The 576,716-nt window shown below is 40.9% G+C and overlaps 1 protein-coding gene, 1 long non-coding RNA gene and 1 other non-coding gene across 5 annotated transcripts; 2 read left to right on the top strand and 1 right to left on the bottom strand.

The window, feature by feature from the left end:
- Nucleotides 1-1,489: 1,489 nt before the first annotated feature.
- On the bottom strand, nt 1,490-302,037 carry NR3C2 (nuclear receptor subfamily 3 group C member 2). Of its 3 annotated transcripts, none has more exons than XM_037162360.2 (9): nt 301,582-302,037; nt 291,828-293,580; nt 151,938-152,089; nt 89,114-89,230; nt 58,268-58,609; nt 56,844-56,988; nt 32,136-32,266; nt 27,794-27,951; nt 1,490-4,161 (listed from the first exon to the last, which is right to left on the bottom strand). In XM_037162360.2, the coding sequence occupies exons 2-9, from the start codon at nt 293,576-293,578 to the stop codon at nt 4,006-4,008; spliced, it is 2,952 nt and encodes a 983-aa protein (XP_037018255.2). In that variant the 5' UTR covers nt 293,579-293,580; nt 301,582-302,037; the 3' UTR covers nt 1,490-4,005. The 3 variants fall into 3 exon arrangements, with proteins under 3 accessions (XP_037018255.2, XP_053514625.1, XP_053514626.1); XM_053658650.1 differs by lacking the exon at nt 301,582-302,037 and adding an exon at nt 299,280-299,569; XM_053658651.1 differs by lacking the exon at nt 301,582-302,037 and adding an exon at nt 299,280-299,568 and having other exon boundaries at nt 151,950-152,089.
- On the top strand, nt 4,155-9,583 carry LOC128626388 (uncharacterized). The gene is made up of 3 exons (XR_008390321.1): nt 4,155-4,297; nt 5,253-7,060; nt 9,060-9,583. It is a non-coding gene; the product is annotated as an uncharacterized LOC128626388 (long non-coding RNA).
- Nucleotides 302,038-317,953: 15,916 nt separating the features above from the next.
- Nucleotides 317,954-318,056, top strand: LOC119061749 (U6 spliceosomal RNA). Its single transcript, XR_005084849.2, has one exon. It is a non-coding gene; the product is annotated as a U6 spliceosomal RNA (small nuclear RNA).
- Nucleotides 318,057-576,716: the final 258,660 nt, after the last annotated feature.

A 576,716-nucleotide genomic window follows, 5' to 3' on the forward strand; every position in this document is an offset into this window, starting at 1 on the left:
CCTCTCGCTAGCTTATGGCAGGCCCATGACCTAAGATGGCTTTTGTTTAAAGTTGGGGGCTCTGTTCCCTAACAGGTCAAATTCCATAAGTTTTAAGATACAAAATTACCTTCATTTATAGATGTTTTATAAACAACTGTTCTACTTACAGAAGTCTAGCCTTTCCAATACATTTTTGTCCTGTGCTGTTTTAATGGCTTCAGAGGTGTTCCAGAAACACAACTATCATGTGTACGCAAAGGCGAATTTGTTGTACTCTCAAGTAGTCCTCTCCTTCTGGAAGCCAATGGTTTGAGTCATCACCAGTTGAATGACAGATTCAAAAAGCACAGCCATGCACTATGTAATGCCCTTTAGGCCAATGACGGACCCTGTCAATGGCGGTGGGCCACAGTGTTGTAAAGGAGCTGAAAAATACCTACTACCCAGTGACGTCGTAGCCATGGCAACGTCATGTCACGGATTAGTCACTTGGCTGTGGTGATGCTGGTGTTTTTACACAAACCTGTCAGCAGTGTGAGAGCACAGCACTTCCAGTCTGTACAGTGCGTAGTACGTGAGAATAAATGTGTATATTGTGGGTTTGTGTATTTATGGTACTGCACCTTCATTGTTAATTTACAGTGTGCTCTTTCTACTTCTTCCAGCCCTGCAAGCTCCACTCATGGTAAGTGGCCCAAATGGTGTATTGTGTTTTTCAACTTGTACACTGTGTTTTTACCGCACCTTTCCTATGTGTGGATGCGCAGAACTTAGCACTGCGTTGCAGGTGTCTAGTATTCGGTGTTGTGACAAGCAGCTCAGGTTGGCAGCCTTGGAGTGACAGGTGTGGGTGTGTGCTGGGCCACAGCATTGAGGTCTGTGGAAGTGGACTCAGTGACGGTCCCATCACCGTGAAATTGCCACATGATGCATCTCTCCGATGTGCGTGAATTGTATCTTGTGGGAAAACCTGTTTTCTAATTTTAAAGTGAGATGATAATTGCTTACTGCTCTTTTGTGGTTCATATCCATGAGCGGAATCGAAAGGAGTGGTCTGTAAGGAGGGCAAGGAACAGGACTCCAGGGGAGAGAACTAGACAAGCGGCATTGGAGGGAGTTGGACGGGGTCGTCTGGTCTACTCACGTGAGTCCTTAAGTCTGTAAAATGAACAAACTTCCATGTAGTTGTGCAAATAAAGGAGGCAGTTACATAGATACAGTGTTTAGCACCTATGGGGTAACAGTTACTGTTATTAAATGTTTACAGGATATTTTCATGGACCAAATATTAATAACAAGAAATGCATCTCATTTGTCCCCAGAGTGTAATTGACATGTGGCTAGCACAGGTTTCTTTCTAGTGTGGTGAGAAAAAAAAATGCAAAAAACTGTGTTTCAGAGGTAGGCAGAAGCACACATGACGAAGATTGGAAGGGCACGAAATCCAGGTGTTCCTATAGATGTTCAAATGAACTGTTTCCAAAACAACAGGTGATTAAAGTAAAGGATTTATTGTAATCTGCTTACAGTCCTTTGCAAAGACAGACATATGTTTTTGCATAAAGATATAAATTGCTTCATTTTAAACTAATTTAGTGTGTTTTTTAATTATATGAAGTTCTGGTGAATTATGAATTGTACCAAACCAAGATTTTTGAGAGAAATATGGTACAAAAAAATAAGAGCAGACAGACAATTTGGACTGGGACAGGCATTCAACAGCGAGTTTAGAATATGGCTTTGCTGTTTAATCAAGCAAAGTTTCCTGGAGAGACACACAGAGCCAGTAACTTTGTTAATAGAAAAAGCTGATGCAGACCGTCTCCGCCCCAAACCCGGTTACGTCGACATTCTGATTTCGTAAAACGCACGTCTGAGCGAGAAGCTGATCACATACGCCTTTTTCTCCTCTAGAAACTCCCAGTCTGCGTGCTGTGTATTTATAGCCTTCCGAGTCCGGCGTTCCTAGTGCTGTGCATGTAAGTAAGTTAGCTGTATTTAAAGACCTGCCTATAAATTAAATTCCTGAAATTGCAAATTAGGTAAGAAAGACTCCCTCTGAGTGCACCTTTGACAGGTTTCCCCGGGCACAGGGCTGGTGCCTTTGGAAAGACAAGGTCACGGTGCCTGCGTGGGGAGCCCTGCAGGAAAGCGGTGCTGCCTTCTCCTGGCCGTGGGTTTCCCCAGCTCTAGCTTTTAGGTTTTGGGAATTAATGCAGTTTCACTGAGTATGTGATGAGGATCATCACTTTTGAAAGGTTAATTTGGCCTCTCTTCAAAGTAGTTGATTTAGTGCGATCCTATTGTTACACTCCCACAAAGAGAAGTGTTGCGATTTGGGGCAGAGAAAAGCCATAAACTGCCTCAGTGCCAAACAGATTAAGGAATTACAAATTTTAGTGCCACTGTCTTGCTTATTATATCATCTGTAGTTCTTCCCCTCCCCCCACAAAACTGTTCCTGTATAAAATTTATTGTTAAAACCTACCTTTTAAAAATGTAAAAACCCTCTAACGATTGTGCGGTCTCCACGCCGCCCTTCTGCCTGCGCCGATGCGCCTCGTCCCAGAGTGTCCTGCAAAAGCCCGTGTGTTCCCGAGGCCGGGTCTGGGAGCAGCCAGCCCCTCCCCTGAGACCAGCTGGGAGCATGTCACCTTTCACAGACATAGGGAGTGCCTGGAATTTTTTCCCCCAAAGGAGGAAATTCCATTTTTCTGAAATGGGATGGGACTGTCTATGCTCGCCGAGCCCCTGTGTTTCCAGTCTCCACTTGCCTACAGCTGATGCTGCTTCTGGAGGAAGAGGCAGCTGTCCGAGAGCTGCGCGCTCCTGGGGCCTCCTCCCAAGCGTGTGTCGTGGGGGCGCCCAGACACCGCAGTGAGCGGTTCCCCGACAGCAGCAGGGCCAAGCGGGAGCTGGAACCCACGCTCAAGTCCCTCGAACACCCCGCGCGGGAGACCGAGGACAAAACAAATGTACAGGAAAAGTAGAAAGGCTTGAAGACAACCCAGGAGGTTCCCATGTGGTTATTTACAACGGGGACTGTAAAATGATAAATCAGATATGAAGCTAAAAAAGGCACAGCTTTCCCTTTCTTAAATACACTGTAAACGGTTCATTAGGCATGCAGAACGTTTCACTTTACAAAAAGAATTTTTTTACCTTGTTTAGACAAAGATAGTACTTAAATAGTCTCCAGCAAAATAGAATTCTTTCAAAAATACTTCCCATTCTTCCTATTAACCACTGTTTTTTTTTCTCATTTACAAAAGTTCCTTATACCTTATATAACTCAGGTCCTTCACAATTTATACATACAGTAATGTACAGCACAGCAAAAAGACTGCAAAAAAATTATTTGTAAAGCCAACACAATAGATACTAGAAATTGAAACCAAGGCATTTAACATCTTATCCATCCTAATTAACAAACAGATCTAAAGGTGCGGATGCCCGTGATGCAGAGGAACGTGGGCGAATGCCAGCCAGAGGGGGCGCTGTTCCACACCTCGTGCTCTGTTATTACACAGCAAAAATCTGTATAGATTTTTTTCTTTTTTGTGTTTTTTAAATAACAAAAGAATATTAATGCCCCATATAGACTATACGTTTTATGTGCAAACCAAGGGTAAGCTTTAAAAAGTTCGTTAGTCCTTGAACCCTTTTAAAACAAGCAAACGATACCAGAAACTACATGGCATAGTTAAAACTTCCGTCTGTTAAAATATCAAAATCAGAGAGTTATTGACTAGATATGGCTTTTCATCCAGAGGATCGGGAACGTGTTTCTAAGCGCGGGGGACCGGAGAGGGAAGAGTCCTGTCCTTTCGGCCGTCTGGGTCTCGCCAAATCCACATCAAAGTGCTTTCCCAGCTCCAAACCCCTGACATGACTTTACCGTGAGAAACTGCTGAGTGAGTGAATCAACCATCCCATGTTAAAAACATGATTTCTTGGGTCCTTCGCGGGTGTCGACTAACACAGGGAAACTTAAGGCAAAGTTCTTCTGCTGGGTCGGGCCCGTCACTTCCTGTGGAAGTAGAGGGTCTTGGCGTTCCCGGATTCCACCTTTGGCAGCTGGTCGCTGATGATCTCCACGAGCATCGCGGGGAACTCCACTTTCAGGGCCTGGGACTCTCGGAAGGTGTAGAAGCAAAACTCCAGCAAGTCGCTCCCCAGCTGCAACACAGACAGAGAGGGGGCGTGACACGGAGGCCTGTCCCGGGAGCGCTTGGCCTCACAGCTCTCGTCTCGGTTCAGAGAGCAGCGTTCAGAAACCTGGCCAGGAAGTCACGTCTGGGACACCATCTGATGAGTGAGTAATCTGTCCTGGGGGAGGGAGAAGGGTGCTCACCCTTCATGCGATAAGCCTTTCACGCAAAACAGACCCAGCCAAGGGCTGTGTCACTGCTGAGGGTGAAACCACAGTGACAATGGGGCCAGTGACCGGGTCCCTGGATTGCTCTGTCAGATTCTTCCACACGCGTCAACTGGGTGCAGTGAGCGTGTGCACACACCTTTGGGTATTGGGGATGGGCCTTCCGAGGGTATAGAGTGAGCTGGGGTTGGAGGGGCTGGGGCCAGCCCAGAGCCCGCCCAGAAGATGCCCCGGACAGTGAGGGGCGAGACAGAGCTCCTCTGCTGGCGGGGCCGTGCCTCCTGTGGGCCTCGCCCCGCCAGCACGTCCGCCGCCAGCCCTCCCGCCCCGTCCCGGTGGCTCATCAGACTCCTCATTGATTTTTCCCTGGCTTCATTGAGACAGTCGGGTTTAATCAGCATATAGCATTATATAATCGGCACCTAAGTTTTAAGTTGTACAGCGGTTGATTAGATATACTCACATACTGCGAAACGATTAGCTAGCTAACACCTGCGTCACCTCACATAATTACCGTTTCTTTTTTTGTGGCGAAAAGAGTACTTCAGATGTGCTCAGGAACTTTCACATCAGTGCAGCAGTACTAGCTATGACCACCGTGTTGTGCCTTAGGCCCCGGGATTTACTCTTACTAGAAACCTCTGTGCTTTGCCTGGCCTGTCCCCAGTCTGCCCTGTTGCTGCGAATGTGGGTTTTCAGGTGTCACACGTGAGGTCATCCGTGCTTGCCTTTCTCCCTCTGACTCCGCTCACTCAGCAAGCCTGTCCCCAGGGCCCGTCCACGTTGTCGCGGTGGTGGGACTCCTCCCCGCCACGGGGGGGGGACGACCCTCCATGGTGTGGGTGGCTACGTCCTGATGTGCCCACCCGCTCCCCTCCCCTCTCCACTGCAGGCTGACTGTGAGAGAACGAGGGGGGTGCCAAGGACGACTCTGCCGTCTCCTCGCCTGTCCATCCATCCTCCCTGCTGACCCCCTCGCCTGTCCATCCATCCTCCCTGCTGACCCCCTGGGCCCCGGGCCACCTCCAGTTTCATCAGGTAAAAGGACAGTAACCCACAAATGCAGAATGGCCTTACCGGTCTCTAGGAATATAATTTCAAATCACCAAATACACATTCTGAATTTTCTTTAGTTGACTACACTTTTGGTCATTTTCCACTGTAGTACAACTGGCAGGATTAATAGTTTGTGTTGGAAGAGTGATTCTTGTGAAGACACGTCCGTCACTATCCCTCTTAAAAACTCAGCTCTAATCGAGCAGGATCGTGAGTAACCTCATGGTGAAGGCCTTCGTTACAAAGCAGGAATGGAGACGTCGGTGGAAAGAGCTGCTTCTGCTGGTGGCTGCAGTGAGGTACCTCCCCCGGGGGGGGATCCAGGGACTGGGACGGGGCCTCTGAGAGTGTCTGCTCCCCAGGGGTGCAGACTGAGCGCACTGGCGAGGCGGGCGTGCATGCATCAGGCCCAGGAGCGCTGCGAGGGTGGGGCCCTGGGGTGCTCTCCTCCCTGTGGCCCCGGGATCCTTCCGTGAGGTTTCTCAGAGGGACCGAGCCTGCCGAGTCATCTTCCTGGAACTCGGCCCTCAGGCCCCCCTTCTATCAAGTGAGGGATGGCAGAATTTGTTTTCTGCGCTCCCCAGATAAAGGATTCTTAAAATAGAATTGCGGATGGTAGGCTTTTTTTTTTAAGGTGCTGGGCCAGTGGCTGTGAAGCTAAAAGCCCCACTGGGCCCTACTCTTCTGGCGTGTGCCGCGCCCTTTGGTGCAGAGCCGTGCGGCCGGGGGTGGGTGAGTGTGGGGTCGTTGGGCGGGCCCCTGTGTGAGCAGACCTGCTGATGTCTAACCCAGGTCACCTGGCAGGGCCGGGGCCACTTAAGGGACTGTGTTCATAAACAGGAGGCAGCAGCGGTGATGCATGTGTGGTAGCAGACGCAGAGCGAATCCGTTCGTGACCATGAGGCCACCTCTGTGAACCTGCTTTTGGGGACAGGGCCCAGGCCTTCCCAGTGCCTCTGTCCCTGTAACTCCCTCATGCATGTGTTCTGGGCACTGAGCATCACCTAGGAGACAATCGGGGGCTCAGCTGTTTTTCCTCACAGGTTGGATGGGGACAAGTGTCCTGGACACCACTCATGCATGTCAGCCCAGGACTGGCATTTCCGCCCACCTGTGTCCTGTCTTCCGCAGGCCGAGAAAGCAGCTCGTTTCCAGCCATAAGCTGATACCCAGAGCTTCTGTTTACGTAAGCGCCTTGGCCAGAGGGATGGGCGCCTTGGCCAGGCTACGTCTCTGACCCTGGGAACACCTGTGGCTAGGACGGAGATGGTGCTGGCTGCTTCAGAAGCCTGCTGGGCCCACTGGCCCCTGGGACAAGGCTGAAAATCTTTTCAGAACTCCACCAGCAGGTTCTGAGCCAGTGACTGCAGTTGCCAAGGCCAGGGATCACCTGTGACAAGCAAGGCCAGGTGTCCCAGGTGTTTGAGGGCGGAGTCTACAGGACGAGGAAGGACCCCGGCCCCACAGGAAAGCACAGGCCAGGAAGGAGAAGCTGCAGGTGGGCGCCGGCCTGTGAGTCCGACAGCTGTGTCACGGCCAAGTGTCTGACCCCCATGCTGCACACGGGCACGGCTGCCTCCGAGGTGTCAGCCTGGTGCGAAGCTGCGGTACACACGGCGGGACTGGAAACCAGGGCACAAACAGGTGCAGTGCACATGTCCTGACCGACACCATCCCCAACCCCTCAGGCAGCATGGCCACTGGGGTGGGCAGCATAAGGCCAGGCTGTGCCTCACTGAATGACCACGGAGGGTTTCTACCTGCCCCCCCAAACCGCTATTCTGCCCCCAGCAAAGTCAGAGGCCACCTTTGAAAGGAAATCACCTCAGGTCAACTCTGCATGGGCAGCCCTCCAGGGAGAGTCAGTGAGTTTTCCTGGACACTCACTGGGCATGAAGTGGTTTTCAAAATTGTCCTTCAAAGGGTGTGAGTATTGGCTCATTCTGCATGTTCCCCTGGTTCTTTCATGACCCGCCCCCCCCCCCAAGTTACCCTGCTCGCAGGAGCACCAGCCTGAGGACCCCTGTTCCCCCCCTGAAGTCATAGATGCTGTATTTTGTCTTTCTGATTTAATTGTCAGCCAAACAGCCAGGGGACACTGCTCCTCTTTCTTTCTGACATTCCCATCTCTGATCCGTGTAACTCTCCCCTTTGCAGCTGCTCAGGTGGCCTGCAGGCCCCCTGAGGACAGGAAGCGCCATGCGTCCCCTTCTCTCTCAGCTGCCCCAGTAAGACGATAAGACGATCAGCCCATGCTCCTGCCTTTCTCTTGAACTCTTAGGTGGCCAGGAAGAGCTTCCTCCAACAGCATTTTTTCAGGGCAGTGTGTTCCTCATCTTAATCAAGGGAGCAAAACAAAACCTGGTTAGTGTTAACTCAAGTGATTGTGTGGATGACAATATCATCCATGCAAAGTAATGGTCGATTTTAGTCCGGAAGCACTGCCACTGTTGGGTGACGTGGGCATCTTCATTTTAGTGATGCTGAGTAAGTAATTCAGAGCTCAGTGTGGGGAAGCTAGCCCTTTCTCCCATCTTTCCCTTCAACTTGTTTACATTGGGTTTTAACCGGACTTCGTACGCACGCCCTGTGGTGGGCGCCCTGAGCCCCACCCCTGCTGTCTGTGGTCAGAGGCACGGGGTGGGGAGGAGGTCGCGGCTCCAAAGATAGAGCCCTGTCCTGCTGGCCTGTCCCACAGATGCCTTACTTTTAAGCAACGAGACAGAGCCAGGCCTGCCTTCTCCATGTTGATTCCTGCTGGCCTTTCCTGGTAGTAGCACCAGGCTCAAAGGAGAGGCAAGAACCCGAATTATAATCAGTGGTGAGAGTCCTACTCTGTTAGGAATCAGAAAAAGTCACGTGTAGTGACTTTGTTCTGCACGCAGAAGCTCTGCTGGAGGCTCAGCCGCACCGAAGGCACCTAGTGGGCTCTGCCAGTGCCTTTCTCCCGTTCTCTGTACGAGTCACCACGGCCTGCACGTGGCTGCTCCCCCGGCCCCACTCTGCCCCGGTGCTGCTGTTCCAAGGCTACAGGACCACCCCGCATGGCTCCCTGATGCAGGGTTCCACCCGTCTCCAACAGTGTGCTCATTCCCCCTCAGTTATCTGCTGGCTCCAGAGCTCTTACCTAATTAGGACCAAGCTTTTTGCTGGAAAAAAACCTTGCGTGGAGGTTGGAAGCTTAATTTCCAAAGATGAGAATTTTAGCCAGCTGAGGAGATGGGGCTAGGGGGAGAGAGGCAGCCCTTCATCCTGTGACACGTTCTGGGGGCTCTCGGACACTGGAAAGTGGGGTGCATTGACTTCATGGGGGTCAGTACTTCCTCCAGAACCTCCACCAGTGCAGGCCAGCGTGCAAGACGCCTGTATCGGTGAGGTGGGACATGACAGTAGCAGGGTGCAAAAGCCCCCCAATTTACTTGTAGCATTTGTTTCTACACCCAGAAGTAAATGTAACCTTTAACAACAGGGTGATGCCACCTTTCCCTGTGGATGCCCTTTGAAAACCCAGCTCACACTCTCTGCCCGGCACTCCGGAAGAGCTCTGCTTCAGAGCTGAAGGCCTCAGAGAAAGGGGCTGAAAGATACCATCAGCAGTGACGTTGGCAGAACATGGTTCATGCTTTTGTCCTCCCCCATCCAGGAATGAAACCTCCTCTGTGGGGTCCAGCACAATACTGAGGAGCTGCAAGAGGCCTGCTACTCGTGTGCCAGGAACAAGCAAACAGACCTCGGTATGAGCAGAGGGACCAGCAGAGTGCTGGCCCGGGCAGGCACCCACAGACGAGAGAGAAACTGCAGGAGTCTAGCCTTCCCAAGGGGAGAATGCCACCATGCTGTCGGAACAAAGGAGAGTCCCTCAGAATGAGATTGGATGCAGCAGAGAGGGTGAGAACTTCACCAGCACCACACTGCCCCCCCCCCCCCCCCCCCACTCCAGCAACAGTGTGGTGGTGGAACCATACCTTCCCCGGCTACGAGTGTGGGGCTGGAGAAGTCCCTCTCTCTCCAGTGCACCCAGAGTACTGAGGCAGGACCTCGATGACTGGGAGGAGGAAGAAGACTGGGAAAGAGCAGGTAAGCCTCGTGCTGACCTTGCTGAGCAGCAAGTGTACCCAGGACTGTCTGGAAGTACCACAGCTGGGGATCCCGCACTCACCTGCAGGCACACCCACCCCCACTCCATGGCTGGCTCTTTCTTGCACTTCCAAGTGTGGAGGCAAAACCAACAGCCAGTAAACTGGCCAAGGTCAATGGGCCAAGGAGAAACCACAAACTTGAGCTATAGCGCCACCTTCTGGGAAACGAGGTTTCTTTCCAGTCAGTCTGGTAAGAACCAGAAGACGTAAAAGCTTAAGAATTCTGCCACAAGAGGGAGCAACACGAGAGTAACAGGAGCACCCATACAAAGGCAGAAAAACCCCAGAAGGTCAGCACCAGTGAAGAGGATACTCAAGGAGGCGCCTGCTACTCCCGACGGGAAAGCAGCAATGCTCAACCACACAGAATGTTCAACATCAAGGAAGCATCACCATCAAAAGAGCAATTCTCTGGTATTTTGAGTTCAAAGGCACAGAACTTTGTGATCTTGCTGAGAAAGAATTTAAAATCCCTGTTTTGAAGAAACTCAATGAGCTACAAGAAGAACTAAAATACAAGTCAATGAAATCATGAAAAAGAGCCAAGCGGCGGTCAGGGGGCTGAAGAACTCAGTGAATGCAATGGTGAGCGCTACCAAAGAGTAGAGCCAGCCAGTGACACACAACCAGTGAGGACGGGACCTCATCCAAAGAACAAGTATCAGAATAATCGGGATTCCAGAAGAAGAGAAGAGGGTGTGAAGTTACAGAACTTCCCAACTTGGGAAGTGAAGTGAGCACCCAGCTCACAAAGACCTTGTCCAAAAACACATTGTAATAAAACCGTCAAACACACTACAGATGAGAGAGTCAATCCTAAAGGGAGCCTGGGGAAAAAAAGATGGCAAAGGAATCCCCATCAAGCTATCAGTGGATTTCTCAGCAGAAACCCTGTAGGCCAGGAAAGAGGGGAATCAGATACTCTAACCATTGAAAGAAAAGAAAAAAGCCAGCTAAGAATACTCTATCTAGCAAAGTTACTCTTCAGCTACAAAAGACAAATACTTTCCTAGACAAACAAAAGCTGAGACAGTTCATCACCACTAGACCTGTCTTTCAAGAAGTTCGAGCATTCTTCAAGCTGAAATGAACAGATGCTAATCATTGACATGAAAACATATAACATATTAAACAAATAGTTAGGAAACTCAAATTCTGTAATAGGATGTGTTAACCACTTAACTACAGTACAAAATTCAATGGAAAAAAGACTATTAAAAATAGCCAGAGCTACTCTAACTTCTTAAATGTACAATATAAAGAGGCAAATAATAACATCAAAGATATAAAAGGACTGTAAAGGTAGAGCTTTTATAGGTCATTGATAGAAGTTAAGTTGCTACCAGGGTAAAATGGGCTGTTTGCTGTCTTGTGTCAGCTCACGGTGATCACAAAGACAGAAGCAAAAACTGCACGTTGCCTACAAGAGACTCACTGTGGATCTGAGAATATACATAAGCAGGCCATGAAAAGTGGAGGTAAATATACTCACAAAAAAATCTACTTTAGCCCCAAAATAGTAACAATAGACAAAGAAGGTCCATATATAATGATCAAGGGGTTGATTCATCCAGAAGATGAATTCGACATAGTTAATAGAGCTGGGTGAGACAGGCAGTACAGGAGTAGGCGTGAACTGTAATACCCACCTTCCTCCAGACAGAGAACCGGCGAGGAAACACTGGACTTGTACCAGGCGTCAGTCCAAATGCCCTGCATATATAGAACAGTTCTTCCAGCAGAAGCAGAACACGCATTCTTTGCAAAACATTCTCCATGATACAAAAAACAGGACACAAAACAGTCTCAGTACATTTAAAAAAGCTATAAACCACAATGGTACGAAACTACAACGCAACAAGAGGAAAGCTGGAAAATCTATAAACACATAGAAACTAAATACACTTCTGAACAAGCAATTGGTCAAGAAGAAATCAAAAGAAAATGTCTCAAAACAACATACCAAAACCTATGGGATGCTGCAGAAGCACCTCTGAGAAGGAAGTTTATAGCAATAAATAACCTTGACTTGTCACCTCAAGGAACTAGGAAAAAAAACAAATTAAGTCCAAAGTTAGCAGAAGGAAGGAAATAAAAATCAGAGTGGGAACAAAACAAACAGATACTAGAAAAATAGAAAAAAATAAACTAAGCTGTTTTTTTCAAGAAGATAGAAAAAAAAAGAAAATCAGAAGTGAAAGAGGAGATGTTAGAACTGACACTATAGAAGTACTATGGACAGTGAGAAGCTAACAAATTGGATAACCTATAAGAAATTGATAAATTCCTAAAAATATGCCAAGACCAAATCAGGAAGAAACAGAAAATCTGAACAGAGCAATAATGAGTAAGAAGATTCCATCAGTATTCAAAAACTTACCAACACAGAAAAAACAAACCCACCCGAGGACCAGATGGCTTCACTGGTGAAATCTACCAAACATTTGAAGAAATATAACATCAGTCCTTCTCCAACTCTTCCAAACAACTGGAATAGAGGGAACATGTCCAAACTCATTCTACGAGGCCAGTATTACCCTGATACCAAAGCCAAAGAGAGCAAATTCAACTAGTGGGGATACATTAAAATGAACGTAGTACATGCAACAAAAAACAAAAGCAATGGGAGGAAATATTTGCAAACTATGTATTGCAGAAGGGGTTAATATTAGACATATACTAATAACTCACATTTCTAACATAATCCAATTAGAAATAGGCAGAAGAATGGCCCATTATTTCTATATAAGGCATACAGTGAGCCAAAAGGCACACGAAGAGATGCTCAATGCCCTTGATCGTCAGGGAAATGCAAATCAAAACCACGAAGAGAGACCACCTCATACCTGTTAGCATGGCTGCCGTCAAGATGAGAAGTAAGTGTTGGCAAGGCTATGGAGGAAAATGGAACCTTGTGCAGGGATGGTGGGCACGTAAAGTGGTTCAGCCACCATGGAAAATGACAGAGGTTCCTTAAAAAGGTAAAAATGGAAGCACCATATGATCCAGCAACTCCACTCCTAGGTTGTAGCCAAAGGAGAGGAAAATGGGACCTGGAAGGAATGCGTACACTCCGTGGTCAGTGCTCACGGTGGCCACGGTGTGGAAATGGTGACAACTGGGCAAGGAAGAGTGATGCACGCACAGTGGGGTGTTGCTCATCCAGGAGAAAGAGGGGACCCCTGCCCTTCGCAGTAACATGGACAGACTGTGAGGGCGTTATGCTGAGATAAGTCAGACAAAAAAAAAAAAAAGGACAAATACATGATATCGCTTACAGGTGGAATCTCAAAAGGACAAATGCAGAGCAGAATAGTGGCTCCCAGGGGGTGAGTCCTTGAAATCTGATGGACACCACAGTGACTACAGACAGTAACACTGTATCATAGACTTTAAAGTTGCAAAGAGACTAGATCTTAGTTCTTCCCACTACCAAAAAATGGTAATTATGTTATGTGATACAAATGTTAGCTAAATGCTACCGTGGTGATCATATTGCTAGATACTGTATAACTTAAATTTACATGCTTTTTCTGTCAATTATATCTTAATAAAAGAAAATATCTAAGAAGACTAGTTTGTAAACACTCTCCAGAAGGCATTTTACAGCCCAAAACCTAACAGGCCAGCATGCTAGTGGATCAGTAAGTTCTAGGCCTATACAAACATTTGGGGAACTCAGTGGGGTGTTCCCCACTGGGATCCCCTTTAAGAGGCTGCCCTCTTCTGCCAGGGACTGGTCTGAATGCACAGGGGGCGTCTGGATTCAAGTGTGTCCCCGAAGAAGGAGATGAGCCTCAACAGGGCTGGGTTCGCTGTGGTGTGAGCTCTGCTGCAAATTCCAGGTATGGGGAACCCTGGCGAGTGTGTGGCCAAAGCCAGGGCTCTGGGTCGGAATCGGTGCCTCTGGCTCTGTTTCCAGAAAGGCCCAGTGGCCTGAGGAGACGTGGTGCTCAGCATCTCATGAAAAACCGTGGGCCTTTCTAAAAACACTCCTGCTCTCCATCCCTTAGCATCTGATTGTTATGTGAGATGCAGTGTTTTGACTTGTTCTTCGTCACCATTTTCATAACACGTTCAAAACCAATTACTGGTCTCTAGTCAGTGACAGACGCTTCATCTTCAAAATACACTGTGGATGCTGTGCTAAGAAGCAAGATGCATTCAAGTCCCTTCTCTCTTTTTTCTGTACTTAAATGCATTTAATTTCCACACTGTTTAAGTTTCCTTGCATTAAAAGCCTCGCTCTAGAACGCAGCTCTGCCTTCTTGTGAATAAGGTCTATTGTATGTGTGAAGAACACAAAGAAAAATGACACAAAGGGCTAATGAGAACACTGCTGAACAAAGGAATTCTAATGAAAGGGTTGTGTCTGAAAGCCATTGGCATGTTACTGTATATAGAAGCATGAACTTTTCCTAATTTTGCTTTCAGTGTTTCCTAGTTCCTCCTTGCAAATGTACACTATACTGAGCAATGTAAAAATCTAAACCCTTTAAGTTACCAACTTTAATATCAAGTTTAAACAAGATGAAGCAGTTAAATCCTTATTTCAGTCTTACGGCAGCCTCTTCTGATGTAAGTACCTGAGACCTGAGGCCAGGGTGACCTAATTTAATCCCTTGATTCCATGATGGTCTGCAGGCCAAACCTGGCCTGATACCTGTTTTGGTGTTTTCATTTTTGTTTGATTTTTACACTAAGCGGCTGAAAAAAATGAAAAGGATAGTATTTCGTGACATGGAAATTACATGAGCTAGTTTTCCTGGGACTCAGCCACGCCCCTCACTTGGGTATCACCTCCGGCCGATTTCGTGCTGTAGCAGCGGGGCTGAGTCCACTGTCCTTTCAGGGGGAAAATCTGCTGGGCTCTGGATTGGAAGCTGTACCAGGGATTTAGTAACAATTTAAGGGAGAACAGGTTATGGTTGTTTATTAAAATATATAAATCAATTATAAGATGTCTCTTGATTTCAGAAATAGTAAATGTGAGAAGAAAAAAGTCTGTGAATCAAGAGAGATGGTGGTAGCCAGATTTCCAAATACTATGCAGCGTCCTTGAGGTTTCAGGAAATGCTTTAGAAAGAATCCTCATACATAGGGGGCTGAACTAGATAAGGGGATTGTCTAGCTTAAAGGCTCTGGCATCTGTCATTCAAGTGGGGTGGGGCTGTCACTTACGCCTTCCACTTTTGGCTGTTCCCTCAGGGGCCATTTCTCTTTGATGCCATCGTCCCTGTGGGCTGTCCCCATTTGCAGTTGATTCTCATTATTCATGGTAGTTGTGTTCTATAAAGTCCTCAGAAACAGTGACTTCACCAGCCTGAACGCTTACCCTTAGGGAAAATAGGGTTAGGTGCCCAAGTGCTACTGATGAGAACATTTTCATTAACGATCAATACTTCACCTAGTTTTCTGTGTGTTTCTGGTTAACGACCTTATTTTGTACACTGCTGATTCCCTAATGTTGCACTCCCATCCAACAGCTCGATAACTGAGGCCCGAAGGAAGCTTACAGAACACACCACAGCCTCCTTGCTCTTAGGAACACAAGCACGTGAGCGTTACGTTTGGGGGCAATTTAAAACAGGAGAAACACAAGAAAGGCGGCACTGAATAGACTGTGAGGCGCACACTTACGTACAGGAACAGGAAGGGGGATTATCACCTGGCTGGGCCTTAGCTGGGAACCTGCACTTCGGGCGGCTCAAATAATTCTCTGCACCAGCCCGCGAACACCTGTCAAAGTGCTATGAGTATTAATTTGGGGGTTTCAACTAAAATTTAACTAGTAGGCAAATTTGTAAATACAGAATCTGCAAATAATGACTGAGTGTGTGTGAAGCCATATACACTTCCTAGTCCCTTGAACCATGACCTTGATCAACAAAACTAATCAATGGGCACCTTCCGAGCCTTTGCGATGTCAGTCATTTAAAATGATCCATCCAAGTCCAAAATGGTGCTTAAGATAACGTTCCTCTGACTTCCGGCCAAGATGTAGGCATAGGTGGAAATACTGTGTCTCCTTTAACAACAAAGTTTTAGTAACAAAAATGCAACCAAAACACAGAAAATTGAACTGTACAGAAGTCTGACAACAACGAATCATTCAGCTTAACTGGTAAGGGGCAGAGTCAGCAGTGGAGCGGGGTCGGGCAGGAAAAGATGGCCAGACCGACCTAGGCGCACAGGCGGCGGCTGACGGATCCCTGGTGCGGGGTGGCAACAGGTGGACCCAGAGGGGCGCAAGGCAGCTGGCTAACTGCGGTCACACATTCACACTCAGATAAACCAGGCAAAGGAGCGAGCAGTGAGACAGACCACACAAGCTAGGGCCCCAGCCACGGGAATTACAGCCTAAAAGCACCAACTGGAAAAACTTTCTGGGTCGAGGTGCCCAGAGAGGCTCACAGAGAGTTTGCTGGAGAGACTCATGGGGTCCTGGAGGGTGCACAGGCCCACACACCTGGGAGTTGGCACCAGGGGGGCCCGATTTGCTTATAGGAAGCAGCAGAGGGGACCGAAATCCTAAAGGGAGCAGAACAAACGCCATTGCCCCTTTCTGACTCCGCCCTCATACAGCATCGCAACCTAGCCACTGGGTCACCCCACCCAGTGAACACCTAAGGCTCCGCCCCTCATATGGAACAGACCAAAACATGGCTCAAGAACAGCTCAAAGCCCCGGAACCAATACTTATAGTGACCAAGAGAGAGCCAACCTATCAGATGCACAATTCAAAACACTGGCAATCAGGATGCTCACAGAACTGGTTGACTTTGGTCACAAATTAGAGGAACAAATGAAGGGAAATGCACAGGGGACCAATAGTGATGTAAAGAAAACTGGGACTCAAATCAAGGGAGTGGACCAGAAGGAAGAAAAAATGACCAAACAGAAAAATAAGAAGAAACAAGAATTTTAAAAAATGAGGAGAGGCTTAGGAACCTCCAGGACATCTTTAAACGTTCCAACATCCGAATTATAAGGGTATCAGAAGGGGAAGAGGAACAGCCACGAGTGAAAAACTTATTTGAACAAATAACAAAGGAGAACTTCTCCAATCTGGCGAAGGCAATAGACATCCAGGAAGCTCAGAGAGTCCCAAAGAAGTTGGACCCAAGGAGGAACACACCAAGGCACATCATCATTACATTAGACAAGATTAAAATGAAGGAGAGAATCCTAGAAGCAGCAAGAGATAAGGGGACAGTCACCTACAAAGGAGTTCCCATTAGACTGTTAGCTGATTTCTCAAAAGAGACCTTACAGGCAAGCAAGGGCTGGAAAGAAGTATTCCAAGTCATGAAATCCAAAGACCTACTACCATGATTGCTCTATCCAGCAAAACTTTCATTTAGAATGGAAGGACAGATAAAGTACTTCTCAGATAAGGTCAAATTCAAGGAGTTCATCATCACCAAGCCATTATTATATGAAATGTTAAAGGGACTTATCTAAGAAAAAGAAGATAAGAAAGATGAACAGTGAAAGGACAGCAAACTCACAGTTATTAAGAACCACATCTAAAACAAAAGCAAACTAAGAGGACAGCTAGATAAGGAGAGGAACCATAGAAATGAAGATCACAAGGAGGGTTAGCAACAGGGGAGTGGGAGGAGGAGAAGGGGGGAGAAGGTACAGAGAATAACTAGCATAGACGGTAGGTAGAAAATAGATAGGGGGAGGGCAAGAATAGTAGGGGAAATATAGAATCTAAAGAACTTGAGACACGTGGTCATAAACTAAAGGGGGGGATGGTGGGAGAGGGGAATGGGACAACTGTAATGGCATAATTAAAATAGATTTTTAAAAAAGATAACATTCCTCTTTGCTCTGGCTTAATAGTGTCTTGTCCCTGAGGAAATTTCTTCACTGTTTCTTTTTGTGTCGAATAAGGCCTTAGGGGAAGGGCCTTTCCGGGGTGTGGAGGAGTCTCAGGTTTCCCACGGTCTGGGTGCCTGGCCCCACTCAGGGTTTCTGCCTTCCCTACCCCGGGGGCGGCAGCCCACGCACTTATCGCTTGGCGCGCCACCAGGCCTGCTCTTCACGCCCATTGTCTCCTCTGAGCAGCGCCGTTTTCAGAAGGTTCCGTTTTGCCCAGGACTGGCTGGATCGTTTGTGGGGCCCTTTGTTTAAAGTGTACTAAGGGTTTCAAGATGGCGACAGCAGGACGTGAAGCCAGGAGGGAGACCCTTCTACAGGCAGGGCCCCAGTGTGACTGACGCCTACCCTACTGGGTCCCGGAGCTCCCTCTGCAGGGCCCGCTCCCACGGGTGCTGCCTTCCCTGCACCCAGACCCTGGCACATGTCTGAACCCGGGAAAAGGCACCTGATCACTCCCTCTTGTAATCCTTTTCTCTACAAAGCGGTAAAAAAGTGAGTAAATATTACTATTCCCCTTTGTAGAGAAAAGATGAGGTGATTAAGTGTAAATAGTAATATTTACTCCTCCTCGCCTCATGGAGATAAGAGAAGGACTTAATGACTGGACTTAGGAAGAAAGGCACTGGGTAAATCCCAGGTATTATATGGTTATTTTATGTTGTAAGAAGGGGGATTCAGGCGGCGTAAGAAGGGATTTGTTGACACAGGTGTTAGACAATGAGGCAGTTTTCCAAAACCCCCCTTAGATGCCATCCAGACAAGGGGGAGAGATTCCTGTGTCAGGTGAGAGTTAGATGTGATTCTCTCTGAGTGAGGCTTCTGGGACCCTAGTGCCGCTTTCTGTATGACACTGCTCTTCCTGAAGGCTCACCCCCCGGCGTCACAAATCCCAAAGGTTCAGGTGGGAATGGCACGCACAATTTCTTTACACCTCCCCTGTGAAGTCCTCGTCCCGTCCCCCCAGCCCCTAGCGCTCTCACAGAAAGTTATTCTCTTACAGATTTGCAAAACCAGCTCCAAACAGCAACCGGCTCTGCTCTGTAAGTACGCAGCTTACAAAACAGTCATTCATAACGAAGCCCAAGAAGTAGTTATCATGAGAAAAGTGCTTTTTTATGCTCTCTGTAAATAAATTGGGATCAGAGACAACTTTAGCCCTTAACTGGCAAAATTAAGAAAAACTACTGACTTATTGTAAGTTTCTGAGAGAGAGATTTTAACACCAAAACAAAACTCACGAAATGGGAGAAAATACTAGCAAATCACAGATTAGTGGTCAATATCCATTATATATCTATATCTAGATATAGATATATATGTACATCTGTATATATATACATATATATGTACATATATATCTATATATATCTATATATCCTACAACTCAACAACAAAAAACCAAAGAAAAAAATAGACAAAGAACTTAAACAGACATTTCTCCAAAGAAGACATACAGATGGCCAATAAACACATGAAAACATGCTCAGCAGCATGCATCATTAGGAAAATGCACACCAAACCATGAGACACCACCTCCCACCCACCAGGACAGCCGCTATCAAACAGCAATTAACAAGTGTTGATGAGGACGCAAAGAAACAATCCCTGTGTCTTGTTGGTGGGAATGTGGAAAACTACGGGGACAAAGTTGGGCAGTTCCTCAAAAATCCTAAACGCAGAATTATTGCATGACCCAGCAATTCCACTTCTAAGGATACACACGAGGACTTGAAAGTGGGATCTGGGAGAGAGTATGCATACCCATGTTCACTGCAGCATGATTCACAACAGGGATACCATTCGCCTTAAAATGGAGGGAAACCAGGTACGTGCTACAACACGGGTGAACCTGAGGATAACACGCTGAGTGAAGTAAGCTTTTTCTAACAGACAGATCCTGTGTAAGCTCCCGTACAAGAGGAGCCTAGAGTAGTCGGATTCACAGAGACAGGACAGAGGCTGCTGCAGCTGGGGCGGGGTGGGGGGAGCGAGGAGTAGTTCAACAGGCAGAGAGAGTAGGTTTTGCAAATGAAGAGTTCTGGAGATGTTTTGCATAACAGTGTGAATTCACATAGCATGAATTACACAGGTCAAAACAGCCAGTGGTACATGCATGTTTGTGTATTTTACCACAATTTAAAAAAACAATAAATTTTTATTGAAGGTTATTTTCCTTTCATTTCTCTCAAATATAATACAATTCCATCCTAGAATACTGCCTGGCTATCGACCAGTTGGTAAGCACTGTCTTAAATAGTTTACATATTAGCCACTGAAAATTATGTTTTAAATCAACTTTTTCCAAAGACATAGGAAACAACCAAGATTATTTAAGACAGCCATAGAAAACCACGACCAACTGAAGAACCCAAAGCCCTGGGGCCACATGTGAAAATTAACTGTCATCACAGTTCAGGTGTAACATGGAAGTGATGGCCAGGAAGGACTCAGGATGCACGACACTGATAAAATCGTGACGTGAACGGCTCCTTAATGTCGTGGTGCCTTCAATGCTGAACTCTCATCTGTTCCTCTGTCTCTTCAGTGCAACTGACAGTCATCTATACCCACAGGTATTACATTCATACGTTTAGTATAAAGTATGCACGTATATGTACACAGTACTTAACAAAGCTTTCACTAATTCCAAGTTATGCCGGCACGGGTCAACATCTGTTGCAGAGCTTGTTTTGGGTTGTTTGCAAAGGCAGAGTTTGTTAAGCTACTTTGATTTCTCAGCTCCATTTAAAACACACAAACTGCACACTTCTTCAACTACGTTCAAAGTGCTCATTTACCTACATGTTCTCACCTAACAGAAAGACTCATACTTTTCTGTTTATTAAAACAGTTTTGGCTAAGGAGCTTTATGCACAACACATTGATTTTTTGTTGTTAACTTTTGGCCTGTTTGCTTTGTGGCCGCTGATGCAGTTACTGGAAACCTAGTGAGCATTAACACAAGTTAAATCAATCAGCTACTCTTCACAATAACCACCGCGTTGCTATGACTACTGGAAGTTTCTGGACTGTTTGCTACCTGACCTTTTGCAGCTTCTGCCCCTCTGACCCCTCATTTGCACCATGGGGGACATGTTCTTTTCTGGCTTGCCCCCTGGGTGGCTCTTTCTGCCCACTTACCCAGCAGCAGCTCCTTGCAGGCCCTGCAGGCAGCTGTGCCTCGTTGGAGCCTGGGCTGGTTTTTCCTCTGGGCTGTTCTAGGCCTTTTCTCGCCACAGAGATGCCTGGGCCATCTACCCTAAGCCTTCAGCAGCCGCCTCTGTGCGCTGCCCCCCTCCTTGTCTGCATCAGCATCCGCCTTCCTCCGCATGCAGCCCGGCACTCACCTGATGTTTCCCTGGGTCCGGTGCACCCACACACACTCGGCATCGGTGCTCACCAATCTCTCAGCCCCTCCTCAGTGCTGGGCCTGCCCGCCCAACTCTCTACCTCCAAATGCTGGGGGTCACCTTAGACCTTCCGCATCCTAGCATATGACATCTAGAGCCGCCCATTCCACTACTTCAGTATCTCCTTGGTCAGCCCCTGCCCCCCATCTCATCCAACCTGGGCCACTGCACCAGCATCCTCCCGGCCCTTTGTTCCTCCTGCCCCTGCTCCGGTGGGTTAACTAGGTCAACACTGTCTAATAGGACTTTCTGCATGTTTCCCCACCTCCCCCCCAAGTGGTGGCTACTGAGCGCTTGAAATGTGGACAGAGGGAACTCAATTTAAAATTTTGCTTAATTTTAATTAATTTGCATGAAAATAGCCACTAGTGGTTTCTGCATTGGACAGGGTAGCTCTAGATTCTCTGTAGATGGACGGAGGATCTTTCAATAGCTTCCTGAACTCACGTGGTTCATAGATCCCTTCACTGTCTGCATCCTCATTTCTCACTGTTCCTCCCTGAGGTTCTTGGAGACAATGAAACTCTCTTCTCAGTATCACCATGATCTCTGGCCCTTGGAATACAAAACTCCTTTGACAGAGAGTAGCCTCTCCTTGTCTGGCAAACTCCAGCTCTGGGGCTCAGCTTAGCAGCTGTTTCCCTGCCCTCATGCTGTGGCCCATCTGCACCCGCCACTTCCCCTTCCAGACACTTCGCCCAGGCTCCTGCCACTCGGCATGTTAGCTCCTGGTTGACGTCTGCATTCCCCAGGGGACTGGACACTGTGCCGCAGTGCACCCTCAGCGCCAGCTGCGTGTCTGGCCAGGTGGAGGGGGGGCAGTAATTCACTCTCACCATACGACCTGACTGCAAAATAGGGGGCCTCGGAGACACGGTCATGGCCTCTGGCTGACCCCGCCCTTAAGCCACTGACGTGTGAACAAAGAAGGGGCACCTCCGTGTCTGTGAGGAGTCATCTTCCCGGTGGCTCTGTGGCTCCACCTACCGGCACCTAAAACACACGGGCCCTCGAGCTGCCCAGACCTCTCTGAACCCCCACGGAGTCTTACCATCCCCTATTTATCCACACATTGAAATAGCAACGTTCTGACCTATTTTTTCCATTTTCCCCACATTTAGTTTTACGTATATGTGATGCTTTCCCCCCAATCATACAAACATAAGAACGTTCTGAATGAGAATAAGTCGTCGGCGCTGTGGGAGCACGGAAGAGACACTGAAAACCACGAACGACTCTTCCACGGTTTTCACCAACCAGACAGAGTATGATCTGACATCGCCATTACCTAACTGGGAATATTCGCCAAAGCAGATTTCCTCCCGTAATTTGTGTCTTCCCATCCCCCGATGCTCTGGGAAATCAGGCCGTGCTCACTTAGCTGACTTTGGAATAAACAACTTTTCCTTTTTTTAGAATCTTCCTTAGTCACGGTCTTGTCAAAGAAGGCAGTAACACCACTAACAATTACATTAAATAGTTGTTCCACTCAGATACAATGTGGCCTTGAATCTTAATCTCTCTTACACACACACCTGTGGAACTGCCAGGCACCTCATTACATATACGGAATCAATCTCATTTCATTGTCACCTGAGCAACGAGAAGACAGGGACGTGGCCCTCACACACTAAAGCAGTACGACCAGCCTCCACATACCCTAGGTGCATTCTGACAATACCCAGTTCACCCACCATTGATGAGGTGACCATCACAGATCCTTCCTGACGGTCCCCTCATTGCAACCTGCCATCGTGCCATCACCCAACACCTTTCACCCTTTCAGCGAATTAGAAAGTGACTCAAGCACCACCCCCAGGCATGTTTTTAACAACAACTCTGGCCCCCCGCTGGTAAATCCCGGCAGGAAGCACAGACGCTGGCATGGGCGAGCGCCTGGACTGAAGTGGAAACCCTGGCGCTGACTGAGGTCCGAGTGGCGCCCCGCCAGGAACGGATCTGCCTCGGGCCCTGCGCGGCGGACTGGGCTGCACTCGAAGTCCCCACTCCATCCCGCCAACACTGGACTGTCCTCTCCTGTTTGGGTGTCTGCGCTTGAAGGACACCCCGCGGTGGTGGAGGGATGTGGCCTGGGACAGACCCAGACACAGGCTGGGCAGAGGTTCTCCACCCTGTTGTGTGGGTGCCTCGTTCCTGTGTCATTTCGTTCACTTCTAGAAATTCCCTACAAGGTGGGCATTAGTCTCGTTTTGCAGCTGACGAATTTAAGTAAAGTGCCCATGTTGACTGAGACAAATGGTCTTGGTGCACCAATTAGAAAGACATAAAACAATCAAATATGGAAATGGCAGGCTGTCCAAACAGTGGAGCAAACCAGGCCTGGGGCTCACGTTCTTCCGTGAGTGGGAAGAGAGGCTGACAACGGGTTTGCGACAGCCTTGCGTGCAGTCAAGATAAAATGGACATGACCATGACCACAACCTGATGCCAAAGCACCTGCCAACAGATGAGCACGAGCATCTCACAATTTAACTGTCTCGACTTCTTGCATCAGTATCTCTTTTGTCAGTGACTGTGTCACTGAAATGTCACACCCTCCTCACATGAAGGGCGAAGCCCCCCAGTGTGTGGGTGTGGCAGGCACGGTATGACCAGAGGGTCCCTCCTCACCTGCCTGCCTCTCCCGGCCCCAGGAGAGGGAAACTGTGGCTCCGGGAGCCTGGGAAGATCCATTAGGCTGTGGGGCCATCCCTCCAGAACCAGATGCAGACGCTCAGCAAGACAGCCTCACGTTTCCTGTGGTCCTGCTGAGGACAGCGTCTACAGTGTCCGAGTGACACACCACGGTGTCTGTTCCAGCCACAGGTGGCTCCTACCTGGGCTCACGGTCGCCGGCAGAGACGCAGTTCTCCACCCTGGAGCCTGCTCGGCGCAGGTGGAGGCAGACCTGCCATTTTGTCGTGGCAGCTGCTCAGCGTGCTTGCCATTTCAGCAAAACCCCAGGCCCACTGCCCCCAGGATGTAGCAGGTGCCCTGCAGAAACAACGCACTCCAGACAGTGCCCAGAAGAGCCGATGCACCTGGAGAGCCAAGTCCCACAAGGCTTTTTCTGATGCCCCTCACTGCTGGTTTTCTGGTCTCCAAGGCACCCTGGCCTGGAACCTGGCACTGCCATCAGCCCAAAGCTCCCTCCATCATAACGGGGAGTCAGGAGCACCCGGCAGAGAGTCAAGTGGGTTCCAGTTGCCACTGGCTTCCCTGGACCTTGAGAAATCCCTCTTGGTGCCCCTGTCTCTTCTTCCTCTGACCCCCTCACCCCTCTTGGGAGCCTTCCATGATCCCTGCCTGGCACAGCTGGCTCCTATACCTCTCGACAAGGCTTCCTATCAACTCAGAATTCCCATCGGTGGGCTGCGGTGCATGCTGCGCTCGCCTCTTCAGAGCTCTCGGCACCCTGCCCTGTCCAGTGCTGTCTGCTTGCCCCCAGCAGGCTGAAGGCTTCTGGAAGCCAGGCTTTGGTCTCTTCCCCTAGAACAATGCCTGACACTTTTAGACACTAAAGATTTTGCTCAATGAGATGGACACCTTCCTCTACCAGAAACGTGTGCGATTCCTAAGAACGAGCATTCTGTTCACATAGCGTTCTTATGTGTGGGACTCTTAGGAACAAACCCTCTCTTTCCACGAGGTGACCAGAGCTCGGCTCTGAGTGCAGAGCTGGTCCTTGTGTAGCTCTTTGTTCCCTGGAAGACAATTCTACAGATGCTGATTCACTAATTTACTCTAATGAACAAGCTGCGGGCAGTCTCAAGTCTGCGCAGGCACACATGTGGGAAAGGTCCCTCTAGACACAGGATGCATTTTTCCATGTTCTGTCTGGAACAGGAATATAGATAGGACTTTCAAGACGCTTCTGTTAGGTTCATTCTGAGAGCAAACTTTTTTTATCATTTAAAATAAAGGCTTTAGAATTAAAATGGATAAAAAGTGATTCCCAAAAGAATATTCTCCTTCCAGCCAAAATGAAGGAGGAGAGACTGGATGTTTACCCTGCCACCAGAAACAACCCAAAGTGCTCAGAAAAGAAAACATGAAAAATGGTTTTCAAGGCTACATTTGAGTCAACGAAGGACAGTAACATCTAGGAGGAAGTCTGGGAGAAAAGCCCTGACGCCTCGGCTCAGACACCAGGAACAAGACTCACGAAAGGAAAGAATCAGCCGGGCTTTGCTGAGACGGGAAACTGCTCTCAGAAGATACTGCTGAGAGAATGAGCTGATAAGCCACAGACTGGGAGACAATGCTCGCAAATCATTTATCTTATAAAGGAATTGCATCTAGAATCTACAAAGAACTCTCAAAACTCAACACTCCAATTAAAAACAAGCAATTCAGTTTTTTTTAAAAAATGAGCCAAAGAGCTGAACAGACACTATACCAAAGACATAACGATGGGTAAATAAGCACAAGATCAGATCATTAATCATCAGGGAAATGCAAATCGAACCACCGTGAGACGCCACCACGCAGCTATTTCAGTACTATGACTAGGCGGACTAATCATTCTGAGCGTCAGCAAGGGTGAGGAGCGATGTGGCCGGACTGTGAGGGGAAGTGGCCAGTGTACAGCCACTCTGGCGGGGGGTGGGGGAAGCTGGAGGTCTCATGAAAAACGAAAACACCTTGGCGGGACGACCCAGACATTCCACAACCAGCTGCTCACCCAGAAAAAAAGAGCAATGCCGGCTCCAGGACCGCACACAGACGTCCAGTTCGGCTTTGCCTGTGAATGCTGCCAGTCGGAAACAGCCCACGTGCCCATTCACGTGTGACTGACTTCCCACACATGGGAAAGCGGCACCATGAGTGCTGCTCAGCGGGGAGAAGAACCACGTACTGAAGGACGCAGCGGCACACAGGAGTCTCAAAAGAATCAGGCGAAGTGAAGGAAGCCAGACAGCAAGGACCACACACTGCCTGATTCCATGTATATCGAAGTTCAGAATGCATGCATTAACAGATGACCTAAAGTCTAGAATATATACAACTCTAGAATGTGCAATCTGAGCTGTGCAGCCAGAGAACAATACAGAAAGCAGCTAGGGAGGTGTAGGTAGGAAGAAAAGTTAAAACTGGGCACCAGGGAAGGTTTGGGTGGCAGATGTGTCATGCGTTTTGTGATGACAGCTTCGTGGGTGTACATGTGTCAAGCCTCTCGGATGGACACTTGGAATATGTTCAGCTTACTGTGTTCCATCAGACCTTGATTTAAAAACACTGGAAGGACAATGGTTTGCCCTGGGAGGTGCTGCAGGGTCACCCCCAGGATGCAGCCACCTGGCAGTTGCCCGCTGGGCTCCTGCCTGGCGCCCAGCACCGTGGGGCTCACAGAAGCAGCTGCGGAGGGTGGGTGGGCATGTGGACCACTGTGGCCCCTGCGTGTTTCCTCTGTGCCGCTCTGCTGAAGGCACGGAGATTCTGGAAGGCTGTCGAAAAGGCAGTTTTAACAGTTTTTTCCTGTTGTCTTGTTCCATGCCAATTGCCTCAAAAGGCACGATCTGTTAACACGTGCTGTGATAACTGCACCCTCACTTAGCTACTGTGCTTGTGTCCACCTATCCACTGGAACAAACGAGAGAACTCGGCGAGAGAGTCACAAAGCCCCGTTCTGAGCTCCACTCAGAGGGACTTTTGGCACAGCCAGCAGAAGGGAGTGACAAGACCCTGTTCTCATGCAGATGATCGACACTCTGGGCTCCAGTTTCCTTTCAGTTCCTCTCGTGTGAGTTGCGGACACCCTCCTTTGCCGAGTTCCCCAAAGCCTTGTCTGCCATCAGCTCTGACTCCTAACACTGGCCTTTGAACCACACTCTTTAGGCCGCTGGTAATGAACAGGATTATCCATCACTGAATTTACCTTCTGGGAGTTTGACTCACACCATACGACAAGTTCAGAGAAAGCAAACGTCAACCCAACATGCAAGGGGTCGTCAGTGTTGATGACTGGAACTCGACCCTCTTATCAAAGGTCCCACAGAGAGGCAGCACGGCACTGCATAACCCGCTCTCTAAGGGACAGACCATTAGTTCAACAGGATTAATTACCATTACAGTATTGGGCATCGGGCCTGCACCATTTTCCTTATCAATAAATATTGGGAGATGAATTTCTTATGCAAATCTATGGGTTGAGATTGGATGGTGAATTTTTCAAAGAAAAGGATGAAAACCTCAAAAACACTAAACTAAAAACAAAAAACCAAATTAGTATGACTACATATAACTTTTTTTCTTGAGCCACACTGGAGAAAACACAAAGTGAAATGAGAAGCGTACTTTCAATGACATGCAGCAAGGGGTCGATACCAGTATTTTGTAGAGGCCTTTAGCCAACACCTCAGCCACATCTATAATTGGTTACGTGAGAAGAAACCAGCTCCGAATTTGCTTGCTGTATTTACACTGACACAAGAAAGGGGACTCCCATGAAGATTACTGAGTGTAGGGTTCAACATTTGGCAGAGGCTGAGATGGTCCAAGCTGGCTCTGGCCCACAAATAATGTTTTCGGAAGATTGGGTTATTACATTAACAGCTGTAGAAGATGGTCACTGTTTATGCAACGTGAAAGCAAACATTTTCACTAACCAAACATTTCCTAAACTGCAAGCAGAAATGTGAAACCTGATCTGACCCTGGGCCAGGACTCGGGTTCTGCCGTCGTGGTGCGCGTTGCTCGGGTCCTGCTCCGAAGGGGAAAACAGGACACCCTCGTCTGGAAGTGCAGTTTGTTAGGATCGTCATCTGAAGAAAAACTTCCTCCCTGACCAGTTCTCCCCTCTTGTTGTCTCCCACTGGACAACTTACCTCTACTCTTCCCAAAGGCTCGGGAAAGGTCTCAACTCTCCAATTGCACTTGGAGAGAACAGTGTGTGTTTTCTGGTCCTTCGTGTGAAAGCATCAGGGGGCAGTACTTACATCATGCATGGAGTCCAGCAGCTTGGTCAGTTGATAGAACCTCTGCCAACTCTGCCCAGAATTGTTGGGACACTTAGTTACCATCTTCCTCAGCTCTTTGATGTAATTTGTCCTCATTTCTTCAAATGCAGCTTGGCCTTTGAGGCCGTCCTTCGGAACTGTGTTTTAAGGATAACACACATGTAAATGCCCAGGATGGAAATCAGCTTTTGCATCTTAACAGCTAAATGGCTTTTTCCCACTTTTAGGTTGATAAGGAATCTCAATTAATTACATTGATCAGTAAATATGGCAGTTATCTATTGGTAAATTCTTGTACGCATACATATACAAAAGAACAATAACAATTGCTCTTTATCAGGTGTGTGTTAGATATTTTGAATATATTGGCTCACTTCATTTTGACATCAGTCGTATGACATAACCATTATATTATGCTTGTTTTGCAGATGAGGAAACTGAGGACTGGAGCTTTAAACACCTGTCCAAGGGCCCAGTAAATGGCAGAGAAGGGACACAAGGCGAGGCTGTTCTGTGTCCAAAGCCTGCCTCTTGACCACAATGCCTCATGGCCTCGTGGCCTGTCATCAAAGTGTTTTATGAATCCTGACTTGCCAACACCTCAGAGGCAGGAAAATAGACTTTGATTTTCCAGGACAACTGCAAGAGCCACAGACAATCCAAGCTGGAGCTAGAATTAGAAAGCAATGTCTTCATATTCAAGTTCAAATATCAAAGACACTTGGGGAGACTGGCCCTCTACCAAGGGGAGAATATGCAGGCAAACAACCACTTTCCATTCTCTTTGCCCCAGATCACATGACAATTGAGGCGCTGTCATGTGACTCCACAGACAGTCCAGGCAGTGGGGGTGTGGTGTTGTGGCTCTGCAGGCGAGGGAGAGTCTCAAACTTCCAAAGAGAAAATAACCCGTGTTCACCTTTATCTTTGATAAGGTAGAAAATGAAGGATTATATTTTCTTTCCTTTTATGTAGTGGCTAGCTTTTGTATTTATACACGCACCCAAAAAATCTCACTTGGAAAGAGTCTTAAAATGCTTTGGGATTCAGGGCTCGGCAGCACATGACGTGCTTCTGGGACCTGCTGAGACCCCTGTCCCAGGGTGCGCGGGCAGCGCCGCGCAAAGAAAGGCTGCACCTGGGTCCTGGAAGGAGGTGCAGGGCCCGGTGCCGGCTAAAGATGTTTCCTCTGAAAATCTACTTACATGTCTGGTTTTTCCCCCACTACTGCCAATAAATTGTTATGCTTAGGCTTTAACTTGCAAAAATAAAACCCCTACGAACTTTAGTTTTGGAAGAAGCCCTGCCATAACTCCACTCTGTGACATTACCATTCTGAGTTGGGACCTGCATGTGCCGTCACTGGGTTACTCGGCCTGTCAATTCATCATAACTGGTGCAGAGAATAGTGGCTGGGCTGCCTGCACTTTCGAATGGCTAAGTGTGTTTCTGAACATTACGTGCAACACTGGAAGCCAGAAATACCACGTCTGCAAATAAACCCCGAGGCCCTGGATAAAGGTATGGATTATCTTGCAAAGTTAACCTCACATATTATGTTAATAACACTTTCTTTTAGTTTAATTGTTGAGGCTTTTGATTTGTGGTTTGTCTAAGTCTCCTTTTGTGGGGCAAAGAAACCCCCAACAGCAACTGCACAAATTCCTGAGGCTTTCATAATATTAGTTGTGGTTTCAAATAAATAACATTCACATTGAGAGTTAAATACCATCCATTATATAACTGATACATTTCTCTTTCTTTAAAATTAAAACCTTGTTTTAAAGGTATAAAATAAATTAAAGAAAGATGGTAATAATCAGGATGCTCATATTAAAGCTATGGATCTGTTTTCTACCCAAATTTTAGTGTTAACCTAAAACTTTCTACAAGAAACTGAAAGTTTGCAAGTAACAGCCCACACTTCCCACCTACACGTTAACTTTTTTTGAAGTTACATTTGATGGAGTAAACCATCAAATGTTGACACCCATCTATTTACAATCTAGATGTTTATGGGTGTCAACCTATATCTTAAACACTTTACCTAAATTTGGAATAAGTGAATGCATCTCATGACTATTTCAATGGTACTTGGCAATAAACTAAGATTAACTAAAGACTTTCCTGTTTCTGATAGCTGTGTTCTCAGAAGTTCTCAGTTTGAACAACCTGTGTCAAATATTACTTATGTATCACTGCTGTGACTGAAATATACTGTACTCGTTTCCCAGATACCTATTTTAGAAGCTAAAACCAACCACAGGTAAAGAGAACTTGAGCAAACCCTCACGTTTGGGAGGTCTGCCCAGGTGTTCTGAGTCTCCTGATGAGGAGGTGCAGCGGGGCTGGTGGAAATGACCCCAAATCTATGGGCTGGAGGAGCGAAGAGACAAGGGGCAGAAGCTCCTCTGCCTTCCCCAGTGAGCGGAAGGACACAGAACTCTGACGTCACTGCTAAAAACCGGGCAGCACATGGGCCACGTCACATCCTAAGAGGAAGAACGTTCAGGCATTCTCCCGGCAAAATCAGCGTACTAAAGCCTGCAGTTCCTACGACTCTACAGTTCTTATGTTTTCCTACCTTCTCATTTTGCTTTCCTTGAATCTATAAAAGTCTAATTGGAAGTGCTGAGCTCCTTGGAAGCTCATACATTACCCAGACAGCTTCAAAATTGTATCAGACTTTGTTACAGGCTGGTGGATTCAACGTACAGGGGCGGGCAAAAGTAGGTTTACGGTGGTATGTATGGAAAAATACCAATGAATACAGAACAACACAAGAATAAATTGTTTTGTGTATTCACAACTGTAAGCCAGCATTTGTCCACACCCATATGTAAAATAGGAAGATAGCAATTAAGATTGAGCAGTCAAAATTAATACAGAATTCATACCACATACATTTTCAGAAAAAAATACTCCACTTAAATTTTCTACCATTTGTGTGTGTGTGGCTTCCACACCGTCCACCCTCCCCCTCTGACATCTGTGTCTCTGTCTCTGCAGCCCCTGCCACCCCCTTTCCTGTCGTTGGCGGGACCTGGTCTCGTCTTTCTGTGGCACAGCGACCCCCTCACCAGCTGAGTCTGGACTACAGTTTTCTACAAGGATCCTTTCAAGTTGACATCTCAACACCCAAACCCGGCTTCTGAATTCCAGTCCCAGACCATCTTGGTCTTTTGCCCTCTCTACTACGATAGATCTAAAAATCAACCTATGCAAAGTAAAACTCATTTTTTCACTCCATAAAGTCTGCTCCATGGCTTGACATCCACACGTTCCCCTCAACGGCATCACTACCATCCAAATCTCTTCTCTGTGCTCAAAACCTGCGTCACTTCTGACCCGGGCTGTTCTCGTCGCCTCTTCTGATCAGCTGCCCAGGCTGCCTCTGCAGACTTTCCTGAGTGTGTCTGCTCCTGTGTGTCCCACAGCCAACCACCAGCATCCAGGCCCTGATGCCGTCAGCCCCACAGGTCTCTCTGCTTCCGGTCAGGACACACACTGCCTTTGCCATTGCCCCGCCACCTTGCTTCCTCTTTAACCCGGCTGAATGCCAGACACACCTCCCTAAAGCCACAAAACACAGCTTTGGTCCCACTGTCCCACTGCTCACAGCCTCCAGTGCTGTACCCCACTGCCCACCTGGCAAAGGTGTTGCTGAATATCCCACCCTTATTGCCCATGCCTCCCCGACCCTGTACAGCTGGATGCACCCTAAAAAACTAAATACTTAAACACAATAAAAATGTAAAAATTAACAGGCAAAACAACTCCCCAGAATGGAGTGTGGGGGCCTGGCTCCGCTCCCCCACGTGCCCACACTCCCTCACGTGGTTCCAATGAGAATGTGTCTCATGCCTCGTACCCATTCTGCAACCTGTCCAAGGTCACCCCCCCATTCCTGAGTCCCTCTCTAAGCCCCAGAGCTGACCAGCTCTTCCCTTTTTTGGGCTGCATGGTACTCTTTATCATAGAAAACCCCTTTCCCCAATGTGTTCAAGTTACCTCTCCACTGAATACCTCGTGCCTCATTTTCCCTGCAGCTCCTGAACTGCCCGACCCTACCACACACACAAGAGACACCTAATGAATGTTTAGTGGTCGGACACATGGAGGAACGAGGGATGTGCTTTTCCATGGACCCCCAGCTTCATCCTCTGCAAGCAACCGAGCTCATCAAAGACCAGGGCCCTCCTCCCACCTCCTCCAATTTTTCCTTTTTTACACCAAATACCTGATACCCTAAAGAGGCTACTCTCAGAAGCGGGGGGACCCAACAATGTAGCAGACAAGGTGCCAAGGGGCATCGGCTTACTCGTGCTCAGCAGCAGCAGGACCTTCATGACGGAGTACTCTTCGAAGGTGAGCTGCAGTCGGACGAACTGGAGGCTGATCTGGTGCATGGCCTGGCAGAGCTCGTACATGGCGGACTGGTGCATCCTCTCTCTGTGGAGGCAAAGGGAAAAACCGTCTGAGAAAGCATGGTTCGTCGTCAGACCCAGACTGGCGGGCCACGGCGCCCCAAACGAGATTTGAGTCCAAGTGCTCTTTCGGCGTCAACGTGGAGCAGGTGAGTAATTTAAAGACAAAGCGGATGCCTCTCCCAGTGACCGGTGAGCTTCTGGGGACCGACCCTGCGGTGCCATTTGCTGCACCCTGTAAGACCGCGTCAGGGCCATGAGATCACCCCGAGGGCAGAGAAGCCTCTGGGATGTGGGGGGTGGCAGGAGGTGCCCACAGGCTCCCATTCCTTGTCAGCCAGACCCCCTGTGCTCACTGTCTGGAGGGGCTGTGCTGGGCACCATGAACACAGGCTAGTGACCCAGTCTTGTTTCCACAGGGACCCCCGGACAGAGGCCTTGAAATATATCTGTTCACCCCATTTGCAAAGCACATTTAAAAGGGGAAATGAGACAACATTTGGGAAGGTGAGAACCTCAGAGGGAATCTCTGGTAAAGGGAGAAAACAAATGGGCGCGGGCCACACGTTTCCGCTCCTTCAACCAACCAACTAACCAACCAACCCTCTTTCTCCACTAAATCCAAACGTTTCCATAAAAACCCACGTTAGATTAAGATGGAAGTCATTACTGCCTCTTTCCATCAGAAGTAAGGCATCACGAAGGCTTTTCAGATGTATTTCCTCAAAGTAATAAATCTCTGGGGAGGCCTTGGGTAACTACTGCTTCCCACTGACCAGAATGTGATTAGTGAAAAAGAAATATGCTGGTGGAAAACGGGAGAGGACTTGTCAAAGGCCAGAGAAATGGAACGAAAGGTCAACGTGGCTGGCAGACGTCCGAGGACTGAAAGCAGGCGAGCATCTGCAGGGAAGCAACCCCGCGACGCCTCTTCCAGGGGGCACTCCTGGGTTCGACAGGCAGAAATGGCTCTCATCTCAATTCTGAAAGCCTTTGTAAAGAACCCACACAGAACATTTTACTCTGCATTATTATTGTTATGTCTTTCCTCTCCCTTCATAAGCTAGAAGCGATTTTCAATTAAGGGAGTATTTTAAACACATACACAAACACACAGAGAAGCATAACAGCAGGAGCCTCTGCATCTACAATCCAGAATCCACAATGTAAACAAGTGCTAATATGTTTGCTATATTCGCTTCAGATCATTACTAAGTAAACACGACAGAGTTCAGGTCTGCGGTGCCCTTCTCCCTGATCCCATTCATTGTCCGCACTCAAGCGTCTGACAGGCCTGCTCTTCCCCGACCCTCGGCTTCACCCTCTGCAAGCAATCGAGCTCCTCAAACACCAAGGCCCTCCTCCCACCTCCTCCAATTTTTCCTTTTCACACCAACTACCTGATACTCTAAACAGGCTGCTCTCAGAAGGGGGAACCTGACAATGCAGAAAAGGCACCAGATGAGCGGAGGCAGGCTCCTCACTCTGGGTGACCGTCATGTCCCTCCGACGTGTGTATTTTACTGCACTCGTGTGTATCTATAAACACAGCACACAGTACTGCTGTTTTATGTGAAGCTGAACTTACATACATATGCACATCCGCCTGCAACTTACTGTTATTCAATGCTGTCATTTGGAGATGTATCCATTTTAACAATGTATCCATGATAACTGAGTTAGTTCACTTTCACTGCTACCAGTTGCACTTGTAACCAATCTCATCGCAATTCACTCATCTGCTCCACTACCCACGGGCACTTGGGTTGCCTCGTCCTTACTGATACTACCAGTGGTGCTCACGGGGCATCCCTGAGCACTTCTCTGGGATGCAGAGTGGGAGGAATCGCTGCGCCCACCTGCAGCTTTCCTTCCAACCGGCAGGAGACGAGAACATCCTTTCATCCCACGCCCCCACCGATTATTTGTCATTATTTGATGTAAATTTTTGGCCATCTATGAGGGTGAAAGGATAATCCCACTGTTGATTCTACTTGCATTTCCATGATCACCAGTGGCCTGAGCATTTTTTTCAAATATTTTCTGAACATTTGGGGTTTTTTTCTTTGGTGACTTGTCTCTATTTTTACCCTTTTTATTGCAAGCTTTTTTCCTTCCAGCACTATTATCATCTTTATTGTTAATACTTTCACCTTAAAGTTTTCAATAATATGACTGATATTCATATCATTCCTTCAGTATTTCCTCCCTTTCTTCCTTCCTGTCTTTTGACCTCTTTTTAGAATTTGCCCTCTCTTTAGAATTTAGAATTTCTTAAAGCCCCTTGTATTTAAATTTCCCACGTAATTATATTTCATGTGCCTCTTACAGACAGCAAAAAGCTACATTAAAAAAGTCTGAAGATATTTATATTTAACAGTTCAGTTGTACTGTTTTCCTTGATCATAACCGATATATTTGAAAATTTTTCCTGCCATTTTAACTTTCTCCTCCTCTTTCTACTTTCCTTCCTTCTTTATTAGATAGATGCAGTTTTTTTTTAAAATCCCCCTCTTTGTTCGTCAGCTGGGTTTGGAAGGCACAGATTCTATTTCTACTCTTTAAATAATTAATTTATGAACTTGCATATTTAAACATCTGAAGTTAATCAACAGCTTTTCCATGAGAAACAGAAAAATGTAGCATACATTTCTTTGGTCTACGGCTTTCCATCCTGCTTGCTATTGCTCTTTATTGAAATTCCAATTGTTTTCAGGTCACCCCTGGAATCTGTCTCTCTCACACCCACATCCACGTCTGGCTGGAGTTACCGGTGCTTCTCTGGCCATACTGCCTCCTGCATTTCCCTCCTCACTTCAGTAAGAAACCGAACCCTTCGTTCTTGAATAATAGTTTAAAAGCTGGAGATTTCTCACCTAGCAGGCAATTTCCTTCAGTATTTTGAAGATGGTATTCCACTATGCCTGGGCCTTTAATTGATTGCTGTTTTGGGGAACTACCTTCCTAATCTAATCATCATTCTTTTATAGGTAACCTGCATTTTCTCTTTGGGAGCTTAAACCAATTTTCTCCGTTAACGGGACATGCGCAGTGTCAGTGGGAAGTGCCTGGAGGAGACTGGTTCTTCCTGCTGCTCAGGACTCAGTGTCCTTAGCTGATTTGAGGATGTGGGTTTTTCTTCGTCCTGAGATGTTCTTAGCTGTTGTTTCTTTAACAATCTCCCGCCCGTTTGTGCTACTTTTCCTTGCTGAACTCCTGTTGGCAGAGTGTTGGACCTTCTCATTTTGTCTTCCACGTTAACCTCCCTTTCAGGTTATGGTTTTTTTAAACCACGTGGTACTGCATTCCAGGTGAGTTTCTTAGACCTATTTTCTAACTAATATTGTTTCTTTTCTCTGTACAATCTACTGTCTACAGTGTTTTAGTCATAATGGTAACATTTTTTTATATCTAGGTGCGTAGATAAGCTGTATTTAGTTCTTCCTCAAATGTTTGTTATTTTGCACAAGATACTCCTTACTTTATGGTTATTATATCTCCTTTCTCTAAATTATATCTTTATCTATTTTTTCTAAATACTTTTAATACATTTCTTTTACAGTTTCTCCCATCTTGTTTAATGCAGGTTTTTGAGATGCCGATATGCATGTCCAACACGCACTGTTTTGGCCTGAATTTGCCCTCTGGGGGACTCCCGGGGACAATGTCTGGGGGAAGGGGCTCTGGGGGAAGCCTTCACCCTTGTGACCGTCAGGGGGGCATGCATTTCACTTGCTGTGGACCAGCTTTTCTGCTAGTTTCTCAGCTTGGTGCTTTTTGCGAGACTCGTGGCGTTTAAATTTAGACTCCACAGTAGACGTGGTGCAGGCTTGTGCTGCTTCTTTCGTTCAGCTTCCTTGCCATGTCCCTGGGCTGGCGGGCCGGCTTGTTGAGTTTCACTTTCCCTGTTAGCAGACAGAGAAATCTTTCCAGAGCCCTGGCTCGAAGCAGGGGACTCTATTTCAGGCGCAGCCTCTCTGGAGCTTCAGTTCTTGTCTGCTGTTCCTGTCGGGGTTCTCATACCAGCCCAATGGCACTTACCACTGTCAACAGTTTGCGGGCCAACTGCAGCTTCAGCTCCAAGTGAAGCCACTCTGGCTGCGAATTCCCTGTTTTTGCACTGTGTTGCTTTTGAGTTTGGCTATATATGTACGGCCTTTTTTTAAATGCAGAATTTCTATGTGTTTAGAGGGGGGAAAAGGGCTCAGTTCAGTTCCAGCATCCTGATCTCGAACTACAAGCTTCTTAAAGGCAGGCTCCATGCCTGACTCATCTTTCTGAGTGTCCCATAGAACATGACAGACAAGTGCCATGTGCCAATCCTTGTTCGATGAGGACTGCATGAATGAGAGAGAAGAACAAAGGAGAGAGAACAGGTGACGACAGCTAAAGGAACTGAAGACACAGGTCTGCCTGTGCTGCTGACGATCAGAGAAAGATAATACTGAACATTTACACAGAGGTTAAGTAAATGGCTAATGAAACAGGGTGGCGTTTGTAAAGTTCTCAAAAAGTTCCTCCAGAAAGGAAGAGGTTCAGATCGTGTAAGACGGGGTGAAGCAGATGGGCCACCGGGATGCCCGTGGACGCAGCCAACAGGCATCGGGTGCTGTGAGGCGGGACAGGCGCCTGGCTCCACCACAGGAGACCCTCGAGGAGTGCGGTCCATCAGCCCTTCCACGTGCTGGCTGTGCGAGCCTGTGGCTGTGCTGCTCCGGAGACCCAGGCTTGTCATGTGTGAAACGGGGACATTAAGAATAATTCCAAACTTGCAGGGACATAGGACCCAACCATGGAGAAGTTCTTGAATTAGAAAGTCCTGTACGTGTGTTAGCTATTTTTTAAAATATAATGGGAAGAATAAAATGCTTCTTGGAAGACCAATGATCATTTTGGTTAAAACAAACTAAGAAATAATCAAAAATTTAAAGTGACTTTTCAAGAAAACACTACTGTGTTATTGCTATTATTATCGTTTGCATGTGTGGGATGGGAGAACAAGAGGACCACCAGAGAGCACACGGACGTTCAGGGGCAGGGACGGGACCTGCCTGGCGCAGGACACGAGCTAAGCACCTCTGTGTCCAAGTGTTCTCTTATCGGATGTGTGAGCGAAGTACCCTCGCAGACTGAGGCTCACTTAAAGACCTCAGACACCACCTGAGAGCAGGTGGGAGTGCTAATGTGTGGCAACACCCCCGGGGACAGCATGTCTAAGTCTTGAGGTGGCACCTGGGTGGCCTCCACGGTCTTCAGAGCTACGTGGCAGGGAGCTCAGGTCCTTCTTGCCAATGCTCACGATGCCTTGTGAAGAGTTACCCTCAGGTTCATGACCAGGAAAGCTAGGTCCAAGGTGCAGCCAGGACCCAAACCCAGGCTTATTTCCTTCAAAACTCATGCCTTGTATGTATCTGTGTGACTGTTTGTGTTTCATCGGGTTTGTTTTATTTGTTTACAGTGCACGTATAAGTGAGAACCAAGTAGGGGCTGCCGGGCAGAAGGGGGTGAGGAAACAGGAAGACGAGGGGAGGGGATTAGAAAGTACAAGCTTCCAGTTATAAAACTAGTCACCGGGACGTAAGGAAGAGCACAGGGAACACAGTCAGCGACGTCGTAATGACCACGCAGGGTGACAGGTGGGTGCCACACTTATTATGGTAACCACTTCACAAGGTACACAAATGCTGAGTCACTATGTCGTATACCTGAAACTAACATTCTATGCCAACAATAATTAAAGGATTTAAAAAGGTAAAATAAACAACTTATGCCTTTTCCTCTCTCCAAGCTACCAGCCAAACAACTTTTAGTTCTTTTCTCCACGGTATCTCTTCTCAACTATAAAGTGTATTTGGAACCTCAAATGTTTTGTTATTCTATTTACTCCATTGTTTATCCTTTGGTGACCATTACGTGGTAAGATTTTGTGCTTTCAAATTTCATTGCTGTTTGTACTGCATAAAATTGAGCTCTCTAAATGAAGAGTATTGTGTACTCAATATAGCCTGAAAATAGGCTGCCTTAAAATCACATTTTACATCACATCGTTTTTGCACAATTAGATTAAGTGCACAGAAATGCACATGCAGAGAGGCTGAGACGAGGGTGATCTTTTTTGGCAACGACACTGATACTAATTTCACAGCATTACTTCACAGGAATCTTTTTGCCGCATGCTTTTATTTGTTTAATAATCTTACTGCATTTGGAGTAGAATAGTAAAAACTATAGACAACTTTGGGAAGAGCTGAATGTTCTATAATGCTTCTAGAAGGCAAAGTAAATGCGAAAGCCACCCCCAAACAGTGGCCTAGCGGAAGGGCAGTCGGGGTCACTGAGTCAGGGAACTGCCCCGTGTGGAAGGGCACCGTGGTCCTGAGTCACTGGCTGCCGCTGGTCTCTCTGCGTGAGCTGCGGGCACACGTCCTTCGTTCCTAAACACCATCTTGTTCGCAGAACAGAGTCAAGTTTACTTTTGGGTGAGTAAATAGATCTAATAACCCAAATGGGCAGAGACGCCCAGTCCCATTCCAAAGACCTTGGTTAAAATCTATGAGAAAGTAGTTCAGAAACATTTTTAAAAGAAACCCTTCAGGAAAAAAATTTCAGTAGTTTTGTAAACCTGTCCTTCCCTCCAGCTAGGAAACCCGTTTTACTTATAGCTATAACTCCATCTGGTCCTCTCTTAGAACATCCATTACACCAAACTACAATCATATGGTCATTTGAAAATAGTTTTAAAATAATCAGTTAAAATAATCTAATGTATCCAAACCTCATTCACTTGGGACAAACGTAAATAATAGAAGGCTTAAAAAACTTTTTTCCCCTGGCTTTTGAGACAATATATGATTGGAAATGGAGTTTATTCACATGATAAAACAGGAAATTAGGAAAAAAGATCCAGTAAAATCAGAGTGGGAAGGACAGTCACATTTTAGATGACTGCTGGTTGTTCGTCTTTAGCTTAGTAGCTAAACAATCTGAACAACTTGTATGTCTGGGACCTGTGCCCTCCTGTTGTCATCTTGTGGGACCCGTGTCGGCCTGTTTCACTTCATGAGACTAGTCCACGGAACCTACTGGCCAGCAGCTGTCGGAAGGACACTCTTGTCTTCGTATAAACTTATTTAGCACCTGCTTGCTGAGACCGACCAGAAAGTACACTCGAAAAGCTTATTAGTCCTATAGTTATTTGAGGTCCATCCGGAAGCGGCTGATTTGGGAAATTATTGCCCAAACTACATGCAACCCTGGAATCATATTCACGTCCTACTCTGACCGAGTAGGAACTTGAGACGTAGACCCTGATAAACAGGTGTCTGATGAGCCCACTGCGGGCGAGCCCGACTGCCCGCAGGAAGCGCTCCTCCTCACGCCGTGGCCATGCACACAGAGAACGAGAGCGGCGTCTACTTCTAGAATCCCTGGGGGGACCGACACCACGGTCTCGCCGGCATCTGCACACTCGCGCTCACGGCAGCACTGCTCACGATGTCCAGAAGGGAGAAGCAACCCAAGTGTCCACCAGCAAACAAAAATGAGTACGAGCCTACAATGGGGTATTATTTAGCGGCTGTCCTGTCACGTTACAACATGAATACAGCTTAGTGACACTCTGCTCAGTAAATAAGACAGTTGCAAAAAGAACTACTGTGTCATATGAGGTGCCGAGAGCAGTCCCATTCATAGAAACAGAAAGTGGAATGGGGGTCGCTGGGGGCTGGGGGAGGGGTAGAGGGGACCAGTTTACAGAACAGTGTGAATGCCCTCACCATGATAGCGCTGTACAGTTAAGATGGTGAATTTCATGTTACTGGTATTTTATCACAACAAAAATGTTTTTAATTAAAAGAAGAATTTCTGCAACCCGTGATCCTACCTACCATACCTTGTTTAATAGAGGTTAAGAAACTGACGTTTGTGTTTAATTATGTAACTTCCCTTATGATTTAGGTTTTTCATTCATTTTTCTTTTTTGATAATGTATAAAAAAACCTCTTTTATCCTCTATTTTTACAACCCGCTGTATTTGCCTTTTTGTATCTTGATGGATATTTAGTTTTGCTGTATCAATGCTTTTATGGCAAGCTGTGCTAAATGCTTTTTGAAAGCAGGAAGAGTAAAAATCCTTTAATAAATCGTAATTTCAAACACTAGAAAACCATTCCCCAAAGGGCTGTCTGTTGTACTTTTGGTACCCTGAGAGGGACGGGAAAATAGAACTCCCTTTATCACTCTCTCTTTTAGAGAATTCGCATTTTGCAAACGTAATCCTTTCTCATTGGCTGATTTTATAAACGATGCAGAGCACAGAGGGTCCCGACTCTCCTACCTCCAGGAGCTCATGAAAGGTGCAATGACATTTTTTAACTGGAGACCCTTTAGCAGCAGTATTGTACTCAACTGCACTTTTTCACCTAAACACCTTTTATTTAAGTGTGTAAGACATCACTTATTTTAGCAAGGAACTAGAAAAATAACCCTTTGAAGGGTTTCACTCTAGCCCTTGCATCAAACGATAGGCAACTGTCATCCCTTTGAAGGGCCTGTGTCCTTCCAGATAACAGGGCGCACCTTTCTATGATGAATTTTTTTAGGGTGCACAGGTCCAAAGTGATGTGAGTGCTTTGTAAATACCTGGCAGCTACTGAGAGAAGGTGAGCCCAATGATTCCAGAGACTATGAATTGCTCTTTAAACATGGATACAAACAACACACAGCAATGCTCGCTGAGGGCTGAACTTTTGAAGTCTCTGGAATCCCAATAAGAGGCTTCTTAATAAGCATGTTTACTAATGTGCTATTACACCCATAAATTGTGTCCCTGTGTGTGTGTGTGTGTGTGTGTGTGTGTGTGTGTGTGACTGAGAGTTAAACAGCTTGCCCGGTGTGGCACTCACACATCCTCACAGCAGCTCGGAAAGACCAGACCTCACTATGCCCGACACTGCCAACCACGTCCTTACGTCAGAGTAAATCTAACATCTTGTCATGTGGTCAGTGTCACAGATGGGCCCTGTCTCGGGCTTGTTATTTTCCTAAAAAAAGAAACAGTCCTCCCCCAAACCTTAATTAGAATAAAAATGACCACAATTTGAGCCTTCAAATTATTCCAGTTTACTGTTTTTCATTATTTTTCATAGTCTTACTAGATCTTTCCTTAATGGACAAATAAGATAACTCTGTGGAAGGACCATTTTCCTAGCTGTGGCTTCGATGCCTGTTCATTTCTGTAGTATCATTTATGTACAGCCAGGACAGAACTCAGCCGCTCGGGTCCACGGGTCCCTGGAGAACATGCTGTGGCCACTGCTTCACTGGACTAGTGTGCCAGAGGGCGGTGTCCCAATGTCCCCATGAAGGTCATCCCTTCTCTGTTGGTTTTACATGGTCAAGCCCAGTAATAGTGAAAAGCCAATTCGAGGTTTTGTTTGTCACCTTAATCGATGTTCCAGAAGGGATACGTTTTCGCTGAACTGCCCTGAGACTGAGGCGTCACAGTTTCCACTGGCTTTAATGAATGCTTCCACAGAGCAAAGTAACACTTGACCATCTTAAAGTCCAGGGGGGCCCTGGCTACATGGCAACCACAATTCACCACAGACGGACCCAGAAATCAGGAAATAATTTTACCTTAAACTTTTCTATCGTTTTTGGTAGAATATTCCTTTGTAGCTTCAACTTTTAAATACTTACATAGTTGGCACAGTTTCTTTTGGGCACAAGGACACGTGAGTTTGGTGGAGGGAGGAACACAGGCAGCTGCAGGCCACAGTGACAGTTCGGACTTCACAGTAAGTTAAATGGGGGGGGGTATCTATGATAAACTGCGTTACAAAACTGTTCTGGCTTGATGAAAGGTTTAACCTTAGTCATCACTGAATTGTGGGTTTCTTGGGCTAGTTACAATTTATTTAAGAAAGCGGTGTCTGAGAAACTGCTTCATGGCGCTCCCTATCGGATTATGAGAGAGACATGTGACCAAATATCTCACTCTACGGTAGGGTAAGGGACAACAGCAAACAGCGGAGCTCAGAAACAGAGTGCTGCTCACCGCCCCGTCTGTGCCGGCAGTGTGGGGTCTTTGGCAAAGGCAAAGGCAAAGGCGTAAGTACCGCTGCGCTCCGTTCCTGCCAAAAAGGCCTTCCTCCAGCAGCCCCTGCCCTGGTGCAGAGGCTGCCGGGGGCTGTGCGCTGGACGTGTTAAGACTAGCGGGCCACATGTTTTGATTCTATGCTTTGGTTAGGAAGTTCACATAGAAGCTCCTCCCTGACAGAGAAGCAGGTGTAGGACTTGACTAGAGAAAGTGACTTACTCCAAGTGAGAAAAAAAGGAAGTCAAACCTCGCCAAGAACAGTATTCTAGATTTGAACGCAAGGGTCTGGCCTCAGAGCCCGCTGCACTCTTCACTGGGGAACTAAGGTTAAAATGCCCAGGCACCTGAGACTCGCTCGCCATGCTAAGTTTTATCTCCAGAACTGCTCTGCACACAGGAAGGACACAAAAGAACAATATTCTCAAGCGATGGAATTTTTAAAAATACTTTTAGGCCTTATTTTTGTAGGCTATCACTTTCGTATTAATTTCTGGAAATTTAATGATATGCATACCCCAGATAGTTCAGGAGAAGACAGAAAAGCTTTAGTGACTTAAAATAGGGACCTTTGGGATATATACTTAAAGACATTGCCTAATTTTAGTGAACAACCACAGTTTCCTCACTTGAAAAGAGAAGCCATAAAAAGGTAAGAGTCCGACCTGATAACCAGTGAGTTTCAAGAATACGCACGGCGTTAATTCCCGAGTTTGGGAGCGCTGCTGGACCGTGGTCTGGGCAAAGGGTGATAGCAAACCGCTTCTTTCCGGTGCACTGAAAGATCTGTGTTAACCTGCCGCGCATGGAGTCATGCGTACCCTTCCTGATGCAGAAGCAACACTGTTCTAGCAACCAGCACCTGGCACAGTGACAACGGAAGACGCTGACGCTGATGAAGGTGCCGCTGTACCTCCACAGTGACAGCAGAGTGGCTCAACCTCGTGGAGGTGCCTTCCACAGGGTGGGGAGGGTGCCCGGTGGGGGCGTGGGAGGGGCAAAGCACCTGCGCTCACTCTTCAAGATCACAGATTCCTTCTTCTACCTTGAAAGTCTTGCTTTGGAAGAAGTAGCTGAACCTCCAGGGACAGTTACCACAGACACCATCATTGATCAATGGGGCCCCAGAAAGCACTTTCCAGCACCGGAACTCTGGGTGAAAGGTTTGACTCATTCTGAAAGCTGATAAACCATCTGCCTTAAAAAGAAAACAAAACTAAACTATGATGTTCAACCCAATTAATTTATTAGGAATTGGCCCTGTGTCCTTTCTTATTACTGATTCCGAACATCTGTCACAGAGCAGATTTTGTTCAGGACATTCTGAACGGCTGCATCATTCATGACTGCGGGAAGTAAGCACACCGCCACCAGGCCACTGCACCAGCAGGGACACCTGTTCCCGTAAGGCACCAACACACAACCAGGCGCACACCACACGGACACCACGCTTACGCAGTGTGGTCTGGGCGCCGCTGCTCCTCCACACCCACTCGTACAAAAGTACCAACAAGAGAACGAGGAAGACGGCTGACACTACGTCAATTTCTACTTTGACATTCTGTGAACTTCTGAACTTCCTATGATCGGCAGGCAGTGGTCATGCAGAATCTCTTTAACAACAAACCAATGAGTCTTTGGGGTTTTGGCCCAGAAGCAATGGGTTAAGGCCAACAGTTCAAAAGTATTAGGTCCCTGAGATCTTTTGAGCCGACAGGACTCCTTCCTGGACCAGGCACTGGCTCTGGGTGAGAGAGAGAGAGAGAGAAAGAGGGGGAGATGGGGAGGGAGAAAGAGGGAGAAAACGAAAGATCACAGTGAAGGAGAAGAACGGCTTCGCACTGCCACCTTTGTTCTTCTGGAAAAGCGTATAAAAAGCCTTACACACCATTTCAATGTTATAACAATGGGACGTAAGCTTTTAAATCAATAAACACGACGTCTGGTGGTACCGCCTCACTCTACAGTGTTTGGAGAAGGGAGAAGTGCAAGGGAGGAAGAAAGGCCAGGCAGGAAGAGAAGATGATGGGGGGGGGGGGTAAGGCCGGTGTTGAGGGCAGGAGGGAGAAGAAGGCAGACACAGTGAGAAAAACCAGAGAGTGGGAGAGAAACAGCCCCTCTATTCTGGTAAGTGAGCCCGTCCTTCGTGCTACATGCTTCCAGAACTTCACCCCGAGTTTCAGAGGCCGCCCCTTCCTGGGTGGGACAGACTCTGGGCCGGATGGTACTGTACGTGCCACCTGTTCGCGCCCCCCAGGCTGTGAGCCTCCCGCAGGGGCCACGCCCGGCCTTCGAACAGAGGATCCCTCAGTGGCTTTCCTCACGCACATCAGCCCAGAGGTGCCACAATCTCTTTAAACTCCCGTGGCCGCATCTTACAGAGAACTCATCGGTCACTTGGCACGTGCATATTTTCATGCTCGGGCACCACTCACACATCCGTGTCTTCATCTAAGGGGACGACAGAATTCTGGAGGCTGGAAATTCGGTCTCTCACTTTGGATTCCTTCGAACAGCTGTCATGGTGCTTTGCACCCTATAGATAATCTCAACATTTACTATGGACTGGTGGAATGCTAGTCATTTTTTTTTAGCTGAACAATAAAGAGATACAAATTTAACTTTCGGGAAAGTGATTATATTCACTTATGATTCATTAATGTCGTTCTCCCTGTTAAGCGACCTCATTCCGACTACAAGATCTCACAGCTCTAAGTTAACTGACTGACAACTCGGAACTAGAGACTCATAAGCCACGGGCAGCTGGAAGGGACTCTGAGACCCTCCCGCCTCCACTACTCTGTAGATGGGGGGAGACAGGTGGTACTGTAGGGTCCCACTCAGGGTCATGGATAGGCTGTTTGACTTTGAAACAACACAAAAGGAAACCAATTATATCATAGGCTAATTCTTATAATCAAGAGTTAGGGCCCTAGGGCATCTCGTTAACCTCATAACTAGACAAAGTTGAACAAAACAAGGTTATTCTAGGCTGTGCTGTCTGATGAACACGGCCTGAGCTTTCACGGGAATCCGGGACTCAAGCCTGGGGTCCACCTCCCAATGCCTACGTGAGCTCGGATAACCTACCAAACCGCTCTCTGCAGGAGGCTGCTGCCTTCTTATGAAACGGTGATGATAACACCTGCCGTGAACCCTGAGTGCCTGTGACTGTGACGATTCACACCACAGCACCGAGGACCAGCGACGGACAGGGAGCCCGGCTGATCCTGGGGCTCTGTTCCAGTGCGCGTCCATTCTCTGGGGTCTGAAATGCGGATTACTGAGTCTTCCTTGAGTGAGGAAGCAGAGATGCGGACCCCCAGCGAGGCGCCCCGAAAGCCAAGCAGAGTGAGGGTCTGGTCTGGGTGTCAATGACCCCTCTTCCAGGAGCTCTCGGAACATGACCTGAGGACTCCTGGGCATCCCTAAGACCCTTTCCCGGAGTCTGTGAGGACCCCTTTTCCCAACTATGTATCTGGGTGAGACTGAATTTTCTTTTATATATTTCGACCAAAACCACCTATCACAACAGACTAGTGTGAGAAGTGGGTGAGAGATGTAACTGTCTTCATTTGGGCTGATAGGGTTTTTAGAAAGGCTAAACAATGCCACTCTTCTAACATTTTTTGTTCTGAGAAAAATAGTTATTTCTCATAAAAATGTGTATAGTTTTATTTTTATTTATTAATATATAATAGTTATTTTTATTTTAAAAGGAATCAGTAATTTAAAGATTTGTTTTACTTTCTGAGATGAGTAAATACCAATAGATACGACACAAACAAAAACTCTTCAGGGTCCTCAGTGATTTGAAGGGCATAAAGAGGGTCCTGGAAACAAAACGTGTGCGAACCGCTCATCTGGCCCAGGTTCCTCTTCCGAATGAGGGACAGGGACGTGGAGGCTTGGGGACGTGACCTCCCTCAGTGGACAACACCCGGCTCGTGAGCACCGACGTGAAAAAACAAGCCCCCGGTCTTCAACACCTGAGTCTCGCATATCATCGTGACACCAGAAAGGCAGGAAAACAAACTTAGACAAATAATTCAAACTTGGAACCAAAGTTTCCATTTTCCCAAGAACATTTCATTTCACATTCGGGTTCTTTGTACATTGACCATATTATCACCCATTTTAAAGAATAACTCCTTTGAAAGATGACATATGATCGGTCAGTGAAGGTTCCGACTACACTCCCTGAAAGCACCTAATGAAACCCAGAACCGGCCCCACAGGCCAACACCTGGTGCACCTGCCTGAACACCGCGTTCCCCAGCACATCGATGTACACACCTTGGTGTGGTTGGAAAATTCAGATTTTGGACTCAGACACCTGGATTCAAAACTGGGAGCCACTTCCTCCTCCTCCTTAGAAGGAGACTGGTAGGTGCCTGCCTCCCAGAGCTGTGAGGAGTAAATGGAATGACGTCCTGGAGTCAGCACGGAGCACGGGAACTTCCACACACCTGCAGCGTCAGCTGATGGCACACAAACCGTCCCACTAAACTACATGACTGTTAACCAGTTCTGAACTCTAGTGTCCACGCAAAGGGAGAATGTTATGAACTAAATGTGTGTCCCTCCAAAATTCATGTACTGAAACCCCAACCCTTAAGGTGACGGTATCAGGAGATGGGCCTTTGGGAGGTGATAAGGCCTGGGGGTGGAGACCTCACGATGGGATTAGTGTCTGTAGGGGATGGAGCAGAGATGCCCTAGTTTTTTCTTTCTGCCACCGAGGACGCGGTGAGAAGTCACTGTCCACAGCTAGGGAGTGGGCCAGCACCAGAGCCCAACAGTACCTGCACCCTGGCCTAACAGTTAAACATCTGCTGTGTCAGCCACCAAGTCTGTGGTATTCTGTTACACTGGCCTCAGCTGATTAAGACCGAGAGGGACAGCAGACCTGTAGGGAGAAGGAAAGTTGGAGTTTATAAATGACCAAGCCCACGGCCCTGCTGAGGTGCTGTCTGTGTGCAGGTGGAGGGGCAGAGAGGAGGTCCCACTAGACAAAGGCTGAGGCACACGTGAACCTGTGCACTCGCTGGGGCAGCCCTCCCACCGGGGCACGGAGGACGCAGGTACACAGAGCGCTTTCCAGCAAGGAGACCAGGGTCTCCAAACAGGACACTTTCTCGCCCTTCTCCACTGTTTCTTTCGGAAAAGTATCAACCCCAGAAACTCCCCCAAATGAAATGACCTCATCAGAGCTCTCCAAGTACACAGCCCTATTTTATTAGCTTTGGGTTTTTGGGTGGAAGTGAGGGGTACAAAACCCAAGTCGTCATTCTCATGTGACACGATAAAAGTGAACAACATGTGGCTCAGATCTGGTATGAGAAGTTTCTAAAGACACTGGTGCCGAACGCACTTATACATCAAGACCCAGACAGGAGTGTTCTCCTGCTTCAGCCCAGAGGGCATCGCCCAAGCCCCCGGCTTGGGGTCACGGGAGGAAGCCCGGGACCTTCCTCAGTTCTGTAATCAACCCATCCCTCACCTGCTCGGTGTTGCAATACAATCACTGCATCAACATTAATTCTCCTCCATCAGTTTTGCCATAAGAAATGCACTCTAGTGATTTTGTGTTTCACTGAAAGGGAGAATATTTTTAGCGGAAGAGACCACGGTCCCTGAGCCTGCTAAGTGGAATAAAAAAAAATCAAACAAACAAACCAACATGCTAATATGAACCACCTTAGGCCTTCTAAAGATAACGTATGATCTTAAAATGGTTTTGACTTTTATTCGAAATGAAAATGAGCTCCCTCTCCTTAGCCAGAGGAAAGCATGGACACATTTCTTGCATCATTTCTCATCCATGTGATTCCAATATAGTTACACGCAGTTTAAAGTGCTCCTTCTGTTGGCAACCTCCTATTTGTTTTGCTTTAATTTCATACTCTCCTGGCCATTACCCAGCTTTATTAACTACTTAGGAAATTTCTCAAGTTCACTACCATGCAAGCAATATTAACATACAACAGTGTTGTTGAAGTAAAACTTGAAAACAAAACTCCACAAAAAAACAAATCCTGTTCATTAAGTTCACACGCCGATCCCTGAAAACACCGCAGGCCCTGACCCACAGTGGGAACCCTGTTCTGGAGCCTCATGCTAGGAGAAGTGCTCGCCAGCAGTCAGTCCAAGGGTGGCCACCGAGTGCCCATGATGCAGAAAGCATTTTGCTAGATACTATGAAGAATTTTTCGAAGTACGCTCCCTGTGCTCTTGGAGCTTATAGTCTATGTGGAGTGAAATGTATGCAAAACACACAAAGCACCAAACAAGTGATATAAAAAGAGTTTTTGGGGGAAAGAACTCACTCTCGACTTGGAAAGGAAATGATGTTATCAGAGAAGCGGCACCCTCGGGTCGGGCGTGAGAGACAGAAAAGAAAATGTTAGGAGCAGAAACACCAAGCGGAGCAGGCAGGACTAAGGGAAGCGAAAGGTTCATTTGGCTCGCACCGAGTTCATGCAGAGCAGCAGCAGGAAAGAATGCTGAAAACGGCATTTTAAAATTAATTAGTTCGTCAAGCCCTTACTGCTGCCAGATAGCATTCGAGGTGTTGGCGATGCCGCAAAGGTGAGCCAGAAAGGCGGGCTCCCTGCCCCCTGTGCCAACGTGGCGGGGGCAGGAGACCTGCTACACAGAAAATACAGGCGATACCACAGGGAGGAAGTGGGTGGAGGGTCTAGAGTGGTCTAGGTCTGGTGGTCAAGCAAAAGCTGTGTGAATAAGGGATACTTTGACCCCAATGGGATGGTAAGAAAAAGCCACCATCCTGCACAGGGCAAGAAAGAGCTGAGTCCAGAATGAGCGCGGCTCCTTTAAAGCACCCACAGCAGGTCCCCTGTGTGGCTCCCCAGGGCACGAGCAGGTCCTCCGGGAGAACACCTTCAAACTCCACCGTACCATTTTAAAGACCACTTTCTTACAGTTATGTGCCACCATCACAGAGGGTGAAGCCATGCTCCTTGGGGACAGCGCGGGTGGCATTTCTTCACAAAGCCAGCTGCACTTTTTGGCACTGCCCCAGCCACCCACTCGCCACCAACCGGAGTGTGGGCTCCGCGGTGCATTCACTGCTGCATTCCCAGTGCCCGGGACGGTGTTGGGCACACGGAAGCCGCCCAAGAAACATGTGCAGAAGGACTGGGCCGAGTGGACGCCCGTGTGTGCTTCTCCCCGGAGTGGGCCAAAACAAGGGGGGGTAGGCAGCAAAGAAAACGGGTCCAGAAAGGAGCTAGAAAGTCCCCCTGTGGCTCTTGTTTAAATTAACACCACCCTCCCCAGGGTTCCTGACCCCGCCCCCCTCGCCGTCAGAGCTGGCCCTGGCCCCTGCGTGCTCATTTTGGGACTTTTCCATAATGGTGATAGGGACTCAGAAGCAGCACCCACAGCCGAGCTGCCCGTTGCATTAAGAAATTCCCTTCTCTCTGGAGGGAATTTCAGGGGAAAAGGGGAAGGGTTTGCAGGAACAAGTATAAAGGACACATGGACAAAAACTAGAGGGAGTGGAAATGGGAGGGAGGTGGGGAGGGCTGGGGGATGGGCTGGGATGGGTGTCAAAGAGAGAAAACTATACTTGAACAACAATTAAATTTTAAGAAATGGTTTAATAAAAAAAAAGAATTTCCCTCCTCTCAATTGCTCTGATGGAAATATCTGGAAGCATCCAATTCTACTTCTTACCATTATGTTAGATTCATTAAGGGAAAAAAATACTACTATTGGGAAAAAAGGGGATTACGAGTAGCCACAGGGATGTAGAGTGCAGTACAGGGAATAAAGACGGTGACACTGTAACAGCCACGTGTGTCGCCAGGTGGCTGCTGGACTTCTGGGGGGTCATTTCGTAAGTTACATAAATGTCTAACCACTATGCTGAGCACCCGAAACTATAATACTGCATGTCAACTGTAATTTCAAAAGTAAAAACATTTTTAAAAAAGGAAGAAAATGCCTCTTTCTGTGAGGGACTGTGCCCACCCTTCCTCCACCCTGACACACATGGACTGAATGGTTATTTCTAGTTTGTAGCTTATGAGTCCCCTCAGGCCTCACTGCACCCTTCCCGAGAGTCCCCTGTGTAGCTTCCTTTAGGTGACAAGATGTCCTGTGTACCCCACCTCTGTGTGAAAGAGAGAATTCCACTCTGCAATGCTTCCGCCCTCTGCAGACAAGAATGGACTCCTTTCTACTCATTTTCCTTTACTCAGGACTCGCAAACTCAGCCCCATGCAGGGGCTGGGCCTGGGCAAAGGGGGCCGAGTGCAGAGCGGGGGGCAGCAGTGGAAACCCAGGTTCTGCATCGGCACAGGGCCCTCTACAGGGAGCTGCTCCTCCAGTCCCACAAGGGAAACACTCAGACCCTTCTGCATGCTGCACACCTCGGCCCTCTGGCTGCTGGTACAGGGCCTGGGTTTTCACAGGGCTCCATGCAGAGCTGAGGTGCGGAGGAGGAGCTGCTTCCTTTTAAAGTTCATTCCCTCACCAGAAGTGAAAAACAAACAAACCAAAACAAGGGAAATCTCAGTGATGGGAGGGGAGAGAGGGTGTGAGTGTGTGAGTGTGTGTGTGTGTGCGCGCGCGTGTGCGCGTGTCAGGGAAAGGGAGTGGGTGAAAGCAAGGAGGGGGAAATAGGAAAGGGAGGGAGGGAGGGAGGGAGGGAGAGAGCGGGGATGGGAGGTCAGCAGAGACTAGAAACTACACGGAACAGGTCCTGGTGGGCAGGGGGAAGAAAGCAATCCTATTCGAAAGAAGCAGAAAGGGAACTGGGGAGGGAAAGAGGCTGGTAACAGAGGGAAGAAAACAAATGAAGCCAGTGAAGGAGAAGCTGACCCAGGCTCCATCCGATGTCCTGGGCCCTCTCATCAGAACTCTTGTCCCTCACCCATCACTGACCCTGACCCTGACCCCAGACCCTGCCCATGCCAGAGAAGGAGTCAGGCATGGAAGTCACCCTAGTGGTTCAGGAATATCAATTGCCCAACCTCTGGACAGGAGTGCGGAGCCTGCCAAATTCTAACTCCACCCACCCTCAGGCCCCAGGAGGATGCTCTGACCCCAGCCTGAGCAAGTGACCCAGCCTTGGGACATGCAGCCTGCATGAGGGCCAGGCCTATGGGCGCTGGAGGACCTTAGCTCCAGAGGGACCTTCAGGGCACTGTCCTGTTAGCGGAGTTGCTGGGGAGCCCTTACGAAGGACAGCTAGACTGGGATAGCGCAGGGAGCCCCTGTCTGCCATGACGGTCAGCATGCCATGACCATGACCTGAGGTGACTGCGTCTCACACTTTCTCCCGGTGCGGCTGCCATGCAGGCGGCACTTGATCTGAAGATGGCGACACAAGGAGGGGTCAGAAAGTGGCACCAAGACTTACCTTCTCTATTTTACCAACGATCGGCGAGCCCAAACAATAAAAGGTTCAGAACCACAAAGGCAGTGAAAGGTCACCCAACACACGCTTTTTCACTGCGCTACAACTCGAGACAATATCATCCTGCTTCTGAAGTGCTGGCTGTGTCTTCAAAGGGAGTGTAACACTGAACCTTCATCTCAGAAGTTAATGAAAAACATTTTGAAGAAATTTCATTACGGGCTCAAACAGGAGTTTTAATATGTGCATTGAATCGATAAGAGATGTGAATATCTGTAGCAGTGATCTGGTACAATATATGATAAGCTGTTTCAAGGTAAAAATGGAATAATTAATCATTTAATACATAGTCGAAAAGTTTTAAGTTTATGAGGAAAGTTTTGTGCCGATTTGAAGTATTGACTCACATCTTCACTCCAATGTTTAATAATAAATTGGAAAGAATGCAGGCCTGTCTCCTACCTCCAATACTGCTGGTGCACAGCAGAGGGGAAGGTCTCTGGGAACTTCCAGATGTGTTTCTGACCCGAATAAATGACTGCCTCTTTCACGATTCCTCTTGAATAATGTCTCAGAGCCAATTTGACCTTCGCATGTCCCAAACTGTCCTCCCTTGCTTGTCCCTTCCAAACCCCGGTCCTTCACCCCGTTCCCTATTCCAGGGAGTTTCCCCCACCAAATCCTACCTGACCCTTCAGGCACAGGCCTGGAAGGCTTCTCATCCTAGACTTCTTCCTCCCCTCCCATTTCCACCGGAATCCAGCCACCAGCAATTCCTGCTGATTTTGCCTTTCAACACCTTGGCATGCCTCTCCATGTCCATCATTACAACGTCTTGCATTCAGGCCCTTCCTGCCACTGGGCCTTTGCACATGCTGGCGCCTCAGCCTAAATCAACTCCCCTCCTCCTACACTTCACCTGGTGGACATGAGCTTCATCAGTCCAAGGAAGGCTTTGACTAGATCAGTCCTCTCAGGGACTGCCCGCACGCAAAGCAATTTTCCATTCAATACTCCCCGCAATAACAACTTTAGGATTCTTTGAATAATTTCTTTCTCCCCATTAGATGGTTATGTTCCATGAGATAGGGACTATGTGCATTTTTTCATCATTCTGAAACCACTGCTCCAAACGCTGGTGCCAGTTAGCTAGCACTCCTGGAGTGACGCATGCCTGTGCGTTCAGACATGAGCTGCAGGTCATCCCCTGTCACTGAGCAGCTTCCCGAAGCAATGCCAGGTCTGGGCCAGCGCCCTGTATCAGAGCTACCACACCGAGCTCGATTTGACCAGGAGGCTTTGTGTCATTTCCAAATGCTTCCTGGGGTAGCCTTCCCTCTCCCAGTCCTCGAAAAAGCTCCATGCTGCTCTGTCTAGTTGACAGAACACTTATAGACGTCTGGGTTTGGGTTGAGGTAAAAGATTTTAGGAATAAAAAACAACTTTTCATTCAAATATTATATGGTATCATAACATTTAAACTACTTACAACACTGGAAAGAGATTTTTGTTGTTTCCGCTTCTGTCAATATTTTCTAGAACACATATTCATATAAAAGCTTATATGACCTTTCTTTTTCTTTTTGGCTCATTATTTTTTATTTCCAAAACTCTCTAATGACATTAATGCAAATATAAGGTGCTCTCTCTTAGATTTCTTTTGTTAAAAAGGATTTTACAGTTTTGCCCTTGGTTTGGAACCTTGACACTTGGATATTTGCAGACAATTAAAAATTAATAGATAACACCAAAAAACATAGGCAACAAAATAAAAAATAGATAAAATAGGCTTCATTAAAATTAAAAACTTCAATGTTAAAACTGTATCGAAGGAAATTACCAAGAGCGGAGAGACAACCCGCAGAATGGGAGAAATATACAAATCATGTATCTGGTATGGGTTTAATATTCAGAATATATAAAGAACTCCTACAACTCGAGAATGAAAAAGACAAGCAACCCAATTAAAAGTGGGCAAAGGACTTCAACTGACATTTCTCCAAAGTCAAACAAATGGTCAACAAGCATGTGAAAGATTGCCAACATCAGAGAAACGCAACTCAAAACCACCACGAGACGCCCCTTTGTACCTACTAAGGGACACGTCAGACAGAGAACGCAAACACAGTGAGGTCTCCCTCATACGTGGACTCTACAAAAGCCCCAAACGCTGTGAAACAGTGACTGCCAGGGACCCAGGGTGGGGAAATAGGGAAGATGCCATTTAAAGGGATAAATCTGCACCTAACAGACGCACGAGGCCTGGAGAGCCAATGCACAGCACCGTGAACATAGTCGATACTGTATTAGAATCCTTCAACTTGCTAAGAGACTAAATTTTAATTGTTCTCACCACAAAAAAGCAATGACACCTACACAATGAGACAGGGGCTGTCGCCACAACAACAATCCTATTCCAAGATGCAAATGGATGAAGTCAACATGCCGTACACCTTAAATTCACATGGTGTTCGATATCAACACTTCTCACCTATTAGTTCAACTGTTAGGAACACAGAGAGAAGCATTAGCAGGGGTGTGGTCAACATGGACATCACTTGCCAGCGCGCTGGGGATGTGAAACTGCGCGGCTGCTGGGCACGGCCGTGCTGTGGCTCCCTGCCAGTCGGATGCAGAGTCTGCGCAGGGCCCAGCAGATCCGGCCCTGGCTGTATGTGAAGGAAATGAAGGCGGGGCTTCGAACGAACTCCCACGCCAGTGCCGAGAGCAACAGTCACACCGGAAACCACCCAAATGTCTATAAACATCTGAACGAATAAACAAAATGGGGCCGATTCTCTTCGGTAAAAATAGACAAGGTGGTTATGTTCTGGAGAGTTGCGGCAAAGCCTGAATTAGCAAATACTGAACTGGTCTTCCATGGGAATTACAGGACTAGGCCCCGAGAAAGCCACTGGTCGTAGCGTTTTCATCAACTGATCTATCTCTACGGAATCCTGTCTTGTGTGTATTTCTGCTCAAAGACACCTTATTCACATATACTGTTCATTCACACACACCGAACCCACTGCCAACGGCACTGTAACCCGTTCCTGAGAGCAGCTTTTCCGGCACCTGCATGTTCTCCCTAAGGCACGTCACAGCCTTCTGGCCCTTAGGAACGCCAGGCCTCAGCAATATGCTAGGGAGTCATTTTAAACAGTGAAATCACCAACAAAAAGGGCAACAATGCAAACCCGTGGCACTAAACAGACCATCAAGAGGACACTTGTTTGTTTACAGCCCGGGAGCTGACACAGGACGGCACTCTCAGTTGAAACGCGTGCGCTGGGCGACTCAGACTCACCGCCTCTCTGCACACACCTGCACTCAACCCCAGAAGGGCTACAAGGCTCGACTTGGGGGTTACACATAAGTGTGCGCAGAGGCGGATTCACAAACACAGAACCTGTAAACAATGAGGATCCACTGTACAGACAAACAGTGGAACAGTATGCAGCCACGAAAATGAAAGTCTGCTACTCGCTTCAGTAAGGGTGAACGTTGAGAATGTGCTAAGTGAAAGAAGCCAGACACAGAAAAGACACCTACTGTAGGATTCCACTGAGATCCAATGCCTGGAACAGGCAAATTCGCCCACCAGAGGTCTGCAGGGTTTGGGAGGAGGGGGGATGTGGAATCGTTGCTCACTGGGGGCACGGTTTCCGTTGGGGATGACGAACGAGGACTGGGGGTGGACAGAGGTGACGGCTGCAGAGCAAGGCGAGTGTGATTAGTGCCACTGCACCACGCATGTGGACTGATCACAGTGGGACATTTTGTTCTGTGTATTTTATGACAAAAATATATGTGCTAACTAGAATTAAGTCATTTTACTCTTCCGTAAAATAAAATGGAGATTCACAGGACAACCCTGCCAGAAATTCTTACCTACCCACATTTCCTTTTTAGGAAGAGGGTCTCCATCAAGGATACCCTCCTTAATATGTTTCTCTTTTGGTTTATAAACCATATTTTAAAACAGGCTTATTACTGAATGATATCAACAGATTATTAAGGAAGACAAGTACGTTACAATGTGCGTGTCAGTTCTTTGGCCTCACTTCATGCTGCTGGTGAACACTCACGCAGTAGGAGAACTATTTTTTGTAACTGCCAAAAGAAGGGCCAGCTTCAGAACCCAGAGCCGACGCTCCTGGTCCATCCTGAACAAAGCCGTCGGGGTACACACACCACGTCTGGGTGGGCTAGTCCTCCTAGGCAGGCGAGTGCTGGCACTGTTTCGGGACCTCGGTGTTCTGTGTTCACTTTTCCTCTTTCCCACGGCTTTTGTTTCTTTTACCATCAATCTACTCCTCATCAGCTTCCTTCCCTACTGAAAACCCCTATTTTCATATCTCGAGAGAGAGCCATCTGTTAGAATGTGGCTGGGGTTCACTTCATAATTCAAACATTCCTTTTCGTTTTCTGTGTTTCTTGACCCAACAATTACAAAGAAGCACCGCGGGATATAAACGGATGAAATGTGCTAATGTGGAATACAAACAGCATTCAAATGTAAACCTCGCATGGGAAGGAACTCGTGGCCAAAGAGAAACCTACTGCGATTCTTTCAATCTCGTAAGATGCACCGTGACACCAAGAAGGCCCCACCAGGGAATAACACGTGGCCTCTCTGGGGACTGCGGGGAAGAATGGCTGTGGCTGTCAGAGAGCACACGGAGCAGCTGTGCACTGTTCACAAAAGAACCATTACGTGAATGTGCGCGGGGCCTGGCACTTCGCATGTTCGCATTTCCTGGAAATTAGACGGTCTTCTCTACTGGAGTAGACACCAAAAGAGACTGTTTTCTATGAATCGTGGCTTTGTACCAGTCAAGTTTTGGGAGCCAACTGGATCATCTCTCTTTTGGGGCAATTCCCACATACTATTATGTGAGATTTACTATATATATGGATTTATATATACTCAGGCATGTGCATGACAATTTAGTAAAAGGTAATCTTTAAATTCTCAAATGACAGATTTTTTTTAACTCTTACAAATGCACGTAGGAGTGGATTCTTCCACAAACACACATCTGATTGGAAACCATAGGCAAGCATAACAAATAACTCTGCAGTCTACCTTATGAAGGCTAATTAACAGGTACTTACTCATTAAAGATGAGGTCTGGTGCGAAGTAGAGAAATTGGCTGTTCGTGTGTTTGTATGACCTCCAGCTCAAGGCAAACGATGAGAGACACATCCAAGAATACTGGATCAGGGTGATTTGGTCCTCAAGAGGCAAGGTTTTAAATCCTGAAGGGCAGATCAATTACACACAGACATGCACTTAGCCTTGAAGCCCACTCCGGGAACAGGCTTCCTGGGTCAACCCCAACCAACCACCTTTCTCTAACAGACTCAGATCAAACCCACAGTCATTTACAGAGCACCCACCATGGGCCTGGCTCTGCTGAATGCTTCGTTTAAATTCACCCTGAATTCTCATGAGGGTGAACTGCCTGGGAAAATAAAACTGGGGCGTTCAGGGCGTTTCATGGTAGATGATGATCTAAAACCTTTTGTTGGCATGGAAGAATTTGTCTTCACCTGTAAAACTTTTGATCCTACTCTCAGTGAATAACATTAGCATAAAGGATAATTTAACAGCCATGAACTACTGCGTATCAGTAAAAATGGAAGATTTTACTCTTCATGAACTTGAAGAAGTATTATTCTTTCCTTCCCACGGTCTGGGATGACACTGGACCTCAACGAGGTTCTGAAGTAGGATAGGTGCCCTCGGCACCTGCCCTCCCCTCTGCCCTGGCCTGCCTTTCTGGGCCTCAAGCCCTTCTTTTTCCCCCTTTCCAGGTTCTGTATTCCCAATGACATCATACTCTCCCTTCATTTGTATGGTGTCACCTGGGGAAGCTCATCTTCAAGGAATCAGTCACCTGAGCTTTCCCCAAACTTGTTCCTTATGGCTGCTGGTTGGTCATTTAAGAAACTGCTTTGAGTAAGTGAACTGGGCCAATGTGGCTGCAATTCTAAGTGATGTTTCTGTAGATGAATAGGGGCCTTATTAATAAAATTCTATGGCATAAAAATGACTAAAATGGGAATTTCAAAGACAATTTAAAGGGTGCTGGAGGTAAGATGATATTCTTAGAAAGAACAGACTTTCAGGAGCTCATACGACTTACTAGATAGGTCTTGGTTTATTCAGTATATGGTTAGGTTAGCCTTGGTTACAAGCTGTAAGCAACAGGCTCAGTCTGTGCTTTCATAATCAGAATGTTTTGTACCTTATTCATATTTCTGGGATGAAGTTTTGCCTTGCAATCACCAACACGAGAACTACATTAACAACAGACAGATTATCAACAGAACCCTTAACCCTAAGTGCTCAGGAGAAGTGAGCCTGCTACCCAGGTTTTTGCTACACATGTGATTAATTTGATAACAATTTAACAACTCGCTACTGGGATTGAAGGGAAAGCTAACTCCGATCCTGCTGATGGAGCCGGTAAAATGTGTTTGCCCGGATGTGTCTAGTTCAGGACGCAGACAGTGAAAGGAGAGGCAATCCTACCTGGAATTACCTTTGCCCACTTCACGACTTGGATCATCTGCTTGCCCGCCAGCCGGTTCAGAGTGGAGAGCAGGTTTTCGGCCGTGTCGGGTTTGGAGTTGTCGTAGCCGGCGTACACGACTTCGGGTTCGATGTTCCCGAGGATCGCGGCGGGGGAAGGCGTGAGTGCCCGGGAGATGGTGGACAGCTGGGGCACCAGCGCTGTGTTGACGGAGGGCTCTTTCGCGGGCGCGATGTATGTTGTGCCTTCCTCGGGGCTCTGGGGCGGTGGGGGCGGGGGCTGCTGCTGTGACTGCTCCTCGTGAATCCCTTTTAACTTCCCCAGCTTCTTTGACTTTCGGGCTGTAAAAAATTATAAGCCATATGGACAAATTAAAATAATAATAGGGATATGCTACATGAGGTAAATTACCATCAAACGTTGACTTATATAGGATGGGGCAAAAGTAGATTTACGGTTGTTCCCATGGAAAACAATATGATAAGTGATAAAAATCCAAGGCTATACTCTGCTTTGTGTACTCACAGCTGTAAACCTACTTTCGCCCCAGCCTGTATTGGTTAAAGCGTACCTGCCTGTCCTCTAAGAGAAATACTGCCTTGACTAAGATAGCAAGAGGAAAAGTGCCTTTTTAATATTTTTCTAAAACCAGGCACTGTCCCAATGCTTTACATAAATTAACCAATTTAACGATTTTAGAAGGGACTATTCTGATTCTCACTTTATAATGAACAGAAGGAGACCAGAAGGGTTAAGAAATCTGCCCAGGATCACACAGCAAGTATATGTAAAACAGAGATACACATCCAAGGGAAAGATATATCATTTCGTATGTTCAACCTCAACTGAATCTTACATCATTAATTCCCATTTTCCCACCAAAGAGGCGCCAGCAGTCGCTAGGATGGCCTGATTGAGCTCTCTACCTTGGGGCGGTCCCTGCCCCCTCTCATGAGCCGTCCCTGGCCCTCTGACCCGGTCTTCTTGGGTGCTTCTCCCTCTTCCTGTTGCGGCCCCTGCCCAATCCCCTGAGTCGACAGAGTAGTTATTTTGTGGAAACACTTCTAGCCCTCTGTCCCCAGTGTATTGTGAACTGCAGAAATTTGGGAGTTCCTCCTCTTTCTTAGCCCCTGGGACACCTTGGCAAACGCTACACCTGGTGAAAGCAATTTCCAGATTTCCTGTGTGAGTGGGAGGGCAGTGACCCCCCAGCAGCACAACCAATGGGAAGAAATTAGATATCTGGGTGACTCCAAACTGCACAGCTACCTAGTAAATGTACAGAAACTGATGCTTCCAAAAATTCAGGTGCAAGTTACACCGATACATACAAAATACAACCTCTCCAAATCTGTCCCATTCTATGTTTTCGATGTAAGTAAGCAATCACACACTACACAGCCTAGTACTTAACTGCACAGTATTACATAAGAATCCCACTTTAAAATTTTAGAACATAGTATGAACAAGTGGCCATACGTTCTGATGTACCCAGAACAACCCTGGTTTCTGCTTGTTTTCCCAGCCAGCCTGATTACCAAGAGGGCCCTGTTTACTCCTAAAAGTGCCAGATTTGGGTCCATAAAGAAATACTGTTTATCTTAGCTAACACCAAGGAAGCAGTACTAACTTCAATAACAAGTGACTTTCTTTCACAGTTCTTTCAAGGGCTATTAAACTAGATCATGGAAAATGAACAAATGAGGAGGAGGAAGGCGATACTGGCAGGTAGCTGGGTGGGGCTGGGGTGGAGGGCAGGTGGGTGGGGTGGAGGGACAGATGGATAGATAGGGAAGATTGATCAGGGTATAAAAAGAGGAGAAAGCCCAGAACTAAGGGCTATGGTAACAACTCACATTGTAATTGTCCTGTTTTCCATTTTTAATAGAATTTATTTAAACGTTCTGGAAGGACCCAGACAACTCCTACTTAGTTCTAACATATGTGAGGAATTTACAGGATACACATTTAACATAGTACTCGACTATGCCACACCAACTGACTTGATTTTAGAAGTGATCATTCATGTTCACAATACAGCCATTAATATTAACCACATTCCGCATGGAAACTATTAGCAGTTCGGATAAAAGACAAGCCACCGCCGACAGGTATATCTGCCACGCATTCATTAAATATTAGGATGGGCTTAAAAGATGGGCAAGATGTAATTCCTATTTGCATGGAGTTTAAAACCAGCAAAAGAACTTGAAAATTTCAATCACTTCATTTCTTACAGAACATCTCCTCTGACAAAAAACCAGTGGAAGCAGAACCATCTGACTTTTAGAACTGTCTGCATGAAAAGCAGGCGTATCCAACCACGCATACTAATGGAGCCTCAGACAAAGGACTGCCCGCGGCACTGAGCACACAGTAGGGCACACTGAGCACACTGAGCTTCTGATGAATGAATGAGTGAACAAACAAAAGAAAAAACAACCAGCCAAAGGCCTCACTTTGTCTGTTGCCTCACACACTGGGCCAAACAGAGAAGGAGAAGAAAAGAACCCAACGCCTAGATTATCCTGAATGCTGGTCACTGACTGTGTGAAAGGCTGGGAATCCCCTGCCCAGCACATGCTGGTCACTTGGGAATCCGGCACGTGGAATTGCCTCTGTGTTACATCAACTTTTCTCGAAGCTGCAACCCACTCTCCTGTGAAAAGAGGTCGGACGGCAGTGCATCCCTGTCCCCTAGTCACACAGGGCTAAATGGATGAGAAACAGAAAAACATGCTGATGATCATTAGTGACGTCTGAAATTCTGTTTCAATGTTACTTCCATCATTTCCCATAATTTTGCAGATATTAAAAATGTTCCAGTTCATTAAAACGCCCTTGTTCTTTGTTAGACTCAATCTGATGATAACCACCGTTTGATTGACTAGAAAGAGCCCAGGGTGATATTTTCAAATTTTATGAAGAGTGATATTTGCTTGCAAATTAATTACAAAATTCAATTCACATTTTTTAAGGCCTTAGATCCATAATGCTGTGTTTGTTCTCATGGTCGATTTAAGGTCAGTGCTATGAAATACAATGAAGAAGAATGCTTAATACTTCTTCTAATATTTACGCATAAAGCTTCGGCCCGGGGCATAACCTACCCAACAGACTTGCAACATAATATCAGCATCTCAGTTACACTTAACTTTATGCTGAGATGTTGTGAACATATGTGGGATACTTGCGATTGAACGATAATCTTTATGTACCCAAAATGGTTCAAGATAATAAACATTCTCATCGGGGGCCAGGGTCCTCAGCCAAGTGTGTTTATCCAGTACCTTTTCTAAAAGCACGGATGTAAGGTTACACACGAATTATATGGCTCAGCAGCCTTCCTGAGATGCCTGACAATTTCAGACTGCTCTTCTAACACTCGCTGTATTATAAAATTATAGTTCCTGAAAGTTGATCATGTCATATATATTTCTGTAACATCCTTCTCCTCAGTGCTTAGGGGTACTCCGGAAATGTTTGTGGGCTCAATTTGTTTCATTTTCAAACTTTAATAAATACTACATACATTAAGTATTAATTTACTTCCATGCAGGAAACATGTAAGTTTCTGACATTTTAAAATACAATGTCTGAGTTATTAATTAGCACTCCTTTTTAAAAATTTCTAACTGTATAACGATCCATTGTAGAGTTAGTGCTTTTAAAATGTCATCACTAAAATAAAAATGACCTAAATGTACTGGGCACTTATGTGCTAAGCACAGTTCAAAACTGTGACTAGTCACATGATTTCCATTTTACAGGGGAAGGAATGGAAGCATGAGGAGGTAAGTGCTTCAAGGTGGCAGCCAGGGCTGGGTTTTGATCCCAGCTATGGCTCGGAGCCCGCGCTCTTAACCTTAAATGCCCCCCACTCTCTCCTCTACTCCTTTTCTCTTAATATTTTTAAAAAGATTTTATTTATTTATTTTTAGAGAGGGGAAGGGAAGGAGAAAGAGGGAGAGAAACACCACTGTGTGGTTGCCTCTTGCGCGCCCCCTACTGGGGACCTGGCCTGCAATCCAGGCATGTGCCCTGACTGCAAATGGCACTCAATCCACTGAGCCACACCAGTCATGGCTCTCATTTGCATTTTTTAATACTTTGGGTTAGCATAGGCTTCAAATCCAAGTGTATAATTAAGTTTGCTAATTACAGAGGAAAACCTTTAGCCAAAGATATTTGATGAGCAGGTTTCCATGATGCAATGCAACAGAACATAAATGGGGGTTCTTATGACTACCCAGCACCTTACTTACCAGAACATGGAGCTAATGGTCACTGGGCTGGGCACTCATGCTCCCAGGTGGCCAGAGACACACTTTATTGCTCAATTGCCAGCACCAGTTGTGTGAGCGTACACGCATGTAGCGTGCATTAAGATGGCTATAAACATCTCCCAGTCCCACTTGCACCTACAGGGTCTCACCTGCCCTACCTGGATGTTACAGTCACTACTACATGGGTAGTGGCTACCCTCAGGTGCCAAGGCCTCAGTTGCCAGCAGCATCTTGACAGCCACTGTCTCCTGGCTTTGCTGGGAGACAGAACTCTAGTGATTCTCCACAAACTGTTCCCTGGCAGCTGTGCAACGGGCAGGCCCTCCTCCTCTCCTGGCCGATGTGCAAAACAGCCAACAGGGAGCATCCGCTGGGACCCTACCAACACTGTGGGAAACTCCCAGTGGGGACCTCGAGGTTCACGAAGGCTGTGACACGGGGCGTGAGCAGACTTCCTTTCTGCTCTGCTCTACCTCCTCGTCGGGCTGATGGGACCCGGTCCTGCTGCGGCAGAACCATCCTTCCTGCGTCCCCCAGTAACGCGGTGACAGGGATGGGTTCTCACGGTACCTGTGTCACTGTCTTTTTCAAGTGTGTTCCGTTAAAGATTCTTTAGACCCAGACTTAGGTAATCAGTACAGCTCCCTGACCCCTAAAGTAGAACAAAAGGCTGATATAGAATGTTTTCAATCACAACATTTCACTGGAAAAATTTAAAGTGAGAAGGAATTCTGTCATTTTGGAAATCCCTCATGCCGGGCAATTTCAGGTCTTGGCAGTAACTATTACAGAGAGGATGCATCGAAATTATAGGAAAACGTGTATTTTTCTGTTCACAGGCCAAATGTGATCACTGGCGTTAACCCTCAGGCCAAGAACAGCACCAGCCCCCAGTGCTTGCCTTTCACAGACCACTTCTCCGGCCACCTGCACCTAGGTGACGTGTCCCCACTTTCCAGACCCTCTTCATTTGCACGGCTTCTCTCTGCCTCTCTGGAGCCAGAGGAAAACCACCCTGAGAGTCAGGGACACGACCAAGTTCTTCTGTCATGAAACCAGAGGAAGCAGCGTTATCTTCCCACACACGTCACCGGGCAGCAAGACTTCTCGTGTGTGTGCTGATATCGGCACTAACACACACAACAGGACCAAGGCGCAGGTCCAGGCCCATGTGGTTTCAAGAATAAAGAATTAGCTTCTCAATCGGTGATAATGAAGATACACTGCCATTGTTAATAAACACTCCTCCAGAGGCTAAAAACTTGAGAAGAGCACGTTTTAAAAAAGTATCTCCAAATCATCTCACATTCACCTACATAATTTAACAAATTAAATCAATAATATCAAAGTACTGATCTTATTAGCAGAGAAAACATGCTAAGGCAACCTCAGACTCAACCTCTGACTACTTTAAAAGAGACTCCACACCCCCCCCACACACACAAGACGGTAAGACTGTGTGAGGTGATGGCTATGTTACATATGAGTTGATCGTGGTCATCACCACACGGGCATATTCATATAACATGTTGAACACCTTAAACATACCAGTTTTTATTGGCCAGTCATAACCTCAATAAACCTGGGGTAAAAGCCATTCCAAATGAATGGATCTCCACTTGTTAAGTTTTCATGTGTGTATAATCTTCATAGATATCTTTATGTCTTTAATAAAGATAACTTTGTTGCTACTTTTAAGGGTATGCTCACCCATCACTTGGCCTGTAACTACTACCCACCCATTGTGTAGATATGTGCTGGCCTCGTGAGCAGTGCAATGGTGGGTAACAAGACCTAGGCCCGGCCCAGAGAGACAGTCTCGGGAAAGCTACCACCATACCGAAGAAAGTGGTTTGGCTTGTGCAGCTACAGTATGTTGCGGGTCAGCTGCACTAACAATATATTCAGAGTCACACGATGGCAGGGGAAAGATTTTAGTTTTTCCATGGAGCTCACCCTTTCCTCTACTCTCGGCTTAATTTTCCCCATGCCCTGGTTTGCTTTTGTTGCCATTCAGATCACGGTGAGGGCCCACATGGACTAGGCCATCTCCAGTGTGGGAAGCCAACCGAAATGAAGGACACCCCTAAGAGGAGAGTCCCCGAGACTCCCCATCTGAGCAGGGAGACTGCAGGGAATCTGAGGGAGCTGCAGTAGGGGTTCGCTGATTTTGCAGAGACAAGAGCAAGGTTCTGAAAGACAACGCCCAGTGACACCTTCCCTGCTGAAGACAAGAAGTCAGAAGGGGCAGAGCCAACATCTACCTGCCAGGTTCTTCTGGGGCTAGCCAGATGAGTAATTAATTACTATGATTGCTTTTACGGCATTTATATTTTCGATAATGATATCTTTTTTCTCCTGTAATACTTAGCAACATTTTTCCCTCCTTTTTTCTGTTTAATGCCAGTCAGACCGGGGACGTGTGCTCACACAGGAGGACATGTGTGGGGGGGTCTCCATTTGGGCCAGAGTGTTTTTTTAAGAGCACGGTAGCCTGTCTCTGAGCTCTGGCCCAGCTGCGTGAGACCAAGAAGGACTCTCAGAGGAGGCGGAGATCGGATGTCAGAGAAATGGCCTCTTGGTGATGGAGAAACCTTCCAGAGGAGTCTTCCACTGGACCTCAGCTCGGTTTGTACTAATGGAGAGGCTGCCACCGGGCTGAGGAGCGGGGAGCTCAGCCCGCACGGGAGCTCCCAAGCTCCTGCTGGCACTGCTTCGAAGACCCGAATAATCCCAAGCACTGGCAAAGCAGGGAGGCCGCTGGGGCCTGGTGGCCGGGCTGTGGGCAGCAGGTTCCCGCGCTGCCCTCGCCACTGCTGTGCTGCCGCCTCCAGGAAGCCTCAGGAGGGGAGTGACAAATGACAAACCCTCCTCCACTCCTAAAGCCCTGGACAAAAAAATTGCTTATGAAAGAGAAAGGTGGAAAAAGACTGGGGCTGACTTATTCTAGGGTAGAAGGGGAGGGTACATGAGAAACCAAACTGCGACTTCAAAAACTTCAGGCACTTGCCAAATCATGGTGAGCGTTTCTTTTTTCTCTCCACAGAAGGCAGGATAAGATACAAAGTCTTTAAAGGGCAGAGGAAGGGACCTGGATCAGATGTTAGGATAATTTTGTCCAAGAGTTCTGGAAATGAGTTACAGAAAGAGCCTGCAATGCAATGCTGGCAAGAACACACGGACTCTCTTCTAAAAACTCTAAAGGAACAGAGGGACAGGTAAGCCGCACACCTGAGTGCGGTCCTGCCCCAGGGCAGATGGACGGGGCCGCGTGAGGCGGACCCTACAGTGGTAAGTAAGTAAGGCCTGCCTTTCATTTGCCTGGAAGGAACTACTCTGGTTCATGTTTGTCTGAAAGACAGGAACAAATCCCTTACACTTCTCAGTGTGGTCAGGCACCATTATGGAACTATTCTGCAGAACACTTTAAGGGCAAATACTGTGATCTCAGGCTGTGTGCCTGAGACCCAACACCACAGGAAAACAAAACAGCAACCCCCCCAAATCCCACCTCCACCACCTCCCCCAGCACTCACTCCATCCTTTTTAAATAAATAGTGTCACCACTATAAGTTTCAGTTTTGTATTTAAAGTGGGCTCTTTGGTTTCTCCTAATCCTGAGATTATATAATTTTATTAGTGGGAAACATAGCAATAGCAATGAGCTATTATTAATTGAGAATCTGTATGTCATGTGCCAGGACAGCATCTTTAAAAAATACCATCGCACTTCATGCTCGTAAATGCCCTATGAAGTAGGCACCGCTGCTGCAACCACCGCTGCACAGGGTCCCAGGGACGGCACTGAGTGGCACTGCGGTGGCTGGGAGCAGGTGGTTCACTGTAGTGATACGGACAAACAGCACAGAGAATCCCCACTGCATTTAAAGATGACACTCCACCAGGAGGTCCGAGGGGTGTGAAAAGGACCTAGAGCTCCAGTGATGTCTAAATGATCAGCAAGGGTGCCGCTGGATCAGCTGTACTGAAGAGACTAGCCTTTTTAATGGGGGCGTATAACACGAGGCGCTTTCTCTCTAATTCTCTGTGCCTTGGGGCTGGGGGTTGCTGTGTCGGGTACCTTACGCTTTCACTCCTTGTCAGGGCACCCTCATTCTGAAGGAAGGAGACATCAAATGAGGCAAAAATGAAACCAGTCGGTCTGTATAAATCATAGAATATACTGGGAGAGTGGGAAGAACTGGCTTCTTCTGATTAAAAATAAAGTTTGTAAGCTCCATTGCAAATAACAGTTGAGTTCTTCACACACAGGTATTTCTGAAACCAAACGAGCGTACTCTGGAAAATAGAGTTGACCCTTGAACAATGAGCTTGGTCTTTTGGGCCCACTTATGTGCAAATTTTTTTCAGGAAATACATACAATATTGTAAATGCAGTTTTCCTTAGGATTTTAATAGCACTTTCTTTTCTCTAGCTTACTTTATCCTAAGAATACAGTATATAATCTGTATAACCTACAAAATCTGTTAATTGGCTCTATATTGTAAGGCTTCCAGTCAGCATTAGGCCCTTGTTCCATTTTTGGAGAGTCAGAAGTTGTATGTGGATTTTCAGTGGTGCAGGGGTCAGCACCTCTAACCCCCACAGGGTTAGAGGGTCAACTGTGCAAATTACCTGCTTTGTAAATTCTGATTCTTTGGGAATAACTCGGCTATTGTGTATGCCAAACAAAACACAGATAAGTAAGTGAAAAAGAGAAAGAAAACCTTCATTTAGTTTATAAGATATTTAAAATAAGGGAAATAAGCACTATGAAACTAGTGTGACTGCCCAGCAAAAGGTCCCTCCCTCAGTTAAAAAGTTAATTCTTTAACAGCTGCGAGAGCTGCCTGCCTTCTTGGCTTGCGTTGAGCAGCGAATTTATTACGCCGAGCACGATCTTATTGGCTATGCAAGGTAAATAGTCTCATTAAGAATGTTTTATGAAGAAACACTGCTGTTCGAACAAGGTCAGGGGTGAACAGGCAGGAGAAAGAGGCAAAAGGCAGTGACCTGGAACTTGACCAAAGCACCCGGCTTAATTTATGGGGCCTTCCCAAGGACAAGTGCGGTCCTCAACAGGCTCAGGACGCAAAGAGGTTGTCAGGTGCTAGAACACGTGCTGAGCAGAGAACCCACGGGAAGGGCCCGGGCACACCTCCCCTCACTGGCAGGTCGGCCGAGCAGGACCCACCTTAAGCAACGTCATATATGTAATATAATATATTATATCATAAAGTTATCTCCAATGCCAATATATTATATTATGTACAAGAGTTGACCCAACAGATATAGTAGTAGGTTATTTACACTAGATAATGGTACTTTTATTTATAAATTTTTCAGAATATAAGCTCTTGAAGAACATTCAAAATAAAATGCCTGAACATCTCTTTGCGAATCATTTTTTAGGCACGTTTTCATTATTCTGTTTTCCCCTCATGGCATTTGCTGTTACTTTCCTGCCACGGCTTCCCTGTCTCGGTCCATTTCATTGTATCCAGTGACCTTAGAATGTGGACGGGTCCGAGAATTCTAAAGCAAGGAAGGAAGTTGCCTAATTTCAATTTCAGAATTGTTTTTTATGATTAGCATTTGTGTACAGAAGAAACAAAAACTATGGAATAGAATGGAAGACAATACAGGCTGGTTTTATCTTGAATACCATTTTTCTCCAAAATATTCAAACCTCTTAGCTTGATATTCTTTCTATAAAATAATTACTTAGCTATAGTTTTAATTAAAAAAAAAACTACTATTTAACATCGTATTTTATATATAAACGAATTACAAGTAATGATTGACATTATATGACAAGTCGATTCAGTTTTAGTTGAGACTACCAATGTTGAGATTGTAACTGAAAGTTAAAGATTATTAAAATGTTTGCTGAAGTAGGAAAAAGGATCAGTGAGCCGGATGACCACACACACAATATGGAGCCCATGAGCCGGTACAAAAGTACATTTCTCACAACTTGTAGGACACAGAAAATATTCTGTATTTCTGTGTATTATCACTGTAGTATTCAGAACATTTTCTAAATGCATGGCAAAGTAGACAAGCAGAATTTTTTAAAAATCTTCATGTTAGAGGCTAACGCCACCATCAGAAAGGATGAGTACAATAAGAACATGTCACTCAAGTTAGGGGCGATAATTAATTAGTCCTGAGGGTAGAAAAAACAAATGTCAACGTTTATAGCTTTTATGCATTTTAAATAAATATCACGCCTGTTTATTTTTATTTTACATTATTTAAAAAAATTTTATCCACATTTTCTTTTGCTGACATTATCAGAATGAGTCTAAATTAAGAATTAATAGTAGCCAATGATGCCTGTACTTGAAAAAAAGTTATTTTTGTAGGCTGGGATCTTTTAGGGATACAGGCTGCATTGGTTTGGAAACTCCCAGATAAAGCCGAGCCAAACCAAATGGTGTTTTTTGAATAAGTGATCCTCTTGCATTTGCTTCTCATGTTTCCATTCCAGCCTTTTTTTTTTTTTGTACACAGGGTTGGTACCGAGCTGTCTCGAGGCACCCTGGTGATGCCTGGTGTTGGCAGGTCCCAGTTGCTGCTGGGAGGAGCTGCCTGGGCTGCCCGGTGGGGAGCAGCACCAGGCAGGGAGCACACTGGCCTGACCTCTGGGCTCTGTTAGAAGGGGGAGCTGCTGCCTTCCGTTTGGTATTCGGCTGCAGAGTCAGCGCCAGCTCCGGTGACTCTCTCAAAGCCTAGCTCAGCACCGGGGCCTGAATACAATCTTTGGAAGAATATGCTTTCCACTGAAGTTTCAAAAGTACTCTTTAAATGTATGTTATTTTAGCTACATTTAAAAAACAAGGTCCAAGAGAGAAATTAAGGTATTAATAAATAGGATGCTCGCTCATTAAAAAGAAAATTTTAGGCTATGCAAACACGAAGTGCCTTTGTACTGTATTTTCAGTGATTCCCTAGAGTCTGCGTTTTCCTCTCCTGCATGGGATGGAATCAAACAATTGGATGAGAACAAGTCAGCCCTTCTCCTCAAAGGTAGGAGATGAGCAGCCCTGCAGAGGCCTCTGGGAGACCACTGCGGAGGTTCAGGAAAGATAACTGGGTCATTTCCGAAAGTTTTTCTTTGGGAAAAACTCCACAATTCACATTTAAGACACTGAGTCATTTTTAAAGTAACTTCCCATTTGCAATAAGGAGATGAAACAAAACCAGTTATTTGTTTCTTTTCACAAATTGCCATTAGCGTTCTGCTTATGCCCCGAAGATAGGCTTCCCGTCGTTGAAACAAAGCCTGGGAGCACACTGTCATTTTAGCGCCTGTGTGCGTGGCTCTGAACAATGCTCCCCTGCCGGTGGGTGTCACCCATGGCTTTGCTAGTGTGGCGGCGTGGCCCACGCTGTCACCCCAGAGCAGAGGCCCCGAGTAGGGTCAGTTCTTCTCTGCTGCTGTGGGTTAAGGCCAATTCCATGCTATGATTTTCAAATGGATGCTGTGCTTGTAAGTCGCACACCATGTGAAACATAATTTTTAACCCCCATAATCATCTTTAACCTCCAAAATTGAATGGGGATGATACAAGCCTATGACCTTCCCCACGGAGAATTCCTATCTTTTAATGGTATTTTCTTTGGGTCCACAGTTAGGGTCAGAAATTCTCTTTCAGAATCAAATAATCTCCCTTTACAGATAAGATCACAGGACCATGCAAAACACAATGGTACACTCTATGATTGTTTGGTTTCTGGATTATCATGCTTAGAACTGGTCTATACATTTTATTACATGGTACACAGTCAGTGTCAAGTGCTTACTGAATGAGGAGAAAGAGAAGTGCAAATAAACAAACAAGTGAGTGCTCTGTTGACCTTGCATAGGTTAGATTAATGTGATCACTGCAGCTGCCATTCTCTAAGGAAGCTTTATGGGAATCAGAGAGAGAGGGTGTTGGATTTCACTCTGAATGCCCGTGAGCCAGGCTGGTCTACCTGGAAAACAACTCCAGCACAGGCTCAGCCCAGGCCTTCTTTGATAGACATTGTCTGAGAAGCATCGGGCCAATTGTGGTCCCAGAGGGCAGGCAGCCCTATCACTTCCAACTTTGAAAAAGTCTAAGAAGAGATGAGAAAGAGAAGAACTAAAAACAAAGTAGCTTTTTACCTCTTTAACTTCATAGAAGAACCACACACTGCTAGAATTCAGAAAAGAGGCACTCTTATCTACATCCCTAATTTTGGGGCCCAATCAGTGTCACTGAATTAGACACAGCAGCATGGGATCCTTTCTGTGGGTGGACTGACAGGAAATATACTTGCCCTTGACCCTGGTCTGTCCTTGGGGAATGGGTGGAGATGCAGAGAAAAGCTGGGATCTGTCCCTAATAAGCATCAATTCAACATTTTGATTCTAAAATTGTGAGCAGCCTAACAGAATCAGCTTTCTAGAGCCAGAAGGAACAAAACACACACACACACACACACAACCAGCTTAATGTCCTCATTTTAAATCATAGGAAATAAAGTTCTGGAAAGATAAACTGCCTTGCCTAGGAGTCTCACTGGTAGACAAGGTAGATACACACAGCCTCCATGGCTTTCAGTTTAGTGGCCTATTAGTGGTGCCAGGATCAGAAACTGTACATAGGAGGGGCTTAGAGAAACCTGTGGAAAGACATTTGCTCAATGAGACATCTGTTTGTATTTATTTATAGCAGGCCAGAAGGCATGTGATGAAAATTATGAGGGAGAGGCTACAGACCTCTCCCTAGGTCACGTGACAATCACTAGAATATCTGCTTAATTCGGTGTGAACACAACACCACCCAAATGGAATCCCTGCTTTCTGAAGAACGGTTTCGTTAGGGTTACCGGAGGAAGGGATCGAAGGTGGAAGACAAAGTTACGCCTGGCTCTGGTAGCAAGCTGGTTAGCAGAAGGACAGGGTTTGCATGACTGTGAGTTGTTTCACCCACGCAGAAGGCCAGCTACAGTTTTGGAATGACATTAGAGAAGATATGCCTTAATAAATGACCCAATGTGGTAATGCATGACCCAACCACCATGTATGATTCTAACAGTAAATTGCCATGTATGATTCTAACAGTAAATTTCAAGAAGATGCTGAGTAACTGCCGTAGACTCGGCTATCAAAGCCCCGGGGTTCAGATCAGTGCATTAGGATGCACAGCGCGCCAAGTGGGAGCTGAAGCCCCTGCAGGCAGGGACTTGCATGAACATCCAGTTTCCCTAAGTGCCAAGCAGAACGTGGAGGAACAGCTCCCATGTGCCTCGAACTGCCCTCACCGCTCTGCCTTCGTGGCACAAGACAGAGCCCTGACTACTGTCTCCAGGGAGTTTTGTAACTTTTCGTGTGCAATAGTTTGGTTAGGAAATCACTTACATCAATTATTTTCAATATTTACAGCTGTTACAGTCCAGTGTTTTGGTACTTGGTTCACATGTTCAGAAAAAAACCATTTTTAATCTTGTATTTTCAGAAGCCCGCTATCAACTGGATTCTCATGAAAAAGACATATTGTACAAAAAGTGGGGGAAAAAGACTAGAAATCTGGGGGAGAAACGCGTATCGGATACGCTGTCTAGCTACTTGGACAGCTTCTAGGATCCAAATACGGTTATAAATAATTTCCACTTTTTGTCCCTAGATAAGTTTTAAGTTATTTCCAAAAGTACTGGGTTGCATTAGGAAATAAATTGTTATGAAAAAGCGTAAAGCCTATTATGTTTTTTCTCTGTACAGTAGCCCCAGTAGTGCTCAGCTGTCTTTAACTTCATTCGACACAGTTTTGTGAGACTGCACTGTGACAGCTGTTGTACTGGGTACTTTCTTAAAAAAACTTACCAAAATTGGTGAGTTTTCGTGCAGCCATTTTAATACTGAAGCTGTAAGAAGATACTCAACATTTTTGGTCTATTACGATGATTTCAAGAAAGGTAAAAATGCAACTGAAATGCAGAAAATGATTTGTGCAGTGTGAGGGGAAGGTGCTGTGACTGATTGAGCATGAGAAAATGGTTTACGGAGTTTCTTGGCACCACCGACACTTGGACTGAATACTTCATTGCTGTAGGGCTGTCTTATGCGTTGCAAGATGTTTAGCAGCACCCCCGGCCTCCACCCACTAGAAGCCAATAGCAAGAGATAGCCAACATGCCCAAAATAGCCAAACCAATAAAGTTATTGGTGAAAATGAAAAATGTGTCTTTTATTTTTATGGAAAAAAACCATAACAGACTTTTTGGCTAGGCCAATATAAATAATTATTGAAAGCTATTTATACTATAAAGGCTTCCTAAAAGTAATGATATAATAGATAATTTTAACTAATACAGGATCTGAAAAATGAAGAAAAGCATAGGGCCAGAGATGATGAAATGAAGACTGTCTTGGTAGTTCTCTCACTGTGGTCCCTGCATGGTCTTCCCTAGAATCATCTGGGGGCTTTTCAGGATGTACAACCTTTGGCCACCTCAAATCTGGAAGGCAGAATATCTACATGAGGGGGCTGGAAGTCACCTTATTTTTAACAAACTCCTTCGTGATTTTTTTCCTGCCTTTCGAAATTAAGAGCCAACCTAAAGATTCTGAATGGGATTACCATTAAGAGGGAGAAACAGAGAGAACCTGGAAGAAGATTCTTCAAAACAATTAAGAGAGGGAAGGGCAGGGAGGGGAAGGGGAGGAGGGAAGGAGTTACAGACAAGGACAAAAACATCTTCTACACCAGGGTTTCTCAGCCTCATCGCTATTGACATCTTGGGTCAGATTATTCTCTGTTGTCGGGTCCGTACTGGGCAATCTGGACTGCTGGCAGCATCCCTGGCTCTCTACTCCCTAAGTGCCAGTGGCATTTTCCACTACAAGTTGTGACAACCAAAAATGTCTCCAGACTTTGCCAAGTGTCCCCCTGGAGGTATAACTGCCCCTGACTGAGGACCACTGGTTTCCACCAAGGAAGCTGATTTAAAGAAGAACAGTAAGCTAGAAAGATAATTAAATCCCTAGACTTATATAAAAAAAAACAATAAAATGAGAACTGAAATAAGAAGCATGGTAATCCATTATGCTTCCTAAACTCAGTTTCCTTGATAGCAGAAGTCATAAACTAGAAAGTGAGTTAAGTATAATTTAAAAACTTCATTTTCGCTGTTCAGAATCTGGCATATTTCTCACACACACACACACACACACACACACACACACACACACACACACAAATTGTATCTCTGATACCCAAAAAGAAGTCTCCAAATCTGGTAATATTCGCTGGTTTCCCCGATGACAACAGACAGCTAGAGCTGGGAGGCGCCCCCCCCCCCGTGGAAGGAGGCCCCCACGCTTTATGGACGGGCGAATTCTGTATGACACTCCTTACATGCATCATTAGTGTTGTAAGGGTTAGAACCTACCTGCACATTCAAAATCTACCTTCAGCTTCCCAGACTGGTGCCAAGCTTTTTAACTCTTTAACTACAGATATAACTTACAGGCGCCACAGGTGCACACACACACACAGCACAGAAGAGAGGGTCCCGCAGTTTCGTGTACTCATAACATTAAGTTTATAATTCATAAGCCATGGCCAAGTGCCCTACCACGCCCAAAGGGTGTATGTACCCACTGACAAGGGCATATCCTGTATGTTATTACACTCATAAAAAATGAGTAATGACTGACTTGATTTCAACATTCTCATATTAAAATTCAAGCTGGGTTTCGTACAATGGGCTTCCGTACTAACCACCCATTAAAGACAGTATTTGTTCCTGTGATGAAGCCGGGCCTTCCCTAAACCTTGTCTTCCTTCAGCTGTGCTGCTGGCACCGTCCCGGGGGGGGGGGGTGACTTCCTGCTGATGCCACCTGGAGGCAAAGAGGTCCACACCCCGAGGCTTTTCCCTGTCCCGTGAATGGCGGCCCTGCGCCTGGCCAATTTCAGTGTATGATTAACCATGGTGACACTCAGGGAATTTCCAGGTAGGACCTGCACAAAGTCACTTCAATCACGAGCGGAGTTTCACACTGCTCAATTATGTAGAAGGCACACTTTTTCTCATGATGAAGGTCTTGTGGACCCTCCCAAATAACATTCTCTTCATGGCCTGAGCATTTCTGTCAATCTCGGTCAAGTTCTTGGAAAGACAGGTTCTTTTCCCACCTGATCAGCACATACCCTTTGCCTTTGAACTTGGGTTACAACTGTTCTGGAGACCATGGATTCCACTGATTTTCTTAACAATCCCTGGGATTTGTTCCACTAAGCTCTTCAACCAAATATTAATTTAATTATCACTTGTTTCTTTTCATTCCATGACTTCCTACTTACTTCAGAGACTCACTCCTCCAGCCATTTTATTCTAAGTCAACTCATCCTAAGTTCTCTTGATATTGAACTTAATGCTTCATTACAAACCATTCACCCTGGGCTAGTATTCCCACCTGAACAGCGGCAATGGCTAGCCCAAAATGCCACTATCCTACTCTGGGGACAAAAATGCAGTTAAGTAAGCATAATCAAGAAGTTCAAACATTGTATCACCCACCAAGGAATGAAGAGATATACAAAACCTGTTTGCAATGTATTATCATGTAAGAAGCTGCCAAATTACACCACATAAATCAACATGAAGATTGAAACTTATCGTATGTGGAAACTGCACCTTCATGGTGCAGAGATGGATAATAATATTTATACTAGAACTTGAAAAAATATCATTCTTGGACTCTGCTATAGAACTACTTTTGAAATGAACTCCGTTATGCCCTTAATAACTACATAACCAAACTTAATTTTTTCTTGCTAAATTCAGCTTAGTAATATATAAGCATGGTTTAACTGCATGTTTTTTCCATTCATTTATTCAATAAACATTTATCAAGCACCAATGCACTTTCTAAGTGTGCCGAATAGAAAGACAAAAGGACAACTCTGTTCCTGAGAAACTCAAAGACTACTTGGCAAGAGACAACCATAAACAAATAATTATTATAAAACTGGTGAGTGCTACAATAGAGGCTTTGGGAGCACAGAGAGGTACTAATTAACATCCTCTCAGGAAGTCCTAAAAAGCTTTACAGGAGAAGTCTTAATAAATTGCATACATGGGTAACATCTTATACTGCACGCTCGTCCCACTGGGGAAGTCCGATCTGCGGGGAGCGCACCTGGTGTGGAGGTGCTGGGGTGTGTGAGGTGTGTCTGGAGGAGCTAACGCAGACTTAGCCTAGGGGAAAAGTATGTAGGCCATTTAAGAACTGTATGGATGAAGGCACAGCTGGAAGGCTGCGAACAAGACACCCTAGTGGCTTTATGAAAAGGAGGGGTGGAGTCAGGGAGTCAGGAGAAAGGGGGATGAGGTGACTGAGTGTGTCGAGGACCCAAGTCAGGACAGCATCCCAAAATGCCAGTGTGGCGACATGTTTTGTTGAATGCAGGCCATATCAAAGTGGCCAAAATAATGGTCCCTTGAAGATGCTCTTCATGCCCAGAGCCTGTGAATGTGCACCTTACAGGGCAAAAAGGACTCTGCAGATTTAATTAAGGATGTTAAGATAAGGTAATGATTCTGAATTATTCAGGTGGGCCTAATATGATCACGAAGGTCCTTGTAGGTGAAGATGGAGGCAGGACAGGCAGAGAAGAGATGAGAAGCAGCAATAGGAGAGATGCATTTAATCTGGCGTTGAAGATGGAAGGGGAGGAGCCAAAGAACGTGGGCTGCCTCCAGAAGGTGGAAAGGCAAGGAAACGCATTCTCTCCTCGAGCCTACAAAAAAAGCAGCCTGCTCATACAGTGCACCAGGACCCACTTTGAACTTCTTTGACCAGGGGAGCTCTAAGATAACACATTTCTGGAGTTTTAAGCTTGTGGTACTTTGCTGAGCTGCTGAGCAGCAATAGGACGCTCCTACCCGCAGGAGTACCGTGACTCCCTCTCAGCTCTCTGACTCTGATGCAAATGCGAGGCCTTTGCGGCACCTGCCGAAGGGGCCGGCCACTCAACCTCCAAGGCTGACTTGATGGAACTGCCCACGTCACTGGAAGGGAGAAAGCTGAGGTCAGGAGAAACTGCTGACTGTGCACAAGGTGCAGCGGGCAGGCGGCCTGACCAGTCAAGAAGAATGAGGCCCGGAAGTGACTCAGAATCTTTCAAGGGGAGGGGACCAAGTAGGGGCAGAGAGGGGTGTGGGTGGGTGTTGAAAGCAAACTAGCATGTGCTCACTGCTTTATGGTCAGTCACAGGATCCCACTTATTCTCAAATAACCTAAGGGAGGCTTCCGATTTTGTTTATTAAGAAAGAAAAAGCAAGCTCTTTAAGTTTTATTTTGAATCTGTTTTCAACTCCAGAGTATTTTAATCAAATCTCTTACATAACATTTAAAGCCTGGTAAGGACTTTGCTTTAACCACAAAACAACTAGAAAGCCAACAACAGTGTCACCATTAACATTAACTGAAAAGGTGACCCAAGCCATCTCTGCTGAGCAAGGATGGAGAATTGGGTCAAGGGGTCATTTACTGTCAAGAACCAACAGCGTGGAGGACAGAGACACACCTGACGACTTGGGAGACACACAGACTTTTCCTTCTAACCCACTGATGTCCCGAGAGGACACCCAGGGCGGGGCCCTGGGAATGTGGGAATGGGGGCAAGATACGGGCTGGCCCCCTTCCCTCTGCCCTTGCCTGCCCCAGGGGACACAACTGTCTGCACATTTCCGGGGGATGAGGGGGGTAAGTGGGCAGAAGTGGGTGCACTTGAGGTGGCCTTTCTAACTTTGCTTCTTCTTTCATAGCAAATCACAAATCTCTTCAGGGCTTTTCTTCCCCTGCTGAGTTTTCTCCCTGAGACTGTTCCCCACTTTCTCATTCTTTCTCCACCCCTGGCTTCCACACAGAACTGGGGGGGTCACTGTCTCAGTGTGTGTCCTCTCTGAGGACAAGGGGCCCTCCTTCCCTGTTCAGCTCTGAATACTCTGCTCCGCATATTGGCAGAATTTGAATGTACAGCTTATCAAATCCACCTAAATTTATTGCTTTGTAACTAGTAATGTTAGTAGGCTAAAAGCTAACATAGCCCTCTGTAAGGTTATGCCAGACTTGGAAAAAACAATCAGATACGTTAACTTAAAATATCATTTCTAGGAGACTTATCTTAATGAAGAAATATTTACCAAATGCTGATTAGTGATCTTCTTGAGAGACATAAAAATAACATTAAACAGGAAAGAAATAAAAACTAAAGGGCTTTTAAAAATCAACGAAAATGTCTTGCTATCCTAAGAAAACTGTTGCCAGTGCTCTAGCAGCCCCCAGAACAGGGTTCTCAGCTCCAGCGAACGAAAGGCAACAGGCAGAACTGCTATGAAGTGAAGCTGCCCACGTCTCATTCAGATTTAGTGTGTGAGAGGCTCCGGGAGAGGGAGATGTGCGAGTGTGTTTAGAACAAGACTTGACAGATGAACAGACTATACACAGTGAGGACTGAGTGCGGTCCTACAAGGTCACTTAACGATACAGGCTCCCAGGCTTGCCATCCTTGTTAGGTGTGGTCTTTGGAATGTGGCTTAAAATTTCTAATCTGACTCAACTTTATCTAAAAATATGAGTATATGCACAATGGAAAAGTGTTTTTGCTCTATGGGATTTAAGTTTTTGCTTTAAAATAAAAAAAAAAAAGTGATCCAATTAACATATGCAAATGTTTCTAAGTAGTTAACATGAAATGCCTTTCATTTGTATAGCAAATAAAAATGAAACTGAATTTTCACTGGTGAAGTAGTCTAATTTTAGAATGAAGAATGGCTTGGTTTGCAGAGAGCTAGATTAAGAAAACTTGAAGCTGAAAGAAATCTTCAATTACTAAAATTTAAAAAATTGTGCACTGAAGTCTGTCTCCCAGCTTCCGTGTGGTTGCTGAAGACAGTTCTGCAGAGTTTCCAGGGGAGACAGGAGCGGGCCGGGTGTGCTAAGAACGGAGGGAAAGGCAGAAAGCCGGCTGCCAGGGAGTTGCCTCCTGTGTCCTGAGTCTTCGCAGCCATTTCCCAGTGTCTTTCACAAAGGTGACAAGAGAGATGGACAGGGTATGCGTTCCAGGGTGACCAACCAGAGCGGCCCCAGTCTTCCTCATACTAGAATAACTTCAAAAACTTCAAGGTGGCCAGACGTGTTCACAGTCAAGTTGGACTTGATATTTGGGTGAGAACATGAAGAAGGGTTGATTTTCAGAGTACAAGTCCAGGGAGGCCACTTCAAGTGAAGAACTCTGTCTGCTGACAGATGCTGAAGCTGGAGCTGGGGAGGCGTGCAGTCAGGAAGAAGCTGTGGCCTCTGTGGGACTTCGTGACGCTGAGCTGCGCCTTCCCAGACAATGTCCCACGCAAGTCCCAGTAGATGCCACGGGGCCATGTGATGGGGTCAACGCGCTAAGGAAGCAACCAGGACGAACCAACCAAGTAGCAGGGGACGGAGACACAGAAAGCCATCCTGACGGGCTATCTCCTTGTTTCAACAAATACGAGTTAAGAAGTTGCTGACACCATTGTAAAGCAATGACAAAGAACTCCAGGGATTTGGGCCATGGCCACACTCCGCATGATCTTCAGTACCTGTTGCTAAATTTCCAATGCCTACGTGGCTTTTAATTTCTTCATTCTTACAGATTAGCTCTTTGAAAACAAGGCCAATGCCTGCTTTTTCGTCACTACCCTGGCAATATTACGAGGGACATCTGGAATTTCAGATGCGATGATATGTGTTGAATTGGTGGATAGACCTTTTAAACACTATGAGATCCTCCTATACAAATCAGATTAGTCTTAGTATAAAACATTACATAGTGAAAGAACGACTGCTTACTTTCATCAATATTTAAAAACATTTTACATTATTATGCTTTAAAAACAAATATGGTACAAAACACTGAAGGAGGAATATAGAACAGTTACATCTTGAAGGTTCTTATTTTTATGGTGTAACTGAGCAACTGCCTTTATACTGTTGTTGACAAATCAAAATAATGAAGCAGCATCTTTTGAAGAAACTATTTTTATTATCCCTGCAGCTCAGCTTTGAAGAGCCGCGCTGTCAAACTGTGAATCATTCTTTGTGAATCTGTAATGAAGGGCTCAGCAAACATCTTGACTGGTCTTCCACCTTTACTTCCCCAATTTCTTACAGAGAACTTGTACATTCCTTTATAAATCACTATGATGACTATATAGTTTATATAGTTTACTTGGGTTTGATAAATCAACACAAGTATTTTTAAAATCTTTTAGAATTGGGTTAGCCTTTAAAAGGTGTGCTACCTGTCTCCCCCCAAATCATGTTAAAAGATCCTAATTGTGTTAAGTACCATACATATTCACTCCCAGAGGCTGAAGGGCTGCCAGAAAGTTAGCTCAATGGCTTTCTGTATATTCTGGAGGTGAGGACAGAGGAGTCATTGTAACATAAATGGCTTCCTCTCCTCGTCGTCACAATCACAGCATTTCACTGTGAAAATGGGGAGAAGAGGCTATTTATTCAGAAAGCCAAGGAGCAGCAGATCATTAGTCTCTAGATGTTCAAATGGAGAACGACTGAGTTATATGCCTTAGTGGACATGTCTGTTAACTCAAAGTAAATAAATTCAGTGACCATGCCTTTGGGAAAATCAGAGTCTGAGGCAGACGATACGACTGAATCCTAGCGAATAGGCAGGAAGACTCCACCCAGAATGACTGATGGTCTGTTTCTAAGATGACTGAGTGTGATAGACCGCGGACACTTGGGTACCAGTGGTTTCTTCTCCTTCCCCAATTTCTCCATATCGCTCATTCCACACGCTGGAGCTCATCCTCAATCTCAGAGCCTGGCATTTAGGGACAGAGGACAACCCAGGCATGGGAAGATGCTCTATAAGAGAATGTTCCTCTTACACATTAATTGGTGATTAAAAACAACAAGCTTAAGATTTGCTTTGCTTATGCTTTTTGTATTGGTTTGGTTTGTGTGTTTTCAAAGTCACCATATCAAAATAGCCTTGAACTAACTCTAAGGTAAAGCCTTAACAGTTCTGTTCTAAGAAGCATAAGAGCTATTATTTTGCTCTGCCAATCTGCTTACTAAAAATGATGCTTTTTTACTTTTAAGTATAAGGATAACTTATAATATGTGAAAAAAAATCAGGGTGTTGAAAAATTGCTATGATTTAAGGGATGCTCTATAATTAATACATGACTGTAATTGTCATCAGTTCCTACGGAAGGTGCACCTATTACCCTCTGATTGTTATCTATACTTAGAGCCCCTTTCTGAAAAATGGGGACAACATGTTTTTTGTCACAGGTCATACTTTGTATCACAGGGATTTAAAACCTGGCCACAGAAGGCTGGGGAGGGGAAGGGCAGCTGAGGCTAAGGCTGCTGTTTGTCTAGATCCTCTGGAGGACTCCATCCAATCAGAAGCTCTACTCCGGACAGTGACCAACCAATCAGCTGGACCCTCTCTCGGGAAGTCTGCACACAGCATACTCAGCCGACAATGGAGTGGAAAGATGGAGAGAAGATGATATGCAGAAACATCTGAAGTGGAAATCATGAGTAAGCCAATGCAACAAGGTAGGAATAGAGAGCTTGGTGGAAAGAAACAGGTAAAAAAGGGGGAGAAATCAAAGAGAAAAGTCCTAGAAATTAATACCTGTTGTGTTCTAAATGACACCTCAGTATTTTGCAAAGCCTGAGATATTATCCATATTCTTACCAAAACTGTAATCTGAGGTAATCTGAAAGAAGGTTAACAATATTAGAAGACAGTTGCACTACAGAAAGTACCAGAGATGGTGTAGAAGTGACAGGCTACTGAAGGACCAGCCATCAGAAAGCCCTGCATCTGTGAAAGTGCTCGGAAGAAACAAGGGCAGCTCTGACTCTAGGTCTCTTAGACCGCCAAGGCCAAGTGACAAGATATCCTGGACCCAAAAGGTTAGGGTGTAAGACTGGGATGACAGCCTATCAGGACGGATGACAAGTGAAAAGTCAAAAGAAAAATGGAAGCACCAAAGGACATCTGTATACCCGAGAAGAACGTTTCCAACGTCCCTGGGTTATATACTTGGAAAGATCCAAGAATAGCAGTCCGCCTGGGCAGGCTGATGAAGGAGTGGGAGGGTGAAGCCTTGGGAGGGCGAACCTTTGCACATAGGACACCAATTCAATTACAGTTTTAAAGAAAGCAAATAAAAACCAAATGTGCATGTTGATGACAAATTATAAACACAGCGGTATTTTAAAATTTAAAAGGAAAACATTCCTTGGAATTGAAGAAATACGGAACATCTTCGAATTCTATCTGCTTTGGCACCAATCCATCAAATTTGCAAGGTAAAAATACTAGTTGTTTAATTTTTTTAAAATATATTTTATTAATTATGCCATTACAGTTGTTCTATTTCCCCCCTTCATTCCCCTCCATCCTGCACACCCCTCCCCCACCATTCCCCCCTTTAGTTTATGACAATGTGTCTCAAATTCTTTAGATTCTATATTTCCCCTACTATTCTTGCCCTCCCCCTTATCTACTTTCTACCTACCGTCTATGCTACTTATTTTCTGTACCTGCTCCCCACTTCTCCTCCTCCCACTCCCCTGTTGCTAACCCCCCATGTGATCTTCATTTCTATGGTTCCTCTCCTTATCTAGCTGTCCTCTTAGTTTGCTTTTGTTTTAGGTGTGGTTCTTAATAACTGTGAGTTTGCTGTCCTTTCACTGTTCGTCTTTTTTATCTTCTTTTTCTTAGGTAAGTCCCTTTAACATTTCATATGATAAGGGCTTGGTGATGATGAACTCCTTGAATTTGATCTTATCTGAGAAGCACTTTATCTGCCCTTCCATTCTAAATGAAAGCTTTGCTGGATAGAGCAATCTTGGTTGTAGGTCTTTGGATTTCATGACTTGGAATACTTCTTTCCAGCCTCTTCTTGCCTGTAAGGTCTCTTTTGAGAAATCCGCTGACAGTCTGATGGGAACTCCTTTGTAGGTGACTGTTCCCATATCTCTTGCTGCTTCTAGGATTCTCACCTTCATTTTAATCTTGGCTAATGTAATGATGATGTGCCTTGGTGTGTTCCTTCTTGGGTCTGAGCTTCCTGGATTTCCTGAACTTTTTGGGGACTCTCTGAGCTTCCTGAATTTCCTGGAAGTCTATTTCCTTTGCCAGATTGGGGAAATTCTCCTTTATTATTTGTTCAAATAAGTTTTCCACTTGTGGCTGTTCCTCTCCCCCTTCTGGTACCCCTATAATTCGGATGTTGGAACGTTTAAAGATGTCCTGCAGGTTCCTAAGCCTCTCCTCATTTTTTTGAATTCTTGTTTCTTCATATTTTTCTGTTTGGTCATTTTTTTTTAGTTCTGGAGCACTCCTTTGATTTGAGTCCCAGTTTCCTTTCCATTACTATTGGTTTCCTGTGCATTTCCCTTCATTTCAATTAGTTTAGCCTTCATATGTTCCTCTAATTTGTGACTAAAATCAACCAGTTCTGTGAGCATCCTGATCACCAGTGTTTTGAACTGTGCATCTGAAAGTTTGGCTATTTCTTCATCACTTAGATTTATCGGCTCTGGGGCTCTGAGTTGTTCTTGAGCCATGTTTTGATCTGTTCGCACCTGTTATGTATGAGGAGCGGAGGCTTAGTTGTTCACCAGGGCGGGGCCACCCAGGTAGCTGGTTTGTGACGCTGTATGTACTTGTTTAATTTACGTCATTTCACTATGACAATTAATATCACTTGACTTTGATATGGAGAGCCGAAAACCACACTTTCACTGATTTGTACAAACATGCTACTTCTCCCGCCTTTTTACTGCTCAAAGGCCCCACTGAAATTCTTACTGCCTAGAAGAGGAATGAAAAGAAGAAAAAAAAAATCTGAGGAATGGTATTTCTTCATAAAAGTCGGTACACTTGGGCTTTTTAAACTTCTGCAGGCTGCTGTATATCCTGCCCCAGGAGACCCTTAGAGATACAAAAATTGTTTTTCTTATTGGGTTTCTGATATTAAAGCTGCGTTCTCACTGGCACTGATCCTGTAATGTCTGTCCCCAGGCCCGCACTGTGTGTGAATTCTGCAGGTGACCACGCCAGCCAGTTGCCGCAAGTTGCTGGCAGGTGAAGCCAATTTCCTCAAGTGAAAAGCTCTCTCTCCCCGGCTGGTGTGTCAGTCCTGATTCTGTCATTCTTTGGTCTCTGGGTCATTTGTTTTTCACTCCATTCCAGTTTTTAAAGGATTTCACAGCAGGGGACGTATTGATGTGTGCCTGCCTGTCCGTCTGTCTGTCTCTTTCTTTGCTTTCCTCCTTCCTGTGCAGAGAAAACTACTCTCTTTGGCTATCTAGATGTCTAATTCTTTTACTTTTTCTAATTCTTGTTATGTTTTCAGTAGCACGTTACCTTCTGCTTCCCTTCTCTTTTGTCCAAAATTACGACGTCTGTTTTCTTTAAATTTTATTATGTTCTTAAACATGTTCCTATTATTCACAAACTAGACAGGAGAGAAGAGGAGGCTTATCCATAGCCTTGCTCTAGTAACACATTTATTTTAGTATTCTAACATTTCTTCCCTGTGTTTGAGATTTATTTTATAAGATTTTTAAAATATATTTATCTTTAGAGGGGAAGGGAAGGAGAGAGGGAGAGAAAGATCAATGTATGGTTGCCTCTCGTGCATCCCCTGCTAGGAAGTGGCCTGCAACCCAGGCATGTGCCCTGATTGGGAATTGAACCGCAATCCTTTGGTTCGCAGGCCCATGCTCAATCCACTGAGCTACACCAGCCAGGGCTCTTCCCCGTCTTTGACTCGGGCAGATCTTTTCACATGTAGTTGTAATCACAGAGTAAGTAACCCCGATAATTTTGCCCTTGAATTTTTCATTATTAGTTTTTCAGAAAGAATTCTATGTTGTGATGAATTTTCATTACCATGACTTTATTGATGGATTAATATTGCATTATGTGGATGAGCTTTAATTTAAATACTTTCCTCTCTTTGGTTCTGTTCTCAGTGACGCACAAGAGTATCTGTTTCTTTGAACGACTCTCAGCACTTCCGCATTATGTGCCCTTCCAATTTTCTAACTCGGCCCCCTTCTCTTCGTCTCCCAAAATCAACTACAGTGTTTGCTGTTACTGCTGCTGCCCGCGTCTGAGACCCTTCTCTCTCTTCCCACGATCGGCGCTATTCCAGGAGGAAAGAGTGGACCCGACCTGGCCACGCTATAGAGGCTCCAGGTAAACTGAGTACAAGTGAGCACTGGGATCCAGGGGGGCCGCAGGTGGGTGATGGAAGGAAACGGAAAACGTGAAAAACCAGAATGAGGACTACCCTGTGGCTTGTGAAGTCTACATGTTTTAAAGCTTCGGGAAAGAAGACTTTAATGTTTCAGGGCCTTCAGCAAAGCAACATAAAAGTGGACTCAGCAGAGCTAATAAAAAATGAGACATGGAGGGGGTTAGTTTGGAAAAGAGTAAAGATGACTGCATTTGAATTCTTTATAAACATTTAAAAATATTAATTAGTAAATAGTAATATATTAGTTTTAGGGTGCTATATAGTGATTTGACATTTATATACCTTACAATGTAATGACCACACTAAGTCATACTACAATGCATTATTTAGGTTTCTAATGATATGACCTTGAATTCTAAGTTTCTTATCTATAAAACGGGAACCTTGGAATAGAAAGAAAACAAACAAACCCTGTAAGATCCCCTTCTGTATCCGATGGCCAAAGTGCAGACAAGCCAGAAACTCCCCAAGGAAGTCATTCTTGATCTGAGGGCCACTTAGCTTTCAGGCTATGCTTTATACATTTTAGGAGAATCTCTAGAAGACATGAATAGATCATCCTCTTCAGAACACTGGCATGTAAAGCTAAAGTGATTAATTCCTTTGGCGAAGGAGGTAAGTTCTCCTGTATATAGAAAGCAGAGTTTTTTTTTTTAGCTCTCCTAATAGGGGCTATAGTAAGAATGGCAGGCCCAGCTTGGGGCCAGAAAAGCTGTTATTTTCCTTTCCATTTCTCTGTTGACATTCTCACATCTCCTGCTATATTTTCCTTTGCATGCAGCCTAAAGCTCAGCAGGATTTTTAAAGAAAAGGAAGAGGCCTTGTGGTGGGAGGGAGGGACCGGATCCAGAGAAAGGGGAAGTGGCACATTTTATGGTTCCATTTTTCAGAGAAATACAAAGCTATTGCTCCTCTCTCTTCTGTCCACTTTCTAAGAGAGAGCCTGTTTTGGAAGCTTGGTTAGGTTTATATGCTAACCAGCTGATAGGATAGGGAAAAAATTATTCTAAAGTATTTTGGATCCCTGAAGACTTTGGAAACGGATGGCAGATTCCGGTCCTGAGTCAGGAAAAAGTCTTCCCGGTATCTCACCAAGAGGCTACCTGCCTTGTCCCCCAAGAGAGGCAGCAGGGACAATGCTGGATAAAGACAGACAGGACAGTCCTGCCTTCCTAGGAAAGCAGGGGTGATATTGGGACACATGTGGAAAAATTCTACTTTAACTCACATTTTAAATTTTAAAACACGGATTTGCATTACAAGGTGAAACTTTGCATTATTTTTTATTAATAGAACAAAATTGCTTGCATTCCATTTTGCCCAAATTTAGGTTAACATTGAGTCTTCAGAATAAGTGATAAAAGAAAAAGAAAATTAAAACATATGTTATTTCCACTGGATAATTAGTAAAAGTTAATTATTTAATCCATGAACCAGAAGTGGTTAAATTATAACTTGACCCTTAAAGAAAATATCGCTTTCATAAATATTAATTTCCACTCTGCCCGCTCTGACTCACTACTTTCAATGACCTCAAGATTCACAGCAAGCTTCTCTCTATTAAAATGCTCCAGCAGAGCCCGTTGAGTCTAGCCCACATACACAGAGCCTGCCAGCAAACGATGTGAGTTATGTATCTCATCCTGGGCTGGACCTTGCTGACCGATCAGTGCGGACACCAAGAACCTGGGTGCCGCCCGGACAGAGTGTGAGTTCTGGCCCTGCCAGGACCAGGTGTGTGGCCTTGGCCAGCTCCCGAACCTCTCAGTGCCCCCAGGAACTCAATCCCAACAAGGACAGATGAACAGTATGTGCAGCACCGCGCTGCCGTGAAGCGTAAAAGGAACGGCACACAGAGAGGGCGTAGCAGTGTGCTGGGGCCGTGGAAGCCCTCAGAAGTGCCAGTTCCTCCTTCGGTTATTCAACAAATAACCCACTGGACACCGCTTTGTGCCAGGCCCTCTCCCAGTCCATGGAGAAGAAACGATGAATAAAACAGACAAAAATTCCTCCCCTGTGGAATGTATATTGTAGCAGAAAATACAGGAAATAGTATGTAACAATAAAATGATGCTTACACTTACTTACAATTATGGCTAAACCAGTGAGCCTCATTGCCACCAAGGGGACGCTGAGCAAAGCCTGCAAACAGTTTTGGTTGTCATGACAGGCCTCTAGTAGGTAGAACCTGGGTGTTGACAAATGTCTTACAATGCACAGGACAGTTCTACACAACAAAAACCACCCGGACCCAAGTGCTGACAGTGCAGAAGGTGAGAAACCCTCTTCTCAAGGTCATGGGCTCACTTAGTTAACCCCTGAAATAAACCTATGAGGCAGGTACTACAAGTATGGCTATTCTGTTATTCTTATAGTAACCAATAATAACTACGTTTTATAGAATATAATTAATGGTGATATTTCTATTACATGACAATATATTATATAATACTTGTGAAGTTATATAAAATTATAAACACATGCTTTAAAAATACCTTCCTAGTGTATAAGTGTGTGTTTAAAGACAGATGATGGATTTAAAGCACTGATTTAGAGTTTTTCTTACAACCAAAGGCGGTACAGTTACGTCATCTCGATTTTCAATTATTAATCTCTCCTAATCCTCACTCCCATGCTACAGAAGGTGCCCCTCTGTGCCACAGCTGTGACGATGTGGACCTTAGAACGGGGGAGCAGCGTGGTGGCCTAAAAACACCAGACCAGGGCTCCGCAGATCCACGATCTTGCCTCATCAGCCCACTGGCTGTGGCATCTTTGGTCAAGAACTTAACTTCTCTAAGCATGTGAGGGTTACCATCACCAGCACTGGGTGCGATAATGCCTGTCCGATAATCTGTAAAAGTGCTACAGAAACTGCAGCGAGTGCAGCCACCTTCTATCCCACCACCGACATGGACTGAGCGACCGTGTTCTTTTCACCATGCACTCGCTCAGTTAATCCTCACCACTGCCTGGGAGGTAAGTGCACGTCAATGCAAATGGAACATCAGGAAATACAGAAACACGGTGACTTGCCTAAGGTTGCAGAGTCAGGAAGCAACAGAACAAGAGTCCCCACCAGGTTTTGGGCTCCAGAACCCTCCCCCTTAATCCCTGTTAACCAGCGTGGGCCCCCCTGGCCCAGCTACTGTGCATGGTAACATTTGATTTGTAAGTAGTGCTGGGTTGCTTCAATTCTTTTCTTTCATGGCTTCTGCATTTATTTCATACTTAGAAAGGTCTTCTCTACTTGGAGAGCAGTTTTTTTTTAACCCATGTTTTTCTTTAATACTTATGTAGTTACATTTTAAATTTTCAAATACCCAGAGTTAATTTTGGGGAATAGTAAGAGTTTGGATTCAACTTCCTCATTTTGCAGATGGCTTCTCAGTTGTCAGGATTTCTGTTGGAGAAATCCACCCTTTTCCCACTACCCTGGAATGCCAACTTTATTACATACCAAATTCTCTTATTATTCAGACCTGTTTCTTGACACTCTGTGGATCTGACCACCAGTATACAAATATACTGGCTATTTAGTTACTGTGGCTGTAGCTCATGTTTTACTATTTGGGAGAGCTGGTGGCCCTCATTATTTTTCTTTGCTGGAATTTTGCTGACTGTTCTTTAGGAACTGAGAATCATGAATTGGTATTTTTGTTAGAATTGTGTTATATTTATAAATTAATTCAGGAAAAACCGTTATCCTTAGGAGGTTGAATCTTTCCACCATGGGTGTTGTGCACTTTTGTGTTTGGTTCAAGTCTTTTACCTCCCCCTTCTTTTTTATGGTGAGCTCCTGTAACATCTCAAAGTTTTTCTCATGTAAGTCTTTCTTTATTATATTTACTTTTGGAGTTAGGAATGAGTTTCTGATTAATGTTACCACATGTGCATCTTATTTATAAACAGATGTGGTAATGAAAACTCTTAAGTACAATATTATATAAAAAGTAATTCATTTTTGTTTCGGTTTTGGTTATGTGCCCCGCCGTTCTGGAAACTTTTGCACATTCAGGGTTGAAAACTTCACTAGAATCACAGACATGTCAGACTTCTTTCAAGTTCCTATTAAGACACACTTGTCTCCAAAAACATTTTAGAGTTTAAAAAATCTTTCTCCGTGGTAGTTGATCTTAAATTTGGGGGTATAGAGCCCAGAGGTATTATATCACATATTAACAATTTTTATTGACCTAAAAGTACAAAACTTACCTCCTAAATTCATTCCAGCTTGAAGACATTTTTGAAGTCTGCAGGCAGGACAATTCTTCCGTCGAATCTTGTCAATGATGCAATCATTTCTTCCAGCACATAAATAGTTGTGTTGCCCTGAATAGAAAAAAAAAAAAGATTGTAGAAATAAAGCCTATTATACTAATATAAGTACTAACATGACTACTCAGAATATAAAATTTCCTCTTTCCTGCCTCAACATCTCTTTTCAAAGAAGTAGAAGGGAAACAAGCTTTACAGATAACACAGGCTCAGGCATGGTCAGCTTAACACAGCCGAGACTTCAGAGGACAGATGCAAAAGTTAACACGACATTTATTTTCATCTGGTCCACACATAAGGAGAACTGCACTCCCCCACTGGTTAAATACACTGGTTAAATAAAGTAGACAAGTGTCCGTGACCTCACTAATTTCCACTCAGCTGTGGGGAGGGAGACACAGGGGCGGTAATTAGGCGCAGTGTACGCGTGTCGCACAGTGGCGCAGTCCGGGGGAGAAAGCGCAGGGAGAGGAGTATAACCCGATGCGGGTGTGGGAGGACACGAGCAGATGCTGACGTTTGAGAAGCAGTGCATATAGGGGAGGCCTCACTAGAAAGGTGATGTTCAAGGAAAGATCTGAAGAAAATGAAGGTGCTAACTGTGGATGTCTTGGGAAAAACCAGGCCCGGCAGCCCGCTGGAAAGGCTGATGAGGTAGGTGCAGGGGCTGGGCGGCTACCTGGCATGGTCAGGAACAGCCGAGTGGGAAAGAGCAGAAAGAATGAGTGGAAGACAATGGGAGATGCGGAGAAAGAGCCAAGGTAATTCGGCTCATGTTAGGGCCTCACAGATCACATTCGACTCTGACTTTTGGCTTAGAGAGCTCTGGGCAGAGAAATGACTTGATGTGAGTTGCACTCAACAGGATTCCCCAGCTGCCGTGTTGACCATGGACTGAGTGGGCTAAGGAGTGGAGCAGGGCAAGCAGGGAGGAGGCATTCGCCGTGACCTAAGGGCTGGGCTCGTGTGGTGGCAGAGACAGCAGGGAGAAGTGGACGCATTGCAGGGCATTTGAAGCTGCAGCTACGAGGATTTGCTGATAGACCAGAGAAAAAGGGGCGTTACAGAGGCATTAAGATGCTTCAGCTGAAAAAACTTTAAAAAATGGAAACATCGTAAGTAAAAAAGGAGAAGACAGTGGGAACGTGTGTTTTGTGGGTAATGAGCGCAGCTGAGTCTCGGAGATGCCGAGTGGAAGAGGTCTGAGAGGCGTCTTGAGTGGAAGCATCAGACCGGCAGTTAGACAGGCAAGTCTGGGGTCAGGAGAGGTCTGCACTGGAGATGGAGTTGGCCCGTGGCCACTACCTTAAGCTATGAGATTGCATGAGAGCAGGCGGAGAGTGAGCACAGACTGGAAGGAGAAGGGTCTGAGGACTGAGTCCTGGGCTGGTACAAACACGTGGGCAGAGCAGAGAGGGAGTCTCGATGCAGAGCAGTGAACAGGCTCCAAGCCTCCCTTCAGCCTGGTGGCAGTGCACTCGCTTGGTGGAGAATTGCTAAGTACAGAATACTCAGTAAAAATAATGGGCATTGCTTAATGCAATTAAAATAACAATCTGGAGCACATGTTCAGTAACATTATGGCAAATCTTAGTAATACTAATAAAAAGCCAGTAATCGATTCAGGAAATCTATCACAGTGAAGAAACGAGACCCTACCATCACAGTAATCTAATGGCATTTTAAAATTGAAGGCACTTAGTGAAAACAGGTAGGTGCAGATAATTACACAAAAGTGACCAGTAAGTAAAGACTCAATAACTGAGGGACTGCGTTAAGTAATGTAACATGTGTGTGGTTGGAGTCCCAGAAGGAAAGAAGAGAATAGGCAAGAAACAATGTATGAAAACTTCCAAAAACTTGAATAAAACAACTTGCAAATTCAGAAAGCTTATTAGCAAAGGTCTCAACAGATAAATTTAAAAAAAACACAAAAAACTAAAAAAACACCAATTAGTTCAATTGATAAAAATAAATGTAAAAATATTTAAAAGCAGCCAGAGCAAAATAAAATACATTACATAAAAGGGAATAAGGATAAGGGTAGTAACTAATTTTTTAAATCAAAACATTTAAGGCCAGAAGACAACAGCTATCTTTAAAGACTGTCAACTCAGGATAACCAATGAAAACATTTCTCAAAATGACGGTGAAATGAAGACATTTTTGGGTAAACGAAAGATGAGAAAATTTGTTACAGTATAATTGCATTATAAGAAATGAAAAAAAGAAGTTCTTCACGCTGAAGGAAAATACCAGATAGAAATTTAAATGCACCAAAAAGAATGGAAATGATAATAGATGGTAAAAGTCAAAATAAGCTTTCTTTTCTTAAATTCTTTAAAAATCAAATGATTGCTTAAAACAGAAATAATAAAAATACATTACGAGATTTATAAAATATATAGAGAGTAAAATACCTGCAGAAAGAACAGGAAGGAATGCCAATGGAATTCTACTACTGAAAGTTTCTCACATTGTACTTGAAATGAGGCTTGAAATGCTACACCGGAAACTAATTCAGGGCGGACTGCAAATTAAGAATACATCCTGTCATCCCTGGAGTGATGCTCCTGAAAGGACAGTCCCTGGACAACAGGACCAGCATCACCTGAATGGCTTTCAAAAATGTAAATTCACAGGCCCCACTCTGGACCTCCTAACTCTGGGGTGGGACCTATAATCAATCATTCAGGGGATTCCAATGTACACTGATGTTTGAGAAATACTGCCAGTAGGCAACCACTAGAATAATAACTTTAAGACATGTAGCTGAAGAGACAATACAGAAATAAAATGGCATAGTCAGAAAAAAACCAAAACAACAAAGACAGAAAAGGAGAAAGAACAAGGGACCAAAGGCAAAGAAATAGCAAGATAGATATAAACCCAAGTATAGCAATAGTTACATTAAATGTAAATGGCCTAAACACGCTGATTAAAAGTCAAAGGTAGTACACTGGATCATAAAAAAGCAAGGTTCAAGTGTGTGTTCAGATATATTTTTAAATATAAAGGCAAAATTAAATAAAGTGCTTTGCGACCCCCAATAACTAAATAAATATAAAGGCACATGCCAGTTGAAGGTTAAAAGATAGACAACTATATATGATGTAGAATATAAGCATGAGAAAGCTGATGTGGCTGAATTAAAGTCAGACAAAGTAGACTTCAAGACAAAGAATATCACCAAATATAAAGTGTGTCATTTTGTAATGATTAAATTGATAACATGACGATCCTAAATATGAATGCATTTAATAGCAGAGCTTCAAAATACATCAACCAAAAACTGATAAAACTAAAGGTAAAAAGGTGAATTCCAAACCATGGCTCGACATTTGCAAACTCCCTTCTAACCAGGATACAGAAGATTTTCACAATATTATTCAAACACCTGGATCTAACGAATACTTAAATCACACGGTGGCACAACACACATGCTCTTTTCTGGGGTGACGAGAACACTCAGAGAGAGACCACACCCTACACGATAAAGTCGGTCTCAAATTATGAAAGGGTTGAAGTCACGCAAACCTGTTTTCTGACCACAAAAGAACAAAATTAGAAATCAGCAACAAAATGATACCTAGAAAAACAACGTATTGAAAATTAAGTGACACACTTCTAAATAATTTATGGGTTGGAGAAAAAGATCACAAGGGAAATGATGGAATATTTCAAACAGAATCATAATAAAAACTTAACATATCAAAAATTGTGGGGTAGAGCTAAATCATATTCACAAAAATAATCTTAGCTTTGTATACCTATATTAAAAAAGAAGAAAGGTTTAAAATGGAGGATCTAAGATTCTGTCTTAAGAAACTTGAAAAATAAGAAACTAAACCCAATGCAAACAGAAGGAATGAAATAAAAATATTTTTTAATTTTATAAATTAATGTATAAATCAATGACAAAATGAACAGCAGTAGAGAAAAACCAAAAGCCAGAAGTTGGTTCTTTGCAAAGATGAATTAATTGAGAAATAGCACATAGGCTGGGAATTCTGCTCCATGTCTCTCCCCCTGGTCCCCAGGCCGATGCAGCTGCCCCCCCCCCCAGGTGCTTCCTGAGTCTCGGGGCAGGGACTGTAGAACCCAACTGAGGGAACCCAAGGCTCCAGTGGAGAAAGCACTCAGACCTAGTCCAAGGATCCCCGCTCAGTCATGGGGGGTGGGGGGCAGGACTTAGACTTGTGCCCAGAAAGTAAAGAGCTGGACATGTGTGGGAAACCTCACTGGACACTGCTTCCGTGAAGGGGAAATGAGAACATAAAATTCACCTTCCGTATAAGCTCCTCTTTGAAGTATTAAACCATGTGCATTATTGATTTGGGGGATAAATTAATTTTAATAGATAAAGTTTACGGCTCTTCCCATAAACAGTTAAACTTTGCAAAATGTTAATGAGAAGCCACCAGCTTCTGATATATTTCCTTGCAGAAGAAAGTAAACATCTATAAGTGACTTCAATGAAAAGTGCAGTCCAGTGCCCGCCCGCCCCACCCCCAAGTCCAAAACCCACGACTTATTTTACCAATGTCAGTACACCAACAGGCATACATACTCATGAGCCTGCACAGAAAAATTGGAAACTAAATAAATTAAAAGCCTATAGGGGAAATGCAAATGTCCCACAATTTTCAAACAGATTATAATAATTTTTCCCTCGTAAAAATTGAGAGAAAGTTCTGTCTAGCTAGCTGGTCACAGGCACTGTAACAGAGATTGCAGATGAAAAAATATTGCACATCACCAAACAAGGAAACAAATCAAAGCCTCAAGAAAACAGGACAGGATTTGAAGATTCCAAAAATCCCTTCAAAGTGAAACGTTCATACGAAGGTGCTGAGCACCAATGACAGGCACTCTGACACTCTGCTAGTGCCTGAAGAATCCGTCTATAAGCTAGTGAACAATCCATTTACACGCTCATGCAGAATTCCTCCTAAGCTAAGGGAGATAGCAGAGATACAGCACAACAGCACAGTGCCCGGCAGACAGCTGTTTGTGAATACGTGCTGAAAGGAAGAATGAATGCGTGGGTACTGATGAGTTGAACACGTGTGTGACACAGAATTTGCATGTGCATGGAGTCTGTGTATACTTAAACACAAACACACACAAGGCCTCCGGCTCCTGAGCAACGGGCTCACAAAGGGCCCATGTGTACAAATCATTTGTGCCTCATCTCCAGCATTATTCCTTTCGGTCTCCCTCTAAACACGGTAGGAAAAAGAGCTCTGGGGATTTGCAGGGAAGCAGCAGAGGGTTCTGGGAAGGGCAGATACAGCTTAAACCAGCGCCCGAATCCCAAGCAGGAAGAGTGCACCTCCTTGGTGTGCCGGGCCCTAGATCTAAGGTCCTCCTCACTCTCCACTGAGGTTGGTTAGGATGCCTTGGACCAGAGCCACTACAGTCATCTGGATGCAGAAGGATCTCGTTTTCAGAACGAACATCTGTCCAGCAGGCCTCGGGGAGCCAGAGTCCCTCAGCCATCTGTGTGCCTCCTGAGGTAGTGGCAGCTTTTCGGAGAAGAGGCAGCCGGTTACTCTAGAAAACACAAGCTGCCAAGATGAGAGTCGGTCTGGATGGGGCACCAGGAAGCGTAGCTGGCACATGTGTAACATAGATTCACACACAGGGAGACCAGCAGTGCTCAAATCAAAGGGAAAATGCCTGTGGACTTAAAACAAAAAAGACGAATGTAAAAATAAAAAAAGAAACTGAAGTATCACTTTTTTCTACTGTTTCCCACCATGGTATTGATTTTAACTGTGGAATATACTAGTGAGTGCTTAAAAATTAATTTCGTTATTTTAAAAGTTACTGGACTGGTTAGAAGTTGTCTTTTAAAACATGTTCGGTTTGAAATAAAAAACCAACTTTTTGTTATACTTGGACTGATCTCAAATGAGAAATTGCAGATGGGGTGACATATGGGTCTTGCCTTAAAGCATCCACAGTATCAGGACGAAAAACGTGGCCACACAGAAGGCAGGAGGGGAAGGCACAGGGGAGAGGGCGTGGCTTTGGAACCAGACACCAGGTCCCAGGTCTGCCTCAGTCCAGAGGGAGCCGGGAGATTCTCGGACAAAGTGCCTAATGGTTCTGAGCCTCAGGTTCCTGATCTACAAAATGCACACAGCAATGCTGGCTCTGTATTCTGGTAGACGGATTCAAATTTATACATACAAAACGAGAAGCACAAAGCTTGGCCGGAGGTAAGGACTCAAAAAAATTGGTAATAAGTGATGTTATCATTCATCATTTATTTGGTTAGCGCAGTTGTAAAACTAAAAAAAAAAGTAGTATGAGAAAATCCAAAGAACAGACACACTGTAGTCACCTCTTAATTAAATGCAAGTAAAGACCATCCTGTGGGTGTGAATACCCCCACTGAGTCAGGAAGACCTTCACTGACAAGGGCCTGCTTGAGACAAGACAAATACTCGTAGGCTCTGATCCCATCTTGAAGCCCTAACTCCTTCTATGAGCCTGCAAGGGTGTGAGCATGGAGAACCGCATCCCTAAGGTAAACACAGAACAACAAGCTGGGGCTCTGGCCTGTTTGCAGCTCAGCTAAGCATCCTGGACTTGGGCCCAACACCTCATGGGACATGCGAGATTCTGGAAAGTTATAACTTCGTCGTATTGTTGTTCTTCATGTCCCATGTTCCAGTGTTGCTTACAATGAAAACTCTTACACGTAAGCAGGCACCTGTTCGGGGGCAGAAGGAACGGTGCACCCAGGAGACTGAGTTCCATTCTGTAGGGGCCGTCAGGGAAACTGCACCCCAGAGGGTGAGAGTAGGTGGGGGCAGCGGGTATTCAGAGGCAAGGAGGTTGAGGACTGAGGTCCTTAAAAATAAGAAAAAGAGGTTCTGAAATTTAAGATGGGTTACCAGATTAAATTAAGGATTTAATTCCATTCAGCAAAGATTTTTAAAGCAAAACAGAAAGGGGCAAAGTATCATCCATTCTTTCCAAGACCTCACGTTCCAGGGGGCAGGATGAGGCAGGCTGGGGATTGTAACTGACTACGGTAACTCTCCCGCGCAGCTGAGGTGGGGAGACTTTAAGGAAAGAGGTGGTTGTAGCTGAGTGAGGGGCTGAGCAAGACTTTCCAGAGAAAACAGCACCCGGGGGTAAGCCCTGAAGAGTGCTGTGGATGCGACTGTGGACAAGACAGACATACAGACGTACAGATGTGCCAGGCACACGACCAGCCCAGAGAGAGACACAGCTGATCGTGCAGTGAGCAGCTGTCCGTGAAGCCCGGAAGGCCCTGGGCTTCACAGAGAAGGGGTGAGCAGTGTCTGCACTGTGGTGGCCAGAGGACATCCAGGGGCTGCAGTGCCCCCGGGGCTCTGGGGCCCGCCCTTCTCTTTCCGGTTCTGTACCTACACGTGCACTTGTCCACTGGATGTCCCCACCTGAATGTGTGACACTTCAGATCCTCCGTGTTTACAAATCAGGCCCGAGGCCCCACCGACAGCCTCCTTCCAGCCTCTGCGCTCCCACCTAAAAGCTACAACCATCCTTGACCGACACCCCTTCCAGTGCCCCCCATACCTCACCTCAGCAAACCTCAATACTCAATGCGTCCCAGGGGCTGACGATTCTATCCTGAGCTTCTCTTGAATCCTATGCACACCCACCAGTACTGTCTCCCCTTGTTGTTGGCTGTCTTGGTTAAACTTCTGAATCACTGAGTTTGAATCCTTGTTTATTTACTACCTGTGGGACCGTAGACAAGTTACTTAACCCTTTTGTACATCGGTTTCCTCACCTGTCAGGTGGGCACTATCCAGTGCCCACCTCGTGAGTCATCCGAGGATGAACACACAGCACAGAAAGCCCTTAGTCTCTGGCACCCAGGAGAGTCCAACAAATCCTCGCGTCGCTATTACCACGACACTTGCCTCTTATTATTGTAACGCATGTGCAGCTACCTGCCTCTGTTTCCCCACTTCTAAATCAAGTGATCCTTACATTTTAATTTAAAAGCTTTCTAAAACAGTGAACTTTTACATGGACTTCAACATGTTAAAGCAGAAGAAGAAGAGCTACTCTGGTTGACATGAACTCTGCCCCCCCATTTTGGACGCGGCAGTGACATCTCCGCAGGCAACCTCAGCTCCGCTGAGCACGCACGTGTGGGGGCCAGGTGCCTCCCTCTTCCCTGGAGCTGTGTGGGGGTCCTTCGGAGCCACAGACCCGGTGACCTCATCTGCATCCCATAGCCCTGCTCTACTTAAACGTTCAAGTGCAAACTCAAAGGTACCTTCCTCAAAGTGAGGGTAGGTGAGCAGGTGTGCAGATCTCCAAGACGAATTTAGTGAAAGTTACTGGCACTGGAGCAAAAGTAAGCAAAGCTCGGGTCGGGGCCACATGACACAGTAACATTGAACTGCTACTTTTTTTGGTGTTTTCTCACCATTATTATTACTGGCGTGTAGCAGGGGTGTCCAACTCATTTTCACCGGGGGCCACAGCGGCCTTGCGGTTGCCTTCAAAGGGTCGAATGTAATTTTTGGGCTGTATACATGTAACTGCTCCTTAACTGGGGGCAAGGAGCTTGGCGCTGCTGCTGAGTAGAAACAAGGTGGAGGGCCCATGGGCCTTGTGTTTGCCACTTGTGGTGTGAAGGGTAAAGTATTTTGTGGCTTATTTCAACAAAATGGAAAGACTCTGAAGATTGGCCACTTTGCAGAGCTGAATCTCTACTCACAGGTACAGACATAGAGGCCGGTCCTGAACGGTATTGCGGTGTCACGGGCCGCCAGCTGTCCCTGCCTAGCTGGAGGCCAGCCCCAGGCTGAGGCCTCACTGAGACCATCTTTCCCCATCGCCTCTTTACGTCTGACCTCCGGAGGGAGTCCTGTCACTGCCTCCTCCATATTCAGTGACACACACACAGGCACCTGTGTCCTTCTATCCCACCGCAATGTTCTGCACCTCTGACAACATCTGGAAGAATCCACTATCCTTTCTTATCTCACGGGGGAGCTAAGTCAGAAGCATGGCTGGTAATCAGGGTAGCCTCTTTTCGTCAAGTAAAATACTTTTTCAGGCAAAACTATACATGGAAAGAAACAGGTTCTAGAAGCCCCCAAACTATGGTGAACACCGACAAACACCTTTTAGAATCTCGAAGGAAAGGAGCGGGCACTTAACCAGGCAGGAGACCGCAGCGACTCTGGACTGATCGGAACGCCCACAATTCCATGTTCTGAAAACCTGACTTGTCACAACACTCTGGGAGCACAGCCCTTTACAGATGGCAGTGGGCAGGAGGCTAACTGGCAAGAAGGATGAACATCCACATTCGTCCCTACCCAGCACCCCAGATCCTTTCCCATTCCCCCAGTAGCCCAGGGCCTCAGATTGGGCTTCCTAGAGGAGGGACCCCTTCAGCCCCCTACTCCCACTGACGTTCCCTGCCAGGTGGAGGCAACTCCGCGGATGGACACTGCACGTCAGGCCTCTCTCTTCTCCTTTCCTCACTCCACCCTCATTAAGTCAGTCTGGGAACAGATTCATCAAGTCTGAGCAGCTCGCCTCTTCTTCCTGCTGGAACAGCAGACGCAGCCTCCGGTCCTGGGGGAGCCTGTCCCTGTGTCCAGTTCTGGGTGGCAGCCCCCACTTTTTTGCTCTTCTCACTAAGCCATATCCTTCAACTTAGTTACTTACCCCCAAAGCTGGTATTTTATCTTCCACCAGGCGCTCCCTCACTTCTCAGTTTGTTCAGAGCCCACGTGGGGAGATGGCCGGTATTTCACAGGGGCCTTCGAGATGGAGAGAGAGCCCAACAGAACCAGAGTCCCTGCCACTCAGATCTCTGCAACAGGGATACTGAATTCCCCAGCCTGAGTCCTGCAACAAGGACCCCATGGTCCCCTCTGTCCTTCCCCAAATCTCACTCCCTGATTCCCAACCCCCAGATGAGCACCTTGTGAAAGGGCAGAGACCGCCAAGGGTGAGGTCGCTGTGGGAATACAACTCTACACCAGTCAAGATTTACTTTAAACTCTTGTTTTTCCCCCCTTTTAAAACTGTCAAGAAATTTCAGTATAGAATCCTGTTTTCCTTTCAAACCTTATTGTCATGCTTACCATGTTATGTGACATGTAATTTTCTTTCTCACACTTTTTTTTTCCAATTTAATCCAAAGTCTTTGTTTTACAAATAAGAAAACTGCCTTCTTTAGTCCACAAAAAATTATGAATACCCTTCTAGTACCTTTTGTCCGTATCTCGTATTTGAACTCTGATATTGCTTTCTAACTTTTCATGCTGAGGATCCTATTTCTCCTAGGATAAAGAGAGCTTTAGAATGCAGGGCCCGAATTTGTGCTCGATTCTTGATGAGTTAATGTGACCTGAACTTACTTGATTTAAGTTCACAGGAAGAAGTTTGGTGAGACTGAGAATTCTCCTGAATCAGATGTACCGTAGTGGCCTTTTTATTCCTTAATTACTCAGCCGGTACTGCTGCAAATTCCCCGAACACATGCAAAAACACTGGTGTCCAGGGACAAACAAAAAACAGCCTCTAGGGTGAAAACAGAAAACAAACTGCCAACTGTCTTCTCATTGTGGATTAATATTCCTTTCTGTGCTTCATCGTCAGCATGACGGAGAGTCCCGGATGCACAGTGAGCAGACGCACGGGGTGAGCTCGGAGACGCCTTCCAGTTGTGACGTAAATCGCGACCTCCTATTATTCCTGCCCTTACTTATCACGTCTACCCACCTTCACCGATTTCTGTAGGAGTTGAGCATGACCCTACAAGAGAATTTAACTAAAAGGGACCACAACTTATAAAAGAGTTTAATGTTTACCAGTACCTGGGTGATATATTGTTCAATATTTGTTACATGCCCAAAGCCATTAGCAAATCTGATGGCTTTGTTGCTACTTTTCATGACAACAGGGGAATTCTGCACTTTAGCAGGAAGCCGAACTTTTAAGAGACCTCTTTACTTCACTTGCCCTGACGGACCCTCAAGAATAATCAGATGGTATGTACAATGTAAGTTTCCCTTTCTCAACAAATGCATTTGTTTTTCAGAAAGGCAATTTCCCTGAATCGCCTTTTACACTAATTTGCTGTTTAAATCTCTCTTTCATTTTTAAAGGTCCATTTGTTGTCCTGCTGGAGAATTTTTTTTTAAAGCAGTTGACAACTGCCCAGCAACGGCAGCCTGTTTGCAGTCACTATTTTGGGCCACATCACATGTCACTTACATAACCTTGTTTAACTGCTCTTGAACCAGTTCGAACAACCTGGGAAACAGATTAGGGCAGTCCCAGCAAATTCCCGCAGCGGCACTGCAGATTCTGACGGGCGATTGCCCATCCCCCGCCCCACCCTACATCTTATAATGTTGCGCAGTGAGTAAGAGGGTGTCCAACAAGAACTGGTTATTCATTGTCAGAGCGAGCTACAACACTGGATAATTAACTTCCTCTGCTCGGTTTGAACCAGTCCGGTCTGCCCACAATAAACCAATGAACAATGCTCTCCCGCTGCTGGGGTTTATGAGTGAGCCTGGATTAACTTGCTTTAAAAATGCCAGGTGGGGGGGGGGGAGGACTCACTGGAGAAGTAAGCACTGGTTGCCTTTACCACCTCGAAACACAAATCTTTTGAAGTTATGTTTTCAGGATTCTAAGATTTTAATTTAGAAGTGAGATTGGACTTATTTCCCCCCCTGCAGTGTTTCAGTTCTTCCCATGTGGTAAACACACAATCCCAGCAACGTTCTTCTCAGTGGGAAAGGTGTTGGTTTTTTCATTAAAAAAAATATATATATATATATAAACTTCTAATTATCAGGACTTAAATTTTGGGTGTTCTGCATATTTTAGGGAAAGACAATAAAAATACTTTATGATAAAAGCCAACTGCTGTGAGCTTTTAACCTTGAGAAACATTTACTAGTTTGTGAGTAAGAAAAGACAAGTAACTTATCAGCAAGGAACAAGGAACATTTTTTTTCAGGAGGAGTGACTTACGTCCCACACACATTCATCAGTAGGAATGTAACATGGTTGTACTTCGCTATGCAAAAACATCTGTTATCTAGATAAACTAATAAGTTATTCAGGGTAGTGGGCGGGGAGATAACATTTGTTGAATTCCTGTTATGTGACAGGTGTTTTACCAATCATATAATTTAATCCTTAATTAAAAAATCCGATGGGGGTGGACCCTGTAGGATAGGTTGCACTTGCTCCCGTTTGGTCCACGAAGACGCGCACGGGCTAGGACATGGGGCCGGCCTAGCTGGCGCTCATACCGGGAGCGCCATCTGCAGAGCACCTGCTCTGTCTGTGTATGTACACCTTAAGCTACAAATACCTGGAGGGCAGAATGGAACAGAGCAGAACTTTGCAGTAAAATGTGTAGGCTGCCGATAAGGGACAGCTTGTACACTGAAATGCCACTAAACCACCGTTACACTGGGAAGAGTGACCCTATGAGTCTAGGCCTCAGCTGAAAGGTGCACAAGATGGCAAATGTACTTACCACTAATGCACCACTTTCTGCCTAATCCAGACGTCCTTTTAAACCCCAGACCTCAACGTGGGCATGTGCGCAGCCCTGAAGAACTGAAAATGTCTGTGGGTGGGGTCCTTAGAGATCATACTTCATTCATTTTTGCCCACCTGGCAAATCCACCAAGACCTCAGCAGTGGAAATGAGGCCTAGGCAGATGGAACGGACTCCTGTTCAGCCACTCGCCTCAAACTGTTTGTTGCCACTGGAAGGGCTCAGCACAGCTCACCGGGTCCTCACTGGCCATCTGAGACGTAGCCCAGTTTCTAAGCAGCCTTATAGCTCCAAACCCAGAGAAGGGCTGTGTTGGTACCAGAGGACAGCCGGATCATAAACGTCTATGGGCAATCTACATTTTTCCTAGAAAAGAAGTGACGACACCATTCGACATGAGGTTTCTGCTCACACACGCACTGTGTTAGTTGGGGTGCAATGGGGTGTATGCTGCAGAGTGTCTCTCCCGGATCTTCCAGCTGCCCAGTGCCTTCCCCAGCAACAACCCCTGTTGTCATGGTCCCTGCATCTAGGACACTTGTTTTGTGACCACAGTAAATGTATTCTGTTGGCTAAGTTATACACTATTAATGCAGTATTTCTCTTCTTTTACTAATTAATTCAACCACTAATTATTGGGTAGCTGTTACATGCCAGTTACTGTGATCAGCACAAGGGCTGAGAGATGAATGAGACAAGATTCCTCCCCTTCTGGGCCTACTGTATGGTCTCCATTGCAGGACACAGGGGCTAGCAAACCCAACCCGCAGCAAGAACAGCCTGTGGACAGAGCGCTGCAAGAGCACAGATGAGGGGGTGAGGAGCTTGTTGCCTGAGGCGGCAGGAAAACCTTCCCGGAAGAAATCCTGTTGAGTCGGCTTCTTGAGGAAAGGTGGTGGGATGGAACGGGAATAAAGGAGTTTCTAACCAGAGAAGCAACACGCTACAAAATGAACGGTGTCAAAGGGCAGCACGTGTGTAGCGATGGGTGAGCGTGGTGTGCCTGGGGCACAGGGGCGTATGTGGGAGCGGTAAGAAGTCCGGGACTAACTGATGATTCGGGAGGTCCACCCTGGCAGCTCCATGGCAGACATCCTGGCATCGTGCTCAGGATCCAGATGACTCTTCCAGAAGCAGGGGTTAGGCGGCTCAGTTTCCCAGCAATTGTCCCCATTCCCGTACTCCCTAGCCCCAAATGCATTTTTCCGTATCTTAATTGCTTCGGCATCCACTCGTTATCCCAGTGACAACAGCTACAGCCATCCAAAATTATTTCGTTCTAGTCCTCCATGAAAATATTTCGCACTGTCCTGATTCCATAACCCAGAGTGGTTGACCCCTGCCTCTTGGTGCCATCGCCGTCTCAAGGACACAGATCGTGTGCTTGAGATGAAACGTGGCAGCCTTGGAGTCACCCACTTCGCATACAAAGCAGAGTAGATTTTTCCTTTTGAATATTCTAAACTGGCCAGCCCCCTTTGGCCAATGATTCCCAATAGAAATGACTCACAACTTCAGCATATTTGAACCCAGATTTTTGTTTTTATATGGGGTAAAGGGGCATGTAACGTAAACCTGTGCACACTTGAACTTGGAGCTGAAGATTAGAGTCAGAAGGGGGGGATGGAGGGAAGAGGAACTGTAGGAAATGGGTCAGTGACAGGAGACGGCCGTCAGCCAAGACGAGAAGGGTGGAGGAGCCCTTCACAATCGGAGCAGCAAGGAGAACGTGACAGCAGGAGATGGACTAATGTCTGTTAAGTATCCACTGTGCTCAACACTACTGGGCTGGGAAAGTTATATTATTATTGTGTTTAATGTTTTTTTTTTTTAATTTTATTTATTTTTCAAGTACAGTTTTTTGTCTATTTTTCCCATCCCAGCCTCCCCTGCCCCTTGCTCCCCACCTCCCTCCCATTTCCTCCCCCCCCCTTAGTTCTCGTCCCTGTGTCCTTCCTATTTGTTCCTCCAAATCCCTCCCCCTTTTTTCCCCTTAACTTCCCCTTCCTTCTCCCCTCTGGTCACTATCCCCTTGTTCTCTATTTCAGTGTCTTTGTTTTTTGGGGTTTTTTTTTTTCTGCTTACTTGTTTGTTTTGTTGTTTAGCTTCCTGTTAAAGGTGAGATCATATGGTATTTGTCTTTCAGCACCTGGCCTATTTCACTCAGCATAATGCTTTCCAGTTCCATCCATGTTGTTGCAAAGGGTAGTAGCTCCTTCTTTCTCTCTGCAGCATAGAATTCCATTGTGTATATGTACCACAATTTTTGGATCCATTCATTTACTGATGGGCACCTAGGTTGCTTCCAACTCTTGGCTATTGTAAATTGTGCTGCTATGAACATTGTGGTGCATAGGTTCTTTGATATTGATGTTTTAGGATTCTTAGGATATAATCCTAGCAGTGGAATTGCTGGGTCAAAAGGCAGGTCGATTTTTATTTTTCTGAGAAAATCCATACTGTTTTCCATAATGGTTGTACCAGTCTGCACTCCCACCAACAGTGAACTAAGGACCCCGTTTCCCCACAACCCCTCCAACATTTGTTGTTTGTTGCTTTGTTTATGATAGCCATCCTGACTGGTGTAAAGTGGTATCTCATTGTGGTTTTAATTTGCATCTCTCTGATAGCTAATGATATTGAGCATCTCTTCATGTGTCTCTGAATGTTCTGTATGTCCTCCTTGGAGAAGTGTTTGTTCAAGTCCTTTTTCCCATTTTCTAATTGGGTTGGGTGTCTTCTTAGAGTGGAGTTGTGTAAGTTCTTTGTATATTTTAGAGATTAAACCTTTGTCTGAGGTATCATTGGCAAATATGTTTTCCCATACAGTTGGTTGTCTTGCTAATTTAATACTGTTTTCTTTAGCCATGCAGAAGCTTTTTATTTTGATGAGATCCCATTTGTTTATTCTTTCCTTTACATTCCTTGCTCTAGGGGACATATCAGTAAAGAAGTTGCTGCGTGAAATATCTGAGATTTTCTTGCCAATGTTCTCCTCTAGGACTTTAATGGTGTTATGACTTACATTTAAGTCTTTTATCCACCTTGAATTTATTTTGGTGTATGGTGTAAGTCTGTGCTCAAGTTTCATTTTTTTTGCATGTAGCTGTCCAGTTCTCCCAACACCATTTGTTGAAGAGGCTATCTTTACTCCATTTTATGTTACTGCCCCCTTTGTCGAATATTAATTGACTGTAGAGAGTTGGGTTGATTTCTGGGCTCTCTGTTCTGTTCCATTGGTCTATGTGCCTGTTTTTATGCCAGTACCAGGCTGTATGATGATGACCTTTTGAGAGGTGCTATTGTCCTCATCCGAGGACACTCGGAGCTGTCCGTGGTGCTCCCCACAGCCAGTGGCGAAGCGGTCATTCAACCCCAGCTCTGACAAAAGCCCGGGCATGCTGGGCACATGGCTCAGAGGCACTCCTGACATGGTAACAATGTCTCGCTCCAGCTTTCTAGGAAAGTTTTGCGGTTACATGTTTTAACCTTGTGCATTTGATCATTTGACTATATGGCGTAAAATCAAAGCATTCCCATTTAGAAAATAGCCTCGTCCTTATTCGCAGCTGAAACTCAGGACAAAAAAAGTTCCAGTGTAGTTCATGGTGTCGTGATGGGCTTTGGGGTCAGACACATACAGGTTCCATCACTTATCAGCTACGTAACACTGAACAAGCCCCTTAACCTTGTCTCTTCCTATCCATAACGTTAGAGTAACGAAATGTATCTCACAGGGGGCTGTACAGAATAAATGCAATTGTCTTTTTGAAAAGCCTAGCACCATGCCTGGGACGCAACAGGTGCTCTGCAAACCTTCTGCTCTTCCCCAGGGAACAGAGCCCTGGGCCTGGAGCAGACCGCCCGGCGTCCCCCTGGTCTCACGGATCCTGACGGTGGGAGTGGGGGTGAGCCAACCTCATGAAGCTTCAGGGTCCCCAGCTGTAAACAGGGCAGTGCTGGTACTTCTCCCTCAGGACAGCAGTCAGCCCAGCCCCTGCCAGTCTTGACTTTGGTCAGGAAGGACCTAGTCACTGTACTCCAAATCTGGGATCCCTGCGTTGAGTCACTCTTCAGCTAATCATGCTTGTATTTCAGATTTGCTTTCTGGGCTTGCGCCTCATTCCCCTGTGTCGCATTGCCTGTACTGGAGCCTGCCTACTACCCCTGATCTTTACATGACCAAATTCCCCACACACTGGCTCCCTCCCAAGTCCAGCCCCAAGACCGGGGCTCTGACACTTGCCTTTCTCGGGAGCCCACCGGTCTCATCCTGCAGTAAAGACTCTCAGGATGGCTCACCCACATCACATGGGCTGCTCGCTCTCACTGCTGGATTGTACGTTTTCCTGGCACCTGTGCCCAATCCCAGCTTCTGTCCCACCCTGGGAACCAGGTCTGGGTTTCTGTACCAGGCCTTTCCCGTTTGCCCCATCATTACGTTTGTTAATATCCAAAGATATATCTTCCTTCTCTAGTTCCTGTCATTACTTCTCTTATACAGAAAAGACACACCTAGAAACAAATCACAACACTGAGTTTCTTCACAATTGTACTATGCTTTTTTCCTCTCTCAAAAAAACAATAGCTTATCATGAAAAACACACAAAACTGCCTTATTTGTTCACTAAGAAAACATGTCAACTTACAAATGGATTGCCCATCACTGCGGTCACTTGTGAAGGAGAGAGACATTCACTCGAGTGGTTTATGTAACCGGAACCCGCCAGCTGATTTTTAGCTCGTTGGGAGAATCTCCACGGGCCTGGGAAGGTTGCGTCCAGCCCTTACCTGTCTGGACCTCCCCTGCTCCTCCAGGTCTCCCACCTCCATGCCTCACCTTAAGGCTAGCAGTTCCTAGAATGTTCCAGTTCTTCCCTACTCCTACTCCCCAATCCACGATGGCTCCTGAATTTGCTCAGAGCTGCATGATGTTCTCTTCCTGAAGAGTGTCCCTACTGGGCCCCAGATCGTAAGTCAGCAATACAAGGTCCTCTGTTCTGCATCCTCTTCCCCCTGGAGGCGGTCTGGATGGGTCAGCTTCAAGAGCATGGGCCGTTCGAAAATGAAGGTGGGCAGACAGAGGTTGGGTGTGGCACCTGCCTAACTCGGAGTTTCTCCCAGCCTCTCTGGTGGGCTATGGACCCTAGTCCGGTGCATCACGGCAAGGTGGTTTGCTCCCTCACTGTGCAGGGTTTCCCATGCACACGCCTAATGGGAGAAAAAGAACTAGGGTTTGAGGCAGGGCTGGCCTTGGTTCTGCTGGCCCCCGTCTCAGCTGCTTTCCCAGGGACCTGTCTGACATTGCTGGCGCGCCCCCACTAGTCCCCATCCTCTGTCCCTGTCTTCTGTAAGGTGGTTAAGCTCCACAGGCCATGGGCAAACCTCCAACACGCCAACTGTCTACCTGGATTCTCTGTCCATCTGCTACGCGGTCTCTCAGGCTTCACGCCAACCACTTGCTTGGACTGAGGCTGGGGAGTATTATGCCCATTTGACTCTTGATCTTGATTTGTCCTAAGATGTGTCATAGGTACAGGACTGTACCGCGAAAATGGAGCAATCCTGAGATGTAAAAAGCACGAAGCAATCATAATGTGGATTTTAAGCCTTTTCTATCCAAAGTACCAGTAAATTATTACTTTGATAGGTTAAACTTTTTCCTATATATGAGTATGTTCCTCTGTAAATCACTAACTTGCTGGTCATCTTGCTGAAGTCATAGCCTTTCAAAAATGCCTTCTCTTATCTATAAAATGTAGAGGTGGGATTAGACGATCTCTACTGTCTGCCCCTCTCTTTGTTTCTGAAGAGAGGTCCTGAACAGAGGACCAGAAGAAAAAGATATGAAGTCATCCTGAGAAAGGGCAGGCAGTGAATAGGGCAGCGGAACCTTCCCCGGCGTCCTGTGGAAATTCCACACAGCGTAACTGGCAAAGCCACACTAAGGAGCAAATTGCTAAAGACTGGAGAGGGGGCTGTAACCGCCGTCCTTATTCTGCCAAAAGGCTAGGAATTGCAATTTAGTTAAATAGAATTCAAAAGCAGTCACGATGGCCTTTGATGAAAAAAGTAGTCAAAGATAAGGGAAATTACTTTTTTGAAAATACTTCCAAGCAAAGTACCCTAGGAGATTAAAAAAACAAAGAAAAGTAAGATTTTGTATATATGGGTATAGGTACATGTTTACACACATTTTAAATAACTGCAACAGTGTTGAAATTTAACAAGTGATCACACTACAATCTACACGATGTCGTAAAAATATCTAGCACTCTTCTAGGTGTCTCAATATTAAAAAAATGCAGAAATGAAAGGTTCACTCCCCTCTTCTTCCCTGCTTACCATGGGCCTAGAGGTTTTTAAGAAGACTCATTGTTTATATATTTTGCTTTACGTTGCAATTATAACATTGGTAAGATGTGGTGGGAAAAGTCTGGAAGAACTATTTTAAGCCAAAAATATTCAGAGATTATTATACCTGATAAGCCGTGGCTTCACAGGGAGAGTATTAAAGAGATACTGCAGGGTTAATACCTTAGATCGAGTTACAGGAGATAAGGTGCCTGTGTGAGGCAGTGTGACCATAAACAAACTGCAGCTTGTGGGCCAGAAATAGCCGAGTTTTCCCCAGCTCTGAATTCCATCTGTCCGAATGGGGTGGACGGCATTCACTAGATACCAGCACTGCACATGCAGCTGAACTGGCTCCATCTTCCAGGGGGCTCAGCTCGGTTATCCGTAAAAACTGCCAACCATCAACGCAGGGCATCATTTCCATAATGGAGGCTTTGGCCATTCTCATCAGCCTATTCTTCTTCCCTTTCTAGAGACTAACTTTAGAACACTTTCACATCTTCTCTGCACATGTTTCAGGCCCCCACAGAACCTCAACTTGCCAAAAACCTTCACTAAGCCTCATGATGTATTTCCTGACTCTGAAACACACTCACTGACACTGGCCGAGAAGCATTACGAGCCGGGCCCCAGAGCACTGCATTATCTGAGTTGAGATTTGCAAGAATACCGTACACGATTAAAATTACTCCCACTCTTACGTTCTTACTGCTCTGGCAAATTCTTCCTAGCAATACTGCTTCCTTCTCTACACGAGGCCTGGGTGTTTGTATGTTATTTCTTCCAATAATATCAGAGGGTAGGGAGCAGGTCTTATGCATCAATAGAGACCCCCATGGTGCCTAAGACACGGTAAGTGTTAATAAACGCCCATGGGTGGGGAGAGGCAGGTGCACCCTTCCTTTCAGGAGCAAGAACTACAGGTCTCGTTTAGCAGCAGCCTCGGGCCTGGGCAGGAGCGCCTCAGTTTTCCTGGCTGCTGCAGCAGCCCTGTGCTGTGACTGCCTCTTCCTCCGGAAGCTCTCAGGGCCCCAGGAGGCCGAGTAGTGGGAGGTAGTGCTTAAAATCTTCCCTCCAAAGAGTCATTAGTCATTGTGGCACTATAGGATAATGCAAATATACACAGGGGGCCAAGAAAATATCTGACAATGAGTGAATTCATTTTGACTATTTTTAGTTGTCTGCAACAAGAGGAAAAAGAAATTCTCACTGAATCACTGTTTAATCCTATGATACAAAATGAATTGTGCAGGCACAAAAGTATTTTTTAGCTGCACCGTTTCAGACTCTGTCCCTTTATAAGTACCTACTGTGTGACAGGCAGGTGTGGGCCACACAGACAAGGGAGTATAAGAATCCTCACAGGAGTTCACAAAACTACATACAATGATGATAAAATGTGCTAAGTGAATTTTAGGTACAAAATGTTAAGATGGATATTAACAAAAAGGCAAGAGATAAATGTTGGTGAGAACGTGGAGAAAAGGGAACTCTCACACACTCTTGCTGGGAATATAAACTGGTAAAGTCACTACAAAAACAATATGGAGGTCCCTCAAGACACTAAAAACAAGGCCACTAAAGATCCGGCAATCCCACTTCTGGGTATATACCCAGCGGGAATGAAATCATCAGTCCAAGAGACATCTGTATTCCCGTGTTCACTGCTGCGATATTTACAAGCCAAGGTGCAGAAATAACCTAAGTGCCTGTCAACAGAAGAATGGATAAAGAAAATGTGATATATGTATGCATATATGTGTATATCAGCTACACACACACACACACACACACACACACACACACACACACAGGAATATTATTCAGCCTCACAAATCCTGCAATTTGTAACAGCCTGGATAAGCCTGGAGGGCATCACGCTAAGTAAAATAAGCCAGACAAAGACAAATGCTACATGGTATCGCCTGCATAGAAAACGACAACAAATAAATCTGAACTCGTGGAATCAGAGAGTGGACTTGCGGTTGTCGGGGGCTGGGTGGTGAGGGGAGCAGAGGGAGGCTGGCAGGCGGGTAGGGACTTTCAGTTCTCAGAGGATTCGGGTCCAAGGAACCGACCGACGTAGGTAGCACATGGTGACCGCAGCTGACCACGCTGCACTGCAGAATGCTCAGAGAGCAGCACTTAAAAAAATGAAGGGGAAACAGGCCAGGCGATAAATGTGTTAACCTGATGGTGGGAATCCTTTCGCAATGTATACATGTAACATGTCATCACATTATACATGTTAAATGTATTATAACTTTCATCCATTATACTTCATTGGAGTTGAGGAAATGTTATGAGATCACAGAGGAGAAAGAAATCAATGAGGGAAGGAGAGGAGATGGCAAGTGGTGACCAGAGAGGCTTGAAGGGGGGTCCTCCACCTTACGGGGCAGACACAGGTTCTGCAAGGTGAGAGGGGAGGGGAAGGGCCTGGATGGTGTCTGTCAGCCACGACCTTACCTGCCCAGGTCACCGCTGCCTCGACAGCATCCCACCTTGCACTGAGTGCCGTCTGCATAGGACTCAGAACAGGTCAGTTAAGTGTATGGTAAACTTCAATGAAGTCATGGATTTTTAAAATCAGTATAATACAGATATATCAAAATTATTAATACAGGCAGTCATACTGCCCAAACCAAGGCAAAACAGAACTCATCAGACTTGATTCTAACATCCAAGGAATGTCAAGCAAAAGTGAGAGAAAGTGACCCCTGACTGATGGAATTCTTATGTAGGCTTGGATTTACATGATAACTTACTGAAGAGTCAGCCTTCCACTTTAATATTAATAGTACTCTGAGCTGAATACATTTATCCCATATGAAATTAAAGTGGAGCATTTTTATGCAACAGCTCTGAAGGGTGTGGCCTTTCACGCGTGCTCAACCTTTAAGTCAATACAATGTAATAGTTTAAGGAAAGAAGACATTGGATTTCAGAGAGCCATTCTGCCTAAAAACACTCTAAATTATTTAAATTGAATTCTGATTACAGTTAAAGTAAAATCTTCTTCAATAGGGCATGCAAGGTTCTCAGGACTTTTGCAAATGAGATCTTTGTAATCTGATTCTGCTTCATCCAGTAAAGCCACATAATGAATATGTCACCCCACCACCCTAAGCGTGGCTGGCTGTGGAATACTTCTCAACTTGCTCTTGAACTCCCAAAGGGCATTTGAAAATGATGCAGACAGTTCTCCTTGAGGTTTGACTGCTAGGTGCCACCTTGAATTATTGAATTCAAACTTCTGTTTCTTAGCAAGGAAAACAGAGGGTTTTTGTATGTTTATTTTAGAAAATTATACCATTTTACTGCTGGAAGGAAACAGTTCATCCTAACCCAGGGTTGACCCAAGGTCACAGAGATAACAGGGATGCCAGGCCAAAGATCAGGCGATCCGGCTTTGAAGTCAAACTTGTCCATGGATGTGCCCCAACTCACAAAGGGATTCTATTCCAATGAACCCACCGTAAGCGGAACATATCATGAAATACAGCATAGGGGATAGAGTAAAAAAAATAATATTGTAATAACTATGTAATGGTTCCAGGTAGGTACTGGAAATATACTTGTGAAGCATATGATTGTCTAACCACTATGCTATATGCCTGAAACTAATACAAAATAGTATTGAATATAAACTGTAATTTTAAAAAACTAAAAGACGAAAATATCATTAAGTTGAAAAATGCACTTAATGCACCTCACCTGCCAAACATCACAGCTTAGCCAAGCCCACCTAAAATGTGCTCGGAATACTCACAGTGGCCCACAGTTGGACCAAATCAGCTTGTTGTTGCCACTCAACATCACAAGAGGCAAATATGTTAGATGTTAGATGTTAGATGTTAGATGTTAGCTGTTAGCTGGGGGAAAAGAGCAAAATTCAAAATTTCAAGGATGGTTTCCGCTGAATGCATATTACTTTCATAGCACTGAAAGGTCGGTCAGTAGCTGTGGTCACTGTGTGACCTGGCACAAGTTACTTTACTTTCTATAGGTCAGTCTCTTCATTTGTACAATTGTAAATATATATAAACTACCCAGCTAGATTATTGTAAAGGACAGAAAAAAAACATGTTTCAGGTGCCAAGTACAATGCTTACTTAGTAGAACAGGTATGCAAGCAGCTTAGCTATTAGTACAGATTATAAAGCTGAGTGTTGAGTCAGTTAAGATCTTCTGCTTGTCAACCTACCATTGTTGTCTGGCCTGTTTTTATTTTGCTCTGCTCTGAAACATTTATACAGAAAAACCACAGATTGAGTACAACCATGCCCCCACTTTCTACAATAATTTGGGTTGCTTTTTCAACTCTAGAAACAAAGAAAACAAAATAAAAAGATTTCCCAAATCACAGTCTAGGTCTAAAAATGAATGCATTTGGCTCCCGTGAGCATAATTCAGCATTTCAGGTGGACAGCTGAAAATTGCCTATAAGGGAGGGGCTGGGGGAGAGCACGGCCTGCTGCAGAGGTGCTGAGCCCCACTGAGGAAAGGCGAGGCCCACTGGACCTCGGTGAGGCTGGGACCAGGAGGGAAAGCGCTGACGCCATGGGAGCCTGCAGGCCCTGGCTGGGGGAGGTAGCAGCTGCTCCGGCTGCCCCTCGGGGCATGACCGCTGCTGGCACGCAGGACCATGGGCGCGGGTGCTGCCAGCCCTTCCACTGCTGCCTTCCACCAGAGGGTGGCCTGGTATCCACTCTGTATAGGAAGTCTCTTGATTTTTAAATACTGGCAACTAATTCACCTCCTCCGCACTCCTCCCCATACACACATTTTTTTTTTTTTTTTTGTATAGGCCTAAAAACCCCACGAAAACCCAAAGAAAACAACGACAACCAAAACACCACCCTGACTCAACAGACTGGATTTCAATCTGGGGAAATGGGTCTGAGACCCTGGAAAGGATGAGGGCGCCTCGGGGAGGGGGTGGGGCCGCATCCGGCCTCCGGTGATGGACGGAATTGGGCTTCCAGTGAGGAGGAGGGAGTACTCCCTCGGGGCACCACAGGGCTGGGCTTCTGCATTCGGATTTGTTTTTTTGTTTTTATGCCTACAAATTCACACCAAATCCTGCAAAGTGGCACTAGGGTAGATAATATAAATACAGTTCAGAGTATGAGCGTATAAAGCCGGGCATCTAGACTCCAGGCACGTCCCTGCATTTTCTTACCCTCACGTCCTTGGATTTGGTGCTGTAACTACGCCTCTGGTGTTTCAGAGAGTATTGGGGAAAATGTTCAGGTCGACTTGAGCTCTCTGGAAAGCCATTCCAGTTCACTAAGCTGCAAATGTTGCTAAATGCCCTCAAGCCCTTAGCCGAACCACTGCCTGCTGGTGGAGACTGTGCCCTGCCAGCCCTGGGACGCTAATCCGGGCCCTCCTTCTGGGGAAGCAAATGCTGTGTCTGGACGACGTGAAAAAGGTGGAGGTGATTTATTACCTCGAATCCCAGCAAGGCCACACGTGACCACAGACAGGCATTTGTAACTTGGGGATTAAATCGGCTATTGGCTTTGTGTTTGCTTTGACATACCCTGGAAAGGAACCCTGGGCACAAAAAAAAACTTCAGACAATGTCAAGGCAAAAACTCTTCCTCATTCGCTGGCCCATTTGAGAAGGGGTACGATTAACCCGCGAGGCTCCGAGCCCTGTAAGGATGTAGAGTACAGGGAGATAAACTTTCTGGACGGGACCGAATTATAAATATTTTAGGCTTTACAAAACAGTTTCCGTTGCAGGTCAACGGTGTCACTGCCATGTGGCAGCAACCACAGAAGACATGTGAGTCAACATGTTTGGCTGTGTTCCCATAAAACTTCACGGACTCTCCCGGGCCTGGTGGTTCAGTTTTAGAGCATCGTCCTCATATGCCAAGGTTGTCGGTTTGATTCCCGGTCAAGGTATACGTAAGAATCAACAAACAAACACATACATAAGTGGAAGAGTAAATCGATGTATGTCTTTTTCTCTCTAAAGATCAATTAAAAAAAACGTGATAGACTCTGAATTGTGAATTTCATGTATTTTTTATATCATAAAATGTTTCTTTATTGCCCTCCACCCCCCAATTCATTCTTGGCTCACAGACCATATAAAAACATTCAGTAAGCCGCATCTGGCCCCTGATCTATTAAAATAGTCAAATAAAAATAGACAGTATTTCCTGGTTCATTACCATAAACCAAGATGGTGCTAAGTACTTTACTGGATCACTCCATTTTACTATGACCACAACTCTGAAAAATATTCCTTTTACACCTGTTTTACATACGAGGCCACTAGGGCCTGAAGCAGTCAAACTGCTTGAGTGTGTGCAGATAGAAAGTGATAAGCCAGGGTTCAAATCCCACCACACTGGCTGTGGGCCCCATACTGTACCCCAGGGGTGACATTTGCACATAGTAGTTCTCAATCCTGACTGGGCATCAGACCCTTACTGAAGTTTTCAAAAACACAGGTACCCGAGCCCCCCAATTTACTACACGGGATTCACTGGATATGGGACCTAGGAACCTTCATGCTAAATATTTTTTTTCCTACAGGTGTTTCTGGAGTACATGGAGGGCCTGAGCCTGGACCCTTGCTTTATGGGACCAAGTATTACTGAACATGGCCCTGCTGATAAAGAGTCTGTGCATCTTGAAGGAAGAGCCGCCTACTATTTGGACCTGGTACTTAGTTCGTGTTCACAATCTCAGGCAAATTCTTTAAAGGAACCAGGCCCACAAGAAGCTGAGTCCCAGATGGTGGCTGGAGTCTTATTACCAAAGCCACATTGGCTGAAAACTACCACCACAGAGCTGGGGATTATATTCAGCTCTGGAACCAGAGTTGAACTAAAGTTGGATGTCTGAACCTTACCAAGAGCAGAAAAGTGGGAAGATGGCTAGAAAAGGCAATACAAGCCACATAAGAACTTTAGTACATTTAAACAGAATAAGCTCAGATAAACAAACATGATCGGAGGTGAAGCATTTACTTGCATGACTGCAAGGGGACCTTGGTGGTCAGAGTTCCCCTGTACAGCTCTGGGAAGTTTTCCGTTTCTGGCATGGGGGGAAATAAAAAACAGAAAACCTCATCGTATGAAACTCTTGGACCTTCCTTGTTAGATCTCACTCAGTGGCAACCACACAGGAAGGCAATCCGCGCGGGCGACGTGCTGCTGCTTCAGAACAGAAACACAGACGGCTCTGAGGACACGCACAGGAAGACTCTCTCCCGGCCCGTGCAGCCCTACCCGGCGCTTTGCCCCTCCGAGATTTTCAAGCTGGGGACAGAGCAGTCGTGTCTCCCTGAACGTCTCCTTGTCAGAGACCATGAATGCAACAGCTTGTGTGACCCCCTTGAATGGCGTGACTGCCCCCGGGAAGCCTTCTCAGAGCAGATCCACCCTCCTCGTATAATTTTACTCTTCCAGTGGAGCTCCTGCCTCCTTCCTTCTTGTCTTCCTGATGACCCCTGTGGGTGCGCTTGCCCCCGTCTCAGCTTACAGGGACCAGTCTCTCCTCCCTCTTGTTTACTGATGGGTCTCAGGCACCAGATGTGGGCCTAGGGCCCCGAGGAATCCAGAGTCTCTCCCCCTCTCATTGGAATCGAGTGCTTGCTGCCTGTCAAGCGCTCCAGAAGTGCACAACTACAACCAGAGAAGTCAGACAGGGAGCAGGGCTGTTTGTCTACAGGGGCAGACAGAACCCGTGTGTAATGGGCTGTGGCCCTTGTAATGAACTTTTGTTGCCACCAGCAAGAAACTGTAATGATGGCACCTCTGAATATAAGACAATGAAAACCTCTTAAGACCAGGGTGAACCCACTGCAGCTACACGTCTTTACTCGCTGGGGGGTTTACTCAATCAGATAAATGGGTTTGTGGTCTTGTTCTAATTTTCTAAGGAGTAGCACTTCAACACAATGGTCCAAGAGAAAAAGTGACCGACATTTGATCTTAACTTCTTCAGAGGCTAAAAGCCCAGTGTCCGGAGTGTGTTGAGACCGTGAATTTGCCATAATCTTAAGTATACAAATGCAGGTAAAAACTGGAGTTATGATTAATAGGTGTTTCATCATGAGAAAAAATGAAAATAAGACAAAATTTTAGTCACAATAATGCTTGGGCAGCAATGAAAATATATACGTGCACATATAAATTATATATAAATATAAATTATATGCATAAATTCATGCATATAAAATTAACATGCACAAAGATAAATTGCATATATTCACTACATATGCAAATAGAATAGCAAAAACAAAAAAATACTTTGAGAGGATGGTCCAAGGGGATCCTCAAGCACAGAAACTATTCTGGCTGAACAGTGCATCATGCAAATGATGTACAATTCTGCAGAATCGCAGGAAATGCTACTGTGTTAAGAGCTTTAAAAGGCTACGGAATTTAACCGCATATTTTCTCACAGGTAACAGGAGTTCAATATCAGGCTCATGGTTTTACTGTTTTGTTTAATATTTTGGTACATTTCCCTTGTCTCATTTTTCCAGTACATACTTTTAAAACACAGAAATGTGTTTTTCTGACCCATTTTAATTGTACAATTAATGACAATTAGTTCATTTATAACCTCGTGCAACCGTCACCACAGTCCAGGTTTAGAACAACCCCATCACCCCAACAAGGTACCGTATACTCATCTGCAGTTCTCGTCTTGTCCACCCCAATCAACCACTGGTCTGTTTTCTATTTCTTTAGATTTGCCTTTCTGGACACTTCATCCAAACAGAATCATAGTATACACAGTACTTTGCTCTTTGCTGGTTTTCACTTAGCGCAGTGCTTCTGAGGCTCATCCTGTTGCAGCCTGAGCCAGCAGTCAGCTCCTTTTCACTGCTGAAGGGCATTTCATCGTGTGGATAAGCCACTCAGTTCGTTCATTCACTAGTTGACATGGATGGTTTCTGTTCTGTTGTTACACTGAATCACAGTCATACAGACATTTGTATATAAATCTTTGTGCGGGTATATATTTCCATTTCTCTTTGGGCAAATACCTAGGAGTGAAATTTCTTGGTCTTAAGGTAAGTTAACATTTAATTTTTTTAATATATATTTGTTAAGATTTTATTTATTTATCTTTAGAGGGGAAGGGAAGGAGAGAGGGAGAGAAATATCAATGTATGGTTGCTTCTCATGCATCCCCTGACGGGAACTGGCCTGCAACCCAGGCATATGCCCTGCCTGGGAATGGAACCACGATCCTTTGGTTCGCAGGGCCGTGCTCAGTCCACTGAACTACACACCAGCGAGGGCAGTTTACGTTTAATTTTTAAAGAAACTGCTGCACTGCTTTTCAAACAGGGGGCACCACTTTACATTTCCATTACCAATGTATGAGGTTCCAGTTTTTCCACATCCTCGTTAACACTTGATATTATTTTATTTTGCATTTTTATTATAGCTTTTTTCACTATGCTTTAACTTGCATTTATTTAATGATTAATGATGTTAAACATCTTTTCATGGAATTAACAGCCGGCCATTCATGTATCTTCTTTGGTGTCCGTCTACTCAAATTTTTGGTTCATTTTTAAAAGAGTGGCGGTCGCCCCATTATTGGCCTCTAGGGGTTCTTTACATATTCTGGATACAGGTGCCCAATGAGTGTTTAAACTATGCACGGAACTCTAAAAGTTAAATCAAACTTCCACTTGATGAGATGGAACAAGGGATCTCGCATTGTGGTCCAGGGTTTCAAGTGGTGTTTTTAGGTCTAAGAAGTCAAAAGCATTTTCATAATTATACTAAGACATTATTTGCCCTTTTCATTTTCTCCTCCTTCAGTTTTCCAAAGACTAGAAGAAGTATCCACAATTATCTAAAAAGGCTCTTAAAGTCTCTTCCCTTTTAAAATTATATAACTGTGTGAAGCCACATTTTATTCATGTATCTCAAACAAAAAAACATGAGAATTCGGCTGTCTTCTATTAAACCACATATTAAACATATTTGCAAAGATATAAATCATTGCCATCTTCTATTTCAGAAAATATAGAAAATGTTTTTATAAAATATTTCTTTAATATTTCTATTAAAGAATAGAAAATATTCTTATAAAACTATGTACTTTATGTTAACATCTAATGGGTTTGTGTTCTTCTTAAATGAATTGATAAGTATTTTTAAAATGTCTGTTTTAACTTTTAATGTGAAAAACAGAGATAGCTACAAATCCATGAACCAAAGCTCTTTGGGATTGTCAACATATTTTTGAAGATTTTATTTATTTTTAGACAGAGGGGAAGGGAGGAGGAAAGAACGGAAGAGAAGCATCAATGTGTAGTTGCCTCTCCAACATCTCCCACTGGGGATGTGGCCTGCAACCCAGGTATGTGCCCTGACTGAGAATCGCACTAGCAACCTTTTAGTTCCCAGGCTGGTACTCAATCCCTGACTCACACCAGCCAGCGTGGGATTGTCAACATTTTTAAGTGGGTCAAAGATCCTACAACCCAAAGGCTTGAGAACCACGGATGCAGAAAAACCCTAAATTAAGAAAATACTGGATTTATGATTGTAGAGGCCACCAGAAAATATTTTCACACGTAAGAGTCAACTAAATAAAATCTATAATCAAAGAACAACTTCCTCATGGAATCCATCTAGTGGATTAACCAACAAGAAAGTGGCGCTGATCTTGGGGGGGTTGAGTGCCCCCCTGGGCAGGCACTGGCGGCTGGGTCTCTTCTGCTCCTGTGGACCAGGGCGCAGGCAGAGGGTGGTGGGAACAGAGTGCATTGTGCTGATGTAAAAGGTGACACAGAGTAAACCTGGACCAACCCCAGGTTTTTACCACTTGCTTCTTTACTTCAACAAGTGTCTTCGAAGGCTTTGAGGCCTTTGCCATCAACGCACTGAGATGTGAAATAAAGTAGCTAACAACGGAGAAAATACGTACACAGGATATTTGGAGGTGAGACCGCATTTCTGATGAGAATATTGTTAAGTTGCTACGCTCTGTTAAACTCTGCACATGATATGTGTCAGAAGTGGAGGGTCTCTAGGTGACCTCCCCCATGTGATGCTGTGCTATTTATCGAGCCCCCGGGACACTGTCATCAGAAGACAGCAGCTCAGGGTTTGTAAAGGTAAAGTGTAAGCCTTTAATATAATGTAAACCTAGCAGTAACTTTTTTATTTTTATTTTCTTACCCTTACCTGGGGACATGCTTATTGGTTTTAGAAAAAGAGAATGGGAGGGAGAGGACGAGAGGGAGAGAAACATGGATATGAGCAAGAAAAATCAATTGGTTGCCTCTTACACGTGCCCCAACTGGGGACTGAAGCTACAACCCAGGCATGTGTTCTGACTGGGAATCAAACCTGTGACTTTTCCATTTATGGGATGATGCTCTAACAAACTAAGCAACACCAGCCTGGGTTCAATAATTTAAAAATACATCTGGTAAATCTCAAACAAGTTCCCAAACAGAGTAGTAGCACTATAAAGTCATACAAAGTAGACACAAGTCATGCAGTAATTCTTTCTCAACCACTAGACTCTATTTTCAGACATCTGGAAATAAAGTATATCTATGTAATTGCTAGTCATAGTATGTCATAAATTTTACAAATGAAAAGAAAGTTGATGATAAAAATTGGAAGAAGAAATGGTAAAGTAGATAAGCTTCTTCGAAACCAAATGATGAAGTTTCTTCACTTAACTATTACTCTATTTATTGAGATTAGACAAGAACAAATCCCCTAATAACTAAAGGATTCCAATTAAAGGTAAAACACACATTTATTATATTGTAAAGTCAGTTTTAGACAAAGTGCTACAATCTTCATACTCTACTATGGTATAGTTATAGTAGCCTAACTTATAGGTGCATGTTGTGTATTAAATAAGTTAATATGTGAAGAGCTCAACTATATCTAGCAGTCACTAAGCTTACTCGCTTACTCAGTCACTAATGAGTAAGCGATCAATAAGTGTTAGCTATTAGTATGACTGTTATTAATACAAAAGAAATACCATTAATACCAGATAGAAATTTTGTTTGTTAGCTTAATCTATGCAACACTATCATTATATTCTCTGCAAATTAAATGAAACGTTATTGGAATTAGAACATATCTTATGAAGAGTCATAAAACACCATCTAAAATGACTAATTTTCCATTGTTTGCAATTGAGGGGAATGAGGAAAATGTGAACAATGAAAATTCCCCAATAGATTCGTATTTCTTAGGAGGGGGCGTGTGCTCAGTACAGAAAAGCCTGCTGATTTCATAAATGAGCCCGAAGCCCACTTCAGCATCCAATGCCTGCCAGGAAGAAATTCACCCTGGATACCTGATGCTACTGAGAAGAAGCTGGACAAATTTCCATTTTCTTCAACAGCAACTCTGCTCTCTGGTCATTTAGAAAATTTAAAAGATAATAGTTGAAAGAGAAGCATGTGCCTAGTAGAGTAGACACAAGATTGGTTAACTACTGAATGGTTAACATTTTTCAGTATACTCCACTTTTCATTACCAATGGTAGCATTGAGGAAATTAACAAAACATAATAAAAGCAACACAATTGAGAATGCTGGTTATATGTGCTGTGTGATTGAAATCCCTTACTTAATTCAGATAACTTTATAGCTGCCATTTGAAATGTTCACTAGGAAGCAGCCGAGAAGGTACAAGTTTGCCATTTACTTTAATGCAATTCAATTCAGTAAGTGTTTATTGATCACGTACTGTGTGCCTACCAGCATCCTAGATGCCTTGGGAATACAAAGGCCTTTCAAATAACACCTGTGCCCTAGGGAACGAGTGGAGCGGACCGGATGTGACAAGATCTATACACAACCATGTGTGGGAGAGGAAGAAAAAGATGGAGGGGAAGGGGAAAGATGCCAGGTACGAATGTGTGGTAATGAGATAATACACGCGATTGGGTAAAAAGGGTGCAAATAATGTGAACCAGAATCCTTCAGAAATGCTTTAGACGGAATATTAAAAAAAGGGATAGAAATTGAAAAGCTAGAGAAGTAAAAGGTACTCTGGTTCCAGTCCCACGTGTCAACCTTATCATCCCCTCTGGCCTCCAGGGACAGTGCCCTTCAGCAGTAGAGAGCCACACAGTAAGGTAACTGCAGATACTCCTCTGTACCCTTCAAATCTCTGGGTGCAGTCCTGCCCCTCTGCTTCTCTAACTTTTATTATTCCCCAAGACTCAGTTGAAGACCCATAAGGAAGTATTACAGCAGGCAGTCAGCTAGTTAGATATTAACGAAAGAGAAGGGAACGATGGGCGGGGAAGCCCAGGCATAATTAAATCTGGAAGTTACAGCTTCAGACACCTCAAGGGACGGCCACATCCTCTGCCAAAGGGGCTTAATCCCTGGGCAGGAAGGACTGTGGCCCTCTGCCCCACTACCAGACTACCAGGGAAAGGGTGGAAGAGGGGGAGTAAAATAGTGGGGGAAATTCCTCCGCTGACTAATTCACAGCAGGAGGCCCGTCTGCTATGAGGCACGTGCACAAGCCAAGATGGCAACTGTAAGGGGGCGGAATCTAGCCTGGGAAAATCCAGGAAAATAATGGAATTGGATAAGGGATACAGAAAGAGATTGGTTAATTAAAAAAAAAGTTTACCCCTTCCCAAACACAAGATAATATAATCAAAGTTTAACAAAGGTCTGCAGTGTGTTCCTTCATTTGCATGCTCTCTCTCCACAGCTGTGTGGGCCTGGCAGTCACATAGGCCCAAGTACAGCGCCCCTTGTGGCCAAGTGCAGCCTTGGCAGATGTGCAGGTGAGAACAAGAGACACAGGACCTTCTGGGCCTGACAGGTGTGAGCGTGGGCTTGCAGCTCCAGAGGCTGGGCTTCTTCCACAGTGTCAGGAAGCTGAGCCACCTGCTCATGGATGAGACACTGGGCACCTGGGGACAGCCCTTTGTTTTTGCTCCAATAAACCTTGTCACTATGCCTCAGGTCCTCCTGTGCCTGTGTCCCCAAAATGCTTCTCTTGCAATTCTGTGGAAGAATCCTATTTCCGGTAGCAACAGAAGCACCCATCAGGTCGCCAGCAAGTACTATACCATACATTGTTAGTGCTGTTTTCACACCAGCAACTAGTTCTTATTCTCCAACTAGACCACAAACTGCTTGAGCACATGGACTGTGTATTACACAAGTCAGTGTACCCCCCACACTGCCTGGCAGACTTTCAATAAATATTTGGTAGTTGATTAAGGTAGAATATGATTTAAAGGCAGACAATGTCAGACTGTTGCTGAGCTATGATGAACTCTCACTAAAGAAAGGCAAAAAACAAACAAACAAACCCCAACAAACAGGAGAAACCCCAGCTAAGTAGAGTGCTACGGTAAGTCCAGGGGTTCTGCCAAATGATAAAGAATAAACATCTGAATAGACCGGAAGGAGGAGAGCAGATATATTTCAAAGGAAGAGTTAATAAGACGTGGAGACTGATTTTAGGTGACGAACAAAGGCGAGAGATGAATCCAAATGACTGTAAGGTTATAAACCTCACTGCCTGAAATAATAATGGAGTTAGCATTAATAGTAATGAAGAAGTTTGAAAGAACTGCCAACTTCGCAGGAAGTCTTGGAAGTTAAATATTCATCTTCTGTTTTAGGCACCTACAAAATATATGCGTAGGAAAAAAAAACTATAGGCAAATGAACATACAGAACATAACTTAGAATTGAAGTAAGAGAGGGGAAGATACAGATTTGGGAGAGGTCCACAAAAAGAGGATGACTGAATATACCAAAGGGATTAAGTTGGCATATTCAGGAAAAAGGGAAAACATCAGAAGCCAAGAACCTCAAGTTAGGTGGGGAGAATATCAACCAGAGTAAAAATGGGGGAAAAAGAGTGGAGGAGAAAGAGGGAACCAGCACAGACAACATGGAGGTGCCTAATCTCAAGAAGAAGCAGTCTACCTCAAAATAAATTTAATGATCCGGACGGTCATGAATTTTATGATTAAGTGACACTGAATTTTAAAGACTTTATAAAAGGCTATATACACATATACAGACATTAGTTAAAATATATCATTTTGTGATGTCACATTCAAAGCAAGCAATGAATAGATGTCACACAGACAGTCTCTCTGTTTAGAAACAGTGAGATGGCTTCCACAGTGAATCCCAGACACGAAGGAAAATGCAGCTCTCTTAGAACTCTACGGGGAGACCTGTATTTATAGTCCATAGCTGAAGATCGTTTGAAATTATTTGTTTGACAGACTTCAACAGATAAGATCAAGAGAGAGTGTGGCATGTGGGCAAATGCTTGGGCTTTGGCATTGAAAATTGTGGGTTAGTACGCCAGCTCTTCCATTTACTTAGAAACTCAGAAGATTCTTCAATGTCCTCATTTAAAAAAAAGAAAGAAAAAGGTAATAATGGCCCTGGCCAGTGTGGCTCAGTTGGTTGGAGCTCTGTCCCACACACCAAAAGGTTGGGGGTTCAATTCCCGGTGAGGGCACATGCCTAGGTTGAGGGTTCAGACCCCGGTTGGGGTACACATGGGAGGCAACCAATCGATGACTCTCTCTCCCCTTTCTCTCTGACATCAATATTTAAAAAATAAAAATTAAAAAATGGTAATGATGACATCCAACAGGATTGTTATGAGAAGTCAGAGTGACAGTGCATGGAGTAGGGCCTGATTAAAACAAGACAGCTTATTTTCCTTCTTATTTCAAGCAAGTTACCTTCGGGAAAAAAACTTCTAGGGTTGAGATTACAGGATCTTATTACAATTTTAATCAAGTATTCCCTCTTTCTGCTGAATCAAGGCAAAATTGATAAACAAGGAGGGACTAAGGAATAAGGAGTTCTAACTTCATCACAGAGGTCATGTATAAAACTGGGACCTTTAATCTTCTTGGGGAAGACTAGAAGCCATGAAGATATTGTGGATGAAATAAAATATTTTTCTCTTTCCTGAAGGCCTTTGCTACTAATTGGAATCCATCTTCCCCAATCTTCCACCCCAGCTGACAGAAGATTCTAGGAATCCTGCCCCCAGATCCACAGCAATCTTATAGACTACAGGAAACCTGAGGCTTGACAAGAGAAACTTTCTACTGAATGATTGATAAAACAAGTCTATAAAATGCTGAATTTCTAGAAAAGTTTATCCACCCACACACTAGGAAATATAACTTCATGTTTGCCAATATAATTCATTATGAAGCAACATAAAAATCATGCCTCCAAAGATAGATATAAAAATACAAATCCCTTCATCTATGAAACTTTATTTTCAAAAGTTTATCCATAAAATTTTTATGAATTCTGTAGGAGTTTAATTTTTTCCCTGCTGAAACTGATAAAGATATTCATTTAGAAATATTCATTCCCATCATCTCCTAATGAATTACATATAACTTGCAAATATTAAAACTTGACTAATTTTGAAATAATTAGAGATCCTTTGAAAATTTTAATATCACTTCTATAAGATACTAACAGATTTACTCAGTTTCAGAAAAATGTCATTATAAAAACATATGAAAAACATTTTTATTAACAAAAAACAACCTCCGGAGAAAACGAAATGGATGTGGGGTGCTTAACAGCAGACTCCTCTGAATGATTAGAATCCTAGTATTTTTACACTCTTACTTAAGCTGAACTCAAACATCTGGCATTTTATTCTGTTACTCATTGGGTCATTTTTTCCTTTCAAAAAGGATGTTTATGACTTACTATTAAATGTTCTCCCTTTATGCAGAAGTTTACTGAAGAGGAGATATTTTCAGAAGTCTGCAACCCACCCACAATACAAAATTAAATTTACATAAAGTGTAAGCTTTTATGCTTTCCTAGGACATGTCCAGTGAGACAATTACCACAGTACAAGGGCCTTGAGGCACCCACCAACCACGGAATAGTTACCGAGCTTTTCATACACGAATATTAATTCAGGGTTCCAGTTTTATACATGACATTTTTGCTTAAATTATACTTCCTTCAAATTTTTACCAAGAGCTTATTCAATATTCTACTCCATTCTAGGCCTTGAGTTAAACTGAGATGAAATTTGGTATATAATTTAATAAATGATACATTGAAGTGATACCTCTGGATACATTTTTATATACTCACCAAATCAAGATACAGAACATTTCCATTATCCCAGAAAGTTCCACTTCCGGCCAATCCCCACCTACCACCGGGCGACCACTGTTATGGTTTCTATCATCATAGCTTGGTGTTCGCATTTTCTTGAACTTCATGTAAATGGAACCCCACAGTAAGCCCTTTTTTGTGTCTAACTTCCTTCACTCAACATAAATTTTAATAGTCACCCAATGCTGTTGTATGTATCACTGGTTCATCCTGTTTTACTGCTGAGTAGTAATGCATTAGATAAATATACATGTATTATTTATGTAGTTTATCATTATGAATAAAGATGCTATAAATATTAATATACACATATTTGTGTGGATCATATTTTCAGATTTTTGGATAAATATTTGAAAACAGAACTCCTGGGCTATAGGGTGTATATATACTTCATAAGAAACAGGCAAACTGTTTTCCAAAGTGGTCTTACCATTTGGAAAGACCACACTCCCACCAGCAAATTGTAAGACTTCTAACAAATACACATTCCTGCTGATATTTGGTGGTGTCCAACTTCGTCATCAATTTTTACAGTGTGAAATATTGTCTCATTGAGGTTTTAATCTGCAGTTTGTGTGTCTCGAACTATTAATTCTTTCCATGTGTTTACTGGCTAGCATCTTTTTGGAGTTTGTGTTCAGGTTATTTTAGGAATGTTTTTAATTTTAAATTTTAAAATAAGGTCAGCCTTAGAAAATAGTGAAAACAGCTGAGAGTTTCTGTGTACTCTTCACTCAGGTTCTCCAAATGGTGACATCTTACATAACCAAAGTATAATTATCATTGAGTTATGATGTGATACTCTTAACTAATCCACAGACCCTATTCAGATTTCACCAATTATCCAAATGATGCCCTCTTCCTGGTTCCAGATCCAACCTGGGATTCCACACTTGCACTTAGTTGTCATGCCTCCTGAGTTTCCTTCCTCCAATCTGAGACAGTTGATTTTTGTTGTTCACGACCTTCGATGATTTTCAAGAGCACTGGCCTGTTAATTTGTAGAACGCTTCTTAGTTTAAACTGTCTGATTCTGCCTCAAGTTTAAACTCAGGTTAGGCATTTTTGGCAAGAATACCACAAAAGTGATGCTGTGTCCTCCGTGTATCATACCAGATGGTACCTGATGCAGTATTTCACTACTGGGGACATTAAACTTGGTCACTTGGTCACGGTGTTGTCTGCCAGGTGTCTTCTCTATATTGTTATCATTTCCCCCTTTGTTATCTTTTGGTTAAATATTTCAATACTAGGCATACCTCTTGCTTATCATTTCACCCATGAACTTGGCATCCATTAATCAATCTTACTTGCAACAATGATTGTTGTAGTATTGGTTGAGCAGTGGATTTCTTTTTTCCTCATCTCTGCTATATTTATTAAAGGAATGTTACTGTATGAAAGAATTGGCCCTTTACCCTCATTTATATATTTATTATGTATGGAATTATGACTACTTAATTCATGCTATAACTTATAATCCATTACCATCATTCACTTATTTTGCTGTTCAAGTTATTCCAGATTGATCACTGGATGGTCCTTCAAATTGGCTCTTGTGTGCCTTTCATAGACCCCATTATTTTTTGAAGACTTCCTTCCTTTTTCTCTTATTTTATTTGAAAATTAAAAAATTTAACTATAGTGGACACATCCAATACTGTATTAGTTTTAGGTGTACAGCACAGTGGTTAGACATTTATATAATTTACTGAGTTTGTCTTTGTTTTCTTTCATTTGCTTTTTTTTTTGATCCTACATAAATCATATGGTATTCGTCATTCTCTGACAAAATTGTAGTATATATATACACAGTGAAATACTACTCAGTCATAAAAAGAGTGAAATCTTGCCATTTGAGACAACATAGATAGACCTAGAGGGTGAAAGACATTTAAAAAAACCCCAGAGAATTCCCTCTCTCTCCCTGTACATCAGTGAGAAAGGATGTAGCTCCAGTTGCTACTGAAAGTCAGCCTGGGGGTGAAACAAGCACTTGGAGAGGAGAATACAGCGATGAGAAGAACCTGATCTTGACACTGTTACTCTCCTGCATTAGCCAATCCTGACACCTGCTCTCCCTCTGGACTGGCAATTATGTGAGTCAGTAACATTTAATATTATTGCGGTCCATTTGCATTGAGTTTTTGAAAATTAATTGTAGCCAAAAGCATCCTAAATGACAGAACATCCTACTTATCACCCAATACCTTTTGCCTTCACTAACTAATTACTTTCTGCATTTTATTTAAGCTGGTATGCTCAGTTCTAACCATACACTCAAATGAAATAAGAGCAAATAAAAGTTCAAGTTTCTGTAATTAAATGTAATTAAAGCATAATTACATTCCCTCATTTTTTAAGTCTTAGCCCTAAATTCAACAGACCATGTGGCTTCCTCCTAACACATTAAAGTTTAACAACAGTTAAAGAAGAAGAAAGATGTGCTCAGAAATTTTTCAAAATTTAAATAATCAGTTACCAGAAATAAGCTCTTGCAATATAAACTCAAAATGAATTCTAAAATGTGCAATTCATAAATGTGTGTGGCAGTCATACAGCCTGACAAATAAGATGGGCTTTTTGAATAGTACCATCTAAAGGGTGTTTGAGATCCCATTTGTCAAGGTAATTTTCACCCCCCTGTGTATATTCCAATGGCCTGGCAAATGAATCATCTCAAGTGCTGGGCTGTAAAGTGATGAATGAAAGGGCCATGTTCTGAGACATAATTCTCTATTGCAAATCAAGAGCTAGATTCTCGGTCCAGATAAACAGCTAATAGTGATTTTACACAACTAAGTAAGACTTTCGAACTTTAGTTTTTTTACCCTAAAAATCAAAAAGTAAACAAGATTTGCCGGAACTACCAACAAATACCTGTGTATGCATTGTGAGGATAAAATAACTTACCGATAAATCACTTGAAATAAGTGGCCCATATTTACTTAGTAATTATGAGACTGGCCATCACTCACAAGCAATCCCCCCAAAGCCATCTATCTCCACACACAAGTCTGGTTCTGTTGTGTACAGTCAAGAATCTTAAAGTGTTCTACCCGCTGAATACGTTGTATCAACATGTACACCTTCTCCACGGTTAGGTTTCATGAGGGTGACATAATAATCAGTGACTGTGAAAACAAACTAGAAAAATCCATTGTACATGAAAAGATTTTCCCAGGAAATTTGGGCTGAACTACATCTATTGCTTTCTGATATCTCGAAAACATTTACAAGGCCTTTGGTATGGCTAATAAATCACATTTACAGTTACCACTCTGGGCCTTTATGATCTAGTGAAACGCTATTTAGGACTTTAAGATTTGTGGAGCTTTCTTGGTCATCTTGACTTAAACAACTGTAAAAAGATATTTATGAAATAATACTAAGGGAATTTTAAATGATTATTCTTTTAGTGATAATGATATTTAACATTTTAAATGACAATAATATTTTAGTTAATACTTTAAAGGCATCATATCTCTTAAAGATATGTATTGAAGAATATATGGATCCCAGGAAATGCTTTAAAATAACCCAATGATGCAGAAAAAGGGATATGCTCATAATTTTTAATCCTGGGTAATGGACATATGAGTGTTCATTATACTATTTTATCTCCATTTGTGCATTAAAATTTTTTTCCATATAAAGTTTTAAAAAACCTATTTTTTAAAAAATAATTTAATTTATTTTTTGAGAGAGAGGGGAAGGGAAGGAGAAAGAGTGGTAGAGAAACATCTATGTACGGTTGCCTCTCATGTGCCCCCTACTGGGGACCTGGCCTGCAACCCAGGCATGTGCCCTGACTGGGAATAGAACTGGTGACCCTTTGCTTTACAGGCCCATGCTCAATCCACTGAGTTACACCAGCCAGGGCTAAAAAACCCCCTATTTTAAAATATAAGGAATTAACAGCAGAATGGTTCAGGTTGTTTTTTTTCTTTTTAGCTTCAAGATCGGACAAAACCACTCAGATTGGACTTACTCTTCCCGCTTCTACCTGACCCACTGAGGTGTGGTTCACACCCACACAACTCAGCCACTGTGAGCGGCAGCTCTTCGATCTTCAGCTGGTTTGTATAGCTGTACAGGCATTATGAGAGTGATTTAGTTTTTACCAGGATGACTTTTTTTTTGGTTGGGGAGTTTTTTATACTTTTCTTGTGGTAAAAGAAAGTTTTACTTGAACGGCGGTTAGCATAACAGCCCAGTTATGCCTTATATTAGAACCATGCCTCTTTTTTCTTTCCAAAATACCCATAATCCTGAAAAGCCAGTACTTATCAGGAACTAGAATTTGAAACTAAAGCTATGTTTTTTTCATCTTTACTGAAATTTCTTCCTTGCCAAGTAATGAGGAAGAAATATACATTTCCCCCCTTTTTCCATATAACTCTCCTTGGGCAGACTGCCACCGCCAGCAGCCATGGGCAAGTGTGAGATCCAAATCGACTCTTCCATGTTTCTAAGCTGGACCACGGCAGCTCTCGGAAGGTTCCCACCCCCATCTCAGGCCCCATGGGAAACAGCAGAGTATAATCATTCTTCCCCACCTCTAGGAAGTGGGACAAAAATTAAAGATGCTAAAGTAGGCCTGAATTAAAACCCCAACATCTGGTCAATCAGTCCTGCTGGTTGTCCGTTACATTTCTGCCCAGGCTTTCTCTGGAGGGTTGAGGTGTGCTGGCCCCTATTCTCCAGTGGCTTCTGATACTTGTTTCTACACCAACCTTTCTGTGTTATCTCAGTGTCAGCTCTAAGGATCGGCATTTGTGCTTTTGTTTTCCAATTTCCAGTCTCAACTGAAAACAAATGGTTGATGGTAATGACATCCTACACGCTTTTCATATGGGTGAAGAGACAACGTAATATAAGAATAATTCACTTTGCATGTATACTGTTCACATGTAACAACTAGTAACAGATATTCCTTATGTTACAAAAATGACCCAGTAGATCTTTCTTTGAAGGTTCAGGGATACCATAAAGAAAGTCTAGATGATTTTACAATCATTGATAATGTTCATATTTCATTGTTTTGAGCATTTTTTAATAAATACATGCACTTGAGGAAGTGTTGAATAGATCTGGATACCTGTCATTGTAACTAACAATGCATCACACTTACAGCGACTGTGCAATCTATTCCAAGCACTTCTGAGTGTGAAAGGAGGTGCTACTAACAACCACACCAGGATAACTGGTGCAAGTCCAAACTATCCCAGGCAAACTGGTGAAATAGGATCACCCTAGTTGTAAATCAGTCAATGCAAAAAACATTTAAGATGAATGGCATTTAGCTATAGTCCCCACTTTTTGGGGAGCTGTAATAAAATCCCCAATAGCTTCTACCCTTGGAAAGCTTCAGCTGTCAGGGTGGGAGGATCTGCAGGGAATCTCTACTTTCCTCCCATCCCTCAACTTTGACAGCTTACCTCTGTACCAGTAAGGTCTTCAGCTTTACAATATATATACCACAGAACTATGAACTGCAATGAACACTGAACGTAGTAAAACAGATTACAATTTATCAAGTGAGAATCATGACAATCACCTCATTGTAAAATTTTGAAAACAACATCCAATTCTAGGGAAGATACTTTCATTCCCAAATTGGTTTAATTCTTTAAGGCATATTCCTGAAAAACCACTAGCCCTATAATATACCATCAACAATTTTGAGACTCAGAGTGTAAACTTATATTAGAAGTCCAAAATAGAAAAACACTGAACCTAGACATGTTCCTCACAACTATTTATAGCATTGAGAGTCCTAGAATTTGAATAACATTTCAATTTCTTTCAAGGTCTCCTCCCACTAAAAACGCCACAATTAAAATTCTCAGCAGCACTTAGGTGCATGAACATCACACTCAAACGAAACTAACACATTAAAAACAGCTGGAACTTACAAACCGGACTGATTTTGTACTTTGGTAAAGTGATGATAATGAAATGTGGCACAATTTTATGAACTCATTAGTCCAACTAAATGAATTTACATTCTGTAGCTATTCAGTAACTTATAAATTGGAGCACTGCCCAAAAATGAAATGGGAACTTTTTTTGCTTTTTATGCAGAAGTCAAATGACTTAACATTTAAAAATTTAATTACAGAATAAAATACATGGCATTAAAAATCATGTTAAGAATACTAAATAAACTTGATACATTTTATAGAGTTGAATAGCACTATATATTTCTTTTGTGAAACTAAAATGGTTTACAATAGGTGATTAATACTAATGTGAATTTTCCAGTCAAGAAATGAGTATTATATATGTTAAACCTCATTCTAAATGAACTTCCAAAACTATTAGCATCATCCATTTAAATACACTGATATTAAGATGACAGTAGTTTAAATATGGGTTCTGACAATTTATTCTATTTGCCTAAGATGTCACAAGAAGAAGTGTAGATTTTGGGGGATCCCAAATAACAAACCTCAATATAACGCTCCTAATATTTAAAACAAACCGTCTGAGGACACCCCCAAATGCATTTCCCTCTCCTTAACTGATCAGTACAATTACTGCTAGCACTATATTCTATTTTGTATTTGAAACAGCCAGCTTCCTCTGCAAAAATATCTATTTTCAGGCACCCCACTTGGTGCTGTTTGGCTATGTAAGAAGCCCCTCAGCAGGAGAGAACTATGTGGTCACACATGGAAGTGACATTGCAATTTAACTATGATACCTGTTTCCCAAAGCCAAAGTAATGTTTCCCCTTAGCTGAATTTTACCATCAGATCCTGTGAGTAAAAAAAAAAAAATGACTTTAGTTTTTTAATGTTATTCTTAAGAATGTGAGAAATTTGAGCAAATCACTGTGACTAATGCTGGCAACAAAGGAGTCATTTTGCCAGGCAAAGGAGAGGTCAGAAAAAGCAACACAGAATTGACACTGGAGGAAGCTATGGAAAGTGTAAGAACAATTTAAAAATAGTAATAGCTATAAATTGCATCAAAAGACCATCATTAAGTGCTGAATTACAGTGTACTGTAGGAACCCAATTCAAAAGATAATTGGCTTCCCTTTTTCTCCCATAGTTAAATTTTTAAATATTGCATTTTTCCAAGAAATGATAGAAGATGGACATTCAACTACTGAAGAGGACTTTGAGGAAACTTGTCGGATTTGTGTTTACTGCTCCCCTATCTGTTCTGCAGCTCATGTCACTCCTACGGACTGTGTCACTTGAGGGAATAAAAGATTGCACAAGGCACAGTCCCTGCACTCATCAGTCTGTCGGCATCACAGGACACACGGGAGTCCAGGGAGCCCCCTGAGGCACCACCTCTAAACTGAGAACTGGCCCTCTCGGAGGGGCTGGCTGGGACGGATCAGGGTGTGAGGACGAAAGAGTGGTCAGAGGGAACTGTGTGTGCAAAGGCCATGGGGTGGGAGGGGTTGGTGCTTTCATAAACTAAATGCAGCTGAAGAAGGGGTTCGGAGGCATGACGGGAGGCTGACGAAGCCACAGAGGTGCGCAGGTTACAACGTTCTTCTACAACGCCGAGGAATTCTGAGGAATTGTGGAAAGCAAAGCCAAGCACGGGAGGAATGCAGGGCAGGCTCATTTGTTATCTACTCCCGGTGCTGCCCTCACCACCTGGGCATTCCAAGTGGTGCTTCTGGAGTGTCGTCAATGCGACGCACCTTTCAGTTCAGGCCAGGCTCTTGAGTCTGGTCCACACAGCTCGTGATGCTTGGTCCCTGCAGGCCTCCTACAAGGCCAGGAGTCTTCAGGTCAGCGCTGCCCCCCACCTTTCCCTCACCTGGCTGCTCACACACCACTTCCCTTCCCACCTTCTGGGAATTGCTGAGTCTGCCTCTGGTTTAGACTGGTGAGAGAAGGCCACAAGTGCACAGAGGGTGCTGAGAGTCTCTCGCACTCTCCAAGTTTCCGGTTTGTGAAAAGCACTATGACAACTTCCCAGACGCAGAGGATGGGCAAGAGGACAGTGGTCACGAGGTGCCACTAAGTCACCAGAAGGCATGGTTCTTAAAACATGCTAGAAGTCCCATATGGCTCTCAGAGCTGCACGAGGTCCGTAGTTTCCAATGGCATGTTATTAGTGTTTAGTATGCAGGGAGATGAAGAAAACACCCCGTGCAAAATGAAGTGTGAGAAGAGACTCTCCATTGTTTGGAGGGTTTGGGGGCCTTTCAAGGTTTTACAGACGGATTTTCAAGTTTCTCCCTGGTTAGTCAAATCTTAGAAGCTGCAGAGAAGACACCGTAGTGGGACCTGGTGCCGCCCCCTCTTCTCTCACTAGGACGGTGTTCAGTTGAGTCCAAGCCAGGCAATTTGGTGGAGAGGCCCATGGCAGCTTCTCCATGTATGAGTGTGTGCATGTGTGTGCATGTGTACGTGCACGTGTGTGTGCGTGCAAAGGAAGGCAATGGGAATTAAAGGGAAAGGGCACTGAAGTAAATATTTTAAATTTCCTGGCAGCCCCATTAAAAAGTAAAAATAAACGTGTGAAATTAATCTTAGTAATATGATCTATTTAACCCAATTTAGCCAAAATATTACCCATTCAACATACAAGAAGTATAAAAATGAGATAGTTTGCAGTGTATTTTCCATACTAAGTCAGCAAAACGGAGAGTGTACTTTACCTGTGTGACACAGCTCGCCTAGGACTGGTCACACTGCCGGTGTCTGACAGCCAGAGGTGGCCAATGCCCCACCACACTGGACAGAGCAGGGTCAGAGCATTTCACTGAACGTCCCGTCTGCCACATGCCACAGAGCGGTCAGAATAATGGGACGTCTTCTCCCGACAGAAGGAACTGGCTGAGGATTAGGGAGAGGCGCCCGCTGAGAGGAGATGCCGGCTGCGCCGCCAGATGCCAGCAGGCCTGGGGCGGGGGAGAGACGCGTTCTGACAGGGGCTGGGTCAGGGTGCGGTAAGGAGGCTCGGTGGGTGGTTGACTCGAATAACCCAAAATCTGCAACTCCTCATTATAGCGATAAAGCTATTCTGAATGTAGAATCTGTTAGCCATTTTCAAAGCACTGTTCCATCCACCGCTATTATTTAAGACTAAGGTCTGGATACAGCTTTTTACAGGCTGATCCTATGGCAATAAAGTGGTTTATAGAAAGGACAAAAGATCTGGGAAGGATGGTCCTATGATCAGTAAGATTGTCTCAAATACTACTAAACTCTACTGATTATTTTTAAGAAAAACAGCTCAGAGCAAAGTTATTTTTACTTTATTTAACTGCCTCAATGATTAGTTTTAAAAGCGGTTTCCAGTATCCACTTAAAACCCACCCTGAGTTCTATATGAAACCAGACCAGCTTCCCTGGGTTTCAAAGGACTCCATGGCACCTCCTTACACACCGAGGAATGAAGTGTACTAACACTCACAGACTCCCACACAGTGTGGGCTTTCGGCAAGTGGGGAACCCTTGGCCAGCTCACAACACTGCTTGTGATTCTACAGTGACATATTCAGGGATCGAAAACGCAAGGCCATTCCGATTCCCCTCGATGGCAGAGAGCATCTGGAAGTGTTGGAAAGCGAATCATCCGTTGAATTTACCAGTGTGCCAAGTATGACCTCGGTGCCAGTTTATTGAAGAAAAGTGCTCTATGATTACCACTGTAATTTCTGCAACAGGAAAGTTTCCTGTGGTTAGATCATTCACAACTGGCGCTATGAACAAAGTTATTAAGAGGGGTTGCTTTGAGGGACAGACAGTCATTTACGTAAGAGAATGAGTTTACATCACAGTAAATCCTGGCTAATATGTACCAACAGGTCTGCTGCATGTATGCTGGTGGAGCGGGCAGGGACAAACCACCACCTGGACAGATGGAGCTGAGACCTATGTGGAGACACCGACCCCCTTCGTCCAAAAGGCCAATGATCCGACGGCCATTCTTAGTTCACCTATGGGCTCTCCAAGGGTTAGTTACTATAGGTCTGGGGACGAGAGCAGTGAGCATCCTAGCTATTTCCAGGGAAAACGAGTAGAAGTTTACAAAATTGTTTTTGGACAATGCAGATCGACTCCAGTTGAAAGTTTCTAACCGAGGCGTCTTTCCTCTCTCCACTCTTCTCCAGTGTGCCACAGTCAGGGCGTGAGTTACTTTGTTAGGAAAGGTACTGGCTCTGGAGTCAGATCCAGGTTTGAGCCGGAGCTGTGTGATCTTTTCCCAAGTCACTAACACCACACGGTTACTAGCCGGAACACACATGCAAATATAAGCTGTTGTCACAACTGCATGTGAAGAAATGGAGGTAGGTTTCACTGTGCGTTGCTATTTAGTAGCAAGACCGCAGGTTCTTAGTTTAGGCTGCCAGTGTGTATTGGTTTCTGCAGACCTGATCTTGAAAGGAGAGAAACTGCCAAGTATTTGTTAAAATCAGTTATTGCACTCCTTTATCTTGTAAAAGTTTTTTTTAAAGGATATGTCTGCATCAGGCTTATGTGGGCAGAAATCTAGTAAAATGAGAATTACTCCTTGTACAAAAATTAGTTTGGGATCTGCACCCACAGCTGGTATCGTGCTGTGAATCTCTTCTGCAAAACTGTATCAAATAGTATTATAGCTTCTAATGTCATCCATCGCCCGATTTGATAACAAAGCAGAACTATTTTAACAACTGGAAAAGCTGCATCCCCTAAGCCTGCATGTAATTTCAATGGTATTTATTCTCCCCAGGATTCCAAGCAGCCCCTTATTGGTTTCAAATACATATTTTATATTTAATGTGTGTGGTGGGGAGGGGAGGTGGAAGTTGATGTACAATTACCATTCCCCTGACATCATACATATTAGTCCATCAAGTAACCCCTTAAAGGAGCGGTGTCAAACTCATTTCTACTGAGGGCCACACCAGCCTCACAGTTGCCTTCAAGGGGCTGAGTGTAATTTCAATCCTTAACAGTTAAGGAGTAGTGGTATTTACACAGTCCTAAAATTACATTCAGCCCTTTGAAGGCAACTGCGAGGCTGATGTGGCCGACCCAATGAAAATGAGTTTGACACCCCTGACTTACAGCTTTACATACTCGGTGATGTTATGTCCAGTCTGACGAGTGATAAGAACACGGCAAACAGCTATCATTCATTTAATGTCCACAACATACTAGGTAACTGGCAGATATATCCTCTCCAGTTGCCCAAACATCAGGAGTTAGGCAGGTATCACCCTGCCTTTATTTTCCAGCCAGAACTTTGCCCCAGGTCCTTAGAGTCACACAAAGGACAGTGTGCAGTCAGACCTCCATGCCATCCCCCCGCTCGGCCCCTCGCCGTGTGACTGTGGATACATGGCTTCATTCTTCAGATAGCTTCCTCACAGAAAATGAGGGCTCTCCTTAACTCCTATGGAAACTGTACAGAAATAAGGCCAGAGACTGTCCATTTCAGCACCAGCTCGCTGTAGCGTTAAGTACACGCGAATCGTGATGAACAGTATACACGGCGACACCAGGATCTGAACACAGGCTCCTTAGGCCATGATTCCAGTGATAACATGGTACATCTAACCTTTACTACAGAAGATGAGACACTATCACCTAGCTTCACTTACTAAGCTAAAATTAAGAAAAGCCCTTGTGAGAAAACAAAACACACAAAGATGGGAAGTTTAATGGTGGCTGCCAGGGGCTGGGTGAGGGCAGAAGTGGGCAGCCACTATTCAGTGGGTGAATGTTTGAGGGTTATTGACTTGGCCAAAAAGCTCCTTTAGGTTTTTCTGTACAATGGCTCTCCAGTAGCGCTTAGCTGTCTTTAACTTCATTCAAAACAGTTTTGTTAGACTGTATTGTGACAGCTATCATATCAGCATGCATTTTAAAGAAAACCTGTAAAAATGAGTGACTTTCTGTACAGCCATTTTAATATGGAAGATGGAAGAAGATATGCAACATGTTTGGTGTATTATGCTTTATTATGGCTGTCGGATTTATTATTGATGAAAACTTTGTATAAGGAAATGGAATTATGATTTTTTACATATAATAGATTTATTTATTTTAAGATTTTATTTATTTATAGAGGGTAAGGGAAGGAGAGAGGGAGAGAAACATCAATGTGTGGTTGTCCCTTGTGCATCCCCTGCTGGGAACTGGTCTGCAACCCAGGCATGTGCCCTGAGTGGGAATCAAACTGTGACCCTTTGGTTTGCAGGCCCACACTCAATCCACTGAGCTACACCAGCCAGGGCTGATAGCAGATTAATTTTATTATGTGATCTTAATAGAATCTTGGAGAGTGGGAAGACTGTCCTATGTTTTACCTGTGCAGTATAAAGTAGGTCATTGTCTGAGAGTGATTTCCAAATGATCTCTTACTTGGCCGTTCAGTAAGAATGAGTAGGAATGCAATGTGATCTCGACACCTGAATGTGAGAAAGTGGGTGGAGTCCCTTCTCCTATGATACAAAAGAGAGCAGAAGGCCCTTTCCACGACTCTGTACGGAGTGGCCTCTGTTTTAAATGAGAGATTGGCCTACAGCAAGCAGCATATGTACATCACAGGTAGACGCCTCTCTGCATAATGACATAGCCTTTGACTAACTGCTTTCCCCAATCACCTGTAACTTATGAAAGAATGATGTGATAATGCAATTACTAAAGAAAAAACATCAACATGTTACATGTTTAAAAATGTTCACTAATGTCTCAACTTAAATCTTTAATATATTTTAGTAACTGTAAAAATAATATTTAATATGGGAGGATTAAAAAAATTCATGAATGAGCTCTGGCTGGTGTGGCTCAGTGGACTGAGCACTGACTTGCCAACCAACAGGTCGCTGGTTCGATTCTCAGTCAGGGCACATGCTCTGGTTGTGGGCCAGGTCCCCAAATAGGGGTGTGTGAGAAGCAGCAATTTGATGTATCTCTCACACATCAATATTTCTCTCCTTCTCTCTCAAAATGAATGAATGAATGAATGAATGAATGAATAAATCTTTACAGAAACTGTCAATGAAAGCACCACAGACACAGTATCTGAAATGAAATGCTTCTTGTTGTCCGGGTAGCAACTGAGAATCTTCAAAAAATCATAATCATATACGTGGAGGGCAGGTAGTTAAGAAATTTTAAAGTGAATATTGTTTTGAGGAATTTTATAACTAAAACCACTGAATATTAGAATTTCTATAATTATTTCCCCATCTATTGTCTCTTAAAACTGATCTTTTTACTAATGCTAATGAATACTCATACAATTACTATTCCTTTTTTAAATTGTGATTTCTGGTCATACTGGACAGCAAAAAAATAAAAGAAAGAGAAAGCACAGTTAGTGCTTATGTAATAAGTTACGGGGAAGGCAAAACAGAAAGTCTCCTCCAGTTTCCCAGGTAAAGGAAGAGACAGACTTCATGGTACACTCTGACGTGCTCTATCCTCACTGTAGGAAAGACAGTTCGCTTGATTTTTCAAGCAGTTTAAAGCTTGCTTTCTCTTCCTGGTTTGTCTTTACGAAGGGTGAGTTAATGGCTCAACAGAGGTCAATTTTTGCCACTGAAATACTTTCTTTTTCCTTCCCATCCCTTCCTTGTAGGTCATGACTATAAATTACAGCTTACTCTAAACAAAGGAAATAGCCACCAGCACTTGAAAACTCCAACGTTTGGCCTAGTAAAACTGAGTTCAACACTGAGAATCTTTGTAAAAAGGGAGCTCCTTCCCAGTTCCATTTCATTTTTTCTGGCTTCACTGAAAAAGACAAAGTTAACTCTTAAGGCTCATTATGATTATTTTTGCTTTGCGGGTAGTTTTCAAGATATGTTGTACAGTGTGTGATTTTAAGAAACAAAATGTACACAGCGTAGAATGAAGTGCAGAGGACCCCCGCACCCTTTTGTTACTGGGAATGGACCCCCCCACACACCCAGGGCCTCGGCCACACGATAGCCAGCAAGCACTCCCTCTACAGGCATTTGATGAGTGAACGTGCTGTTTCCTGTCAGATCCGACACGGTGGGCGCAGGTGGGATGTTTTTCCTTCCCATTTTCAGTGTCTGCTTTATCCCAACTCAGCTCTGGCCCCGTTGGTTCCCTGCCTCTTCATTTCTTTTCTCAGCACCTGTTCCTGGCTCAAAGGATTCTCCAAGTTCTGGACCTGGGTTTTTATGCGTCATTGACATCTGACCTTAGTCTACTACAGCTTTGTTTTTGTGAAATGCTGATTAAATTAGGCAAAAGCCAGCTATTTCAATATTTGGGAGACATAACAAATATTTTTAAGTATCACCAATTACAGCAACTAAAGTTCTTAAAATAGGTCTAAATCATAATCAGATGAGTCAGAAGTACATTTAATTTTAAAAATGTAAAGGGAAGGTTGCTTGAAGGAATTGTTCATCCAATACCATTTAATAATGGCATTTCTCTAACAATTTCGTCATTTCTTCTCCTTTAAAAAGTGATTATTCTTTAAGATTTGTAGTTAATGACTATAAATACTCTTCATTATTATTCTCTGTTGGAATGCAACTTCAGTTCACATTGGTTAGTAGAAAACAAAACAATTAGTACTTATGTAATACAAGTAATGTCAAATTGCTGAGCCTGGTTCAACTGGGGAAATGCTGGCCAGATGAAAAACAATCAACCCAGGCTAATTCTGCACTGGGGTTCCGGTGAAGTCATTCACCAAGAGTGGGAGGGCAGGAGAATGCAGGGTGTTTCAGAAATGTTGGTACAGCTCATTAAAAAAAGAAGAGGAAAGTAAAAGGTAGTTGTGACCTTCCAAACTGTGTAAGATGTGGAAAGAATGTGAAAACTCTTTGTTCCTTGATGATGTATCTGGGCAGACTGAACTGAAACCCTGCTTTAGAAGACGCGGCCTCCCCACCATGGCCCTTCGGTGCGGCGAGGAGCCAGAGGGGCCACGGAGAGGAGCCAGAGAGGAGGAGCTCAAAATCCCAAGCCTGGCCTGAAGAGATACATGCTTTCCTTTAATTTTTACTGTTTCTTTTCAAATCAATTATTTACTGTGTATATAAGGTAGCTACAGTTTAAATGTTCTACATTTTATTGAGAAAGAAGGTATATTGATTGCATTTGATTGCATTGCTCACTAAAAAGGGGAAACCTCTTTTTAATAAAATTATAATGTTTGCAAAGCAATCCTTTACTGTTTGTATGTCAGTTTAAATGTATCTGCACTCGTTTAGCCCCCTACCTCTGAGAGACAGGTTGAGCTGACTTTTCTCTCGTTTGTAGGACGGGGAACAGATGTTTCATATTGGCCCCAAGTCTCAGAGTGGACAATGCCGTTCTGGACCGAAGTCCTGGCTGTCTGACCCCAAGGCCAATTCTCGTTCTACTCACACTGTACTGGGCATAAAAATGACTCTGGAACCTATGGTGGTGATGCCTTTTTATATGGTTTCTTACTGGAAAATTCTCACAGTAAGTGTTCCAGTTGTTGAGAAATACCCAAGAAGCCTTTCACTAAAATGAAAAGGTGGTCAGTATGGCTTCTAAGAGGGTGGCATGAATCTCCAAACTCAAGTCCTGGTTGTTCCTTCTAAACTGGAGAAGAAATCAGAAATATAAGAAGGGAGGAAGAAGTATTTGCTCCCCCCCAAAATTATACAGTTTTGATTCTGCTAAAAGAAATATAATTTAATGAACTTGTACTGTATTTACAGTGCTATATAGAATTATGAATTTCTCTTAAATTTCCCCCAAATCTCACCCCATTGACTCCTCAGCTAATTTGCTATAAGTAACTTTAATTCTTGTTGACAGTTATGATATCCTTCTAGATTTATACTCTTTAATCTTTTGTTTTATTTCATGTTTTTACCATTAGAAAAATAAAACATTAGGTTTTGAAATGCCAGTGATTAAATGGAGCCTTAGCCTTATGCCTCTAAGGAGAAATCGCATTCCTCACTCTTCCTCGGGGACGGCTCTGTGCTGTGTAGGGTATAGCAGTTGCTGTGCATTAGCAGCGCAGCACACGGAGGAAGGGGCTGCTTCTGTAAATGCACCGTTAGAGTCAGCACATTCAAGGATCTATCCTTGATGACTACAGAGCTTCAAAGACGGCCACCGCAAGGACAGAAACTGGAAACAATCTACGTTGCTTAGAAGAGCTGTGAGCTTCTTCCCATGGTGTCGACCTGCTCTCCCCTGCGGTGTAGATTTGGTCTCTGATACAGGAGGGAGGTGTGTGAATGTGAGAGAATGTGAGTGTGTGTGCTGTGGTCTTACAACAATTCCGGGTGGTTCTGAAGTCTTCTTGCTCACATTCAAGGATGCCCCAACTGTCCTGAGCCCCGGACAGCAATTACTGGGTCACTGAGGGGGCCTGGGCATGGCCCTGCAAGTTCATGTGCACATGTGCAAGCACACCTGCCTGTGGGTGTGTGTGTGTTACAGGGATCTGCTTATCCCTACAAAAATCCTTATCAGATGGGTAGTGAACAGAGATACCAAAGAGTAAGGTTAAAAGAAAATCACTGTACTCAGTATGTCTGTCTTTGAAGAGCACAAAATTGCAGGAAAGAATTTGTGGGACTTGAAACATTGGTATTTTCTTCTATTTGCTACAGAAATTTTCTGCCTTCTCAGTCATTAATTGCTTCATGCTGAGGCTCCCTGCAGCGCCGTAAGCTGCTAAAATCATCACCGAGGCCCTCTCTGAGGAGCGGCAACAGCACGCGGTTCCCCGGTGAGCACTGCACTCAGCAGGCCTGTTCCGCTGGTGCTGTGGGCCCGACGTCTTCGCTGGGCTTTCAGTTTCACTGTGTAACTTCCCGTCCACTGCACCCAGCAGCCACGGCAGCCACTGACATCTGTTGCCTAGAACTAAACCCACCTGCCAATCTGCCTAAGACCTAACTATGCCGTTTCTTTATTTTAAGATGTTCCAGGAACTATCCCCAGGTAAAAAGTGAACTTTTTCAGAGTCTTGTCTCTGCTTTTCCAGTCCTCTTGCCCTGGACTGCTTTATCTCCTTGGGAGAGCGATCTCCGCAGTCCGGACAGTCCTCACCTCCATCCATCATCTGCATTCTTCAAGTGCTTCCCCAGATCTCCGTCAGAGATCCCTACCCATCTCCAGCACTGATCCCCCATCAGGCTTGCCAAGTCTTCCTCCCCACTGGGTGGATCAAGCCTCCCGCTCTGTTGCACCCATTCTACCACCGGTCGGCCCCTTTTTACTACCTGTCCCCAATTCCAGCCCAGCTGTCTTCTCTTCTACTAGATGGTCGCTGCATAAACCACTGCATGGCACCAAGGGACAACACAACCACCTAAGCCACCGGTTGATTCTTTCTGCTGTAAAGAACCTTATGAAAAGACTTGCTGTATTTAAAGAAGGGCTGAGATTTCTTATTCCAATCTGAGGGTCTTATATAATCTGACCCCAGGGTCTTCGTTCAGACATCCCTCTGCCCCGGGCATGGGCCTGTACTAGCCAAGGGACTCGGGTTCCAGCCTCCACTTGCCCTCCCCCCCCCACCTCAATGCCTAAATGCGTTCTCCTCCTCCTCCCATCCTTCCAGGGAGTTATTTTGGCATTGGGTTGCAGTCAATTTAGCAATTTTCATTTTGGGGTGTCAAATCACTCTCAAGGGTATCCAATCCTGTAAATTGTATAACCCTAATTACACCACGAGTACAACCTCCATGAGAGTGCTGTTGTGTCCCCGGCTCATGGGTCTGTTCTCCGCCACCAGGCAAGAGGCAGAGAGCCGAAAGTGGAAGCGTTAGTAGCTTTCAGTTTTGCCAGAGGAAGGCCATTCTTGCGATGCTTCTCTGAGCCTCCTAGGCTACATGTAAATTTTATCACACCCAGGAAATGAAACACAGGAAGATAAAAATTTAAAATAGAACTCTAAATTAATATCAAGATGTTAAAGGTGGTAATGGTAGTTTTTTTAAAATATGGAGTTCGTTCCTTAAGAAAAAAAGAGAGACTACCCAATTTCTTTCCCATTAGAGCAACAGAAATTCAAATTAGAGTTTTAACTTGAAATGGCTAGGAGTTAATTATTTAGAGTAGAGTGGGATAACTTAAATTACAATGTGCTCTTCATAAGTGTTCTAAAGGCAGAGATGCTGCCCTACTTTTTGATGGGTAAAAATAGCTGGGATTTGATAGAACTCTTGTGAGAGGCTGTGTAGCTTATATGTTAAGTACAGAGTTGGAATGCCTGAGCTTCTTGGGTTCAAATCCCACCTCCGCCACTTCCTTCAACCTGGGTGACCTTGTGCTAGTTCTACCTGCCTCAGGTGACTGATCTCTAACATGAGGATAGATAATAATGCTATTTATATCATAGAATTATTATGTAAATCACACTGGAAATATACAAACTTCTTAGCATAAGGAGCACAAAATAAGTATTCAGATATTTACTATTATTGCTATTAAGAGTTGAAGGGTCATACTATGAAGCCTTGTTAAAAATAGTCAGTGCTTTCCTGTTAACAACAGTTGGTTAGAGTTCAGATGTGAAGATATTAGTTTCAGAACTCACAAAACTTGCCAATTTAAAGAGGCCGTTATGAGGAATAAATTAGATAAAACATGGAGCAGTTGGTGCCATGCCAGGCACCCAGCAACTGCTCAATAAATGGCAGCTACTGTTAGAGGAGCAGGTGATTAATAGAATAAATCACTGTTTCAGCACCGCTCCTTAAGAGAAACCAAACTATCCCAATACCAACGAGAAAGTTCCTTTAAAAAAAGATTTTACTTATTTATTTATTTTTAGAGAGAAGGGAAGGGAGGGAGAAAGAGAGGGAGAGAAACATCAGTGTGAGGCTGCATCTCGAACACCCCCTACCGGGGACCTGGCCCGCAACCCAGGCATGTGCCCTGGACCAAGAATCAAACCTGCGACCTCTTAGTTCATAGGCCTATGCTCAATCCACTGTGCTACACCAGCCAGGGCAAAAGTTCCCTTTTAAATACCAGGCTATAACCCCCATGGACAGAATAGGCACGTTGAAAATAAAGTAGTTCATAAACGTTTTCCCATCAACAGGCAACCTCCTGGACTAGTTTGTGAGAACGTCGTAGGTCTGCTGACTCAGTATTGTCTTGGGTTTGGCTGCTACAAAGCTAACAGCCAAAACAGTGGCTGGTCTCTACAGAGGCCTCGGGGCTTACATTCTTTACATCATCCCCGGTCCTGGCTCTATGTCTGGCTCTCGTTGTCCCTTTGTCTTGTTTTTCTGTTCACTTATTTTAAATTCCTCTTGAACTCATGGAAAGATGTTGACTGCTTTGGATTTCCTTTGGGCCGCAAGATGGGTTGTAAACAAACACATCAACCCAGGAAATAACTCTGAGAAGTATGTACTGTACTTCTAACTTATACTTTTCAAGTTTCCTATGTGAAAATGTAAGCTGCAAGAAGCTCTCTTTGGATTATGCCAATTTACTTGTGGCCCAAATGTCCCCACTTCAAGTCATGTTCTAATAGATTACTTCAACACCCTTTCTACTTCAGAGAAAGTGACAGAAATGAGAGTGAATCCATCCCATCCATATACTTAAATAGTAATCAATCAATCACTGTTGTTCGAGCACCTGTTACATGTTTGCCATTTTCTCTGCACTACTTAGTAAATCAAATTCACAGGACTGGCTAAAAGTCAACAACAATCAAAGCTTAATGATGAATAAAGACCAAAAGTTGGGACTGAAAATTCCACAGATGCAATAATGTCTGAACTTCAGCAAAGAGAGGAATAACCAGAGCAGGCAATGAAGATTTTTCCGTGGGCAAACTTGGAGAAGGGAAGAGAAAGATTCACATACATGTAACACATGCACACAATGTTCTAGATAAATGTCCTCTGAGATTCTAACCTCTCTAAACACCCATTTCTTATGCAAACACATCTACTTTCATAAATGATGATTCTAAAATCTTTATTTTCAGTCTTGCTTGTTCCCCAGACTTCAGACTCGCATATCCAACTTCCTGTTAGAGCCACCTGACTGGCCTACAGACATCTCAAGTGCACTGTCCCAAACCAAACCCCACTGGACTCTCTCCTGGCAACGCTTTTTTCTCCATAGACTTACCAACTGTCCATACGGTACATAAGTAACTAGTTTCTCACACTCAACCGCTCTACCACCCCTCACTAGAATGTAAGGCTCCACCCAGGCAGGGATCTTCGTCTATTTTGTTCCCTTGACCTTCACCCAAGATGTCCCTAAATCTGCCTAGAATGGTGTCTGGCATTTAGTAGATGCTGAATAAATGTTTGCTGAATGAAAGAACCTTTTCTTAGTGTGGCAATTGTGAAGAGGGGGAAAAAGGAGACTAAATGGCAATGGAAAACATTAAAATTAAAAAAAAAAAAAAAGCAAGCAGCTTTTCTCTCAGGCCCCCAGAGCTGCTCCAGTCTTCCTAACCTTAGCGAAGACATCAGCAGCCCAGCCTGGGGCGTCTTCCTAGACCTTTGTCTCTTCGGTTCCAACCCAGAACTGCCAATGACACTTCCCAGAGAGCCTGGGGTGGCTAACACTGTCGGTCTACCCCTATCCCAGCTCCTCCCTTCCCCAAATGATGTACAACAGCCCCCGGGAGCTGCCCCCTTCAAATGGGCATGCTTCCCTGCAGCCGGACATTAACTGCAACGCTGAGTTTACCGTTCTGCTGCGTGCAAACAGTCAGAGGTTGGTTCTGCTTTGCCCAAGAGTCCGGGACCTGGTCCCAATCTGCACTTCTGGCCCTACCTTCCCTCACCCACCCCGTGAATTTTCACAGTGGAAACATGAAGTTACATCTGGTGCCCTGAGCAGAAAGCCTGCCCTTATTCCTCTATGCATTGCCGATTCTACTATCTCAAGATTCAGTTTTTGGTCAATTCTTTAAGACGCCTTCCCTGACCTTCCAGGCTGGCCTAAATGTCATGGTTCTACATGTTCCCATAGCAACCACATGGAGGGATAAAAAAAATCTCGCAATCATTTGCAATGAATGCTAAAGCCTTATGCATATGTAGGGAGGAAACTGGTGTTCCTAAAAATGATAGTTATAATCTACTGGGGAGGTATCTATTTAAGCTCTTATGGTAAGTATTAGAAAGAATCAGGTACCTGGTTCCTACATCCTGGTAATGGGAAAAATACTTAACCTGTAAAGTGTTTGGGGAGAAAAAAGTAAGCCAGAACAGTCTCTGGTTTCCCATCTCTGACTCAGCAGCTCTGGAGCAGTGATGGTGGACTTCGATATCCACCAGCTTCTGGTAGTGGCTCATGGGGAGCACTGGGGGCCATACCATATCATAAAGTGAAGACATCTAGTAAATGTGCATTAAGTTATTCCCTTGATTTTATGTTGCCAGTTATAAAGGGCTAGCTATGTTTCAACATTCTAGAATACCACCTGGATTTAGCAGGTGTCCACTAAATGTAAGTTCTCCAGCATGCGGCACAATGGGGTCATCCAGCCCCACACCCCCACATGCTCACACTCCTGCTGGCTTGTCTGTCCCCTTTTCTCACAAGCACATGCAGTACTGGTCAGATAACTGGGGTGTGCAACACTGTCCGATGCTGTCTTCTGGGCCTCTTGAGTTTACTCAAAAATTTAGAAAAGCAAAGCAAATTATTAATCTGCCATTACATTTTCATAAAAACATCCTCCCCCATGGAATAATCAATCTTTAATTTAAAGATTTTTTTAACCTATATGCTATGAACTTCATGCAAAAGGAATGAGGTACATGGTCACTGGCTGGTTGCCTTAAAATACTGCCTCTATTTGAGGAACCCTGAGATTAATCTACAGTTATATCTTTTAAAGCAGTTTCATTTCAGGAAATAGATTTATAAGTAAGTCTCTTACTTAAAGGGAAATGTCTGAGTTGGAAACTGACATTCTTTGATTTGGCCGCCCTTAACAAGCTATGGCCTCTTTCACCTAACAGGTCTGCTTACGAAAATACAAATCTAGTTGACTTTACACAATAATGAGCTCTCTTCTTTTACAGCTGTATAACACTTCCATGATTTGTGGTAGCTGTGTCTTCCAGACACGGCAGGGACACTGAATGTCCAGAAAGGAAACGAGGTAATAAAATAGTGTGCTGAGTGTCATTGGCTCTGTTCATTGAGGGGTCACAAAGCAACATACACGTGAGGTGAAACACACAATCGACAGTTGGAGAGAGACTGAGACGGTGAAGACACAGATTAGAATTACAGGTTGCAGGTTAGAAGTCCACGGGCTTGCGTAAATTCTGGGGGGGGGGGTGTCATTTGGCCTTGAATGCTCTATGCCACACATATGTACATGAAACATTTAGCTGGTGGCTACTAAGTGTGTCCTGTCCTGCTAGGTTCTGGAGCGAAGACTGTCCTGCCCTGAAGAGGCTGGAAGTCCCACTGACAGCTGTCCATGTCTGCCCTACTGTGCAGCTTCCCCAGGTGGGGTAGCTCACTATGGGAGGAGTCTCGACAGGCCGGGCCACTCTGGAAAATGTGCAGGAGCCTCTCCAGGATGGTGACAGACACCCCACTCCCCTCACCACCCCCCCACATGCCCTCTGAGAACTGAGAACTGCAAGACTAGAAGAAGCTTTGCAACCTCAAAGGGTGGCTCTATGGGCGCAGTAACTTCTTCCAGGAAAATGAAGATCGAATGAAGAAAAGAAACGAAGGGCTTACCAGTAAAGACCTACAGTGCTATGCTACTGTATCACTTACAGGCTCTCTCTGCACAGAAGTGACCAGAAAACTTTAGCATTTTGTTCTTAGAAAATAATAAAGATCTAGTATTTTGAATCTACTTTATGATGTACAAAATCTGCACATTTTGGTTTCATGTAACTTTTCCCGGTAATATTAAGATAACAAAATACTACATTTCCCTTTTATATATAAAGAAATGAAGACCCAGAGGAGTTAAATAATTTGCCTTGATCTCACACCTCATGAGTGGCACAGCTGGAAATTACAGCTAAGTTTTCTGAGCCAGTGCAGTTTCCACCACAAAGGAGAACCCACTTAAAATTAATACTGATCTCTCTCTGGCTCTAAATATATATTTGGTTGTGGGAAATGGACTGGCTAAGAGTCAATAATAATCAAAGCTTAACGATGAATAAAGACAAAAACTGGGACTGAAAATTCCACAGATGCAATAATGTCTGAACTTCAGCTAAACTAGGAATAACCAGTCCAAGTAATCATATATACAAATGTTTTTTTTTCCTTCAGATAAAAGGGTCCCAACAAAACTCGAAGGCAAACAAGCAGTCCAAAATGAAAAAAGAAAATGACAAACTGTCATTTGTAAGGTACCATAATATGGATCCTAACTGATGCTACTGGCAAGTAAGTTATTCTGATGAAACTTCTGAGTGTTTTTATATGAAACATTTAAGAAAAGAACTAAGCACACAAATACGTCCCATTAAACAGAACAAAGATGACATAATCTGCACTTTGACAACATGATGTGCAGACCCCCCCCCCCCCAGTTACCACTGTACGATTACCCCACGCTCTAGCGTGCTGCACCCTCGGGTGCAAAACCCGAAGCCAATGAACTCCGAGCCCTGACTGTCCCCCTCCCACGACCGCTGTCCCGTCTCCTCTGTAGTGGTCATTTCTGCATCTGTCCTTGGTGGTGGTGTTCCCTTCGGCTTCAGTCCACTCCCCTTAGCTCAGCTCCCTGTACCTGCTGCTCCTTAGCATTCTCATCAAAGCTTTTGTCATCGAAGGAAGAGCTTTAGGTTATCACAGAAACCAGAAAACAAACTTAGTAACTATTCAAACATAAAACCTACATACATGTTTGTATATGTGTATGTGCACACACATACACACATGCACAGTAGGTGTGCCAAACTGGGTCTCCCCAATGCTGACATCACTTCCTAGTACTTACCAACAAGATGAACAGATGACAACAAGGCAGAATTTTCATGAACTTTATAGAGTTATGAAGAATAGAAAAAATATACAATGAGACTGGGAGTTGTGAAACTTTAGGTTGCATCTAGGTTTGGACTCCTAAGACTTTCAGATGGGTCTAAGTTTGAGATTATGGTTCTGAATAGACTAGTTTATTGGGTCTGATCCCAAATGTCTTCCTCCATAAAAGGGGAAGAAACATAATATCCATAGACCATAGCTTTGTGAAATCAGTGCCTCAAACTAACTACATAAAGCATTAAAAATACCTTATTATTAAATCACAAAGATAGCCACATTTCTTACATATTTATCCCCCCCACACACAAACACAGGACAAAACAGGTAACTAACACAAACTACAGAAACAAGTCAGTTATCACTCTCATGAAGTTTAAAATGAAAATCGATAGCCTTGTTTCATGCATGTAAGCACTAAAATTCTAATTTCCAAATAAGTAGGAAGTAAGTTGTATTAATGCAAGTCTTAAAAGAAACCCATCAAGTTTCATTATCCATTACTGATCAGCTTTTTGATGAAGGAAAATGACGGGCCATTGCGTTTTTTCACCTAAAAAAAACCAACCAATTGTTTCCTCAGCTATTTCCATAGAAATTATTCAAAACAGCAAAAACTAAGCCAAAACTTCCAGACAGCCTTCTGCTGTAGAAGCAGAGAAGGGCTGATTCTGTGAACAGTGGACACCTGGGTTCTGATATGAAGGCAACCCGTGGGCAGCACCTACCACCCAGCACCTTCTTCTGTTCCCTGACCAGAGAGCCCAGAGGGGAGTTCTTAGACTGAAGGTACAGGCAGAATCGGAAGGTGCCAGAGGTAAATACCAACTACTTATTTTCTATTGAGCTAATCAGATAGTTAAGAAAAAAGAGCAAGGGTGGAGGGACAGCCTTTGAAAATAAAGTAATTTCACTATTGTACAAATACAATTTCCCATTTTCCTGAAATGAGGCTTCTGGTCCCAGAGCTCACCTTTCCCTAAGAGACATGCCTTGTCCACACTCGGTCTAGGTAGTTCAAGTTGGCGGACCCTGGCCAGGCCTAGCTTATGAGATCCCTGCATTCCCTGGCCACATGAGCTGGTTTGGAGTGGGGCATGTGAGTCAAGGTGAGTCCAAGGTAAAGTCAATTGGGGATTCTATAAGAACTGCTGCAAACGGAAAACTTCTCAGACGGCGGCCTGACAGAACTCACACAAATGCAGAGCGAGCGCAGAGTCAGGCAGCAGAGAGCATGGGGTTGAGTTTAATGACCTGGCTCCTGCCCACGGCTCCGGCTCACCTGCCCCCAGGCTGACACTGGGGCTTCGCGGGTACATGGACCAATGATCATCCACTGGCGCTTAAGCCAGTTTGTGTTGAATTTTCTGTTACTTGTAACCAAGAACCCATATTTGGAGAAAGAAATATGAAACTCCTATTACCGATTCAGCACTGGGTTTGGGGACTATTAAATACTTAATAATGTAAATAATGTGAAATCATGTAATATCAATTCAATAGTGCAAAGTCAATCCCAGAAGCAAAGAAACAATTAATTGGTCAGCTTTTTCATCCTAGAGCTAAGGATATTACCTTGCGGTCTTCAGCAAAATAGACATGAAATATTTGTCTCCAAAGCGGCAATTTATCTCTCAGAAAACTTCCCTGAGAAATACATCACCAGGAGTCTTGAGGTTGAACTCCTTAGTGAAAATAATGTCAATTATACAATACTACTTGTACTAATAGCAAAAATTCTACACTTCAACCAGTCATAATGGTCAACATTAATAAAGCCATCTGGCCTAAGTCTGACATTAATTGCTTACGAGTGAGGGCAAGAAAGGCAAAAATAAACTATAAGCCTGTTTCTCTTCAGGAGGTACAATTAGTTGGACAGAAGAAAAACCTATCCTAAAGGAGAATCTCCAACTTTTCCTTTAATTACCCACTTGAAAACCTTCAGGAGGAATGAAGGTGGGACTCAGAGACCTGGAGCCAGAGGTGACTGTTCAGTGAACTCATTCCGTATAGAACACAACCCACATTACAGAGGTGAGACCAACGGGAACGTTTTACTTTGCTGCAAACACATGTACTTACACAGCTGACCACTGAACAACATTCTGTAAATGGCATCGGCCCATGTATACATAATATTCATTCTCAATAAATATTGTCAATGTATTCTCTCTTCCTTGAGATTGCTTAATATTTTCTTTTGTGTAGCTTACTTTATTATAAAAATACAGTGTATAATACACATAACATACACAACATGTGTTAATTGACACATTCTTATGTTGTCAGTAAGGCTTTAGGTCAATAGTAGGCCATCAGTAGTTAATTTTGGGGGAGTCAGAAGGTACACACTGATTTCCGACTGCACAAGGGGTTAGTGCCCCATCCCCACCTTGTTTGAGGGTCAACTGGACAGAAATGCAGAAATAACGAGTTCTGTGTGTTCCAAGTGAAAATGCTCTTTCAGATTACACAAAGTTATGATGACACAGAATTATTTTGCTTAGTCTCACTGAAAAAGAGACCGAGGCAAACAAACAACAAAAAATTCTTTATAACTGGTTATCTCAGTTTGCAATTTCAAATTATGCCCATTAAATATGGCTCAGTGGAAAATCTTTAGGTGGTTTTTAGATAAGGCATTATTACTATGTACCACTGACCGATGACATCAGAAAAACTTTTTGAATTATTGCCCAATAATGCCATAGAGTTAACTGTACAAGCAGACTACACACTAGGAATAAAATGTGAAAAAGGAACACCCACATGAACATTTACCTTCCACTGCTCTTTTGAAGAACACCTTGCAGCTGCCACAGGTTACCACCCCATAATGACATCCTGAAGCCTCATCCCCACACACCAAACATATTTTGGAAGGTCTTGAGGATCCAGTAGAAACACTTCGTAAAGTAGAGCTGGGGAAAGAAATAAAGATTTAAATAACTACAACTATACTGTAATGGCACCTTTGACACGCTGTACAGCTTAGCTCAAAACTGACCACAAGTCATGGTTCCACAGAAAATTCAGCATGTACGGTCACACACCGGGACTCAGAAAATGAGGGTACACCCTATCGGTGCAGCGATGCTCTCAAGCATTCTGAAGAGTGAAGCCTGTTGTCAGTATTGGGAAATAATAAACCATCACATGTAAACTGTTTTCTTCCTTTTCCAATTTTTGAGAAAGTTTACCAAAAATGTGCATTCAAGGTGAACAGAGAAGAGGAGGATCTTGAGCTGAGTCATCTTGAAAGTGTTTTTGGCAACAAAGAACTATTACAACACCTCTCAAATCTCTTCACCCAGACTCAGATTATACATCTCAATTAAGCCAGATTAAAAAAAAAAAAAGAACTCCCCTTTCCAAAACCATCCACTAATTAAAATAAAAAAAATTATAGCTTCTACCGCTAGCAATTTTACCCCACTCTTGAAGTGTCTGCATTTTTTCCATGTTGCCTTACATTGGTATGTTTGAATTACTTCATTTTGCTTACTAATTTGGAGGAACACAGTCAATACATATTTTTAAAAAGCCATACATGGTAAATATCGCAGGTATCTCTCATGGTAAGAAACTGAAGGGTTTTGAGCAATAGTTTTTAGGTACAAATTTAACCCTTTAAGGAGAAATCTGCGTGAACACATTTTAAAAGGAATCATCTCAAGATGTATAATATATTACTATGTCAGTTCATGGCACAGTCTGAACAAAATGATTTAGATTCTAGTAAGGAATCTTAGTTCTCTGATAGTTTAGACGTGTACGGAGTAGGAAACTAATTTTTTTCATGCCTACTCTGCAGACATTTATTGAGCATCTATCTACCACAGGTCCTGTGCACAGTACTGAGAAAAATAACAACACTGTGTTGGCCAAAAAGTCTGCATGGTTTTTTCCATAAAATAAAGGACACATTTTTCATTTTCACCAATAGCTTTATTCATTTGGATATTTTGAGTATGTCAGGTCTCTCCCATGTGGTATAACTTTGTTCTCAATTAATGTCTCAATTTGACCCCTATCACCTCCAACTGGTCTGCCTGACTGTGGAGCATCGTCCAGTGAGAAATCTGCAGCACAAAACTTCACAAACTGCTTTGGACACATTCAATAAGTCACATCCCCTTCCCCATACACTGCACAAATCTTTTTTTCTTTGCATTTTTATTTTTGAAATAATAAGGCCTAATATACCAAAAATGTTGCTTATTTTTTCCATCTTCAATATTAAAATGGCTATACAAAAATTCATCAATCTTGATTTTTTTTAATGCATGGTGATATGACAGCTGTCCCAATACAATCTAACACAATTTTTTTTTGAGTGAGGTTAAAGAAAACTAAGCACTTCTGGAGCCATCATACGGAAAAAACAAATGAGCTTTTTGGCCAACCCGATGTTCAGAACCACCACCACCCAGCCTCTGTCCTCAGCGTTCGTGGGGACAGGAACCAGGGCAGTGAGCACTGCACTGTGCAGGGAATGCAGTGGCTTGCTGTGTGGTCACCACCCCCTCCCATCGGAAAGGGTGGGGACAGAGAGTCAGAGAGCATTTCCCGAAAGGTGAGAGCAGCCCCGATTTTTGAAGCAGGACCAGATGACAGGCGGACCAAGAAAGAGGGCAGAGGAAGCAGGAAGAGTGACGGCTCGGAGAACTTCTAGCTGGACGCATCCAGAAAACTCTGGGTGGGTTGTTGTGGTGCCGCCTTCACCTTCCTGTTAGGGCTTTGTGTCCATGTGAACCAGCAGGCATGTGATTTTAAAAACAAGAAAGAAAACATACCAGAAGGCTAGAATGGTTGTGATGCGGTAATGATGTCTCTGCTTTTCAAATTAGCTGAAAATGTGATACTATTGCTCTAATAATTTAGGAAAACAACACTTTAAATGTTTTAACTATGTTCTCACTAGAAACAGATGAAGGAACTAGCCATTCGGCTGCTCCGAGCACTGTGGCATGGCTGACTTACTAGAAAAGGGCTTGTTGAAATCAAGGACTGAAACGGTGTTCTCCAGAGTTGTTTCTCCTGAGAAAAGAGCGCTTTATTACTTTTATTGCTGTCCTTTGACTTCTTTATGGCTTTCAAAACATTCCATTTCAGCACCAGTAACTTCTTCAGCATAGTAGCCAGTAAAACTCAGTCCGTACTCTGTCTCACTCTCTTACACTTCACAGGAAAATATGACTTGTAAATATTTAGAATACGAGTTAAGAATCGTAACTAAACTGTAATTGCCCTTCCTGACTACAGGCATCCATGGGATCTGCATTTAACATTTTTGTGAGCCTTGGTTTTGGTCCCAATACTTAAATCTTCTCTGCAGTCTTTGGTATTTTCTACTCCTTCTCTTCAATAAACTCACTTTCTTGGTGATTTTTTAAAAAGATTTTATTTATTTATCTTTAGAAGGGAAGGAGAGAGGGAGAGAAACATCAATGTATGGTTGCCTTTCATGCATCCCCTGCTGGGAACTGGCCTGCAGGGAACCAGCCTGCAACCCAGGCATGTGCCCTGACTAGGAACTGAACTACGATTCTCTGGTTCGCAGACCTGTGCTTAATCCACTGAGCTACACCAGCCAGGGCCAACTTTCTTGGTGATTTGATCCAGTCTCCTGGCTTTAAATATCATCAATGTGCCAGGGACTTCCAAATGTTTCTCACCAGCCCAGACCGCTCACCAGAATTTCAGACCCATTTATCCAACTGCATCTCTGGTATGTCCACCTGAGTGTCCGCTGTGTCCCTCAGACCTAACATGTGCACAATTCTGCAAACCTTTCCCTGCCTGGATCCAAACCTGATCCTCCCACAGACTTGCCCAATTCAGTCGATGGTAACTGTTATGGGCTGAATCATGTCCTCCCCCAAAATCCTACCCGGAAGTCCTGGACCCTAGGAACTCAGAGTGTGATCATATTTGGGAAGAGGGTCATGGCAGATATAATTAGTTAATGATAGTTAATTAATTAATGAGGTCATGCTGGAGTAGGGTGGGCAGAATCCAACGTGACTGGTGACCTTATTAAAAAGGGGAATTGGGACACAGACACATACTCAGGAAGAACATCACGAGAAGATGAAACAGAGATGAGGCCAAGGATGCTTTTCCAAGCCAAGGATTGCCAGAGACACCAGCAAACACCAGAGGCCAGAAGAGAGGCACCGAACGATGTTCCACTGCAGGCTTCAGAAGGAACCAACTCAGCTGACACATTAACCTTGGACTTCCAGCCTCCAGAACCTGGAGACCCCTGTCCCCTAGAGAGGAACACAGCCCCTCTCTCCTCCCCTTCGGGGTTTCGCCAAAGCGACTCTTTCTCTGACCACTAGGCCTGACTACAGAGAAGTCAGGCCTTCTCCGACCACTCGGCTGAAAAGACCCCTTCCTCAGAACTCCCTCTTCCCCTTCTGCTTTATTTTTCTTCCTGGTGCACACCACCATCTTATTAGATGCTGCCTATTTTACTTCTTTAGGTTGTTTATTGTTCACCTCACCCACACAAGAAAGTCAACTCAGTTGGGGCCAGGATGCTCTTCAGTGTTTTCACCACTGTGCTTGGAGCTGCACCTGACACCCAACAAGTGCCCGGTCAACCCCTGATTAAAGGCGTAATTTCGGCTCAGTGGCACGTGCACCACAGTCTTTATAAACCCACCGCGTCATCAGTGCGGACGGCCTAATGTGCTCCTCACACAAAGTGTGATTTGTGCTCAACTGTCTGGGAAGGGGCAAGGGTGTAGTAGCAGAAACAAATGAAGAGAATGTCTAGCACAAAAAAGATGGGAAATCCGAATTAAGGCAGTACATTTGTTTAGTTATAAAATCAAACCAGACACGAATTATTTTTCCTTCTTATTCACCGACATCTTTCAATGACCAAAGAGCAAGTTTGCTTCTACCTGCCTGTCCCCAGCCATCTCCGTCTTCCATTTCTGGAACACTGGACTGAACTCATTCTCCCGACAATGCCTCCTCTATTTCTTCTGCTTCTTGGGCTCCTTTTCTTGATCTCCAGGATAGATTTTCTGCAGAGCTCTGCCTCTGGCCATCTCTTTCCTTGTTCCTACCTCTGCCCTTTAGTGATGCCATACACCACCCCAGCTCAAACAGCTCTCTGGTGGCTGACTTTCCAGATCTTTATATCTAGGGACAGCCTCTTCCCATGTTCCAATTCCATGTTTTTACTTCCTCTACATACCCTCTCTGAGCTATGTTCTATCAGCTTCTGGAAGGTTACTACCATCTGCTAGTCACCCAGGTTCAAACCTTATACCTCTCCTCAACTGTCAAATCTAATCAGTCACCAAGTCCCACGTGGTCCAGTCTTTGTACACTCATATCACCACATCCCCCGCTCCACCACTGGTACCCTGGCTCCAGTCTCATCACTTCAGAGGGCCCCTCCCTAGCCCTAGCCACACACCCTCCTGCCTTCACTCCACAGCGGTTGACAAGGGAATTTTCCTGTTAAAGAGTTCTGGCTCTATTACTTCCCAGATCAGAACTCTTCCATTGGCCCCACCCAATATCACCATAAATGATAACCTTGGTAGCACATTTAGGTCTGTCTTCCTAGTCAGTGTTCTCCTGCAGGCCTTCTCACACTGCCTGGCCTCGTGCTCCCAGCACTCCAACACCCCCGTCAAGGTGTGGGTACCTCCATATACATATACACAACCCACCATTGTCTCCCCCCCACTCCCACTCCTGGGAGCCCTGCCCATCCCTTGTGGGGCTCTGATGTTCTCCCAGCAGGAAGCTCCCCTTCCCTCTCCTGATGCCTCTCCTTCAGCAGTCACCACTTTTGCCCTTACATTAGTGACCTGGGCAACTCTCCTAATCCCTTGAGGGCAAAAACCGTGTCCTGGGCAACGCTGTGCTCCCCGCTGCCATCAGAGCAGTGCTAGAATGACGTACTGAGCGAACGACACTGTACTCCTACTCTCATTACAGTGGGACGTAAATTTCCAAGAGGCAATTTTATAGAAGGTCAATTAATGAGGCTAAGGTTACAGGTCCAATTCCCATACAGTTCATTCAGCTTTGAACAGAAGAATAAAAAAAATCCAGAGACACAGACTGTTCTCAAAAGCTCAGCCAGCTGTCTCACAGACGCATGATCACCACAGAAGACAGCCCACAAGATGTGGATGGGTCAGGAAACCTCCAGTTTTTACTGATACCCTAACACGTGGTTGTCTTTGAAACTGAAAGATGGCAGGGGGCTGGGAAGTTACCTATCCAGTTTTAAGAGACACATTAGTACATTTTATAAGGGGGAGGGAGGAGAGGGTTGAGAAAGAGGGGGGGAGATTTTGAACTTACTTCTTACACACCAAGTGTTGTCAAAATACAAAGCTTAGTGATGTTGTAGGTCAGAATTCAGCATCAGAGTTTCTATAATCTACTAAGCAACTACACAGGATGAGAGGACCAAACTGTAGGGCCAGACCTGCAGGGGTTTAAGAGGAAATGCAGACTCAGTAAACCAGAGCTGGGTTCTAGCTCTAGTTCAGCTGCTACCTAGTGAAACCGTAGCAAAATCAACTCTCTGGGCCATAATTCTCACCACAGAGCAGTTGAATATATGATTTCTAAGATACTTTTTAAGATATCCTTTTAAGGTAAAGATAGATGCAAAATATAAACAGGACAGTATGTCATGATCAAGTTTTATCCAAATTGAATGGCAAGCTCAAATTAAACACCATGTATTATACACTATAAACAACCACTACTTAATCTTGATCAAGCACAAAAATTCTACATGTAGCCCTGGCTGGTGTGGCTCAGTAGTTGAGTACCAGCCTGCAAATCAAAGGGCCACTGGTTCAATTCCCAGTCAGGGCACATACCTAGGTTGCTGGCCAGGTTCCCAAAGGGAGCGCACTAGAGGCAACTACACATTGATGTTACCCTCCCTGTCTTTTTCTCTCCCTTCCCCTCTCTAAAAAATAAAATAAAATCTTTTAAAAGATCTACATGTAAACACATATTCTTTCTAGAACAGCTAATCTTATGACACTTAAATTTTTTCTTGTAGCTATGCTGATTTTGGGAGGAGATATACTAGCTAATTATCAAAACATCTTATTGGGCTGTCTTTTCCCCCCAAAATGATTGAATGCTTAGGGGAAGCAATAGAAAGCTATGCAAGAAGACATAATTTATACAGATCAAAAAATGAAGTAACTGGATCACTGAGAATCTATAATGTACTATGCTGTTCCAGAAATTACCATATGTAAAACTATCTTTCTCTATCTTTACAACTAGATAATAATATGGTAGTGATTGATCCACATTCAGTAACCAGAAAGTCTTCATATGAAATCTTAATCTCATTTCTTAAACTCACTCAGTATAATTTAAACAAACCTATCTTTTGTACCATCATTCAATCAGATATATGTTTCTACAATCACCCCCAGTTGCTAAGAAGTTTTTACCCGTGTAATCATTTCAAACATCCATTCAACTACCTAGAGTAGAGTGAAAATTCAGCAAAAACCCTTCTATGCTTAGCTGAACATACGGGTGTGATTAAATTGCTCATTAATCAGGCTGTTCATTGAAAACCTCCTACGGGCCCTATGTTCTAGGCACTGGGATGAACAGCTAAGCAAAGCCCCCATTTCCATGCAGTTTCTACTGTAGGAGGAGAGGTACATGATACAGAAGCAAGTGCATGATTTTAGGTGGTGGCAAGTGCTGTGGAGAAAATCACAGAGATGGAGGTAGAATTCTTCATAAAGACCTCTTTGGGGAGACCAAAATGACAAAGCAGCCAGCCATGTAAAGATGTCTGACTACTTAACAAAGAAGAGAATTACTAAACAAAGAAAAGAGCAAGTGCCAAGTCTCCAAATGAATGTGACATGCTCCTGAGACAGTAATGAGGGTGATGTTGCAGAAATGAAGTTAATGAGGAGGAAGGGAACATGGTAGGGTATGAGGCCCAAGAAGAAGGCAGAGATGGACCACATGTGTCTCAAAGGCATGGATGGTAATGACTTAGAATGCTATTGTAAGTGTCACCAGGGTGATGTGAATATTGAAATGATGACCATTTACAAGACTTGACTTTGGCTGTTACATGGAGAATGGACCGTAAGAGTGGGTGGTGTTGGGAGTAGGGAGATGAGCTGAGAGGTTCCTGCAGGAGATGATAATGGCTTCCGCTGGGGTCAAAGCAGTAACCACAGTGAGAAGTGGCCACATTAGGAAGAGTTTTGTTTTTTAAGTAGATAGTACTGAGAGGACTTGCAGAAAATTTTCATGGTAGTGCTATTAATCAATATGTTTAATTGGGGTGAAAAGCAGAGTGTGAGTTAGGGGGAATTTGTTTTGAACTTGATAGTGGTAAAAAAGTATTGGGATGGTATATTCCTGTTTTTTATAAATAATATAATATGTGTGATATTAATTTATAGTTTACCCATAGGACACTATGGGAGCCATATATACCAGTTTTTAAACATTCTGGGCCCATTTCCTCATCAGTAGTGATAACAGAGGTCCTACTATACAGGGTTGTTGTAGATTAAATTACTCAATGTGTGTGAGAGCACTCAGAACAGTGTGTAACACATATTAAATATTCTTCCAGTTATGGCTATTGTGAGTATTACTATTGGATCTATAATTCTTTACTGTGATGGCGGTAATAGTGGAACCACGGGCAACTCTACTTTTCCATATTATATTTCCTGTTTTGCATTTAATTTGCATAAGTATGTGGAATATTGTTAACCAGAAGAAAAGGTTTTTAAAAACACATGAGGAAACAGTGGTGCTACAATAGCCATAGAGTTTATTTGCTACATGGGCAGTGTTTTGCGTGCACATAGATTTCAGCATTTCTGGTAATAATTCTGGTCCCCCCAGTGTCTGTGGTGTGCAGGGTGGGAACAGCCCCATTAGATCATTAGGATAAACAAATTATGGAGACCAAAATGCACACTCTTTTATATAATGATCACTGAAGCTAAGAAACAGAAGAATTTGGAAAACACTCTGTATAAAAAAATTTCATGAACATAAATCAACATTTGAGAACTGGTTTGCTAAAATTCTTATTTTTACTCACACATAAAATACGCTTAACAAATCTTTTTGCTGACTCTTTTTGTTTTGATAAGTATATATTTTGAGTCACATACTTATTTTTATTTTTAATAATTACTTTACTGTTGTTCAATTATAGTTGTCTGCATTTTCCCCCAACCTTGAGTCACATATTTAATCTTAAGTATCTCAATCTAGTTTTTCCATTATTTAGGTGAATATTTGGGAGTGATTTTTGTAGTATTTTTCCTTTCCATAGGAAAGGTGTCATGTTTGATGATAAGTGAGTCATTAATATTTTCGGGGATAATTCCTCACTCAATAAGGTTCATCCTCTCAGACCATAATTAATAATGCACTGCAGATAGGAATTTAAAAAGTGAGGAGTACCCATTGGACAATCTTGGCTGTCTGTGTACAGTTATAACTAAAGCCGTTGGATACCGAAAATGGAAGGACATATGGGGTTGGAAAACGGAATTCGAAGCGCAGCAACGGTTGATTGGCCTTTTTTAATTTACTTCCTTTGTTTGCTTTCACAACAGTTTACACCATTAATAATATTCATTAAAGTGGCCCTGTTTAATGAGGTATGTATTTTCTATACTCTTTCATTTAAGTGCAATTTGCCCACTAAGGACTCAAAGTTATAATTAAGAAACCCTAGCTATTGCCCAGCCAAAAAGTAGCCTGACACAGATCTGAAAGGAAAACAAGGTAGGAATAGTTTGGATCATAAGCAACTGAAGCCCATGCTAGTATGTGTAGAATTGCTTTTTAAATAAAAGGATCTATGTTAGGAAGGTATTCAAGCAATTTTTTTCTCCTGGAATATAAGCTATGGCTAGACAAATCAGGCTTTGATCAAAATATATAAAATTTACTTTGGGGAAAATAGGCAAAAACATTTCAATCTAAATATATTTTCTAACAAAACAAGGGAAATGGACAATTTAACTATTGGCCACTGTATTATTAAGGTGCTATTTCAATCAGTCAATGTTTACTGAACAAGCGATGTGAAAGTCCTTTTGAAACTACAAAGATAACCAATGGCCTCTGTCCTCAGTGAGATTGTAGTCAAGGAGGGACATTAACATCTGGAGATGGGTAAACATGAGAGTCATCATGTGCTAATCACTCACAGCTTAAAAATGAATCAGAACTCCAAAAAGTCCAATATCTGGCAATTGACCTGAAGGGAAATTTCATGGAGGAACGAGGCAAGGTGCAAATAAGTGGGGCCAAGAAAGATGTCCAGGCCACGGCAAACGCACTGTGATCCAGCACTTGACAAGCTGCCCTTTGGAGACAGGCATGAAAAAGGGCCCAAAGCACAGAAGGTCTGACACCCAGTGCAGTGATTTCAGATGATCCTAGGACAACGGGCTGACACATCTGGTAGACAACTGGAAACATGGCAAGGAAAATGAGGAGAGAGCAATACAAAATTTAGCATGTTAAAGGGTGTAATTAAAGTGATTGATCACAATTTTTAATATATGCAATACAGACAAATGAAAGTTAAAATGTTTAATGTAAGTACCACTGAACAGGACAAGCACGCAAAAAATGTTCAACAAGAGACAGGTTGGAAAATGCACTATAAGACTTTTCTAAGTAGCAAGGATTCTAGATTTTGCTCATGGAGCAATGAATGAATGAATTCACCTGGAGAAAAGATTAAATAAGGAGAAACAAGGTAATAGGTGGAAATCTACAGAAAACTAGCACTTTTACTTAGGCAGGGAAAGAAGAAGTGATTAGCAAACCTGAGGGAAAAAAACCAAAGAGGGAGGAAGGCAAGATAATGCAGAGTCTTGGAATCAAAGGAACTTGTGGGGGCTAACAGTGCTAATGCCACCAAGCAAGAAGACTTAAGGTTATGGTCATAGTTGGTGCTGCTGACCCTAGCAATGGCCATATTTATGAATATATAAGATGCATAGAAAAGCCACATTGAAGTGAAAAGCACTCGCCATCTTTTTTATTAAGGAGTTTCCACATTCAGTGAAGTTGTCTTTGTCATAAAACTGCATCTAGTGTTATCATTTGAGCATATGCAGAGTCTCTAAAAAGAGCTAACAGAAAATCATCTCCAGAAACCTTTGTTGAGCATGATATGCCAATCAGTGGTTGCTAAGACAATGGCCAAACACATTTGCTAAAAAAAAAAAGAAAAAAAAAAAAGAAAAAATGTCTCCATATTCTATTTTGCCTCTGCAATCATGGGCATGTGTGAGTGTATTTATATGCACAAGCTATTTAGAGTCCTCTGAGAGGGAATCATGAACTTCTCACATCATCTGTGGGTCAGTACTTTGTACAGTATACTTTAAGGAGATCACCTCTAAATGCTCGCTTGAGTGCTTTTAATTACAGTGTCTTTGCTTTTAAAATGTCATATATATATACACACACACACACACACATGCACACGCACACACACACACACACATATACTGAACATGATTTCACTTTCCCCCAAACATTAACTATCCTTATGTTCAGATGCAGACATAGATGCTAATACAGACAGCATGAGACGCTGAAAGCTAATGGTTTCTAGTGCTAGCTGTGAACCCTGAACCTGAGTTATTTAGAGATTACTGATTTCAGCATGTTTTTTGTTTACAGCATTTTCAAAAAGTTGATATAAATTGTGCTTCATCATGGCCTTTCTGGGCAACAGAATATGGCTTTTTCCTATCAATTTAATTAATGAGTCCAAGCTCTAAACTGCTTTTTCCTTGGGTGGTTTCCCTACATTCTGGAAGTAATGACTTCATTGCCACTGGTACTGCACTCAGATTCACAAACTCAGCTCTTATTACTGCTGGGTTGCGTGACTTGTACATGGGATCCCAGGGGCTTTCGTGTCAACTCCCACCCTCTCTTCTTCCTCTACTACCTTTGTTCACGTAAGATAAAGGGATATTCTTTATTATTTTAAGAATGTTCATGTGATAGGTTTAGAGAAGCTCATTCCTAAATTTACAAATTAACAATGACCAATGTCGTAGTACTTTTGCCAACATGACACCTACCAACATTTTCTTCAAATCTACTCCCTTTGTAACTTTGAAGTTACCACCCCTCAAAACATTAAAAACAGCATTTTAATATGGCAAAGTCCTAAAGAATGCTTATATCAAAGGCATTAAATAAATTAATTCATTAACATTCCAGTTTCTGAATAATCAATGAGGTGTCACTTGAAAATGAGAAAAAATGTGAAAAAAAACCCCAAGTAATAAACTTATTTTCTTAGGGTTAATTCTACAATTGTGAAATAATGCCAGTGCTTTCTGGTCAGCTTAATACTCTGAAAGGATCTTTCAATAAAGGCATACAAAAATCTTTCCCATCACACATTAGCTTGACAGGTGAAACGTATGTCCCCTTTTAAAACATTAATGAATATTTCGAGCCATCCACAGGGTGTTCTTTCTGGGAGCCTCCAAGCGCAGCCGCACACACAGCTCTCCTGGCCCTGGGCTCATCGGCGGGCATCACCAGACAGGAAGGGGTGTCGGAGCTGCCAAAGGCTCCTTGGGGGACAGGCCAGCCTCCCCGGGAATCTCGGGAGATGAGGTGCGGTGCACAGGCGCACACAGAAGCGGAGATACATATACTCAAAGGAACAAAAATCTGCAGGGTCAAGATTTGCTGCTCTTTGGGTGTTTTTCATTAAGAATTCCCTCAGAAGAAAATGGCAGTGGTTCTAAGTGGGAGCAACTGTAGGGCACTAGAGAGAGATTTTTGACCACTATTCTGCAAAACAATGCAGAGGCGCCCCCCACCTCCCCACCCCCATGTCCTTCGGCACCCACACAGCAATGCCGCACCGCTCCCTCCATGGCAGCCTGTGCTCACCTTGAAGTTCCCTACAGGCTCCCTTTAAAATTCTCCTGCTAAAGCACAGTTTAGAGGATGAAGCCATCTATGAAACTGCTATTTTTCAACTGTTTTTGACCTGCAAAATCAGGAGTTACTATGGTTCCATTGAACCTGGCCTCTGGCTTGGATGATAAAACCAGGGTCTGCCACAGAGCAGCATTTGCATTTAACAATATGCTCGCTGACTGTTCCCTGGGCAACAGTGACAGTACAAGGACGGTGGTCTCAGACCCTCGAGGCAACTCGGGGTACTGAGGCGCTGTTGTCCCCGCCACCTGCCTGCTGAGTTCCCTTCCATCACCACATTCTCCACCCAATGTGCTTATTAGTTTTTAAAGTTGTTGCTGCTGTCATGTACTTCATTCACTTTTTCTATGCAATTTCATTATGCACATTTTTAAGTATAAATGTTAGTTTTTCAAAAAGCCATTTTAATACACCAAATAATATATTCACTTTCTGAGGTGTCATGCAGAAAACAAGGAGAAGATCCTGAGTACTTTCTTGGGGTATTTATTTTTCTTAGGGTGGGAAGTTTGGAGCTGTTTCCTTAATCTCCCCCCACTATAAAGACCCGAAACCTAAGGTTTCAGGCAGGCCATTCTTCGGCCAGCAAAGGTTGTATGTGCTAATGCATGGCCACCTACCTGGTGCTGCTCCATGTGGCCAACCCAACGACACACAGAAATGCAACGCATACTTTGTGAGTTGCCATCTTATCCAGATATCTTAAACCCTACCTGACTCTTGGAAAAACCAAGCAGTATCTACAGAATACGGCCTCTCCTTCCTTCTCTGTCCCCCTTTCTCTTCTCATCTCTGCCCCCCTCCCTCCTGCTCCAACCCCACACTCATGCATATTTTGGCTTTGAGAAAAAAGCTACCACTATTATCAGAGGTGTGGGTATTCCTTATTAGAGCAAACACTATAAAACTATTAAATATTTAATTTACATTAGAAGGACCGTTTAGGTATTTGCTGGTAGAGTGGAAGAACGATGAATTAACCAGGGTCATCTTTTTTTTCCTGGCTAGCTCACTTCTACCTCTCCCCTCGCCCTACTCTGGTACTGAGGGAGAGGGACAACCCCTCCAAGTCCCTCTCCAAGCCTTTGGGTTGGTTGTGTGCTGTGAGTAATATGCAGGTGCCGAAACACCTGTTTTGCCCCTTTTCATGTACTCAGTACATTAGTGAGCACCTGGCACTGTTCTAAGTCTTTGACACATATAAGCAACAGGAGACCCTAAAATCCCTTACATTTGGAGGTCACATTCTAGTGCCAGCATGGAGTGAGGGTAGGAGTACAGACAAATCCCTACTGGAAAGTAAAGGAATAGCCTGCAAAGAGCCCTTCTTTAAATCAAGAAAAACCAGAAGGGAAGTTCTGGATTCAGGTAACTCAACGTGACTCCCATCTCTTACCCACTGGAGGGGAGTCACAGAGACTCCTTGCCCAGAGTGCCCCCAGAACGCTGCATCAGGACGGACACACACCCACGCACTACTCAGTGCTCTCCCGTGTGTTTGTGCCTACACGTACTCACAAGAGGCAACTCGTGACTTACCCCGAAACAATTTTTACCATTTCCCTGACATCCTTCAAAGCAGTTACAGAAGATTTTTCTCAAAAGTTTTAAAAATGAATTTAGGCTTTTGCCTTTGGAATAGATCTGAGAAAAGATGAAAAAAAGCCATTGAAAAAACAAAGCAAATGGCACGGATATCAAAGCAAATATGACATTGTTTAGTGATCAGAAGTAGTTCCACTGGAGTTTGTAAAAAAGGAAAAAGAAAAAGCTTCCAGTGTATTTATAAATAGTGATGAAAGATGGTGAAGAAGTTAAGGAAGGGCGTTCCTCGGTTTTAATGGCAACAAGGCAAGAAGTGGTGCCGAAGTCACTTAGATCTGTCTTGCTTCCGGCCACGCACTGTGGCCAGACGAGAAACAGGACGGCCACCCGACACCACCCTGACAACCCGCCACCAAATACCTTTCTGCTGCTGTTTTGGTAAACCGAAATAGTGCAAATAAGATTTATTCAACATCCTATGCTCGACTGCAGTGTGAAAAGAACAGGCCTGCTAACCGTCCCAGCATGACTTTGAGGACACCACATACGTCCTCCATGCCAGTTATACCGTCAACACTTATTGGCAACAAAACTACTGAAATGTACATCAATATTCTCTTTCTGGTGCTTGATGTAATGTACATACTAAGTGTATCCTTCGGTGGAGAGAAATATAAAAATTGTTCTAATATACATAACATAATATAAATGTGTATATATATTTATATACATGCACATTTCACCATGCTTGAATATGGTCAACAATGTAATTTTTTAATAGAGTAAAATAATGTTCGGGAATCAGGATTTCATCTTGGCCTCTCCCACCCCTTAAGTAAGTAAAACTTACCCATGCTGAGAATTTTGAGAGAGAAGAAAGGGAAGTCAGCCTCAGTAGCACAATGGGTCCCAGGGACACAAGGCAACTTACATAATAAGCCCAAGAGGGACACCTGAGAAGGGACACAGGGCTGGGACAAGAAGGTGGTCAGGAAGCAGAGGAACGAGGAGCAGAGACAGCGCAGCAAGAAAAGGCTGGGCAACCAGCTGGAACCAGTGGGCACAGAGACACCCGAAGCCAAGAAGAAGGAAAGGGTCCGAGTCAGCAAGGCCGTGGGAAACCAGGCAACACAATCCCAGCCGCCTGGGCAGCGGGCACAGGGCCGAGCTCCAGAACAAGAGTCACAGTGGCTGGCCGAGGCTGGGGTGAGCTGGGGGGCAGACTTAGGGAACGGCATTGGGGCATGTCACCCCTCGTGCCTCCCTGGCTTACCCAAGGGCACTGGGGTCTCACCCTGGCTGGCGGGTGTGTTCAACCTAGACCAAGACACACAGAGCGAAACCAGGCCGGCAAGTTTAACAGGTAACAGAAAGCCAGTTTGTGGGGGAAAAGGAGCAGTGAGAAAGGAAAGGAAGACAAACAAACCTTTAAAAGAAACAGGTAGCCGGAAGCAGCGGTAACTTTCTGATCCGGGAAGTGTTTTAAGGGGGCGTTAAGAAACGAATCACAGTTTACTGGAGTCCTAGAAAAGTGGATATTTTTGAGTTCTATCAAAAAAGCAACCTAAAAATGGCATGTATTTCCAGGGAAGAAGCAGGAAAATAATGATAGAAATAAATCTGAGGTATATTATTTTTGAGGACAAAATAAATTCTGGAGTATTCATCTAAGTTCACTGTTTATCTCCTAGACTGAGAAGCTACGCATTAATTGAGATAATTACAGCCACACTAAATAGAAAGATCATTAGTAAAGTGACAAGTGTAGGAAAATAAAAGTAAAAAAAAGGATTTGTTAAGATAAGAGAAGGAAGTTCATACTGAACATCTGTAAGGTAAAAAAAATTTTTTTGATGAGGTCAAAAATTAGGCTAAAAAGATTTGTTTACTTTTATTTCCAAAATGTAAATTATAAAGGCAGAGGAGTTTATGAAGAATGAAATTTGCTATAAAGCAGAGAAAGCTAACATCATATTATATAAACCATGTGAACTATAAGATAATTTATAACTATATGCCATAATAAGAATAATTTATAACTATATGCCATCCATACAACTAATAGAAAGAAAACCTGAAATTCCTGAGTTGACAGATGCCCAACAACCCTGGACACATTCCTAACTGAATTTACAATTCTTGAAATAGGAAAAAAATATTTCAACATAGGCTTACTGAAATAAGTACATTATATATGAATAATATGTGATTGTAAGAAAAAGAGGTTAATTTGGTTTCTGACATTTCAAAGTACTTGATTATTATTCATAAACATATCTTTCAGAAAACTCATGTTAAAGTCATTCTAAAGTATACAGAGTATTATAACCCCAATAGAAGACTGTCGCCTTGATCGGGACCCTGGAATTCTTACTGTGAACATTCTATGGAAGCCTCCTACATTTAACCTGAGAATGTGCCCTGCCGGGGGGGCAGAGGGGGAAGTGCAGGGTGGGGCACCATGGCAGTGAGGTGCTGTTCTGTTGATGATTTCCTATTAACTACTGGAATTCTGCACACGCATGAGAGTTGCAGGCTCTGATTAACTTAGATTTATATTAACTGTAGGTTTTGGAGTGCTTTTTTAAACACAACTCCCATGTAATAGGCTTTATGATATGTATTTTATAGATCTTGAAGTCGACTCAGAATATAGTACTGAAAGACCAAAGAAAGGAGAATTTACCCTTTTTCCTCACAGTTTATGAAAGATAAAAGACCTAGCGTAAGATTAAACAAATAATGGTACCACAGTAATACAGGGACAGGGTCTTCCTATTCCTAATGGCAGGTCAAGGCCCAGCCAACCACACCCAAACCTAGATAAAGGACTATGTTCAGTCTGCTCTCAACACTGGCATAATGGTATTTGCTTAGCAGGTGGAATTTGATGGGAATCAATGAGGATGGGAACTCTCCCGTTCTCACCACTAGTAATAGGCTGTTCCTGAGAAAAAAATGCCAGGCACTGGAAAGTTTACCATAACTCCCTGTTACTTGTTTGAGAGAAACTGGGCTAACACTTCCCTGAGGTACAGGGGGAGGCAACTGTTTACCATTCTTCTTTTACTCCATGAAATGATTTACTGCTAAATTGTAACATTAAAACATAACCCAGTGATGAATTTCACTTCTATGAAAAGTTTCAACAGTACTGACAGCTGTCTTTGACTCTAGTTAAAAAAAAACTAATTATATTTGGTTGCATATTATTTCAAGCAAGACTAAGGCTAAACATAATTTGCTGTGTGTTTAGAGACTTCACAATAGCACATATTAGCATCTGTTCCAATTGAGCTTTAGAAGCAAGTTTCTGATTTGTCAAAGGAATCACAATATTCAGGGACAATATTTTCTAGGGCAGCAAGATACAGGGCAAGAACATGAGGATCAACATTGCCTTAGTTTTCATAATTATGCTTGAGCACGTTTTCTGACCAAATGGGGTGCTGTCACAAATAAAAGCGTCAAGTTCAGCTCTAAAAGTTCAGGTCTGTCTTTTTGTAATGTGGAGCAAGATGATGAGTACCCAAGCAGGACATTTAAAGACTAGTAATGTGATATGAGACATCACAGTGTAGAAAATAATATGCCCTGGAATCCTCATGGTCATCGGTCATCCTCACAGGCATACAAAGCCCCACATGGTTTTAAATAGTATAATAAGCTATCCAAATCTCTAAAAAGTTAACTTAAATCGAAATTATACAGGCTCTTTTATCTGTGCAGTAAAGTTCAAGTGAATAACAGGAAATGAAAGTTTTACAAATGGCGCCCAAATTGAAAATAAACCACAGCTCAGGAAGGCTGCTCCCTTGCCCCTGCCACACCCAAGCACTCAAGCCAGAACTCCTGCTGGCTCTGTGTGGGTGGGAAACACTGGCCCTCAGCACCCAAAGCCAGCTGCAAAGGCCAGACCGGGAGGGCAGGAGACAGCTCTACAACCTACGGGACCTCAGAGAGGAAAAGCCCGCAACTTCAGTCGTGGTACGAGCTGCCTTCCTGGGAGCCAGAGTGTATTCTCCAGGAGGAAGTGACAACAGACTCCCAGCATTCCAAGATGGAACTCTGCGCTATGAATTACATTACTTATGTTCATATAATATAAATATATCATATATTCTGTATAAAGTAAGTATTATAAAACATATGAATATATTTATATTATCTTTAAGGACATGTTTCAAAGGACTTACTGAAGCAAGTTGGAAATACAACTGATTTTGTAAGTAGAAGACGGCATGTAATCAGATTTGCTAACATACCCCTTGAGGACCCAGGTCTGATTACAATGATAACTAGGGAAGTCTAAATGTGAACCTACGAGTTAAATATAACAATGTATTTTTAAAGTTTAAAGGTTTGGATGATACATGGACTTCTTCCCCCACCACACCCTTCACCCTTCACCCTTTAAGAAAGCTCAGTTTTTCTTACGACTTTGTCAACAAATACCTCCCTAAGAAATTTATCTGGTGAAAAAGGGACTGAATTTAAAACTTTAAAATATACGTACACACACAAAGATAACATATGGAGAGCACTATATATATGTCATACTGCTATGTAAAGAGACAAAGCATGTATTCTTTAAAACGAGAACTACTCAATTACTCTTTTTTTTATACTCTGGCTCTCAAGTCAATCTTGGATTTTGAACTCAAGCACAGTCAAAGGGAAAAAAAATCAAGACTGATTTCTTGGCTTATGAAATAGCTAAATTTCACCCTAAGATGTTGATGGAAAAATTTCAAAATTGTTAGTCTAAAGCAAAATAATAAGTGATTCCATTAGTCCAAAACTTGGTGAAGAGCAGTTTTAAATGAGTACAACCTTTAATTCCATTTCTCCCTGTTATTAATAGTGCTGTGCCTATTAATCATGACTAATAATTCAAAAACAAGATATGAGCGAAGCCAAGACCCGAGTCTTCCAGCTCAGAGTACCAGCCACGAGTATTCAGTCTCCACAAAGCAGTAACGTATACGCTGACAAATTCACATATAAACATATAATGCACCTTATCATCCCTGGCGTAGCACAAAGAATTTAACTTGAATCAAATCAAGCATTGCATTCATTCTTTACCACACTCTGCAAAATAGTAGTTTTATCTTACTTTTACCTTAAAATAACATGTTTATATCAGGAAATGTGAAAACTTAGTAACAGTAGATAAACTTATCCTTTAACAAATTCATTGAGTTCTTAGGGGAGACTAAATCTAGCTTACAACAACTGTTTAAAGAAACTTTAAAGCATTATGTATCCTCACAATTTTAAGTGCATTTTCTTCTAACTATTATCATAGTTAATATGATCCTATTTCACTAGACAAAAAAAAAAATGTGACTGCAATTTTTTCAGTTAAAAAATACAGTTATATGTTCACCTTGAGGATTAACTAGAAAGAAAGTTATGAACAATACTAAAAAGAATGTTAAATTATATAAGACAAAATAATAATAATAATAATAATAAGACAGGGCCTTCCCTTTGCATAGTATATCAAACGATGTACTCAATTCTGTTTCGCGGTATCCATAGGTACATATCTTTTCCGGTAGACACACATTAAGGTAAGAGAAACAGATTCCTATGTGCATTAAGGTTTCTTTTATGTTATTATTATTATTTTTTACTGTTAAAATGTGTTTGAGAGAAGGGGTGGTGACCAATTGGGAAAGGCAAGAAAGAAGAACAATGGGAGTCCCAGCCACCTGTGCACCGCGGGTCAGGGGTGGGGGACCTGCCAAAGCGGTTTTCTTGAGAACTCCATCCTCAGAGTCCATCACTGCTTCATCTGCCAGCCATGCTCCATTGATTTTTGCTCCCCAGGCCTCTAAATTTTCCTTTATCTACTTGTTTAATTGCAGACCCAGAGCAGAGCAGAGAGACTGTGCACCCGCCAGTCACCCCCCCGGGAAACAAGTGGGTGAAAGAGAAGAGAAAGCATTTTTTAATTTTCTGCCATCCAACCAGTGCCTGTGGTCATATACAAATGCAGGGATAACCGCCTGAACTGTACTTAATTTTCTTTAATTGAAACAGAAGCTGTAATCCATTCAAACATCATTCAGCACTTCTATGGTTCTGTGTAACTGCTGTGTCCTTTCCTCATTAAAAAAAGCACTTCATGTACACTTACACACTTTCAGTCATTATTGTTTACTTTTATTTATATTTTCCTCCACAGATAGAAGATAAAAATGAGTGGAACATGCCACTAACAGGAAGCACAGAATTTAAAAGTTGAGAAAAACAATGGGAATGAGAGTGAGGAGTTGCACATGAAACATGAGGGCTAGAAGATGATGAAGTGAGAGGCTTTAAAGCAAAAGACAGGCAACACAGAGGTATGGTAAAAAAAAAGCATAACTAGCAAAGGTAAAAGGAATAAAAGTATAAGGGAAAGTTATTTTGATAGTCTCTGAGCTGCGACTGCAAACATGCAGCACTAAAGAAGGAAGCAATCAGAACAACCGGGTTATTCTGAGGAGAAGAAGAAACATGTGAAGGAAGAAAGTAAATAAAAATTAAAATAACCTTGTTTACGTGTACGCTCAGGGCACACATAACTGCAAAGATCAGAAAACTGTAATTTCTATGCAAATGACAACATTGTAAAATTGATGAGGTTTATCAGAAAAAATTCAACTTTTAAATAAATGATACCAAGTTTACAACACTGAGAATTTATAAATAGTGTTTCCTTCATGTTAGGGATATTTTGTAAAAAACAAAACAAAACAAAATAAAAAAAAAAACAAGTCATTAACAAGGGGAACACAAGAGTGACAATGAAGCCCAGGACGCTCAGTAGTTTTCCCACTATGACGGCTGTGGACACGTGTTTTAAGAATCTTGAAAAACTATCAAGAAACTGAAAACATATTGACAATTTCGAATTCAAATGACTGTTTTTAGCTGCACTGCATTTACAGTCATACATTCGGTTCCTTTCCTATGTCTTTTTGTAACTCAATTGGCAAAAGGTGCTTAAAATTTTTCTCTCCATTTTCGGAATATAAGAAAAAAGTGTTAATTACGCAATCTATACAATAAAACTCAGCCACTTATAATTCAGTTCTTGGTTAATTGCTAACTGCTGCCTAGACAACACATGACTTAGTTCATTAATTCATATTTGATTATATCAGTTTCTGGTAAATCATTATTCAATTTTTAATAGTAGGAACCACAGAAATTCTAAAGGACACAGATTCCTTCATGTCACAAGACACCTGAGGCCAAGGACCGGTTACCAGCCCATCTCTACCCTCGTGGGTAATGACTCCTTCCGAGGTGTTCCCATGCCCATTGAACGCACTGAGGAAACGCTTCATTGACCTGCTAACCTGTGCCTTATAGGCTGTGAGAGATAAGGCTGTAAAGAGGAATTTGAGAGTGTAACAGCGAAGGGATGAAGCACTAAGGGGCCCTGAGGAAAGCTCCGCGAATATTTACTCCTCTGGGTCTTCTTTGCGCACATATGCATCCTCCATAACCTTTTCAACTCCTTGAGAGTACTGGGCTGACCTACTAATCACTGGGTCCCCAGCGAAAGGTCTGACATATATTAATGCTCAGTACATGTTGATGACTGACATAAACGCACGAAGGAACGTGTCTCCGTTTTCATAGGTAATTCTCGGCAGAATCACGGCTGGACACTGACCTGTGTGTGTGGTTTTTATTGAAGGTCACAAAGCCAATGTAAAAATGTTTAACAGACCCTGTTTAGACTAATTGGAATATGCTGCACTGAATTATATTTGACATCAGGCTAAATGCCTTAAGATATAGTAGACTTCCTTTTATTTTCTCCTCTCTTGCATTCAATACATCCTTTTGTTGGTCTACTTGAAATTTAACTGACCTAATTCTAATAGATTAAATGTTATTTCTTTTCCAAACAGTAAGAATAGGTTTAAAGAAAAACATCCTGAAAGGTTGGTTTGCTTTCCTGCATCATGGTATTTGACTTTTAATAACTTTTTCATGATGGGTCTCCGAGGAGATTTTTACCATAACTATATTCAAGAGCAATTTATGTGTGATTCAGAATTCCATTGTGGCTAGTGAAACCGTTTGTCTTTGATAAATTACAGTTACTATCAATATGCCAGAAATAAAAATGCACTGGTTGAAGTACCTTAAAAATAACCTCTACCACCTCTGAGGAGTTAGTTCCTCCTCGGGCTCCTACTTTTATTTAGAGCACTGCTGTGCCACAAGAATGTTCAAAACACGCAGTACCTGACTAGTCAGTCAGGGGCATGGACCTCTTTTCCTTAGATTGTCAAATAAAAACATGACGACAGCGAAGACAAGAATAGCTGTCCGGTGTGTAAGAATCACAAATACACCTACATTTTTCTCAGATCAGCAAAAAATACATATTTTGGTCTGCTGTAGAATTTTAGTAATTAGTCTGCATGTGCCATGAGATGAAAACGATCGAAAATCACTGGCTTGGAGAAGTAACAGATCTTTTTCTTCCTGTAACAGATGAGGTCAGGGAGTAAATACATTCAGTTTATTTACTAAGAGGGTTCCTGCTAGTCTGTCTTGTTGTTTATGAATCTTACGGTGAGAGCCTCTGACCAGCAGGAAGGTGAAAAGACCCATGACTTCGGATCTTGTGAGCCAAGCGTTATTTTGTACTGACAAGCAGAGCCCCGATTAGTGCTGTCTGCCATCAGATGGTACACTGGCCCAGAGCACTGCCACCCCAGGCCTCCGTCCAAACCTTCTGACCTTCAAGGGGAGCAGGAAGGAAATGAGCATGTGCTGCACCTCAGAGCCCTCAGGGGCTGGAGGTTTACGAGCCTTCTCCCATTGGACTCTACAAACGAGCCTTCCTGTTACAGAAGGTTGTTCTCATTTTACAGATGAGAACCTCAGGCCCAGGAAAAGTGACATGTAAAAGTGCCCAACTGTGGGTACAGAATGGGAACCTGGCAGAAGCAGAGTGGAACCCAGGCTAGTCCAAGGCCAACTGTCTGTCTCTGGGTTGCATAACACACGGCTTATTTCCAGGGTCTGGCTCTCAGGTGCAGCTCTGAGAGTCCCACCCTAGGTCATCGTGGGTAGACGTCACACTGAAAAAGTGAACCCAGGACATGGGAGGAGACCACAATGTTTTCTGCCTCCAGAATAAAGTGATTTTCCCCTGGGGAGAGCCTTTATCATGGAACAAATGCATTAAAAATTGCTTGGGGCTTTCTCATTTGTCACTTGAAGACAGAAAAATTGACTCTTCTAAACACTGAGGCCAAGACTGTACAGATTCTCCTGGTGCCAATAAGAGAAGCAACAAGCTTGGTTTATCGGAAAGGCAGTAGGTGGATCACACTTCAACTACTGAAATAAGAAGGCTCCCCCTGTGCCCACACTCGACAGCTGCCTTACTGCCCTCTCCATTGGGGATACAAGGCAACCTCAGCCACAGTCAAACACACTGCTACTTTAAAAACCGTGACGCTTCCTTGCATAATTTCTATGAATGAATTAAATAGACACTTACACATGTTATAAAATACATTGATCTTTCATGGAATTTATTCTGGAGGAAAAACAATAACATGCTAGTTTAATTCAACGAATGGTTTTACCATGTGTGTTTTAAAATATTAAAGTGGAATTTCACATACCATGTTTTATAACTAACACAGGACTAGGGGAGTTGGGAAGCAGTATGTTAAATAGGAATAACTGGGATTTTTTTTTATCTAAACTGACATTACAGGACAGGCCTGGGTGTACAGCACAAATAATTCTGCTGTTTACATTTCTACCAGCCGTTTACACTCCATAAAAGACCACAGAGAACAGAAATGTAATTTTACTGGGATATGCTGAACTGCTAAGTTATTAGAACATTATAAAGCCAGTTGATAATCGTAACAGAGTGAACCAGGAATCACTTTTTTGAAAATCCCAGCCACTGGGAATGGCTTTTACATCTGTCATCTTCTGCCATCTCCTGGGGTATTTTCATTCGCATGCTCGTGATTGCATAGGTCAGTAAGTATCAGACTGCACCACACTGAGGAAAATAATCTGACTATATGAATGAACTGTTTACATGCTGGGGCAATGCAAATTCTGTGACTCACTTCTACAAATGACAAATTGGGTCTTCACAATGACCATATAGTCACTGAAGGAAAGTTCAGTCAAACCTGTAATTTCATGAAATAAAATAGCCTGAAGAGTCATTCTGGGCTCATCCGACAAAATCTGGATGAAGGAGATATACCCTTTTCCTGAATAAATCCAAGAGACGAACACCGATCATTCAGTCAAGAAAAGGAACTCGGGCACCTGTCAAGTACAACGGTTTTCTCAGTTTCGTACAGCCTCTCCCTGACGTTGATGGAACCGCTCTGCTGATGAAAGAGGGTTAAAGAAACCTCCATCATGTCATTAAACTATTTCGATAAATTCAACCTCTTCTTTGAGGGATATCAACATAAATCCACTCACCGAACTCAGCTACAGTAAGAAGAGCATAACACAGATTCTGCCCCTTATTACTTCACGATCGTCTGCAAAGGGAGTCACGACTCTTTTCTGAATGTGAAAGTCCTTCCAGAGTCAAGTGCTCTGAACTCCCCTGCCTGCACCACATTCTTATTCTGCATCTGTACTTCCTGTTGGCTGGTGGCAGAATGCTAATTTCAACTCATTTAAATGAAAGGCCCGCATAATGTAGCACTCTCATTTCATTACACAAAAACTAGAGATAAGGAGCAAGGAAGGGATGGCCACGAGGCTGCTGGCCCCAGCTTTTCATTATGTAACAGAGAATTGCTAGCTATGCCTGACAACCATTTCCCCCCTCTGGTGCGTTTGAATTCCGATCAGAGACGTTACTACTGTTTCTAACTTTGTACCCTCTTTTGCAAGCTTTCACAAGCCCCTTATTAAGCACTGGGAAGGCTTCCTATCTGATGCCCTGCCAGGCACTGTCCTTCTGGACACAATGCGTGCAGGTTATTAGCCTGATGTGCACCATTCAGCAGGCTGTCTCACAATCTCACTGATCATCATCTAGTCAAACTGGATTGCTGCCTTGCCCATGGCTTTCAGATTTATATAATTAACCAAAATTAGCTTGATGTTTAAAACACAATGCCAGCCTCCTCATTTATTTTTGGAAGAACACTTTAGTGAACACAATGAGAGGGCTGACTTGGAATTGCCAACTAAAACTGTCAAAGTTTTCCTATAAAATTACCACGCTTTAAAAAAATTCAAATTCCATTAAGGAAAATACCGTTAAAAAGAAAGCTGTGATCAAATGATCAGGTACCATTTTATTTTCATTTTAGTTCACTATTATATTCAGCTAAGTTCTGGTATAAGATATTTCACACAGTGCCTTGCATGTATATTATAAATATTAGTTAGATATAGTAATTCCTGGAAAAGTTTTGAAACATCACGGTTTTGGTTACAGAGTCCCACAAAAACACAGCACACACAAAATGGTATGCATACACTCTATCATTCATAAGTTATTAATATCAGACAAGAAGCTAAAAAGTGACAGCTACATGCTACACAGTATAGTAGATAGTGGATAACACTTCAGGGTAGAACTTGAGTTTCTTCTACAACACTCTAGTTTGCCTGTATCAAATTTACCTTCATAATTGATTGGTGAAAACATAATTAACTAACTATATTTTTCATAAGGGATTAAAGAACAGAAAATACACACAAAAAAGATTTCCATTACATAAAGTCTGTAAACAGCATGTAGTAAAGCTAAAACGAAAATTTGGCTCTCCTGGTTTTTTCTAGTTCTACTGTAGGCAGTAATATGACTTTTAGGGTTTCCTGGGCCTTGGTTTGAATAATTTCAGGCAAATTCACACTTCTCTGTAGCTCAGTTTATTTGTATATAAGATGGTAACAATAATTTCTACCTCGTAAGGACCTAGTAATGCATGAGTATCTCATTAATTATGTGAGCATCACACAGCCTGACATCAAACTGATGCTCTGTAACTATTAGTTCACTCATACTTCACTCATCAATTCACCCAGCCAACATTAACTGAGCATGCCTAAGTGCCAGGCATTGTCCTAGACACTGCCCATGTGGAGCTGCCGTTCTAACAGGAATAATCAGGAAGAGGTTGGCTTGTGGCATAAATGCCAACAAGTGGCCCCTCGGTCAACTTGTCCTCACCCCTCCGGTCAGCGCATGGCCCCTGGGCACCAGCCAGTCACTCCGGGGAACACAAAAGGTTGTCGGATGTGAATCCTGCCCAGCTGCTTTCCTCTTCTCTCTTGTTCACTGTCTGCTCCTTTCCTTTCTTCCTACTCTGTCTTTCAATCACAAACATTTATGATTTAAACTAGGATGTTTCAAATTGTGCCAAACACAGGAGTTCTACCAGAAAGATGGGTGGGACTAAGGATGGGGTGTCTTGGGGACAGGTCTGTCAGCCCTGCCTAAATGAGAGCAGAGGTCTCTATTTTACCTGTTTTGTGCCTCCTACTTAACATACTAGGCTTCTGGTGCAAGAGTCTAGTGTGGGTAAGAAACTTTACTGCTAAAGGAACACTTGGTAAAAAGAGAGGAGTTGGGTAGGGGAGTAAGTACCCGAACAGAAAGTGACAGGACATAAAGACCAAATGCAACGTACAACTCTTGATGGGATTCTGGGTTGAACACGTCTGCTATAAAAAAGGCCTCTTTTTGGATGACCAAGGGTAATTTAAATATGAACTGGGTATGCAATAATGGATTTTATTACATACTACTATAATAATATGTTATGTGGAAAAACATGCTTAAGATATGAGTACTGAAATGTTTAGAGATTAAAAATCATTATGTCTGCAATGACACTTTAATTCTTGTAGCCATAAAAAATATATAACTACAACCAGTGAACAATTATTAAATCTTGGTGATGAGTGTATAGTATACACTTCTGTTGACTTTCTGTACATTTTGATATATTTCATAAATATTTTTTAAAATGTGGTATGCTCAATGTCTGTTAGCAAATACAATGATTTTTAAATCTGTTAATTCCTTTCATCAATTTTGTACATGAACCTGCCTTTAGCACTTGTCTACTTAAAAATCTTATCAAATTAGCATTTTTATTGCAAGATGGTATGTAAAACAAATCAGCTTTCTAGACTGACATCTACACTTATGCCTTTTGTTAATTAAAACAAAAGATACACATTATTTAAAGGCAAAAAAAATGCTCTTTTCAATTTTGGTCTTATTTCCAAAATTTTAATTTAGCCTTTTGACGTACTATTTTCCAAATATGTTTCTGTGCTTATGTTTTAGGAGATGACATCTTGGAGGACTGCTTTTCACACTTTTTATATACATTACCTTTATTAACATTGTTTTTGAAGTTTGACAAAATATTTATATCTTTTCTAATTTCCATCACTATTTTGGTGTGCTACTGAATGTTAGCAAAACCCAATTCTTATCTGCAAGCATGACACTTTATTCGGTTCTCTTCCACATTTATACATAGTGAAATGATTCTGCTTGCCTTTTTTTTCTTTGACCTTTTTAATCTATTACAAGTGATGTTTAGTTTTTAATTTCTTTTTCAAAAGCCTGAGTTTCCCATTGAACAAATACTACAGCAGCACTGCCATCCTCAACTTTACTTTGCAGTAATTACTCCAAAGTATTACTACATTCTTGGTAATATATTTCTTTTCTCTATTTGAAGCAATTTTAGTTTTTTAATACACTTTGCTATTACATTCCTATTTTTCTAAGTTTCCTTCTTTTAGTCTTTATTATACGGTGTTATCACCACTTGTGGATGTCGTTTATAGCACAGAGAGGATGAACGACTTTATCCACATAAAGCAGCTGTCCTTCTGACATTCTTTGAGGAAACCATCACTCTGGTTCTAGACTTACCTCTCACGGTTCCTTAACTAAAATGCTGTCTGGCTGCACCAATGCTCACTAAAGATCTGTTGCTTTATATGATCATATAAGAAGATAGCTGTAAGACACCATGGGAATATTGCTAAAACCTTATTATGATACACAGCAGAGGTTTACAAGGGATGTGAAATGAAAATTCTAAAATTTTAGACAAATTTAGCTATACTGACTTACAAAGCTGGAAAGTGAAGACCTACAGGGAAAATCATACCAGTTCCCCCTGACCCTGCCTGACAATTGCCAGAGTCCAAAGTGGTCTGTTCTGGGTCACAGTGGCCAGGGTGGGAGGTTTCTTGCAGACTGTGGTGTAAATGGGGGGAAGGGACCCGAGCACAGGGAACTGGAACACGGTCCTTTAAAGAAGCCAGGCAGCTGAGCTCCTGAGTGGGTCTCCAGGGCTGTTGTCAGGCACCGACGGGGCGACGAAACCAGCCATGACTGTGGCATGGCAGGTTAACGTCTACCGAAAAGTAGCATTTTAGAGAGGACCCTCTAGAACGTATCTTTTTTATAACGCTCTGTCAAACAAGCAATTCGAAGGTGCTCACTGACTTCCAGACGCCAAGGCTATGATGGGGAAGGGGGTGCGGAGATGACAGGCAATAGCTGGACAGAACACCAAACTATGCACCGACGCAGTGCGTTTGAAAGAACGCAGGATGTGAAACAGGGTAACAACTAACTTCAAGGCTAGAGGCTTTGGAAAAGCTTAACATAAGGACATCAGAACTCATGGCAAGCATTTTTCTCCTTTTTTATTTGACTTACAATTATAATGAAAAAAATTTATACCTTTCTCTGGCAAATACAAAAAATATTTGCGTGTATGTCCATATATCCATCTATAAGATGTTATGTATATGGACATAGGTAACAATATATCACATGGATGATATATCATAGATAATTAGAATATGAATAATATCTACTATAGAACATTTACTATGGCAAAGATCAAACTAAACATAAATTCTTCTCTGGAAAAAAAAGAGTTAATTTATAAGCACTCATTCTTTAGCTCAAACTCCTCACTTGGACAGTGCAGGGAAGTGCTTTTGTTGTGGCCGCCCTCGGACCAATCACAGCATCAGAACCCACTGAACGTGAGGGCATCTCATCGGCTGTGCTGGGGACATCTGGGGACTCCAGAGGAAGGTCGCTCAGGAGCTCCAGAGGCTGACTCTGCTGTCCCATAGGTGGGGCTTACCTGGGCTAAGGTTCCCTTGTGTTTCCTCTTCCAATCATTACTGACCAAAAATGCCTTAACAACGTATGTTCACCTAAAATGCTGACATTTTAAGTTCCTTTCTTACGATCACAACCGGTATTGATCTTTACTCTGAGGGTGGGTCCCATGTGAGGGCTTTCTGGGCCTCTCCAAAGCATCTGGAGAGGGGCCCAAGCTCTCTGCACATCTCAGAGGCCAGGAGGAGAGGAAGGGCCACACCCCACACAGGACCTCGAATTGAATACGTACTGTCTCAAGCCACTGTTTCCTCGCCTGTAAAAGGGGGACAGTAGCTGCTTTAGAGTTTTGATGATTCACGGAGACAAGCGTTGGCACAGCACTCGGGACAGGATCAGCACTCAGTATTACTCCCCCATGACTTGTCATACATTTGGACAAGTCCCGTCCTGTATGTTGAGTGAATTCCGGGTCATTTCATCTAATATTATACATACAATTATAATTTTTTTCCATACACAAACAACTAGCACATTGCTATTTTTGATAGCACGGTTTTTAAATTGGCTGAAAAGAGTTAAACCACGTCATTACTTTTTTCCCAAACAGCCCTCGATCTTGCGTTCTATTGTAATTTAAAGCAAGCACCTCAACTGCAGATAATCTGAATTTCAATCTAATATTATAGTACCTGTACCTTCATTCAGGCTCAAGAATTCCTTTTAGAGTTCCTTGAATACATTAAAAAACATTGCTTTGTAACATCACTAATGAAAAGACAATAAAAATAAGCTGCTTCATATTAAATACTGACAAAATTATGAAACAGCTAAAAATCTACTTAAATATATCCACAAAAATGAAAATGATAAAAGATAAAAGAGAGAAAGGATCATGAAATTCTGCCTGATTTTAGACCTTCCACAAAATAAAAGTTTCTTTTTAAAATAAGATATACTGAAGATCATCTTTTCTGGAACCTGATTAATATTTAAGATATGCTGACATAAGAGAAGAGACTGTAGAAAATAACAAAAATTGGATGAATTAAGAAGTATATTTAAGCATGAAAATAAGCATCGTCCTGAAAAACGTGCAGAAGTCACACTGCCCTGAGTGAGAACTGTCCCTCACAATTGGTCTCCAGCTGTGGTGCCTAATTTTCTCTAGTCCTCATGCTAATTCCCCATACGTACCCTCCACTGCAGAAACTGTGCACTCAGATGCTTCTCGCATTTCTGGTCCCTGGGCCATTGTCCCTGTCAACTGTCCCAGCTAGAATGCCCACCCCTGCCATCCTTGGCGTCAAAAGTACTGCCTATCTCATTGGGCTATGCCCCAGTGCCAGCAAACACCCAGGTGAACCGGCTCTCTCTTGCTTACACGTTCACAGTGAATTAGTCTGACATGTGCCTGCCCTCTTCCATTAGAACCTAAGCTCAACACAGATAAGAGACAGTCCTCACGGACTAGTTCATCTTTGCCTTACCCCTCTTCCTCCCCCTGCAGGCGCGTCCGCAGGCTGTCCGGCCCTCGCGGTCTCGCCTCCACAGGACTCGGGGCCCGCAGACACCGCAGCTGCACAGGAGCCACGAACGCTGTGTTTCATTCCAGAACCAACCCATTTTCCTCCAGAAATACGGCCAGCACACAATGCTTAGCTCGACTGTGCTCAGGTGAATACTCTGGCAGAGAAATTCTTAATATAAGCTAATTAAAAAAAATAAGAATGGGGTTGGGTCACCAAGGCGGGGCTGGGCAGAACTTAGGATGAGCTTAGGAAGGCCGTAAGACTTCTTACTGGACTAGAATTCTCCTTAAACAATTTATCTAAACAAACATCTGTTACTCTAAAAGATTATTGTGAAGGACATAAGTAGTATTTTTACTGCCAATTTACTTATCGGTGCTTCAGCATCACTTAAGATATTACTAATTTGTGGCAATTAACCCAAAATGCTGTAATGACAGTTATTCTATAAGAGCTATAAGAGACTCTAGATCAGAAAAAACAAACAAGCAATATTTTATTTTATCCCATTACATTTAATAGTACAAGAGAACACTGTCTAATTAGAATCTTTTATTTGTTTTCTTTCTTCAAACCAAAAACATTATACCTTTCATAATAACATAATCATTGAAACCAAATGACTTCATTCTTAAGAAAACTGGATTGATTTTAATGATTCATTATCTTTATGACTTCAATCTGCTCAGTAATGATCCAGCCAATTAAAAAAAACACATGTGCCTATAATACAAATGGAACATATGAGTTTCTAACATTTATGATGTCTGATAACTCATATGTCTGAATCGTCTGCTCATTTCATTTTATGCATAGAAACAACTGACCAGCAGGGTGAGTATTTTTCTAAATAAACTATAATTCTAAAAACCCTGAGCATTCGATCAAGCATACATAAAACATAATTTCACAGTACTGGGAATTTGGGAATTTACTGTCCCTATATTGGTCTTCTGGTTGTGATACCATGTTACAGTTTTATCAAGTGTTACAACTGGGGGGAAGTGGAGAGAGGGCACGAGGATCTTTATTAATTCCTATAGCTGCATCTGAAACAATGATCAGAGTATAAATTTGAATGAAAAATAGTTAAAAAATAAAATTCCCAATATCAAAACTTTTGATGACATTAAAGGCAATGATTACAGCTGAGCTTATACCTCCTAGTAAATGAGAAGGACAGCGTATTTATTTATGATTTAATACAAGGACGGGTATCACCTGAATGTGTTTATTTAGACAGGCACTGTCCAATAGAGCAGCCTCTAGCGAGAATTAAGTGTGAAAGTCCTTTATTCAGTATTACTAGCCACACTGCCCGGGCTCAAAGGCCACTAATGCTAGTGGCTGCTACAGTGAGTGGCACAGAATGACCACGTCCATCAAGACAGGATGTTCCAATGGACAGCACTGTTAGCCAAGCACAATAAGAAGGTGTTTATGAGTGAGTCAATAGATCAGTGATTTGACTAATGAACAAACCCTATGAAAACCGTATTTCTACATTAAATTTGATGGAGATTCAGAACTGCCTTATCTTTTATCCTATCGTTACCTATTACCTTTAAATGAAAAACTTTTCCACTCGAACTAACAAAAATATCTATGCAAGTTTGAAAAAAACCTCTGCATTTTTCAAATTTTAAAAAAATACCAAAATAGGTAAGTATAACTGAGAATAATTCATAGCATTCAAATTAACCTTATCTCTTAAAAAATACTTATTTAGTAAAAAGTCATGTAGTGTGTATCTGTAAGAAGGACTAAAATTAAAAAGGCACATAACATAAAACATTGGTAAGAATGTAAAGAAAAGGAACTCTCAGACATTGTTGGTGGAAATGTAAAGTGCTCTAATTACTGCCAAAAAATATCTGATAGTTTCTTCTACAACATCACACATCTGTTTTATGGCTCAACATTTGCCCTCCTCGTTATTTACTTAAGAAAAGCATGTCCATAGAAAACTTTTGCTAGAACATTCACTGAAGCTTTGTTTTTAAGAGCCGAAAACTAGCAACAGCCTACGTATCTTCTAGGTACCAATACAAGAAGAGATCGACTCTGGTCTACTCAGAAGGTGGCACACTGCACAGCGATAAAAAGGGCAATTTTGTAACACTGTAAATAATTCCCCCAAACATCATGACAAGCAGATAAAGAGCACACTGCATGACTCCATTTACCTGAAGTTCTAGAACACACAAAACTTACGGTCAAACAAAATAAAGACACACAAAATTTACAGTAGTGGCTGCCTCTGGAACAGGACAAGGGAGGGGAATGCCTGAGGGAAGGGAACTGTGCTGTATTTTGATTCCTACTGTTAGAACGTATAGGTTTTGCTTTTTAGTCTGAAGTAAGGAAGTGGACTGAAGGAACTACAAATCAATGGATAGTTCAGTTTCTTCTTTACCAGCAAAGACACAGCTAAATGAAAAACCCATCATGGTGATAGGATGAAACAATCAAATGGCCTGGGTGGGTGTCTTCGAGTGGAGAGCAGAGCAAGCATCACAGCGCACACTTGGCACAACTGCGACTGCTCCTTGGTCTGGTCACCGGCTCTTAGTCGGCACCCGGGCTGCTCAGAGGTGATTGAAGCACAAACATTCAAGGGGTTCTGCTGCACGGACATTGCGGGTGCTATTGCAAATGCACTACAGCTTCCATATAAATTAGGGCTTTCACAGTTAGAATTTCTTCCTGAGCGAATAAACAACCTGTATCTGATTTATCATTCCTTGCACTTCTTGAGTGATCAATGAAGTGATAAAATAAAAATGTCCCTATTTGCAGAATAATGAAAAAAGGGCAAGGCACTTTGAGTGTCATTGGAATAATTTAAAATTCCTTAAGATACATGTTGAAAAAGAAGTATGAAGTCATTCATTTTCCATCTAATTAATTTGGATCCTTGTTTAACTTTTTCTCAAGTTTTGGACCAATTATCCTTGGGATCCAGAAGGAAGTGAAAAACGTTTCCTTGTCCTTTCCCCTCAATGCACAACACAGTCTTCTCTCACCCAGTGGGCAGAGGCGCAGCCCTGTCAGAAGGTGGGTGGAGGCTGGGGGGCCTTTCCCAGGGAGCAATGGTCCCGCCTGGCCTGCTGGGCCCGCTCGGGCCTCGCCCCACGGTGAGGGGCGTGGAGCGTGCTGACAAGTAGTGCGGACTCCACCAATCACTGCTCAAGTATCCTGCTCTTTTAATTATCTTTAAATTGCAATTTCCAAAACTCCTCTGGAAATCTCCAACATGACAAAAAGGCTGTGACGTGGGGAAACTTTAGGACGATCTTCATCCACAGTTGCGCCCATAAAAGCTCCTGGTGATTGAGCTGAACTGCAGTTTGTGCATGGAAGCAAAGACATACAGCCAGGAGAAGACCCGATCTGGGGATGTGAAAGTAACGAAATGTTACTGCTGTTAAAACAAGTGAGCGTTTTCTGAGGAGTATGAATATGTTATACAAGTTCATAGACGTTACCAATTCAGTATGTATGACGGCTATTCCAGCTGCTTTCGGTTTACATGCCAAATCGGCAGCTGCTCCCAGAAATCCCAGAAAGACTCGCCGGGGCTGGAATGCCACAGAAAGGGTGCAGAGGGCGGGCTAATGAAAGGACAAAAGTTGATTCCATTTTAAAATGAAATAGCCCACGACAGCCATCTGGCCCAGAGGGCACATGCCACTGCCTTACACGTGTCTGCGGACAACTCGACTGTTGACGTTGTTCCCACAGTTATTCACCTGCTGCATATCATGCATTGTCCTGGGCAATTTTAATTCCATTTCCCCCCTTCCCCCCAAAAAACCCTAAAAAAAAAAGGGAATTAAATTAAGTAACTGCCCAAAGAAGCAAAAGATAGAATAAGGGCTTAGATGTGCAGGTTTTTCTGGATTGAAACAGCATCGCTCTTGGTTCCGTCACACACTTAGGTTGCTTTTGGTGCCATGCTGGGACCTAGGGAAGGAAGACGACTACTTCTGTGGAAGTTTAAGATAGACAGCTGGGACACTTGAACTTTTCTGTCTGCTAGAATGTAACTGGGGGCACAGGATGCCGTAGGTGTCAGGAAGCCTAGATCACGAAGAAAACTGTTGGGAATCAGAAGCAAGTCCTGTGTGCCTCACTCTCCCAATCCTTCAGTTTGAGAAGGTTCAAACCTACAGAATAGCAGAAGGACCTGTAAACACGGCACAGCCCTTCCTAGACTCGCTGTTAATGTTTTAGCACATTTGTTTCCTCTCTTTACTCATAGATACACAGATAGGGCAGGTGTTAAGTATGACAGTTATCATTACATGTCAACTTGGCTGGGCCATGGTGCCCAGATATCTGGTTAAACAGTATTCCAGATAGTTCTGTGAGCATGTTTTTGGATGAGATTTACAGTTTAATTGGTGGGCTTTGAGTGAAGCAGACTGCCCTCCATGACATGGATGGGTCTCATCCAATCGGTTGCAATCCTGGGTACAGCAAAAGATCATTCTCCCCCTGAGCAAGAGGATCTTCTGGCAGCCTGCAGACTGAAATGGTGACGTCAGCTCTTCCTGGGTCTCCTACCCTGTAGATTTCGGACTTGACAGTTTCCATAATGGCACAAGCTAATTCCTTAAAATAAATCAATCTCAATTTATCTCAATCTCAACCTCAATCTCTATTTCTATTCCAATCTATCTCTATTCTCTCTCTCTGTCTACACACACACTCTATTCTCTCTTCCCCCTCGATCCCCTCTTTTTCAGCTCCTCCCCTTTCTGCTCCCCTCTCCTCCTTCCTCTCCTCTCCCCTCTGTTCTCTTCTCTCCCCTCTCCTGGTTCTGTTTCTCAGGAGAATCCAGCCAAGTACACAGTTTTTTTTCCTTTCACCTGCAACATGTGAAAATACATGTACACGTCACAAGATCTTACCGCATAAAAATCAACATGTATCTCCTTAGAACTTATTTATACAAACAACTGCTGGGAAAGAACCAGAAACGATGCAAGTCTGTCAACTCCCACGCAACGCTAAGACCCTGGTTACCACCCTTCTGTAGTTTCTCTAATTCTGTTCTCGATGTGCATTGCTCGCTTTCTGTTTGTTACACTGTTTTACTTTTATTTAGAAGAAAAGCTAAAGACCATGTTTATTATTTCCAAAGGCCTGGAAAACAACATTCTTAGATGAAAAAGAGAATTCTTTGACATCTAGAATAGATACTAAAACCCAAACATCAATTTCCAAATTTTAAAAAAATAACAACTTGACTTTTATATTATGGTGCAGGTAAAACTTCTCTACTTCACCTTCCTTTACACTCATACACACTTAAACAGGGAGAAGAAATACAGGAAGAGTATTAATCCAAGAAGAATACTGAGAGTTAAATTAAAACTTTGGGGGCTAAAGAGTCTTGATTTTATGTACAGCGAGGGACTGCTGACCTGGGTGTATTCTTGTCATCACTTTCTAGATAACATCTCCACACATGTACCTCACTCACAGAAACTTACGTATGAAGTGGAAATATGTGCCAACGTGGGTTTTGAACCAGTGGTACTCTGTGTCTGTCTGTCTGTCCTTCCTTTGTTGCTGATGTCATGGCAACGATGAAGGCAGCACCAGAGTTCTGGTACCAGAATGGCCTCCCTCCTCCCCTCCCTCATACATAAGCTTCTTACTAAAATTCTGGAAACACCATAAAATATATTTCTTGCTGGTCTGACAAAATATTGGTGCAATTTTGATTCTTTTACACTGGACAGTTACTGATTGCTTGTTTTTTTTTAATTTTGACAATGTAAGGGACAAAGAGGTCAGTGTCCCTGACTAAATAGTCAGGTATTGCATGTTTTAGGCATTCTTGCAGCTCACTGGTTGAACATCGCTGCGGTAAGTCAATGAAATATTTGCACTTGCCATTCTTGAGGGAGGATATTTTAATATTAAAAGCCATCTGTAAATGTTTCCACAATTGATAGAGGGGATTTCACATACTTTTAAAAAGAGGTAAAATTTCCTGGGTAATAAGAAAGAAAAATTGAGGAAAGAGAACACATTTGATAATACTGATTCAGTTCTAAAGGGATAAAAGTTACTGAGAATGAGCAGAATAATTTTCTTAGAACGATCATCTATAAATTGACTGATCACACTGAAACAAATTATGATCAATTTGTAAAAGATTCTGGACCTCTCTTTTAAGACTCATCATATCCCCTGGTTCTGAATTATTATGCATATTTTGCAGCTCTATTAAACTTCCTTGGAATCAGGGACTCGGATGCACTCATTTTTGAGTCCACCTTCTACTGCATCTTCTCCACTTGGCTTGATGAATTTTCAAATAAAGAAATTTATTATTATTCCTATATCCGAGGCAAAGTTTATCATGAAGATTCCTCTAACATATCCTCAAATTTAAAAACAAAATTACTATTAACTGGACACAATTTTTCTGCTGCCTAGGTCAATTATAAATATTTATTTTTATAACACAACAGTTCCAACGTATGACAAAACCCAATGCAATGAAGTTCAAATACCCCAGTGGGAACACAACAGATCTCATTTTCAATAATGTTTCTTTGGCTGTGGGTTAGGAAGGATTATATTAAATGTTTAAGTTCCCCAAATAAGGACACGCATTAATGAAGGAAGTTTCTATTTTCCAGTAAGTTCTAACAGATGGCTTCCAAACACATACCATAGATTTAAATGTATAATTTCACCCTATAAATATGCTATAAAACATTAAAAATAGATTATAGCACATATGCCTTATGGGGCAAATGAAAAGATAAAAGGAATTTTGTAGTGGTTAAGCTCCTCATTAAGAGATAATGCTTGTTTACAACTATGTGTCCCTTTTAATAGAATTAATGGATTAAATGCAATAGCTTTTTAAATAACACTTAAGACTATTTCCTTAATTTACATCTTAATATCCTAACAGAATGTAAGAGGAACGGTTTTCCCTTTAATCAAAATATTTTTGTGACAGTTTATGGTTTTTGAATTTTAATTTTCACTCTTTTTACCTCATTATAAGGAACCAAATTATATTCAAACACTAGGAGAGTTAATTATTGTATTATACTGGGTAAGAAATGCAAAAAAAAAAACTTGGCAAAAAGAAATGGCAACTATCTTTGAAGGAATTTTTATACGTACAATGCCTTTCTTTGTTGAATTTTCTCTTAGAGCAGTCATTTTTGATGGTTTGAGACCTAACTTATTACAGTTTAAACAAGCTGTCTACTGGAAAGTGAGTTAAGAAATCAATCAGCAATTCTGTATATTCCTATCGTACTTCATAATTCTCACTACAACTGCCTTTAGTATTAACTTAGATTCATATGAGAATGAAATGAGAAGGTGACACCTGACCAAGGGAGAGACTCAGAACACGAGAGAAGTGTGCCTGACACAGAGCAACCATTAAACATCTTTTATCCTGAAACTATGAAGAAGCTGTACTTGACGAATGCCCTTATAAACACAGCCAGCCATGACTGGCCCTTTGCTTCAGGAGTTCATATTTATATTCATTTACTGATAATATGCAAAACGACCTAGAGATGTTGCTAGTACTACTTTGGGGTGGAGGCCCAACTTGGCTGGGAAACACTTGGAACAAGCTGCTTCTTCAAAGAGGAGTTAAAATCACAGACGATGACAGCAAATGTGATCCTAAGCCTGTGTTCAGTGGTGGGTCCCACTGAATGAAAGAAGAGGTTTGTTTTAAATAAGTTTGTAAATAAAAAACTATGGAGAGAGTTCTCCATGCTCCGAGACTCCAAGTTCCCCGTATGCTCGTGAATCTGCTCCCGCACACGGTCAGCCACAGCTCGCAACACGATCACCAATGACCTTCAAGTGTTGAGTCTGACGGACAATTCTCAGTTCTGACCTTATCTGACCCATGGCCGGCGGCATCAGACATACAAGGTCGCTCTCTCCTTCTTGACCCATGTGCATCGCTTGCTCTCTGGACACTCCGTGCTTTTGGTTTCTCTTCCACTACCCAGGTGCACTGCCCAGGCTCCTACTTACCTCCCCGCTGTGCGGATTGCTCTTGAGCCTTTCTCTTCATTCCCCTGACAACCTCGTTTGTCTCCTTAAGACTCTGGGATTTATAACTTCAAATCAAACCTCTTCCCAGATTCTTAAATCCAACTGCCACTTGACATATGTCTAACAGGCACCTCAAACTTAACATATCAAAAAAACACATCTCCCTCCAAACCAGCAGCAGTCTTCCTCATCTCAGTTCCCGGTAAGCCCCTTCTTCTAGCTGCTGAAGAACAAGCCTGGGAGTGATCTTGTGCTCTCTCACACCCCACGTCAGCAAGTCCAAGCCACTATACTCCCAAAGTCTCGCCAGAATTTGCTTGCTTCTCACCATCTCCATCGTTACATCACATTCAAGCAATGGCCAAATTAATCACAGCAATAGTGTCCCAACAGGTTTCCACACCTCTGCCCCGTCCTCTAGTATCACACAGCAGCCAGGGTAATACTGTGACACACGAAATATGTCATTTAATTGTTCAAAAGGTAAGATATCTTACCAATACCTGCCAAAGTCACTGAGAAAACAGCCTGAGTCCTAGTAATGGCCCACAAGGGCCTACATGAGAGTAAGGCCCTACTGATCACTGATCCCACTGCCTACTCAGCTAACCTCCGCACTTCGTCTGCCCCAGCCACGATGGTCTCCTTGGCGATTCTGTAACTGTCCCAGAGCAGTGGTGCATCACTCCTGCGCTGGGCATCTGCAGATGCTCTCCTCTCTGCCTGGGACACCCTGCCCCCGAGGGGGCACCCTGTCTCATTCTCCTCCATCCGAAGGCTGCTCCCGCATCGACTTCCCAGGAGGACCTCTACTGACCAGCTTTTCTAAAGCAATCCATGTGCACACATACAGAGCAGTCTCTAGCACCTGTCCCGTTTGTTAAATATCTTTTTTTTGGGGGGGGTCCCTTAGAAGAGTGCTAGAGGCAGCTTCTATTGAATCAGGAAAGCCAATTTTTACATTTGCAGGAATGTTCCAAATTGTTTGTTGAAGTGCAGCCATTATTGAAATTACTTTCTATAATCTTAAATTGATTAATTACCTTTAAAAGGTAATAAATACTAAAAACTTCTTGTTTTGTTTTTTTTTTTTAATGATCTTACTACATTTTATTCTATCAGTATGGTGGGAATACTATGTATCTGTGTAGTACGTAATACCTTTTCCCAAGTTCACATTCAGTAACATCAATCTGTGGCTCGAAACTGGTCTTGGTGGGAATATTTACACCGCAGAAATCAGCAAACTCTAGAAATTGGGGCCTTTCTTCCCCCTTCCCCAAACAGAGCCAGTTACTAACATTTACCATTACCAGCGCAGTGCTCATCGTCTGTCTGACTGCATTATGCCACAGCTTAGCACCTAACACAGTGCCTGGCTCACAGTAGGCACTAACGTGTTGAAGGGCTGAGAGAATAAATTTCTCTGAAACTCACTTGCAAAAGTTTGGTGAGAAGACAGAAACTGCAAAACGATAATGTATTCACGTTGACAAGTCATATACAGTTTTATATGGTACTCTATTGAATAATGACACATTAATTCAAATGCCTGTCTCATAAAATGATGATACAACTTAGCTACAGCTGGCATTTTTCCAAACAAATAATCGTATTTTTTAAAACTAATATATTCTTTCCTCAGAGTTTTGCGTTTTAGCAAATTTATAAAGGGTTTTCAGGAACAACTATAAAGGACACCTGGCCAAAACCAGGGGAGGGGCAGGATTAGGAGCGGGAGGAGGGGATCCCGGCTGGGGTGGGGGAGAGCAGTGGGGGGGAAAGGGACACAACTTGAACCGCAATAAAAAGTTAAAAAATAATAAAAAGGCTTTAAAAATTTAAAGTCTATGACTTTAGTTAAAGATCTGTGACAATTAACTATTAGAGAAAATAACTTTAACTGCTGGGATGATTCACCTTTGAAGTATTGGAAGCTGTAAGCAAAGACAATAAATGCACTGTTAACCCACAACAAGTAAAATCAACACTTTTCAAAGGCAATAAATAGTAAATTGTCCTCTTAATTAGTTGTTTAAATGACCATGGACTCTCTCTCCTCACCAACTGTGAGGAGTAAGTCACACGAAAACAAGATCCAACAGGACGGATAACTCATCAGAGAAAGGAAACGAATCAGTCTTTAGAAAGCTCCTGGGCCGCAGTCCAATAACGTGCATCTTGTGAGGAGTAAGCAGACTTACAACGATCCCTTGAAACAAAACTGTAACACGTGGTCACTTTTACCACACTTAGTCCTGAAAAACTTCAAATTTGCCACAAGCCCATCTCACTCAGTGCAAGGTTTAATATTTACAGATATTTTTAAATCATCCAATAGGTTCTATTTGTGAGAAAATTTAACTTGATGGACAACAGTAATAGGCTCTGGTATGGTTCCTACTAGACCTTGCACTGACTGAAAAAAAATCTTTCAATTGACATTTTATAAACTAATAAAAACTTACAAAGCATTGTGATTGTAAATTAAGCAACCCGCTAAAACCCTTTTAGACCTGCAGACAAACCTGCAAGGTAGATATTATTGGTCCCACTTTAAACATGAAAGAAAACTGAACTTCAGTGGCTTATCCAGGACTACTCAGTAAAGTGCGGACCTCAGTCCCAGGTTTTGGCTCCGAATTCTCTGCTCTCTTTCCACTACACTCCGCTGAGTTTTCAAATGTACTTCACACACCAGTTTTTAAACTCCACTTGCCTCGACCTCACTCTATGGCTACCCGGCTTGCCCTCTCCTCTTTGCATTCTGTCTTGCAAAGGTGGCAAACACAGCCCCAAGCAAAGTAATTTTCCCGCGAAGCTCAACAGTACAAACTAAGACTCCCCCAACCCTGTGGCAAGCCTTCCTCGCTCACACCGCTAGCAGGTTTTGTGACAATGGCCAATGTAACTGGCCTCACTTTGTTTCCAGCAGGACAGCAGGTGACTCGCTGACAGCAGCGGCAACTTTTCCAACTTCCACTTGAAAGAGGTATATTTTGTCGTAAGAACGAGTGCGTGATGATATTCCAGTTCCAGTCCTGACTATGGAATCACAAACCCGCAGGAGAGGAACGGAGAATGGATTCAGTTACAAGACAACTAAAGGACCACAGGGGGAAAGTGGTCTTCAAAAGCACTACAATCACGTGGTCTGAGGCGGGAATGAAAAAAAGCAAGTGTGAGGAGAGGAGATGACACAGCCCACCCCCCCTCCCCCCGCCCCCGGCCACACTTCCCCAGAAACCACGGCAGCATCAGACCAAGGACACTATTTTTAGCACAGTATTAAACTTGATCATCTTTAGTTCTGTGAGCAATATTATCATTCTTGCAGATATTGAATATACAACCCTGCTTAAAACGTGATGCCTACCTACATCGAGAGCCTTATTCAGTCCCAGCCCAGGAAAAGCTGTTGCGAGTTTACTACGCCATGCCATAGTTTTACAGATGTTTTCCACAAATTGTATGATTGGTATAAAATTTAATTTTACATTCATAGTTACAATTTACACACTAATGAAAATTGAGTATCTAAAGACCTTCGCCTGATACAGTATTTTTAAAAAGATTTCATGTATTTATTCTTAGTGAGAGAGGAGAGAGGGAGAAAGATAGCAGAGAGGCATCAATATGTGAAACTCTGGTTGCCTCGTCCCTTGCCCCCAGCTGGGGACCTGGCCCGCAACCCAGGCATGTGCCCTGGCTGGGAATTGAACCAGCGACCTTTCTATTCATGGGCCAATGCTCAATCCCACTGAGCCACACCAGCCACAGCTGATACAGTATTTTAATACAACGCCATGAAACTACCTGCATGTCCATATTTTAAACATGATCTTGATGTTATTATTAATTACTTGCAAATGGTTTTATAATTTCCTAGAATGAATAACTAACTCACTTTGAAGATGTAATGTCTACATTGGCAATAAGATGAAAACTATGTTTCTGACTTCCTAATAATCCAGGAAAATTAAAATTCCTAGCCTTCCATTATATCTCATTGTAAAAACTGGAGATTCTATACCTATTTATGATATCAAAATAAATTACCATAATAGTCTCATAACTAAGAAAACATATATACAATCACACAGAATCTCTAACGTGGTAAACGATTTGAATGTTTCCATAAAAATGATGCAAAATTTGTAGTATGTAAAATTCCAAGAGTGCCAGTAGTGTTTGGCAGACATACAATAAGTGACGATTATGTACAGGGTGCGGCAGAAGCAAGGCCTGCTTGAGTGTGGCTGATAGGGTAATAAGATGGTGGTAATAATTTATTGTTTTAATTTGAATGTTTCACCTAAAATCTCATATGGTGTGCTTGAGTGTGACATTGTTATGTTACAGAATTTAATGCTTTTAATTTTGTACTAAAAGATTCTGTAATAAAAAAGGGAAGTTATTTGTGCTGGACCCTGTATGTTTTAATGTTGAAAAGCCTTGATTACCTATAATTCAGGCAAACAGACATTTTAAATAAGGACTGTTTTGGTAGTATCCAAGTTGCTGTGAGATTTTTAAAAAGCAGCTTTTGCAGTATGTCATGGGGCCAGAACAGTGAGGGCCGGCACGCCATGTCCTCCAACGTCGGGGCTCAGTACTCCGTCACTCTGACCTGCCGGCTACTCCCAACATCCCACGGGGTCTCCCCAGGGTTGGCCGCCCCCAGCTCTTACTCAGATATTCCTTCCCTGCCCAGCCACAGCCACTCTGGGTGGTGTGAAGTTGTCACTGTGCCTGAGCCCACCTGTCATGCAAAATGATCCTGAGTGTCCCCTCCGAGCTCCCACGTTTAGTTGTCAGTATTCCTACTTATCTGACACCAAAACCTGCGCAAGATAAGAATAAACTGTTCCGGAAAACCCTAAACCCTTTACTCTCTATCTAACCAACAAATAATGTTGCTTTACAACGATGCTCTCAGGTTGTAAGATCCTACAACACCTTCTAAATAATTTTTCTTGATGTAGCTTATAAGGATCTTTTGCTTTCATATAACTGAAATATAAATGCTTATAGTAAATGTGAGTTGTACTACATTTATAAAGAAGTTTTATAACATATACTTTCATATATTCTTACTCTTTAACCTCAAAATCACTTTTTAAAAAAATTTTGGAATCCACTGAAGGGTGAGAATTCAGATGAAGATTTAAGTACTAATATGCACATTATATGAGTTGTAAGAGGAAAAAACCCAACACAAGGCAATAAAAGAAAAGTTAAACATACTATGATATAGGCTATAGTAACCTTTTCCAAGACTAAAAATATTTCCCATATTAAAAATGCTTATAGTATGGTACCTGAAGGAAAGAATTGGAAAATAAAACATGATTACATTTATATTCAATATATGTGGGTTAGTACACACACATACACACACACACAAAGACTGAGAGGATATAATATTTACATATTATAGTGAGCACTTACTATTTTTGTACCTTACTTAAATGGGAAAATCAGATTATCTAGTGTCTGGGAAGCCATGATCCATGTAAATGTACTTTACATTTTCTGTACACAAATTTCTATGAGACACTGACTTCATATGAGTGCCAGCTCTTATGGAATGTAAAAGAAAATACTATCTTATATATTTTTACAAAAAGGATAGGATGGGAAAATTAGTATAATTTGACATATAAAGTATCACTTAGAATTGTGAGAAATAAAAGCCAATAAATATGTGTGAAATTATCTCTTTTTAAATAGTTTCATGAAGCAAAATTTTATAATTAGCCAAAATTATACCTAGAACTACACAGGTGTTCGATCACCCCAACTGAATGTTTTTTTTTACTAATATTTTAAAAGGAAATTCACAGTTTTATTAACGCTTAAGAATTTGTTAACCTGAGAAACTAGAAATTCAATCCATGTAATTAAGTTCTCATAAAAGAGTTATTTGAGTGGGAAATTAAAATATTCTAGTTATAGAAATTAAGACAATATTAGCTTATTAGTTTCTTTAGAACTGCAGTGGACCAACTAAGTATAACTAGACCACGCAGCTTCAAACCTATTTTGAGCACAAGAAACTATAGAAAAAAAAGACAACTGTCAGGGTTATAATGAAGAGCCAGAGAAAGTGTGGGGATTTCAGGATGATAAACAGAAACAAGGCAAACAATGACCTTAAAGGGAAAGTTATTTAGTTTTATTTGTCTTTGAAAGCTACGTTATAAATCATTTAGGCATTATTTCAAATATATGTACAAGTGAAGAAGTGTTGTAAAAAATGAAAACCTGATAGATCTGTAGAAAAAGCAAAAAAGAAAAAAGTGAAATGACATCTCATATTTCCAAAAGTCTTCAATATCAAGGGTTTAAGAAGACATTTTATAATTTAAATCATCTCCACTTGTTTCCATTTCACAAATTGCTCACTGCCAACTGCTATGAGAAATTTGAAGCTTTCATGAGATCAAATCTAAAGCCCAGCCCAGGGTCACAACCAGCTGGCAAGATCAGCATGGACCACCGTCCTGTTACCACCCTACATGACAGTTCGATGTCAACCAGAGAAAATACCGCAACTCGGAGAAAGATCAGTTATCATTAGTTGGATGAGGAATCATCTTACCTGCCTTAATAACTATCGTAGAAGCCTTTTTTCTTTTTAATTGCCACAAGATGGCAAAGTAAAAACATGGCCAAATACCTGTGATGATTCTCTAATACAAGCACCACGTCATGACGTGTGACGTACAGTAAGTGCATGAGACCTGGTGTCTGTCATGATAGTGGAGGTGGATGTTACGCTCATGTGGCTGCCTCTATCGAGGGTGCTACAGCATGAAAAAGGTGAGATCAAAACAGATTTAGACTGAACATGAGATCATTCAGGCACCAGAGAGAGAGAGAGAATGCAGACCCCTACGGTGGCTGTTAAGCAAACAAGCTTGTAGCAAATGGGAAAGGGAGTTTTCCCCAACGTAAATGTCAACAAAGACTCCCCTGTCCTGTGTAATAATCAGAGCAAATGACTGACTACCCTTTTAGACATTCAACAGTGAGTCCTTACAGTAGCAGGTGGTACCTAAGGCCTTGTTTTGTTCTGTCTGTTAGGTAGAAGATACACATATACATGCATGTATTAGTTTGGCTGCATTTATCCAGATTCTGTAAATTTTGGTTTTCTTAAATCATACCACTATCAACAAGTTCATGAACAAGTAAGTTTGATCCTCAAAAATATACTTAATTTTTAACTTAATATTTAGTTTGGATGTGAAATCTAACCAGCAAGATCGTGGGACCCAGGCTGTCCTAAGAACTACAGATGTTTAATTTTTAAAATATATATTTTCCAAAGTATCTGTATCAGCTTTACGTAAAGCTTCCAGTTTGCCAGCATGAGCATCCGCAGTTGAGAAGTCTCTTTAGAGAAGAGATGGTCACACACTGCTGGGAGCTGGTGCAGGCGAGGGCTGTGTAACCGTTGTGTTTATTGTTTTAGGGTGCCAGCTGCCAATCTGCTAAAGACTGGAGCTTCTCAGGTGTTTTCTTCAGAGCGGGAAGGATTATACGCCAAGTGTTTATGTAACATACAGATGTAGACAGTACACTTGGAATGAGGACAAAGTGAAACTTTGTGATAGGGACGCTTCGCTGCCACTGACAACGGCTCCCTTTCCTGAAGGGAGCGTGCGCCGCAGAGTGAAGAAACCCTGCTGTCCAACACTTACAACTGTCTGCAGTTCCGTTTTTCCAAAAGAGCACCTGCCCTGTAAATTAAGGAATAGCCAAAGTGATCAGAAGAAGTAAAAGCTCAGTAATGTAAGTTTTAGTAAGACCACTAAAGTACACCAAATTTACAAAACATAAACGTACTTAAAATACCTGAACTACTTCTTTTCAGACACACAGCAGGGCCTTGAACGATGTCATTTTGTTATGATATTGATGCGAAGTGACAGGAACTTAACTCTTGTTTATACCAATTAGCCTACGGTAAAATTGGGTTCCTTATGCATTGTTTCTCTTCAAGTCACAGAACCCATGGATGATGTTAAATGGGGGCTTGCTATACCTTCTAAGACCAGTCCACAGTTGAGTAAGAATTATTTTTGATAACTCAGTTCTAGATTTTCAAGTGTACATGAAGAGGAGCTACATAATGGGGAAAAATTAAAATTAAACCAAAAAAAATGTCAGTGAAGGTTGGGCAATAATTTTCAACAGCAGCATAGCTCAACCAGAATATAAGTAAGATACCTAATTTCTTCAATTCTAAGTCATGATCAATGGTCAGATACAGATCTATTTCAGAAATGTTCAAAATGTGGACAAGAGAAAAAGTATATTTTAATATTAAGGATCTGTAGTTAATTTAGGACATATGAATCTTCCAGTTCAAGTTCAACTTTGTGAAGCCCCAATCTAAAAAAAAACAAACAAACCAAAAATAACAGACATTCTAATCATGGATTCTTCAAACTCACTACAGTGGTCCCTTAGTGGACAACGGGATCCCGGGTGCTGTAACTGTGGAGAAAGACACATCTTTATGTGTCTACAGCCTGGTGCACCTCCCAGCAAACTATGATGACCTTCCATACTCAGCTGATGTACTGGGGGCTCCCCAAGTGCCTTCTGTGACACCCTCCTGATGATTTTACCAAACAGACTGGATTTGACCACAGAGAACGATGGGGCAGAAGTGGATGGGTATGCCTGGATAAGGGGCGGTGTGTGTGCTCTGTGATGGAAGCCAAATAAAGCCAGTCCTTGATACTATTTGGCATGTGAGTGTCACCACACTGGGATGAAACTGCTGGGCCCATCGCTCAGCACAGGTGTTACCCACTAGACTTCTTGTTTCCTCTCCATTTCCTTCCTACGTGCCCCCCCCACACACTCTTACCCCCACCGCTGAGGGTACCGCGTTACCCTCTGCACCGCTGAGCCACACGTTAAAGACAATGCATTTTCCCATCCCCAGCCCCTAAAGCACCTTCCTTGCCCCGGGGGGATGCTGGTCTCTGCAGTTGTCCTTTCTTGCCGTCATGCCATGCCCCAGCTTGTTCTTTTCCAGAGGCAATAGTGGGGCCCCACAGCGACCGGTATTTACTTCAACTCTGGCTTCCTGCCAGGGCTCTGCCACTTGAAGCCAGGGCTGCATTTGCTGCAGAAATGACTGAAGTGACGAGGAAAGAGGTGGCAGCAGCTGTGAGAGGAATGAATTGTTCTACTTCCGTTCCTGCCTATAGTAACAGAGGCCTGCACAGAGCAGTGGCATTCAGGGGCTGCAGGTGGGAAGGTCCTCTTTCCCATTGTAGGAGGAGGGGAGGAGTCAAAGCAAGAAGAATGGGCACAGGAAGGAACCTAGGCTAAGGAAAGAGAAACGCCCCTGTGGCATGAAACAGAGCTGCTGCCCACCTAACACTCTACCACCTTCTCCTTGCTGCAAGGTGCACACATCACATGTTTCAAAGGGAGAAGAAATACAAAGCCATAGCCCGGCCTTTGAAGTTGATCCTCCTGTCTTCCCTTGTCTTCCTCTGCCAAAGAGACAGAAATGACAACCAAGCTGGGACAGTGTAAAGGAAATGTGAGTAGACCCTCCTTCCTCTCCAAAAAAAGAAAAAGAAAAAAGAAAAAGGCTTCTCTCTAGTATGTAATGGCAACCATGCCACTTGTCCTAAATTTTTAGGAGTGATCTATCCAGCTAATTCAGATTCCAAAATTTGTGTCCTGTAGTCTGAACAGTGAAGAAGGCATCGTTGATTCAGAGCTATATTAGATTCTCTGCTCACAAAGGGAAGAAATTTAAAACAGGTTACCTGCCACTAGTGAACCAGAGGCTGTGCAGGCTCAAGGAATTCATCCAAAGCTTCGCAACCAATAAGTGGGAAAACGCAATTCTAACCCTGGGTTTTCTGATCGCAGATGAATTCTCGGTTATTGCCAAATCCTCCTTTAGCACATAATCTCAACTAGTCTCCAACGACACTCCCCCCTGATTTCTCGATGGTACAATTAGTTTTGTGTTCTCCCCTTTCATTCACAGCACCTATAGAGATTTTAAACCCCTCAATTTAGAAAAGCCTGGACAATAAGATGATGGGATGAAGGTATATCGGAGGCCAAAATTGCAAACACCTTCAGGGGCCTGGGTGAGCGGAGGGACCCTGGCTCTAGGTTCGTATCCAATGTCCAACCCTGACACGGACAGGGTCGCCTCCTTCACCCTGCCTCCAGATCCTGAAACTCCATGTCCCTTTATTCCACAATATCAATTTAAGGTCCCAAGAGATTTCTTGGTTAAATGGTAATATTTTTAAGTAAAGTAAAAAGGAAGTCGTAAGACAACTTCTATTTGCTGAACACCCAGCATGTACCAGGTACCACTGGTAGATTCACATAAACCAGGGTCAAGCAACTCTCGGAAAACTATAAAACCTTCTGCCTCCTGCAGGTAAGGAAGCTGAGGTTGAGAAAGTTTAAGTTACTCACCCAAGGTCATGAAAACGGAATTCGAATCCTGACCAATTCTAAAGACAATAATTCAATTAACAAAGGAAATACTAAAATTAAATTAAGTTTATAGATTAAAATTCAATCTAAATACTGAAAGATTCTTAAATGAGTTTTGAGCTTTTCCAGAACTTTTAACTGGAAAAAGTTTTATTTAACTGTTTAGTCTAACTTGATACCTAAGTCATAAATTCGTGTTTAATGTCTTTTTACTCTGTGATTACCTGTGACCTTTATATGCCTGGTTACAGGTCATCTCTTACCTGTATGACTGGCCAGGGAGACTGTGTTCCAACAATGTCAACATTTCTGCCATTCTAATTGGAAAGTTTTAAAAATGGATGATTTAGTTGAAAATTCAATGGCAAGTTTCTAAAGTCAATCTCTTCTTATCCAGAAAATATTACAGTCTTAATGTAAGTGGAAAACATTAATATGCCTCTTAGCACTGACAGGTGCTTTTCATCTTCATAAAACTTGGCAAATATTAGCTAATTAATCCTAGTGAAATCCCCACAATACACATAAGGTCGGACTCCTTCTCAACAGGCATTTATAAACTAGACAAGTTGTGGTTTCAAAATGCATGAGGTCTTTGGCTCACACACATGATGAAACACAGCCTTAGATCACAACTGGCTCTAGTTCATCAGTTAAGAAGCCAGTGTTTTTTCCAAGGCTCCCCTGGACGACCCCCGGCCTCCTATCTCATGGCATCCAGGAAAACAATTCCCTTAGTGTTCCAAGCAGACACGACCCAGCTTAAGACACTTAACTACTCATTTTTATTGCACATCCTCTTTTATAGCTTGTTAATAATATTTTTCTCTGATTTTGGAAAACAGAGATTGAAGAGGAAGCCACATGCTTTTTTCCCTAAACTCCAAGCTTCGGTCATATGTACACACTCATGCTCAACACCAGACACTTCTACTCTATTTGACATTATATTCAAAGATTCTCTCATAGGAAGTGCATGTAAATGAGATGTATAATTGGTCAAAAGAAAGTAGATCTAATCCTAATCTTTGGCATTCATAAAGTTTCTGCATAGATGAAAAAAATAGGTCTTTCTGCTAGCAGCATAAAGTTTTCAAATTTTCTTCTTATAAAAAATTGAAATTATGAACAATCTGGGAGTAACGATCAGAGGGGAGGCGGGGGGATTCCAGGGGGAAAGTGGGGAAGGGTTTTCAGGAACAACTATAAAGGACACATGGACAAAACCGGGGGTGGGGGGGTGGGATCAGGGGAGGGAGGTGGGATGGCTGGGTTTGGGGGGAGTGGTGAGGGAAAAATGCAAACAACTGTACTTGAACAACAATAAAATAATTTAAAAAGAAAAGAGATGGGTAAAAAAAACCCTAAAATAATCGTGAAAAAGAGACTGCCCAAACACAAAAGGAATCGGTCTAAGGTCTAGGTAGGTCTGTCTCCTCATGGATCACACACACCAGCAGCAGGGGGCCCCAGAGAGGCGGCTGCATCTTTTACGTGGACAAAGGTAACTCTCCTCCTTCAAAAAATAAATTCATGACACTTAGAAAGCGTTCACACATAATGGTATTTCCAGGATGAAAGTTACATGAAGGACACTATCTACACAGCCTCTGAGTGAATAGTTTAAACTTGTTTTTCTTCCACACCTACGCAAAACTTTTAGGAACCCTATGAAAAACTGCCCTTTTCATAAATATATAGAGATACACTTTGACTTTAGAAACCAAAGGAGCCAACTAGCGAGAGGACTGGCAACAATATGAAGAGAGATGACAACACTGATCTATCCTGATATTCTGCATCCAGGGCAACAAAGGGTGCGAGAAAATGAAATGACATTTTTTCAGAGGACAGCTGACTGTCACCAGTAAAACTGTCCACTGTCACCTTGGGGCTCATCCAGTTTCCCCACAGCTCCATTTCATGAGGCTGGAGACCTGGGCTAGCTATATCCGCTTCACTCATGGCTCTTAAATAAAAAAATAAAATTTTGATGGTTTGTAACTCTCAGAAGGAAATTTAAAAGAACTGTCCTATGAACTTTGGGTTGAAAAGAATGACTCTAGTCACTACAACCAGGAATAATAAGGGTTGATAACTATTATCACTTTTCTTAAAAAAAAAAAGTTAGCCCTGGCCATGTGGCTCAGCTGGTTGGAGCATCATCCCATACACCAAAAGGCTGCTGCTTCAATTCCCGGTCAGGGCACGTGCCCAAGTTGCAGGTTCGATCCCTGACTGGGGCACGCACAGAAGGCAACCAATTGAAGTTTTTCTCTCTCTCCCTTCTCTTCTCTCTAAAAATCAATGGACACATGCCCTCAACTGAGGATTAACAGTAAATTAATTACAAACAATAAAAAGCACTTTTAAAATATTGCCAACTTACAAGTTTGAAAATAGAATAAATGCAACATATTGTGCTAATTAAAGTCCACGTCCAAGCCCTTTCCAATCTGATCAAACAAGAAATCCAAAAGGTTAAAAAAAAACCTATTAAATACTTTTGTAGTGATGGTTACACATGTCTGTGCGCTTACTAAAAATGACTAAAGCGTTCACATTAAATTGGTAAACTGTATGGTATGTGAATCATACTGCAATAAAGTTCTGCAAAAAGGCAAGAATAAGGAAAGGAAGGAAGATAGATGTTCAATAACTCTATGCAAGTGGATTATCATGGCAAGAGAAAAACACTGCAAATAAAAGTAACTACTCTTTGCCCAGGAGTGCGACATTTGTGATACCTGCTGCCACTGGTAAAGTGAACCGACTCACTCTGTCAGGAGGCCATTTAAAAACACGTTTCAATATTTTAACCACAATAAGCTTTGTGAAAGAATTCCACTGGGAATGTCTTTTTCTTAATACTTAGGTGATACCTACCAGAAAATAATATATATCCTCCTATTTATGAAGTTTGGAAGACTACATACACAAGTATTTGTTAGCTGTAGTTATCTCTGAGACATTTGCTTTTTTGATCAAAATTCCGGTATTAAAATGGCCAACAGGCTGTCCTTGTTATGCCACCATCTGTGGCAAAACATCTTAGTCAAAACTCACACATCCACATCAGGCCTGAGACAGTGTGGCCACCTGACCTTGCGGCCCTGCTCCTCACGCGGGGACACTGGGTGCCCAACGGGAACCTGGCGCTGCAGAATATTTGTTAGAGGGGCCCAGGGAATACAGTGGCCGGCCTCCCTGGGGTAACGATTTTATTCAATTTGGGAGAAAGCTTGAATTCTTTTCCAATGGGTTGTTTTTATGTACTGGGGTTTCTTTCTTTTTTCTTTCTGTCTTTTTGGACATCAAAGTACAAGTAAAATCTATAGAAATGTACTCTTCCATATGAACTAATTTTGTATATCTTTCACTAAAAAGAAAATGCTCAGGGTTACAAAAAACATTATGTGCTATTAAAAACCAGAAAAGTTGGCATTTTTGTATTTTCGGTGGCTACCCAATATGCAGTCTCCCACCTTGGTAAAATAACTTCAATTTTAAATGGGGTACCCTGTTGTCCACCCAAAGAACTACATTTCCCAGTCTCCTTTACAGCTAGAAGAGACCACGTAATTACGTTGTAGACAATTAGATATGAGCTGAACTCTTTCATGGAACTTCCAGAAAAATCTTAAAATTTCCCTAGTGACGTCAGAATTAAGACTTGGAAGGACCATGAGTTTCTCCCGGAGCCTCTGATAACTACGTGGCATCACCATGATAGCATCACCAGCCAGTCACCTCCCAGGTTCTTTTACACGAGAGGGAGAGCTTATTCACGGCACTGTTTGTGTGTGTGTGTAGCTCGTTAAACCCAACTGGTATCAAACCGGGAAAGGCACGGCAGTTGCTAGTGTGAAAGCCGTGTCAGAGTGAAACAGGTGTGTTTCTGCTGCAGGAACAGACAGTGCCTGGACCTTGCCCACACTGGACCAGCCCTAGTCCGCACGGTCCTAAGATGCCCACGCAGCTGACTTGCTTTGAAAAAATGAACAGAAACCAGTGTTATGCTCCTGTGTTTGACTTTACATTTTAAAAATCAAAATTATTTTAGATTTATTTCCAGTGGAGAATAGGGCTTGATAATTAGGAAACAGAAAGTGTGAAGCTGAAACCGAGAGAACAGGTGAAATAGTCAAGTAGACTTGATCCGTCACGACTGACCTGAGCCCAGAAGTCACACGAGCCCCAGGAAAACCACCCACAGTATCGGAACCCTTCGGGACGAAAACTGGAGGGGGTTGGATGCCCAGAAAGCACAAAGCACATGACAGTGTGCCTCCATCATCCTTCAAGGACAGTGACAGAAGGGACAGAGACGGGGAAGAGCACATAACAGAAACTTTAACACTAATGTGACCATAATTCGGTCTAGGTGATAAAGAAAAGAAGCAACCGACCTAAAAGGGGAAAATGCACCCTTGGTGACCAAGCAGAGGACTGTAAAATATTCCTGAGTTTTACAGGTGAGTTAGCTGGCTGGGCTGCCATGACATATACCACGAACTGAGTGGCCTGAACAACGGAAACTGGCTGAAGGAGAGATGTCCCAGACCAAGACGCCACCGGTGCTGGCACCTTCTCAGTGCTGGGAAAGAGAACGCGGTCCAGGCCTCTGGCCTAGCTTCTGGGGGTTTCCTGGCAACCTCCGCTTTTCTCGGCTTTTGCTGCATCACTGTGATCTCTGCCTCCATCTCTTCCCATGGGTGTGTGTGTGTTCACATGTACTTGTCTGTTTCCTTCCCTTTATAAGGGCACCACCAGTCATGTTAGATTAGGGGCCCAGCCTATTCCTGAATGAATTCATCTTAACTAATTACATCTGTGATGACTATTTCCAAAAAAAGCCACATTCTGAAGTACTGGGGGGTTAAGACTACAGTATGTGGATTCTGGCGGGACGCAATTCAACCCATAACAACTGGTAAGAGAGAAAGAGTAATGCTAATCGCTTTCTCTCCCCACTCCACACAGATGGGAGCAGGTGGATGTTGGTACCTGGACCATTTAGCTGGTCCAGGTTTCCACCTGGTTTTCATTTGCATTTATTTGCCATGTCTGTGAAATGTGAATTTATAGTCTTTGATCACAAAAATAACTACAGTAAATAATGAACCAATGTTTAGTCAAGGAAAAACCCTTGGTGGTAATAATGAGAAAAAAATGCGAGGAGATGTGCGTGGATGGGGCCACATCGCAAACCAGCTCAAACTCAGCAGTGGCCGCCCTCGGGAGGGAGTGACCACTCAGCCCGACACCGAGGCAGCTGCCAACTCAGCCGGAGCGTGGGTTCCTCTCACCTGCCTCAGTGACTTTGGCTAGACTGGGAAATTTTATGGAAAGTAACCAATCCTCATCATTTTAGAAAAACGTGAAATGAACAGGGAATAACTTTGAAAGCCTGCTCTACTCACTATATCCAGTCATAGTCCCCAGAATGTTCCACTTCGTCTTCCGATTCAGTGGTAAAAAGTACTGTGGCTCTGTGGTGCCTGAACATTCATAAAGCAAGCAACCAACAAATCTCATAACCAGTAATGCTACTTCTGAGAATTTACCCTAAAGAAATCACAAATAGAGAAAAATGTTTATGCACAAAGAAATAGAGAAAAAAGGTTTTGTACAGAAGAATATTCACTGCAGTGTCACGTGTAACAGTGAAAACATGATGATCGACAATTACCTGCAAAAGGAGAGGGCATGACCCCAGGCAGCACTAGGCCCCTGGGACTGGTACATAGGAGGTCACTGAGCTGTGCTCTGCGTCCCTCCCGTGCTAGCTCTTCCCTGGTCGCCAGGCGCCACCTGCCCCTCTCTGCCTCAGGGGCTGGTGTCTCCAACAGTCTGACTCCTTCTCACCTGCTGGAAGCCCGTGCCCCGAAAAGGGATTAGACCAAGTGCTCTTGTGGGTGGGAACAGAATAGAGAAGCAAGCCTTTGGAGTCATAAGGTGATGGCCCCATGAGAGACCTATCAAAGCCCCAAACAGGGCAGGCCTAAGGAGAGTGGGTGGCCTCCTAGGAGAAACAGTTACTTGGTGGATCTGTGTGGGCAGAGCTCTGAGATCCAGAGGTCGCAGATCTGACAGGGTTTCCATGCCTAACAGGGCAAAGAAGATGGAGATGCATCAAATGTTGGAGGATCACAGTGGCTTGGACAATGGGTGTGTCGGTGGTGAGGCGCAGGAGGGCCAATAACTGCAGGATCTCCGCCAGGCTGCGTAAGCCCCCCCCCCTCAGGATGGCCCCAGTCCCCGGGAGCTGCAGTGGAGGAAATGAATGTCCCTCCCCTAACCTGGCAGACCAGTCTCCCATTGAGGAAAAAAAAAATCCAACACCCTGGGTTGTGGATTAAGAATCCTACGCATTACTTAACCATTAAAATAGTATGAAAACATTGTAAGTATGCCAAGAAGTATTAGTAATACATTATGGAAAAAAGAATATGAAAATACATGAAGTCTGATAACACGTATATATGTTGTTGTTCTGAAGCACGTGGAATAAGAACACCTATACGGAAATATAGCAAAATGCCAACAGCTGCTGTTTCCTCCTTTTTAGTGGCATGGGAAGAGGGGACACTGTTCTTCTGTTTTTCTTTTCTCTATAACATGGCTGTATTACTTTTAAATTGGAAAAACAATTTAAAATAAACACATGTGACCAGAATAGTTTTTCCTTTCAAACCCGATTAAATCCATTTCTGGCGCATGCGACCTTCTGCTGGTGCTTTTACGACTGTTTGGACTCCCTTGGTATCTCCTGCTAACACAGAAGTTACAGTCTAGTGGTTGCTTTACTGGATTCTGAACAGCTACAGTGTGAAGTAGAAACATTAGGAAGAAAAGGCCTTTTATTAAGGCTCTCTTTGAACTTTCAAATATATTTAAAAATCAGGATTGGCCACTGATAAGTCCAAACATAATTTATCTGTTTTTATAAAGAATTTGATTTGGTCTGAAAAGCTTCAGTTTCAGTGTTGGGTAAATATTTAGGTTTAACTACCTCTTAACAACTGAAAAGAAAATTAATGTTACAAATGCTCCTTTGAATAAGCAGAAATATATGGTGCATTTCCAAAATTAAGCTAACATTTCAAGAAAAAATCGGTATTTTCATTAACACACTTTTAATGCAAGGATTTCAGTATACGAAGTAAAAATTCATTTTCAATTTTTTTTAATGAGAAAGAAGAGTTTAGGGAAGGGTGCTTCTCCTTTTAATTTTGGAAAGCAGACTAGTGGTTAAGTGCTTATAAAAACGTGAATTTGTATCCTGAGTTTCCTACCAGCTTTGTGACCAAAGACACGTTTTCTAACCATCACACACCTCGCCTTCCCCACCCGTGGCACTGGGCTGAGGTAAGACCTGGCGCCACTGAGAGTCCGGGAGGACTGAACACGGTGTGCAAAGCACAGGCACAGAGCGAGCTCCGGCATCAGACTCTACTCTTCCCGGCCTGCTCTTCCCTGGTCCTGTTCCACTCTTCCCTGGAACAGGACTTGCTCTCAGAAAGGAAGGCTCTCCCGTCCTGTGTGAACAGCAAAACCACAACGTAACTCACCAAAGTCACTTTCCCTTTAGAAATCCCAGGTATTTCTCACAGCAATGACAACCTTAGAGAAAATAAGCTCAGTTCTAAACTTATTCCTCTTTGCTGGTACAATATTCAATATCCAAGCACCTGGGAAAGGAATGTCACATGACCAAGTAAGTAGGTCCAGCAACTCCAAAACAGTGAAAGCCTCTGGGGTAACAGAAGTGTTAAGTTCAGTCAATACACTTATAGACTAATTACCAAAAACCAAACACTAAGCACTAAATTTATCATTTTAAAACAGCATCATGTTTATGATGCAAAATTCCAATGTTTTTATTTTTAAATAGTGGAGATGAAGGAGTCTTACCTATACACTTTACCTTGCTCATGGTATAAAAGCTCTCTTGTGATTCGTCTACAATTGGCTTATTCTTGCAACCACTGCAGGCCAAACCTGAAGTGTTTCAGAGGAGTCAGGCAGATACAGTAAAGAAGGATTTGGGCAGGGTAGGCCTGATGTTGAAAGGCGACCAACCCCTGGACTCAGCATGTGGGGGCGACATGGGACAGTGGCAAGTGTGGCGACCAAGTGACATGCACGGACCCCCTGGAAAGAAGGCAGGTGCTCTGCAAAAGGCGGAATTCAAATGCAGTGATGCCAGACAGGCTGCCCCTGCCCCGCCCCTTTCGTAAAGAACCAGTTAGGGACAAAGGTAATTAAAAACAACAACAAAAAATATGGAGAGGCCAAACAAGACCCTAGGCAGGACCGCAGCTGGCAGGACTGCCCATTTGTGACCTGCGATGTAAGTGTTCCCAATCAACTCTAATATTTTTAGTGACATTCCTCGTGTTTGAACTAGAAAAATGTAATTCTTAAATAATAAATTGTGTGAGATATACTCACACCCATTTTAATATATCCACTTATTTTTTAAGTCAAGAAAAAGTCCCTGTGAGCTAGAATGCTGACTCACATATCTGTAAGAGAGATGCCCCCTAACACTGCCCATCCACCTCATGGTCCCAGGCCCGCCAACAGGCGAAAGCCGACCGAGCAGAAAACGTCACAAACTCACGCACTACATTCACATGGAAACCTCTGACCTCACCCCAGTCCTGAACTTTCCTTCCCCTTGCTGGACATGCTTTGCAATCAGCCAAGGGGAGGGGAGGGGAGGGGAGGGGTCGCTGCAGAGGGACCCACTCATGGCAGCAGATTTCACAGTAAGAAGGGAGATGATAGCAAAACTCAGAGTGACAGTTACAAGCAGCCAAATGCCAGAGAGTGAGATTTTGGGCAATGGGTCATGTTGCCCAATATGACCACGGAACTGAATATTGCAAGGTCCTTTACCAGTGGGCGCTTATAAACATGACACCAGCTCAAATTAGCACTAGGAATAATGCACAGCACACACACAACCGTGGCCCTGGTTCTTCTGACAAAGGTCCATGATGGTCAGCATTCCATTTCAGAAAGACACCTGTTTACATCAACAAACATTTACAAGGAATCAATTATAGGCAAGATCTGAGCCACTGTCAATACTTGATAAGCATGATTTCAAGAGCTGATATCTCTTGATAGGTGAAGACATCATCTCTGAAGTGCCTTACGACTCTGAGGTCAGTCTTTTCTCTTAAGGGGCTAAACACTCAAGCTAGCCAGAGGATCAAATTTGAACATTTAAGAGTTCCTAACAGTGGAGATGAGGGGTTTTCTTTTAGTCTTCAAATCAGAATTCTAACTAGAGACAACACGTAACTTTAAAAAAGCAAACCCTGATGTTTGAGGATTTTAGCTGTCAGTGAACTGATCAAAAACAAGTTTGCTCTAGTCAACGGTCACTCAAAATAAAGTTCGTCCAGTAACTATGATCAAAACTTCCGTGTAGATGGACTGGGATTTGACGGCAACCCTGCCATCACCGATGGCACATTCCCTCCTGAGTAACAATGTCAAGGCAGTGAGAGGCAGCAGTGAACCCGCAGCTCGATGCACAAAGTGCCCTGCAGCAATGGGAGGTTCTGGGCTGGCTCAGCTGAACTTCTAGTGAGTTGGTGTTTACGAACTGATGCTGCACATCTTCACTGTTATTAGGTTGTGGTTATTTACTTCCCTAAAAAACACAACTTCCAAGCCTCAAGAAAATAAGACCTACTGAAATTTGAAGTAAGTATATATGACATTTGTAGGTGCTTTTGAAATATATTTTAAGACTTCACTACTCAGTATCATATAGAGTTGTTTCATTAAAAAATTTTGGTTCTTTGTATCATTTCCCCCCCCCCAAATATTTAGATTTCAAGTAAATTAAACAACAAGGTGAGGAAAGCCTGCATTTCCTATGATTGATTAGAGCAGCTCCAAGCTTGACTTTCAGAAGCATCAGAACAAAGGCTGCAGAGATAACAAATAAAGCTTTTCCCAGAGAGCCCAGCTTGCAGACATGTGCAAGGAGCCATTGAGAGCAAGACATAAGAGTGCAGTTCAAATTCAGAAAGAGAAGACTTTTAAGCAAAACAAAACACAGCTGAGAAAGGGAGAGAAGGAAAAGCTTATGGGGAGAGTTATTGCGTGTATAATTTCTTTTATGTCACGGCTACCTAAAAGCACCAACCAACAAGAGATCGGACATTTTTAAAGCACAGCAGAAACTTCTCCATTAGGGAGCTCTGTACATGTATTGTGATGGGTATCAAGTTGCACAAAGCAAAACAGCTCCAAGAATACACCTGTATTTCATATCTGGTGTGGCCCTGGTTTGCTGATCCGTCATAAGCCCCTTACGAGCTAAGCTGCGCTTTCACTATAATCCTTTCCCACGTATCTGAACCTGCTGTGGGTTTTTTTAAACAGCTATTAGCAGTGACTAAAACTTCTAATCCTCTGCTATGCCTTTATTATTAACACATACAATTATCATGCTGTAGCATTAAAGAACTGTGAAAAACCTTACCTTATTTCTAAATCTCACCATTTAAAAAAGAATAACAGTAAGATTTTCACTGAAATGCCATTTCAGTCATTCTGTCTGTATTTTTACTGTAAATTACTTCAGCTCTGAGGTTAATTGAGATCTCTTGCAGGTGACTTCAAAGCACCTGGAAGGCATCCATGACTGAAGCAACTACTTCAGATATAAAGTAGTCTTTCTTAAGTTTGCTAAAAACGAGGGCAGATTTTTCAGTCCATTTCTGGAACCCACTTCAGCGACCAATATGGTAGTTGGAAACACGATGGAGTTCATCTGAATCCATGGTAATTGTTAAATTATATATTACAGCTCTTTCCCTAATCAAATTTGGGGAAGATTACTAAGAGCCCAAACTCTGGAAACTGCAAAGACACACGCTCACCACCCCATCCCCGACAGGACCAGGAGGCCCACTGATAGCATCTACCCCTTTGTGTTGAAGGTGACTTCTTACACCCCACCCCTTCCTTCCGCTCCCTCGGCCCTAAATATTGAATCTTAGGTTCGGTTATCTTGCCTTCATCCATTTCACTCCCACTGAATGAGCAAGAAAAGTGTTTAAACCCTTCACTGCGGCCAGAACTCAGGGCTTCTGCTCTGCACGGATTCAACACCAAGCCAGAGGATTTCTGGTTTGCATGAAGTTCAAAGGAGGAGGTCAGAGCACTGGTTGCCTTCCCCACAGTAGCTCCCACCTGGACTGGCCATCAGGATTTTACTAGGTTCGTTTATTTTTAATGCTCAAGGTTTGGGAAGGAGTTAGTGAACCCCAGATTTCTCATTGTGTTTGTAGACAAGGCCAACCTAAGCTTTTAGAAAGTAGGACTAGAACGGCCTATAAAAGAGAAATTAAATCCTCCCTAAGAAGCACTTTCAAGGTATATGAGAAAAGCTGAAGTCAGATTAAACAGAAGTTAGAGAGTGACTTAAACCTATGCATGCGTAAGCATGTACTACCCCCCCCCCCCCAAAAAAAAGCAGAGGCAAAAAATTCCTATAATAATTAAGTACTGGTCTCCTCCCTTCGGAATTCGGGGTTGAATCACCACTTCTCCACAGAAGGACAGGCTGCAGAGTGGCACCTGATTCAGCTACAATGACCCCGAGGCTGAGCCGAGCCCCAGGGACAACAGCAAGACTACGGTTGCTGACAATGGCTGATGCAGACTTACACTGATTGCCAGCCAGGGCATTTGTTGTATCCAGGGCAAGGATGATAGACCATGTTTTATTTAGGCCTTCACAAAGAATAGCTCTCCATTTTTCTAGGGCTGACTTCACTCCAGTAAGGAACAGAAATGTCCAGTTTCTCTCAACATAAATGGCCACTGGCCGGGTGACGTCTTCAGAAACAATAACTAGAGTTTTTGAAACTTCCTGAAAATGCTCCAATGCACTCCTTATATTCAGTTCAATTAAAATATTATAGGCATTGTGCATAGAGTGCAATATTGGAATTATAAGTGATGACAAAGCTTGTAACTCAAGAAATCTACACAACACAGAGACAACATGGCTGGAAAAGGCATGGGCTTTAAAGCCAGGCACCAACACTGGATGGAGGTCCAACTCCTCGGGGAGCTACGTAAACTTGGCCAATGACTCAACCACCGTACCTCGTACAATGGACACAGAACTGTGGCCTCCAGGAGACACCGCACCTGCAGGGCTGGGCAGCGCAGTGCCTGCCCTTGGCAGCAGTCACTACACGTCAGCTGCCCTTTGCAGGAGCTGAGTCCATGTCTGTCTACTCCCAAAGCCCAAGTTTTTCCACTGCTTCGCTGTTATGAGTCTGAGGTCAACATTGCTACTATTGCTCAACATGCTTAATATTATTAAGAGGTTTAGAAACTCTAAATCAAGATGATGAAATTTGAATTCTCTTGGGGAAGAACTGGGACGACACACATGGGTCAAGATTTTGCTTCTCTGCTGTATTTGAATCTAACGCACAGAGTAGAAAGCAAAAGGTCAACACATTAAACTACCTGGTTCTTTTTAACATTATTCCAAGGCCATGTAGGACTAGCCATTCTGTCAGTTTACTTTCCACTGATTAGCAAAGGATTAAAGACAAACAAATTCAAGTTGGTTTTCAGACGTGCAAAATTAAAGACTGAGAAAATTTGGTATTTTTAAAGCATGCACCAATGAAGGAATTCTTTTTCATTTTAATTGTTCTTTCCAAAACGTTGAGACAGTCAGTGAAATAATCTCAAATTGCTTTGCTTTGTTCTGTGCTTTCAAATACTGTAAATGGCTGGCTTCCAGATAGAGTAGTTATCCTCAAATGCCTTCCAATGAGGCCTGCCAGATTCTGTGGTTCAGAAGTAATTTAAAAGCAGAAATGTGTAACAAATGAGACCTAATGGAAAACACTGGATGCTTTGCAGTCAGAGAGATCACTTTTTTCCCAGTGAAAACAGAGCAGACATACACACATGGGCATATGAACGCATATACAAACAGACCCGTGTAAACAAGACAGAAAACAAACTGACATGTGCTTTATTTCTCTTCATTGTAGATGCTATTTGGTGAAAGTAAAAAATATACACATTGCTCTGGTTTTCGATGGAAAATGGAATTCATGATGCAACTACTAGCCAAACTCAACAATAATTCCTAAGCAAAACCAGAATATTTAGCATAATACAACCTTTATTGTTAGGCATTTGGCAGGGGGAGGGGGTTGGGGGGACTAACTTGCTTGGAAATTTACAAATCATTTTCTTATATAGGACAAATTCTCCCTGTATATAATAAGCATCTTTTTAATAACTTGTTGAAAGGGAGAAAATCCATCTAATTAGAGAGATTCCATCACTAGTATTCAAGCACAGGCTAGGATGTTCCAAAGGCAATTGTTAATGAAATCTGGGGACTACCACATTGAGTTCATCTTAGAACCACTCATTTATTTATCCTTCCAGTCATAAATGCCAGGCACCTTACTGAACACTACATGTACAGCAGGCAAGAGCGTGTACCTGCTCTTGCCTTCCTGGAGCTCAGAGGCCAGTAGGCAGATGAAACACGAGGATTTATAAGCATGGTAAGAACCATGGGATGGTTAAGAGATGAGACCGGGGCCTGGGGCAGGGTGCAACCTCCCTGCCAAAACCACTCGAGGGACAGACTGAAGTTAGCTGTACAATAGGAGAGAGCGGAATTCTTGGGGCGGGGAACAGTGGGAGTGAGAAGTAAGGGAAGTCCAGAATGGCTGAAACAGGGAGGGTGAGCATGACACTTGCAAAGAAAGGCAGGGAGATGACCTTGATGCTCTTTATCCCAAGAGCAATGCAAACTACTGGAAGATCTTAAACTGTGGAGGGCCTACTAGAATGGTGCAGGAATTTCGGGCAACTTGGCATCCAGGGAAGAATGCAGGCAGGAAGACCAGGGAGGAGGTGATTCCCATAATCCAGACAGGAAATGATGGAGACATGGCCCAAGCCACTGGCGATAAAGATGAGAAGGATACGGATCCAAAGATGTTTGGTTGGTGCCTCTGATAAGATTGGATGTGTGGGTGGGGGAGGGAGCAGTGCCACAGAAAATGAACAGGGTCCTGCTGCAGGCGATGTGCTTGGTGACAGTGACACTGGAGGCGAAGCAGGTCTGGGGGACGAAGGGACAGTGATGGGCACAGGTGCAGACAGGCTGAGTTGTTTCCTAGCAACTGGAAGGTGGGTCTAGAGCCCTGTGAAGTTGAGAGCTTAAGACAAGGACTCGATGTTTGTGGGCACACAGGCCTGCAGGGTCCACTGTGGCAGCCGCCGGCACGTGTGTCTAAGGAGCACCTGGCATGAGGCTTAGCCAAATTAACTTGTGCCAAGTATGAAATATGTCCTGGATTTCGAAGAAACTGATCTGAAAAAATGAATGGAGGATCTCCATAATTTTATATTGATTATATGTCAAAATAATAGTCTTATATATCAGTTTAAGTAAAATATATTATTAAAATGGGTTTATTCTGTTTCTTTTTACTTTTATAATGTGGCTACTAGAGAATTTAGAATGATGTGTGAGGTCTGTATTGGGACTCCCATTATATTTCCAAGGGGCAGCACGGACAGAGAGTGAATAAAGTGAGGAAGAGCAAAGAAGAGCGGTAATGAGAGTTTGGTCTCTGAAGAGGCTGTAGGTTTCAATATACGCGGGTGGGTGTGGTGAGGAGGGGCTGAAAACATGCAATAAGCTGATAGAATTGGGTCATGTGGCCCAACAGGGGACAGGACAAGCTCAGGCTCTGACCAGCAGAGAGTGGACGACAGGGTCACTCTCTACAGAGCAGCAAGAAAAGGGCTGGAAAGCATATTTAAACTACAATGCAGAGGCATACATTGCTACTAATACATTAGTTTATGAAAAATCATAACCATATTACTGTAATTTAATTTTCTGAATTTTACATATATCTTACTACAAATTTCCAAGTTATTATTGCATTGCCTTCCAAATGGCATATTATTTCAAATCAAAGGTTTTCACCTTTTATTAACCTACACTTCTCCCTGAAATGTTCCTCTGGTATTATTTGAAATCCCTACTGGATATCATGACTGAAAACAAGTCAAAGAATAGGAGGAAAACCTCCTCCACCATTTTCACCTACAGCCCCTTTCACCTTGGGGCCCAGACGCTGCCTCTCCTGGGTCACGCATGCTCACCAGTAGAACTGCCCACGTAGAGAGTCTCTACGATTCTTCAAACCCTAAAATCATAGACAGTTAATGTCCGCATAATCCTTCACGCCATCCTCAATAAAGTCAGTGCTCTTCTGAGATACGGTGGGCTCACTGAAGTCAGCCACTGTGAAAGGGAAATTTGTACCTTTTTTCCTTAGTAACTCTCCCAATGCATTTATTCGACAAAGATTTATCGACAGCCTACTGTGTGCTCTAGTGGGGATACAGCAGGGAGCAAAACAAAGGTCCTGCCCTCACTGAGCTTACAATCCAGGGGCACAGAAACCCACACCACTGGGGTCACAGTAGTAACAACAAATACCTCCATCCTCATGCGGTGGTTTATCAGGCTCACCACTGCCACCAGCTGCGTCACTGAGCCCTTCACACCCGTGACTTACTAACTCACGAGCTGGGACACTCTTCAGGCCTGATCTACAGATGGGGAAAAATAAAATGACACAGAACAGCCAGCCCTCCAGCCACACGCTGCCGGGGTAAACCTAGCCTTTGGGCTAAGGATCGAAGGCACATTCTCAGCAGCTACGTCAGCGGCTGCAAGCCTGACGTTACAACACGCTCTGCTCTAGCACAGCAGCGCCTACCACGGCGGCAGCTCACACTTCGTGATTTACAGCCAATCCACCCCTGCACATCTGTACACTCCGTGAAAGCAGGGATTGTGTCTATTTTCATACCCTCAGCACCTAGAAAAATGCCTGCAACACGGGAGGTGGCTCCGGAAATAGTAGTTTGATGAATCAAAGTAAACTTTGCAGGTTCAGGCCCAGGCTTTTATTTGTACCAAAGAAAAAAAATCCCTTCTCCGTGTCTGCCTTCCTGTTTAGTGCAGAATACATGTAACTGGAGCCTCCCAGGGTCATCATTATGAACTCGACTTTTTGTGCTGGGTTGTAAATGCGGCGACGCCATCGGGGAGCTAATGAGGTTTATAGGGTCGTTTGTCGGAATAACGGATAGCTCCCTGATTGCTGTGCTAAGTGCTTGCAAGGGCTTTAATGTCCTACACCCCACCACTTTCAACACACTTGCTCTCCTCCCCTAATTTTCTGCCTCTATCATACAATAACCTAAGAAGTCTGACATTTACTGGCCCTATCAAAAGAGTGTGGCAGAGATTTTGTTTTGTGCATTCTGACCACTAGAGTGACTCCCCTCCTTCCTCCTGACTTTTCCACCATTTCCAGGCCTTCGGGTTAACTTGTTACTCTATTTTTGCTGAACTCAAAGCAATAGAAGCAAACACAAAGAAAATAACTAGAAAGAGACTAGAATAGCTGAACATGTAAAATACAAAATTAATCTACCCATTTGTTACACAGAAGTGGCACCGACTTCGAAATGCCTGGAGAGATGCTTCCTCACCGTTCATTACCCTGGATCCTGACACGGATAAAAACAATGGTTTCACCGCTTTGGTGTAGAGAGTTTTATTACCTCCAAGCGTTATGCAAAATCAGCCTTCCCATTTCTGGCTTTCAAAGCGTTCTCCCTCATAAGAGTCCTTTCTTTTTGGCCATCATTTTATTTGGTGGTTGTTACATTTTCCCTGATCTTGTCCTGTCTCTTGTACTATAACTGGAGTCAGAGATACAGCGACTCTCCGGGGACAGCTTCAAATCTGGCCTGTTGTTCAGGCTGCAAAGCAGGCCAAAACCGACAGCTATTGTGCTCAGAGAAGGAAGGGCATATGCCAAATGTCTGAAGAAGTCCACCACCTTCTTCAGGGCAGCCCCACTAAGGGTTCCTGCAAAAAGGGACTGCAGCCTCCTGGTCTGAGAGCCCAGGGAACCTTCTTAGTGATGGCCATGGCCCTTCCGTGAAGGCTCTGTGGGTGGCATGGGGAAAAGATCATAATGACCCCCCTCGGTGCTTATTTACATCGCATTTGATTTTGTTGTTCGTGTCCCTGGAGACGGGCCATTTCCAAGTTAATTTTGGGACTTCCGTTTCACACTGGGCCACGGTTCAATATTCAGTACATTTTTGTTGAGTCCTCTGAAAACATAAAGGGAAGGTTTATGGTGATATTGGAGACGGGTAAGGCATGGCAGTACGCTGCTCCCCAGTTCAGGGCACCAGGCTGAGGGTGAACGTTCGGCGGGAGGAGAAAAGGCACATAAACATGAAACTGAGGAAATAAGCAGGGTCCTGTCATACAAGTGGCAAAGTAAACCAAACAGCCCCAAATTATAATAATTTCTTCCCGGAAAGATAAGTATCTTACTATAAATGAAAGTAAGAAGCATTTACTTATTGTTTAAAATGTGAGCTAGCACTGTGTTAGAGTCTCTATGTTCATTTTCCCCTTGATCCTCACTATAGTCCATGGAACTGGGCCTATTGAACAGATGAGAATATTGAGACTGAGAAAGGCGAAACGGCCCAAGAATCACAATTACAAAGTCGAGAAGAAGGTCTGTTTGACTCCAAAGTCAGTGCCCTTGCATGCTGAGCCCTACAAAATCATCGGTACCCTGACCTCCCATTGCTGAATATGAGAGCATGTAAGAAATTTCAGGTCGGGGATTAGAACTCCATATTCATGCTTACAACATGAATAAGGCTTTTAATTGCTATTATATTTGGATAGAAAAGACCAAGTGTATACCCTTTACTTAACTTTTCTAATAACTGGTACTAATACATTGAGGGGAAAAGCTCAAAGGTTTAGACATATCTCTAATTTTTAAAAAACAGTTTAAACTCAATTTCCAAATTATATCTTCATTCAGGGCATGCTATTTTCTCAGACTAATAGATTAGTCTCTTAAATGACCCCTTCTATATTTTCCACATAGCCACCAAAGTATCTAAAACACAAACTTAAAACCCTTGTCCCCTGTTCTGTACCCCTAATTTACAGAACAAACTCCCATGTCTTTGGCACAAAATATAAAGCCCTTAGTGACTGCCGCTCACTCACTCGTCTTTAAAACGGCTGTGAGCTCAAGGGCAAGAAACTAACAAGTTTTATTAGTTCAATAAATGTTTATTGAGATGAATGAAATTAATAGCCTTACTCTTGGCAAAGAATATTCTTCTATTTTTTTCTCCATGTTTTATTTTTTCCCATCCTAAAAGAAACTATACATCTGTAAATGCCAAGGTATCTGGTGTGCTACATAGTAGGTGTTCCAAAAAAAAAAAAAAGGTGATAAATCCTGACCAGATTCATGTTTTTCTGTTTCAATGTTTCCAGTGTTTAAGTTTTCAGTACTGAAAAGGTACTACATTTGAAATCTAAGACTTCTGTTTTAACATCGATTTCATGTTCTAGGCTAACTTCTCTTTCTCTTCTCCCTGGTCAGGAGCATCTACTATTTCACCTTTCAGTGAACACCCTACCAGTTACCTTTCTCCTCGGAGACAGAGTGGCAAGAGTCCTGCCGGGGTCCCTGGTCCCACTGCGTAATGACCACCTAGGTGAAGCTACCAAACCCCCTGAGGACAGGGACAGCAAGTTGTTGAATTCGGATCCCCAAAACGTCCTGTGGCAGCTGGCGGGTGATGAGCAAAGGGTAGTTGAGTAAATGAGTGAGTAAAAGAGCCAATAAATGGACACGCAGTGCTCAACTCTGAGTCTGGGTTTCCCAGTCAGGAGAGAGTGACAAATGCCTACGTAAAGGGCGGCATGAGCTGCTGCAGGTGACGGCACTGCCTCCTGGCAGGCATGCTCAAAATCCAGTCTCCATCCTTTATTTTTCCATTGAGATACAACTGACATACAACATTGTATTAGTTTCAGGTGTGCAGCATAATGATTTGCTATGTGTCCATACTGTGGCATGAAGACCACAGCAAGTTCAGTTACATTCATTACCATACGTGTTACGGTGTTTTTTCTTGTGGTGAGAGCTTGTACAGTCTTCCACAACTGTCAAAGGTACATATAGTGCTGCTGACCACCGGCATCGCAGGACGCGTCAGAGCCCCAGGACCCACCGATGTCGTAGTGGCACATGTGTGCCTTTGGGCCCCTGCATCCATTCTGCCCACCCCCGCCTCTGGCGACCACCAAGCTGTTCTCTGCATCTACGGCAGCCTCTGTTCTGTTTTGAAAGCCATGGCTGATCAAGTAACACATAAGATGTGTTTCCTCAGTGTCCTAAACTCAGGAGACGGAAAGGGCAGATGATGTGGGACTGGCAAAAAAAAAAAAAAAAAAAAAAAAAAGCGGAGGGGGGAATTTTGGAATCTTATTCCTAGATAATCAAGGGAAAAACGGTGCTTTCCTCTTTCTGACTCTCTGGGCCTGGGTGAGGTGCTGATCAAGAATCAGCTCCACTCCTTTGGAGACGTCCTGAAACCACGAATATAGGTTTTGGAGCACTAATCGTGGGAGAACAATGATTGTTCTACCCATTTTCCAGGAATGAAGCATTTGAAAGTATTTTTTTCTGGATTCCTCCCTGAGTGTTTGAAGTCATATCAAGAAAGGGTAATTAGTGGGTGATAATGAAGGGGTGTCACTTTATACTTGATTCTGAGGTCACTCGAGAGTATCTGCTTTCTCTTTTCCGTGTTAATTAAAAGAATAAATCTTAGCTCTATGAAGAAGTGGGAAAATGTATATCCTAGTTCATCTAGCAAAATGCTGCTTGTCATCTCTGAGCTCTGTTCAGTCAGGAGTGCAAACTCCAAGCATGGTGACTCACTGCGGCTGCGGCTTGGAGAAAACTGAAGGCCCCTGTCCGTGTACCACACTGCGCATGCTCCCCATGGCCTCTGTTGGCCTTTAGAAAAGATGAGATTCTGTGGCCATTGCCCTTGGTTTATCTTATTCCTGAAATTAATCAGCAGCAACAACCTCCCCCCACAATGAAATACAGTAGAGAGCAAACTATAGAATCCTCATAGTTTTAAAATCATCTTACTAAAGGCTTCAGAAATGACAAACCACCAGATTAGTTTGATTTTTTAAAACGTATAGGTATGGCCCTGGCTGGTGTAGCTCAGTGGATTGAGCACGGGCCTGTAGAACCAAAGGATAGCGGTTCAATTCCTAGTCAGGGCACATGCCTGGGTTGCAGGCCAGTTCTCAGCAGGGGACGCAGGAGAGGCAACCACACATTGATATTTCTCTCCCTCTCTCCTTCCCTTCCCCTCTAAAGATAAATAAAATCTAAAATAAAAAAGTATAGGTATGTAAATAATGTGAATGCACAAGCACAAAGCAAACACCTGAAATACAAACTCTTTCTATAATGTGGTTTAAGAAATGTAGAGTGGCTAACAAGTTGCTTAACGAATTTTCTGAAATAACATAAAATATTAAATCAGATAATGAATGAACATTAATGGAAACACCAGAGGTGACAGTATAGGCCTTAACATTTAAAAAACTCCTCAAATGGTTTGCATAGATTACAGATATCAACAAAACAGAGTATTCACTGCATGTAATGGATCACTTTTTACAAAACTAGAAAGATCTTATTTTTCTGCCTAAATAAGTATGGCAAACTCAATCTCAAAATGCTTGTAAGATATAATTAATCCAAATAACATATTTTAATATTAATCTATATCTTGCTTTAATCCACAAAATGTAAGGAGGCATAAAATTAAAACACTAAATTAATTCCAAAACCCTAATCAAATATACAATGGAAACACCAATACATTTTCATTAATACTAACTTGTTTTCATTTTTAAGTTATGGAAATTCAAGAGTCAAAGCTAAATTCATACTTTGTCAAGACCACAAAAGGAAACAACTTGTCTCATTATAGAGGATGGTTTGAAGACACCAATGTAAGATAATATGCACATCTCCCATATATGTATGTGTGTGTGTGTGTGTGTATATATATTCATATATATTCATTGTGGGTATATACATAATGAATATGCATATATGACAATTTTTTTAATTTTTAAAAATATATTTTGAGTATGCTATTATAGTTGCCCATTTCCCCCACTTCATTCCCTTCCACCCTGCACACCCCCTCCCACCCACATTCCCCCCTTTAGTTCATGTCCATGTGTCATAAGTTCTTTAGCTTCTACATTTCCCATACTATTCTTTGCTACTTACTCTCTGTACCTTCTCCCCCCTTCTCCTCCTCCTACTCCCCTGTTGCTAACCCTCTATGTGATCTTCATTTCTATGGTTCTGCTCCTGATCTGGCTGTCCTCTTAGTTTGCTTTCGTTTTAGGTGTGGTTGTTACTAACTGTGAGTTTGCTGTCCTTTCACTGTTCATCTTTTTTATCTTCTTTTTCTTAGGTAAGTCCCTTTAACATTTCATATAATAAGGGCTTGGTGATGATGAACTCCTTGAATTTTACCTTATCTGAGAAGCACTTTATCTGCCCCTCCATTCTAAATGAAAGCTTTGCTGGATAGAGCAATCTTGGTTGTAGGTCTTTGGATTTCATGACTTGGAATACGTCTTTCCAGCCCCTTCTTGCCTGCAAGGTCTCTTTCGAGAAATCCACTGACAGTCTGATGGGAACTCCTTTATAGGTGACTGTCCCCTTATCTCTTGCTGCTTCTAGGATTCTCTCCTTCATTTTAATCTTGGCTGATGTGCCTTGGTGTGTTTCTTCTTGGGTCCAACTTCTTTGGGATTGTCTGAGCTTCCTGGAAGTCTATGTCCTTTGCCAGATTGGGGAAGTTCTCCTTTATTTTTGTTCAAATAACTTTTCCACTTGTTGTTCTTCCCCTTCCCCTTCCGGTACTCCTATAATTTGGATGTTGGAATGTTTAAAGATGTCCTGGAGGTTCCTAAGCCTCTCCTCATTTTTTTGAATTCTTGTTTCTTCATTCTTTTCTGTTTGGTTGTTTCCTTCTTTCTTCTAGTCTACTCCATTGATTTGAGTCCCAGTTTTCTTTCCATCACAATTGGTTCCCTGTGCACTTTGCTTCATTTCACTTAGTGTAGCCTTCATTTTTTCATCTAATTTGCAACTAAAATCAACCAGTTCTGTGAGCATCGTGATCATCGGTGCTTTGAACTGTGCATCTGATAGGTTGGCTATCTCTTGGTCACTTAGAAGTATTGGCTCTGGGGCTTTGATCTATTCTTCCATTTGAGCTATTTTTGGGGGGGGGTCTGGTCACGCCTGTTATGGGGCAGAGCCTTAGGTGTTCACCAGGGCTGGGCAACCCACATCACTGTGTGGTGACACTGTAAGTGGGGGTGGGGTCAGAAAGGGAACAATGGTGCTTGTTCCACCCTAAGATTTCAGTCTCTTTTCCCTCTACCCACAATCAAATTGGGCTCTTCTGGTGCTGGTTCTCGGGTGGGTGGGCTTGTGTACATTCCAGGACCCTGTGGGTCTCTCCAACGAACTCTCCTGTGAAGCTGGGAGTCTCTCCCGGCACCTGGACCCCCACAAGTTTTTCCAATAGGTACTTTGAGGTTCTATTTCCTGACGCTGGAGCCCTGGGTTGTGCCGTCTGTCTCGCTGTCCATTTTCACCTGGTTTGTCTGCACACAAATGTGGGACCTCGGTCAGCCAGCCGCCTTGCGCCCTCACTGGGTCTGCCCATTGCCACCCCCCGCCCGGAGTCTGCTGGCCTCTGCCTGCGTACCTGGGTCTGCCAGTCACCGCATTTTCCTGCTGCATCCCCTCTCTACCCGCTGCCGACTCTGCCCCTCTTACTGGTCTGGATGAATGGTTGTCAGACTTCCAAACAGTTCAATTTTCTGTCTGTTCTGGTTGTTTTTTTGTTTCTATGTTGTCTTTAATTTTGGTTGTGCGAGGAGGCACAGTGTGTGTACCTATGCCTCCATCTTGGCTGGAAGTGATATATGGAAACATTTTAATGACATATGGCAAATGCAAATGGTTACAAAAAACAGGTTGCAAAAATTATACTATTTTTTCCTTCAAAAATATATGTATAGCCAGGCATAGAAGACTGAAAATTAAAAAAAAAAAAAAAGAAATTCTGAGTTTCCAATAGTGGATGTATTTTACTTTCATAAAGTAAAAAATGATACTTTAAAGAAAAATGCGTATTGTTCCCGTGACTGTGTCACTGCAGGAAAAGGCCACGGCCACTCCACACAACAGACTCCCTGTCAATGAGTAACAGCAGGGGACCGCTTATCACTCTTCCTACTGACTTAACTTGTCTTATCAGTATTTTACGGTTTTATTGGGCACTTTCACCCTATGCCACCCCAGGTACTGTAAATAAGAAACCGTATCCTAGTGACGTTTCACTGCATAGAAAAGGGATTTTACTTAATGGCATCTTTCATTTAGGGCTAAGGACCTCTTTCACCATTTCTTAACAAGGAATATGACAGCTGGAAAACTCTTACACAAATCACAAATCCTAAGTTATACTGCCGGACTATGTGAAAATTACTTTAAACCTACACAAATGTGCAAATATCTACTCACCCAATAAAGAGAAATAATTTAAAAAAGACATGAAATATATTTTCTGAAGGGATTGTATTACAAAATCAACTACATTGTTGTATAGGCATATAACTGTCAAGATATATATATTTCAAGCCTATGCTGAGGATTTTAAAATAAAACAATCCTGATAAAAACAATCATAGAAAGTTAATAATTATAATATTTTCCCAATGCTCTTGATATACCATGTTATCTCCAAAAGAACATAGTTCATGAATTTATTTTTACAAAAACTATCATAAAACTGCACCACACCCAATTATGGATGACAGAGATTCATGTTAATTAAGAGTAGTTTCATTGTGGAAGTATAAAACTAAACAAATCTCGTAGCTAAAAGAAACTAGCATGAGAACAAAAACATTATGCTCCAAATTATGCTCCAAATTAGCAATGGAAATTAAGAAGTGATTTGATGATTTTATGTCAAGTTTATGCAATTTATAAAAAATAAATATCTCTTTTGAAAAATAAATACCTCTATCATATAATTAAAACCACTAGATTATTTCAGTAAGGGGAGGGCAGTAAAGTAATTTTTTAATGGGATTGAGCAAAATTAAACTATCATTTATTCAAGTAATTAAAAAGGTTTTTTTTAAAGGTTTTATTTATTATTTTTAGAGAGAAGAGAAGGGAGGAAGAGAGAGGGAAAGAAGCATCTATGTGTGAGAGAAACAGCCATTGGTTGCCTCCAACCAGGGATGGGGCCTGCAACCCAGGCATGTGCCCTGACTGGGAATCGAACCGGTGACCTTTTGGTTTGCAGGACTACGCCCAACACACTGAGCCACACCAGTCAGGGTGTAACCAAAGGTTTAAAGTGAGCTTGTTTGTTCTGACTGCCAGCAACTGTCTAGAGGGGAATGTCTGTGTACAGTAAGGACTCTTCTCACTGCCCCCACACCCTCTGTAATGCATCAATTGAATATCTGATACCAAACTTCTCAAGGTGAGGCCCACATACTTCTCGGGATGTGTCAGAGATTAGAAGTCCCATTAAAAACTATACAGCATGTGGTCTTAAGTTTCTTACTTTATGAGTGGAATGCTTCAAAGAAAAGTATTGCAGACAAAAGCAGCATCATACCTACAGGCCCTGCATGTATCACCGAGCTTCTGTCTCCCAGTCTGTGCTTATTCTATGTTTTGCCCAAACATCCAACCCTACCTGCTCTCACCCCAACTCTCCTCCAGACCAGTGAGTGAGTGTTCAACTTGAAGCCTGGTTCAATCACCAGAAGACAGCTTTCCTGAGTTTCCCAGGCAGGGTCCCTCTGAGGCAGAAGTCCTGAGGCACCTGGGGACACACCTCCAGCACACCTGCCTCGGGGCAGCAATTCTGGCATCTCTCCCCGCTCCCCTGGGAGGAAGGGCAGGGATGCTGTCATCTGTCTATCACTGGTCTATCCCAGGCGAACAATGAAATTTGTACAGGTCTAGTGCTTAGCGGCCCAATCCGATCACAGAGAGGACACCGGCAAACTACCTGCAGATAAAGCTCCATTTTTAAGTACGACACTTTGAATTAAAGGATTTCTTGTCAGAAATCTAAAGAGTAAAATTAAAGTTTTGGCTTTGGAGATCAAATCCTGGTCCTGCTACTTGACTCTGGCCAAATTTGCTGACCTTTCAGAGCCGGTTTTTCTTTGTTTTTAAAACAACGTGGCAGGTATCATTTTAAAATGAGTCCCGCGCTGAACGGGTAGTTAGTGTTTATAGAGTGCTTCAATCAGTCAAGATCTCAAATATCAAAATCACATAATGTTACCATGCAAACTTCAGATATGCAGCAGAATAACAGCATAAAAAGAAACAAAGTTAAAAGTATGGTATACATAATATCTATTAAACAAAAGAAGCCATTGTTACTGTACTAATGAAAGTGTGCTGTCTGTATATTTGAGAGAAGTTCACTCAAAGTACTTAAAATACTGGCACTAATATCTGTTGTAAATTTACAAATGATTTTGCAAATTCCATTCAACTGTGTGTTCGGTATATATTTGTATGTGTACATGTGTGTATATGTATATATATGTACATTACATACTTTTGAGGAAGATTCTATGAATGTAAAAACAATAGAAGACAGATATCTGTGAAACAGACATCGAGGGGTGGGGAGAAAAATATATTTTCCAGTAGTTTCATCCATAAATGTTGTAGATCTATGCAGTAGTTTATGGAGTCACAATTTTCTACAGGTAAACATATTGAGAGCTTCATAAAAAAAATGCTCCCTCTAATGCGGAGACTGCTAAAGGCTACTCAGGGCCCACGTATAACTGTCCCATTGTCCCACGAACACCGAGACCCCTCTGGGGGAGCCTCGTGCACACAGCCCACCCCCACCACATCAGCCGCCTCATCTGCAAAGATGCCGACTGAGCAGCGCATGTGTATGTGTGTGTGTGTGTCAAAGCAGTCTTGTCACCAAAATAAAAAAATCGCTTCCCCACAGCTCTCTGGCCATAACTTTCTAACTCTGGTCAAACATTCATTTGTAAGTATTTAAAATCAGGACCCATTCATTTTTGTGATGAAACTGTGAGTGTAACACAAGACTAGCCCACTTGTCTGCCATACCCACACCTGTCCAATGTCATTGTCCTCTACAGAAAGAGAGGGCTGGATTCTAAGGTATATTTCCTAATACAAGTTCATGTCCTTTTACATGACTGGCTGTAACTATCTTTTTACAGATTGCATATAGCATGGGAATCCCCCCAAGTTGTACTTTACCAAAGTTAAGCAAATACACACTTGTATTGTGCCAAATATAAAACATTTGTGTGGGACCTAAAATGCTTTAATTTATTCATAGAAGAACCTAGGAAATGGCTGACATGACAAGCTTTTATGTTAAATACACAAAACCTCCCTCAAGGACTGTTTTTTGAAAAATTTAATGTGAATTGTTTTTGCTAAGTTATAGAATATTTACAATGTTGAATTTTCTCTTTATTAACCTCCATTGTATCATTTCTTCTTCAATTTTTATTTAAAAATAAAATGCAATGAAAGTGCAAGCCACTTCAGCTCCTGGCACGTTACAATTAGAAGTAAGGCGAAGGCCATGAGGTGAGGGGCAAGCGAGAGGAGGAATAAACACAGGGAGAGCAAAATTTCTAACTTCTGAATTTATGAAGTAATATAAGAGAAAAACAAAAACAAGTATCTTTAAATTCTCAAAATGCACTGAAAGTATTCTCTTCCAAAAGGGCTATATTTATTCAACTATGTGCTCCCAATATAAGGTAAACCCCTTATTAAAATGCCATGCCTCAGCTCTTTGTTTGCTAAATTTAAATTATATGAAACTGCTTAATCACTGGCATTCTAAAAGTGGTAGGTCCTAGAAGCTCAAGGGAAAAAAAAGGTTCTATTTTCAAGACACTCATAGCTGCACGTATACTCATCCATTAGAATACTTGGCTGATAAGTTAATATTTAATCGGCAATTTCCTTAAAACACAATAGCATGCCAATAGTAGTATTTCCATAAGCCACAGTCACTCTTGGAAAAGGGAAAGCACCTACAAAAAATACTAAGTAGGTAATATAAACTAAACTAAACCACCATTCACAAAACAGACAGATTGCAAAAAAGATATTCCAAAATGCTACAAAATGTGACTCACTTGCTAGGTCATAAAAGATTCCTATTTTTCAAGCAGCATTCCTTTGGACCATCATTCCAGAAGAGAACTGTATAAAGGAAGAATTCATGCTAGAAAAAAATTGATAAATGGACTGCTTTTGCTAATCTATAATTTGGGTCCAACTTCCTCACACGGTTCTGTCCATTAATTTCCTTTTTTTGGACCATTCAACTTGGTTGTGATCCAAAACATCCTAAGTCATTTCTCTTCGAACTGCAATCAATCTCTAACCGAACTACAATCAATCTCTAACCAAACGTGTTCATCTGCCTTGCCCTTATTATTGATATTTTTAAAAAGCTAATAGTTTGAATAGCTTATACCCCAGATAAAATTCTTAGAACTTTTTGGACTATATAGGTCTTACATGTTCCTGATAGAAGTTCAGGTTTTAACACCTATAATTCTACCTCCCCTACAACAAATGGACTCTAGTTACCTTGCTTTTCACTGTGCACAATCGGCAGATATAGCTATGAAACTATTATAGAGAAACAACTGAGTACCGATAAACTTTGCATGTGCCAATTTAATAAATAATCTGTCACAACCTCTTTCACAGCTATTTAAGAACTATAGTTGGGTGTGTATGAATGCGTGGTATTGGTGGAAATCTACTCAGCTCTCTCCCCCCGCCCCCCACATTTTGGTGTCCCAAACACCTTTGAGAAACAGCTATATCCACAACTCCTCTCCTATATGTACATTATACAAAATGTCAGATATAATTTCAAGAAGCTCATAAAGCCCCTAAATTAAAAACTTATAAACTTTAAAAATGGAAGTGTCATGTCTAGAGGAGGCAGCTATATCTTTACATGCAAACTATCAATGGTATCATCCTGTGTGGCTGATTATGTGGGCTGGGGACAGGTGAGCATTCAGGATGAGAGAATGGGGCAGGGAGGTATGAACGAGGCATGATGCACAGGGTCCCTGGGTTTGCTTTGCTCTCTTCTAAGCAGGAAGCCAAGGCAGGAGAAGGAAGTGAAAGGCAGTTCTTGGTCCTAGTGGCTGGGAGGACATGGCATTTTCAAGGCGGCCTGTTCAAGCACCAAAATGTAGAGGGGATGCACCATAAGCCATCGCGAGTAAAACCTTGGCACTGCAAAGGCCATTTTTTAAATCCCCCCCATTCCCAGTTCATTATCCCTTTGCTAATTTAGCATCAGGCACTGTAGAGCACTTTACAAAAGTAAAAATAATTCTATAATGAATGCTATAAATTTCTGTACACACACATGCAAGTATACTGTGCAAATATTCTTTCTCCACAGCCCAGTGTCCTCCTGCGCTTTGTCTGGCCGACACACTGCTTCGGGGAGCACTGATGCCCTCCAGTTTGGGTTAGAGGGCTGGAGAAGGAGGAATTCATTCTAACAGAAAGGTCGAGGGAGAAGTGACCCTCTTTGCCTCCCTGAATGGTGAGGTGTGTGGAGGTACACCGACCTCGGCAGGTTCTTGCGGCAGCATAACGTAAAGTGTAATGACACCGAGCTAGACTTGGAAACGGCACAGTGAATGCAGAATTCATATTAGATGCCTCCTTTATGGCCTTAGCGATTATTAATAATATAGCCACATTCTTACAAAGGCAGAGAAACTCATTTGATACCATTTTCCATACATATAATACTCTGCATTACTTTTCAAAAACCATTTCCCCTGCTTTACCTTTACAATCCTGTCCCAAGTCAATGGGTTTTGTCGACATAAGGCTTCAATACCCAAGACCACGCAGCAAGGTACTGGCAAAGCCGACCCTAGGACACCATCGGCTGGGCTCCCCCGCCGAGAGGCCCTTTTTATCTTTTGTGCCGTGGATGCTTCTGGAAGACTGGCAAAGTCTATGGACCCTTTCTCAGTATGATGTTTTTCGGTGTGTGTAACTAGATTACATAGCAAACAATTAGACTGACAGTTGTCAAAATATTGTAAAATGTGCTACGGTAATGGACTGCTTTATTAATCTACTAAATAACCAGATCTGGCTGTGGGTGTAATAAACACTATAATCTAAAGTGATTATGTGATATGAAAATATCTGTGATTTATTTCTATCAGTGGCGAAGTTAGAGGCTGCCAATAATACTATGGTTAATTGCCCACATTTGGAATTAAAGGAAATGCTAAATTTTCAGTTAGATACTAATAAAAATGGAAGTGTAGTATTTTCCCCCAACTAAGCTCACAAACTGCTAGAAATCCTAGTGTTGGGATTCTTGCCAATGTTCACAACAAAGTTCACCAATCTGCATGATCGCGATAGCAGTTTTAAAGTGCTTCGATGTATTAAAAATGTGCCCTGATAGTATCAATAGCAAATCTAAAAATCAAACAAAAAAGAGCCAGATACTGTGTTTCATAAAATCAAAGCTTTATTGTCTGATCTCCACCCATCTTAATAGTCTAAATCCTTATATAAATATCTGAAATGATTTCAGGAAATCAGGATTTTTAAAAAAAAAAATTAGTCTGCTGAAAATATATACAAGGCTGGGCAAAAGTAGTTTTACAGTTGTGAGTATGCAAGACAGCATGTATTCTTTTATTATTATTTATTAATTATTGTATTATTTTCCATGCCAATAACTGTAAACCTACTTTTACCCACCTCTGTATGTTGGATAAATTTACTTTGGTTTTCAAAGAAAATGACAAGGTAGCAGGTATATCAACCTGCAGAATCTTCAAAATTATGAAGCAGCTCTGGCTGGTGTGGCTCAGTGGATTGAGCACCAGACTTCAAAGCAAAAGGTCCCTGGTTTGATTCCTAGTCAGGGCACATGCGTGGGTTGTGAGCCAGGTCCCCAGTAGGGGGCATACAAGGGGCGACCACACATTGATGTTTCCCTCTCTCTCTCTCTAAAAACAAATACAATCTTTAAAAAAATTTTACGAAATAGAACACATTCGTTCCCACCCTCCCCTGCTGCTCTCACCTTTCCCCTGTAAGTCTCCATGCTCACTGCCTGCTCACTGCCTGCTCATTGCATGTTCCAGACTGCTCACAGCCTGCTCACTGCCTGCTCACTGCCTGCTCACAGCCTGCTCACTGCCTGCTCACTGCCTGCTCACAGCCTGCTCACAGCCTGCTCACTGCCTGCTCACAGCCTGCTCACAGCCTGCTCACTGCATGCTCCAGACTGCTCACAGCCTGCTCACTGCCTGCTCACTGCATGCTCACTGCATGCTCCAGATTGCTCACAGCCTGCTCACTGCCTGCTCACTGCATGCTCCGGACTGCTCACAGCCTTTGCTCACTGCCTGCTCACTGCCTGCTCACAGCCTGCTCACTGCCTGCTCACAGTCTGCTTACAGCCTGCTCACTGCCTGCTCACTGCATGCTCCAAACTGCTCACTGCCTGCTCACAGCCTTCTCACTGCCTGCTCACTGCATGCTCCAGACTGCTGACAGCCTGCTCACTGCCTGCTCATTGCATGCTCCAGACTGCTCACTGCCTGCTCACTGCATGCTCACTGCATGCTCCAGACTGCTCACAGCCTGCTCACAGCCTTCTCACAGCCTGCTCACAGCCTGCTCACTGCCTGCTCACTGCATGTTCCAGACTGCTCACAGCCTGCTCACAGCCTGCTCTCTGCCTGCAGTATCGCCCTACACAAACCACGGCACCCCGTGCGGGGGTGGGGGACTCAAGGCAGCCCCAGTTCACTCCTTGCAGATACGGAGACCACAGTTTCTTTAAAAAAACACAACTTTTATTAAACTAATTGGAGCAACACTGGTTAATAAAATCATATAGGTTTCAAGTGCACAATTCTGTAACACATCTGCTGTATATTGTACTGTGTGTGCACCACCCCAGGTCCAATCTCCTTCCATCACCATTCATTCCCCCTTTACCCTCTTCTACCTCCCTCACCTGCTTTCTCTCTGGTGATCACCACACTGATGTCTGTGTCTGTGAGTTTGTTTGTGGTGTTTTTGCAGCCCCGTTTCTGAAACCAAAATAAGGAGACACAGTCTGACAAGCATGAAGGGAGGTTTGGCAGGTCTTCTGCCAATGACATGACTGAAAAGTTTAGAAATCTTTGAAGTAATGTCAGTGACTTACTTTTTGTTTAATATACAACATTCCAGATATTTTCAACATTAAGATAGTCTAGAACATATACAAGAAAAGAATGACTGGATCTAGAATTCATTTATAAGTTGCAAAACACAAGTACTAGTTCAGGAAAATGTTAATGGATAAACAAATGTCTCTAGTCTTATCAATTTGCAAGCTTCCCCATATAGGATGCAAAAATGAGAACTATCAAATCATTAAAAAATACCAATTTCCTCTTTCTCACACATATTTAAATCGAGAGTGATTGCATTCTACAGTGGATATCAAAAGCTAAAATTACCATAAAAGAAAAAATATCTACAAGAACTATAGATACAACAGAAGTGAATTTTCTAGACTATCAAATCATCAGAGAAATGGCCTTTTATTAGCTAGGTTTGGATTTAATTAATAAGACAAGAGCCAGATACACCATTACACTAGCAATGTGATTTCAACAGAGCTCCCTACAAAAAGCCCACATTTTCCTACGAGGCTGTGCTAACACTGCCTGACCTCTACATTCTATACACCCCGTCTTACGTCTTACCACCCTCCAACCAAGGTTACGCACTAAAAAAAAAAGCTCAGGTTGCCTGAAAAAGTTTCTAGCACCTCTACATTTGAGAGTCACTGTCCAAAAGAGGCAAATAATAAAACAGATTTGTCCTAAGACTTTGCTACATTTCAAAGTTGCCTAAAAATGAAGAGATGGCTTCACTGAGTGCAACGGTTTGAGCTAATAGAGCAACCCAAAGACTGGACATAAACTTTCAATATACTACAATTATTCTGTTGGTCTCCACCATACTACAGAAATACCATCATATTGTTAAATCAACAGTGCCCTCGTTTAAATGGAAATTATGAAATAGTAAAGAGTTTAAAGGTACTGTCAAATAAACTGAAAAAAAATGTCCGTCTATTAAAATTCAGCTTGGGTTTAATATGAAAAATGTTAACGTACCAAAAGAATGCCACCGAAGCAATCATGTATAAACAGATATTAGCCTGAAATTTAAGACAAGCTGCTGGATTGAATGATGAGACCATCAGCTTGAGTTTTTCAGCTCATTAGCTTAACCACAATCCCAACCCAAGATCCATAAAGTCACAAAGGCGAGTGTAATATACCTCCCAAGTTTAGAGAACCACTCACATTTTTCATTATTCACATCAGGAAGGATTGATGTTCAGCATTACTCTAGTGATAGTCAAGAGAGACCCAGAGCAGTCTTTGAGGGACAAATGAACTTTTTAAAAAAACATTAACAACCTGTTTTTCTTATGTTCAGTGTCAACATACTGAAAAACAGAAATACATCCCTCTTCAAGAACAACAACAACAACAACAAAAAGGCAAAAACTGAGCTCTGCAAATGGCCCAGCACGCTTGCACCCAGAAAGAGGACAAAGTCATACACACTCCATCTCCCTCCACAAACTGCCTGCCCGCTGCAACTGCTCTGCTACTAACACAGGGGCCTGAACCAGGGCCCAGGTACCACACTGAACTTCTCCTCTTCTCAAATTCCCACCATCCATCGCCCACCAAGTCCAAGGGATCCTGCTTGAGTATCTCCCAGACCCGTCACTCTGCCCGATGCCCTTACTGGTACTGGGGCCTCCTCTCCCCACCAGTCCTCCCCAGCCACCTGTCCTCTCTTCCTCCCTCCTTTGGACATCTCTGCACCTGCTCAGACTCTTGCAGGGTCCTCACCTCTGTGCCTCTGCACACTTCCCATCTCACCTCAAAGTCACTGGGGAGGAGGAAGACATCTAACAGTTGTGGTGCTCACTTCTTTGGTGGGATGTGCTTGAGCATTAAGGAAGTGTTTCGACTGAATTATTACCTCCTCAAAGAAGAGAATCGGGAAGGGAATAGAATCCTGAGCTGTGCAGTTGCGTACTAAAATGTCAGGGTTGATTTTTAGTTCCCCCTACCCCTGTCTCTGCTACTGTTAGCACGTCGTTATTATTGCATCACCATTACGAATAACAATAATCATCGACAGTGGTCTATTTTTATTGTTAATAAAGCAAATATGGTGCTTTAACGTACACAATCGCACATTTAATCCTTCACTGGGCCCAGTTCTATGGAACACAGCAGAAATCCTATCCACTCTATCAGTTCATCCTGGCTCACTGTGTTGGTGACAGGAAGCAGCAGGAAGGGATCTAAAGACAGGATTAGGCTCTGCAAAGGAGAGGGAAAGAACCCACACAGCAATATCAAAGGCACAGATGAATATTTAGGAGATCTCCACAGGGAGACCCCAGAAGTGGGGATGTCTATTCCTAAGATCCTGCTCCACTCTGCCTGGCATGATTTCCCAAAAGATGCAGGCCTGTGGAGGCAGAGCTTCTTTATATTATACCGAGGATGTTTCTCCTGAAACTCACTGACTTTCCTTCTAGGCCTTTTCTGAACTCACTACATTCAGCTCCTTCCTGGTTCTATCCTGCTATAGCTAAACTACAAGCTGCAAAAATGGAGTCTGCACTTTAGAATTCTTGGCGAGCCGTAGGTCTGGTCATGCTTGGAAATTACCTGTGAGCAGGGGAAAAAATGATTTCCCTTAATAGAGTTTATGCAAAAATGATGCAGAATGGATTACAAGGGCAAGTATCTAAATTGTGATTCCGTACATGGCGCTGCATTAGTGATTTAATGTGGTTTTAAAATGTTTGCTATAATGGATAAAATGAACGTTCTTTAGAAATTTTGTTTAAGGTGCCCACAACAAAATGAAAAATAAATTAGAATTCAATTTCACATTGACGTAGATCGGCCACCTTCCGATGCTCCTAATTTGCTCTCTCCCACACAATTTATGACTATTGCATTGGCCCACAGAAATTCCAATGCCCAAAACTGCATCATTATCAGAAACACGTACACTTGCCCTTGAAGCATGAAAAAATTAGAGTTGGACTAAAAATTAAAACTGACAGAACTTAACTGATGACAGAACTTAAAATTGGCATTTAAATGTTTCTTCACCACACTGAGTCCAATCATCACGCTCACCACCATCTTTCTCAAATTCTTTGCAGTTTCTCTAAATTTTAAACCATAATCTGCCACTTCTCTACAGCAGATGGATTGGGTGCCCACTCTGAAGTGCGCCCACTGTATAAATCCTTACCCAGACACACCTATCTAACTTCTTGGCAGGATCTTAGTGGGAACAAGACCAAACAAGCAGGACAGTTTTGTAGATGGCAAGGTGGTAGAAGTGAGCAACATTGCAAAAAGCAAGGAGATACGCCTCTGAGCTCTGGGTTGTCGGTGCTGGCTGCCACGGTCTCACCACGCGCCGCACACAGCTGAATGCAATGGTGGGGTTCCTGCGTAACTTTTTTTTTTAATACTCTAGATGTGAGTATCTGTATGTTTAACATGAAAGAAACAGATGTGTATTATCTGGGATAAAATTACATGGAATACTGTCAAAATCAAGAGGTTTAGGTAAGAGTTTCCCTTACCTAAATGATGAATGGGTAGAAGTGCTGAAATTTAGATATTTGGAAATAGCAAAAGGCATGCCCACAGTTAGGCTTAGTTCAAAATATAGCTGAAAAATCCATCTTATCACTAAGTATTCATAAATAAGTTAGAAATGTTAAGTTCCCTTTCTTGCTTTTCATTCTAACCATGTGGTAGAAAGGACAGCTGGTAAAACTGTCTCCAGACCTGCCTGCTGAGGTTATTTCTCTGCCCTTCAATTTTCATTCATTCATTCTGCAAACAGCTGATGTTATCACATACCTAGTAACGTTGGACTTAAGTCAGGAAAGAAATAACAGAGACTGAGTATCACTCATATACAAAAATTCAGTTATAGTTTCAGTAGACTATATTGAAAACTAGAAGTAAAACATACCTGTACGATGTTTTAGAATTAGACTAGTCTGCCAACCATAAGGTATTTGAATTAAGATCGATTCTCTGATAAAACATAACATTAAATATCTGTTCCATTGTTAAAAAATGTTCTATGGATATATAATCCAAAGCAAACTGACGTCTCACTCCATAAAACTCTCCCAGTGAATTAATGACAATGGCAGAAACAGAATTCTAGAATAAATACTGTGGGCTTCCTGTTTTTAAAATATGCTATATCCTCTCCCCTTTATATGTCCTGTTAATATTTTCTTCCAACACAAACCCTGGCATTGATCACTACCTTTCAGTGACTTTATTCATAACGGTGAAAATGAAGTTCCTGATAATCTGGTAATCTCAGCATCCCCCAAAGCTGAAAGGCTGTAGCCAAATACTAAGGAAGTGTTCTTCAAATGTAAGAAAATATGTGACCCAAAGTTTAAGAAAAACATTTGCTACTGGTAATCAGAAACACAACATACCTATCAGCATCTAACTTATTGTAGGTTACTTTAAATAACATATTGTGAAATTTTATTAAAACTGGTTCATTACCAAATGAAAGATATATTAAAGGAAAAAGCCGAAAACTTTTTTGTTATTCAAAGTCATTAACACTTAAACTCAGCTAGTCACTGGATCAACTCCAAAAAAAAAAAAGCTATTAAATTAGAGCATAATTTTAAGGGCTAATAACCAAAATTTAAATATGTTAGTCCTTCCACTGATTTCTGAGTATGCTCTGGCTACTTTAATCCCTTTAAAGAACTTTTTTATTTTAATTATTTCCAAAACAGAAGAACACTATCATACCACCACAGGAATTTATATGCCACTTGTACTTAAAAGATTTTTCAACAGTGTCTGATTATACATGCACATGTTATATGATTTTTAAAAAGTATTAGTAGATGTCTTTGACAGGACAGTAAGATAAACCAGCACTTTATATAAATTTCCAACTTTGAATGGGATTAAACATTATTTTTCATGGCACAAAGCAAATCTATACTTTGATGTCCTCCTGAAGTAACTTCTACTTGTCCATCTTTCTTTCCAGAGAAAACCATGTCCCATCAACACACAGCATCTCCAGCAATGATCCCCGCCCCGCCCCCCAGCCTGCAAGCCTGTCCCGGCTCTCTCTTCCTTCTCCTTCCACTGGCCACGCCCTAGTGTCTTTCCAGGCCTGCCGAAACCCACCTTCTCAAGCAGTCTTGAACAACCTCACCTGCTGAAACCCATCCTTCCAATGGCATTATCACATCCTCGCTCACTTGTTTTACAACTGACTTTTCCATGAACTGTGTCCTGTTCTCATTATCCAGGTAATGAGAGCACAGTACCCAGACACCCAGCAAAAGTTTGCTGACTTAGGCTGGAAGATGACATTTTTTTAACTGTTAAAACTGAAGTTAAGGGTCGTCACACACACAGTCTTATCTAAACTGAGTGGAGACTCACAATACGTCTGCCATTGTCCTCATTCTAGGGACAAGGCAACCCCCAGAACCAGAGTTCAAGCCTAGGGTTTGGGCTCGAAGTCTGTAAGCTGCCTTTCGAGACGTGAAACGGCATTCCCCGCCGAGAAGGCTCTCTCTGCCCTGGAACTCACCAAAATTACCACATATCCTAATCTGTAAGCCATTTTGTTCACGTTCCCTCCATGAGTGATATCAAATGACAACAGCTTATCACAGATAAAAGAAAAATCCAAAGTCAGTGGAAACTAAAGATATTAAAAAAAACATTTTACATCATTTGTTACAAAATTTACACCTATATTCTATGTCTATAAATGAAATATACCTTGTATTAAAATATCATGTTTTCAGTATTCACAAATTCTGGTCTATTAAAAGAAGGGGGCACCAATTATACAACTTTGTCTAGATTCTTTATGTGGGGAGGGACATCTAATTCTACCCATTCTTTGACAGAGAAGGAAATGGGGCTCAGAATGACTCAGTCCCCCCCGGTCAGTCTATAACAGAGTGAAGGCCCAGAGCAGAGCCTGGCCTCCTGACTCTCGGCCTGACCACGGTGTCCACTATGCAGGGTATTTCTAAAGGAGCACTGAAGACAGAGGGGTCCGCCTCACGGGTCCTCAGGGTCAGTCCACCCCTGAAATGTCCCTATCGGGAAACTGAGGCACAAACAGCCAATATATTTTGGCCAAGTTTTAAACTTATTTTCACTTTGATGGCAATCACCCCCTCAAAAAGTTAAAAATATATTAAGAGATAAAAGAAAATCCATCATAGTAACTACCTGCTAAAGTGCCTTTGCAAAGCAGACTCCCCGTCTTCTGTTACTCACCGAGGCTTCTCATGTCCTCCACGCCTCCTAAAAAGACTCATATAACCTATCTGATGACAAACATAATATCCTCTGCTTTTACTTCTATCTGAAAACAAGAAAAATAGTCTCTAATGACATCCTAGTGGAGTTTCCTTTTTATAAAACAGATTAATGAGGGAAAAAGGAAATATGTTGACATGTGTCTGTCATAGAAAAGAATTTCAATGTCAATGAAATAGGCAGAGACGTACAGTCAATCTCCATTTAAAAAAATAATCCTAGTACACGTTTAATATCTATTTGGGTCTCAAAGAAGTCTCTAGGTGCAAAATTAAACAATCAATAAACTTAAAATTCTGCAAAAAATTTTAAAATTTTGATAGGATATTACTTGTGGCAACAAAGTACCTACTTCTCTCTGGCATCTCTATTTTAACATCATAGCAAATAATGCTTTCAAAAACATAAAACATCCAAGCTTTTTCTTATGTTGAAGAGAGTTTCAAAAGGGCCACACCCTGTAGTTGGAAGGCAGAATTCCACACCCTTCACTTCCCTCTACCTCTGTTCAGTTCCGCTGAAGCCACACAAGTTCCAGGGCCAGGGAAAGGCGACTTAGCAATGTCAGAAATGAAGCAGGCAGAGTAGAACTAGAACCTAAACCCCAAAATATCCCAGGGCAACAAGAAGTAAAACTGGGGTATCAGAGAGAAGTTGGAAAACACCAATGTACAACCCACTTTTAAAGAGGCAAGGAATTAAGCGTCCTGCATTCAGCTCCGTTCACATGGCCCCACTCAAATTCTTTTCAGTTGTCAGAAGAAGACACGATTCTCTTAAAACTTAAGAGCAGCAATGTTCTTCTGCTTACTTCATCAGGAGACGACCCGAAGTGAAGAGTAAGGCAGGGAAAAAAAAAAAGTGGACTGTTTGGGCATTTTTCCTCCCCGACCACAACTGTGTTTCTATTTTGCGGTAGATGAAACTCTCCGGTGCAGAAGGAGAAAGTAAATAACAGGAGGAACTGTAATTCTTGAGCCTGTGCCAGTTTACAGTATTGAAAAAAAAGAATCTGCGCCACAGCTTGGCAGGAGGCCATATTTACAGTAAGCTAGCTAGTGTTTTGCCCAACAGGAAGAACAAAGGGCGCAGTGTAGTGCTGCTGGTTTTGAGTGTTTCAGATGTTGTGGGGAAGCGATGCAGCCCCACAGGCCACAGACCCCTTCCTTCTTACAGGTCTCTCCCCTCGGGGACGCCGCAATCGGGGTCGAGAGAGTCTATTAAAGGGCAGTAGACAGCTTACCCCTCTGAGTTTCAGCTTAAACTTTAAGTAAGCTAACTGTTTATTTCACTCAGAAAAACGCAACCCCTCTATTCATTTAGTCTGGACTTTTTAATTTCAAGAGCTTAAGAGCACATGATCTTTAACGATACAGGTAATTCTGTCTTGTAAGCACAGCAAAACCTGAAACAACAGCCTGAACTACAATTTCCTTAGTGGGATTTAATATATATATTTCTTCCATTATATTACTAGAATTTTTAGCATAGAAGTGGACTGAATAATACCAGGGAAATTATATTAAGAACTCAATTAGTATTTTAACATAGTACATTCACAGTTTATTTCCAGAAGTGAATAAAAATTTAAAGTTACAGTTTTATGACCAACATAAAATCAACAACAAAAACTCCCCTCAGTTATATTTTTTTGGAAACTATGCTCAAATACAATATAATTCAAAATTATACTGGAATTTCAACTTCTTTATATACACCTGGGGTTACATATTTGCTTAGATAAAAAAATTTTTTTTAATCTTAAATACCGACATGTTGGACAACACAATCCTAATTTAACTTTCAGTTTTCTCACGGACGTTTTGTTCTAGTGGAGAAGGAAGACAAAACAAAAGCCAATAAGTATAACACTCAGGCAATGAGTGAAGATGCTAAAGAGAAGAAAATAAAGAAGGAAAGAAAGAATCAAAGGCGCAGGAAGAGGAATCACATGTGTGAGAGAGGAGTCAGCAAAGGTGTGGGGCGGTGAGGGCACAGGCCGCACCTGCTGGGTGGGGATCAGGGAGAAGAGCGCTTCAGCTGTTTGTACCAGCAACTGAGGTGGTTTCCAGAGGAATAACTACGCATCCCTCACTACTGTGCAGCTCCTCCCTACGGTGGGGGCCAGCAGTTTTGTTTGAACGCAGAGGGCTGGCTGTCGTGGGAGCCAGCTCTGGGAAGGAAGAGCTCCAGCAGCTGGAAAGGGTAAAAAGGAGAAAAGGTAAGGAAAACGCAGGCAAAGGACGGAGAAGCGAAGAAAAGGGAAAAATGAGAAAGATGTGAAAAGACAAGGTTTTGAGGTAGTGCCCTAAATAGTAATATTCTTGTAATAGATGACCATTAGACATTTAGAAAGTTTATAAACTCTAACAGCCTGGAAGAGGCTTCTCCTGAGAGTCTGATTAGCTCAGAAGAGGGCCCACCAAGGCAACGTCAGATACTGCTATCGCAGGGTAGTTTACGGAGCTTTCATTTTTGTTTTGTTTCCATTGTTTTGTTTTGCTTCCTTCCGTGTGGGGACAGATGGGGGGAGGGGATTTCTCTGGGATACAGGCCTTAGGGCCTTCCCAGTGCCCAGGAGATATAGTCTGATGACCAGAGGGACCACCTCAAATGTTCTACTCTGTGTGTAACCCCTGGGTTCCCCACCTTAGCCTTGGAGGCGGTAGAGAAATAATCCTGAGTATGAGCTAAGAGGATGCCCTTCCCCTCCCATCTGGTTGCTTAGGGGCTCTTTGGAGAAAAAGGCAACAATAAAACATTCACACCCATCGAAGTGGCAAAAACTTTAACGTCATTAATAACAGTGTTTTGAAAAATATGAAACAAGGAGACCTCTCCTAAATGGCTGTGTATAAACTGTAGAAGAACTTGGTAACAGCTAGAAAAAACAGGAAGACACGCATGTTCCCTGCCCTGTAAACTTCATTCACAGAAACATACACCTGGGGAAAACTGTATCACTGTACAAGGAAACACGTAAAAGTATTCATTGCACTATGGTTTACTCTGAAATAGATGTTTATTAAACTACAGTTTGGAAGAATGAAAAATTACAAAGGATTTCCATCGAAAGCAAAGAAACAAATTGTGTTCATATAGTAGAATATTATATAGCAATGAAAATAAGTTCACTGAATCAACTTGTACCAGCAAATATCTCAAAAAAACCCCCAGATAAACAAACAAAGCATGTATACAGTGTATGGAGATTAAAAACGGGAAAGCAATACTAGAGAGCGATTAAGCATTTAAAAAAAAACTGGAATCTAAATTTTATCTCCCAGTTTAATCTTATGTCTGATACTTCTTTTGGAGCATGCAAATTATTATTGTAAAACAGTTTTTTTATTAAAAAGTCAATTTAAAGCTGTAAATCAATCAAGTATTTGTTATGCCAGAAATTCTCAAGTGGAGGCGGTTAGGAAGCCTTCAGTGAGTCTGGGCAGGGATGCACCTCCTCTCCACCTTCCCACCTCACCTGCAGGAGAAGAGGAAAGGATCGGACGTCGGTGTGCAGATTGGTGGAGTAGAGCCACACAGAGAACAGCAACCTGCGCAGCCAGCTCAGCTTCCCTCCCAGACTCCCACTGCCAACCAGCCAGGCTCTCTCTCTGTGTTGAGAACCCCAGTCCTGGAGAAGCACCAGTAATGGACCAGGAGAGTCTCTAAGTGGGATTTTCAAAGGGGTCTAAGAGACCACCACTTTGTAATAACTATTTCAGCTTCTGTTCAGAAGAAGACTGGAGAAGCAATAACAGGCCAATTTTGAAGTGAAAGGAAATAATTCATACAGTACTCTCCCATATTATCGACTAAATAAGCAAATTCAATTTTTTAATGATACCAGCAATGAAGAGAAAGATGAGATGCAGTGAAGGGCTCAAAGAAAAATTGGAAAACCTATCTCAAAAGCTTAAGGACATTAAGAAGCAAGATAACAATGAAGCTGGTATCTGTACTTGTTACCCTCATAGATGCTCACTTATTAAGTCTATATTTCAGTATGAGTGCACTTTAATACCAATTAATCCTCTATTTTCACCTAATGTGGAAAACTAAAATTAAGGATTATATGAAAAAGTTCATTAAAATAGATTTAAATGATTTTTACATTATTGGAAAAAGCATAAAAGAAAGTTAGGTATCTTTTAAAAATTTAGTGATTTAGGGTAAATACAATGCCAAGGGTACTATGCGTGCACACAGATTTTTATCCTTTGTCTTTTTATTGAAACATAATTCATATACAATTCATGTTTTTAAAATGTGTGATTCAGTGACGTGTAGTATTCTCACAGAATTGTGTACCTACCACCTTCATCTCATTCCCAAATATTTTTATCAGCCGCCAAAGAGACTTTGTGCCCATTAGCAGTTACTCCCAATTCCCTGTCTCTGGCCCCTGAGAACCACTAACCTATGTTCTGTGTCTATAGATTTGCCTACTTGGGACACTTCAAATAAGTGGAATTGGACAACATGTGCCCTTTCATGTCTGGCCTCTTTCATTCTGCATAACATTTTCAAGTTTCATACATATTGTAACATGTATCAGTGCTTTATTCATTTTTATGGCTCCATGATAATCTGGTGTGTAGATACACTGAATTTTGGTTATCCATTCCTCAGCTGATGGATGTTCTGGTTGACTTTTTGGCTATTATGGAATAGCACTTCTATGAACATCTGCATACAAGTTTTTCTGTGAACATATATTTTCAGTTCTTTTGGAATTGTAGGGTCATATAGTGATTCTAGGTTCAACCTTTTGAGGAACAGCCAGACTATTTTCCAAGGCAGTCGAATGATTTTACATTCATATCGACAATGCATAAGAGTCCCAATTTCACCCCCTCCTCATCGACACTTGTTACTGTGTCTGTTTTATAGCCATCTTCGTGGGCGTGACGTGGTGTCTCACAATGGCCCTGACTTGCATGTCCCTGACGAGAGACGATGCTGAGCACCTTCCCAGCACACAGACTCTTACAGTTACAGGGTTTACATATTGTTTACATTGAGCTAGCAAGTGCTGCAACAATAATAATACATATTGCTTTTTAAAATTCTTATATCATTTTTTCTTGTTATTAGACTTAACAGTCAGAGTACATATTTTGTGAATAAGAAAACTATCAGGAGATAGATAACCAAAAAGTGCATCTTTAAAAATTACATACACTGACATAAGATTTTAGACATTTATATACTTACAATATAAAAACTTATACATTTAAATATTTATAATAAACCCACACATTGTTGTCCTTCCTTAGTAAAAAGAGTTGATCAAAGGTACATGCCAATAAGAATAATGTTTGGAAAAAAGCAATCAGTATCTTACAGTAGAGTAGTAAATGGTGATAAGCAAGCTAACCCAGTTGTTCAAATGCCATTTATTATTTCTCTAAAAAATGTATTGATCCTAAACAATCACTACCAGTTTCATTATTTGTTAAAATATTTCAATTGCTTTAAAACTTCTGTTACTTTTCTATTTGCTAGACCAAAGTAAAACATTAAATCATATTCAGACACAGTTCATTATTGAGTACTAGAAAGTATACTTTCCCCTATGAAAAAACATTACTGCCCACACTCGTGATAAGAAAGACCTTTTTTGTACAATAACAGTTAGTATGGAGACTGATGTTTAAAACATGGAAAATTCAATCAAAAGGTTCCTATTTTCAAAACACAAAAACAGGAGTCAAAAGGGCGAAGTGCTGCCGATGGCCAGGGTTTACTCACGCAGGCCAAGGCCACTCCAGCGCATTTAGGATGTGCTCACTCATCACGGACTACAACAGGATAACGTTCCCCCTGAACGCACCAAGCCCATTCAGTGAGCTCCACTAGCACTCTGTCCGTGTTTTAGAGGTTCCAGTCTAACCGCTAACCCCTGCCCCCGCTCCCCAATCTACTCTGTACTTCCAGGCTCTGTCCATTTGCTCACGCAAATCTCCGTGCGTGGCATTCTCCCTGCTCCAGTCTTCTATTCCCCCAACATCTACCCAGATCCAATACAAGCTCCGTCATTCACACAAAGCTGTCTCTGACTATTCCCTCCACAGCCATTATCAGTGAGGGCAGTTAAATTCACAGGGAGGTAAAAGAAGCACTTCTAGTTTGGTTGACAGAGTAGAAGGCCCCATTCCCTTCCACATAAACCTTTACCAAGATATAAGTCAAGTTGAAGGGGACAATCTCCAAGTTAGAAGACACAAAAGTAGTTGCACTCTTTTCTAAGATCTCTGAATAAATCGGTTTTATTCACTCATTTATTTAGCAATTATTCCACCTTCTTCTAAGTGGGCCCTTAACTATGTGCTAAGAACAAAAATGAGCAGCTGCTCCAAGCCCTGGATAAGTATCTATTACTGAAGCACTCACTAGGTAACAGTTTCCCACACCTGCATTATTACTGACAATCTTCGCAAAAGACCCTGCTATTACACCCACCGCACAGACCAAACAGAAGTTCAGGGGCTTGTCCAAGCTCACGAACCAACCAGTATGCAAGCCAAGATCAAATGACAGACCTGTCCAACTCCTGGCCCACCCAGGCTCAGTACCTCAAGCAGCTCACTTGCTGAGAAATGTTTGAAAGGTATAAAATACATATTATATAGAGGGGATCATTATGTATGTATAGCACATAAAATTAATGTCTATAATTTCCATGACATTATACATTAAATAGGCTGGTCTGGATATTTTATTTGAATTTGTAACATCGTTTCTTTTAAAAATATGCTAGTAATGGCTGTAATCAATTCAGCAGTGATTTTACAACATTCTTTATAGGTTACTGACTTCTTACTGCCAACCAAGAGATCTGTTTGGGAAAAGGAGTAAAGTAAAAGTCACTCTACGTAATAGTAAAAGAATATGTATTGTTAGGACTTTATAAATAAAGTAAAATGGTATATTAAGCAGTGAAACCAAAAAGAACTGTGCCCCATTCATAGCCTTTAAAAAATGTAAATGGCTAAAGTCTCAATGTCCTCAGATGACATGTTCAAATCCAGTTTGTAACCACAAGATAAAGACAACTTTACCCAAAGTGTAAATAAGACCTATAAAATTAGACAATAGGTAAACATACTCAATATAGTCTCAAAATTAAACTGTGTAGAGTTAAAATATTTGCAACTTGATTCTTCCAACATATGATAACATGTAGGGTAGCATGCAACATGCTCATGCTGCATGACTATAGTAACATGAACTAAGGCAGAAGTTTTGAAAGACTTTCTATCATTTTCCTTTCTTAGCTGAGAAAACCACTAGGCAAAGCCTTAGGCAATGGAGCACTAAGTGGCATTTTACCTCCATGAAAGATACAACTTAGTTCCCTGTTTCTTAGGCTCCAGTCCGCAGGAGCCTGGAAACCTACCGATCCTTTCTTTTAGAACAATTTCACCCTTTTGCCTTTGGTTAACAATGACGGGTCTCTGACATCGTTCGTGCATCTGAAGTGAAACATGACAGCTTTGCCGCAGTTTTGTGAAGCTTTATAAAGGTTAAACAGCAGCTGTTTGACTAGGGATTTTCTGTATCAACATGTAAACCAGTATCACCAGCACAAAGGGCCTGAGTTCACGGGTTTAACACCACAACCCAAGGACGCCGCTGGGTCTCACCAGGTCTACGAATGAGCACCTTTTAAAGTCCAACAGGAGCAATAAGAAACTGTGTACATGCTCCATAAAATGACAGCAATTTATTTATTTATTTTTTTTTTAGAGACCAAGATTCACGGGCAACTTCTGGGAAGGAAACAACAAGCTGTACATGGACCACAGCTGGCATCTCTCATCTACATATTCGCTACAAATTTCAAATGATCATGTATGATAATCCTATTTTCCATTACCAAAAGTATGTAAAATGTAAAAACAAATATTTTCTACATCTAATAGAAGAAGCTAAATGTTTTCATGTCAATTTGTGAAAACTTGGTAGTGATTTTATTTCTTATTCTTAAGTATATGGTTTCAGATATAGTATAAATCTTTATATTTGCTTAAAAACAAACTGGATTTTCTCTGTTAGTAAGAATCATGAGAATTGTATTAGGAACTTACATTTTTCTGTTACTGACAAGGAGATACAGACATTTCATACAGTCTGACCAACTGAGTTTTTTCAGTTCACAGGCCCATCCATGCTCAATCCACTGAGCTACACCAGCCAGGGCCCCCAACTGAGTTTTTAAACTTCAAGTTAATACACTACACATATCAACACCACACTTTTGAACTTATTACTCTAGTCTAAAATTCAGTACACATTCTAAACAAACAAGAAATTTTATTTGCTAAATGTAATTCCTCCATTGACTAAAACAGGTTTTTCCTGTTCTGTTTGGTGAAAACTATAGATTTTTCCTATGCTCACACCAGTGCTCTAGCCAAAATGGTCTAGTACCTGTTCTTTATAAGCTGCACTATAAATAGAGAATTGTGAATTAAATTGATAAAACACTGAACTGCATTTCACTCTCTCTTTCCATGCTGTATTGTGAAAAGACTGGTATTGAGGCATGCTGGTAACCGCTCTGGAACCAGAGTCCATGATAACCACAAAGACGGAACAGTAACAGAGGCCACTGCGGCAAATCTACACAACTGTGTTCATGGAGGAATGGTCTCCCAGGATACCATTTTCCTGAGGGTGGGAGGGACAGCCTAGATCTCCCTATGGCCATTTTGTCAGCATGGAAGGACATTCCTCTGGCGAGCCCAGGCCCCCAGTGGTTAGCAAGCAGGTTAGCAAGCAGGTTAGCAAGCACATACGATAGAGGCTCAGGGACCTGCATCGTTACCATGGCGCTCTTCAACTCAGGACAGCAGCACAGAGCACCGAAGACGGGGTTTGAAAAATCAGCTACGATCTGATCGAAGGAACGAGTTCCCAGGAAAGCAGATTTATCACATTATATAATAGGAAGCAACCCTATGCATCATGAGGGCTGTGCTAAAAGGCTTAGTGATCTCATTCTTACCATAACAAATTAACTGCCAGAAAAGACCGTCAAGGTCAACCTGGCAACAATTTAAAAAAATAATGAAAAGCATTCACCCCTAAGGCAGAGTTAGAATGTTTCAGTTTGAAGCAATGTGCTGTATATTTTATTAGCTATAACTTGTTTAATTATTCATAGCAACTCTTCTTATATTCTATACAAAAACCTCAGGTTGCTCAGATTTCTATCTGAAATCTTCTTTTTTCCTTACTCAAGGGCAAATGCCTTAAGACACAAAAATTTCTATCCCCTATTCTCAACCAAACACAGACACAGTTGTTTAGAATAAAATACTAAATGAAAGCCAGAAAGAGACAGAGGGAAAGAGAGGGAGGAAAGAGGGAGAAGAAAGGAGAGACAGACAGACACACTTTTTCATCCTCCTCCATCACATACGCCGCTGACCAGACTTCCCACAGGACCCTCCTCCTGCACCTCAGGGCCCGCACTGTGCCCCTCCACCTGAGGCCCACAGCCCCTGAGCTCTGCAAGGCCACACGACCCTGCCCAGCCTCGGAAGCTCTGCTAGGGCACGTTCCCAAGACCTCCACGTGGCTTCCGGTTGGTATGCCACCGCTGTCTCCTTGGCTTGCTTTCTGGCACACTGTGCCGCTGAAGACACAGCTGCTGTTGTCACCGGTGTAGTCATCTGCCTATTTCAGGTCCCAGGGAGCACCAGGGGTGCTTGCTCCCTGCTTGACGAGCCACGGAGGGTATGGGGGACACCGAGGCGGATCTGCAGGACGTCAGCCCCTGAGGAACCCTGCCTGTGTCTGCTACCCGGAGGAGCACCTGGCCTCCCTTCACAGCTCTGAACAGGACAGAGGAAAAATTAACACCAAAACTAACAGGGTCACTCACTCCCTTGTGTGGTCCCAGCCCCAGATGAGTCCCAAGGGAATGGCTTTCCTGCAAAAGAGCATACCTTAGTTTTCCGGACGAGCCAAAGCCGTAACAAGTAACCTGGCGGTAATTTTTCTTTAAAAGGACCACAACTACTATAGATACTGTATCAACTGCACATGCGGCAATGAACTGTAAGTGACAGGTGCAGATAATCAAGTCTTTTACCTCGGAGGGGTCACACTGATGCCTTCAATCCCCTCAGTTTAGAGGTAAAGGGAGGAAACCCTATGCCAGGAAGAATGGAGGGATTTGTTGAGTGTAACAAAGTCCGACGTGGGCAGGTCCAGGCGCAGACCCTGTGGTCCCCCAAGGCGGGTCCGTATCATTTCTATTACACTACAAATTGCTGTAATTCAAGAACGCCCTGGCTCTAAATTGCTAAAGAAATTGTGGTCAATTTAAAAAGGGAGGACTATGGAATGCCAACTTCTTTTTACTCCGTTGTTTCTTAGAGCTTTGTCTTGTTCCAACATCAATGATAAAAAATGTAGTTCTCTCATACATGCCAATTTCCTGGGCTTCGTCTCAGTCCATCTGTCATGCCAACCTCTGTGCACAGGGGTGGTGGATCCCTCCACCTGTCTAGTTTAGTCTACCCTCCCTTTTTCTTAGTGACGCGACCCTTGTTCTGCAGAACCACAGTTTCTAGCTAAGAAACTACATAGCCAACCTCTGGTTCAGCTATGGATGCCAAAGAGACCTAACTCTGGCCAATGAGATATAAGTAGAAGCCATCAATTGGCACTCCCAGAAAAGTTCTTTAAAAGGGAGATTTGACTGGTTTTTGTCTTTGGTCCTTTGCCTTTCAACTTCTCTGGTACTAGGAGGCTCCTGGAGGTGCAGCAGCCACTTTGTCATCATGAGGCAACAAGCATGAGGATGAAAGCTGGACAACCCAAAAGAAGAGGGGAACAGAAAGTCAGAAGATCCTCAGATCTGACAATGCGGTGATGCTACGTGCCTGCCCCAGACTGCCTTTCTCCAGCCTGGACAAAAAGAGACCCCTATTTGATTAAGCAACTGTGGCTTGAGTTTTCTGTTATGTACAGCTGCAATTATTGCTGATTTACATATCAGGTGTTGGTGGATGTCCCACGAACAACAAGAAAAAGAAAACAACAATTATATCTTTTCAGTAGCTTATTTCAATGGTCTGTGGTAGTGTGTTTACGCCAACACTGAATGAGCACTAACTTATTTGAACTAACATGTGACAACAGTGTTCTGCAGGGGAGAGCAGACAGTACTCGGGAGAGACGTGGACATGGCCCACTGTAAAACACATGGTCTCTGAGTGCGAAAGTGCTGGAAAAATGCTTGTCTCTTCAGAAAAGTGGCAGTTATGTCCGTAACCCGAGGCAATCCCTAAGAACCTTACAGTAATGGCAACACTTCCTCCAGGAACTGGGGATGCTGTTTTCTCAGAAGGATGTGTGTTTTTTCCGAGCCAGCTGACACCTCAATGCCTTCATTCTGAAGTTCTGAGCAAGCAGTGTTTTACTGACGCTACAGGGAACATCTAGGGGACTGCTTACCCATCTCCGTTCAAATACTTTGTAGCCAGAAACACTGCCAGACTACAAACGCACCACTGAAAATGCTGCCGTCCACACAGCGTTGCTGATGAGCTGTGTCTATGTCCAGACTTACTCCACAGACTCTACCCAAGAAACTGGAACTGCCGCCGCCTTGGCCGCCGCCAGACACATTCATTTTTATTCCTGTCTCACTGGCAAAGCCTAATAAGCTGAAATGAGAAAATGGCTTCACAAAATAATTATATGCTACAGCAGTTTCTCTCCTTCTTTATGAATATTAGACAAGTAAATAAAAGTCCAATGTGTTAGGACGAAGCAGTATGTGAGTGCACCAGCCTTTGAGAGTCCCTCTCCTGAATTTTAAAATTACACAAACATTACTCTTCAAGAGGTATATTTATATCACATCACAACTTCACATAAAAATATATCAACTATCAGCACCGATTTCAACATATGAAATGACAAAATGGTTAGAGAAAAGCAGGAGAACATTGACCAGTAATTTATTTGTAACTAAACAAACCAATTTCTTAAACATGCTGATCATGTCATCACCGTCTTGCCAAATTCATGGAAGAATGAGTGGAAATGGCTGCCACCTGAAAGGCGTTCTTTGGACACGAGGCTTAGGGAAGACCCAGACGAGCAGGTTTCCCTGGCCTCCCGCAGCCTGCCACCCTCCCTCAGGGCACGTGGGTGGCGCAGATCCTTAGCAGGCAGGACGGAGAGGGTGCGACCACACACGGTGCCTTTGCAGGCCACCCTCCAGTGTGCCAGACAAAGTTCTGTTTGGCTAATAGAGCATAATTAAATTGTGCTACAAATCAGGATTTTAAAGACATATGCTCTACCTCAATTGATTCAATGGTCAATTTCAAGGTCCATTTTTCAACGCACATTTTTACTTTCATCTACCAAAGCATTATTACCCCTGGCGCTTCCTGAGACTTCAGGAAAAAGCCTCTCTCAGCCACACCCTCAGCTCTTTGAAGCAATCTGACTCAAAACCAGCAGCAGCGAGGGGCCTGGCCATATCCTTCAAAAAGAACTGAGAGCCGAGAGCTGAGCCCCGGTAAAAAACAGCTCCCAGCAGCGAGAGAGCTCGGCCTGCCTGCTCTGCCACGGTTCCAATGTGCGTGGACACCAGGGGGTCAGCAGGCAAGAGAGTCCCATGTAAATGCACTATTTTCAGGAGAGTGATTTGGTACATTTACCTGTCTCTCATTTCACAGTATATTTTTAAAATCTACTGTTTTGTAGTTGTAGAAGTCTTCTTGTCCTTTGCTCTTTTCTTTCCTCATTTATCTCCTGGTTTTATTTTTGTAAAATATGAGGCTTTCTTCTCTTCATAATTATAGGAAAAAGCCCTCATTCAGAGAGGGTGGGGTTTACCTTTTCATGAGACAGTCTTTGTAGATAAGAATTAAGGAAGTAAGAATTAAACTGGACCCAAAAAGTGGCTTCTTCAGACTGACAGAAATATTATCCTGCATCTTCGATGCATTTCAGAGTGAGTAAAAACCAAGCCTGAGGTATGTACTATTTCATTTAAATGTAACAAAGCCTTAAGGACAAAACTAATAGAGGATAAAAACTATCGCTGAGGCTAAGAACCTATATTCACAAACTGTTTTTCATATTAAATATGAATTGAATTTCAATTCTAAACAATATAATAATACTGTTGGAAAAATGTCACCTGCAAATCCTGTCCTCAGGGAAATGCGACTTAGAACAACGAGACCACAGTGCACACCTGATGGAAGGGCGGACACCCACAGCACCGAGAACAGCAGAGCCTGGCACGGCTGTGGAGCAGCAGGCACGCACGCGCCTTCACACCGGCGGGCACGCAACACGGCACAGCCCCGTTGGAAGACACCCTGGTAGTTTCTTTCCCAGCTAAACTACTCTTAGGCTACGATCCAGCCATCACGCTCTTCAGCATGTATTCAAATGACCTGAAAGCTTGTATCTACAGAAACACCTGCGCATGGATGTTTAAGGCACCTGTATTCACGACTGCCAAAACTTGGAAGCCACAAACACGTCCTCCAGTAGGTGAATGGACACCCTGCGGTACATTCGGACAGCGGAGTGTTATTCAGCACTAAAAAGAAATGAGTTATAAAGCCATGGAAAGATGTGGAGGAAGCCTTACATACATGTGACCACGTGAAAGGAAGCTACTCTGCAAAGGCTAGAGACTATGTGCTTCCAACTGTATGACATTCTGGGCAAGGCAGAACTATGGAGGGGGTGACAAACTCAGCAGTCACCAGGGGTTCGCTGGAGTGGGGACGGGGTGAATATGCAGAGCAAAGAGGGTGTTTAGGGCAGTGAGAATGCTCTGCATGGAACTACAAGGGTGAAGACAGGTCATGGGACAAAAAAATGCATTTGTCCAAACCCACAGAGCACAACACCAGAGTGAAATCTAATGTGAAAGGCACCCTTTGAGTGGTAACGATGTGTCCTGTAGGTGCAATGCGGTGAATCATTTTGATGATGGAGAAGGCAATGGAGGAACAGGGACAAAGGGTGTACGGGAAGTCTCTGCACCTGCCTTTACGTTTTCTGTGAACCTAAAAACAATGTATCGGCCTGACTTGTGTGGCTCAGTTGGTTGGGCGTTGTCCCGCAGAGTGAAAGGGCGCTGGTTCGACTCGGGGTCAGGGCACAGGCCTGGGTTGCAGGTTTGGTCCCTGGGTGGGGTGCGTGCAAGACGCAATGATGTTTCTCTCTCACACTGATGTTTCTCTCTCTCTTCCCTCCCTTCCCCTCTCTCTAAAAATAAATATGTAAAATAGTGCAAACGTAAAAAAAATAAAACTGATCTAAAAGTTTAAAATATTCCCCTTTAAAACTATCCCTCAATTTTTAAATCATGACCTTTTATATACACAAATATAAGAACCTGTAATGCAATGGTTCATAGTTTGATATATAGGAATGTGGTCAAAGTCTAAAACATGCGAGAAAGGGACACGCCAGGAGAGTGGTAACATCTGAGGAAGAAGAGTAGGAAATGTGATTAGAAACACTCCAATTATACATTTCTTTAAAGAAGGGATCTGTAGTAAATACACAAAATGTTGACAATTAAATCAGAAAGACATAGGCATGCATGTTCATTTGTCCTATTATTTCCTAGTCTCAGTGCATGCGGGAAAAAAAACTGGGGGTGGAATTACCACACTCTCGGGTGACAACACGACCGAATGCCATCTGGGGTCAGGCGAGAGCCATCAGGGTGCAGTGCGCATGCAAGTGTTTTGGGGAGAGCAACCAAAAGCGTATTATTCAGAGGGTCAGAGAGCAGGGCCAGAGTCACTGGAAAGGAGGACGAGGTAGAGTTAACTGTCTGGGGAGCTAGCACACCACAGGCGCTGTGTGAATGGGAGACACAACAAGGTCCTGTTCAGGGAGGCGCTGTTTACTTGGTGATGGGTGACCCTCGGATTCAGTACCGCATCTATCAGCTTACTGTGACCCCAACAGGGAGACGCCGGGTTTGCTGCCGGAGACAAAACCCTAAGTACAGAAGAAACCACTAAAATGGTGTCAGGGACAACAGTCCTGAGCGAAGATTTTGACAGCACACGCACATAAAATAATTATAAAAGACATGCTTACCTATACAAGTAAACATGTATGCATGCTCACAATATGACTTTTCAGAGTGAAGTCGGGAATTTATTTTATCTGGTATACCACAGTAATTTGCTATAAAGCTTTATGAAACAGCTAACATAATGTTACAGCCAGAAACCAATTGTTGCTAAAATGCATTCAGTTAAAATGGAAAATATAGGGAAATAAAACACTGTAATTGTCTCTCAACCCACATTGTATATTATGTCACTAAATTATATACTATTATGTTTTCTACATTTTAATATGTTCTCCCATAGAGGAATTGATAACATAAGGAAATGATTCTCTGCTTTTATTTCTGAAGCCCTAAATAATATCCCACATATATTTATAAACCAAACAGGGTCTCAGCTTCTTATTAGATCCCAAGGCTTATAAAATCCATTTCACAAAACCACCACATGTAGCAATGCGTGAAATAGCTAACACAAATGGTTTTCTCTTCTTCTTACTTTGATTCACAATTGGGGAGTGATATATTTAAAGTGAGCTATAATAATACATAAAAAAACCCAAGGTTTTCTTAATTTTAGAAAATCTTTTAATAGCATATTATATAACTCATAAAAATATTGCCTTTGGCCTTGACGATATTTTATTTAACCTTGCCCATCGAGTGCAGAGCCCGTGCAAGCACAGCAGAGACTTCTCCCCAAAGACACGAGAGAATTCCATGGCTCTGATCCAAACTGCAGCAGGATGTTGACAAACCACATGCTAGTAAGTAACATGCACAGTCTCCTTTACTGGACACCGAGTGAGAACTTTTTATATAACAAACTATTGCAATTAAATACTAAAAAAAAACTTTGGAGAAGTATATGAAACTTACATATCTTAAGAGGCTGAGTAACTTTGTAAATACAAAGTTAATAATAAGACCAGGTGCTTGGTTTAAACAGGAAGTGCTATACTTGAAATTTATGGCAATATTTCTAAGGCCTGAAAAGAATCTGGTCGGCCAAATATGCTGAGTGTGTAAATCTCAAAGATCTGACAGGACAAATAAGATGATGCACTTACCAAATATTAGCAGAGAAACCTGAATCAAAAGAGACAGACTTGGGTGGAAATTTTAAAGAAACAGGAAGGATTGAGCACAAAGGAAAAAGGACTCACAGACACGGACAACAATGTGGTGTGTGCAGGGGGTGGGGGAAAGGGGGGCATAAGGGGACTAAATGGTGATGGAAAAACCACAATGAAAGAAAGTTTGAAGAAAAAATAAAAATCACTTCATAATAACTCTTTTCAGGTCATATTATCAGTTCGTATTTTCTATGAATACCTTAACGTGTGAGATGAGAAAGACAGTTATCAGGCTTACCCTCTTTTTAAGGTTCAGACGTCACCGACATCCTTCTAGGGACTGATGTGTTTCTGAACTGATGGCTCTAAGCAAGATTTACACTGTGTTTCTCCATTTGACTGTTGGAGCAGCTACTGGGAACCCTCTCGTGATGAGTTCTCCCCTTGTGCTCACTGCGGACAGGCACGTCTGACTGGCGTCCCCAGGATGTAGCCCGGCACTTGCTTACGATCTGTGAATCGCTGCACTACAGAGAGAAGACTGGGCTGACACCGTTGAGAAGGCAGGTCAAGGCAAACAAAGGCTGACTGTAAAACATGGCTCTTCTGAAAAACTCTCAAATAAGTATTGACCACGTCTAAAAAACTAAAATTGTCATTATTATAAAGGTGCTTTACTAAAATATAGAAGCTGCTTTTTGAGATACATAGAAGAGGCAGATACAATCTGTGTGCTTCCTCATCCTTCTAATAATTTAAGGCTTTATCTTACTTTTAAGGTACAATCTCCACAGTATATTCTATAGGTAGTCAGTAGCTGTTAACATTGGCAATTCTCTCCCATCTTTATAAAGGTATCTTTTAATAGGCAGAGATTCAGGTGCTGGTAAAAAGATCTCTACTAAAATTTACTGTTTCTATTTGAGTTTCCTAGAAGTAGAATATCCCTGAAGCTATAATAAATACTGAATTTTTTTGACACATGGAGAAAATAGTTTCAGGAGATAAAATTAAATTTCCTAGCAATTCGCAAATTAATTCCCCTATCTTAGCTTCATCATGTACTTTTTCACAGAAAGGTTATGAGAAAATGAAATAAATGTGATACCACATGACCTTTTGTAGTAGAGAAATAACAATTCAAAGTAAAGCCATTTCTCAATATTCAGTGTTAGTCACATATGCAGGAACCTTATCTTGAGTCAGTGGCCCTTAGTGATGGGTGGGCAGAGATTTGAATTGCGCAAGAAGCTGTGTGAAAATGCACACGCCCAGGCTCTGCCTCCCAGCAAACCTATCCCAAAGGGTCCCTGCAAGTGCCAGCTCCTGGAGCCTCGCAGGTGACTGTGACACACAGCCCTGGCTGGTCAGGGGCTGGCACAGGCACAATGGCTTGGAGGCTGAGTGGGTAATCTGAACTAGTGACTGGGCAGTGGTGGGGACTGTGACCAACTGGAGGGGCGGTCTACTTAGCTCCAGCTCCTCGGGGACTTGCGGGGGCAAGCCTGGTATCACCAGGGCTCCCGTTTTGTTAAAGACAGAATTCAGGATTCAGTTTAATGTATAATCTCTTGATTTCTCAATGTTTAAAGGCACTAGAAGTCAGTCTATGATCCTCGGTTTAAGAGATCGATAGTATTGATAATTTTTGCTACTCAGTGGAGTACTCTCAAGGTACGTAATTGTGGGGCGGGAATGGCAAAGGCAAGGCCATAGTAGCCTGCAGCTCTTTCCACTAAGCCATGGGATCTATTTCCCGGCCCCATGCATGAAGCGGGCTGGCCCGTGACCTATTCTGACCAAAGGAACGCAGCAAGAATGATGGTGTGTGTGTGTTCCAGAGCTGGGCGCTACGGGGCCTGGAGGCTTTCCTCTCTCCCCACTTTGATCACTCCTGCTGCCTGGGATGAGACGAAAGACCACGTGGACAGCAGAGCCCGCCCAACGCCCAGCACGCTGGCTCCCGACACACGCGTGAGTCCTCTGCTGGGTGACTGGACAAAGATGACATGGGACACACTGGGTTGGCCAGAAAGTCCATCTGGTTTCTGTGTGTGGTGGCTCTAGTAGGGCTTAGTTGTCTTTAGCTTCATTCCAAACAATTCTGTCAAGACTGTACTGTGACAGCTGTCGTATTAGCATCCATTAAAAAGAACTTATCAAAATCGGTGAATTTCTGTGCAGCCATTTTAATAGTGAAGATGGAAGAAGATATGCAACATTTCTGGAATATTATGCTTTATTATTTCAAGAAAGGTAAAAATGCAACTGAAACACAGAAAGAGATCTGTGCAGTGTAGGGACAAGGTGCTGCGATGGATCGAATGTGTCAAAAGTGGTTTGCGAAGTTTCTTGGTACTACTGACATTGTGGCCAAATAACTCTTTGCTGTGGGGCTGTCTTATGCATTGGAAGATGTTTAGCAGCAGCCCTGGCCTCTATCCACTACAAACCAGTAGCAGGAGACAGCCGACATACTCAAAATATCCAAATCAATAAAGTTATTGGTGAAAACGAAAAATGTGCCTTTTGTTTTACAGAAAAACTAAACAGACTTTTTGGCCAATGCAATGTATACAACCCGGTACTACCCATCCATACAAAAAGATAAAAAACTGCCACTTGCAGTAACACGGATGAATCTCGAGAATATCATGGAAAACAAGTCAGATGGAAAAAGAACCATATGATTCTGCTCATATGTGGGATGTAAAACTGAAAGCAACAAATGAACAAACAAGAAAAACAGACACAAACTCGGGCACAGACAACAGTATAGGAGTCACCAGAGGGAAGGGGGTAGGGGAGTGGCAAATGGTAAAAGGGTCGAATACACGGTGATGGAAGGAGACCTGACTTCAGGTGGGGGGCACACAATGCACTGTACAGAAGATGCCTCACAGAAGTACACGCTTAAAGCCTACCTAATCTTATTAACCATTGTCACCCAAATAAATTTAAGTTAAAAGGGAAAAAATTACACTAAATAAAACTTTCCAGTCCTAGGCAAGGCACTGGGTGACCACAGTGGCTGAGTGGGCCCAGCCAAACCCACCAGAGATGCAGAATTGTGAGCAAACAACTGATGCTTCAGCCAGAAAGCGTCTCGGGGCTGATTCAGCAGAAACAGAAAACTAATAAAGAAACTGCGCTGAACAGAGAATGCTGCTCTAATAAAACTCAACAATAAAAACTGAGAGTGAAAACTTGAAACATGTGGCGTCAGTGTTGGGACAGGGTGGTAGACAGACAGCAACAGGCAAAATAACAGAGAGGTAATTAAAGACGGGGGAAGCGGCAGCCCGTTGCGGTGAAATAATCGACAGCGTTTCTGCCTGTGATAACTGGGAAGATAAGAACGTACCTAATGAACTTGCTGATCTGGCTGAGAGCTCTGGAAAGAACGCTGGAAGTATAATTTCACTTCCCTAAGCTGCCCATGGCAAAAGCACAAGATTGGGGGGGAGGGAGAGAAGGAGGGAGGCATGGACAAGGGAGGGCAGAATTCGTTCACTTTGCAGGCAGAATTTAAAGGAAAAATAGCCAGCCCCGGAACTGGTGGGTTGGAAGTAAAACTGTCTCTCATCCCCACAGTCTTCAAAGTGATCGACAGCCAGTGTGACGGTGGATGTGGTGGCGGGGGGAGAATAATCCTGGGGAAAAAACAGAACACATACTTGAATGCATGTGTCCATGTGTGTATAGAAAATGTTTTTCTACTAGTCATTTAAAATATCCTACAGAATGAATAGACTATGCATGGACTCTAAGTTGGCATTAATTAATTAGTTAATTAATTATATCCTGGTGGCTCGTGGCAGGTATTTACTCTTATTATAATAATGTAACCACGGTGTCTTACTGCACATTATGAGTACTTGGTGGAAATGGCAGAGGGGCAGCAGTGAGATAAGCCACCAGGTGAGTCCTCACTTCACAGGTTTTGGAGACTTGGCGTCGGATAAGTGTCCCAGCAGTGCGGGAGGATGGCACCAAGGGGCTGTGGAATTGCGACTGTGCCACAAGGATTATCCCAACCTTTGAAGATCCAGTTCTCAAAAAAAAAAGGGGGAGAGGGGGAAACTGAAGAAAATATGGCAGAAAAAAATAAGAAGCCTCCGATAAGGACCTCCGTGATTAAAACACATGACCCTGAATCCATGTGCCAAGCGTTTTCCCGCACAGTTAGAGCCAGCCAGGCTCCTACTTAGAGCTCCTTTGCTCTCCCTAGATACAGTATCGACCCCTGCTCTATTAAACTGCTGGACTCATGACAAAGGCAGGAAGGTATTTAAGATGAACTCCACACACCCAACAAGATGACGACCCCAAGATGGAAAGCAGCCACAGCAGTCTGAGGTCATTAACTGGGACAGTCAAGTATACTAAAAAAAAAAAATCTATCAGCTGATACTAAGGGCATCGAAACTCAGCAGAATAGTTTCACTCCCTCATCTGAAAGGAATGACATGTGTCCTTTTAGGGATTAACGGTGTTAGTCTTGCCCTCAGAGAACTTACAAGCAGGCAGAAGTGGCGGCAGTTGTACCAGGCAAGAGGCACTCCACAAAAGCAGCGAAGCCCCCAAGGAGCATAAAGTAAACCACAGTTGGAGCATTCATCAAGTAAAGGTTTTTGCCCAATACGTTTTATTTAAGAAGACAGGAAAATGGGCAATTCATTTTAGATAGACTTCCATTCCAAGTGTCTAAAACAAAACAGTCTTGAATTTTAAGCAAATTCTCAGCTCTCTGGAACAACCCCAATGCCAAAATTGAACTGAACATATCGTATGCAACATTTCACGACACATCATATAAATATAAAGCAACACATAAAATAAATTACATATATAAACAGAGACTAGAAATTCATATGTTAATACTTATGAGTAATAAAACTTGAAATGATTATGTTTTCCCTGGGGCAAAGTTTCTTCACTTTCTCCATTAGAAGTTCAAGGCAATTCGAGAAAAATTTATACCCAACTATTCTGTATACATCTAAATCACCTGCAATGTTGTACAACTAAGCACCTCTTACTAACAAAGATTTCAGAAATATAATATAATTGAAGCCTAACTTGAATTTAATTGCAAAAAAAAGACTATTTCCTTCCATAGTTTATGGAAACAGTTTCATCAAACCACAAAAAACATGTACAACTTTCATACCAAGAATTCAATTTTTTTTTTTACCAGAAATGATAATATAGGGACAGAAATGTGTAAGTTCCTGGAAGCAACTTCCCATAAAACTACCTCCTTAGAGAACACTGAAAGATATTTTTATTTAATTTAGAAATCATGCAATAGCTCACTGGAATGTATTCCATAAAGTTTACTCTTGATTAGCTGACAATGCAACAAACCCTAATAAACGTTGAATAATTTTAAAGCAATTTTTAACCTTTTCATTAACCTTCCAAGCTCTTCCTCACAATGCAACTACAACACAAGAGGCACTGTGGTTCTCTCTAATCCCCATTCTGCAGCTAAAGGACAATCCAATTTATGGCAGTTGATGTTTTGCTCATTTCTTCCCTTTTGGAAGTCTAAGAACACTTCTTTTTCTTAAATTACAGTTTGCGTTCAATGTTACTTTGTATTGGCTTCAGGTTTATAGCCTAACTGTTAGACAGTCATGTGGTTTATACAGAGCACCCCCAACATTTCCAGTACCCACCTGGCCCCATACACAGCTGACAATGTTACTGACTATGTTCTGTGTGCTGTACTTCACACCCCGGTGACTGCTTTGTGACCACCAGTCTGTGCTTCTCAATCCATCACCTTTTTCACCCAGCCCCCCACCCCATCCGCTCTGGCATCTGATAGTCCATAAGAATGCTTCTTGCGCTTCTTTCGGAAGGATTCATAGGTATTAAGTAGTAAGTATAGACTTCCATTTACAAATGTTCCCTAGAAGTTCCAGTATCAGAATTTCCTACATGCACCCTGCTGACATTTACAGTGTGAACAGCTATTTGTCATTGTACCTCACAGAGTCACAAAGCAGCTGCTTTCCCTTAACATCCCACTTCCGGGTCCCCTTCTGGGAAATGCCAGGGAGGGCCTCCCCCTCCCTCAGTCTTTGACTGGCTGCTCAGACCACTGGGCTGGGTCCGTCTCCCAGAGGGGCGGGGCAGCCCCACTCCTGACCCTGGGGAGCCCTGGCCTTTCACCCTGACCCCATTTCAGGTGGCCTTGCAGGGTGCAAACAGGAAAGCTTTGGAGCCAGAGGCCTGGGTTCTCACCCTGGTTCTCAAACCTGAGCACCCTGTGACCTGAGCAGCCCTCTCGCCTCTGTGAGTGGATACATACATGCAGGCACCAATCTTTTGTGCCACCAAAATGCATGGTCACACCACTGGCCACATCATGTAATCTGTTTTACATTATGTCATCTGAGACAAGAACTCACAATGAGAAAAACAGACTCGAAATTCATAACGAGTAAAACAGACTCAGAAAGTTAAAGAATTTGCCCAGGGCCGCACAGTTAGTGAGAGACCATGTTGGAGAGAGACTTTAAACTCCGATTCATTCATTCAAAACCGTGTAAGGGATGAATGGTCCGTACGTGACAGCCCTATCTGTAAAGGTAACAGATAATCTCCACCCTCATGGAGTTTCCGTTCTGTTGGGGAGACAAGAAGTCAAAAAAAACTCACAATAATTACCAGCTGGGGTAAGATGGGAAAGAAATACACATGGCGGGAGGATAAAAAAGTGAGCGTGTGCATGTGTGTGTGCATGCACACATGTGAGTGCATGTGTGTGCATGTGTGTGCAAAGGGCAAGATTCAGAATATGTGTTTGGGGAAGGCTCTTTACGAAAGGGTTCAGCTTTGAGCCACAGTCCGAGAAGAGTAAAAGCAGTATTTTCGCAGGAAAACATGGGTGAGAACCCATGTTTATTTAGGATGGCCCAGACAAGCCACTTCCTGCTTCTCCTTGCAGGGTCCTTTCTCGCCACTCTGCCCAGCTCAAACTCTATGCTGTGGTCATCCATTCAGAACCACTCTCTGTCTCTGCAAACAGTCTGCCCACTCTTGGCCCTGGCCTCTGGGTAATGGCCTACCTGTACTTAGGATGCGTGCAAGATTATTCTCTTATATACAGCGAAAGTTCTCCATTTGTGCATGAACTTCATGGTTATGTTAAAACAGAAACATAATATCCCGCTGAATGCTGTTATCACTCACACAGTCTTTAACACATAATATTGTACTTCTCAAGTATGGAAGTATCCCGGCTGTAGGTTCCATAATAGCGCATCAGTATCAAGCTATGTGCAGGTTTTTCATCTTCGCCTGACAGAGTGGTCAGTTTCATACATACAGTAATAAGCCTCGTGGACAGCAGACAGACACAACGATTAACTTCTGGGCTCTGAATTCTTAACAATAAATGTCAGGCTAAATTATTTTTCAGTCATTATTCTGATCTAGGAATAACTTAAAATAGGAGAGAGAGGAGAAGGTACTCAAGGTGAAGCTCTTAACAACAAAGCCATCTAACATCTAATAAGGGAAAACTCATCAGTAACTGTATCTGTCTTGCAGGTGACATGTGAACATGAAGTGTCTGGCCAGGATACCGTCTGTTATAACTAAATCAATGTACCGGTATCTATTGAGCTTTGAGCTTTGTGGGAGATGTAACATTCACAGGCGGTATCTGGGAGTGAAGCAGCCCAGAGGCTAATGTAGGGACCCTGGAGTTGCTGGACTTCTCTTTAGGCAGATGGGCTAAGTCTGCAGTTAGAAAGTATCTCTGGGAAAAGACTCCAAAAAAATCATTATATAAGTCCTGAGGTCAGGAGGTGATATATTCATTTCAATATGAGATAAATGATAGGCATACAATATTTATTTTATGAAGGAATAAAATTTATTTAACATCAAATTAAGTTTTAAGATATATGTAATATGGAAAGCAAAACAGGCTTAAAAGGCTTTCCTGAATGACACAGAAATAAATCCAAATTTTATTATTCAATTAAAAATGGCAAAAATGACAAACAAGTAATTGGTAAAAGCACCCCCAAAAAATCTTTGAAAGGATATATACCATCTAGTGGCTCCTTTGGCTTTTAGGGTAGGGTTTTTAAAAATTTTTGGTAGTGGGGAGCTTTAGGGAACTTTTTACCCTATATAATTCTGTATCATTTCATATATACATATGTATTTTATGTATATGCATATACACATATATTTTAAACATGTATTCTATAATAAAGCACTTACAATAACTTTTAGATTTACCTGTGAAATCTAAATGAAAAAATGAGTATTACCCAAATAGTTCGATTCACAAAACTGAAATCACGAAGATAAAAAGGTCTGTGGTGTGAAGCCCTCTCATGTCCCCTCTCCTACGGCAGAGCTTCGAGTGCATGTTTCAGTAAATTGCTATTTGAGATCCAAACCATGTACTGGATGCAGAAAAAAATGAGACCATTCTCCCCACTCCACCAGCCCTTAACTTTTAAAAATACTTTGTTGTAGTCTGTGTTCCATATACTGAATAAGAGTATCTCCATTACAGGCGGAATCCCTGCTGGCTTCGAAAGGAAATCTCCTATTAGAAAGTAGTCAAGTGTTGAAAGGGAGGTGATCAGGCTGAAAATAAAATAGAAATTTAGGGAAATGTTGTATTTGCTAAGGAGTGAGAGGGAAATAGCTACTTTTAGCAGATTTCAATACCTGTGCTCTTAGAGGTACTCGGTTTCCTTTTGGAATATTTTTTACAAATTACTCTCATATTTCAGAAAGTACATTTTTGTACAGAGCCAGATACTGAACGAAAAACGAAGCTGTAAAATGAAGATGAACTTTTTGCTGGGCTGGATTTGCTCACAGTAAATTGAAAATTTAAATGTTCAAAACAACACGCAGAAAATAAGCACCTGTGTAGAAGTTCCCGATTCTCAAAACTGCGAGCACTTTTTGTATTTCCTTTGACAACAAGTTAATGTTTTAAATGAAGGTTTATTTTCTGAAGTCTTTTTAAATGCCAAAAAGTTTCAAGTTGTCTTTTATATGCTTTCAATTTTAAATGGACCAGAGGAACTGTTTATTGAGAGGAGGCTAGCAATAAGTCGTTAAGTACATTAAGTTTCACACTTCATCACGAACTCTATGTACTTATTTGTCTGCTCTTTTTGGTGGGTATTATTTCCATTTCTTGGAAGAGAATTCAAGAATAGTAGTATTTGCTCGGGCTCAGAAAGCTTAATCTTATACACAGAAAGTGTAAGATTTGTACTGAAGTATATCAAATTTCAAAACAATCTTGTGTTTCTAATGCTTCTACTTGCGACTAGTCTGTAATGTACAAATTCATGCTGAATTTTTCTTCTTTTTATTTTATAGATCTGGGCCTGGGTGTGGCTGCCCAAAATAACTGAAAACCCTATAAAAGGGATATTTTGAAAACATTAGATTATTCACTGATTAGATATACTAGGTAATATTTTTCTTTAGAATAGAATTCTTTTAAAGTTCTGAACCAATTTCAAATGTGACAGATGGAACTTAAGTTCACAAAGGAGGAATAAGAACACATGTATTAAATGAGGTACTAATATTTAACAGTCAAAACTTTGCTACTGGCCCAAGACCATTCTGAGGCTTCCGAACCCCTTGTTTTGTTTCTGTTTGAGGTGGGGATGGGAGGACGAGTGTCCATGTGCTGTGGGCACAACTGCAGACAGAAGCGACTTCAGGTCTCCTGACACAGCACAAGGGTGACGCCAGTGCAACACTCTGTTAATTCCAAGGAATCATTTTCTAACACTTACGATCTACCATCTCATCTAGAAATTCAAATACAAACTAATATATGTGGATCTTAATGAATTTTTGGAAGGAAAATAACTTCAAAACCTAGCATCAAAGCCAAAGGAAACATAATGAAGGAGCAAATACACTGAGGGGCACATTTTCAGCAACAATGAAAGTCTATGTAATGTTTTTCATTTACATTCACAATTTATTTGTAATATTTGATTCTCAGAATGTTACCTGAAGGAAAACAATCAGATGTGAATGCCTTAGCCAGAAATAAAAGCATATGTTTAGCAAAATCTTCTAAGCTTATCAAATAAAATGCGTGGGGTGAATAAATGGCTCCAAATTCACGGGCTGGACTGTTTTTTAGAAAATTATATCAGCATATAAAGTCAGTGGACTGTTACATTTCAAATACTTTATATTCCTGAAGATTAATTTCTAGTAAGATAGTAATGTCTGAGAGATTGTTTTCTTCTCACGTAACATCCAAAACAGACGTACTCAGCTTACACAAAGCTCAGGGGACGGAGAGAATGAAAGTCAGTGACAATTTGCCATGCAGGCTGTCTCTGTACAGAAAGACTCACCATCCCCACCAAAGGCTCTGTGAAGAGCCCATTACCCCTCTCTGTCTGACTCTCCAGAGTGAAAATATCTTGCAAACCTTTCACCAACTACACACATGCAGGGTGCACACAGGCAGGCACACACATGCATGTGCACACACGTGCACACACACACACACACCCCTTGCTCACATATCCCCCAATGGGCCAAAGGGCCATAGGAAAAGGAGAGTAGGCTCCAGTATACCGTCAGCTAGCAGGACCACCTCACCCCTTCTTACTGATACCCTCACAGCAGAGGCTCAGAGACGTCATTCGCCTCCGCCTGGTGAAGGATTCTACTCCTGAAGGAACCAAACCTAACAAAACACCAAGTAGGTCTTGAACTAGTCATAACTAGGTTTGACCTACATTAAGAGGAATCTGACTATTTCCAGCAAAGTGTGCTCTGTCCTGACAAAAACTGAGAGACCTTTTGATTTACAAAGCACTTCACAAACGCAAGGTCTCTACTGGGAAGTCCGAGGTCTCCAAAGCGAAGTCCCTGCTTCCCACGAGGCACCTGTGTGCACAGAGGCAGACAGAACAGCTGTCTGACAGGCGCCCCGCTGCCCCCACAGCTCTCCCTGGCCTCCCACTCTTTGCCAACTCAGAGGCTTCCCACTTGTGAAAGCTGACCTCTGTAAGAAGAGTGAGCAAGAGAGACCCAGCACTGTTCTCACGGGGCACATGTTCTAGAAAGGAGATTCCTCAACTAAGCACCATGTTTTGTCACATACAACATGGACCCATGTTTCTGGCCCAAAGATTCAGGAAAAAAGTCTTGCATTTTAATTTTTTAATTCAATTATTTATTTATATTTAGATACTTGTATTATAAAGGAATTTTAGCATTAATTTTAGCATTTAATTTTTTAATTCAATTATTTATTTATATTTAGATACTTGTATTATAAAGGAATTTTAGCATTAATTTTTTGTATTATAAAGGAATTTTAGCATTAATTTTGGAACATATTACGGTTCAAGAAATTTTATGTAACACATAACTACAAACACACAAACAGATACAAGGTATTTCAGGTACTACCCATGTATATCATGCATCCTTATTTTTCCTTCTAAAGGTGGGAAAAAAGTGTACATTATACATGGAAAAGTACATTAATAGAAAATGGTAAAACCACAGTAGTACTAATAATCACAATACTAATAACTGCATATTTGATAGAGATGTTGAAGAATGATAAGAATGTCTAGAAGGAGCATTTAAGGTCACAGAGAACGCAGGCCACAGTAAAGAGTTTGGAATGTTCATTGTTAGGGAAATAAGAAGTCACTGACATTTACAATTTTTTACCTACTAAACTCTGAGAATGTTAAAATAAGACTTTTCATTATTATACAAAATTATTGTTAAGAAATACCTTTTAAAAAGTTTCTTGACCATCAGGGTATCTCCATGTTGAACTCTGACAGCCGACAGTTTCAGAGAGATGTAAATTCGAATTTCATAATTATTGGTGTAATGTGTTTTAGTCTAAGACAATGTAACACAAAGTCATTAACAATGTATATTTTCATTAAGTAATGATAACCAATCACATAGCATTAACAATCGCATAAATGCCAAGCACTGTGTCAAGGGCTCTGTGTGTATTATTTCTTTAGTCTTCACAACCACGCCATGAATTAAGTCGATTATCACTAATGGAGAAGCTGAGGCTTACAGAAAGTAGTAACTGTCCCAAGGTTACAGCAGTAACAACCACCCAGACCAGAATTCCAATGGAAGTCAGTGTGATTTCAATTCCCACCACACCACACAGGCATCCGTTATAAATGTCAAGGGGGGAAGGTGACATCGGAAAGAGAAATATGGCCTCTTAACAACACAGAAACCCCATTACATGTAAAGTTCACATGATTATATCTTACTCAACTAAAGAAAGTCTTAAAATCAGAGTCTATGGCCATAAGCTGTGTGTAAGGTCATAAAAATATATCTCTTTTCACATACTTTCCCATACTGAAGTGATTTTATCATGCCTCCTAAACATATAATTAGTTTTGACTGAACGGCTTACTTTTGTGAAATTGTATTGATCTATTCATTAAACAGCTTATTCTTCATAGAAAACAATGTTAAAGTCTGCATAAATTACCACTGATAGACAGGATTTCACTAGACTTCCAAATATGCCAACTATCTTTTTTCATAATTCTAGAATACGATTTGCAAGGATATGCACATAATGAATCTGAATGAATGTAAATCACTCAAATCCATCAGAGGTCCCACTTCATTAGGATTGCATCCTTCTAAAGAAATTAGTTCACATCTCATTTTTACCTTAGTTAGCAAGCAGCCCTCTCTACTATTTAAGTATTACTATAGTAGTGTAAAAATTCCATGCTTATTTCTAGAAAAGATCAATATTCTTGCTCCATCACTATCTACTACTGGAATAGTGTTCAATCTAGAATATGAACATTAATACAAAGAGTATTTTCTTCGAAACAATTTATGTTAGCAAATTGATGTCAAAAGGATCCCAGCAACCCAGTTAACAGTCCCTCAGTAAGAACCTCCTGAAAACAAAAAAATAACACTTTTTAGATTAAAAAAAAAACCTTAAGAAAATCCTCCCTTCTTCTTCACACTACTGAGCTATAGCTGGAGGCAACCCTAACATGTGGCCAAATTAATATCCCCGGCTGAAAAAGAGTCCTTTAGTAGCTGTCACGTATGAATGAGCAGGGACCCAACACCTGCAAGTGGGACACAGCATGTCATGAGTGGCCTCAGTGAACTGGAGTCAATGATCAACACTATTAATTATATTATTTACTACATGGCATCAGGTAGTTATAAAAACGTAAATCAGATTTCCACCCTCTGCTTCAGTGTAACTACAGCGATAGTTCTGAAAACTCAGTACCGAGTTTCACCCTGCCTCTCCCACCCCTGGAAGGCAGGCATCTTTCAAGCCGGTAGCATCAGACTCAGCCATTCACACTCAGCTGAAAAGCTCACAATCCAAACACTAGTGTCTTTCAAAAAAAAGATTAGGAAGTACATTTTGCTTACAAAACAGCAGCTGTTTTAGCTACTTAATCTTCTGTTTATAAAAACAATAGACCAATTGTAGAAAATAGAATTTAAAAAAAGTTAAGAAAAATGCAATCATTTATAATATCACCACCCAGAGAAATAAATTAATATTTAGTGTATTTCATCCATGAATCTATTTTATCTATGAATGCATCTATACACTTATGCATGTATGGATACATGAAAACATTATACTATATATATTGCTTATACCCTATTTTTTCCACTCAGTGTGTATTTAGTCTCACTTTTGTATGTGATGAAAAGATATTAGGTAATGTTTTAAATACTTATGGGCATAAAGTTCCAAACGGGAATGCACCAGATTTTGTCGACTGAGCTCCCCACTGGTCGTTGTTTCCTATGTCTTGCTAGCACCGCAGTGAATTTCTGTCCATGTCTGTCCACTGTTCCCTTAGGATGGTTTCCTAGAAGTGGGGACGCCGGGTCGAAGGGTGAAGAAACAAGGCCGTGGACACACTGCTAGACCGCTTTACAGAAACGACGTTCCAGTTTCTGCTCTCATTAGAAGCATATGTGTGTACGTCTCATTAAAAAAGTCTATTTTTAATATTGTATCAATATGGAAAGCAAGCAACAGATTCTTATTAGTCTTTTTTTTAATTTTATTTACTTTTTTAGAGTGAGGTAGAGGGAGAAACAGAGGGAGAGAAACATTAATGTGTGGTTGCCTCTCATTCAGCCCCTTCTGGGGACCTGGCCCATGACTAGGAATTGAACCAGCGACCCTTTGGTTCACAGGCCAGCACTCAATCCACTAAGCCACCCCAGCCAGGAGATTCTTAGTAGTCTTAATTTATATTTTTTGATAAAACATCCTTTCCTGTGTTCATTAGCCACCTATATTTACTCATTTCTCAATGCATGGATCGTCAGATTAAAAAACTATGCCTGAAGTTTTAGAAAATATGTTAATCTTATGTGTGTAAATTTTCCAATATGATGAAACATGAGTATTGACCAAATTACTTTCTGAATTAAACTCACCTCAAATCAGCTGGTTGCTTTTCATTTACACTATTCCAAATCAGGTCACTCGTATTTCCAATAAATAAAACACCATTTAAATGGTCTCTTAATAAAATTTTAAATAAAAGTCCATTCTAAAGATGAGGCAATGAACAGAGAAGTCTCCAAGACATCAGACCATCCTCCAAAAGATAACAAATCAGCCTGACAAATCCTTAGTTAACAGCATATTCCCTTTTAATTGAGCAATAACAGGAGTTTATGGGCTTTAAATTTATAGAGATGTGATTCAGGGAACTTGTAACCACATTTTAGTTTAATTGCAGAGGTTTAAATCAAAGTTTAAGATGCAGAAATACAAGTAAAACACAAGCTAGTGTCTCATGATCTACGTACAGGGTTGGGGACGGAGCGGGTCTCTCAAAGAAGTTCTTTTTCTTCCCTACCTGTGAATTAACTGGAACATCTTAGACTGAGAGGAAAAAAAAGTCACTCCCAGCAGTAAGTACTTTTCAGACTGGCCACTGGATTTCTCTCTCACCTGTCGTCGTTGAGGTTGCACTTCTATCATTTATGTGCCCACAGAGCACAATACTGTCATACTCCATTTGGCCCGCTGTGGTGACAAGATGTGCTTTCACAGGTCGCTGCCAGATTCAGATACACAGAACGCATCCAGCCACCAAAGGCAGATCACACCAAGTCGCACGAGAACACCGCAGATGATCTTTGGTATCCCACCTCTCCATTCAGTCTCCCAGCACACCCCTGGGAGTCCTCAACTGCAGCCCTAACTGTACGTTCAGTTTGGGCGGAAAGCTTCCTGTCGCTCCTTTTGGCTGGTTGCACCAGAGGCTTCTCCTTTTTCCAATGGCCCAAATAAAGAACCACACTATTTAGTTCCAGGTTCCAAACTATTTTTGTTTGGGGGCATGGTAACAGTATGAAATCCTCCCAGTCTATGATGAGTTTTTGTTAAGGTGTTTATTTGGGGAGTGGTGGTGGGGGGTTCGGAATCCAAACACAGAGAAGCAGAAGCAACCACATAAACATAAGACAAAACCCTCAAATACCTACCACCTAGACCTAAAGGATGTTAACGTTTTATGAAGCCCATTTCAGATCTTTTTCAAATATAAAATTAACATATTAGAGGCAAGGGTAATGTCTCCAGCCGTGCTTCCTTTCCCAGGGGCAAGCCCCAATTAAAAGCCTGGATGATAACTTTGTTTCATGTTTTTAAACCTCCCTCATATACACACACATATAGACAATAAATGGATATATTCTATGTGCTTTTAAGTTTTTGTGCCAACGGCATCCCTTGATAGCTATAGTTCTACAACCTGCTCTTAAACTCAACAGAATGCTGTTGAGACCCGTCTGCATGCCTTCGGATGGACAGTGCGGGGCTCCTCGTGTAGACTCTGGACAACGTGCATCACAAGGCACCGATGTAGAATACCATTCTGCACATACATATCCTGGACAAGCGCTAAGATTAACTGCTACACGAGCAAACGCGAGTCTGGTACTGCTGAAATGTTCTTTTCCTGGCTCCTTGCCTCCTCTGCAGGCACCTAGCAAGACCAGGGGCCCTCAGGGCTCTTCCTCGTCCATCTGCCCTGCTCAAATGAAGAATATGAAAGTCCACTCAGCCAAGGAACGTCACACAATTTGAACGCCCTGTTTATTTTGATTAAGACACTATGGATAAGAAAAGGGGTTTTAGATCTGTCGCAGCTGGGTTGTAAGCCCAGGTCTAGTACACACTGTGTGTGGACTGCAACAAGCCACCTAGCCTCTTAGAAGCCTCCATTTCCACACCAACAAAGCACACAGATGAACGCTTGGAAGACACAGGGCGGCTGAGGCTGGCAGGCTGACCACACTGCTAAGGCCTCGCGTATACACGCCAGTGGGCTAGTTTCTTCTTTGCAGAAAAGGGTGCGCATGGCGATGCCATTCTTACTATTCAGAAAGCAGGGAATCCTCTCTAGAGTGTTTCATCACTTATTTTCCAGGGACTGGCTTATTACTGAAAGTATAGTTGCATTGAGTTCAATTTCAGATCTGAAATTTTGTTAGAATACAAAATTTCATGAAATAATAAAAACAAAACAAAACAAAACAAAAAACAGATCAAGCTGGAATTCTAGCCAGTTTCTTGGCTACATAGTCACAGTTTGGGGATGCAGATTAAGCCTTTCAGTGATAAAATGCAGAGAGTGCCTACAGGTAATTTAAACTGAAGAGTGGGGCGGAAGAGAGAGAAGTAGAGAAATTAAATTAAAAAAAGGCACCTTCCTTTTTTAGGAAGAAAGGATAGGTTTTAGAATGGCAACACCGACTGTGGCTTCAAACACTCAACTGCCAGCACTTTCCAGTCTTATGAACATTTTTTTTACTTACAGTTTCTAAAAATACAAATATTCTGCCTTTTAATTAGTGATGAAGTCCCTCTCTGTAACCTGGACCTCACTCTGTGAATACATGTCCTACTTAGGGGCCAACCCTAAAGGGCCACCGAGTGCTCCTGTCACAGGTCAGGTGACAAACCACGCTGACAGTGCAGGGCACAAATTTCTATCATTTGAGCTATTCCGGTCTGTATAGTACTACATTTATTTCCAAAATTTAAGATCATCTAAATCTACACTGATCACCAAAACCAGAAGTCTCCTCTTTCATCTTTCCATACCGGTGTATTTTCACAAATATCTGAATCTCAAAACCAAGTAAGAAATAAACACATCCCTGAATTCATCTATCTGGTGTTTATTGTAAGCTTCGAAATAGCTGTATAGCAGTCGCCCTTGGTTAGTCAGTGGGCGACTGACTAGTTAGTAATAATTTTCTGCTCTTAGTTCCTTAAATATTAGAGGAAATCATCCTTATTGCTACGAAGAATATTTTAGAGGATGGTAGGAGCAAAATGTATCATTTCCTAGAGTAACCACATTTCTGAAAAATAAATTCTTTCGTCAACTCCTACATGAAAAGTGTTGAGACTTAAAGAACAACAGAAAAGCGACAGAAAGTACATGCTGGACCATATCTTTACGAATGTAGGGTGGGGAAGGATTCCTGGGGCGAGGCATATTAAGCACAAACTTTTAAGAAAAATGGAAATTCTGCATCTGATTTAAAGCATCTGTTTGAAAAAGAACGCCACAATGAGCTTAAAGGACAGGCCATGGACTAGGAGATCATCATTTCAACTCATATAATAGCTGGAGGTTTAATGCATGAATTAATTGCTTTTGTAAGTCAATCGACAGAAGAAAATCAAAAGGATATCTCAGTAAACAGCCTGATAAACCTGAAAATAGGCGATTCACATTTAAATGGCAAATAAGACACTAGTTCCTACTCACAATACAAAGTGTCAGCAAGTATGTGAGGAAACCAGTACCTTACAGAAAGCCATACAAATAACACTCCACACATCATGCAAAACTTGTAAAATTCAAGATATATACATTCTTCCTTACCCAGAAAGTCTTCTAATTCTGTATCTTAGAGAAATCTTCACTAATGTGTATCAAGGGACATTTACAAGACTGGTCTCAGCAGCACTGTTTTTTATTAGCAATAAACCTGGAAACAGCTCTCAATGTCCATTAATAGGGGGCCAGATAAGCACAGAAAACGACAAAGCAATTAAAGTGGAATGATCTGAGTCTAAATGCATCATCACACTTAGTGCTCAAAACTGTCAGATGTTTTGCAACGGTAAGATTCCATTGCGAACTGTCAAGTATATGCATATATTTATACGCGCAGGATAAAAATATGGGCAGAGAATACACATGCCATGCTTGACTCAGACTGCCTCTGCAGACACAGAGAGGGAGGGGGCGGAGAGGGGGGAGCCCAAGAGAACTTGAACTCCGTCTGTAACAAGTTTGTCTCTAATTTAAAGAAATATCTGAAACAAATGACTAATTAACTTGTGTTAGCTCTGGGTGGCAGAACAGGGATATTATTGTCTTTGGTAATTTAATTTTAAAAATAATAAACAATGGGACGAATAAGGCATCATGTAAAAATTCCTAGCCTCTGTGTAGACGATCTGGTTTCCAGTTCAACTGTTTCAGCTGCCCCGGAGATAACTGTAATCTACCTTGATAGTTTTTCTATTCTAAACTTTCTGCTGCCTTTGAAAAATACACCCAAATATTATTACCAGGAGGTCAAACTTAAATACATTAAGGTCAGAGGATAATTTGTCACATGTGCTGATGTTAAAACATGATAAATTATGAAAGGAAGTTTATGTATAAATTGTTTTTCCTTTAACTTGCCTCCTGAAAAATTTAGTTTTTAATGCAAAGAAATACTACTTAGCAATACAGCTATATAATTATAGATCCAGACAAGTCAATGCCATCAATTCCATGGTCATCAGACCCTCAATGAACAGAAAACTAGTCAGCAGACTAATCCCAAACCATGACATTAATACCAATAGCGGGGCTTTCAGCAATAAGAATTTCATTCTATAGATAAAAGCCAGTCTTTAAAATAGTTTGTGATTGGTTAGCCTAACAAAAAAAAATCTATTAGGCTTACAAAGTTTCCAATTGTTCACCTGATACCAATAAATAAATAAAGTTCTCCCTATTTAAATTTCACTTTTCCATATTATCAAGGTAAAGGATCATTATGTGAGAACAGCACAGGTTACGCAGAGGGAAAGGAAAAGGAAAAGAAAAATTAAAAGACTGCCCATCCAATATAAGTCCCTGGAAGGACCCCCCTTGCACAAGCTCAGGGACCGAAGGGGTCCGGTTTCAGGCCCCCTTTCAGACTGGGGCCTCCTGCTGGAGCACGAGGAAAGATCATTAAGGTGGAGAAGAAATAAATGTGAGGATAATGGATTTTTTAATGGAATATTTTTATTCTGTCCTAATAGCTCGTAAGTTCTTTTATTAGCTTAGGAAATAAACTATATTATGAAAAACCTGCTTTATTCATCATGCTTGCTTATTCAGATAATTATAAACATAACAATTTAATTTACTTTCAAGTAGTTTTAATAGATGTTACAACAAATGGCTCTACAACCTTAAAGAATCCAGAAGCCGGCAAAACCTGCGAGAAACAAGCCAAGGTTCTGTCTCTTGGTCCACAGTGTTCCCCCTGCACCCACCGCGTCTGCCAGGGCTACTCGGGAGAGCACAGCAAATACACTGTGGGACACAGATCACAAGGCAAGAAAATGCCCAGGAGCCCAGAATTCTTTACTTCTCTGTGAAAATGCCAGTGCCACCTGGAGGCAAAGATGATCTTGTTCTTATATGTGAGATGTATTATTCTCTCAAATGCAATCGGTACTGGTGCTCTTTTAACAGTTTTCTGTTGTAGAACTAGCGCATTCTCATTGTGCAAACTTATGTAGAGACAAGAAAGAAACATTAACAAAGCAATAATCTGATCAGTGCCCAGTGATAACCACTACCAATCTGAGGCATTTCCTTCCTTGGAGAATGAAACAGACATGTTTATTTTCTCCAAGAATGCAGTATGTCATAGGTAAATATACACACACAAATTCTGTAAATAAAGTTACATATATAATATTAAATGAAAAAATTAGGTTTTAATGACTTTCCATGCTATTAAAGTTTTTCCATAGAAATGACTGCATAAATCACTCAATAATAAATATATATTTACCATGATTTGACTTATTCCCAATTCACCAAAAAAAAGTTGTCTGTATTTTTAGGTTACATTAACATAAACACCATTATACACAAACCTTTGTCCAAGCATATAGTCATTTTCCCATGACATAGCTCTAGAAACTGGACCTTCTAAGGTCCATAAAGGCAATGATAATTAACAATAACAATAAAGCAAGCATACTTATGTAGGGCTTACTACAGGCCAAATACTTTTCTAAGCACGTTACGTATTCTAATTCAATGGGTCCTTGTAACAATTCTACTTGGTAAATTCTATCTTCATCTCTATTTCACATAGGCAAAACCGGAGACACAGAGAGGTTAAGTAACTTGGCCAAGGTCACACAGCTGAAATGCATACAAGGCCATCTCACTGGAGAGTTCATGTTCTTGAATTGCATATATACACCACGCTACTTCTGATGGCACCTGCTTCAAAACTGTCTCTCTTTTCTACTCCCCCATGATGCCCCCAGGATACCACCTGTTGGTGGTATCCAGCTACCCATCCTTTGCTCTCTTCTCTGAAAATCAGGCAGATGAAAACTGCTACCTAAATGTTGCTTTAATTTCTATCACTCTATTAACTACATGAATAGACTGTGCAGAATTTCACACGCTCCCTCTGCATTTGCTTGTCTGTGAACTGGTTCTGTGTTCTTTGCCTGTTTTTTCCCCACCATACTGGAAGTCGTCGTGGTTTCCTTATTGATTTGTATTAGCTCTTTATATTATATAAAGATGACTAATCTAATCACCATTCCCCACCTACGTCTTAATTTTATTTGGCACACGGCACTTCGAATTGTTTACACAGTCACGATTTTGAGTGCATGTGTGTGCTTTCTCCCACTGCTCCCGTCTCATAAACCACTTTTCCACTCAGGAGTCAGACACGTGTTCAACTAAATGTTCTTCTCGATCGAGCTGCTCTGTGAGCCACCTGGAAATCATCCGGTGTGCAGTGCTGGCATTAAATCTGAAACACAGCAGCACGGTGAGGACTCGCTATTATAGGTGTTTTCACATAATATGTTTTTATCCTCATGCAGTTCTTAGACTAGATAGCAACACATGCTGACTTACTATAACAGAATTACTCAGTTCAAGGACAAGTCATAATCTAAGACATTTCTGTTCTCGTAATAGGCACATCAAAACATCTTAAACAGGAGAATTACTCCTACCTTTAAAAACCCTCAGACTAAACACTGTCATGGGCTTCCCCTGAACAGTCATTCTGCCTAATGTTTAACAATAATAGAAAGTCATCCGGTTTTTCATAGCTGATCTAAATGCCTAACAGGGTTTCTTCTTGGCTTTCTTCCTGCTGTCCAGAGTAGACAGCAGCTATATATTCGGTAACATCAGTCCAACAGCTCTGATGTTTGAAGAGCAGTATTACGGTTGGTGACTTTAACTGCGTGGAGGAGGAGGAGGGATTTTTGACATTTTCACTGACTTAGGCTTTCTGTAGCTAGAGCACTGACGGTCCGGCAGGAGCCTGGGCGCCATGTAATTTGTTAATAAAAATAATGAATGACACAGATGGTACTGAACTGTTTACTTTTTAAACAGAAACACAGAACAGGTTCATGATTCTTCCTACAAGAAAGCTACTCACTCGTTTGCATTCTAATGTTTACTCAAGTGGGAGAAGAGGTGGAAGTTAAAACCAACACAATACACCACTGTGCAGCCTGCCTTATCTGTGCTGCAACCCATAATAGGCAACTCTCAGTGAATAATATTTTTATGAATACCATGAAAACAAAGAGCTCATGGTGCTATTTGCTTTACTGCCCACACACACATACCCACACAACGCTTCTAAATCAAATCTGCCATGGAGTATGTGATACATGCAAATATTAATCTTCATTTGTATTGCTCTGAAAACCAGTTGAGAATCACTAATCTAAACTATCTTCAAAATCATCTCTATTTTTGGAGTTTAGAGAAGACTAGAGTTCCCAATTAAGTGTCTCATGAGGGCACGAAGAATTGGAAGGATTTCCTCTCTCTAAAATAAGGTGAGTTTTGTGGTTGAACTTATTAAATCTGCATTGCTAATTCTTTTCACAATGGAATCTCTGAGGTCATACTTTCATACTCGCAACTATTTACCCATGTAATTTCTATTCTTCTCTTTCAGTTCCAGGGGAAAGTAATAATGAAAACCAACATAATGATAAGAACTAAGGTTTTCATTGAATGCTCACTACCCACCAGCACTTCACATGGATTCGCTCAGATAAGTTTCCCAGTAGCCATATGAGGTAAGAGCTATTATTGCCACTATTTTAAGGTTGTGGAAACTCATTGTTGAAGAGGTCAGGCCACTTGCCTAGGGTCACACAAGCAGCAAGTGGAAGTGGGACCCCAAAGCTGACTGTCCTATCCACCATTCTCCTAGATATGTATTTCTTACACTTTCTCCAATTTACCAAAATTACTCTGACTTCTGACTATATCCTTCCTAAAGGATGTTCTCTCTCCCTGTCAGTATCTGTAAGCTTCCTGATCCTCATCTTCTCGACTTGTCTGAAATCAACCAATCCGATTAACTGATGTCTCTGGAGTATCTTCGTGAGCCACACAGCATTCCCGTCACAGGATTCCTCTGCCCAGCGAGTCATCACGCAGAGACATCCATCACGTTGGGAGACCATGTGACCGAATGCGCACGCAACCTCGCACTACTGTTGAACAAACTATTCGAACTGCACTTTCGACTGTAAATGTTCTACTGGTAGTGAATCACTATGGGCCTCTTTCTGTAATTAGGTACTTCTGTTTTAATAGTGGCCAAGAGGACTGGTTCTTAACCTGGAGTTCATGGGTTCATGAAATGATTCATCAATCTTCTGCAGCCATATGCAAAATTACGTGTAAGTACATGTGTATATTGCACTGGCGGGCAGGAATAAGTTCATTTTGTTAGTAAACCACTCACATTAAAAAAAACCACCTTTGTACCAAGAATGGGAGAAGCTCTCAACAAGCAGGCCAAAGAAAATGCCGTAGGGACACTTCTCAGGCGCTCCTTGGTGGACAAGGAGAAACAGCTCTGGATGGTCAAGGGACATATTTATTAATGGGGTCAACTCAATGAGTCTTTTAGAGCTACATTAATGCCACCTCTGCCTAGGTGTCAGGGAACCCGACTGAATCTACAGGGTGCTGGTCTTGGAACCCATTCTGTCTACTACTACATTTTCACATCATTGGAGCGTCCGTAAGTGTACTCCGCCTAACAGACCAGCAGATCTTGCTTCTCTTTGGGGGAAGAAAAGGTTGCGTTGGCCCTTCCCAATCATCAATTTTCCATCCACCTCAAATTCGCAATATGACTAGGTAGTTCACTTCAATAATAGTAAAGTTCTTATGAGTGATAATGCTTAGAGTATCAAGCACTGTAGCTATTATTTTTGTTTAAATAGGGGATAATTAATAAGTGACTATGTGATCAGTCTTTGAAACTACTGGTAGAGTACAGTTTTTGCTTGCCAAGAACACTCTGGGGAACCGCTTTCCTACGTTAGTGACATGGTTGGGGGAGGCCTAGCACCCCCGTCCCCCCGTTATTCACGTGCACACACACACCATCTGTGCTCACGGCTGGACATGAGACCCAAGTCAGACCGATCCGAATCTACCAAGGAAGAGGCCATTCCTTTCACCAGGATCAGTAACTGTTGAAAATGCAAGCCCACAATGATACTGGCCACTTATCTCCCAGAACCAGAGCTGAACACAAAGAGAGAAGCTCCAACAGATGAAGAGACAAATGTAGGACTCTGCCATATAAAACATGGAATCCAGCCAAACCTGAGGTTTACCCCTTGAACTTCACTCATTTTGTGAGCCAAAAAGTTTAGTTTTGTTTAAGCTAGTATGAGATGGTTTTCTGTACTGCTCACAAACCAGGAGTTCTGACTAATCACATTAAATTCATTTATGGCCATCATAAAATTGTAATATTGAAAGTAATAATTAATTTCTAAGTATTCACTCCCTGTGTTCTCCCAACATTATTTGGCACATCCAGAAAAACACCTACCACAACCTACCTTGCGATGAGACCTTGGCTGTGTCTAGACAGGGTGTCCCAGAGGATGAGAGGTTCCTTATTCTTGCTCTGACCGCACCACCAGGACTATCCTGGCAGAATCAAGACTTTAATAAATGCTTGTTGAATAAAAGTCAGCATCTAACACAGCGTGTATGTGAGTTTCTACTGATTAGACAGTGCAGAAGTGTCAAAGCTCAGTATGACATGGCATCTGCTTCGACAGGGCCACACCGATGTCACGCCGGACTTCCAGTGCACCGTGGTGTATTTCATCATGTGCCAAATTTCGTCGGTGCAAGCACTCCCATTTTTATTAGGACTGAGCGCTAGTTTTTATTGTGATTTCATACACACACACACACACACACGTGTACACACGCACACGCACACACACACACACACACACACACACACACACGATGTAGCCCTGGCTGGTGTGGCTCAGTTGGGTGGAGTGTCGTTCCACTGAGCAAATGTTGCTTGTTCGATTGATTCCCCATCAGGGAACATGCCTAGGTTTTAGGTTTGGTCCATCATTAGGGCATGTACAACAAGCAACCAATTGATGTTCTTCTCTTCTTCCCTTCCTCTCTCTCTCAAAAAAATCAATAGGCATGCTCTCAGGTGAGGATAAAAATATATATAATATAAAATTTACTATTTTAACCATTTTCAATATACTGTCAAGTGGCATTAAGAATATTCACACTGTTGTGCAACTGTCATGACCATTTGTCTCTGGAACCTTCTCAGACTGTGTTATATGTGCAGTTTGTATGGATTACAGGGAGTTCAGTGAACAGAACTGATATTTCATTTACGTATTTATCGGTAGCAGTGCAATCATTCCTCTTTTAAAACTTTCCATATTTTTTTGTCTTATAATAGTCTCTCTTTCCTGTCTTGAACTAAGGACCAGGGAAGGGCACCTACTCTTTTTTTTAATTTATTTTTCATTAAGAGAAAGAGTAGAAGAGATGGGGAGAGGCAGGTAGACCATACAGAGCGACATCGATTTGTTCCACTCATGTATGCATTCATTGGTCGATTCTTGCATGTGCCTTGACTGAGGCTCAACCAGTTACTTTGGCATCAGGATAATGCTCTAAACAACTGAGCTACCCGTCCCTGGCAGGGCACCCCCTCTTTTAAAATGAAGTGATTGAAACATCACCTGCCTAAGAACCGTATGACAAGCAAACGTTTCTCATTCTTCCCTGATGATGGGCCTTCAGTAACTCAGAGTCAGCGTGCTCACCACCAGTTACGCATCTAGAACAGACCGACTGTGCACTGATTCTGACATAGTCATGAAAACTTAGCCACTTTCCCCATTAAATAAAACACTGCTTTTTTAGAAAACTTGTAAGTTCTACTGTCCTTAAAACCCTTGTAATACTGTCTGATTATTTCCACTAGGGTAGAATTGGCAAGAATTAATGTTTTAAAGCATATTTCATCAGTGTTATGAAACCACACAGGCTAGGCCATGTTCTTAGTTAGATTTCTGTTCTTCACTTCTTCCACCCCAAGGTACTGGCAACAAACCCGTCCTTCAAAAAAGGCACAGTTCACACAATTATACTCTATCATAACGTATCTCTGGCTTTTTAAATGAACAGTAGCTCAAAACTAGGGGGGCGCCCTGCTAATGGAACCACCCATGGAGCTAAATGACTTTCAGAAGTCATGTGGATGTAAGAGCTATCAGTTTTAGATTTTCACCATGAAAAGTTGTGCTTATATCCCCTCCTTTCCCCTCCTCTGTGCATCTGTTAGTTTCTTCAGTTCCCTAAAAAATTGGTACTTAACAGGGGGAAAAAGTGCTGTTTTCACCTGAATCATAGCAACCAAGGCCAAAATACAGGGTCCATGTCCAGAAAATTATCATATTTCTACCACATATAGAAAACTCAAAATGCTTCCAGAAGTCCCAGAGGAACCCCTCCACATGCGCTTAACAGCCACTGGGTCTGAAAATAACAGAGATGAAGAAAAAAAAAAACTACTTTGAGTTATGTAACCATGAACTCTTCACTCTTACCTTCACATTTCCAAAAACAAGAGTCTCCCTGCACACAATTTCCATTTTAAACATACAGTGAGCATGCGCAGTGGCGTACCTTAAAGATTACCTGCTCCCGTTACATCTCAGCACGCCCGAACTCGGCCCTGGGAATCTCTTCTCAAACTTACCAGAAAAAAAGTATCTTTCAGGGAATTACAAATCCTGCCACCTGGGAAAGGGCACCGTGAACTGAAGCACTTGCTCGTGGAGGGAAAAATCAGCGGGGGGCTTCCGAAGGTGCCCAGGAGGTGCTTCCCCTGCTCTGTGGGCCTGCGCGTCAGAATCCCTTTGGGCACTATCTCTAATTCATGTACGTAATCGTTCACCAGTCTGCTTTCCGACTTTGTCAAACCAGGATTTGGTTCTTCCTGTTCCATTTCCTGGGGGTGTTTTTTCCCCTGGTCTAATAAAAAGTTCTGTTTTGGTATCAAAATCATCGAGCTTTATGTTAACCCACCAAATAATGAAACTATGTGGCTTCTTTTCTCTTAGAGTCATAATGATGCTTACGTTTTCTCCTTATTACTCTGACACTGTATTTTTCTTCCCTCCAACTCCTTGGCAATCTACTTTTTGTGGGCTGTGTACACACACAGCTTAGTGGAATAATGGAACAGGAATGAGTTTTGGGGCAGGTAATCAGGCCCAAAACATTCAATTCTTTCTTTCTTAAAAATGCCTCTAACACCTACCCCGTGCCCACCACACCAACCCCTCGGGCCCCTGCCGTCTCCTGAACCACTACCAGGACAGCCCCTCAGCGGTTTCACTTGTCTTGTCTCTTGTCTCTCTCACCAGACTGACCTTTTTACCTATTTATGTCTTTAGTTTTAAAAAAGGGGCTATATTAAAAATGCCAAAAGCTTCCTTTTTGCATTCACAGACCCCTATAATTTAGCTTCCCCAACACCTCCCCCCCCCGAGCATTGAACCCCTGTGAGCAGGCTTTGTTTGACCTCTGTCCACACACCCCGCCTGTGCTGTGCCTCGCTCCCCCGTAATACCTCTGCTCCTCACAAAGCACCACCCATCTGCAAAGGTCAACGGAAATCTCACCTCCCACAAGAAGCTTTCCTTGACTATTCTGGCCCACAGAGAACTCTTCCTTTTTTAATCTCTGGCAACAGTTTTTACCTGCGTCGCATGGCCAGACACATAATCAGGGAACAAAAGGCTGGATGCACTCGTGGGAGTCATCCGCCCCCCACCCCGCAGATGGGAACAGTGGGCACATTTGGTTTGTTTCCTATTCATTTGGTTTGTTGAGCCCCATTAAGATGACAGTAGGTACCAAACAATTTGCAAATTGCTTATTATTTTTCCCTCTGTCAATACTGAATATTAAGCAGCTATTTTTCTTTCAGTTCATGGTCATCTAAATACACTGATAACAGAAGTCCAAAAGAGGAAAACCACCCAATAAAAATGAGCAAGAGAGTTAACAGCCATGCAAAGAAGGCATGTGGATGGTGGGTAAGTGCATGAGAAGATGTTCGGTACCATTTAGGCATTAGAGAAATGCCAACGTATACTGTAATGAGATATTATCGTATAGCTCTTATACAGTGTCTAAAATTAAAAAGACGGACTCTCTCAAGGGTGGGCAAGGATGGAATAGAGCTAGAACCCTCACTCACTGATGGTGGAAATGGTACATTTTGGAAAACAGTCTGATAGAAATTAAACCTACACCTATCATAAGACCTGGCTACTCCACTTGTAGGTACTTACTGAAGAAAAAACAAGGCATATGTCTGCACAGAGATTTGTATGTGAAATTTACAAAGCTTTGGGTGTCACAGTCAAAACTGGAAGCAGCTCAAATGTCCACCGACAGGGGAGGAAGAGATGGACAGACTGTCGTATATCAGACAGTGGAACTCTGCTCAGCACTAGAGAGAAACGAACTACTGTTACACACAATAACAACGATGAATCCCAAACACGTTATATGCAATGAAAGAAGCCAGTCAAAAGGCTACATAAAGTGTAATTGCAGTTATACAGCCATCTAGGAAAAAGAACCAGAACGATGGGGTAGGGGACATATAAACAGTTACCAGGGTGCAGAGAGAGGGGAGGGGCTGACTGTGCATGACAGCGCCACACGAGGGAGCTTTGAGGGCGAGAGAACTGTTTGAGATCTGAAATAGGTGGTGACCATGTCCCTCCATGTTTGGCAAAACTCATCGAGCTATATACCTAAAAGACTGAATCTTAAAGCTTGTAAATCAAAAATAAATCAATAGCCTCATAATAAAGACTAAGAATACATCACCATCTAGCTTGGCATACACCATTACAAACTATGATGCTGAGATTAGAACAAGCAAGAACAGCATCTGTTGATTATTTTGTTATAATCCTACAAAATATGCTGATAGAGGCCACAACCATCTTTTTGCAAGAACTCTTCAGTTATTTAAAAATGATTCTGTTAATCTTACAAAACCACCTACACTTACCTAGTCATCCCAGATACATCTCCACCCCCAAGTCCCTGTGCTAACCAATTCATTCATCATTCATTCATCCATTCATTCAGGATTTACTGAACATCAACGATGTACCTGGCAAATGTATACTGGTAAACAGGACACATAGGGTCCCTACTCTGAGGAAGTTCACATTCTAATTAGGGAAGGTGAAGTAAACGAATGTTTTAATTTCTGATAGGCATGTGCTATGAAGACCACAAAAGAGGGTGATGTATAAGAAGGTGGGGGGGTTAACCACTTTAAATAGAATGATCAAGCAAGACCTCTTTGAGAGAGTGACATTGGAATTGATCATAAGGGACAAGAAGGGGCAGCAACCCAAAATCTGGAAGCAAAGACTTCTTGGCAGAGAAAACAGTAAATACAGAGGCCCCCAGAAGAAAGAAAGCGGGGGCTTGGTTCATCTGAGCCACAGAAAGGTCAGTGTGGGGAAAGAGCCAGCAGGAAACGGCAGGCAACCGGGTGTGCGGGGGCCTTATGGTTCAGTGCTTTACAGACTCCCTCCTCCCCCCCCCACCTGGGTGCCTGCAGCGAGAAGCAGCCACAGGGCTTTGTATCCGCCACATAATCTGATTCATGTTTTTGAAGGATCCACGTGGCTGCCTGTTTTTAGGAGTTTTCTTCCCCAGTTTAAGTTTATCTGAGCTACGTGGCCTTGGGCCTCTGAGCATAAAACCAGGCATGTACTTTCTGATCTTCAGCTTCCATACCTGTATGCCCGGAAGGTGGCTGCCTACACGGACTGGTTCAATCTGGCGGTAAATACCTGACTCCCAGGCTGACTGAAGTCTTGTTTCTATCTCACCTTCCCAGGACACTGCCCCATCAGTGACCTTCACTCCCTCTCACATTTTCAATGTCACTTTCAGAAGTCCATTGCCTTCTTCGTATCTCCCCTGTCCTGCAGAACTCTGCGCAGACCCTGCAGTTTCTCTGTGCTCCCATCTCTTCCTTCCGCCCCTTTCTCTTCACCACCAAATGCGTCCCTCCCAAGAGCAAGCACTGTGGCCACGGTCCCCCAACTCTCTCCCCTTTCCTGGGACAACTGGCAAAACCGGAATGATGTCTACAAAGTAGATGCTCATTGCTTGACTTTGATGGTCTTATTGTGGTTGTGTGGGAGAATGTCTTTATTTATAGCTGTTTTTAATGGACTTTCCATTTTTTTGCATGTGATTATTTGAAAATAAAATTGTTATACAAAAACCCACTCCTACGAAGGCTTCTTCTGTACTCTGCCACATCTGTCCCCTTTTCCTATTACCCCTTTAGGGCAAAGGATAAAGGTTTTCCTGGGGTAAACAGGGTAAAAGGTAAAGGTTTCCCTTTTCCCATTATCCCTTTAGGGTAAAGGGTAAAGGTTTTCCTAGGGTAGACAGGGTAAGGGGTAAAGGTTTTCCCCTTTTCCCATTACCCTGACATTCAGAGAAGCAGGTTCCCCTCCATCCTCCTGAGCTGTGGCCATAACTTCTCAACAGGGCTCTTTCTGCTCTGATCCACCCACCACCACTGCCCATTTAAGGCTTTTCCAGAGTGCACTTGGCTCAGGCCACTTCCCATTCCAACATTTCAATAGCTCCTCATTATCTACCAAATTAAGTACAAACTTCTTAGTGTGACTTTCAAGATCCGGTCCCTTTCAGCTCCAACTCACCTCTTTCAGGCTTTCTTCCCCCCATCTGTCCCCATCCCGGCCACCCTCCCCATGGGGCTGGACCACACTCAGTGTTTTCTGCCCACCTCCAGGGTTCTGCTCACTGAACTCCCTCCACCAGCAAGAGTCCACCCCCTGCAAATTTTTCAAGACTAAGTATGAACACCACTCTGACCAATACCACCACCCCATTTTCCAATGTATGCCTAGATAATCTCTGCCTGTTAGAATACCCAAACTGGATTTTGCCCATTATAAACATTTCATTCTGATTTAGGCGGCAATTTTTGTATATTGGTCTAAATAACTTCTAATATACAGGGTAGGGCAAAAGGAGGTTGACAGTTGTGAGTAGCAAAACACAGGTTATTCTGGCATTATTTCCCGCACAAACAACTCTGACCCTCCTTTTGCCCCAGCCTGTAGAAGGTGAGGTTGCATACTAATGAAGTGCTCATCATTAATAAAGTTAAGTTAGAACACAGTGATGAATTCAGATCCTCGGTTTTTACCTCACACCTTCTCCATAGGATATTAACTTTTTAAGTATTCAAACTACCTTTTGTTTGTTATCTTTACTTCCTGAGACTAGAGCTGTCTCTTTATAGCATAAAATTCAAGCAATTTCTACCTCTTATCTACATGGAGATTTTGGCCTTGGTCATATCACTACCATAAATACAGCGGTTTATGGAACATCAATTAAGTAATATACACGTGTGTATAATTACATTTTATTGGGTTGGCCAAAAAGTCCATTTACATTTTTTTCTGTAAAATAAAAGCCACATTTTTCATTTTCACCAATAACTTTATTGATTTGGATATTTTGAGTGTGTTGGCTATCTCCCACTATTGGCTCCTCGTGGGTAGGGGTCAGCAGTGCTGCTAAACATCATCCATTGCATAAGAGAGCCCCACAGCAGAGAATTATTTGGTCAAAATAGCAAAGAGTTATTTGGCCAAAACGTTAACAGTACCAAGGAACTTCACAAACCACTTTTGACACATTCAATCATACAGTGCACAGATCTTTTCTGTGTGTTTCAGTTGCATTTTTACCTTTCTTGAAATAATAAAGTATAATGCGTAAAATGTTGCATATTTTCTTTTATCTTCAATATTGAAATGGCTGTACAAAAATTCACCAGTTTTGGTAATTTTTTTTAAATGCATGCTGATATGATAGCTGTCACAATACGATCTAACAAAATTGTTTGGGATGAAGTGAAGGACATCTAAGCCCTACTTGAGCCACTGCACAGAAAAAAACGTAACAGACTTTTTGGGTCAACTCAATAGCTTTATCATTATCTTACTCTAAGGAACAAAATATAACTCAAAAAATTGAAAACAAAGCCTGTACTTGTCAAGTTTAAAAGTATAAATTCTAAAGTTTAAGATGAACCACATTATCCACTTAACACGCTTATACTTCCTGGTCTTCACTAATAAATTTTGGAAATCGATCCACAAAAGCGCACAATTTAGTGGCTATATTTAAACACAATCAAGAAGCCAGTATTTTCCTCTTGATTTGAATTTAGTAAATAAAACAAATTATGTAGTAGCAGAGCTTAAATTTTATCAGTAAATGAGTGATATGAACCTACAGCAACAGTTGAAAGCCTAGAAAAAAAGTATTATTTCAGAGAAAAGAAGTTAATGACATTAAAGCATTAGAGGAAGTGAACTATTACTCCTAAATTATGGTGATCAACATAACATCTACTACCAGGGGTGTCCAGCCTTTTGGCATCTCTGGGCCACACTGGAAAAAGAAGAGTTGTCTTTGGCCACAGATTAAATTCAAAAACACTAACAAAAACTGATGAGCAAAAAAAACCAGGTTTTAAGTGAATTTACAATTTTGTGTTGGGCCACATTCATTGGCATTCGGGGCCACACGTGGGCCATGGGTTGGACACCCTTGTCAGACATGACAAGAATGGAAAAGGTCGAACGCTTTCGGAATTTCAGTTTTTCAAAAGGCATTAAATCGATAAGCAATAACTCTCCAGGTCCTAGTTTAGCAACGCACGGGTATGGAAACTGCCTTAAGTTGAACACTGCTGAGCTGATTTAAAAGAAACGCTGACTTTAATCAACTTGGAGGTGTGAAGTGAACAGTTCAAAAGGTACTAATACTTTATTTATTTTTATTTTTACTTTTATTTTTGGTTTTATTTTTTGGAGCTCAGTAAGTGTTAAATATTTATTGGGGTTTTTTAAGATTTTTTGATTTTTATTCTGTTACAGTTGTCCTGCCTTGCCCTCCTCCACCCGTTACAACCCCTGCTCCCACAGTCGGTCCCCACACTGTTGCCTGTGTCCGCAGGTCCTTCATACATGTTCTTTGTCTAGTCCTTCCCCCCTCTTCCCCTTTCCACCATTATTCCACTCTACTTTAGATGCTAAAAGGTGGACATACTAACATATACATTGAGGGCACTTGTGATGTTAAAAGCTAATGTACAAAAGCTCACTATAATAGTGATTTGTAGATTAAAAATGACTAATTTTTTTCTAAAATAAAATTACCACCAGAAATTCCATAGATGAATAAAAGTGACTGAATCATGAGAAGCAACACTCATTTGAAAAGTCGTTCCCCAAAATACTTAGAATTCTAACCTGAAGGAATCAAAATCAAAATATTACAAGACAAATAAAAAGAAAAAAAGAGTTCCATGTTTTCATTTCCAAATGACCGAGTAATCCTGTAATGGATTTATTTAGTAAGTATTGGAAGTATTTAGGGGGATCAATCAATGCCCCCCCACCCTGGTCCCCAAATCCACCATACTTGCATCCTTTGCATTACAAAGAGATGTTTACATCTCATGGACTTACTCAGAAAGTTTACTAGAGACAGGGCGTACTCTGCAACTAATGCCCTGAATTCTGAAGGTTTTGGTTTATTATAGAAGATGAGTTTCAAAAAGCTCTAGGGACAATTAAAAAAAAAACTAAAGATGACTTACTAAACTGTTTCATTCCATCATGAAAAAAAATGCAGCATATGTTAAGATAAATACCCGGATGGCTTATCTGGAAGCCTGTCAGGATATGCCCTTTGAAACAGTGAACTCCATATTCAAAAGCCTAAGTGGACTCAGAGCTGTGCTGTGATGCTGCCACGTGCCTGCCAGACACAGCACAGATGCCCAAGGTCATGTCCACACAGAAAACCCTCCTTCCAAAAGGGACAGGGTGAATTCGTAGACCAAGAAATTCACAGTAAGTGTCAAATTTTGCAAAAGGAAAGAACTGATTTTAAAAACTCTGCTTTTCAAAGGAAAATGATAGGTCACGCCTACTCGCTTTTACTTTTAAATGGTAAGTGATTTTTCTATCCCGACCACCCTGAAAACCACAGAGCTAGACTTGTGATTAAAATATACTCGAAACCACATTAGCAAATATGTGAAACCACATTAGCAAATATGTGAAGGGATTCCAATCCTTAGAAGCATCTTGTTCTCTTTAAAATAAAGAGAGGCAAGAAGCTGTGACTCACTCAGGGTTACAGTTTGGTTTGTGTCCAAGCTGACGGGGAATGCCAAACCCCATGACACAGCGCGGTCCGGTGTCCAACCTGAGACCTTTACATCCAGCTTCTGTCATAATTCACTTTACAGTGTGGCGCTCGGACAGTCCACGCACTGGAAATTATTAACAGATGACTCTCATCTCGGCTCTCCCAGAATGCCCAAGCCTGAAACAGCGGCGCCACACACTGCCCAGCCATTACTCACTTTTATCAGCTCGGAAATTTAATCTAGATGAGAATCGTTTTCATGTGAATAGGGCACTCCTTCCTTGGCTCAACAGTCAGTAAGGCTAAAGCAAATAAAGTAATATCTTTCTTCTTCGCTGACTACCAGTGGGTGTACAGCCCAGCCCAGCCCAGCAATTCTTGGTTCGGGGGAAGAGCTTTGCTTTAGATGAATTGTATCTACAGATATGAATTTGTGTTGACTGGTATAATACCAGCATCTGTGTAAACAAAGTGAATCCCCTCTGACTGTTAACACACATAAAGAGAATTCTGGAATATGCAAGCAGAGGCACCAGATGACTCTTCCAGTGCCCACAAATACAGGGGAGCTCAAGATCACGGATTCACATTATTATGTTTAAGGCTGGACCATCAGGAGGTGCTGCATGAGTCAACAGTCTTCAAAATTAAAAATGTATAAACAGAAATGTAGTAGCAAATATATGGTGCCTAATCATAGTTTTCTAATTTTTAAAAATATTTTATTTGTTTATTTGTAGAGAGAGGGGAAGGGAGGGAGAAAGAGAGGGAGAGAAACATCAGTGTGTCGTTGCTTCCCTGACTGGGACTCGAACTGGCAACCCTTTGTTTGCAGGCTGGTGCTGAATCTACTGAGTCACACCAGGGCCTAATCATAGTTTTTTAAAATCAAAGTAGAATTTAATCACAAGAATTATCAACAAGTATTTCTTTTAACCATGTACATACTACTTCTCTAAAATTATTTTATCTTGCCTTGTCTGGTGTGGCTCAGTGGATTGAGTGTCATCCTGCAAGTCATTAAGGTCACCAGTTCAAATCCTGTCAGGGCACATGCCTGGGTTGTGGGCCAGGTCCCTGGTTGGGGGCGTGGGAGAGGCACCTGATCAATGTTTCTCTTCCTTTCTCTCTCTCTTCCCCTCTCCCTACAAATAAATAAATACAATCTTTAAAATTACCTTGTCAAATTTCATACAAGAAAAAGAAAGTTAAAGGAATGGAAACTAAAGATTGTAAAAACACTTAAGATTTCATTAACAGTCATGACTAACATGTATATAATATATAGTACATATCAGGTGATATTCAAAGTGCTTCTCATAAGTGAACCCAAGTGTCTTCACTGCCTTCGAGGTGGGCACTGTTTAGCCCCTCGCACGCCGCACCAGGAGGACCACAGCCCGGAGAGGTCAGGGGACAACGTGCACAGTCACTCGGTGCAGCCGGGATGCCCCCCGGGGCCGCCATGCTCTCAGTTACCAGGCCACCCGCCCACCCGCCAACTCACTGAAGACAACACCTCTCACCAAAATACCGGCGTTACGTACAGATTTCCTTCTGAGTGTGAAACAGAGCATTAACAGGAAAATGCACACTGAGTTTGGTTCTGATGACAGCTACCTCCTGACTCGCATTCCAGTTTAGAATCTGAGACAGAGGCAGCGCCACACTATGACAGAGTAGCTCACGCTGTTGAGAACTGGAAGAACAGCTCTTCTATAAAATGTTTGCTTCCATGTAAGCAAGAGGAGTCAGGTTGGAGTCAATAAGGAGGAATAGAATGTAAAAATTATAGTTTTTGCTTTTGATTTGGGAAAAAATAGAAGGAGGAAGATATAGGGATACACATAAACCCTAGAGCAGGGGTGTCAAACTCATTTTCAGTGGGGGCCACATCAGCCTTGCAGTTGCCTTTGAAGGGCCCAGTGCAGAGCTCCTTGTTCCTCGTTAAGGAGGAGTTACATTGATATAGTCCTAAAATTACGGTTGGCCCTTTGAAGGCAAACTCAAGGCTGATGTGGCCCCAGACAAAAATGAGTTTGACTCCCCTGCCATAGAGCCTGGACAAATGATCCACAAAATAAAGTTTTAAGGAAAATACCCATATATTCTTAAATGCCAAAGGAATAAACTATATCTAAGAAATCTATCCTTTATATGCCCAATAAAGTAAACATGTATTACAACCATGTAATAAAAATAGTACTGGAGCAAAGTCCAATGCAAGTATTCATTATATAACTTAGAACCGCCCTTTAGTCTTATCTACAACCTCTTCCTTGTTTTTCTAAATATATACAGTATGCTATCTGCACCAGGGAAAGCCAACAGATATTTTACAGTAAGTTACGGATGTCTTCTTGCAGATCTTAAAGGTTATAAATATACCAATTCAGAACTGCAGTGACATAACTCACTTCCAACATGAGTAAGAAAGCATGACTGTCCACTGGGTAACTGTAGCTCTACTCAGTCTTTAAAAGCCCTCAGTGGTTAAGGAAGTGACTTATTTGTATTAAAAACCACAACTTACACACAATTAGCCAAACCAGAAAAGGACAAAGACAGTGGGGAGCTAGTGGATAACAGACTTGGGGTTCAATTTCATTTTTCACAGCCAATGAAGAGATTAATAAAGAAAACTTTTTTAAAAAGGGGGGGATGACTTAAACCACAAAGACACTAATTTAAGGCAATTTTCGTGAACCGGTACACAGCTAGAGAAAAAAGAAGCTGGCACTATTCTGCTGACGTAAACCATGTAGCAGGCAGCAGAGAACAAACATTTTCCAAACACAGCTGATGAGCAGGGCAAACACCTATACAGACTCCCTCAAAATCAATGTAAATGTTTTCTAAGACATTTTAAGGACTTTTTGGTTCTCTATTTTAAAAAAGTAGCAACATTATATACCAATAAGCCACGGGGGGGGGACACTAAGTGACCACCCTGAAAATATACATAAACAGTAACCCGACATGGGTTGAATTTGTCAGCTTTCAATTTCATGCCAACCTTCCATATTTTATAAAGCCACGGTTTTCAAGAAGGAAGAGCCAGCTTACCTTGACACGTTTTCTGGAATGTACTCTAGGACTGGATACCCATCACTTCTTCTTGAGGACAGGTCGCCGTGCGACTTCCACGACTCCACCAGTGCACTGACAGGAGGGAAGGAGCCCATGGGTTGGAAAGACTGGTCTCTCGCTGCTCGTGACAAAGATATTGTACCCTGAGCACCAATCCTGTAGTGAAAGGACTGTCCACCCGAATTCACACCAACAATGGCAGAGGAAGGGACGCTGGCCTCAGGAAAATAGCTCCCATCCTCCGGTTCTTGTTTAATCCCCATTGGGAAGCCGCTGCCGTCACAGTTACCATCAAAGCCAGGTACAGGTGGTCCTAAAATTCCTGATAGAGAATAGTAGTCTTTATCATCCATGAAGGAGAAATATGAGCTGTCCATCAGTGGAAATGGGTTTACTGTCGGAGTCCCTTTGAAAGAGGAGCCTGAACACGAATGCTTCGTTGATTCTTGTTTTATTGGTACTGAGAATGGTGAATCAGAATTTATTTTGCTGTTTCCTTTTAGACAAGAGCTGCTGAAAACTCCATCTGGCTCTGGTTTTATATACTGGACGATGTTAAGCTGGCCAGGGACACCGTTGGAGATGTCATTCTCTACTTCCTCAGTCTTGGGAAAGGGGACCTCGTGAGCACCTTTCTCATGTGTGTCTGGACTGGGAACCACGTCTCGGGCCGCAATGGATCCCCCGGGGGTGCCAGAAGCAGCGTAGCTGAAGGCGCTGTTTATGGGGCTACAGATGGATCCCACAGTGCTAGCAGTGGGGCTGGAAAGTGTGGATCTGTTATTCGTGTTGGAAGGGCTGGAAACGGAGCACCTTGAGTTGTTGATGTTGGCCGGGCTGGACACGGTAGATCGCAGAGTCACGTTAGGACTGGAGACTGGAGATTTTGCACTGCAGTGGCTTGGAGGGCTGGAAATTGGGGATTTCATGCTGCTTAATGGACTTGAGAGAGGGGAGCCCACATTGCTGGCATGTGCTGGGCTGTGTGACCTGGAACCTCGGTTCTCAATATTTGGGGAGCACGTCAAGGGAGTCCCCTGGGCGACAGGGCTGTGCACTGTGAAATTGCTGAAGCTGGCCGAGGTGGAGGACACAGAGCTAATTCCAGCAGGGCTGCACACTGAGGATGTCAGGTTCAGAGGGCTGCACACAGATGAGCTCTTCTCGTGACACACGATAGGGCTTTTAACGATGGTGCGCATGACCCCCCCATTTACAGAGCTCCCCGAGTCAGCCATAAATGACCTCAAGGGTCTGCTCATCCCCAGAGTGGAAGGACAATGGCCGTTTTCTTTGTAGAATTTTACCAGTTGTTCAACGTTTTGATAAATCTTCGCTGGGCTCAAGCTTCCTTGTTGGTGTTGCTGATCGTAGGTATAGTCGGCATCTCTCACGGAGTCCATGTATAAACCCATGGACTCAGCAACGGTTGCTGAAAGTTCCTTAGATTCCAGCTCGGTTTTAACATCAGATGTTGAAATCCCAGACCGATTATTATCTTGCTGAAGGCAAGGGAGTAGTTCATGTTTTTCTTTGCTGCTTCCTTGAGTACTGTTGTTTGGAATAGCACCGGAAACACAGCTTACATTGACAATCTCCATGTAGTTATGCTCATCGGTCCTCTCTGGAGGTCCCCGGGAAGAACGATCCACAGCCTGAGACACTTGGCCCCACCGTCTTTCCATATCTAGACCGTCGGGGACACTGTGGTAGCCTTTGGTCTCCATAGCTAGCAAATAAATTTATATTAAGAAGTTTAATTAGAGTCATTGTTAACAATATTACTCTAAAAGACATTCTAAAATTCCATTTACCAAGCCACCAATTTTCAACCACTGTGTCACAAGAATATTTAAAACAGGTAATACCTGACTGGTTGGTTAGTCAGGGGCACGGACCTCTTTGTCCTGAGACTGTCAAACTTAAAAAATGATAATAGCCAACACAATAGCCATCCAGTGTTAATGAATCAAAAGTATACCTATCTGGGGGGTCAGATGGGACCAAAATGTATTTTTGGTGTGCTGCAAACATTCAGTAATTAATGTATGTGCGCCACGAGATGAAAATGGTTGAAAACCGCTGTACTAAGCTCTAAGTACATATTTCGCTTATTATAAGCAAGACTTTTAGTTAAATTCAAGTTGTTACCAGTTTAGATGCCGACCCAAGAGAGCACTGACTCTGACTTGTCCAGCTGCCGGACTATAATAAGCAATCATGTAAAACTATAGTGCATCCAAACAAAAGAAATATTTCTATACTACAGCCTTTAGAGTTTGCAAAGTATATTTACAAATATCCACTTATGTAATATGCAGAGTAATCCCGGGTACCAACCAGAAGAAAACAAAAAAGAACTGAGGACTCAGTGAGGTAGGCAACTTGCCCAAGGTCAAAGAGATAGTAAGTGGCAAAGGCAGGTTTAAAACTTAATCTTTTCACCTGGGCTGGTATGACTCAGTAGACTGAGTGCCAGTCTGTGAACCAAAGGGTCGCCGGTTCAATTCCCAGTCGGGACTCATGCCTGGGTTGTGGGCAAGGTCCCCGGTTGGGGGCATGTAAGAGGCAACCACACATTGATGTTTCTCTCTCTTTATTTCTCCCTCCCTTCCCTTCTTCCCTTCTCTCTGAAAAAAAAAATCTTAAAAAAATAACTTAATCTTCTCAAAGCTTTTGGAATCTTTCAAGGTATAGAGAAGCTGCTTCCCAGATCTAAGGCATAGCTTTATTAAAAACAATGAGCAAATGTAATTAATATTACCATTACCCAATATAAAGTTATTGCGTGAATTACCACAGGGATGACAATTTAAGAATTTTTTTTAAAAAATAAGATTTTCTTAAGATGTAGTAGTGATCCAGACCACTTAATGCCAATTCTAAAAAGCAGAGATTTGCATTTCCTGATTATTAACATGGCCCACAGCACGAAGAGGCGACGTCAGGAGTGACAGGGCTCTCCTCCTCCACGGGCCGGCACTGGCGAGGGCTTTGACATGCGCCCTGCTCTAGTGTCACCTCTGCTACAAGACTCCCAGCAGACAAGACAATTTCATTCTCCACAGTAAATGGAGGAAGTTCGAGATGGGTCCCGACAATGTACATGGTCATTCATTCGATAAATATTTATCAAGTGTGGGCTACATCCTGGGCCTACAACCAGTCACTGAATCTACAGTGACAAGCAAAACAGGCATAGTCCCCATCCCGGGAGCCCACAGGACTGCTGTCCATATATAATAATCAGGTAAATTGGCTCTCTCTCTATTTCATGACAGAATAATTATAATAGGCTCTATTGATGAAATTCTGGCATTATATAATTCAATGCAATATTGTGAGCCTTTCACACACATTAACTCATTTAGCCTTATTAACAACCTTGAAAACTGATAAAAACTGTTACCCAAATGGTACAAGTGGGGAAACTGAGGCGCAGGTACACTGCTAAGTGGCAGAACTGGAGTTTGATCCCAGGTCTCCCTCCACACCAAGGACGTATCAACCTTGGCGCTACCTCTATTCGGGGGCCTGTCCCACGCGCCGTGAGATGTTTAGTGCATCCCCACCCACCCCCCACTAGATGCCAGTAGCAGTCCCTGGCCACAGTTGTGACATTCGAAAATGTCTCTGGACACTGCCAAACATTTTGGGGAGGGGGGTTCAAATAGCCCTCTACCCCACTGAGAACCACCACGGTAGAAAAAAACAACATTCTCAGTAAAAATTTTATTTGTACATTTTAATATCTCAGCCTCCTAAAATCATCACACATTTTTTTCAAATCCTTTGGTTGTATAAACAAGCTATGACCCAGATAAAGGTCCTGATCTTAAAGATGCTGTTTCTGCAGTTCTGTACAGAAATATTACTTCTGGCCTCTCATCCCTGCCCCCCCCCCCGCCCCTCTGTCCCCCTTCCTACCTTCCCCTCACTAAAGTGAGACTAGGAAGTCTTTCTGCTACAGAACTTGTACTAACACAGAAAAGAGGATAATGATTCTACCACATAAATTGGCAGTAACTACCACAAGGCCCCGCAATGAAATTTAACACCCAAATTGTTTGCATGTCGTAATTACCTCTAATTTCTGTGTATTCTTCACTAGAATTTAAGGTCTCAGAAGGCACTTAAATTTTAGCACTGCATCCCAAGCTGATAGCACAGTGCAAATTAAAATTTTAAACTGTTATAATATAATCAATACTCAATAATTTGTGACCACTGAAACCTACCAATGATGCAGTCTACTTTTACTTCAAGACCATTATCTTATAAATTCCTAATCAGAAATCAACCACAAACCACTGGAAAATAAATCACAGTGGCGGGGGTGGTTATCTGGTAACTCCAGCCAAAAAAAAATGTAATCTGGATAAAAGCCAAGTAAAAGTTGGGGGGCGGGGGGAACAACCACTATATAGGTAAACGGGACCAGAATGGCTACCACTAGCATTTTCTACTTTACTAAAAACCCATTTCATCACAGCCACAGGTTGAAAAACACCAATACATATTATGTGCTTCCAGCTTCTACCTAGGAATACCCTGTCCTCCCCATATCAAGCTTGAACAGATGTATATGGAAGGTGTGATGTTTTGGCTCCAAATTCATTAAACACCGCAAGTTACACGTCTATTTATGTTCCAAACTGAACACCTTTAGTGCATCACCCCTCTCCCTCCACCCTGTCTCTAAAGCCACATTCCCTGTGTTGGTAAAATGCCGCACCCTGTAAACAAATGCCTGGAAGTCACCCTTGCCTCCCCGAGATTAACCTCCGTGGGCTCATCCCTCTCCACATCCATACCTACAGACTCACTCTCTCTCCCCAGGTCCTAGGCAACAGACCTGTCTTCCCGGAGCCTGCAGGGCAATCCCCATGCAGACCCTGCTCCAAAAATCCATCCTTGGAATTCTCCTGTGGAAGGATGACCACTTGCTGTGCTCGTGAAGTTTCACAGTGTAAATCTGCGTGCTAAAACTCTTGGGCAGCTCCACAGAGCAGAAACCCCCTTCCTTTCAAATCCAGCAGTCCCTACATAATTGGGCCACTGCAGCCTTTTTTCACAGAACACCTACTGATATTCCAAGGGATGGTTTTCATCACTCTGCCCTAGAGCAGGATTCGTAGCTCAGATCTGTGAGGCTATATGAAGACTTGAAGAGAATCTATATGGGGGATGCAGGCAAGGATAATCTTAAAGCACTTGACAAGCCAGCACCCTACCAGCCAACATCATGCTGCTGACCACAACTTCTCAAGCCTTGTTTAGCTAGCCTTAAACTCCCTTAACAATAACATAATACAGCCTGCATTTCACAACATTATCGACAAGGTTATCGTTACAGGGTTTGCCACAGGTTTTGCTGATATCTAAATTAGCTTTGTTTAAGGTGTGCTTCTCATCTACCAAGCTGAGGCACTTCTCAAAAAAGAAAACAAAGATTGGCAACAGCCAACACAGAAGAATTCGGGGCATCTAGCATCTGCATGGCCAGGTGTTTTTAAAAACAGGGTTATTATTAAACTATTTTATGAATCTCCCTAGTATTTTTTCATTGAACTTCTCTGTAAGGAAATGGATCAGGTTAGAAATGTATTTTCCTATCCTGTCCGGGAAACCCAGGTTGTCCTTCTGGAACTGGAGTAATTAATGACCATGGCTTCAACACAATTTCAGTCCACTTGAATTTACTAGTGAATACTAAAAATATTACTTGGAGAATATGGTTCTCACAGAACTTACTATCCTGAGGGTGAAGGGAAAGTTCTTGCTCCTAACGTGTAAGACACTATACAAATCTAGCTTATAGAACATCAAACTTGTCTCCCGTACCATGGAGATTATAATAGAGACTTTCTTGGGACAAAGTCAAAAGTCCTTAGGATCCTCTAATTTTCATACAAATAGCCTCCCCACAAAACATAAAGAAAATTTCATGTAAGTTAAAAAAAACTACACACACACAAACACACATTGACGGAAGTTCTACTTTAAGCCATGCATATGTTCTTAAATACTATTTTTGCAAAGGCAAAATCTGACTTTGAGATTTTATGTTTTATACTTTGTGTTCAATTGTCCTTTTCCATAAGGAAGTAGTTTTTTAAAGGGATATTAACAAACACTCCTGCAAATTTGTATTTTATCTGAAAACACTTTCACTTTTAAATGCATAATTTTCTACAGTATTTCGCCATCCTATAGCATCCAGAAGACCAAAATCTCAAGAATTTCACAATGTTCACTGGTTGCACAGTTGTTTGTTCTATGTAACTATTTTTCCGTCATCCCCATTATGGAACCATTATTACCCTCCTTTCGTTTATAGATGAGGTAAATGATAGAAACCTGCCCAAGGTCACCTAAGAGAGTAGGAGAACCAGTTAGAACTGAGCACACCTGATTTCTATTCACTCACCTAATTCACGGAGCCACCTGATCTTTCCAAAAATCCCCAAACAAAACTATTTCTTTTTAAAGGAAAAAGCTCACCTTTAGATTATTTTTAAAAACTACCCTCCTCAACCATTTCCCTGATAGTGTGCCGTGAAGTGAAATGTAAAATTAAAAACTTCATAGCAGAACTTCATAGGTGGGGAATGCTGTTATCATTACTATGTAAATATCATCAATAACAGCACCTAGAGAAATGGCAATACGAACTAAAAGGCAATTTAGTGCATTTGAAATTCAGCAGGTTCCAAAACTTGTCTGCTAGCAAACAGAAGTTTCCCTAACTTTTATGCAATAACAGTGAAAGACGATGGTGCCATAAACCATTATGATTTAAACCTGGTGTTTAAAAATTCAACAGGAAAGCCATGCACCTGTATTCAGTAGAAGAGTACGGGTGCCACCAAAAGAAGCTTCATCCCTTCTCCCCTGCCGTTAGAATTCCAACTGATGCACAGAAAGCACGGTCTCTCTCAAGAGTTTCCCAAATGCCAAGGAACGGGAATATACGATTTCCAGAGCCCCTTTCGGGGCCGGCTCTATCAGGAGCTCTATCTCCTTCAATTGCCCTTAATAAGCTACACCTCCAGCTGAGATTTGAGTGCCTCTGCAAATGATAAAGAAATATTATTCAAACGTCCTTTAAAAATTGGACAAGGCAAACTACCCGAAATTCATCTTGTGGAAAAGAGAAGGGTGGTGGTAGACCTCCCACTGCCAAAAGCGGCTGAAAGCCGCTCGTTAGAGGGCATTTATCCAAAGTGGCCAAACTTTCCCAAAATAGTCCTCTGGCGGCCAAAGGGGGGAAAAAGTGGAAAACCAAAACAAAACAACAAGCTCACAGCACCATACTGCCTGTGCCTCCGAATTACGCAGCCACTTCTCCAGGCAAAGTGCACGCTCCCGCGCTGCGGCCGCACGCCCAGGCCGGCAAGCGGCGCCCCACTGCGCACCCCCACACACCTGCCAAGGCCGGGGTCCGTCTCCGTGTCTACCTGTTGCAGCACTCGCCAACGCAACGACACTCCTGCTGCGGAGCCCCCCTAAATCCAACCACATTCAGGCCAGCGAGTGCCGCTCCCCCTGCAACGGGAGAGCGCGAGGCAGCAACGCTCTTGCACCCAGGTGACTGCACCGGCTTCCTCCGAGCAGCCAGAAGTTGGCTCGCTTCTCCCCCGTCCAATGACACCCCGGGCGCGGAGGGGCGGGGAGGACCGGGCTGGGCTTGGGGTAGGGGCAGGGCCAGGGCGGGCGAAATCCGGAGGGAGAGAGGGAGAGGGGGCGGGCGAAAGCCCGAAGGGGGAGTGGGCCAGCGCCGGGGCCGGCCCTTTTAAAAGCGGGTCACATGTCCAGATAAAGTTCAGGTTGCTATCCCGCCCCGAGCCCTTGCTATTGGCCCAAGGGGAAGCAAGGCTCCACGCTGCATGGGCCTGCCTGGCTTCTCATTGGGCAATCGCGGCTGTCAGTCACCAGGAGGGCGACATGACTGATACAAAGTTGCTGCGACACAGCCTGGACTCGGCAGCTCCCTTAAAGCCGCAGCAGCGGTGGGCGTTCTGAGTGCTGGGCAGCGGCTACGACACTAGGCAGTAGGCACCCTCCGCACTCTGACCTCCACCCCCTACGCTCGGCCGTTCTCAGCTTGCTCGCACCTATCTGGCTCCCCTCCTGCCAACCCCAAGATATCTGGAAAGACATGCAAAGTGTGGTGACGCTGTAAAGTCGGTTTTTCCGAGAACCAGTCTAGGTGTCTTCCCCTCACGCTCTCCACCTGCGGCGCCAGGTGAAGGACAGCCCCGGCCCAGGCTCCACCCACAGCATCCGTGCGCAGGGAAGGACTCGCGTGGCTTCACCCGACCCCCGAGGTCCTCTCCACGCCCCTTTCCTGGGTCTCCCAAGTTACCTCTTAGAAGAGCAGCTTCAATGTCCGCTGCTAGCATGCAAAAGGATCACGTTCCCACTCGATTTGAGTTTCCTTGTTTTAATCATGCAGGAAAAGCGGGTGATTTCAGTGTAGGCGACCCCTTTCAAACACACCCTCACCCACTCACCCCCTCAACCCCCAACAACAACAAAAAAAAGTGCCAGGGTCAAGAACTGCTGCTCTCCTTGTAATTTTGTTGCTGTATTTACTACTTTAGTGTTGGATTTTTCCACTAGTTCAATTTGAAAGTAAACCTACCATCGAGGATATTCACCTCTTTGTAATGGGTGGGAGGGGTGCATGTACCTGGGAGAATCACACAGAAGGGGAGGAAGGGACCGAATTGTTTTTCTAAGGATCCAGCATCTGCAAGAAGAAATTTCCGTTTCCCTCCAACCGCCCCCCCCCCGATTCTCCTCCCGCCCACCCAAATGCTGGGCTTCTTAACTTGGACTTCTCAGGACTTTGAGGGTCCGCGTACTCTCAATTTTAGGCTCCCGGCTGGCCCGAAGTCAGCACCAGTGACGTACACACCTAAATCTGGTCCCCTGGCCCTCGGCGACCCGCAGCCCGGCGCCAGCAGCTGCGCAGCCTTCCGCCTCACCCTTGCCCCGCACCCGCGTAAGTCGTGGGGGAGGCGTTCACCCTGTGCCCAAAGGCCTCTCCCTCGTCTTACAGTTAATTAAGCTTTGGAATTTCCGACCCCGAAAACAAGAAGATTAAAACTTCCAGCCTTTCCAGGTAGGGAACTCCCTGGAAGCGGAGGCGACAGCGGCGGCGCAGGAGAGCTGGTCCGGACCCCGACTCAGGTGTTCAGCATTCCCCTGCGTGGAACGGCCCCCGGTGCCTCCGCAGCCGGGAGTCCCAGCCAAGTGTCCCAACTTTCCCGCGGGGCCCGCTGTCACGCGCGATCGCCAGGCCCGCCGAGCAGTCGGGCATCGATCGCACTGGGGTGGAGCGCGGGCGGCAGGCAGGAGCTAGCGAAGTCCGGGACCCAGCGCCCGGGCACGCGAGGAGGCGGCAGCTCAGCCTGCCCTGCCAAATTGATCATTATTAAAGGAATGGACGTGTCTGTTTTACTAAGTTTTTACCTCCCTTAGGGTGAGCCGGTCTTGCCCTGGGTCACAGCTTCTTGCAAAATCTAGGTTAGAACCGTGAAGGGACACCCGCCGCGATCCCTCGCCTTCCCGCCGCCCAGCACCCCTGCCCGGAGCGGCCCGGCGGGCATCGAGACTCCTGCCCGCAGCCCACCTCTGCGCTGACCCTGCCTTCACCTGGGCCGCCCCGGAGCTCCCCAGATCCCCTCCCATCGCTGTCAGTGCAGTGACTCGCTGCGCTCACCTTTTCTAGGACATGGTGGGGAGGCTGGGGCGCAGGGTGGCGGAGGGGGGTGCGCTAGACTCCCGCCGCCGCCACCGCCGCTGCCACCAGCAAGTCCAGTATTAGCAGATCGGCGGTAAGGATGGAGAGGATGGTAATCCCGGCGGTCGCCCTTCTGACGGTGGGTAGAGCAAGAGAGCAGTAGAGTTGTTACCCCGCAGGAGCAGGCGAGGCGCCGGAGCCAAATCGCGCAGAGGGGGTACGCGGGCTCCCGCTCGCCCCCAGAAGCAGCGGCTGGCCTTAGGCGGGCCCCTTGGGGAGGCTGCTGGTCTCCCGGGCGGTGACCGCGGCGGCCCTGGGAGCCGGGAAATTCCGCGGGGTGATCCCGCGTCGGCTGCCCCGCGGAGCGGCTCTCTGAGCCCCCTCTCCGGGCCTGGGGTGGCCAGTGACAGGTCGGACGTCGGAGAGAGAGAGGGAGAGAGAGTGTGTGTGTGTGTGTGTGTGTGTGTGTGGGGCGGGGGGAGGCCGCAAGGGGAACCCTCGGCGCCGCTGCCCCCTCTCCGGGTCACACCCTCACCAGTCGGAGGAGGTAGCAAAGTGTCCAGCCACCGGCTGGTGGGAAACGGGCTGAGGGCGCCAGTGGCGCCCTCCCACCCCAGCTACTGGCAGCGAGGAGGCAGAGAGAAAAAGGAGCCCCCAATGCATGTAGCCCGCCACCCCTCGCCAAGGACCCCCAAAGTCCGGCCCAGACCTAGCGCCCCGGCCCCAGGTGCAGTTCCCACCTGCGGGGGACGGCGCGGACTCGGGACTAAGAGCTGGGGGCGGGAGGGAAAAGTTTCTTTTCCTGCTCCCTCGCTGCCCACCCGGGGAGGCTGCTGCTCTCCTCACTCTCTGGGGCTCGCCGCGCCTCTGCCCCACCCCCACCGTGGGGGGGCGCCGAGGAAGGGCGGCGTGTCTGCGCGCGGGGGCGCTGGTGGGGGGAGGGGAGCAGCGGCGGCCGCCACTGGTCCCCTCGCTCTGACAGCGGCTGAGACGCGGCCGGCCGCGGGTCCGCGGAGCTCGCGGAGGTAGGGGCCGCGCGCTGGGGCCCCTCCCCCCTCCGCTCCCGAGCGCCGCGCGCCCCCGCGCCGCCCCGCGCGCCCTCGCGCCCGCCTGGGCAAACACCTACGCAGACGCGAAAGTGAAAGGGGGCGACAGTGGGGAGGGCGGCGGGTGGCGCGCGCGCGTGCGCTGGCGGCGGGGGTGGGTGGAGGATGTTGCTGTGAGACCCACGATGCTGGGATTCTCCTGCTCCCACTGGCCTGCAGCGTTGCCTCCTGGCCCTGAAGCCGCCCCCAAATCCCAGGTCACCTACCCCCGCTACACATCCCCCAGTCAGGGGATGTGCGCGAGTGTGCGAGATATGCTTCAGCTCCAGGCTGTTCCACGACACTGTTCCACTTACCCTTGGTGTAAGATTGGGATAGGGGGTTGCGTTGTCAATGTCACTGTCACAGGCTCCTCGGCTCGTTGTCCTTTATTTCTCAGTTAAACTGCGAGAACTGACCACAAATACCTCTTTTTGGCTTAACAATCCTTTTTTCTACCGGCTCTATTGGACCCCTCTCCCGCCCGCCCCCACCCCGTTTTATCCTGGGCTCTTCCCCCTTTCTTTCTGAATAGGTGGGGAAGTTGCTAATCCCTTCCCACACCAAACCTGTTAAACACGGAGCTGCCCTGTTAAAACAGCCACCACCTTTCTTGGACCACTGTCCCAAAATCAACCTTCCCATTTCACCTGTCGCCCACCCCGTCAGTGTTGGCACTACTTAGTTCTTAGATGAACTAAGAAAACAACCTTTTGCTTAGTTTCCTTACTTGTAGATGTGTAGAATCCTTAAAGTATTTTTTAGGTGAAAGCAAGAAAATTATAATACTGTATTTTCAAATTAATATATTAGCATATAGTCAATGGAGTTTAAAAGAACCACTTTTCAGAAGTGTGCTGACTGCAAATGCTGAGTTTTGGAATGCATCAAACATAAGATGGACTGACATTAAGGACTGATAAAGGAGGCAGAAGGATGTGTGAGAAACCATGCACATAGTACAATGTTAATGGTAGATTCTAGGTGGCAGGTATACAGGGTTCACTGTAAAATTCCTCCCCTTTCTTTTGTATGTTTTAAATTTTTCACAATGAAATGTTAGAGAAAACTCTTATGTATATGAAACTAAATAATGTAAACTCTGTTTACAAAATTGATCAGTCATCCTTCCCCCTTTGCAAAATGATTTGCCATACACATTCTATACTAGACACTCACCCCACTGCTGTTTCGGTCAATAATTTCCATTACAGGCAGCTTGTCAGGGATTGAACTATTGTATAACCACAACATTTTAGAAATTTGGAAGATTTTTTGTATGTGTTTTTTTCTCCTCCCTTCTCAAATGTTTCTCTCTCATGCCCTCAAAACAGTCTGGTGTTCTAAAACTAAGATTGAGTTCTTTAGCACCAGTAGATGTTCTTTTGAAACTTTTTCACACCAAAATAACTTCAGGAGGTGGTCCATATGCCCCCTCTATCTGTTGGGAGAGAGGTTAGGGGACCTTACATTTAATAATAGACAAACCTGTCTATGTTTTTGGATACCTGAGCACATATTTAGATACTTACCCAAACATTTGAACAATTAAGTTTCCACCTTCTCTTCATTTTATTTTGCTGGCTGTAAGATAGGAGGTGGCCCTGTGCCACTCTTGAAGGCAGCACAGCCCAGGAGAAGATTTTCGACCCCCTCATCTAAGGAGGAGGGGACACTGATTTTGCTTGGAATCACCCCGCAAGGTGAGCCTCTGAAAGCCTCCATCAAACATGGGGATGCAGGGGTTTCTGGTTGTTTGGAATATTCTTCATTCTACTGCTCATTAATAAAGAGCTCAATCAACTGTAAAAAGTAAATGCCTAGTATATTTTTCCTTTGCAAAAGGAAGGAAATGGTTTTTAAGAGAAATAAAAATTAAGAAAGAAAGCACACAGAAAAACATTAATTTCATGTCCAAAGAGCCGGAGACTTTACAGCTGCCAGATAGCTTTAAATCTTGAAGCAGCATCCGATATCTCTCTTTCTGACAATTGCTCAGCCTCCCCTCACAGTCGCTGTACCACAGGGCACCTCCCTCCTGCAGTCCTTTCGTGTCAAACGCCCTGAAGTTGGCCACCATAAAGTGCACGAGTCAGCGTGTGCATTTTACATGTGACATCACATCCTCTATTATATAACTTCAGCCTAATATCATCTAAGCCTAATATCATCTAAGTTTGTGTTGGAAGAAATCCTCCCTTCCTCTTTATTTCAGTTTCAGCAGAACCACCCCTGGGTTCCCTGATCCTAATCCCGTTTTTTCAAACAGCTGACACGAGGGGTGGAGGGCGAGGGTGGACATTGACTTGTTCCCCTCCAAAAAATGGAACATATTTTGAAATGTATTCAATACTTCTTCTTTATATCTTTACTTACTGACTGGAAAGTAAAGACTATTAGGTATCATAATTTAATGCAATAATTTTTAAAAGTTAAAGGCTAAGCATTGGGTCATAGTTAACTTCATTAATAAGCCCAGCCATGCTGGCATTTTTTTTTCTTTCTAAAAAGCTAGGCTTTTTTTTTTTCCTCCTGTCTCTTACCAGCTGTTGGAAAGAGTTGAGAAAGACAGAGTCAGAGAGAGAAGGGAGGGGGTTGTTGCAGACAGAAGATGAGTCGGGGAATAATATAAGATAGAGCTTCTTCGTTGTTTATTGCAAAACACACATGTTACAGTTTATAAACATTGCAAGCAAATAAGAAATTGTGGACCAGAGAATAAATACAAAACATATCAGGGTGTTTGTTAATATCCAAAATAGACCAAATACAAGACTAGTTGGAATATTTTTATGAGCTTTGGTTATTCATTAATTTCTGTATTTTTTCAACCTACTTATTCATCTGTCTGCCTTAATTTCATTTTTAGTCATTTTAAATAGAAAATACACAAACCTAATACATTTCTATGGCCAGATTTTGAGATGACAGAGCACCAAGCAGCCCATGCATCACAATTAGCATGCCATATTATTAGAAGCAAATCAGATTTCACTGTGCCTACACTGACGTTCTAAATTTAGAAACAATGTACAGTGGTTGGGGGGGTACTTAGAGCAGTTTACTTTAATAAAAATAAAGATATTTTCAATTTCTTTTTCTCTGTTCTTTTTCTCAGTTTGGTACAGAGAATTCCTCACTTTTACATATCTCTGCTAACCTTACATAAATAACTGCATGGTTCGTGGGCTCATTAGGATGCTGGATCAAGACTGTCTCTCTGATATTATGTGCAACAGAGGCACAGAAAAGCAACACAATCTACTGGGTCAGGTGTGTGAAACATAAGAGTCTGTGTTGAACTTGGTGAAAAACTCATTTAGAATTTCTCATTAGGACTTCACAGGAGTCGTTGGCTTTTCAGTAGTTGGTGCTATATTTTTAGCAGCATTTTAACAGCTGTCAGTAACAACTAAGACAACATTTTGATCAACACTGTATTTTTATTCTAAGAAAGATTATTGCAAAGAAAATGCTTCAGAGGTTGAATGCTGAGCTATGGAAGTAAAAAAAGAAAGGTATTGTGATATAAAATGTTAATACATCAAGGGCAGACAGTAAGGTAAACTATAGAAAAATAAGGCCAAATAAAACTTTTCAAGTTTTAATTTTCTAATGCCTAGGTACACATAATAAAGACAATTTTATTCTTAAATAGTATGTTCAATGTCAGAAATAGAAATGTCAGACTAGGAAAATGTGCAGTGTGTCTTGTCGTATATTTGCAAGTAGGTCAAGAAAGCCATGTGGGCACCCAAAATGAATACATTTTTTTCTTAACATTAGAGTTTATAAGGGGAGGTTATCACATGTCAGATATATGACACTGGAAACAGCAGACAGAAACATGTAAGAAGCTTGATGACAGATGTCATCTTTATTCCTAAAGATAGAGGTAAATTTGCTATGGGTAATGCATTGCAAAGCAAACTAAAACTAAATCTCTGCAGGTGTCAAATTTCCCTTTCACCTGTAGTGTCCCCAAGTTGAGTGATTTGGCTTCCAGGGGAAGTAGGGTAATGGTATATTATTAAAGAAGCCACTGAATCATCTTGTCCAGGGGTCATCTGCTCATTTCGAGGACCTAATCCAAGTTTTGAGTTCGTCCCAACAAAGGCAGCTGAGTATTTCCCACTTCATCTAGCTGGCACAGTGAGGAATTAATTCATTCTTATACCAAATGATATTTTTATTATATTGCATTTGTTTCTTCTAATCCTTTTGGGGGCACCAATCTATTAGCTCATTGAATGTGAATATGAAGCATTTTTAATTGCTTGGTAGTACTTTTTCCCCACAGACTAGTGGAATTTTAGGAAAAATTGAGGTTAGATATCCTTTTCTTTTTCCCAGCACAAATCCCTACCACATGCAATGTGGTATTGATAGTTTGGTGTTCATAGTTTTTCACAGGGCATTATATGGTTTTCTTATTGCATAAAATTTTGACATTAAATATCCATGTGTAAAAATTAAACATATAAAACAGTTCTTATATGGAAAGCATATCTACAACAGTTATTAATATTTAAACCACAATCTATTTTGAAATGCTGACTCCTAATTATAGCTAGACTTCAATATTTTATCAAAACAAGTAGACACGTTTCCATTTAAACTAGTTCATTACTTTTTAAAAAATGATTTTAATGGCCTTGACTGTGAATGTGGTAGAACCATGTCCTGTAAGTGGAGGCTGAGTAGACAGAGTGCAGCTGTATGATGACAGGAGAGACTGTTTGCTTGTGTGAAGGACCAAAGAAGCACCTGAGGTCTTGGGGTTTCCCTTACACATCCATGACTGTAACTTATACTTTGTCATTTTAATTTCATAAAAATGTGTTCAGCACACATTTTTATAATAATTATTTATATATCTCTAAGGAGAAACAAATCTAGGAAAATTATATTTATATCATTTCAACATATACTATTATTATCCCATTTATTTATACATTATATTGCTTTTACTCCAATTTGGACAACATATGAAGTTTTGTTTGAAAATACAACTTACATTTAAATAACCTCTATTCATATTATATAATATGTGTATATAATATATATACACACATACACACACATACGTACATATATACATATAGGGCCCAGCACACATAATGACCCTTTTTTATTACAAAATCATAAGCATATAATTCTGTAACATAACAATATCATAGTCAAGCATACCATATGACATTTTAGGTGAAAAGTTCAAACTTAAAATGATCAATTATTACACCCATATTATTACCCTACCAAAACACACTCAAGCAGGCCTTACTTCTGCTGGATGCTGTGTGTGTGTGTATGTGTGTATGCATGTGTATAAAATAATTCAACAAAAACTGCCAAGGAACAAACTGCAATATAATAAACATATATCTTTTTATCAACTGTAAATTATTTCCACGGCACCATAAGATTATGGTACTAGAACACAATTACTGGTACATTAGCAAATTATGGACCCAGTAGTTAAATCAACACTATTAATGCCAACAAGTACACTCACTGAGAAATTCGAGCATACATTAACTTCACAGATAATTAAAAAAACCCAAGGTGCGTGCAAGGCACCCCAAGGCTTAGCCTCCTTAAATGAAAAGTCCAAGCAGCACCCTCGGCCTAGAGTTGTAGTTCATGTCCCTTCAGACTGGACCAGCAAACCAAGCAGCAGCCCAGAGTTGGCTGTCATGGCCTTGAATCCTGGCTTGGTCACCTGATAACCACATGACCCAGGGAAAATGACTTAGTCTTTCTAAATTTAGGTTTCCTCATTTATGAAATGAGATTATTAATGCCACAACAGGTACTTAACACAATGCCTGTATCTAGAAAGTACTCTCACAAAATTTTAGATACTTACCTTCAGAGGTTCATCATGGAAAATCAAAGTTGATTTTTCTGGGGATAGAAGATCTTGCTTCCAATTTGAAGGGTTCTTTGAGGTTCCTGGAGAATCAGAGGTTCACCTGAGGTTCTCAACACTCCAGACTTCTCACAAGTCTCTTTCCTAGAAGAGTGATTATCGAATGTTAGCTTGCACCACAATCACCCCGAGAGCACATTAAAAGAGATTACTAGGCCCTACCACCAGAGTTTCCCATTAGCAGGTCTGGGCTGGGGCCTAAGAAACCCAAGGTCTTAACAAAGTTGCCAGGTTGAAGCTGATGCTGCTGATCTTGGGATGACTCTTTGACGGTCACTGCCCTTAAGTACAGTACATGAAACAATTGTGCTCAGGCTGCTGCTGCTGGGAATACAGAAGAGGGACGGATGAGAAATAGGAAGTGGGGGATGGAAGAATGGAAGTGTCAGATAGTGAGAAAAGGGGTCAGGGTCTTCAAAATCATGTGTCCATTGGAATGATGGGGCTTGCTAGCTATCTTAAGGCATGAACTAACTAACTGGTTTACGTGGGGGAGCTGAGAATTGGTAAACCGTATTCCTTCAATTGCCTTTTCATGCAGTTCACTGTAGTCAAGTCCAGACCACATTTGTCTCTCTGTCCCAAGTGTGTTATGAAGATGGGTGCATTATTCTTGAGTCAGATTTTAACTGAGCCTTTTTTCTTTTTCAATTTCATCCAACCAAGAGAGAACATTAGATCAACTGGACATGATGAAAATTTGACAAGGCCATAATGGTCTTTCCTAGGTTTTTTTTTAAAAGATTTTATTTATTTATTTTTAGAGAGAGGAAGGGAGGGAGAAAGAGAGGGAGAGAAGCGTCAATGTGTGGTTGTTCCTGCACACCCCCAACTGGGGACCTGGCCCACAACCCAGGCATATGCCCTGACCGGGAATTGAACTAGCGCCTTTGGTTCACAGGCTGGCACTCAATCCACTGAGCCACACCAGCCAGGGCTCTTTCCTAGTTTCTAACCAGTGATTATATGAGGAGATTTCTGATATTTTGCCTCAGGAGCCCACACCTCCTGCTTACTTTGATAACAATTTCACCCCTTTATTTAAAAATGATGTTGACATTTTAGGATTTTACTCTGTTAAAAGGTTGAAAAATAAAATTCAATCCAGACAGATAAAACTTCTCTATTTATAAAGATGTACCTAAAAAATAATCAAGGAAAGTCAACAGAAATAAGAAAAAGCTACATTCCTTATATTACTTTAATCAAACTTGGCCTGGAGTAAACAAGATAAAAAGGGAAGAATAGACCATGCTACTCATAAGAAAACTTGGTATTTTCGTAAATGATGGCACAAACATTGCTAATTCTCCATCAGGGTTACTGTTTGAGAAAAAGGGAGCAAAAAAGTACAGGAGTAGGCCGTCATCAGTGGGTGGGGATTCACTTCCACTGTCAGAGCTGCTGGGCATTGCTCCTTTTGCCCCAGATATTCAGAAGAGGAAACCAGTTCTTAATATATCCAACCACACACAAAAGGGGCCTGGTGGGCAATTCAGCTCACAATTCTGGCTGAGGGCAGGGATTTACAGGTCAAACTGCTCTCTGAGATCCTTGGGAATGAAGACGACTTCAGGGCAATGAGAACTGCCCACAGAAGCAACTACAGATCTTTAGAACAGGGCAATTCAAATTAAGTTCATTTCAACAGCACTGCTCATTGGGTCACCTTCAGATCTTAGCCCAATTGATTCTAGTCACTTTTTACTCAACCAAATGCAGGCCTGATATAAATCATTGCATGTTGATCTTAAGTCATTACCACAACGATGCTGATTGGTTGGCCTATGTTGGATGAATTGCTAAATATTTTGACTCTAATCCTAGAGAAATGTGTTCAGTCCAAATTGTACATGTGTCTTAGTCTGTTCAGGCTCCTATAACAAAATCACAGACTGGGTAGTTTATAAACAGCAGAGATTTATGTCTCACAGTTCTGGAGGCTGGAAGTCTAAGACCAAGGTGCCAGCATGGTTGAGTGAGGGCCCTCTTCTGGGTCACAGACTTCTCCTGTATCCTCACATGGTGGAAGGGGCTAAGAAGCTCTGTGAGGCCTCTTTTGTAAAGGCACTAACCCCATTCACGAGGGCTCTGTTCTCAGGACCTAATCACCTGGCAAGCCCACACCTTGAGAATGAGGGTTTCAACATACGAATTTGGGTGGGAACACAAACATAGAGACCACAGTGACAGGCTTATGAATACAGCGAATTTAACCACAATTCTGGTCACTTTTGTTGGTGATATGTTAACCTTTAACCTGAAAATACTCATCAGGTATTTCATACCTACTATTGTATTAGTCAGATACAGATGAAGCTCCTGTACAAAGACACCAAAACACAAAGGCTCGGATAGAAAAATAGTTGAATTCTATCTCCCATAAAGTCAAGAAAAATGAATGTGGTCCAAGGTGGAGAGGGGCTGCTGCTGCAGGGGGTCCAGGAGCCCACGCCCCTGCTGCTGTCTAACTCCACAGACTGTTGTCCTCCTCTGTGTCATGGGGGCAGGGGCACTAGCATCACACCCATCGTTTTCTATTAAAAAACAGAAAACTTTGACCAGGTAATTGTGATACATCACTTTGCTTTCATCACATTAGCCAGAGTAACCTTTAGGGAAGGGCGACCATGCCAGGTGAAAACTGGAGTTCTACTACCAAAAGGCAGAAGAGGAGAAAAAGTACAGCGGATGGCTAACAGTCTTTTTCAGGTGATGACCAGCTCTGCTGGGCAAAGAAGAAAATGGGATGGGCTTAAACTATGGCACAAAGTTCTAAGGTTACAGCTAAGAAGGGGTATAAGAAATAATGGTGGAAGGCGGGGTGTTGTCAGGGGCTGGGATCTAGATGCTGGGATCAGGATTTATACTCTCAAAACCAAAGGGCCATTTCTTTTTTGGCAAGAAACCAAGATAGTGGAATTAAGTAACTAAATATTCTAGTAAAGATGAACTAATCTTTTAGTAGGCCACATGGTAAGTTTGCAGAACAAGCTAGGTTCAATGAATTGATCTTTTAAAACTAGAAGAAACAAATGTGATACAAACCAATCTCAAAAAATGTTGAAATATAACAAGAATTCTAGTTATGTGACATAAGTCAACAGAGTTTGAAATGCAACACTATTTCACAGAAAGCCTATATGGCTCAGACCTTAACCTATGCCTGACACAGGGAGAGCTAGTGTGTGGCCCTCTGCGGGTCTGTCAGCACGGGGAGGGTGTGCCTTCAGAGCGCCACAGCAGGAACTTATGGGCGGGGCTGACAGCCCATGTCCCTTCTGATTGGCTGATACCCATGCCTGCTTGGTCCGTGCTGCAGAACAGGTCATTAAACATTATCAGCATGATCTCTGCTTTCAGGGGCTATTCAATATTTGCTTAGGAGACGTTCAGACCTCAAAGGGCCAAGAAAGGACTCCTAAGGAAAAATTAGTAGTTTCTTCTCCAATCTGCAAACATTCTGCACATGGGCTGGACTAAATGAAGAAAGAAGGAGACGCTTCCCAGGCTGACTTGTCAACCTCTCTACGAGACAAATGTGGAGGGTCTGCAGAAAGCAGACAGTGTGCCATTTGGGGTTCACATGCTATTTAGAATTTGCTGGCCTTCCTGGAATTTTGATGAAGAATTCCAGATTTTCTATACATCCCAGATGCCATATATCTACTCTGCTTATATATTTAAAATGTTGAGACCAATTGCAAAGGAAGTTGTGAACTCCCTGCTCTGGAGGAATTTATAAATAGGGTTTCCTCTGATTAGAAATAGCAAAGATGGGTCTTAAGCAGGGTGATGGAGCAAGGTATCTTATCAGTTTGTTTAGCCTTTTAAATAATTACTTTGCAAACAGGAAATGAGGTCAGGAAGAAAGGCCCAATGTAGCCCAATAAATCAGTGGATGAAAAAGTACATTGGAATTTTCACACTTAGCCTTTTATATTTTCTTTTAAAAAGGTGCCTCTATGTCATAAGCCAGGGATCACACAAAAGAGAAAATTGAGCAGTGTTTATCTGTTAGAGTAGGAGTAAAATATAAAGGTTAAAAGCTGGGCCATGGCTAAAGTGGCTCAATGGATTGAGAGCCAGCCTGTGAACCATGAGGCTGCCGGTTTGATTCCCAGTCAAGGCACATGCCTGGGTTGCATGCAGTCCAGATCCCCAGTAGGGGGTATACAAGAGACAACCACGCATTGATGTTTCACTCTTTCTCTTTCTTTCTCCCTTCCCTTCTCTCTAAAAATAAATAAATAAAATCTTTTAAAAATGCATAGAGTCTAGTATCCCAGCCAGGTGACAATCTTAAATGATGTAAACTCTAGACCTCGGTTTCATCTCCTATGAAATGAGGTATTACAATTTACCTCATAGGTTGTTGTGGGGATTAATGACCTGTTTCACAACTGGCTCACAATAAACAATAAACATTAGCTGTGACGTTTTTACATGCCCTTAATTCTGAACCATCTCCTCTACCCATGTCTCTACTAGTAGTCTTTCCTGCTGTCCATGTACTTGGCATCTGACCTTATTGGATCACCTCTCCCTTTTTCGTATTTTTCTTATGGGCTGTTTGATATTCAGGGCTGTCTGCCTGGCTTCGTTCCACTAATATTCAGGCACAATTTCTCCTTCTGTCTTAAGCCTCCCCTTGCAAAACATGCTACTCTTGTGGCACAGTTCCATTCCCCCTGCTGTAACCTCGTGTGCAGGGCATTTACGTAATTATTTATAATATGTATAAGATCTTTTTGCTGCTTGAAGAGGTAAATTCCTTTAAATGAAATTTAAGAGGCAATGCTATGGGTTCCCCAAATTCGATTTTGTTTTTCTCTTTCCGAGCACACAGGAATTCTCCACATGTCAGCCTCGCTTGCATCTACGTTGGGTCCCTACGACTGGGCCTGGTCCCTAGTGTGGGGGAAGGGATATGCTGCTTGGTCATAACCTCCCCGGAGGGACTGTCTCACTTTCCTTACTATGAATGCCTATGAGCTCTTGAGTTTACACAAAAGACTGGATCCCAGAGTCACTTGTTGGAGGAAAGCTACCAAGAGAAGTTGCTGGAACCGCATTGGACTCTAAGGTGAAAAAGAAATCTTAATAAAGTACATTCCAGGATATCTGGGTGCATTGCCCCATTAGTTTAGATTGTACAAAATAGAAATACTTGGACAGAATATAAATCCACCGTGAATACTATTATAGTGAAGGATGCAGTTACACTAGGAAACAGTATTACTGAGTTTATTATGGGTTTAGTCAGCTGAGCAGAATGCTGTAGAGAAGAGGTCAGGGACCGCGGAATGCCACAGGACCAGGTTCAAAATCTGTCTCAGACATTTATAACTTTGACTTTAACATGTTCATTCTCTGGAATGCAAATAATACTTTCTTTCTAATAGTGTTACTGTGTAAGTCAACGAAAACTTATTAGGAAACTCTCTCCTACCTCAACACTCTTTCCAATAGTCCAGAATTTCCAATCCAGTATTTAATTTCTGTGATTCATCACTCTAGATGGCTTTTCATAAAGTTGACTTTTATAGGAGTACTGGACTACAGTCTTGACAATAAAGAGCAGCAGTTTGGTCCAGAGAAAGTATCCATTTGTTTAATTTGTGCCCAAATAAAAGAAAATCATTATAAAATTTTATGTGTTGAAAGTAGTACTTAGTAGAGAACAATTTTCCTTTTATTTAGTGCATTATTCAGCAGGCTCCCAAGTTAGAAGGGCTATGCCACACACTACAGCACAATTTTGAAAATATTGTATTTAATTAAAATGGGAATTTCTGAAATGATTATAATACAATTTATATTTTAAAATCTTGCATAAAATTTTGACCCATGCAATATTGATGAGTTAATTTTCCTTTTCCCCATCTCATCTTTACAATTAGGAGGATAGTCTCTATTTAAAATTATCGAGGGTGGGCCATTGGCCAAATGAGCCCCAGTGAAGACAGATACCCAGTGACCACCTATTTTGCAGCCTTTCTGTTTGCACACACACACAAAGCCACTGGCACACTCAATACAAATGTTCACTTCAAAGGCGCACCTGCAAGAGTTGCCATTGTTACTTGCTATTTAATATTTAAACACATTTAGAGTTCATGCCATATACTTGGTGGCTTTTTAAATCAAAGCAAAAACACAAGCTAATACATAACTTATTCAATTAAAAGGCAAGTATGGCAAATTTTTACATTAGGCACACAAGAAAGGAGAATTAAAAATTCAGTGGATATTACATTGTAAGTTTGCAGACCCTGATTCTACATTGTGCGGTGACATCTTCAAAATACGAGCATTGCAACAAACTAAGTTCTCTGTGGCATGGCATCCCTTTTATATTAAAATTAGCAAACTCTTCCCTTCAATTATCTAATACCTTGATAACTAAAATACTGGCAGATGCCCCTGAAAATGGGTAGAGGAGCAACATGCTCTCTTTGTCTTTCCGACCTTTGCTCACCATTTCTTCTTTTCTCTCTCTGTGTACCATCCCAACCTTTAATTTCCATCAAAGCTCTGTCCCAACACCTCTAACTGCCCCTCCCAACGTGGACATGCACTGTACATACAGTTCGGTTCTGAAGTCAATGCACAAGGTGGAAAATCCTATAAAGTCAGAAATTTCCTAGGGGGGAAAAATCCCGTAATTCTCCCTTAAAGTGCATTATACACGGCCATTTGTATGCACATTTGAGGCTGACATACCATCCAACTCAGCCAGCTTTTCCTCCAGCCTTGGAACAGATTGCTGTTTTCTCAGTTAAGCACCTGATGAAGTAGTTGGCTTGCATTTAGGGGCCATGTTGTACAAAAGAATGTATATCTTTAAACACTTGAATCACACTCAGCATGGCGAGATGCTCATACTATGAGAGCGATGCAGGAGCAGAGACCCAGAGAAGGAACATCAGATTCACGTCTCCCTTCCTGCGCTCCTCTGGGGCATATGCTCTAGTGGGACGTGGGACAGAATCTCCCACACTATTTACATCCTTCCCTTTCCCTCTTTCTCCTTCTGGCAGAGTAAGGAGAGTTGAGTATGGACGAGAACTTCATATGTATAAAGGAAAAATTCTATTCAAAAGCACAACTTTTTCTGAGAAGGGCAGCTTGTGTTACAGGAAATTGCAGGGTCTCTGTTGCTCCTATGTGCCACAGTGGGAGTTGGTGGCCCCTTCAACTTAACAGAGGGGACTGGCTCACAGTTTATGAGCACACTCAGAACTGGGAAGTGTGGCGGCCCCGGAGAGCTGATGTGGCATGTCATGGTTTCTCAGCTTTTGCCCTGTTAGCATGTTGGTTCACACAGTGATGTGTTGGGGGGGGGCTCTCTCCTATGCATGGTAGAATTTGTAGCAGCACCCCCACCTCAACTCGCTAGGTAATCATGCAGTACCCCCCACCAAACTCTGAAAACCAGAAATATCTCCAGATGTTGCCATATCACCCATGGGGAGCAAAGTCATCCTTGATTGAAAACACTGGTCTATATGACAGAGTGGGAAGAGTATAAAAATCTTGGGGGGAAATTCTGAATGGGAAAAGTGAAAAAGGAAATTTGGGATGGAATGAGAGGAGTTTTCTAAGTAGTGCAAGGCTGGGTACCATGTGAGGTGAAGCAGCCTCTGAGAAATCCTTAGTTATGAGATGGTTCTAGGCCTTTAAACATACAGATAAGTCTAAACTCCCATTTGAATCTATTTCTGTCATATGAACCCCCTTCCATTTCCCCAAATCTTCCATAAAGTCAACATTGACACCACATGAGAGTGGTTAGGGGACAGCTGACTGCTCAAGAAAGGGACTGAGTTCCCTATTGGAGCTGCCATGACAGGGACACCCACAGGGAAGGTTACTCAGTTCAGAGGACATGGCATCCTGGGACTAAGGTATACATACCCAGCATGGACTGTGCAAAAGTCTTTAAATTCGTACAAAAAATGGACTGTGGGTATGAACAACCCTTACCTGTATCTTAAGGGGCACTCTAAGGTTTTATGACATGCAGGTTCTCTGAGCCACACAGCAGGGCTCTGACCAAGGTTGGTGTGGGAGGAGATGACCCTCTTCTCACCTCACCGTGCCTCTCAGGGGGTCAGGGGTAGAAGCTGGGGCCTCCAGGGGTGGGAGGTGCTCGCGTCTCAGGGGAGGATGATCTTTACTACATGATGTACATCTGCCCCAGGACACTGCTCATTGCCCTGCTCCCTCACCCTCGACCTCTCTCTGTCTCTCTTGCTGCTTCATCTTAGTTGCTCCTCCATTACTCTTTCATAATGTCCCATACATTTTTCTATAAAAGACTCCAGCTCTATCCCTTTGCCACCTTCCCAAGGCTGCCTCACTAGCTGGGCACGGATTTGGAAGGCTTCCTCTTCTCTTGACCCACTTCCTTTTTAGGGTCAGGTTCAAACTATTTCCTCAACACATTCTGCCCTTCATTACTCCCACACGAATCATGTCTCATGCTGCTCTTTCCTATAGAAAGCCTTTCATGACCATATCTTCAGGTCTTAAGTTAATCTGTTCCATTCTACTTGAACATACAGGTTCAATGATTCAATATCTTACCATAAGATAAACTGAACTCAATACATCTTATCAATACCTCTTTAGGGGCATTTATCATTTTCTATTTGTTGTAACAAATATTAGGATATATGGTATATTTACCCCTAGATGAAGAGCTCTTTGAAAACAGAAACTATGTGTTAACATAACAATCACCTTGTAATAGTTGTTAAGTAGTTGATTTTAATTTTTTCCCATTTTTTCAAAAATAATTTGGCTTAGAAGGACACAAAATACTGGCTAATGACTTACATTAGGGTAAAGTGAGAAAAAAATGAGAGATATAATAAAAACTTAAGGATAGTAGGCTATTAATAAGTGCTTGCTAAAAATAAACCAGTTTTCTTGACATAAGAATTGCCAGTGAGTTAGTTCAATGTTAGGACAAACTGGATTTCCTGCCTCACTCACCTCTCGCCTAGTGGGGTTGTCCACACACCATCCCCTTCTGTGCTGCCTATACTCTCCATCTCCCCAGGTTGGCCTCGCTTCATTGCGTGGTCCATTAGAAACTGCCTCCTGCTTCCACCACCAAACCTTCCTGACCGCAGAGCTGGCTCTTGGCATGGGTACTGGATTCAAGCCAACGCACATCTTTCTCTTGGATATTTGGAGGTGGAGCAAGAGGTGAGGGCCTTTTCTCCATGGCTGGTGAGCTAGGAATCTGCTGAATCACTACAGTCCCTGGGTAGACAAAGCTGGATTTTCAGAAGAAGCAGCCAACCTATAGAAAGAAGCAGAGTGCTTGCTTTGGCAGCACGTAACTAAAATTGGAATGACAGAGAAGATTAGCATGGACCTTGCACAAGGATGATACAGAAACTTATGAAAAGAAAAAAAATAGAAAGAAGCAGAGACCAGGAAGAGCAAGACAGTTCTGATGGTATTTGAACACAGGTCTCTGTTTCTGACACATCCCCCTCAAAGCTTCCCTTGTCCCCTGCTTTCCAAAGTGTATTTGTTAGTGCTGCTTTTGATTTGTATTGAATGAAGTCCAAACCCTTGAGCCCATCAGTCTAGCGTTTCCAGCACCCAGTCAGCCTTATCTTGCTTCTAAATTCTCAGTGGAGAGCTGCCTTCTCCCAGACGCCAGGCTCATTCTTTCCTCTGTGGTTTTCTAACAGTTATTTCCTTACCTTGAATGACCTCCTCCCTCCTCTCCCTGCAATACTAATTCTAGCCTTTCTCCAGGGTCCAATTTGAGATCTATCTCCTCCATTAAAACCCTTCTTGATTGATCTTTTTCTTCTCTGAACTACTGTAGCTCTTAGATCCCCAGCTTTTACCATGCTGCCTGAAACACATTTATTTTTCTGCTTTGGTTTGTTCTCTTACATGTTTTCTGTGTTAGAGGATTTTTTGGTTTGTTTATTACTTACAAACTTAACTGTCTTTAACAAACAGCATCTTCCCATTTCAGTTCATTAGCAGCTTGATTTATTTTAGTCTGACAGTTTGGGGTGAGGATTGAGGGGGGACCGATTTGTCTACATTAGAAAGAGGGCCAGCTATGAGGCTGTTGCAAGCAACCAAGAAAAGGAGAAACAAGGAAGAGAAAGCGGGGAGCAGAGCAGTGAAGCAGGAGAAGGTTGTGCAGGGCCCAATGCGATCATTCTCTAGGATCCTCAATTGCTCCGAAAATTAAAATAAAGTCATAAAATGCATGGAGAGCATGTATATTTCATGGAAATTGGTGAAGGGATAGAGATTCGGGCCTAGATGATCAAGGGGGAAAAACAGAAGCAACACACATGGATGCAGGTGCCATTAAGTGACTGAAAGATGCAAACCCATGGGATTTATTCTCAGAAAGCATGAGAAGAGCTTTCAGAGTCAGCCAGCTCTGCATTGGGTAGGGGGGCGGGGTAGGGCAGTTTCAAGCCACAGAGCATGAGATCCCAGCAAATGCCTGGGTTACAAGTTTTTATTAGTTGAGTTTTAGACACACTAGTCTTGCCTTCCTGGCTTGAAAGGAAGTTTCATGACTTAGGGGCCATGCTGTCCTGTGCCTTGGAGACTCTCACGCTGTGTCAGGCTCAGAGTAACTGTTTTCATCCTGTCTCTTCACTTTTTAATGCTTCCTCTATATCCATGTTAGGCTAATAGCTCCATTCTCTGCTTTATGGTAAAAGTGGGAGAAGGAAGAGGAAGAAGGGAGCAGAAGGACAGTCTTCTTCTGGGGAGCAAACTCCTCCATAATCTGGTCTCATCCGATTGATGTGATCTCACCTCTTCTGGCCCAGCAGGATTTTTCTCCAGAAGGGCACAGTTCCTCTCTGTCTCCTCACAGAGTCTCATCTCGTGTTTTGTTATGCTGTTGTCCTTATCTCAAACACTCTCCATCCATCTCTGTTCCTACTAAATCCTACTTGTCTTCGAATTCCAGCACAAGACACAGTTCTTCCAGGAAACCTGCTACATCTATCAATCACTCTCCAATTATCTTTCTTCTCAGAGCTATAATTACATTTATAGTGTGTATCATGCCACAGAGCACCGATTATTGCTCTAGTGATTTTTATGATAGTTAATCTTCTCATAAGCACCTTGAGAACTGAAGGAGCAGTTGTACAGTCTTGATACACTGGGTGGTCAGTACTTGGTAAGAGTTTAAGAAGTCCCTTCCCTAAACGGGTTCACAGAGGACCATCTTTGTTTGGTTTCCTACTCTTCCCCCAATGCTAGAACGTTGCCTGGAACAAAATGGGTGCTGAATGAATACTTGTTTAAGAATGAATGAATGAATATTGGTCTACCAACATTTATGACTTCCAGTAGTGAAGATCAGTCTTCTTACTTTGTCTTTCTCACTTAATGTAGAAAGTGTTTTTCTAGGTCTCTTGAATCTAGTAACTGTACTCCTTTGTTAGATTTCCCGACCTTTCTGATAAGGGAAAGGTCGGGAAATCTTTCAGATGCTGCTACCTAGCTCCTTTGTGTGGCACCAGTCATTCTTAAAGCACTGTGCTTATTCCAGATCACATCTGTGCCTAACTTAATACTGAAAGAGAAAATGGAACAATGCATAGGTGTAGCCCCCATCCCTTCACTTTCTTATTTCCTTGAGTGTATCACAGTATTGAAAAAATGGAACCTGGGCATATATATGGTAAAAACAGTCTCTCTGGAGACATGTCATTCTCCTAAATGGAAATATTCAATATCATAAAGATATTAATTATCCCCAAATGAATATATCAATATCTCGTGCAATTCCAACCAAAATTCCAACAGAGAATTTTATCTGGTGAAAGTTAGATTGTTTCTGAAGTTTGCCGGAAGTAAAAGATTGAAAATAGCCAAGGTAATTTTAAAGAAAAATAAAGGAAAGAGACTTTTCAGATATGAAGATTTGTTAAAAGGCCATAGAGGTTAAATCAGAATGATAGGGCAGATATGGACAAACAGCCCACTGAACAGCACAGACAGCCAAACACACACACACACACACACACACACACACACACACACACACACAGAAGTGACACTACAAGCTAGTGTGAGAAAATAGGTTGGAAAAAAAGGTGCTGGGACAACTGACCAACCATACAGAAACACACATCCACTTACATTATATAAAAAAGAGAACAAACCCCAGATGAATTAATGGCTCAAGTGTAAAGAGCGGAAGCTATAATTTTTCAAGAAAAATACAGATAGTTTCAAGGCTTGGGACATAAAAAAAATTCTAAATAACACAGAAAACATATAGGTAGTAAAAGAAATAAAGATGAATAAATTTGACTGAATTAGAATTTGAGGCCTATTTATTTAAAAAAAAGACATTATAAAGAAATTTAAAAAGCAAGTTACAGACTAGCAAAAAATCTTCCTAACCATACATCTGACAAAGAGTGGTGTCGGGGATATACATTTTTAAAGCTCAATTAGAACAAGATAAATCAATAGAAACAATAACATGGGCAAGGAGATGAATAGTCAATTAACAGAAAGAGAAAAATAAATCGCCATTTATATTCAACTCTATTACTATTCAGAGAAACACATCTAATAAAATTGAGAATATAAAGCATGTACATACCCTATATTTACTGCAATTTATTTTAGGTTATACACACACACACATACATGTATACACACATATGCATATATTAGAAAAGCTTTTGTATATGTGAACAGGTAGATATGTACAAAAGTATCTCAGAAAAATTATAACTGTAAAAAATTGGGAAAAAACCAAATTTTCATTAATAGGGAAATAAATAAGTAAATTTGTGGTATTTTCCAAAATTTAGTTAAAATATACAAATTAGAGCTATATAAATCAATGTCAATAAGCCCCGAAAACATAATTTGAAGGCAAGGAAGCAAATTGTGTAATTCCTTTGACGTAAAGTTTAATAACACACAAAGTAGTATTTTATATTATTCAAGGACATATGTCGTATAGTATAGCACACAGACTTTCCCATAAAGCAGCTTCCGAGACAGAGATTACCAAGCAGGAATTTCTTTAGAAAGTGTTTTTGGGAAGGAAATCTTGTAGGAAGGAAATGAAGAAAGCAAGATTGGATGGGAGGAAAGTCTAGGCCAACGTGTAGTCTTAAGAAAGGCTTCAGTCAAACTCTCTGAAAGCCTGTAAATCTAGGGTTGCCCCTCAAACTTGTCCTGAGTTGGGGCAAGGGTCCTGGCCTGTAGTGATGAGTCCCTGGATGTGGGAAGTAGATGACCTTGGGGGAGGCAGCTGTCCTCACCTCTGTGTAGCCACCAGGAACATTCACACGAAGATTCTGCTTTTCTTCTCTCTGACACGTGGTGGCATTATGCCTGCTGTGCCCTTTGAGTTAGCTATGGCTATGTCATGTTCTTTGGCCAATGGAATGTGAGTAGAAGTTGAAGGAGTCACTTCTGGGTAGATACTTTCAATAGTCAACATGTGACTCTCTACTGCCGTGGTGACCTGTGACATTCTGGTTCTATGAAGGCTCTTCCTGCTGCCTGTCTGAATGAAAGCGGCATGGGGCAGTGAATGCAGTCGTCCCATGACCCATGTTAGGCAACAGCACAAATAAGCTCTATCTGTTTTAAATCACTATTGTTTTTGTTTTTGCTCTTGTTTTATTTTTGTCACTGCTGCATGAGAGCCTAGCTATCCTGACTGATACCGCATCTGGACTCCAAATATCACTTCTGCCACCTTTGAGAGCTCTCTTCCTCTTGTCATATATATTTACTAAGTAGCCTTTCTTGTCTCGCTCCCTAGATCAGGGCTTCACAAAATGTGTTCTGCAGAAAAGTAGCCATGTGAGCTGCTCTTCAAAATCATGGTTTTTATGGTCAAGTAGGTAGGAAACCACATACTTTATCACTCTCTCAGGGGTTTATAAGTGCTCATTCGCATATGAAGTTTCCAGAGCAGTCTTTCCATAAAGAAACTAGTTTTAACTAATTTTAATCTTCCATTTCATAAACTCGTTTGACTATGGAACCCTAAAAATAACATCTATTAACATCTGACAGAGGAACACATTTTTGGAAACTATGCCCTAAGCAATATTCCTCTTTCCATTCCAAATTAAACACATCCAGCGTGTCTACTTGAAAATGAAGAGAATGGACCTGGGTCTGATTTGCAATGAGTTCAAGAACTAAAAGCCTTTCTATGTGCATAAAATTTCAGTAGAACTGACTTGTAAAAATCAAAACAAAACATTCTATTGGCTTAAAAATCAATCAACACACACATAGGATATATAGGGTAGGAAACACAAATATGTATTAGATATGTGGCCCTTAATCCCATAAGGCTAGTGATATGCTTGCAAAGATAACAGGTAGACTCACAGAATGCAAAACAGTAAATGTACATCATCACTGGCAAATGAGTGGGTGTGGACAGAAGCCTGAGTGTCTGATCACACAATTAGAAAGGCCAGAGTTGGTGTCTACATTCCATGTGTTGGATCAGAGAATCAAGCATTCACTGAGTCATGGAACCCTCATTCTTTGATATTGCTCTAAGTCTCTTCCCAAAGTGTGATGTATTAAGAATGCAAATGTTAGGCACAATTAAGGTGATTAGCATTTCTGTATATTTCCATCATGGCTTCGGAAATCAAAAGGATATTTGCCAGTTTCCCCATCCGGCAAAGTCCAAAAAATGCCGGCCTGTCTACTTTAATCTTTGCAGCAAATTATAGCGCCGCTTGCTGGCCAAGAAAATGGACCACTGGGAATGAAGAGACAGAGCAGGTGGCTGGCTACCTGAACCTTTATCAAATATTTTTTTAAAAGATTTTATTTATTTATCTTTAGGGGGGAAGGGAAGGAGAGAGGGAGAGAAATATCAATGTATGGTTGCCCCTTGTGAGTCCCCTGATGGGAACTGGCCTGCAACCCAGGCATGTGCCCTGACTGGGAATCGAACCGTGGTTCATTGGTTCCCAGGCCCGCGCTCAATCCACTGAGCTACACCAGCCAGGATCAAATTTTTTTTTTACAGAAGTTAGTTGAGTGAAGGAATTACTTCTTTTGAATGCAAACTCCTATTTTAATAAATTAGAGTGGTCAACAAACTGAATTGGGTGGAGCAGAAGGTTGCATAATTTCTAACCTCTTCTTCCTTTTTATGTGTTCTGAATGAAGAGGAAACCCTTTTAGCTGACAGGAGAAAAAGACAAAACATTTAAAAGAAACAAAAAACTACAAGTCTTGCTTTTGCCTCTGCACATGAGAGTTTGAGATAGGAATAAAATTCATAGTATACTGTATTAGAGACTCAGAACCTAGATATTTTGGGAGTAGATGGCTCAGCAAAAACACAAATTACTTTTAGACCCAATCTATTATTTATTATTTCAGTTTATAAAACATGCACCCAATGCATCTTTGGGATGAGGAGTTCAAAGTCATTGTGATTGTTTAGTTGGCTTATCTTGGCATTTAGAAATCTGCATATTTTATGTTGACTTAAAGTTGTGTTCTATAAGAGATTGTTATGCCATAAAAACAAAAAGTAAACTTCAAAGACTAAAATTCACAGTGTCATCACAAATGTATTAAGTACTTTTAAGTTACACAGCAAATAATATCCTATCAATAGAGGTTTGAATTCAATTGTGAGGAATGGCTACTCATATTTGGAGTGAGGCATTTTTTTAATCACTATATTTATTCATTCCTATTGTCTTCAAGCCAGAATAAAAAGTCCCCCACGGAATTAATTACAATTAATACAGGATAATTTACAATTGTTTGTAAATTGAAGTAATTAGTTTCTTTAGGTGAATTACCTGGGCTTACATGACATGACCATTTCTTCTCCTCCAAGACTTCCCCTCAACGCAACTGCTAGGAATGTTTTGGTCTGTTGAGTGGACCCAGCTTTGCACTTTAAAAAAAGAGAAAATGATTATGCTGAACTCAAGTTTCCCATATCACTTTAATGTGATTAGTAACACTACTCAGAAAGTTCTTATTTTGATTCTGAGAACGCTTTTTCCTAAAAAAACTTATAATGATGAAAAATATTTCCTACATTAAAAATTAACTTGAAGCATTACATTTCATTGAAATAATATTGCTTTGAAATAAGTTTCTTGTACTTTTCTTAAAATATACTTTATGTAAGCAGATGAGGGTGATTAAACTGCTTTTTAAAAACTAATAGTGCAAACAATAAAGTAAAAATATAAAATAAAATAAGAGCTGTTTTGTAGGTACCTCCATACATAAACATTCAAATCTTGAGTCAGAGTTGGTTTTATGCTTAGTTTTCTATTATTTCTTTCTTTTGTAACGTTACCAATCTAATGGGGTGCACCTATTCTCAAATACAGTAAAAGTAATTCAAGCTTAGATGAAACACAAATACAATGTATTGTTGTCATTATTAAAGGTGAAATAGTTTAATACATTAATAAATTCATAAATTAGCAGCTAGTTTGCAAACTTTTTATATGAAATTAGATGACACTTAATTATTAAGAGAACTAGGCAATAAGTGAGATGCTAATTAAAAGCCCCAGCAAACAGATACTCTCCATTCCTAATTTATAATTCAGCATTCATCAAAAAAGTTAAATAAAGGTCATTATATCTCCTCATATCTAGATATCTTGGTAAGAAATCTGTTGAATTCAACATCATTAGATCTGAATATAAAAAGTAAGCATATAAAATGACCAAACAAAGAAAAAGTCTCCATAAAGTGAGATTTCAAAAATTACAAAGATATAAGACAAGCTACTCAGAAAAGTATATTTCACTTTTTTGTTCAAAATGTGAAAGCAACGCAGCATCTTCAAATATCAGGTAAATAGACATTTGTGTTATTGTATCACTAGTTTGACATTTCAGTAGGCATAAACAGGATGAATAAAGCTATGTGATACAGAAATAGACCCTTAAAAATTGAGTTCAAGTTTTATCTTGCTCATCATATGACTATGAATGTAAATATCTCCAAAGCTCATTCTGAACAAACTGCTTATCATGAAGTACTTAATGAAATACTGGTTTCAAGCAGCATTTAGGATATAAACTACAGAATGAAGAATCAAATATCCCATTATTAAAGAGACAGCAGTTTTTTTTTAAGATTTTATTTATTTATCTTTAGAGGGGAAGGGAAGGAGAGAGGGAGAGAAACATCAATGTATGGTCGCCTTTTGTGTGTCCCCTGCTGGGAACTGGCCTGCAGGGAACCAGCCTGCAACCCAGGAATGTGCCCTGACTGGGAATCGAACCGCGATTGGCTGGTTCGCAGGCCCATGCTCAATCCACTGAGCTACACCAGCCAGGGCCAAAAGACAGCAGTTTTTTGAAGACACTTTAACTCTTTCAACCTCTACTTGATAAAGATGGTTGGACCACCATCCCAGCAGAGGCTGCGTGAGTCTCAGGAAGCTGCCTACAGTATGGATTTTTCTCAGAAAAATAAAAATCGACCTGCCTTTTGACCCAGCAATTCCACTGCTAGGATTATATCCTAAGAATCCTAAAACATCAATATCAAAGAACCTATGCACCACAATGTTCATAGCAGCACAATTTACAATAGCCAAGAGTTGGAAGCAACCTAGGTGCCCATCAGTAAATGAATGGATCCAAAAATTGTGGTACATATACACAATGGAATTCTATGCTGCAGAGAGAAAGAAGGAGCTACTACCCTTTGCAACAACATGGATGGAACTGGAAAGCATTATGCTGAGTGAAATAGGCCAGGTGCTGAAAGACAAATACCATATGATCTCACCTTTAACAGGAAGCTAAACAACAAAACAAACAAGTAAGCAGAAAAAAAAAACCAAAAAAACAAAGACACTGAAATAGAGAACAAGGGGATAGAGACCAGAGGGGAGAAGGAAGGGAAGTTAAGGGGAAAAAGGGGGAGGGATTTGGAGGAACAAATAGGAAGGACACAGGGACGAGAACTAAGGAGGGGGGGGAGGAAATGGGAGGGAGGTGGGGAGCAAGGGGCAGGGGAGGCTGGGATGGGAAAAATAAACAAAAAACTGTACTTGAAAAATAACTAAATAAAAAAAAAATCAAAAAAAAAAAGAAGAAAAAAAAAAGAATATTCTTAAAAAAAAAAAAAAAAAAAAAAAAAAAAAGGAAGCTGTCTACCTAGAAATATCGGGAGCCAAATTCACATCGTATCAAACACTGTGGCTGCTCTCTCTGTACTGCCTTCAGGAAATCATAAAACAACCCACAGGCTATTGTGAAATGCCCAGCTGCCCTAAGGAAATGGGAATTTAAATGACCATGTACATTTTCTCTAAGATTTCAACTGTGTTGTTTATAAAATAGGAGTGAATAATATCAGAGTATATACATTTGTATGTACATATGTGAAGAATTAATTCACTTTAATAGGTGAAGAATTTACTTAGTCTGGTTCACCTAGTTAATTCAGGTAATCCTAGGGTACTGGGGTAATTTACATTTATTGTGTTACTTAGCTAAACACTTTTTTAATGGACTCAAACACTACACTGAGCTCTTACTGTGGCCTGGCTCATTGCCATACTCCCCTGTATCCATCCACTTGGCAATGTGATTTTGCAGCTATGAGCATCAAGAGGTGGAGTTCCTATGGCCACCCCTTTAACTGGCTCTCAGTTTCTGACTTAACCAGTATAATGTGACAGAAGTGATGTGGTACCAGTGCCGAGCCTAGGATCTAAGCAACTTCAGGCTTTTCTTTCTTGGGACCCCTTCCTCTATCAGGTAAACAAAAGATGAGAGACCAGAATCACCAGAATTAGGTCAGCCCGGTTATCCCAACAGTGGTCCCAGATGTGAGAGAGCCCTGCCAAGGTCAGGACCTGACCTGAAGCTCCAGACCTGACTTGAAGCTGATCGAGAGCTGACCACAGACTCATGAGATTACAACTGAGGTCAGAACAACTGCCCGGCTGAATTCCGACTAAATCACATGAGCTAAATAAATAGCTAGCTGTTACAAATATATCGCCACTTGGTAATACCCCACTGTTCTCAATTAGAAGTATAGCATCTGAAAATTGAGTCAATAAATTCAGGACCTAAAGACATAAACACATTAAGCCACATCTCTATATGAATTATCAACTTTAAACTGTTGATGTATTGCACTTTGCAAGGTTGTACTCAGATCGGGTAGTCACTGCCTTTCAGCAACTTTTAAAACATTATTTATCATATAAACATGTTTATAGTTCTTACATTTGTAGAACTATATAAAAATGTGTTTGTGTTTGAATAATTGGCATGCTTTATATATCAAATAGTTTAAAGTTAAAAACCAAAAGAAGATGAACCCAACAAGACCTACATACCTACAAAAAAACCAAACAATAAAGCTGGTTTATGGACAGATAGCCATGCATATATACATGACATGATGCAAGGTCATTAATTCTTCTTTGTAGCTGTGCATTTTTCATCAGTCAAGAACTATTCTATCAAAGTAGAGACATGAAGTGCCCCTTCCTCATTCCAAACCCTTCACATTATTATAATTTTATTTAGGCCATTATATATCAATGCCCAAATCCATCACAAGCCACAGGGCAGGCAAAAGATAAAATGTTAAAGTTAGAAGGAACTTTGGAGGTTACCAAATGGGGGGGTGAACAGAGCAACAGCATATGAAGACCCCTATTCTATCCCTAGTTGTGCTACATTGACCTTCTTTAGTTAATAGTTTTTGGTAGTAAAATGAGGACTTAGGTGCATTTATAGCTTCTTTGTGTGAAAATGCAATTAGAAAAATATATTTCTCCCTGCATTTTAAAGAATAGTTAAGAACAGCTGACTTGCTAGGGACAACAGAGAGGGTTTTTGAGAGAACAAGAAGGACAGAGAGGGGAGATGTCACTAGACAAAAGTCCACAGGAGTCCACAGGAGAAGTTTCTTTGGTATGGGATGTGAGGTTCCCCATATACCTTGGCAGTACTTTGGGGGTTATTGGGGGAAGGCAGGAGAGACGGAGGAGCAGACCTAAGTGCACGTAGGGTGGGAAGGGAGAGAAGCAGCCAGTACCCGACCCAACCTGCCGAGCCCTATTTGTGTTACATAAGAGTCTTTGCGCATCTACAGATCTCTGGCTGTGAGAGCTGCTCCTGCTTCACAGCATTTACACCAAATAACACTTCTCTTTATTCTGAATTCTCTAGCTCAGAATTTTTGATGAGCCATTTGGGACCCGGCTAATGTATATTTTTGTGCTATATATAAAGAAAGGATTTGTCAAGGAAATGAATGGCATAAACCAGATTATAAAAATAACACCCAAATGCTTGAAAGGGCAGTTTTCAAATACCATAAATACTTTAAGGACACGATTTAATTATTTTCCTTCATAAAATACATTAAAATTATGACCGATGATCTAAAAGAATGTTTTTATAGTTTTTCCTCTAATTTTGCAGAAAGATAATAGGAAGACATTGCCTTTTTAATATGTGAATTATAATAAGATTTAGGGAAATGGGCTAATAATATGGCAGGCTGATTAGATGAATTAGTAAATTGATCCAAGCTGTTAAATGTACATATGTGAGTCCTCTGAGATGGGAATTTGTAACTGATTCCTCCAGGGTGCTTGTTAAAGTGGCATGATGACTGCTTAACTATTCGTGTAAATTTAAAAAATTAAAACATGAAAGCGGTCAGTGTACTTCCATACTGGTGGCAATGGACTTTACACAGACCCCACGACCGCTGAGCATCCGTGTCCCAGCTGGAATGCAAAGCTGCCCTGGCGTCTATGGCCTCTGTCCTCTCCCAGCTCTTCCTGTACCAATCCGATAAGTTACATTTTCAGTTCCTCTGTAAAGAACTGAATGCATCGAGTTGTATGTAATGTAATGTAGTTGAGTGGGAGGAAAAAAAAAAAAAAAGACTTGATTTGCTTGAGCTGGGTTCAAGTCCCGGCCGCTCTGCTTAATGACTGTGCAGCCCCGAGAAAGTTCCTGACCCACAGTCCCTTTACCCTCATTTGTAATCGGGTGTAATAATACCTACCTTGCATGGCTGCTCTGACGACTCAAGATGACGTAGATTAAAGCTCCAGATCTTTGCACCAAATTAGCAGCTAAGGTCATTTTCTCTTCCTGTTTCCCTTTATTGAATCCCAGATTTATTTAGAGTCACACTGCTTCCTCCACAACACGCTAGGTGCTCCTGTATTCTGGCTTTTTGAAGAGGACTCAGGATTATTTTGGCTCCCTGGAACTTCTCCCTGACGATTTTGTATCATTTTCATTTAACAACCTCTCCTCTTTTGAAGGACATGCTGCCCACACGTATCTCTTACTTCGCAGCAAAAACATTTGTGCAGTTATTCTTTTATTTGATTGCCACAAGAATTCTGAGTGGTTGAGTGAGCCATTATTATCTCATTGAGATATACGGGTTCTTGTTTTTTCTGAATCCTGAAGGACTTTGAAACGGGGCTCTCAGTCTCCTGTACTCCAGCCTCTGTTCCCTTCTTCAGTGACTCCCTGATACGGCGCACTAATGACATGGCACTAATGAGCCATCTAGCAGCCTTCCCTGAACTGAAACTCACCTCCATTCCACAGTACCCGCCCTGCTTAAAGGAGCACATTGGGGACCTTTTAATCACCTGAAACTGCTCCTCTGAGAATCTGAGTTTTGAAATGACTTTCTCTGTCCACAGCCTTGTATTCTTTCTTTTCTTAAACTCTCTCTGCCACAAAACCTGTTCTTCTGCCTCATCACACACTCCCGCTTCTCAACTCCTTCCTAGTCTTTCAGTATATTAACACCCTCCCACTCCATTTCCCCCATAACCAGCCTGAATTTCAAGTATGTGCTCACTCATTCATTCATTCATTCATTCATTCATTCATTCATTCATTCATTCATTCCAGGTTTATGGAATGCTCTTTACGCCTCGGGCACTGGGGTAGAAATTGTGATAGGCCATTACCTTTGCCTGGAAGCAGCTCAGGGTGGACTCATCAGTTCTGTTCATCACACACCCATCATCTCTTTTCGAATATGCTCGTCTCCTTTTCTGTCCTCTGCTTCCACCAGGCAAAATACGCTTTACTTATTGCATGCCCCTGTTTTGAGACCTCTGGCTCTCCTCACTGCGAGAGAATGTCCTATCTCCTTCTGACTCCCTGCCTGAGCTGGGTCTGCAGTGCAAGTCGAATTTCTCACATGCCCAGGCAGCCTTCCATCTCTGCAGCTACCATTCACAAACTTTGCTCTCTCCACAGGCTTTTACCTCCTCCTCACGGGGTGACCCAGTCTTGCTCCACTAAAAATGTAAAGGCTATCAGTTATGGACTACTCCAGTATTCCTCACCATTCATCTATACTTTATCCATATTTTTCCTTTTTTAGCAAAAGGCAAGATAAAGCAAGATAAGACATAATTTGCACAGCTAGCTTCTCCATGGGTACTTTGGTCTCATCTCCTGTGACTTCCACTTTGATTTCTTAAATGATACCCTCTTTTAGTCTTCCATTTCTTTCTCCTCAATAGACTCTTACCCTCAGCCTAGCAATATCGGATATAGGTTTTCTATTGACTCTGACTATTCCTTAACCTTCCACCATAACATTTCATTAATGTTCACCAACTTTGAGAAGACATCTACATCTCCTTCACACTACTGCAAGGTGGCACCTCCCTCACAAACTAACGAAGTTGCTTGAACAGCTAATTACCAACCCCCAGTGGCCCTTCAGGCCTCTTATTGCAAGCAACTGACCACCACTTGTGCTTATTCCGACCCAGTCTACCATCTGGCCAGAACATGACATGAAGCCACTCTGGCAAAAATCCTGGACATCTTTTTGCCTTTTTTGCTCCTCCACCTCCATGTTTCTGCATATACTTGATCTTTGACCTTTTGCTGCATCTCTGATTGCCAGCCAGAATTTTTCACTTGAATCTGATGACAGATTTGCATTCTCTGGCAAATCATTGGAACATGCCCATAGTGTCTGACATAGTTCCAGGCTCTATAATCCTACTCTGTGGCTAGTTAACATATCTTGTTTCCCTGATGGTCTGGTCTGAACTCTTCTGCGTGGGTGGGAGTCTTAAAGTCTCTCCTCCCCTAGTTTTCATGATATTCTCCCCGCCTGATGCTTTTTATACTCCTCTAACCACTCTTTCATGTATCCAGTGAAATCCTTTCTCCTCCCTTTTCCCTTCCCTCTATACACTTGGCAGATTTCATCCACTCTCATGGTTTAACCATCATCTCTATTGCCAACTCCCAAGTTTATAATTCCAATTTAGAATTTTTTCTGAGTTCTGCATATGTAGATGCAGACTGCACACTGGGTGGCTTCTTTAATTTGGACTTTGAATTCAACATGCTGAAAAGAAAATTCATCATCTTTTATTCTAATCTGAATCTTCCCTACCCTGGTTAATGTTACCTTTACTTCTGACACCTAACAGCCCCTTGAACTTAATGCTTTTGAAATCCCTGCTTTTGAAGTGCCTCCTCTGAATGGAAATGGAGTGGGAGGATGTTTTGTAAAAACAGGTACAAGAGTTTCTTCTTAGCAGCCTAGATCGGCCCTTGCATTGTGTCTTGCCTAGACTTCTCCAATAGTAACTATCTCCCTCTCACATTTGCCTCCTCTTCCCAGTCATTTTCCACCTTCATCAGTTTACCTTCTAAAGTAAAGTTTTGTTTATGGCACTCTGCAGTTTTCAAGCCTTTTCTGGATTCTACTGCCTATACAATAAAGCCTACCCTGTAGCTTGCTTGGCACACAGGGCACTTCATAATCTGACCCCATCCCAGTTTTTGCCTCTGTGTTGAAAGGTTTGCCTGAGTTTTGCTCTGTGCTTCAGCTGCATTAGACAACTTGCTGTCTCTGCAACTTAACCCAAGGTTTTTGCATCTGAAGCTCTGCACATGCTTCCTCTTCTATCAAGGTGACTTCGCTTTCTTTTCTTCCAAGTCAAACCTTAATTCAGTGTCCATCTCTGATAAAAATCAACTTCTGAAAGCCTTTCCTAAGACTGTCTACTGTGTTCCCATCACAATGATTTCTCTCCTCCAAACGGTGACTCAGGGACCCAGGGTCCTTCTGTTTTGTGGCTCTGCCCTCTCCTGGGGCACAGACTAGTGTGTCGGGTCCTCTGCATCTGGCTGGGTGATGAGGAAAGTAAATGGGGGATCACCTGTGGGAGGGTTTTGTGGCACACTCACTGTTTTTCACAACCCAGTGTCGGGAACACAGCAGCATGGTTGCCGCTATGCTGCTGTGCCCAGCAGGACAAGGGAACTGGTTTGGTGAATAGCCAGTAAACATCTTCCACACAGGTGCATGGGAGGTGGCTGGTATATATGTTTTTAAACTGAATGAATGAATTATTACAGAATAGGCATTAGCTGAGGCAATTCTATATCAATGTGCATGCCTTTCAGATTCATTATTGGCCCCTAACATTGTAATTCAAGAAAAACAAACATTATACCACATGGTTATATCATATAACCAATTATATCATTGGTCGGGAAATTGGCTTTACTGTTTAACCAAATATTTGCATTGATAATATTTATAATATATAACTCGTACTGACATGATAATTTGCAGAGCTAGACCACTGTCCAAAGAACATGAGAAGCGTAATGAAAATCACTTAATCTATATTTTCCACAATGATTTATAAATCATTCAAAATTACTTCACAATGCTGCCAAGCTTCAAGGCCATTAATTTCAGAATCCTATAACAGATTGTTTGGGAATAGCAGACCCTGTGCAAAATGTGATCCAATTATGTGTCGTAGAAAGAGCACTGCAGATTCAAGTTCTGACTGCACCACTCCCTGGCTGGGTATGACTGATAAGGCCATTTAGCCTGTGTTTCTTCACCTTTAAAATGATGGGCTATTAATGGGTGATCCCTTAGGCCTCTTGCAATTTTAACATTCCCTTTTAGGATCTGTTAGAAAGTGCTAGTTAATACAGGATAGGCTGGTCAATAGATGAATAGAATGGCAGTCAATGGGGAGTTTACCATTTCTGAATTAAATTAAATAAAATTGTATTTAGCATTATACATGTATCAATCACCTTTAAACACCAGGGGAAGGTACTATCTAAAATTATGTGAGGCCTTCTTTATTGCTATGTTATAAGCAGATCAAAATGCTGAAGTTAATGGAGCCATTTGCAAAGGCTGTTCTCCTCTCCCGTGCTCATGCAACCTCACCTATTGATCACACTGCTAAACGGTCCACCACGGAGAGGGGCCAATGGCTTTTGTTATCTTTGGAATGGCATGGCATCATCTCTCAAGATACTATTATTGTCGCTGAAATAATCAGGTGCTTATTGACAAAGAGAGCTCTGGAAGGGATCCCAAAGGGCTGTTCAGGGCCCAAGTGAGCCAGATGAGCACCCAGTAAACGTACATCAGTTTTCAGTGTGGTGCGGACTGCTCTCCCCACACCATGGCTTAGATGTTTGCCTACCATCCTACCCACGTTGTGAAATGTAACCCACTTTAATTTTGTTTGCTGCTGCTGATAACACTCATAAAATGCTAAAAGAAGGCTCCAGATCTCACATTCTTCTAGAACTTATGCTTTGAAGTCAGTCATGTAGGGGAAGTTAGCACAATATCTCAGGAACAGTCCTGAGAATATAGCACAACTTGCTAACACCTGTGATCCAGAACCTAATCTGCCGATCTTCAGATGTGCTGTGTTGGTCACATGCCTTACACTTCCTACTCCTTATTTATGAAATGGGAATAGTGCATTTGTTTGTTTATTGAGCATCTATTATGTGCTAGGCACTATTTTGGGACTGGGCAAACAAAATAAATTCCCACCTGCATGGAGTTTACATCCAAATACTGAAAGACAATCAGAAGTCACATTTTGTCAGATGGCGAAAGTGCTAGTGAGGAGCGGGACACTGTTTTGTTTGGGTAGTCAACAAGGGGGTTTGCGTAGGTGACATCTAAGTGAAATGGTGAGAACTGAGGGATAAAGCCATGTGTATATCAGGTTAAACTGTGTTTAAGGAAGAAGAGAGGGCACATGTAAAAAGCTTGAGAAAAATAATAATTTCTTTTTCACGCTCATTATGGGGTTGCTATGAGAATCAAATGAAATGCTCTATGTGATCTGTATATTGTTCAATATTATATTCATTTCCACTATTGTTATAGTATTTTATATGTTATGGTTGCAAAATGAGCTATTTTATGCTTCACTATAAGAGAGAAATGATGACAGAAAATATAAAGGATGTGTAGCAACTGCTGTAATCTTGAGGTTCTCTAGCAAAAATATACTTAATCTCTCACTTCAAAGCATTTATAAATGACTAGAAGAAGTTTTTTGGGGAAAAGCAGAGTACAAGAGAAAGTAATGCCAGGGGAGTGTCGGGTTGGTGCTACAGACTGGAGACTCATCTCTGAGACCCGAGAACTCAGTCATTCTTACGACAGCGGAGAGAGACTCTCCCGTTAGGCAGTCCTTTCTCCTCTTCAGGTCTACCCCTGCCCCTGCCCCTCCCTCTCCCCCTCTCTTTTCTTTCTTGTTTTTTCTGCCTTCCACATGTAAGTTTTGAGGTGGCTTACAAAAAGGACACAAACAATAAAAAGGGGTTAAGAAAGAGGAACTTGTAATATTCACATGACTATAGCTAAGAGCACATCTCTTAATTCAAGCACCATTGGATATCTTCATGCTACCTAACGAGCAGGCACACTTGATAACCACCTGAGATACATGCGGCTGGAAGGTAGACAGCTCCTTGCTTCTGCTCCTCTAACAGCTGGCTTGAGTAGGGAAACATTCTGGATACCTGTTTGTATTTATTTCCATACCTACGTGCAACGAATACTCAGAATCCTTTGTAAAGTGAGGCAGGGTATATACAAACATATAAACAACTAACTCTGGAAACAGAAAAATAGAATTGAAAGAATGTTTATAAGGGCTCACAGTAAGAGAGAAATTCCACAGGGGACTGTTTCACATTAGTTGAAATACACACTCCTGAGGTAAGTCACATGATATTTAGTCACATATGTTTATAGATATAATCATTATGTATCTTAACTATCACTGAGAATTACATATTCCTCAGTCTCAACACTAGCCCCTATAGTGATCTAAAAATCAGAATCTTTTTTGCCATGATTTCTAGACAATAAAGTTCTACATCCTTTCATTTAGTCTTTGATTTAGTTGTTTTTAAAAAGATTTAAAATTTTTCAATTTATATTTAGAGAGAGAGGAATGGAAGGAGAGAAACATCAATGTGTAGTTGCCTCTTGTGTGCCCCCAAGTGGGGACTTGGCCTGCAATCTAGGCATGTGCCTTGACTGGGAATCAAACCAGTGACACTTTGGTTCACAGCCCACGCTCAATCCACTGAGCTACACCACCCAGGGCTGATTTAGTCATTTTAAGTTCAAGATCTACTATGCTTCCTGAGCATCTGCTGCACAACTTTGGGGTCAGAGTTCTGTGGAGCCTGGGAAAAGCAGCAGGTTCTAGAGGTCTAGGACACCAAGGTTCTCACTGCTTCAGTCGGCAAAGAGAAAAGGATTTCTGCCTGAAACCAGCAAGACTCGTGATTGTTAAACTAGAATGTGCTTAAAGCGCACCTGGGGGCGGGGGCTTGCTGCAGATGCAGAGTTCCAGATTCAGTGTGTCTTGGGGGCTGCCCAGAATCTGCCTTTTCAGTAAGGACCCAGCTGCTTCCAATGAACCTCGCGGTGAGGAGCACCACTTGGACAAAGGTACTCAGAGGTGAAGTCATCTATGAAGTAGTTCAATGTCAGAGGAAGAGAGGAGTGGTGAGTAGGTGGTTCTGCTTGATCAGGACTCTGGGAGTCCTGTGGAATTGGTGGGAACAGAGGGGAAGAATTTTAGAGGATACATTTTACAACATTTTGATAAGCAATTATGAGTGGATCTGGTTAGACGGAGTTACAGTGTGTATCAGAAAAAAAGACATTGGCTGACCTGAGTTAGACAAGCCTTAATGACAAGGACAAAGTTTTTGGCCCAGAGGAGGGATAATTGCTAAAGTGATTGTTCCAGTTACTACAACAAACTACCCCCCAATTGAGCTGTTCAAAACAACATCCATTTCACTGTGCTCATGTATTAGGAACTTGAATAGGGCTCATGGGGACGAGCTAGTCTCTCCCCCCAGGATGAGGTCTGGGGTCACGAGCAGACCCTTCACTTGTGTGTCTGGCACCTGGACTGTGCTCACTTGAGGTCTAGAACTGCCAGCTATCCTGCCTACATGTGGCCTTTACATGTAACCTGGATTCCTCGCAATAGGATAACCTCAGGGCATTTGGAATTTTTTCATGGTGGCTCAGAGCTCCAAGCCTGAGTTTCCGAGAACACAAGGAGGAGGTTGCATCGCCCTGAGGACATGACCTAGTCTCAGAAGTCAGGTCACAGAGTGTCGCTTCTGCCCTACTCTACTGGTGGAAACAGTCACAAGCCCACCACCATTCAAGGACAGGAGAATTCAACTTCACTTATTCATCAGGTAGTGGCAAAGTCATAAAGTGAAAGAGCACTTAGTATGCAAAACGTTGATGTACCATCTCTGGAAAACAAAATCCATCAGAATCTAGGGAGTTGAGTGGCTGCAAACAAAATGAATAAATCAACAGCAGTAAGTTTATTCAATGTAATACTATATAGTATAAAATGAGCGAACTGCAGCTACATACATTCACCTGGATGAAGCTCAGAAATACTGTGTTGTTAAAAGTAGAAGTTGCAGAATATTTACAGTATGCTACTATTTTTATAAAGTTCAGAATGCTTAAAAATAAGCAACACATTTTTATTGTTTAGGCTTACCTACATATGCAGCACGACTGTGAAAAATTTAAAGAACTTTGGGATAGTGGTGACCTCTGGGGGTCGTAGGAGACAAGAGGATGGAAGGAATGGGACAGAATGTATAGGAGAGTCTCTACACTGCAACTGTGCTCTGCTTCTCGGATGGGAGATGGGTTTGTGGCATTTATCCCATCCTCTGTTCATTCACTGCTGTTTCGTGCATGTTGACTGGGTGGTTAATTTACTTACTCATTTAGCAAATACACACTGAGGGCCCAGTGTGCCCAACGTGTGATAGGCAGTGAGGTTAGATGATGAATTAGACGGTCGTGGTTCCTCCCTTCTTGGGGGTAGGGTTTGTGATGAAGAAATATACAGCGGAGGAGACTAGACAGGGAATGACATATGTCCTCTCATTGTGGCATATGACATAGACTTGGAAGTTGGGAAAGGTGTCTATAAAGGAAACATTTAAAATAATACAGATATTTGTGTTGGTCTTTATCCTTCATAAGAAGTACTAAGTTCTATTTTGGATTTTTCCCCCTGTTTTCAACTTTTTATCCTTGAGTATTTAAAATACATAAAAAAGTAGAGAGAATTATATAATGAAACGTCATGTAATTATTACAAAGCTTCTGAAATTAACATCGCATGGTCAATCTTATTTTATTTTTCCTCTAGCTCTGGATTATTTTGAAGTAAATCTCAGAATTCATATTATTTCAGACTTTACTTCTTTTTAAAAATATGAAAAAGTATGTCTTAGACAAAAGAAGCTTAATACGAGAAAATTTAGTGATAATATTTTTTACATGACAAATTAAAAAATTATGACATTTGGTTTATATTGTATTTAATTTTACAAAAATAATTATGCAAAATATCTCTTTATTATAGAATTCTGAATGTAGAAATCCTAAGTAATATAAAAATTTAATCCTATTCAACCTGTTCAAATATTGGAAGCTGGCTATCAGACAAAAGTAAAATACCCAACTAGTACAATTGTTTGTTGACCTGGTGTCTTAGCTGGAAAACATTTTCAAACTCATTATTTATATTCTGCCAATCCAAATCCTTAGCAACACATCTACAGAATTTGTGTGGCTCCAGACTGGCCCCTGGGTTGTGGAGATTTCTCCAAGTGAGCAAATTCTGCAGAGCTTTGGATCTTAGAACAAGAGAGTTTTATGGAATGGGGAAGGGTGTGTTGGTGGCTGGAGTCACACCTCTTCCCCCATCAGCTCTCTCTTGATGTCAGTTTTCCTCCTGCCACAAAAGAGAATGAAGGCTCATTTGACACTCCTAAGAAACTTAGAATGCAGGGCAGGTGAAGAGAGGAAAACATAGTTTAAAAGACATTTAAAGAGCCTGTAATGAAACACATTAAATTTCTTTCTGTGTTGCATTTATGACATCTCTCATTGTCTCTTAGAAAGGCTTCATGCTCTCCTCCTGGTTGCTATGATGAGACAAATATGGAACTTTTTATTTTCCTGGATTATGTAGACTTCAGCTGTCATCTCTACTAAATAAGTCAGCCTACAAGACAGCCTTTTTTTTTTTTTTTGTAATAGTAAGAAAAAAATGACTGATGTAAAGACGGAACTGCATTTCTAAACCCCGCTGAGGGGAGACTCTCCCAGAGGGGTGAAAGAAGAGGGAGGCAGGAGAGCGGGGTGGGGTGGCAGAGGTCTTCTCTGGGTCTGAGAAGGGGAGAAAAGCAGGTGTTTGGGGGCTTGAAGAGCAGCAGTAATCTCTGCCCTGTTCCCTCTGTCACGTGACCCCGGAGAGGTAGGACCCGGGGTAACCGGTTCCCAAACTCAGAAAAGCACAACCCCACATCTCCGCTCTAGACACCATGTGGCTTGGGCAATGAGCAGCCTACCAGTGACAATGACCAGTATGGGCTGACAAGCACTGGGTTTCTCCAGATGTCCTCAGCCAAGTGAAATGTTCAGGATTCACATTAGAACTAGATGAAGGAGAGGTGATAAAGTCCAAATAATAGCCAAAGTTGATTTTCCTACATACTGTTGGTCAGATAAAATATTATTTAGAAAAATAAGAAATGTGGCATTTCTTAAACTTGAGAAGTGGAGTAATATTCACAAAAGCTGCATTTTATATGTTGCCTAGTTTATTTTCTCAGAGGTGTTGAAAGAATGCTCTGGAATATAAAGGGAAGAAAGGGAAGAAAGAATGCTCTGGAAGAAAGGGAAATTTCTTTCAATGAGATTATGATTTGGTTTTTGTCATATGTTATGGACTAAATCATGTCCCTCCTCAAATTCACAGGTTGAAACCCCAACCCTCAGTATGACTGTATAGTAATGTCCCCTCATCCACGGGGAATACGTTCCAAGACCCTCAGGGGGTGCCTGAGGCTCTGGATGGACCTGAGCAGCATATATTTCTTTTTCCCAATGCATACATACACTGAAGGCTTCTCTTTGGCATGTCTGAATTGCCAGCCAGCATCACTATGCTTCGGACTTGGGCCATTAGTGTGTAAGATAAGAGCTGCTTGGACACAAGCGTGACGAGCCTGTGCCCGTCAGTGACTGAGGGTGCTGCTGAGTTACCAGTGGGCAGGAGCATGTGCAGTGTGCAGTGTGCAGATGCTGGGCAGGGGGGTGTTTCAGTGTGAGCTGGATAGCATGAAATTTCCCGATGCTACTCAAAATGACGTGAGTTAAAAGTTGTGAATCGTTTATTTCTGAAATTTTCTATTTAATATCTTCAGACCTTGACTGACCACGGCTACCTGAAACCATGGAAAGCAAAACCACAGGTAAAGGGGGACTACTGTATTTAGAGAGGGGCCCTTTAAAGAAAGAGTTAGTACTTCCTGCCATGATGGAGGCGTAGGTGGAAACATTGTACCTCCTCACACAACCAAGTTTAAAGACAACAAAGTTTTAGTAACAAAAACGCAGCCAAAACACAGAAAATTGAACTGTACGGAAGTCCGACAACAACAAACCATTCAGCCAGACCAGTAAGAGGGACGCAGTCAGCGGTGGAGCAGGCTCAGGCAGGATCAGCTGGACTGACCCAGGTGCACAGGCGGTGGTTAGCAGATCCCAGGTGTGGGGTGGCAACGGGCAGACCCAGTGAAGGCGCAAGGCGGCTGGCTGACCATGGTCACACATTCGCGCACAGATAAACCAAGCGAAGGAGTGAGCAGTGAGACAAGACAGCGCAGGCCAGGGCCCCAGCAACACGAATTAGAGCCTGAAAGCACCAATTGGAAAGACTTTTGGGGTCGAGGTGCCGGGAGAAGCTCCCAGGCTCACAGAGAGTTTGTTGGAGAGACCCACAGCGTCCTGGAGTGTGCACAAGCCTACACGCCTGGGAACCAGCACAGAAGGGCCCAATTTGCTTGTGGGAAGAAGCAGAGGGGACTGAAATCTGAGAGAGAGAGAACAAGCACCATTGCCCCTCTCTGACCCTGCCTCCACATATAGCACCACAACCTAGTGACTGGGTTGCCCCACCCTCATGAACATCTAAGGCTCCACCTCTCATATGTAACAGGTGCAACCTGACCAAAACATTATGGCTCAAGAACAGCTCAAAGCCCCGGAGCCAATACTTCTAAGCAACCAAGAGATAGCCAACCTATCAGATGTACAGTTCAAAACACTGGTGATCAGGGTGCTCACAGAACTGGTTGATTTTAGTCACAAATTAGAGGAACAAATGAAGTATAAACTAATTGAAATGAAGGGAAATGCACAGGAAACCGATAGTGATGGGAAGGAAACTGGGACTCAAATCAAGGGAGTGGACCAGAAAGAAGAAAAAAATGACCAAACAGAAAAATATGAAGAAAAAAGAATTAAAAAAAAAGAGGAGAACCTCTGTAACCTCCAGTACATCTTTAAATGATCCAGCATCTGAATTATAGGGGTACCAAAAGGGGAAGAGAAACAGCAAGAAGTGGAAAACTTATTTGAACAAATAATAAAGGAGAACTTCCCCAATTTGGCAAAAGAAATAGACTTCCAGGAAATCCAGGAAGCTCAGAGAGTCCCAAAGAAGTTGGACCCAAGAAGGAACACACCAAGGCACATCATAATTATATTAGCTAAGATTAAAATGAAAGTGAGAATCCTAGAAGCAGCAAGAGACAAGGGGACAGTCACCTACAAAGGAGTCCCCACCAGACTGTCGGCTGATTTCTCAAAAGACACCTTACAGGCAAGAGGGGGCTGGAAGGAAGTATTTCAAGTCATGAAAGGCAAGGACCCACATCCAAGATTGCTCTACCCAGCAAAGCTTTCATTTAGAATGGAAAGGCAGATAAAGCAATTCTCAAATAAGGTCAAGTTAAAGGAATTCATCATCACCAAGCCTTATTATATGAAATGTTAAAGGGACTTATCTAAGAAAAAGAAGATAAAAAATGAACAATGAAAGGACAGTAAACTTACAGTTATTAACAACCACACCTAAAACAAAAGCAAAGTAAGAGGACAGATAGATCAGGAGCGAACCATAGAAATGGAGATCATAAGAAGCATTAGCAACAGGGGAGTGGGAGGAGGAGCAGGGGGGAGAAGGTACAGAGAATAAGTAGCATAGATGATAGGTAGAAAATAGACAGGGGGGAGGACAAGAATAGTATGGAAAATATAAAGAACTTGTGACACATGGACATAAATGAAAGGGGGGAATGGTGGGGGAGGGGTGTGTAGGGTAGAGGGGAATGAAGGGGGGAAATAGGACAACTGTAATGGCATAATCAATAAAATATATCTTAAAAAATAAAAAAAGAGTTAGAGTTAAATGAGGTCATAGGGTGGGGCCCAATCCAGTATGACTAATGTCCATATCAGAAGAGAGAAAGATAACAGGAGTGTTTTTGCAGAGGAAAGGCCGGGTGAGGTCACAGCATGAGGAGAAAGTCTTCTGTAGAACCCAGCCTTGCTAACGCCTTGATCTTGGACTTCCAGCCTACACGGACAGTAAGCCTCTGTGGTTTAAGGCACCCAGTCTGTGGTACTTTGTTATGGCAGCCCTAGCAAACTAAGGCACCATATTTAATTCTTTCATGTACAGGTCTTTATTCTCATGGAAAATTGGAAATACTGTACACTAGTAGAAAGTCTCATGCTATGTGGATTGATTTATACCCTACTGGGTACAGCGGCTCACTTTCTGAAAAGAGTGTTGCGGGAGCTGTAGTTCACACTGGGATGTCACTGACCACACACTCAGAGAACTGATGCTGCTCAAACAGTGACCAAAAAGGGGGATGACACGGGTGTGTGCGCAGAACCAGGAGTCACCACCACTGCAAGTTAGAGCCGCAGGTATGTTCCCCAGATACTGTGGCAGTGCTGGCATCACACTGACCTTTGTTAATATGAACACACTGAGTACTTGTTAGTTAATCAGGGAGAAGATATTAGATTATAAAAATTACATTCTTACTACTATAGTTGCCTCTATGCTGCCACTACAATTCTGCTTACAATATTTAAAGATTGACAGCCTGATTCTGATTTTACAGGCTTCTAAAATGACTAGTTAAAATTCATATGTGCTCTAAAGTAAGTGGGGGGGGCAGAAAGATAAGAGAAAGAGAGAGAGAGAAATATAAACACCAGGAATACATATTATTAAACTGTAACTTCCTAGAAGTCAGTAATACATCATTGTATCCCTGAGATGATCAAACACTGTTTCACACAGGGTTGGCATTTACGAGTGGTTTAATGCTTTGCAACTCTGAGACAAAGAAAAGCACACAACTAATATGACTGTAGAATAAATATTACATATTGCATGTGGCATATGTGAAATCAGTTTTACCATTTTATAGTTATATACTGTATATGAGTGAAATATGTGAGTAGGTTTTACTTGGGCTAATATATTGACAGCAATGTAGGTATTTTTGAATATCTAGATATTACCAAATATTTACAACACTGATTATTGTGATGAATGGACAAATTACTTGTCCCACTTGGTCACTTTTAACTTGGTTTGCTTTTTTCAAATTCACTGAGGTATAATTAATAAATAAATGGTAAAATATTTAAAGTGCACAACATGATGATTTGATATGTTATACATATATATACACATTCATATATGTACGTATGTGCATATATATATACATATACATTTTATAAATGTGCATTATACATATATACACATACACTGTGAAATAATTCCCCTCAGTTAATTAACACATCCATCACCTCACATATTTACTTTTTTGGTTTGTGCTTTCCAGAAATAATTTATATCCAAAACTTCCTTTATGTTTAAGAAGAAATAACAGCAAAGATTAATAATGTGTAAGTTTCCTAAATATATCAACCTGGTGATATGATATTTTGGTTTATAATTTGTCACATAATATTATATAATATTAGTACCATGTATCTATATTAAAACAAAAAGAAGACCATTATTTCTGTACCCTAGATACATATAGAAGTCAATGGGAACTGCACAGAGTCCACAGTTCTGTCTGTACAACCAAATGCCTGGTAAAGTGCCCTTAACTGATCTCTCCCTTCACCTTTTTGACATGCACCATAAAGCCTCTGCTGTGTGCTCAAGTACAATCAGCACAGGAGAGAGAGAGAGGGACCGGGGAACCTGAGCAACAAGGCGGTGACCTACTAGTGCTGCTGCGTAGGTGCCTGTAGTTTTAGCTGGCCAAGTTTTAGCTCTGTTCTCTGCACCCTACTCACAACAGCAACAACTTCCGAACTCATTGACTTAGTGTAGATGGACTGCATAACCTTGTATCAGATGGTTTAATCTATTCTGTTTAATCCAGCCCAAAACTGAGGACAAAAACAGAGTCTAAGTTGGTTTCTATTCATAGGGGGAGTCCAGCCACATGGACTTCCATAACAAACAATGTAGAGAAGCTAGAGTAGAACTGTCATGGTGCCAGTTGTCACCATGTCACACATCGCTTTAACCAGTACTTAAAGAGCTCCCCTGAAATGGGCACATTGGACCTGGACCTGAAATGACGGCTCTACATTTGCCCGGGGGATACGGTGCTGGGCCCTGATGATAGAGGACAGCAGCTTTGTGAAGCATTTAGGGACATTCAGTTTGACACATTCAGGGATGGTTCACACAGCCCTAGAGCTGGCCAGAGCCACAGTACATTTTTCTTTCTCTCTGAAAAGAGAAAACAAAAACTAAGCAACTCCCCACTGACATGGAGGGTATTTTTTATTGAGCCCTTCCCATCAGCTGTTTGCCTCGGTATTAGCTTTGTCAGAGGCCCCACCAGAAATTCAAGTTGACAGGACTGTTGGTGGGGGTAATTTTCATGCTCTATCCCAGAAAATTTCAGTTAAGGTTTTTATAACCCTTTATTCAAAAGGCACTTTATATTTAAAAAAATCAATACTTACTTTTAAAAAATAAACTAAATTAGAGATACTTTTATATTTACATAAGCATAATTTGTGGTCATTTTGTAATTAGTATGAGCACTATAGGGTGGTAAACTTTGGCCCCTAATCACCTTTCTCATTTGAAGGTAGCTAATAACATGAGATGATGATTTGACTTCAGGAGAAGAAAGGAGACCTTTGCATGGCCATATCCATAAGTTACAGGCTTTCTTTTCTAAATCCAACAGAGATAGCAGCATTCAACTTTAAACTATTAAATACTATTAGGACACCCAAATCATGAATTGCATTTGAAAGAAAATGTGATCTATGACTTACAATTGAGACAATTTTATTATTGTCTATTAGAGAAAGGTCCACTTCCCTCTTAACTGTCAACGTGAATAAAATAAGCCTGAAAATTTTCCTGTGAAGCAAATTGTTCTATGAAGTCATAATGCCCTGAACACAAATATAGGCTGGCAGAGACTAAAGTGAGGAGTAGGAGAAACTTCTGGTTCCTTCTGCATGCAAAGTGAGCCCATTTACTTGTCCTGGAGTGAAGCAGGGTGTGTAATCATGGCCACTTTGCAATACTGACTTTTTCTTGGAAGAGCTGGTTTTTAGGGCATATGTCCCTTTAAGGGATTTCAGCATCAATTAATTGCTTGAATGAGGTTTTGCCCACAGGGCGCTATGTTTCTGGATCTTTCTCCCTTGTCACTTAGTGTCTTTCTCATCCCTGGAAGACTGCCTGGAAAGAAGGACCTTGCAGGAACCAAGCAGCCAGTACTTCCACAAAATTCTGTTTCATGAAGGGGATCAAGGTTTGTTTCTGACTTCTGTAAGACATAGAAGCTCATCTTCAAACCAAGAGGAAGTTCCAGCTTTATAATTTGCCCAGGAAACTCTAATGTTTATATTACAAAGATGTGCATGCTTGATAACCTTTCACATGCCCACTAGGTGGATGAGTGTTTTCTGTGACAACTAGTTTGCATATTTCCAAAATGCAATGTACTTTAAGAATGACTGAATCAATGGACAAAAAAGATGAGCATCAATTGAGAAGAATTTCACATTGCATCTCAGAATTCAAAACTCATGTTTGTCAGCAGTGGACAGTAAGCTTGGCACATATGTTCTGGTCCACCTAAAAAAGTCTTAAAAATGTAGCAAAACTATTAGTTTAAGTTAAACTTTCACATAAACACTGTTACCTGGGAAGGCTCGAAAAATTGGTGTTTGGTTTCCTGGGCTCAATCAGGCTATCTGCCTACAATTTACTTGCTGCTCCCACTGTACAAGCTAGAGAATGTACAAATTATTCTATGGCTTTTTGCTGGGTGAACCAGGTTATGTTCAGCGTCACAACATGATTTGAATGCTATAGTCAATAGTTTCGAGTGCCAAAGCACTTTCTCCATTACATGTAGCCACATTTCCTTTATTGCAGAGCTTCCCAAATATTTTTGGTTGTGACACACCCCAAACTGTCTTATTTGTGCAGCAAAATGGAAGAGAACGCTCACAGTGATGGGCTGAGGGCTCCAGCTTCCCCAGTCTCCCCCTCTCTAGCCTGGGAGCTAAGACCCATGAATTAACATCTTGGTGCACTTACAATCTATTCAAAGCATATAGCTCATCTGAGCAGTCCAAATAGCCACCATCTACAGTTAATCATCACAGTATAGAGTTGAGTGGGACCTAAGAAAATGAAGTGACCATTTAATTCACAAATAAGACAATGTAGGAAGAAAGCAGTTGCATGATAGCATAGGGAAGGGAGAGAACTGGAAAGAGAACCAGCTCTGAATCTTAGGGCTACTATTTAGTATGGCTGTAATCTTAGTCATACCACTAAGCCACTCTGGGTCTCCAGTCCTCATCAGCAAAACAAGACAACTACATGCTATAATACTTAACATTAGAAATAATGTACATGAATCACATGCCAAACATGGTGCATGATACAAAAGTGATTGCTAATTTGCCAAGTGATTTTTCCCAGTTTACAGAGCAAGAAATAAAGCCTGAATTGAAATTCTATACCTAATTCCCAGCTCAGCGCATCGTGTTCAGACACTGAGATGGACATCTGGGATATTACAAAATATGTTAAGGACCGAATGAATGTTTGTGTTCTCCCCAAAGTCCTAAGTTGAAACCCTGATCCCCAGTGTTATGGTGTCAAGAGGAGGGGCCCATAGGAGGTAACTAGGTTTCAGTGAGGTCATGAGGGTGGGACCACATGATGGGAATTGTGTCCTTATGAGAAGAGGAAGAGACCAGAGCTTTCTCTTTCTTTACCATGTGAGGATGCAGCAAGAGGGTGGCCACCTGAAAACCGGGAAGAGGGCCCTCACCAGGTACCAAATATGCTGGCATCTTGATGTTAGACTTTCCAGACCCCAGAACCATGACAAATGTCTGTTATTTCAGCCACTCGATCTATAGCATGTTGTTAGAACATTCGGAGCCGACTGTGACACTTTCCTTCTATGGACTTGAGCTCGTCAATGTTGTCATAGCTCACCTCTTCAGAGGTCGGCAACTCCCACTTTATCACAGAAAGTAAGCCCGGGGGAAAGGAGATCCTTTAGCAATAATTCTAAAGGCAACCAATGTTTGAGAGCCCTTTTAGTTTTCAGAGTGCTTTCACAGACCTGGCGTCTCTGGGTAACCTTGAGGAACTGCGATGGTCAATGTTTTCAGCCATCCACAGCATACAAATGAACCAGCCTCAGTAAAAGGCGTTAAGATAGCCAAGGCCTGTCACCTCTGCATAACAGGACTTAAACCGAGTCTGTCCCTAATCACCGAGTTTCACTGCTCTGAGTGTTTCAGCACCGGCGTATGCAGTTGACTATAGACGAGTATGCTGATGGTTCAGTCCCTAGCCGCACACGGTGGATCAGGGGCGAGTGACTGGAGAAGCAGGGATAAGGCAGGTGATGATGGTGGGGGAGGCAGGTATGACGGAGGCGTGGTGGAAACAGACACAGGAGGAAGCTGTAGTGCTGGGAGCTAAGAAGTGGATGAGCTGATGGCTTCTCCATGTGTTCTTAAACCACGCAGGACCATTTAAACTTGCTAAAAAGAACAATGTCATTTGAGGCCTCCGTAGAGTGGCAGGATGCTACCTAACAGTATCACACCTGGCCTTAGGCGCACAGTTTTTCTAGTGCTTTGATAAGGCAAGGGAGTATTTTGTCGAGTATACTTAGTTCTTAATTAAACTTTAAGAAGTTAAAGTGATGCATCAAGGGAAAAAAGTCGAAATGATCCAGTTCAACCAATATTTGTGACAATCTAACTTGATATATGCTATGCTCATTTGGAGAACTGATCCAACAGAAAGGCTTGCTAAGTTTACCTTGTTTCAAAGGCAGAGGAAATATAAAAGTACATACATATAAGGGGTTAAAGTTGGTATTAAGAGAGATTACAGTAACTAACCCACATCTAGCTGGTTTTGTGGAGCCTAAAAAAACATATGGTGAATTGTACCAAAAATAGATGTGCAATTAAAAATAGAAGACTGATTCAGTGAAATCTGCCCTCAAACCCTCCAGCAAGAATTGGTCCGGACTCCCAGTTCCCTGGAGAGCACTAATACTAAACTCTTTGGCAAATTACTTGTTCTTTCTAGACTAATCTGCCTCATTTATGAGAGGTAGCACTAGCCTTTGGTTTAGCATTTCATTTTAAACTTACTTCATAGAATAATCCGGGTACTAAATGGTAAAAATAATTTCAATTTGTTGGACATATAACATATGTGATTATATATATATATATATTAGTGGACATATATATTTGATATTGGGCATAAAATATACATCATATAATATATTGGATAGTGTGTGTGTGCACACATGTGTATTACCTGTAATCTACACACTACACGCAGGCAGAGTGGTGTAGGTCTCATTTTCTGCAAAGGCTAACAGAGCCTCGGTTCCTTTGGTGATCTCCAAATGGCAAGTCCCCAAAAGCTTATACATAAAAATAAAAATTATGAAAAATAAGCATATAATGCAGCCATTTGACTCTTGCATTTCATCCCTCAAGGTTGCAAAGATGTTTCTTATGGAGACATCCTTTTGGCCCCTTCTTCAGATGGAGTCCTCCCTCCCAGGTAAGCATGTACACCGAAGGTTCCTTCTGAACACCCACCACACGTAGTCTCCCTAATTCCTCTCCCCGAGAGTCGGGGTCTCTGACTCCATCTGTAATTAAAAATAATGAAGAATATTTCTCTTTTGCAAAGAAGCCACTTTAAAATACGCTAGCATGAGAGACAGCTTTCTCTGGAATTTACTTTTTTTGCTACATATTTCCTGCATTGTTATTAGTTAGCAAAGAATTAAACATCATCTCTGAATATTTACTTTGTGAAATAGGAATTAAGAGTAACAGTTATATATCTAACTAATAATTAAAATGTATGGTCCTTCTTCAATATGTTTTCTTTCATTTCAAAAAACAATGTAACAGACTCTATTATTTGTTGTCCCAGGTATCAACTAATGAGCTCTGTGGTATTTACTCTGCCCTTGGTCTCACCTCTCTGTCTTATGCTAAGTTTGGTTGCATCTGAAACCCAACAGTCACTGTAGTTTCTTTCATTCTTCACGAACCTCAGCTAGGCTTTTGCTGTGCTTGTTCCTATTACAAACGAATCCAAAGTGATAGATCATCGTAGTCAATTTCCACTCTTATCGAGAATTAAAATCTGTCGGTCAAGTCAAGAGCTTCACTGTAAAATTTCCAATTTCCTTTAAATGGTCTTAGTGTAACTAGACTTGCCTGGATGTGCCTGAGAAGAGTGTCAGAAGCAAAACATCTGATCTAAAGGTAGTAATTAAGCCAAGAATAGATGCCTAATATTTTTAACTCTTAGATCTTGAAAAAAAAAAAAAGCTTGACTGACAAGGATGCAATGATTTCTTGACAAAGGCTAACTCAATGTGTGGACATAATTATGCAAAAGTGCCAACTCAAGAGCCAAAAAAACAATCAGATATAAGTCCCAATGGATGTTGCACTGGTGGATACAATTTAATATTACTTAAGATGTTACAGCTAATGAGAAATTATTCCTAAGAGATTTAGAAATTTAAATCACTGGAGACAAATCTTGGCTTCACTTCTCTTGACATGTTCATGTTAGAGCTCTCCTTTGACGTCATCTTTTGTGGTATGATCAACAACATCTGCACTGTTAACTCAGCTCTTATTGACCTGTCTCAGTAATCGCCAACCTAACTTGTGTTCCTTGAGGACTTCATCTACAAAATTTATATTGGTAGCCGAAGGAAAACGTGATTCGATTTATAAAAGTATTTATTTTGTCTATAACAGTTACAGGTAGAGGAGTCAAAACATGCATGTGTGTGAATAATGATTCATAGAAGAATATGTATGAATGAAGAAGAAAAAAAGGTTAGCATTATGCTCCAGTCAAAGGAATAATGACACATGTCAGGTGAATAGCACAAGCCACAGAGGTGCTTGCTCACCGGGGCCAGGACGGCTGTGTGTTTAGTCTCAGTGGCCCAGACAACTGCCATCAGCTCTGCTGTTTATTACTCATTGCCTGTTCCTCCCTGTCTGTCCTGTGAATGCCACTGAGAGATGCTACCTAGAGCAAACTGTAATTCGGACCTTCTCCCACCGATACAGGGGCGATCTGAAATGACCTCAGTTACATTGAAATCTGAGGCAGAGTGATTTATCTGCACTGATTTGGGCTCCCCCCTAGACATCAGAAACACTACCTATTTTATGCTTGTGTTAGTGCATGCCACTTGACTCACTAGTAAACAGGCAAAGGCTAAATCCCCTGAAATAACCAGCACACTTCTGTGTGTTCCGCTTTGCTCTGGGACATTTGCCTCAGCTTGCTTGCTCTCCTTCTTTGGCCAGAGACCCCCAGGTGTGTTCACAGGCACTTTCACGTTTCCCTAATCAGCCTACACAAGTCTGAGCCCACACTCTCACCCCTGATGTTTTCCAGATACACCCAGACACCATCCACAAAGGTAAGTGACACACTGTTCGAGGCTCAGTTCAGGACGGCCAAGGGCCACTGCACCTCATCCTCTCTCCTGAACAAAAAGGGCTGGTGGTTGGCACTGTCTATATGCTGTTGTGTGTTTCCTAAAACTCTGCCCAATCTCTGGAGGTTGTCTTTACTTAACCGTAATTTCTGGCCTTGCACTATATATATATGTTCAGGGCTTAGAGTAGGGAAGAATTACTGGTATTTCTATACTTCTGGATGACTTCTTTCAAAATCCAATTGCATAGTAGTACTAGTCACTCACTATGGCATTTTGTTTAAATGTTTTGATATCTCTTTTGTGAAAAAAGATATTTAAAGTATTTCTGCAACAGGTAAGTGGTCACAGACCATCAGAATACATTTGTGACAGTTTCCTGCCATACAAGTACCAAGATACAGCATATTGAAAGTTTAATTGAGAATGAATAAAATCATTTGAAAATTAGCAGAACAGCAACAAGCAATACAATTATGGTAATGTTTTGGCACATGTTCTGGTATTCATGTATTCACAAGTCTGAATTTCACTTGCCAGAATGGCAAATGTGAGTGTACCTGTGATCTATTAATCATGTTTATGTTTCCTAGAACCACAGATTCAGGTCCAATTATGCTTGGCTAAGTCTTAAATCTTTGGGAGAAATAATTATATTTTTAAAATTCCCAGGTCAGAAATTTTGCATAACATTTAAAGCAATGAACTTTTCTCTATTTCACCTGTGATTAAAATGCAGTGGGAATTCTCAGAAAGGTTACATTTTATCTTAGTGTTCATGGGTAGCATTTTTGAAATGTGGCTACATACCTTACAAAGTATTTCTTACAGACATGTTTAACATGTGTGTTTAAAAGCACATAGCTTAGCGGCAGTAGATATCAAGAGAAAAAAAATATTTATAGCTGCAAAAATATCTACCTTTATACAATATCTGCACTCTTGAAATCTTCCATGTCCATAGTTCTAGAAATACAATACTTTTTCACTGATTTATTAGCAATTTCAAACATATGCTTCATACAGACTTATCTTTCAAACAGTATACAAGCCATTTTTCAGAATATAATCTTTTTCCTTCTTTGTGTATTTTCCTTCAAAAAGTCTACAGTAAATATGAATTCCTCTTGTTATGAGAAGACATATTTTTCTTATAGATTTTATAAATTTTGACCAATATCCAACACAGCATTAGCTAAACTATTGCATCTTTATGCAATAATAAATCCAGTTGTTAAAACTCATGTTATAAAAGAATATTTGTGACATGACAAAATACAAATAAATACATTACATGATAAAAGCCCATTGTGAAATAATAAAAATTAAATTTTGGAAAGAAAACTAAGTATATACATGGATAGAGAAAAATACCCAATGAAATATTAATTGTGGTTGGCTCTGAGTGGTAGGAATGTGAATGTTTTTGTTCTTTTTAAAACTCTTCTACATTTTCTAAATTTCTCTGGGAATTACATGTTATTTCAAAAGCTGGAAATACCTATATTTTAACATAATAGAGTAACAACACTATTGTTGACATACATCTAGTCAAGTTCTACAGTTACAGGCATGACAAGGAGAGTTCAGATTTAGGCACCGGGCGGAAGGAGTCAAGTTGATACAGATGAATGTATCAAACAGGACATTGCGTTTGGTGAATGGCAGGTGGCTCTACAAAGCCCAAGAGATGGACAGGCGGGATTGCGTAAGAGCTCATCAACTAAGCTAAGAAATTCAGAACCTCTGCAGGGTGACCATACACTCAGACTTACTTGAGAGAGCCTCATTGTAGTCCTACTGCAGCAGCACAATTATTAAAAGCATTCCCTTTTATTATCCAAACTATCTGGGTTTAGATGATATCCTAGGTGGTTATCTGTAGAGTCACTGGGAAACCAATGAAGACTCACTACCAGGAGATTAACACAACTGGATTTATATTTTGGAAAGAGACCCTTGGCTGCACTCTGAAAAATGCATGTTTTTTTGTGGGGCAGGGTGAGCAGGAATGTGGGCAGGGAGATCATTAGGGCGCGACTGATAACAGGAACTAGGGCGGGGCTCTAGGGTTAGAGACGAGGAGAGAGGAGGGAAGATTCATATGCAAGAGCAGGTTTAGGCATTCAGGGAAATTTCAGATATTTTAAGATAGGGAGGTAGGTTTTTCGATGTAATTTGTAGAAAATTCTAGAGTAGTACTGACCAATAGGCCTTTCTGCATTGATAACCATGTTTTCTCTGTGCTGTCCAATATGGTAATCATTAGCCTCATGTACCTGGTAAAATCTTGGAATTGAATTTTACATTATGTTAAATTTTTACTTCAGTTTGAATTGGAATAGCTCCATGTATCAGGGCTTCTTTACTAGACAAGAGTAACTCTAGCTTTTTATCTGTAAGGTATGAGAGAGAGAGATCTGGCCTGGAGAAGCAGCCTCTCGGGGGACCAGACCAGTGCCGGGTGAGCAAATGCATTTGGCCAGCAGAGCTTGCATATCGAGAAGAAAGGAGGGTACAGTATCTAAGAGTTGGCGGACAAAGAAGAACCTGCAAAGAAGAGACTAAGGATTATTAGTAAAAGGTTTGGGGGAGACTCAAGAGAGGGAGTTGGGTTTGGTAGTCAAAGAAATTGAGAGTGTCAAGGAAGGACATTCTCAGCAATAAAGGTCTAAAGGATAAACAGCAATCAAAGGTCTTTTGCGGTAGGATATTTAAGTAAAATGGAGGCATTTTGGAAGGACTGCAGTTAGGAGATTACAGATGGAGGGAGACATTTGGAGATCAGTAGAAGAGTCAAGTCTCAAAGCATTGATTAGCATTGGAATTAGGCTAAGGCTGCTGAAACTCTACTCTCAAAGGTAGTCACAGGGGAATTTAGAATTTAGAATTTAGAAATAAACAGTAGGAAGTGACAGCTAAGTTAATCTGCTGAGAGTCAAGGGGATGGGATTCAGAGTTGACTGAGAAGATAGTGAAAAAGCAAGTTATTTATCCCCTGAGAGTGAAGTTACACATTAGAAAAGTTGAACCAGGAGAACTCAGCCTCATTCCACGCACTACCACTAAGCCCAATCCTCAAAAAATTGTACAGATTTCTCCATGCAGCTATTTTCATAAGAACTGATGGCTTGTTCCTACCAGGAAGGATACCTGCTTTATAAGTGCAAGAAACTATGTTTTTTTCCCTCTTCTTTGATGACAGCAGATAAGAACCTGGACGTTTATTTACCCTTTCAGTGGGGCAACCGCAGCAAAGGCCCACAGATGAAAGAAAGAACCCCAGAAAGGGAGACGGAATCAAAACATCCTCCCCTCCTTCCCATCTCCAGATAAAAAGAATGATTGCTGAAGAGAAACTCAAAGAATAAAGTTTATTTCGGGACTGGAAAGAAGCACATAGTTCTGTGCTGGTCTGGGAACTGCATTTGGAGAGAACCTGACGAGGTGGGATGGCAGCTGACCTGGTGGTGGTCCTCCAGCAGCCTTGGGCTCAGGTGCTGGGCCCGTTGTTGATGAACTGCACCACCGTGGCACGAGTGCTATGCCACTCTTCTGGGTCCTGCTGCCCCTAAAAGTGGACCAGTGTTCACATTTGTGCTTTTCAATTTCAAAATTCTATGCGAAGGGAAGTTAAAATGGTACCTAATGTGCTAAAAAATAAATATGGACGCATGAACATCTGCTAAATTTTGTTGACCCGTATCACAAAATTTCACTCACTGCTTCAAGGAATACATTTTCAATGACTTTAAAATAGTCATGTTGGTCATCCATCTATAGCAAATCAGGGTTAAAACAGAACAGAGTCAAATGAGTTTTGCAAAGTCAAAAAATACAAAATATAAGGAATTATTTTCAAGTTATAAAAATACAAATAATGAGGTTATGTTTAGGCTGAGAACCTGTATGACAAGTTTCAGTTCAAAGAAACTGCTGAAGGCTTCTCAAAGGTGCCTGGAGGGGTAGACGGTATGGCGGGTTAAGGAACGTAATACTTCTAATCTTTGGCTTCAATTCTGATTCAATTCAAAAGAAAGAAATAAGGAAAGGAGGGAAGGAAGGAAGGAAGGAAGGAAGGAAGGAAGGAAGGAAGGAAGGAAGGAAGGAAGGAAGGAAGGAAGGAAGGAAGGAATCAGTTGTTTAATGTTGCTAAAGTTTAGTGTGGTAGATATGGAGGGTCACTTTGTAAAATATATGATTGTCTAAACACTATGTTGTACACAAAATAATACTGAATGATTAAGACATTCTTAAATATTTCTCCCCCCCAGCTTTACTGAATTGTAATTGGCATAAAACATTGTGCAAGTGTAATGCGATGATTTGATACACTTATATATTACAATATGATTACCATGGCAGTGTTAGCTAATGCCCCCATCACTTTGCATACTCACCATCTCTTTTCTGTGGCAATAATATTTAAGATTTACCCTCTTAGCAACTCGTAAGTATATAATACAATATCACTAACTATAATCACCATGCTGCACCTTAGATCCCCAGAATTTATCCACCTCATGACCAAAGTTTGTACCCTTTGCCAACACCTTCCCATTTCCCTCACCCTCCCTACCAGTTCTGGTAACCACCACTCTACTCTTTGTTCCTGTGAGTTTTTGTTTGTGGACAGCTATGTACTTGTTTTTCTTTGTGGGGGGACAGAGTCTGGCATCTCCTATGTAGCCCCTTTGGCTGGCAAAGATTTCTAAAATAATATTTAAAAAGCTCTAACCACAAAAGAAAAGTTTTATAAATTCAACTATATTAAGTTAGGACTTTTACTCACTAAAAGATATCCTTATTATAGTGAAAAATTATTGCTAAATTATGGACTTTAATAAGATACTTGGTGAAAAGGTGAATAAATTAAGCAAAAAATCCTCATAGACACACAGGACCATACGGTGATTGTCAGAGGGAAAGGGGTGTGGGAGGTAAGAGAGGGTAGAGGGGGGATAAATGGCAATGTAAGGAGACTTGACTTTGGGTGGTGAGCACTACAATAAAATATACAGATGATGTATTATAGAATTGTACTCCTGGAACCTATATAATTTCATTAACCAAGGTCACTGCAATAAAATACAAACTTTTAAAATGCTATAAAAATCCATGTTCCTCTGACCCAGCTTAAGAATAAACCTTCATATGATATAAATCACATATATAGTTAGCACATCTGTATCTCTTGTTTACTATTCTCCCATATAGTCACTCTCTCTCCCCAACCCCTTGGGTTAACCACTCTGCTGAATGTTCTGTTCATCTTCTCCCCATAGAGCTTTATGGTTTTATAAAACACGTACATGGAAATAATACACATTCCTTGATTAGCCAGGGCCCCGGCAGGAAAGTGATAGCATGCGCAGTTGGGTAAATGGGGACAGTTGACAGAGGGACTACCTGAAGACATGTGCTTCAGGGATCCTGAAGCGATAGGTACTACTTGGGGCCTAGGAGCTTTGGCGTTCCAATACCATCTCTGTTTTAAGAGCAAAGAAAAGATGCTCAGAAAGGATTTGGTGAGAATCAAGATGCCTGAGGAGCGCAGCCCTCTGGTCAAGGGAGGCTTCAGTCCACCTGACCTTGTAGGGAGGGAGTCAAGAGCACGGACTTGTCTGATCACACACTCTTGCCTCATGATGCTCCTCAGGGGGCAGACCCCACTGAAATCCAGAAGGCAAGGGACCCGACAATGTGGAGGGCAGAGGTCGGTTGCTCAGGTCACAAAGGAGTATAGAGGAAGGGGACAGGGCAGCTGGACACAAGGGGGCTGCACTCTCCTATCAAATAACCAGCACTGATGGCATTTTGCAGATTATAGCACTACATCAAATGTATTATGCTCTCCATATCTCTTTTGGCCATTTTTATCCCTATTTTTCCAGAACTTGTTCTAAACTTAGCACTTTTTACTAGTATACATTTTTCTCCTAGACAAAAACTGATTCAAGAGGCACATTCTGCTCCCGTCAGTTGGGTCTCTGTTAAGGTTCATAGATTCAAAAAACAGAACTCATCAGACCTGCTTTAAGCAGAATTTATAAAAGAATAAATTTGACATCATAGACTCTTGGCAACAGTCAGAGAATCAAGCGTGATGGCCTTACAGCCAGGAACAATCTCCAAGTTGCATGGTTGCCCCGCCCCACTGGGTACTGTGCTGCCAGGAAGAGGCTCTAAAGGTTGCAGGAAATGCTGCAGCTGCAACAACTGTCATGGTAGCCTCTGAAGGCTGACTGTCTTTGTCACCCTTACCGGCATCAACTGAACCTTTTCAGTCATTCTGCCCTCTACCAACTCTTGTCTTGAATATGAGGTGCATGGGAGATGCTGAGGTCATCTGTCCATACCCCAGCTTCCAGGGAAGCCAGGGAGGCAATTTTCTGGCTTCTGTGTTGAGGAGACACAGATTCTTTCACATAGGGAGGGTGTTCAAAAGTTCCTGGATGGTGCGACAGTTCACCCGTTCCCTACCAGCCATCACTTTCAGGCTGGTTCCTGCCCCAATGCCTCATATTGTTGCACACAGCCAGAGGGCCCCATGCCCCAGGTGCACTGCATAAATATGACCCCTCTTCTGGGAGTACGTGCTTCGCATGAGTGCCTGGTCTACTCAGTACCCTTCTTGTCTCTGGACTCCTTTAGTGCTAATTAGTGGGACTGTTCAATTAGCTGGTAATTTTGCCTTTTTAATGATCTGTGTGATTTTGCTAAAATAGTATGAAATGCCACTTTGCTGTTGGCCATGTATTTTATTATTTGGTCTTTTCTCTTCATTAAAATCTCAGGGATCCTTGGGGGAGTGATAATTTTTTCCTTTACATAGGAATTAGCATATTGCTATGAATGTAGGAGGTACAAAATAAACACTTGATTTTTAATTGTTCCATCATAATCTTAGTTCTCTAGGAGTATATTTGGTATTTACTAATAAGTTTTTTCATTTTCTCCCCCACACTCCTACTTTGCCTTAGATTATATAGAAGGTAAAGGCTAGGAAATGCATAGTATTTATAAATATCCAAAGGGAAATGAGACTTGGGTAATAAGATATTTAACCCTTTGAATCCACATGTAGAAATATAGCCAGTAAGGCCTTTTGGGGAGATAATTTACACTGAGTGAGCAGTACAAGGTTGGGTAGGGAGGATTTATCAAAGAACTTTTGTACTGGGGACATATCAGTAACTCTTTTGGGGATTTCAACACTACATATAGTCTTGGGACAACCAGACAACCAACAAATCTTTAAGATGCTTGAGCCTATGAGGTACAGAAAATAAGGAAATGAACAATATTATGTCATGAACCCACAGCTGCCCACTTAGAATATAGTTGGGGCACTCAGATGAGTGGTAATAGAACATATGGGAAGCTTGGCAGAATAAATATAGGATCATTGGCTTGTTATAATTCTGGGAAGAGCAAAATCAAATCCCATCTTGTGGAGAGGAAGCAATGTATCCAGTAAATTATTCTGATGCTCAAAAGTGACCTAAAAAGCCATCATGCTTTTTTGTTACCTGGACAGTATGGAGATCCAGGATATCCAATAAGTAGGAGTGGAAAGTGGAATCAATGAGAAGTTCAGCATTCTCCAAAGTCACTGGCAGACATCTGTGTGTGTGCATGCAAACATGTTTGTATATGTACACATATGGTATACACATGTACATACACACATATGAATAGATATATATATTCTGACTGCAGCATACACTGAGGTTTTCAAGAATTGTGACCTGTCTTACCAGCATTTATTAAGTCCTTATTAGGTGCAAAACAAAGGCCTAAGTGATATTAAAGAAAAGCTGCTATCTGTGCTCTGAAGTGGGGGGAGAAATGTGAATTACTATAGTAAAAGCTTCATTGTGGACATGAGTCTATTTACTGCTGTATTTCTGGCACCTAGAATAGTGGCCAGTGCTTCAGTAAATAAGCAGTAAGTAAATAAATAAAGTATTTCTTGAATAGGTCCATCAGTTCCTCTCATGAGTGATATATAACTTTAAATAAGTCAGATAGGGAGGACCTAAACTTAGCCAGCATATGCATATATTATATATATTATATCCTACATATGTTATATCCTGTATAATAAAACTACACACATATAATACTTTCTATATGTAATGTATGTATATATATACATATAATATATAACATATTATTTACATGCATTACAGAAGCATGAGGCTCTGAGACTGGGTAGGTGCAAGGAATGCATGACAACAGGAGACTCACGTGATGCCATTTGCTGAGCTGCAGGATGGCAAGCAAAAACAGAGTGAGCAGAAGAGAAACTATAAAAATACCACAGAGGGAAACTTCATGATTCGGGGCAATTCTGGAATTCCAAGTGCTAACAGTCAGAACACCTTTACTTGCATTATTAGTTGGGAGTACAGCTATTTCTGAAAACTGGCCTTGGGTAGAGTACGGTTTTAAATGATGAAGTCACAGATAGCTGTGGGCTCTGCAAACAGGGCTGCAGTTGAGAGCCATGGACCAGTTTTTATGTGTGGATAGTGTGGGAAAGACGGTTGGTCACGGAAAGGGTTTTTCAGCCACACCCATTCACTCAGATAACAATCACCACCACTGGTATTATCTCTAAATATAAAGGTAAACATGTATTTGATAATATCTCTGTCCATATCTATACACACAACTTATAAAGGAGGTGGAAGTTAGATTGACTGATTCTGTTCTTTTTAAAAAAACACCACAATTCATTATGGACACCAGGTAGAAACTGGCAAATCTCACTTATGTAGAGGGATCTTAGTTGAGATGATTCACTCAGACTCACCCCTGGTTTCATCTATGAGTATAACACTGGTAGAACCTTGTTATGAAATGACTCATTCATTATATCGAGTCAGTTATATCATGGGTCAGATCACATCTCCTGAAGTACAACAACCACATATCATAAAGCCTGAAACAATGCAATTGGCTCATTAATCATTCACTCACTCAATAATTCATTCACTAGCTCATTCAACAAATACATATCAAGTGCCTCCTAAACTGGAGGGATTATGAGCAATAGAAAGATGAATAATTCATAAACTTTGCTCACAATTACCCTAAGAAAACTAGTTTTATATAGTGAGATTGGTACTCTAGAAGAATTCTGTTACATTTTTGTGACAAAATTAATATGTATTATAAAATAACTTTATCTTAGTTTTTTTGAGAAGCATCTATGGAATCCTTCTCAAAATAGGTTTTAGAACATCTATTAGATTTTAAATAAAAATAAAATAGAAGGCCAATAATAAGTATCAGTGTACTATTTGGCTAAAATACTGATTGTATCTTCATTACAACTGTGAAACTTAAAAATGTGTAGCTTGTTAGAAAACTTGTTAGAGTTGCTTGTTTTTCAACTCAGACTTAACACATACTATTAACTGATTACAATTCAGGATATTTAATTTTCATGACTTAAGATATGCGTATGCATCTAAAACATGCTTAAGTGGATAATATTTTTCTGGTTAAAGCCACAAAAGTGGTGCCTGGTGCAGGGTTTCTCTTTCTACATCGGAGGTTATAATTTAGAAGTTATTTAAATCAAATTAAATGATTTCTATTCAACTGTACAAGCTGATGATGTCTGTTACCTATTGCTGCTTGACAAATCATCCCCAAACTTTGTGACAAAAAAGGATTTTATTTGCTTAGCTTTCTTGGTCATTTAGGTGGCTCTTGTATTTTGAGTCAGCTTTGTTAATCTCTACAGAGCTAGCAGCCCAGCTGAGGCTGGGTGGGCTAAGACCATGCCTTTGCATGGCTTGGTTTTATGCCAGGTGGTCTCTCATCCTCCAGTCGCTGACCTGGTCTCCTGCACACAGTGGTGGGAAGTTTCCCAGAAGCCAGAGAGGGCAAGCCTCCAAGTCCAATCCCGGCTCGGTTCTCCGCCTGTTATGTTGCCGATGGCCATTTGACCATGACAAGTAACAACGAAACCTCAGGATTCAAGGGGTGGAGTAAAAATTCTCCCTCTGTTGGGAGGAGCAGAGAAGCCACATGGACCAAGGTGTTCTTGCAGAAATAGGAGGGATTTGTAGGCATTTATTTGTAATCTGTCATAAACTGTTCTATAATAATCAACTTCCTTCTCCTCTGTCAATGAATGTTAATGAACTAAAACATTCAATAATCTGTAGATTGACTCAAGTTCTTAAAATTAAAAAAGTAAGCAAATATTATCACCTAGGAGCTATTTTTAAAAAGTAATATTTACTTAAAATTAGAGATTAAGAAACATTATCAAGGGAAACAATAAAAACTTAGTATTTGTTTTGACTGATTAATCAGGGTGAGTTGGTCGGGATAAAGAAAGGTTGAACGCTACCTCAGCCCATTCAGCCTAAGTAAGGCACTCACTATCTTTTAGTTTGTTTAAAGTATACAGGTCTCTGCTGCTATTTTTTTCTTTTCTCTGCTTATTCTTTTTGTTCCACTCTCACCCATGTTGTGATGATTCACAATCTAAATGTCCAACGTTCACCTGTCTCCCATGTTTCGGATCTATTTAATTAATTGACTCCTTGATTATCTCTAGAATGCTATCCCTGTAGGCATTCAGAACTCATCCTGTCCAAATCAGAACTCGTTGCCTCTGCCCAAACCTTTTTCTCCTACTACGATGCCTAACTTAGTGAGTAGTAATATGAAGGTGTATTCAATGTCCATACTAGACACTGGAGAACTAGTGTAGGCTCTGCTTTCCCTCTAATCGTTGTTGCCTTTTCCTTAGTTACTACTAAGTCAGGGGTTTGGCCCATTTAACACTTCTTGATTTCATCTCCTCCAGTCCCACTCCATTGGTCTCCATCAGACTCCTCAGCTCATCTCCCTGCTTTCAAGCTTTTCCCAAACTGCCCCATTCCGTCTAGAGCACTGGCCCTAAAACATGAATTTCATCATATCATATTCATCAATAAAGCTCTATAACCTTCGGGACCTGATCTACACCTCCTTATCTTGGAATATGGATCTCTCCAGGACCTGTCCACTGTGCTCCATCAGAGGAAAGTGCTTTCTTGAACACATCATGACATTTCTCATCTGTTTCCAAATGGATCCCATGGTTATCCTTCCTGATCCCTTTCTTTCTTCACCTGGTTCACTCTTACTCATTCTTCAAGAACTCAAAGGCCTTCTTCTTTGGGAAGTATACATAAGGTCATACAAGACTTAGGTGGGTAGTCCACTGCTTTCTCTTACACTATACAACTAGCATACATCATATATCTCATACAACTAGTTTTAATTGGTGATTTACTCAGTTCATCTCTGTTGTTGTTGATCTGTGTAATGTTAGCAATTAACTCAGTCCCTGACACAAAGTAAGTTCTCAGTACTTGAATGATTAGTGAGATTGAATAAATTAGTGAGATGACAGATGTATGGGGGGGTATTAATTAGATTAGAGTCAGCCACCTGCCTCGGCTACATCTTCATTCAACACACACACACACGGTGGAACTATTTATTATGGAAAAATAGTTTATGTAAACCTGGATATTAGAAGCAATGCATTTGGGGTTTAAGTTAAAATGAAGCTCAGGTGAGCAGGAGATCAGTTTGAGACGGGAACAGCTCTGCTTCTAAAAATTTAGGGATCATTTATTTATCAATTATTTTATAATTAAAAAAAGAACTGTTAGAAGTTTGTCTCAATATAATGAAGAAAAATTATTTTCTTTATTATTTGTTGCTAACTGTTAACCTCTGGATTCTTTCTAAATGCTAATTATCTTCTATACCTGTTAACACTGAGTATTTTCCTAGGGAACTAAAAATAGTTTTAATACTTGCCTAAGGAGGATAATTAGGAATGTAAATTTAATATATATAAGTACGTCTTTCAAAACCCAATTTATGATAGCCATCCTGACCGGTGTAAAGTGCTGTCTCATTGTGGTTTTAATCTGCATCTCTCTGATGGCTAGCGATATTGAGCATTTTTTCATGTGTCTCTGGATCCTCTGTATGTCCTCCTTGGTGAAGTGTCTGTTCAAGTCCTTTTCCCATATTTTAATTGGGTTGGTTGTCTTCTTAGAGTGGATTCATGTAACTTCTTTGTATATTTTGGAGATTAAATCTTTTGTCTGTGGTATCGCTGGCAAATATATTTTCCCATACAGTTGGTTGTCTTGCTAATTTAATACTGTTTTCTTTAGCCACGCAGAACAAAACAAACAAGCAAGCAGAATAAAAACAAAAGACACTGATATAGAGAATAGGGGGACAGTGACCAGAGGGGAGAGGGGAGGGAATTTAAGAAGAAAAAAGGGGAGGGATTTGGAGGAACAAGTATGAAGGACACAAGGATAAGAACTAAGGGGGGGGCATGGAAATGGGAGGGAGGTGGGGAGCACAGGGAAGGGTGGGCTGGGATGGAAGAAATAGAAAACTGTAATTGAAAAATAAGTAAGTAAAATTAAAAATATAATAAAAAACAAACCCAATTTAAAACATTTTGGAATATCTATTATTTCAGATTATTCAGATCAATATTTCTAGCATCTAACCATAGATAATGGAATTACAGGTGATCAGTAAATTGAATCTGATTCTCTACATTTACAAGCAGTTGTTGGTATCAACTGATGTTCTTAGATTTCCATTTTGAAGTATTCTGCTTTGAGAGATTATTATTCTATAGATGGAGCTTTTTTGACTCTCATCTTCATAATAGATTAAAAGTGGTGTTCAGAGGATATTTCTATCATTGGTTACACTGGTGTACAAAAATTGCTGTATATTACTTTAAGAATACCCACTCAGTGAAAGAAGAGCTTCATCATTAACTCTCTGTCCTACTGTCTTTCTTTCCCAGACACAATGGGTTCCAAGTCAACTTCCTCACTCTCCCCAGCAGCCTATTTCGGCACCATTCTCCTTCAACCACCAACTGCTCCATTTTTTTCCTTTATGCTCAGACAATTATTTTTCCTTCTGTTTCATAAAAATGTGAGCTCTTAGACCAAACACTTTTAATTTCCTGCCATGAAACCGATAAACTTGTCAGTGACTATACCCTTTCTATCTTCCTTTTTCCTCTCACAAAGCAGGAGTTTGGAATCCATCCCTCTACTTCCCCATCAGTATTTAAACACACTCAACCATCTCATCCTTTAACCTCACAAGGCAGTCCAGGCTTTGCACTGGACTTGCTTTTGTTCCAGATCCAAATTTCTTGATAGGGTTGGGTATATGTTTATTGTCTCCCTTTCCTTCCCCTTGACCCACTTACTGTTTAATCCATTTCATTCTGGTTTCTGACTATCTCTCTGCTTAAACTTGTCAAATTTACCAGTATCCCTATCTCTAAACCCAAAGGCCATGTTGAATTTTGATTTTGTCATCTTGAACATTTAACACTGCTAACTACCCCTGGCAGCAGTATAAAATTATCCAACAAGTATACCGTGCACATGCATGAGGCTTTTGCAGAATAAAGGAAAAATTAACGAAATTGGGCTTCAATTTGAACTTCACAAAACTCTTCCAAAACTTTAGAAAAAACATTTTAATTTCAAGATTTGTGCAAATTCATGCTTTATTAATAGATATATAACATATAATTATTTAATTTTTATATATATATTTAAATGTATTATAAATTGCACTTCCCTGTGGGAGAGAAAATAACTCAGTCCTTTGATATGTCTAAAAAGCTTATTCCAGCTCCAGCTTCCTAGAACTCTCTCCTAGTGCTGTGTAATACCACCAGCTTCCAATTTCTCATGAACGTCTCTGATTGCTGGGACTCTGCAGGGACGGTAAATGCTGGTGTTCACTGGAGATCTAGCACCTCTCTCCTTCTCACTCTGGCCACATGACTCTGGCTCTGCATGAGCTCGTCCGCATTTAGACTTCAGGTTCTGTTTCTGTGATCTGTCTCCCAAATCTTCAGCTGGGAGTTAGACCTCTTTCTTGCATTCTGGAAGTCACTGTTCCGAGATATCTAGGAGATGATTCAAGTTCAGTGTGGCCCCAGATGGCCTCAGTATATTTCCCCACAACTCTTTCCTCCCTCCTCAGTTCTCATTATTTTAGTGAATGGAAAACTATGGTCCAGACTGGAAACCTGGGGTTCTGATTGACCACTTCCCCACTCCTTCACGGTCACACCAATCAGCAGGTGCTAGGAATCTGCTTCCTTTCATTTCTTGATTATGCTCGGATCCCTCTGAACTCACTAATACACCACTACAGGCCACCATAATTTCTCTTCCAAATTACTGCAATAATTTTCCAAATTACTACAATAATCTCCAGTCTATTTTCCAATTTAGAACCAGAGTGATTTTTTAAAGCAACATGATCCTATTTCTCCCTTGTTTAAAGTCAGTACTTTTCAGATGACTTAAAACTCTTCTTGGATGCACCCAGACAATGGAATATTATTTAGTATTTAAAAGAAATGAGCTATCAAGCCATGGAAAGACATGAAGGCACCTTACATTTTTATCATGTTACTAAATGAAAGAAGCCAATCTGAGAAGACTCCATACTATATGATTCCAACTATGAAATTCTGGAAAAGGCAAAACTACGTACGAAGACAGTAAAAAGATCAGTGGTTGCCAGGAGCTGGGGGGAGGGAGGAATGAACAAGCAGAGAACAGAGGATTTTTAGGGCAGTGAAGCTGCTCCATGTGATGGAATAAGAGTGGATGCGTGCCATGACACGAAAAGGGAAACTTAATGCAAACAAACCATGGACTTTGGGTGCTAACAGTGTGTCACTGTAAGTTCACTGACTGTAACACGTGTACCACTCTGGTGGGGGATGGTGATAGTGAGGGAGGCTGTGGGCATGTGAGAACAGGATGGGTAAATGGGGACTTTGTATGTTCTGCTTAATTTTGTTATAAACTTAAAACTGCTTTGCCAAATAAAATCTATTAAAAACACAGTCCTCTACGGTCTGGTTTTTCATATCTCTTTAAAAGTATCTCTGCTTCATTCAGCCCTTGCCGTATTGTTCATGCGAAATACCTTTGTTTCTTTGAAGTAGCCATGTTCTTGTTCACCTCTGAGCCTTCTCCCATCTCATCTGACTTTTCCTCTTTGGTTGCTATCTTCTTGCCATCCTCTGTCATTTATCATACTCAATGTATTGCCACATGCATCTTCCTTGCCACACTCTAAGTTCTCAGTCCATCTTGCTCACTATGATATCTCCAGTGCTGTATATAAAGCACCTGAACCAATGAATGGGCGCCATACGGCTGTAAACAATTTTTGCTCATTCTTACCGAGATCTACCCGCCTTTTACTTTCAACTGCTCTGAGCTCTTTGTCGGAAAGCACTCTAAAAACCCAATAATAATCACCAAGGTTGCCAGATTTAATAAGAACAACGAAAAGTACAGGACACTCAGATAAATTTGAATTACAGGCAGACAATGGATGGTGTTTTTGTATAATTATGTTCCCAGATATGTAATGTTTTTATAATATTTAATTCAATATTTTATAAATATTTGGGGACATTTATACTAAAAATCTATTCATTGTCTGGAATTCAGATTTAACTGAGCTTCCTGTATTTTATCTGACAAGCCTACTCAGGCCCCCAAACTATTTCCTGGTTACTAGAATCATTTGTTTAGCCACAGATGATAGAATGGGAGGCCTCCTCCATACTGAGTTCTCTTCAGGAGATTTCTGCTAAGGACTCCCTTTTCTTCTTACACGTGTTCATTTTTCTGTGCTTGCAGTAGAGCATTTCAATTTTGCCCATGGAGAAAGTTTTTGTCATTTACTAAGGGGAAAAAGTTTTACCTTTAACTCATTGCCTTGTGTTTTTTGAAATGATATTATTGACAACTCATTCACATACCAAACAATTTACCCTTTTTAAGTGCACAACTTACAATATTCACAGAGCTGTGCACTGTCACCAGAATCTAATTTAGGAACATTTTCATCACCCCCAAAAGAAACCTTGTACATGTTAGCACTCACTCCCCATCCATCACACACCCTCAGCCCTGGGCAATCACTAATTTATTTTCTGTGTCTCTGGATTTGGACATTTCATGTAAATGGAATCATGCAATAAGCGGTCTTTTGTGACTGGCTTTTTTCCCCTTAGCAAAAGTTGTCAAGGTTCGCCCACGTGGCAGCAGGCGTCATACAGCATTCCTTCCTGTCACCAAGTGTTGCTGTGCTGTGCCCTGAGTATACCACAGTTTGTTTACCCATTCATCAGCTGGTGGACATTTGACTTGTTTCCACTTACTTCTGTAACTGCGACATTCTAAAGTTCATTTTCATCAATTTTGTGTTTATGGTCTATGGTTAAGCTTTAGGGAAAAAGCAGAGAAATGCTCATCTTGTTTTAATAGTTGTGTAATAGCATTTTACTTTGCTTTTGAAATTTCAGTGGATTCCTTGATTTATCCCTGTCTTTATCTAAATTTATTCTTTCACATGGGAATGCTTTAAATAAATACGAGGGGGATACTGGATGCTGTGATAAGCACCTTCAGATTTTGTCAGGCTGTATCGTTCTGAAATGTCTCAGAAAATTTAAATTTGAAAATAGTTGGTGCAACAGGTTTGTTCAATAATATTTTCCATGACTAGACCATCTGGCATTGATGATAGTCTTTGGCACAGATGTGTAACATTGTGCTGTGTGGCTGGAGTTTGTAGAGCATACATATATATTCTTAATGTAACATATTCTGATCTAATCTGAGGAAGACTGCACCCAGGATGGTAAATCAAAATATAAAACCAAAACATACCATTTCAGGGCAAGGAAGAATGTTTGAGTCTTGGCACACACAGAAATGCCACGTTAAAAGCACATAATTTCTTAGAGAAGTTGAGTACATGAAACCAACACTGATCACTGTGCTGCCCCGGAAAACTCTGCCGTGGGGGAGTCACATGGCTGTGTCTGCGTTAACTCCCCCAAGTCAAGGACACACTTGCGGTGTTTATGTTTTTAAGGCACGTCTTCTTCCTTTCTTCTCTCTCCCTCTCTTCCTGCCCCCATTTGTCTTTCTCTCTCTCCCTCTATTTGTCCCCCTCATTCATAATTTTCCTAAAATCACTTGGGTAGAATAAACAGGTGGAAATTGCTTAAAGGAAGCCCAGTACTTTGGGCAGTTTTACATAAATATTGATAAATAGGTGTTGTGATAACCTAGAAACATAGTTATTTCAAGGGGTGTGAGCAAATCTCAAAATGAAATGACTATATATTCACTTGAATTGTTAAAAGTGCCTGCCTTAACTGTTGTTTAAAAATAACAAGATGTACCACAAAAACAGTTAGGGTGCCCACTCTTCATAAAGCTTGAACAATGTCTTTATGTCTTGGAAGCTGTGCATTAAGCAGTTTGAAGCGTGCTCCTTTTTACGTATGTACATTGTTCATACCTGTCGTTTTTAATATTCTTAAAGTTGATACTCAGGGATTAAATAACCAAGAAGCACAATAGATCAATGTGGTCCATGAAAAAATATATTTACTACTTGACTTTCAGCCAGGAACTACCAAATATTCATTATCTGGACCTCCATATGTTACCATTTTAGTGAATGTAAAATGCCATAGATTATGTACCACCAAGAAGAAAGAAAGAGACTAGTTCATTGCAATAAATAGTAAGATGCATCCTGATTTCAGTGATATAAAAATGAGGAAAATATGCATTCTAGAACTGAGGAAGAGTAGTAGCACTATTGGAAGTACACAAATAGACTCAAAAGACAACTGCACAGAACATTTAATAACCACTTTTATTTAGCTAGAAATTAATTAAGCACTTAAAAGTATGCTTAGCTGTGGGCTAAATCCTGGTCCAATAATTGAGCTGTAACCACTTAATTAGTTAGAAGTTTCTTTTTGGTAATCACCTCCTAGATGCACCACATTATACCAGTTGGAATAGCTGGAGTACATGGCTGCCCACGATGTGGGGGTTGAAGTGCTCCAGGAAAGTCTTTATCCTTACTGTTCTTACTCATGATGCTGGAAAATCCCAGTGTCCCCCCCTCTGGCCTGGTATCCTTTGAACATGTGGTTATTTCTGGAGGGGTGCATTGAGTATTTTAACCATTAACTTTCCAGCGTGGAATCATTGATTACATTTTCCCAATGGAATAGCATGTCAGGCTTAAAAAATAATGCACCCTATTGAAACCGATGAGCACTCACCTTCAGAGACCTATGTAACCTGCCCATACTGCATAGCATGTCACTGGTTTAAGTAGCCTTCCATCCCCGTGCTAGTCACTGGGTCTGACTGCCTTTCACGAATACCTCAAATATGCAGAAATGAAGTCACTAACCTAGCTGAGATTTTGAAAGATAAAATGGTAAAGAGACAAGTTGAGAGAATGAGGTATTTTCTGAAAGGATCAAAGTTAGGTAGCCATAGAATGAGGTCCTGCCTTGGGCAGTAAAGAAGGAAAGGTTTCTAAAAGGAAAAGTGGAAAGACGCCCAAAATAAACTTGTTGGTTTATATGTTTCCCCCTGGACTTGCATCAGAAGCACTGATTCCTAAAACTGGGATCATCTTCCTCTCACATTGATCAGGTGTGCTTCAATTCAATATTTTACTGTGATTCCTCAGAAAGACTATAGGGCTCACTTAGGAACCACGGCAAAATTTCTGTCTTGAAACCGAAATGATTGCATTTTTAATGCATTACTGAATGCAATTTTTTTTTACCAGTATTTAAGACTTTAGGAGTTCCTTTATTTCACTTCTCTAATGACTGGGATTGAACAGTAGTTGAGAAACTGCACTAATACTAGTGTGCAAACGTTTGAACATGGCTGCACCCATATCTGTACAGCTGAATCTTAATGGCAGTTGATAAAGCTCATGGAAAGATAAGAAATATTAGTATCCCTTTTTCCTTAACATGGATAATATTCATTGTCTCTGTCTGTTAATAACACTGAAGAGGAAGCCAAGCTTCAGACACAAACACCAGAGTGACATATACTGTTATTTAAGCACTAGACCCTTCGCATGCATCAATAGGACCACTACAGGCCCACATTTAACCATCAGATTAAGCTAACCAGACTTCCTGGTTGGAAACTGTAAGTGGAAAATAACAGAGATGAGTTGAAGTTTGTTCGTTCATTCCAGAAATATCGATAGAGCTCCTACTGTTTATCACTGTATATACTTTTTCCAGAGATGGATATATAGCAGTGCACTAACCAGAGAAATCTTCTGCCTTATTCTAAAAGGCATAGTAAGAACAATTATGTTTTTGTGGACTGTTACAAACATAGTAGTCTTATTATGACTGGTGCGGCTCAGTTGGTTGAGCATCACCTCACAAAGTGAAAGGTTGCTGGTTTGGTTTGCAGTCAGGACACATACCCGGGTTATGGCCCTGGTCCCTGTCGGGGCGCATGTGAGAAGCAAGTGATCGATGTTCTCACGCTGATGTTCTCTCTCCCTCTCTTTCTCCCTCTCTTCCCCTCTCCCTAAAAGTAAATAAATAAAATCTTTAAAAAAATACAGTAATCTTCATATATGCTACTCCTTTTGTTTCAAAAACTTCTGACTCAGATATTTACTACCTCTTGCTTTCTCTTTACCTCTTCACTTAGACAGCTCTTCTGTGGAAGCCTCCCCTGAACCCCAAATTGAATAAACCTGCTTTTCCTATGTACTCTTTTGAAGCTTTGCATCATTCATTTTTTAGTTTTCATGCTACATTGTTTCTTCAATTATAAACTCTGAGATAACAACAGCTCATTTTTTTTTGTTTATCTTTGTACCCTCACCAACTTGCACTGTTTTTGACCCAGGATAGGACCTATTATTTTCCTAGGGAAAGAATGATCTCATGAAAAGTCTTATTCTCACACACTTATCCTTCAGATAGTATACAAGTAACTTAAATTCATATTTCCCGGTGTTACAGGTTACTAGATAGTTTCTGGAAGAATCCACCAAGGATGTGAGATCCCAGTTTACCAAGAGTCAGATAGATTGAGTTACTAGCCAGTGTTTCAGTGTGGTGGAGTGAGTGGCCCGCAAGATTTTAAAATGTTCTTGCCTAGTGTATGTGCATGCCTGTGTATGTTTGAAGATGGTAACTTTGATTTGCCACATTTGGCATGTGAAACTCCAACTTACAGCTCATAGATCAACACCTGCAAATATATATCATAAGAGCATTGAGGAATGACACAGCATAAAAGCAATGATATGAGAAGATACTAGTCACAGTGATAGCAACATACATTTATTTAGTCTTACTATGTGCCAGGCAATGTTATACACATGCCATACATACTCATTTTTATATACCCACAACTCTATGAGGAACTGAGCACCAGGGAACTTGAACCTGACCACGCAGTGAGTAAACAGTAAAAAGAATGTAAACGCTAAAGCTTGGTCCAGAGTTCACATTCTACATTCCACTCCTCCAATCTGAAAAACAAAATCTATTGATTTGAAGATAAAACAAAAGAAAAATAATAAAACAGCTAAAGAAGTAACACTTGAATTGGATCAGAGAGTTTTCTGGACATATTAACAACCGATATATTAAAAACTACCACTGGTACCTATTGTATTTAATCAAGGGACTTAACTGCTTCTTAGACACATGGAAGAAGAGTTCAGCTGAGGGGTAAAGTTAAGGTACATAGCCTACGTGAGAGAAAGGGCAAGCTTGGCATACAGCGATATGCCAAAAATACTTGTGAAAATATGTCAGAGAGATAGCAGACAGGTGACTAGCATCCCTAAGTCCACATGACTGGGGCCAACATGGGAAATGAGGAGAAGGCAATGAAAAGAAAGATGACAGGTGAACAAAAACCTTTTATCTTTTAAAAGAAGCCTTGTGCAACACAGCAGAGGGATGAGTCACAGTGCTGTCGTTAGACAGGGAGAATGGTGTATATTGCAGAGCACCGGTAGAGTCAAAAAATTTAATGACTTAACCAATTAATACCGAATAACATTTTTGAGAAAAATAATTATTGATGATCACCCTTTGATGAACACTCTGCAGAGCCAAAGTGCATTTATTAATAACTTGCAAATGTTGAAGGTTTTTTCTATAATCTAGAGCTAGATCAGGATGTGAGAAAAAGGCCTATTTGTAAGTGGCTTCAGAGGATTTTAGACACAAACATGTACGATGAATTAAAACTGGACCATAGGCAATGTGATTTTTAGGGTGAGGATGATATCTTGAGAAATTTTAAAACAGAATACAGATATTTCTTCTGCTATAGTATGATACATGCTTTTCTAAAAAAATGATATTTGGCAGAATCCTCTTTAAAAAATAACAAAGCTTAATGAAAAAAACAGAAATTGGGCAGGCCATTCCAAAGCTGCACAACTTTATAAGCAAAGAGAAACACACACACAGACACACACACACACACATGCAACAGGCCTAACTACTAACACTAATGCAGTTAAAAAGACATGAATACTCTTAAAAATAATGCTACAGTAAACTTAGATTTTACTTTTGGTAAATAAAAAAGGTAAGTGTGAAAAAAAGAGGTAATAAATGTAGCTGGATGGAAGTGAATTCCAGAGAGGGTAGAAGCTTCTGAATCACGGAAATAAAGGAAGAGAGATAGATAACTTGCAGGCTGAGAAATAGTTTCAGGTTTTGCACAAAATGCACAAAAGGAGGAAAACCTCCAACCAAGGACTTCCAGGACAGTGCTTGTTCCCTTGGGTATATACTGTTCTCTGCAGCTTCCTGCAATGAGCTGTGTTATTATATTGTGCTCAGCTGCTGTTACTAGATGACATGAAATATTAAGGGGCCGGGTAAATTCATATATGAAGCAAAGTGACTTTTGTGTGCAAACTGCCATATTGTAGAGAATCTATTAATTTTAACTTTATATCCATCCATCCATCCATTAATCTATCATCTCTTATCTATTCTATTCTATCTATCTATCTATTGACCTATGTCCTCCCTACCCAGGTAACATGAGGGACTGAAGATGTTCTTAGAATGTCTTTTTCTCTGGGTGCCCAAAAAAACAGTGACCCCTTTCTGACCCTATCTCATTTGGATCTGTTACTATGCAGAACTGTTTCTCATGTCCATGATGCTTTGCCTTAATTGCTGATTTTTGGGGTCAGGTATCATGTTGATATTTTTGATTCAAATGTATTCAAAATGGACAATTTTTTATTTAAAAATTAAAACATTTCCAAGTACTTTTGATTATAATAAATTAGTCTCTAGAATTTCCACAAAAGCTCTTAAGAATATGACAAATCTAAAATACATATTTATCCTATGAAATTAAAGTAAACACAGGCAATTTTTTCCTTTGTATTGAACAAAATTGCTGTTAATGCTTTTTCAGTTCTATTTCTGTACTAAATGACTAGGTTATATGAATTTTTCTTGCATGCTACTTCTAATACAAGGGTGAAATCATTTTGAGTGAAGAATTACTTCTCTCTATAAGTTAATTATTTCTGAGGAGTTGGCAGATGAAAAAATGACAGGAATATTATTGCTTGTGTTTAGCTTTTAGCATATTTAAAATGTGTAGCTGAGATAATCATCATGAAAAGAATGCTCTTTTATTTAATGAATTAATGGAATGGGCATCTAGAAGTTGCACTGCCCAAGTTCAACCAAAGCTGCCTAAACCTTCTTCCATAAATCAACTAGGTTGCTTCATAGCCAATAAGACAATAATGTCTTCCTTTGCCTTGCTTTTCTCTTTTGAATTCAAGTTACATGCACACATTTGATATACAACTTTTTAAAAAAGCTTATATGAAAGATGCAACATAATTTTATTCTAAATATGAACTTGACAATATGGATTCAAGTTGGATTCACTGATGTGCAACCTTGCATGTGATATCTGAAACAAGAAATTGTCAAATGGTATATCAAAAAGGTAAATTAGCATATGCTCAGTGCAACCTGACATGACAGATGGGTAGGAGGAGGGCTGTTATCCTCGAGAAGAGACTAAATATATAATAATTTGAATGTATACACAAACTGGATAAAGATTTTCATAAAAGAAATTTCTATGCAAAATCTATTTTCTATACTCATAATAATTAGTTAAATCTCCGCCATCACTTGCTTCTTTCCATACTTTTATGAATCACTTTGCAAAGATTCTATGCATAAAATTGCTTTATAGCATTCATCTTTATTGAGCACATACTAATTTCAAGACACTATGCTAGGCTCTAAAGAATACATTGGTAGATCATTTCAATAGTACTAGTAGTAGTAGTAGTAGTAGTAATTATAATGATAATTGTTCACAGCTCTTGAGTTCCTTACCATGATGTACCAGGAACTCTCAGCAGGCTTTCTGACTTCAGACACAGACATGTACAAACACGCACACCAAAGAGTCAGCTGACAATACAAGACAAGTGAGTGATGAGCACAATACTTGTTTTCAAAGATCACAAGAGGCTTCATACCTGAAGAGTTGAGAAGGTGGGGGGCATGTCAAGAAAAAGGCTCCTGAGCACAAAGGTGAGGCCTGTGCATTTGCTGCTGTGTGAGTCATGGGACCCACTGAAGGTTTGGGATAAGGGGAGTGATGTGAAAGTCACTGCTTTGGAAGGTTTGTATGGGGACAGTGTGCATTGGGCTGCATGAAGGAAAAGTAAAGTCAGAGAGACTAAGGAAGGGGCCGCATTTGTCTAGGAACTGATGTAAAGAGGGGCAGGCAGGAAGCTTCCTTTGTCCTCAGAGGTGGGAACAGAGGAACCAGGGATGACTCTGACTTCTCGGTCTTGATGACCACTGGAGAGGACTGGTTTATGGGAGGCGGGTGATGAGTCAGGTTCTAGAGATGTTCCATGAGATGTCTGCACAGAGGGTCACAGAACATCTTCTGAAATTGACGGGAGGGGCTAGGTTTGGGGACTCACCAGAACATAGGGAGAACTCAAGTAAAATGACTGACAGGATAAACCCAGACAGCAGTACCCTGTCCCATCCCAAGAAATTCATGCTTGAAGGTTCTCCATCTTCACTTGCTATTTCTCCTATGCAGTTCCCACCCCCACTCACAGATATGTGGGAAAACAGCTCTTGCTACTTGCAAAAAGTACTTACACTGTAAAAGAAAATTTAACCCAAAACTGTGTAGGAAATAAGTCCCCTTGTAACAAGATTTAACAAACACAAAAGCAGCCTTGAAATATTGTTATACCCTTTAAAATGAAATTATTATCTATATATGGCACTCCCCATCTGGTTACGGTGCCAGGCTGCACTTTAGATGGTGTTACGGCTCATACCAGTGAGCACTATTGAATTGAGCCTGCCATGGCGATGGAAGCGTCCCCGTCTGTGCTGGCCACCGAGCATTAAACTGCGGCAAATGGGACTGATGAACTGAACTGTTAACTTTAATTTTAGTTAACTTAAACTTCGACAGCCATATTTGGCCACTCTCTAATACTCTGTTGAATAGGCCTATAATTTCACCACCAATTATGATGGAAATTCAACGTGTACCTCCTAAAAAGATTCTTTTTCTTGAGGGTTTTATTTTTATTTTTTTGGTTTTGCTCTGTTGTTTGGTTGGGATGGCAGAATAGTATATTTGGAAGAAATGCTGGTACTTGAATTTCAATCTCTTTGAGTGTGATTATTAGTATATCGAAATGCTTCCATGCTAGTTTGTCAACATCCCAAGAGTCGCAAACAAGACATATTTGTTTTTCTTGAACAAGAACATGTATGTTCTTGAAACATAAACAAATAAAAGCTAAAGGCTGCTTAAATAGGAAGACTTGTCTCAAAAATGAAAAACTATATGGCTTGACACCAGCCCATGTATACTCCGTGGCTGCCTTAAGAAGAATAGTTTAGAGTAGATCATTAAATAAATGTAAGCATCTCACATTATTTTGTTTCTCTGATTTGGTAATATAAAGAATCTCCATGAGTGGCTTTCTAACTTCTGTTCCTCCTACCCTATGAACATCCAATTCCGTGAATTAAACACTATTTAAAATCACTAGTAATTTTCATCTTGCACTGATCCCAGTTGATCCACATGGTATGGGACCAACATGTAGAGAACAGAGTAAGGACCCTAAAAAGAGAGCAGGTGGCTCTCTCAGAGATAAAGAGTAGTTGGGAAAATATTAATGGAAAGATAATTGTTCAATGGAGCCAGGCAGATGAGGGGTGGAAACATTCAGTGTGACCCTTAGTGCTCCAGTAACTCAAGCATCACAGAGTGCCCCAGTGGGTGGCTCAGCTGGTTGGAGTGTCACCTCACGCACCAAAAGGTTGCGGTACAATCCCTGGTCAGGAAGCATACAGGAGGTAACCGATCCATGTTTCTTTCTCTCCTTCTCTCCCCGCCTCTCTCAGCCCCTTCTCTCTGTGTTCTCAGCAATAGGAGCCATTACTGAAGGCACATTCCTTCTGGAACCTCTCTCCTCCGCACCTTCCCATGCCCAGAGCTGTCTTTGTCTCAGTGCCATTCTCTGACCACTCTTAATCCTGTTCACTCTTTAATTAATCTGCCTCCACCATTTCTCAGGTTTCCTCCTTGACCTTCCACAATGTCTCACTCTATGTTTTTTGAAAATAGAATTTGTCCATCTCTCCAATTGAGCTCTCAGCTCTAGGTTATGATTCCCCAAAACTCAGCCCTTCCACAAATGACAGAAGATGTTCTGCAACCCTCTGTGCAGACACATCTCATGGAACATCTCTAGAACCTGACTCATCACCCGCCTCCCATAAACCAGTCCTCTCCAGTGGTCATCAAGATCCCTGGTTCCTCTGTCCCCACCTCTGAGGACAAAGGAAGCTTCCTGCCTGCCCCTCTTTACATCAGTTCCTAGACAAATGCGGCCCCTTCCTTAGTCTCTCTGACTTTACTTTTCCTTCATGCAGCCCAATGCACACTGTCCCCATACAAACCTTCCAAAGCAGTGACTTTCACATCACTCCCCTTATCCCAAACCTTCAGTGGGTCCCATGACTCACACAGCAGCAAATGCACAGGCCTCACCTTTGTGCTCAGGAGCCTTTTTCTTGACATGCCCCCCACCTTCTCAACTCTTCAGGTATGAAGCCTCTTGTGATCTTTGAAAACAAGTATTGTGCTCATCACTCACTTGTCTTGTATTGTCAGCTGACTCTTTGGTGTGCGTGTTTGTACATGTCTGTGTCTGAAGTCAGAAAGCCTGCCGAGAGTTCCTGGCACATCATGGTAAGGAACTCAAGAGCTGTGAACAATTATCATTATAATTACTACTACTACTACTACTACTAGTACTATTGAAATGATCTACCAATGTATTCTTTAGAGCCTAGCATAGTGTCTTGAAATTAGTATGTGCTCAATAAACATGAATGCTATAAAGCAATTTTTATGCATGGGAACTTTGCATAGCGATTCACTAAAGCCTAGAAAGAAGTGAGCGATGACAGGGGCCTTTATCTAATTATCATGAGTGTGGAAAATAGAACTTTTTATTCACATTCAAAGCTTCTTGTGAAGCCTGAAGCTCAGTCTATGCCTGCAGAAGCCCATGGCTTGACCCAGCCTGCTTTGCTGAGTAGCCCCAGGGTGAAGTAGTATCGTGAATTGCAGATAACTAGGCATGTGTCGGAAAGAAGTGGGGGCTGGAGATGTAAGAACAGAGGTGCCACCCAATTTAAAGCAGAGAGTTTTCGTTGGTTAGCAAAGGAAGGAGAAGCTGAGAGTAAAACGGGATTGTGACGTGAAGCCACAAGCAGAATTTGTACGTTCTGGACCCTGCAGCTGCAGGTTGTGGGGTATGATCATAGAGACACATGCATGTCGCAAGTTACAAATCACAGCATACACAGCACTGACTGGAAAGGAGACTGTCTGGTTTGGGGCAAGAGGAACGGGCATTTCATGAAGTCATTGCATCAGATTTGAAAGTGCAGCTTTTTGCCAGTGCTTATGGTCTTGGTTTGGTTCTCTTGAAAGCAGAACCTGCTATGAGGCATTGGGATAGGCAGTTTACTTGAGTGGTGATCACAGGAAGCTGAAGGGAGAAAGTAAGGATCATGAGATGGGGTGAGGGAGATGATATGAATGTAGGTTATCATGGTCACGGGTATGCGCATGGGGCCTCTGTTCTGTTGGAACCTGCACACTTCTGCTGGACAAGATGCCAGGTGCTATCCACCATTTACTGAGGGCTCTTTCAGGGGACTTCACTCCCTACTATTCCTGGGTTGCACTCAGCTGGTCCAGCACTGTTCCCAGGACCTGGGACAGAATGGGGGAAGGTCAGAGACACATCCTGAAATGGGATACTGTTCCGTGCATCGGGAGTCCGAAACACGTGAGCCGACCCCTCTCTCCTGTGCCTGAAGTCGGAGGGGCCTGGGGGATGTGACACGGGGCATGGGAGGCTTCTGCTACAGCCACCACTTACTCAGAATGGTCATTAAGTGTCAAACACTGGGCTAAGACAGAGCATACACATTCTACCCGTTAGCCATACAGCTCCCCCTTGAAGTGAGTGATGTTATGTGTCTGCATTTTGCAGAAGATATGCAGACTCAGAGCGGTTAGGTTACTTGCCCAAGAACTCAAATATATCAAATGCCTAAGATCATATCTCGGCCTGCATTGCCTACATTTGTAGCTCCACTGTATTTACCCTTTGGTAAAATGTTTGGCTCTAAACTTCGCCTTCTGTCGTCTTACTATTTTTTGGTAATTCCTTCTCCCACACTTTCTTCTCACATTTACTCTTGGCAGCTCAGCATTCTGCAAGTTTTGGCACCTACAGCTGAGTAACCACCATCACTATTGTGTTCCATGTACAGTTGGCCCTTGAACAACACAGGTTTGTACTGAGCGGGTCCACCACACACAGATATTTTCCAATAGATACCTATCCGCTGCCTTTGAAGCACAGTCTAGAGTCCACAGACAAGAGGGCTGAGTATAGGCACCAATCTACATCACTTGATCTGGGGACTTGAGCATCTGCAGATTCTGGTACCCATTGGGGTCCTAAAACCAATACCACAAAGATACTGAGGAACCACAATGTTTGGAGGAAATCTAACTGACATCTTAGCAATAGTCCCCTCATTTTTACTATTTTTATTACTAATTAGTTGTCACGTGGAGGGACCGATCATAAGCAGTATAATGAAAGGAAGACATGTTTATTAATGTATGACTGCTAGATAGGAAATTGTACTTACAATTTACTTACATGTATCAACAACATGATAAAACGTGTGCTGTTGGCTAGGAGAAGGACATAGTGTGTGTTAATTTGCAGGGAGCAGGATGTTAGAGTGTTACAAAATCCCCTCTAACTTTCCTTTTGAGTGACTGAGATATCTCTATATGCCAAATATAAATTATGTATCACTTGTAAGTCTTTGGGGAATCCAGTAAATTGTTAAAAAAAAAAAACATTACTTCTTACAATATGTTTTAACGGTGAAACATTCCCTACTCCTAAAAGGTAGGGCTCTTTTAGGAAACACATCCAGTTTATTAGACTATTTAAAATATAGAATAGGCCAATAGATCATTGCTAATACAGGCATTGAATATTTCAGTATTGCCTGAGTCTGCATGTTTTTCAGTGGCAATTCTAAGTGCAGGAATTTCTGAACATCCATGCTGAGCTTTTAATTGATAACTGACAAAAAGTATAAATCTTTCTGATCTAGAAGGAGTGGCTCCCTTTGACATTGGCGACTTAGGGTTTTCTCACCTTTGCATTTGGGCGCCAGGCCTCCTTTCTGTTGCTCGTGCCCCGAATTCAACTTTCGGAGCTCTGCCCCTTCGCAGCCCAGTGTTTCAACCTCCCCAGCCTGTTGCTGGCTTCCTGGCAGGATGTCAAGCCTGTCCAGGCAGGACGTCAGACCAGTCCAGATTAAACTAGCTTGATCGGAGAAACAAGCCAGTGCAAAACAGCAAGATCCTCGTTAATTTTAATTAACAGTTCCAAACAGAGTTACACAACAAGGTCATTTTCCCTAAATGAATTATTAGAGATAATATAAGAAGGAGGCTTCTCCAAGCCGTAATTTTATACCCCAGGAGTTGGCAGAAACTGTCCAAGAGAATATCTGTCTTTCCAAGTCAGTCCGCTCTGAAGGTTGAAGTAACTATTCCCTGAAAACACAGGAGCCAGGGTCTGTGCCTGCTCCCCCCTTTCCCTGACACTGCGACACAGAGCTCAGCCTCCTCAGAGGATGCTATGCAGTGATGTGTCCTCACCTGGAAAAATAACACAATGACGAGAAAAATTAAAATAAATTGGAAAATCATTTTTCCTTGTAAATGGAGAATATACAATGTCTACCAGAGAACTCTAAACAATGCCCTTTCTAGATGTTTACTTGCTTATTGACTTATTGATTTTTTTTTTTTGCTTATTACAATTCAGTTGGGGCCCTGGCTGGGCAGCTCCGCTGGTTGGATTTGTCCTGAAACACCAGGGTTGCAGGCTGGATCCCAGGTCAGGACACATAAAAGCAGCAACCGATGAATGCATAAATAAGCAGGACAACAAATCAATGTCTCTCTCACCATCTCTCCCCCAAATCAAAATGGAGAAATTAAAAAAAATCAGTTGGGCGCATTTTTTACTTATTTTATCTTTCGCTAACTTGCATATGATATCTTAATCTTCCCCCAAAGCAAATAATATTCTTTCTTGAATAGGCTTTGTTATTTAATGAAATGTACAGAATAAAGTATTTTTCTAAGCATTGGAGATCCCAACATGTATTGAAATACTATCGAAACAACCAAATAGAATTATCAGTAAAGAAGTGCTAAAAATTATTGACTTGGACATATAAATATAAATATCATACTAGATTGACAGTTTTTCAATCTTCTCTAGAAACTGTCAGAAGGTATTTTTAAACCCTAATCACTTAGCTGAATAAATACAAATACCCATGAACATTGCTGGCTTCTTTGGCAGTCTGCTGTCCTAGTGAAGAGATAAAAGCACTTAGCTTGAAAGTTTATCTAAGAAACTCAGTTAGATTCGGAGTTACTGTAACAATTCTTGTGAAAAATCAAAACACTGCCAAAAGCAGCGGAAGCCGCTGACCCAGCAGCCTGAGTCTGAAAGAGGCAGGCGCTGAGAGCTGCAGGGGCGGGACTCAACATATGGTATCGGGTTACTATTAACCTGGAGAAACAGACCATCAGCAAATTGAGAAAAGGCCCTCTTACTGCAAGCCTGTGAATTTCATCCTCACTCTTAGTCTCTGATTCGTCTTCTGGTGTTTGCCTTATTGTCATGTAGAAATAATGATTTTCATAATGAATGGATTCCCTATGTAAATGCTTATACACATGTCCTAGCAGTAAACTGTCAAATTTCAAGGTGGCACTGCCATATGTGTGCATGTATAAGTATATATATATGTGTATATGTACTTGTAGATATGGCAATAGCTATGTATCTATAATATTTTATATAGAAAATATATGTACATTTCTAAGTATTATATATTGAATATATTGCATATATTTAAAGTCAGGCAATGCTTTTCTCTTTTTAAACTCATGTTTAATGTCTTACAGAATTTGCTCAAGGTGCATTGGCTGAGTGTGCACAATGGTCTAAGCGCCTGTAAGGAGGCCGTCTGCAGGTGTTGATACATTTTAGTGGGCGGTTTCATTGTGCAAAGAGCTTTATTTGTATATGGGTAGAACAAGTTGATTGTTTTGTCTCTGGCCTTCTAAATTCACGGGATGTAATATTTTGAGTGAGTTTTTGAGACACATGGATACATAAAGATGGGAGGAGGAAAGAATAGTTTGTTAGCTTGATTTTGGCCTAAGATCATTTAGAAGAAAAGAGGCTACATTTTATTAAGAACAAAATAACATGATGGTTGGCTAGTGATATAATAAAAATGGAGCCAAACCAACAAATAGACTCATCTCAACACATGCAAAGATCAATTCAATCAAAGTGAGTTCAATTAGTAGCTCTATAGAAATAGTTTCATTTACCTGTGGTATCTTATAATAGGTAATGTGTCCATTCTTTAAACCATCTAAGCATCCAATATTTACATATTATATCCCTTCTTATTTTATGTGGAGGCACACCATTTTGGGGTTTGTTTCTCCCATCAGACCCTTGAGATGAGGAAAAGTCTGTACCCTCCCCATCCGCTGCCCCACTGTTGACAGTGATTAGCTCGGGGCTCAGCACATTGCAGAAGGACCTTGAGTGACGTAGGCTGGTGAGCAAGGTGGAAGGCAGAACAAGGAGTAAGTTCTTGGAAGCAGCTGAGATAGGACAGAAGAGAAGCTGCAACTCTTGAGAGATCTGAGGAGGGCCTCCCATACCAAGACTGAAATGAAGTTCTTCATTGTCATTGTCTATGGCTCTAATGCCCTGTCCAGTTCCTCTAGACTTATGACTCTCTGAAGCTAGGATGACAATTTATCATGAATATAATTTCCCCCTTATTTTTAATTTATTTCATCTGCCTTAAACTATGTTCCTTAAAAACATGAAAGCTTTAAGTAGAGATCCATGTAAACTCCATCAGTCTTCTATTTTATTATAAACCACTACTATGTAAGCATCCTTCTCTGTAGGATGAGTAAAGAGAAAAACCATCAGAATTACAGAAAATCATTGAAACCCAGGGGAAAGGAAAAAGGGAGAGAGAGAAAGAGAGAGAGAGAGAGAGAGAATGAATATAAATGAGAATGAGGACATAGGAGCCCTTATAGAAAAAGAAAACAACCTATGATATTGCATGTAATTTATAGAAAACTTAATTATTTAATTAATAGATAAAATGGAATCAGTAGCAGGAAACTAATGAAAATTGACTTGATGTAGTGAAAAATACCATACATTCAGATATTAAGAGGAGAAAAATAATGGGAGACATGGATGACCCATAGAAGAAATTACCTGTATAAAATGGGAATTCTATAACTAGGAAAATAAAAGATGAACCAAGAACAATGGTCAAAAGAAAAAGTAAAACTCCTTCATAGCAAAAAAGATGACTTCAGCCTCAAAAGCTAGAATGTTCATTAAAGTTTGTTACAGGTCAACATTATGAAAATAGAACCACACTTAAGACATTCTTGTGCAAGCCTTAAAAATCCAGGATCACAGAAGTATCAGGAAGAAACAAAGAACCAAAAAGAAAAAGTTAGCTCTGTTGCCCAAGTTTCCTAGAAAGGATATTGTCTTTTAATTCCTTTGCTGTTAAGTGGCAGAATATAAAAGGATAAATGTTAATGGTCAAGTTTATGGAGAGGGTGGAGCCACACTGCCTGATTTTGAAACCTACTTTGCTGAATATTTGTTATTGGAACTTGAGTAGAATCCCTCTCCTCTTTATGCTTCATTTATATCAATAATACAATGCAGATAATAAAAGTACTTTTTAGTAGGTATTGTTAAGGTTAAATAAATTAATGTATTTAAAACTCTTAGAAAAGTCCCTGGACCATAGTAAGCAAAATACATGTTCTTTGTTTCTGCTTCCCCTAATTCTCTTCCTCCTTCTTTTCTTTTCTGCCTGTGCCCCTCCCCGCCTTCTCCCCCTTTTCTCTCTCGTCCTTATTCTTCTCTCAATGTTGCTATTTTTATTACAATGTTGCTATTTTATAGAGCTTTGAAAGAACTCTATAACTAGTCAAGTTATCAATGTGTAAAAGCAGGAGAAGGCATTCTTTGGTACATATACATTAAAAATAAGCTGTCCAGACAACTTATATAAATCATTTGAAAATCTGAGTTATTACAAAGCAAATAGTGTCAAAGATCAGAATTCTTGACAAGGAAAAGTGCCACTAGTCTAAATAATTAGTAAAAAATTCTTAGACTAATGATTTTAAAGTTCCACATGACTTGCAAAATTTGGTTTCCCTCTAAGTACATAGGTCCTATTGTGTAAGATATTAAAAAAGGAAAATATAGGATTAACATTCTTAATTAAGTTAAAATCTAGAAATTGAAGAATACTTGTAATCAAAGGCACAAAGCATTTTATTTATCTAGTGGTTGTCAGCAAGTGATTATTTTACCCTTAGCTCTTGTGGTTACTTTAACACAATTTTATGACTATCTTTGAAAACTTTAAGGTATTTAGTTAAAGGATAAATATAGATTTTCTTTTTTCCAAATTAAAGATAATAAACAGCAAAAAAAAAAAAGCAAAACCCAAACCCTCAAATCAATCCTCTATTCAGAAAAAATAAATAGGGAAAATTAGTAAGCAAATATTTTAATAGGACAAAAAAAGAGAAAATACATATTGATAGAAACACAATCAAGTATTAGTTAGATCAATAAGGATCTATTAGTTAAATATCTCAATGAAAGAACAAATCCAGTGATATGCTATTTATAATTTTCTCGCCTATAATACATGTTTTTGGAAAAATTAGCAAATAAATACAAAGCAAATCAAATAGAAAGAAAGCAATATTAGTATTATATAATGTAGAATTTAAAGCAAAAGAATTAAATGCACTAAAGGGTCATTTTAATCAAAAGGTAATAATATCAGTAACAAAGATAAAAACGAATTTGAAAATCCTTATGTATGGATTAATATAGTATCACTAACAGAGAATGTAAATGCTTTGGGAAATTCAAAGTAATTTTAGCAAATTTAGTTATCGTGAAATATTTTAACTACCATGAAAGATCAGTTAAATTATTAAGAATATAATAATATTTAACATCAATATAATTACAAATCAAAGAAATATTTTAAATGAGATAACTTATTTCTAGCTTTCAAATAAGCAGATGTTGTTAAACATATCAGACCAATGTTAACACATGTTTTTTGAGATAGACCCTCTGTGGCTGGTGCATCTGAAAATGGGTACAATGTACAAGAAAAACAACTCAGATCTTTCAGGGTCCTTAGGCTCATATTCTTTGTCAGAGTAGTTTCAATTCTTGGAGGCAGATTGGACAAAGATTTGTATTTGTGCACATAATTGCAGAATTCTTTGAATAAAAAAACAATGTAAATAAAATATCAATTTGTAAAGGAATGATTAATTGCTTTTGTCATATTTTAAAATATACTTGAGAATATCTATAATAATGATGTTGAATAACACTGATTGACACAAAGGAAAGATTACCATAATACTTATTACTGTTGTAAAATAAAAATTATTACATAGTATTCAAAAAACAGCATGGTGCTATTTTTTTGTTAAAATAGAGAAGTATACAGGAAGTGTTTAAAAATAAATATGATTAAATATTAACAGTGTTTATGTCTGAGTGGTGTTACAGGTTAATTTTTCATGCTCTTTTTTGTATATTTTCTAATTTTTCATTAAGAATGCATTCCTCATAATGAAAAAAAGTATTTAGAATATATAAAGAGAAGGAGAGAATTGCCAAAAAATATGTAGAATAGAATTCTTTAAAAAGTACTTTTCTGAATTTTAATGTCTCAAACTGACAGTAACCAGAGGGGAGGTGTAAGGGGATAATGTAGGGGGAGGGAGAGGGGTTGTCAAGGAACATGTATAAAGGACACATGGGTAAAACCAAAGTGTGGTAGGATCAAGGTTGGGAGGTGGGGACGGCTGGGGTGGGGAGGAGTGGTGGGGGGAAAATGGAACAACTGTACTTAAACAACAATAAAAAAAGAAAAAAGAATATTTCAGAATACTTTTCTGAAATATTCTCATGTTTTTTGCTATTAAAGAAATAGTACCCATAAACAAACATATTACTCTATTGTATTCCTTGCCCCAAACCTATAAAACACAGAGTCTGACTGAAAAATAGGAACATCAACCAAATCATCATGTTTCTCTACCATATTAATAAATATTGGTATTTTTATAGAACTCTACATTAGGAAACATTTTCAAAATCATTACCTTATTTAAGTTTCACAACTCCTCTCTGAAAAAAAAAAGGTGGTACCACAATCTCCTATCTAAAGATGAGGAAACTGAGACTGGGAAGGATAGAAGTCACCTGCCTGAGTAAAGACAGGCGCACAGATAAAAGCTGTGCCCTCTCTAGCACTCTGCCTGCACTGTGCACGCAGGTATTTGAAAGTGCAGCCTGATGCTCTACTTGGCCCCTCCTCCCTCCGTGTGTTCATTAGGACCTTGGTATCACAAGTTATTGCTATTGTGCAGACATACCTAAGGAAGGTGGAGAAACACTTTATTCTTAGGAATAATATTTAAAAAAAACTAAGGGATACAAAATTGTGATTAGTTATCATTCTGAGTAAAATTCATACTCTTTTTGTTTTACTTTACATCAAGCTATCAATTTTGTGGCATGTAGAATTGAGGTACAATTGTAAATCTACATGTAGTACCTGATTTTTAAGAAGGACTTTATTTTTTAAAGCAGTTTTAGAGGCCAGCCAAGTTAAGAGGAAGGTTCAACACCTATCATCTTGATGTCTCTCTACATGCTGCAAGTCACAATGGATAGTTTGCACTTTTGTAACTGAATTTAACAGTAAATTTCTTAGGGATTTTGGTCTACATGTGAAAACTCCACTGGCTATTAACAGAAGAGCCACTGAGTATTTAAAGTGAGCATATTCAGCATTTTGCCTGAGCTAGAAGTCAATCAGAATGCAATCATTCATTAAGACTCCTGCAAGCAATAGCCACTGTGCTATGCCAACATTCATCAAGTGAAGGGCCAGGAAATGTGAGAGCCAGGGCAGATCTCACGGAGATGGCCCAGAAGTCAGCTGTCTCAGCTACAGCGGGGCAAAGGCCGTCTTCCTCGGAACTGCAGTGCACTCTCAGGAGGGAATCTGAGAGGCAATTCAGACCTTATTCAATGGGCTCATTCCCAGCAGGAATACCCTGTAGGAAACAAACTAGAATACTTATTTTCCTGTTCTCAATTTTCACAAGAATGGTCATAACACAATGCGTATGTTTTGCTGACTCAAGATATCAAAACAGCAAGAATTAAGAGCAGTGACTATTTGGTGTCCTGATTGGGGCGGGGGGGACTAGTGAACAGCTAGGACAACTGAAAAGCTTTTAGGAGGACAGTTCAAATTTTACCTCTTCCTCTTGTGAGCTATGCATTCCTCAGCAAATTCCTTAATTTTTTTGATTGTTAGTATACTTATCTGTAAGCTACTCCATAAAACTGTTGCAAGAAATATATAAAATGAAAAAGTATACAGTAAGTGGTAGCTATTATGATGATTGCATAATAAATATTACAGGGATTAGAATATTCTTTCACTTGAAATTTGGATGTAGATAGCTATACTTTTAACTAAGAGTTAAACTTTGGAAGCAAATGGTAGTGATCGAGAACACTAAGAACGCCTGAGAACTCGCTAGGGAACGGAATCTTCAACTGCCCTGGGTGTCATTATGAAGTCAGAATGATGTACGCAGCTCGCATAAGCCTAAGGAAATGTCTGAAGCTCACCTGTCAGCATGGAGACATCCAGAATAATTACTGAAAACAAATGGAGCTCTTAAGAGTCCAAGAAGTTTTGACAGTGGAGGAAATGACTAGAAGCGGGCTTGACTTTTCACAACACTCACTCATCTTTGTCATTTTCGTTGCACGTCAGCATGTCTGTGTGTTATGAGGTCAATTTTCCCCAGAATTAAATGTAAACGGGATGTAGTTTGTCATAAATTAAAATGATATCGTGATGATGTGAATGTTATTCTCAACATGGTAACATACTGTGTATCTATTCTCACTGTGATTTACCACTATCAGTGAATGAGTGGCCCTGCCTGGCCACTCATGTAGTCACGTAGCAAAGAGAATTCCAGTTGAGCTCATGATCCATTTCGATCTCCGGGCATGAGGAAAGCCCAGGGTACAACTCACAATCAGAGTTTCCCCTTTCACTCAGAAGCCTATAGCATGCAAGCCTGTAATGCTGGTATGCATGACTCCATAGATGAGGAATTGGAGTCTCGCTTCAAGGATTGGACTCAGTATTACTGTACGGCACGTGGCCACAGTGTTGCTGGGCAACAGGGTTTGTTTTCTGCTGCTGGGATTCCCACGCCTGCTTCCATAGACGCACGTTACATAGTTTATCTGTGTGGTGTGTTCTAATTCTGTTTGAGGAGGGTGGCTGCCAGCCATTCAGGCTTGACAAGAGGTGGGGGTTGGGGGCTTTAGTTATATAATATCTCTTTTGTTATAAGGCTAAGGAATAATATTAATCTTCCATTATAAAGATGAACTTTACAGATGCTCCTCGTCATGCTCTTGCTTGCCACCACCTGTTTAAAATTCTCTCGCCACTGGCTCCTGTCCCACTCCTCTGTGCGTACACTAAGTTTTAATCTCTGAGCAGGTCATGCAAAAGCAGCTGGGAGAGGATAAAGGGATGACGTGTGTCCCAGCAAGGATGGTGTTTCCTGGAAACTTATTTCAAACTGGTCTGACAGAAAGTTGCTCACTGGTTCAACATGGACGTGGCAACGTTCTTTAGGATACTGGTCATCTCAGTCAAAAACACACAAATCTAGTACTCTCATAGACTGTCCTGTGGGACAGTGTATGAGCTACTCCCATAGGATGGTACGAGAGACTGTTGTGGTTGGAACAAAACAAAGTAATCAGAACTTTATATTACCTAGGGAAAGCAAAAGTTTACAACTGTCTCCTTCTGCCACTTTGAGAGTAGTATAAGCATTTTGTGCTGCCCTCAGCTTTCCACACTTGTACAGCAACTCTGCAAGATTGCTTTACAACTTCTTATACTCTCTCAACTTTTATCCTTCCCTCACCTTTTCAGTGATTTAAAAAAATTAGTTTCCAGACCTGGCTGGTGTAGCTCAGTGGATTGAGCACAGGCCTGAGAACCAGAGGATCTCGGTTTGATTCCCAGTCAGGGCACATGCCTGGGTTGCAGGCTGGTTCCCTGCAGGCCAGTTCCCTGCAGGCCAGTTCCCATCAGGGGATGCACGAAAGGCAACCATACATTGATGTTTCTCTTCCTCTCTCCTTCCCCTCTAAAGATAAATAAATAAAATCTTTAAAAAAATTAGTTTCCAGGAGTAATAAAGTCCTGATTTATTTATGGATTATGAAACAGGAATATAAAAATTTTAAATTAAGGACAACCAGATTGCAGCTGAAGGAAGCCATGTAAAGCACAGACAATCTGTACTTCCATTAAGGAAGTATAGACTCCCATACCCTATGGAACATAGAATCTGTTAGACTGCAGAGTGCAGAAAATGTTTAACATCTGGCTCTGGTGGTAGGTGGAGTGCTGATTTGTAGTGTTTGCCAATTTCCATGGTGTAAATACTCTCACTGTGGCTGATATTAGGCTACCAACCCAACGTCATTTCCTTTTACCACTGAGTAATATTCCATTGTCTGAACATACCCAGTTTATATACCATTCACCTACTAAAGAACATCTTTTTCTGAGTTTTTTACTTCTGAAGGACAATATCAATAGCTACAGAATTTTTGGTTGTTTTTTTTTTTATCTTGATGTTTTAAATACTTCACTCTCTTTTTCCTTGCACAGTTTTTGGGGAGAAGTTTCATGTAACTCTTATCTTTGCTCCTCTGCAACTAAAGTATTTATCTTCTGATTTCTTTCAAAAATTTTTTTATCATTGATTTGCTATAGTTTAAATATGATATGGCTAACTGTAGGTTTTTAAATTTTTTTGACATTTATCCTGCTTGGTATTTTACTCTACTCATATAAGAGCTTCATAATAATACTGATATTACTAATTATGTTTACTGAAAATACTTAAAACTTATTAAACATGCTATCTTAATTTTTGTTGTGAATTTTTTTTTGCTCTCTAGTTACTTTGACTATTTTTATGTGAGGACTCAGAAAAATCCAGATGCTGTACCACTGCCATCATCTTCCCAGAATGCATATTTTTTTCCTTCTTAAAAGATATGGCCATTTTCTAGGTCAATGTATATAGATCTAATGCATTCCTTTTAATAGTTGAGTAACATTTAGTTTTAAAATATAATTTATTCAGCCATTATTTAAATCATAAGCTTTGTCATATATATTGCAAATACTTTCTTCCAGTTTATCTCTGAATTTTGACAGAAAGGTTATATCTTTATGTACTCAAATCCACTGGTAATTTTCTTTATGGCTTCTGAGCTCTGTAATGTTCTTTTTCTAAAAAAACTATTTTTATCAAATTTATTGGGTTGATACTGGTTAATGAGATTATCTAGATTTCAAGTGTACAGTCCTATGATATATGATCTGTATATTGCATTGCATGTCCACCACCCAAAGCCCAAGTAATCTTTCATTTCTACATATTTGGTCCCTTTTACCCTTTACTATACCCACAGCCTCTGTTCCCTCTGATAACCATCATACTGTTGTCTATGTCTGTGAGGTTCAGTTTTATATGACACATATGAGTGAAATCACATGGTCCTTAATTTTCCTGACTGACTTATTTCACTTAGCATGATATTCTCAAGGTCTATCCATGTTGTTGCATGGATGAAATGAAAATATTTCATCTTTTCTTATGGCTGAGTAGTATTCCATTGCACCACATCTTTCTCCAATCATCTATGAAGGACACTTGGGTTGTTTCCACATCTTGGCCAACATGAATAACACTGCAGTGAACACTGAGGTACATATATCTCTGTGAATAAGTGTTTTCAAAATTTTCAAGTACATACCCAGAAGAGGGGCTTCTGGGTCATATAGTGACACTATTCTTAATATTTTGAAAAGCCTCCATACTATTTTCCATAGTGGCTGTATCAATCTACATTCCCACTTGTGATTAAAACATTCAACAAAATGAGTATGGAAGGAAAGTACCTCAGTATAATAAAGGCCATATATGACAAACCTTCAGCTAATATCATACTCAATGGTAAAAACAGAACATTTTTCCTCTAAGATCAGGAACAGGAGAGGATGTCCAGTCTCACTACCTTTTTTTTTTAAGGCTTTATTTATTTATTTTTAGAGAAAGGCAAAGGGAGGGAGAAAGAGAGGGAGAGAAACATCAATGTGTGGTTGCCTCTCACCTGGCACCCACTGGGGATGTGGCCTGCAACCCAGGCATGTGCCCTGACTGGGAATAGAGCTGGTGACCCTCTGGTTCACAGCCCACGCTCAATCCACTGAGCTACACCAGCCAGGGCCATTCTCACTACTCTTAATCACCATAGTACTAGAAGTCTTATGTACAATGTTCTTAAGTCGTTCTCAAAGTTATACAAATGTTTTAATACCATACCTTTTTTTAAACATTTAATTTTAAAATTCATGTGTGATTGTGGTATTAAATTGGTATCATATAAGGCATAATTTTATTTTTCTGAGTGGAGAGTGAAGAAATGCATATTATCCAATATACTATGAAGTCATATTTATTATATGTAAACTTCATATTTACTTAATAAATTTCTAGACTTTGTTTTCTCCTTTTTGTCTATACTTGTATTAATATATTCTATAAGATTAGTAACTTGATAGTCATGCACTGTATTTAGTAGGACAAAAAATCCCTTTACTATTATATGTTTAATTTTTAGTTATTGTGAATTTTTTTATAATTACCTTTGTGCATGAAATTTATCACATGATTTTTACATTAAAAAAATTCCATACTGTAATTTAAGTTCATTAAATTTGATAGATATATCAATTTGGAGAAGACACTCATTTGGATAATACTGTCTCTGTATCCTAGAATATGCTCCTACTCCAGTTATCCAGGTCTCAATTCTGTGAGTACGTATATATAGAAAGAAACACAGAATTGATGATTTTCTTTTATGTCCATGGAATATTTTAAATAGTTGTTCATGTCCTTGTCAACAAAAGGTTTACTTTCCAAAAAAGACAGTTGTTTTCAGAACATGTTCTCTGAATATGATCATATAAAGATAGAAAACAATAAAAGGCTGTCCAGCATAATTTTCATACACTGCCAGTCAAGGTACACATTGATTTAACAACTTTGAAAACCAACAGATTAAAGCTAAACACTGAATGTAAACATAACCAACGAATTAATTTTAAGCCCTGTGTGCCAATGTGCACCAAAACACAATACAAGAGCACTATTTATAATTGTCCCAAACTGTAAATAAGCAAAATATCCTCCAAAAGTATACTGCGTAAGTGAATTGTGGTATCTTCAAACCACAGAATACTATATAGCTGTGAGAAAAAAATAAAATAATTCATTGTTACATGGAAAAACATCCATGACCCTCAAAAGACAAAAATTAAATAAAAGGAACCAGATAAAAAAGAGTATGTGCTGTATGACATCATTTATATAAAGTTAACAACTAGGTAAAACTAACTTTCGGGAGTTGGGATAGTGGTGCCGTTGGTGGCAGCGACTGGGAGAGAATGGATGGCTGCCCGCTGCCCTGAGGTTCTCCCTGCTGATCCCTTTGGGAAAAGTCATTAAGGTGTGTGTACATTTACGCTTTATGTACTCTTTTGTGTGTGTGCTGTACTCTCATAACAAAAACTCCAGGATACAAAGACAAAATCACACAAATATCTGTCTTCCTCATATCAATGTATTTATCAAATTTCATGCATTTAAATTACAATAAGGAATTTAAGAATGCGTCCAGGATATATTGTTAATTGTACTGATTTTTTACACAAACAAGCAAAAAGCCACTCCTGAATACACACAGCCAAATAAACAGATATATCAATTTCAGTACACAAATAAACATTTTTCTTCAGATGGAACAGATGGTTTTTGTTGTTCATCAATTGCTTTTTGTACCTCATTTTTTATCAAAAGAAGTTTTGACAAATGGTTCTGGAAGAATTACAATATCAAGAAAAGATTAATATTAATGCAGAGGAAGGAAGTACCTAGTGTTTGTCTGCTTTCACAGGCCTCTGGCTGACCCGGCACCATGTGGCAGGGTCTGCACCTAAGAGCCGAACTTCTAGTTGTCTCATACTAAGGTTTTAAACCTGAAGTGCTTGCTCTAGTCTATCCCATACTTTGCTTCCCAATATCCTGCAATCTGATCCCATGATTCTTTTCACACTCAGGGCTCCTGAAGTGAAGCTCCATACCTCTTGCTCTTCTCTTTTGACCACAGTTCTACCCTCCTGATTACGTATACTGCTCACGCGCCCTGAATAAATGGATGCCTCCCTCGCACCATCCTGCACCTTGGTGCAGGCCCAGGGGTGTCCTGTCCACCCTGCGGCCCTTGGACCACAAGCAGCCTGGGATGGCTGGGAATGCAGCCCAACATAAAGTTGTAAATTTACTTAAAAACATTATGAGATATTTTTGTGATCACATGCAATAATGTATTTAATGTGTGGCCCAAGATCATTCTTTTTCTCCCTGTGGGGAGTGGAGATGCTAGGTTGGACACCTCTGGCTGCAGTTTCTCTCACCCTTTCCCCAGTGACTGTAAATAATTCTTGGCCCTGAAAGCAGAGTCCTAAACTAAAGGTGAAGATTTTTTTCTTTTAACTTCATTTTAAAATTCAGACAGAAAAGCTACAGAAATAGTAGAAAGAATTGAATCTCTATATATTTTTCCTTCATATTTCCCAGTTAACATTTGACTACACTTTTTTATTGTTCTCTCCCACTTTCCCTCTTTCTGTATCCTCTTTATTCCTGGTAATTTTGTTCAAAATCATCACAAACACTGAATTAACAAATATTGAGTTCCTAGGCACAAGACAGGGTTGGGTTCCAATAAGACTCTGTTCACAACATTTCTTCAAACAGATCAATACAAAACCTTTTTAACGTGTGTTGCTGTTTAAAGACACTTTTATGAACATATACTGTTGATTCATTAACAGTGAGCTCATGGCCGCCAGCGCCACAACAGCCCCTGAACGGAGCTTCCCTGACACGCATCTTTTATAACACATGTCTTTCCCCGTAAGGCACGCTGTAGCCTTGTTCCCCTAGGGCACTGGGCAGCACTTGAGCACTAGTGAGCTCACCACCACCACCCGCAGCAAGAACAAAGCACAAAAATGCACACAGCACGTGGCACTAGACCGACCACAGAAAGACACCTACTTACAGTATGAGAGCAAAAACAAGCAGGCAGAGCACCATTGGTTGGACCTCAACTAGAAGTGCATGTTTGGTGACTCAAATACTCACCACTCTGCACGTGTCCAGGAGTGACTGCAAAAGTGCCACGAGGACTGATTTTGTGGTTATGAATAAAATTTAGTGAGTAAGTAAATTTTCAAACATGGAGCCCATCAATAAAAAGGATCAGCTGTGTAAAGGTCACAAAGCTAATAAGTGATAGCTGAGGTCTAGCATCAGAGCTAACCAAAAAATTTATGTTCCTTTGATCTCTTCACTGATCTTCTGGGTATAACATTTCCATCCTTTCTGAGGAACTAGTTACTATACTAGCAGTTATTAATAACTACTACAGGTCTAAGAAAAATTGTGAATTAGGTGAAATCTGCTCTTGATAGCCTCCTGGTCATCATCTCAATCCCTTTCCAGGTCTGGTTCATATGTCTTGGTCCATTATCTTTGAAGATTTATTTCCATTACCTACCGCTCTGATTTTCTCAGATCCAAAGGTGTCACCTAGATAGTCAGATAAATTAATACTTATAAATGTGAAAATGGGAACTAAGTAGATGAGTACCTTTTGGAGAACATATGCACTATTTCCCCTCTAAGCCAGAATTAATATTGGTGTGTAATTCATTGAGGTGAGGTTTCTCAGGACAGTCTACAGAAGGTTGTATGGGATCAAGCTTGCAAATGAGTAGAGAAAAACACCTGTGAAAGCGGATAATTAACACTCGGCTGCTCAGCTCTTCTATGCTCTTTCATATCTCCCAACAGATTAACAAAACAGGTACAGGAATTAAAAATGGTCCATCAAGGAATGGAAAGGAAGTCTGAGTTCTGTGTTCAAACAGGTTATTGTTACGAAATTAGGCCTGGAGAAATTTAATAGTGTTTTTCTAAAAGGTTTTCAGTATTTTTCTGCGCTGTTATTGAAAAAAACGGTAAAGAGTAATAGCAGATATATCAGAGTCTGGATAAAGCAGCCACGATAACTTTAACTGTATGTTGAAATCATCTCATAATCTCTGAACTCACAGAATTTCATTCATTTCAATGTGTAGAAGAGCTTCAAATGGCTGGAGAATTTATAATGCCCTTACTTTATAGTATAGAAACATGGAAAAGTTTTGTTCCAAACATAATGTCTGGAGATTACTGTATATCAAAGGAAAAAGCACATCTAAAACACAAGTTTTTGACATCTATAGGAGGAGGAAAAAATACTTGACCTATTTATTACAAGCTCTAGGTATAATTAATCAACCCATTTACAGAAATGTGGAAACAGGAAATGAAATGGGAAATTATTATCAAACACATCTTATGGTTAGTAGTTTCAAAGGAAAAAAAACATACACATATACATATAAATATACATGCACATAGATTTTTCTATTATCTAGTGCCACACCGAGTGATGAAATACGGTAGGAGAGCTAACTAGCTTTAAGGCATCATCACACTGGTGGAGAGAGAGATGGGTTACTTATGAAGGACAATGACTGTCATCTGAGAAGAAAGGAATTGGAAGGAAGGAATCCTCTTCAACTTATATAAAACTAAATTTCAAATGAATTAAAAAATAAAAAGCAAACAATAAAATAGTAATAACCCTAAAAATACAGAATGCAAAAATGCAGGAAAAGGAGACATACCAGAGAATACAGGAAAGAGAAGAAGCCCATGCAGGGATAATTCAAAGACTGGAGTAAGCAAATAAGAATTTTAAAAAATACTATTTTGAGTGTAATAATGAATACAGAAGAAAAGATGAAAAGTAGGAATCTCGACAGAGAGTTACACATGACAAAAATAATTAAATGGTTACTCTAGAACTGAAATATACAATATTTGAATTTATTAACTCATTGGTTTGAATTAACGATAGGATGGACACAGTAAACTCAGAGACAGGTGAAAACAAAATATGGAGAAATAACAAATAGAAAGAAACAGAAAAGAGTGCAGGAGACATTGTGGATCAATGCAGATTATCTACTATTCATGTAATTATAGTTTCAGGGAAAGGAAGAAAAGAACAGAGCAATATTTGAGACCTCATGGTAAGAAATTTGCCCAAATTGATAAAACACATCAACCCATAGATTAAAGGATTTTAGTGAAGCCTAAACAAAATAACATTCTGTTTAACAGAATAACAAAGAAAACCATCATATTCAAACAGTTAAAAACAAAGATAATAGGAAAAACAGTCTTAGAATCAGCTGGGGTGGGAATTAAATTGCTTTTAAAAGAGGAAAGATCAAATTGATGACTGAGTTTTCAACAGTATTATAAAAACCATAAAACAATAATATGACTTTTTAAAAAAATGCTAAAAGAAAAACTGCTCACTGAGAATCATGCATTCAGTTAAAACACCCTTCAATAATGAAGTACATACTTCATGGTGAAAAGATGAAAGCTTTTTCTCTAAGATCAGGAACAAGACAAGGAAACCTACTCTTGGCACTTTTATACCACACAGTGTTGGAAGTCCTAGAAAGAACAATTTGGCAAGAAAAAAAGTAAAAAGCATCAAATCAGAAAGAAAGAATGAAACTGTCACTATTGGCAGATGGTGTAATATTATAAGTAGAAAATCTTAAATATTCTACCAAAAACATTTAGAACCAAGAAACAAATTCAGTAAAGTTACAGAATAAAAAGTCAATATAAAAAACTTTTGTGTGTCCATGTACTAATAATGAAATGTCAGAAAGAAAAATAAAGAAAACAATCTCATTTAAAATTGCATCAAAAATACAATTACTACTAATAATTTTAATTAAAGAGGTATAAAAAAACAAAATTATTAGACATTATTGAAAAATTGAAGAAGACACAAATAAATGAAAAGATATCCTATGCTCAGTGATTAAAACAATTAATATTATTAAAATATCCATACTACCCAGAGCAATATACAAATTCAATGTAATCCCTATTAAAATTCCAAAGTCATTTATCACAGAACTAGAACAAACAATTCTAAAATTTATATGGAACAGAAAAAGATCCAGTACAGCCAAAGCAAGCCTGAAAAAGAACAAAGCTGGCCCTGGCTGGTGTAGCTCAGTGGATTGAGCATGGGCCTGCGAATCAAAAGATCACAGTTCGATTCCCCATCAGGGCACATGCCTGGGTTGCAGGCCAGTTCCTATCAGAGGCCAGTTCCCAGCAGGGGGTGCACCAGAAGCAACCATACATTGATATTTCTCTCCTTCTCACCTTCCCTTCCCTTCTAAAGATAAATAAATAAAATTAAAAAAGAACAAAACTGGAAGCATCACACTCCTAGGTTTCAAACTATATTACAAAGCTATAATAATCAAAACAATATCACATTCTCACAGAAACAGACACATAGATTGATAAAACAGAATAGAGAGCCCAGAAATAGACTCAAACATGTATGGTCAAATAATCTTTGACAAAGGAGCCAAGAATATACAATGGGGAATGGAGAGTTTCTTCAATACATGGTGCTGGAAAAACTGGATGGCCGCCTGCAAAAGAATGAAACTGGACCCACTATCTTATACCATACATAAAAAAAAAAACAAAAAACTAAAGAATGAAAAACAAACATAAGACCTGAAACTGTAAAACTCCTGGAAGAAAAATGAGTGCTAAGCTCATTTGACATTGGTTTGAAGATGAGTTTTTGGACTTGACACCAAAAGCAAAGGCAACAAAGTAAAAAATCAATAAGTGGGACTATATCAAACTAAAAAGCCTCTACACAGCAAAGAAAACCATCCACAAAATGAAAAGACAACCTATGAAATGGGAAAAAATATTGCAAATCATATATCTGAAAAGGGGCTAATATCCAAAGTACATAAAGAACTCACACAAGTCAACAGCCAAAAATACTTGATTAAGAAATGGGCCGTGGATCTGAATATACATTTTTCCAAAGAAGAACTACAGATGACCAACAGATAGATGAGCATCACTAATCATCAGGGAAATGCACATCAAAACTACCATGAGACATTATCTCATACCTGCAGAATGGCTGTTATCAAAAACACAAGAAATAAGTCCTGGTGAGGATGTGGAGAAAAGTGAATCCTTGTGCCCTGCTGGTGGGAATGGAAATTGGTACAGTCACTATGAAAACCAGTGCAGAGATTTCTTGAAAATGTAAAACTAGAACTTCCATGTGATCCAGCAATTTTACTTCTGGGAATATATACAAAGGAAACAAAAACAGTAACTTGAAAGATACATGTACCTTATGTTTATTGCAGCATCATTTACAATAGCCAAGACATAAAAGTAACCTCTGTCCATCAATAAATAAATGGATAAATATGATGTGGTATATATTCAAAATGGAATACTACCCAGCCATAAAAAGAAAAACATTGCCATTTGAAAAATCATGGGTGGACCTCGAGGGCATTATTCTAATCAAATCCTGTTTTGTATATTTGGATAATAAAAATATGATATATCAAAAATTATAAAACATAGATATAGCAGAATTCAAGGGAAATTTTTAACTTTAACTGCATATATTAAAGAAGAAGAAAGGTTGAAAATCTATAATCAAAGCTTTTATCTCAAGATGCTAGAAAAGGAACTATAAACTACACACAAAGAAAGAGAAGGATATATAAATATAAAAAAAATAAATGAAGTAGCAAGCAAAGATACAGTAAAAAAAAATTCACAAAGCCAAAAGTTGTGTGATGATTAATGTATTAACTTGACTGGGTCACCAGGTGCAGAGCTATTTGGTTTTACTTTATTCTGGGTGTGTCTGTGAGGGTGTTTTCAGATGAGATTTACATTTGAATCAGTAGACTGAATAAGGCAGATTGCCCTCCCCACTGTGACGGGCCTTTAGTTGGGTACAGGCCTTAATAGAACAAACAGGCTCAGTAAGAGGAGCAGTCCTTCTCTCTGCCTGACTATCTCCCAGCTGGGACAGTCTGCCTTCATACTCGGACTCAGACCAGAGTCCATCATTTGCCCTCCTCCTTGGAGGCTTTCAGCCCTAGGAACTGTGCCATCAATGCCTCATCTCCAGAAGGCCGACTGAAGACTGTGGCATCTCAGTCTCCACAGTCGTGCACGCATTTCCATTTGGTTTTGTTTTTCTGAAGATCCTTGACTAGATTTTGAAATCAAGAGTGGTTCTTCTTGGGAAGGCTCAGCCTCCATAATTACATAAGCCAATGCTTTATAATAAACCTCTTTACAGGTATACATATCCCTTGCTTGTTCTGTTTTTCTGGAGAACCCTACTAATACAAATTGAATCTTTATATACTTCAATAAAATTTATCAACACCTAGCAAGATTGATCAATATATAAAAGACAAAGAAAAACAATAATTACTGTGAGAAATGAAAAGGTTTTAACAGCATACATATAGGACATATGAAATTAAAAGTAAAATAAAGCATATTTTGCACAGCTCTTTAACAGTAAATTTAATATCTAAAATAGAATGGAAATATATCTAGAAAAACACAATTTACCAACACTACCATAAGAAGTAATTGAAAAATCTCAATAGTTTTTATCTATTAAAGAAATTGAACCCCCAATTAAAATTATTACCACAAAGAAAATACCAGGAAGAGATGGCCTTATGGGCAAATTCTCCTAAACAGTTAAAGAAAAAAATATATCAATTTAACATAAACTGTGTTAGACATTTTAGAAAGAGATCCCACTTCCTGTTTTATGAGACCAACATAACAAATCCTGAAAATTAAATATTAAAAGAAAGGGAAATTAGAAGCTTACATTGCTCATAAAAATAGATGTGAATTCTTAAACATTAACAAATTGTAAAAAATGCTGTGAATTCTTAAACATTAACAAATTTTACCAGATGAGCAAATTGAATCTGGTAAAATTTGAACAGGCAAATATTTCATGACTAAATGAGGTTTATCCAAGGGATGCAAGGTCAGCTAGCTTCACATTAAAAAATGAACCAATAACAATTTAATTCATTACCTTAACAAAATGAGAAAATAAATCACATTATCATCTCGATAAATATACAAAAGGCACATGACAAAACTCAAGCCACATTCATAAGAACTTAAAGAAAAGTGTGCATACAAGGAGCATCCTTAAGTTGATAAGGAGCACATAAGAAAAACGTCAAATTACCCCATAATTAGTATTAAATATTGAATGTTTCCCCATGACCTTATTTTGGGCAGAAGTCGGTATGTCCCCTATAACTATTTCTGTTCAACATCATTTTGGAGCTCATATCCAGGGCAAAAGAGAAGGAGAAAGAAATTGAAGTGTATATACCAGAAAGAAAGAAGTAAAACTATTATTTTTTAGATCATCTGATTATGTACATAAAAGTTCCAAAAGAATCTACAAACTGGTATATTTAATTTACAAATTTAGCAAGGTCTTTGGATGCAATGCCAATATAAAGTTACTTGTATTTCTAGTGTATTTCTGGTAATAAATATTAATATAACAGCACCAAAAGTGATAAAAATTTCTAAGAATAAGTTAGCAGTATGAAATATAGGGCCCAGCACAAATGACACCCATTTTTATGACAAAATCATAAGCATCTAATCTGTAACAACAGTATCCCACTCAAGCAAACCATGTGACATGTTAGGTGAAATGTTCAAATTAAAACTATAAATTATTACACCCATAATATTACCCTACCAATCACACTCAACCTTACTTCTTCCAGACCCTGTATGTACAAGGGCTCTACATTGCAAACTACAAAATACTATTAAGAGAAATGAAGGAACATCTAAACAAGTAGAATGACAGACCATTTTCATGGAGTGGAAGACTCCCTACAAAAAGATTTTATTCAAGGTGGATTAAAGATCTAAATATAAAAGCAAAATAATAAAACTTCTAGAAGAAAGTAAAAGAATATCTCCATTATCATCAGGTACATAGTTTTATTAAATAAAATACAGGAGCACTAAATATAAAATGAAAGATTGATAAACTGAACTTCATTGAAATTAAGAACTTTTGCTTTTCAAAAGAGACCATTGAAAGAGTGAAAAGAGAAGACACACACTGGGAAAACATGTTCATAATACATACTTCCAACAAAGACTTGAATTCAGGATATACAAAGAGCCTTACAAATCACTAATTAAGAGACTAATAATCTCATTATAAAATGGACAAAAGATTTGAATAGACACTTCACAAAATTGGCTTCAAAAAAACAACAAGGGATGAGGAAAAGCTCAACATCATTACTCATCAAGGAAATGCAAAGTAAAACCAAATGCGATCCTATTACACACACACCAGAAAGGTTATACTAAAAGTATTGCCAATCAGTACCACAGACAGTATAAGGTATTGGGCCACTAGGACTCATATGTATTCTTTGTGAGAGTGTAAACTAGTAAGTACAACCTCCTTGGAAAACTATTTGGCAGTATCTACACATCTTATCTATCCTATGACCAAGTAGTTCTTGTCACAGTATAAACCCAAGATAAATGGTTGTATATATCCACCAAAAGACACATAAGGTGATCATTTTAGCAGCTTTACTCATAATAGCCTGAAAGTGAAAACATCCAAATTTTAAAATAAATTGTACAATATTTATATATGAAAAGCAACGAAAAGACTGAAGAATGTCCATTCTCTACAATATAATGAATTCTTATGTATGTTATATTGAGTGGAAAAAGTAGACAACAGTGAACTTGTTGCATAAAGTATTTACATAAATTCAAGAACAACATTAATCTGAGGTGAGAAGTCGGAGCAGTGATTCTTTCGGGGGGTGGAGTGAGGCTCAGTGTGCATTATTAGCAAGGGGCACAAGGATGCCTTCTGGGATTTGGTAAACATTTTGTATTTTGATAATGGAGGTATGTGCTTATGCAAAAACTCATCCAGCCATGCACATATTTGTGCATTCCACCACATGCATGTTATGACTTGGTTTTTAAAAAATGTAAACAGGGAATTCTCAGAAAAACAAATCCAAATGGCCAACAAAGTATAATGAGCTCAAATTTACAAATAAGGAAATTCATGTTATAGCGACAATGAAACATCACTTTACACCTATGAAACTGCCAAAAAATTAAAAAGCAGGTAAACACTTCGCTGGTTGAAATGAAAATTATTACAATGGCTTGCACTGATTCATGACCCTATTTTTTAAATTACATTTTGGTAAAAAATGGGAAAAATTCCTTATATATGTATGTTTATGTGAAATTACATGCTTATGTATAATTGTATATGTCTTTGCGTTATAAGAGTATGGGAAAATATACTTCACATTTTTTTCTAGATACCATGTCATGGTATCTAATTTACTCATTTTCTGAATGCTGAATCATTTATTTTTGAAAATCAGGATTATATTAACTTTCTTGCCATAACTATTTTTGCCCATGTAGCATTTCTCCCTTTGTTTTTTAAAAATCATTTTATGAGTTCAAATTCCTGGGAATATGGTTATTGAGTCAAAGGTTATAAACGTTTTTATGACTCTTGGAATATACTGTCAGATTTTATCCCCAAAGAAAGAAACAATGGATACTAACACCAGACATGTGTGTCCTTGATGTTTGCAAACTTTGCCTCTTTTAATTTTTGCTAATTCAATAGATGGGATAGGCATAGGCATACTTTGTTGTTTTAGAGATAAAGATTGATTTTTTAATATTGAATAATTTTTATGACCTTGAATTACATTTTGATGTGGGCTTTGGTCTTTGTACATTGACATTTAAAATGTATTTTAGATTTTACTATTTTGAGAGCATATAGGGATTTTATGTGAAACAAAGGGATTTGATTTGTGCAAATAGAGTCTGTCCTGGCACTCAGGGTGAGGGCACGTAATGGGGACACTGGACAACTAAGTGGACAAGGACATCTGTAAGAGAAGTGGAGCACTGGGTAGTTGAGGAGCTGAGTTTGAAATGATTATTGTGCAACGTATTACCCTTTACCACTATCCTTTCACAAGAGAAAGTACATTTTTTCATATTTTATTGAAAACATAAGTAGGAAAAAACATGACTTCAGAATAAGGTTTAGTTTTTTTAAATGAATACAATGCACCTTTCTGAAAAAATTACAATATTGTATGTATATGTTTGTATTTTTGGTGTACTTGTTTGATTTTCTATAAACTGTAAAACTAATCTATGATATGACGCTGTAATGGTGGATACATGACATGTATTTGACCAAACTCATAGAATGTACAACACCAAGAGAGAACCCCAATATAATCTATGGACTTTGGGTGCAACCCCCTGGTGGGGGATGCTAATAATGGGGGAGGCCAGGGGAGAGAGGAGGGAATTTCAGGGGAAAAGGGGAAGGATTTACAGGAACTCCTATAAAGGGCACATGGACAACAACTCAGGGGGGTGGAAATGGGAGGGAGGTGGGGACCGGGGGGAGGGTAGGCTGGGATGGGAGTAAAAGACAGAAAACTGTACTTGAACAACAATTAAATTAAAAGGGAAGTGTGGAAGCAGGGGTTATGTGTACTTCCTACTCAATTTTGCCATGAACCTAAAGCTACTCTTTTAAAAAGTCTTAAAACAGAAAACAAAAACAAAAATAGAACCCTTAACTATGGACCCGTATTATCTAATCCAGACTGATGGTATTATATTGTTTTCCAACCAAAAGACAGAAAAACTCTAGCAGCTATTTGGAGAACTGAAGCAGAAGACAAGTGCAGGTCCCAGAGGAAGAAATGTTAACTTGACACCCTGAAATACAGTTTTAAGAATTGCTATATAGTTAAGATATTCTGGGTATTGCAGCAGCCAAAAGACCCACTTGGCAGTGAACAAATCCATGCAGTTCTTTTGGAGCTAAGACATCAGGAACCCATTGAGCAAAGAGACAGAGTCATGAGAAATGACTTGTTCTAAAATGGTCCCTAGAACAACAAAAACAGGACAGTCCTCCCATGCATCTGCCCTTATGGCAGGACTGTTAGTCCCCCTCTGAGATTTTTAACCAGTTGCATTGTAGTGTTATCACAAACAATTCCACCAGTAGTGTCATCTGTGGATGTAAAAGACAACAATACATTATATATGTGCACTGACATATTTGCTGAATTTTAAAGTATGCAGCATGTGAAAATTGGAGTGAGGTTGTTGTTTATAACGTATATCATTAAATGAAGAACAGATGATCTAAGAAGGAACATTTGTTGGAATGATCTCTCTGGGCTTAAATATTTATTTTACATCCTCTATCCCCCTCCCTTTTTGACAAAGTACTGTTTTCCAAAATCCACAATATGAAATCATGGAAAGTTTATGACAGAATCACCTCAAATTGCTACCATAAATTATTACCTCCTACGGGTTTTTTTTTCTTGCAATGTGCAATTAATCAAGAAAACAACTTATTCTTTCTAATTAAGGAGCTGTTTTAAGAGTTTTTAGATTTAAGAAGGAAGGTTGATTTCTGGGAAAAATACATAATTGCCCTATAAAATATACTGTGATTTCATTTCTATATTCAGGGTTTAATATACAAGGTCTGTACTGAAGGTATCTAGCCATGTAATATGAAAAATACAGACATTTATGGAAGAAGATATAAGAAACACTGTACACAGCACAGTGATGCCTTAGTTCCCTTCAAAGTAAGTACATTGGGACTTCACGCAATTCTTCCAATCACCATCAGGTGTGATTTTCCTGAATCTCATGGACAGTCTGAAATCTCTTCCCTTTCAAAGGTGATTTTAGTTTTGGGAAAAGCCAGACGTCCCAGGGTGCCAAATCTGGGCTATAGAGGGGCTGAGTCACCTGGGTGATTTAATGTTTCACCAAAAAACTTTGCATGACATGTGATTCATGAACAGACACACTGTCGTGATGAAGCTGTCAATCACTAGTTGCCCATAGCTTTGGCCTTCTGAATCATCCAAATAGTTTCTACAGAGGAATGTTCAAGTTGAATGCTAAATTTGATGCAGATTCATTGCTGTACTTGCTCAGTCATTTTGAATGTCATGGCCACACAGTACCTATGCTCACTCAATGGTGTCTACCACCCCCACCAACTAGTATGGGGAAGTTATCACTGTTCACACATGCACATTCCAGTCCACCCACCTTGGCTGCCAGGTTCCACTGATGTCACGCAAACTATTCTCATTATATTAATGACAGCTGAACTTTTTCTGGACAGACCTTGTGTGAACCCAAAGAAGGGACATCCTTTATCCTATTCTTCAGGGTAAACGGGAACTCAGTGCTTATAGAAGTTTGAGGTTTTGAAGAATCTTGAAGAAAAATGTTTCAATAGGAAGTTTATCTGGCAAATTTTTTGGAGACACACTTACAAGAGTTGTTGAGTTCCGAAATGTAGAGTTCATTAGAAAGGATGCAGACTTATTCTCTATGTGTAGACTCTGCAGGGCATGGCGAGGGTCTCACCGCCTATTTTATGGACCCCCAGGGTTTTTTTTGTTCTGGTAAATTAGTTCACCCAAAACTCATCTGTCCTTGTGGTACAATGATTCATTTATTTATTCATCCATTTATTCTTCTATCTACCCATATATCCAACCATCTTTTAGCCAAGCGACCAATAAATAAATAATTACTGAAACTTGCCAGATTAAAACAGTGTTAGGTCTTTAATTCAAATGTGAATGAGAAATGATCCTCACTTTTGAAAAGCTTGTAGGTCAACATAATTGTACAAAGTAACATTTGTTTTACTCCCTAAATTATTTTTTAATACCAGATCACGTCAAGAATCTTAAAGGGGTCTAAATTGCTATCAGAATAAAACTATTCAGCTTGTGATTGGAAGTCATCTCTGAATTCATCCTCAATACTCAGTTACTCTTATATTCCTTCCCAATGCCCACACTTTGTTCTTCTCATACATTTGGTCCTTGGATTTTCCAGTCTCCCCAATCTTATTCATGTTGTTTCATCAGTCCTGAACAAATTTTTTCTACTTTCAGGACACAGCTCAAATTCATCCTCCATCAGGAAATTACACCATTCTTTACAATCCAATATGATGCCCTGAGGGACTCCAGCCTCACTCTTCTACAACCAATTATCAGAATGATCTTCTGAAGCACAAGCTTGATCATGTCACTCCTCTGGTAATGACTTTTCATAGTCTCCTTAAGACAGAGTTCTGGTTCTTCAGCATGGCATCCAAGATCTTCTGTGGCCCTGCTCCTGCTTACCTCTCCACTGATGTCTCACCACTCTCCTGCCTCAGCAATGCAGAATCAGGTAATGCTCTCAGAGCACATGATCTCCTGTGTAAGTCCTCTCTTTTCTGAAACGCACCAATTTCCCTTTTCTATCTGATTATCTCCTTATCTTCTTTTAGGTAGAAATTCTGATCTTACGTCCTAATCCCTGACAATTGGGTCATGTGTCTCCTATGTGTTCCTAGAGTCTTATAATTTTCCTAGCAAAGCCCAGCAGGCATCTTGTCATGTTCATATGAAATAGGTACCAGTAATAGTACCTATTTAGGTACCAGGTATTCAATGAATGTTAGCTACAGATATTAATTTGAGCCACCAGAACTTTCTTCAGGAAATTTATAAACTGGATAAGGACAGGTATGTGGCAAATGACATGTGACAGAAGTGAACTTAAAGCTAAAAATTTCTGCCCCAATATGCATAAGCTAAAGTTTCTCATACAATTTGATTTTTTAAAAATATTTTCTCTTAAAATTGTTTTTATATTCTTTTAAGTCCTGATGCAGCTTTTCTTTATCCTTAGTTACTGGACCTCTGTTCAGCTAGTCTTCAGGTACTTCTCCAGGTTGACTGTTCTATAATTTAGTTGTGACTGTGGTGTGGTCATGGGTGGAAGAAAGTGCAGTGTCTAGCTACTTTGCCATCTTGACCAGAACTCCCTTATACAACTTGATTTGAAGCATAGTCCTTATGGAGTAAGAAGAATAACTCTCTGACAAGAGATACAGTATGTATGGATTCAAAGAGCCACATCACTAAGAGCTACTGAACCAATTAATTGTTGGGGCCCAAGTAGCTCTTTTATGATTTTGTTTATTCTTGGAGGAGGGGTATCATTCTTTATATCTCAAGAAACCATTAAACTCTAGGTAAATCAACACAACTTCCCATTAGTAACTGTGCAAACGGTGAGCATGACCCTGAGGGCAGGGTCATTTCTGCAAGTATTCAGGTTCTAGAAGTTACTGTGAAAGGAACACAAGGGAGCCAAGATCAGTGGGCTAGGCTCTCTGGAAGTCACCCATGTGATCTGCACAAAATGTGTGTGATTCACAAACCAGAAAAAAACAACCTTGGATCCTTCATAATCTGTGCATGTGTATGGGGGAGTGGGGCCCTATTGCTATTCTGGGGATGTAAAGAATAGAGTCATTATATCGTGGACTTTATAATGCAATCAAATTTTGTAATCTCAGTTTGGGGAAAACTGGAGACATCTGAGTTGCACATTACTAATTAAGCCATACCAAGTTTCCCCCTTTTTTCAAATAATCCATAGTTTGCACACTTAAAAAGGCAATATAAAAACAGAGCATAGAACCTTAAGAAATTACAGGTTGATTTCTTTGTCTCCAAGAAGGTCCTCACTGAAGGAGCTGTTTACTTGAGTCTTAATCTTTTAAGGGGAAGAAGATTCCCTAACTTCTTTAGGTAACTAGTTTTTTTGTCTCCTTGAAGTAATTTAGTTTACTTCTGTAATAGTCCTTCCTGCAGCAATTTAAAATCCTATTTTCTTTTTGTGGCCTTGATTAAAATGACAACATTGCTTAGTGTGCTATGATAAATAAAGCAAACTTTCAATTATCTGTGCTAACGGGTTGGAAAAGTGAAGAAGAGCATGCATAAATGAAACCTAACATATTCTCCAAACCTCATTTTAGCTATTTGTCTTGACTTTTTCTCCAACAAACCTTTCGAAGAGTCTACTAAAGAGCAACATGCTGATTTGAATTTCATGCCTTTTCTTTTTCACTTGTTTATTCTCTGATAGAGCTGATAATGATCATTGAGATCCCCAAAGGAGATGGAGAAGTCAGGAATGTGGATAAATTGGAGGCTACATTCTTGCGTTTATAAAAGCTTTAGGTTTCTGGTTTACCAATCTGCACTCTCCAATTACTTTATAACTTCATTTAGCATTCTTTAAATCATGAGATCATTGTACATGCATGTCATTTTCAATGTGCAAAATGTACACTCTTTCAAACACTATTTTTGCATTGAGCTATGGTAATGCAGCCAGTCTGAGCTCGAAATTCCTGAACTACATGGCAATTAGGTGCCACAGAAAAACTGAATTTACTATTTTGTAAAAATTAGAAAATAAATAATAATTGCTCCTTATTCATTAAAAATGTAGCTGGTTGGTGAAATGAACCACAGAAAGACAAATGCCATACGATTTCACCTATATGTGGAATCTAATGAACAAAATACACTAACAAACAATATAAAGAGACTCATAGAGACAGAGAACAGACTGACAGCTGTCAGATGGGAGGGGGGGTTGGGGGTGGATGAAAAAAGGTAAAGGGATTACATAAAACAAACCATCAAACAAACAAAATCTTAGACAAGGACAACAGTGTAGGACTAGCAGAGGGAAAGTGGAGAGAGGGAGGAAGAAGAAGGTGAAGGGGGATAAATGGTGATGGAAGGAGGCGATTTTGGGTGGTGAACACACAATACAATATACAGACGATGTGTTATAAAACTGTACACCTGAAACTTATATAATGTTATTAATCAATGTCACCCAATAAATCCAATGATTTTTTTAAAAAGTGTAGCCAATTAAAAGCATGCTAATTTACATAAATGGAAGAACCTTAAATTTTGCATTTCCTGACAGGATTAAACTTCCAAAGTGTGAATTAATGCAAATGTTAACATGGCATCTCCTAAATCCCTTTCTACTTTTACCACCGAGAACAGAATATAGAAAAGTAAAAATACATAATGAGAGGCCAGTTTCTGTTTGTTTTGTCACTTACCCAAGGAATACTAAGTGCGCTTAGAAACTGTGGAAAACTTATCAAGATTTCAGTTAGGCAACATCTATACCAAATCAATCTCTCTGTCTCTTCTCCCCACCCCTAATTTGATCTATATAATAGAGACCTGATTTCATGGGGACAAGACCATGCATTTCAGATGGTGATAGGAAACTTCCGACTGGCTTTTCTTTTTCAGAGGCTGGGCTAAAAAGTCCCTGAAAAAGAACGGCCCCTTTCCTCTTAAGGAGATCTTTGTCTCTGTTACCTGGAGTAGGGCAGCCTGGTTCCCCCGCTATTGCTAACGAAAGGCTTGTTTCTGTTCGGATCTACATCCTGTGATGGGAGTCCATGTTCTTCCACTAGTTTGCTCTCTACCTGGACTCCCACACTCGTCACCCTGGACTGGGCTGCCTTTGTGTGCCTGTGACCCTGTACAGGGGTCAGGCATGTTGGGGAAAAAAATCAGCCTAGTTGGACCTTGAGCCCCACAATGCTAGGTTTATGGTTACAACTCTGGCTCTGTTGACTGTAAACTGCGTAGGGCATTTGGACATTTGGGTTCTGGATCAATGCTTATTTACCAGATTTTCTTTGGAGATGGGTACAAGAACAGCACTGTAGACAGCTCTACTTTTCTCTCCTTTGCATGTTTTGACACTGCTTAATAAACATTCACGTGTATTTCTGCTCATCTTTACCTGCTCATAATTTACTGAATATCTCACTGACATTAAATATTTTCAAACCAACAAATGTAAATGCTTATGCCTATTTTTATGAAGATTCATTTAAGATACAACTTTCAGAAGTGCTTTGCATTGTAAAACCTGGAGTCACCTGTCAAAAATAAATGCCTAACTACTAAACAAAAGATATGGAAAAAATAGAAAAAAATGATGTTTGAAAAATGAGTTTTGATAAGAATGCAAGTCAAAATGACCCATAAAGGACAGTTCTTTGCACACCATCATGTGAAAACTCTTTACTCCATTTCATATAACTTTTAAATTGTTTTTGTGGCCCACCCTCCCCTGACAACAAAGGTATTTAAATTTTTAGTTATCAGAGATGAAAGTCACTTGTGAAACATGAAGCTTTGTGGTTCATCCATGGTTTGGATGTGTTTATGCTGTTTGCCCTTGAGTTTGCCCCCCCTTTGATGAGGGGTGTCCACACTGTCCTGACCTCGGCAGCCCTGCTTGAACCCTGTAGACTCAAGCCTGTGGCTTCCTGTGCGGAGTCAGCCCATCCCATAGCTGGCCCTCCTCTCTCCCTGCTGCCTTCTGTGTTCCCAGCATTACTTTCTTTCGCAAAGAGCCCCGCCTTCTCATGATGTGCCTGAGGTGAGATACTTTCAGTTTTGTTATTTTTGCCTCCAGCAGTGTCTCAGGCCTAATTTGCTCCAGGACCCTCTTGTTCCTCTTTCTGGTGGCCCAGGGTGTATGTAGAGAAACTTTTCAACACCACGTTGGGATGACTCACTGCTAAAAATAGCAATGGCTCATGGCCTATTGCTTCAGGGTCTCACTGTCTCATAGGCACCAAAGGGTGTGTCTGTCCCCTTCCGTGATCCAAGTTGACCTGAGTCCCCTACAGAGTTTTTGAACTGACATTCAATCCAAGCACGCAGTTCTGGTTGAACCCTCTTCTTAGGGTGTGAATTCGTTGTCAGAGATGACTCACTCTAGGTGGTGAGAGGTGAATGATGAGAGGTAAGCAAGGGCAGCCTGGAACCTCGGGGTGCTGGGACGCTCAGCTCCCTCGTGCTGTTCAACTCCTGCCTTTTCTCCTTCACTGACACAATGCTGTACTCTTTTTTTTTTTTTTGGTTTGTTTTTAAATCTTGAAGTTCACAGGAAGCCTTTTGTCTGTCCTGAAGGTTTTTTGAGTTTTTAAAACTATACTGTTTTTATTTCTTAGTTCAGGTGAGTCATCTTCAGTGTTTCGGGAGCATTTACAACTTGCTCCACAGCACGGCCCTCCAGGCTTTAAGATAGCAGGACTTCCACCGGTCTCCTCCCCCAGAGCTCCTCCCACGGGATCTGCGGGCTCCACAGCTCCTTCTGGCTGTTTCCTGCGTGGAGTGTAGGAGAGCCTATTTCAATTCCACCAAACACTTTTTCTCAGCAGCTTCCCATCCAAAGGGGCCTTTTTCTGGGTTGAGTTCTCCAGGAGCAGATGCTGAGCCAAAAAGTAAAGCGAAGGATGGATATCATGGGTGGACACCTATGGAAGGACAGGGTTTGCCAGAAAGAAAAGCTGAAGGCAGTGATGGCCAGGCATCCCGCGGGAGCGCTGGCTATTCCGTCAGAGCTGCCCAGTGGTGGGCCGAAACGGCCAGGTCTTTGCGTCCTCGCTCCTGTCAGTTGTCAGATGTGGATCACCTGTGGAAGGGCATGGCCGTGGCTGAGGAGGGTCCCTGAAGCTCAAGTACACCTCAAAGCTGGTGACTAGAGGCCATTTTATGACGGTATTCCCAGCAGTTGGGACAACAGTTTCTTCCTCGAAGGGGATTTGAGCCTCATGTCTCCATGTCCCCTGAAAGTCTTTTAGTGAATTTGGCTCTCAGGACATGCTACTAGTCCACAGGCTTTCTCTAGGTAGATTTATGGACAGAAATAATAGGTCTAAAATTCTTTTTTGAGGAGTAAGGGCAGGAGGAGGTTGTCTTACATACTGCAGGATATTTAGATGCCAGTAGCACTTACTAGATGCCATTATTAGCACCCCCTTCTGCAACTGTGACAACCAAAAATGTCTCCAGACATTGCCAACTGTGCCTTGAGAACAAAAATGTCCATGATTGAGAACCACTGTGTTCCATGGACAAAGAAGCATTAAGTATACTTTTGCTTTTATAATTTAAATTAGCTGATATATCAGCTAACTATGTCAGCTAACTATACATTAGCTGATATAATTTAGCAAACTAGAGTGCAATGCTTTCTTTTTTCCCCTTGAGTATTATAAATTTACTAGAGTACTTTTTTCTTCTCTTGCTCTCTTTTGCTTACAGATTTGAAATTGTAGGCTTCATCTTTCCCCTTGCTTCTCCAATTGACTTTGGTGTATCATGTCACAAGGGCAAGTTCTATTCTGGATAAGGCATTGGGTGGAGTCATGTCTAACAGTTGTCACTGATGTAAAAAAAAAGAAATAAAACTAAAGAAACTGCAATAAGACATTTTTCTTTCTTGCTTTTTCCTCATCGCCAGATGTGAATGACTTCAACTTAAATCTAGGCATCAATTTAACAATTGTCTAAAACTGATGTTGACTTCTTATATATTTTTCCAATGTTGCTCTGGGAGAGAAGTTTTTTTTTCTTTGACAAGTGTTAAAGAAGAAGGTACAAGAAAACAGAAATTTTGTAAATGTTGTACATAAAATTTCCGTGAATGTTTTCTTCATGATTGCTTAGGAACTGATGATTAACCTAACAGGATGTGTTAGATACGTTTCAATTAATGGCATGAACTAGATGCTGAGGTATTCTCACAAGAGGGAAGAGGCAAGATTTTCTCTGAATGGAAAATTCATATTTGGTATGCCTGTGTCAAATATATGAGCTACAATAGTTCCATTTTGGAGCAGGAAAAAGATGGAGCAAAGAAAAATGAGTTAAGTAATATAACTACACAGGATTTTTATTTGGAAGGGGAAAACTATATTTTAATTTTAGAAAACAAAAAATTAATGGTGAATTCTGAAGCCTTATGTGTTTACAAATATTTAAAACTGCTTTTCAGTATGTGTTCTTTCACAATTACTGGCAGGCACTTTTCTTGATTAGTAATTTATAATTCTTTCTTGAAATTATGAAGTTTCATGAAGCTGACAGGTATTATGAAGTATGTTCAGTGCCAGGGATGTAAGACTAATACAAAACACCTGCTCAATTTTTTTAGCTTAAAATATTGCCAGAGTAGTGATTGTTCAAGAGAGTTGAAGTTTATAACAAATCTTTGAAGACTTAGCTGAGACTATACAATAATACTGCTCTAGTAGAAACACTAAAACATTTTTTCATTGTTTCAGTATGACCCTGTTGACTATAGCTGCCATGTAGAAGTCAGATATATTCTTATTCATAGATAAAGCAAGGCCTGCCTATGGAATCTGATTGGATGGGCCCAGAGAAAGGAATCCAGTGACACATACCCCCCTGAGGAGCATGTCCCAGTGTTTGATGGCTTTGCTAGAGGTGCTTTTGTAGGAAATCAGTTCATGGGGGGATTAGGTGGTGGACCACAACCCCTTGGAAGTTACCGCAAACCCTGTCTGCACAGTTATTATGTAGGAGTTTAATAGACCTTTTTAGATTAGAAAGGGTCCTTAAACTGAACCAAAGGCTGGAACTCCACAGAGGTTTATGCAGAATGCAAACATTATTTAGAGCAATAAACACTGCTCTGGTCTCCCTATGGATGGCTTGCTAAGAATGAGAATCCAGTCAAGAGAAATCAGTTGAATAATTCCAATCACCTGGTAAGCTCCCTCATGCCGGCCTGATTCAGCAGGGCTTGCCCTCATCTCAGGTCAGAGCTGCACAGGTTCTCCAGGCTCTTGCCTTTCCAGACACCTTTCGGACCCAAAACATCACAAGCTCATTTTGACCTAGTGAGACCTTTTTAAAAGATGCTTCCTGGCAATGGAAAATGTATTTTGTAAAGTATCTGTAAAAGTATTTACAAGAGATTTGTGTTGATAATATTGTCAGATATCATCCCAGTCTTTCTTAGGAATAAGTTTTTTTTAAAAAAATACCCACATTATGTTGACTACATTTTGAGTTTTTCTGAATCTCTTTAACCTCCTCCTCCATGGCCATTCCTAAGGACATTATATTTTAGCATTTTCTTGGTGTATTATCTGCATAGAAACATAAACACATTGTGAGTTTTCACAAACTGTACATGCCCTCGGAACCAGCCTGGATCTAGAAACAGAAAATGTTTGGTACACAGAGGCCCACCAGGCCCACTTCCAACCTCTAAGTGTGCGCCTGACCTGAGGGTAAGCACTACTCTGACCCCTGCAGTGTTGGCGAGCTCCGTGGAGGCCAGAACAGTTCGCTCCACCAGAACTTTGTTTGTAGACAGCTGTGTTGGTTTCAACCTTGCGGCTGCTCTGCGCCCTGCCTGAGACTAGGTAGGATGCTGCCTGCGAAGGTCTACCAGACTGAACTGCTCCAACAGCGGGGATGTGCTCTGGGCAATCAAGATAAAGGTGGGGTGTTATCTCATGGGAGGGAGTGTATCAGGGGAGGAGGGCTAAGAAAAAGTGAGATGTGCAGAGGCCAAAGGGAAACATCTCCATCTTCATTCACCCTTCTACTTGGGAAAAGCCCCAGGGAATAAAGCTCTCATTCCTTTTTGCAGCATTCCTCTTGAGACCTCCGCGCAGCCTCTGTGTGGTTCTTAAGGTAGAAGGTGAGTAGAAATGGACTCCTACTGACAAGTAAGAACTGATGAGAAAAAAAGACTGAGTAACTTACAGGAACACCCACCAGCTCTCACTTGCCAAGGGCTGAGGCAATTTATTCTTTTTTTCCCCCTTCTCTTTAAGGAACATCAGCCTAGAATGCCCCTTACTAAAGATGGGAGGAGTCAATGACTGTGTGACTTACACAACATAAGCATAGGCTGAAAGCAATACCTTCTTTTCTTGTCTGTGCAGAATCCTTGGAAGGTCCACTTGCCAGAAGAACATGACTCAAGGAAAGTCCTCAATAGCCTCAAAATGCTTCCCCTTTCATTATTTGAGATAGATTCCGTCCTTCCACTGTGATAGTGGTCTCAGCTGTTAGAACATGTGACTTAACACAAATCAAAGGAGTTATCATCTGTTCTGCGTAATCTACATTTACATGTTTTCCTATGCCCTCCCCAGCAGAGCTGGGGCTTGAACCAGAGCCAGGGGAAGTAGAGAGTTAGGGGAGGCGGAGACACACTGCTCCGTCCCTCCGCACAGGCAAGCGAACGTCCACACCTGCCAGTTGGAAGTGAGTTTGTGTATTTGGTAAAGTCTTAGTAGTCCCTAGGCTGGGGATAAAAGCCTCCTAAAGTATTAGGTCTGGGAATTTTCTCTTCGGGTTCATCCTGAGCCCTGGGAATCTCACTAAAACCCCACAAAAAGCATGTTCTGAGGTACATCCATATTTACAGCTTGCTTTCTGGAGACTAGACTCTCTTTGTCTTCTCAATTTTAATCTCTATGTATTTCTTCCCACCCCCATTTTCATCTCTACCTGAATTTATCGAACCCATATGCCCTGTAGGTTTCTTCTGACTTCTGATCTGACTCTCTTCATCTGGCATTCAGTCAATGTAGCTCTCACCCTGTGAAGATGTGGTTCCCAAAGGAAACAGACAAATCCTGGTCTCTGTCCTAGTTACCCCCAAGAGAGAGAGTGTAAGCTATGCTTTAGCCCTGGCCACTCCCTCCTTCTCTACCCCTCCCTGCCTCCTTTTTGGACAAACTCAGCTAATGATCAGCAATGGTAGTGACAAATAAATGCTACTTTCAAGCTTTTCATGCATTATTATTTATAGTGAATGCTATACAATCACATTCACCTTTAAGAAAATCTTGTCTGTTATTTATCTTACCAAGGATGGAGATTAAATGGGGGGAGTCACATCTTAGGATCTCTTCACGATTAGTCTCTTTACGACTTGCTCTCAGTGTTTTTGTTTGTTTGTTTTTCTTAAGTAACCAAGGAAGTAAGTAAACAGGGGAAATCTCAAACCTGATGACAAAAGGAACTCAAGAAAAATTAAAGATGGATAATGATATGATTCTTTTTTGCTTTAGGTATCCATATCCCACATGTTCATTAACTAAAATGAAGGTGCTACAAATGAAACTAGAATGAAAACTTGGCAAGTACAGTATTTTGAAGGAAAAATCTTTGTTTTCATTGTTTTTGCAATGTGAATGAACTCCAATGAGCTGTTTGCAACACATTGCCAGAGGAACTCCTACCACAACTGTTTTAATGACACCAAAGACTCATTTGTAGGAAGTCATTTTCTCCCAAAGATAATGTGAAAGTGTGTTTTTGGTTGGTTTATCATTTCCCTGCAACCAGGTTTATGACGATTTACTCAGACTCCTGCTACTCAAAGTACACTTGCCCACCAGTGGCGTAAGTATCAACAAGGAACGATGCCTACTGTCTGGGCTCCACCCCAGAGCCAGCGTATCAGAATCTGCATTTAATAAGATCCCCAGGGGAGTCCTAGGAACATTAAAGTTTGAAAACATTGACCTAGAAGATCTTTCACCCCAAATTACCAGAAAAGTAAACTTTATTCTACATGAAGTTATCTCAGATTCTGAATTAGTATAGTTAATACTAGTCAATCTTTATTAAATTATGTTTCTATTTATAGATTAAATAGCCTTTTGATTATATTTTTATTATCTTATAAGTAAAATTCTTTTATTGAATATCTTATTTCACAGGCTTAAGTTACCTACTTTAGAGAAAAACATTTGTTAGAAGCTGGAGCCATACTAAAATACTCTTTTTTAAAAATGCATTTTATTGATTATGTTATTACAGTTGTCCCATTTCCCCTCTTCACTCCCCTCTACCCTGCACACCATCTCCCACCCACATTCCCCACCTTTGTTCATGTCCATGTATCATACTTATAAGTTCTTTAGCTTCTACATTTCCCATACTATTCTTGCCCTGCCCCCTATCTATTTTCTACCTACTGTCTATGCTACTTATTCTCTGTACCTTCTTCCCCCTTCTCCTCCTCCCACTCCCCTGTTGCTACCCCTCCATGTGATCTCCATGTGATACTCTTTTAATCCACTCAGAACAGCTGGGCTTTGTCCATAAGGTTGTATTTTAGGGAGATTTTGACATCTTGGCATTTTTCCTCTCTGTAGTATTGTATGTTTCCTCTAATTGTGTGGTAAATAATTTCCTCAAGGCTTCAGGAGGAACTTGTGTATCATGTTTTTATTTTGTGAAGTAAGAACTCTCAACAGACTTAGAGAAGTCTCCTGATATATAGTCAGTGGACAATATTTGGAACCTATTTGATGAGGTAGGAGTTACTTACATACTATAAAACTCATTCAAAGACAAGATACAGCTCTTTGTTCAAACAGGAGTGAATTTGTTTAGTTCCAGGAAAAAACTGTGCTTACTGTGGTATATACTTTACATTTCCTATATCCACTCTTTTGTCTTTGTGCTTCATGTAATACCTTTAAGTGGTTCAAACATGTGTAAGCCAAAAAGAAAACTATAAGGTAAAATAAAAATAGTACAAGTCATATCTGCCTGTTATTCCTTTAAAAGGAAAATTTACTGATCAATCTGTGAATCCATATTTTTCTCTTTAAAGATACACAATATTGCAGCTATCTGTGACATCCTTAGACCTACTTATTTATAAATGCTCCCTGAGATAAAAAGAGTCCAGGATTGCCACTTTGTAAAAGAGGAAACACATTGGGACATTAATTTATTTGCATTTAAATCTCAAATTATTGTCAAATATCTGATGGCAGATATTTCTGTCTCTTTATTTCACTGTTGTATCCTCCAGCACCTAGGACAGTGCCCCACAGACGGTGTGCGGTAAACAGAATAAATAAATGAATTAGCTTAAAAATGTAAGTCTCTTCAGAATTAAACTGTTGAGATTCATTCCTTATTAGTAGTATTTTTTAGAAAAGAGTCTTTGAGTAATAAGATTTTCCCTAGACACAAGATCTTACCTAAACAACTAAATAACAGAAGCCAAAAATAACTGATTCTAAAATGTACTATGTAGGAATGGCTCCTACAATGCCCAGTTTACCGACAGTTCATTTATTTTGTGGCTTTTACCTATGATGGTATCACAGCTGAAGTGCTTTTCTCTCAAAGAGCCTCCTCTTTAGATTCCTTGATCTGACCCCACCATAATGACTTATGTTAACAAAGCTGTTGAACAGGATTCCTTTTCACCTCTCATCTGTCACCTTCCTGAGCCTGAGACAGAACCTTTTTTTCCCTTTTAACCTTTGCTCTGATGCCCTTTTCTCTACTTGCTTGGCTGATGGCATGACTCACTGCTAAATGTATCTGGTAGGCTCATGACCTTCACTTTTTCCCCCTTTTCCTTAGGGAAAAACATGCTCTATGTTGATGGTGGGATGTGTAGTCAAGTACTTAGGAAAGGATGGAATGGCATCTTTCCTTATGGGGAAGGTTTTTGGAGTATGAATAGGATTTTAACAAAGAGACTGAAATATGAAAGAGCATGATATGTCCGGTCATGTTGGACAGTTTATGTGACTAGAAAATTGGCTGAACTAGGGGAAAGACTAAGAAAAAGACAGAAAAGGAAAGTGAGAACCCCACAGCAAAGGACTTTGAATTTAACATAAGTGGGGCATCCATGAGAGTCCAAGCACATGACTACGTTCTGAAGGTACAAAAATGAATAAAAGTTAGTACCTATTTTTAAGGAGCTCTCAGTTATATGGATGAGTCAGACATGAAGTGACATAGAAATGCACTGCAGGCAGACAGCTACCTGGACAAAACCACATAGACTTGACCATGCCTGTGATTTCAAGGAACAGTAACCCAGTGCTGCTGGCTGTGTGATAGGGACGGACGGAGATAAATCTTAAATGGCAGATTGAGATGAGATTGGAAGAGCATTATGTAGCATATTTAGAAATTTGCATTTCCTGTTATAATTAACAATGGGCTATGAGGATATTAAAGTGAGGGGAAAATACTTTAAGAGTTTTAGATTCTCTTCTCTGTGGACTTGAGAGAGAAAATAATTTTAAGAGGAATAGGTTGGTCAGCAATGCTAAATACTGCAAAGGTGTCAAGAAGGATAAGAACCTGAGTAGAAACACTTCTAGGCTAAGGCCCAGGAGGGCAGGGACCATATGTGTGTCTGACCCACATTAGGTCCTTGATAAATATTTGTGAAATGATTAAGTAGAGGTGTATTTTGGATTCACCTTGAAGGATACATACAGCTTCTGTTCTTCAATTTACTCTTGCTTATATATGGCATTACTTATTACTCAAAATGTAACCCATGTTATATATGAATATTTTTTTGGTTTTCAGAGAAGGAAGAAGAAATTAATCTGAAAAGAACAGAATCACATTTTTCTAGTTAAAAATTTAGCATTAGTCTGTTTCATAAGGGTTTTTCCCTCCTCATTTTAAATAATATATTATGCACTAAACAATGGACAATGAATTAGCACATACTTAATTTCCTATGTCATCAGCAGTATGTTTCTTTTGACCTTTACAAGCAAAATTCAAAAGTTAATTCAATTTTCCCTTAAAGGCTATTAAGGTTCTGAGGCAAGGATTTAGGTTGCGTTCAGAAAGATGTTAATGAGTTGGAAGTGGATCAAAAAACATTTACTACTCCTTTTTAAATTGCTCCTGATTTATCATGAATTTCTGACACTTTCATAGTATGTCCTCTATCAAAATTAAATCCTATTAGCTGATCAATTGCTATATTAATTTGAAAGTAGCCAAATCTTTTTCAAGGGTCTTAAGAAATACTTTATAGATCATTTAAAAAATACATCACTTGAAAGGAATTTGACTTATATATTTCATTAAAGAATTTTCAAAACTGTCACAAACCTAAATATTGTTTTTAAATCTCCATTATTTTGTACTTTTTAAAATAAATATTTTATTGATTATGCTATTATAGTTGTCCCAATTTATCTCCCTTTGCCCCCACTCTGCCTAGTACCCCGGCTTCTTCCAGGAATTCTCCCCTCTCTTTAGTTCATGTCCATGGGCCACACATACAAGTTCTTTGGCTTCTCTATTTCCTATACTATTCTTAACATTCCCCTGTTTATTTTGTACCTGCCAATTATGCTTCTTAATTGCTGTACCTTTTCATATATTCTCCTCATTCCCCTTCCCAGCTGATAACCCTCCAAATGATCTCTATATCTATGATTCTGTCCCTATTCTTGTTTTTGCATAGTTTTTTTTAGATTTCATTGTTGATAGTTGTGAATTTGTTGCCATTTTAATGTTCATAGTTTTGATCTTATTCTTTTTCTTAAATAAGTCCCTTTAACATTTCATGTAATAATGGCTTGGTGATGATGAACTCCTTTAGCTTTACCTTGTCTGAGAAGCACTTCATCTGTTCCTCCATTCTAATTGATAGCTTTGCTGGCTAAAGTAATCTAGGTTGTAGGTCCTTGCTTTTCATCACTTTGAATACTTCTTGCCAGTCCCTTCTTGCCTGCAAATATTTTTTTTGAGAAGTCAGCTGACAGTCTTATGTAAGAGAGATTGTTGCACTTTTTTGTAAGTAACTATCTGCTTTTCCCTTGACACTTTTAAGATTCTTTCTTTATCTTTAACCTTTGTCATTTTAATTATGATGTGTCTTGGTGTGGTCCTCTTTGGGTCCAATCTGTTTGGGACTCTCTGTGCTTCCTGGACTTGTATATCTATTTCCTTCACCAAATAAAGGAAGTTTTCTTTCACTATTTTTTCAAACAAGTTTTCAATTTCTTGCTCTTCCTCTTCTCTTTCTGACATCCCTGTGATTTGTATGTTGGTATGTCTGGAGATGTCCCAAAGGATCTTTATACTATCCTTGTTTTTTATTAACTTTTAATTTTTTTTCTTCTTGCTGTTCTGGTTGAATGTTTATTTCTTTCTTATGTTCCAAATCATTGATTTGGATCCCAGCATCAACCCCTCCATTCTGTAGATTTTTCTTTATTTCACTTAGTGTAATCTTCATTTCTTCCTGGGTCTTTTTTATTTTGTTGCCATCGTCAATAAGTTCTTTGAGCATTTCCACCCCTGATCACCAGTGTTTTGAACTCTGAATCTGATAGGTTGGTTATCTCTATTTCATTTAGTTCTTTTTCTAGGGTTTTGTTCTGTTCTTCCATTTGGGACATCTTTCTTTGTCTCCTCAATTCAGCAGCCTCCCTGTGTTTTTTTCTGTGTATTAAGTAGAGCTGCTTTGACTCCCTGGCTCAGTATTGTGGCCTACTATAGACAAGGCCCCTGTAAATTATATGGGGCAGAGCCTTAGGTAATCACCAGGGTTGGGCAACCCACTTCACTGCTTGTGGCTCTGTGTGGGGGAGGACTTGGAGAGGAGACAGTGCTGCTGCCTAGCTTTTGGAGGTTTGTCTGCCATTGGCACTGTGCAGCTGGTGCCCTTCCAGCTATTGCCCTGATGCTGAATCCCAGAGGTGGTAGGTCTGCATATGTTTTAAGTCTGTGCAGGCCCTTTCCTGAACATCTGGCAGTTTTTCTGCCTCTCCAACCCCCACTAGTTTTTATAGCCAGCCATTATGGGGATTTATCTTCCCAGTGTTGGAACCCTGGGCTGTGTGGTCTGGCCTGGGGCTGAGATCACTTGCTCACAAGGTATCCCTCCTGAGTTTTATCTACCACATGTGAATTCGTGACCCTCCATTCTGCCACTGCCATCTCTCTGGCCATACCTTGTCATAATGCCTCTCTGCCTGTCTCTGAGTCTCTGGCCCTCCTACACACCTGGATGAATGTGGCTTATTTAAATCCTTGGTTGTCAGACTTCCATACAGCTTGATTTTCTGACATTCCAGGGTATTATTTATTCTGAGGTCTGGCTGTAATTCTTTCTGTGGTTGCACAAGGAGGTGAAGTGGGTTTACCTACGTCTCCATCTTGACTGGAAAATAATTTGTACTCTTTAAGTTTCCATTTGATTTTCACATTCGATAGGATGACGTTTAGTTTTATATTCTCTTTGAAGAAGAGGTTTATGAAGGTAATTAGTAGGCTGTGGAATTTCAGTTGGTTAATATAAACTAATTCAGAGAAAATTCTGTTTGAATATAACATATAGATTACTCTTCTACTTATAATGGGGTTATGTCCTGATGAATCCATCATAAGTTGCAAATATCATAAGTGAAAGATACATTTACTGAACATCATAGCTTAGTCTAGCCTACCTTAAAAGTGCTCAGAACACTTACATTAGTCTACAGTAAGCCAAAATCATGTCACTGCCCCTGCCCAGTGTCACAAAAGACTATCATACTCCATATCACCAGCCTGGGGGAAGATCAAAACTGAAAATTTGAAGCATGGATTCTTTTGAATGCATATTCACACCATCATAAAGTTAAATAAAATTGTAAGTTGAACCACTATACAAAAGTATACACATATGCTTATAACTACAAATTTGTAGGGGATATAGATGGTGTTGTTTTATTATTGCTTTGAGCTACTTAGTTTCTCTAGAATCAGGCTGAGAGTAGAGAATTTGTGGTCAAGTGATTTATTAAGAAGGTACTTCTAGTAGAAGCTGCTAAGGGAGTGGGAAGCTGGGCAGGGACATACCAGGTCAAGCAAAGGGGGGATTTTAGGTAATGTCCTTCTTAGCCTTGGCCCAAACCCAAAGAGAAGCTCTGCAGTATTAGTTCACCTCTGAGTATCACACCCTACACAAACAACTGGGCTGTCTAGTCCCACATCAGCTTGTCAATTGCTAAAAATAGTTGTGGTGATGGCAGAGAAAGAGGGGACAGGAAGGGGGATACATTTTCAGAACTTCCTTCTACTACATATAGTGGGCAAGGCACAGCTTCCAAGAGCCCAAAGGTAAGACTCTGTGGAGACTCTGGGGTTCTAGGCACTGAAATTAAAAGGCATGGGGTGAGAGTGGGTGACACAGACCCGGTGGAAGGGATCCGAAGAGATCTGAGTGCATCAACCACAATATGTTTTAGAGAGTCAAAACCTAGTTTTCTCAAAAATGGTGCAGTTTCCAAATTTTTCTAATTTCAGTTGAATTTCTGATCTAAAAGTACACACAAATGGGGTTTTATTAACTACTAATAACACATTTGTTGCTTAGTTGCTAAGTTAAAAATGTCCTCTTTTCTCTATACACAAAAACCAAGTAGAAATGTGTTTAGAGACACACCAGCCAGCTATAAGGAAATGCTCTTTATTGCTCCGTTTTTATTTAGAGAGGTTCCTGTTCTAACACAAACTACTCTATGTGATATGTTTCTGTAGTAGTGAGTCACCAAAATGACATCCACATTACATTTGACAAGTGACTATTTTTCTCATTCAAAAGAGTTTTTCCAGAGCCACCCAGAGTTTGTTTTGCATTTGTTATGGGCGGTCCTTTCTCTCACCTTTGCCTTACTAAGATACTTGCTAGCACAAAGATACAGAAGCCATATAAATGCAGTCAGTCATATATTAATTCAAAAGTCCTTTACAGAAATCTCTAAATCATTAGTTCTTCTTTATTAAGAGTATGAGAAGGAAGTTGCTACAAAGATTTCTTCATGGTTTGGGGTAACTGCTGGCAAGATTAAGAGAAGTCGTTTAAAGGGTGTGTTGGCTTTGTTTTTTATAATAGGAGTGATATTCTGAGCTCCAGTGTCCCCTGAAAATCTTCATGTTTTGATGAAAGAAAAGATCACAACAGTTGCCTTAACACAGTAGCTAGTATTTGTTGCTTTGACTGAGGGCACCTGTGGTTTCAAATATTTCACTCATGCATTGACAAGCCATGGTCAACAGGCACACCATCCTGGAGACTGGGCATCATTTCCAGTGTGGAAAGGCAGGCTCAGCTTCTCCTGCCTTTCACTGCACAAAACAGACCTGAAATCAGGGCTGATTTTCCTTTCGAGGCAATTGCACAATAGCTTTGTCCCTCTGGCATTCTTCCCTTCCCCCACCCTCATTCCTTTCTATATTTATCCAGCATGAGGAGAAAGGCGAGGGAGGAGAAGGGAGGAGAAAGAGGTAAAATGGACTGACTTCTCCTGGATGCTAAGGAGTTGACTTAGCCTCCAAGAGGATTTTACCAGCTTGTTCTGTGAAGGAGTTTAACCACTTACTTGAAGCAATGAGGTTTTGTTTTGTTTACAACTATTTTCTCACCCTCAAAAGTTAGTGAAATGACTTTAAAAGACACTGAAACTCATGTCCTTAGTGCCCAAAACGTAGGTGTGAAGTAAGGCATTTGTAAAGAAGCAGAGGAAGTAGAGAGAGAAAACACTTCCAGATATCTCTGATGAGTGGTGCACTACACCTGGGCAAGTCATTTAACTTCAAACCGCTTGTCATTTAAGAGAAAAGAAAAACATATTTTGGGTTCTTGCCTCATTTGCCCTTGATATCCCAGCACCGTAACCCACAGAAATGGGCCACACACTGAAAGGAACTTGTCCCTGTTTATCCTCACCATTGTTGTCCTTTTCTTCCCAAATCACAGTCAGAAATCACAAATTTCAGATGAAAATTTTACATGTGAAATAAGCATCATCTAAAGACTGAGGAGATGAGAGCCAGAGATGATGTGACTGCTAAAGAATGCACAGAATCACAAAAATGGACAGAGGCAGCCCTCCCCCAGAACTTGCACTGCCATATTTATCGACATCTGACTTTTGTAACAGAGTGAAAGCGAGGTTAGAAATGATAGTGGCTACCCTGTACTCTGAAACTGTGGTGGGAGAACTCGGATGGGAGGGCAGGTGAGAAGCCGTGCTGAGATCACCCTATTTTTCCTCCATTCCTCCTCCCTCTTCATTCCTTTTGATCTAAGCGTCTTGTTTCTCATCTCCTTGTGGTGATTTCTATAGAACCTACTCTAGGTACCACCATATCTACTGAGGCAAAATTACAATTAGACAGCAGACAAATCATTCTTCTGAGCAATCATTTCCACTCCTGTAAAGCAGGGAGTCTAGTCCTTGTCTTCTCACCACCTTATACGAATTTAAGGGGGAGGAAGAAGAAAGTATATGGAGTGTTCTAGACATCCAAGGAAAAAGTGTTGCATACCAAAGGTTATCTACCCATCTTACAGGCATGTCATGGACTACATAAGAAAATAGATGAAGTATTTTGAGTTTCATGGAAAATAAGCAGCATACTCATTTGAGCTGTCATTGATTTATGTTCTATGTAGCTATATGAAGCATTTACTTAATATATTTATTCACTTCTCTATTAATTGTATAGCAGATTCCACAGGATATAGATTCAATAGTGAAAGAAAGAGATTGCATTAAAAACCTCCTGAGGAAATACAGAGCCATCCAATAAATACTGCACCTTCTGTCTACATACCACCACCAGTCGGTCTGCTGTGATGTATATTTGCCTTCTAATGAGGAGGGAGTTGGGAGAGGAGAGGTGGAAGTGAAAGAGAGAGCAAAGAAAGAGTAGTGTTAGAGGGGTTGGTATTCACATGATGCTAGGACTCCTAACATTCAGGATGCTGAGTGTGTCTCCGACCACTAAAATACCGACATGTCCCCTTTGGAATGACTGACCAGTGAAATGGCTTTAAATTCCTCTGACAGCTACAGAATGAGAGGCTGCTCCATTATTTAGAAAATCATGCTTTCATGAAAACCTGGGCTGTCCAGATCAACCTCCTCCATGGTCCATCAATATACCAAAGCACCATCAAAATACCTGCTTATTAAATGTGTAAAATGTATTGTAATTAGTGTATTACTTTTTGACAGGCTAACATAAAACAATATGGACTAATTTAATCAATAAAAACATTTTGGAGGGAAATCAGGTAACCCATGCCATCCAAGAAAGAGCTGAACTAGTAGACTTTGAGGAAGACAGGAAAAATGCTCCCATCTAGAGAGTGAAAATGGGGGGACCTCTGCTGTGGCCAGGGCCATTGTCTACACTGGTTTCTGTGTTCTGCTCAAGATTCAACTCCTCAGGTGAAGGAGTAATTAGATTAGTTCCAGTCAGGGGCTCATGTTGCTGGTGGTGGAGATTGCGAAGAGGTTCCTGGGGTTGGCAGTCCCACCAAAAACATAGTAAAGTTGATTTCTTAAAATGTAATAGGTATATTTTATAGCATCTGTACTCCCTGAAAAGTTTTATACTATATTTATATATACATTGCTAAAAGCTCATGTAAAGGATGTAAGGGGATTGAGTGGTCTGTATATCTGGGTTTGCCTTGCTACAGCCACTAATTAGCTATATAACCTGGATAGGAACCTTCGCTTCTCAGAGTCTTGGTTTCCAAAGTTGAAAAATGAGGGGTTGTATGTAGGTCTTTTATTTTCATTTATTTTTGTTTTTGTTGTCTATTTAAGTTACATAATTGAATTAACTATGCATCTCAGTACACAGTACACTATCCCATTCTTCTAAGCAAGATGGCTTTCTTGTTTTACTCTATTTTCTACTTGTATCTAATTTCCATTTCAATCACCCCCTAGACAACTGTTCTCTTTCAATACATGTTTTTGTATATATAAAATGCGTAGATATTTCTGATATGTGTGCATATACATGCACATATTTGTAACATATACAGGTTTTGCCCACTATCCAAGAGTAGGGCCTTCCCATGAAACCTCTCATAAGCCAAAATGCCATAAAGCGAAGAAGCAAGTACCACTAACTTGTGTGGAAATAAATTTGGAGTGTCCCCCAACCCCTAAAATAACCTACTGAACTATTCCAAATAACACTCAAACCTACAATAACACTAACATATAGTAAAAGCAGGAATGATAGGATAAATATGAATGGTTTCACTTACCATGTGTGCTGTCTCTATAGTGGCTCACTGCAAAAGAAATGCTGAACGCTATTTTCACTCTGCCTTTTTTCATAAATGTGAACATCTTCTCAGGACTTCTTTCAGCCAGTGAAAACAGGTACTTTTGTAACAGTGAAGTGGTTTAAAGCAAATTTTCAAAAAGCAGGAGATACCTGTAAATATATATATATATACACACACATGAAACAGCTGGTGACTGGTATTATGCTACTGATCTCATTCTGTTTTTTTTCTTCAAGGTTTTTGTGCAACTTCATGCTTTTAAGGGCTATCCCCATTGCTTGTGTATCTCTGGTATATTCTTCTTAAATGCTTTAGAGAATTTTATCGTGTATACGACTATTAACGTATTTATCCTCTAGTGATAAATGCATAAAGCAGCTCCAAATTCCACAAACACTAGCAAATTGTTTGCTTGTACATGATTTTTGTAGGTCTTTCAAGAGTTTCTCTGGGATGTTCCTATCATAGTGAGATTAAGATATGAAAATTCATAATTTGACTAAGTACAAATTGCCTTCCAGAAAGATCTTACCAGTTACCACTTCATCAGTTCTGCATAAAAGGTTTTATTTGTCAATATTTTCTTCAAAACTTTGTATTTTCCAGCTTTCTATAAACATACACACATACTACATGCATACATACAATTTTTCCCCTGATCACCAAGATATTTATCTATATTTTATTCTATTTGCTTTATCATCTTAACTTCCATATTCAAGTTTTCAATGCATTTGAAATAAACCTTTGCTTTTCACTTTGCCTTTCTCCACACAAACTAATTTTTTCAAGGCCATATACTATCTTTCACCTTTTTCAGTTATATTGAGTGTCAACTTTATAATACAGTAACTCCCATTAATATTGGCCTATGTTGAACACTCCTGTTCCATTGAACTGTCTCTTTGTATCTACACACTGTTTTCAATTACTGTAGCTTGTGTCATGCCCTCATATCTGAAAGGTTTGGTATCTGTCCTTTGTCTTTTTTTTTTACCTTTCAAAATTGACCTAGTGGCCAACTAGCTATTTATAAAGAACAAAAAATGCACTATTAAAATAATTCCAGATAAATAAGAGCTTAGGAATAATTATAAATAAAGCTTTGCTGAAAATCTATGTGAATAAAAGCCCAATAGAGAGATAACTGAGATCTTCTCAGCAAATGGAGATCCAGAGGCTACAAAATGGGTGATAGAAACAACCATGTAAAAAGGTAAAACTCCCATATGACAGAACATTCCATAAAAATAGGCAAGGATGAAACAGGGAAAACAGACTTGTAATTCTAACAAGGTATTAATTTCTATATTATTCAAAGATGTGCAACTTAATTAAAAGTGAACATAGAAATGAAAAGACAATTCAGTAAAGAACAAATTTAAATAGCTAGCAAATGCAAAAAGTGCATGAATTCAAAAAAATAATGAAATATAACTTCATATACATTGAATAGGGATAAAGAGAAAAGAATAGCATGACACACATTGGTGGTAAGAATGTTAACATGTATAGCATTTTGGGAAAGCAATATAGCAATATTTATACAAATTAAATATACCTATTCTCTTGTACTCAATACTTCTATTCCCAGAGATCTCACTATTATGAAAATAAAGGCATAAATCTTGACCATAAGAAGTACAAATTTGAATAAATCTACAACTTAACAAGGACCTTTATTAAAGCACTATTTATACTCCCCAGAAAGCAATAGTGAAAAATAGTACTGAATGAATACAACTTAATTATGATTCAAATACTACATAATATTCTACAGCCATGAGAATAAATTAGGACAATGTATTACATGTGTGCATAATATATGATCATGAAAAAAAGAATGATAGCATGGCTACATGGAATTGAGGGTGACAGAGGAAAGCTATGTATGATAAGGAGAGAATGTATGGTATGATCTTACCCACACAGGATTATGTGGGTGTGTATATGCATAAGTAAAGCAACGATGGATGGTACAGAGTGGTAAAGGTAGTTATTGCAGGGTACTGAAATTTAAGATAATGTCTCTATACTTTTGTATATTGTTTTAATTTTTTACAGTGAGCAGGTTTCATTTACATAATCAGAAAAAGTAATAACAATATTTTCATTGTGGGAAGAATGTATAAAACTGCAAAACAAAATAAAAATTGACAACTATTTATGAACCTTTACTCTTCCATGTAATGTTATAAACAGTTTGTCAATTTTACAAAAATATTCCTACTGGCATCTTTATTAGCAATGCATTAAATTCATGAAAATTATTTTTGGATTTAATATATTTATATTATATACATTTTATTTATTTAGTTCTGCTCATTTCTTGTATTTAAGAGAGTTTAGATGTTTTCTCTATAAATGTAATTTTCATCTCTTATTATGTTAATTTCTAAATACATTATGTTTTTGTTGCTATTATGTTTTCTAATTTTCTATCTTATTTAGTTGTTAATTTTGAGGTATAGTACTTTCCTCTTTTATAAGTTGATGTTTATTTTGTAACTGTGCTGAATTATTTATTAGTTCATCTGGCATTTCTGTTCTTTTAATTAAAACATTTTCATTGTGGTAAAATACATCTAGCACGAATTGCTATCTTCACCATTTCTAAGTGCACAGAGCAGTAGTATTAAGCTCACTTATATTGGGAAACCATCACCACCATCCATCTCCAGAACCCTTTTCATCTTGCAAAACTGAAACTTTGTGCAGTTAAACATAATTTGCATTTTTTCCTTTCTCCCACCCACTGGCAACTACCATTTTACTTTTTGTCTCTATGAATTTCACTGCTCTAGATATCTCTTATAAATGTGATCCTACAGGGTTTTTTTTTTTTGGTAACTGGCTTATTTCACTTAGCACGATATCTTCAGGAATCCTCTATGTCATTTCAAGGCTGAACAATGTATGTACACGTAGCAGTCTCCCCTCACCCGAGGCTTTCCTTTCTGAGGTTTCCATTACCTGCTGTCGACTGTGGTCCTAAGTTCCAGAAATAAACAATTCATAATCTTTAACTTATACATTGTTCTGAGTCACAAGATAAAATCTCTTGCCGTCCCGCTCTGTCCTGCCAGGAATGTGACTCAATCCTTTGTCCAGCATATCCACACTGTGTATATGTCCCCTGCCCATTGGTCACTTAGTAGCCATCTGGGTCATCGGATCCACTGTCGTGGTATCACAGTGCTTGGGGTCAACAGTAGTGATGCTCTCAATTCAGATATGCCAGAGAGAAGCTGTAAGGTGCTTTCTCCAAGGAAAAATGTAAAAGTTGTCAATTAAAAAAGAAAGGAAAATTGTATGCTGAGACTGCTAAAATCTATGATAAAAACAAATTTACATTTGAGTATGTAAGAATTCTATATTACAATACAATGTTGTGTTAGCAGGAGAAAGTAATTTTCATTATAAGTCATTTCTTTCAGATGTTCAAAGCCTTCTGAAATAATCTATTTTAGATTTAAATTATCCATGCTTGAAAAATCCATGGTTGAAGCCCAGAGGTAATTTTGAAAAATTGAAAATACCAATAAGCATCATAGCCCCTGTTTTTGGTTTTGTTTCATCTGGCACCACTGTTTTCTTTTAAAGCCCACTGATTCATCCAGAAACATATACAAATTTATATTCAGGTAGATTATTTTAACACTGTAAAGTCAGGAGTTTTTCAAAATTAAGGCTTTTTCTAAAATAAAACACAAATCAGTATTCCTTGTCCCTTCCCTTCCTTCCTTCCTTCCTTCCTTCCTTCCTTCCTTCCTTCCTTCCTTCCTTCCTTCCTTCCTTCCTTCCTTCCTTCCTTCCTTCCTTCCTTCCTCTGAATATTTAGTTAGGCATTTTTTATTTGATTGAGAACTGCTCTAACAACCCAAGCAGTGGGGGGACTGTTGGAAGGATACATGTAGTCTAGAACTTGAAGAGGGAACTCCTTGAGAAGGAAGAGCTCTGAACTGCTCTTTCTTGATCTTACTCATGGAGTCTTAGCTTCTTTCTGGGTGCCTGCTTTGGCTCCTTTATACCTTCTAGCAGATTCTTATACTTAAAGCTTCTCCTTACTTTACTAAGATAAACCTCTTAGTTAAATACTATTACAGTATTTTTATGTATTCTAAACACATTGCATGAATCTTAACATATATAGTTGCTACACATCACCAAATCCAAGTAGTTTCTATTTACAATTTCATTGGGGGTGGGGATGAGGGTGGGAGTGGAGATGGGGTAGAAAATATATAGTTTTTTAAATAAAAATGAAGAACAAGGAGCTCAAAGTGTTACATGCTTGTCCTGTTTGATCAGTGCATGTACACAAAGGTAGAAATATTAGATGGGTCTTATCAGATGATCTTTGAAGCCTACGGCTCCTCCATTGACTATTCATGGCAGGTTTTTTTCTTTGAGACTTTCTCATCTTAGCTAACTATTTTCAGTTGCCTTGATTTGAAACTCTAGGACGAGGCAGCCTGAACAGTTAGTTTGTCCCTGGTGCAGTTGTGACCTTTGACTGGGACTTGTGGACCATGTTGTTCCAAACAGGCTGTCGGAAATAAGTGAAGGAAATTAAAAAAAAATAAGCATCCTGCCCCTGCCACTCTGTGTTTTCAAAGGCCCAGAGCCACAGGGTAAGTAGCACCAGGGGACAGATACAGCAAGAGGTCAACCTCCTTCCCAAGTAGGGGACTTCTGTGGATGGAGCAGTAAAGTCCTGGGCGACATGCCTTGGGGTTCCTGCAGCCTGCTGATTAACCAAGGGGCTCATGTGAAAGCCATAATACTATAGTTTGAAAAAGCTCCATTGAAGCGCTAATTTTGGATTTATGTAAATGAACCTGGTATTTACAAATCTCTTCCCATAGCAGAGGCTCTGGTCTGAGTGCATTTCTCAAGCAGGAAGATTCACTGGTGTGATGGGGAAAACCCTGGACAGGCACCCAAGTGTCAGAACCTGATTTGTCTTGATGAGGTGTTTGACCTTTGGCCTTTATGGGGCCAGGTTCTTCATTTGAAAAATGCAGGTGCTTTTTTTTTTTTAACAACCCACTTTTCCATCCCATGAAATCGTAAATAGAAACCTCACACACACAAGATTTAAAGGTGAGTTGGGACACTCATTACCATTGCTCCTACAGCCATCTGTGAGACAACCCCGTGGAGACCAAGGACTCAGAATACCTTTTTCTCTTAGTGGTTCCTGTGCTCTGAGTCAACAGATTCTGATTCAGAAGTTGGGGGCACTGCCTAGGAATCTGAATTTTAAATGTCTGTTCTCCCCCCAAATGATCCTTATGTAGACCTTGAAGATGTAGCCACTTCTGAGGGTCTATAATCACCCTATTTCAAAGGGGTTTTTTTGTGTGTGTGAGGATCAAATGAGATAATGTATATGAAATTATGACTTTTAAAAATACATCTGCTGAAAGACGATTTAAATACCTGACAGACTATAAAATACTATACTATTTCAAAAATAGCTTCATGTAAAAATACAATCCAAAGAGTATAAAAAAGAGACTTTAACTCCAAAACTTCTCTATAAAGATCTTCTAGAAAGAACACAATTGGGTATTTTTCTTCTGTTAAAAAAGGTGATAAAAACATGCAATTTGACTGATTAAAATACTATAGTTTTAAAAAGAACAGTACTTATTCCTACAAGTGTTATTTTGGGCTATCTCCATGTACTGTAGAAGAGATAAAAAGAACTTCCCTGTTAAATGCATGTGCATTATAAGACGTAGAGGGTCTACCGCTAACTTTCATTCAATATAAAGTTCGTCCTGCTTTTGGATGAAAACATATTTGTGCACATTTGAAAAGTTCAACTCTAGGATATATTATGGTCAGTTTGATACTCAAAACACTTTTTCATTTCAAAAGTACCTGGGCCTTTGTTCCTTCCTCTATAAAGTGGGTGACCAGATGGTCCCTCGGTCTTCCCTGCTGAGTATAAGCTCTTGTAGTTTGTAAGCAGCACTTGAGAGGGGACATGTAACATCACAACATGTGTGTAGTCAGACAGAGGTTGGGGCTGTTGTTTGACTCACAGTCATGCTAAGCTTTATTTTTGCAGCAGCCAATATTCTGATGATTTGGTACAACTGCCTGAATTAAATGGTTACTAATTAGTCTACAGCTGGGGGAAACACTAAGCCATTAGTCCCAAACCAGGCTCCTCCCACACCTATTGAGTAGAATTCTGCTGGTTAGCCAGGTATGGAAACCATTGCATAAGAGAACCATATGTGGAAAACAACTTCTACTGATGTAACACTATTAATCCTAGTCAGTCTATCATTCTCAAACATAGCTGCAGACAGTTTTTGCATATAGGTGCTGCATCCCGTGTGTGTGTGAGTGTGTGTCGTTTGTCAGTGGTGCACTCACTAGTTGTAATAGTTCTAATAGCTGGTCACATGTGGGTGTTTAAATGCAAAAGACAACATATCTTGCTGCAATATATATAATACCACTTGCTGCAACAGAAATCTGAAATTGCACCACATATCATGCCAAGTTTCTCTTTCTAATGATGATTTCCTTTTTATTTAATCTTTACAAAGACCTTCCTATAATTTTATAGCTGTGGAAAAGGGAAGTACATATACAAATAAGTTGGGTCATATTCAATCTCAAAATATAATCAAATGAAAATCCTTCCAGGAATTTAGTCAATATGCCTAAAATTCCTACGCCTACACTGTTTTAGGCATATGCCAAGGTATATATTTTTTATTTTTAGAGAGAGGGGAAGAGAGCGAGAGAAACATAGAAGTGAGAGAGAAACTTCTATAGGTTGCCTCTTGTACATGCCCTAACCAAGGACTGAACCTACAACCCAGGCACATGCCCTGACTGGGAATCAAACCACTGACCTTTCACTTTGTGGGACAAAGTCCAACCCACTGAGCCACACCTGCCAGGGCGCCAAGGTGTATTTCTGTACAACTCCCTATCAACACCACATGATAGGTGCTGAGTGCTCAGTTATTCCACCTCACTGTAGAGTTCCTTTGTAGATGAAGGAGACTAAGATTTTAAGGGAAGTAAAATAGAAAAACATGGAAAATAAAAAGCTGCTGTTGAAAGAAAGCATTATACATCGAAGCTATAAATACTTATTATAAAGCCTATAAACACACAACCCTCTTTAGGCCCTGGCACATTGGAAAAAGGCTGATTTAGGAGTTTTTGGTAGATTTTTAAAAAATGCCTTTTATGCTTCCCCCTATAGTCTGGACATCTTCCTTGCACCTGTGTTTTCCAATGTCTCTTACAACTGGCTTTGAAAATGTTTTTGTTGGTTGGGAGACAGTGGCAACCTCAACCTTTACCTCATTTTGTTCTTCTGAGCTCATGGTTTCGATGGCAACCAGTGTCCGAGCTCTGTTACCCTGAATCCAGCACAAATATGCACCGTGGGCACTCTGAGAATTTCCTCGAATCTAATCAATACTAAATCACAATAAAATGTGCTTTTATGTTTTGCACATTACCACAAGAATCAGAAAAAGAGTTCCAATCAGAAACTTTGAAATATTATTTTTTATAGCTGACTATCTCGGAGATGATATTAGCAAAAATAGAAACCTACTCAAGCTGGCGTGAAAACAGGGCGTGCATCTCATGTCTTTCTCTGGGAGCCAGAAAGCCAGCTTTTTCCTCTTTTCCCCCTTTTTTGTCATTATCGACCTAATGTCTTGTCATTATGGTCTTTTCAGCGGCCCATTTCCAGGAGAGAGAATCTGACTGGCTCAGGTGTCATGTCATCGGGTCACCCTTTCTGGGGCTGGGGTTGGTGGGGCGCAGAGAGATGGCACAGGAAACAGTGTGGCTGGGCAGAAGTGCCATGTATCTGCTAAAGGACTATTGCTGCATTTTGAATTTTGGACCTCATATTTATTTTATATTTTTTCCTAAAGTATTAAAAAACACAGATTAGTTCACCGCACTAGCATCCTTGTTCTCTTGTAATTATTTTCATTTTTTCCCTTTCTGATGATGAGCTAGGCTTGGGCCAGACTGCCCCAGATCCTTGCCTCTCTATTCTTCCGCTCTGGCTTGCATCCCAGGGGTAGCTGATCATACTGTCGAATTGCTCAGCCTCCCGTGGAAATTTTGTTAGCTAATAAAAGGCATCCACAGGAGATTAGAGGGTAGGTGGAAGGGAGAAGAAGGGGTTTCCCTTCTTTTGCTCCCATGGTTATGATTTATGTGGGTGTCAGTGCTTCCGCTGCAGCCCTGGCTCCCACAGGCTACTGTGGTTCCAGCTTCTCCATGTCCCTGCCTCAGGCTGTCATAACATGTCTTCCTTTGTCTTTTCAGCTTAGGGAGAAGCTTCTTCCTGCTACAGCAAATCACTGCCGTGGCCGAATCACTGCCGTGGCCGCATGATCTGTACCCCCTTGGATTTCTCACCTCCCACCTCACCTGTGTAGCCAATTCTTAGAGTATTAAATTCCCTCTGGCTTAAAAGCTTACAGTGGCTTCTGTTTTCCTGTTTGGACTAAGACTGGTACAGATTGATATCTGGACACATCATCAGTTTAAGATAGTATTTGAAGAAAATGTGATAGGATAGTATAGAACTAATTCCACTTGTCTCTTGTATTTTTTATATTAATAAACTTATTTTTTAGAGCAGTTTCAGGTTTACAGAAAAATTAAGCTGAAAATATAGAGTACCTCATATATCCCCTTCCTGCCCTCGCATATATTTTCCTCTATTATTATTTTGCATTAATGTGACATATTTGGTAAGAGTGATGGGCAAATATTGATACATTACTATCAACTAAAGTCCACAGTTTTAATTAGAGTTCACTTTGTACTTACATTCTATATGTTTGAATAAATACATAATGACCTATATCTGCCATTATAGTATTACAGGAGAGAAGTTCACTGCTTCACACATCCATTGCATCCCTGTTTCTCCTCCATCCCCCTCCCGACACCGTTCATCCTTAACTGTCTCCACAGATGGCCTTTTCAGAATAACATCGAGTTGCCATCATATGGCATTTCCTGATTGGCTGTTTTCACTTAGTCATGTATGTTTAAATTTCCTCCATTTGATTTTGTGGCTTGCTAGCTAATTTCCTTTCATTGCTGCATAGTATTTCATTGTATGGATGTACCACCGTTTGTTAGCCATGCACCTGCTGGAGGACGTCTTGGCTGGTTTCCAGTCTTGGCACTTACGAAGAGTGCTACTATAAACATGCCCTTAAAGGCTTTGTGTGGATACATTTGCAACTTACTCAGGTAAATACCAAAGCACTCAAGTACTGGATGACGCATAAAAGCTAGATGATTCTTCGTTCTGTATGAAACTGCTGGACTGTCTTACAAAGTTGCTATACCATTTTGCATTCCCACCAGAAATTAATGAGAATTCCTGTTGCTTCACATTTTTGCCTATTTTTCTTGTCAGTATTTTAGATTTTAGTCATTCTAATAGTATTTTTAATTATTTATTTATTTAATTATTTAATTTTTTCTTAACTATAGTTGGTACATAATATTGTATTCATTATATTAATTTTAGGTATACAATACAGTGATTAGACATTTTAATACCTTACAATGTGATAATAACACAATCTTCTTTTCTGGTGGTGATAAGATTCAATCAGTGGGTGTGGTATGTTTTGTTATCATAACAATAAGCTGTTTTTGAAGAAACTTGATATTCATTTACTTCTTATGGTTCCTATTGCTTTTTGGGGGTCACTGTTTTCCTTATATTTCATTTATTACTTGGTAGTAAAAGCAGGAATCAGGGATTTTTAAAAAGATTTTATTTATCTTTAGAGGGGAAGGGAAGGAGAGAGGGAGAGAAATATCAATGTATGGTTGCCTCTCATGAGTTCCCTGCTGGGAACTGGCCTGCAACCCAGGCATGTGCCCTGACTGGGAATCAAACCATGATCGTGTGGTTCGCAGGCCCATGCTCAGTCCACTGAGCTACACCAGCCAGGGCCAGGAATCAGGGATTTTGATGTATACATGTTCATGCACATGCATGTGTACCTAAGCATGGGTACAAAGAGAAGAGAATATATCTCCTGTATTTTCTATAAGCAGTATCACTACATTTGGGGGATACATAGACCAACAAGCCTAAATCATAATTGACCATGGTGACTTGTAACTCGTGAAAGAGAAAGAAGATTGCACTTTTTCACTATCATGTTAGAAAACATTTGAGGACTCAGCCTGTTTTTGCAATGTCTTTCTTGTTAGTTCTCAATGCAGCAGCTCAAGCCTTCATGTCTCACATGGTTCACTCTAGTAATATGCCGAGTAATGTTGCTGCCTGCATGCTTTTATTCATTCACTCCATGAAGAAAATGTTGTGAAGAACCTACTACGTGTCAACAATGTGCTAACCGGCAAGGATGTACTGACCAGTGAGCTGTAGTGTCTGCCATCACACTTATATTGTAATGTTATAGTGCAGCAGAGCATTATATTACAATATAATAGGAGAGAAAATTAGGTAACGATGTGATCGGAACAGAGTTTGGTACATTAAACAATAGAGGCACCAGACAATAACCATATGCTTATTCATGAATACCTCCAGGCAATTAGTTTTTGATGAAAGCCAGGTTACTATGTCAGTATTCTCAACAAAAAAGGGTGAAGATCTTAACGAAGTCATAGGCAAAGTCTTGCAATCATCTCAAAGTCTAGCTTAATAGAGCCCAGTGCAGATCACAGCTGTTCAAAATCCTTCAGTGGATTTGCATTCACTATTAAACTAAAACCAAATGCCTTTGCTTGGAAATTAAGGCCCTTGAAGTATGGACCTTTGCCTCCCTCTTCCAACTTCTCTTATTTTATTCCTGCAAACACATTATACATCCTAATCAGACTGGGCTATTCACTGCCCACCCCTGCTCAGGGTCCTATATCCTTCTTTGTTCATGCTATTCTGACTATAAAACTTCCTCCTGAGTTCTATCTGTCAATAGTCTTATTTTTTCAGTTCAAACAACAGTGCATCCATGAAGATACTGGAATCTTTCCAAACACATGCAGTCTCTGATTTCCTCAGTCCTTTTAGCACCATATACTTTTCTCTCTATATTTTATAGGGAGGTGATTACTGGCACAATTTGCATAGTTGTCTAGTCTTCTCTACAGAGTCTCCTTAGGGCTTTTCCCCATAAAGGACCTAGCACAGGGCTGTGGCCAAAGCATAATGCTGAAGACATTTGTTGAATCAGTGAAAGGACCAGTTCTCCCTCTCTGCAGGCCAGGCAGTTCTTAATACTTGCAGTTTGAGAAGGTGTAACTGTTGAGGCTAGAAGGGTACTAGCCTGTGTCTAGAGATCCTTTTCCTCTCCTACGAAGAGGAAAGTCAGAAATCTTCCCCGTTACAGGGAAAGCAAACAGGGTTCCACCTCTGGGGGACCCTGTGGGAAGGAGGCAGTGAGCACACAGTTACCACATAGAAATGGCAAAAACAGACCTACCCGTGCTGGATCACAACACCAAACACCTGTTCCTGGTGGCTTCTAAAAATCAAGCTGAGGTTCATTATGTGAGTTGTTCCTGAACACTATGTGTCCGGCAAAGTGCTAGGTGCTTTTTCATCTATTATAACTTTGAAATAAATAGCCTACCAAATTTGCTGGCAAGGAGATGACTTGATGAGAGTAGCTTTGGGGAAAGATGGTTAATATATGGCTGAGCACACAGAAGGGGACCCTGTGGAGAAGCTATATTTGAGGCAGAAGGTAACAGAGAGACTTTGATGTGGGAGAGAAAATAAATAAAAGCATTGCTTTTGGAACAATTCCACAGCAGGGTTTTCCCCAGCACAGGGAGCTGACATGAGAAATAGACCTTAGTAAAGCAGGTCTGCACTTGAGACGAGCTGAGAAGTTCTCCTTTGGTCCCCAGCACCGTGTTCTCTCAAGCGTGCCATCAGCGTGCTGTGTCTGGCTTTCTGTGCTCTGCCCTTGAGGTTTGGAGCTCCACTCAGCTCTGAAGATAGAGAAGAAGGGGCCAGAAGCACAGATGTGGCAGGTGACCCAGGAGACAGAACATGGTCAAGACAGGAGATTCAGGACTCAAGGACTAGAACTAGAAGGCTGTCTTGAAGATGCAAGAGATAAAGAAGTCAACAAAGAAGCCAAGGACTTTGTGACAAAATCAAGAGATAAACACTGAGTCAGGTCCTCTAATGTGATCAAAACTGAGTGAGGTTTACAAAGAAAGCAGTGCTCTTTGGTGTCAAGGGCAGTGGAGCCTGTTAAGAATCTAGGAAGCTCACGCCACAACTCCCTGGTCTCTGCTTATCCTGTACAGCTACTACAGTTTTTGTTTGTTTGTTTTTGGAGGTTCAAATATATAAAAGGTACCGTGACTTTCCTCATATATTATCTGAATTAGATATCGTCAACACCATCATTTATTTATTGCAGATGAGTAAACTAAATTCAGAGAGGTCAAATAACTTGCCCAAGTTTACATGGCTATTAGATATGGAATTAAAACCCATGTTTGTTGGTTTCTGAGTTTTTAGTATCAGTATTATTTTATGGCACTTGAGTTTTTGTATCATTTTCTGCCCCCCGCCCACAAAAATAGCTAAGTCCCTTTTTCTATCCCGTCTTTGATCTTTACCACCTCGTGCACATTGTGGGAGAACAGTGCAGATCAACTGGAAGAGAGAGAAGCGGAGTGGCAAAGAACAGGCCATTGGCGTGGAAGACAGAGAAGTGATTGTTACCTTATAAATCAGATCGCAAAGGCGTTATTTCTGACCCAAGGCTGGTTTACTATTCCCTCTCCTGGGTGGTCTGCAGGCATCTCCAGATTCGCCCATCTATTTACCTGACTGGCTTAAGCATTATGTGCCTTATGACCATGATTACTAGGTGTAACCTTCTACATTTAGAATAATTTTTGACTCACTGGTCCTCCCCATTTCCTGAACAGATATTTGCAATGGTGTTTCCTACATTTTTCTGAATGCTTTGTGGGCTGAACTTGGTAAAAGAAAACTTAAGGAGTGCTAAGTGAAATGAAAGTATTTTGTATACTCTGAATATAATATTTGATTGTCCTTCCCTGTTATCTGAAATAAAGACTACCTACAGACTACGGGTAAATAGAGGACTGCAGATCCTCAAATAAGATCTGCAAAAGGTCTGAATAGTCAACTTCATGTACAGATGTCCCTGTGCAAATTAGACAGTTGGATTTTCCTCCAGGTAAATGATTGTTGGAGGATATTTAAAATCAGGGTAGTGAATGGTCTTTTTATTAAAATAAAACAAGGGGTGTGTACAACAGAAGTTTTCATTTGAATGAACCACAGGGATCATTGGATTCACATTGCTTCTCAAAGATGAGGATATTGAAACCCTGGCTGGTGTAGCTCAGTGGATTGAGCACGGGCCTGCAAACCAAAGGGTCGCAGTTCGATTCCCAGTCAGGGCACATGCCTGGGTTGCAGGCCAGGTCCCAGCAGGGGGATGCACGAGAGGCAACCATACATTGATGTTTCTCTCCCTCTCCCCTTTATTAAAGATAAATAAATAATGATAATAAAAAATCTTTAAAAAAAGATGAGGAAATTGAGATTAGCTAATGACCCTTTAACACAAAACTAAGAGAGGGGAGAATCCATCTACACTCTTGTCCTGCCTTATTCTCTAGTTACCATAGCAAATTTCCTCCCAACAACTCTGTAGTCCCTTCCCTGAAACAAAATGCTGAAATTTTAAATGTTTTTAATCTTGGGTTATACAATTTATGTGGGGATATTAATACCATGTCCACCTCTTGATGCATATATAGTAGAATAATCAGAACAATAAAGAACATGGTTGTAGAGCTAGATTGATTGGCTGACTTAATTAGGAAAAAAGAGAAACTGATATTCTAAAATCAAATTCTTCATCTTGTACAATAAAAGCAACCTCAGAAGGCATTTAATGCCTCCTCCCCATTTGGTCATTTGAATAAAGTGTTTGTATTAGCCTTTTAAAAGACTATCTGGTGGTTAATTTTAAAGGAATCTTGTTAAGTATCAGATAGTCATCACATCCAAGCACAGCCATGGTTCTAAAGCCTTCCATTTTATAAAACCATGCATTATGGAACCTGTTCAGATAGTGTGTCCTCTGCATACCAGCCTGGGGGTTTGCTGCAGGGTAAAAAGTAAAGAAAGGAAGCCCTGGCTGGTGTAGCTCAGTGGATTGAGCGCGGGCCTGCGAACCAGACAATCGCGGTTTGATTCCCAGTCAGGGCACATACTGGGGTTGCAGGCCGGTTCCCTGCAGGCCAGTTCCCAGCAGAGGACGCATGAAAGGCAACCATACATTGATGTTTCTCTCCCTCTCTCCTTCCCTTCCCCTCTAAAGATAAATAAATAAAATCTTTAAAAAAAAAGTAAAGAAAGGTAAAGTGGTAACTGGTGCCCCTTCAGTAATATTCAAAAAAGATTCATATTTATGAACAAATGAAATTTTAATAAATACCCATATTTTCTGTTACCTCACACCAAACTTCATTTTAGAAAAAATAATCTGTTACCTATTTCAGGACTGAGTTTCAGTGCCCTCACTCTGGACCAAGGTGAGGAAGAGTTATCCTCAGTAACAGATTCCCGCCTGCCCTGCACCCTCATCAGCCATCCTCTCTCTAGCGCTTCTCCTGCCTTGGGATCACTGGGGAGCTTGTTAACAACTGTAGATGCCAAGAGCTTCTCCACACCAACTGAATCGGAATCTGATTTGGGGGTGGTGTGGGGTGGGTTTGAGAGGATCCACAATTTAAGCAAGCTCTCCAGGTGACTTTTCCCATAATAAAGTTTGAGAACAACTGTAAGTATGTCTGTTTATTATCCCACTCTGGTTCTTGGTTTTTTGTTTGTTTGTTTAAATATTTTATTTATTTATTTTTAGAGAGAGGGGAAGGGAAGGAGAAAGAGTGGGAGCGAAACATCAATGTATGGTTGCCTCTCATGTGTCCCCCACTGGGGACCTGGCCTGCAACCCTGGCATAGGCCCTGACTGGGAATTGAACCAGTGACCCTTTGCTTTATAGGCCAGTGCTCAATCCACTGAGCTATACCGGCCAGGGCTGTCACTCTGGTTCTTGTTTTAAACCAGTGGTTCTCAAACCTGGTTGCATGTAAGGGCCACTTAGGCAGCTTTGAAAAACTGCTACTTCCAGAGCCCCCCCTGTGATTCTGAAATAATTGGTCTAGGATGGAGCCCAACTATCAGTATTTTAGCCAAATGATTTTCATTTGAAGCCAGAGTTGAGACCTATGACAATGTTTTGGGCTTACCCCCTAATGTCACGATCCTCCCTCTCTCCTTGCACTCTGCCTCCTCTCTAGCACTTGCCAGGTTGATTCTTCCTTTACTTGCCTTGGACATCCCTAATTCCTGACAGATGGGATTCACAGACCGTTTGGCATAGGAAAAGAGATACTATAAAGTACAAAAAGCAGGAAGTCACTCAGTATTTAATGTCTCTATTGCTTGCTTATAACACCCAGGAAGGTCACGTTTCTAGTCACCATCCTGTAATTCAAATGATCCCCTTTGCACCTGGCTCTGCCTTTCTGATTATAGAACTGACACACCTTAAAAATAAAACAACAGAAAAGAAGGGATTGATCTTATTGCTGCTGATGTTGCCATTTACTATTACAAGAGTGGGGAGGGCCATGGAACACATATTATTAGACTGTATCTTATACCTCCTGTAACTGTAGAGGGCTCGGTTTGAAGATGGGAGTTGGTCCATTTCCTTCATTCCATGACAGGTGGATATTTAATTCCTCTTTTGGATTTTAGTGACCATTGTTTCATTCATTATATTTATTTAATAAGTATTTTCTGGGCACTACTGCAATTAGAATAAATGATTTATAACTGCATACAATACTATAAATGACTCCTACTAACATAATGTTGAACAAAAGAATCCAAACACAAAAGCAAATGTACTATATGGTTATATAAAGTAAAAGCAAATACAAAATTAATTGGTACTGTTACGAATTAGGAACATAATTACCTGGGGGGGTGTACTGAGTGGAAGGAGCACAATGGGGAACTTCTTAGGGGCAAGCCATGTTCTATTTCTTAACTGAGTGCTTGATACAGAGTGTGTTTGAAAAAATTTAAAGATTTTATTTATTTATTTTTAGAGAGGGGAAGAGAGGGAGAAAGGAAGGGAAACATCAATGTGTGGTTGCCTCTCGTACTCCCCCTACTGGGGACCTGGCCCACAACCTAGGCATGTGCTCTGACTGGGAATTGAACTGGCGACCCTTTGGTTAGCAGGCCTGTGCTCACTCTACTGAGCTGCACCAGCCAGAGCTTGATTTGTGAAAATTATTGGGCTTTTATTATTTATAATCTTGACACATTTTATAACTATTTATATTGCATTAAAAGTTAAAAAAACTATACTAAGAAAAACTATTTCACAGACACTAGACAAAACTAGGGATTCAGCGGTGACCAAGACCTGTACTTTTTGCCCTCAGAGTATATGCAGGTGAGTAGGGAACACAGGAATGGCAGAGCAAATACAACATTCCACAGGTTCCTGGAGAAAAAGGTAGCTAAGAGGTTTGAGGTATGAATAGGAGCTGGCTAGTATAAGGGGTGAGGAAAGGGAGAGTGTTCATAGTAGCGGGAACAGCAGAGATGTGGCTCAGAAAAATGAAAAAGGATGATGGGATGGAGGAGCTGAAATAATTTTTCACAGTGAAATACAGTAAGGGAGCAAGTGATGAAAGATGAGACTGGATAAATAAGCAGGGGCCACATCAGAAAGACCTTTGTAAGCTATTTCAGGATTTGGACTATATATTACACTGAGGTCACTGAAAAAGAATCAAAGGGGACATTGTAGGGTACAATCCTGATCAGATGTAGTTTTAGAAAACTTACTGTCACCGAAAGGCAAGGAATAGATTGGAGTGGTCAAGGGTACAGGCTGGGATGCCTGCTATCCAGGCAAGAGACACGGAGGTCCAGCGATGCCAGTGGTTGGAGGCTGGAGAGAAGGAGTATTAAGAGGCATTAAGTGGGTAGACTTGTCAAGATTTGGTGCTGGAATGGAAGTGAAGGAGAAGGAGGGGTAAAGGGTAGGCTGTTGGACAGATGGCGAACCCTGGCAGGAAGATGGTGAGCCTGGTCCTGGGCACAGAGCGAATGAGAATTCCAGCAGATAGAACTCCAGCAGAGAATTCTCTTACAAAGTGTGTTCTGCTCTGTGTCCGGCCCTCCCTAAGAGCAAGGAGCATTTCAAAACAACATCATTAATGGTGAAATGAGAAGTTATTAAGTCCATTCACTGGGCAACTTGAGGCAAGTCTCTTAACCACTAGGTTTCTCAGCTTCTTTCCCTATAAACTGGTGACAATTAGCAAGCCCCTCCTCCCTACAGGGAAGTAGAGATGAGAAAATGAAATCCTAATTGTAACCATGCTACCTACATGCAAGGTGTTATTATTCTCATTACTGTTTCATCAGAGTAAGTTTTGGAGAGCATTTTCTTGGAATTTCTTTCACAACTGATGTTAGATGGTATAAAATGGCTCTGTTCCACCCAACATCACATTCGGGTTGAAAGGCATTTCTGATATCTGTGTGAAAAGGACTGGAATGAGACCTCCTTTATTTTTACCTTTGGGATGGGGTCTTTCTGTCCCTACCTTTGCCGTTTGGGCATTTTGGTTCCTCCCTGGTTCCTGACAAGTTACTCCTGAAGTTCATGCTCCTCTTGGAGCTGATCTCAGCACGTTTTATTTATACCTCTGTCACCGCCCACCCTGTGGTCTGTATCTGCAGCCTCCTAGACTGCAAGACAAAATCACTGTCCACAGGTTGTCTCTGTCCCCCTTGCTAATGAAAAAAATCGGAGATGTTGCTTTCTGATTACTCCCAAATTTTATTCACTGTGTGTCTAGGAAGGTAAATGAAATTCTTCCTTTTATCATACGTGTTTTAAAATTTCTCCAGTATGGAAGGTCAGGTTTATGTCTAATCATGTTTTATGTACAACTTAAACTATAACTCACAAAGTCAGGAATTCTTTTTATGGCTACCTAAAGTTTCTAAGTTATTTCAGGGCACAACATTTTTTGGGGGGTGGAATCTGAATCAACTATGTATCTTCCTAAGATTTTGAAACAATCTTGTAACCATTATATACCATTATGGAAGTTTATTATTTTAAATATTAGGCAAAATATAAACAACCATTTAATAGGAATATTAGTCACTAGAATCAATCTGAATAGCTCCATCTAAGATACAATAAACAACTTGGAGCTGTTGAGTATATAGCATTACCCAGTGTTAGAAAAGAATGAATTTGGCCAAAGAATTTATTACATATTAATTTACTTTCAGTATCTCTGTACCCAAGTGCCTTCCTAAGCACTGCATTTGCACCATGCTCAGAATTTCAGGTATTTGTCAGGCCATTTATCTCACATCTGTCCTCCAATGCACAAAATCTTTTCCTTACCTATATCCGGGATCCTCTTTAGTCCATCCACTGAGATTTTTATTGCAGTGATTTTTTTTCCATTTTTAGTATTTATGTTGACTTGATTTTTTAAATCAGCTTGTCTTTGCTTTACAAATTATATAATTTCCTTTGTTTCTTGTAACATTTAAAACCATTTTAGGGTGCTTTGTATGTGTAATTCTTAGGTTGTAAATTATGCTGTTTGTTGCATCAGCAGATTCTTCGCTCTGATGTCTTGTTCCCTCCTGCTTGACATTTTGACTCTGACCTCTTCTTCCATGTAAAGTCTACCACATGCCCTGGTGAGGGACTCGGCATTCAGTGGGACCCAGCTTCCCTGAGACAGAACCTTCCCTTGTATCTTCCGATTTGTACCTTCCTATTTTCAGACCTGCCTGCATCTCTACTTTGTAAGTGACTGGTACCGCTGATTTCCGAACCACTGTTTCATGGAACTGTACACTCTTCTATTTCCATTTCTTCCCTAGAGCTGTGCAGAAGAAGAGGTATACTTGCAAACTTCAAGTCAGAATATTTTAGAACACAATTATAAAGAGCATTAAATATGACCACTGGACAATTGCTTTACTGTCCACACATTAATTGAGCACACATAGGTTGATCACATACTATGTGCAGGGCCCCCTTCTGGTCATTGGAGATGAGAATCTGAGCAGGGCTTGTCTAGCTGAGGGGACTGATAAGTGAACGATCGTTCTACCTGGTAAATACTATTGTAGAAGTTGAGAAAATGTTCTCGGAGAACAGGTGATAATTACAGCAGCAGTCTATGGATACTATTTACTTTGTGCCAGGCACCGTGGTAAAGAGTAAATTTTAGTAATGACCCTCAGAGGCAGCTGATGGTGACAGACACATGTTAATATTTTCATTTTATGAATGAGAAAACACTGCTCATCCTGTGAACAGAAATTATACCTCTAGTAAGTGGAAAAACTGTTTTTTTCAAGCATCTATCTCTGGGTCTAAACCACTTCTTATGAGGAGGAACTGTGGGGACTCTATAGAGGAGACAGCCACTGCACTGTGTCTAGATCGAGAGGTATTAGTGAGTTAGTGATGTTCTTGGAAGGCAGAGGAAGTCATAAAAGCATGGGGAGGATGTAGCCATGAGAGGCAGCTAGCTGCAGGGCAGACATAGAGAATGTGAAGGTGGGTAAGGAGTAGAAGATGAGTCTAGCAGGTTGGAATGGGGACCAGGTCCTGAAGACCTCCCAGCCACTGCGGTCTCTGGTACAGAGATTGAAAAATTAAAGGGCTGGGGGTGGAATTAAGGTTAGGCATAAAGTATACCACTGACATGTATTTAAATAAGGAAAATATGAAGGTAAGCCATTGGCCCCATGTGTGAATTCTTTGCTCCTGATTGCTTTGTGTGTGTTAGCACCATAGGGCTCCTGGCAAAGGACCAGGCTGTACCCACCAACCTGATGCGGTGTTTGCCCTGTAAACACTTCCTGCCTTACAGCGCAGTCCTCCCCTCACTGCAGAGCACCTGTTTCAGTTTATTACTGGGCTCCACCTCAAGGGTTTCAACCTGCAACTTTTTTTAAATGATATGCTTGGTCGAAGTTTGCAAGGAAGAACCCCCCTGCTCCCACAGCCCCCGCCACCAAAACTGTATTCTGGAGAGGACGTGCTCTATTTAATGATTTAGGCAACCAGGCTAAAAACACAATAACAACGCTTTGTGCTAATATTTCAGTGCTAGTGATCTAGGCCTTTCATCTTTGGCTGCATATGCCATGTTTGGTTCTCATGTTTGGCATGTTAGGTAGAAACATTTCCCTATAAAGCACATCACTCAAGTACTGCGTAGCATTCAGGGGCCTTTTTAATGCAATAGTGACAACTTTTCCAATTTGTATGACAAAGAATGTTTTGAGGCTTTTGTGTGTGTGTGTTCACAGTGAGATTCCTCCTGCTTTAATAGTGCATATTTTTGAGAAAGTGAAGACATAAAGGGTTACTCACTGCGGCGCTTTGTCAATGTAGATATTTCCCTCCTACGCAGATGCGCACAGTGACCAGACAGTGGGTACCTGAGCACATTATTTCACTTGAAATCCAATTTAAGTGTCTTGTAACTATCGCGGGTTCAGCTGAACCTGTGTGCTCGGGTTGTGCTCACTGTCAGCCGTTCTCTTTATTGCAGTGCTGGCTAATCACTAAATTCTTGTATTTATTTCCATCTTGCCAATTAGCTTAAGTTGTTAGTGCAAATTTATATGTCCTGGTTCTTCCAAGTCCTTGCCAATTACTTTGGAACATTGAACACTTAACTGCGCTTGCTCTGGGGCACTAGCAGTGAAACGGTAATTAACTGAGATAGCTGCCTCTTTCCCTTAAAAGCTAGAGAATGGGACTGTATTCCAATAAACAGGCTTAAAGCAACGTGAAGGCAACTCTTCCGATAGCAAGTTTTTCATCAGAGCTCACATGTAATTTGTTTTGTACATTAGTTAAACACTACAGAAATGAAAACAAACCAAATTATGGTTTGTCAGATGTAATAAAATGCTAACAGATCAAATCTGGCTTGGCTCAGCGATGCTCTACAATTTACATGATGTTTTAAATGAATCATAAAATGTTAATCAGACAGAAATCTTGACCAGAAATTCAAGTAATCTGATTCAGTTCTGCTATAAATATAAAGTAAATGGAATTTTCTTTTCTAATTACATTTATCTTTTAAAAATCCATTTATAATCATGGAAGAATAGACTTCAAGTATATCTTTTTAAGATACTTTAAAATACTTTAATCTCTTCTGTCACCTTCAACATTTTAGTCATTTTCCTGTGGAAAAGTGATATGGGAGACAAATTAACCCCAAGGATGTCTCAATAGTTAAATTTCAAACATACTCAGAGACAGTCATTAGATTAGCAACATTTGCTGAATCTCTACTAATGTATCTAGGTAAGGATATAAAGGAACTGAAAAGATAATAAGGAATGTGTGTGTGTATACACAAAATATACGTACATATAGTGTATCAACGCATATAGCGTGTTTATATGTATATGTTGTATATATGTGTGTTTGTATTTAATATGTATATATGTGCACGTATGCATATGTTTGTGTATCCTTTCCAACCCATTGTCATTTTATAAGATACTTTTATGGCTCTAGCACCTGAAGGTTTTGAACACAATATCCCAGTAGAATTTACTGAAAATACTGGAATCTCTAAGGTTGAGTAAGCAGAGAGAAGCAACTAGACAAGTGAACAAGTCTGTAGTTCCCAAGAAAAGGGTCAGTGTAGGGAACCAATTCTTCGCTCCTGGTTCCATGTCCCGCAGACTTGCTCCCTCAGGTAGGGTGTCTCCCAGATTCAGCATCTGTCTGTCACTCTCCCTTGTTCAGTGAACCCCAGTTCTGGAGAGAGGAGGCCTATTTTTTGCTTTATGTAATTCCCCAGCCCAGCGTGTCCTGAGGTGAAGCACTGATTTCTTCCCCTGGCTCCCAGTTCTGCACCAAGTTCTCTCTCCGTGGATCAGGGGGGGCCTGACATCTGCAAGTTTGGGGGAAATAAACTTGGAGTAAGTGATGAGAACTGAAGGGTGCCGTGAAATCTCCTGTTAAAACCTCTACCAGAACCACGGTATGAGAAAACTGATGGAGGTGTACCCTCACTGTACCTGCACTGCCACGGATACTAACAAGAATAAATATCTATTAAAATGGGAGAGGCAAAGAGCCTGGATAATTGAATGGCTAGGGTAGCACAGTGCCAAAATGGCCTCCAAGATTCTTACTCCTGGTAAATACACCCACATAATCACCGTCCTTGAGTTGGGCAGGGTCAGGGAATATGATGGGACTGTCTTGCTTTTGATTATGTTATGTGACAGAGACAAAGAGGCACTGCAGCTTCTTCTGACCTAATCAGATGAGCCATTTAAAGGCATTAGTGAGATAATTCTGCTGGTCGAGAAGAATAAACAAACATCCGTACTGTGAACTGTCTGTGGAGAGGAGTGGCCTCTAGGAGTTGAGGGCCACAGTCTCACAGCCACCATCAAAGCCGGGAAGAAGTCTCTGAGCCCCACTGTGGCTACAGCCCGTGAGACCATGAGCAGAGGACCCAGCTAGGTTGGGCCCGGACCACAGAGCACAGGGACCCATGCAAACTATGAAAAAGAAATTTATGTTGTTGTCCGAGGCTAAATTTGTAGTAATTCATTACATAGCAATAAAAACTAAAACTTGTTTTAAAACCTAAGATATTTACAGATGTTTTTCATTAGAGAATGAATGGTTCATTAGGACATATGTCTCTTTCTTTTTCTTTAGATATTTCCCATTTCCCCCTCAACCTCCAAATGAGTATGACAAAAATCACTCTCCTGCTTCATCTTAATCTAATGTAGAATGAAATGTATCATTAGGTGCTCGTTTTTAATAGACATTCCAATCTTGGTATAAACAAAAGCAAACTCATCTCCAAACTCCAGCCCATGTGCTCGTGACCCGCTCCACTCCCGCCACCTGTTCTTCCCTCCACCTTCTGAAGCAGTGTCATTTGATGGTGACAGCGTGCTTCCAGTTACTTGGTGCAAAAGCCTGGGTTCACCTGCCCTCAACCCCCATTTCAAACCAGCCCATTTTTGTCTACTCCATCCCTCTTGCCCTGCTCTCCTTTATCTTTTCCTTACAGCACTTACCATCTGCTAACACACTACAGGATTCGCTTGTTTATGCTGGGTATCATCTATTATATACCTCTCCACATTAGAGTGTAAGATTCTCTAAGACACAAAGACAAGGACATGAAAAAAATAGTGCCTCCAGAGAGGACACTCAAGAAATATTTGGGAATAAATGATGAAATAAGTGATAAAGAAAGTCCACAACAGATTCTTCAGTTAGCTTATTTTACTGCCTAGAAGTAGCTAGAAGTATCAAGGAATCTCTTGCTGACAGTCAAATTTAGACTAGTCCCATAATTGCTATGATTTGGCTTCCATAGTAAGAGTGAGCTGCAGTAGGTTGGTTTCTAGAGACATCCTGCAAGTGAAATTGATTATAAGGACTAGAAGAATGCTCTTTAATTTTATTGATGTATCTTCAATGAGTGTATTACATGTAACATTTTGAGAGATGATGGGTGTTGATAAAGACATTTTCTATGGTCTTGAGAAAAATCCAGTTTATGTTTTGCTGCCATTCTTGTGATTCAGCAAGATCATTTAATTCAGCCTTGCTTCAACCTGATAATGCTCTCCATAAAACTGAAAGACTAAATTCTTTCTTCTTAAACTTACTTAACCTAGCCATAGGAAATAGGTAGAATTAGGTAATTCATACTTACTTATCGTCCCATGACCAATAAAATACATTTAATCAGTTTCTTTCAAATATTTCTTAGAACATGGGAAAAAGTAATAATAAGAAAGAATTTATAAGGCAATTCATTTTCTTTTAAGATAATTAAGAAAAAAGGCTATTGTTTGTAAGGTAAATTGTATAGATTATTTGTGAGACATAAAATTTGAATTTTTATAATAAAAAGTTTTACTGTTATTTTACTTTTTTCCAGAAGTACTGGCTTCTGTTACTGTGTTTGATTAAAATATCTGAATTTCAAAACATAGTTTTGAGTAATACTAGTGAATTTATTTGTACTTTACTTTATAGGACAAGTATTTCAACTTATATTGATACTTCAAATTGACATAACAGAAATGGTTGGAGTTTTAGAACAAAGAGTCGTGGGTAAAATAATTTAACAGTTTATAGATAATCTATAGTTTTCTAATCTGACGCAAACATCTGGAAATTTCCATACAACTTTAGAATTGGAAGGAACTTGGAAGCCTCCAAAGCACTCATTTGATGCTGGATGGAACTTTAACAAAGAGACATCATGGAATCTGCCCGAAGGCTCCCCACCACGCAACTAGTCAGGGGCACAGCCAGCACTGGAATCCAGGAGTGGTGGCGCTTGGGGCAGCATTTTCCCTGGTATACTAGGTAGTTTTTCTTGTATACTTCTTTCCTTCTTAATTTCAGCTTAATTTTATTAATGCTACTATCATTAAAATATAATTTCTGTGGTGCGTAAGACCAGAGGTAACAGAAGCTAGGTCAGTGTGGAATGACAAAAATTCTGTCCTGGGGCTAACACTTTCATTTTTGGCAGTCAAGCAATAATCTTATACATGTATGATATGATCTTATATAAGCAATATTCTTATACATGGAGGCTTTCCTGCATCTTTCATATTTTCTATAATGAGAATATGCTATTTTACAATAAAAACTGAGTTTAGAAAACATTATTGAAACATGAAGCATTCAATGTGCTTATTAAAATATAAGTATACCATATAAAACAAATAATTTAGACCAAAGTAGCATCTATTTTATTTTTGTCTTTAAAGAATAAATTCTGTCTTGTTTAATGTCATTTGTTACTTTTGTTTTTCAAAAAAAAACATACTAAAATAAGTTTTGTGAATAGTTGTCCTTCCCGTTTTGATTCCTTTTGTAAAACAGTACTTGTCTAAATATAGCTGCTTGTTCTTCACATACTCAAAACTACACCCATCAGAAATCAGAAACAGGTAGCCGTTTACTTATTTGTCCATCTGTAGAATCTTTTCTGGTCAAGTTTCTCCACCTGTCTGCAGCTGTTACACTAGACCTCGGCTCTACCTTTCTTCACAGTGAGTGTGTGAAGGACAAGAGAGGTTAGAATACATTTAGGTGCTCTGTTGTTTTTTTTTTTTAATTTTAACTTCCCAGAATCTGAATTTTGGGCTAAATTAACTAACTATCTTAGAGCCCAATCTTCTACTTTAACTCGGCTGAAAAAAGCATTCTTACTATGGAAACATAATTCCTCCCAGGAAGCAATTTGTACCCAAGAACTATCATGTTTCAAACACCACGAGTAGAAGCATTGAGTAGTGCCGATTAATTGGGATAAATGTGAAAGAGAAAACAGGAATTTGGAATTATTATGGGGAAGAGAGTCTACACATTGGTTGGAGGAAAGAAAAAGTCCAAAAGAGGAAGAAAACAGTATTCTCGATAAGACAGAGTACAGAACATCTTGGACACATAGGGAGAGAGAAAAGGGCACTAAATTGCTGAAGTATCCAGCTCCCTGTTTAGAGGAGTGTGATGGGCAGTGATATATCCTTGGAGGGAGAGCAAGTAAATTACAGCCCATCAACTCAGGAACTCCTGGTTGAGGAGTCCAGCAGGAATGGAGAGGTGAGATCACAGTTAATCTGGAATTAAACTGAATTTGATTACAGAATTTGGTGGATGTTAACTATAAGCATATAGCTTTAAGAGAATTTTTGCATCCAGAGTTTGTCTTGAGGAGATGACAAGATATAATAGAAAGTATGAGGAAACATGGGCATTCGTTCAGCCTGAAGAGAGGAGCAGACCTGTGTGAAGATCTCATAACTCAGCCCCAGGAGGGACATAACTGTGGGGGTGTGAACTGGTGTCTGGCTGTTAGGTCACTCTGCACTTTTTCTGTCTAGACATCGTCTATTTAGTTGGTATTAAATATGCTCATTATGGCATATCATTTATTAGCACCCTATTGTCAGTCCTTCCTGCTGTGTCTCTTTCCTTCACTAGATTTTGCTGGATTCTTGAGAAAGAGACTGTGTGCTATGCTTTGTTCTATACCCCGGGCATTCCACTTTGAGTTGCATCCGCACCCCCATCCACAGGGCACCAATCCTCAACTTCCCGCCCTGCCCTATATTCAACCCCTTGGATTCATCATGATCTGATATTCTATATAATTTGCTACAAGTTAGGTTTATAAGTTAAATATCTTGCTTAGTGACATTTATCTTATGATTAGATCGTTCTTTTTCCCTTGCAAGTAGAGCTACAAAGCCAGATGTTTAAATTAACACAGTCTGTCTGGTTTTCCTTTGAGTTAGGGGCAAAAACAATAGCCATTGGCCTCAGAGGAAAGGAAGAACATCAGTGAAGTCAGGGAAGATCTGGGATGGGAAGGACTGGGGCACAGTGAAGACGGCTTTCAGCTCCAGTCTATTCTGATTCAAGGAGGCCCAGAATTTCCCTCAAGTCCGGAGCACATAGTGAGGAGACCTTGGTTCTAGTCCTGTTCTGTTACTACCATGATTCATTAAACAGATCATGGTTTTAGTTTCATTGTCAATGACTTGGGGAAATAATAGTTTGCCAGTTTTTGTCTTACAGGTTTTCAATAACCAAATTGAAAGTTTTAAATAGTATTAAAAGTTTTCAAAGTTTAAGATTTACATTTAAAAACACATTACTATTACTGAATATTTTATTTTTGAAAATATTTTCTCTGTGGTATCATATCTCTATGTGCATAAGAAGATTTTATAGCATAATATGTAATCAGGTGATACTCTGCTTAATATTGGTATGAACTATTTCCTGGTTTAAAGTATCAATTTTTTTGTAAAGTATTATTTTTTTTGAATCTTCTGTATACTTCTGTATACTCTGTTGGCAATCAGAAAATGAAGTTTGGCCCTTTGTGATCACTGCTTTTGGCTGAGAAAACCCTGGGTTCAAAGTGAGGGGCCAAGTGGATGTGGACTGGCCAGCTTGTGGGGAAGGTTCAGGCGGGCAGTGAGCACAGACAACGAATGAGTTTGTCAGGAACAGAACTATCAGGTGCATGGGCCATAAAATGAGGCCATGGGGACAGAGTGTTCCTGATGCCAGTAGTAAATCCATTTCACATAAAGTGAACTGTTTGCTTACAATTTCCCATGTTCTGTCAGACCTTTGGTGCTAAGAACCAACTCAACATAAAAATGAGCTCACTCAGAGCCTGTAGGGCAGAAAGACACAAGAGTACAGATTGTTGCATCAAAAGTGTCTTGTGAGAAAAAGCTCTCATGAAATATTTGGTATCTTGCTTTTTAGAACTTTCCAGTTTGAACGGAATTGCCTTTTCTAATGTTACTGTCTTTTAAAAAATATTTTATTTACTTATTTTTAGAGAAAAGGAAAAGGAAGGAGAAAGAGAGGGAGAGAAACTTCAATCTGTGGTTGTCTCTCACATGCCCCAACTGGGGACCTGCCCATAATCCAGGCATGTGCCCTGACTGGGAATGGAACCAGTGACCCTTTGGTTCACAGCCTGTGCTCAATACACTGAGCTACACCAGCCAGGGCATTACTGTTCTTTTAACAACATTTGGAATAAAGCACTTACTTGATGAAATACATATATTCAGCTCTCTGATAAATCTTTGATTTTTAATTTCAATTTTTAAACTAAAATTATATCAGGAAAATTGTTTAGCATTCATTGTACTGTTCCTCATGGATATTTTGTTTTATTTTTATGTGGACTTTTTTCCTACTCCCTTTTCTCCAGTGAAGGGTGCTTCCCATAAAACTGTCTGATAGAGAAAGACACAGTTGCTAGGAAGCCAGAGACATGATGGCTGATGGTGTTAGGGAGGATGCAGAGGTGAGTCTCTGATTATACAAGAGAATCATTTTTCCTTCTCCTTGTAAGTGAGTCTTCTTTATACACAGATGACAAGCTCAGTAACTTGGTAGAAACAAGACTGCAGAAAGAAATATGAAATTTTAATGTTTCCTCAGAGTGATATAAATCTGACAATAGTTCTTCAAGGATGAATGAGTTGGGTATATGCCCACCTGTATCTTAATCTGTGGTGAAAATGCTTTTTGAAACCCATGGTACAAATCTTTTGGCTTATGCAATAAAACTAGGTGGGCTCTCTAAGGCCTTGGTCTCATCACCTGCACGGGCTGACGAATCTCTCTCTGACTAATATTTCTTCCATCTTCACATTTGGTGAAGTAAAGGTCAGTAAACATTTATTGAGGTCTTCCAGGTGCTAGGTATTTTTACTAGGGACTTTTCATACATTTTCTCATGTAATCCTATCACCCTGATGCAAGGGATTGTCATTTCAATAAACACAAGGAAATATTCTAGTAAGTGGAGGAAGTGGTGTTTGATGACATTCAGTATCACCAAGTTCTTTCTGTTACGATATTTCTGGCTAATGAAGAATAGAATAAATACATACATATACTGATTTCACAAAAACCACACAATGAACTTCTTCTGTTAGTTTTATGAATACTTTTGAAAAGTCTATAAATGGTAATATTTAATAAAATGCTTTGAGGAGATTATTCTGGCTTTTGAAAAAACTGTGCTAAACACTGCTCAGTTTTACCATTAGATAGCTTAATCAGTGCCTTATTGTTTGGGCTCTCTGAAGGATGTTGTTATGCCCACACACTTTAACTCCATTAAAAAACTTACTGAATAGATAGCTTGTATACAATATTGTGCTAGGATGGGTAAGACTGTCATTATGAAGCTTTTTATATAACTCAGTGGAGATATTACCAAATTTTAAAAAGAAAGCATTTTGGATAGAAATCTGAAATGTCCCTACAATATTTGAAATTGGCAATAGTCAATCCTATCAACAATGTGTTACTCTTCAACTTTAGATATCTTCAGTGTCCAGTGCCCTAAAACTCTTCAGTGGAGTCACAAGGCCAAGCCAAAGAAAATCTGCATCTTCTGACATTATTGAATTTTCATTGTCACTAGTATCCACTTATCGAGTCTGAACAAGGGCATATGGAGTTGACTGATAACCTTCAAGAAAAGGTTGTGAACATTCGGGTTCACACATGAAGAAGGTGATAGGGGAATTCAAGAGTTAAAGAATTCAGCGTTGGTTATAGTTGATAGGCTTACGTGATTAATGCTTGTGGAAAGCTGCTATTCTAGCAACTGGAATGCATGACCATGTGACTGCAAGAGGCAGGCAAGCAATTTAATTTTTGTGCTCCTGGGGGTCTGCAAGCCATGGGGATGGCATCTGAGCCATTTTGTTCCAGGAAGTGAACACCCATGATGCAGATAAAGAAATGTTGATCATCAGATTAAAAAATACTAGGATAATTGCTGGGGGACTACAGCTCTTATCTGATTAACCTTTTTCCAAACTGCTTACCCACCCTTTTCTACTCCTTATAAAAAGATCAGCTTGAGATGAGAGGTTAAGATGGATTTTGGGGTTCATAGCCCACCATCTTCTCAGATCACTTGTGTCTGAATACAGTTTCCACAAAAATTCAATCCTTGTCTCAACGTATTGGCTGGTTAGTGACAGGCAGCATGAACACCCACTTTCTGGTTCCAAAGGCATGAGCTATGCTGAAGAATGGATTGGCAGTGTATATTAGCCTGCAAAGCCACATTTTGTAGTCCAGAATATTTTTTAGAAAGCAAAAGTGAGTAAAAAAAGAGAGAGAAATGTTTTTGGAGAGCAAGTTGTATGATCTGAGATTTATTGAGGCAATTATTGTCTGGGTTTTCAAAAGAGCTAGAAAATTTTATTATCATCACTAGATACTTGTAGCTTGGACAGTGGGGATAGAAGAGGCAGGTTATTTAATGCTTCTAAATATGGATTTATCGTCCATGGGGATTAGGATTGAGAGCTCTTTCCATGTAGTGCTTTTTCCTATGCTATGTTATTTTTTAAAGAAGTTAAAAAAAAGTTAGGTCTCTTCCTCTGAAATATCTATTTGTTGAATACTATTAGGGGCAAGACATTTGATTATTTGCAACTAGCTCATGAATAGTAAATGCCATTCTAATATAGGTTGCTTAGAAACATAGTGTTTGGGATTACTACCTTGATGGTTATCTGCAAATTTAACACTGCCAATCTCTTATCTCACAGAGGGTGTGGGCAAATCTCTAAACGACTCCAATTTTACAGATTGTGACACTGTCCATTAGACATCAACCTTTGCAGCAGACCTGGGCCTTGAATAAAGACCAAGATAAGAGATTTATGTGAAAGACAAGGCTTGTTTCTAAAACAACTATGTGCTCATAAAATAGGACATTCAAATAGAGCTGTATGAGTTTTAGACCTAGGAAGAGAGAGGAGATATTCTTGCACATACTTTGTGATTTTATCTATAAGCCAACTTTCTAGGAAAAGCCTTAAAAACAGTTCTAGTAAGATACCATATCTGCAAGTTGTTAAGAGAAATAGCAATATTACAATCCCCTGTAAGACTGCATTGATCATAAATGTGCCAGTTTGTTTTGAAGGGTTGGACTGACTCAGTGAGTCAAAATAGCCAAAGTATTTGTATGAATTACCTGTGTTTGTATAGTCTAGAGAATATATATATATTATTACATATATATATATATTTATACAATAGTCTAGGGGATGTGTGTGTGTATACATATATTTCACAAAGCACACAGAAAGTGGTAGGACGTCTCAGATATGATTTCATATGGACCTCCCACTAATATAGATAAGGATACATTCATTCATCCCCAATATGTCTACTGAGTCCTTATTTCATGTCGGGCATTGCAGATGACTATGGATTAGGTATGTGGAAACACATTCTTACTATTTAAAAAAATATTTACTAAATACAACATTACTATTGAGACAGACTGTTCAAGACAAAATTTGATCTTGGTTAAGAGACCTACAAATTTTTAGGTTATGATCACAAGAAGTTAAAAAAACTTTCATAAATATTTAAAATCTCCTTTGTTCTTCAGACACACACAAATGGTTGTCGCTGTATTTTTTCTTTTCTTTTGTTCTCCTTTAGCAGGCAGTAGCTACGATTGAGTCAGCACTGCTTAACCAGAGTAAGTAAAGGTCGGTTTGCTTCATGTCATATAAATTAAGTCTGAGAGACAAGACAATTATATTTTAATGCTTCCCTTTTGAGATTGCATCTGTGCTAATATTTAAATAACAATACAGGGTGGGGGAAAGTAGGTTTAGAGTTGTTCCTATGGAAAATAATATAATTAATAAATAGTAATGCAAACTGTGAGTAAGTTGCTTACTCACAACTCTAAATATATTTACTTTTTCCAATCAGTATATCCACCTTTCAGACTCTGCTCCCATTTTTTTTTTTTTTGGTCTTCTTTGGCGTTAGGCTTTTGTTGAGAGCTCTAAATTTATTTAAACCTTTTCCTTTCCAGAAAGGTGAGAATATTGCTCTAAAACTTACTCAGCTAAAAAAAAAAAAAACGTGGTGCAAATCTTACTTCAGATTTATTCACTCACTTATTTATTTTACTGGTGTGTATCAAAACTGTCATAAAGGCAAATGGCAATGTTACCTGTGGTATTCTTTTACTATATTTGATAGAAGTATGGAATGATCCCATCATCAAATATGTGCCCATAGAGAAATTTGTTTCATGTCTCTCTTTACCAATTTGCACTATTCTATTCCTCAGATCAATAAAAGTGAAGTAATAGTTATAGCATGTTAATATTTATATAGATATTTTTTCTACTTTTCATATATAAGATGGACCAGTGGAATGAAAATTAATTTTTCTTTTTAATTTTTTCTTCCTTTACATTGGTATATATTGTTGCTAAACTTTCTCCTTATTTATGAAGAGGGTTTTTTGTTTGTTCTCTTTATTTTAATTTTTTTACATTTTTAAATTTAATTATTGTTCAAGTACAGTTTTCTGTCTTTTACTCCCATCCCAGCCCACCCCCCCAGTGCTCCCCACCTCCCTCCCTTTTCCACCCCCCTTAGTTTTTGTCCATGTGTCCTTTATACTTGTTCCTGTGAATCCTTCCCCTTTCTTATATGTATATGTATATATATGTGTATATATATTAACTCTCTCCATATGTATAATGTATATATAAGGTATATTATGATACAGAATATATATATGCCTATTATATATATTGGGTTGTCCAAAAAGTCTGTATAGTTTTTTCCTGTAAAATAAAAGAGACATTTTTCATTTTCATGAATTTCTTGATTTGGATATTTTGAGTAGGTTGGCTATTTCTCATGTGGTATAATGTTGACTGTTCTCAATTAATGTCTCAATTTTATCTCTATCAACTTCAACTGGTCTACCTGACCACAAAGCATCATTCATCAAAAAATCTATAGCAGGAAACTTGCAAGCCACTTTTGACACATTCAATCAGTCACAGTACCTTCTCCATACACTGCACAATTTTTTTTGCTTTTCAGTTGTATTTATACCTTTCTTGAAATAATAAAGAATAATATGCCAGAAATGTTGCATATTTTCTTCCATCTTCAATATTAAAATGGCCCCACAGAAATTCACTACTTTTGGTAAGTATTTTTTTGGATGCCTTCTGATATGACAGCTGTTGAAATAGAGTTTAATGAACCTGTTTCAAATAAAGCTAAAGACAACTAAGTACTACTAGAGCCATCTTACAGTAAAACTAAATGAAATTTTTGGCCAACCTAATAATATGTATATTAGATATACATTAACACACACATACTCTCATTTTGCCTTATGCGACAAGATAGTGTAAGAAAAAAGAAATAGAGACCCTAACCCCACTCCTTCCATTCATTTGGGTAAATTTCTAAACCTCGAAGAAGTTCAGTTCCTTCATCTGTGAAACGGAGTTAATCAAATCTATCTTTTAGGCTTTTATTAAGAATAAATTAACCTGCCTTTTGACCCAGCAATTCCACTGCTAGGATTATACCCCAAGAATCCTAAAACATCAATTTCAAAGAACCTATGCACCACAATGTTCACAGCAGCACAATTTACAATAGCCAAGAGTTGGAAGCAACCTAGGTGCCCATCAGTAAATGAATGGATCAAAAAATTGTGGTACATATACACAATGGAATTCTATGCAGCAGAGAGAAAGAAGGAGCTACTACCCTTTGCAACAACATGGATGGAACTGGAAAGCATTATGCTGAGTGAAATAGGCCAGGCATTGAAGGACAAATACCATATGATCTCACCTTTGACAGGAAGCTAAAGAATAAAACAAACAAGCAAACAGAATAAAAACAAAGACACTGAAATAGAGAACAAGTGGGCAGCGACCAGAGGGGAGAGGGAAGGGAACTTAAGGGGAAAAAGGGGGAGGGATTTTGAGGAACAAGTATGAAAGACACAGAGATGAGGACTGGGGCGGGGGGAATGGGAGGGAGGGGGGAGACCGGGCAGGGGGGGTGGGATGGGAGAAATAGATAAAAAAAATGTACTTGAAAAGTAACTAAATAAAATTTAATATTAAAAAAAGAATAAATTAATATGAAAGACAAATAGATTCTGACAAATCGTGGGCAAAAAGAAGTGTCGGCCCTCTTCTCATTGTTGAATACATTAGCAAAGCAAAGCAAATCATTCTTTACTTTTTTCCACTAAGATCCAGGAAAAATGTTAGGACTCTAACTTTTCATAATGCGTATGGTTGTTAATCAGAAGAAATAGGTCTTTTGTGGTTCCCTTTCAGAATCACTCTGCCTTGCTGTGAGAAGTCCAAGACACACGGGGAAGCCATGTGAAGGAGCTCTAGCCGACAGTCCGGGGGCCCCCATGGGTCCCCATGATCAATGACCAGCTGTGGGAATGAGCCATCCTGAACGTCTAGTCCTGTCAAGATTTCATAGACATCTAGCTCCAGTGGCTCACAAACTGCAACCACATAAGAAATGCCAAATTAGAATCAGTCAGCCTTCAGAATCATATCAGAAAATAATAAAATGTTTTAAGCCACCAAGTTCTGGGTGGTTGGCTATGTAACAAAAATACAGATACCCAGAACAGCATTATAAGCAAATACCATGGTGACTCAAGCAAACCTGCTCACCTGGAGATGTAGTATCTGATATATTTAAGCCTCAAAATATTAAGCAATTTGTGTGCTTATAGCGCAAATGCTGTGTTTGATTTCAATGTGATTAGGTTTCAAAAATATAGTTAGTGTATGGTGTTAGATTTGAAGAGGAGAACTGAAATATAGCATTTGGAACTCTGAGTTTCATATGCCTTGATTCATTCATTTAAATATTGATTATGCATTTATGCAAAACAGCATGCCAGGTGCTGTGGGGGAATAACGGGATGAGTCACAAAACTGCACCAATATTAGCATTTTGGAAGACCCTCCCTTTTCCCTGGGAAGACAATAAAACAGTGTATTCAAGTTTCCTGCTGGGTTTTCATTTGGTGCTTCCTTTCTTCCTTTCTTTTTGACCCTTGTTTTTTTCAGATTGTGAGTTTGTTGTGTTTGAAAAGCACAAAAAGAAAAAAAACCTTAATTTGAAGGAAAAATTGTTATAGATATGATAATATAGTAATCTTTTTTTAAAATAAAGACATGATTGTGAATTCTTTTTTTTAAAGATTTTATTTATTTATCTTTTAGAGGGAAAGGGAAGGAGAGAGGGAGAGAAACATCAATGTATGGTTGCTTTTTGTGCGTCCCCTGCTGGGAATTGGCCTGCAGGGAACTGGCCTGCAACCCAGGAATGTAACCTGACTGGGAATCGAACCGCAATTGTCTGGTTTGCAGGCCCGTGCTCAATCCACTGAGCTACACCAGCCAGGGCTATAGTAATCTTTAAAAAACACAGTAATAATACTAATAAACAATCTAGAATTTTGGTGAAATTTTCATTTTCACTGGCTCTTATTTTTTGACCCAGTATTATTGTTCTTCTTTCAGAGAGATTTGTGCTCATTATCTGGTACAAATGGCAGGATGGATGATAGAATTCCTACGTAGCCTGGGTACTTTAAATGTGATAAACCAACTATTAATAGCTTTCAAGTATTGTGAGTTTGTTTAAAACATGGGCTTTGAAAGGACAGAAACTGGACTCTACTTCTGACTCTGATAATGACCTTTTTTTTTCACTTTAGGTAAATTTGAAAACACTCTAAGCCTAAATTTCACTATCTACAAAGTGAGTATAAAACTGTCATTGATATACAAAGGCTATTGTGAGCACTGGCTGCAGTTATGCATGTGGAGTACTTGCAAGGGCTCTAGCACGTGGTGAGAGAATCAACATTTTTCTGAGATCATGCCCTGGCCCGGGGGGATTATGTTCTTAGGGCATAAAAATATGGTGATACTTCGGATTCAATGCAATTTTATTAAGGTTCCACAGTCAGTGGGGCAATTTAAAAATCATCTAGACCTATGTTCCTTTTATAGATGTTTTTAAAGTTTAAAATAATTATTTAGAAACAGTGCAAGCTTTCTTTAAATGAAATCTCATGTAGTTGGACCATCTGTCTGGCTGGAATGGAGTGGGGGCCTGTCTCACTTGCTACAGTGGTTCTCTTAGGAAAAAACCTAATGGCTCAGCAAAGTCCGGTTTATAAACTAGTGCACTAGGCTATTATTTTTATGTTTGTAGCTCTATCGTGCTTTGCCATGTGTTGTAAGCACCTGAGAGTATATATTATCCTAAATGTCCTATGTCATTTTTTGCCTTCTGCATAGTTCTCACCTGTGCTTTGGCTTTTCACAGATCAGCCTCTTGGCTCAGCTTAGAGATGAGAAGATACAAGGAGAATATGCCTTAAGGAAAAAAACACCTTAAAATGCATTAATTTCCTATTGCAAACGTTTTATCCCAATTACAAACATATTTCACCTTAATTGCTCAAGCTGACTGAGCTGCATTTTCATTCCACAGGTTTAAGTTTTGTAATTTGGGATTTCTCCAAAAACATTCCCAGGAACCTGGGGATGGCACTACCAGCTGGTGAGTCCAGCTGTCGTTTCATTAACCTATTTAGCCAAATCGATGAATCCTAATATGTACTTGCTTAAACCAGAAGTTCCTTTCCTTGAGTTCCTTTCCTCAAAAATTCCAGACATTTCCAGGGATGTTGTGAAGTATTGATGAGCTTTTCCTGGTTTTAGGTCTTACTTGAGTAAGTCCAGTCCAAACTCCACAGAGCTGGGTTGTTCCCCAATTCTACTGCCCTCAAGGTATGCCACTTCGGTCACCGATGGGGCTGGGTACCCTTTGCATTTGACGCAAGGGGCCCCAGAGCCCACTCCAGAGCCCATGCAGTGTGAACGAGAGCAGCTCCTCCGCTCCAGTAAAGGGAGGAGCTAAAGGGTTGCTCCGACAAACATGGGCTGGAGTAGCTGACGACAGCCCTTTGAATTAAACAAAAATAAAATTTTAAGAATAAAATATGCTTTTTTCTTCTCTGGCTCCTTTAACATCATTTCCTTGTCTTCTGGGTCACATTGCTTTATTATAATGGGACATCTCTTCTGATGGGGATATATCAATCAGACTTCTTAAATCTGTGGACTGACGTCTCATTATTTCAGAAACATTGTCAGCCATTATCTTCCTAAATATTGTCATTACTTCATTCTCTCTCTCCTCTCTTTCTTGGGCTTCGATAAAAAATATGTTAGACATGGTGACTCTATCCTCAATCTCTCTTGACTTTCCTTTCGTTTTCCCCCTATTTCTTTATTTCTCTTTATTGCATTGTAGATACTTTCTTCTGACCCATCTTTCAGTTCTCCATTTTCTCTCCAGATGTGTTCAATCTAGTCACAAACACATTAACTGAGTTCTTAAATTTAAATAAGTGTGTTTTTTATTTATAGAGTATCTACCACATTTCGCTGTGTATAACGCACATCCACGTGTTTGCGCACATTATACACAGGGTTGTTATGCCCATTATTATACCCATGGTATGTGATCATTTACCCATGTATAATGCACATCCTTATGTTTTCCCTCAAAAGTTTTGGGCAAAAAAGTATGCATTATACATGGCAACATATAGATATTTAATTCTTTTTCAGATAAGCTGCATCACATAGTGCTGCAAAGAAAATGTTAATTTTCTTTAATAGGCCTTTTGTACTTTAGAAGTCATTATTCAAATATCTAAAATCTCAGTGTATTTTGACTTTTTTTTTCCTTCTCACAGTGCCTTGATTTGGTGTGTACATACAGAGTTTTCTTTCTAGTTTAGAGTTTTATCCTTCTAGACATTTTTCCAGTTTCCAGCGATTTTGCCACAAAATGTTCTATGTATTTGTAAATCATACTGGAGTCCATGTAGTCATTTTAAGAAAGGCCTGATTGATGATTGGGAATTAAGTACGCATGTGAAATAATTTTTCAGGAATAAAAGCAGTACAAAATGTTAGCTATTGTTACAAGTGTGCATGTGTGTATTACTCAAATAGTGGTTTTACTCAGATATACAGGTTCTAACAGTGCTATTTGTTTAGATATAAATATAATTCATAGGTAGTGAAGACTAGTGAACATAAGTTAGCATATTTCTATTTATTTCTTTTGAGGTAATTTTAAAGAGCTTGACAATTAGAGGAAAAAATTAAGTGAAAAAGATTAGTACACGACCTGTTTTGAGAATGTTTCACCTCCTGCCAGCCGTAAACATCCTCCTAAAAGGACAAATGCCCTTCACTTGTGCCACGTTATCATTGGATTAAGAATAAGAGAGTTCAAAAGGCCCTGTTCAAGGAATCCTGCAACTTATTTGTAGCCACTGGAATTACTATCATCTTTTTTGCTGCTCCGTGAAAGCAGGTATTTGTCACATGATTAAGAAGGACGACTCTTGTTTTTTGACACTGTTAATGTTTCACACAGTCCAGATGTTCCCCTGAGAGAAAATGCAAATGACATTTGGGGGATAATAACGCCCAGTGTAATGCTGAGATCTTTCTAATTCATATTCAGCGAGAGGTACAGGATTCTTTGAAAAGGTAATCTGGTATTCCCTAATGGAATATGTTCTAGGCCATTTGGTGTTCAAGGAAGGCAAAACATTTCTTCTTTTATGGTTGGGGAAAACCAACTGATGAAACATGCACCAATTACATTTTCACTAGCAACTATATATTGACTCCTACTGATAGAGTTATGTCAATTCCACTCACGACACCTAAACTGACTTCCCCTTTGTGACTCGATTGAGAGCTCTGCCCGTGTGCAGTGGGTCTAACAACAGGTCAGCAGACAGGTCCAGTATATGGAATGCAAATGGAGACCACAAGTGAAAAGGCTGTTGACTCGGTGGGATTGCAGACTGGTACAACCATTATGGAAAACAGTATGGAATTTTCTCAGAAAAATAAAAATTGACCTGCCTTTTGACCCAGCAATTCCACTGCTAGGATTATATCCTAAGAACCCCAAAACATCAATTTCAGAGAACCTATGCACCACAATGTTCATAGCAGCACAATTTACAATAGCCAAGAGTTGGAAGCAACCTAGGTGCCCGTCAGTAAATGAATGGATCAAAAAATTGTGGTACATATACACAATGGAATTCTATGCAGCAGAGAGAAAGAAGGAGCTACTACCCTTTGCAACAACAGGGATGGAACTGGAAAGCATTATGCTGAGTGAAATAGGCCAGGCATTGAAAGACAAATACCATATGATCCCACCTTTAACAGGAAGCTAAACAACAAAACAAACAAGCAAACAGAATAAAAACAAATACACTGAAATAGAGAACAAGGGGACAGTGACCAGAGGGGAGAGGGAAAGGAAGTTAAGGGGAAAAATGGGGAGGGATTTTGATGAACAAGTATGAAAGACACAGGGATGAGGACTCGGGGGGCGGAATGGGAGGGAGGTGGGGAGACGGGGCAGGGGGGACTGGGATGGGAGAAATAGACAAAAAACTGTACTTGAAAAATAACTAAATAAAATTTTTTAAAAAAGGCTGTTGACTTGGGAAGACCTACAAATGTGACCCACATTGAAATCTCATCCACCCACTGAAACTTCAGCCCACCAGTGAAGGTCCAGCATGTGCGGAAACCACAGCCAGAAAGGCAGCACTGACTTCTAGTGTAAAGTTCCTAGGTAGAAGGGGGTTCACCATGGATGGGCTTCAGGGGAATGGGGAAAATCATAAGCTTGGGAAAAAGGGATGCATGTCTGGGTAGATTTGTTAATACAGGATTTCAGGAAAGTAGTTCTTATTTCATTTCTGGCACATCAAGGGCAGCTTCCTGGTTCTCTACACCCAGTCCTTCCTTTCCTTTAATGAGGAGACCTTCCCAGGAGCCGCACTGGGGCTGGTCAACATTAGGATCTCTGTGGAGTGTGGTAATTAAATATATTATTGATCAACTTCAGAGTGGTAAAAGTAAATTTCGGAATAAAATGTGGTTAGAAAGCTTCCTTTCTGGAAATGGGTGAAACACAATTTGAAAAACTAAATGAACCAATATCAGAATAAAATTGGAAAATTAACTAAATAAATTGAGATGAGAATGTTTATAATGCAGATACTATGTTTGCAAAAATTATTTTTATTATTAAGAATATTGGCTGTTTAAGTAATTATCCATACTTCATGATGAGTAGTTTGACTGTTAAAAAGCTTAAAAAATATCCCCGGCCTGAGTTAACTGTACTATTTCAGCTCAGATTACATTTGACATCTCTTTGACAATCTTTGTTTTTATTAATGGGCACAGAGAGATAGTTACTGGGTAGAATGGGAAAAGAGTACTTCATCCACTTTAATTTTAATATAGGTGTTTGAACTTAATTACTTACTTCATTAATGGATTCAGTGTGCACTTCTTGAGAATCTATTCTGTACTAGATATTGTTCTAGGAATAGCATGGCAAATAAGATGATAATGATCCTGTCATTATGACGTTTTCTGTCTAGTGTAGGACAGTACAATGCTACCTTATCAGAACTTTTAGGTAACTCTCTATACTGTGCATAAAATTAATACATAGTATTAATGCAAAATACAGGAAAAGATAAAGAAATTGTATCAATTTCATTTCTTGGTAATAACCTTTGTTAAACTTTTGATATACTACTTTCAAATTATTTTATTGAGGGTGTGGCGATCTATGTGTCAATACTTATATAGCTTTATCTGTTTTTCTATGTATTCATCATCTAGCCAAATATCTGTTCCTTGACACACACACAATTTAACATCTGCTCTACAACATCCCCTCGTGCAGACATCTCTCTGACTTCTTAAGATGCCCTTCTTTATTGCACCAAGAGCTCCTGGTCAGAAGAACACCTAACTGCCTCCTACTGTCCCTCTTGAGTGGGTCACATCCACCATACAACTTGATCCCAGGAAACTCATGTGTCCTTTCCTTGCTAAATGGATGAAATACAAACTGTTCTTCACAACTGTCCCTTGTCCATATCTTGCTAACTCAAATGGGGGACTCCAGTCTGCTTTCAGATGAAAAAGCAGGCTCTAGTCTCCCTAAATATCAAGAGACACATAATTAGTATCTGGTACGAACTCTCACTTTATTTTGGTACCATGTAGCAAGGAGGACTGCCGTTTCACAGGGTGGGGACACATGGGTGACTGCCAGTCTCTATCTTACAAATGTCCTACACTTATATGGGTGTTTCTTTTGGAGCATTTGAAGGAGAGCTTGGAAAGGAAGAAGAATAGAAATGGAAAATGCCACTTTACTCCCTGGGAGTTTGACCGCTCTTCTCTCTTAAAGGTGCTTCTGAATCAACTTTTGAACTTTAGACTTCTCTGAAGCAGGTTAGAAGTGGTGGTGGGGTTGGATCAGCTCTGCCCCCTTCACTGAATCCTCCATGGATGGCTCAGTCATCTCAAATGTATGATTATTTATAATTCATTGTCCTAGGTTTGGGGGTTTCAGCCAAAAGTCTAGAGGCAACAGAAAGACTCCAATTCAAATTCATATATATGAGGTCTGTCCAGAAGGTGTCCAGTTATGTAATATGAAAAATAGAGACATTTATTGAAGAGGAAGGTACAAGAAACATTGTACACAGGACAATGATGTCTTTGTCCCCTTCAAACTGGTCACCTTGGGGCCTCACACAGTTTTCCCAGTGAGCATCAGTTGCCCTGTTTATTTTCCTGAATCTTATTGACAGTCTGAAATCTCTGCCCTTTCAAAGATGATTTTAGTTTTGAGAAAAGCCAGAAGTCACAGGGTGTTAAATCTGGGCTGTAGGGGGGACTGAGTCATCTGGATAATTTGATGTTTCACCAAAAAACTCTGCATGAGATGTGATGCATGAACAGTGCATCACAGTGCATGGGTGCACTGTCGTGGTGAAGCTGCCAATCACCAGTTGCCCATAGCTTTGGCTTCCTGAATCATCCAAACAGTTTCCAAACTAGAACTAGAGGAATGTTCTAGTTTCATGCAAAATTTGATGCAGATTTCTCTACTCTTTCATTCACTTTGAATGTGACAGCCACACAGCACACATGCTCACTCAATGACATCTACTGCCCCCATTGACTAGTACAGTGAAGTCATCATTGTTCAGGCATGCACATTCCAGTCCATTCTCCTTGGCTGCCAGATTACTACAATGTTGTACAGATCATTCTTGTTATATTAACAATGGCTGGACTTTTTCCAGGCAGACCTTATATATATGGTTTCATATTGCTTATGGAGTACTTCTTAACTCTTTTACATTTAGTATGACATTAAATTTCTTTGGAAAGGAAATATTAATAGTTACATGTTATTTTATCTCATGAAAGAATTATAATTTATTTCTCTTTTTGACTAGTTAAAATGTTGGCAGTTTTTAAAATTTTTTTAAGGTAATACATACTCATTATAGAAATGTGGACAATACAGAAGAGTACAAATAAGACAAAAACATACTTTCTAATCCCATGGAAAAAAATCTACCTACATTTTACTGTTTTCTTTTAGATCTTTCTTTCCCTAAATAGATATAAACAGACACAGATATGTGAAGATAGTTATACCTATGTAAGTGAGTGTGTATGTGTATGTATTTAATCTCATTAATACTATGTCTTAAAATACATCTGCATTGAAAAAATGGGGTTTCTACTGTATATAATTTTATATCCTGTTTTCACCTTCTATTATAGTTTAATCTTCATATTTGAATATGTATTTTAAAAAGTACTTTTACTAATATAAAATAATATACAAATTATAAAAAATAGAAAATGTTAATTAGCAAAAATAAAGTCCCAATAATATTAACTTTGTTACCTAACCAGTCTGAAAGCTTCCAACAGTCTTTAGGTAGAACTGAAGTAACAGTAATACGAATGCCCAGTTCTCACAGGGTCTAGACCGCCGCAGCCTTCCGAGAAGCTTTCTCCCATCCCTTCCTCCTCTGTTATGGTCGCTCCTCACATTAGGGTCTAACCAGTTTCACTATTGCTGCTCTTTCTTATACTGGTAGAGACTGTATTGAGAGGAGAGCAACTAGGAGGGGACACACACCCCAAAGAACCTGGTGGCTGGGTGCAGTGTCAGCTGTGAGGCTCACCTGGGAGCTTAATCCTGCGTGTTTACTGAGCTCCTTCTCTCCTGAGGGTTCTCTTCAGGGACCTCATAGCTTCTCCCTAAAATCTGGTCTTTGTGCTATTATCCCTCCACCTCCCAGAGTATGAGAATTATGTCTGCATATGTGTGCAACTCAGTTGTAGACATGATTCAAAACATACCTCTTCCCGAGAGGTGCTTCAGCCCTGTTCATTCGAAGTTGTTAGGAGAAGAGTTGACACTGGCAGTATTTGGGTATACACAGGCACACATACACATTCATAATTATGGCATACATTTTATTACATGGATTATATTTATTTTTCTGGATGTGTTTGTTATGAAATATTTTATATACTTAATTTTTAAAATCTTTATATATTATGTGCTCACAGTGGCTTTATAGATGTGTCTACAAAACCTCCTTTTAAAGGTGGAGCTTAATTGCCCTCCCCTTCGATGTGGGCTGGGCTTAGTGACTCACTTCTAGTGTTATGGCATCACTCCTTCTATTAGATTAAAAAACACACTCCCTCTTAAGTGTGTACACTCTCTCCCCCTTCTCCTTCCCTGCTCCCCTCTGGAGGAAGGAAGACTGTGAGCAGTTCTATGGGGAGGTAGACATAGTTTAGAAATAAAGCGTCTTGTAATTCTCCTGAGTTTAGAAGAGAATCCTTCAGTCTTAGGTGTGGCTTCAGAGACTGCAGCCCTGGCCGACACCCCAATTGCAACCTCAGGAGAAACACTGAACCACCCAGCTGAGCGACCCCCCGGTTCCTGACTCAGCAAAACTGGGAGAGAACAGAGATGAGAGTTGGTTTAGGCTGCTTAGTTTTAGGGTAATTTGTTATACAATCATGAATAACTAACACAGATTAGATAGATCATAGATAGATAGAAAGACAGATGCTAGACAGAGGGATAAATAGATAGATAAAGATATACGGTGACATTTAAGTTACAAAGAAGGTGTAAAACACAAATCTGTGTCCCAGCTCTCAGGTTGCAACTGCAACAGGTTTTGCCACTCAGCATATCATGAACACTTTTAAAAAAAGATTTCATTTATTTACTTTTAGAGAGGGGGAAAGGGAGGAGAAAGAGAGGAAGAGAAACACTGATGTGAGAGAGACAAACACATCTCTCCTGCGCACCCGTGCCCTGACTGAAGACTGAACTCGCAACCAGGCATGTGCCCTGACTGGGAGCCGAACTGGTGACCTTTCGCTTGGCGGGACGACAACCAACCAACTGAGCCACACCTGTCAGGTCTCATAAACATTTTATTCCCTTGAATTTCAAACTATGACAACATTTTAAAATGATGACTAGAATTCTGTGGTATAAATATAGTTCACTTGACCCAATACCAAATTTTAGATACTTAATTAACTTATAGTTATTCATAATTGCTAATCAGGAGATAAACTACATAACTGTATAGTCAGGACTCTTAATTGCTAGCAAAAAAACCTTTTCCTTACTGATTTAAACAAAAGGGATTTATTAAAAGAGATCAGACCTCAAATTACTTCAAAATAAAAAGTTAACCCAGAAAAACCAAACAAAATATGAGGAAATGAAAAAACAACATACTCTGTGGGTCTGTGGAAAGCATCCAAATGACACCATACTCACTATCCAATGAGAAAAATGAAGCCAGCCCAAAATCTCCAATTCTGATCACGCCAGCAACACTCGCTGGTCTCTCTGGCACCGCTCCTACCAGGAAGTCTTCCTGTTTCAACCACCGGGATTGCTGGGGAGGATTCTCACTCTCTGTTTCTTTCTGGCACTGCCTCCTGAGTTTGGGTTGGTGCGTGCGACCGGTAGAGTCTTTGTCACAGGCACACGTCCTCCAAGGGAGAAGGAAAAAGGCAAGAACTTGGTGATTTTACTTTCTCTACTAGGAGATGGGCTGGGTCTCTCAATGAGAAGTGAAAAAGGGGGCCAAATGTCCATTGAAACCCACATTGACACATGTAACATCAACTTAAACTTTTCTTCCAATAGTTAAAAAATATTCTTCCTTCAACCTAATGCAACTAACCTTTATGTATCTAGAACATAATCACCTCCTCCCCAAAAGGGGAACTGCACAAAGTCTCATTTATTACTGCTTTTGACAAATCTGACACCCCCCCACCCATTGTTTAACAATCCATTTCAATTCTAAGGGCCAAACTGAAAAGTTGTTCAGCACCAACATACCCAACCCAAAATAGAGGTGGAAAGAAGAGAGAAGTTAATTAGATATACAAGCAGGAAGGGAAAAAAAGCACACCAAGTTGTTGCGGTCCTATTTTTGTAACTGGTCATGAGGCTGAAGTTGGTAATTATGACTTTCCTACTTCACAGATGTTCAAGGTTCTTTATCTGATATAGTATCCTGAACCTTTGTTCTTGAGGAATCTCAACCTCTGTCTTTTCTACACAGATGCTGTGGCCTCCCAAAGAACATTATCAATGAACAAGTTAGACCAGGAAGCACCCCAGGACATTTTTCCAGTTCCATCAATATTTCTTACTTTCTCAACTGCAATTCTTTGTAATAGTCAGAATTGATCTCAAAAGTCAAGACCATAATCCCCTCCTGCTTCTAATTCCTAGCAGCATGAAGAGCCTGAATGGACCAGGTGGTGTCAATTTGCCAACTGAAGATTCTGCTGTTGTATCTTCTGATACAAGCTTGCCTGCCTTAGTTACTGCAACAACCAGCTCAACAGCACCCACAGTTTCAAGGATGGAAAGCTGAACTTTGACCATGATTGTATTTCATGCAGGGTCTTATGAAATCCAGGAAATGTTTCCCCTTTTTAGTCAATAGGTCATAGGCAGCTCTCCACGATCTTAGGCAGGAATAGACAAAGGGATAGTAACGTGGCTGCAAAGCTCCCTTTTTTCTTCAGAACCTAATCAGGTCCAGTTCTTGAAGTCTACTTCCATTTGATGATGGAGCACTGTGTGCTATAGCTGACTATACAAACAAGTGGGTTAACACATCAAATTCATAGTGTGAAGTTACAGGGCCCAAGGTTACATGTTTAGTTGTAAATAGGTACAGGAGACAAACAAGGGTCCATTATTCAAAATAAGGAAAGGCCAGTGGCTTTCACCACAAATCTTAAGAGCTTCTGCTGGGTAAATCTGGCAATAGATTTAACCATGGCATTTCCCAGGTATAAGAGCAAAGTAGTTGAGTTAGTGCCAGTAGAGTCTGGTCAGCTGATTAGTTCAAGTAACTCCTCTCAGGAGTTACTCGAAAAGGGCCTCTTTAATATATCTCATAAATGCTCAGACAGCATACTCAAAAGTGCTTATATTTTCTCTCCTAAAGTTAAAATGGTTTATGTGTTAAGCTCTTTTTAGTGGATAAAAATTATTGAACCTTATCATTCACTTTGTTTGGGAGAGGCTATGTTACCCTGGAAACATCTTAAATTTTTTTTTTTTAGTTTTCAATTACAGTTTATATTCAATATTATTTTGTATCAGTTTCACGTGCACAGCATAGTGGTGAGGCAATCCTCTACTTTACAAAGTGACCCCCCCCCTCCTGATATTGGAAACATCTTTTGGGGAAATTTAAAATTCGGCTTCTGTAGGCTTCTGCGTTTTTGTGGCATTATCTTCTGTTTTCTGGCAAACGTATATTTTACCTAAGGTTTCTACTGTTTCCCAAGAACCAGAATAATGTCTGTGGGTGGGCGAAACAATCTCCTTCTCTGAAGGGAATCCAGCTTATCGCCTATCAAGACTCATAAGATGTGAAATTTCCCATCTATAGGAAGTCTCAGGAGAGTGACAAGTGTCTCCCACAACAATGATTGATTCCTCTTAGGTCTGAACTTGCCATCAAGAAGGATTAACAATGCAAAGTACTTACTGATTTGAATGAAGCTGAGCAATAGAAGTACACTTGACACGCAAGATCTTTAAAAACCCAACTACCAAGTAAGCACATTATTTAAATATAAAACCCAATGTACTTCTCCTACTCACTCTGACCACACCCTCTGCTTCAAATTTTTTAGTTGTTTTGCTGTGGAAAACTTAGTGTTCGCTTCTGGGCAGATTCAAACTTTCTATGCAATGCTAGGCTCCCACAGTATCTGCCCTGGGAGATACAGGTAAATGGTTTTACACCAGGGAAACGCCAAACCTACCACACTTTGGATTTCCTACTTCTTAATGATGGAAAAGGAGACAGTTCCAGTGTGATCATTTTTTGTCTGTGTACAGGTGAGGAAAGAGTACCAGATTTGTTACTTTGCCCATCCTTTATGACAAACTCCAAGACCACTCTTTCCTGTTTATTCAACAAACCCCCAACCCTTATTCTTGTTTGCTCAACGCAGACATTTTGGAGTTTCTTTGTCTCTCTTCATACACACTTCCCTGAAGACATTCCAAGGGTATTTACGTAAGCCTAGTTGTTAGTGATTAACAAATAATACTCAGGGAATGCCATGTTTGAAACATTTTAAATTTCAAATAAGTGCAAATATTACTACAGGTTACAGGTATTTCAAATTATCGAGACTATCTCATAGGTGAGTATCAGATGACATTATACTATACTTACAAATACATACCTGCACATGTCTATAATTAGTTCAAGATTAATTCTTAAAAGTAAAATTGCTGGGTCCAAGGGGGCACATATTCTTAAGGGCCAGAGCAAACTTATCCCCATGAAAGATGAACTTATAACATTACCAACAGTGTACAAAGAGCTTATTTATTTCTGCCTTTAGTAACTTAAGATATTACAAATAAACACCATCTTTGATGAATTTGTTAGGTAATAGATATTATCTCCTTGTTTTTTTAAATGTACAAATTGCATATTTTATAGGTTTCTAATTTTTTCATATTTTAAATTGATGTTTTTGTCTTACTGATTTCTAAGAACTTTTTATATGTTAAGGATATTAAGCATTTACTTGTCATTTATATTTGAAATATTTTATACAGCCTTCAACATGGCTCCAGTTATTTAAAATGTTTTAAATATATAAATATATCAGTATTTTCATTATTATTACTATTAATTTAGTCGGTATGCATTGATGGCATGCCTAGAAAGTTAGTCTTTAGCTATGCTAAATTTGTGTAAATGTTCCCCTGTGATTTCTTGTAAAACATTTTGTTATTATTTCAACATTATCCAATTTGTAATGTATTCTGTGGTACATCTTCTGAGTAGTGATCCAAGTTTTCTTCCCAAAAGGACAAGTTGATTTTCTCAACTGTATTTATTAAATAAATTGTCCTTTCTCCCCTGAGTTAAAGCACTATCTCGCTGCACACTGAATTCTTACCCACACTAGTTCTTGGCCCGTTTGTGACACACTTTCCTGTTCCCATAGTTTGGTTTGATTCTGTGTCTCTACAGTGTTCTGATTATTCCAGATTTTAAGACATTTTACACATTATATTCAGTTCTCAGTTAGACTTTGCTATTTGGTTGGAGGGAGCATATTGTTTTCAAACAATGTTATTTTCTAAAATGACTCAATTAGTCAAAACTATTTAATGTGGAGTTTTATTCCTAGAATATTGCTATAAAGTTGTTGAATTGACCTTATACCCCCATTTTTAAATAATTATTCATGGTATTTGTATTCATCTAACAAGTGTATCAGCAAAATTTTTTTAGTTTTAACAGTGTTTAATTTGTTTCAAGGCTCTGTCTTACCCCAGCAGATAACATGTACCACATTCTAAATGTCTTTATTTTGATTCCTTTCTTAGTGGGTTCAAATAAGACTTGAGATATTTTGTTTTCCAAAGGATCCATCAGTAATCCACACAGAAACAGACCTTTATACACACACACATACATATGTAATATTTTTGTTGCTGGTAAACAAGTCTGTATTTTAGCTGGGTGTAGATCTGGGTGAAAATATAAATTTTTTTCTTTCAAAATATCTGTAGATATCAGTCACTTTTTAGTATAATTCTTAATTTTGATTCATTATTCAGATGTCTTTAGAATACTGTTTTATTTTATCCTGGAGTGTTTTGGTATTTACTTTATTACATATCTTAAATTATCATTTTGTTTTTCTCACGTAAAATGACAATTTTGATACATAAGCAATTATTAGTTACTCCATTCTTTTACATTTTGTGTTCCTGAGAATACATCTGAGAGTTTCTTAAATTTTTTTTATGCAGCACACTTATTTCTACCTGTGTATTCTTTGTCTTTGTAATTTAAATTTTTTTCTAAAGAGTTTAGACTCTTGCCGTATTTTTAGTAAAATTTCCTGCAGCATGTAGAGGAACAGTGGTGTGCACGCGCTGCGGTTTCTAAAGGCTTCTGAGGATCATGACCTTGATTTTTTCTTCTGTGTTAATGCTTTATTTTTCTCTGGAATGTTTGATTTGGTTTTGCTGCATTGTGGGTGACTCCTCAGAGTGGTACAGGTCGTCACTGCACTCTTCCTTATATGCTCTACTGATTTTAATTCTTCTACAGAAATGCAAACGTTTTCACATTATTCCTCATTTCATTCAACTCAAGGTGAATCCCTGGCCTTTCTCTCTATTCTGCACTCAGTCTTGCTCAGTTTCACTTCCGTTTGATTTCATATGATTTCATTTGTTGGTCTGGCAGAGAGCACGCTTTCACAAAGTTTCCGAGCACGTGAGGGACGTGCTGTCATGACCACAAGTCCTCTGCACCTTCTCTGCCCCTTTTCCTTCTTTCCAGAATCCCCCCATATTTCCTACTGGTATTCATTTATAGGTACTATTTTTTAAATAAAAGACCAATGTCTGTCATTACTACACTGAAGTAGTTGTGCCTAGCTACTGCATGTTAGATCTTCAACTAATACTCAGGTGATGTGTGCAACTATAAGACTGATTTTGGAGGGTTTTGGTAATTCAAGTAGCGTAAACTCTACTGGACTGTGAAAGAAGTTCTTAGTCCTTTGGCCAAGCTTTGGAAGGTAATTTTTCCTGGAATAACTTGAACCATACATTTCTCCCTCTGTTAGAGATAGTGTGCTTAAAACCTCAGCCCCCTGCACTGCTCTGAAGTTGTTAGTCTCTGTCCCTCCTGGGTCTGACCTCGCATCCCAATGCCACCACTGCCCCTCCACATTGAATCTGGTGCACGTTACTGAAGTTGTTTGTGAATAGAATAAAGGCAGGATGGATGAATGTGAAAGAGAAGTGAGTGCTAGGAAAGCAATTTGATGTGAACATTGATTAATATTCCAACTATTATTGTTGCAATTTTGCATCCCTTTCTGTGGCATGTGAGGGTGAAGCTAGCCAGTACATTCAGAAGAGAGCACATGTGTATAGGCCAAAAGGCAGGACAGACCATCGTGGGCCTGTGGGACTGTAAGCACGTTGTATGGATGGACCATACACAGGAAAGGTTGGGGGAGAGGCGGCTGAGGAGGTCGGGGGATTCACCACTATATGTACCTGCTTGTGGAGTTTAACTTCACCCCCAAAGAAGCATTGCAACGTTTAAAGCGGGTGTGTGGCATGGTGGGACAGAAAGATCTCTTTGGAGTAATTTGACTGGAGCAAGAGGAGACTGCTGATGGGGAGAGAGAGCACAGAGGAAGTTGCTGCAATCACTGAGGAAGAAGAAAGATGACAGCCTCAGTGAACATGCAAAAGACTTCGTGATTGGAATAGAGGGAGAAGGAGAGGGCGGAGGGGGCCTAGGATGATCCTTATGCAGTTGGTTAATGTTACAGGGCCAATGAGTGTGACATTTGGCAAAGGAAACTGGTTTGTTGGGGCTGCAGTGTGGAGTGATAATGAATTCAGTTTTGAAATTCCATTAGTGATTTCATATAGACGATTTTCTTTCTACACTATGATCATTTTAACTTTAGTAGAATGACAAAAACCACCAAATGTTTCCAAGGATAAAAGAAGCTAAAATTTTAGAGTGCAGGTACTGCCTGGTTGAACAATTTGGATTGTGGTACGCTGTTGTTAAAACCAATGAAAGAGGGCAGAGAGATTAACCAGCAAGATCAGTATTTAATGCCAGGATGGAGCTGGTAGCACTGGAATGAGAAGGAGCTTAGCTGTGGAAGACAGGAAATTAATATCCTCAAACGGCTTTTACTCATTAACAGTAGGATTTGGTGCAAGGCGCTTGCTTAGGCATTTGGCTCCTCAGGTCCCTATTTGTAACAGATAGATAAAATCATCTTCCAAATTATTTCACAGAGTCTTAAGATTTGAACTAGATAGTTGATATAAAATCGCTCCCGCATGCTGGTTTCATATCTGGAGTGAGGAGAAACAAAATATTACGTATGTTTGGGAGCAGCACTGGAGCAAAAGTTTTCTGGTGGACAACCCTAGTATGTAAATAACACTAGCCTTTGGGACAATTTAATGGCACCTTTAATGAAAGCATATTTAATCCAATTTTTAAAAACATAGTAGTTTGGAGACTAGAATGTTGTAAATATGAAATCTGACTCATTACAGAGAAAAAAAGGCTAAAGACAGTACTTAGTGACAGAGAGGATATTTTTGTGATCATTTTTAATTAGTATTGTCCTTTATTAAAAATATAAGAAGGAGAAAGAGAAAATAGTTTTGCATTCAATATTAATATAATTTTCAATGCCTGACTATGATGACATCATAAATATCATAACCAAACTTCTTACAGAATTAAATACAGAGCATTTCATATTCTTCCAAAGTTCACATAATTAAGAAAGTGTTTTTCAAATGAAATAGAATTATCTCGTTTACTCTGCTGTGTTTACATATGTCTTTCACGAAGAGCTATTTGGCAGTAAATCTAGCTGTTCTTTAAATAAGCATACTAAAATACATCTTCGGAATCTAAAGTTCTGCTAAAAGAAAGAAAATCCACACCAATTTTGCCTCTGAAAAGATATTATCACTGCTCTTTTTGTTGGTCTACAAAAAATACTGGAGAAAATGGAATTTTACCAAAAGCAAGTTATAAATTCACATCCACAGAGTCATATCCTATACTTTTTTATAAACCAATAAAAAGTAATGGATTAGGAAAAAAACCCTACCTATTTGCCTCAAAGTATTTTGGAATAAAGAAGCCGATAGCTGTTTACTTCGTGGCAATGCTGAGAAAACTCCCCTGGGGTTGAAGTCCAAGTGAAAGACTTAAATACTGTAAACTGTATTTGCCACAGGAAGCCTGAGAGATTCAAAACTCAAAACCAGCTGGCCCCACACCTGACTGGCAGGTAAGATTAGCACACCACCTATTCAGCACCTCAGTCTGAGTAGGTTTCAATAGCAAGTTTTTATTTGGGGGTGTTCACATCTTATATAGAATCTATTTTAACTCTGTTGTTTCAAAAAATGGGAGATACTTTAACAGTTGAATGGTTTTGAGACTAACAGGCTTTCTCCAGCTTTTTGCCTGAGTGTCAAGTGCGAGGGAGTAGTCTAGGGGTTCAGAACCATTCCCTGCAGTCAGGCTGTTTGGGTTTGAGTCCTGGGTTTGGCCACTAGTCCCAACTGTGTGCCTGGAAACAGTTCCTGACAGATAAACACTACTCAGTAGTCATAAGCTCTAGTCACTAGTATCAGCTCAGAAAATTGCTGACACAATGTGAAGCTGATAAACGATGAGAAGGAAAAGGTTTGACTCTTTGGCTCGGGCACTTGACATTACAGGATGTGTGGAAAGAACACACCATCTCGGGGGCTCTACCCAAGGGCGCCTCTCTTTCCTGTTATTGGGAATCAGTCTTGGAAAACCAGGAGGAGGAGGAGTGTACCACCATATCCCTAAATGCTGGTGACTTAACCAACACCATCAGTTCTTTTCTTATTGGTAACGTTCATTCTCAAATGACTCCCTTTCCTTCCCCTCCCTGTCCTGCCGAATTTGCAAAACCCACATGCCTCACTTGAGAAATACATGTGCCAAGTCTGAAATTTTAAAATTCAAATTCTTTTAATTTTTTTGCATCCACATAGATTCTGGCAAATTTTGATGCTGGTTAAGAGAAAAGCATTTTGCTTGTTGGAATGTGATCATCGCTCTAAAAGATTGAACAGATTTTTGCAGCCTTTCTAAATGCAATTCATTTCTAAGAAGACAATGAAGATAAAGAATTTCTTACTTTAGGGTCGTGCTGGGGGAGGCTTAGAAAGTACTGAATTTGTGCACATAACACACAGAAAAAGTTTCCTCTCATCCATAATCCGTTATTTTATATACTGGTCTTTTCAAAACTCCCCAGGAGACAACATAACCTTGACAAAATGAAGGATGAATTTCAACTGCAACCTATGATCCTCACGTAACCCATTGTGATGGATAGTTTTATGTGTCCAGCTGGGTATATTACATTACCCACTCCTTCAGTCACATGCTGATCTAGATGTTGCTGTCAAGTTCTCTGGTAGAAGTGGTTGGCTTCTGCAATCAGTTGACTACTTGAAGTGGAGGAAACTATCCTCAATAGTGTGGCTAGGCCCCCTCCAAGTGGGTGGAAGGCCTAAGAGCAAACGGAGGTTCCTCTAAAGAAGTTTCATGTGAAGTCAGCTGTGCCAGCTCCTACCCTGGTGTTTCTAGCCTGCCCACCCAGACCCCACAATCCCATCAGGCAATGCCTTGAAATAAATCATATACATACACACATACATGTATGTGTATGTGTGTATGTATATGTGTGTGTACATGTATGTGTGCATGTATATACTTTCAACCACTGGTTCTGTCTCTTTCTCTGGTAGAACCCTGACTGACACACATATCATCTCAATTGTGATATAAAATGCAAAGTAAAAGTTTCACTGGCCTAAGACTTCTTATATAAACTTGAATAGTGTACTTACTTTCAGAAGAATTTAGTCTTTTGACATAGTTGGGTTTTAACTCTTTTTGAATTATTACACACACACACACACGAAGAGCACACAGACTGAACTCACCTCTATGCCAATACCACCTGCACACCTGCCCTCAGGGCTCCTGTCGTTATGCCCCGTCCCAGCCTCTTTCAGTGGCAACCTGGGTCCTGGCTTCTAAGTGTGCAGGTCAGTTATCAGGCACAAGATTTTAAGTGAGGTGTCTTGAAGCAAGAGACCATCTCATTCCTCAGACATTGCTGTCTGTCAGGACTCACTGAACTTTAGAGAAAATGATGAATTTTTCCTACTATTTTAAAGCCTTAGTTGCTAGAGAGTCCTTGTTAAAAGTGTATATTATAAATTGTATTCCAATTAATAGTTAAAGAAAGCTAACTCTACAGGGCATTTAGTGGGGAGATGTAAAGCCTCCCATTAATTAATAATTAATTTCAAAAAGTAACTCTGCAAAACGGACACATATATTTCATTTTTAACTTCAAACCAGTGGTAATGTAGTGGCTTCACTGAATGAATATCCCAGCTTCTCCACGGAGACACATAGATCAGTTACTTTGCAAAAAGAGGGCATTCTGTGATATCCACCATAAGAAAATGTCCCAATAGTTGACATTTATGAGATCTTTTATTGGTAGCATTTTACGGCTTTGTGAAGCCCCCCTAGGCTTCAGCAGCTGTTTCCCAGTATTACATACGCAATCAATCCATAAGTCATCACTGGCAAATTCACTCACGGTACTTTCCAACTTGATGTACATTTTCAAATTAAAAAAATATCAGAAGATTACTGGTATAATTAACCTTACTTCTCAGCTTGCATTATAAAAGTGGCACCTCAGTGGCAGAAATAGAACTGACACCCAGAAAGGTTTGTGGAAGGGCAGATCTGTAAGGCATGATGCCAGAAAAGGGCTCCACCCTCCTGTGTACACTCCCTTGAGTATGGTCTGTTCTGGCCAGAAGTCTCCCAGGCACCTGTGAGAGCATCTCCTCTCTTAGTCAGTTTGAGCACTCGATTTTATCCCTCCCTTGGAGGGCATTACTCAGATCTAAATATACACCACTCCCTAGTCCCTTAGGTTACTTAAAATCCCATGGTGTATAGTGGATCCCATGAGATCAGTGGAAATCTTTTGTCAAAGAGTTTGGCCATTCTAGATTTCAGTGTGGTTGGTGATGAGAACAAAATCAGATTAACCTGGCTGTTGAGGATTTCCATGTTGATAAAATGTATGCATTATATCACAATTATATAGGTAAACATCTTATCTTAGCTAATACACCACAGACTTCTTAAGGAAAATATATTTGCTCCTGTAGAGCAGGTGCTCATTCAGTATTTGTTACATGAATTAAAAATAATAACCATCACTTAGTTTTTAGTATAAACCCATTAAAATTAGAACAGCTTAGTGTGCACTTTGAGGATTTCCTGATCATTGCCTAACATTTTAAAGGATGAATAAACACAACAAATCTAAATAAAGCCTTGATATGTCAATACCTGGGATGCTGCACATTATTCTGGTTATTTCATCTTAAGAAACAGAAACAATCGTGGGGACTGGTTTCCTTACAGAAAAAGAACAAGGAGATCATGACAGAGCTATGACAAAGACATGAGCAACTCCTCCAAAATTCTGGGTCTCATTTCTTCCTTTAGTTATTAACCTTCAAGCCAAAGTCCTTGCAAAATTACATATCTACTTGGATCTAATTTCTCTTCCCCACTTTCCCTCAATTCCTCCTCCACCTACCTTTTGCCCGCTCTAAAACTGACTTCTGGAAGCCACACATCTCGGACTTCTCATGTCTTGTCTTACCTCCCACTGGACAGAACTGATCACTCCCTCTTTTTTGAAGTTTTGGCTTCTTTTCTAAGACACACTCATCTAGGACAGCTCCTTTGCCTGCTCCTTCTCAAGGGGTTTGTTCTGAAAGTTCCTCAGATACCTTAATGTTAGAGAGCTCAGGGCTCATCTCTTGCCTCTTCTCTCTGTCTGCCTTCAATCTCCTCATCATCTCCTCAATCTCATTACCCAGGTTACCTTCTGCATATGGATGACTCTCAAATCTATAATCTCAGGCTTGTGTCGTCCGAGACCCCCAGTTCTACTTGCCTATTCAAACTTTGACATGGATATCTCATAGGCATAACAAGCTTAATGTGTCCAACTGACTCTGTTTTTCTCTTGATCTTTCACTGAAAACTTCTTTTTTCATGTACTCTCCTTATCTCAGACTCAGGCCCAAATCTTATCTTTATTTCCTCTCTCTCACATACTCTACATCCAATCTAGCAGCAGATCTTAGTGGCTCTACCTTAACAATATTTTCAGAACTTAATCATCTCTCCCCAGTTCCACTGATGTCATAATCTTGCACTTAGATTATTGCAACTGTCCCCTAACAATAGCCTCTCTGCTTCACTCTTACCTCCCTATAGTCTTTTCCCAACACAGCACTCAGGGCAACCTTGTTAGAAAGTCATCAGATCGTGTCATTCCTTTGCTCAAATCCCTCCGTAGCTTGCTGACACTCTCAGAGCAAAACCCAAAGTCCTAACAGTGTCCCCAACGGCCAACATAATCGGCCTTTCCCTTCCATTATTTGTCTTCTCTTCTCTACCTAGATTCTTTTTTCTTTTGATGATCTCTCCAGTTATACAGCTTCAGTTTCCACAAGAAGTATAATCACAAACTTATTTAATAATTATTGCAATATAAAATATACTTAGAGCCATCTGTTCCTATTGAGAGAAGGAGCTAGGCAACAGAGAAATAAAATGCTGTTTTAAGTAATTGGTAATTACCATACAGAACTTATTCCTACTACCAGCTTTACCCAGTCTCTCATCATTTTGGCTTGGACTATTAGCATAACCTCTTATTTGTTATCTGTAACCTACATGTGAATATATCCAACTTTTTCTGCACATAATTACCAATGTAATCATACCACACATATTTAAATATATTTCATTGGTTTTCTATAGAGGAAGAGGATGATAAAAGTGATGATGATAAAAAAGACATAGAATGAAGAATTTTGAACCTGGAATGAGCCTTGTTTTTTCCCCTCAAAGTCAAATATATATATTTTTGTATGAGCTTACCATATCAAGGAGACATTCTGAAGAATGTCTATATGATATGTGTACATGATATTTCCATTGCTTGAGAGACACTTCTCAGTTAAATCAAAAGGCCTATCTTGCCATTATACCCTTTAAACGTTTCATTCTTTTAAAGAAAGTAGAAACAAAACTGAAACCTCCATGGAAAATCATGACGTGTTCCTGTAAGTCTGTGGACTTGCTCCAGTTTGGGTTTGATCAGCATCTTCTCTGCTAAGAAAGTCATCTACGAAGCCCATTTTGGATGGATTCATTTTTTTAATAAGGTACATGGTATTTTAGTGGTGCAAAACAGGGATAAGTTTTCCTGCAGAAAAACACAAAAGCAGAAGTGTTTTCCAGATCTTTCTCTACTTGAGTGACATTTTTTCACTGGCCGAAACTCCTTTGGCTAATTGATTCTCTAAACAAGACCTCAGCCAACCTTCAGAGCAGCTGTTTCTGGAATAACGGAGACTGGCAGGCGAGGGAATAACTGTGGCTTTAACAGGCATTTGCTTTCCACCGCATTCTCAGTTGCCTTCTCTGAAAGGGTTGCTTTTGATGACCAAATGCATCTTGTTTTCTCTCAGTTTAAAAAAAAAAGAAAGAAAATACAGCCCTATTTTTTCGACCATGATAACACAAAGCAGTCACTGGAAAAACGGGCAACAGTGAGCAGAGTTCCTAATAGGCTGGCCTCTGTAAGTTGGGATATTTTTCTGAGAAACCCAGGGATGCCGGTTTCGTTTTGGAATGGATTCCTTTCCCCCGGTGGCAGTCCAGAAGCCTTGCTGTCTGTTTCAATCACAAATCCCCAGTCTTCTCATCACAGTCTTGGGGCTGTAACTGACTTCTGGCAATTTAGGATCAAACCTAAAGCATTTAGCTAGTGAATTGTACCATTTGTTGAACGTGTAAAAATCTCTTACACTTGGGGCTGGAATTAAAATGTCATTGAGTAAATGAGTGTGTTAATAGTCTGGGAATCTCATAAGAGAGATAACCAGTTTCTTACTTAGAATCTGGGAATTTTAGAGCTGGAAGGGAACTTAGTGACCCTTTACTTTAACCTTAATTTTACATACGAGGAAACTGAGGCCAAGGGTGATTAAGTGCTTGGCTCCGGCTTAAATAGAAAATCAGTCGCCTGATTCTCTCAAGTGCCTGTTTTATGACCCATGATTCTCTTCTCACTCTAATTAGCTTTTGTAAAAGAACAAAACTGGAAGCCAAACCAAAAATTTTAGATGCTTAGTTTCCTTCCTTGGTGGTTCTCTTTTCACTAGTGCGTGTGGCCAGGTGGGCACAGGGTAGGAGACAGTCCAATACTTAGCCTCAGTATATTTAGGTGAGTCACTGTTGCAGGCAGAGTGAAATGGAGGGAGATAAAATTATTTTGTTAGAATGACATACAAATGGATAAGAGGTTTTTGAGGTCTGTCTAAGAGTAGAAGGCACGAGGATTTTGAAATGGTGCTTTTGGTCAGTGTGCCGGGACACGCTGGACCACTGCCAGGAGGTCCTGGGTGCGTCACGATACCCTTGACTTTTGGCTATTTTTGGTTGTAAGACAGCCAGTGTTAGAGAAGCATGAGCCTGACTAAACAAACCCAGAAGACCCTTTGGAAAGACCATGTAGACCAAATATTTGGAATTAAGCCATTTACCATTTATGGCTAAGACACTGGAGATGTATAGGCAAACTTGATAGGAAGTGAGAAAAAGGGTATTTTTGTAGTCTTATCCCTTTACAGTTGTTATGCGCAGAACCAGCCCACTGGATCCCGCAGAGAAAGGATGCCCCAGACTGCCCCAGTGTGCTGCCGAGGGTCTTCGGGGTCCTAAAACCGTATCAGCATTCGATTTTTCTGGTAGCTGGCAGTGAGGCTGGCTCTGAACTAGGGCTGTAGGTTGTCTCTCTGATAAACATTTTTCCTCCTAACTCATCCTGAACATTCACATTTAATTGTGTTATGTTCATGTCTTAATTATCAGGATATCAGAGTGTCTGCCACATGGTGGATTCTTAAATGTTTTTCAAGTGAGTGCATAAGAATTATGAATTTGGATTTAATTAAGAGAGCCAGGGGAAAAAAATGAAAGGTTTTTATATTGGATTTGGGCATGTTCAGGGTTGTGCAATCTTTCCTGGAACACTGGATCACATCACACAGAGGCTCACAGGAGTCCTCCTTCCGCTATTTCTTTCCATCCAGTTTGGTAATGAAAGAACGGATTGCCTGGTGGCCAGAGACTAAAGTTTCAATGTCTGTAAATTAAGAAATAGGAAAAAAGTGAAACTGTCAAGGGTCATCAAATCTGCCAGCTCTAGTAATTCATGTACTGGATTAGTAGATTCAGTTGTTCTCGACAAACATTTGTTGATATCCTGCTATTTGTGAAATATTGGATCCCAGAGAGAAGAAAGACCCATATGTTCCATATGAGAAAGTCCACATTAGCATCCCTGTGAAACTTTCTTTTAACCTGAAGATTTATTGGAAAGGAAACAAGAGATCCTGACTTCTCACTACTTTTACACACTGTATCTAAAACAATAAACCGATTCTCCTTTTATTGCTTTGAGCAATTCTTCCCAATTGACTGATGATATGAGCACAGTTACTTGGAAAGACCCTGGCTCCAGTATGTTAGTTTTGGTGACGATGAAAAATTTTGCGTGCCCCATAAATGTAGATGACAATGTATCACAGAATGAAAATGAATTCAGCATTTAAAGAGCTGATATACATATCGATGGAACAGCTGAGCTCACTGGAGGGAAGTGCTGATGAAGGTAGAAGAGCTGTCAAAGCAGAAAGGTAGCAAGTGAGCAACACCTCATTAGGTGCAAGTGCTTTGTCTGTGGGGAAGAGAAATTAATGGTATCTCCGCATCTTGCAACATTTGCTTTTGTAGTTCAGAAGCACAAAGACCCTGTTTCTGTACTCAAGTTCTTTGTGAAAGTATGTTTTCCTGGGCCATAGTATTTCACCTTCTGGCAGTGAAACTTGTTTAAAAGTTGGAAATTGGTGAGGAGTCACATGGAAATGATGCCGATTCTATATGGTACAGACAGGGATTGAGTGAGCAGAGTTACCAGGGCCAGGTAAGGAACAGGGCGTGGGACTGGTCACAGAAGGTCTCTTTTCTCTTTCAAAAGCCAAATGTGGGGCTGAGCTATTCTAATCCTTAGAAGACTTCTAAAATAGGTGTGAATGTCAAAAAAAAATGTGTAGGTATGAAGTATTTTTAATTAGCTAGATTAAACAGCACAGGCTCTGGGATCCTTCCCCAAGGCAAACCCAAAAATGCCAGAAAAAATAGAGGAATATTGATGGATCTCAGAGCTGTCCTCAGACACCAAAACCAAAACTTTCAGAAATGTGTGGGGAGGCAGAAGACAGCAGGGTCTTGATGAGGAGGTAGCTGGTGTAAGCCTGGTGGGAGAGGCAGTCGGGGCTCTATAAAGGGAGTAGCAGACAGGGAATTCTTTGGTCCTGCCCCTTCCTGCTCTTTATGTGGCCCTGGGCAAGTCACTGTGCTGCCCAGCTGTAACTGTGGTGCAGGAGAGCTGCTGTGCCAACCAGGCACAGGGGTGTGGCCACGGCAGTGCTGCTGTCTGGATGAGGACCACAGTGCAGGCTGCACAGGGCCGGGCTGCGAAGCACTGTTCCCTCCTTGCCCCACCAGCCTATCTGCCCTGTGAATGGGGTAACTACAAGACAGGCTACAATAGTTATTCAATTCATTTTAAAACGTTGATTATGATATAAGCTTCAGGTGTACAACATTATAATTGCATATCAGGACGCACTACAAAGTGACCACTCCCAGAAGTCCAGTTATGATTCATTGCTATACAACGGACCCCTTTGAACCCTACTGCCCACCCCCAAACCCTTTGCCCAGTTTCAGAAAGTATTCATTCTAACACTGAATCCTAGTTTTCTAGTGTGTAGAATTTCTCCCTTAGATATTTTGTGTAAGTAGTTTTTAAAACCCCAATTTTTATATCCATTTAGGGTGCAGCAATAAAAAGGATTTTACAGGAAAAAAAGTTGATTAAAGAATCATAAAAATTTACTGGTGAACTTCAAATGAGTTGTTAATTAAAAATACACACAGGTATTTTTATGAACCAATCTATTAATATAAGACTAAAGCCTTTTCTTTGGGCATAGTTCTCCAGATTAGAGTTGTCATTTTTCTTACACAAATCACATTCCTATAAATATCTATCATTTTAATTTTTAATTCTTTAAATTGAAGTTGAAATTGTAAGATATTTTAAAGCAATCTGAAAGTGATTCATTCTAGATTTTTGTGAAAATTCCTCATTTAAAAAATAGTCATATTGCCTATACTCTGGCTAAATGGTTCTTAAATTTACTCAGATTTATTGGCTTCCCACCTCCACCTGCAAAAGAGGAACAAGATTTTCCCTTTTTTTTTCATTTATGTCTCATCTGTTTCTATAGTATTTCATTCAATTATGTGCAATAATAGTATCAATTGACACAAACAGGCTTTGTAACAAATCAAATCAATCTTGCTGGTTGTACTCCACGGGTGGGAGCAGAAGGGCATGGGTGTGAGACTGGCCCACGAATTTCCCACACTCACATGCTGTGGGCACCTGCTAACTTTACAGAGGAAATAGAGCCCATTTATTCTCAGGTGCTTTGTTCAAATGCATGTTGCATTTTATATTAGCAAAGTTATCTGCTTATCCCAAGGGAATAAAAAAGAAATGCATAGAAAAAAATGAGGTTTGTATGTAAGGCAAGTATTATTCTTTTTTTAAAAAAGACAATGTACAGAACAACCATATATAAGATAAAAACATGAAAAATTAACTTCATAAATATCCTGTGAAGAACAGGGAAGCATTGTAAATGTAAGAAAAACATATGGAGATTTCAGGCATAAAATATTTAATTGTCAATGTAACAAAAAAGACAGTTTGACTAATAGAATGAATATAGACAAATAACATATTAATATATGTAGATACTTAAAGCATCAATAAAGCATAGACAGTAGAATATGAGAAAAGTTAATAGATGTAGAAGAGAAATTGTCAATATACATCGGAAGGAAAAAAAGAATAAATAATGGGGAGAAAATAACTGAAAAATTTCCCTGAATATTAGATTTTTAATAGCCAAATAAACTAATATTTAAATATTGAGATGAAATAAACTTATCATCAGACATACAAGGTTTTAGGTAGTTAACCTCATAGGGACACTTTTTTAAAAAATTCTTACAGAGTGGACTCTAATAAGGGAAGAAATGAATCTGGAAGTGATAAAATATAAAAAACAGGGACAAGTTCATCGTTATAAAAATAAGCAATACAAACAAACGAGTAGCTCCACAATCTAAAAATATAGTTCTAGATAACATGGAATGGCAGCATGAAAGTCAGTTATGGGGGGTGGGTCAGAGGGAAGCACAAGCTTACAGAAATTTTTATATTGCTCATGGCTGAGACTCGATATTTACAAACTTTAGTAGAACTAAGGAGAAAAGATAAAATCTCATGAGTTTATGTAATGGGTGGCCACCAAGAGAATAAAAATATGATATATAACTATTACAATAGCAGACTAAAATTTGATTTAGTCAATAGAAAGAAATAAAATATAAATGAAGTTATTATGAAATAAAACCTAAAATAAGATGGCAAAATAAGACCAAAAATTAAATAAGTGTACATGGTTAAAAATCACCATTCGATAACAAAGATTCAGATGAACTTATCAAAACAAAGGTCTAGCAATACATTGCCTTTTTAAAAAAGAAAAATGTAAAATAACAGTGTACACAACGTTTGAAAAGGAAGAAACACAAAGGCAAATATGAATAAAAAGGAAGCTGCATAGCAATTTTAGAAATTACAAATACAATTTGAGAGTTAAAATGTAAAAGGCAATAAGAAGAATGTTATGTGCAAGTAAAATAAAATAATAACGAATAAATATATACCTCCAAGTATATAAAGCAACAAAATGGTACATTGAGAAAATGGCTATATCAATAACTATTGTTAGAATATTTAACTGTGATAGATCCAGAAAGGGAAAAATACTGCACAGAAGATTGGAGAACTGGGATCATATTACGCATGACTTTACATACATGCACACTTTTTCACCCAACAAAAAGAAAACACATTGTTTTTGAGAACATGAGATACTGCCAAAATATCAACCAGATACTAATTCAAAAACTGAGCTCAATGCATTCCAAATAATTAATATCATATATATTTTATACTTTAAGAACACTAAAAGGTGAAGTTTATACTAAAAATACAGTTAAAATATTTTATATATTTGAAAGTATAAACATATCATGACATAACTCTTGACCAAGAAGTAATCAGATAGGAAATTACTAACTATATAGAGAAGAAAACCACACATAGCAAGACTTGTTGGACGTAGCCAAATCATTACCAAAAGTGGCCTTACTAATGTTAGATATATTTATCACAAAGCGGACACTAACAGAAGCAAAAGCAAAGGAACTGAATATTCAACTCAAGCAGCTGGACAATAAACATCAAAATAAATCTAAAGAAATAAAAAATAAAGAACAGGGAAGAAATCAATAAAAGAGGAAACAGCAGAAACAGTAGCAGAAAAGGCTGAAAACACGATTTTTCGAAAAGGTTGATAAAATATATGCTGTGAAAACCCATCAGGGGAAATAGGTAAATTGCAAATTTAAAAAGTGGAAACTAACAGTAGAAAAAGAAATACAAAAATTGAGGAACGGTGCTTTGAACAACTATATGCCAACAATTCAGAATACCTAAAAAAAATGTGAATTTGTTATGATTTCCATGTGTAATTTAAGGTTTGTAATGCCTCTTTTTTTTCCCCTTAGAGGGAAGTGCTTTTGGTGGACATGAAACGTGTCAAAGTAGCCTTTCATTCTGATCCAAAATCATGGTAATTTGCCAAGCCTGCTTTGGGAGCAAAGTAGCTCAGACTCACAGCCATGTCCCTAACCTCTCAGGGTTTACAGGCGAGGGCAGAGAGCCTCAGTATATAAAACAGCTCTTAGTAAAATAGTGTATGCAGAGAACACTAGCTGCTGTTGGTCCGTGACCGAGAAAATGCATTACATAATCGTGGAACAAAACACAAAGAAAGGCCCCACTGTCCCGATGATATTCATCATCGGAGACGCAGTGCTAACTCAGAGTAGCCCAGTGTTAGCTGGTCATCTTATGCTTGTGTCACTCTAGGTATCTTTTTTGTTACTAACAAAACTGAGTGAAATGTGACTGGGCACGTTGAGCCTCAGAAAGGGTTTTCTGATTGTCTGTGGGACCCTGTGAACCCCACTTTACTGGACGCATCTTAGCCTTTGGTTACAATGCTTATTTCATTGTTTCAACCTCTCCGGCTTTCACATTCAGAACGAGTTCTGAGTGACTTTCTGCTGATATCAGTAACTTGGATGGGCTGTGAAGGAGTTCAGTCTCTCTGGGGGGAGAATTTATAGTTTTCTGAATACTTTCTTTATACTCCAGAGATCTGAAGGAAATATTTTAGACCAGAGTAAAATGGTAACATTTCTGAAAAAGATTAGATTGTAATATGTCTCAAAATAATTGGAACCCATGGATAGAACATCTAAAAGAGGAAAAAGGTATTTGTTCTCTTCAAAAGCATATGTAAGAAAACCCATCCTTAATTTAATAAGGTGTTTGCCAGGACAGCACCATTATTTTACTTTTATATAATATGCCCAGCAGAATAAACCTCTGGCACAATTATAAAGCTAACCACCAAATTAGAATAAGAATAGGACCATTTGTATCTGAATATTCAAAAGTAGCTACAGATAATAAAATAAGCTCTGAGGATAACTGGCCTTGTTCTCTGACTGATTCTGGCTACAAAATAGCATGCTATTTCCAAGAAGGAAATTCTTCTACTATTTTGATTCAGACCTGTTTGTCTTCTAGGTTAATTCTAGTCTGGGTTCAGCACTTCTGGAGAGCAGTTATGAATACCATGCTCATTGGCTTCATGCTTGGATGGATGGTTGTTTAGAGAAAAACCCAATGATGAATTGGTTCAGGGGTTGGATACCTGATAAAGTATACCTGATAGATCCTGATTTATACACAGAGAATGAAGAGTCCATTTCTTTGCCACATCCTAAACTTAATCTTCTATAACATATGACTTGGAACTTGGAGCCTGAAGAATTTGTTTACTTTTCTTCCAAATCTTCTACCTTTGTTTCGTATTTTACTATACAAGAATATCTGAGGATAGCCAGTATGCATTAGATTAACGAAGTCGGCTGATGGACTGATGGAGAAACAGCACTTCGTTGTTAGGTAAAGACATTTGTTTCTCACTGTCCTGGAGAGAATGAACACGGTCTTTTTATAGTGCAGGAAAGTAATTCAACAAGAACTTTAAAAAATGGAAGGTTGGTGATGAAGCAAATACCTAGAAATGTTTAAGGCTCACAAACAATCATCCCAAACAGTCACATTTTGCATAGACAATAGTTAACAGTGATTCTCAGATATTCTCTGTCTCTGTCATTCATTCATTAATCCATTCACTCACTCATTTATTTAGTGCTTACAGAGTACCAAGTATGTAAGCACCGAGTTGCCTTTTCATCCCAAACAATTCTGTTTGGGTGCCACCCACATTTAAGAAACACATTATATGTTTCTATGTAAACCCTATGACTTATTCCGTGATGGGATTGTCTTATTAACCTTTCTTTTTATTCCGTCTTTCTTAGGGCTTCAGACTTATGGGGCCCATGAAGCCAAGAGCTTTAATCAATGTCAAACCTTGCCTGAACAGTTAGCTGTACACTCTCCAAGTACCCAATGTGTACAAGGCAAATAGATGTTGTACTGGATAGCAGACATAAAGCTGAACAAAATGTACTTTGATCAGACAATTACAAATACCATGTACAGTAGTAGTGACGTGAGAAAATAGAGCAGGTACCTAGAAAAGACCACCTCAAAATATTTAAGAATAAGCTCTCCTCCGTGCTCCATTTAAAATTAAATGCCTATGCCAGGCATTTTAATATAAATTCCAGTTGTAGCAAATATCATTTGATTAATTATTTAGATTTTTATCATAGCCAGAGCTCCACTGACTGGTAATTGTTGGTCTATTTACTATCTCTTCCTTGAAACTGTGCCTCTTAGAGCATTTTTATCTTTCCCTTTGTGCCTTCCTGGCATTAAGAATAGTATTTGGAACCTAACAAACATTCGATGTAAGGTTTTTTTTTTTTAATTGATGAGTGACTATATCATAGATCCATCAGTCTAAATTTTCAAAGATTATTTTCTGCCTATGAGTAGTGCCATTCAAAAGTTAGTATCTTAACGGGTAGAATATATATATATATATATATATATATATATATATATATATATATATATACACACACACAAACATTGTTTTTAATATTTGTATTGTATTAATTCAAAGAAATCTTAATTTCACCAAATTATTTATCAAAAAAATCTCGGTAAGCAATACTCAACTAAAGCAAAATAAAGCCATTGCAAGTGCATCGTTTGACCACCGGGTTGGTACTCACCAACTCCTTCCCTCTCCCTCCCTCCCTCCCTCCCTCCTTCCACCTTCCTCTATTTCTGGTAAGAACATTTAGGATCTACTCTTAGTAAATTCCAACTATATAAGGTACTTATATTTCAAATTTCAAATATATAATTATATAATATATACTTATATCGCCCTTTTATGTTAATTTTTGAAATGTATCCAAAATGACTACATTTGGGCAGCCTCTCACGTTTCATCCTGACATAACCTGATACACGAAAAAACTTTTCTCGGTTTGACCGAGCGGAGTAAGAGCAGAGTATCCGGATGTAGAAAGGCTTCTTGAAAAGCGCCATCCTTTCCTCCGACCCTAAAAGCTCAACGTCAGAGACTCCTCCGCACTCCTTGAGTGAATACAACTGAAATATCATTTCCACTTTCATAAGATGGGGCCAAGAAAGGATCTAAAATCTAAAACGATGTAACTATTTGTATTCTTTGTTTTCCTATTCAGTTAGACCAGTGCAATCGCATGCACAAGAAAGGATCCTTCCTGCTGCTAAATGCAATATGCTTCTAGGAGCATATTGCATTTAGCTCCTTAAAGCTGATGTCAACCACAAGCTTTTTACTGATGCCCAGGCTAAGGTTGAAGACTTGTAAGGTAGAGAGCGGGTCAGTTGTGAATATTGTCATCATTGCGACAGCCTTTGTTACATGTAAAAAGAAAGCCAGTTTCAGAACATTTCAAATGTTTGGCTGAATAAATACAAACAAAAAGAGACTGGCGTCCTTGTAACTATATCTTATGTATTCAAAAGCCCCTTTCTATTCATGGGAGGGGAAAAAAGTTCATTACGTATTTATGAAAAACAAAGTTACCTTTTCGTAAAAATAAAAAGCAATATGTTTTGCTTATATCAACGGGTAAAATTAACACAGCCTTTCCTGTAATAGTTCATTTACTCTGACATGATTTTGAATATTAGAACAAAATGTCAAGAAGAGTTATAAATTGAAACAAGAGATAAAATTCTTCAAGCAAATTGTTTTCTCTATAGAGTCATAGGAATCAATTATTTATTATTCATGGAAATGTTAGCACTTCTAATTTACACAGGAGCTCTCGTCTTCTGATTCACCTACAGGCCATGTCCTGGCAGTAACGTCAAGGCATGTTATTATTATTGCTGGCACTGCCTATTAATAACTGGGTATCAGTGACATGTTTAATCTGCTTCTGATTAAACCAAGCCTTCAATTATTTTTGGATATAATTTCTTTAAATCATACTTTTGAATATTAGGAGCGACACCCTACTCTCCTTTTTCTCAGGTACTTTTTTGTCCGTCCCCGAGTTGTAATCGTGACTGGAGATGAATGGCGGTTTCCCGATGGCCGCCCCTGCGGATCAGTGCTCGCTGCTCCTAGCAGGTAGGGGTGGGTGAGGAACTTCCCACCAACGAGGCAGTGCCCGGTAGGTTTACTCAATTCCTGAACTTGCCGCTGCTACAAAGGCTGATCATTAATACCAGCCATGGCAGCTTGTGGCATGATTGGGCTCTTGTTCAGCACAAATGATCATTTGCTGCTAATGACTCTAAATCACTGTGAACAAGGCAGGGATTGACCTTGTGACCTGGGTGTCCCAGGGGACGCTTCGGTGTCACATGGTCTCTAGTAACGGCGGGAGCTAGGTGTCTGGATGGAGAGCTGGGATTTTTTTTTCTTAACTGCAGAAATATTTTTATCAAATACTATATAATATTGAGGTTACAATCTACTTAATTTAAACAATAAATATTTTACCTGATATCCTTTTATGTACATATTGTTTACATAAAATTGGTGACAAACAAGAAAAGCCACATAGAAAATTCATGAAGTACTTTCTACAGCTTTCTTATAAAACTTTGTTAAGTTACAGGAAATGTCACTTTTATTTTTCTTTCCAAAGTGATTATGATGCTTAGATCCCCCCCAATCTCTATGTGATGGGTCACTTTATTATCTTAGCTCAAACTGGAATGAATAAATAGAAAACCAAAAATGACTCCCTCAAACATTTTGGAAGATATAAAAAATGAGGAGTTGGTAATGTAGTTTATTTTAGATAGTTTGCATATACTTAACATTTTGTATAAGTTACTTAATTTTATACATATAACTGTATCTAGAGACAGACCTGTACAAATTACCTTAAAACACCAGAATTGAATAGAACAAGATATGATTTAATAAGAAGAAAGTTTCTAATGTAATATAAAAAACATAAGAAATAATAACATAAAAATATATAAAATATAATAAATAAAATACCTGAGACCTCCAATGGCAATGCTAAATAACAATATTTAGCATTGCCATTGGCATTGCCTTATTTTAGCATTTCCAGATGCTGTAACCGTTAGACTGTTAGAGCATGTAAGTTGGTATGGGCTTGGAGTAAGGGTCTTGGATTCCATTTTTATTTTATTTGTCACTTATTTACTGCATGACAAACATCCAAAACAGTCACCTCACATAATCCCTCAAAGATGGGCGATTATTGCCACTCTATGAACGGTGACACTGGAGACACACGTGGTGATATTGTCACCACTTCTGTCAGTAGACAATGTACTTTCCAAGATGGAATTCTACTTTCAGACAAGTATGTTACTCTCCTTTGCTAAGATTCACTACAAATATGTGCACATTACAAGATTATTATAAATGGGATTCTCCTACCAATTATTAGTCTCCACTGAAAGATAACATGGAACAAATAAAAATGAAATGAGTTGGAAATCTGCCTGGTTTCTTTTGGAATGAAAGAGCGCTCAGGGAGACTTAGACACAGGAAATAGGGATTCTTAGGTTTTTCAGAATTGGATTCAATAATTCTGATATTCTTGGATGAAGGTGAGGTTTAGAATTTTTATGGTAATGTTAAGTGTGTGTTCTCAGCTTGAAGTATTTTATTCTAATTGGCTCAGCTAGGTTGTAACTTTTCTTTACCAACTGGGTAAATTCTGTTTATGATAAGAAGATGCTTCAAATAGTAGTAAAAAATTTATAGGTATTGGTTGTCTGCCATGTCCCAAGAATTCAGCTGGGCACTTTCATATATTTTATCTAATTTCCACAAAAATACAGTCCAAATTGATGGAGAAATTAAAAGCCAAATGTAAATGTATCTATCTCAACTCTCATGAGGCATGGGGCTGGTTCTTGGCAAAGCTGTTACTGTTTATCATCGGTCCTTTCTAGCCTTCCTTTTTGTGCATTATTTCCTAAATTCTGGCTCCATAAATACCTGCTCTAAAGAACATATATAGTATCAGCTTTTTACATGTTTTTTAATTGTTGTTCAAGTACAGTTGTCTCCATTTTCCCCTCACTCCATCCATCCCCATTTCCCGCCCTTGATCCTACCCCCCTTTGGTTTTGTCCATGTGTCCTTTATAGATGTTCCTGAGCAAAATGCAAGATGTCTTTATGTTAAAATATAAAGAATAGTAATAGTTTATTTTAGAACAGAGCCCTGGTGCTGCCTAATGCATAAAAATCCTGAATTCTGCGCAATACAGAGACCAGAAGTCACAGGCACAAAAGTGGATGGTTAGTAGTGGACTGGAAAAATAAAAGTTTCCTTGGATATGGGTAAAATGATGGCATTGTGATCCCAGAACTGTTCTATGGAGGTACTTCATTGTTATTTCAACCCGCAGGATCAAATCCATCAAAGTGAATGCCAAAGTTAGTGCCCAATCAGAGAGCGAAAACACAGTCAGCATCTGTCCTCATGAAAAAACCCCAAATACATGGAATGTCTGTGTGTGTATGTGTGTGTGTCCATGTCCGGATGTCACCATTGGTGAGCCTGTGTCTGTGCACTGGTGTACATATGCATGATTTGCCATAAAGAAAAAAGAAAAAAATTTCAGAAGACCATAATAACTGTCACTGAGTGATAATACCCCAACAAAAGAGAATCAGAAATTTTATTAAGCTTTATCCTGCCTCTGGATAAATTCATATTAGGTTAGATTCATATAAGAAAAATGAAGTAAACATCCGAATGAAGTTATGGGCGTGAAAGACAGGGAAGGAAAAAAGAAGGAAAAGTCATCCTAAAATTGTCAGTTTCAAGCTAGGGAAATGTGATCAGAGCCACAAAAAGTCTAAAGTGTAACAAAGCTATGGGTCTAACTGGATAACTGGACCCTTAATAAATCTAGCTGGATCCTGTTTCTATCTGTGAATTGAGGGTAATCTTTGAAGAGAAATGTGGGCCTTCTGACTGCCTGGATTCTTCTTCGAGGATCAGCACTATAATACACATCAATTAAAGGAAATTGGTGAGGTTCTGTGGCAAAAACAAAAGCAGGTTTTCATGCATGTGCTATAGGTTAAGCAATGAACTGTCCACTTCTTGGGACAGGATGTACAACTGGGTCTGTGCACGATTCATTACAGAGAGAGCTTGGAGCATCCACCAAGGTCACAGTCAACAATTATTAAACCTACTTCCTACTTATGTTCTCTAAGGTTCATCACAGGCCTCCTGAAGTGACCGAATTCATTGGTTGTGAATGTATGGTGCAACTTGCAATAATAACAGTACACTTTTCGTGGTTATCTTTTGCTCAAGGGCTGGGCATTTTTCACAGTTAGTTCTTACTTAGGTCTTGAGATATCAAATCCTGTCCTGGTTCTGTGTATATCATCCTACTGCTTCAGTGTTTTATTATTATTGTTATTTATTATTTATTATTATTAACATAATCATTGTGTGTCCCTTGTACACTCCCTGAACCGCAATTTGACAGTCTGTACCCACAGGGCTACTGATGCTCTGTTGGGAAAAAAAGATGCAGCTTTCAGGGAGACCTTCAGTGAGAAATCATTAACTAGTTGCTAGTTAGCATGTTTTGTCTGCATCATTTTTTAAATTGATTTTAGAGAGGGAGAGAGAAACATGTATTCGTTGTTTCATGTATTCATGCATCATTGGTTGATTCATGCATATGCCCTGATAGGGATGGAACCTGCAACCTCGGTGTATGGGGATGGTGCTCTAACCAACTGAGATGCCCACTCAGTCTTTGTGTCATTTTGGATGGTCTCAGTCTCGCTTTCGGTTCCTTGCAGCATGTATCATCATTATTATCATTATCATCATTATTGTTATTATTTCCCTCTCTTCAGAACATACCATCAAATTTCACTTCATGTAGCTGTATATGAAAACAAAATGTCAATGTTTTTCCATCAATTATGTGTGGCTATTTTATTGTTGTTGTACTATCTGGTACAATCTCAGAATTTCCTTGAGCGTTATTCCAGAATCTAGCCCATGAGGAGTATTATCATGGATATTTACAGTGCTGTAGTAAGCCTAATGAGATCTCACGATCACTTCGGTGATACCTTATTAGACCTCCCTGTAGTATAATTAAGCCCCACCATCCTGCTTTTAATTAAGAGGAAATGCTAAACTGTAACATCAAGGGCTGCAACCACTTCATGAAAATGTCAAGACAGCAAGACCAAAACAGGTACAGATCACTGCTGTGTAAATGACAAACGCACACTCCCCGCCACATGCACTCACTTCTGCAGACACACACACATCCAGAGCAGATGGGACTTTGCCTTGAAACTGAGATACAGATACCTTGCCATCAAGTCTTGGGTATAAATCAACACCTTCTCTACTCTCCCTTCCCATTTATTTCCTCTGCTACACAGGTCCCTGGAGACCCAACCCACTCTCAGTAATCTCACCTCTGATTGGTTTGATCTTCCAGATACTATTTCCTTTGATGCTGGGATGCCTGGCCTGTCCCCACTGTCACCAGATATATGGTGTGACTTGCGAAGCTTCTCCCGGTATAATAACAGTACTGTCTTTTTATGATTATCTTTTCCTCAAGGGCTGGGCATTTTTCACAGCAGGTTCGTTCTCACGTCTTGAGACATCAAATTCTGTCCTGGTTTTGTGTATATTTCCCTACAGCTTTCGTGTTTTATTATTATTATTTAATATTTATGGGTGCAACACCATAATCACTGTTCAGCACTGCTTTGGCCTGCATTTGAAATCACAAGGCCACAGGAACTGCTGCAGAGAGTGCTGGGCAGCAGTGGTCCCGCCTGCCTTTATGCCCAGACCACCGGGTGTGAAAGCCTGCTCCCTCTCCATCCCTGCTCAAGAAATACGTGCTCGACCACAGCTAGGGAGGTGTCCTGCCTTGTTTTCACTGAGTTTCTGGTGCCTACAAATGTATATGCATAGAGTTTTTCAGCTGTTGATCAAATAAGTAAAATGATGAAGGTCTCCTACTATCATTTTTAATTGAAATTTTCATTGAGATAAATGTAGACTCACATATGGTTTTATGAAAAAATACAGAGAGAGCTCTTGTACACTTTGCCCAGTGTCCCCCAGTGGTCACATGGTGACGTTTAGGAAAACTATGGTGTAATAGCATGATTAGGGTGCTGACATTGATACAACCCACCAACCTCGTGTGTGTGTGTGTGTGTGTGTGTGTGTGTGTGCGCGCGTGCCTGTGTATTCATCACCACAGTCGAGGTACGGACACTTGCTGCTCTTTTATCACCACAGCCACCTTCCTCCTCATGCTCTATCCCTACCTGCTGGCAATCACTAATCTACCCTTCATTCCTAAAATTTTAAACATGTTACATAAATGAAATAACACAGGCTGGGAAATTTTGGGACTGAGTTTTTCCTTGTTCTCCCATGCCATACAGTTCCCTGGAGATTCATCTGAATTGTACTAAATCAAGAACTCACTCCTTTTCATTCCTGAGTAGTATTCTGTACCATGTGTGTATTCATTTATTGAAGGACATTGAGCTAATCCCAGTTTCAGCTATGACGAATGAAGCTTCTATGAACACCTGGGTACGGTTTTTTTGTGAACATAAATTTACATGTGCCTGGGATAAAAGCCCAATAGTGCAGTTACTGGGTTGTATGGTAGATGCATGTTCAGTGTTTAGAGAAACTTTTGAACTGCTTTCCACAGTAGCTGCACCATCTCACATTCTCACCAGCCATGTATGAATGATCTCATTTGCCCAGGTTTCTATATACTTGTCAGCCTTTGGTTTTCAACTGTTTTGTATTTTAGCCATTCTCATAGGGCATAATGATATTTCCTCTTGGCATTAATTTGTACTTCCCTAGTGGCTAATGATGTTAAACATCTCTTCTGGTGCTCTTTTGTCATCTATAAACCCTTCTCAGTGAAATGTCTGCTCTCCACTTCTAACTGGATGGTTTGCTTTTGTTTTACTATTGAGTTTTTAGACTTATTTATATATTCTAGATATATCTTTTATCAGATATGTTGCTTGCATTATTTTCTCCCAGTCTGTAACTTGCCATTTCACCCTCTTCACATGCCCCTCATACAAGGAATATATTGTATGGGGACACACAATTTTTTAAATAAATAAATTCAAGTTTTTTGGGGTCCCCCCTCATTTAGCATTTCCATGTGCAAGATAGATGGGAAGCCAGGAAAGGTATTGCTAAATCTACACAATTAAAATAAATCAAGAATAGATCATCAATTGCTAGATAACTTCTGCAATAAAATATGAGAATTCCTTATTCTTTTTCTAGATCCAGGCAAGTTTACCAAAGTTTACAGAACTCACTCAATATGGGAGAGACTTGACCTCTAGAAGGAAGGACATAGCAAAATCATGAGAAGTGTATATGGAAATAATTCTCCTAGCACTCTGCAAAGAAATGTATGGGCATTTACTTAGTAGCCAACTACGCACTGAGAACAGGGGACTAGCCAGACGTTTTGTGGAATGCTGGACACAGAGCACATAGGAAATAATAAGGAAAGTCCTGGCCTAGCTTTGGCTCAAGGCGTCTAAAGATCCACACACTGTTTACTCCCCCAGTCCCTAACAGTATAGTAAGTAATGGGAAGAAGCACCACATTAGTGCCTAAGCCTGTGGGGTTAGAGCAACCATAATGAGGAATGCCAAGCAAAAGTTTCAGGAACAGCCTCTCATCCCCTTCTTTCCTTCCTGGGACTGGAAATCTCACTCTCCTAGCTTCCGGGAGTTTTGAAGGTCCACAATGCAGAGCTGAGTCCCCACCTCTCTAATAAGCACCATTCCTTTGCAGGGGAGCCTGAATCGAATGGTCGATGAGCAGAATGTAAAGGCCGACGCCTTTGCCCGATTTTTGACTATGCTGCTGTCAACACCCCCAGCGCCAGAGCACCTCCTCAGACTTGCTGAGGTCTTCGTGGTGCTCACCTTCTCTCTGCCCAGTTCTACTTCTTTTACTAGGCCACGGGCAGTGATACCAGGGTACACTCCATTAAACTCTGCGCATGCAAATCTCAGTCTTCTCAGAGTCCACTTCCTGGAGACCTGACCGGCAAAATCGCTCTTTCCCTGTTCAGTAAAAGGGCTGTGGGACTTACCCAACAAAAGAAACTCATCAGTTTATTTTGGTCAACTCATCTAAAGTGTGAGGTGTACTAAGTGAGTATTTGTGGCTTTCTTTTTTTTTTTAAATATTTTATTTATTTATCTTTAGAGGGGAAGGGAAGGAGAGAGGGAGAGAAGCATCAATGTATGGTTGCCTTTCGTGCATCCCCTGCTGGGAACTGGCCTGCAGGGAACTGGTGTGCAACCCAGGCATGTGCCCTGACTGGGAATCGAACCGCGATTGTCTGGTTCGCAGGCCCGCGCTCAATCCACTGAGCTACACCAGCCAGGGCCTGTGGCTTTCTTAATGTGAAAATAACCTTGACTTTGTGAAATGTAAATTAGAATGTAAGTTGATTCTTTTGTTTGGGATCAGTCTAGCATTCCTATCAGAAGATGACATCAAAGGATTCAAGGCATAGAGGTGGTTCTTCCTTGGGGAGTTGTCTGTCTGTCTTCTATTGTGAGGAGTTCAGACTTGCCCTGAGCCATGCCACTGAGTAGAAAGGAGTCTCTTCATTCTCTTGGGTCATTACATGCAAAATCAAAAAATGTCCAGGCCTAAAATGAATACTGCTTTTCATCCATTTCTACAGTAATTAAATTATTGTTTTTATAAAAGTAAATCAGGAAAAAAATTTCACCTCTCATTTTGATATTTTAAAATTAACTTCAGCTTTAAAATTTTGGGTTCAGACTGGCTTCTATCCATTGCTCTTAGCCTTTACAACCTACAGAGTATGAAACCCTCAATAACTAGGGATATGTACTACTATTTACAAAGTATCTACTATGTGCTTGCCATTGGGCTTGGCACATTCATATGGGTTACTTCATTTAATTTTCATAACCATCATATATTATAATTATTCTTCCTAATATATAAGAAGTTAAGGGAGCCCTTACTGATGTGGCTTGGTGAGTAGGGCATCATCCCATGGACTAAAAGGTCATTGGTTCAATCCTGGTCAGGACACATGCCTGAGTTGTGGCCAGCTCTCTGGTTGGGAGCATATAAGAGGCAACCAATTGATGTTTCTCTCACACATCAATGTTTCTCTCCCTGTCTCCCTCCTTTCCCCTCTCTTAAAAGGTAAATGAATAAAATCTTTTTTAAAAAGTTACCAGGGGAAATGACTTATCTAAACTCAGCTCATTAGCTGAATAATCAAGGTTAGAACCCAGGTCCTAAATCCAAGTTCAATGCTCTTTCCACAGCTGATTCAGTGGTGTACTTTGTGACTAAAATGCATTTCCTCATCATGGCATTAAAAAAATTTATTATGCTTACCAGAAATATTATGATTTTACAGTTAGGTTCTATTGAAATTTTTATTTTCCAAAAATTACAGAGGAAATTGTGGGAGGATTGATAGGAGAAATTACATTGAACTTGCCTCTGAAAGCAGTAGACTATATCATTATTCTTTTAATTCTTTAGTCTGAACTGGAAAACTATTTTAAGTTGTACAAAATAAGAATTCTGTGTTTAATATAAAAGTAGCTGTGTCTCATGCATATATGTATGTGTGTGTGTGTGACTGTGCTTGTTTGTGTGTTTAATTTGTATAAAATATATGTTGCCTCCTGGAAGGGAATTAATAGACTATATATGGTTTAGAAATGGTTTAGAAATATTCAATGTATTTGAGGAATGAGTCTCCACCTATTTCACCAGTGGTTCTAAGGGACCACCAGGGTGATGGGGCAGAGCAGTGGTTTTCCTAAAGGAGTGTGAAGCCATGACAATGACTCTCTCAGGTCACAATTGCACAGGGCAAAGGGCAGCACTCACCCTCTCTCTGCTGTTCTCCGTGCGTCAGATATAGCTGATCCAGCTCCTGATGGGATGGTCATCAACGGAATACCTCTAGGAAAGAAATCCTTCTACTTGATCATTTTAGTTATAAAACAAACAAAACCCCCCTACCTTCTAATAACCTAAAGAACAGCACTCTTTTTAGTCAAGTAAATAGCTGGGAGAAGATAATGTATGTAGCTAGATTCCAGAAAGCATTTTTTAGTAATTGTATTCATTGCCTTGAATTAAGAGCAGAATTGTCAGAAAAAAATCCCACTTTTCTTTCCACTCTGGAGAAGAAAACCAGGGACTGCAACATATCATTCATGCCAGTATATCCAGAGCAACTGTCCTTGGTTCTAGGTCTGGAGCAATGACTCAGCGAGCATGATTAGACTCTTGTCCATCAGAGAGTTTTTTCTGCTTGTTGTTACTAATGCTGCAAGTTAGCACCTTGGGGCCAGTGTATTTCTGTGCTCAAACTCTAGGCTACCAAATGAAGTCAATTTGGACACTGACTCAAGAGGGTGACGCAAGAACCCAGTTCAGTGCTCCAACAAATGGTTAACCTTACATAACACTGTAGCTCTGTAAGTGCAAAACCTTTGGTTTAGTTACTAAAGCAAACACTGCATATTCTCCCCAATGAAAGCTCTGACGTCCTGCAGTTAAACTATTCAAGCAATAAGAATTCACTCTTGTGTGTTTACATTACAATTTTCTAAACTGTTCTCTTTTATTCAGTGTCTTGAATGTTTAATATGACTAATTGCTTCTTGCTCTGGAAATAAGCACATTCTTTGATAAACTGTTTGAATGCTCAGGCATATAAATCAGAAAGATTTTGATTCTTGATGCTGGGTAGAGCATATAAGTTGATAAGGGGAAACTCACTATCACATGCCAAGCATGTTCTTCAACATTATGTACTTCCAGAAAGATTGCTGAAAACTAAGATAGACTTTGGCAAGTTAGCCTCCTCTCACTGCAAGATTGAAAAACAAGAACTATGAACAGTTGAGCCATCAGTGCACAGGTGGGGAAAAGTCATGAAGGTTCACCTTACATATACACAAGCTATTAAATAATGTGTATTTCCTGAAGCATTTGAGATGGCTAAAGGAAGATGTTGAAATAACTGTGGATGGTGGTAGTCGTGGGGGACATAAACCACCAATGCCACCACTTATCAGCCATGTCAACCTATTATGTACTTCATAGAGGTATGTAGATAGTTCTTTATACATTGGCTGTTGTTTATCTAGAGAGACAGATGTTATCATGTAGGTTGAACCCAGTACATCACACATTCATAAAGACAGATGGATGACACTGCTTACAGGGGATTTAGGGCCTGTCTATAAAGGCCAGATGGGTGCCGCCTCACAGAAAGGTTGACATTGGCCAGCTATGGCTGTACTCCAAAGAGTCGTGAAATGTCCTCAATTCTCCAAAGAATTTCTGCACTCTTTTTCTTCAACTGTAATTGTCTGCAGAACCTCTCAGGGCTGAGACTTACCATTGAAATAATCATACACATTTTATATCCAAAGATAGCTGTTCCTTTGGTAGTACATTAAAGAGATAAGGCACTCAGTAACCACCACAGCCAAAGAAAATAAACTAGTCAGATGGTCAAAGGATTTTATGTTGGATCTTTCTTTCATTTGTAAATGGCTTTGAGTATACGGAGATAGCTGAAAATATGTCAAAATGTACAAGAGAACTTTTTGATAGAAAACACACAAAATTCACTCATTTCACTTATATTAACACACAAAATTATAAAATCTCATGAGTGTAAAGCCAGCCAAAGGTGAATGGAGACTGAATTGATATTCCATCCCTACATGGTTTCCTCATAAAACATTTATGTCTGTGACTTACTCTTTTTGCTGACTTGGTGACCAAATTGGTTATGCTTAGTGTCTTAAATTTTTAGTCTTAAATAGTTTGCTTATAGTGTAATGCAATGATCACTTAAAAATCTTAGATTTGCAAAAGGCACTTTAAATTCAAGAGAGAACCATCTCAAGGTTTTGTAAATATCACAATATTAAATTATTATCCCCATGAAACTTTTTATATCTTAACACCAATAACTTTCCTAGATTATTTTACATTCTTTTATTTCTACTTTTAGAAGGAGCAATCCCCTCTCATTTGAGGACTATTTTTCACAGGGAAACACAATTTGTATCTTTTCATGATTTTTACTCTGTACATGGGGAAAAGTAGAGGATAAAAGATCTTAGTTAGCTGTGGAAATGAGGTCAGTAAGCTTCCAGCTTACATTATGTCCAGCTCGAATTCTTCAAAGTTACTCACTATTGGTAAAACTAAGAATGTTAAGCCTGAATGCTAAGAGCTTACCATGTTGCCCAACCCAATACCCTTGTACACGATAAAGCTTTGAAGCCTCAGAAATAGATGGATGTTTAATGTTACTGAGCAGAGGAAAGAAGCATTTCAGTTAAGGAAGGGAAAAACATAAATCTATCCCCATCACTGAGGTCTTTACTGCCTTCAGATTTCTCCAGATATTTCTTCTTATTAAGTATATGTATTATTTTATTAATGTTAACATTTAAGAGATGTGAAAAATTTTATTGAAGTTAAAATTGAAGGGGAGAGAAAAATAATGGATGACTAATAGACCTGGGGATCTCTAATATTCAAAGCCAAGTTATCAATGTTTTTTAAAAAGTTACTGAATTTATTGGGGTGATTGGTTAATAAAATTATATAGGTTTCAGATGTACAATTCTGTAATGCACCATCTGTGTGTTATATGGTATGTTCACCACCCAAAGTCAAGTCTCCTTTAGCCACTGTTTATCTCCCCTCTGTCGTTTCCCGCCTGCCCCCACCCCACTTTCCCTCTGGCAATGACAATACTGTTGTCTGAGTCCACGAGGCTTTTTTCTTTTGTTTTATCTCTTCACCTTTTTCACCCAGCTCCCCGACCCCCTCTCCTCGGATAACTGTCAGTCTATTCTTTATATCTACGAGTCTCTTTCTATTTTGTTTGTTTACTTTGTTCATTAGATTGCACATATAAGTGAAATCAGACAGTCTTTGTCTTTCTCTGACTGGCTTATTTCACTTAGCATAGTGCTCTTGAGGTCCATCCATGCTGTTACAAAGCGTAAGATTTCCTTCCTTTTATGGCTGAGTAGTATTCCACTCATCTACCGATGGGCCCTTGGGGTACATATATTCTTTCAAATCTAGATATTTCAATATGGCTTCTCTTCCCACAAAGTCTGAGAAACACTGAGGTGAACAACAAATGGAATATTCCCTCAAATTTCAGGTGTCAGGACCAAGGGTTCAGTGTGGATACTACTTGGAATGTTCATTGAGAAAGCCCAGAGCAAAAAGTGCAGTAATGTATAATTGATCCACACTCCTTAGGGACCAGTAAGCCAAAGAGGTGGGATGGAAAATATTCCACCACACCTGACTCTTCTAGTTTTAAAAGTAGTAAGGTTTCTTTGCAGTTTAAAACACAATATTATGGTTTTATTGGAAATTAAATATGGCTCCCATGCTACCCTCATGCCCAGTCAGGAAGCGGCACCTGTGGCCCTAGTAGTAATTACCTCAGTAGTCTTGGCCTCCTGAGATAGGGCCTGAAGAGTGAGGGACTTGGGCATTAACACGTTGGCCAGACAGTCTGTCTTAGCACATTAGGGTAATCTGAGAAAGTGGAGCAAGACCTCTCAGATTCTGCAAATCTGATTTTCTTAGAGATCTTTTAGAATTAGAAATAAAGCATTGTAAAATATTAGAAATTCCTATGGCTCACTATTATGGATTCTCCCCCCAAATAAAAGGTATCAGCTTTATAGATAAAACAATATGTATTTTAAGAATTTTTATGGTGTTGTTACTAATTGCATAAGTATATGTTGTTATTGCAATCCAGTTGTTTTAGGAAATTTTGTAATTAATAGTATGTTCTTATATGGACTGATAACATTTTCCCTACCACATATAATACTAACTTTACTGATGGTATTATTCCTAAACCTTAGGACAGATTTGGATATACTGAAAAAAGTTCAGTCATGTAAAAATATGAGGGTTAAAACGGAGTTCAGGAGGAACTGTAAGTAAGATTTTTTTGTTTGTTTTTGTTTGTAGCTTGAAGGAGATAAGATGTGAGCATATTGATATTTATTACTCAAGTATCTGAATAAAATGACACTATTTGGAAACAATAAAAATATTTTGTCTGTAATAATCTGAATATTTAGGTCCTGAAGTAGACTTCTGATGAGATCGGGCGCGTTCAGGGTGGTATGGTCATAGACTGAAGTAGACTTCTGAAAGATAATTCTAAAGTACCAGAACTATAGAGGTAATCATTGCAAAAGCAAAATTAAAATTGATACTTGATTATTCCTGATTGATTTGTATGGGTTTTTATTTTTATATCCTGTATATAAACATGGGAAAGTCAATATTATAATTTTTGGTCAATTTTTGTTTGATCTTTACTAGATTTCAGTCACATGGAGCAAAATTAGCCAAATTTTAAGGGCTTACATTTGGTTCCAAATGCATTACACATTTACAAAATTTTCTAATGTTTTAAACAAGTATTGTTTGTTTTCTTTTTCAACTGAAGCAGATGTATAGCATTGATAGTAACACCAAAAGAATGTTTTAATTTATTAGAATGTTTATAGTCTCTTCAAGGTTGGTACCTAAATGTAAGCGAAGGCAGTGATCTGTGAATTAGTTTCTATTTTCAAAGGTAGAGTTGCTATGGATATTTAAACAGGATCTGACTGAAAAAGAAAGTTCTCTGGCTAAATCAAAGCATTATAATATTTTAGTGAAGTTTAGACTTTATTTCATTTTCCAACCTTTAAAATGAATTTCCCCATGCGTGAAAGGCAGAAGATGGGATGGCTGGGAAGAACGCAGTTACTGTAAAGTGAAGCACTGACTTCTGTGTAATTGCCTCCACTCCATTTCAATCTTTATTTCCAAAGTCTAATCAGGATTTTTTTTGTGGTCATCTTTAGGTAAAAATGTTGAACCGATAACAAAGAACCATTAAGTTGTTCTCATAATTGGACAGCAGACAATTCAATCTTGCTCAAGACACTGGTGAAAGACAAAGAAACCAAAGCAATTCCGTTTCCACAATTTTGTTCCAAGAAGTCCTCTCAAGATTTAAATTGATTGAGAAGTCCCAGACAACACTGGAACTTCACGAGGTAGACTTGGCCAATGGGCCCTCAGTCTCTGAACAAATCTAGCCCAGATCATCTTCATCAGAGATACAGAGTGGGGATGGGAGAAGACCTAAGCTAAATCTCTAGTGCTACCACAGCATTTATCTCTTCCATCTGTGGTTTGCATCTTCTGACATGCACTTCTGGAGGCTCCTTGGACTGACATCAGCTTTCTATCATGGGTGCCCCTTTTCTCCATCCATCTCAGTAACTAAAGTTTTTCTTCAGGCTGAAAATGAGTGCTTTGCTGGTGATTGAATAGAACTTGTAAATTAGATCTTTACAATTGATAGGGAAAATAGCGGATAAGAACAGAGGAACTTAGAGGAGTAGGTAGTCTTAGTTTTGGGGGCTTTAAAATACAAAAGAGAAGAGGTGATTTTGAGTTATGACAGATGCAGGTTGCCATCTATAATTCTCATTACATATGACCTTGGAAAACACTAACAACTTCCAATTGTGTGCTACCAAGTGAAGTGATACTACAGTCAAAAGGAATCTTGGATTGCAAAACCACCCCCAAAGATATACACCATAAGTAAGATTGTTTCAAATATTTAATACCTTCTCACCAAAGGGATGGATGGTTTTGTAAAACTAGTTCAAATTCACATGGAAGAATTAGAAAATGATCCTATTCTTTTTGATGGACTAATACAAATTATGAGAAAACCAGTACATCTAGGCAGAATAAAATTCATAAATCTAGGTCTTTGATCTGTATTTACTTGTTTATAAATAGAGTTTTATTTATCCCTGTTCCCCAGAAGATGGAGTTTATGACAAAGCTCACATGCCCAGCTTTACTGATAAGTGCAGTCTCAGAACAGCAGGTCTGAGGCAGAGTAGGGGGAATGTAGACAAAAAAGATATATATAACCAAGCTGGACATACCTTCATAAGAAACCCAACTGATGACTTGGTTCAAATGTTTTCCAAATAGTCTCTGCCTCAAAACATACCTTGAGGGCAAGGCCCTGCAGACTTTTCTTGAAAAGGGCCAAATAGTAAATATTTTAGACTTTTGCAGGGCATATGGTATCTGTCACAATTACTCAACTCTTTTGTAGCATGAGAGTTGTGATAGACAATAAGTAAATGAATGGGCATGGCTATGTTCTAATAAAACTTTACAAAAATGGGCAGCAGGCCAGACTGCAGTTCTTTGACTGCAGTGTGATGACTCCTGTTTTAGAAGGGAAAGGGAGAGAAATTTACTTGACCCCTTCCTTCTTGAAGTCTTCCTCCTCTTACTGGACGAAGATCTCACCATGAGGCATTCATACTTCTGGGTTTTACTACCTGTCCCTCTAGATAATTCCCGAGGAACCAGATTCTACACACACCACTATGGTGTATCATTTGGGCTTGGGAATGTTGGAAGCATTATTGCTTTCATAGATCCATTCAGGTTGTACCTGGCTCCGAGAACCACTGTGGCTGCTGTCATAGTGACAGAGGCTAAGATGCTGCTGCAGGCAGGGGTGGCGAGGGAGAACAGAGGACAAGGGTAAAATCTCAGGCTGTAGACCTGAGCAGGCAGCCATGGACTGGGGACTGGGGTTGTGATGGGGCTGGATCGATGTGGGAAACTACCTAATGTGTATCTGGCAATGCTTCCTATTCAAGTAAGAAATGAAACTCTTCATACAGGAAATCTAAATAGGAAGTGCTGATTGAAACATAGCAGACCTATGTACTCTGCTTTCAAGTTTGTTAAATTAGCACAACTCTAAAATGGAAGGATTTCTCTCATTTCCTAATGTCTGAACCTTAAACGGCTACTGAGAAAATTGGGATATAAGCAACATTTGAAGATAATAACCAAAGAGACACAGCTGACCTCCCAGGGATCTATGGGGCTGCTAAAATAAGCACGGGAGGTCATTGGTGGGGGAACCATGGGAGATTCTTACCCAATGTGTCACATAGCAGTGGGCCAAACTCTGGTAGTGGTGTCAGAGATGGGGGGTTCAAATCCTGGTTTTGCATCATAGACCAGTTTGACATGGAGCAAGTTACTTAATCCTCCCCTGAGCCAGTTTCCTTGTTTATAGAATAGAAAATTAATACCTATTACTGTGAGGATTAAATAGCATAGTAAATAACTGAAAAAGGCAATGCCTGGCACACATACACATGTGACAAATGTAAACTATTCGCTAATTTGTGTGTGTGCTCGATAAGGCTACTGTCACACTCAACATGAGCCTCAAGAGGAAGCTTCCTGCAGTTGACTTAGTTCGTCTGCATTCCCCCCTCTTCCATGTATGACTGCAAACATCCAACAGGGCTGACTTCTCCGTGAGTCTTTATATTTGCCAAGTGAGTATCATGTGTACCCATCTGCAAGCTTTTATAGGGAGCATAAATGATTTAATAATATGTATGAAGTACTCTGTACAGTGTTTCACATATAGTAGGATTAATAGTACAATAGTAATTATTATTACAATTCTTATAATTTATAATTCATCTCACATAACAAAATCATTCACAGTTTAGTATCTGTCTTTTCCCAATAGCTTCTCCCATTTAGATGTAACAAGTCATGAGCAAAGTAGCTGAGGCTGTGAATTTATTAGTTTTCTATTTCAGTCATTATTAGAGTTGTCTGATAACATCAGTACCATCATGAGCACTGTACTGTGTAGTGAGCTACACAGCATTTTGAAATGATACAGGCTCTGACCACATAATGATGCTGTAATAGTGGGAAAGGAGAATTAAAGATCCCCTATTTTGAGGACCAACCACCTTCCAAACATTCTACTGTTTTGTTTTACATGTAGGTAGTTAGTCACCAAAACAGTCCTATCATTTCCAGTTTACTGATGTTTGGAGAATTTATGTAAATTTCCCAGAGTTACACAGCTATTCCATGCCCCAGTGAAACCCCAAGTTGTCCAGCACCAAAGCCCTTACCTTTTAATTATTTCACACTAAGCTTCTGCATGAGAACAGAAGTCACAAAAGTTTCCTGTTCTGCCTGGGCCATAAACTTGGCTTGTGACCTTAGCAAATCATATACATTTTCAAGCTTCAACCATCTCTAAAATTAGGTGGTTATATTATATGAACTTTAAATTCACTTCAGATATGTAATTCTGTGCATATTGCTTAGGAGAAATGAATATAATGATGATGAGAAGTACATCTGTGGATGGGAAGGAGAGTGGTAACATATTGTTAGAGAGAGGGGACAGACTAGGTGTGCTCCCCTCCCTTCCCATCCCTGCCCCTGTAGCTGGAAGTACACATGCCCTTTGTGAGTTGACAACCTTATGCTGCTCAAACAAGCTAGATCACATCACATCAATATCTTTCCATCTCACTCCAAGGGAAAGGTCCTTGCAATGGCCTATCAAGCTCTACCTGATCTTCCTCTCACCCCACTATCTCTCTGCCTCCCCTCCTACTCTGGCCCTTGCTCACTCTATTTCACCATGTTGGCCTCTTTGCTGGTCCTGGAGAACACCAGGCATACTTCTGGCTCAGACCATCCTACTTGCCGTTCCCTGCCTGGATATCCTCAAGACTGGGTCACCCAGGTTATCGGTATTTTAGAGGAAATGACACCTGTCCCATGGGGCCTCCATGTACCACTGTTTAAAAGAAAAAACCTACCTCGCCTCCAGCAATTATACCAGCTTTCTACAGCATTTATACCATCTAATACATGACACCTATAACTTCTTTATTTTTATCAAGTGCTTATCTCCCCTTCTATTGAGTGAGGAAAGATTTTTATCTTTGTGATCACTGCTGAATCCATCATGTCTTCAGCAATCAGAGCATATTTTTGAATGAATGAAAAATCAGCACTTGAAAAGTATAGACTAGAAGCCTGTATAGAATTTTACATTCACTAGTTAATTTTGTGAAATAACATAACCTTTAATTAAATAACCTTTAATTATTAACAATTTCTAATGGATATCCAAATAAATGTTGGGTGAAGAATGAAAAGGCATTAAAAGGATGCCAAGTTAAGAATTATCTGTAGGTTTTAATTATAATTTATGTGCAAGCAAATGCTTAAAATTTTAAGTTTACATATTCAGTGGAAGTTGCACACCATGGCTATTAAAATCATTAAAACATCTTTAAACTAATTAACATATATTATAGATTAACTTCATATTTTTTTTTAAAAAAGAGAGTCATCAAAATTTTTTTAGTTAAATTGCATTTAAATGATCTTGGTTTGTTGCCAAAACCACTATGGGGAAACAGCCTTGTTATGATTCTATTTTAACAAGTAGCCCCCAAACTTCAGTGTGTATATAAACCACCTCCTGCCTTACTGAAATGTAAATTCTGACTCAGAAGACCTGGGGCAGGACCTGAGATTCTCCATCCCCAGAAAGCTAAAGGGGATTCTGATTCTGGTCTTTACACCATCTGAAGTGGAGTCAAACATCTAGTGCATCTGCCTTCTCCTAATGTTATCATTATGGGGTCAGATGAACTTGAAATAGGAGAGACATTCTCTCCACAAGAAGCATTATTAATACACTGACCAACTGGTGTCATTCAGTACTGAAATGAAGTAGAGATGCTTACTGTTACAGACATCACTTCAGCTGGAAAAACTAGTGGGAGAGACTGATTCATAAAAATTAGGCATCTCTGATGTCTAAAGACACGTCACGAAGCGTCCTGACTCTTCACCATGAGTAGAACTTATTTCATTGCTGCATCTTAGCCTCAAAAACTGTAATATTTAAAACCTATTTTTATTTTATAATAACACAGCAGAGAAGGAAAGAGAACTGAGCATTGCAGTCCCTAAAATATGCAGTGAAATTGAATAAGGGATTGGGAGGTGGGAAGAGCAACCACAGATATATTTTTTTAAACAACAAACATAGGCACTGCACAGAAAATAACACAAGCTTGCCTCTTTTGCCATTGCTCTCATTTAGCATGGCTCTTAGAACTGAGAAGGTGGTCTATGCAAATGGCTTCACATACATAGTGCTCAGTTTTGCAAGTGAAGTGCAGCTCAAGGGTGGAGTGACCCATCTCATGGCAGGAATTCTGTTGGGTATACACCTACCATTGGTCACCTTCCTGGAAGGAATTCTGTTTCAAGTGGTCATACCAAAACTTTGCTAGTGGTTATTGGCAGAAACCCATTCTCATCCTGACCCTGGACTGACAAAAAAATATGACAGGATAGCAGGGAAAGATTTGCCTTTCTGTGCTCAGGAAGCTCCATTACTGGCATTCCAAAGGGGTGATTAATTCAAAAATATCTTCAGGCAACCATGAAACTTGTGAAAAGAAGAGGGATTTTGTTGTTGTTGTTTGGTTTTTAGTTTTTGTTTTTAAATTCAGCAGGGGATTAGTCTTCTTCCTGACTTCTGGTGCATGGTTTTAAGCCAAACCAAAGCAAGTACTGGACCAAACCATTATGGCAAAGAGAGTGGTAATCTTGCTGTCCTCTTCTAGGTTAGATGGAATCAAAATCATCCTGGATTCACCAAATTGTACAGTCTCAGATTCCTCCCTCCTCTGTGCCCAGAGAGGATAGCGTAAAGGTCTCCACTCTCTAATGTAACCAGGATCACGTTCAACACCTTGGGTGCCTCCTCTGTTGGGGGAGTAACCTCAGCCTTTCTCATTGCCATGAAAACAGCTCCTCTGTTTCAAGGTCACCTAAGATCTTAGTGTCATTTGATCCTTTAAGCAACATCAGAAGTTGAGACAAGTTAGTTCCTCCTTATTTTCACCAGCAAAACTCATACAGTGATAAGTATGGTATTTTTTCCCAGTGGAGCTAATCATGGGTCAGAGTTAAACATTGCACAGTTTGGTATATTTCTTCAAGCAGTATTATTTTATTACGGCCATAACAAGTAAGTCAATATTGCCTTTGTTCTTATTCACTTTCTCCTGAGTACATAGGTTTTGTCTTCGTTAAAATTTTTTAAATGTAAAGAACCAGAATTGGAGGATGATATATGATTCTGATACAATAAACAATATTATCAATTTTCTACAGAATTTTTCTTCTGGTTTGGAATAATAATAGTAATAATAATAACTTATGATATACCAGGGAAAAGATTCTATTTATCCATGTTCCAGATGAAAAAGCTGAGGTATAGAGATGTTGAGTGAGCAGCCCAGGGTCATGCAAACCAATACAAGTGCTGAAGGTAGGAGCTGCACCAGGCAGTCTACTAGTACCGTGGCCCATGCTCTTAACCTCCTAGCTATACCTTTGGGCAGCAATGAGACAGACTCAGGCAGTACAACTGCCAGTTTTTTTGTTAACTTGATTCTTTCTTGAGTCCTGTTTGGGTGTATAAGTTCTATGATGAAGTGATAATAAAATCATTTTTCAGAAAACTGCTGTATCTTTTTGAAAAGATGAGACTCTGGTTCTCCCCCTATTTCTTAATAATTTTTTATGCATTAATTAAAATACTTCTGTTTCTTACTTGCTAACAGAGTTTATGACCACGTATAGAAAAAGTATAGTAATTTTAAAGAGAACCATGGAAAATGTATTCAGGTATGTTTCAGCATTTGAAAACAGTCAAATAATACAAAAATGGGTAAGATGTGACTTGAAAGCTACAGTTTTACATGTCTTAGGGAGGAATTTGAGTATCAGTAATCCTATTTCCCTTTTATAGACAGGGAGTAGGCACGCAAGCCTCATATGACATATGAATATGTTTGCTTAATGACTTACCAGACCCAGCGCCAGCTCTGGTTTATGAGAATGGCCCTGTCTGTTGCTATGCAGATGATAAATTGTAATAAATGTGCTCAAGGACATTAGATCACATCTGCAAAGAGATTCAGAGAGTATCTACTATATAGTGTGGAAGGAAGTTATAAACATTTCTGCTTAAAATAAGCTTTTTTGGGGGGGAGGAATTACTTTATCTTGCTGTCCTTTAATCTTTTAGTAGTATTTGAAATTTCTACAGTCAATTCTTTTGTTATTAAATTAGCTTTTAAATTTATTAAAATATACCTTAGTATATAACTGGCTACCTCTCTAGATGACAACTGTGTTTGATTTCACATCATAGCCTTGACTTTCTTTCAATTCATTTTCATCAAGGCACATACCGAGTGAATGTATTTTACAAAGCAGTAGTTGTTGAACTCTGTTGTGTGTATGCATACATGTGTGTGTTACATCTAGGAACAAACCTGTGTTTCAGGGTGAAAACTTGGCCTTTTGAATTTCAGTCGGAATTATTTTTATGACTTAGTTATAAACCCACAAAAACATGGCCTTATAATGTAAATGCTGACATAACCTTTACATATCCTCAGCTACAAATCAAGGTGTTATAAAATACTGTAGTTGAAAAGTCAAGCTAGGTAAAATACTAAGTTAATGTTTGTTGGGAGAAAAAGAAAAGCCAACTAGTTAAACACTTTCAATTCAGTTCTGAATGAAATACAGACCCTTTAATTTGGTAGCAACATAAAGTATAAAATCACTATCATATATCAGTGACATTAATGCCAAAATATTCTTTATGGCAAAAAAGACACTTCAATCACAGGGTTACTATTTTCCAATCCAAAGCAAGATCTATGAATGCACTGAGAGTTACTTCCCTAGGGAATTAGATTTCAGCCTCGTATGTTTTGTTGGGGATGGAAGAGGTACTCAGTTGTCACTGACTACTGGGAAAGGCAAAGTGTGTGCGGAGTCAAATGGAATATTGTGCCAGCAGAATTCTCATTGAACACTTGATGTCATATGTCATCTGACACTGGTTTTTCCATCAGGTCATTTCAGGATAAGGTACTACTGAAAGAGCACAACCAACGTGGTGGGTGAACTGCTGACAAGTTTCAGAGGTTTGGCTGGCGTTCCAAAGTTTGTTTGAGTTAATCTTCACTCTCATTGGCCTGCAAAGCTCAGTGAAAACTGGCTTTTCTGTGAGCACTTTCACTGCTTTCCAATTGTACTGCTATCAGAAACGCCACAAGAAAAGTACTTGAGGGGCAGATTTTTTATAGGAATAATTTTATTCGGCCGAGGAAGAACTTTTTGTTAAAAGGTACAAAGAGTAATATCGGTTTATTGTTTATTTGTAACACAGGGTCACTGCAGGCAGCCATGGTGTGCAGTTGGTGTGCTGATGGCTTGCTCCTAGGTATTAGTTTGAATTTACACTTTCTATAGTAGGTTCCAAAGAATTCTCATTCATTGATTGAAGTACCAATAGATAAAATCAATTCTATATCAGCATTCTGAATCTGCAGAAATCTTAGTTGTATTTTTAAACCTAATATATGACTGAACTGAGAAAGTGTTATATTAAACAGAAAATACCACATTTTTTTTAGAATCTTAGGGCCTTAGGCTTAAAGGACATGATAAATTGCATGATGATTCTCACATTCCCACATATTCTATGTCATCATTTGCAATGAGAAAAACCTGGATTCTTTTCTGAGGGTAATGTGTATATAGTTATAAAATTCTGCTTATGTTTTAGTAATGGTTACAGAAAACTCATATTCTGTTTCGATCACTGTGCCTGTGAGTTTGGTTGGGTTATTGTTTGCAGTTTTGATAATAGTTGAGTGGGAAAGGAAGAACCAACTTGGTTAATGGCTGGGCAAATAGAAACACACCTATTATTGGGCTTTGTTAAATAGATTTGACAATATAGTTTAACACTAAAAGCCTAAATGCAGCCTTTAGCTTTCTCTTAAGGAAACATCAAACCTCAAGGATCTCATTCCTGCAAGGTGACAAAGGCCAACCTTGGTACCTATCTGTGCCAGGGGAGAGGGGGAAAGGCAGCAAAGAGAGGCTCCTTTCCATTGGTTTGTTGCCAGTTGATCTAGGCTCCTTATCCCACTGCTAGGCCTGACTTCCTTCTGCATCAAGACAGGAAATTGAGCAAAGGCCCTGCCCCTGTGATAGGTGAAGCAAAAATTTAAAGAGCAAGTACGAAAGAGACTTGCTTGAGTCCATACAGGAAGCAAAAGAAGGAAGCAAGACACGCCCATTTCTTCTCAAGATACAATAACACCCTCTGTTCAAATATGATGCCAAAGATGCCAGGCTTTGTCCAATCAGATTGGAGTGTACTCCTCCCACAGGGTGGTGGGAGTGGCTAAGCCAGGGCAGACATTTCCTTCTCTGTGAGCAGAGAAAGGAATGTAAGGAGAGAGGGCAGAAATGTTCTTGTTCCCAACATCACTCCCTTCTGACAACAGAATCCTTTGTATAATTTCCAAATTAAGGACACAGCTCCTAGCAGTCCACTGTAATGCAGGCTAGTGGTAGAATGTTCTCACATGGAAGCAAACCTGCATCATGATGTCCACCATGCACTATGGTGTTGTCCAGCAAAGAGCAGATCTAACTACATAACTGATTTCCAGGTATTTGAGACATTATCTCTCTCCACACTTCTCCCTCCAAACACCACATTTATCCAGAAAATCCAAACACACTCTTAAAACAGAACTAGAAAGTATTTTCTGAAAATGTAAGGATACTCAAAATTAGTTTCCTCTTGGCAGTACTTGCCCCCATTACCATGCTGGGGAGGGGAAGTTCAGGTTACAGACTGTGGGAAAAGGGGTGCTGGTTGCCAAGGCACCCAGTAGTACTGGGGGGATGTGTGGTGCCTCTTCTCTCCTCTAGTTAAATAGCCCCGAAGGCTCTTGCTCCTCTCTGCATGTTTCCTTTTGCCTCTGTTCTCAGAAGTGAAATTCTGCACAGTCGGGAGGACTGGTGCAGAGTTAAGACACTTAGAGCAAAGAAAATAAAGAGTCAGATGTCCCAGCAGCTTTCATTGCGTCCTGATTCTCACCACCCCCAGAGCAACCATGAAAGTAGGAGGGACCAGATGAAGACATTTAAAAATTGGTTCTGCTCCACAGTGATCGGAGCAAGCTGGGGCTCAGCTGCTTGGAGGCGGTTTGAGGGGCTGCTCCTGAGGTTGGGGCACTAACTTGGCGGCTCCACTCCCCTTGGGGACCTCTCTAAATCACCATACATGTGAGGTAGGAAGAGTGACACTTTCTTTTTTTCTCCATTATATATGACTTAACATAAAATCTAATGAAACCAAATTCCATGGAAATTCAACAGAAGTATCTATTCAGCATAGCCGTGGCCAACTTCTAGCCTTTCGCATGGATCTGCAGCCTGGGGAAGTGTGTGGGTGTGTATGTGGGATCTGTGCCATTCATTGGGTCTACAGCGAGATCTGTGCGAGTCAAGAATTCCATTTACCCCATACGTTACAAGGGAAGAAAGGAAGTGCACTTATGTGCAGTGTTGAAAAACAAACAAAACAAAACCCCCTACAGTGTAAAGGCCCACACTCCTACACCTGTGTATCAGTTGCTGGAGAGTGGATTTTATAAATGCGAGACCTTTCTCTGAAGTAGATCTGAGATGACATATACATGGCTGCGTGGTCAATTATGTGATAACCATTTTGGTGGGAAATTACCTACTGAGTGCTTTTCATGACTATTTAAGAAATATTCACAAAAAAGAACAAGTGTGACATGAAATGTAGATAAAGTAATCTTACTCTTTAGCCCCCTGCATATGACTTGGCAAAAGGTGAGCATCTGTAATCTCCTTGTAAACATGTAAGATCTTCCAAGTTTTTTAGCAACCTTGGAAATTCATTAAGAGTGTCAGGGTCTCTCGCAAGGTAAGTGTTGAGTGCTTAAGGTTGAAAGAGCAGTAGATTAAACTTCCTTTATTTCTTTTTTATTACATCACACAAATCTGTGCCTTCAGCCAAATGCATTAAGAAAATAAAAGAGGAAACTCTAAATAATGATTGATAAAATGCCAAGCAACTTCAGACTGTTGTTGACATTTGCTCTCTTGAGTTGAATTCTAATGATTATATAACATATAACTCTAACGTAATGTAACTTAAAAGAAGATATCAAACCCTCAAAACATACTAGATAAAGTAAATAAGCATTATCTCCTTTGGAGCAGTCATCTCAGAATGGTAGCTTTCAACCCAATAATTCTGAAATATTTTACAACCATTTTTATACTATGTCTCCGAAAGTATCTACAGTTAAATGTACATTAATTTGAACATCTAAGCACACCTAGACCTTACAGTCTAGCGCGTGCCTCTTAGCTAGCCTCTTCATTTTATGGAGACACTTGATCTAGAAAGTTCAAGTGATCTGTCCAAAGTCACAGAATCTAGGGACCAGACCAAGGTCTGTTTTCCAGGATACCATTTTTGCCATAATATCCTTCTGCCCTTTTTCCCTTGTTTTGAATTTTGTGGATAGAAAATTGTAAGTTATTCAAAGCTAAGCCTAGTGAATAAGGTGGGTGATCAATACTCAGTGTAATGGGGCAAGCATTCACTGGGTGCTGACTGTTTGCAAGGCATCCTGGTAGCTGCAGCACAGGATACAAGAGATTTTAATGCATGGACATGACCTTAAACTAACTCTGCTGAGCTGTGATTATAGTATAATGAGAGCCGTTTCCTTGAGTTCCTGATTTTGTATTATATTCCTTCAATCAACAGGTTTGGATTTATAAAACCAACAGAGAAAGCACCTGTTTTAGTTAATACCTATTTGTTGTGCCCTTTTTTCAAATTCACAATGACGGGATTGGAACAACCAAAATTGTCAGCTTTTAAAAGCATTATGAGTCTTTCAAGTGAAAAATAGGACCTAGCATTTTAGGTAGGGGTGCAATTATTATTTTCTGTAAAAACTGTTAGAATTTTTAGAATATTTGTGTACTGCCAAGTTGCTATGTGGATACCTTTGGGGAAACAAAACCAACATTGCAATCTGTGGTGACAGACCTTGACTCAATCCTGTGCTATTCTGGAGTCTTTCAAATATGGTCAACTCTTAAACCTTCTGCTTTTCAAAATCCTGTAATAAAGATAATAAATGTCTAAAAGTCTACTTATTCTGTTCTAACTAATTTATATTTTGGTGACATCACTGGCACAGAAACACAAGCTCATCATCTACACCTTTTCCTATAGTTTATATAATAAACTAAGTGCCTTTGTGTCCCTGGCCAGGTTGCTGGGTTGGTTGGAGCACTGGCCCATGCACCAAGGGTGGTGCATCAGATCCCCGGTCCGGGCATGTATGAGAGGCAACTGATCGATGTTTCTCACATCTCTCCCTCTCTCTCCCTCCCTACCTTCCTCTACCTCTCCAAAATTAATAAAACATGTCCTTAGGTGAGTATAAAGAAAAATAATAGAAATAAATGTCTTTTTACAAGAACATCTTACTACTGATGTATCACCAGAGTGTTCTAGTAATAATGCTCACTTAGTAGATTAACACCTGTTGAACACATATTACATGCCTGACAGATTTTATACACTATTAATTGCTTATACATTAATCCTCATAATAACTTCCTGAGCTATGTCACTAACTCAGCAAGGAAACTGAGGCTCAGAGAGACTAAATACATTACCCAAATTCATGGGATGAGAAAGTAGTTATATTGAGATTTAAACCCAGACCTGTGAGTTCCTAAACTATGTTCTTTTCACTATATATTCTGTACATGTTTCTTTAAATCAGAGTGCTTTGTGACCTTTCCCTATCATAATCAAGGGCATTCAGTGCAAGAAGTATGGCCTTGGGGGAGGCGAGACTAGGGAATAAATAGTTGAGAAAGAAGTAGTAATTAGTTATGTGGTAGTCTAGGAACTCCTAAATCTTGGCTTACCATACTTCTGTAAAAGGATGCTGAGGGTCATATATATATGCACAGGAAATCATTTCTGGCAAAGATGAGCACTTTATTTATGTCTGAGTGTTTGGCAACACAGTTTTGTGCATTTCCTTGGGGATCTAAACTGGACCTTGTGCAGAACTTCCAAACTCTTTGCTTAGGCCCAAAGCTGCCCAAGTTGCCTCCTTTATTCTCTGCCCTTCTCTGGTTCTCACTTGACTTCCGAGGGGGAACAGAGTAGAGAGGAAGGCATTTGTTCTTGAGTAAAAACCGAATTTAGTTCTATTTTACCACATAGGGAGAAAGTGAATCCGAAGACAGGTGTTTGTATTCTTTCCAAGTGAGAGCAAGTCTTAGAGCCTTGTGCACCCCGATCCTCACCTTCTGGGACATTTAAATTCTAACTCTCATCAAACCTTGTGAAAATTGTTATCCCAGAGACCAAAACAAAATGTTGCCTATCAATTACTCTGTAATGGATGGACTAAAAACAGGAGACATGAAAATAAGCTGGTACAGAGGTGGGTAGAGAACCCTTAGCTATCAGTACACATTGATTTGATGGATATCCACTTCATGATATTGTCTTCATTCATCCAATGGTATAACCTTCTGAGTTAACTAGTCTAGATCTACTTTAAGTTTAGGGGAATTAATTTCAATAGAGATAAGGATAAAATAAATGCACAAGAATCACATCTGACTGTATCTTTTATGCATTGTCATGCAAATTACTTGACCTGCAATTTGAGATGGAATATCTTCAGAGAAGAGAGTCACTCATAAAACACATGAGACAAATATTTTCTAAATCTGTGGCTCATGGATTCAGTAATTACAGAAGTTTCAACTATTTTTCCCAAAACATTTCACTAAGGTCATGGCAAACTTCTAAACACGTATATCAAATCAAACTGATCAGCCCACAAAGGGTTTCCAATCTATCGTATATAAACAGGGCTTAGTATACAAATGGTTCCATGAGGCTAGGTTCATCCCTTCCATGTATGAGGACAGAAAGTCATTTATTGACCGAGTCAGAATAAATGGCTAAGCATTGTTAAAGAGTTCTAAGATGTCCCGATAATTTGGGAATAAAAGAACTCTTTGAGCCCCAACAGATAAATATTATAATTTTATCACTGCCTATGTAATTTTTCCTGCTTTTTATAATTCTGTTGGTGTAATATTAAAGAGTGCATATTTTATACACTCTTGTGGCAGGTACTATTTTTTATTAATATTTTTATTAATATCAGTGTGGCAGGTACTATTACAGGAGCACCCAAAGGCTTTACCCTCTTCTTGGCTAAATCCATCTAGGGCAGGCCACATACCAGCTCCAGGAAATGAATCATGACTGAACTAAGTGGGATGATCCTTTCTGCTTGACCAGATACTTGCTTTCCCAGCGTCCTTGAAGTGAGGGATGCCATGTGACAACTTCTGGCCAATGAAGCATGGAAAATAGTAGCCCCAATTGAAAAACAGTAGCCCTCTTTTACTTGCTGCCTTCTTCCTCCCTGCTTGAGACACTGAAATGAGCCTGTGATTCCTTGAAGTAATTATCTTGCCATTATAGGGTAAGAAGCCTTAAGGTAAAGGCCCACATGCTGTGGATGGCAGAGCAGGACGGCTGAGCTGCTGCACTCAACATGAACCCTCCAGAGTAGGAGGTGGTCCCTGTGGGTGAGATTGGGGGTGCACACAATGACATCACACTTACGTATATCATGTAAAGGAAGTCTAAGGGCTACAACAGCATACAGGAGGGGCACCCATATCTCAATATTCCAAAAGATGGTGTAAGGCAGATGAGGAGTTATCCAAACTACAGAAGGGAGAGAAATCCTGTGAGGAAAGGAATCAAGCAGAAAGACCAACGCGTGCAAAGAATGGGAGATGAGAGAACATGGCCTGACTGTGAATGCCAAGGGCTCAATGGTGAAAGATGAGGTTAGGGGAGGGGCAGCATCCTGACTCTGAAAGGACTTTGCTGCTGGACGGAGGGTTCTGAACTGTACTCCAATACTGGGTAGAGTGTTATAGAAGGAATAGCATATATTATATTACTACATGTCATGTATTATATTTTACATTCTAGAAGTTCCAGAATATGGAGACCAAGGAATATGTTGGGATGAGGGAGAACACAAAGAATGTAGTGAATTTTTAATCTTCTAAAAATGTGCAGACTTCACTGACTATGTCTTATCTGGGGCTAGCGATGTCCTAGGAAAAGGTCCTGCTGGTACCAATGGGAAGTGTCTTACAGGATCAGGTCTCTGGATATGAAACCCCCAAGGCCAACTCTTTAGCTGAAGTGTCTATACAAGCTGGGAACTGGGGCTTTTCTGAGGAAGCAGCTTCCCTCTAAATTCGGACAAGTTTCATATCCCACAACAGGCATCTGACAGGGGAGCCCTTCTGGCTCTCTGGGTGCTAACTCTGTGTTCCCAAGGGCCACTGATGAGCTGGGCTAGCGTGACCACAGGAGTGCCTTCTGGTAGCTGTCCAGTGGGGTGCTGCCTTCCTGGGCTCTGCTGAGTGTCCCCCATCTACTGCCAAGCTGCAGAAAAAGAGCCAAATTGGCCAAATCTGGTCTTACCAGTTTGAGCTAGCAGCTCTTAGGGAGTGAGTAGTGGTGTACCTGCGCACATGTGTGTGTGTGTGTGTGTGTGTGTGTGTGTGTGTGTGTGTGTGTGAGAGAGAGAGAGAGAGAGAGAGAGAGAGAGAGAGAGAGAGAGAAAGAGAGTGAGAGAGGGAGAGAGGGAGAGAGAATGTGCCATAGCTGAGGTGCAGACCCTGTAGATGTAGGGTATGTGGATGTCACAGGGGCAGGTGTGCGGGCTGTCGTGCACAGTTCCCTGTCTCCCAGCCCCCCAGGGAGTACCACTTGCCCAGACACTGCCCCCTTCAGCAGAGGCAGAGCCCAGGCAGAAGACTGCCTTTGCCTTCTGGTGCTGACTCCAACTGCCTGGAAGACTGGTGGCCTGGGTGCTCTCGGTACCTGGGTGTTCTGGGCTCCATGCTGAGCACTCCATCCTCCTTCCAGGCCACGTCCCCAAAACCGAACTACGAAGGGTTTCATAAACACAGGCCTGCTTTGCACTTGCTGTCCATTTTCCTGGAATCTCTTTTCCTTAACTGCTTGTCAAAATCCTATTTATCCTTCCAACAAGCTTATGAGGCACTATGTCCAGGAAGGATTCTATCTTCTCCCAGTACCACATGCAAATGAAGCCGTCTCTAACTTCCTTTTATTCCTTAAACAACAGTTTCCCCTAACCCACTGGATCCATATCTGTATACATAACAATAGCCCTTCACTCTCTCCTCCCCTCAGTCCCGGTAACCAGTATTCTCCTTTCTGGTTCTTTGAATTTGATTACTTTGATGTATCTTGTAAGAGGAATCATATAGCCTTTGTCTTTTTGTGACTGGCTTACTTGGCATAATAATGTCAAGGCTCATCATGAAGTAGCATTTGCCAGGATTTCTCCCCTTTTCAGGGGTAAATAATATCTCATTATATGTATATACCATATTTTATTTAGTCACTCAGCAATAGATATTTGGACTGCTTCTACTTCTCGGCAATTGTGAATAATGCTACTAGGAATATGAGTATACAAATATCTCTTTGAGACCCTACTTTCATTTACTTTAGATATATACACAGAAATGGGATCATTTGATCATAAGGTAATTCCACTTTAAATTTATTGAGGAACCATCACACTGGTTTTCATAGAGTTTGCAGCATTTTACATCCCCACCAATAGTGACAAAGGATTCCTTTTTTTCTGCGTCCGCAACAACACTCTTTTATTCTCTAATTTTGTGACATTGTAGCCATCCTAATGAGTGTGAGTGATATCGATTTTTTGTTTTGATTTGCACTTCTCTGATACTTATGTTAAGTACCTTTTCATAGCTTGTTGGTCATTTCTATGAGGTCTTTAGAGACCTTTCTATTCAAGTTCTTTGCCCATTTTTGAATTGGGTTGAGGTTTTATTGTTGTTGTTAAGTTGCAGAAGTCCTTTGTATATTCTGGACATTAATACACTGTTAGATAAAGGATTTGCAAATATTTTCTTCCATTACATAGATTTCCCATTCTGTTTGTTAACTGTGCCTTTGGATGCATGGAACATTTCATTTTGATATAATCTCATTTGTATATTTTTGACTTGTTTTCTGTGCTTTTGGTGGCACATCCAAAAAATCACTGCCAAATTAAATGTCATGAAGCTTTTCTCCTGTGTTTTCTTCTATGAGTTTGGTAGTTTTAGGTCTTATATTTAGGTCTTTAATTTATTTTGAATTATTTTTTTCTGTATCAAATAGAGTAAGGAAGGGTCCATCTTCATTCTTTTGCAAGTTGATATGCAGTTTTCCTAACACCTATTGTTGAAGATACTGTCCTTTTCCACTGAGTGGTCTTGGCATCCTTGTCAAAGGTCACTTGATCATATATCAAACACAGATGGCTTATTTCTGGGCTCTCTAGTTTTATTTCATTGATCTATATGTCTATGTTTTTGCCAGCATCATACTATTTTGATTACTTGTGGCTCTAAAATATGTCTTAAAATCAGGAAGTTTGAGACATCAAACTTTGTTCTTTTTTAACATTGTTTTAACTATTTGGGGTCCATTGAGATTCCACAGAAACTTTAAAATGGATTTTTCTACTTCTGAAAACAAATGCCACTGGGATTTAGGTAGGGATTGCATCAAATATAGAGATCACTTTGGTGAGGAAAATAGACTGAATTGTGTCTCCTAAAAATTGATATGTTGGAGCTCAAACTCCCATTGTGACTGAATTTGGAGATTGGTACTTTAAAGAGGTAGTTAAGTGAGATCAGAACAGTGGATCCCTGATCCAGTACAACTACTGCCGATATAAGAAGGAAAGAGAGGCCAGGCGGCACACACACAGAGGACAGGCAACCTGAGGACGCAGCAAGAGCACAGTCGTCTGCAAGACGAGGAGAGAGGCTTCGGGAGAACCCAAACTTGCTGACACCTTAACCCTGGACCTCTAGTCTACAGAATGTAAGGGAAAAAGTGTTGCAAGTCACTCAGTCTGTGGGATTTTGTCGTGGCAGCCCTAGAACACTAATGCAGGTGACACTGTCATCTCAACAACATTAAGTGTTCTAATCTATGAACAAGAGACATCTTCCCATTGTTTGTGTCTTCTTTACCTTCCTGCAGCAACACCTTGTAGTTTTCAGTGTAGGAGGCTTTTTGCCTCTTTGGTTAAATTTATTCCAAAGTATTTGATTCTTTTTTGAGGCTGTCATGAAAGGGATTATTTTGATTAATATTGTTGGTGTGACTATAGGAATGCAAATAGAATAATGATAAACATCCCTGCAAAATAACAGGGGGTCATCATAGTTCACCCAGGTGATCTAAGTGGACATCTACAGTGACGCCCTGTTGACAGCATGTGCCCTTGATATAATGTGATGGAGACAACACTCTGTGTCCCCTTGGCATGGCTCTTGCTGCTTCTGTGTTGAGGTACCTAAAGGAGGGGCAGGCACAGGAACAGAAGCAGCCATAATCTTGAGCACCCAGGAGAAGCCATCATGACACCTAGAAATAACTGGAAGGTAAGGTTGGGGAGGGCTGAGGTCCCACAGTCACGGCGCTGCTGTAGTTTGGATAGGAACGTTAGTTACTAAGGCTTCAGAGAGGAAGGAGGCCTAGAAGTATTCAGGTTACAGGCACAGCCTCCAAACCATGGATAGTGTATTGAAACTTGGGTATTTGAATGATTACCACCAGGAAATGCCTCAGTAGGAAAAAAACAGGCTTCTTTCACACAAGGAGAAACTCCGGTGGAGTAACAAGTGAGTCATAGTCCTGCCTAGTAGGGGTTTACTGAAGGTTAAAGGGATTGGTATGAATGTCGTTAATTTGCTTGGGAAGTAGTTGTAAATCGGCATTAGCAACACAGTTTTGCAACTGTACATTTTAGTTCTAGGGAACAATGACCAGCCCTCAGTGTCTGCCACTACCTAAAAAGAGTCATGGCTTCTCTTGGTTAGGAGTTTGTCTCTATTGTTACCCTAAAATGTATCCCTTGCTTTCAGATGGTCATGCGGCAAAGTTACTTTCATTTTTTTTTTCTTCCAAGACCCTACGCCCTTCCAAGAACTTTGAGAAAAGAAGTTTCAGTGGGAAGCAGGGGGCGAAAGGAAATTAAACACACACATGCATTTAGGAAATTATTTCTCATCATTTAAAAATCCTCTCTGAATTGAAAGTAGTGCAGAAAAACAAAATACAGAAAAATAAAAACTCACAGAGACAGACGACAGTACGGTGGTTACCAAGAGTAGGAGGTAGGGGGATAGTAAAAGGTAGAGAGTGTCAGATAAATGTACAGAAGACGGTTTGACTTTGGGTGGTGGGCACAGAATGCAGTATCTTGTATCATAGAAATGTATGACTAAAACCTATATAATCTTACTAACCAATGTTACCAATACATTTAATTTAAAAAGTATTGCTTTAAGAAAATGAAATATTCTTTAAGTCATAGCTTTCTGAAGCTTCCAATTTTGCCATGAATATTTTCATACATAAAAATCAAATAGATTCAATTATCGCTGTACTAACAACTTTTATAATTTTCAGATGAAGTCAATTTTTTCCAAAGTCTTTGTTTTGATAAAGTGCTCGTATTTCCTTCATGGTTCCCACTGACGCTTCCAGGCTGCAGTATTCTGAAATAAAGGCCTTTGCCTCATCCTGACACGCTTCTCACTGCTGTGCCTGTGGTCAGAGCGTGGGCTATGTCTCTGCTCCCTCCCACAGTGTTTGTACCGATAGCAACTCCATTACTAACTGAGTGACTGAGAAAGTAGCAGGGCTTGCCTTGTAGGCAGTGAAATGCCATTGCAGTTTTCCCTCTTCTTCCTAGCATTTGATATTTCGGTAACTTTGAAATACATTGAATTTTACCTGTGGAAATACCAGGATACCGTCAACAAATGTTGAAATCACTTAAGTTTAAATAATTAATGAGTCATAAGGAATTCCTTGAAAATCAAGAATACCTTTTCTACCACCCTACTTTGATGAGAGGGTAAAAGAACCTTCATAATATATATATTTCTTAAGATTCCAGGGATGTAAAGAGACTAAAATTAGGAGGAAGCTGAGGAAGTGGAGCACATGGTTTTTTACCTAATGAAGGGAAGCTGGGTGCCACTCGGAGAAAACTAACGGCGCATGAGACGTGCTCACTGAGAGTCCACGATGGCCCTCGGCTGCCACCTTAGCTCTCTGGCACACAGGGCATTGTTGAGAACGTGTTTTTCCACATTTGCATTCCATTCTCAAAATCATGCTAGAGACCAGTTAGTCATTATTTCTGGAAGAAACTGAAACTGATTACTATTGCTCTTGAGGACCAGAGGCGAGCAGATGAAACCCAGTATACGGAACATTCTTCGTGTGGCTGGGAACCCAGTACTGAAGCAATCATGTTCTGGCATCTGAAATTAACTCTATTGTTCCTATTTGTAATACTTTTTCTCCCATATACTGCCTCTGTGCCTTGAGTAAATAAGGGCACTCACAGCTGGACCAATTGCTATGGTTACAGGCAATCTGTGTTGCATCTCCTGAAAGTTTTAAAAAAAGTTAAGATACCTGGCTGGCATAGCTCAGTGGATTGAGCATGGGCTGCAAACCAAAGGGTCGCAGGTTCGATTCCCAGTCAGGGCACATGCCTGGGTTGCGGGCTGGATCCCCAGTGGGGGCCACGTGAGAGGCAACCACACATTGATGTTTCTCTCCCTCTCTTTCTCCCTCCCTTCCCCTCTCTAAAAATAAATAAATAAAATCTCTTTAAAATGTTAAGGTAAACAGTACCCTTCTTTCAGGGAGAACAATTCTCTCAGGACTGAACCCAGTGAAAGCAGGAGGGATGCACTGAGGTCCAGGTTCTCGTTCACTCTCCCACTTCACTCACAAACGCACGACCTCGGTGCCCTGAGCACTGGCTAACTCGGTTTCTGGAGTGTGGGGGTAGGGAGCAGGTTTAGAGTTGCAGGCACAAAGCAATCTGTGAGACCTGTAAAATTTTATTTGTTATTAATACATATTGGGTAGGCACTGGTATTGTCATTGGCACCCAGTGACTGAGCCCTGATAACTTCCCATGTTGCAAGAGCACAGACATTAACAGCGATGCCTGCGTCTCCTCAGCCTTGCCTGTCTCCTCGGGCCCTGATGGGGGGCTGGGCATCTGGGCGCTGTAGGTGAAGGCAGTGGACCCTCAGTGTCATTGAGTGAACCTCACCAGCACGTATAGAGAGCCTGCTGTGCGCCAGGTGTTCCCTAGGTCCCGCGGTTACAAAGACGAACAGGTCTCTTTCCCCTTGAAGAGTTGAGCCGGATGATCAGGATCTTTCCAAGGACGAAGAGTGGGCTCTGGAACAAGGCTTCTTCAGACTTGATGTTTAGGTTTTGAAAGAACTTGCTGTGGCTGAGGGGAGCTTATTTGTGTGTAAAGAGAAAGGTTGCTGAAGTGTTTCCGGCTAGAAGTAGAATCCTATTTCTTACTCTATACATTTCCTTATATATTTTAGCCAATTTTTCATGTTTCCTTATCCTTCTTTTGGTTTATTTTTTTCCCTATGTCCTTTTTTTGTTCTCATGATAATATATTTATAGGTGACTCTAACCCCTGCCCCCACCTTTTCTCCCTCCCTTATTTTAGATAATCCTCTTGGTAATTGCAGTTCTGTTGAAATTGGAATTGAAATAGGGAAGTTATGTTGTAATTCATTACTAATGAGTTCATACTTTTCTTTGCATAAGAAAGATGTTAATGGCATGAACTACGCTGGCTGGTTTGCTCTCTGGAAGAAAGAAGTCTTATTTCTTGATTACAAATCCAGTTTTTGGGCAAGGCTTGCTGTTTTGTAGAAGCACATTTAAGTCTGATTCTGTTGCTGAGCAGGAAGCGAGCCAAGAGGAGCTCAGTGTTGCAGGTAAACCGGTCAGTACCGGATCTTGGTGGAAAAGTATTTACTCTCTTTCTGTTGGTTGGGAGTGGGCTGGGCAGACCTTCAGCAAACTGTCAATCTTCAGACTTGAACGTGGGCAGGAAAATCTCACCATCCTGACAGTGACAGAAGAGAAGCAACGGAGAACTGGAGATGTTAGCTTTCTGAACTGGAGAAAGCAACAATTTAGCTTTCATTTCATAAGTCAGAGATTTTTAGAGTTACCTAGGAGAATTTTTATACTGATGTAAGAATTATCAACACATTCAATATCCATGATAGTTGCTTTCCTTTGTCGAAGTGGAATAGGTTTTAATTTTGTTCAAAATAGCACAACATTGAGTTTTTAGGCTTTTTTGGGTGGGCTGGCCATTTTGATTTTAGAAGGCAGAAGGTCTTTTCAGTTCACTCTGATGTTACTGAGGTCATTTTACTTTCTGGAAGGATTTAAAAAGGAAAAGTGCCGTGTGAAATTGGGCCTGGCTTTTGCCTTTTTAGGCCATAGTGACTGTGGCTTCCAGGATTGTTTGTGACAGTAACTCACCTGCTAACTTAGACCTGGACTTGAGCCAAGTATGAAGGAGGTGTATCCATTGTGGAATGAAGAACATTTGTGAATAGACAGAATTTTGGCTGAATTGTTACAAGTATGTTTTTTTGCAAGACTACTTTGGGTCATAATTTTTAGAGCCCAAACACTTCACTAAGTTAATCTTCTTGCTCATGGAGGATAATCATTGTGAAAGATGTTAATCAGTTTCAGGAAGGGGAGTGTTTGGAAACCTAGTAGGTCTCTCAGAATTTTAAGGAGCAGTTGTGCTTTCGAGGTCCCACTTTCACACACGCGCGCGCACACACACACACACAAACACACACACCCATCACTATCAGCCCCTTGGAAAGCAACCCAGTATGAAATTTACTCCTGGTTGACCACATGAACAGACAATAAGGCAGGAATTCACTTCCAAATACTTTCAAGAAAGCTTTACAGCAATGATATTCAAACTTTGCCATCTCATAGTACATACAAACTAATTACTAATTTTTTTCAGCACAACAATAAATATATTTTTTGCCAAAATGATAAAAGATAGGTATAATTTTGACTGATTAACAAAAATACTAATAATAATAGTAATTGCCTACTATTTTTACTCTAACGTGACTTTTTTAAACATCAGGTGCCTATGCTTATATAGTAGGTACCAAAAAGTTGCATCTAATTGGTACCAAAAATTTACCAATCAGATGCAACCTTATTATGCAACATGACCAATAAGATGCAACTCTGAATTATATGACCTACATTTATGGTTCAAGACAAGGCACTCACACTGGATGGCTACTGTTGTACTAGCTGTTGTAATTTTTTAATTTGAAAAGCAAAGAGAAAAGAGGTCAGTTTCCCTGACTAAATAAGTAGTGAGTTTGCATGTTTAAAAAATTCTTGCAGTACACCCACTGAAAATCACTGCTTCACGGAGATGTTTGGCCTCGTGGGAAAATTTGTGGGAACAGTTGGAGATTAGGTGTGATGACTTGGAAGCAACTATGAAGAGATATTTAATGTAAAATGAATAATGATGTAGCATTTAACAGGCACCAAACATCAACACCAGAGTAATCTGTAGTAAGAGCCTTGAGTTATATACGACAGCTGCCCAAAATGGGCTTTTGAGCTCTGGCATATGTTGAAACTGAAACAGAACCAGTGCATCCCTTCTTTGTTATTTCATTGCTTAAGCTGAGAGGACTTAGATGCCTTCCCTGAATATGAAATTCTTTCCAGCACTCTGACAAACAAATTGAGGGAGATTATGGGTTTGGTATGCATGCTGGTCAACCGACTGCATCCTCTACAGGTTCTTTTAAATATTTTGTTTTTCACCAGATTTTATTTCTGACTCTCAATTTGTGATGTGGACATTGGCTAGGTATCCCCAGATTCAGAGTAGGTAGCTGAAGCATTCCAAAACAGGCAAACATGAAAAGAACTCTGGGCTGTTTTGTTTGTTGGTTAGAAAGGAGTTTGTTTTATGTTTTCCATCAAACATTTCTCCACCCTTACTTCCCCCTTTCCGCATCCCCAGAGTGAGTATGAAATGTGACTTTTTTATAAATTAAAGTTTTATTCTTAAAACTTAATAAAATGTCCACATAAACTAGGTCTTCTCTTCCTGGTTCTATATAGTTACTCTTTCTTTATTCTTTTGCTGTTTGGTTTCACTTTCCACTGTGATCACTTCCAAAACTAGAATCCCAATTAACTATTAATGGTTTCACTTTGACAAAGGAACAGGGCCCTACTTTTCATGTAGCCATTCTTTTTTTTTTTTTTTTAAGATTTTATTTATTTATCTTTAGAGGGGAAGGGAAGGAGAGAGGGAGAGAAATATCAATGTATGGTTGCCTTCTGTGCATCCCTGCTGGGAACTGGCCTGCACGGAACCGGCCTGCAACCCAGGTATGTGCCCTGACTGGGAATCGAACCGCGATTGTCTGGTTCACAGGCCCACACTCAATCCACTGAGCTACACCAGCCAGGGCCTCATGTAGCCATTCTTAAGGGCTAAGTCGTCAAGTAACTACACTCATAGGAGAAACATGGTGTGGTTAAAATGGCACCAAAAGACTCGTCAACAAACACAAATTCCGGGATTAAAACTTCCATTAGATGTCTGGCAAGGTGGTGGACTTTTCTAGGCCTCCGTTTTTTCATTCTGACAAATGAGAATGCTGTACTAGACATTTTCCATTTTTTAACCCTGATATTCTATGGTTTGAAAATTTGTAATCCATAGATGTTAACTATAGTAATTAAAAGGCTCTATCCTTGACCAAAGGACTACCTTTATATTAACAAAGATGTTAGAAATACACCTCTATGAAAGAAATAGTCTTAGGTCAGTTAAACTAAAGCTTTCAAGAATTCTACATTTAATAATTCAAATTGAGAAAGCTGTTTGCTCCCAACTAAAAGGAAGATGTTTCTAGAAGGGCTGTAGTGGGCAGTACCTGGAATGAATTCTTTTCCACCTCTTCATTGCTCTTCTTCCCTCCCAATAAATCCCCAAGCTAGCATGCTCTTAAACTTCACATTCTATACTGTTAACAAGTAGGTAATGAAGTCTGAGTACACATGCACAGCCACATGAAAAACCCTCTGTATCAAAAATATATTTTAATAGACTATGATATAATTTTTAAAGACAGCTGTCTTAACTAAGGAAATATTATTAAAGGAACTCTTAAAAGATGATAGCAATAGAAATTTTCTCTATTTACTAGAATAGAATTCCTGCAGTTGTTAAAATATTTAGGAAAAAATTTAATGCACTTAAAAGTTTACCATATTTTAAAAGGATGCATGGACAAAATCAAACAGGGGTAGGATAAAGGGTGGGAGGTGGGGATGGGTGGGGTCAAGGCAATTGGTAGGGGGGAAATGGAGACAACTGTACTTGAACAATAAAAACAAATTAATTAATTTTAAAAAATGTTGATTTGGAACCTACCATGTTCCAGGAACTCAGGCAAATGCTCCTTTTTTTCATTCAGTTTAATCCTCAGAGTGATACTATAAAAAAAAAGTATTATTTTCTTTTCAGATGATGGAAGTGAACATCAGTAAATATAAATGCCCAAGAATTTAAATTGTCTCTTGGCTCCAAGTATCAAGGAAAAACATCATCTGAATTCTTTTTTCCCCAGAAATTAGGTTCTTCAAATTCTTATGATTACTAATGGAATGCCAAACAAGCGTTGTCTAAGGGAGCTTTACATTAAAAAGACAAATATTTGGGAAGTAATATAACAAAAAAGCCAGCTGTTGTGTTCCATTTACATAATTTGTATAGAAATGGATCCATTTAGTTAAGCATTCTCCTTATGGGTTTGCCAGGCCATACAATTTGCTTAGCTAGCCCTTTTCCAAGACATAGTATAAAGGTAAAGATCACTCAGCAATTACTGGATTCATAAAATTGATATTGATTTGAGTTTATCTTCATGCCGCTACAGGAGTATACTACAACTATTGTAGCTTTGCTCCGAGAGATCAATTTGTCTTGGATTTTGAAGATTGTGTAATATTAACTTTTAAATGTTATCCACTTTGTAAGTTCAAAATAAAGAAGGATTTTATAGATTAAAACTTTTGATTTACATCAAAAAGTTAATAAAGCTTTACAATTTTTAAATATCTTTCAATACTAAGAGAAAAAACTCAGTAATCAGTGCCAAAGTTCCTACCTTAACATGCAAATATGCCCCCCAAAATGGGCCCCAGCTTGGTGTGAAAATCAAGTTACACTTTTTGCCTATCTCTAAGTCCTTAGATGGACTAATGAAACATTTTCGGAGAGAGAAATGTCCTGCTGTGTGGTTTTTCTAGGCCATGCCAAGAAGACATAAACCTTGTAGGGAAGGGTACATCCAAAAGAAGGATGAAGGTTTTCACCACACGGTATGGTCTGTTATTCAGCACCTTCTTGACGGCAGGAACCCAAGGGCTGGGTACTCGGACAGGACATGTGGTGATGTACGCTCAGTGCCGAGTCAAAGCAGAATGAATGGTGCTTTTCCTTCAATCTCCATGCAGAAATGCATGGACCAAAAGGGTGGTAGAAAAAACCAAGTCACAACGTAAAGGGCTTACAACTTAAAAAGCACAACAGAAACAGATACCTTAACTAAATGTGATTTAGTAAGAACAAATTCATATTCATCCACACACCATAACTGCAGCTTTTTTCCCTGTTTGTGGGAACATTGGTTCTAAATAAACTCTTCCCACTGAAGAATACCAGGTCTCCTCCTATCCTAGTCTGACTGAAACCTGAAGTGAGATGACACGTGTTAAAAAAAAAGCTAAGCAATGTATATTTCCATGTTCTCCAACATCTATCTAATGATTCATTCTCTTTATAAAAGTTTGAATGCACATTTCTCTGTCCCCAAAAGACTGTGGGCCACAGGAATAAACAGGATATCTCTTCCTTTCCTTGAAAACTGGACAGGAATGATGTAAAGGAATACCACTCTTTCAGGTTTCATGTGAGGGAATAAAGGAAAGTAAAATAAAAAACTAAAACAAAAACACCAATCTCTAGATGAAGGCCTCCTCCCATTTAAATCTCTGAGAACAGCCTCTCTGATCCAGCCCATTCCCCAGGAAACACCTGCCTCTGTAGGTGGTCCTTTGTTGGTTAATGACGGTGTGTAAGGGGAAACAGCATTTCCTCTGTGTTAGATGTTTTTTTTTGTTAGAGCTGTATCACATTCAGGCATTTTTCTTTCCTTTCTTTGATGGAGGAAAAATGCAGGATGATGAGAAAGCTCTGACTGACATCACCAGATAACCTTTGAATTATAAAGCCATTCCAGTCAAATCACCAGGGCTGGAGTAGGCCTTAGGCTCAGAGTACGTAATTGGAGTTTTCTCTTGCAGTCCATTTTCTTCTGAAGAGCTACAGAATTCGAGCTAACAGAGAAAAGATATTGCAGAACATCACACTGCCTTTGGTAGGACCTCTCAGTTTGTAATACTCAGGACTGTCTCTCAGCCCCTTCCCATGCACTTTTTCTGTTGATGCTTCCATTGCCTTTTTCGAGGCACATACTTCATGATCAAATAGACTTTCTTTCCTCTGCAATGTCTTTTCCACTTCTGAGTTGTAGGGAATTTTGCTCACTTTTGTTTTTAAACTACATAATCATTGGCATTTTGGTAATAGTACTTGCCACTGCCTTTTTCAATAGGGTGAAACTTTGGCAGTGTTTCCACAAAAATTCTTCAGGACTGTAAGAGTAAAAATTATAATCAATAAACTCCTTTTCCTGCCTTGGTTTCCCCCGCATCCAGTTACATTTGCAGCTCCCATGCTTACATTCGGTGACCAAACTGTCTCAGCGTGGCCAGTACACTGCCCTTCTTCTTTTATGGATTTTTGGGTCATCTTGACTCTATACTCAAGAACCAGGCTTAGTGGATTGAGCACTGGCCTGTGAATCCAAGAACCAGAAATGTTTGTGAGATGAAGAAGTAACTTCAAGTGCCCAGGGGATGGAAAACACAAAAAGAGAAATGACTGACCTAGGTTAACACAGCATGACAAATAATTTTGGTAAAAACGAGGCAAAAATAGATTATTTTCTTCTAAAACAAAGTAGGGCAATATGCCAATAGGGTCAAAATACAGAATATTGTCCTAGAAAACACAAAGACAGACCAAAAGATGGAATCTGGGACCAATACTGCTTGAACCAAGATTCAAACGGGCAGAAGACCTGAACTACTTGAGTCTGAGTTAATTAATTTATTAAACAATTATGTATTGAATACTAATCAGACATTTGCAAAAGCAATGACAGACCTGACCCCTGTCTTCATGGAACTTACAGTCTAATGAGGAAAATGTGTATGACTCAAATTGTTAAAAAAAACAGTAACATACAAATGGGGTCAGTGCTACAAAATAAATCATGAACCAAATCAAGGTGGGTTTTACACCTGTAACTGTCTTACAAAAAGAGAGAGACAATGTTTCATGACATATAAAAATCATGTAAGATTGCAAATTTCAGAATTCACAATTATCTTTTTATTGGAGCACGGTCATACCTATTTGCTTATGTACTGTCTATGGCTGCTTAAAGACCGTGTGACCCACTATGTCTAGGATGTTTGCTTCCTGGCTCTTCTAAATCTCATTTGTATAATTACATAAAATTTTGGGACACTTTATGGGGATTATTGGTTATGCAAAAAGAGTATAGATATTTATAACTTTGTAATAATCAGGATGCTTTTTAATTTACTTGTGTTAAAGCCAAGCAAAGTTAAACACAAATGACTTAGATGACTAAAATATCACCTAGGGTGATTATAAGTTTGAGTTAAATTTGACTTAAATCACTCAATAAAGCTTTGAGTTATCACAAATGGGTAGTAGTGATAAAATTATGAGTCCCATGCAGAAATCTAAAATATTGGCCATGGGGTTTAATTGTTTAGGCTTAGGAACATACATAAGCTTAGTAACATACACATTTAACAACATTCTTTCTGTTTTGTGACGAAGTAGGCTGTGAAGGGGAATAACACAAAACCCTTGCCATCAGAGAGACTGATGACATGACGGGAAAGACAATGTGTGCAGAACAAATTTAAACAATGAACAAAGAAATGGTCATTAAAGTTGCAAACCATGGATTAAATAAGGGATCAAGAAGCTCCAAAATTTCGTATTAGACCACAGGTTGTAGTGAAGAGGCAATTTCAAAGCATGTGTCAGAATTATCATTGATTTGAAGACAGTCTTCAGGTTCTGGAACCCAAATCATGACAGAGAGAACTGTTTGAGATGTGGTCACAGCGGCACCAGTGCTCTGGGGTCGTTCTCGCTCTTTTGGAAAGGAGCCCTTTGGTCGGTTTCTCCTCTCACATCTGTCCCATTCTACCTCTTCTAAGGCCTCCTTTTCACCATAACAATGCCTGTCATTTCTTAGACTGTTTTTAAACAGCTAATATTTGTGTATTATTATATTCTGTGCTGGGCACTGTCACAGTGTATTACTTAATAATCAACGTGTATTATTCAACAATCTTCATAACAACCTTATGAGGTAGATATTATCTTTATTCCTATTTTATAGAAGGGGAAACTGCAGCAAAGAGAATATAAGTAACTTTCTCAAGGATAAAACTTCCAGATGGCAAGGCTGGGATTTGAACCCAAGCAGCCCGGCTCTAGATTTTATGTTCTTAATTGCTATGCTGTGCTGCCCAGGACCAAACCCTGTAATTGGTGTTGTAACAATCTTCATAACATCTTCATGAGAACCTGCCAAGGTAGAGATTATCTTCATTTTCGTATGATAAAACTGAAGATGAAACACATCTCTCAAAGTCACAGCATGAGCAAGTGACAATGCCGTGACACAAACCCAGAATTTGATGAGCCTGTTTTCATTACCTGATCCTCTCATTAAATTTTACATAAGATATCCTCTAAGCAGACAATTCAATCTGAACAAATTCATATACTATGAATGTGTAATATATTTTAGGTTTGTGTTTTTTTTTCTTTTAGGATATCTATATTTAAATAGATTTTCAAAAGCAGATTTTTTATAGGAATACATTTACTGCTTGGTAACAAAGCCTTTTATTTATAAATACAGGTGTGAGAAGGATACATATCTCTTAGTTTGCTCACAAAGGGGAATATCTTGTTGAGAACAGCAAGAACAAAAGTCATCTCAATATGTTAAGCCACACTCAAGGTACAGTAATTTTAGAGCTAATCGACTAAGGCTTGTTATGATTATACTCTGTTATCTGATATTAGAAAACTCTGTTGTGTATGTGACATATACAAATAAAGGGAATTAGTATTTAAATCACCATATCAAGTCTAACAAAGCATGCATTTATTTCTAAGAGTGGTTTCCATGAAGAGTAGGGTGTTGGATCAAAAGGTAACAGGACCAATGTCCTTGAATCTTATGTAAATGTCACTGAGAATAAATTTTCATGTCGACTTGAAGCCAATGACCTGGTAAAATGTACACCTGAGAATTTTTCCAAAGATAAAGAAGGGGTTTTTAAAAATTAAATGTATTAGGATAACATTGGTTAGTAAAATTATATAGGTTTCAAGTACACAAATTTATACTATATCATCTGTATGTTGCATTATGTGTTTACCACCCAAAGTCAAATCTCCTCCTGTCACCATATGTTTGACTCTCTTTACCCTTTACTCCCGCCCCCTGCAATCCCCTTCCCTCTGCTAACCACAACCCTGTTGTCTTTGTCTATGAGGTTTTTTGTTTATGTTTTTTAATATATTTTATTGATTATGCCATTACAGTTGTTCTATTCCCTTCATTCCCCTCCACCCTGCACACCCCCTCCCCCACAACTCACCCCTTTAGTTTATGACCACGTGTCTCAAGTTCTTTAGATTCTATGTTTCCCCTACTATTCTTGCCCTCCCCCCTATCTATTTCTATCTACAGTCTATGCTTATTCTCTGTACCTTCTCCCCCCTGCTCCTCCTCCCACTCCCCTGTTGCTAACCCTCCACATGATCTTCATTTCTATAGTTCTGCTCCTGATCTAGCTGTCCTCTTAGTTTGCTTTTGTTTTAGGTGTGGTTGTTAATATCTGTGAATTTGCTGTCCTTTCACTGTTCATCTTTTTTTTTATCTTCTTTTTCTTAGGTAAGTCCCTTTAACATTTCACATAATAAGGGCTTGGTGATGATGAACTCCCTGAATCTGAGAAGCACTTTATCTTCCCTTCCATTCTAAATGAAAGCTTTGCTGGATAGAGCAATCTTGGTTGTAGATCTTTGGATTTCAGGACTTGGAATACTTCTTTCCAGCCCCTTCTTGCCTGTGAGGTCTCTTTTGAGAAATCAGCTGACAGTCTAATGGGAATTCCTTTGTAAGTGACTGTCCCCTTATCTCTTGCTGCTTCTAGGATTCTCTCTTTCATTTTAATCTTGGATAATGTAATTATAATGTAACTTGGTATGTTCCTTCTTGGGTCCAACTTCTTTGGGACTCCCTGAGCTTCCTGAATTTCCTGGAAGTCTATTGCCTTTGCCAGATTGGGGAAGTTCTCCTTTATTATTTGTTCAAATAACTTTTCCACTTGTTGCTGTTCCTCTTCCTTTTCTGGTACCCCTATAATTCGAATGTTGGAATGTTTAAAGATGTCCTGAAGGTTCCTAAGTCTCTCCTCATTTTTTTGAATTCTTGTCTCTTCATCCTTTTCTGTTTGGTCATTTTTTTCCTTCCTTCTGGTCCACTCCTTTGATTTGAGTCCCAGTTTACTTTCCATCACTATTGGTTTCCTGTGCATTTTCCTTCATTTCAATTAGTTTAGCCTTCATTTGTTCCTCTAATTTGTGACTAAAATCAACCAGTTCTATGAGCATCCTGATCACCAGTGTTTTGAACTGTACATCTGAAAGTTTGGCTATTTCTTCATCACTATAACTCGTCAGTTAACAGCCGAGTTACTGGCTCTGGGGCTCTGAGTTGTTCTTGAGCCATGTTTTGGTCTGTTCGTGCCTGTTATGTATGAGGAGAGGAGCCTTAGGTGTTCACCAGGGTGTGGCTACCCAGGTTGCTGGGTTGTGACACTGTATGTGGGGGCAGGGTCAGAGAGGGACAATAGCGGTCCCCTCTGCTGCTTCCCGCTGCTGGGGCCCATGCAATCCATCTCACTGCTTGCTCCTTTGCTGGTTTATCTGCGCGCGAATGTGTGACTGCGGTCAGCCTGCCACCTTGCGCCCTTACTGGGTCCACCGGTCGCTACCCCACGCCTGGGATCTGCCCACGGCTGCCTGCATGCCTGGGTTGCATGCCTGGGTCAGTCCAGTGGATCTTTCCCGCCGACCCGCTCTGCTGCTGGTCTGCCCCTCTTACCCGTCTGGCTGAGTAGTTTGTTACTGTCGGGCTTCTGTATAGTTCAATTTTCTGTGTTTTGGCTGCATTTTTTGTTACTGAAACTTTATTGTCTTTAAACTTGTTGTGCAAGAAGGCCCAGTGTTTCCACCTATGCCTCCATCTTGGTGGAAGTCCTGTCTATAAGTTTTTGTCTTGTTTGTTCATTTGTTGCTTACAGTTTTATATCCCACATCTGAATGAACTCATACGGTCCTTGACTTTTTCTGACTTATTTTACTTTGCATGATATTCTCAAGGATCCATCCATGTTGTCACAAGTGGCAGTATTTCATCTTTTTTAGGGAGAATGAAGGTCATTCTTGCTCAAAGGCTACTGGTGGTGGACTGCCCGTTTGTATGACGGCTGGCCAATGCTGAGTTACCTGGGGCAAACTGGGTGAAGCCCCCTGGGAAGCCACACAGAAATGATCCTCTTACTTCACATCCCTTGCCTCTATTCTTTTGAACTGACTGATCTATTCAATCCAGACTATGTTCTAGTTTGATTTATTCACCTTGGTTGGCTATGTGTATGATTCTGAATTAATTTTTCAGTCTCAGCTCTGTGCTATGTATAAAGCTAAGAAAGCAATATATTACATTTACTTATTTTATAGCTTTGAATAGTCATTTGAATTAATATGATTTTTTGAGTTGTCAGATAAAAGTTTTATAAAAAGCTTTTTAAAAAAAAAGAAAGAGAGAAAGAAACTACAGTTTGCCTATTTAAGTTTGAGCCAACTTCAGTTCTCTTTGGGTAAAAGCCAACTTCAAATATGTCTCAAGTTCCTGACATGAAAGAAGCATTAAAGGCAGGAAATTTAAGACCACCTAGTGATTTTTAATATCACAGGGAAAAGTTGTGTTGATTTTTAGTATCTTTTTCCCTTTAGAAAAATAGATTGAAAATGCTAATAAAGCCCTTCCTTTGAAAATGAAAAATAAAATGGGGGCCTATCTCCATTTATTTTATGATGGATATAGCAAAATGACAGCATCCTAGGGAGCAAGAGCAATGATATAAATCTTTAAAAGTGATGATATGAAAGACTTTTTCTTGACATGCTAAAGGCAACATGTACAGGGAATAATTATAATGCTTAAAAGAGTGTCAAAAGCTGAACTGGTTTGTTGGAAATAGGTATTACTGGGATGTAGCTTTTTTTCTGATGGGGCTCAAATAAATGATTAATTATGTATACATCAAATGTTTACTTTTGAAAAAAGCACTATACACATTAATTTATTGGATGGTTATTTCTGATGGGATTACATGTGCCTACCCTTTACTGCAAGAGTTTTATCCTCTTCCTTCGCTTCCTAGTGTCACAATTGTGCCATGTGTCTTATTCTCTCACTCTCCAAGCATCTCATAGATAGATTCCTGAAGCACAAGGTCCTGTGAGGCCCCTTGTTAAACTCCACATACAGGTACAGAGGTTGGAGCATTAGTTGATCCTAGCTCCTTTCCTAAAGCATTATGGGTATTGTTGAATAGTCTTTTCGGGAAGGGCTCTGAGATCTATGCTGGTTGCACAAATGGGCAATCTGTCAGGATGTCAAAGAGGTTAAAACAAGTCAAAAAAAAAGTGAATTAAATTTCATCTCTATTATTGAGTAAATGCCTTCTATATTCTTAACCTCTATCTGGAAAATTTTCTTTTTGAAACTTGTCCCTTAATTTCATAGTACCTAAGAATTTCCTTAAGACAAAGTAATAGTTGCAAAGTTCAGTTAAAAACAAAAACAACCAACAGTATGATGACATAATCACTCTTTTACAGGGGAAAACAGATTATTGAAAAAATATTTGGTGTAATCTCTATGCGAAATTTGTCTCACCTGTCCTAAATATGTGCCACATCTCTCCTTGAATAGGTATATTCACCTACATCGGACATACGAGGTGCTAACATTGACCAATGAGCTTGGAATCACAATCCAGAACTGGACGACAGGCTCAAATAAACCCACTTACGCCAGGGGAGATAGGAAACGGAGAAGCAACCCTGCCAGCAGAGCCAGTGAACTACATGTTCTTGGGCACGTGCACAGTTTGTGGTTGGCACGGTGGCCAGGTTGGGAGAGGGCTGTCCGCCCCTCTCCCATCCCCTCCTTTAATAGCAGATTATTTCATACACTTAGACTTGCACTATATCAAAGCTGCATTAATGGTTAATTCTAGCTAAATCGTGTTCTGCTTGACCCAGGGGTGAGCACATTAGAGGGGACACGTGGCAGCGTGTGAAAAGAAGAGCATTATCAGTCTTCTAATTGATGTGGGTGTAATAATTATACACTTGGAGGGGGAATTCGGCAGAATATTAATATACTCCTTTGTACGTTCATTTCAATCGTCTTACCGTGTACTCTTTCACCTTCGGAAACTTCAGCGCGTCATCACTTTTTACCCTTAGTTTCCCTCTGGGATGCAATCATGAGCAGTTGAGGAAACTTTCGTATTGGTTTTCAAATTGAAGGTGTCATTTAAGTAAGCTTAACCCACGTGAGTACGCATTGTCACTAAATATCTTTTTTTACAAAAAAGAAAACAGTGATTGCAATACGAGGGATTGTGTTGGAAATATTATCAATGAAAGTTCATATATCAGCCAGAGAGAGTCTCCCCTGGCATGAGTCCAGGCTTGTCTTCATGAGTGAAAAGGGAACATTCTGTATTCTACCTGGCAGGTGAGATCTGAGTCATACCTTCCAAACTGGTGCTGTTGGAGGCAGAGAGCCAATGAGAAATTTAAACTGTAACAGTTTTTCCTTCTTAACATAATGCATGTAACATTGACAGAGTGTGCAAAATGGATGGTGTTTAATTTCAAGATCTGGTTATAAAGTTTTAGTAAACAATCTAGGGGAACACTAGCTAATTTGGAACATGATTCTTGGAGGAGTGTGTTATTCCCCAGAGTGCTGGCTTTGGAGAGACCTTTGATGATACTTAGCTTCTCTCCATGGAGAATCTGGAGTGGTGTGATCTGGGTAGATTTGTGTTAGGATGTTTCATTTCATTAAAACATTCCTTCTTTTATAAGTATTCCCAGTCTTTTATAATAGTATGTGATTGGATTAATAAAAGGATTAATAAAAGGTTCTGTCGAATTCATTAATAGGATTTTTATTATCAAAATTAACATTTAAAACATATTTTGAAAGAGTTGAATGAATTAAGTAGAGTGTGCCTTTTTAAAGTAACATTTTGGTATTGGTTTTGAAATTAAAACACTTTTTGAAGTAATGATGTGTTTGGATTCTGTTGCTTAAATTATTTACTATTCTTATCCATGCTATAATCAAACTTTAAGAGTTAAAAATATTCATATTGCTAGTCACCATTATCATGGGGGTGTCAGATTGAGTAAACTGTATAATATTAAACTTATCTTTCTCATTTTCCAATATGCGGGTTTCCCAACACCAAGAGAATAACTTCCTCCTAACACTACCTACCTTGAGATAGCACCAAATCTCACCACACAGGGGACCCTACAGACAGAACCCCCACCTCTCAACCATCTACTTCAGAAGCCAATTCCAAGTCTAAGTTGTCACTTATGCTTCAGACCAACTGGATATAGACTGGATGTACCAAGAACCCTACTTCCTTGGGTTTAATTTGCTAATGAACCTCATAGAACTCAGAGAAACATTTTACTTACCAAATCACTGATTTACTATAAAATAATAAAACTTAGGAACAGCCAAATAAAAGAGAAACACAGGGCAAGGAATAGGGGGAAATGCAACGGAGATTTCAGGCCCTTTGAAAGCATGCCACTCTTGGCATCTCCACAAGTTGTGTTCACCTGGAAGGTCTATGAGCTGGGTGTTTATGGAGGCTCCTTACATAGACATGATTGATTAAGTCATCAGCCACTGGTGACTAAACTCAATCTCCAGCGCTCTCCTTCTAGAGATGGGGCAGTGCGGGTAGGACTGCAAATGCTAACCCTCTAATTTCAAAGTTGTTTCCACATACAACCAGCCTGTCTCCTTTGGTGCGTTCCAAAAGTTACCTCATTAACAAAACAACACCATTATCTATCTCTCTCATCACAGGAAATTCTAAGGGGTTTAGGAGCTCTGTGCCAGGAACCCAGGGACCCAGATGATAAATATTTCTGAATATAAATCTCAATATCACAGGTGCTTTGGCCCACGATTGTTTACTTTTCTTTAGAAACTTTATTTCAACTCGAACATCATAGTCGGGTAAGTGAAACAAGTTTGGTTTTCCACTGCTTACACCAGTGACAGACCATTCTGCTTAGGTTCTGTTCTGTGTTTCTTGCCTTGCTTAACCACGGTCCCCACTACCCATAGCTTTAGACAAAGTATTAAGGCTAATACTTCAAAGTATTAGCCCTTCAAAGACTTCTATTATATGGCTCCACTTACTCTTCCCAATTTAACTCTCATGACTCTTCTGTAGGACACTGTCCCCAGAATACCTGGCATATACCTGTGAGTGCTTTTGATTTACATTTTCTATGGCCTTCTTTATCCTTCCTTTCCCTTTACCTATTCTCATGACCTTACTTAGTCCAGTGCAAAGACCACTATTTTTCCCATTTAGTATCTCCACATGAATTGTGCTCATGCTTTCTCTCCCTTTCTTTCTCCCCCCTCTCTTCTTCTCTCTCCCCCTCTGTCCTTCTCACTCTTCCTCCCTCCTCACTTTGGATTTCAGTATCATTCACTCTTTTATCAGACCACATTCACCCAGTAAATATGCAAGAACTTATAAAGTATGTATATTCTTTTCTCAGAGTGTAATAAGCTTAAGGGCAAAAAAATTATGTCTTCCCTATCTGATTCATATGTCACAAATAATGCCTGCTTCATAAAAGGCACTCGTTGTTTGCTGAAAACAAAATGGAAGGAAGGAAAGAAGACAATAAGGAAGGGAAAGAAAGAGAGAGAGAGAGAAAGAGAATGGTTGATTTATCTCTTATCTGAAAAGAAATTTACACTTTTGAAAGATAAAGAGTATTTCTCTTGGTGTGAAATGAAACCACGGATACACACTGCAGAATTGCAGAGACTCGAATATCTGTTCATTTCATAAGTAACTATTAATTACTCCTGTTCTGTATTCACGAGGGATTTTTCCTTTCCAATCACAGGAATTACAACCCTACCCTCAGCCTCATCATCTCAACATCAAGGAAAGTAACAGTGTTTTCTCACAAAAATTTTTGGGAATACCATCAGCTATGCTGTCCAGCTGTCTATCTCTGTATCAACAACAACAAAAAGTTTTCTCACACCTAATGGTCTCATCATTAAGTATACTGTAATTAAGACTTCAAGTTAGAATATCCAAATCATCTTCTTAAGATTAAATTTAGACAGAACAAATGATTACGGGCGGGTCGTTGTTACAGTAAGACCACAAATAAGGAAAGTCTCAAATAACGTTCACCTTCCTACGATGATAAATAAGTTGTCCTTCCAGTGCCAGGCAAGACAATGTAGACCTAAACTGACGTGTATTTACAAAGGGCACATATTCTGACCTCAGTGGACTGGTTGTCCATGTGCTTTCATTCTATATGTTTTTTTTCTTTCTCCGTGGCCATTGTAAAGGAAATTGGGGCACGTAGTCACTTTTTTGTTTAATGTCATCATCACCAAGGCAACAATGACCTTCCTACTCTACTGTGACAGTAAAAAATGGTCAGAGACCAGATAGACTGCTCTGCAATCATTCCTACCAAACTTGTATACTGTATCAGGAGGAAATACTCAACGGAACACAGCAGAAAAGTAAAAAAACAGTGGCTTAAGCAATATGGTGACTGGGTTGACTGGCTTAGCAGTTCAAGGACCGTTCTTCCCAGCGTTCTGCGCTGCTGTCTTGGACCGACGGGCTAGCTCCTCTCCTTGTTGCTGAAGCTCTGGAATCACACCCTATTCATCAATGTCATGGAAAGATAAAGAGAAATTTCTCCCTTTGGTGTTTAAAAAATATTTAAATGCCAAAGACTCTTTTCCCCAAATGTCTAAATACTCCTTCTTGTTTTCTGTTCATTTTAATTCTTCTCCAATTAGAACCAGTGGCCCATGTGGGCAGAGACATTTGTGTTTTGTACACTGCTGTTCCCCCAACACAAAGTGCCTGCTATATACTCGGTACTCAGGGAATATTTGTGGAATGAAAGGATGAAAACTGGGTTGCATGTGCCCTTTCCCCAAACCAACTGTAGACAAGGAAGATGAGACCCTATGACTGACCATGGCCCTTTCTGAGTTTATCTGCCTTGAATAGGAAGAAGATATTCCAGAACAAATTGGGGCCCTGGCAGTATAAACAGGGGGTAAGTGCCTGTTAGGTTGATAAACACATTATCTGCCCTAAATGTCACAGCCAGGGTAAAAAAGTCAGTGGTTGCAGTAAGTTGTCAGTAAAGCACGGCTAATAAAGGGAGGAGAAGCAAATATGAGCTAAAAAGTGAAAAAACAAACAAACCCGCTTGTCCAACCTAGGAGAGAAATGAGACAATATTAGACGCAGCAAGGAGACCGAGTCGTGCAGCTTGAGGCTGCCCAACTGTTTTGATATCCTGTTGTCCTCTGTCTCCTTAAGGCTTTATATACATCTAGGGGAAAGCTAGCTACTTGATGTCCATGGTAAAATTTTGTTTGCCTGTCCCATTTTTCAGATGCTATCAGAAATATAAAATCATATCATGAGGAAGCATTATCTAAAGTTACTTGGGGAAATCAACTGTGCCAAGCAGTTTACTTCTATTTATCTGTATTAAATGTTATTTTTCTAGATTTAGCCCTGAACATCCAAAGGTGAGCTGTTTAAATTTCGATTCTAGTACCCACTTTATTTGCTACAACTTGCTATTAGAGACTCTTATTTTGGACACATTTAGATAATGAACCAACTGGGTTAGGTTCAAGGTTGAAATGATTCATTCTTCACCAAAGGGTATACCATTGCTTTGTATTTTTCTGCCTTGGATACACCTCCTTCGTGAAAGCTTTTGCTACATACTTTTCTCCAGCTTGGTACTCAGTGACTTCAGCAATGTTCAGAAAAATTGGTTCATCATAAAAAGAAAATAAAAGAAATCCCTTTGAAATCTCAAGTTCTGTCTAGAGATTTTTTTATTTAATTATTTTTCAAGTACAGTTTTCTGTCTATTTCTCCCATCCCAGCCCACCCTGCCCCGTGCTCCCCACCTCCCTCCCATTTCCACCCCCCTTAGTTATTTATTGTCCCTGTGTCCTTTATACTTGTTCCTCTAAATCCCTCCCCTTTTTCCCCTTAAATTCCCTCCCCTGTCCCCCCTGTTCTCTATTTCAGTGTATTTGTTTTTATTTTGCTTGCTTGTCTGTTTTGTTGTTTAGCTTCCTGTTAAAGGTGAGATCATATGGTATTTGTCTTTCAACCCTTGGCTTATTTCACTCAGCATAATGGTTTCCAGTTCCATCCATGTTGTTGCAAAAGGTAGTAGCTCCTTCTTTCTCTCTGCAGCATAGAATTCCAATTGTGTATATGTACCACAATGTTTTGATCCATTCATTTACTGATGGGCACCTAGGTTGCTTCCAACTCTTGGCTATTGTAAATTGTGCTGCTGTGAACACTGTGGTGCATAGGTTGTTTGAAATTGATGTTTTGGGGTTCTTAGGATATAATCCTAGCAGTGGAATTGCTGGGTCAAAAGGCAGGTCAATTTTTATTTTTCTGAGAAAATTCCATACTGTTTTCCATAATGGTTGTGCCAGTCTGCAATCCCACCAACAGTTAACTAGGGTCCCCTTTTCCCCACAACCTCTCCAACATTTGTTGTTGGTTGCTTTGTTTATGATAGCCATTCTGACTGGTGTAAAGGGGTATCTCATTGTGGTTTTAATTTGCATCTCTCTGAGGGCTAGCGATATTGAGCATTTCTTCATGTGTCTCTGGATCTTCTGTATGTCCTCCTTAGGGAAGTGTCTGTTCAAGTCCTTTTCCCATTTTTTAATTGGGTTGGTTGTCTTCTTAGAGTGGAGTCGTGTAAGTTCTTTGTATATTTTGGAGATTAAACCTTTGTCTGAGGTACCATTGGCAAATATGTTTTCCCATACAGTTGGTTGTCTTTTTAATTTAATACTGTTTTCTTTAGCCATGCAGAAACCTTTTATTTTGATGAGATCCCATTTGTTTATTCTTTCCTTTATATTCCTTGCTCTAGGGGACATATCAGTAAAAATGTTGCTGCGTGAAATATCTGAGATTTTCCTGCCAATGTTCTCCTCTAGAACTTTAATGGTTTCAAGGCTTATATTTAAGTCTTTTATCCACCTTGAATTTATTTTGGTGTATGGTGCTTTTAATAATCACTCTTGGAATCTTTCTCATGTCTGTTAAATACACCTAAATATATACATTTTCAAAATCCATCTTCTCCTCTTTGAACATCAGATCTTTATTTATCTGTTTCTTACTAACATGTTTACTTGATTCTCCATGACTTCCCCAAAGGTTCCAAATTAGGTTCCAGAGCCTTATCTGGTAGTCTTTTAGAACTTTGGAGAGATCTCAAACACATTTTCAAGGGCTGGTTTTTTTACTTACTTAGGGCTTTCAGGTCTCCTTATGAATATAGTGCCTCTGAAAATCTGAGAAATAGACTCCCTGACAATTAAGATAGAAGCCAACAGGTGAGTAGTTCTACTCTCATTACTGAATATAAATAGGGTTCTATCACTCACTCTGATCCAAAGGTTTCTTCCTTTAACACCCTGAATAAAACAAACGATTTCTTGTAATGATTAGACACATGGGCTTTAGAGCATGCCTGTTTGCATTTGAGTCCTGGTTTTGCCACTTTTTAGAACTGTGAGCACTGCATAATGGGAGTAATAATGGCATTGACTTCATAGCACTGTTGTGAATGCTATATGCAATAATGCCCAAAAGGCACTTGACATAGTGCTGAGCACATTGCAATTGCTCAAAAATTGTACCTGAACTAATCATGCTAAAAAAGAGATACAGTACTAGAGCAAAAAAAAAAAATTTTGCGGGAGGTTCCCTACATGGGATAGAAGTGCAGTGGGCAAGGAAACTGAGTGCTCTGCCAGTGGTCAAGGTGCTGCTTACACATGGCTACTTTTATCTGTGGCACTTGCTATTCTATTCTACTGTTGTAGTTTAACACTCATGACAAGAAATGACTACAGCAAGTTAGAGGGTGTGAAACCCCTAAAAAAGCCAGTAAACTTACCTGAGCTTTGACCTTTGTTTCTTGTAAGCAGTTGGAAAGTGGCGCTTGGAAAGTGTCAGAGTTTTTCTTTTTTTCTTTTGCCTGAATCTTACCTTAGCTGCCCTTTGGTGTGTCTGATATTACAGGCACTACCTTTAGGACATTCATTTTTCTCCTCCCATTTATCCCCTCCCTTTATAAACATGAACTGTGGATCCCAGCCTGTATCTAAATGAGCTCTCTCCTTGTTGGGACTGTATTAAGATCCACTGATCTCCGGAGTCTTGAATTCATCTGTAGCCCACTGTACTAAGGCTCATGCTCTATGTTTTGTTCTGTAGGACCTTGCCCAACTGTGAACTCTGCAGCTTAACCTTGGAAGTAGACAGTGAAGTGTTTGTCCAATTCTAGATTGTGGGTTTGTCAGACTTTTTAGAGTAAATGGTAAAAATAAACATGTCATAATAATTTATGTGCAAGGATGTTTATTGCGGCATTACTTGTAATGGTGAAAAATTGAAAACAGAATAAATGTGTTATCCACTAGAGAATGGTTAAATAAATATGCCACATCAATAAGATGGAATACTAGGTAGGCATTAAAATAAATGATGCAGATTTGTATGTGGTTATGTAAAAATCTTCCTATAAAGTTGGGTGAATATAAGCTAATTGAAGAATATTATGTACAGTATGATTATGTTCTTTTGTATACACACATATAGGTATGTGCAAAACCAAAAGGATCTTTAAATCTAGTAATTAAATTTTTAACTGTGGTTACCCTGAAGCATGGGGAGTTGGAGCATATGAGGAGTAAAGTTTTCACTTCTATTTAATATACTTCCATAATGTTTGAATGATTTACAATGAGCATGAAATCTTATGATAACTAAAATAACAAAACATCAAGTACAAGCTAGTATTTTACTTTATACACATTAATTGTCAGTTATTTACTGATTATTTTTATAATAAAAATATGAAAATATTTCACATTTATTCTTCTTTTCATCCATAGTCTTGGAATATGATAATAAAAATTAATGTAGTGGCCCTAGAATGATAGATTCAATTTGACACCAATTTATACTTTAAGATACAAGATTAAAATAGTAACTTAATAATTGAATAACTGATGTTATCAATTTATATTACAGAAAATACTTTTTATAAAAAAATAAGAGGAAAAATCTTTTTTGACACCATTTCTATATTCAAGGTTTAAAGGGATATTTGCTTGAAGGAAAATAGCTGAGAAACCAAATGTGTAACACAAAGAACTCTGAATACGAGAAGTAAAACTGAATATTGTGATAGAGTGTGGGAAAACCCAGTGTCTGACTTACTAGTGCCACGGTTAAAAATTTTGTTTGTTTTTGTTGTAATAAACTTAATCACAAATTGCCTAAGCACAAGCACACAGGATAGTGAGGTGTATGAGACACAGAAGAAAGGAAAGAAAGACTCAGGATTAAGGACAGAAAGGGAAGGGAGGAAAGAGAGGGAGGAGAAGAGAAAGAGTGAAAGGGAAGGTGGGTGGGAGAGAGAGAGATTGAGAGAAAATGGTCCTTACCTTTCTGAGGTGACTCCTCGTCTGTCCTGGCCATGTGCTCTGCCGTAAGATTTGAGAAGTGAACTTGGAGAAAACCTGTAACATAGAAAATAAGTAAAAATTATCAAAAAGCAAAAACCTGAGACTCCCTGTTTCTGGTCCAGCATGTACGAAGCTTGTAAGTTGCCATTCCACCCTAACCGGAAGTCAAAAGCTGAACAAATTGAAAAATCATCAATTCCTCTTAGATCCACAAGAGAATTGAGGTCATAGCACAAACTGCTGCCCCCTCCTTCCAAATTAGAAAGACGGATAGGCAAATACAGAGAGTCACACTTACTAGAGCAGAAACTCATGAACTGAAATGTCCTCAGGAAACAGGGCCAGGATAGAGAACCTTATATGTAATTACCGAATAGCTGGAAACTCAGTGTGGACAACTCCGAGAGTTAAAAACTCCAAGGGATCTTGCGTTTTTAGCAAGGGCAGGGAAAAGAAACCATTTTGAAACAAGCCAAAGTATTCTGTTCTTCTTAATAACATCTGCTCTCAGGAGAGACTTATTCATGAGAACCTAATCTGATGGAGTTTTATCAGAGTCTGACTTAGGGGAAGGGAAATGCCCAGTTACAACCCCCTTTAGCTTTCCATGTAAGAGAAGGAAAATATTCAACTGGACTAAGAGACTGAGATCTAATCACAGAAGTATAGGCATATTTTGTAGACTTATGGGTTTGATTCCAGACCACAGCAATAAAATAAGTCATAATCTTTTTCCTGGTGAAGGGTCCTGCCTTCAATTTGTAGAAAAAAATGCAATACCTGTAAAGTATAATAAGACACTTTCCCTCCTTTTATACCTTCTTTTATACTTTACCACATTACTAAAGACTTACTTATAGCAGTTGTTTTTACCTAGTACAGAATGCTCAGCTATCAGGAAAAATTTACAAGATGAACTCAAAGGCAAATGCATCTGGAAGGAAAAATTGCAAACATCAGAACCAGACTTAGATATGACAGGATGTTGGAATTATCAGACTATGAATTTAAAATACCTACAGTTAATATACTAAGGACTCCAACAGACAAAGTAGGCAGTATTTAGGAACATGTGGCAATGCAAGCAAAAACAAGAAAATTCTAAGGAAAAACAAAACAAAAGAAAAGAAATGCTAGAGATAACACTACAATGGAAATGAAAAATGCTATTGGTGGGCTCATTAGTAGACTGGACAGAGCTGAGGAAATACCTTCTGATCTTGAGGCTATCTCAATAAGAACCTTTCACATTGAAAAGAGAGTAAAGACTGGGTTAAAAAACACCAGAATATTAAAAAACTGTGAGATACTACAAAAGATATGACATTTTTATGAGGGGGATAGCAGAAGGAAAAAAGGAGAGAAAGAAACAGAAAAAAATATTTGAAACAATAATGATGCAAATTTCCCCAAATTAATGACAGGCAATGACTCACACACTCAGGAAACTCAGACAACAAGCAGAATAAAGGCAAAGAAAACTATATCTGGGAACATCATTTTCAAACTATGGAAAAGCAAAGATGAAGAAAAAGTCATGAAAGAAACCAGAGATAGAAAAACACCGTACCTACCCAGGAAAAAGGAATTACATTAGACTTTTCCTTGGAAGTCACATGAGCGAGAAGTAAGTGGCATGAAATATTTAGTGGTGAGAGGAAAAGCCCACTAAGCTAAAATGCTATACCTTGTGAGATTACTCTTCAAAAGCAGAGGAGAAATAAATTCTTTCTCAGACAGACAAAAGCTGAAGTCATTTGCTACGTGTACACCTGACTAGAAAGAAATATTCAAAGAGTTTCTCTAGAGAGAAGGAAAACTTTATATCCATATATCAGAAACTCAGATCTACAAGCAGAAAGGAAGATTGTCAGGAAAGAAATGAGTGGAAATAAAATTAAAATTTTAATTTTAATAAAAATTTTAATAAATAAAATTAAACTTTTATTTCTCTCATCAAACAGATAACAGTTTGTTCAAAATAATAATAGCAACACTTATGTGTGCTTATGTACATATGTAAGAGAAATGAATGAATGACAACAATGATAAAAGAGACAAGAGGAATTATTTTGCTTTTATAAAGGACTCAAACTATCTATAAAATGGTATAGTGTTATTTGATAATTAACTAGGATTAGTTGTAAATGTATATTACAAACTCTAGAGTAATCATGAAAAAATAAAAGTATATTTGATATGCTAAGAAAGAAAATGGAATTCTATAAAATGCTCAGTTAAAACCACAAAAGGCAATTAAGAATGGAAGGAAAAAATAGAAACAAAAGGACCAAGACAGAAACTATAAAACAGTAACAAATTTGGAAAATATTGTTTCAATCACTTTGAACAGCAGTGGTCTCAATGTGCCAATTAAAAGACAGAGATTCGCCCTGACTGGTCATAGCTCAGTTGGTTGGGCATGGTCCCGCAAAAAAAAAAAAAAAGGGTTTGATTTCCTGGTGAGGGTTTGGTCCTAGCGGGGGCACATGTGAACGTGTGAGAGGCAACCAACTGATGTTTCTTTCCCTCTCTTTCTCCCTCCTTTCTTCTCTCTCTAAAAACAAACAAACAAACTAATAAATATTTTAAAAAGAGATTGTCAGAGTGGATCAAAAAACAATCAGTAAGCACATAGTTGAACTCACAACACCATCAATCAACTGGCTACAATTGACATCTGCAGATTACTTCATCCAACACCAGCAGAATACATGTTCTCAAACTCACATGGAACATTCATCAAGATAGATCATAAACCACATTATAGACCAAAGAACACACCTTACTAAGTTAAAAAGAATAGCAGTAATAGAGTATCTGCTCTCAGACGACAATGCAATTAAACTAGAAGTCAATCACAGAAAAATAACTAGAAAATCCCAAAACATGTGCAGATTAAACAATGTACTTCTAAACAGTATGTGGGCCAGAGAAGAAATCTCAAGATTAATTTAAAAAATCTTCAGCTAAATGAAAATGAAAACTCAACACCAAGATTTGTGGGATGCAGGAATCTCAGTGCTTAGAGGGGAGATTTACAGCTGTGAACGCATGTATTAGAAAAAAGAAAAATCAATAACGAAATTTTCCACCTTATGAAACTAGAAAAAAGAAAAGCAAATTAAATCCAAGGAAAATAAAGGGATAACAAAATTAAAGCAGATATCAATGAAATTGAAAACAGGAAATCAATAGAGAAAAATCAACAAAACCAAAGGCTTTGAAAAGAACAGCAAAACAGACAAGTCTTCTTAGCCAAAAGAACTAAGAAAAAAAAGGGGACACAAATTTCTACTGTCAAATGAAAGAAGGATATTGTTACAGATCCCATGGACACTGAAAGGATAAAGTAATACTATAAACAACTCTGTGCCCACAGATTTGGTAACCTAGGGGACAGGAACCAATGATTTGAAAGACACAAATCTACCATGTCATCACTCTTAACAAATATGTCACTCTAATGGGAGACGTTGATAATGCAGCGGCTATGCATGTGTGGGGGCAGAAGGTACATGGGAAGTATCTTCACCTTGTGCTAATGTGTGCTGGGAATCTAACATTGATCTAAAAAATAAAGAAGCATAAATCTTGAGGAAAATAGGAGAACTATTTAATCATTTATTTTCAATTGAAGAGAACAATGAAAAAGGAGGTTCGATTAACCTCAAAGAATTGAGGAGATGAAAGGGAGCTTTCAGGTCTTCAAATACACACTTCCATCCATTAATAAGTGTTTCTATAATATTTTTGATCATCATATTTCTGTTTAAGCATTTTTTATAGCAGGGAGTTTATTGTTTCATTTTTAGACAGAATGTTCCGGAGCATGGACTTGTCCTAGAGAAAAATTGGTGTCTGCTCCAATCTCTGACTTCAACTAGCAGGATGGAGTCATTTCACCTCTGCAGGCCTCTTATTATTCATCTGGAGGGTGAGACAGTGAGGGGCAGAGGCCGTCTATATATTGTATATCTTTAAAGGGCAATTTAAACTCCAATTCTGTTGTTTTCATTTGCGGGGAGGAATGTGATGTAGCAGAGTTAGCATGGGTTTGCAGCGAGTGAAAGGGGGCGTGAATATGAACTAACATTTTCTGGTTGGAAGACCTTGGAAAGATCATTTCATCTCTCAGTCTAACTTCCCATTACATATAACCCCTACCTACCTTGGAGAACTGTTCTGGGTGTTTACTGAAATAACGCTTTTAAAGCACTTAGCAACATATTGGGCACATGTGTTCAACAAATGTTAATTCCTTCTTCCCTTTTCTTCGCTTAACACAGAAAATATGTTGAGTTAAAATAAACAAAAGTCAATACTTATTAAATGTAGGGCATTTAAAAAATATATAGATTTAATGCTTTGTATTAATTGTGCAAAATTTGTTCAAAGATGTTTAGATAATCCCACTTGCAGTCAGAAGGACTAGATTATTTTGGAAATTTATTTTTCTTCTCTAACTCATGATTTCAGTATGGACCATTAAAAATAATAGGTGGAAAAACCCACTTTAACAATTACTAGTAAGAGACCTGGATACCAGTAAGGGGTAGTCTTTACCATGACCTAGTGAAACTATCCTTCTATGTGAGCCTGTCTCTCAAAACGGTCCTTGAGGAAGGGGATACTGCAACTCATTTCTGTGCCCCCAGCACTCAGCATGGTGTAGAGCATGTAGTAGGGATCATGTAGTAAGTATTAAATACTAAGTGAATTTCTAAGTGAGTTTGTAGAAATCAAAAACTATAGAAGGACTAACTAGTTACTCCATACTTGGCCCACTGATAGAACATACAAATTGTTATTTTGGATCAGGAATCTGGGGTCCAAGAAGATTACTAGACTGGCCAAAGTTCCAAAAGCATATTCCTGTTAAAATGAAGCTTGGTGATTCAGCAACCCATGGAACAAGTCAGTTTTCCTCTTTTATAATTCAACACAGAACCCCAAAACCAACACAGATAAAACAAAGGAATTCAAGTATAGGCCATACAGAGAAATAATATAATTCCAGGTGTGCTATGAATACATTGCTAAAACAAACAAAAATGCTCAGACATAACAAGCAAGGAGTAAAAGAAAGAAAAATACTTGCAGTTAACATTTTGTCGACTGAGTTATGAAAAAGATAGAGAGTTAAGTATAAGAATAAAGGACCAATACTCAAGAACAACAGAAAAGGGAAAAAAAAGGACATAGGAAAAAAGTGAGAGGAAAAGACTCACATCGCTTTCTGGGAAGCAAAAAGCATTGCAGAGCGAAATGCCACAGCTCGATCCACAATGCATGCAACTCACTGGGCAGCCCCTCCAGGGACACAGAGCACCGCACTGAGCACAGGGCAGCCCAGAGGGAGGTTGCAGACCCCTGAGTCGCGGCTCTGTGCCCACGTCACACTGTGCGTTTCCTGTCACAATTCTTCCACGGGCTCACGATGAATGAGAGCTAAATATAAAGAAGTATGTGATACTGCTCATTACATTAAAAAGGCATTTCAGTTCAATATTCAAAACCAAAAAAAAACCTAGTGGTCCAATTTTTTTAAAAAATGAGCATCTGTAAAATTAGGAAATGAGGCTGCCTTGAAGAAAAACGGTAAGAATTAACTTTCTGTGAATTTCTGTGGGACCAGGCTGAGAACTGTGTCCTTTGTGGGCACACCACAAAATTGATTCCTTCATAAGCAATCTTTAAATCCTCACTGAGAAAGAAATAAATTCCTAATCTCTGCAAAAGAGGAAATAAATGTAGGAAGTAGTGAGTTTGGGGGTAATTACCACTTTTTCACATTAGAAGATTTCAAGATTATCCAGATGTTTGTACCGTTCCCCAGAGAAAAATGAAGGCCATTTCCTGCCACAGTGGAATGAATTATGTAGTGTATATGTAACTTTTATTCTGTCATTAAAAAAATACCCACAAGTTTATTCAATAACAATGAAACATTGTTAATTCTTGGAAGATACAAAAAACTGCCCCGGGCCATTTGTAGTTGGTTTATTTCCCACAGAAGACTCCATTCACTGTCCACCTGACTTCTCTGTGATGCCTTAGTGCCCCTCGGGCAGCTGTGCGTCCGTGGGTCCTCAGTCCACCTGACCCAACCAGCCTGCAGGGACCCACTGTGGGCTGCAGCAGGACGTGGGGACGCTGGTAAAATCAGAAAACAGACTGATATACAAAGGACGAAACTAAAATTTCACCGCAAGAAGCCCTCATCTTTAAAGAAGTTCAGAAAACCACTTTCTGGTTTTAACATACTGGTTCCAGCAATGTATATGGAATAGATTTAAAGGCCAACACATGACCACTCCCCCCACTTCATTCAACTTCAACGAGATGATAATAGGAGGAAAAGAATCTCTCCACATTATGAGACAGGGTCAGTTCTCCAAAAGCCTGTCTGGGTAAGAATGGGAGTTTGAATTGCAGGATTCAGTTAAAGAGGCATGGGCCACATATTTCTATAGAGAGGGTGAAACTCTCCCAGATTTATCACAATTGCTTTTTAAAAATATTTACATTAAATATTTTAAATCTTACTTGTAGTTTTGAAAAATTCAATCTCACAATGTATACAGTCAGATTTATATAATATAGTAAGAGGCAGAAAAGATAATACTGTAACGGAGATAGTGTTAAACTCAGAGTGAATATGTGGACTCAGTGTTAGGAAAGCAAGTTGCCTAAACTCAGCCAGCAGCTAGTCTGAGACCTCCTGGACAGGTGTGTTTACTCTCCTGATTATGTCAAGGCTCCCATTCATCATGGCCTTTTCTGAAATTCTCTGCATGGTGCCTTGCACATAATAGTGTTTGACAACTTTTTGTTGAAAGAGTGATGTGACAGGAGCAACCTGGCTGATGTAAGGGGAGTGGACTCCCGTGAGCGGAGAATGCGCAAGTGAGGGAGTGAGGATAACCGTTATGGAGCATCTCACGACTGCATGGTTAAGTTCTCACTCTGAGTGAGGACTATTTTTTTTTTCTTCCTGCCTAAATAGATACAGTATTTAATGCATTTAGTGCTTGTAAGAGTGCTTTGAAATCAGTATACCATCTTCACTGTAAAGATGAAGAAAGAAGGTAAATGGGGAGCCCTGAGACACTAGTGCAGTTCTCCCCAAGAGACCATGGGTACACGCTTTCTCCTTGGACCCAGGATTCACTCAAAGAGACTCACTTAAGAAGAATAAAAGGACACAAACTGGGGAGTAGAGAGAGAAAATTACACTTGATGCCAATACACCCAGCACATTCAATCTCTGTTGAGCATAATTTCCGTCCTCAAACTATGAGCATATTTTCTTTATATCTCTGCTTTGAAATGTGATGGGGATGCAGAACGTATAAGAAAGGTAAGACTAGATGTGCAGTCAATTCACAAGTAGGGGAAAGGAAGAAGCTGAAAATGACTGAAGCCTTTCTCTATGTTCATGACAAAGCCAGACGGATTAAAGAAAAAATTTCTGGTCCTTCAGTTGTCATCGGTTCACTTGACAGCTGGGCATGCTTAACCTAAATTTCTTTCATCTTTAAGTAAATGGAAATGATACCCTTCACATTCATAAATAATATAAGTAAGGTGTGACATTAGAGAAATTACATTAATGATATTTCAAGAAATAATATATCATAATTGCAAAGTAAGCTCAGTGCCTCCAGACATGTAAATATTCATATGTGAAGTCAGAAAACAAATGGAATAAGTGGCGTATGGAGCCAACCAAAGTCATAAAAGCATAAAATCTTTTCATCCATATTTGTGTTATCCTACAAATTCTGGGAGGCGGGTTGCTTCTAGAAAATGGAAAAAGCAAAACCAAAACATTTAGAGGTTTGCCAAATCTTGACCCACTTCACAAAATAGCAGCTTCTAAATATAGTACATTGAAGTTATATATTTTTCAGATGGAATGAAACTGTAGAATGACACCATCAGCATTTGACTCTGCAAACCTTAACTTCCCACACAGTTTGCTTTCGTTGCCTTCCAATCTCTCTTGTCCTGCCTCCAGAGGTCTCGTCTGCCCCTCCTCTGAGTCAGGAGGTGCCCTGTCCTGGTGCAGCGGAATGGGAACCAACAACATCCAGGCAACCCCACCGGAGAGAAATAGGGTACCATCTCAACACAAACCCAGCTGCAATATTTGAAATGTGAAGAGACCTTCGACATGTTTCTAGAATCAAGCAATACACAGGTTCATACTAGATTTATTTTTATTATTTCTTATTTCTGAATCCCAAGACCTGAAATCATCAGTGCAGTATTAATTTATATTCTAGCTTTAAAACAGACCTATAGGTTGTATTTATAAAATTTTAAAATAATTTTCTAAGAGGCAATTCAATCACAAGAAGAGGGAATACTATTTTGTTCCTTATTTCAGTGCTGCTTTTCATAGAAATCCATGGTCGACTTGGCACTCTATGTCTGCTGTGTAGGTTACAAGGCTGAATAACATTTTTAAACAAACCTAAGTTTGGGATACCTATATAATACTACATAATTATATGTTATGTCAATGAATGGCTTCCCTAAAATAAAAAGATACTCATTACTGATTAAAGATATATAAAGTATTATAAAATACTATATATTTAATTTAATCTGAAGTTATTAAAAAGGAAGTACACTGTAGGACCTGAGTCAATATTGTCACTTAGGTTCCTATTGGATGAGTAAAGCTACATATTCCCTGTCTATGATGCCATAAAAGCCCTGGGAGGTCACTCATGTCACTCATTTGATGTTGGTTTCGTGGGACCTTACTGGATGGAAACTCACACATAGTTTTCCTTTGTAGCTACTCTGACAGATTGAACCATGGTGACTCATTTTGGTACTGTACAACTCTAGTAGGTAATTCCATGGGAATCCTAATGTAATTCAGTAATAATTAAGTCCAATCAGCAAAAACAAAAAACAAAAAAACCCAAAAAACTCTGGCAATGTCAGAATACAGACGTTAGTTGTCCATCATGAGTCTAAAAAAAGCATGATATAAAAATGCAGAGAAAGCATGTGTTTAGAAGGACTTAGAAGGATAAAAGGAACAGGTTTACCTTACATTTCTTTCAAAAGTTTGACCAGTTGATTTCCACATAGAAAAAAATAGTGATAACAGCTACTATGCATTGGCCAGTTACATGTCTATGTGCTTTACAAAATCATTGTATTGAATTTTGGCAGCAACCATGGGACCAAAGCACCACAGTACTCACTTTACAAAGACAGGGAAATGGTGCTCAGGGAGGTTGGTGGAGTGGTCCATGATCCCACTCACAGGGAGAGGTGGGGATGACATTCTAAAGCCAGGCTTTCTGACCCACAGCCTTCCTCTGTCCCAAGAAGCTATACTTCCATTGAAGACCATGGTGTATGGCTGGTGCTCAAACAGAAATCTCTATGCTTCTAAATACTTTTGGGACATTTCTTTGTGGTTTTTGAATACTCCATGGTGGAAAAACCTGGTTGCTGTGCTTCAAAGATGGTTACAAGTACATAGGTCATTTGCCTTAAAAATCTGATCTGCTAGGATCAGGCAGACCAGGAGCCTAACTCAGGGGTGTGCTTTCAGAAGAACTAGAAGGCTCTTCTCTCCATAGAAATATGCTCACAGACTTGTCACCCGGAGCTTTGCAGGGTTTCAGGGGGAGGAGGGAGTGGAGAGTTGGCTGGAGGTTGAAGACTGAGGAATTGGGCAGCTGGAGAGGTGGGATGGAGCCAAGGCTTCCTGCCTGGTTTGTTACTTGTGAATAATTTGAGTAGGGACCATGAAAACATGGTCCCTTCTTTCTGACATCTAACCTCACTCCTGGCACATTGCTTTTTGCCTCATTATTATTTACTGAGTTGATTTTCAGGTCCTTCTATTAGAAAATTTGGGGAAGAGAGGGATAAAAGAGGATCTGAAAGTCCTGGTTGCTTAGGTAGGACAGTTCAGAATTGTAGGAGGATATAAAAATAGATTAGAAGTGTAGGATATGAATAATAGAATAATATAGTAGAACATACAGAATATAGTTGAATATATAGAATATAATAGAATAACAGAATAGTATATTACAGAGCAAAGTCTCTAAGTCAAGCAGAACCCTGTTTCTTCCTCCAATAACCATGGGACCTTGTGTAAATTATTTAATCCAGGCTCATTTTCTGTAAATGAATATTAATTCTCTAAAGTGGGAGTTAATATTCATTCCATCCATCTGTCCATCCATCCATGCAATTATTTAGGAGGCAATTGTAGAGAAAAATTTCAAATTTACAAATAAACTTATGCTCAAGCTTCCATTTTCTGATTTTGCAAGTTTCACTGCATGACCATAAATTCTCTGCCCAGCACATGCCAGGTAGAAGGAAGCTTAGACATTGGCAAAGAAACTGCCTCATTACCAGTCCCACATTAGAGAAATTTCTCTCCTTGCTTGCCAAAGCATTGGTTGCTCCTTTGCTTTATTTGAGGCATTTTAGTTTAATTTTTCATTATGACAGGTTTTCCTCTCTGATTCTTTATTTAGAGAGGGGTTCTTAAACCCTTTTCATTCTCTAATCCCTTTGAGGGTTCCCACAACCCTCAAGCATACCTTGAACCACTTTGCTATCAAAACAGAAGTACTGTAGAACAATTCAGCTGTTGGGAAGCAGGTGACAGTTTTACTTTTCTTGACACTGAAGAAGGCAGGAGAGCACTCAGGGGAAGGTGGGAAGCGAAGGGATTGCAGGGTGGGCAGGAAATCAGACCCTATGGTTCCAGAAAAAGGGAAGGGGGTGATGCAGAGGCAGAGGCTTTGCTGCAAATATGAAGCCTCCCTGTGCCTAACAGATGTTAGAAATGTTGACGCTCTGGTCCTGTGACTCCCTCGGAATATCCCTGGGGGAAACACAACATCCTTTTTGAGAAATCCTGATTTAAAACAAGCAGCTTTTTTCCCCTTTGTTCCCATTCCCTGCCTTCCATCTCAAATCCCCTGCCTTCCCACCCTTTCCCTCCTCCCCTCCGCCTTCTGGCTTCTCCCTGCCCGGGGTCCTCACTCATCTACTCTGACTTGGAGAAATTCAGCGATTCAATCTATTTTTCTTTGGTTTTTCAAGTGGTGTTACTCATAACCTTGTTGACTCCTAGAGCTAACTTTGCCCTCTGGCACGTAAAGCCTCAGTTCCCAATTCAGCTTTTGTCTTTCATACCGCATACAGATGAGTAATACTAGAATTTTTGTCTTTTATTGGTGTGCAAAACCTGAGCTGGCTTTCTCTTTAACTTGCTCTTTTTCTTAGTACCTGTTTTCCCAAATCGATCAAACTGCAGCTGTTTTAAGTCTCTAACTTCCCCTTTAGTTTCAGCAAAAATAAACTACTTCCTGACTCTCATGCCTGGCTATAGAGTGATGTTATCCTGAGTGAGTAGCCTGACTACAGAGTTAGGGAAAGTGACTTTCAGCATTGTTGGCCAGTTAGGTGCCATTTATTATTTTTTTCTTTGGGTCAAAGAACCCAACTGACTTTTAAGGGCACCAGGCTTATGTTTTGCCCCCAGATAAAGATTATAGGTATCACTGAAGGTTCAGCTGCCACCAGGACGATACATGTTTGTGGCTGGCCCCCTGCCACTTGCTCATTCCAGTATCCTCCCTGATGTCTGGTTCTCATCTGGTCCTTCCCGAGGCCATATACTTTGTGATACATCACTGAGATTTCTGTCATCACTTACTTTGTAGTTTCCTATTCTAGCTGCAGCTACAAACTCATGCACAATGACTCTATATCATGATGAATCAATATTACATCAACTTCACCCTCTTGATATGTCTTTATATAATTTGAAATAGTTCCTGCTCTATTTTGCCACACCCTCTATGAGCTTATATTGGCTGTTTGAATGTTGTCATTTTCTCTACCATCTTTTCCGTCTCTCTTTAGACAGCTGAAGCTTAGCAGGTCTCTTGCTCTTCCACCTAGGCAGTCTACCCTCCTTCTGCTACTGGGATCAAGGCCAAAGTTACTTCCTCTTGAAATTTTACTTTGACTTTTTTGGAAAACAGATGTCTGGTGTGTGAACTTCTTATTCCTTTCCCAACAGGTAATTTTTTTTATCCCTCCTCCTTTCTTCTGTTTCTTTTTTTCGTCCTTCAAAATAATTTCCTAAGCAAGTCCTGTCCTTATATGAGCCCATTAATCTTACAATGTAATCTAACACCTAATTGTATTCCACTTATGTCATACATGATTTCAAAATCTAATTTTTAGCAACAAATACTATAAATTCAGTACCATATGCCTAATTACAAACCTAAATCAAGCATTAAAAAAAGAAGAACACAACTTACGACATTCCCATCTTAAAAATGCTCGATATGCCAAGATTCTAGCTGACTTGTTTGGCATAAACCATGGATGACGTTTTCTCTAAAATATCAGACCAACAGATTATCAAGTGTACCTGGATGTTCTTTAAGAGACAGGTTTACATACAGAATATACCAATCACTCATTTCCCTTTTCATTCCTGAGATGATGCAGATTCTCGCTTCTGCCCCTGCAACATTACAGCACAGGTGATGTCTACTCTGTCACCACAAAGGCTTTTCCTGCCAAGGGCCGCTTACGGGGACTTACTGATGTCCCCATATGATCTGAAGTGATAGCAGAAGCAGTGGAGGTTGAGTAAATTAACAAACATTTTTGGATTGACTTACTGCATTTCCCATGACAACTGGACTTAAAATACAGACAACAAAAAAGGAAAACCTCTACATTTCTATAGGGTTTATTAACCTCCCTAATAGTTTTTCCTCCTTATTTGTTCCAAATTTACATTATTGCCGTGTTGTGACTTCTCAAAGCAATGATCACCTTTGGGGAAGAAGCATGGGAGACTGGAAAGAGCTGGGGTTTGCAGTCAGAAGGAGGTGAGAAACCCTTATCTGTGTCTGTAGCAGTGAACTGGGCTCTCTGGGCCTCATTCTTTCATATGTAAAGTGGTGATAACAATTCCTAACTTTCCCTCAGGGTGATGGGATTGATGGTAACACGTGATAACGCCTGGGGCTGTCTGGAAAATAAAAGGTATGGATCAAATATTGTTAGTTTATTGGATCGTACAATTCATTTTATTTGTGAACTGATACCTACATCAACTTCTCAGGTTTCTGCACAGGCAGGTGGAGTACCGCATCCTTGATCTGACCTCTGGAGCACTGGAAAAATCCAGAAGATATCAGGCAATCTCGGCCCGAGACACTGACCTAACGCCACTACACCACCTTCAATGTGTTTTTATTACCTTAAGATGATTAATACTTTATCTTATCAATGGTTACCTTTTGATGTGAATAGATTTATCAGCAACCTTCCGTTCAGTGTGGTATTTTGCTTAGACAAAAAAGTAAAGAGAAAGAGAGGTTTAAAGAGAGGTTTAAGGTCCTGGGATTCTGAGGCCTGGGGGGGTAGGAAAAAACCTGTGAAGGGTCAACAAAAAGCAATGTCTGCCTTGGGTGGGGATAAGAGTTTGCTGAAAATTCTCTTCTCAGGTAGACCACTGAACTAGAGGCATCAACCCCAGATGCTCCTCAGAATCAAGGCTGATGGCCTGCAGCTTTCACAGAACACCCACACACAGGCCCACACCTCGGAGATTAGGACTTCCTTACCGGGGCAGAGCAGCAACGCCCCTCAGGTACTGCAGATGTTCAGTGGGATTGGAAAGCAGAGTTAGAAGAAACAGAGGCACAGGAAACAGTTGTGTCTAGTTCTCTTTCTATTACTCACAGATTCTAATTGAATTAAGCTATTTAAAACCCAGTCTCTTATAAAGAATTTATTTCTTACTAGTTTAAGTATTTTAAAGACCCATTTTTTAAAAGGTGGGGCCATATTTATTGACTCCATCATCATATTTTATTGAAGGGCATAGAGTTTTATAATTACTCAAAGATTCTAGGATCAGTTCAGCAATCATCACCGCAAAGTGTAGACTTTCACACTGGTATCATTCTTATAGTTCTTACATTTCATAAACAAGCTTCTTGTTAATTTTTTTTTTCATTTTTCAAAAAAGAGATTACGATAGGATCTTTTCAAAATTTCCCAAAATAACTAATTCAAGTAACTGTTGTTATTGCTCTATAATGCATAATGCAGCTTTCTACACATCATGATGACTGGGTAGACACCGTCACTACTCTCACTGGTCCTATGTGTTGGTGATTAAACAAAGGCTAGAGACTCTAACTTCCCCAAGTTACATGCAGATGTTAAAAATTGCCTCCTTTCTACAAGTTCATCATTTTGAAGTTCATTCTGTTTTTCAATGTATAGGCTGTATTTTGCTAATTTTTTTTGTTAGGGCTTTTGGGGGGGGGCTTTAATTATTTTCTCTATAATTGCTATAAGAATTTAAGGATTGTATCACATAGAAAAGCCTTGAGATGAAGAGAAGGGTTGGTTTTCTTTCTCTGTATCTATAATTTTAGAGTACCAGAAATCCGACTGTGCTAACAAAAGGGTGACCTAACCCCTTTTCCCAGCTCCCCCAGCCCAGTGTAGCCCAGAATGGTCTTTGGTTCCGCTTTTCTCCTGAAGTAATTACTAATAGTTACCACTTCACTCTCCAAGGGGTCCCAAGTAGGATGATAAATTATACACTCAGCTTACCTAATAAGCATGTGTCAACTTCTACCCTTTATTTTGTAGAAACAAGTTATTTATTGGATTGGGTTTTCTTTCCATCAAAAGTTTTCATAGGTTTTTGTTTGTTTGTTTTAAATCTTCTACCAGGCATTACCTAGAGCTTTGCTGATATTTGAATATGTAGTGCACATAGAATAAAGGCAGTGCTAATAATCATAGTGATTTATATGCATGATCATTGATTTACCTAAATTAGATGCCTTACACCCATTTGCTCATTTCATATTTATAAAACCTCGTGAAGTGGATACTAATGTTGTCCTCATGTAACAGATGAGCAAACTGAAGTACAGAGAAGCGAAGTAACATGTTCTGGGCTCAAGTCCAAACCAAAACACTGCATTCCACAGCCCTCTCTTCTTACCCACTCTACGAGAACAGATTTCACCCATGGCCATGGGATGGAAGTTCTTTCCCCTGTTGTTTGACAGTGCAAGTGGGCTGTCCAGGAGTGTGAGAAGAGGAAAGCATTAGATTCATGACGCTTCTGGAAACTTCAAGCCTTTGTATATGATTGTGCGTATAGCTGCAGGAATATATGTGAATAATATAAAAATTTAGCTCAAAATCACAACCTGTGTTCTAGTATAGACTAACTCTCCAGAGGATTGATGTCTTTCTTCTTCATCCATCTGTTTTAAAATAGTCTGAACCGTTTAAAGTCAGTAAGTTGGCCAGTGATTTTCTAACTTGCAGCATCTTGAGTTATTTGCTGCTAGACCTCCCTTTCATTTTTCACATTGACCTACTACAAGAAAAGGATCCAAGGATAGAGTCTAAATAAATGGCATTCAGCATGGTTAGCCAAATATTTGTCCTAAGGATGAAACAGTATAGGTATACAATTATATAGCAGAAGAGATAAAAATTTCCCTGAACTATTTGCTATTGGGAAGAACTCTGGAAAACGGTAGAAGTTTTGAGCAGTGGAATTGAGGGGAGAATACCTAAAATTCTCTCGGAAGTACCCACATGAAAAAGAAAAACAAAATTGTATGACTAAGATGGCGTGGTAAATGCAAGTAGAGTTATTTAGTGCTCAGGCTGAAGGGCACTTATTTGGTAGGAGGAATTTAAGACTCACTGAATGTGAGCCCTGCCCTCAGGTAGGCCAGGGTAGTAGGCAATATAAACAAAATGTGGTGTGGACCTTTTTGCAAAGTTTGAGGCAATATTTTGAAGGGAGAGAGTTAAAAAAGCTTCTTGAATGTATAGGGATGAACAACATTTGCAAAGATGAAGGACATTTGCTTTGTGGGCTGAAGGAACGCGTTTGTACATGGGTGTGATGAAAGCCCATTGATGTGTGAGTGGCGAAGAATGATGGCTTTTGAAGCTGTGCGTGGGGCTAGGCTAATGGTGGCAGGATAGCGGGAGTGAGCACACACAGGTAGGCGGTATCAGTAGTAAAACTATTGAAGCCAGCACTGAAGACTGAGTAATAAAGTGGAAAAATGACTGCGACAAGACACATATGGTGAATGTGAAACAGTCACGGTGTAGGTATTGAGGATTCTTGGAGGGGTCAGAAAGTAAACCAAAGTTATAACTGGAGCAGACCTCGATCGAGGCATTCAGCAGAGGGGGCTGCAGAGGGAGAATGTAGAGGAAGATGGATGTGGAAGTGCTGGAGATTAGGAACAAAGCACAGGTGTAGTCTTTATCTGAATTAGCACAAATCCAACTCTTCTTTTTATAGAGGTGAAATAGAAAGCAGATTTTTCTTCTATTCATCCAAACCAAACACTAATAATATTGGCCGGCATGAATGCAGAAATAAATCATCCCAAACATGATTAATGTGCACATGTAATAGAGTTTCTGAAAGCAGGTACAAATTACAATATATTTTTTTCTATCAGCACATAGGTTTTATAACATTTCCATAATTTGGGATTTCAAGGTAAGAAAACAAGAGCTCTAAAATTTGACATCTCTGAAGAGCACTGATTATGGATATATTTGACCAGAAAAGTTTTAATGATTAGTTAAAAGTGAAAAGGAGTGACTTTGGAAATTTCTTTGTTTTTAAATTTAAATTCTGAGACCATTTTTTCGAAGAGTAGTTTAAGCTTTACAGCAAAATTGATGGGAAAGTACAGGGATTTCCCGTATAATCTTTGCCCTCATGCATACGTAGCTCCCCCATTATCAACATCCCCCATCGAGTGGTACATTTGTTACATTTGATGAACCTACAGTGACACATCATAATCGCCCAAAGTCTAGACTGCATTAGGGTTCACTCTTGATGAAGCACATCCTATGGCTTTGGATAAGTACATAATGACATGTATACACCATTGAAGTATCATACAGAGTAGTTTCACTGTCTTAAAAATCCTCTGTGCCCCACCTGTTCATTCCTTTCCCCATTCCCAATCCCTGGCAACCACTGATCTTTATACTGTCTCCAGTAGTATTTGCTTCTCCACAAAGTCATAATGGGAAACACACAGTATGTAGCCTTTTGGGGTTGGCTTCTTTTGCTTAGCAATATGCATTAATGTTTCCTCCTGTCTTATGGCTATAAACACCCATCTGCCTGTTTTTGTGTGGATGTTAGTTTTCAACTCCTTTGACTATAAATACCAAAAAGCAAAATTGCTGAATTGTAGGGTAAGAGCATGTTTGGTTTAATACGAAACTGCCAAACTATCTTTCAAAGTAGCTGTACTATTTTGCATTCCCACTGACAATGAATGAGTTTCTCCACATCCTCAACAGCACTTGGTGTTGCCAGTCTTCTGGACTTTGGTCATTCTAATAAATATGTAGTGGTATCTTGTTGTTGTTTTAATTCACACGTCCCTGATGACATGCAATGTGGAGCATCTTTTCATGTGCTTCTCTGCCATCTGTATCTTCTTTGGTGGGGTGACCCATCTGTTCAGGTCTTTGACCCATTTTTTAATTGTATTGTTTTTTTATTTTTGTTTTTAAAGTATATTTTGAATAACAGTCCTTTATAAGATGTCTTCTGCAAATATTTTCTCCCAGTCTGTGGCTTGTCTTTTTATTCTCTGAACGTGGCCTTTTGTAGAATAAAAGATTTAATTTTAATAAAGTCCAATGTATCAATTATTTCTTTCATGGATCATTCCTTTGGCATTGTATCTAAAATGTCACTGCCATACCCAAGGTCACTAGGCTTTCTCCTTTGTTATCTCCTAAAAGTGTTATAATTGCGTGTTTTACATTAGATCTGTGATCCATTTGGGGTTAATTTTTCTGAAAGGTGTTGACCTGTGTCTAGATTCATTCTTTCCATGGGGCTGTCCAGTTGCTCCAGCATCATTTGTTGAAGAGGCTGTCTTTGCTCCAATGTATTGCCTTTTCTCCTTTGCCAACAACCATATAACTATATTTATGTGAGTCTATTTCTGGTCTCTCTAGTCTTTTATTTTTCTTTACTGTGAGGATTTAGTAGGCTTATAACATTTAAAATGTATGTTTATTAAAATAAAAACTACAGTGTCTTTTTTTCTGTATATAAAAGGCCTAGTTAGTAGTTACAATGGTAAAAAACAAAAGCCCATGGGTGTGAATAATAACTCTCCTTGGAAGGCTGCTGAGATATTAGAAAACCTCTCCACCAAAGGAAAGCCACAGAGGACTAAGTCAAATCGTGGTATTTTCTCACCCCACACGGTCTTTCTTCTCTCACTTCCATTCCCTGCTGTGTTCTTTCTCCAACATAGAAATGGTCCCCAGGACTATTCCCTCAATGTCCTTATGCCCTTTGCAAGCCAAAGATCCTTGCTGACTTCCTTTTTTTTTTTTCTGCCTTCAACAGAAATTCCCAGCCTGTTTCTCCTCCCTCAGGGGACTGCATTCTTTCCTGTGAAGTAGCTAATGAATAGACAGGCTCGATGTGTGTGCAGACAATGTTGGTGTCCTGCTCCTGCCCCTTTCAATGCCTCCCTCCTATTTTAGGGGCCCTCCTGGCTGTGTGTGCTTTATCTTTCAATAGCCAGTGTCGGTTACTTTAGGAGCCTCTTTGCCCACAATAATCCAGGAGTCTACATTTTGGAGTAGGCTCTAAAGCACAGCTCAGGAGTAAAGGAGTGCAAAATCCCAGTTCTCTCACTCTGGGTCAGAGATAATGCTGAGGCAGAACTTACCCTTCAGGGTTCCCCCGTTGAAACGGGCTAGAGCACAGGTGGCTCCCTCTTTGCTCCTCTCCTGTTTACCCCCTCCTCACTGATATTCCCTGTAAGTACACACATCTCTTTCCCACAAACCCTCGTCAGGGTCAGCTTCTGGCAAAGATACTATAGAGTGAAAGCCTTCACACAGAGTGCCACATGAGATAGTGAACTACTGTTTCAGAATTATTTATATTTTAGCTATGATTACTGAAGACGCATGCCTTAGCTCAAAGGACTGAAACCTCTAATGATGCAATAATATGCCCAATGTAAGGCAGGTGTGTGTGTGAACATGCACCTGTAAATGGTTCGCTTAACTTTGCCCACGATCACCTGATGGCCTATGCGTAAGGCAAGAATTAGTTACCGGCATAAACTAAATTGTATCTTTAACACCATTACTGTTTTTCACATTTGTAAAATGGTACAAATCTTTTAAAAACTCTTCATGAGGTTGTTGTGAAGTCCAAAGTCCAAATAAGATAATGGTATTACATAGAGCTTAGTCTGCGCTTAACACACAGTGATCATCCATTAGCATTTGCTAACTCTTTGCTCAGTAAATTATGCATAGCTAAAATTAACAACTTTAGATAAGAGTCCAGCTGAAATGGGCTTAAATTGTAAATTCTCATTTTATTCAAGTATTACTTTGAGTACCTATAACTTTTGCAAATGCCTCAGTTAACTCGGTTGAATGAAAGCCCTCAAACTGGGAAATTCAGTTAAAAATAGACTAGTGAGTAGAATCAAAAGCTGCAGATTTGTAACAAAGTATATATTATATTTGTTTAAAAGCTGAAGTCTTGAAATTAATAACTCACAAAATAAATTATTAAAGGTAAATCTGGACATATAGTTTATGGTACTACTTGATGAAGTCGAGAGCTACTAGTTAGATATTAGATGTATTGAGTTTACCTTTCATTGTGTTTATGTTCTAGGACAATAGGTTAGCTTTATTAATAAGGACATTAATGAGACTAAGTTTATCCATTTGATCTCAGTGTGAGCCAGTGAGATCTGGCTGCTCTTTGCTCTGTTTCATGGTCATAGACTGGACTCCTAATTCTTGCCAGTCATGTGGATTTGTAATGCTCAAAATGAGAACACTAATGAAACTGGTCAGTATGAATACATCAGTACAGATCCCAAAAGGCCATTCATACATGTGTATGTATGTATACATTTATATTATAGGGTCTGGCATAAATAACACCTGCTAGAGTGTGGTTGGTAGGGTAATAATATGGGTGTAATAATTTATAGTTCTAATTTGAATATTTCACCTAAAATGCCATATGGTATGCTTGGAGTTATGTTACAGAATTACATGCTTATGATTTTGAAATAAAAGATCTTGTAATAAAAAAGGGGCATTATTTGTGCCAGACCCTGTGTGTATGTAAATGTGTGTATATGTGTGTATATATATATACACATACATATACATGTATGTATATATATGTATGTGTGTGTGATGTTTAGGTGAGGAGGAGCATCTTAGTGTAACTATGAAATTCACTAACTCATGACAATGACCGAGGAAGATACTCAAATTGCATGTATAGCTCTATGTGACTAGATTCATTTTATAAAAGGAAAATTGAAATGATTTTGAGATTATCTCCCTGAGACTTTGTTCTAAATTTATAAAATAAGAGTAGTAATATTTTTCTCATATATTACATCACATCACTTGTTTAAAGAGAAACAAGGAGAAAATCTTTTAGGTTCTCTAGAGAAATGCACAATTCCCAGCTCAGTAGGTCTGTTAGTTCTATGACTTACATATAGATTAGTCATAAGAATAGAGAAGGTCTATTTTGCTCTGAGATAGCAAAGCATGGAGTTAGTCAGAGTTGCTTCGAGAGTTGACAAACCCTCCCTCAAAAGGAGCCCTGTAACTCCTTGGTGTCTGCATGGGCCAGGGCTAGACCTCAAAGGGCCATTCCAGCTCCATGATTCTCAATCCTGTGATTCTCTAATTTCACACACATGTAGGATGACATGTGTCCGGCTGCATTAATTAGTCCCCTCTTCTCTAAATGTTTCCATTTTTCTACTCACTTCCTCCTAATTTAATTAGTTCTTTATCTTGATCACTGGCCTCCTCTAGGAGTTCTTTCATTTAGGATTTAAAACTTTTCCTATGTTCCAAAACTTCTCAAACCAAAACAATCCATCTGCTAGTAACTAGGAGATTATTTTTATTTTTAGAAAGAGCCCACCCTTGACTTTGTATAGTATACTTCTTCAAGCTCAACTTTACTTGCCAGAGAATATTGATACTATGGGAAATCTAAAATTTTATGTTCCTAAATGCTATCGGTAAGGATAAGATCATACATAGTGAGAAAACAGGTTTACCGGGCTTTTGAATTTTCAAAAAGTATGGGATACAAGATAAACCAGCAAAAATGATCAAAGAAACTAGAAAAATTAAACACTGGTTTGATGCTGCTCTGGATCAGGCCAAGAATCCCAAAATTGAACGAATACATCAGGAGAAGTAGAGGATGGGCAGCTCGCGTGTTTGTGCTTTTCCTCCCTTGGTAAGTAAATGACGCTGCTGCTAATGACTACATCTCTTGAGAGAACATTCAGCTGAATCTCACCTCCAAGTGGCTGCCATTCTCGGGTGGTTTGTCTTATGCTGGGCATGGACACAGCCCTAAGAGAAACCATGTTAAAAGACAAAGCTAGTGGCTTTCTCCTACCTGGTTTCCTTTCTAAAATCAAGTCTATGGTTAGAGCAGAAACAACTGGCCCATGCAGTGTTGCCAATGCCCTTGTGAACGAGGAGAAACTTTGGCAAATACAGAAAGAAATGTTTGGGTTTCTTATTTTTATTATCCTTTTTTTTCTTTCTAGGTTAAAGTTTTCTTCAAATTTTAATTTAGAGATAGAAATATTTTTTCTTATATTAGTGGTATTTCACTGGACATAACAGCAACTCCAATTGCCAAGTAGATGGAAAAAATGGTTTCTCAAGTAGAAGGGAATGTTATTAATTCCCAAGATAGACGTGTGGTCAATTTTGTAAATCTGACTTGGTAATGAACCACTAAGGGAAAAAAAGTGCCTGAATTTTCCCCTAAATCAAGAGTTAACACTGGACACTTGAAATGCCATGATGCTTTCACAGAACAATTTAAGTAGATGTGGAAATAATATTAGTCAGTTATATCTTAGGGCTTGACAGAAAAGAGCCACAACTACTGTCTTGTGAATACAGACTTAGACTATAAATCCAGGAAAAACTCCTTGTAAAAGTGGGGAAATAAGGGCCTTTTGTGTTTTGACTGGAGAACTTAACTTTTAAAAGAGAAAATACAAGAATCCCCATTTATAGCCCATATTTTCCCAGACAAAACCCTGTTTGTCATCTTGAGTACCTAGTAACCAGGAAAGGAGAATCTCACTTTCATAATGAGAAAGAAAACAGAGGTAAGTTTTGAGCAGAAAAAGAGACAATGGAACAGGAGAGGCACCTGTAAGTCTAAATCAATAGGGCTCTGGAGAGAGGACGACAAGAGTTGGAAAAGTCTCCCAGTGTCTATTTCAGGGTACTTAATACCTGAACAATATAATGATGATCAAGGCAACTTTCAGTGAAATAAAATGTTAAACTATAACTTACATATAAAAATAACACTTATAAAGATATATAATTTGAGGGTTTGTGTTTTGAAAATTAAATGACTCAGGAATTTAGTTGGAAAAGTAAAACATAAATATATATATACACACACACACATATATATATATATTCTTATATGTATGTTATGCACATATCACCTCTCCCACTTTCAATCTATTAAATACTTGGTTTACCCATCCCCCATCTACTTTGCTTCTTTATTACTTATTACTGAATAAAAGTTAAGATCATGATCTGATTTTGGGGGCTTTTGGGGGCTGTAACACCTTCTTTTGGAGCTGAAAGAAAATGTAGCCTCTTATCCTCGTGGCTGATCAATAAATGCACAATAGTAATTTCTCCTATGGGTCATCCTAATGGTGGTGACAGCCCAGAGTTCCTGCTTATGTTCACTTGTTAGAAATACATATGTCAATTTCACCTATTTAAATAAAGGAAGTCATCGTAGAGGAGATGGGATCAAAGCTGCAGTCTGCAGTGGGAAGGGAAGCTAGCCAGGTGGGAAGCACTGTGTCAAAGGAGCACGTGGCTTTGGAGTAGAAGTGGAGAACAGAGTGCAGAAGCAGTGCCCAAAGGTGATCTGCATAGACTGGGGGGGCAAAGCCAAGTTAGAGTGCTCTTGGGCAATGCATAGATCATTGCTAATTTCTTAAAGCATTTTAAGGCAAGGGGCCATTTGATTTCAAAGGCTCAGGGAACACTTGTCCTTTGGTCCTTTGCACATTTAGCAGTTTGGGGTTGCCATTTGTTCCCTAGGTAAACTAAAATTGAAAGTTCCTTTTATATTTGACTATTTTATATGTGGTCACAAAGGTAAATGTTTAATAAGCAATCCCAGGTAGTTATGGGTGCTGTTTCTCTTTTACATAGATAGAGTTGTGAGCAGCTCTGTTAGAAGAACAAAACATGCAAAAGCTTTCAAAATGAGTTTTATTGCCCCATTAAAGTTTACAGTGTTTTCCTCCAGCACTACTAACTCAATGAAATAAAAGGAGAAGCTGCTTTCAGAGATATAGTCGCTCCTTTTCCCCAGGTGTCTTCTTCAAGTACCTAATTCTTATTGTCTTTTTATGTTTTCTTCAACAGCTAAAATCTCTTGCTTTTTATATGTATTGTTTGATATCTGTTGAACTACATTAAACTAAGGGGTTATTTTGCCCTGGATTAAAACAACACAAAAGAAACAAGTGAACTTTCTGGATTTTTAATTCCTGTGCCCAACCCCTTTTGCTAATAACAAAAGATGGCATTTTCTCTGCATCTGTTTGTATTTTTTTCTTTAAATTTTTGTCCCTTATTTCCCATAAGTAACCACATTGGCTGCAGTTTATTTACTGTGGTTAGATACTGAGAGATGTGGATTCTCTCTTTGTATTTTCCTGCTAATAGAGTTTATGTTTTTCTTATTAAAGATGTTCTGGGCAATTTTACTCCCAGCAACACCACTCATAAGCCATTTTAGTCTTTATTCCACTTTATAAGTGGACAATCATAAATTAACTATTATCAAAACATTGCAGTTGGATGTCTGCAACCTTGATTTTGCAGTTAACACTTCGTATTTACTGCCTGCCTGAAACGTGGTCTCCATCTCCTTCACTTGGTTTTTTGCACTGTGCTTTGTTTCGTTTCCTTGGTTTTCACATTCTTCCTCATTAAAGTCAGTTCCTTACTTCACTGTAGAGCACTAAGGCCTCACAGACCAAGGATCAGCAAAACCCTAGATGACTGTGTAGTTTGCCCATTACCTGAACTACACATACAGGTATAGATCACATTTACACGACTGTATAACCTACTTGTGCCACAGCCTGTATATAGACATAGAGATCAACATACAGGTATGTAGCTATATGAGTATATATACAAAATGCTAAAGAGTGTACAAGAATAGATTTTTGTCTATCATCTATCTATCTATCATGTATCTAATAATCATCTATCTCTACCTTTTCAGAAAAGAAATTCAAGGACTAACATATTTATCATTTACCTCCAGAGAAATTTTTTTTTCTGGTGGGGAGGGCATTAAAGAATCCAAAACCAATCTTTCAAAGCTTTACCTGCCCTTCAAACACCTGTCTAGATGAGTCCTCCAATGCTTTGACCCTTGTTGCTCTAGGCTGTGTCACTGAGTAGCAACAACTCTCATAGGTGTGAAAGGACGGTCTCAATCTAATATTCATGAGTAAGTGCCAGTGTCTCTCTGGATGGTGTCATGATGCTGTGGAGGAGGACGGGGCCACAATATTCTGCTATATTCGCCAGGAAATAAAGTCATGGTGGTCATGACCTTCCCAGCAGTGACGGAAACTAACTCCCAGCTTCCCTGGGTATGGCCTTCCCTGAGGCCACACATTTCTACTCTAGACCTAAATATATAACTTATTTTTTTAAAGGAGCAAAATTAGATCAGTTCTGGAGTTCCCTTTCTCAACTGCAGTATTTGTAGTTCTCTGCCCTTTGTGGGAGTGAATTAACTTGCACAGGCATCTGGTGCCACTAACATCCATGACACACTAGCTGGTCTGTTTACACCAGTAACAAGCAAGAAGAAGCAGGAACAGCAATTCTCATGAACAACTTTCTCCGGAGGATGCACATG

The sequence above is a fragment of the Artibeus jamaicensis genome, unplaced genomic scaffold (assembly GCF_021234435.1).
Source record: "Artibeus jamaicensis isolate MK-2021 breed Jamaican fruit bat unplaced genomic scaffold, CSHL_Jam_final scaffold_537, whole genome shotgun sequence".
NCBI lineage: Eukaryota > Metazoa > Chordata > Mammalia > Chiroptera > Phyllostomidae > Artibeus > Artibeus jamaicensis.

What these genes read in the sequence shown, in the direction of transcription:
- NR3C2 (XM_037162360.2), bottom strand. Translation starts at nt 293,578, where the DNA reads ATGGAGACCAAAGGCTACCACAGTGTCCCCGACGGTCTAGATATGGAA. An exon ending in CCTGCTGCTGCTGAGCACGA is followed by an intron (nt 27,952 to 32,135) that starts GTAAGCCGATGC and finishes CTTAAAACACAG; the next exon opens with TTCCGAAGGACGGCCTCAAA. An exon ending in TGCTGGACTCCATGCATGAT is followed by an intron (nt 4,162 to 27,793) that starts GTAAGTACTGCC and finishes TCTGTGTTGCAG; the next exon opens with CTGGGGAGCGACTTGCTGGA.